Source organism: Panthera leo, chromosome C2 (assembly GCF_018350215.1).
Source record: "Panthera leo isolate Ple1 chromosome C2, P.leo_Ple1_pat1.1, whole genome shotgun sequence".
In the NCBI taxonomy this organism is placed as follows: Eukaryota; Metazoa; Chordata; class Mammalia; order Carnivora; family Felidae; genus Panthera; species Panthera leo.
In genome coordinates, this window is record NC_056687.1 from 47,358,109 (window position 1) to 47,919,530 (window position 561,422).

Below are 561,422 nucleotides of genomic sequence, written 5' to 3' on the forward strand. Positions count from 1 at the left end.
TATTCCTCTAATAGAGAGGAGGAAACTGGTATTTTTGTGAGTGAGCGAGTGACTGTGTGTGTGTGTGTGTGTGTGTGTGTGTGTGTGTGTTTTGGGGCAGGTGGTGAACAAGGCAATTTGGGATAATGGAAATAGCCTCACTAGATTGGAGGATCTACCCAAGCACTAGTAAAGGAAACTAATAACCAAAGAAGGGTCAAATGATATCGGGCTTTACATATAGGAAAGAGGCATTTATACTTTATCAAATATGCAGTAAGAATACATTGTAGGTCCTTAAGTGGGAAAATGGTATGAAAATAAGTATTTTAGAAAAGTTACCTTGATGATTCTATGAAGAAGATGAATTACAAGTAGTAAAACTAATGAGGAAATCAGAACCGCTTCAATCCAGAAATGGGATGGTAGGTTGGTGGTGAATAGTCCCAAACAAGTCTCATGAGTAAAGGTCACATGTCAGGTCAGGTGTCAGGATTTAAGGAATACAAAACAATGGAGCTAGTTCAAGGGTGAGGAAATAAAACAAAGAAGAATTGAAAATTGAAGAAACAGTTGAAAGACTAAGGCGAACTTGGGGACAATCCTAGGATGGCTTTATGAAGGAAAAGGAAGCTTGTCCCAAAGGTGGTTTCTTCTCATCGATACACCTGGAAGACAGGGATGGTGCCCTATCATAGACAGACACAGGTTGTCCACTGGCAAAGCCCACTCCAAGCAGGGAAATGAGAAGACAACTCAGTTTATTTACAGGCTTGTGGGATTTCCCTGATAGTGGGATGAAAATGCATTTAGTAGGAAGATGAAAGGTAGATCCACGAGACTGGAGAGAGACCTATGGTCTATTGTAATAAGGGAGAAAAAGGCCAACTTGAAATTAGTAGCACCGTTTGCAGATAAAAAAAAGACATTAAATTGCTTTAAAATATCTTTCTTTACTTATTGCAGGAATTTATTTAACAAATCCTTCATAATAGAGACAGCAAAGATAGATATCATCCCAATCCATATGTAATTACAATGAATTCTAAGTACACAGGGCCAAAAAAAGAATGCAAATCAATCATATTTTACTGTATTTCAGAAAAGTTTTCTTCTTAATGGTTTGTGACTCTAAAAATACAAATGTTCATGTCATTCCCTATCATGAAGAAGAAAAATATCTATGGAGTAAGATTTAGGGTTATCCTTCTTTTAGCAAAGAGTTACAGAAAATTTCTGATGGTTTCTTTCACTTTCAAAACCAGTATTTATATCAGGGTAAATTTTATCTTCAAACAAGTTATTTTTTTTGATATCAAATAGCTCTTAATGATTTTTATTATCAAAAAAAAATTTTTTTTGCTAATTCCTGGAGATAAATGTAATGGAATTTAAATCAAAAGTGGGGTATATCATTCCATTTTAACAAGGTATTCAGAAGTTTCTCATGTGTGTTACTGAAACACAGAACCATCTAATCAAATCTTCCATTGAGGCATCCAGAACCTTTCCAGAGATTTTTTTTTTTCTTTGCTATCTTACTGCAAGTAAAAATAGATTTTTATTAGAATCAAAAGCAGTTCTAAATTAAAGTTTATGAAGTCTGGGAGGCTTACATTTCACATGCCTTGAAAGACCTAAAAGTTAATTTTATAATGAGTATGGCCAAGTCACTTTTCATCTAACAAACTGGCAGCATGTGCACATCTGCACTTTATTCATGGGATGAGAGATACAAGAGGGAAAGTTGATGGAATGCTTACTCTACCAGTCTCCAATTGTCTACTAGTAATAATAGTTGCCTTTTGACATCAAAGATGAATCTGTCCTTGTCATTTGCTTTACCAAACCAGAGTCATCAATATAGAACATGTTAGGAAAGGTCTCTGGGGTCAGACTCAGAGAACAAATCTCAACTCTTCTATTTACTGGATGGTCACCTTGAGTCAATTATTTAACCTCTCTAAACTTTAGCTTTTGCACCTGTAAAATAGTAAGTAATAATAATAACTATCTTTTACAATAGTTGGAAGAACGGATGAAGTAGTAGGGTATGGTACAGAGAGGTAAAAATTGTTATCATTGACTGAGTGCCAAACCATGTACCAAAAACCACTTTGTTTTTATGTATTAACTTAGTTACTCCTCATAGCTAAAGAAATTGTGCCATAGTAACTTGTCTGAGAGCTAATAAATGACAATGCCAGGATTTTAACCCAAGCATCTGGCTTCACAGTCCACATTCTGACCTATTACACCATATTGCCTCAAGGCAGAAGATAAAACTTCTCAGCTATCTAAGTAACTACCATTGAAGGTTCAGAATAGTAGCTTGCCTCAGAAAAGAAAGAGAGATAACCAAGTTCTGAAGTTATTTCTTAGTTATTGGCATTACCAGAGACAGTAGAAATAGCCAACTACCAGAGGACTATATTGACAGATTCTGGTGAATCTTAGGAGATAAGAGTGCAGATATACGTGGCTTTATTTATTTATTTTTAATGTTTATTTATATATTTTGAGAGAGAGAGAGTGAGAGAGAGTACACATATGAGCAGGGGAGCAGCGGAGAGAGAGAAGAGAAAATCCCAAGCAGGCTCCACGTTGTCAGCACAGAACTGGGCTTGGGGCTCCATCTCATGATTGTGAGATCATGACCTGAGCTGAAATCAAGAGTCAGATGCTTAGCCAACTGAGCCACCCAGGCACCCCTATATGTGGCTTTAAAAATTAAACCGCTGATGGGAATGTAAAATTAGGCAACCACTATGAAAAACAGTATGGTGGATCCTCAAAAAATAAGTAAAACCACCATATAATTGAGCATTTCCACTTCTGGGTATATACCCGAAAGAATTAAAAGGATTCAACAGATATTTGTCCATTCATGTTCATAGCAACGTTATTCATAATACCTAAAAGGTGGAAGTTATCCAAATGTCCATTAATGGACAAATGGATAAACACAATGTGGTATACATGTGCAATGGAATATTATTCAGCATTATAAAAGAAAAAGGGGGGGGGGGCGCCTGGGTGGCTCAGTCAGCTAAACATCTGACTCTTGCTTTAGGCTAGGTCATGACCTCATGGTTCATCAGTCTGAGCCCTGTGCAGGGCTTTGCGCTGACAGTGCAGAGCCTGCTTGGGATTCTCTTTCTGCCATCCCCCACCCAGCCATGCTCTTTCTCTCTGTCTCTCTCTCAAAATTAATAAACTTAAAAAAAAAAAAAAAAAAGAAAATAGGAACTGTGACATCTGCCACAACATGGATGAAACTAGAGGTCATTATGCTAAGAGAAATAAGCCAATCACAAAAGGACAAATATTGTATGATTCCACTTATATAAGGTACCTAGTCATATTTATAGACATAAAATAGAAGGATGGTTTCCAGGAGCTGGAGGAAGGTGGGAATGGGGAGTTATTGCTTAATTGATATAGAGATTCAATTTTGCAAGACAGAGTTCTGGTCATCAGTGGTGGTCATGGTTGCCTAACAATGTGTATGTATTTAATGCCACTAAACTGTACACTTTAAAAATGGTTACGATGGTAAACATTATGTTATGTACATTTTACCACAATTTTAAAAATTAAAAAAAAAAAAACTAGAAGGAAAACTACCTGTTAATAGGAATAGTCCATGACGTAGAAGATAACTGGAAATGACTCCAGCAGCTTCCCTTACCACTCAGTTCACCACAGTGTTCACCAAATGGGTAAGGAATCTAAGCAGCACCACTGTGGTGGTCCAGAAGCTACAAGTCCCACCCTCTGCCATGGCAGGTCTGCAGACCGCTATGGGGACTGCCACTCACTGCACCCTCTCTACTTCAATGAATGTTACCTTCCCAGTACCTTCAGACCTGACTGCCAGACAGTCCACCTTCACCCAGTGGCCCCAAAATGCAAACTAGAATTGAGTTTCCTTTCTTCTTCAAGCATAAACATGAAATCTGCATGCCAATTTTATGATTCCAAAGGTGAAATTAAAGGTAGGGTTTTCATCCTATAATAAGGGGATCTTTATAGAGCCTATATATACTCAAGATATGAGAGAAACAAAAGTAAGTTTTGCTTCAGCCACCTGACTTCACCAGAAGAAAGGGAAAACTCACTGCCACCATAGGCAGATACCTCGCTTCAGTTAGAAAGGAAGTGAGCATGGTTGAGCAATTTACAGGTCACCGAGGAACAAGAGCTCCCTCTCATGGCTGAAAGAGGAAAAGCAGCTCCACTCGCAGATATTTTTCTACCATGAATTCAGTGGGTCAGGAATTTGTAGAGAACATAGTGGGGATGGTTTCTCTCTGCTCTGTGATGTCTAGGACTACAGCAGAGGGTGAATCAACAACCAGGGCCTAAAATCACCAAGAGGTACCTTCATTTACAGGTCTGGCTATTAATACTGGTTGTCAGCAGAGACCTCAGCTGCACTATAGATAGGAACCTCCATATGTTATTTTCATGTTGCTTATCTGTGTGGGCTACTTTGGGCTTTCTCAAAGCATGACACCTGGGTTCCAAGTGAACCAAGGTAGGAGCCAAGGTAGGAGTGTCACATTGTAAGGAAAGGTCACACTGTAAGGAAAGTACACAGGATGGGAAATATTAGTGGCTATCTCTAGAAAATACAATGTGCCATGTCTACCTGGTTGTCCAGTGTCTTGACTGTGGTAGATATGCTTTGGTGGACTTAGATTGGGACACAAAGACCCACACATTTTTGCCCACTCCCTTAGGTCCCTCCACCTGCCTCTTCCCAGCTCTCTCTGCTGCTGAACTTCAAATATTGTATATCAGGCCCTTGACCCACTCAACCACACCAATCACTATTGCTCAAGACTGTTCATCCTTGGCGCCCAGGTGGCTCAGTCAGTTGAGCATCCAACTCTTGATCTCAGCTCAGGTCATGATTCCAGGGTCATGGGATCAAACCCTGCATTAGGCTCTGCGCTGAGCATGGAGCCTGCTTAAAATTCTCCCTCCCTCTCTCTGTCTCTCTCCCTCTATCCCCTCCCCATCTCACACACTCTCTCTCTCTAAAAATATAAAAAAAATAAAGACTGTTTATCTTGATCTCAGACACCTTCTCTTTCTATTCAAAGGAAATGATTAAATGTACATCTTGAAGCTCTGTCCATTGTCCTTACCACTGTTCTTTATGGCCCCTCCCCAAGGAGGATGGTAGTACAGTAGCAGTGCGTTTTCAGTTCTACCAACATGCCAAGCTTGAACCAGTCTTGAATATTTTCCTCTAACATCAGCTGGTCATAGGGAAAACCCCATGAGGCCATAGGTGTGAGCTGAGGAATACAACTGACATGGAGACCTGGGCCATTTGTTCATGTATTTATTGATGACTTCTGGGCCTGCTTAAATGTGATCTCATGTAAACCATTTCTATTGTTCAGTGAATTACTGATGTGTGCACCCGACTTTATCAAACCCAGGTCCTGAAGGGCAGCTCTGTTCATAAAATAATTTATGTTCCATTTTCAAATGTTCAGTTTCTACTAGAGCTTCATATCATTCCAGTAGTTGCTTTTTGAATGGTCGAGCTATAGAAGGCATGGCCTTACTCTAGAACCTTCGGAGTCTGTGCTGTGATTCTCCTTTTAGGTCTAGCCAGATTCTACACAGCATCATTATCTTTCACCTAGCACCTTGGGATCAGCCACATCATTAGGATCTGTGTGGAAAAGCAGTTTGTATCACAGCTTGGAACTGCTGCTGAGCCCTCTCTTCTCAAAACTAGTAGCCTTCAGGGGTGCCTGGGTGGCTCAGTTGGTTAAGCAACTGACTTCGGCTCAGGTCATGATCAGGTCATGATCTCACATTTGGTGAGTTCAAGCCCTGTGTTGGGCTCTGTGCTGACAGCTTGGAGCTTTGGAGCCTGCTTCAGATTCTGTGTCTCCCTCTCTCTCTACCCTTCCCCCACTCACATTCTGTCTCTCTCTCAAGAATAAATAAACATTAAAAAAAATGTTTAAAAAAAACTGGTAGTATTTTGAGTCAGTTGACTTAACTGGCATCCAATAAATGCCTTTTGAGGTCACTTGATAAATGGGTTAGAGCAGTGTTTATAAGTGGCTACCTATAAAATCCAGAAGTGCATCAAATACCATTTCTATTCTTAGTGGTAGGAGATGAAAGATGCAAGAACTTTTCCTTTATCTTGAAGGAGATATCCAGGCATGGATCCAGATATCCAGATATCCATATATCATACCTCAGGTACCCACACTCCTAAAAATGTGATTGATCAATGTTGCAGGCTCTTAAACATCTGTAACTTATCTCAGCCTTGGGCATACATGTATTTTACTAGGGCACTTAGAATACTTGCCATTTCCTGCTCCCTAGATCCAACTAATATGATATCATCAATACAATGGATCAATGTGATACTCTGAGGAAAAATAAAGTCCTTTTGAATTATATTATGACAAAGAGCAAGAGAGCTGATCAACCTTGGGAGTGTATATAGGAAAGCATTCACAGTTTTGAGTAAATATGAACTCAATCTTCCCAAGTGAATGCAAATTGCTTTTGATTTTCTTTCCTGCTGAGGATTTTTTTTTTAAATTTTTTAACATTTATTTATTTTTGAGAGAGAGAGAAAGAGAGAGAGCAAGCATGAGTGGGGGAGGGGCAGAGAGTGAGGGAGACAGAATCAAAGCAGGCTCCAGGCTCTGAGCTAAATCACATAGCAAGTACTAGAAGCTATGTTGATAGATTCAATCAAAGATAACAACACCTGGTATCTATACTCTATGATTACATATACCGTTTAATTTTGATAGCCCATCATTTCTCATGGTCCATCTGGCTTAGGATCATCAACCCCCTGCAGCCTTTAAGTCTTTTAGGCGGACATTAATCTCTGCATTTCCACTGGTGTGAGATAGGGTTTCCAATTTACTATCTTTGCTCAGGAGTCGGGTGGAGGGAGGCAGTTTCAGGGACTTCCACTTGGTTTTTCCTACACTAATGGTTCTTACTTCATAGATCTGAGAATCAGTGTGATGGTTCTACCAGTTGCTAAATATATCCATTTCACTTATGCACTCAGCAACTGGAGAGATGACCATAAGTTAATTGGAGTCACCATGGCACAGATTTGGGCCAGGATTTTATCACTTTGCAACTATATGCCTACTCTAATGGGAGGTTATAGGATTTCCTGCATCAATGCAGTTCACCCTGTATTCAACAGCCCTTTAAAGAGCTGGGTATTGGGGCGCCTGGGTGGCTCAGTCGGTTAAGCATCCGACTTTGGCTCAGGTCATGATCTCGCGGTCCGTGAGTTCGAGCCCCGTGTCAGGCTCTGTGCTGACAGCTCAGAGCCTGGAGCCTGTTTCAGATTCTGTGTCTCCCTCTCCCTCTGACCCTCCCCCGTTCATGCTGTCTCTCCGTCTCAAAAATAAATAAACGTTAAAAAAAATTTATAAAAAAAAATAAAGAGCTGGGTATTTTCCATTTTTTCAATGTACCATTACTCTGAAGAAAGGCCACAGGTTACCTTGGAAAACGTATGAGTACGCAGTGCATACACTGGTGGCATTGCAGAGAACTTCTTCAGAAGGACTCATATTTCCTTTAATCAATGGGCTCTGGATTTGAGAACTGGCTCATATCTGGAAACAGGTCCAGAGACCGTGTTTTTCCATTTTGGCAGTTGACATCTGCCTTGTGCTCACCAGTTCTTAATTGTGTTGTTTCCATTGTTGTTACATAGGTCAATCAAGACCTCATTAACTTCTGATCTATCTTGCCCTTAGGAATATCCATGGTCTATAGAATATCATAGATACCCTACATTTTAAGGATCCCTGACTGATAATTACATTTGCTTTTGATGGTTAAGTGTTGCCAACTACCTTTGCTGTTCTGAAACTCTATCACTCACTCACTGACATTATGGCATCTCCTACTGTCATCTCTGGCCTGCACAGGACAGTTACCATTGAGCCCGTCAACTATGTCAATACCTACTCACTATTGCAATCTTACTGCTTTAATGAAAGGATGTCCTCTAGGCTCTCTCAGGGAACAGTCAGCTGGTAGGTTCTCTGGTCATACAAAATAAAACCATTCTAAGAAGCCCACTACTCTGAGCCTCCTGACCCTATCCTTAATAATCTGCCAAAGTAATTCTGACATCTCCTTTACTATAGATTATCAGCATGTCTAAGCTTCATGCTGCCATTCTTAAAGGGTGTTAGGACTTACTGAGACATTAAATCATTAGTCACTGCAGAGTGTCCCTATATCAATAACCTCTCTTCTACCCAGCTTTACACACTGCTAGTCTAGTACTCTCAAGATCCATTACCTTATGAAATTCTTGGTTCCTATTGACACATATATTAATCTGTAGCTTTTCTTGTGAATAAATAATTTTCTTGTGAATAAATAGAGACTACACTTTTTACTGTCTGTGCTAAAATCTAATTGTAGTTATTGGTGAAGAAGCAATGAGGGGAGGTGAGGGCTCAAACATGATCTTGTGAGGCAACCAAGATGAGACCTTAAATGATCTCTAGGTAATGGAAGGCCACTTTCTTCCAGCAAGGGGGAAAAGACTCTTCTCTGAATTCCCAGAAGGCTCAGAAATTCAGAGGCTCAGAGATCTCAAGCACATCTGCCCAAATGTCCCCATCTCAATCTCAGAGTCTCTCTCCTTCCTTTTTTGGGACTTGACATTAGCACAGGAAACATGTCAACCTGAGCATTCAATCTCTTTATAATTCTGCCACCTTTGAATCAAATTTTTGGCTGAATGGTAAGTACAGTATGGCCTCTAATTACAGGAAGAAGAATTTCTGGCTTTCTTAACATGTTCAGAGTTGATAAGAACCTATCATTCTCTTTCCCCAAAGCTGTTAGAGCAGTTAACAACACCCAGCCAACTCCACAATCTTTATAATTACAATTGCCCCATACTTTTTAAGTGCTGAAGTTATTACACACGACACAAGTTTTCCCTTCAATCTGTACCTCATCCTAATCTGCCACAGGTAAAGTGACTGTGTCTTAGTAGATGTGATGCTACAGTACACCAGAGGTTTTTACCACTCTTTTTCACCACTACCAATCACATCTTTGCTGCCATCTAATCAGTGTAGTAAAAAGATACCAAAATTTTGTCTTGAGGGTCTGCTTTCTAGGGTATTTCTAATTCTAACTATCTTAGTTTAGGTTGTTTCCAAAGCAGACCCTATGACAGACTTGGGTGCAGGTAGATTATGTGGGAGATGATCTCAGGAAGCACAAGTAAGAGAGTTGGGAAAAGAGAAAGAGTTGGGAAATACAGAAATACAGAATACAGAAATACAGAAATACAGAAAAGGTGATAAAGTGTCCATCTTGGGACACTTTAAGAAGCTGTGTAAAGTGTATCTCAGAATTGTCCCACTGAAGGACAGAGAACCTGGAGCAATTATCTACTAGTGCCTGTTTCCCTTTAGTTGCCCTTGGGAGCCTTAACTTCTTTAAATCTTGGGCTCAGCAAGCTCCCATGGTGCCAGAGAAGCAGACAGTAGGGATGCTCAGGGGGAGAAGCTGTCAGCATGATGGAAATGGTCTACCATAATTGCAAGGAAGCTTAGACATGGGCCAAGGGAAAATGGAGCAGGGTATTCACAGTATTGCTTCAAAATAATAGTGAATAATGAAAAAAGAGTGTGGTTTGAATAAAAGGACAATGTCTCTGCCCCCCATTCCTGGTACTAACTTCTAAAACCCTAGGAATTTCCTAAGTGATAAGGGCATGAGGAGCATCTTTTGTTCTAAGATTTGGTTTTTGACCCGGGCTCCTGACCCACAGAACTTCTAAATTCCTTAGAATTTCCTGCATGATAGGAGAGTCTTTTTTTCTAATAAAATGTCACTTGATGGGCTCCTGGAGTGGGGCTGGTTACCAGAAAGACCAAGTCATAATTCAAAGCTTGTAACTTTCAGCCCCACTCCCCACTCTTCCAGGAAGGGGAAAGGAGTTGGAAATTAAGTTAATGAGTCATGCCTATGTAATAAAGTCTCCGTAAATATCCCAAAAGTATGGCATTCAGAGAGATTCCGGGTTGGTGAACACATTCACACATGTGGAGGGTGGCATATCCCAACTCCTGCACTTGAGACCATTCTGGACCTTATGCATATTTTCATCTTCCTGTTTATCTGTATCCTTTATAGAATAAACTGATAACCATGAGTATTTCTCAGTTCTGTGAGCTGTTCTAGCAAACGATCAAACCCAACAAGGAGGTCATGGGAAGCTCTGATTATAGCCAGTATGTTGGAAGCACAGATGACAACCTGACAATACGAGGTGGAAGGTGGGCTGTCTTACAAGACTGAGCTCTTAATCTCTGGGGTCTGTGCTAACTCTGGTTAGTGTCAGAACTGAATTGCATTATAGGATACCTCACTGGTGTGGTGTCAGAGAATTGTTTGATATGTGGAAACCCACACACCTTGTATCAGATGCCCAGTGAGTGTGATATTAGTGTAAGAGCAAAGGAAAAATACAAGAGTGTTTTTCCCGGAATATATACAATCTATTCTGAATCTACTGGGTTTAGCACTGCATATTGTTATACCTGAAAAGACAGTTAGTGAACTAGCAATTTTACCCGGAAGGTAAAAACAGAGATGACAGTATGGAAAATATGAAAAGGCTAATGAACACACTGTGGCATCAGAATATTGATAGAAATGACCAGTAGAGCAGAACATGAGGTCCTAAAACTATCCCACAAACACACGGTCACTTGGGTCTATGACAGAGCTACATTGCAGGTTATGGAAGAAAGGAAAGACAGTTTAAATGAATGGTGCTAGGACTACTGCTTTTCCAGAAGAAAAAGTGAAATTGGATTCAACCCTAATACCATCTACACAAATCAAATCCAAATACCATGGTAAAGAATAAATTTCAAGGGAACCCCTGGTTTCACACAGATGTCATAGATGGTGTATGGTGGGGAAGAGAGAGGGTGTGTCAGTGGTTATTTATTGTGGACAAAATCACTGTAAAGGGTCACTTGATAAGAAAAACACACTAGCAGAAAGATATCATGGCAACCTACCTGATTCATTTCTCCCCTATCATTTTTGCCATTAAAATGTCACTTAATGCCAGAGATCTGTCATTCCCCAAACTGGCAACACATCAGATCTCCAGAGCATTCTTAAACTGAATTCTCAGGCCCCAACTAGGACTTATTCAATCAGAACCTCTGGGAGGCAGTACCTAGGAGTTTGAATTTTTAATAAATCTTTCCAGGAAATTCCACCATAGAGCCAGAATTGGGAACCACTGTCCCAGATCATTATTAGATCTCAGAATTCATTGAGAAAATAGAAGCTACAAGACAGGAATGCCATTGGGGCGCCTGGGTGGCTCAGTTGGTTAAGCATCCAACTCTTGATCTCTGCTCAGGTCATCATGATCTCTCTTGGTTTGTGACTTTAAGTCCCAAGTCGGACTCTGAGTGGCAGTGCGGAGCCTGCTCAGGATTCTCTCTCCCTTTCTCCCTAACCCTCCCCCACTCATGCTCTTGCACGCTCTCTCTCAAAATAAAAAATAAAATTACAAAAAATAAAAAACAAGACAGGAATGCCATCAAATCTGGTTGCAACCAAGTGGCCCTACTCCCATCATATTGCATCTCTCCCTTGGCTCTGGATCTCCAACTGTTTCTCTCTGTAAGAACCTGATTCCTATAATTATCCCCTCTCTTTCTTGACCCTTAGTAGCACACGTTTGTCTGGGGACCACTCTTCTTCCTTGCTTCCATGACATCACATCTGCCTGGTTCTTCTCTTCCCTCTCTAGCCATCCCCCCCTGGGCTCTTAGGTTTCCTCTATCTGATGTCAGAATAGTGGACACTCAGTATCTTAGTCATTTCAGGCTGCCATATGCTTTACCATTGACTGGCTAGCTTTCTCACAATTCAGGAGGCTAGAAGTCCCAAGTTCATGGTGCTGGCATGGTCAGGTTCTTGGTGAGGGCCCTCTTCCTGATTTAGAGAGGGCCATTTTCTTGCTGTCCACACATGCTAGAAAAGAACTAGCTAGCTCCCTGGCCTCTTATAAGGGCACTAAATCCACTCACGAGGGCTCCACCCTCATCATCTAACTACCTCCTAAAGGCTCCATCTCCAAATACCATCACACTAGCATTAGGATTTCAACATGAATTTGGGGGTGGGGTAGGAGGTGGGATATAGTCAGTACACTGCACCCAGGAACCCTTTCCTCTTCTCCGCATTGTCTAAGTGATTTCATCCAGTCTCACTTCTCTTCCATTCTACATCTACCATCATATTGCAAGCAACTGCTCTCTTACTTGGGTAACTGCCACAGTCTCCAACCTGGTCTTCTTGCTTCTACTGTTCCTGCACACTAGGCAGCTTTGAAAATTCAAGCACATCTCCCAGCCTAAAAGTCCCCCATGGCCTCCTCATTGAAATCCTTACCATGGCTAAGAAGCCTTTCCAGGTCTGGCCCTGCCTCCCTTTCCATCCTCCTGTCTTGCCATGTTCCTCCACTAACCTTTCCACCCAGGTCACAAGTGCAGCTTATTTCCCTTACAGTACTTTTATCATTTGAAATTACCTATTGATTTGTTTGTTGTCTGTTTCCACCTCCTCTAAGAGCAAATTCACCATTTCACCCCTAAAATGTTCCCTCATGTTTGTTGTGCCAGTTTCATCAAAGATGATATCATACTTTCATTTTTTAGGACTTGAAATGATTTCTTGGTTCTCTTTTCCTCACCATTTTATTTCCAAACCATAGTAACAAACTGATGGTGATGATCTTCAATTCAGTTCTTCCTTTTTTCTATACTGTTTTTTCCCTATTCCAGTGGACGCGGGTCATTTTTGTTATGAAAGCCATAGGCAAATGGGAAACCACCTACTGGATGGGTGACTAGAGCAAGTTAACTTAATTCCTTGTGCCTTAGTTTCACCATCTATAAAATAGAGAGAATAACAATACAAACATGGAGAAGATGCTTTTTGTGCCCCTCAGCCCACTTTGAAATCAGCCCAGCAATGGGACAAAGTTCTGGGAAGTTGCTAGCATTCCACCTCAAGCATGATGAGTTACGTAATTCTGCTCTTCTGCCTCAGGACTTTCTCCAGTGGCAGCATAGCCTGGGAAGTATCTGGAAATTCAAATTCCTGGTGACAACCCTTAACCAATGGTGGATGGCAGTCAGTGGATAAATGCCCTAGACTTCACCTTCCTGAAGATAATTCTGAGGCAGAGTCTACATTGTTTCTCAGAGGATTCTCAAGAGGATAAAAAACCAGTTATATAACCAGTTTAATATTCATCCTTCCTTCCTTATCTCCTTCTCCCTGCCTTTATTCCTGCCCCCTCCCTCCCCCTCACCCGATCACATCCCAAATAAACTACTTGCATCCATGCCTGTTTTTAGGAGACCCTAAACTAAAGTAGTAAATCTATCAGTTAGGGTCCAGGCAGGGAAAAAAACAAAGAAACAAACAAAGAAACAAACAAAAACAAACCCTTTAAGTTGTACAATTTAAAAAAATTTAGTAAAAGTATTTATGAAGATGAGGTAGGGTTAGGTAAACAACAGATGGCATAGAACCCAAGAACTAGTAAGAGTGGGAACCTGTTACTACCCCTAAGTCTGAGGGAGCCTTGGCCTCCAGTGGAAGGATAAGTGCCAGGACGAGTATGAGGCAAGCAGGTACCTCCAGAAGAACGTTTAGGAGGCACTTGCTCTCACATTTATTCAAGTGCCAGCCTGTGAGTGAGTGCCCCTTTACATTTTGCATATTAGGCCTCTGCTTGCGGCACCCTAGTCCCAGCCTTGAAAAGAGGACAACATAGGGTGTCATTTTTCTCTCATCTTTTGATTTCTTCCTGATGCCTCCAACTTGCTGAACCTAAATATGAAATCAGAGCTTAGGGTAGACTTACATCAGCCTTCTAGGAAATGGAAATGTAGAGACTGGTAAATGGAAAATATCCAGTCCAGCATAGTATCTCATGGAGTTAAGATGATTAGATGATTAAGATATAAAGTACTTAGAAAAGTACCTGAAACATGCTGTTGTTGCTGTTATTATCATCCATATGATTCAAAAGTTTAAATACATTATGAGGGGTTCATGGACTCCCTAAAGTACATGTATAGACTGGGTTCAAAAACAAAGAACCTCAGCCTTCAATTAAGTTCTTTTCATCATATGGTGAGCCTTCACAAGCCAGTCTTTAAACTTTTTTCTTCCCTTCTAACTCAGTCTTTCCCAGCCTTTTTACATCATGGCACCCATAGAAAATGGCAATATTTTAAAAAAGAAGAAGAAGAAAAGAAAAGAAAACGGCTATATTCAACACTGGAATGAAGAGATGAGCTACCCTCAACCTGAAGCAAATGGATCAGAAAGCTGACTTGGGAAACAAACTTATCAGGTTGTTTGGTAAATAAAACAATCAGAGTAAAGGAAGTTCAAATTCAGTGAGGCAGTCTGTAGATTTTGAGTATCTATTAATGCCAGGTACTGTAGTGGTCCTAGGGCCACAGTGGTGAATAGGAGAGATGAAATTCTAATCCAGAGAGGTGATAGGGGAGTGGGTGTGTGGTAAGAGGTAACTAAGGCATTTAAGAGGAGTGAGATAATGATTCCACTCCTTTTGTGTGGAAGCAAGACTGAGGAAAGAGAAAAGGCAGGGGAATTGGTTACAAGACTATTACAGTGGCTCAGACCAAGGTTGAGTAGTGAAAGTGATGAGAAGGTTAGTTAAAGGGTTAGATTTAGGATATATTTTGAAGATTGATCCCAACAAACTTACCAATGAATCAGATGACAAAGCAACCAAGAGGGCGATGCTGCCACTTACTGAAGTGGAAAAGGTTAGGTGAAAGGGGTTAGAATCCAGGGCACAAGAGGAAGACTGATCCTGGGAAAAGATCAGGGACAGTGGGAAAGTGAACTCACATGGGAAAGGCAGCAGAACTGTCTGGAAGCTGTGTCATTTGAGATTTGGGGTCGTGAATTGGAATTCTTAGTGAGTTCTTAAATAGCACCTAATTTAACTCTACTGAAAATACCTATTTTGTATAAGTGGATTTTTCCCTTATCTTTTACCTGTGCCAATAACTTACATTTACTTTTGTTCTTCTTAATCCTATCTCCTGGCCACTCCACATCCTAAATTTTGTGTTTACCAGTTCCTTAAAATCACATATGTATTTTTTGGTCTCAACAGTTCTTGGTTTTCCCTGTATTTGAATGTCAAAATAGCATCTAAAACTTGGCATTTAACTCAGCATTATGTTTCCAAAAATATATCCATATAATTCCGTGCGTTAATTCATTTCCTATGCTTAATTGAATGATGATGCTATAATATAGCTATCCATTTTCCTATAGAAACACATTTGGGTTGTTTCTGCTTTTTTGCTATTACTAACAGTGCTGCTGTGAATATTCTATAGTGTTCAAAAGTTTCCCAAGTATATCTATTTAGCAGTGGAAACTGCTGAACCATCAGGTATGTAGGTTTACCTTTACAGGGTTGTGCCTAATTGCTTTTCCAAGTGGTTATTACCAATTCACACTCACAACAGTCAGGTCTAAGAATTCCCACTGATGCACATACTCTCTAGAATTTGGTAATGTCTGATTTTTAAAAGAAATTTTAATGTTTATTTTGGAGAGAGAGAGGGACAGAGCATGAATGGGGGAGGGGCAGAGGGAGACACAGAATCGGAAGCAGGCTCCAGGCTCTGAGCTGTCAGCACAGAGCCAGAGGCAGAGCTCCAACCGAGGAACCCCCAGATCATGACCTGAGCTGAAGTCAGGTGCTTAACCCACTGAGTCACCCAGGAGCCCCAGTGTCTGACTTTTTTTAATTTTGTCAATTTCTGCATAAAAAAAAGTATCCTATTGTGGTCTCTTTTTTATTTCCCAGTGTCATTTCATAAGTTTATTGGTCACCACACTTCCTCTTCCACACTAGTATTTCTTATTTAACTTTCCTTTTCAATAACCCATCAATCATCGAAATCTTCTGCCATCTACATTTTCTCATTAAAGGCACATTACTTTTGATGATTACAGATTATTTTATATTCCCCACATTTATACCTAATATCTTCCCTTTCAGGGCATTTAAGGCATACTTAAGGCATACGGATAAAGTCTAATCAGTAACGCATTTATAAGCCACCTATTAGGTGGATTTGGGGTAATTTTTTCACGTATGGCTAACCCTATCCTTATGATTAAGATCCTCTGTCCTTGTCATTTCCAAGGATCTATCCAATCATTCCTTTAGATCTTTATTCTTACAAATTCTATCTCCTGTACTCTTGTTGGTGACATCTGGAAGGAGGCTCATAGCCTACTCATCTTTAAACCACTATTCCAAGCTCTGTGGGTGTATTTCACACAATTTCGAATGATTTTTGTGTACGCAGACCATTCTGAAAAAATATTGTCCACACTTCCTTTACAGGAGGCCTCAGCACTCAGCAGCTATTTCCTGTCCATCTCTACCAGTTCACATCGGAGGTGAGTTAAGAAGTACTAGTCTCTTACCTGTAGTTAAACAGTAACGGACTCCCTTCTTTTGTTTCACAAAACGCGGTAACAAACTTAATGGAACAGGGCGTAAGGGAGACGGACGACTCAACTCTCCGGACCACTTGTGTCTTTTCGTGGGTGAGCCCTTCCGGACCAGTCAATATTTTCTTAACTCATATAGTAAAAAAAGAGCAGTACACCAATCTACAGCAAAGGCCCAACATTCATGATCATGAATGCTTGTGCACGTTTCCTAAGAGCAAACTATACAAACACAGGCGCCCAAACACAGACACACAAACGAAAACATACCCACGTGCTGATTTTTTTTCCCGCTGCACAAGTTCTTTGAAACGGAACAGGGAAAAATTGTCTTAGCATCCTGTTTCACACTTTCGTCAATAGATTTTCAAGAGGGGGAAAAAAAAAAGAAAGAAAAAAAAAACTAAGAAAGTTTTTTTTTAAGTTATTTAAAAAGATAATAATCTATTTTGGAGTTATGTGCTTTCTTGTCTTTATGCTTTTCTGAGGGTGAGTTACCAGACAGATCTTGCCCATCAGTACTTGTGTGGAAACTGCGACAAGATGGGCGGGGAGGCCTGCCCTGGGGAGGCGGGGCGGTGTGTGACGTCATCGCCACGGGGCGGAGGCGACGGTGTCTGAAGAGACTCGGCGCATGCTGCCAACGCTGGCCTCCCGGCTTGGAAGCTGCTAGAAGACCAGACGCTGTCCGCTTTCCCTTGGTGGTCCACCCACACCTAGTCCCGCCTGAAGATGGCAGACGATCTTGGAGACGAGTGGTGGGAGAACCAGCCTGCAGGAGCAGCCAGCAGCCCAGGTACCCGCTCTGCCCACCCTGCTGCGGGGCCTCCTCTGAGCTCCCTCCGCCCCACCCCAAGTGCTTCGATAAGCCTCTGCCCCCGTCCGCCTCTGGCGGTCAAAGCGTTTGTCCCCGCGGTGAGGTGCCTACCTGTGGGAGTGCAGGAGCACCGCAGAGGAAGTGGTGCGAGAGCTTTATTACAACGTGAAACCGTGTGACATTAACTCAGTTCTGCCCGCCAGTCAGGAAGGAAGGACCCTTTTCCCAAGCTCTTCCTTTTACATATTTAACACATAAGAGATTTTTCGTGAATACAGGGAGTTTGGGTGTATTGGTTAAGGGTAACTCCTAGATTCAGACTGCTTCTGTTCAAATCGCAACTCTAGCTCTCTTAGACTGTTTTGTCTCCTTTTCCTCATCTGTACGTGAAGGATAATAATGCTAATTGCAAAGATTGTTGTGAAGATTAAATAAAGATAATACAAATGGTGCACTTTAGCGCAGTACTTGGCACCTAATATGTGCGAGGTAAATATATACTGTGTTTTTTCTTGCTATCATCATCATGTTATTTGGACTGTTAGACCCTGAAGGAGGTTTAGATAGAGATCATCCTGTGAACTCAACCATTTTATAGAAGAGGAACATGAGACCTAAAGATGTCAGGTTACTGACTTTGCACTTTTCAGATTCCATAAGGGTTAATATACAGTTACCTTTTTTAATCATTCTCCAAAGTCTGCCTCTCTTCTCTACTAGATTCTAAGATTTTTTAGGACAAAACCAAAATCTGATTCATGTGTACAGTCCACTGGGCAGTGTACATGATTGACACTTGATCCATATATGCTGCAAATATTAATTTTGAAATTATGTGTTGTGAAATATCCATTAAAAAATGCAAAGTTCTACAGCATTGTTTCCAGAAGGGCATCCCTCAGGTACAGACTGAGCAGATGTCATTCTTAAAAAGGTAGCCAGTGTAATACTTCATTAAACTTTCTCTTTTGCAACTTGTTTCTAGGAAATATCATTCTGTGCTTAAAGGTACAAACACTCTTCTTTGCAGGCTGTAGTGTTCCATATTTACTTTAATAACCCTTCCCCCCACCCCCTCAACTGAGGCGTTTAAAGCTATATTTTATGGTGTGATTTAAGTATAGAGGTCTGTTAAGAAATTGAATTCCTTTTGAGTGGTGAAGGGGATCCTATTTCTTGGTTCTAGCCTTGCCTCTTGCCCCTTACCAGCTGTATGTCTCTCAAGTTAGTCACCCTTTAGAAGGAAAGAAATTAATGTGTATTGAGTGTTTATTATGTGCCAGATATTTTCATAAATACAAATTAATTTAATCTTCATAATATGCTTAAAAGATAAGTGTTACTTTCAATTTTATGGATGAGAATCTAAGAAAAGTTCAGTAATGTTCTTGGAAACATACAGCAAGGAAGAGGTCTGGGATGAAGTTATGCAAGTGTGCCTGAGTTTCCAAGTCACACTTTATCCCCTATTACTATGTGGCTTTGCCGAGCCTCAGTATCATGATATGTAAATTGAGGGGTCCTTAGAGATCATGTTTTTAAGGGTTTTAATCAACCAACAGTTGTAAACATTGGATCTAGTTAGAATTATAAAGTGCTGCAGCCTCCGTCATCTAGGTTGCCAGACTTCCCATCAAGGTAGTAAGTTAGAATCACCCTGCACCTCAGATTCCTTCTAGTTGTATGGTTAAGGTTTGAAAATTGTTGACTTGAAGCGTTTCAGGGGCATTTGCTTAGTTAACTGCTTTTAAGCATAGTGAGCATTTAAGCTTCCTTGAGATCTGCTTGATTTTTTACTGGTGATTTGCCTAAGTAATCTGTATTGTATTTCTAAATCAGAAGAAATCACAACTGAACCAACTCAGATTTCCTTATTCTACTACATTAATGGTGTCATCCTAAAATGTGTGAACTATATTTTGTTTTGAAGGTCAAAGGGGAAATAGTGCCTTAAGTCAGAGAAAGGAAAGATAGTTGCAATGATGCCTTTATTCCGTTGTGTGCTCTGCTACTTGCTTATAAAAGTAAACCTATTTCCTTATGATCTGTTTTACATTCACACTGTGGTAGCAAGAAGCATTTAGTCATTCACTCAATAATCTACATCTAGAACAAAAGCTCAACATTCACAGACATGAATTCTTATGCATGTTTTCCAAGAGCCAACTATGCAGATTCCCAAACACTGACACACACTGTGGATGACATCTGTCTAACATATCCAGTTATCTGCTTATTGTCTAAGGAAATCTACTATTTTTGCTGGTCTCATGTCTTCTTAGATGTGGTAAGTGAGAGGCTTTTACTGAAGCTCTCGATCTGTTTATCACCCTTTTTGCATACATCTTAAGGCCTATTCAGGACCTTTTTGCTAGAATCCTGCATTGCACTGGAGACCAGCATGGGACCTAGCACCTGGTGTTAGGGAGATGTTAGCTGAATAAGTGCACACATGCCTGCTGGATGCTATAGAGTTCTTAGTGATCATGTATATAGATAGACGTATAGTTTCTCACCCAGTTAAACATTTTTGAGAACAACAGGCCATGCTATTAGAATTTTGCTGGGACTGTCCTAGTCCACCTGGGATGTCATCCTTTTGACATTATTGTTGGTGGTTGGAGTCATGGTCCAGAATAAGACAACCGAGAATTGCCTCTGCTGCAGAGTGTGCAGCCAGTCTGCTTCACACAACAGAACCTAAGAGTCATCTAATGGCATCTGACATTTCATTTTATTTCCTTGTACTTATTTCCTTCCTTCCTGTCCACCTTAAGAAATTATTTGAAGTGATTTATAGTATACAGTACATGTATTAGAATCATAATTTCCAAACATTAATGCTAAAGTGAACAGGTAAAACGCCTGAGGTTTCATGTAGTTGACCAAACTGCACTTTCTCAGTATGAAGCTGAAAACTGAGAATGTCATTCCCAGCATGGATCTGGGACTCAAGGAGCAGAGCCAAGAGTTTCTGCAGTTGGAATTGGTCATGTGATTGTTCAATTACTGAAGGGAACATTGATCGTTTTCCCTTTTTATCCCCAAAACTTGCCTATTAAATTACCAAGTCAAGTGTCCAGCAGGCATCTCAGTATACGAGTCTGGAGCTCCTGGGTTGGGTCAGGTCTAGAGTTAGAGATTTAGGAATGACTGGCACATGTATAGCTACTTTTAAAGAGGATATTTTAGCAATTTTCCAAATTCTCAGCCCCTATTTTTTTGAGGAGTGCTTTTCATATGCTTCCCTAGCTCATTCTGAATCTTCAGTGCTACTTTTTACCAAGCATCTAACTAGAAAACTCAAGTGTAAACACACTTCTATATACAGTATAGGGAGACTATAGATAATAATACTAACTTAATTTGTTGAGTGGTTTTTATGTGCCAGATACTGTGTTGACTGCTTTATGTGTACTAGCTCATTTAATCTTCACATGTATACCATGATGTAGTTACTATTATCCCTGTTTTATAGGTGAGGAAATTGAGGCACTAGGTGGTTAAGTGGTTTCTCCAATGTTGTTTATTTAGTTGGTTAAGTTGGAAGGCTGTGATTCATAGGCAGGCAATCTGAAACCAGTCTGTGCACTTAAATTTCTTATAATTATTCTAATTATCAGTGGTAAGAATCTCATCTCTAAAATAACAATCCTTTATCAATTACAAGAGGCTCATAGTTTACAAACCCTTTAGTTTATATGCATCATTATCAAATTGTGTCTATTAACTCCTACTCTCCAAAGTTTATTCTTTTAAAGAACATTGACTTCTCAGAGATACAGATAAGTAGGTTGTATCATTGGGCTTTGAGAACAATCTTTGCCAGGAAGTCTAACTTGATCCTAGAGCTCAAGACTCACACACCTGGCTGTCTTCTTCAAGTCTTTGCTTATTTAATAGCAATGTCAAATGAAAATGAGAGCCATCTACTGAATTAGTTGCTTTTTCTTCAGACTTCTCTCTCAGTAAATTAAATTACCAATTACCCAATTTCACAAACAAAAGCCTAGAATATCCTGATTTATTCATTTATTTTTTTCTTTCACCCCTCATGTCTGATCTATCAAGTCTTGTCTTTGCCTCTAAGACATCATAAATCCCTTTTTTTCCATTTTTCTCCTAACTCCCTCAGAATACATGTTATCTATGGTCATCATGCGCCTTAACCACTGCAATAAACTAACAGGGCTCCCAGTTCTGTCTTGTCCTTCTATGGACTGTTCTGTAATTCGCGGCCAGAGTGACCAGAGTGATCAGATCTCAGTCCTGCCTAAACCCTCCACTGGCTTCCCTCTGACCCACACAATACAACCCAGGTTACTTACATGACTGGTATCTGCCAAGATATTCTACTACTTACTCCCCTCTAGTTTGTGCTCTTCTACCCACACCAGCCTTTATTTTGTGCCTCAGTAGGCCAAGCTCATTCTGTCTTGGCTCTTTGCAATAGCTATTCCTTTTTCTTTCTTCCTGTATTTCTGATGACTGGCCTTTTCTTAGAACATTAAGACCTCAGTTCAGACATCACCAAAAGAGAAACATTTCCTGGTCAGCCAGTCTAAAATAGCCATCTAGTTGTTCTATTACATTATCATGTTATGGTAATTCTCAGCAGAGCACTTACCACCAACTATTATTTTCCTTGTTAAATTATTACATTTGTTAGTATATTACATTTTCTTGTTAAATTATTACATTCTGGTGTGATCCCACACTAGAATATGAGCTCCCTGTGAGCAGGGATTTGTTTACCTTGTTCTTTGCTGTATCCTCAGTGCCTACATTAGTATCTGGGTCCTAGAGTAGTATCTGGGTCCTGGTACCAGTAGTATCTGGTGCCTAGAGTAGCACTCATTTCATAGCCACATCTTGAAGACCTCAGCACGGGAGTTCCACATCTAAAGAAATTTAATCCACTGGAAGAATTATCAAAATCTTGCCCAGGCGTTTGACAGATTTGGTAGATTCTAGTTCTCTCTTTCTGAAAACACATTGAAAATCCTTGTGTATAGCCGTGTCTACTAACCTTTTATTCTAATCATATTTGTATTTAGTTTTATAAATTTTGTTTTGAAAGGAGAAAACAGAATTTTGCTTTATAATCTGATAATTTCAGGGCACTTGGGTGGCTCAGTCAATTAAGTCTGACCCTTGATTTTGGCTCAGGTCATGATCTCATGGTTTTGTGAGTTCAAGCCCCATGTCAAGCTCTGTGCACTGACAGTGTGGAGACTGCTTGAGATTCACCTTTTCTCTCTGCCACTCCTCCTCTCATGCTCTGTCTCTCTCAAAATAAATAAACAAACTTAAAAAGTAACAATAAACTGATAATTCCTTTTGTTACCTAGAATCAATGTGACTGTTCATTTTGTTTGAGAATGCTGAAACTAGCATTGTAATTTTTGTTGTTGTATTACCATTTTATAGCATTGCCTTCAAATCATTGCTTTATCTGTGAATTCCTCCAAGAGATGAAGAAGTAGGGGAACACCTTGGATCTTTTAAACCTGAATAATTCAAGTGTTTGATTTTTTTTTTTCTTCTTCTCACACTGAAGTTAGACCTTTACAGTATTGATTTTATCTATAAGCAGCCATGCAGAGTAGATGTTGTAAAACATTGCTTCCACATGTAGAATTTAGACTTGGAATAATTGCAGTAGATTTTGATAACACACAACAGATAATCAATGTCAAAATCATTTATTGAGCTCTCATGCTTGGCCCTATTTTAGACACTGTGGTGGAATTAGAGGGTAAAACATCTGCTTACATTATGGAATTTATACATTGATATGGTTCAACCAAAATACAAGTGTTATTATTTTAAGACAAATGTTCAAGGGCAAAAAACAGGGACAGGATACATTTTAAAAGCTGAGAGGAAGGAAAGAGAAGAGAGCATGTGCTACATTAACAATCAATGTTCTGTACTTAAAGATTATATAACAAATGGACCCACAGAGAACCTTCATGGGCTAGTTTTACTTTACTGTATACAATTTCCATGGTTCTTACAAGTGATTAAACAAGTGGTTCTTGACAACAATTGTGAGCATTTAAAGATACAAATTTATACATCTTTCTCCAATTACATGCATAGTAGTTCTATAATTTTGCAAACTATCTCTGAATCTCTTGAAAAATACCAGGAATTTGGAAGGCCTAAAAATACTTCCATTTCCCCTTTCAGATTCAAAACAACACCGTAAAGTATTTTGTGGCACAAATCCTTTGACCTGTTCTTATCTTATGTTCTTTAGTTGAACACTTTAATGCATTCATAGATTTTATACATTTTACTAAATATCACAAACAGCTTGAAATATAGTTTCCCTATTTTCATCAGCTTTCACAGAATTCTTAATTGAATTCTTAAATTACTAGTATTTCTTTTAAAAATTAGTTGATTAAATTATTTAAGCTCTTATTGAGTTCCTTGCTAGTTTAAATCACACTAGACCAGAGGTCAGAAACCCTCTTTGTAAAAAGCCAGATTGTAAATATTTTAGGCTTTGCTGTGCAGTCACTGTCACAACTACTGAACTCTGCCATTGTAGCATAAAAGCAGTCATACATAATAAATATGTAAACAGATGAGTGTGGCTGTGTTCCAGTAAAACTTTATCTATGGACAATGAAATTTGAATTTCACGTAATTTTCACGTCTTGTAAAATATTCATCTTCTTCTTCTTTTTTTTTTTTTTTACTATTTGAAAATGTAAAAACTATTCTTAACTTGCAGGGCATACATAAACAGATGTTTATGGCCACATTTGACTTGTGGGCTGCAGTTTGCATACCCCTGCCCCAAATTCAGTGTCAGAACCTGAGTTGTATGTCACATGTTCCTTAAAATAGGAATTTGAAACATATTCCAGAGAGGATTGCATTTTACATCAGTTACTCCATTACTTAGTCCATTATTATCAGTCATATATTAGATTAGTCACATTCTTATTAAAACAGATACTATATTCCAAATAATTAAAAGGGAATTAGTTCAGAAATCACTGAAGCTAAACAAATGAAGGGCTGAGGAAGGACTCCAGCACAAAAGTTTCAGGTTATTAAAATTCTTGTTACAAATTGGATTTGTTTTTATTCACTTCGGTTTTTATCTGCTTTCTTTTAAAAATTTAACTTAAAATTTATATTAGGATACATTCTTTTATTTTTATTGTTTTTCAGAGGGTCCACATTTCTGCAGAAATAGGATTATGTTCAGGAGACAAGATTCTTCATGTTTCAGTTGTGTTACAGATCAAACACCATTTTGTTGAACTCCAAATAGTATTCCCAGTTGTAAGCTGCTTATGCATTTTTATTGTGTCACGTATTGCTGTAAAATAAGCACGGTTTGGGGTGCCTGGGTGGCTCAGTCAGTTAGTGTCTGACTTCAGCTCAGGTCATGATCTCGCATTTCATGAGTTCGAGCCCCGCATCAGGCTCTGTGCTGACAGCTTGGAGCCTGGAGCCTGCTTCGGATTCTGTGTCTCCCTCTCCCTCTCTTTCTGCCCCTCCATCATTCACGCTCTGTCCCTCGCTCTCTCAAAAATAAATAAACATAAAAAAAAATTTTTTTTAATTAGCTTGGTTTTCGGTTTGTGATCCTTTTGTTGAAATAGACTTTGTTATTTTAAAGACTTTTGTCTTAATTGGATTAGAACTGTTACCATTTAAATACAGGATTCTAGTGCTTGCCATAGAAGTGTCACTATTTTCCAACTCTTTTTTAGTACTTTGTACAGTATCTTGTCTTTCTTTTCTTGCTTCTCTTTAATTTATGGCAGGTTGGCATGGCACTTTAAGGAGTCTCCTAACCTAGGAGAAAACCATTTAGAAATATCCAACATGCAACATATTTTGTGCTCCTCTACAAGGTAAAAACGTTCCCAGGGTCTTTTGCTTTTCTGGGAATATTTCTGGTGCTTGTTTTTCCTGTTTTATGCTTCTTTTCAATCTGTTCAGTTTCAATCTGTTTTTTTATTTCCTTTAGCATAATTATCAGTATTGAATGTCACCTGGCATAATTGCTTTTCCAGACCCTATCATATACCATTATCATCTCTTAGCACATTTTCTCACTTATATGTTGACTGAATGGCCCTTCTCTCCTTCATTCATTCATTCTCTGTTCACTTAACATTACCTGCATAATGCAGGCATGGCACTAAGCACTCTACACATTTTCCCATTGCGACATCCACCTGTTATTACTCTGCACTTCCTTTTGAACTGTTTCTCTCTTATTTTTATGTTAGAGCTTCATCACCTTCTTTTGTAGTCTACTCCCTTCCACTAGTCTCTTACGGCTTTTCAACTTAGGCTTTTCTGCTTTAGGCTTTTAATTCACCTGACCTCCTCTGCATTCTCCCTCTGCCACTTGCCTGCTGGGACTGCTGCACATCATCTCTCTCTCTAGCTTGCATAGCTCAATGCTACCCAAATTTCCTGTTCCTCCTCATTGAAATTGGAGTGGGCCAGGGGTGTTTGTACAGTGACATGAGCACATTGAAGCAGGCTTGGCTGGATGAGTGTGGAGAATGGTAGTTCCTTTGCTCCTGCTTTCCTGGCTCCATCTCAGGATAGAAGGTTAAAGCGCTGTCCTTCAGGATTTCTTCCAGGATCATGTCTCCAGTTCTTGGTGCAGAATCACAGAGATCCTTGCATCATGCTCTTCATAGAATTTTTTTTCCTGACTGCCGCTTAGTGCAATATACCTCTGTCTCTCATGTCAAAAATGCCTTATTTGTCTGGGCACCTGGGGGCTCAGTCGGTTGAGCTTCCAACTTCAGCTCAATTCATGATCTTGTGGTTCCTGAGTTCGAGCCCCACATCAGGCTCTCTGCTGTCAGTGCAGAGCCTCCTTCGGATCCTCTGTCTCCCTCTCTCTCTGCCCCTCCCCTCTCATTCTAGCTCCCTCTCTGTCTCTCTCAAAAATAAATATTTTTTAAAATGCCTTGTCTTGTAACATTATTGTGTTGCTCTGTCCACACTGAATTATACACACCTTTCTCTTAATTGAGTAAAGAGTTTTAAATGTGATGAAAGAATTACTTTAGCTTACTACTGCCAGGGGAGTGAGTCTTGCCTTGTAGATGACTGGTGGAATTCAACATTCTTAGTTGGACGTATTCATGGGTTATCAGAACTGCAAGGTACCTAAAGAATTATTCAGCTTTTTTGTTTTACATACAAGAAACTCAAGGCCTACAATGATGAATGCCAAGCTCATTGTCAAATGAGTAAAAAATTAGGATTGGAATTTGAGTCTTGCTGAGTTGACTGTGTTTTTCTATAGCACTGATTGGGGAAGTGATGTGATTGAAGAATGTCTGATGGGATGATAAATTGTTGCCTTTTTTTAAACACCCAGGACAGTGATTTGTATCTCCCTAAAAGATCTCAGTATTGGTGACCTTTGACTCTCAAATGTCCTGATTGCTTTAGAAAGCAGAAATGCCGATTTAAAATGGATTTCCTTATAAGTCTTGCAAAGTGATTCCATGGCCGGGCATATATAGAAAGGGCAACTTACTAGAAAAAATGGACAGAAGACTAACTGCCAGTAGTCAAGTGTGTGTATTACACCAGTGATTATCAGGTCCGACACAAAGGATGTATTCAATAGTTACTCATTTTTGTTGTTGCTTTCTTCTTTGTAACTAAGAATTACCACGTTTTTTTCTCCTCCTGGTTGTAAAGAAATCATAGTTCTAGACCTTAAAGTATGATTTTAATTGTGCTGCCATTTTGATGGAAATAATCTGACTTAGTTGAAGCAGATTAGGAATTCTTGCTAGCATATCCTCTTAGCAAAATATCCAGTAAAGTTCTGTGAAATGAAAGAGTTACTTCTGAGTTCACCAGAAAACTTTCGAACCATTCTAATGAAATCAGTCATACCCCATGGTAATGATAAAAGGTCCAACTTTGGAGTGGATTACAAATAGAATGAGGAATTGGAAGAATTTGGGCCATGTACTCCTGTTTGTGTGTATATAAAAATACACACTACTGGTAATACAATCGTAGATGCGCTGCTCTTTTAGGATCCTGTTTACCGGGTCCAGCAACCTGTGAATGCACTATTTGTCATTTTGCCGCTTCACCATTTCTTAGAGAGATGGCCTTTCCTCTTTGGCCTTCATACTGGTAATTTTAGCTTTCCAGATATTTCTGTAGATGGATGTATCCAGACAGTGCATTGGTATGACTTACCTTTTCCCTCCCATGTGGAGGAAAGTGTTAGAGGTGACAGTCCTTATGATGTGTAGCTTCCCACAGCCAGTGTGGTGAATGGACTTATCCATAGGCCCTGGGGGAGCTTTAGGGAAAAGCTTAGTGTTGCCTGTAGATTTTGGTTTGGGGATCCGTGTTGGGATTCTCTGCTTGCATACCTCCTTGATCTTGAATTAAACAGAAGAACAAAAGGTAGTTAATGGTACAGCTGGTGGAGAACCAGACATTGTACAGGACATAGAGTCAGCCTGGGATTTGACTTCTTTGGAAACACTAGATTCTGGGGACACATCAGATTAAAGACTGTCAAGTTGAAGAAAAATATTTACTAAAGCAATTCTGCCAGCATGTGTTGAGTGTGCTGTGTGCAAGGACCTCAATAGTAGATGGTACTAAATATAGAGATAAATTGGTTGTTTCTTGCTTTTTGGCAATCGTAGTGTAGTGGGAGATAAGCAAGAGTAGTGCCCAAATTAATCTCAAAGGGTCATGAGATTGTCAGGGAAATATTAATTTCAACCGACGGGTCTAAGAGAGCTTCATGAAGAAAGTAGCATTTGACTTGAGTCTCTAAAAGCAGGAATGGGAGGGTAATTTTAATAGCAGGAATTTTTAATAGCAGGAATGGGAGGGTATTCTAGAGTAAAGGAATACTTTTGGCACCGGGATGAGAGAATATTTTTGGCAGTGTCACTGAAGTAGGAAATTGGGCCCAGTTGAGAAATGGAGTGACTTCAAATTAGGTTGTATTCGACAGGCAAAATCGGACCGTAGACAGGCCTAGATAGGGAAAATTGTATGTGATTCTACAAACTCTATGTGTTGGGGGAGGGGGGTGGTATGGAGTGGATAGGAAGGACAAAGTCTGGGGGAAGACACATTGTGGAGGTAGAATTGTATTAATATTTGTTCTCTGTTAATATATAAGGAGTGAGGGAAGAGTCACAGATATGTTGAATGATCTTGAGTGGGAGAGTGAGTTGTGGAGTGTGAAAGAGTAAAGGCTTGATTGAGTCATACTCAGAGATATACTCTTATTTTCATCTATTAGGGAAAAATACTCTTGGATAAAAATACTTGTAAAAAAGATGGGAAAAATATCTCAGCTAACTGTAGTTCTCCCATTGTAATCCATATTTGGTGATGATGATTATTTTCTCCCTCTTTGGTTGCATCATCCTTTCTTTACTATGAGCTGAAAAATATAAATCTTTTAGGGATGCCTGGGTGGCTCAGTTGGTTAAGCGTACGACTTCGCTCAGGTCATGATCGCATGGTTTGTGAGTTCAAACACCGCATCAGGCTTTCTGCTGTCAGCACAAACCTCATTTCAGATCCCCTGTCCCAGTCTCTCTCTGCCCCTTGCTTGCTCATGCACACTGTCTCTCTCTCTCTCTGTCTCTCTCAAAATAAATAAATATTTTTAAAAGTTAAAAAAATATATAAATCTTTTAAAATGCATTGCGGTTTCATCATAGATTTCTAATACTGATTGTATGAGAATCCTTCTTATATTGTTTTCCATTCTATAGAAATTTGTTTCCATGTTTTTATTATACTGGTAAAATACAGTAAAGTCTTTTTGTTTTGTATAAACACTTGAAATGCCATCTAACTTTTATAGCAACCATATTTAGATTTTCAAATAAACATTACATGGACTTAGCTAAAAATATGAATCCTTCAATTAAGCATAACTATATGGTGAATATGCTTCATATGCTTTCTTTTGGTACATTTAGTCAATCTTCTGTATGCCTAGCTGCTAGAAGAGTTTTTGCACCTTAGTGTTCTTACTAACATTTAAAAAAAATTACTTTTATGTTTTTTTAAGTTTATATATTTATTTTGAGAGAGAGCGAGCACACGAGAGAGTGCACAAGAAGTGGTGGAGCAGAAAGAGAAGGAGAGAATCCCAAGCAGGCTCTGCTCTGTCATTGCAGAGCCCGATGCCAGCCTTGATCCCATAAACCAGGAGATCATGACTTAAGCTGAAGTCAAGAGTCAGACACTTAAGCAACTTTGCCACCCAGGTGCCCCATCTTATTGACATTTTTTTGATACTTAATCCTAAACATAGCAAAGATATGCTAATACTCTGATATCACTCTCCTCATTTTGTAAATGGTATTCGTATTCCTTCCTTTCATCCTGTCCTCATGGTCTCTGGTGCCAGAATACTCACTCAATATTTTTACCTCTCAAATAGGCAGAATCTTTTTTGTTTGTTTGTTTGTTTTTTAAATAATAAAACTCAGTGCCCAGTAAGGATTTGGTGAGATGGGTGGCCTCAGCAATGACTGGGATAGTAGTTTGGTAGCATGTATCAAGATCCCTAAAACTCACATCCTGTGACTCACTCATTTTATTGCTAGGAATCTTTTCTAGGAAATAATCAGAGATGCATTACAGATGCATTATACATAGCAAGGCTATTCATTTGTGCATTATTTATAACAAAAGTTTACACTATTTATTACATTATAATCATGTGAAAGTATTATACTATCTTTAAATAATGATGCTTTTGAAGATATAGGAAAATGTTTATTCAGAAATGTTAAAAACAGGATTAATGTGGGGGAATAGGTTCTACTTACATACATAAGTAGAACTTTTCTAATCCAGAAAAAAGGCTTAGAAAAAAGTTTAGGGCGGAAAGCTGCCACCAAGGGGCAAAAGCTCTTGGGGTTAGCTAGCGAATTATTGTAATGGGATCACAAGTAACTTGTTATATCACCTGCAGGAAATTACTTTCCATCTGATGCCATTATACTATTGTACTTAGATCACAACCTCCACTTGCCCCTTAGACCCTTTGCTTATTACGCAAGTTAATGAGTACTGTCTGATTGTTTTCTCCATGTTCACATGTGTAAGATCTTGTTTTCTTTATGTTCACCACATAGGTAATATCTTTTGAGCTCAATAAATAAGGACATGAAAAACCCTTGTTCGTGGCTCTTATCTCCTCCCAGACATTAGCCTCTCTCATATTCAATTCTGCATCCACTGTCTTGCTAGACAAGAGAGAACTCCAGACTCATAGTTTCCGACAGATTAAAAACTATATACATGTTTGAACTCTGTATGTTTGAAGAGAAAATACTAGGAGAAAATATACCAGTGCTGTTAGGGGGTAATTCTGGTTAGTGGAGTTATAGGTGCTTTTTATTTTTCTTCTATTTTCTGTATTCTCTACGTTTTCTATAATAAGTGTGCAACTAGGAAAAAACAACACCAAGTTATATTAAGAGATAAAAAAGGAAGGAAACACTTCAGAAATCAGAATACTATGTGAACATCAACCATATTGTCCAAACCATGAACAAGCAGTGGCAGCTGCAACTGAAATGAGTGATGGACTAATTCAAGTTGGCTGATCTTGTTGCCATAGCATTAATAGTCTTTCCAAGATAGGTTTCTGTGATATCCTTTAGCTTTGTCAAGATTTAGATTGGTTCTCCTACTTAGTGTACAAAAATCTATGTTGGAATCCCATTTAAATTGTTGATTCCTGGGCCTTACCCCTAGAAATTGTAATTCATTTGTCTGTTGATGTGCCCAGACATCCACATTTTTTAAAATTATTTATTTATTTTGAGAGAATGAGAGAGTGTGTGCTTTTGTGCACGTGCATGCAGGCTCATGAATAGGGGGAGGGGCAAAGAGGGAGAGAGAGAATCCCAAGCAGGCTTTGCAGTGTGAGCTCAGAGCCCCATGCGGGGCTGCATCTGATGAACTGTGAGATCATGACCTGAGCCAAAATCAAGAGTTGGATGCTTAACCAACTGAGCCACCCAGGTGCCCCCAGACATCCACATTTTTAGTACACTCTCAGTGATTCATCTGATGCAGGTGGTCAGCCTGCTACACTTTGAAAAACACTGCCATAGTTGAACCTCCTTTAGAAGTAAGCTTTAAGTTTTAGGGTGCCTTGCTGGCTTGCTCAGTGGAGCATGTGACTCTTGATCTCAGGGTTGTAAGTTTGAGCCCCTCATTGGGTATCAATAGAGATTACTTAAAAATAAAAAAAGAAGTTTTTTTTTTCACTGGAACCCTGTCTTGCCTGGATGTGGGAAGTTCAACACTGTGAAGGGCCAGGGCTTCATGGCCCCAGCATTTTCTAGGTGTTCATCAAAACCACCTGTAGGGTTTTTTTTAAAACACTGCAGATGTCTGCATCCCATTTTAGAACCTCCTGACTCCGATTGTCGAGGAGTAGGGTATGGGCATGTGAATTTTTAATGAGCACCACAGATTACTTAGAACTTAAATGTACCTGATAAACCAATTGGTATGGAACACAATATGGTACAGCTTCTTTTAAGCTATACTGGTATGCTTTGGTGAAGACAATGTGGCTTGGGATGATGGTCATTGTAGGCTTAGTTGCTGGAAAGTTACTGGGTTCCCATTGTTTCTAGGCCATGAATAGTGCGAGTTAATTTTGTTTTCTTAATAACTTAAATAACTCTCATTTTCACTACATAGTTTTTACCTCTAGATGGCAGCAAAGGATAGTTATTTTATTAGAACAGTCCTAGATGTAATAACCAAATCTTTAAAAAATGATGCTGTGGGTTTTTTTCCCTCCATATGAATTTTATTCTTGGATATATTTCAGTAAATGAGGTATGGAACTTCAAAATGTGTCATCTCTTGGATAATTTTTATAGAACATTATGTCAAATAGTTCCAAGAAAGTTTTATCCAAATTTGGAGTGCATATTGCAAGAGGAATCCATGCATATGTCTGTTTTAAGACCACACAGTGAACATTCTACTCAGAGTTGTAGGCTCCTGGGTTTCATCAGAAAGCAGATGTCTTGGAGGAGATTAAGCAAGTTGGAAAACTCATTCACAGAAGAAAAGATGTTTTAATGTTTTAACTCAGTTCAACATGGAGATTGGGATTTGGAATAGATTACAGGTCTGAAGGATGCCAAGTTCAGTAAGGCAGCGGCATTGGTTTTATCTAGGGAGCAGTAGAAAGACAAGGAGTATATGTGTGGAATGTATTCACTAAATTCTTAAAATGTTGGCTTATTTGGTCCATGATTTCTTAAAAGAAACCAAGTGGTCTACAAGACACCCTAGTTACAGTAAGTCATCAAATGGCAGTGAGACTTTGTGACCAAAGGAAGTACAGAAGGGTGAAAATATTTTCTTTTATTTGAAGTCATAATTCAATAGCCCAATTTCTACCTGATCCTTGTGCTTTTTCATATTATCATAGAGGGCAAACATCTAAAAGTATACCAGGTCAGAATCAGCATTTATGGGGGAGCTATTAGATCCTTGTTAGACAGCTGGAGTCAGGATGTTTCCCTTTCTCTAAATGAAATTCTTTTGTAAGTGCTTTGAACTTTTTGGTGTTGCATTGGCAACATATTGTCTAAGAAAGCAGTGTTGTCTCAGGAGTGTTCCTGACTACAAGGACTGCAGACCTCTCATTACACCTTTAGCTGTGGAGGTTGAAAGGATGAAGGCTCCCAGAGACTTCCTATCATTTGTGGTTTTTGGGGTGACGCAGTGAGGGGCAGATTCAGGGCTGCCTGACTCCCTTGGGGACCCAGCTGTGTTATCAGAATGACAATATTTAGTATTTTGGTTTTTATCTCTTTTTAATGGGAAAGGACACAAGTATTTATGATATATGTGGTGATGAAAGGGAGGAAATGATAAACTAGAAAAAACATCTTTGAAATATTATTGCCTTTGTGTGTGTGTGTGTGTGTGTGTGTGTTTTGTATTGTTTGGTAAATCACTACTAATTTGTATAAAGAAAAAAAAGTGGAAATAATAGATAATGAATATGGCAGATAGCCCAGAGTTTCATATGCTGCTTTGGCTTTTTTTTTTTTTCTTGACTTTCTCCGAACTTTCTCATTATGCAATAAAACTTTATCACTAAACATTTTACAGTTTTATATGGTAAGAGGTCTTTCAAAAGGAAATTCTGCAGTTGGATTAGCTCATTCCTGTTAACCTCCTGCAAGAGAGCACTTGGTTTTAAATAGAGTTGCAGCACTATGATTTATGTTAAAGAGTTGTCCGATTTCTGAGGAAGTTGGAGGAAATTGATGCCTTTATTTTATAATGTAACATGGTTTGTGGTTGTACCTAGTCACATCCCAATCTCTCTGTGGTAATTACACCATGGGAAGTGAGGGAGTCTGAGAATAAACATTGAAATATAGTTTTCAAAAATCCTTCCTAACCCAGTTGCTTCCATTTGGTGCCCAGACACATAGCATCTCATGTAGAAATAGTATGCTAAAATAAATACACTAACCTTGAACTTTTGTCTTCTTTGTTTGTCCCCTTTGTTGTTGTTGTTGTTGTTGTTGTTTTAAGATTTTATTTTTAAGTAACCTCTATACCCAACATGGGGCTTGAACTTAGAGCCCCAAGATCAAGAGTTGCACACTCCATCAACTGATCCAGCCAGGCACATGTCCCCTTTCTTGTTATTCATTGTCAGATTTTTTACCTCAGATATTTTTTTCTTTTTTGGTACTCTTCCCACTCTCTCCTCCTCATATCTTCATTTGCAACCATTTAAGGTTTTTTTTGATCATTCACAGGCTGACAGTTTACAACAGCCTTGGGTTAGTGGCTAGAGCAGAGGCTCTGGTGCCAGATAGACTTGGGATTGCATTCCATTTCTGGCATCAACTAGCTGTGTGTCCTCAGGCAAGACTTCAGACTTGCAGACTTCAGCTTCCTCATCTGTAATCCTTATCTGGAGATTAGAGTACCTACTTGCACGTTCTTGGGGGTGGGGGGTGGGAGAGACCTATGGCACATCAAAGTTCCAGATAAGTGTTTGCTGTTAACAATGTTAATGTTATGAAGTTTGTCTTCTTCCTTATATCTCTTAAGATGCCTATTTCTTGATAATCATCATAACTTATTTTCTTTGGTTATTTTAACTTTCTTACTTTTCTGCTTTACCCCTTGTTTTCCCCCTCTCTAATTAATTATTGGAGACATGTTCCCAAACATAGGAGTTGAGGCAGCTGACAAGCAATGATGTTTACTGGGCCATGTTTCTAACCAATCTGACCCACAATTGTCCCTTCACACAATCTGCCCCTTCACACATTCTTTTCCTTCTTTATCCTACTTGGTGTGATTGTTATGAGTCTTTCTTTTTTAGAGTTTACCTGAAAAGATACTATTTTCTACTCTTTCTTCTTTTCTTATCTCTTAATTGAAAAAATGAAGCAGTTACAGCACCTGTAAAGTCCTTTGGCCCTGACATTCTGTGAGTCTATGAAAAGAACAAATGCAAGCCCGCTGTGCCCACCTGGTATGTTGTTAGCCACATGAGCCTTTGTTGAACACCTAACCACCAGCAGTATTTACATTCTGGGTAATGTAGTACAGTGGCTTTTAAACTTTATAAGCCCAAGAATAAAGCAGGCAGGTTGTTTAAATGCAGATTTCCAGCATTGGTTTCCAGAGGTCTAGGCACATGGAAATCTATGGAGTCCTGAGTGATTCTTATAAGGGCGATCAGTGACTGCATTTGAGAAACATTGATATGAGTTTTAAAAATAAATGATAGCAGATTCTTCCTCTCAAGAGATTATGGTATAGGAGGGATAACACATAAGCATAAAAAGAGGCAAAATGAAGTGCTATAATAGAGGTACAAACAGAAGCATTTTGGAAACTTGGAGGAAGACTGTGAAGAATAGGAAGGTTTTCCAGAGGTATTGGCCTTGAGATAGGAGTAAGATTTCAATAGAACGAACAAAGAGACAAGAGTATTCTATCCTTAGGAACAGCGTGAACAAGGTGTGAGGTAAGAAAGCTCAGTTGTATGTGGGAGGATGGTCAGTACTGTGTTCTGGTGAGGAGGATACAGTTCGTCCAGTTTCAAAAGGAGATGAGGCAAGAGATGGAGGACTAATCTAGAAGGTTTGGACTTTGTGATATACTCAGTGATGTAAGTGCGAAGTAAGTGCTCTTTTGGGTGGGTGGGAGGTGGAGAGGACTGGAGAATTGCCATGATCAGGACAGTATTGTAGAAAGATCACCAGCAACATGAGCAAAGGTTGGATTAGAGAGGTGAGGGGTTAAATGTAATAGATTAACTATTTTATAGTACCATCTGTACTGAGGTCTGGATGTGGGGAGTAGTAGCACAAATAAAAGAGGGAGGGCAGAGAAAGAAATACCAGGGCAGAGTGGCTGACTAAATCTGGGGCATGAACAGAAAAGTGGAGAATGGCTCCCAGATATTGAACCCTGGCAACAAGGAAGGTGGTGGACCATCACCAGAAGTGAGACAAAAAGGAACCCAAAAGCAGCAGTGCACTGGGGTGTGGGCACATGCCAAGTATGAAGTGTAACTGGACCTTCCATGTGGAACTGTTTGGTAGGCATTGAAAACTTGGAGATCTGGCTTTGAGAATCATCATAGAGAAATAGTTGATACCATTCAAGTGACTGAGAGCACAAGGGGAAAATATAGTTCCTCTTCATCTTCCACTCTCTTCTTCTATGATAGATACTTCTAGATTCCTTTCCCATAGTTTGAGAGGTGAGTTTTGTTGGGCCCTATTCTTTGCCCACATGCACCTCTCCATCCCCCACACCCACCCTGCCACAAGTCCACCAATCTTACTGATAAGAGTGTAACTAGTTCTGAAAGGAGCCCCCAAGGAGATATTTCTTCCCAGTACTTGAACAATGCTTAGTGTTGAATCATTATCCAAGCACTGATTGGCTAGCAGGGAGGAAAGGAAATCCTGCCCCTCTCCTCCAGTGACCACACTGGCCCCTCTGCCATTGTGTCTGGGCTGAACAGACAGATTACATCAACTTGTACTCTGTGTGTGTGTGTGGGGGGGGGGGGGGGGGTCTGCCACTCCTTGGCACAGGGGCATTCGGTAATTACAGGATAACTCCCCCAGAGCACATTTCCTTCCACATTGGCAGTCTGAGAAAACCTGGAATAGGGCCATAGTTGATAAGTTGGCCTAAAAAAATAGTAATAATTGTCCATTGTTCTCCCTAGTCCTCTCATTACTCTTCATAGAAGCTAAAGTCAGTGGCTCTGGCATTTGTATCTTCCAAAATTTGTGTTATAAATAGGTATTACTCTTATAATCAGAAAAAAGTTTTATATAAAAAAAACTGTGCTGCTTATGCCTGTCACTGTGAGAGATGCCATCCTTCTTCACTGAGATCCCTACCCATTTACCCCCTCCTTGTTGCCCTGAAGTTGTTTAAATTTTTCTAATGTTTTATGGACCTTTTGGGGATCTGTTGAAATTTTTAGTTAACCCCTCTCTCTATAAACTGTAATTTTCTGCAGCCTCAAAACTAATATCCATGAATTCAGTCAAGAACACCATTAAAAGGCAAAGAATGGAAAAGGAATAGCTCTTTTCTTTTTTTTTTTTTTTTTAAGAGAAGAAGGAGAAAAGCAGCCAACTTACTAATAGTGAATGATAGCAATTTACTCTTGAGGAATTGCTGTGAATTGTTTGAAGAGTGGCTGCATTGAAGCAAGTTTTTTTATGCATTTAATTGTTTCTGAGAGATATATTGGAGACCAACTTGAAGATTTTCCTCTGAAGTGTCAGTTTTATTTGTGATGCTTAATTCTGAATTGGAAGCAGAATTTAGAGACTGACAAAGCTGAACGCTAACACTTTCCCCCTGAGCTGGGAAAATACACAACGCTTTTTTTTCTTTCTTTCTTTCTTTCTTTCTTTCTTTCTTTCTTTTTCTTTTTCTTTTTCTTTAAGGTGATTTTGGGACCATCATTCTTTCCTAATAAGTTATGGTGTTGCTTGAGAAATGGAAACTCTAAATTAGGGTATATCATCCAGGAAGATTTTCTAGTCTTCTGCAAAGGCTGAAGTGCCACTACCCATGGGCTAAGTTGGTGGTTTTTGTCTTTATGGTGGCTACACCTTGATCCTTTGATTGCCTTTTCTGGAGGTGTTGGATGACTATCAGGACTGTCAAGGCAGCTGCTATTTATAAGTTTTGATGTGCATGGTCATGATGTTCTTTTTGTGGATCATTTTTACTCACTTCTGATGCCTTTCCTCCAGCCACCTCTGAGGCCCATCAGGTACCTCCTCCAAGCTCATTCTGCATGCCCTGCATTTGTGCCTTTGCTTATAGAACCCTGCTTTAGGATAGAGTGGACTTTAACCACCACCCCAGTGCTCCCTGAGAACAGTCTCCTGATGATGAGGAATTGCGCTTCTCCTTGGTCTTGCTTTCTCCCATGTCCTATCCACAGCACCATCCTGTCAGTCTTCCCCATGCCTCCCCATTTATATGAGGCTCAGCCTCTCACATTCATGATCTTTTGTTCCCCAAACAATAACCTCAGGGAGATGGGAGGAGTTGGAAGGGGAGCCAGATCACTCTGGACTGTGGTGATCATGGAAGTTTTCAGAAAAGGTAAGGCTTGAGCCAGATCTTTCAGTGTGGATCACGTGATGAGAGAAGAGAAAATTATCCATGTGGAACAGCTGGGAAGGGGTAGGAGAAAGCCCTGTGTATCTTTAGGGGAATTCTGAGTGTTCTGGATAAAGTGGCAGACTTGTGAGACAGAGTGCAGGAATGTAATGTTAGACATCCCGTCTATGCTCTTAAGTAATGGAGAGGATCAAAGGCAATTTATTATGCTTCCCACTTGCACTGAGGTAGCTTCTCAGTATGTTGCCATGGAAAGAGAATGGGACAACAGAATTAAATTTGTGTTATACCTTTCTCATGTCACATACTAATACAACAACCTGAAGCAATTTTCCTTGCATCTCAGAATTAAACATTTTTTATCTTTAAAATTGTGGTGATATATAGGGTTGTTGTGAAATGAAATGATAGTGTATAAAGGATTAGTTATTTCCATTATCTCACTACCCAGAAGTCTTCACTGAAGACACAGAGTGCTCCCTGCCATTGTATTCAAGGCTCTTCACAGTCTGACAGGACTAGGCCCTTCAAGCCTCCCCCTACCCCAACCATCTGAGCTGAAGCCACACTACCCTGCTCATTGTTCCTTGAACTCTGGTTTTCTCCTCTCTTGCTTGGCCTCACATCTCTGCTTTTGTCTCATTCTTGTCTCATTGGTGTCACTTGACAGTACCCTGGAACACCTTTTGTCCTCTGTTTATCTTAGTCTTCCTCATCTCCCAGCCCCTGCTCAAATCTCATCTATGTCTGAAACCTAACCCCTGAACCTTGTCCCCGGAGTAACCTGCTCCTCTTCCAAATTCCTGTAGTATTTACTCTCTATAGAATTCCTTCTCTGTGTTGTGCTCTTAATTACCTTTTAAGGTAGTCCTCAACTCCCACCCTAGATTCTAAATCTTATACTTCCATAACTGCCTCACATAGCACTGGGTAAAATTAGGTGCTTCATAAATATATTTGTTGGTTCATTCTTATAGGTGATTTGTTGAAGAATGAAGAAAGCTTGTATTCTAATAGACATTTGTGCCTCTGGTGGTTATAAGCTACTACAGAAGGAGTTGAAATTTCTGAAAGAGGACTCTTTGGAAAGGTCTAAACAGTAAAGGGTTATCTCTTAAGTTCTTAGGAATCCTCCTGAAACCCATTTTTTCCCACTAAGGCAAATGTGGTTGGTTGTCTAGACTTTTATTTCTCCTGAAGGCATGTGAGAAATGGAAGCTTATCTGAAAACATTAGTTTATATCTGGTATTGAAACAAAGGTACAGGGTATTAACACAAATACAAATATTCAAATACACATATGCCTTGAGCCAATCTGTCAGGTTAGTGGAAACAATCCTTATGCAACTAAACTCTTCAGTGCAGATTTTTAAAGTTGTTTTGAGGCTTATAGTTAGTCAGATTCAAGATTTTCATCTCTACATACCAGACACAAGAGTTTTCAAATGAGCTGTCAGATTTTTCCCACAGCAAGTCATGTAAAAGAGGAACTGGCTTATAGAGGTAGTCCATCTCTCTCATGCAGTGGTTCTCAAATGGAGGTGATTTTACACTGCAGAGAACATTTAGCCATGTCAGGAGCCATTTTTGTTTGTCACAGTTGGGAGATGCTACTTGGCATCTAGTGGAAGCCAGGAATGCTCCTAGAGGTCCTACAGTGCGCAGGACATCCTTCCACAACAAAGAATCACCAGACCCATACTGTTAATAGTCCTGAGGTTGCAAAACTTTGCTCTAATGAGAAAAGAGCTGATGTGTTGAGGATTAAAAGGCTAATTCATAGAATCTTAAAGAAGAAAACAAATCTAGTAGTTAGGACACCTATAAGTGGGAAAATGAGGAAGGAGAAATTTAATGGCTGAAAGGAAACTCATGTAGATAATTGGTTTGTTTATTTATGCTCAAACTTATTTCTCAAAGGAATTTTAAGTGGTTAAAAGAGGGTGTTGAGACTTGGAAAGAATTCAGAAATCATTGGAAGTTAGAACTAGATATGATCATAGAGATCACCAAGTCCAGTTGTCTTTATTTCACAAAAACTAAATGACTTTTTTAGAGCTGCATTGCTGACTGGGAAAGGCATGAACTAACCTGATCTTCTGTTTGCCAGCCTCAAATGCTCCCTCCCAACCAGTTACTCCACTTATCTAAATCTTTCCTTGACCAGGTTCAAGTCTCATTTGCTCTGTGAAGTCTTGTCTACTGTAGTCCTGCTTAATCTCTAGTTTATTGAGTGTATTTAGTTTGCCACTTGATTAAATGTTGTCTCATACTCTTGTTTCTTGTCTCCTTTCCTTGCTCAGAATAATAAGCTCTTCAGGGACAGTGAATCTTTTATCTTCATATCTGCCCCAATGTTGGATAGAAGGTAGGCAGTTCAGTGTGTCATGATCAGTGTATTAACCAGTTGTATCCATGTGGTGCTTTGAAGAGAAGATATCCTGCATGTCACTGAGACATATGAGTGGTTTGTCAGTGAACCCATTCCACCTTTCCAGAGTCCTAAGGAATAGCACAGAGTGAGACAGCCTTTGTAGGTCTAGGGCCTGTATACATTGTTAGTTATGCAAAGATGACAAGGCTTTCAAAAGCAAAACAAAACTCAGAGGCAAAAAAAAAAAAAAAAAAAAAAAAAAAATCCTAGGTAATGTTACAGAAATATCATATAGGACCATTTGGCTATAAGGGAGAAAGGAACTTACTAAAATAAAAGTAAAAAAGCTTTCAAAAACTTCCTCAATTAATCAAATTTTATTTCTCTGATAATAATTTCATTAAAAAATAAGTGAAATTTTAAAATGAAGCCACAAGTAAAGAAAAGAAGATTATCCCTAGGATAGCTGATTGCTATGCCAAAGGTTAGCCCAGAGTACATTTTTATAGCCCTATTTTAAGTATAAAAACTGGTATCCTGATAGAATGTTGACAGATTTAAATGTGCTGCCATATGAACCATGTTAATTCATTATCAAATGATAAAGTACTTAGAAATGTTGGCCAGTTAACTGGCTAGACTCCCCAAGGATTCCTTACCCCTAGTGTGTTGCCCTTGGGGGATATATTTCACTGCACAGTGGAAGTTCCATCAGTTGGAAAGGAAAGGATTTGGAGTGTAATCTAAATGAAAATGAATTTAAGGCGGTTTAGGGTTGGGGACTTTATTGAACCACTTATCTTCCTTGCTCTTTCTTGGCATTTGCCTCACTGTGCTCTAAGGTGAATGGAGTCCTTTGTTTTGGTTCATCCAAACAGCTCTCTTTAATGTGTGTTCTGGACAATTCCCAAGAAATGCCGTAGGGTTATTGAGGGCCTGGGATCTCAGGGAGAAACAGCTTGTAGGTGTCAGACAGCCTGCTACTGCTCAACTGAAGATTCAGGCATCTATGCTTTGCTACAGTTATAAACCTAAGAACCTTCCCACCTTATAAAATGGTAGTTTTTATTAAGCTTTTTTCTGAATAAAAAGAAAACCTGAGGAATGAGCTGTTTGTCATGCTAGCCACCAGAGGGCGGAACAGTCACACTTCCTTGGACAGGGGTAATTTATTTTGACTGAACAGGACTATAGTCAGAACACATTTGCTAATGTTTATCAATATAGGAATTTCTAAAATAATGAAATTACTACTTTAGGATGCATACTAATCAGCAGAGTAATTTGTTAAAAGTGTAGCTTCCTGGGCCATACCCTCACAGATTCCAATTTGAATCTCTGGGTGGGACACTGGGAGTCTCAAACATGTATCTTGTATTTACTTTGAGAAACACAGATCTTAATGTTTTGGGCATGCATTTTTGCCTGATTATGTTTTCTCTTAGGATTACAAAGCAAAATGATTTTTGGCGAAAAAACAATAATAGAAACCAGGTATAGGTAAACTAGAATGTTGTTAAAGATCTTTTCTTGCCTTTGTCAAACAAGTTTCAAAAGAAACTCACTTTATAAAGGTTCAGAATCAAAGAAGCTACCAAAACCATGCTTTTGTCTGGAGTTCTACCTCAGTCAATAAAGATCATCAAATCCTTAGGCTTCAAGCCTAATAATTTTTAATGAAATATCCCCTTTATGACCATCTTACAATGCAACCTAATTTTATCCTTTGAGTGTCATGAAGACCTATGCCTGATGTCTTGGCAATGTGAGATGTAATTGCAGAGACCTCTTGAGTAGATTTATGTAATCCTTTCATCATCTTGAACATATATAGAGAGATCTTCCTTTATATGTAAAGATCCAGTTACAGTGATGCACATTGTCCTAGTAAGGGTGATGATTTTATTTTTGCCAGTGCCCCCAGAGAACGGAGGCATCCTAAAGGAAAGTTTTGCCACTGTTCTTAAAAGGACAGAAGAATATGGCGAAGTCTTTTAAATCTATGATAGGATGCTGCAGCTTAAAAGGTTAAAGAATTGGAGGTACTGAGTAAAATGAAAATTGGTTCTGAAGCTGGGACTTTAGATGAAATGAAATGAAAGGAAGATATGATTTTATCAGATGTTTATAAAAACTATCTTCTGTGAGATTCCCATGGACCTATTCTAAGAATACAAACCTTCACTCTCACATATTTCATATGAAGATTTTCCAATGTCACTTCCTTTCTCCTACTTTTCAAGGTTCTTCTGTGAGTATATATGAGTTAAAAAGAAAGTTCTGTAACCTTTCAAACATACACATGGATAGAAAAATTTAATTTTGAAATTAAGGACAAAAGATCTAGAACGTATGAATGGGAAGATGCTTTTTTTAAATGTGAGATTTTATGGAAAAAGGAAGATGTTTTCTATCAGAAATGATGCTGTCTTTACCATAAATTTTAATTAGTAACACTTTTAATTATATATGTTATGAGTATGACAGTATTTCTAAATTTTGATGCTGATATGAATTATTATACTAAAATAATCCTCCCAGTAGAGGAACCTCTAAGAGAAGTTCGGTTCCTTGAGGTCTAGTAAACTTCTGGTAATGTTACATTTCAGATGCCTATTAATAGTTAATATGTAGAGCATGTGATGAAATGAGAATTTGTTCATTATAATCATGAAGCACAGATCCTGTGGTGTTAACATTATTGTAGAGAATTGTTCTGGCTCACATAAGAAATTGAATCCTTACCAAATGGATGAACTATTGAATAGCCCAGAGTTGTCAAACTCTGTTAGTTATAGGTGTGCCAGAAATGGATCTTTCCCCTCAGCACTTAGGGCAGCCAACAGGAACCTATAGGTTGCTCATTTCTACCTCTCCATTGTATCCAGTGCTGCGGAAGCATATTTTCTTTTTGTGCCATTATCTGACAAAGGTTGGGAAGTACTGCAAAGACTTTGTTCTTTAATTCTTCCTAGTTTTTGTCACCCTCCAAAATGTTACATGTACCCTCTCTTGATTATTATCTAGAAAAACATCTTATGCAGCAGGATTATCAATGTCTACTTTGAAAGATGTAAAATTAAGTATGTCATTCCTTCTAAAGTTCTAGCCCAAGGTGACTTAAAAATAAAAGTAGTTTTGAAAACCATTTAGACCATCATGTATTTTGTAATATAGTTGGGTCACTGCCGATTCCCAAGATAAATGTGTTTAAACAGAAGCTTTCTCATTCATCACCAGTCTCAGCTTTCATCCAAATTTATTTAATGATGATGCAAGCCCACAGCATTGGTGTTGCAGTTCATCACCATGGAAGTGTTTCTGTCAACAAATCCTCGCTTTGCTATCATGAAATTGATTTTGCAGGGAAACGGATGATAATCATGGAAGATTTCTTTTACTTCTAAAGAACTTCACAGTTTGCCTGGGTGTCTAAATGGATTGTGTTTAAAATCAGTAACTGGCAATAAAATTGACCAAAGTAAATTAGACCATTATGAGGTTGGAAAAGGGAAAATGGTAACGAGCTACCTTGTCTGAAACATTTTTTTTTTTTTTTTTTGGAATGTGACATAGAGACCAGATTTATAATTTAAAACATTCCTCTGAAAACTGTTGTTCTCTACTATGGAAATACAGAACATGCTCAAAGAGTCCTATAAGGTAGGTATCAGAATTCTTAGGATGCTTTGGCTGAGTTTTTCTCACTTACCTTGTGAATGGCATAACAATAATCATAGAGGAAACTTTCCTTAACTAACATAATGTATGCTTTTTTTAAAAATATGCCTTTTCTATAACTTGTGTTTGTAGCTGTCTTTGGCTTTTATTTGCTTGTTTAGAGGTTGGGGAGAAATGCAATTACATTGTAAGCTTCTGAGTATAGCTGACTTACAAACAAGGTAGGAAGCACATATCTTAAATAATCCAAACTATTTTAGGAACAGAAAGATGGGAAAAGATGGGATGGGAAGGAAGGACAAGAATGACACTTTTGCTTTGAAGCAGTGTTCAAGAGTATATATCATAGTGGCTGATTTCAGATGTGGATGCAAATATATATATATATATATGTTTTATGGGGGTTTTCATATGTAGAAGAAATACAGTCAACTCTTGATTGTCAAGGTAACTTGTATTTTCCAATGTGCTTTTTCTGGTTTTCTATCACATTTCAAAGCTTTTTTACTTTCACTATCAGCTCATATGTGCTTATAAAAGCAAATTAATATTATATAATTCACTTACTGTCAGTAAACATTTATCAAGTTCTTAATATGTGCTAAGCACTTTACTGGTCATCATGGATATTGAGATACATCTCAAGAAGGAAGTTAAGTTTGCTCCTGAGAGATCTTATAGTTCACTTTTCAATGAAAGAGACAGAAACTTTATTTATTTGAACCACTTCCTCTTCCTCTAATAACATGTGATCAGAAGTTGACTGTAAATGGGAAGTAGGTGCTGTTTGTTTTTAAGGAAGAATGAATAAACCTTTTGAACAGAAAATAAAATACTATACATGCAAAAATATAACACAAAATGACCAAAAAAAAAAAATCAGCAAGCAATGGTAAAAATAACAAATTATTTACTGCTTTAAAATGTTAAAGTATTTCATCAAGACAAGTTGCAGTCAAATTAATGTGAGTTATGGAAAATGAAATACATAAAGATGTATTTATACAAGTGCAGAGTAAATATTTTCCATACAGGTACGTAAATGAAAAGATATACAGTAAGTGCACACTTGATAGGACTATGCAGGCAACACTTAGTTAGTTTCAGATACTCTTGGATAGTTCATGCACAAACCTTCCCAAAGTACAAGTTCAGTCAGTCTTTTGGGGGATGTGGAGGGATAATTAAAAAGGACTGAGTTCCTTGCAATAATATCACTATGGACTGGATGAGGGTAAGAGTCGTCAGTTATATATATTACTTACTGTAATTTGTGATTGTCGAGGAAGAGTTGTGGCTGTTGGTGTGATAGTAATACTGCTGGTGACTTTATTGCTTGTTTTGTTTAGTGCCCCATTAGTTAAGCCTTGAGTTCGGTTATCCTGTGGTGGTGTTGAAGGGCTGGCAGGTCTCACGGGGCTGGCCACAGCTTGCATGTAAGGACTTCCTAAGTGAATGTGGATTTTATTATCCTCAGTAGTTATCACACTTGAACTGTTGCTGTTTGAACGTTGAAACTGCCATGATGACTGCCGGTCAGGAGAGACTCTGAAAATCGCATGCTTGGCACTGATTTCTATCGGCTCTGGGGAACGTCCCTGCTCAGGAGAGCCTGCTGAACCAGTCACGGCCAAAACCTGAATAGGTGACATTGTCCTTTCTGGAGTTATAGAACCACAAGACTCTGGGGTCTGCGCTCTGGCAAAGGTTGCCATGGTAATTGGGGACATGCTTTGCTCTAAGTTCATGAGGCCTTCAGCAGAAGTTTTGGATTTCACCGGTGTTATGGAGGCATTTTGGAGGATGGTTATCCTTTGCTTTGGGGTGCCACAGTTTGGAATCACTGCAGTGCTTGTGTAAGAATGAGGACTCTCTGTGGTTGGACTTGTGATTTCAAGAGTGGCTGTGTTTTGGACATGGTCTGGAGTAACCTTTATATGAAGTGGCTGCCCAGGTGTGTGGCTTAGGACTAGATCTCCAGGTTGCATGAAGTTGCCATTGGGTTTAGTTTGTATTTTTCCATTCTGAGGATGGCCCTCCTTAGATTTCATCCAAGGAATCCATAGTTTCCTGTTAACAGGACAGGGGGTAGATGAATTGCATTTGAAGGACAGCACTGATTCCTCATCATTAGGGTCCTCATCCTGGTCCTCATTCTCCTCATATAACTGACCATTGATGACTGCTCGTTCCAGAGGAATGAGACTCTTGTAATCGGGTGGCTCATTGTCTACTACTTCTGTCTGAACTTCTTTAGAAAATACTTGCGGGTCAGAGATGATTCTTCCATTGAGGCTAGGCCGGAGGCTCTTACTGAAATGCCGATACCTCTCTAACTCTTTAGTGAGGTTTTCAATCTCTCTTCCTAAATCTCTGTTCCTGTTTTCTTGTTGATGGAGTTTCTTTTGCAGAACTGAATGATCTCCCTGGAGATGACATATCAGGTCCTCAGTTGCCATGTATTCATGAATTTTCTCTTTCAATGCATCTACTTCTCTTGAGAGGTGTCCCGATTTAGCTTCTTCTTCTTGAAGCCTTTTGAAAAGCCATTGTTCATGGCTGGACTCTGTCTTTTCTGCTAACTTGTACTTGTCAAGTTCCATTTTAACTCGTTCCAGCTCTTCAGATAAAAATTGAGCTTTATCTCGTTCAGTAGCATACCTACGTTCTAGAGTCTCGTACTCATCTTCTGTTTTCATAAGGTCATCCTCAATGGCTTTCATATCCTTTAACTTCAGTCTCAGTCTTTCCACTTCTTGAGAGAGCTCTTTAATCTTATTGTTTTCTTGGTGTAATGCTGTGGTGGACTTACTAGAATCTTGATTTAATTTGTTTTTTAGGAAATCTTTCTCAATTGCTTCCAATGATTGAAGCCTATTTTTCAACATATTAACTTTGGACAGGAGATCATTTCCTTTCTCTTCTTCTGCTTTCAGTTTGTTTTTTAGATCATCTCTCTCCTTGGTGACACTGTACATTTTTTCTTCCACGTCAGTTTTGCACTTTAGTGCCCTTTTTGTTTCCTCAATTAACTTCTCGGTAACCGTCGTCACTTTATTTTGCTCCATTTGAAGCTGAGAAGAAGCAGCTTGCAACTTATCTTCAGTTTGCTTTAATTTTTCACTCATTGTTTTTCTTTCATCTACCAGCATCACAGTTAACGTTTTCAATTTAGTTAAGTCCTCTTTTAGGGTAAATTCTGTCTTTTCCAGCCGACTTTCAATGACTTCTAGCTCTTTGATCCTTACTTTTAAACTCTCCAGTTCTTGTGACAACTGCTTTGTGGTCATCCTTTCTTTTTCTAAATTGCATTTCAGGGAATAACATTCTTGTTTGCTCTTGTTGAAGGCATCTTCTAATCTTTCCAAAGCCATAATCCTTTTATTGAGTTTTTCAACCTCAAGTTTAAAGTCTTTACTCTGTGATGTTTCCTTTTCGAGCCTCTTATTGAGATCTCTGCACTGCTCCTCCATTTTTATGAGTTCTTCATCCTTCCCTTCCATTTCTAGCACACGTTTTCTGAGCTCCTCTACCTCAGCCATGATACCACAGTTTCCATATTCTCCCTTGTTGATTTTTTCTTTTATATCTTGTAGCTCCTCTTCTGCTTTTCGTAAAGACCTGTTTGTCTCCTCTAATTCATCAATTTGCCGGCTGAGTGCTGCCAATTTTTGTCGAAGCTGGCGATTTTGGCTGTCCTCATTGGTGAGCTTTGCCATAATTGTTTCTTGGTTCTGGTGAAACCTTGTGGTTTGTGTTTGCAGTTCTTTCTCTAGTCTGGTCGCCTTCTGCTCTTCTTCCTGAACTCTGGTTTCAGTGAGGGCTAGTTTAGCATGTGTTTCCTTCGCACTTGTGGTTAGGTCTTGGATTTTCTGTCTTTGAAGGGCAAGCTGTGCCGTCAGCCTTTGTTGTTCGTCCACCACCATCAAAGCAAAAGACTTCAGTTTGGTCAGCTCCACTTTCAGGGCGGTGACCTTCTTTTCCTTTTCTTGCTCCTTCTTCTCCTGGGACTCAGTTTCTTGGTCAATTAGCTTCTTTAATCTGCAAAATACAAGAGTGCGTTCTGTTTTGTGACTGGTACTTCAGCAACTTCCCAGCTGTGACTAAACATTTATGTAATTTAGAAAGATTTATCAGCTATACAGAATATGGAAAGGAATTCCTGTACTTGACTGGCAAGGAGAATCTTGATAAACAGCTCTGTTTTGCTTTTACAAGGTGGTTTGCCCCCACCCCCTTGCTGATTGGTAACAGTTGTAGCTCACCAGGAGCCTTGGTGGAAGAGTAAAGGCAAAAATAGTTGGTTTAAATTGCGTGTATGGAGCACCTGGGTGGCTCAGTCACTTAAGCATCAGACTTCGGCTCACGTCATGATCTCACGGTTCATGAGCCTGCATGGGGCTCTGTGCTGACAGTGCAGAGACTGCTTGGGAACTCCTCTCTCTCTCTCTCTCTCTCTCTCTCTCTCTCTCTCTCTCAAAATAAACATACATACATACATAGCTAGCTAGCTTGTGGAACAGAACTAGTAGACCGTCTAGCCTGAAAGCTGTAAAAATAGATACAAGTTTGAGGTTCAAGTTGACCTGGATTCAATATTGGCCCTCCTCTACCAGCTAATTAACCTGAGCTGTTATTTAGCATCCTTGATCATCAGTTTCCCCATCTGGAAAATGGAGGCAATAATTGTATTATCTCAGCAGCCATTTGTGAAAATTTAATGAGATAATTCATCTAAGAGTCTCATAGTGCTGGTGCATAATAATAAGCATTTGGTAGTGTTATTGATGTTCTTTTTTATTAATGTGGTTATTGTTATATTGATAAAATGGTTTGCTTGAACCATTATAGTATGTATACATTATATTTGGTGTTCAATTTCTTGATAAAGAGAGATAAAATTGAGATAAAATTTTATTCACATTGCCTAGAAGTTATGTGCTTCACTGATGGACCTCTCTGCCAATTGAAACTTGGTTTACACTAGCATGACATTTTGCCAGGAATCACCCACTTCATATATATCTTTATCCCCATAGTGGCTGGTAGTTGAATGAGGGGAATTGAGAGGCATCTGAAGGGGTTTAGAATTTTTGTAACGTGGGAAGAACATACAGTGTGATAGGAAAGAGTTTATCAATTAGAGTCAGATGGTAGAAATGATGGAGGAAAAACTCTACAATCAGGAACATAATAACTCCCTCTTAAATGATGACTATTATAATGTTACTTTTTTCTTTTACTTTTTAAATTTGTTGGCATAACAGGATGTCATTTTACATGCAATATAAATTATCTCTTCCACACACCTTTCTCCTCAGCAGTGAGGTCACAGTTTTAAATTTGTGGCACTCTTAATTACATTGGGAATGGGCTGATTATAGAGGATGTCATTACAGCTTTGCAGTATTGTTATACAGAAGCTAATACAGAATGGAATCCCTGAAGAATTGAACTAAAGGACTTGTCGTGGATGAAAAGTTATAAATATTTGTTTTCTGATCAAGCATAAAGAGTTCATAATTTACTATATCTTTTAAGAATGAGTTAATTATCCAATGCAGGTCTTTAATCCTTGCCATAAAACTTTCTTTTTTAAAGCTGTTTAAGGGTTTGAAAGGACATTTTAAAAGGAAATTAATTTGGAAGAGTCTTTGTGGAAAAGTCTTTCTTAAGATCCTAATCTACTCTTTAATTAAACTACACAAGAAGAACATGTTTAAAGTAATTGTATAATGTAAGGATTCCCAACTGTTTTGTGGGGAGGATCCACTTTTATTTTTTCTGTTTTGAGAACCTAACAGGAGGCTGGCTCGAGGGCTGTAGCCTGTGAAATTCTGAAGAAGCTGAGCTGGATGCTGGGGTGGAGTTGATGATGATTTCATCCACAGTCTTGGCAAGGAGGCTTGCCCATGGCTTCTCGCCCTTTCCCACTCTCTATTTGAGACACCTGGGAACCTGAGAAACATGGCGTCTCCTTCCTGAATGGTCATGGTACTTCACAACCCGGTAGTAAAGTCCATGGGCAAACTGCTTTGGTGGTGAAATAGTTACAGAAACTTTGGCAAAGCACTTCTTCCTCCCACCCTTAGCATTAGAATCATATTTAACAATGCTCTGAGCATAATTGCAGTGAAGTATTTTCCCCTCTTTACATCACAGTTCTTAGAGTTTTATTAAAGAATAGTTTCACAAAAAAAAAAAAACTTTTCAGGATTTGTTTTAACTTATTAAATAATACCATGTGTGATATAATTTTCATGAGAAGGGCATGTATTTTCTTAGTATATAAAAGAGGGAAGATTATTTTGCAGTGCAGTGAAAAAAGCATTAAAACTGGTGATTAGTGAATCTTGGCAGAGCTGTAACTGGCAAAAAAAAGATTTTGAAGAAATTTAAATTGTTTCCATTGTGTTCATTGTTTTTGACAGTAAGCATGATGCATCTTTTTCATCATGGTTGCAAGGTCATGTATCTTTTTCATGCTTTCTGGAAATCAATTGGCATCCCCTTCTGTTCCCAAGCCTTACCTTACAAGGTAGGCACATAAAACTGATAATTTGAATACATTTGCTTTCAGTAATTCCTTACTACTTGTTTCCTAACAACCTGCTATTTCCCTCGGCCAATCCCATGAGCACATATAAGACAGTCAACAGGCTGGTCAGGTAAGACCTGTCAGGGAGAGAAATAGGAGTTTATATGCAGAAGGAATTATACCCCCAACCATCAACTCAGGCAGGAGCGTAGGGCCAGCAACCAGTGAGAATTGAGGATAGAAGAGAGGCCCTGATGGAACCTTCTCAGAGCCAGTTGGGTGCCAGTACTGCTATTGCACATTGTGTGTGTGTGTGTGTGTGTGTGTGTGTGTGTGTGAGTGTGAAAGAGAGAGAGAGAGATTGAGAGATTGAGAGAGGTTGATTATACTACTGAATTGGAATTAGCACTTTTGGTAGAGTGAAAGGGCTTACCCTAAATCATTCACTATTTCTTGTCGTATATCCAGAAGTATTTGAAGGTTGAGATTGAGGTTAGTTTATGGACTTGAAGAAAGATGTTTCTGTGCAAAGTTAGCGAGTCCTTATAGGATTTGAAGCTGCAAGTCCGGCTGGTTGTACACAGTGCCCTAAATAAGAAAGCTAATTTTTATACTGCTAATTACTAATGCAGGTTGTGTGTGTGTGTGTGTGTGTGTGTGTGTGTGTGTGTGTGTGTATCTTTTTTCTTTCAAATATATATGAAAACTTTTAGCAGATATTTGCTATTGACTGTAGTTTAGTCATTTGAGGTCTACAATTACATATCCAAAACTTTTGAAGCCAAATATTTTCGAAGTTGTAGTTTTTCAAATTTTAGAAAGGCACTAAAGAACATCTGTCATATAGAACAGCTCCCACCAAGCCTGTGGCACCACCTACTAATACTTCTGTGGTGAACCATGCGATAACTGAGATAATAAATAGCCTTACATCTCTTCAGGCTTTGCTGCCAGAGGAGTTCAGATAAGAAATTCTGCCACAATTTAGGAAAAAAAAAAAGTGTTCTTATATTTTTAAAATTGCAGACAAGGGATTGTGGATGTTTGAAAATGAAGGTATAGACTGTTAGTGTCTTTGGGTTAAGGAAGGTGTGGAGTTGAGGGTCCTCAAGAAAGTTGAGCCTGCTTTCTTCTTCAGTTGGATTGGGTTTGAAATGAAATAGTACCTTAATTTTCTATTTCCATTATTTTTCTTTGCTTCATAATGGGTTTTAGGCATTGATGCTGACTGACTTTATATGCTGATACATTATCACTGACTCTGGGTTTGCTGGCAAAAGCAGATAAATGATTCTGAGAGCTTTTAACCAGGGTACTCACAGTGTTGAAAGCAGCACAGACTTTGTGATGCAGAATGCCCAGATACAAAATTCACACCCTCAGAGCTGTGTAGTCAAATTATTGCTCCTTTTTTCATGAATAGTTCCAATTAAGACACCTGTATGCAGGGATGTTTGTATAATCTATGCTAGGGTTTCTCTAACCTCAGAACTATTGGCATTTTGAGCCAAATGATTCTTTGTTGTGGGGGGCTGTGCTGTGCATTGTAAGATGTTTAGCAGCATCTGTGGCTTGCCTCGCTAGATGCCAGTAGCAGCCCTTCCCAGTTGTGACAACAAAAAATATCTCTAGACATTATTTGCCCAATGTCTCCTGGCAGGGTGGGGGGTGCAGGGCACAAAATCACCCCTAGATGAGAACCAGTTATCAGTGAATGTGTGTCCTTATGGACATTTATATATGTCAGTCTGTCATTAGAGTTAGATTCTCCATCATTCCACCTTACTCAGCTTTAATTAAGCAGGTGCAACAGAAAGTTCCCACCTGAGATATATATATACCTGGTGATTATATCTTCCCTGCAAATGGCCTGTTCTTTACCAGTGCTTGTCATAGTTTAAGATGCATGTGAATCATCTAAGAATTTTGTTAAATTGCAGCTTCCCATTTAGTAGATGGGGATAGGCCTCAAATTTTGCATTATATGAAGCTCCCAGGTGATGCCAGGATTGACTATGGGTAGGAAGGCTTTACTATTTACACGTTAGATGTTTTGCAAAAATGGTACTCTGATGAATATTAACTCAGCCAGTTGTTTGTTATCGATCATACCCCAATCTGTGAACATTGCCTGTATTCCTGACCTACAAGGCCATCCATTTTTTTCACAGAGAACACCAGGTAGGAGACCATGACTAAAATCGCTGAATATCATCCAAACTACTAGAAAAAATGACTCAATATACATATCATAGGTGGTGGTTCAGTAGCTCAGTTTTCACCTAAAGAAGGCAGTAAATAATTCCAGTTCCAATTTGTGATTCTCCTCACCCAGCCCAAAGACTTAAAAAACAGGAGACTGTATAGTAGCTACCATTCTTTATTTAGTGCCAATGAGGTTCTGCCAAGCACTGAAATAAGTCTATGCATGTGTTGGTTCTAATTCTCATGGTAAGCTTATAGGGTTTGGTATTATTATCTCTGTTTTACAGCAATGAAAATTTAAGCTGAGATAGGTCAGGAAGGTGCAAAGCCCAGTATCACATTGCCTCTCCAACAAAGAACACAGACTTATTACCTCAACCTGCTCCACATACAGTGTCTTTCCCAAAAAAATTCTGTGTGTTGGAGAAACTATTAACCTAAGGAAAAATTCTCTTTGTCATTGTGCTTGTATTCTTTTTAGTTCATATCTCATAGAGCAGTGGTTTTTAAATGTTTATTCTTCTGTCTCCTAAAATAATTTTTTATTATGTACAACTAGTTTGTTCATATAAAGAATAGTCATAGAACTTCCCTTAGCAAGTATCATCTACCTTTTTTCAGCTTGTTTTGAGGCATAATTAACAAATAAAACTGTAAGATATATAAACTATATGACCTGATGATTTGGTATATATACATTGTGAAAGGACTCCCACCAAGTTAACATGTCCATCACCTCACATATTCACCTTTTGTGTGTGTGAGAATGCTGAAGTTCTACTTGCTTAGCAAATATACAGTATTATCAACTGTAGTCACCATGGTGTATATTAGATCCACAGACCTTATTTCATCTTTATAACTAAAAATTTGTACCCTTTTACTTCCTGTTTCCTGCTCCCACCTTCCACTCCCAACCCCTAGCCGTCTCCACTCTACTTTCTGTTTATAAAATTCAACTTTTTATTTTTTTAAGACTCCACATATAAATGGTCTGGCTTATTTCATTTACTGTAATGCCCTCCAGGTTCATCTATGTTTTTGCAAACACCAGGATTTCCTTCTTTTTTAAGGCTGAATAATATTCCATCACATATATCACACCACATTTTCTTTATCTGTTCATCTGTTGTCAGACACGTAGGTTATTTCCATACCTTGACTATTGTGAATAACGCTGCAGTGAACATGAGAGTTCAGATATCTCTTCAAGATAGTGATTTCATTACCTTTGGGCATACACTCAGAAATGGGATTGCTAGATCATGTGGTAGTTTTTAAAAAATTTTCTGAAGAACCTCTATATTATGTTGCATAGTGACTGAACCTGTTTACATTCTCACCAACAGTGTACAGGAGTTTCCCTTTTCTTCATATGTTTGCTAGCATTTGTTATCGCTTCTCTTTTTGATAGTAGACATCCTAACAGGTGTGAGATTTCATTGTGGTTTTCCTTTGCATTTCATTTTCCTGATGACTAGCAATATCAAGTACCTTTTTCATGTACCCGTTAGCCATATGTGTGTCTTCTTTGTTTTTGTTTGTTTGAAGATATTTTTAATGTTTATTTTTTATTTTTAAGAGAGAAAGAGACAGAGCACAAGCAGGGGAGGGACAGAGAGGGAGGGACAGAGAGAGAGGGACATATGGAATCCAAAGCAGGCTTCAGGCTCTGAGCTGTGAGCACAGCGCCCAATGTGGGGCTTGAACCCACAAACTGTGGAGATCATGACCTGAGCCGAAGTCAGATGCTTAAGTGACTGAGCCAACCAGACGCCCCTATGTATGTCTTCTTTGGAAAAATGTCTATTCAGGTTCCTTGTCCATTTTTTAATTTATTTGTTTTTTTGGGTTTTTTTTGTGTTTTTTTTTGCTATTGAGTTTTAGGAGTTCCTTATATATTTTGGATATTAACCCCTTATTGAATGTATATATCATTTGCAAGTCTCTTCTCCCATCCCATAGATTACCTTTTCATTTTGTTGATAGTTTCCTTGCTATGTAGAAAAAAGGTTTTCAGTTTGATGGAGTTTCATTGTTTATTTTTGCTTTTGTTTCCCTTGCCTGTGGAGACTATCTAGAAAAATGTTTCATGGCTGATGTCAAAGAAATTACTGCCTATGTTTTCTTCTAGGAGTTTTATGGTTTCATGGCTTACATTTAGGTCTTTAATCCATTTTGTTTATTTTTGTGTATGGTATAAGAAAGCAGTCCAGTTTCATTCTTTTGCATGTAGCTATCCAGTTTTCCTAGCACCATTTATTGAAGAAACTGTCTTTCCCCCATTGTATATTGTTGCTTCTTTTGTCACAGATTAATTGACCATATAAGCCTGGGTTTATTTCTGGTCTATTCTGTTCCACTGATCTGCATGTCTATTTTTGTGTCTGTATCATACTGTTTTGATTACTACAGGTTTGCAGTATATCTTGGAATCTGGGATTGTGATACCTCCAGCTCTATTGTTCTTTCTCAAGACTGCTTTGGCTTTTCAGGGCCTTTTGTGGTTCCATACAAATTTTAGTATTATTTGTTCTAGTTCTGTGAAAAATGTTGTTTGATAGGTATTGCATTAAATCTGTAGATTGCTTTGGGTAGTATGGACATTTTAACAATATTTGTTCTTCTAATCCATAAGCATGAAATATCTTTCCATTTTTTGTATCATCTTCTATTTCTTTCATTAATGTTATATAATTTTGGAGTACAGGTCTTTCAACTCCTTTGCTAGTGACATAAAATCCAAAAAGACATTGTTAAGACAAATACTGAGGAGCTTAGCCCCTATATTTTCTTCTAGGAGTTTTGTAGTTTCAGGTCTTATGTTCAAATCTTTAATCCATTCCCAGTTGATTTTTGTGTGTAAAATAGTGATCCAGTTTATTCTTTTTCATGTGTATATTCAGTTTTCCCAGAACCATTTACTGAAGAGACCATCCTTTCCTACTGTATATTCTTGGCTCCTTTGTTGAAAATTAATTGGACATATTAGGATGTCCACCCCACCCACCCCCCACTGGGCTCTCTTTTTTCTTCCACTGGTCTATGTGTCTGTTTTTTATGCAAATACCATACTGTTTTGACTACTACAGCTTTGTAATATAGTGTGAAATCAAGGATCATGATGCCCCCCCAGCTGTGTTCTTTCTCAAGATTGTTTTGGATAGTCAGGGGTTTTTGTGCTTACATATACATTTTAGGACTGCTTTTTGTATTTCTATGAAAAATGCCATTAGGATTTTGATAGGGATCACATTGAATTTATAGGTTGTTTTGAAAAGTAATATTAATTGTTACAGTCTGAACATTGAATATCTTTCCATTTATTTGTGTCTTCCTCAGTTTATTTCATTAGTGTTTCACAGTTTTCACTGTGTAGATCTTCCTTGGTTAAATTTATTTCTAAGTATTTTATTCATTTTCTTGGTATTATAAATGGGATTATTTCCTAGTTCATCTTTCTAATCCAATAATCTAATACTTCGAAAAGGATTTTTAGGAGCACCTGGGTGGCTCAGTCAGTTAAGTGTCTGAGTCTTGATTCCAGCTCAGGTCATGATCTTGTGGTTCGTGAGATCAAGCCCCATGCTGGGCTCTGTGCTGACAGTGCAGTGCGGAGCCTGGTTGGGATTCTCTCTCTCTCCTCGCTCTGTGACCCTCCCCTGCTTCTGCATTCTCTCAAAATGAATAAACTTAAAAAAACAAAAACAAAAACAGGGGCGCCTGGGTGGCTCAGTCAGTTAAGTGTCTGAGTCTTGGTTTTAGCTCAGGTCATGGTCTCACAGCTGCATGGGTTCGAGCCTTGCATTGGACTCTGTGCTGGCAGTGCAGAGCTTGCTTGGGACTCTCTTTCTCCCTCTCTCTGTGCCCCTCTCCCACTCGCACTGTCTCTTTCTCTAAATAAATAAATAAACTTAAAAAAATAAAAAAAAAATAAAAGGATTTTTAAAAACTAAGTACCTCTTCACACATTTTAAAGCCGCCATCCAAAAATTCTTACTCAAGGTTTAAATAACCGCAAACGATATATATTAACATTTGCCATATAATCTAAAAGTCCCCATTGGCAAACCAGTCACCCAAATCAGACATTCAAGGAAAGTCTGACTTCATTTTTCAACTTAGGTAAATGTGTAAATATCCATCTCTTTGGCAACCATTTTACTTCTAAAAGAGATGAGGCATAGCAGCTTGCCCCGAGTTGTTCCTAGATGAAGACACAAGCACTGCTTCCGCCAGTGGTTCTGAAGTTCTTGCTGCTCTGCGCTCATAGGACTCTCTCGGGTGTCTTTCTATAGTTGTACCTTTGTTCTGTGTCCCAGAGAATTTTCCAGCCCAGGAAGATGCATTTGGTAAAATTTTGTTAAATTAGAAGACTGTTTTGAAAGGATTGCTGGAGAACTCAGTGCAAGCCCTTTTTCTGGTAGATCGGTTTTAGAAAGCATATGTGTGTGGATTGCGGATGTAGACATTGACTCCTTTAATGTTTTCCATGCTTATAACTCTGGAAAGTTTTTGTGTACCCTCAGGGGTATGTGTACCCCAGTCTGAAGACTGCCATCTTGGAGAGTACTCATATTCATGTTCAAGTACTGATAGCACAGGATTATAGGATTATACACTGAATCCTGTCCAATAAAAACAGGTTGTGGAAGCTGGTTTCATGGACACAAACTGAGGTAGTTAAATCCAAACTGGCTTAAAGCAGTGTCTTGTTACAGCTTTTTCTTTAGAGTTTCTATTATGGCTTAGAATTGTTGTAACTTACTGTGGTTTATCACTATTATGTGCAATACTAGTTCCTTGTTTTTTCAAAAATATCACATCTGTCATCTTGAATGTTCTTTGGTACTAACCATGAAGCTGGTTCTTTACTACAAATTATACATTCAGAGGGTCTTTTTAGTTTTTATTTACACATACATATGTCAGCACACATGTGTGACTATATTTTATCTCCTCTTTGTGAGACAGTTAGTAATATTCATCATATAACACATATGAAACAGATGGTTTGTCTAAATGTTCTAATGCCAGTCATACCCATAGTAATTCATAATTTTCACCACTTTTTATTATGTCTTATTTATGTGCATTACAATCAACCCCACTAAAATACAAGCTTCTTAAGAATCGGGCACATGTCTGACTCATTTGTTTCTTCTACAAATATGTCTACTACATACCCTTACATGTGGAGAGTATCAAATGTTTTTTTATTTGTTTACCAAAATGAATGTTTTTTGAAGGAATGAACAAATATGCCTTGCTGTGGAAAATACCGTAGCACTGACCTGAATAATTTTATTCAGCTTTAAAAGAAGATGCTCTCATGTTTACTATGTACACAGTTTTAAGTATTTTTAAAAAATGAGGTGTAAATGGCTTTCCCATTGGTGTTCTCCAAGTACATTGTTGGATTTTTGAAAGAATCAAGACTGTTGCAATATTTCTTTTTCCTTCTTCAGATTCCTGCATTAAATTATATGTGCTTGCTTGTTTGAGAAGGGAGATTGGTGGTAAATGTCCACATCCTAGGCCCTTAGTCTCTTTTGGTTATTTCATCTCTGCAAACAAAGGAGTGATTCTTTTATTTTTTTCCTTACAGTCCAGAGCTCTATTGGACAAATATGTTCATTACACAAGTAACATTAATCAACAGCAAATGAAATTGAAAAGGAATATTCATCTATAATCTGACCACCCTAATACATCAATTATGTTTCTACTTTTCCAGATTTTTTTCCACTTTATTTGACACCTAGCCCATATAAATAAATGTAGGGTAATTATCAAGCAGTAAAACCAATTCCACAAACCATTAATGGCACTGTGTTGTTTCTCTTAGCTGTAGAAATCAATCTGTATGTAGGGAACTTCAGAGTCAGCTTACCTTCTCATCTGTCATTTTTAGGAGACACCTACTCCATTGTATCTATTATATGGATCCTGAATCTAAGTTTTTGTTGTTATGAATATGGCAAGACTTGTTCATTTAATTTGCAAACAACAAAAGAATTACTTAGTACTGGGGCTATACTGAGATGAACAGGGGGAGCGTTCCTGTTCTCAAAGCATCCGTAGGCTTTTGGGAAAGAATGAGCAGATAGTTCCAATGCAATTCAGTAAAGATTCTAGAGCATTGATTCTCAAACTTTTTGGTCTGATGACTCATTTATACTCTTAAAAATTATTGAGGATTCTAAAGAGCTTTTTATTATATTTATATCTATCAGTATTTACCATATTAGAAACTCAAGACAAAAATTTTTAAATGTTTATGTATTTATTAAAAATAATAAGCCATTGTATATCAACACATTGTATGAAAAATAACTTTTTCAAACCAAAAAAGTAAGTGGGAAGATTTGCATTGTTTCCTGTTTCTGCAAATTCCAATGTCTGGCTTTGTCAGAGCAGTGACATCACAACACCTCATGTAGCCTCTGGAAAACTCCATGTATAGTTTTAAGAGAATGAGAGTGAAAAAGATAGTGTTACTATGAAAATAACTTTGAACTTGCAGAGCTCTTGAAAGGGACTACACTTTGAGAACCACTTCTCTCAAGGATAGACAGTCTGAAGCATAAATGACAAATATGTCCTTCTCTGAAAAAGCCTCTAGTTTGGGCTGTCACCTTCTGCACGCTATCACTGAGTGAGCCCTTTCCTTCATCCAAAGCAGCTTCATCCACTGACCTAGTCACTGCTCCAGTGTTTCCATCATTAATAAAACTAGTTTTTTGTTCCCTATCTCAGAAAGGTGGAAGATTCTCTGCCTTTAATACCTGTCTTCCAGTTCTCAGAAAAATCCTAAATGACAAAACTGTCTCCATTAGACACTGTGTTTTATTTGAAACCATAATTTGAAATAAGGTCATGGAAATAACAAAGCTGCCTCATTTTTAAAATGCATCCATCCACAGTGCTGTGCATATCAGCTGACATTTGATTCATTTCATATTTTTTTGAAGCAGTTACAGTGAACACCTACCATGTACAAGATGCTGTGCTTGTTATTTGTCAGTTTACCTTTTTCTGTCAAAACCAGCCTATATACTTGCATAGCTCTGATCATAACTTATAATAGTTTCCCATCAACAAGTACATAGTGCGATCATACCAAATTGTTTGTTCTTAAGATACATGAAATATTATATCTCTCATTCTAAGTGTGAAACTTCATTTTGAAGGGCCTCAATTTCTACATTTGCTTTTATTCTTCCAGAGCTAGTTAATACATTACTTTTTCTTCCTGATTTAAAATGTTAATCACTAAGCAGAAACTACACACATTACACTGCTTTATTCATTTTCATATCTCTTCCCATGGCTAGACTTTGATAGTGTGGTTATTATATTCCACCATATCTTTTAGCAATTCTTATCTAATATATAATTCTAATTGTTGCACTGCATTGATAGCAGCTACATTCATAGTTAAATAACCACAGAACTCTAAGCAGTTTGCAGAGTAATTACAAGCAATTTTTGGAAAGTTTCCTTAGGTTTGAGATAGTTCTTGATGATCAGGCCTGTAATTAGTGTTTTTTTGCTCTACTCCCTTATTCAATGGGACTTTTCACTGTTTAGTCTGATTTTTAGGAGCACTCATAAAAATAGCTATGACCAGTCTTTTTTATTCAGTGTGTGCTGCTTCCTTTTATTTCTCTCACAAGTCAAAGGTTTTTTAAAATTACAGCTACAGCATACCATAGTCATAATGTAATGCTCAATTCATTTGACTTGGTCAGCAAGATCTAGAAGAACAGTAACACTTTTTTTGGCATCTGCTAGCTGAATATGAGTGTACATCTGTGTCTGCTTTATGTCCTTGTTATTGAAGATCCTGTCATCATCACTGAGATCATTTAGACACACCATAAATGGGTCCATATCCGGCAAGCTGAGTTACTACTTTTCCTTCACTGTGAAACAAGAATTGGGGCATGAAGTGACAGAGGAGGTTTTGGTTGGTGTCAGAAGGAATATATTATAAAAATGGGGCACCTTGAGTTAGGACTTTTCATTATCTGAACAATTTTGTTTGGGTCCCCAGGGATTAGGGGAAGTGAAATTATAAGATACGCAAATAGTCAATGACCTATTAATTTTAAGGAGCTTGGAAACTTTTAGCATAAAAATAGGATCCTTACAGGAGCCTATAAAAACCCTCAAATTGAACAGAGGGACAGGGGTTGGGGCAAATCTCTTTCTTAAAAGCAAAACAAAAAACAACTGAATGGAAAAAAGAAAACAAACTGACTGAGACTAAGGGTCTCCTGGGAAGAAAAACTGCTGAAAAGTGTGGTTTTAGAACCAGAAAAAGACCACTCTGAGAGCTCACAGGCACAGAGTTTGGGGAGTAAGGCTACAAGGAGAATATTCTCATTATAAGACCATGGAATCTGGGCTAGAAGAGACTCTCCATTACTGATCAAAGGGCTAAGTGGAAACTGGAAAAGGTGCACAGTTAAGGCCTAGGAAAGGAAACAGGAACTGATACAGAAGTGACAATAAGAATAGTACATGTAAATCTAGGATAATTACTTAAAGCTTGAATTATGTGTTATCTCTTCAGTGCTATAGTCAGTTAAGGAGCTTTCTAGAAAGAACCATAGGATGATGGATGTTCATTATCACTAAGCTTATGCCTCTCCATCCCCCATTTTAATTATTCATGTTAAAAAATATCTACTCAAATAGATTTTTTTCCCCATTTACTCAGATGGGTTTTTTTTTTTTTTTGGCTTGTTTTGAATATATTATAGCTACAAAGGAGGAGTTTAAAAAAAATTACTGCGAATACACTGCTTTGCTAAAGAGCCTACTCTTTTGTGTTTTTAGCCTCTCACACACTCTGAATGAGGTTTTTAATTACTTGAAAAAGATCTTTCATATGAACATTTTAACATTTTCTCTTTTCCAGACTTTCTTTTTGAATGCTACTATGCCAAAAACAAAACAAAACAAAAAAACCCTAGCCTGTCTTTCATCAGATTGAGGCTTCAGGTCCTTGGCTGACTGGGAGTTTTAGGTGGACATCTCCCTGATTTTTTAAGGTCTACTTGGGCCAATCACAGTTATGATGCCTTTCTTTCCCTTACTGCCTTGTCTCTCTCTAGGGAGAAGCATTCAGAAAGCTACCCAGCATGTGATGTCTTGGATTGTCAGAGAGATGTGTGTGCTCCTGTATTCATTCCTGAGAGCGCCTTGCCTTGGGACAGAGCATGCGGAGCTGTCTTTGAGTTGGTGATGGTGGTGATAATGGGCTTGTCCCCAGGTTCCCAGCACTTTAATAGTTTATCATTCTTTCCATTCCTTCCTCCTCCTTTCTCTAGTTGATTTTGTACTCTGTAATTTGTGGATTTGTGTTCTTCTGTATCTTATCCATTTGCCCCAAGGTAGCCTTCTTAGGGAAAGGGCTGATGTTCTCCCTACTGCCCATCCCATACTGACTCAGCAGTAGATGGCAGAAAACACTGCAGGCATATGAGTGGCAAGGGGCAGGCAGGATAAACAGACAGGATGTAAGTACACTCACTGCAGCACCAATGGAAAAAAGGCAATAAAACACTATAGGAGGTAGGGTAGTGCTAGGGGAGAAATTCAGATCCTGGATATCAATTTTCAGAGCTGAGTCATGGCTTCCCCACTTCTACCTAGTGTGACCGAGTGAGCAGTTTTAACCTCTATGGGTCTCACTGTCTTCATTTGTATAATGGGGATAATACTGGCGACTCCCTTATAATAGGGCTGTTCTAAGGATTAGGCCAAACAATCCACATTAAAGCTCCTAACATATTTATTACCTGGCACAGGACGTATCAATTACTATTAGAAGTGGGAAACTGAAGGTGAAGCAACACAGAAGAGCACCTCAGCCACAATGGGCTGGCCTAAAGTAGGGGTCACCTATGAGACAGAGTCAGAGTGAACACTAGAAGGAAAGATATGATTACATAATTTGTTTACTGTTTCAGGCCATTCATGCATCTTTTCAGCCGTGCACATGGTTAGCCATGTTGATTGTCATTTTAGGCCAGAGATTCTCAGCCTTGACACCATTGACGTTTGGTGCTGAATAATTCTTTGTTTTGGGACTGTCCTGTGCATTGTAGGATGTTTAGCAGCATCCCTGGCCTCTTCCTAGTGAATGCCAGAAGTAACCCAGTAACCCCCAATTCCGGTGTCACAACCAAACTATCTCCCAACATTGCAAAAACCCTGGGGACAAAAATCATCTTTAGGGAGAACCACCATTTTAGGGCATAGGTAATTTTTTGGAAAACTTCTATTAGACCTCTTTGTGTTAGTTGTCTCTAATATTCATAGCTCTTTTTCATTATCTGCTGCTCCACTGTATTTGGGATTAGCCATTATTTTCCATTTCTCTTTGATTTATAGATCTATACCACAGCTCTTCTCCCTTTCTGGAAAAGAATAATGTTGTGAATGTGCATTATTCAGTGAAATGCCAGCATATCACAATGGATGCTAATAGTGACCTTCCCAAAGCCTCTCCAATGATCTGCTCATCTTACCCCTATTCTTCATTCCTTAAGTGTGAACATGTATTTTCTTTGCTGGGATCAGATGCTCTTAGACTTGTCTACTTGGGTATTCAGAGGCAGCATGGGCTGACTGATTTGGTGTAGACCTGGAGGGAACAGTCTTTTTCTGTATATGCTGCTTACTGCCACGTGTGGTTTCCCCAGTGAAAAATATGGAGAAGACTACTGAGGATGTTTTAGAATGTTTTTCACTGAGCACTTCAGAAAAAAAATATAAAGTGACAGGTTGAAGAATACCCACATTGTCTGAGAAACCAGTCATTTGAGGTTTTCATATTGTTGTATAATTAATTTTGTAATTATTTTGCTCAATTTTAACTCTTCAAGCAAGTCAGTTTTGGATTGTAGATTAGCATTCCTTTTTTTGTGGGGGGGGGGGGGCGGATTGATGACATCTTTATTTGAAAAGCAAAGGATGTTACAAAGTAGAAAAAGCAGAAAAGGCAATCAAATGTCATTGATGTGCTTTGATGGACGGGGGCTCCCTCAGGTACCAGGTTCCTGGGTGTCCCCGGTCAGGCTCCTGACTTAGCCCTCATCTGTGGCTAGAGCGATTAGCACTCCTAAATATATAATACATGTTTAAAAATATGTATATTAAAAGGTAAACTGCGAGTGTCTTTCTTCCGCCTCATCCTTCATCTACCCATTCTCCTTTCCGAACCAGTAACCACTGTACATATTATTTCACATATACACTTCTAGAATGTCTTAATGAGTAAGTAGGCAAATACAAATAAAGATTCTTATTATCTCCCTTCTTTATGTAAAATATAGCTTACTGTAACTGTTCATCTGTCACCTTGATTTTTGCAGTTAAACATTGTCTTGGAGATCTTTCCAAGCAGGGGTAGGAAAAAGGAATAAAAATCAGCATGACTGCTAAATAAAATCTTTACAACTTCATGCTAAAGAAATTAAAATTAGTAGGACTTTTTTAATCAATATAGAGGGAGCATATACTTTTGCTATTTTAAAACTTTTAAGATAAATTTTACATAAAAGACAATTTTAAGATAAGTTGTAATAGTAATATTATTTGATTATAATTTTTATAACAGCACCATGATTATTGTATAACTGTCTTTAAAATGTCTGCATGTAGCATCTGCAATTTCTTACTTGAGAAACTGAAGCCCAGGCAGATTAAATAACATTCAAAGCCACTGTTACAGTAACCCTGGATCTGGAACAGACTCCAGTTCCCAGCTATGATCCAGTGCAGGATTTAGCTTATAGAAAGAGACAAGCATATTGAAGGTCTACTCTTTGCCACTTGATCTAATTTAATCCTTATAACAATGTTATGAGGTATTATTTCCATTTTATAGATAAGGGTAAGAATCAAAAAAACTAAAATATAGACAGGTCAAATAATTACCAAACAGCACAAATAACCGAACCAGAATAAAAATTCACTGACTGCCAAGTGTGTGTTCTTCCCACTTAACCAGAGTACATGCTAGAAAGCCCAGAGTACTGACCTCAAAAGAATTTCCTCTTTCTCCCATCCCATGTTTTTAGTGTTCATTTGTTCATTTCTATACTCTCCGCCCCCACCCCCTTGACTCCCTGATTCCTTCTACCTTTGCTCATTCTGCCAGCCATACCACCTTCCTAAAGCTAAACACTCACAGTTTACCTTTTAATATACATATGTTTTTCTCTGACCACAACAGGGTCTGTGTCTTTTGTACTGGTTCCCTTCCCAGGGAGCCCCTCATCCCCTCATGTCATAGTACCATCTGGTATACTGTATTTTACTTATTTGATCATTGTCTTTCCTACTAGAACATAAACTTAATGCGAGTTGGTAGGGGTGTGTGTGTGTATTTTATTTACTGAATGGTCAATTACTGGCCAGTTTTATTCCATGCTGTATTTTTAGCTTGGTACTTAATTGGTATTCAATAAATATTTGAACAAACACCTATTCTACTTTTGAACTATGTTATTCTACTTAAGTACTATGTTAAGGATTAAGGGTGTAACTGTAAGCAGTAGACACATGATAAGTAGTTCGTTCCTTCCCTCTATAGTCTGTGAATAACAGTTAACATTTACTAAGCAATTATTATATGCCATGTACCATTGCTAGTCCTGGAAACAGTCATTGGAGGCAAGTAGTGTCCTCATTTCACAAAAAAGCAACTGAGGCTCAGAGAAGTTAGATTATTTGCCAAAGTTTCTACTGGATAATGGACAGAACCAGAATGCCAATACAGTTCTTACTCCAAATCCTGTTTCTCACCACTATGACATACATCCACACCTCCTATCTTATGTATCTCATGTACCAGGCTCTCCAGTGAATAAATGTGTTGTAATATTCTGCCTGTCAAAGGCACAGAAATCACTACCACTTACAATCCTCTGTTTTGTCATAGTTTTTTGTAGGTTTGTGATTACTTTGAGCCTTGATGATGAGACATTAACAGATATTCTCTTCTCTTAATCACTGTAATAATAAAGCAAGTTTAGTCATTTGGCATAAATTCATAAACATTTTTGGATGGTTTAAAAAACTGACTTTGCCAGTAATAACATCTCATGTTCCCCAGAGGAGGTGGGTTTGTCATAAATACCATTTCCGTTGAACATTTCAAGGAACTTAAAGTTCTCGGAAAATATTTTTAACAGGCAGCCTTTTCTCAGGGAGACTTCAAGGGCATACTACTACATACCCTTAAGAGTGTGGGTGTATGTGCTTTATCTTGTTAAGAATATTTATATGTATTTCTCTTATTGCTCAAAATCCGTTTATATTTAGATGCTTCTTTTGTGTCTTAATGGATTGAGGTAAACAGACATGGATTCTTTAGAAGAGCATTCTAAGGTAGCTGCAGAATTTTCTTTGTTTTTAATCTCCATTAGTCCCTTTTTTCTCTTCCCAGATCACAGGTTATTTTCATTCAGATATTGTAAATAGGTATTTTGGAGGATTAGTTTAATTCCTTTCTCTTAACACTCTTTGGTAGGTCACTTTTCTTTCTTGTATTTTCTCCTCTTTAAAAAGTTACAAAGAGTATATCCTCTTCCAAATCTTATTCTGAGCCCTCCCCCCCCAAAAAAAATTTTTAAGCCCCTAGTTCCTGTTAACTCTTAAAGAAAGAAGAAAAAAAAAAGCCTTTCCTCTTTTATTTGGCTTTCTTACGTTAATTCACTGGTTTTCAGTTTGTCAGAGTTAACATAAAAGGCCAAAGCAGGGAGCAGTCATGCGCCAGAGTGGATAAGTTCACTGGTTTTCACCTCCTTGTATTCTGGCTGCCTTTACAGAGGCAGTGGCTACCGTGGTATGCTTGGGAAACCAAACGTTTCCTAACTTGTTAGTGGGAAATTAAAACTTCAGAAATTTAGAAACCACAACAACAGAGGCTTATGTTTTATCGTGACTCTTGAAGTCACACAGTTTGCCACAAGAAACAGGCTAAATAGGAGCCATCAGAATGTAAAATGTGAAACATTTTGACCTCTAGAGAATCCTCCTCCCCCCTCCATTTTAGCTATAGCAAATCTGTAAAAAACAGGCAAAGGAACTAGTAACATTTAATAGCACTGAATAGGATTCACACACAGGTCAGGGCAATTGCAGGATGAAGGTTGTTGCTTGGCTTGGCTTCCTGCTGATTTACAATCAGATCATGAACCACTGTGAACATCTTCCATCTACCCTTATCCACTTTTCCTAGTTCCTGAGGATGACTGGTTTCTGTCTTCCTCCAGGATGTTTTAGAGAGCTGGAGTATGAGCCTTATGTAAAGTTTAATTAGGTGGGAATGTTTTAATCTAGAATCCCTTAGAATGTGAGTGACCATTTTTCTTGTAGTCTGCATTTGTGTCCCCTTGTGTGCATTATAAAAATTAAAATTTTGGGGCGCCTGGGTGGCTCAGTCGGTTAAGCGGCCGACTTCGGCTCAGGTCACGATCTCACGGTCCGTGAGTTCGAGCCCCACGTCGGGCTCTGTGCTGACAGCTCAGAGCCTGGAGCCTGTTTCAGATTCTGTGTCTCCCTCTCTCTGACCCTCCCCCATTCATGCTCTGTCTCTCTCTGTCTCAAAAATAAATAAACGTTTAAAAAAAAATTTTTTTTTTTTTAATTTAAAATTTTGTTTAATTTTTCCCTGACAGTTCAGAGCATTTGGATTAGATTTTCCTTTTCTGCCGAGCACTGAGAAGACAGAATACATGAACACACAGTTTGATCCTATTTTCTCTTCCCCAGGTTGGGTTCCTTTCAGATGAATGTGTTCTAGAGAATATTAACCTTATGTTGTAAGGAGCAGTTCCATCAAGATGTTACGGTGGTTAGCAATGGATCTGCTAGAGGTGAAAGTAGTGACATTATACTCTACTTCCCTTGGCTCTGGGTCTGCTGCTGATTTTGTCCCTGAGCAAGGTTCAGGCTCACCCATTTAGTTATGTTTATCTCTGTGATAAATGTGTGTGGCAGAGTTAAAGAAAAGGCTATAGTACACCTTGTGTATATACTATATGAATACCCATCCATTTCTGCTCTGACCATATCTTACCTCATGATTTGAATTTTTTAAGAGAGGGCAAACTATTTCAGATCTGCAGTAGTTGAAAGAAGTGTTTTTGAAGAAAGCACTGACTTCACTATTCTTCACTTTTTTTTTTTTTTAAATGTTTGTTTATTTTTGAGAGAGACAGGGACAGAGTACGAGCTAGGAAGGGACAGAGAGAGAGGGAGACACAGAATCTGAAGCAGGCTTCAGGCTCCGAGCTGTCAGCACAGAACCCGATGTGGGGCTTGAACTCAAGGGGCTTGAACTCAAGAAACAAGAGATCATGACCTGAGGCGAAGTCAGATCCTTAACTGACTAAGCCACCCAGGCGCCTCTCTATTCTTCACTTTTAAAGTTCACTCATTCACAGTTAAAAACAAAGAAAAAAAGCAAAACCCCATTTCTCAAACAACAGCCATGTATCTAATGGTCAGGGAATGCTGGACCACTGTGCTACTGACTTAGCTCTCTGACTCCACCTCATCTGCCTGTCCCCTCAGTTGCAAAACGGGGAAGCTGTAGGATTTCATCTCTAGGGTTTACAAAGCCTTTGATGATTCTCAGATCTCAGTTCCACAGAATAAAAATTCCACCAACCTTTAGACTCCTTCCCTCCCTTCTTTTTTGTATAGCATTTTGTACAAATTCACACGTCAAAAAATGTATATTTTGTTCCATCAGAACAAATTTTGTGACTCGTCAAGGTCTTAATGGTTCATAACTACACGGGACATTAATGGGACCTTAACTACATGGGACCTTAATACACGGGTATTTCATGGGATTCAACTTTATTTTTGGTTCTTTATACATCAAGTATTGTATTTCAAGAAATCTTTTCAGTGTCTGACACTTAAAATGTTACACTAAGTAGAAAGTACACTGAAACTGTAAAATTAACACCTAGGAAGAAGTGTTTAGACTGGGAGTTTCTGAAAAGAATTCTTTATTGTCTATGGGTAGGATGTGATATAAGCTCTTTAGCCCATGTGGTAAGATTTGTCTTACCCATTTGTTTTGTGTGCCTCCCAGGCATGGTAGGACTTTCAAGGTAAAACAGGGAGATTCCAGGCCAGCTTTTAAGCCTTTTGCTCTTTGGTCCTTTAACTACTCAGTAACTTGTTTCTTATTTCAGGTGACTAAAAAACCCATTGGAAAGCCCATGTTCTCATAAGAGGGATTCCCTTCTAGCAGGGAACTCAGGATAAAAGATAACATCACTTTTCAGAGTAGCTGAATTTAGGCACTAGACACATGGATTTTCTCCAGAAGGCTTAATCCTTTACTTCACTTTAGGGCTGGGTGTTAAGAACATGAGCTCTTCCAGACTGCATCCTTACAAAGCAAGCACCTCCTCTTTGGTGCTGAGGCAACCCCTTGTGCCTCAGCCTGGTGGAACCCTATATATAGCCCTTAACATAACTAAGAAGAATAATATATTTACTGAGTGCCTGCTATGGGTCCAGCACTGTGCCAACTGTTTTTGTGACATTTAAAATCTTCACTTTAAGGATTGAAATCTATTCTACAGAAGTCCAAATAATGGGTTTAAAAATCAAAGTTTGGGTGTTCAGATGCTGTTTCAAGCCTTCTCTTTTAACCTCAGATTCCCTTTTCATAGTAAACTTCCAAGGGATACATCTGCCATCATTTTTTGAACACTCCATTCAATAGCTTCCATTTACACTTCAGTTCCCATCTTTTCTATGAATGTTTGTTCCCTACCTTGTCTGGCTGGGTCTCCCTTTGTGAGTCCGCACAGCCCTTACAGTTTTGTGACACAAATACTTTATAATGTTGTTTTATACCACTTTCTAACTTTGTGTATAATAGTTTTGCTCTTGAACAAACTCTAAGTTCCATGAAGAATTTGATACCTCTGTATCCCCCACATGGGTTTGAACTTAGTATGTACTTGACTGACTGAGACGTGAGAAGAGCCACTTCTTAGGGGAGCATAACTCCCTCCTGGGCTGAATAATACCTAAAGATCTCAGGATTTGCTCTTATTATTAAAGCAGAAGAAGAAGTAAAGTTTTGTTCCTCTTGTTTCTGTCATTTCTGAGGAGGGACAAACCTTTAGTGAAATGAGGAATGCACCTGAAGACAAATTTAAATAAAGTCCAGATGAGGGAAGTTCCACCATAGAATCTTAACCTTGCCTCTGATTCTTTGCATCTTTACCAGCCCAGTGAATTTTATGGAATTTTAAGAAGAATCTTGCAAGGCATAATTCTAGTGGAGATGAGTGGAATGCCAAATCACTTAACAAAATTGTTCTCACCTTTATCTGAAAGATCTGCCTGCCCCATGTATCCAGTTGTATGAAAACCTGAAGGATAATATGCAACTTCAAACATAATGTATTTCTTGTAATAATATGAGTGTCTAACTATCTTGATAATAAGTGAATCAATATTATTTTTAAAGAATAGATAATCTTTCCTTTAGCAGCAAAGGATTACTTTTCACAAGACTCCAGAGTGATTTACCTCCTCTGCCATTTCAAATTGACAGACTAACAAACTAAGGCTAAGGGACTTGCTTACCATCTCACTGTGTAGCCCTTTGTCTTTAGCAAGAAGGAACTTTCTCCTGCTCTTCTCAAGCTTCTAGGCTAAGCAGCTCCTTCCTTTTCTTCAGATGTAACAGCAGCAGTCACTTAAGTCTTGTCAACCCAAATGTGATGAATGTTTCACATTCCTTTTATGATTTCTGCTCAGAGATTTGTTTTCTGTTTTGGTTCACTTAAAAAAGAATTTTAAAAAGAGGGAGAAAAACTTAGTTCACCTTTAAACTTTTGTTCCAACCCTGGTGGGCCATGAGATACAGTAAATCTGGCAGATTTGCTTCTGTCTGCTCCGCCCATCTTGAAGGGCTGACCTCATCTTTGAGGCTGTACTTGGTACAGTGATCTGGAGTTCTCACAGCCTCCAGTACTATAGTTGTTAATCTTTTCTCTGTGCTTAAGAGACTTTTTCCTCACATCCCTTTCATTCTCTTAAGCTAATTTTTCTGTAATGATATGATCAGTAGCTTTTATTTTTATATAGTCTTCAGTTCTGCTTGATCGGTGTACCTACCCTCAAGGGTTACTGCTCATTATTCTGTCCTTCCCCAGTATTGAAAGATGCTTGTGGTGGATGACAGTGTTTCTTTTTTGGGGTTTTTTTTGTTTTTTTTTTTTTTGTTAGGTATGTGGAAGCCAAGGCTATAGGAGGCTTACCCAGGGAATAGATGGTAGAGACAAGAAGAATGGAACTTGGATTTATGAACCTTTATTCCTACTAATTAGTTGTACTGTTGAGATAAACACTATTTGTCCATGCCAACTTAGTGTTATTAGTAAGTAAGCAAGGAAGCTTGGAGATTATAACTATATTCTGGTTAGTTGGGTTTTTTTGTTAAACAGCCCCACACTGTTTACCTTCGCTTAATTTTTATGTACGCTGACCTGTTTTACCTATATTGCTTTATCAGTCCATTAAAAAAAGAGCAGAGACAGGGCCATTGTGCAAGAGCTGCTGGTGATCTTAGTCACTGTCACCAATATGGTGCCAATCAGTTTTAGTAGGTGTAGCTGGGTTAATGACATCGTATATTGTGTAGAGAACTTAGTTGCTGGCCTGCCTGGTGCTTAGCACAGTGCCTGGAAGATATTAAGTAAATGTTTGCTGCTGAGTTACAAGCCCTAGGCTGGCTTCAATGATTGACATTGGAATTACCTAACTGAAACTATAGAAAATTCACTCCTTTTCTGTAAAACCTGGCAGATGCACTGAATGACCCATAGAAACTTGAGAGTCAAAGTGTATGCTTAGGAAAAGGCAATCTGCTGGTTTCTCTTTATGGCAAGGACAAGCTGTTTGGGTCCAATGACTGCATCTTCTAGGTCTTCATATGAGGCACAGAGATTAGGAAAAACAAAGGTACCTACACTTCCTTAAAGACAAAAACCACTACATTCTGCTCATCCATATTTTGTTTCCCACCCATTCCATGCCCCATACTGTGTAGTACGAAGTACATTTTACTGCATTGATTTCATCTGAGCCTGATTTGTTTTCTGGTTTTTGTGCTTGTATCAGTTCAATGTGGTTACTTCAGATAGTGGCAGAGATTTGTTTTGGGCTCCTGAACAGAATCTCAAAGAAGGGGCCTTTCCTAGCCCATAGTTTTCTTACCAAGTAAGGAGCTTCTAGGTTGTAATTTATTTGTTGGTACATTTATTCAGCACCCTTCTTGTCCCAGGGACATGCTTACTAACTATAGCGAGGTACTTTGCCAGGCACTAGGAATAAAGTTGGTTGCAAAATTGACCCTCAGGGAGTTTATAGTCCAGGAGAAAGACAATAAACAAATAAGCCGCTAATGTGTAATTTAGTGTCATGTAGCAGTGCACTGTGTGAAGGGAAGTAAAGCAGGGTAAGTATCACCAGGAGCTCACAGCCTTCATTAGTTACTTCCTCTGCAGTTTTCAGGGAAGTTCTCAGTTGTTTTAAAGATATTGGGTCATTGTGAGTTTTGAATGGGACCCTGCTAGCTAGGGAGGTCTGGAGAGTGTAGAATGCTTCGTTGGAAGATGCTGAGAAGAAGTCAGTTGTCAAATTAGAGGTTCAGACCTAAATGTCTTTGACATAGAGCATATATACATTCTTCCTAGGGAACCACTCAACTTTTAAGCAGAGTGAGCTTTGCCACCCAGAAGACCTTTAAGTACAGTTATTATTTGTTTCCTTTGTCTTTCTTTTATCACCCCCCTCCATTGTAGTAGCCTGGTTTAACTCTATTGGTTTTTACCTCCCTCCTTTGCCTTGCCTTCTTACTACTTATACTCATTAACAAGAACTTTGAACCTTTCTGTTTTCTTTTTTAATGGATTTTGTATCCAAATTAACACCTCTAGTGCCAGGGCTTCTTCTGGGGCTTCTGCCTTCATCTCTTCCTAGCACTAATTTAAGGGGAAACCAAAAGCTATAGCCCAAGAATGCAGGGGGCCCTGGCTCTGCCTCTGAGTAATTTTGTGTCTCTGAGCCAAGTCACGCTGTGAACTTCAGTTTCTTCTGTAAGGTGAGGCATTTGGATCAGATGGCCTCCAAGGCCTCTTCTAGCTATAAAGCTCTGTGGATATTCCTTGCCAGAGAGAGAGAGAGAGAGAGAGAGAGAGCGCTTCTCTGGGGCCTAGGGCATCCCATTGTTCATATGAAAAAACTTATGATCAAGTTTCTTCTCAAATTCCCATCTATGGAGTTGTGTGTTTGCTATTCTGATGTAAGATGTGATCTCTTTTACTGATAAAACTGTCCTTTAGGCTAGAATCCGTAGTTACAGACAAAAACAAGAAGGTGAGTGTATGTCTGGCTACACCTTTACCTGCCTTAATGGTACACTTACATACCTATGGCTCTACATACCTTCTTATCCACATACCGCCCCCCCCCCCCAATTCCTCAAGCTTGTCGTTAAAAAATAATAGTGTCTTTAAGAGTTAATCTTATTTTGGAACCAATAGGGAATAGGAATGTGAGGATGGTCTAAGTGGAGAAAGAACACTGCTAATGTGTTATTCTGTTCTTGGGCTCAGAATTAAAATTGCTGCTGTCGTATCTTAGTGTGCTCAAGCTTCTGAGAGAAACAGCATGAAAAGGGAATGCTTCTCCATATCTGAAAAAGAACCAAGGGACTTTCCTTGGAGAGCCTTCCCACTTTTGTTTTTCTCAGCTTTTCCAGTCAGAGGTAATGTCAGAATAGAAGAAAGTCAGGGGAGAGATAATTTTAACTCTGCTTTTTAAGAAAAAGAAGGATGCAGGAGGGCTTACAACAGTGTTGGTGATGATCTGCTAGGAATTAGTGCATCTAACATTCAAAGTAGAAACTGACCCAGCACATATTAAACATAAGTGATGGGGTTGGTGGGCCCATAAATACTGTAGTGATGGCAGAAGCAGCCACAGAAAAGTTTCTTTGAAAGTGTGTGATGCTGGCTGCATATGCAGTGTCCCTTCATCTTTAAATCCTTACTTAAAACATAATTTACAGAAACTAAACAATCAGATTAAATTGAAGCTACATCCATAGTCAAAAACAAATTAAATAAACTTTTAAAAAAAGTTAAAATTAATGATACTCCCAAGAGGATAAGGTAGGATGTGTTAAATTTTTCAGAGATAATGACTGGCTGTGTGAACAACAGATTTCAGTACATGAAGCAGGTTGAGACCAATATTGGTTTACATCACATATTATGCCACAATATCCAGTCTTTTATAAACAGTCCTCTTCCTGCTCCCGCCTTCCTTTTCCCCTCAAATAGGAGGCTGTATTTTTTTCTCTGTTCACCTTGTAAAAGCATTCACTTTGCTCTGAAGCATTAGATATGGACAGAACATGACTTAAGAAGAAAATGGAATTTTATTCTTGGTGCTCCATTTTCACTTTTTACCTCAAAATCCATTTATTACCAAAGTCATTTTTGGGGGGAGGAAGGCGAGACAGAGAAACCTAAAACAAAGTGCACAGCCTTTTGAGAAGGCAAATTTATGGGAATTGCAAGTAGACTTGAAAATAAAGTTCAAGCTTGGTTTGTGTTTTCATATTGCCTCTTTCTATAGATTCCCTCACAGCATTAGGAAAATATAACAAAAATACAAGTGCTTCACATTTAAGGTCAATTGCCATAAAAGGCAAATTAATTTATTAAGCATAAAATTTGTATGTGCTTTATTTGGAAATGCAAAAATTTATATTCCATCTATCTAAAACATTTTTTCCATCATATAGAGTGTCCCCAGGACTAATAAATGCTCATTCAGAGAGTCCACTGTGTGATAATGTATCTACAACAAATCTTGTTTAACTTTCAGTTTTAAAAGGGGTCTCAATGGATGATTTGTTTTTGAACGATGCTTTATAGTTAGTAAATGGAAAAAAAGTGTGGAATATTGGAGTGTGTCATTTACAGAGTAAAAAGTGGTGCTTGCCTTTTGTAAAAAAAAAAAATAATAATAATAATAAAATAAAATGCAGACCCTGGGAAACACAGCTGTTAGAGATTTAATAGAGGTTATGATTTTCAACAGATGAGCTATAGTTTATGGTACAGATGGCACTTTGGGTATAGCTGAAACAGTAATTGATGGTTTCTGTTTCCCTCCCTCTATCAGATTCAGAAGAGTGGAATACCTTTTTACCAAAGGAAGAATTTTTCCGTTTCCAATTACAGCCTATATGAAATAAACAACTTTTCTGTGCATATTTTGTACTTCTCCACAATGACCTGGGTGTTGGCCCCTCTTTCTTATGGTAGGCTTCCCTAGATTTAAAATAATAGTTTTGGAGAAATCCTACTTTTCAGTACTAACCTGCAGTTCATATAGCCTATCTTCAAACCAAATAACATATAATTTTTCTTTTAGAATACTAAAACCAAAATCTTGCATTGCTGCAAACAAAATTAGCAAACTAAACAGAACTATGAAGCAAAAGTAGTAGGCACCAATATTATATGCTTTAAAATACTCAACCACAGGAATTACTAGAAACAAAGATAAATCCCCAATCTGGGGCATATAAACAAATGCTGTTTCAAATGATAAATAAAATATAGATGCTATTTAAAAAGAAAAATAATTGTCAGACATTTCTTAAGTTTTATTTTACAATGTATGTTCAGACCAAATACAGTTTGAGTGATACATGATTTTTTAATTTCCTATTCCAGTGTTTTAAATGTGACATGGTGTATTTTATTTTTTAATTCTTCTGCTAATTTTTATTCTGAAATGTGATTTTCATCCAGGTGTTCAATTATCAGATGGTAAAAGTTCATTTATAGCAATAACCTATTCAGGGTTCAGATGTAAGTTCAAAATGCCACTGATTGACAAAATTCTTCTATAGGCTTTACCTTTTAAATTAGTGTTTCTACATAACACAACAAACTGTGTCCAAAAATATTACTCTAGAGAAGCTAGCGTTATCTTTTTCAGTTTGTCACTTATCCATTTACTGGAGTTGAAGTAAAAAGTTGGAACTCAAAATTATGAGTTACGTCTGACACAGACTGCCATATGCTTTTGCTCGTAAGATTTTTTTGAAGCTTAAAAAGCTCAACTTTTTAAGTTAGAGTCCTCCTAATTACAAGCTATATTTCTAACAGGGATTTTCTGGTGTTTTGTATGAAGATTCACAAAGGGGAGGGGGTGAGAAACGGCACTAATAAATCACTACCATGTGGCAGTGTTTCGCACTCTGCTCTTGTCAGACATAAGGGAATTTAAGTCCGAGGAGAGAGAAGATCAGGAGATAGAGTTGTGGTATTACAATATGCTCCCTCCCCCCTCCCGCCCCCGCCCCCATTCCCAAAGATTTCTCCATACAGGCAGGATTCGGTGTGCGGCTCGCTTGGAGAATGTAATATATAGTCATTCCCCAGCTCTCCTCATTTAAAATCAAATCTGAAATCCGTTTTCTCCGTGTGAGTAAACTTTCTAAGTTTTGTGTGAGTTTTAAAAGGTTTTGAACCCAGAGTTCATTGGACGCGCTTTTCGAAACCTGTCTGCAGTTCGTGATGCTGGTAACTTTAAAAGCCACCTACAGTCAGCCTGGCTGTCTGACAGCAGTGCCCCTTGCTGGAGCGGAGCGGCTCTCCCGGGCTTACCTGAGCTGCCTGCGCCGGGGCCGGGCGGGGGGCCGGGCGGGGGCCGCTGTCTGGCGGCGCTGCGAGCGGGCTGTGCGCGCTCCGGGAGTCGCCCGAACAATGCGAGCGGGGCGCCGAGCGCGCCCGGCCTAAGGGCGTTACGTCACTGCGCTGCCTTATAAGGCGCTTCGCATGTGCGGCGCGGGCGGCGGGGGCGCCGGTGACAACCAGATCCGCAGCGGCGGCGGCGGCGGCGCGGCAGCAATGCGCCTCAGCTCCGCTGACGCTCCGACCGTGTGAACGGACTGTCGGTCCCCGGCTCCCCGAGGAGGGGAGTGGGCGGCGGGCCCGGGACGCCGGCGCCCTCCTGCCTGGCTAACCAAGTCATTGGGGGTCATGGTCGATCCGTTAGTAACTTTTCTCCCTCCGGGGCTCTAAAGCTTCTGTTATTGCCTCAGATTCTTAAATGCACATCCTGTTATTCTTATTTAAACTTTTGTAAATACATTTTTGTTACATTTGTTTTTTGGTTGCTGGGGGGAGGTAGGAGAGGGAGCCAGAAGTTTTGTTGGTTTTTTTTTTTTTTTTTTTTTTTGAGACATCCCGAGGTGATTGAGACTTCAAACCTTCTCCTTCCTTTTTGTAAAGAGTAGGGGTCCTCAGAGGATAGTATTTTATTTCCTGATGATGTAACTACCAAACAATTCTTGAAGTGATGATGGGAAGGCCAGATGAAATCTTTTTTTTTTTTCAGTGTTTTTCCTGAAAGAACCTCCTAGTTCCTCATTTCTGCATGCCTGTGTTTAACGAAAGTAGTTAAAACTAATCAGTTTATTTGGCAGAGAAAAATATTTATTAAAAGTAAAGATAAATGTGTTGTGCTGCACTTTCAAGACAAAGTATAAAAATAGAACTTTAGAACAAGTTTTAAGCCATTTGTTCCCTGCCACCAGCAAACAAAGACAAGAGAAGAAAAAAGAAACTGACCAAATATGACCGAATTAAGCATGTTACCTAGTGTGGGGCAGATTTTACTTTTATAAATTCTTTTTCTGGGAAATGAGAATTATGTTCCCAATTATTTTGCACATCAATAAGAGAAGTAATCTCTGAAAGTCCTAGCCAATTATATGAATCTGCTAAGTAAATTAGGGATGTGGCTGTCTTATTTGCAAGCTTCAAATGAATTGAGTAAAATTTTGAGTCTATTTAACTCTTTTTAAATAAACAGTAAAATAGGATTGTTTCCTGTTATGACATACATATGTCTATAGAATTGTCAAACAGGAGTAATGAAAATAGCTTGTATCTTTTCCTTAGTTTGGAGTAGAGAATGCCTGGTTGCATAGAATGTATAGTTGGTGAAAAAAGATACAGGGCACAGAATGTGTGTCATCTTTGTTAAACTGTGGGCTCACTGGGGCGCCTGGGTGGCGCAGTCGGTTGAGCGTCCGACTTCAGCCAGGTCACGATCTTGCGGCCCGTGAGTTCGAGCCCCGCGTCAGGCTCTGGGCTGATGGCTCGGAGCCTGGAGCCTGTTTCCGATTCTGTGTCTCCCTCTCTCTCTGCCCCTCCCCCGTTCATGCTCTGTCTCTCTCTGTCCCAAAAATAAATAAAAAACGTTGAAAAAAAAGTAAAAAAAAAAAAAAAAAAAAAAAAGTAAAAAAAAAAAATAAACTGTGGGCTCACTTTAATAGTTCTTCTAGATCACTCTGCCTACAGAGAAGCCTGTTAAACTACTCCTGCTTTTTATATGTACTGTTTTAAGAAGCTAATGACCATACCCTTCAGCTGAGCTTAAAATTCAATATTTGATTTGTATTTTCATATTAACATTTTAGATATTGGTTTGTGAGTTTTGTTACTCGACCTTATAGTTGTGGAGTGTATTTGAATCTTTTTAGTCTCCTGTGCTTGCCTTGTACTTATTAACCATGTTTTTGAGACTTTTATGCTAGATTTGATTTATTTCAAATGAGATAAAATGACTGCTGTGAAAGTCGCATAAACACCTGAATCTCAGTTGCAGACTACTAACATAAAAGATCTTTACCCAAAGCCAGCATTTTTGTAACCGATTTTGCCCCCTTTCCCCTCATAGGTACAGAGGTTTCCTAACATTGGACACCATCTTTTATTTCCTTGCCACATTTTTTATACTCATGTTTTGCATTTATTTTCATATTTTTGACTTCCCACTTCCCCTATAAAATCTGTCAGCATTATTTCCTCCTTTTCTTTAGCTGCAGTAGCTGAAGAACAGAGAAGTTAAGTGGATATAAGACTTGCCTCTGGTTATGAAGCCAGAGAAGAGAGGATCAGGACTTCTCCTCTTTGTGTGCCTTGCCTGGTGCCCTGTTACTTTCTGAAGCAGTGATCTCTGACCCAGCTATGACTCAGCATTCCGGCTGAGATCATGGTGTAGACCCATTCTCTTCAGGAACCAATAATAACATTTGTTGTGCTTTTAGTTCATGCTAGCCACCATGCTTAGTGTTCTACATGCACTCCATCATTTTATTTGCATAACACATCGTAAGGTGGTATTATTCATACTTTTCAGATGAAGAAACACATTTGGAAGAGTAAAATGGCTTGACCAAAGTCAGACGGCTATTAAGGTAACAAATGCGGAGATTTGAACCAGTGTTTATATATACAGCCTTAGTCTCCTCTTAATGGTTTGCTCAGAATCCCTCAGAAGTGTTGGTAAAGAAGTGTTCAGATTTAACTGAGAAGTTTCTATGTTTCCAGACTGAATGTTAAACTAGGAAAACCAAAACTGACCTTTGCAGCCCCCCCCCCTCCCCACCAGAACCACCCTAATTATGCACTGAATAACCCTAGGGAAGTCATTCACATTGGAAACATCATAGATTTGCATATTTATTAAGACAACATTTTTGAGGATGTTGACAAGTCTTGTTCTAATAAAATCAGAATATTATGACATTTCGCTACAGATGAAAGTCCAGGGTCTTGAGTAGGAGGGTATCTTTATCAAACTGATTGGAGAACCCTGGGTCTTGTATTGCTAACTCCAGCCAGCCATTAGTAATGTACTCCACTGGCCACATGAATCGACAAGTAGACTTTTATTTCCCTCTCCTTTCCTATGAACATTCTCTTTGAGATGTAGTTTTTGTTTTCTTGGCTTCTGACGTGTATTCATTATCAAAAGAATAGTGTTGTGAGCACGGTGCCTCAGTCTTGGCTAAGAAAACTTTTACTTTTTTTACTGAAAAATTTCCTGCCCAGTTGCTGTATGACCCTTCTCATTTTATAAGGCAAAATTTCCTACAAATAAGTATAGCTACAAATTAAAGGCATTTCTATAATAAGTAATTTAAATTTATGATCTAAATCAGCAGTAGCTTTAAGTTGTGATTTGGAAAGGGTACTAAGGAATTTTTCTACCGATCTAATTGCTTTCTAATGAGGAAGAGGGGTTTGTAGGCAGCAAGGGTGGAAACTAGGATGTATCAATTCAGTTGAACTGTATGAATCACCTTGTTAGATAGTCAAAAACAGTTCAGTATCAGCAATTTCCCCTGGTTCAAGCTAATGCCAGGAGTTTAATACAGTGACCACGGCAACCGATGTTATTAGCAATGTCCACAAATGTTTAAAAATACCATTAATGTGTTACTAAGCATGTCAAATCCAGTTTCTCTTTGTGAAATCACTACTCTTACTTTCTTTCATGTCTTGTCTCCCTGCCTTTGTTTCTACTTGTGACTGGTGAAGTCTTCTAGTCATCCAAATAAGTGCAAGAGAAGCAGTATTCATAATGCACCTTTCTTACAGCTGCCCACAATTTTCATTACTGCTTCTTTCATCAGTTAAGGGGTCACTGCACTGTTGGAATCTGTGGGATGGTAACATTAACTTTGAATGTGATAATGTTTGCTCTTTTGCCTCCTCTATAAAATAGTATACATGGAAACATTGTAACATACAAAGAAAAACAACAATTCTTATCACAGGCATTGTTCTGTTGAGAAGCTGAGTATAGTGGAGACAGACCCAGGATGGCATGAGATGGAGGCAGAGTTCTGTGGTTTTACACTGCATTAGGCTGCAGTTGGATTGGCCAGAGTGTGACCCTTTGGCACTAAAGTATTTCTATCTCAGGGAACATTCTGACACCTCACTGTCAGGCTTCTTGCAAAGCAGCTTTGTCTCTGAGCATTGGGCTAGCCTGCCATGTATCTGGTGCTGATCTCTCCTCTGCTGCTGTACAACCTCAGAGGAATGGATTGAGCACCACAAGTGGGCAGCTATAGAATGTAAAGCCAGAAGGGAAGTTTGAGGGCAAAAGCACCTTCTCTCCATGCCAAGAACAATCAGTTTTCTTTCTTCTTCTTCTTCTTCTTCTTCTTCTTCTTCTTCTTCTTCTTCTTCTTCTTCTTCTTTTTTTTTAAATAGCATTTTACTTTTTCAGTATGCTCCATGCCCATCATGGGGCTTGAAATCACAACCCTGAGATCAGAGTTGCACATTCTATCCACTGAGCCAACCAACCACCCTGAACAATTAGTTTTCTAACTGACCTGTTCCTTTCCCTCTTCTTCCTATTCCCCAGGTGTCTTTTGACTAGTTCTGTACACATAAGTGCCCACAAAAAATATACCACATCCCCAGGCAGCAAGCACTTGCACTGTGTGCCTATGGCCCTTCACAAATAGTGGGCTACAGTGAACCTGGATTTACAGAGAGACCCTCTCATTCTTATCTGCAACCCAGATCTCCTGTCCTCCATAGTCCTTGAAGTTTCCAGAGGCTCTTCAACTATTCCTGTTCATACTTTAGCTGACTTTGATTTTATAACAGGGATTTATACCCTTGAAAGCAAACTCAGGCTGATTATAGCAACAATGTCAGTGGTAATACAGTAGTAATGTTAGGGAATGGGAAGCCTGTTAGTAACATGATTTTCTGTGGCTTTAAAAATTAATTTTAAAACAGTTCAGTGCCCATGATAATTTGGAAAATGCAGAAAACTAGAAAGACATTTTACATCTAGTCATACCACATGAATACTGCCAACTATTAACAATTTGATGTACAGTTGACCCTTAAACACAGGTTTGAACTGCATAGGTCTACTTATATGCAGACTTTTTACAGTGTAGTCCTATAAACGTATTATTCTATTGATTTTCTTAATATTTTTTCTCTAGCATACTTTATTGTAAGAATACAGTATATAATACATATACAAAATATGTGTTAATTATATTATTAGTAAGGCCTCTGTTCAACAGCAAATTATAAGTAGTTTTTTTGGGGGGAAGGCAAATTTGTACACAGATTTTTGACTGCACAGGGCTTGGTACCCTTGATCCCCACATTGTTCAAGAGTCAACCACTCTATGTTTCCTTTTAGTCTTTTTATAAACATTTGTAAAACATCTTTGTTTTTACACTGTGGGCCATATGTGTGTATTGTGTCTTTTTATCGTTATTTATATATTTTAATCATGTTCATTGCTTTTCTGTAGATAGTGGGTCATTTAAAAGCATATATTTGCATACTTTCTCTAGAAATGATACTCGTAAAACCAACCACTACCTGCTGTCCCACTGACAGTGCTATAGTTTTTGTTCTTCAACAAGTGAAACAACAAAGTCTACATTTAAGAGATAATCTCCTGTTGATCCAGGGACCTCCTGTTCTTGGTTTACGTGGGATACTATGAGTTGGTTTTGGGACTCCAGTGAGCGTGCCGATAGGTGAGCAGAATGACTTGAGGAGAAAGAAGAATTGATAAGATGACACCACCATAAGATTATTAAATGGGAAGCTGGAAAAGCCTGCTATTTAGGTCCAGTTCATTTGCTTATTTATTTCTGCAAACAGTTTGTGTTTCCTTGGTAACTAATAATAGTTTTGAGAAACTGTTGAACTCACAAGTATTACTGCAAGAGTAAAAAAATCCTCGAATCACAGAAATTAGAGACAGAAAAGACCTATTAGGTCATCTTTTTTGTCCCTTGCCAGTACAGATTGTTCTCAGTGCTTTGTCCAGTCCCTCTTTAAAGAGACCTTGTCAAAAAGTTTTACCCCATATCTTTTTTAAGTAGTGCATTTTTAAAGAAAATAGTCAACAGAATATAGTTGTGGACTTTGATTTCAGGCTAAATATTTGTAGAGAAAGATCTCTGGGTTCAAAGTACAGTTGAACAGGTTTTATTAGTTGGAAGTCATTGGTATAGTTTAGGATGTCATTGGAATAGTTGGCTAAGGGTAAAAAACAGCTGGGTAAGTTACTTTATGTGTTTTCTTTTATCATTGGAAACTCAATTATAGAAAAACAGGATAAACTTTTAATCGTATAAACTCACTGAAATGGGTCTAGAAGGCCTGAGGAAATAAAGTGTTTAGGAAGTAGAGTAAATGGTTCATTCTAAGATTAGATTTATGAAAGAGACATCCTGTAATCTCCCTACTGTCCTCAATTCTGCATTGTCCTTTATTTACAGTTAATTATTGCTTGATGTGAAGATGGCTTCCAGTTGTAAAATCCCCTCCCTCAGTCAAATAACTTCTTCCAAACCCCAGAAGGACAGCATAAAACTGTCTCATAGAGCAGTCAGTGGTGGTGTTACAGACTAAATGCTTCAATTCCCTATATTATAATTAAAGATGTCTTCACTGGGAAAAATGATGAACAAATTAAGAAATGTGCTTTGAGTTTTATTTTGAAGAGTGATCATTTCATTAAATCACATTTTAGAGTATAAAAGACCTTACAAAATATCTACTCTATTTATTGCCATCCCTTGTTCCCCCTTTTTAAATAGATGAGATAATTGGACCTCAGAGAAGTGAAAGGACTTGTCCTGAGGTCAAAAGCAAATTGGTGACCCAGCCACTATGTTTTATGGGCCTGCATATCTCTTTTTCGGAAACATGAAAAATCAAAAATGGCTTAATTAAATAATGTTATTAGAACTGTCAGAAAGAATATATCTGAAATTATAATTAAAGTTAGAATAATTTATCTAGGTCTGTAGTAACTACAGAAATAATTTGAAGCATTAATGAACTAGTTATCCACTTTATGGGTGAAAAATGCAATATTTTTGTTCCATTTATTTTAAATTGAAGATCTCTGTATTGCTGGTAATCGAATCAAGCCACTAAGATAGGCCATGGATTGACAACTCCAGCCAAAAATTTAATGGAGCAATCTGAACTTTTAATATTAATTCTGTTCTATCATTTAACACCGTTGTCTTGCATGCTTGCCAAATGCTCATTCAGTACATGAGAAATGCTGTTGTCATTAGTTAGTGCTGAATAGCTCCAGGGATTTTTTACTCCCCAACAAGTCCATTCCATTCCAAACTGAAAACTGCCTTCCTCTCACTTCTACTGGCTATTCCTGGTCTTTCTAGGGAGTTATAATGAATAAATACATTGCTTTGACATGACAGTTTTTTAAATATTTGAAGACAGCTTGTTCTGAATCTTAAACTATTTGTATTTTTATAATTTGAGCCTTTTCATACCCTGTTTCTAAGCGTTTGTGCTCAGAATGAACAAATTACTTCAGTATATCAGGATTATCTTCCCCTTTACAGACTTTGTAAAGTCTTTTGTATGTGTGTGTAAACATAAATTTTCTTAGCATTTCAGGTAACCACATCAGACTGCTATGTCATTGTGCTTACTGATCACCAGCCTCCTACTGATCAACTACATACCTATGTATTTTCATCATGTACTGCTTCTGTAATACAGGTTAATCCTTTCTATCCTATGCTGGTTTTGTTTATATTACATCTTTGTTACAATAACAACAATAATGGACGACACATTTAATGTTTAATGGATGCCATGTAATATATGCTTTACATATAATATCAACTTCGATCCACATAATGACCCTGTGGGAAACACAACTGAGGAACAGAGAGATTAAGTAACCTGTCCAAGATCACAGAGCTAGTAAATAGTGGCACCAGGTTTTGAGTTGCAGAGAGACTTCAGCAACCTCTGGTAGAAATAATATTCAGTGTTTTGTAGTAGGATTTGGACTTAGGGGATAAACGTAGAGGCATATAACTTTGTAAGTGATGATAGAGAATAGATCTTGGAGAGAATCTGCTTCCCTCATCTTACAGTTTACATTACTACAGGGTAAGCTGTGCAGTATTCTGTTCAGGGATACACAGATGGGGCAGAGCTCAGGCCAGAATATGGTGCCTTTTCTACTATAGAACTCTGAAGTATTTCTGCTTTGTACAGTTTTTCTCTTATCTGCTCCTCTTTCCTCCCTCCCTCCTACCCTCCCTTCCTTCCTCCCGCCCTTCCTTCCTTCCTTCCTTCCTTCCTTCCTTCCTCTCTATTTATGGCACTATAAGTATTAAAACAACAATAACATTCATAGAAACCACATTGAAAATCCTATCACATCATGTTTTAAACTTTTTCATTTACTGCCAACTTCTGAATCTGTAAGTTCTTTATCTTTTTAGATTATGACATATATATAAGACTTCTATTTAATATATTCTTAATCCTCTGATGTAAGTTTCACAGCTCAGGTATGCCACTTATATAAAGAAGATCCAGGGAACAGGAAGGGATAGGAAGGGAAAGGAATTGCTGTCATTTATTGAGAGCCTACTGTGTGCTAGTCACTCTTCCTTGCCCTCTGCCTTGATATTTCCAATCTCCTTCTTGCTTTTTGGGATTTGGTATGAGGGCTAACACAATATCACACACAACCTAAGGAGTGAGGATTAATGGAAGAGAGTGTTCTGAATCCAGCAGGAAAAAGAGGTAATGATCATTCATTGCCTGACTACTTCCATTCATTGACTTTTAGCTTTTGATTCATTTTATGTGCCGTTTATTGCATAGCTCCATTGAGGCAAATATGTGTGCAAGATGCTATGGGATGCTATTTACAGTGATTTTGCCCTTGTACTTTTTCTTTTAATTATTTTTTAGTGTTTATTTTTGAGAGAGAGAGAGAGACAGAGCATGAGTGGGGAGGAGCAGAGAGAGAGGGAGACACAGAATCCGAAGCAGGCTCCAGGCTCAGAGCTGCCAGCACAGAGCCCAATGCGGGGCCTGAACTCATGAACCGTGAGATCATGACCTGAGCTGAAGTCGGACGCCTAACTGACTAAGCCACCCAGGCGCCCCTGTCCTTATACTTTTAAATCAACTGAATACTGATTAAGTCTTGACCAGAAACTTTTCTTACTTTCATTTATTCAAATTTCTTTAATTCTCTTGAAATTTGCTAAGCAAATTTCCCCTTGGAGTATATTAAACCATGCAAATGGGAAAAACTTTGTCATGATACTGCTTTGACGGCCCAAGAACTTGAGGAATAAAAACTTCAAGAGCAAAATCCCTTCTCAAACAGTCAACTGTGGCCTAACAGTGGCTTCTTGCCAAATCGTAACTTAAAAAAGTGCTGATTACTTTTTAAACATAATCAATTCCAATGAATACTGCTCCAGTTGGCTTTTGAAACACATAGAATCAACTTTCAGTTACCCAGAATGGCTACTACCCTAGTGATGCCAGAATGTCTATGGCCCAACCCACTTATTAGCACTGGAAACCTGAAGAATCACTGATGCTGACTCTCAGTGACCTCAAATTTAGACTCTGAGATTTTTATTCAAATGCTGATATTTTCTGATAAGACGGAAGTACAAGCTTATATGATTGATTGCTAATTTGTGTCACTACTACACTATGCCACTTACAGTTTGCTATAAATTAATTTTTAAGTAAATCTTATTATCTTATGAGTAACTCAATCCCATTTCATCATCTTACCTTTTTTTTTGTTTTGCAGAAATTATGAGTTCTTAGTTAAATGCGAGGATTTAAAATTTACATGAGTTCATAAACTTACATTTGGCATTTCTTTCTTATTTTAATATATCATAGACTCAAAGTATGAAAGTGGTGTATGTGTCACTTCACCTCTGAAAGTTGCTGACTTCTTGTTAAAAACAGTCTCCATCCATCCATCCATCCATCCATTTATCCATCCATCTATCTATCCATTTGTCCTCTATCTATGGCTATCATTTACTAAAAACTTACAGAACAGATGTCTAACTCTCTTCTTCTGTCTTCCCTCCTCTCTGCTTAAAACACATACACATTACACAAGTACATATGCAGGCTTTCATATGTACACTCACCAACAATTACAAGAGGAAATTAAAAACAGTGGAATTCAACTGTTTAGATTAGAAATGGGAATCTACTTCCAAAAGGCTAAAAGCAGTATCTTTTAATCTACTCATGGGGACCTTCAATAACTAATAGCACTTTTTGTGTGTGAGGATTATCAGCAGTCATTTATACCACTATATTAGTAGTAGGATGGGTGGGAGGGTGATTGACTTTGATGCATGGCTTCTACATGCACAACATTTAAAATTTTTCATGCTCTCGAGAGAATAAAAGGGTTTGTATTCTTCAATTAGGTAGTGACAATGAGAAAATATTATTAAAATTCCCTGGGAAAGAAACACGTATGTTTATAATGTTTTCTTATTGCAGTGGAATTCAGTGGGTAAAAAAGATTCAATATTTTCCCTTGTTAGTTGAGGGAAGTGGAATATTCAAAGGGAATACTGTGTGGTGTGTGTGTGTGTGTGTGTGTGTGTGTGTGTGTCTGTGTGTGTGTCTGTGTGTGTGTGATGACTTATATAAGAGTTAGGCCTAGACTCCATCTTCTATGTTCTTTGAAGAGACAGACACTCAGCAACTATTTTTTGAGCATCTTCTGTGTCTATGTATTACGATTCTGAGTTCATGGCAGGGGAGGCAGAGAGTATAAAGTATGACTCTACCCAGATTTTGATGAGTAGATAAACAAATGAACAAAAGCCAAAAACCAATTAATGTTTAAATTGGGATGCTGAGTTTGGTGAAGGAAAAATTTTTGTAAAAGCATCAGGCCTATAAATATCTGGGAGGTCTTCATAACAGAAGTTAAAGTTCATCTGGACCTTGAAGGGGAATTAAAGAATTCCAGGAAGAAGAGTAGCATGGCAAAGGAACCCTGGATGGAATGGAGTCATTGATTGACTCTTGTTGAGCAGTGCTGACCCTCTACAGGCAGTTGTGCCAGGTGGTAGACATTGCAGCCCTGGAGGAGAGGGTGGTCACATAGGGTGGGCCCAGACTGTACATGGGTCTTATCATTCAAGCAGCGTGGTTTGGATTTTAACAATGTTGTAGACAATAAGTTGCCATTGGCAGCTTTGAGCAGTTGAGTAATATATTGAAGCAATTTTAAGTGAATCATGGCATTGTTCTTTTTCAGTTGTGTATTGAAGTGTAATATTAAATATAAATATATAATAAATAGAATTAGAAATGCTCCGACCTTGTCATATATTAATGCTTCTTTTAGGTACAATCTTGGGAGAGCTGAGGGTATGGAGCAGCCTCTACTGGAAATTTTTAATTTATTTTTTATTTATTTTTTTAAGTTTATTTATTTGAGAGAGCATGCGTGCATGTGTTGGGGGTGGGCAGAGAGAAAGGGAGAGAGAGAATCCCAAGCAGGCTGTATGCTATCAGCACAGAGCCTGATGCAGGGCTCTGTCTCTGCAACCATGAGATGATCTGAGCCAAAACCACGAGTCGGACACTTAACAGACTGAACCACTGAGGCACCCCTAGAATTGCTTCTTAATTTTTAAACATGTATTTTTGGGTAGAAGGAGAGATCTTTTAAACATTGATTACAGTATAGTCAGAAAATATAGTCAGTATGTTATCTACCTTTTGAAGTTTGTTAAGATTTGGTTTATGCTTAGTTTTGGTTATGTGCTTAGTTTTTTTTTTGTTGTTGTTGTTGTTTTTGTTTTGTTTTTTTTTAATTTTTTTTTTAACGTTTATTTATTTTTGAGACAGAGAGAGACAGAGCACGAACGGGGGAGGGGCAGAGAGAGAGGGAGACACAGAATCGGAAGCAGGCTCCAGGCTCTGAGCCATCAGCCCAGAGCCCGACGCGGGGCTCGAACTCACGGACTCACAGACCGTGAGATCGTGACCTGAGCTGAAGTAGGCCGCTTAACCGACTAAGCCACCCAGGCGCCCCTGTGCTTAGTTTTTATACAAGTTCCCTATCTGCTTGAAGAGAGTGCATATTCTGTAGGAGTTAAGAGCAGTGTTCTCTACAGATAAAGATTGCTTATTACTTTTTTGTTAAAATCTTCTGTAACCTTACTGATTTTTGGCTTCTAGATTTAGGAATGGCTTCGAGAGGTGTGTTAGAATCCTCCACTGTGATGATGGATTAGTCTGTCCTTGTGTTTCTGTCAATTCTTGCTTCACATACTTGAGACCATATTTTTATATGCATGTAAGTTCAAACTATTTCTCAGAAATGGAATTTCTTCACCTTTATGTAATGACTCCATAGATGCTTTCCACCTTAAAGTCCCTTCTGTGTCATATTAACATAGCTGTGTAACCTTTCTTTTGGTTAGTAGTTGCCTGATGATATTTTTTTTCCAACCTTCTCTTTTTGGCTTTACTGTATTCTTATATTCTAGTGAGTCACTTATAAACAACATACCTGGGGATTATTATTGTTAGAATTGTTTCAATCCAGTCTGACAGTCATTGTCTTTTAACATGACCATTTAGTTTATATTACAGTGATTATTGATGTATTTGGATTTACTTTTGCTATCTTATTTGATGGTTCTATTTTTTAACCACCTATTTTTTTTTTTGCTATTGTTGTTATATTTCATTTCTTAGTTTCTTTTGAATTTTATTTTTATTAATTTTCTCCCTCTCTATTTTGGAAGTTACACACTATTCCTGTTGTGTTAGGAATTAATTGGCCTATAAATTCTACCTCACAAGTTAAATTAGCAGTCTAAAGCTGATCAGTATTTTAATCCTCCTCCAAAAACTTTAGTGGTTTCAGAACATTTTTAACTCTTGAGTACACCCTCCCAATTTACATATTATTTGTCTTATGTTGTCTCTTATATTTTAGTTTCTTTTAATTCCACAAGATGTTACCATTATCTATAATTGTTCTTTTAGTCAGTGTTGGTTTAGATGTGCCAACATGTTTGCCACTTTCTTTCCTCATCATTCCTTCTTTTATTCTAGAGTTTCTTCTGGGATCACTTTCCTTCAATAGATAATGCATACTTCTGAAGTTCCTCTAGTGGACGTCCGCTCTTTGCACATTCTTTTTATTTATTTGAATGTCTTTACTTTACCCTTGTTCTTAGGAAGATTTTTACTGAGTATAGACTTCTAGGTTGATACTGTTTTGTCAGGACATTGAAGATATTATTCCTCTTACTTCGGGCTTCTCATGTTAGTGTTGAAAAGTCAGTCATTGATCTACAAGTCATTCCTATTCTTTCTGGCTGTTTTTTTAATTTTCCCTTCATCTTTGATATTCTGCAATTTCATTGTGATGCACTTAAGTATAGCTTTCTTTTGTCCCTTTGGGCTTTCATTGAGAATCTGAATCTGTGGACTCGGGGTCTTTCTTTAGTTCTGGAAAATTGTCAGCCGATATTAACTTGTCAAATATAGCTTCTGAATATTTTTTTCTTTCTTTACCTTTTAAAACTAAGACACGTTAGACCATCTTACTCTGTTCTTTATATCCCTTAATTGCTCTTTCAGTTGTTTTTATCTCTTTAGTTCTTCAGGCTACATTTTATAATTTCTTCAGATTTTTTTTCTAATTCACCAATTCTCATTGCTGATATGTAGTTATATTTTTCATTTCTAAAAGTTACACTTTTTTCCTGATTTGGCCTTTTATAGTCTGTTACTGATTTAATAAGAAATGTCAATTCCTTTTTTACCTTTATCATATTGAGTATGTTTTATGTGCTGTCTGATAATTTAAATATCTGGGATCTTTAAATATCAGCAGCTCTGATTCCATTGTCACCTCTCTGTCTATCAGTCAGTGTGCATTATGTTTTGGTTTGTTTTCAGATTTTTTAATATGAACTCCTGTATATTAGAACTCTATATGTGAGAATTCTTTGAACCCTGGGTTGCAGATTGCTTTCTCTAGAGAGGACTTATGTTTGATTTTGCCAGATGCCAGGAGATGTTTTCAGCCCAGAATCTCTAGACCCAGGTTTTTTTGGTTTTTGGTTTTGGACCACCCAGTTAGTACAAATTTGGGCTGCCAATTCTCATTTGGGCTGTCTTGTTATGATAAATTTTTTGTGGAGTTTATTTCTCCCCTTACTCCAAATGCCATAGTTCAAGGAAAACAGTTTTCCTTACTGTTCCTAGAGATTGATTTTGTTTCTAAGTCATCTTTACACTCATGGTTTAGCTCTTTGCAATCCAGCTTTATGTAGGGTTGGGGGGATGCTGGGTTTTGTCCTCTGTGCCCTCTGATGCTAAAATATATATAAGTTCACAGAGTTCAAAAAATGTTCTAAAGCAGTAGCCACCTTACTTGCTGGGTTTTCACTTTTATTTAGTCTTTAACCATTGAACATTCCTTAGTAACTTGCTGTCTCAACGATGTGTATTTTAAAATATTTTATATATTCATTTAGCACTTTATATGTTTTTTGTTTGTTTTTGGTAGTGGTGGTGTTTTAGAGGTTTTTTTTAGTGAGATGAGCTTAGAGTAGCTAATCAGTTTCAGCATTGAAATTGGACATTAGCACAATATAATCTAATAGTGAAAAACAACCTGTGTAGGAAATATTTCAGATTAATATGTTAGAGCCACTTGTTTGCTCCTTTATGCTCAGAAATGGAGTTTTAGCTTAACTCATCATTTCTATTCATTGTTCAGTGTCCTAATCGGCTACTAGCAATTTTCAGATGTCAAATAATATAAACATTGTCTCAAATATAAGCTCAATTATTAGCAAAACTTTTTAACTTTTAGTCTTTGTTAGGTCTCTTTGTTAATGGGAACATAGGTCTGCTGTCTAGGATAGCTATGATCCACTTGCACTTATTAGTTACATTTATATAAATGTAATTATTTTCTTGATTTTTCACAGTTATTACTCCTTAGTTTAGGCAAACACATATTAGAGCCCAGTGTAAAGAGAGGCAGTCTTAGAGAGTTAAAGGGAGCTTCCTCTATACTTTTACTGAACAACTGTGAGAAATCAGATATTATTGAAGTCTCATTCCAGGTGCTTCAGAAGGAAATAATTCTTAGGGAATGATTCCACTTTCAAGAAGGTAGCCCATCTTACATTCAGGAGCTTTTCACAGTCTCTAATTTGGTATAGAATAACATGTAATGTAAGATGGCTTTTCATCTTGGAAGAGCTCCGAAGATATGGTGATTTTGTTTGCCTCCATTGAGAAGTATCCTGAAAATAGTGCCCCAGGTCCTCCACGTAGTCTAGAATGTGAGTAACCCAAAGGAAATGATATATTAGCTAGGATGCTTCCAGCTGCAGTCAACAGAAAACCTGGACTCCCTTTGGCTCAAACAATGGCAAAATATATCATCTTACAACAAAAAATCCAAACTTGGGCAGGCTCCAGACATGCCATGTTGCTTATGCTTCTCTGGCTTTTGTAGTTCTGGCCTTTTCCCCCAGGGGACTTCATCATCACCCTGGTAGCAAAATGGCATTAGCAGTTCCAGGCATCACATCCAGAGATAGATCCACATGCATCACCTAGAGGTAGAATAGGGACCATCTCTTCTGGGTTCTCCTAAGGAGCCAGGAAACTGCTCATAACCATTCCCACTGCCCTCTCTCTCTGCCCCTCCCCTCTCTTTCTCTCTCTCTCTGCCCCTCCCTCCCTCTCCCTCTCTCTCTCTCTCTCTCTCTCTCCCTCTCCCTCCCTACCTCCCTCCCTCCCTCCCTCCCTCTCTTTCTTTCCCTCTCTCTCTCCCTCTTTCTCCCCCTCTCACTCTCCTTCTCCCTCTCCCTCTCTATTTCTATCTCTATCTCAAAAGAAATAAATAAAATTTAAAAAGAAGTGAATGTTAATATTGTGTCATTTGTTGATCTTTTTCTTTGGACATAATATAGCATTTTTCTGTGGGCTAAATTTGTTCTGTTCTCATAGAATATTAAATCTGTTTGACAAAGTGAATTTAGATCTCTTTAACTCTATTGACTCCATTAATACTACATGTGGAAAATTATTTAGCTAATGTGAAGAACATTATATCTCTAATTTTAGGGTTAATGTAATGGTTCATGAACTTTGAGGATATGGTGTTAGTGCTACTTAAGAATCTCAGTTATATGGAGCGCCTGGGGTGGCTCAGTTGGTTGAGCGCCCGACTCTTGATTTTGGCTCAGGTCATGATCTCACATGGGATCTTCATAGGATTTAGCCCCTCATGGGGCTCTGCACTGGCAGTGTGGAGCCTACTTGGGATTGTCTCTCCCTCTCTCTCTCTCTCTCTCTCTCTCTCTTTGCCCTTCCCCCATGTGCACACACACACTCTCTCTCTGTCAAAACAAATAAACATAAAAAAAGAATCTTAGCTATAAGTAATGATGAAATTAATCATTATGCTGACCTACTAGCTCATGTTTCATATATACAGTTCTGACTCAGAAGTTCATGTAATAGCTTACTTATTTGCATTCTCCCCAGACTGTTCTTGCTCTTAATTCACTATCATTCCTTTAGCCTGAGAAAATGGAAATTAGTTTTAGAATAGAATCAAAGTAGTAACAAATCTGAAGAGATTCAATGGAAAGAAATGTTATTAAGTGTTCTGCTGGCAATTTTTTACTGAATTTGCTAAAGCCTAAACTTTCTAGTTGGAAGAAACAAGTCACCTGCCTAAGGTTGTTTATTGGGATGTTACCATATTTTATTGTCAGATCATGGCTTTTTTTGATGTGATTTGGTGACTAAATTTGTTGTAAATATCACAGAAACCATTATTTCTGTTCACGTGTTTTTATTCATCACCTTTGTTCAGTAATTAGATAAATGTGAGTGTGTGTATGTGTGTACAAGTGTTTGTTACATTACGTGTGTGTGTGTGTGTGTGTGTGTGTGTGTGCGCGCGCACCTTAGAACTGTATTGCAGTTGCTTTATCTTCAACTAGGAGTTGGGCGAATGAGGTCCTGAAGATGATTTTCAAGAGGGAATGACTTGAACATTTTTAACAATAGGGTGAATAGATGTACAGCCCTCAGGTCTTTGTGTCTCTTGACTTGGTCAGCTTTCATAACAACAAAGCCTGCAGGCTGTTCCCAAAGAAGAAGTGTAGGGCTGCAATAGTGACTGTGGCCTAGAACTGGCAATGCCTTGCTTAGATGAATGCAGGATCTGTGTATCTGTTCTCTCAGGGTGTTCCTATGAGGAAATCTGGGGACTATCAGGACTCATCTTTTGCTTTCACTTATCTCCATCTCCAGTAACGATATTTTGGAATCTAGGTATTTTTGAATTTATTAATCTTCAAAACTAAGATGAGTTTGGTAAACTCAAAAATACTGTACATTTTGTAGAATTTCAAGCCTTCTCTCAATCTAAGACTAGATCTTAGCTTTCTAAGGTATGAGGTTTTAGGATTTTTTTTTCTATCATAATAGACATTTAAGAATTATGTAGTTTGTTTGATGAAAGCAGATAGCCAATTCTTTTAGTGAAATTATCAGAGTTGGCTGTCTTTGTACAGTAACCGCCAACTGCTTTAATCTCTATGTGGAATCCTTTACTCTTTATAGATAACTGATTTATACTTAAATAGAAGTAGAGTTCTGTGATAATTGAAAACGATTTTTATTTACCAACAGCCCTTTATAGAATACATAGATACTTTAAAATAAAATTAGATTTCACCACCAACCCCAAAGGCATTTTGAAGGTAAAAATTCTGACTCCCTCTTTGCCCAATCCATAAATGTTTCTATTAACTTCTTTATAGCTTTCTTTTTATTGAAGCTGGGTGACTAGACATTCAGCATTCATTTATTAAGTACCTACTACATTAAATGAGACATATTTGATGGGAAGAAAGCCATTTAACATAGAACCAGCATATAATGGTCTTAAGTAAACTTAGTTCCTTTCCTCTCTGTAGTTATATTCAAAGTTTTGTGCTATATGGTTGAAAATAAGGGGACAGATCCCATGCTTCAAGGAATTTATACCTCGGGTTGGTTGGAGAGGTGTTAATATGGGAGAGGAGATAGCTGGTTAAAAACTAAGTGAATTATACAAAGTGCATAAAGTACCCTTTCCATGCAGAAGAAGAAATTCTACATCTGGAAAGGTATGAGAGAAGGTGGCACTTAACAGTTGAGGTAAAGTTCTGCCCCATTTGCTCCTCTGTTGTGGATGCTAAGTAAGTACAGTCAAGAAGGAACTAGTCTGGTGTCAGGTCTGAATAGGGCATGGAGGTGGGGGCAGTGGGGTATGGCAGATTTTCACAGGTCACATTACTCTTGTGTGTTGGTGTCCTGTTCTCATTCCATGAATAACCATTTCTTGTTATTTGTTTTTTATGCTTTTAAAGTCTGTTGCTTATGGTTTCTTTTGCTCATGGAAGAAACGTGATAATGCTGAATTTAGATAGATCTTAGGGCAATTTACATTCTTCCAGCAAAAAGTGAATACCGTACTTTAAATCTTCAGAATGTAGGAGGTTCCCCCATTTTGCAAAAAGACTTTCATTTGTAAAATATTTCCCCAGAGAAACAGTGTTACTAAGTAGAGAGTTGAATCCTACACTAGCACATGGAAGCTTACTAAATCCATAATAAAGCCAAAAATCTGTATTTAGGTAGCTGCAGTGGTATGGTGATATTGTAGAACAGTAATATAGCTCACAAGATTTATACATACTGTGACTATTACAGCATGCAGGGGAGAACAATATTCGTGCAAATGTGTAGAGTTTAAACTGTATTTTAAACTCTAATGTGTAGCTAACTTTTTGTAAACTAGCCGGGAGCCTATGTTTTACATAAAACATGATATTTAATAGCAAATGTGTTCCAGGTTCCCACTTTGGATTCCAGGTGAATACCTCCCTGCCATATCCATGGCAGCCCTTGGCCAACTAGCCTGAAGAAAATCAAGTAGCTCTGCAAATACTTTTGCCCTCCAGGTGTCATCCTTTTGAGCAGAATGTGGGCTGGCTTTTTATAGAGAGGTAACATTCACAAGTCAGGTGTTCATAACCCAGAGAATGCCTATATGTATTTTATGTGGCCAGAAGGGTTAAACTTAATATATTTTATTCTTAATTCTTCCAGGTTCAAGCATGACAGCATGATCTTTTAGGCAACTTGCAGTTACCCATGTTCATGACTGGAAAAGCTGAAAACATTCCCCTTTAAATAAAGGATGAATCATAATTCAAGTAGCTTTGCAGTTGGCTTTATAGATTTAGTGAGCTATTGCTCAGCAGTTTTTTGTTTTGTTTTGTTTTTTGTTTTTTAATGTATCCTGCAACATGATTGGTAATATTTGTGGGTTCTTCAAAATACTCTATTTCCTTCCTGCTCATGGACAAGAGCTTATATTTGGGGCCATCTCCTTTTCCAGAAGAGGCCAAGATCCTGGTAGTGTCTGCCAGGTATAGTTTAAGGAATTTAGTTCAACAATAACATAATATTCATGGCAATATTTCTTGACCTATGGTTGGGTTTGAGTAAGCCAAAAGAGGATAATCAGTGTAGAATGAAGTAAGCATTTGTTTTTTGTTAGTATATAACAAAATATATAATATAGTATAACACCAGACTTCCACATTTTATCTCCGTAAATCTCTTTCATCTTTGGTGGGAAACCCCTTCCTCTTAACTAATCTCCATGGTCTTTACTTGACACAGGGCAATCAATCCCCAAGCAACCTGAGCCCATTGAACAGGTGCCTTGTTAAAAGAATGTGGTTAAATGTTGGGTAAACTCTAGCAGTGATTGCTAGAAAAGGAAAGAATGCTGATATTTGCTGAAGGTTTGACAAAGGAGCCTCTCACCTATGTTTGACAAAGCTTTAAGCTTTAAGATAGGCTTTTTGTAGAGGAGGCATGCGGCTCAGTAGAAGAGAGAACCATTTGCTTCTATAGTAAATTGTTGCAGTTCCATATTCTAAACCATGAGTCACAGATGTCTTTATGATTACACATCCCTCCCAGCGTATGAGAAATATACTTTAGAGAACAGGAAGTTAAGAGAAAACAGAAGTGTGAATAACTGCTAATGGTGCTCTCTCTGGCTCCGTTCCGTCTGCCATTTCATCATACATAAAGGGTAGTTCAGAGATTCTTTCCTGGCAAATAAGTGGCAACATATGTTTGAAACAGTGAATGGAAACTATAGGGAGAAAATGACAGGCATATGGCAATAGGAAGGCAAGGGAAAATTTGTTGCCCTAATGTTAGCCACATAATTGGTATGCTCTTCTATAGAAGGGCTGTTTTACTTTAAAAAGTCTGCATGCCCCATTAGTACAGCATTTCTGTGTGTGGAATGTATATATTTTCTAGGTTTGTTTTGTTTTTTTCATGAATGGCTGTCACATTAAGCTATTGAAACTCCATACAGAGGTCTTGAGAGAAAGGTTCTCAAAGGGGGAAGACAGAATCTAGTCAGGAAATAGGACCCTTTATTAAAGTAGTAAAAACAAAAAGTGGGGAAGCACTTAAGAACAATTACTTTGAAGGGCAAAGAACAGAGAAATGGGCCCCAAATTTCGTCTTCAAGCATGCTTGTCTTTTAAAAAATTCTACATTGGCAATGTTTATGATTCACTTGTTGCCATAGCAAGTAAACCCTTGCAATGTGTTAAGATTCCATAAGTTACCTTAAAGGGCACAGGTTTGATGTTTTGTTACACATTGTGAAAGCACAGCAATTTACTTTGAAAAAATAATTTTCTTAACAGAAAATATCAATGGATGCTAAAGGCCCTGAAGCCCATTTCCAGTTGTATGTCATACAAGGCTAATAGTTAGGAAATGTGTTTTCAGCCTTTAAAACTTTATCATGGCTTAGTGTTATATTGGAGACAAGTGTTGGAAAGAAACATAATTTGTTTCTCAGAACAAATTTTTGTTTTGTTCTGTTTGCTGAGAAATGATTATGACAATATCATTAGTATTTGTGTTTCTAAGATTTAGTTAACTAATAAGATTTTTGTTGTTCAGATTGTGGGGAAAAATCAATTGGTGTTATTGATTTGGGACTTGACAATGAATAATGGTAGCATGAACATTAATGGACTTATTAATTGATGACTTATTAATATGTATATATCTGCAAATATGATTTAAACATGTGTCAATCCTGTAAAACCCAACTATTCTGTATCTTGTCTCACAATATCCTGCTTTATTATGATTGGCATAATTGGCATGCTTTTTTATGTCTGGTCTCATGCTTTAAAAATGGATACCTAAAAAGTTAAGCTAAACAAAATGTTTCATTTGTAGTCAGAAATGTCTATATACTATACTACATAGTATAAATTTCTATATATACTATACAGTTGACCCTTGAACAAGGCAAGGGTTAGGGCACCTGCCTGCACAGTCAAAAATCCACATATAACTTTTGACTCCCCCCAAATTTAACTACTAATAGTCTACTGTTGATGGGAAGCCTTATCGATAACATAAACATTGATTAACACATACTGTTTATGTTATGTGTATTATATACTGCATTCTTACAGTAAAGCTAGAAAAGAAAGTGTTACTAAAAAAACTCATGGAGTCGACTGGCTGGTTTAGTCAGTGGAATGTGCTACTCCTGATCTCGGGGTTGTAAGTTTGAGCCCCACATTGGGTGTAGAAATTACTTAAGAATAAAATCTTTAAAAACGAAAGAGAGAAAATCATAAAGAAGAGAAAATATATTTTCAGTACCATACTGTATTTATTGGGAAAAATATCCACATATAAGTGGACCTCCGCAGTTTAAACACAAGTTGTTCAAGGGTCAACAGTATATATACATGTAAAATAAAGCAGGACATGGCAGAATGAAGACATGATAAAGTTTTATACCCTGCCCACTACCAATTTTTGTACTACTCACAAGCTAAGAATGGTTTGTACATTTTTAAATAGTTGAAAAATGTCAAAATAGTGAAAATTACCTGAAATTTAAATTTTAAGTGTCTGTAAAGTTTAATTGGAACACAGCCACATCCATTTGTTTACATATTATCTGTAATATGTGGGCTACATTCCTGCTATAACAGCAGAATTGAGTAGTTGCAGCAAGACTATCTGGCCTGCAAAACCTAAAATATTTACCACCTGGCCCTTTGTGAAAAAGTTTGCTGACCACTATTCTATACCTTTTTACAGTGTAAAACAAAGTGGACAAAAGGCAACCACATGTTTACTTTTATATATCTCCACTAATTTGTGTTCATTTGTCTGAACCAAATTTTGATTTTCTGTACTTTTTAAAAAATCTTGAATAATTTATAATATCTGAAGATTAATATTATCGCCAAGACAGTGGATACCTTTTGATGGAGTACTAAAATGATATGCTATATTTGAGGGAAAATCTAAATAGAGAAGATAGGAAGACAAAATTTTGTTTCTGAGACTGATGGGAGGTGATGAGGTTCTAAACTGGTGATATTTAGTTTTCTATTTTCTTGTCATATCACCTTCTCTTATTCTATCTTGCCCAGAAGGAGGATATCCAGGATGAGTGTTGAGGATTATGGGATTGTAAGAGAGCCCCCACCTCCTCCATTATGTGTCAAATTTTTTTGCTTAAGTGCATATGGCAAAACATACCACCATGAAAATATCTAGTGCTCATGACTAAGTGAAGTTTTCCTTGAACCTAATCACCTTGAATAATTGAGGACTGACTGTATTAAGAAAAGATATCCTACCTCCAGTATGGATTCCTCATATTAATATTTGATTTAATATTCTGTTTTTTTAAATTTCTTGAATTAGCCGTCAAAACGTATTTCTAAATAGACTTAGTCTAATTTATCAGACTCTCAAAAACAGTCTTGGTTTAAATGTTGCTTATTTGAGAGTTTAGATGTGATACATTATTATTATTTTGTTGCATATTTAAACATTTTTAAAAGATTATTAAGAAAAAGAAGCTGTATTTCCATATTAGATAGCATTATTTTTTGAGGTGTGTTGTGGGTATATGGAATGAAAAATATTACAAATCTATTATTTCACATGGAATTACACAATGCCTGGAGGCTATGTTTGCTCTGATTCTTTATGTCTAATCTTATCTTTTTCCAAAATCTTTCCTTTTAAAAATGAAAACCTAGAAAGGTCAGCTAACAAAATTTTTCTTTTGTAGTGATAAATTAATAACAGATGGACTTTTGACATACATACACTCATACATAAAAATCTATGTACATTTTTCACATCATCCTAGTAGTTTTTTTATTTTAATGTGTTTTTGTCTATCACACAAGAATATCAGAAAAAGGTACAATTAAATGAGATATATTCCATGAAGAGTGAGTCTGAGGCTTTGAGTCTGAAACTCTCATAGAAGTTAGGTACATTTAAAGCTACTCTGTTGTAAGATGAGTTAATATTAAAAAGGATCAGATTTCTGTTGGTATTTCAAATCACTTGAAAAAGGCTGAACACACATAAAGAAAAAAATATAATCAATTTCTCTTTTTATTTAGGGCCTTAGAGACAGCTACAGTAGATGTGCTTTGATTATATTAGATGGCGATATTATGTGTGCATTTATTTAGAGGAACTTGGTTTTTTCCATCTGAAAATAGCAATTTAAGAGAAAGTAGTGGGACACCCGGGTGGCTCAAGTCGTTTAAGCGTCTGACTGCGGCTCAGGTCATGATCTCACTGCTTGTCGGTTTGAGCCCGGTGTTGGGCTCTGTGCTGACAGTTTGGAGCTTGGAACCTGCTGCAGATGCTGTGTCTCCTCTCTCTCTGCCCCTCTCTTGCTCGCGCTCTTTCTCTTTCAAAAGTAAATAAACATTTAAAAAGAGAGAGAAACTAGTTTCTGGTGTTCGTTGATCTTTATTTTGTAGCATATAAAAAGTCTGTTCAATTTTATTTTGAACATAACATTTGATTATAGTTTTCAAAAGAAGATTGCTGGCTTCTGGTACCAAATTAGTACACTTTGTAGGTGTTTTGGACAGTTTTGACCGTGATACATCCCTTTAGCTTTAATGAGCATTACTGATGCCCTAGTGTTAAAAATGGAGATCACATATTTTAAGATCATACAGGAAATATTCCATCTAATTCTTTCTACAAAGAAGTTGTCTGTGAATTATGTTGACTGTATAACTAAAATAATTAGAAGTTGTTATATATAAAGTGTTCAGGTATTTGTGGAATCTGTGTGGTAGCTGTTGTGATTACTGCTGTTGCTTCTTTTCTAGCAATTTCCCAGTCCCTATTGTATTCTTCAACGAAATATTTCTAAGATAAAGTGTGAGGAATAACACTAAAGGTGCACTGTTCCTGCACCTGAAATTCCTGAAATTGTTCCTGAAATTGCTACAATGGACAATTTGTACTCCTACTTCCATCTTGAGTGTGACTCCACTATGGCCCACCTTCAAGGCATGTTTCCTCAGTGCACATTAACATCCCAGGGATGATAAGCAAGGCTCTGGAGTCAGACTCCCTGCTTGGGTCTTGAGCTCTCCATTCACCAGTTACGTAATCTCTCTGTGCCTTTGTTTCCTCATCTATAAAATAGGGATAATGGGAGTAAGTACCTTGCTCATTTACTTGTTGTGAGTATTAAATGAGTTGTGGCCTGGAAGTACTTAAAGAAGCACTTATACATACTAAGAATTCAACTACTTAGCTCTTATTATACATTCCTAAGATGCCATCTATGGTGTCCTGTTTGTATTGGATCTTCGAAACCCTCTAACTCCATAGTCAGAATCAAATTGACATTATTTTAGGATGAAATAAATGTAAATGTGCATGAAAACTTTTTGGAAATTTAGGATGTAACACCCATCTAGAACAGTGTTGGCACACAGGAGGTACTCCGTAAATATTCAAAGAATTAATGAATTAAAAAATTAAAAATATTATACCCATATAATGGTGATGTCATTCTTAAAATTCCTGACTAAATACTCAAATCAAAGCCATTCAATTCTTAGATTTAGGAGAGATCATTTAATTCGAATCTGTGTTAATGAGGTATGAAAAACAAAGATGGTGATGATGAGGATATTAATAACAGCAAATATATACTTGGCATTTACTGTGAGTGAAATACTATTCTAAACACTTTATATGTATATAGATTAATTCATTTGATCTTTACAGCAACCTATAAGATAGGTACTACTGTTATCCCCATTGAATAGATGAAGAACTTAAGTCTGAGAGTTTATAAATAACCAGGATTCAAACCCAGGAAGTTTGGCTCCAGAATCTATGCTCTTAACTCTTTGTGATAAACAAGCTATAATTTCATTACAGTTATTTAGTCCAACTTTGTTTTCCCTACTTAATGTTCATCAAAACAACCATACAGCACCAAAAGTGCTAATCACTGCCTGTCCCTCCCTCTTTCTGCTCTCCCGCACAAGTCTAAAGCACTGGTACTCAAACTGGGCTGCACAATTGAATTACCTGGGGAGGCTCCCAGTACTTTTGATGCTTAGGTCTTAGAGATTCTGGCTTAATTGGTGCACGCTGGATATCAGAATTTTTAAAAGCTCTCCTGGTGATTCTAATATACTCAGCACAGTTTTAGTCCATTTGTCTAAACGAAAATGAAATTGGTGTGAGCCCTAGAGCACTCCTGAGGGGTTAGGACATGAAATAGTAGGCTCTGGATCCTTGAGCATCCAGGAGTTGAAATTCAAGCCAGTTTGCATTGTTTCTTGTTGAGAATCGTTTCCTTTGCATGCAAGAAATACTGGTTGGAAATTCCAGGTGATAGTGGATTCACAATTCACCCAGGGATTAAATTGTATATATTATTCTTTTAATTTGTTATTTTTAAAAAATCAAGTAGGTTGGTTTAGCATCCGACTCTTGATTTTGGCTCAGGTCATCATCTCACCGTTCTTGAGATCAAGCCCTGTGCCGGCCTCCGCACTGACAGCATGAAGCCTGCTTGGGATTCTCTCTGCCCTGTGCACACGCACTCTCTCTGTCTCTCTCTGTCACTCTCAGAATAAATGCACATTTTTTTTTTTAATCAAGTAAGTTTTAGCATTGTTATAGTCTTGGGGCCCTACATGGCTATTGAAAATTTGGAGAAGCAAAATGGCTACAAGCAGGAATAGGGTAGTGCCTTCCTTTAGGGTTACCGGTTTATTGCTCCAATGAGAAGAGTAGCCTGACTTTACTAAACTGTTTAGGAAAATTGGTATTTATTTCAAATGTTTATGGTTTATCATCTCAGAAGATTAATGCCAAATCCTCAAAAATGTAGTGACGAGCGATGACTCATTTTAGCTCATGTCAAAACAATGCGCTTTTGTAATTTGCCTGTCTCTGGGGAAGCTATTAAACACTAAACAAAATGCCTCAGAATGAAATTGATTGAGTGTTTTAAATTATGTACTTTTGCTTGGCTATTAGCCAGAAGTTCTTTGGGAAAACTCACTACACATCAAGACCTGTGAATTGTGCTGACAATGATACTACATAGTTTATGCTGCTTCAGTACCAGCGGTGTGTATTGTAAAGTTAAATAGTCAAACAAAGCTCAGTCTTTTTGATAAACAATTTGTGTTAACTCTACTCTCCGCCAAGTGATTTTTTTCTTTGTTCAACTCTGGACAGGATATAGCTAATGGAAAAGATATTTTTGTCTGCATTATCTTGTTGATAAATAGCACAGATTCCAACAAGCTAAAGAATAGTTATTATATAAATGTATTTTAAGATTTATACATTTGTTTCCTTGTAAGCACAACCATATATCTTGTCCCCAGTAGAGCTCACCATAGTGTTTTGCATGTAGCAGATACACAAACTTTGTGTGTTATTGATAATAATGATACCAACAAATAAAACATAAACAGTAGCGTATAATTCCCTATGGTCTGTCAGTACTGTATGAAGTCTTTTAAAAATCAGTGTTGGGGTGCCTGGGCAATTTCGGTTCAAGTCATGATCTCATGGTCCATGGGTTCGAGCCCTGCATCTATGCTAACAGTACAGAACCTGCTACAGGTCCTCTGTCTCCCTCTCTCTCTCTGCTCCTCCCCTGCTAATGCGTGTGCACACGCTCTCTCCCTTTCTGTCTCAAAAATAAGCATTTTCAAAAGCTCAACTACATTTTATTTTTCAGGAACAAAATACTTAAATGACTGGCTTGCTTTCAGTAACTTCCTAAGTAATGAGGGTATTTACAATGTTAGGCTATATATATACATATATACATTAGATTGGATATTGTTAAGAAACACCTTTATCAGTATAATGAACTCTTAGTAGTAGTAACCAAAACATTCATAGTACCATCTGACGCTTTTTGAGTAGGCAGGTGGGGACATGGTCTCCTGGCAACCAAAAGTATGGGGCCGCTTAAGACCATTTGTATCACATCTGGGAGAGAATAGGTGCTCAGTAGATACTTGTTGAATTGATGTTCTACTCATACTCATCTCTTATTCTATAAGAATCAATTTCTTCAGATGCAGTTCCATGAAAGAACATGGAAAAAGGTAATGAAAATTAAATGACTTCAGAGTGATTCTGTAACATGGTGATAGATATCATCCCTAATGAAGTTATCCTGATACATAAGTATCTAGCTTTCAGCCTGTTTTGAGATGGAAAATGGTGTGAAGAATGGTAATTCAAGTTGGATTTGAAAACTATAGTTCAGGGGTATCTGGGTGACATAATTGGTTAAGCATCCAATTCTTGATCTCTGCTCAGGTCATGATTTCATGGTTCATGAGACTGCACCTGGCATCAGTCTGCTTGGGGTTCTCTCTCTCCCTCTCTCTCTCTGCCCCTCCCCTATTTGCATGCACACACTCTCTCAAAATAAAAAAATAAACCTAAAAATTCTTTCTAAAAAAAATAATATATAGGATAAACTGGTCAAACTGCTGCATTCTATTTATCTTCCTGCCCATATCTAGCTCTTGCCATTAAGCATGTTATTTATCTTCCCCAGCCTCAGCTCCTTCATCTGTTAAGTGCTGCTAATAGTAGGACCTATTTTGTAGCGATGTTATGAAAATTAAGGATTAGGTGAAAAGCACTTAAAATAGTAGCTGGCATATAGTAAACACTCGTGTGTGTGTGTGTGTGTGTGTGTGTGTGTGTGTGTGTATTTACACATGTGCATGTTTTAAAGCATTTGAAATATTGTTTGGGTGGGCCATAAAAGAAATATGTTTAGAAGAATTTGATAGACTTATGGAAGAAATCCAAAATTGGCTATGAAGGGTAACTTATCTTTTAGGGTTTCATCTTCATAGGCCCCAGCATGGCTTCCTTGGCTGCCACTCTCAGGGACAGGGACCCTGGTTTGATTGGATCAGTGACCTGACCCAAAAAAGTATTTGTTTCTGTTTTTACTAAGATGCTTCACACAGAAAACTATGCAATGCTGCTTTCTTATTTCCCAGGCTGAAACAATGAAATGATAAAACTATAGTCCCCTGCTGCTTCATTTGCTTGTACTAATTTGTCCTAAATGAAAAACTCTTCATTTGGTAATAGAAAAGGATGACTTCAAGTAATAGAAACAAGCCCAAGCTAATTAAGTTAAGCAAGATCTTCAGCCAGGAAAAGTAACTACTGAGATATGCATCTTGTTTTTCTAAGCAAATGCTCCTACTTTAGAATCTGAGTGGGCCTTAATTCATTTACCTTGTTTGAATTGCCCACTTTTCATACAACCACTTTACATTTCTGGCAGCAGTGAGTGTGCTGAATGTTTTTGTTATTGTTGCTCTTAGTGATAAGTGTGTCGTTTTTATTCTCACTATAAACAAAGGTCTGTAAGGACCATAGACTAGATTGTTTCACCATTGCAATGTGGTTATTTTGTTATTTCCATCATTTGCTAGTATTTTGTTCCTAATCTTGGAGTAGATCTTTCAGTAGTGACAGAGAAAAACTGCTTTGCAATCAAATATTTATAACTACTTTAAGTAGTAGAACCTGCCTAGTAAAAATGTATTCCGTTTCTATATCAGGGCAGTTTTTTTGGCATTGTTTTTTCAATGAACAAATTAAAATAGAATCTTTAAAAAGATATTTAACATGCTCCTTTAAAATAGGATATCCCATTAACATGAGGTCAAAGAGCCTCCCAAACATTATTTTTTGTTAGTTTGACATCTTTCTGTTACAACCTTGGAAGCCTAAAGGTTTTTCTTACTTTTCTTTTGCATTTTTTTTTCTGTCTTTATGGCTGCTCATTGCTTCTCAGTCAACCTGAAATTCAGGCTTATTTTAAGTCCCATCACTGTCTGTAATGACTACCTCCTCCTTGCCTCCCATGCCCACTTGTCTTCTTTGGAACTTGGTAGTACTCATCCTCTTGTTATTCTAGTGTCCTCTGTCTCAGTTGGCTCATTTCCCTCCATTTCATTGTTTCTACAAGTGACCACCCTCTCTCTTCCCTCTCAGTCTCTGACAAGCTTCTTGAAAGAATACTATCATACTCAGTACTCACCACCCTCTTTGGATCCTTGAAATCTGGTTTCATCACCTGCCATTCTGATGGAATTGTTACTTTCAGAGGTCACTGGTGACTTCATCATCAGATCCAACAGGCTATATTCTATTATACTTCATCCTTTAGCTTCCTCTGTGACTTCATTATCCCACTTAACACAGCTACCTGCTTACTCACCCCTTGAAATTTTCTCTTTGGTTTCCAAGACACTGAACTCTCCCAAATTCTTTTTCTATATCGTATTCTGCTTCTTTTCTAATTTCCTTGATAGCTTATTCTCCTTTTCTCATTCTCTAAATGCAAACCTTTGCCCAGACAATCCAGCCCTTTGCTTTCTATACTACTTCCTCCTTGGCACTCTAATCTATTCCTACAGTTTCAACTTTCCTCTCTACGCTACAATTCCACATCTTTATCGTTAGCCACTGCTTGTCTGACTTCTCTCTAGCCTGTGCAGTTACTTCTAGATGTCTCACCATTTTCTCAAGCACAGCATTCCAAAGCTGCCTCTCCCAGTCTTTTAATTGCTGTTATTAGGACCAATCTTCTTGTCACCCAGACTTTTAAGAGTTATTATTTTTTAAGAGTTATTATTTTAACCACTCTGACTGGCGTGAGGTGATATCTGAGTGTGGTTTTGATTTGTATTTCCCTGATGAGGAGCGACGTTGAGCATCCTTTCATGTGCCTGTTGGCCATCCGGATGTCTTCTTTAGAGAAGTGTCTATTCATGTTTTCTGCCCATTTCTTCACTGGGTTATTTGTTTTTCGGGTGTGGAGTTTGGGAGGGGAGGGTGGGTGATGGGTATTGAGGAGGGCACCTTTTGGGATGAGCACTGGGTGTTGTATGGAAACCAATTTGACAATAAACTTCATATATTGAAAAAACAAAACAAAAAAAAAGAGTTATTATTTTAAGACTTATTGAGTCCGGTTGTTTATACCTTTTGCATCTTCAGATTGTGTAACATACCTCATTTTACAGCTTCTAAGCATTATCTTTCCATTTTTCTCTTTTATTGAGATATAATTTATATTTAGTAATGTGCACAAACATTAAGTATACACATAGATGAGTTTTTACATAGGTATATACCTGTGTAAACTCTATCCAGACCAGAATATAGAATGTGTCCAACTTCTCAGCAGACTTCCTGTGTGCCACCTTCCAATTGGTAACTACTTTCTTCCCAGGAGGCAACTACCATTTTGACCTCTATTACCATAGATTAATTATGTCTGTTTTGAACTTCATCTGAATGGATTCTCATATTAATGGAAATTCAACTTCAGATAAATGGAATTTTATATTGCTATCAGAAATATAGGCAAGTTCCACTTGGTCCACTTACTCATCAACACCTGATATTCTCCTCTTAGTTTTAGCCCTTTTGGTAGGGTTGTAGTGGTATCTCATTATAGTTTTAATTTGCTTTTGTCTGATGATTAATAAATAATATTGAACTTTCTTTTCAGATGCTTATTTGGATATCCTCTTTCATGAAATATCTCTTAATTCTTTTCCTTTTTTATATTGGACTGTCAGTCATTTTTTTTTAATTGATTTAGAGTTCTTTATATATCCTGAGTGTCAGTCTTTTGTTGGTTATACATATGCAGATATCTTCTCCATATCTGTGGCTTGCCTTTTCATCTGATTATCGTTGTATTTTTGATTAACAGAAGTTATTAATTTTAATAAGGTACAGTTTATTAATCTTTCATGCTTGTTGCTTTTTCTATCCTTTTCAAGAAATCTTTACCTTCTTCAAGATTATGAAGATAAACTAAAGCTTGGAGAGGTTAAGTGGTTGGCACTAAGGTTGTGGCAGGCTGTTGGTTGTCTTTAAAATGTCAATTGGCTCTTTCTTCCTGGACATATATGGCTGTTCAGCCAGTCATTTCTAGCTTGCCCTGTATTGGGAAGTGGCTATGTTGAGTTTGGATTGGATCAATGGAATATAAATAGAAGAGATGGTAATCTTCAACTTGAAAGCAAGATACCTTTCATGTATTTTACCCTTCCCTCCACCCTCTTCACCACCAACTGCCCCCTAGTGTACTGTAACATACACATAATAGGGTTGCAGCTCTGATCATGTAGATGAAGACAACATTCTGGATGGTCCCTTGGAACAGAACTCATTTACATTTATTTAAATAATACTTAAAATTATTTCAATAAAAAGGTAGCTCAGATGCTACCTTTTCCTTCAAGCTATTCCTGATCCCCTAATTAGTATTCACCTTTTTTTCCCACTGCCTGAATGTTTTCTGCCCCTGAGGACAGGGAACATTTTTTGGTCTACTGCTTTGCACATGATAGGTACTGGGTAAGCATTTTGAAATAAATTAATAATAAATTAATAAATAAACTAGATGATAAGTTAATTTTTCAGAAGCTTAAACTGCATTTTTAATATTAAGAACTGTTGATCTAGTCATGCGTGAATGTAGCTTGAGAAGTTCTATTTCCACATTGGTTCTGTGCCTTCTCTGCAGTGAGGTTCTGACTAAGCAGTTCTGAATCAGCAGATTTACTGTGCTGTATCACTTTCATCTTCTGTAACACAGCTCATGCACCTGGGTATCTTGGTCCTAATTGCTGACATAGTGTGACCATGACCTCATTTGACCTTTCAACACACAGGTCCTTTTGACTGCTATATAGTGAGAAGAGGCTCACATGGAAAAAGCGATGCTGTTTTCTATTTGAAGCAAATGATTTGACTTAGACAACTATGTGACAACTGGCCTCACTCGGGTTCTCTTGGCATCTTAAAAGAACATTTGAACCATATTTGAGATGCCGTTGTGTTCCTACCTTCAAATGCTACATTTGGGGATTCTGATTCAGTATGTTTGGGATTGAGGCCAGAAATCTGCATTTTTAAATAGTTCCCTGGCAACTCTAATGATAACTTACTTAATTTGGGAAATCAGTGGAGAAGTATCAAGAGCTCAGATTCAAGAGTCCTAATTCTTCTCTATAGTTACTATCAATAACTTTGGGAAAGTTACATAGTATCTTCAAGGTTCGGTTTGATTATCTGAATATTATGCGGACCGTAACAGTACCTACTTTAAAAGAATGTCATGAGAATTAAATGAGATCATCCATTTGATATGCTTAGTACAGTGTTCTATAGTAAACATTCAGGTAAAATGGTAAAACCAGGTAACTATCATTGCTAATATTACTAATTATCAAATTCTCTATAAGAGATCTTTCTTTGTATTGTTTTTGTTTAGAATGTACAAAATAGAATCTACTGTCTCTACAAAGAAAGGATTCATGTTGTGTGTGGGTGTGTGTGACCGTTCTCTTAATGAGTTCTTTGTTTTAGGTGTTTAATTAAAATTCTGTGTGGGATTACTCTGACCCCACTTCCTTTTCCTTAATAATTTACCGAGTAGCCATTATATGCTTTTTTTTTTTTTTTTTCATTTGAGGAACTGTTACTCCGTGTTTGTACCTGTGAGTGCTGGGAGGGTATTACAAAGAGGTGCTTACCTGAAATGTTAAGAACTGAATGTTCTATTGCAGCATTTCTCAAACAATTAGATAGTTAAAATGTCATAATTTAGGGACTGGAATTGAGACTGTGGGTAAGACAAATGCTGAGAACCACCTTTCAAGTTCTGGTCTCTTATTAAAATTTTTTTGTGTGCTTCAGTGTCAGAGAATGGAACTGAGGTAATCTGAGCTAGGATTTGGTGGTGCTACCAACAAAGTAAACTGAGTTTTGATGTGTGTTGTGTTTCATGTATTCAAGGAAGAGTGATATGGAATCCTTGGGGCAGGAGGGAGGAACTGGGAATAGGGAGAGTCATGGTATCCCAAAGGTTTTAGAGCCACTCCCTTGTACCTCAGTTATTTGTTATGAATTTACTCCAAAAGGTAACAGTAAATAATGAAAAGTTAAATTTTGGAGCAGAAATACTCTTTCATGACAGGGGCAAGATTTCTTTTAGGTAAAGCAGAAACTCTTTAAAAACTGTCTAACAGGCCCAGAGAATGGGTGGATTCCCTTGAAGAGTCTTCTTTGCATAAAGAAGTAATACTATCACTAAGAATAGGGTGTCAAAAAAAGACCTTTGCCTCCATGTGTTGTATGCCTTTCATCTGCATGGATTGAAAAGTCCATAATACTGTAAATTTTAGTTAGCTCTTATAATAACTTATAGCTGCTATCAGTTCTACTTAATTTGAATAACTCTGACTTGTACTTTGCCACAATTTGATTATATTTGCATTCCACTGACTATTGAATTCTCAAATTGCTTAGAAAGTAGGGGATGAGAGTCAATGGTCTACAAGTTTAACACTTCAGTGAGCCCTTCACAGTCAGAGTTCATTTATCTTTATCAACAAAGAGCTGTCCTCATCTGACCGGAATGGATGAGAAATTTCAGTTCTCGGGGCAAGAAGAGTATTTAGAGCTGAAATTTCAATTAGAAATAAGGTTGACTAGTTAAGGGCTTCATTTTGGGGTCAGGTTACCCTCTTTGCTCTTTCAGGTATTAGACATTCTTAGTTATTCAGAACTCATGGAGTTCTTACATAGAGTTGGTTTACATATAATTTCTACTCTTTGACTCATATGAACCTAAATCTTCTCTAAAAACCTGTATGGATTTCAGAGGCTTAGAGAGGATTAAAAAGGTATAAAATTTTTAAATAACTTCATCCAGTGAGCATGTTTACCTAAATGTGTCATCAAACTTCTCAGTTTTCTGGTTAGAAAACCGGTTTGGGACAGGCTGACTCACACTGTGGACTGATAGAATGCAAACACATTCAGAATTCTCCTGGCGAGACTAATGCAACAAAAACAGAGTTCTGTGAGCTTTTAGAGGTGAAGTGTTTCATTTCTCTAATAAATCTTCCTATCACTGAGAGCTTTCAAAATAAACACATGTCTTCACAGTTGTTAGGTACTGTGAGGTGGCATAGGCCTACTACTATATCCAATACCCTGTGCCACTGTCAGTCAGTTGACTTTGAACTTAGGTCTTCTTCCCTAATTTGTCTATTTACTTTTTTATTGAAGTATAATTAACATACAATGTTATATTAGTTTCAGGTGTACAACATAGTGTTTTAACTTTTGTATACATTGCAAAATGGTAACTTTAATAAATCTAGTTACCGCCCATCACAGTACAAAGTTAATACAATATTATTGGCCATATTCCTTCATGCTGTATATTACATATGCATGATGTACTTACTTTATAACTGGGAGTTCATACTTCTTGATCCCCATCATCCATTTACCCTCCAATCCTTGACCATCAGTCTGTTCTCTATATCTATGACTCTGTGTTTTGTTTTGTTTGTTTCGTGTTTTGGATTCCACGTGTAAATGGACTCAAGTGGTATTGGTCTTTCTCTGTCTGACTTACTTCACTTAGCATAATACCCTCAAGGTCCATCCATGTCGTCACAAATGGCACCGCTTCCAACTCTTAAAGGAAATAATTGTTAAAGATAATCTGGGAAATATTGGTAATTAGCCCTTGGGTTGATAAAGGTAATGCTCTACAATTCTAGATATTATCCCCATATGTAAATAAACATTTTATTGGGTTTGCATTTCACTTTTGATCCTTAGATCTCAAATTCTTTGCCCAAATAGTTATTCACATTCTTTTCAGTTAGCCCTTGTGCAAGGAAGGTAGATAGCAAGAATATTTCTTCCCATTTTGAAGATTAAAACATCAGTATAGAACTCAAGCTATTTTTTTTTTATCAATTTGCTCAGTACATTTGAAGGCAAATTCCAAAGATGTCCAAAGAGAGTGATATTCTCTAAGCCTATGATACTCTGAAAGTAAAGTTTGCTGAGTAGCTCTTTTCAAGGACAAAGGGATGGAGATTGGAATGTCTTGGCAGAGTTGAGAGTACAGTCAAAATAAATAGACACTCCTGTTCCTTTCTCTTTTCCAGTTAGTTATATCTCATTGCCATTTGTTCACATGTTGCTGTAATTAACTAATTTTAGGCCAGGCAAAAGAGATTAGGTAGCATATTGCACACCCACACCTCCTTTTCTGGGATTTAGGATGGAATGAGTTTTTCCATTTACTCTAGCCAAATGAACACATACTTGTACAATCCCATTTTGCTATGAAGTAAGTCTTTATCAGGAAATTGTACTTCTGTAGGTCTTATCCCCTATGGTGTTTTGCTTATAATAGTAGTTTTCTGGTTGTTGTTGTTGTTGTTGTTGTTATTGCTATTTATTATTATTATTATTATTATTATTATTATTATTATTATGCTTTTTCCAAATTTGACTCCAGACACACACCTAACACACTGCTTTGTGTATGCTATAGGTGCTCTGACAAATTCCCGATGGCAAGTTGTGATCTTTCTGCACAACACATTTCTCTTGGGCTCAAGATAAAGAGGAAGCCTGGGGTAGTGGCACACAGTCTGCACAGTCTAGCCCTAACCTACTCATCCTCGACAGGGACTTAATTCTACAAACTTGTCTTTTCATTCCTTTGTACTTATGCGTGCAATTTTCTGCCTAGAATAAACTTTCCCCTCTTCTCTGCCTGTTAGAGTGTTACTCAGCCATCAAGCTAAAGCCCCCCTAGGGCTGGGATGCCTTCCCATTCCCTCCATGAAGAACTAATCAATCCATCTATGGGATCTGTGAGCACTCTGTATATGCTTCAGTTGCAGCCACATTTAATTGCCTCATGCTACTACTGTTTTCTACTGGGGCCTCAAAGACATGATCTGCATGTTATTCTTCCCGCCCCCCCACCGTTCTAAGTGTCATGCATAGTGTTAGGTTAAATGGATGTTAGTGAGTGAATTAATGGATGACAGATAACCCCTTTTTTCTTTTTTCTCATCTAGAACAAAAATACTCTTTCTCCTCCGCCCCCCCCCCCCCGACAGATAATCATTTGCCTTTGATCATTTCCCCTTGGGATATACCCAGATGCCTATTTCTAAGTCTCTATCCTTTGGTTCCTGAGTATGAGCTGGCATTAAAGGATCTTATTTTATAAAGTTTTAAGAAAATAGCTAACCTATATCTCATGAGAAACATCCATTATCATTAATAGTTTTATCTTTCTTATGGCTGAACAAACTGAAAGGATACAACTTGACAGAGATTGTGTTGAATCTCTAGATCAATTTGGCAGATATTATTACCATTTGTACAATATTAAGTGTTTTGGTCCATAAACATGGGATGTCTTGCCATTTATTAGGTCTTCTTTAACTTCTGTCAACGTTGTTTTGTAGGTTCCAAAGTGCAAGTCTTAAGCTTCTTTCGTTTAATTTATTCCCAAGTGTTTTTTTTCTTTTTGCTGCTATTATAAATGGAATTGTTTTCTTTTTTTTTTTTTAATGTTTTTATTTATTTTTGAAAGAGAGAGAGAGAGCAAGCTGGGGAGGGGCAGAGAGAGAGAGGGAGACAGAATCTGAAGCAGGCTCCAGGCTCTGAGCTGTCAGCACAGAGCTCAATGCGGGGCTTGAACTCAGGAACCATGAGATCATGACCTAAGCCGAAGTCGGACGCTTAACCGACTGAGCCACCCAGGCACCCCAGTGGAATTGTTTTCTTAATTTAATTTTTTGTTTGCTCATTGCTACTGTATAGAAATACCAATGATTTTGGTATATTGATCTTGTATACTGCAGCTATGCTGAGCTTATTTATTAGTTTTAGTAGATTTCTTAGGATCCAGTTATTATCATTAGTATTATCATTGTATTAGTTTAATTTCCAAAGCAAAAGATATGTGGAGATTGTTTATCTTTCCTAAAAGGCAAAGCATTGATTTTATTTTGTAGGATTGTACGTTAGCTATTTTATCTGTGCCTGGATCAAAGTTTTGTGATGATTTCATGTGCTACTTTAAATATTTATATCTTCTATCTTAATTTGATATTTTGAAGACAAACTTTATTTCATCTATTAACTACATTAGCATATCAAAATTACTATCTGTTGAGATCTATAGTCTTACTATAAAATTTAGAGTAGTTTAGAAAAGAAAAAAGTTATCTATATAATTTTCTCTGAAAGAAAAAAGTGGCCGTAGATGGACAGTAACTGGCAAGTTCATAATAATATACCTTTTATTTTGCTTTATTTCTGATTCTCTAGAAAATATCTGGTGGCAATATGGAGTTCATGGATAATGTCTTGTTCACCTCAATGGCAGTACCCTGTCCAAAATAAGCATCATCCCTTGTTTGGGGAAACATAAAGAAAGCATATGCCCTCTTTGCTTTTAGAATTGTGCTACTTTGATTCCTCAGGGGTCATTTTGTTCACTTCATCAAGTGACTGCTGCAGATAAGTATAAATTTCATTTGAACTGCAGGAACTGCTGCTCTTGGATCAAATCCCTGCTTCTGCTGCTTTTACAGCCCTGTTCTGCTAAGAGATCTGCAGGCCTCTGAGGAAGGTGCTAACAAGTACATGGGTGGGATCTATAAACCTGACTCTGGAAGTGTCTCAGTGCTGTCCGCCTCCTCCCATCGTCACTACAGTCTTCTGTGATGTCTTCAGGGTCTGCATAAAGACTTCCTTCCTTGCGGGTTTTCGTTCCTCATTATGCAAAGAGCAAAAAACATAAAGTTACCAATGGCTAACTTATTTCTGAAAGAAAATTGGAATTAAGAGTCATCTGAAGTCATTGAGAACCAATTCCCTGACAATGTTTAATAGTTTAAAAAAAAAAAATATATATATATATATGTATGTATATATATATATATATATACATATATATATATATATATATGTAATCTAAAGCCTATAAATGGGGCCTGGCTAAATGAACTGCATCTATAAAATGAGATAATATGCAGCCACTTAAAAAAAAGGTAGAAGAATATAGTATGGTCTCTTTCATGAATTGCTGATGTAGGCTTACAATGATTTTTTTAGAAAAATGCACAGGAAGCTGTTAACTGTGGATTACTTTGGGGAGTAGGAAGTGAAATGAAAGGAAAGTTTTAATTTTCATTTTATACTTTTCTGTTCATTTAAATTTTCTGTTTTCAAGTGTTATTATTCACTTATTTTTTTTTTTAGTTATTTCAAACACTTATATAAAAGGAGAGATCATAGGATAATAAACCCCCATGTGTTCCTCATGCAGCTTCAATAATTATCAACTCTTAGCCAGTCTTGTTTCTTCTGTACCACCCTGCTGAAGGGTAGCAGAATATACCACTCCAAAATATTGCCTCTTTGGCATAAGGATTATTTTGAGTTAATTATTTTGAGAAACAGCAGATGCAGAAGTTCTGAAAATAAGAGTAGAGTTAACCTTTTGTAAGAGAAATTTACATTTATGGAGGAACTCTATTTGTAAGGGTATCTCCCTCTCAGTACCAGCAAGAGAAGGATGAGTAAATCACAAGAGAATCTTATCAGTGGAGAAGGTTCCAACTTCTGGTAACTTCCCATAACTAGCTGCCCCTCCCCCATCCCACCTGTCTTTCTTTTTTAGCTGATGATGGTATTTAAGGTGCTAGCTTAAGTCCTCTTGCAGAGTTACTCATTTTCCCTGGGTATTTCCCATGTATATACATGAGGTATACATGTTAATAAACTTCAGTTTTGTTTTTCTCTTTTTAATCTATCTTTCATTACAGGGGTCTCAGCCAAGAACGCAGAAGGATAGAGGGGAAATTACTTTTTCCTCCCCTTCATTATGCTCCCCACTACATACACTATTCTGAAGCAAATTCCAAACATTCTATCATTTCTTTTAAAAATATTTTCAGACTATATTTCTGAAAGATAAGGATTTTTTAAAATATACATCACAACACCATTAATACATATTAGAAATAATTCCTTCATATTGTGAAATATTACAGTGTTCACATTTTCCTGTTTTTCTCCACCCCTTTCTATAGTGTCTTCAAATCAAGATTCAAATAAGATCTTGCACTGCACTTTATGGAAATGCCTAAATTTCTTTTAACTTAGAAATTTCCCCTTGGCATTTTACCCTTGCACATTATTCACATTATTTATTAATGGAACTAGGTCACTTCTTACATGGAATTCTCACAGTATTGATTTTGCTGGTTACATCCCTGTGTTGTCATTTTATTGTGTTTTTATATATATATATATATATATATATATATATATATATATATATTTACATACATTTGTATATATATATTTGATTTTGAAGAAATGTAATGTTTCTGTACTCATTCAGCAATGTAGAAAAGGTGGAAGGAAGTTCATATCTTTGGATCAATATAAAAACATTTAGAAGCACAAAGAAGAACAACATTTCTATTCTTGCCATCAAAGAGTAAGGGACCTTTAGGGAGAGGTCTCCACTAAAACCAACAGCTCCTTTGAAGTCCCTATAGCTGCTACTACCAATTACAGTGCTCATGTTAGTGACTATGCTTGAAGAGAGTTATACATTTACTTATCCTGTAAATACCAACTGGGCATTCTCTGTGAGGTGCTAGGGCTACAGAGATAAACAAAACAAGGTGTGTCTGCTCTTGTGGAGCTTACATACAAGTGTGTGAGTGTGGAAGAGAAGTGGGGAAGAGAAGACAAACAAGAAGCCATGATAAACAGGCTTGTTCATCTCGTCTGCACTTCCTAGTATTGTGTCCAGTGCTCATCCTCTTATTCAGTACACATCTTCTGTTACAGGGTCCAAAGAATATCTGTCCTCTTTGCTCGTCACACATATCCTGTTCTTCAGAGCTGGACTTCACCAGTCTGGCTTCTCCATTTCTGGATCAGCTATGTTGTAGGGCCTGTTTCCTCTTTACTGGTGATACTGAAATGATTATTCTGACTAGATGGACTTGCCCCTCACAGGTTTTCAAAATCTCCACCATTCCCTATTGCAAAGGTCCAGCCTGCTCCTCTCATTTACCTTACCCTGCTGGCCCCTGAAGGCATTTGAGGTTGAAGGCTGCCCCTGCCTTGCCCTTTTATGTTTCAGATATATTTTAGATGAAAATAATTATTAGTGAATGTAGCATCTATAAGGAAGTCTGAATGGGCTACCATCAATTTAATAAAAGCAGAATTTGAGCATTATTTCTGAAATATTTTGGAGTAAGGATTCATCTGAATTATCTGTTTGTATGTTTGTACTTCCCTCACATCCTCATCTTTGATATATATCTGAAGCACAAAGAAACTTACCAACTTTTTTTGGATCCTTTGCATGGTTCGGTGGGTTATGAGGACTAAGCCATGGTGCAAGAGAAGTTTGTTATGAAACCACAAATCTCCTTGGATTCCTGAGGTTTCTTTCTGGAGCTGAAAGTGGGAACTAAGTGACTGTGCTACATGTTTCCCTAACAAACACAATAAAATCTGTCTGAAAAAATACAGGCCTATTTAAAGGAGACAGGGAAGCATGTTTCAGGATTAAACTCTTCCAGTTTAGAATTCAGTTCCTGCCATCCAGAGGTTTTTGGGGATGAAGTTTTATCTGATTTGCTCTGCTTTGTTATTATTGAGGCATGACTCACTTAGAATTCAACACACATGAACACTAAGGAGTGATTTTTTTTTTCTTCTAACATTTTTGTTATTCTGTGCCTCTTACTTTGTTTATTGATAAAAATTTTAGCCTTCAAAGCAGTGGTGAGAATAAGCCACTGAATTCTTCTGCATGAAGAAGCCACGGGAGTTCTCCATCTGTGTCTCCGCAAATAAACACATAAAAAGACCATTCATTTAATCTAAATCTGTCCTAACAGCTCAGTGCAATCATGTTTGAGAGTATGGCTATAGAACAACTGGTATGTTCTTGAGGAGATGTTTAGCTTGAGTTTTGATTAGTCAACAAATCTATTTAGAAAAGGAGTAATTTGACATAAAGCAAATGACAGATGTGCTCCACAGGGAAATGTTTGTTTTCTTTTTAATTACCATTTATATTGAGTGCTCACTGTTGACACCACTGGTAAATATTCAATTTTGAGATCTCTGATATCTTTGAAGGATATGTTCACTAACTAGTGTTGTGGCAGCCACATGTGATTCTCTTTTTCCTGTATTTTTCCTTTAGTATATGTATTCCAGTGTTTATTATGGCATCACATGCCTTGAATGTCATTGTTACTCAAAACAAAACAACAAAAAAAAAATGCATGATATAAAGTGACAAAAGTGTAAATTGGAAATTACTTATTTTTAAGAAAACACATACTCATCCTCCTAAATTTTGCTAACGTGTTTGTTCTGAAACATCTTCTGAAGATACACAAATGACCAGTTCTCCAGGCATCTCAGATATTTTAAGCTGCTACTGGGAAATTCATTGAAATAAATGGGAAAATTCTGTGGGCATAAATGTATGTGCACGATAAATAGGAAACGTGAGGAAGTGAGAATTGACAAGTAGAAATTGAGTTAGATTAGAAAAATTGGTTCGAAATTCTCACACACTCCAACAAATCAACTGAATTTTTAGAGGCAGAATTTGACAAAGTGAATTTTAGATTCTGCGGTGTTAAACAAATCAAAATTGTCAGGACCATATAAGGCACGTGCTGTAAGTGTAATAAACTATTGTTGAATCTGTCATGTGGTGAGAAAGGTGAGCTAGCATCCTGGATTTGGACTCTAATTGGTATGGGATTGTATGGAGAGAGGAGGGTTCAGACCTTTTAGAGAAGAAACAGAAGCAGTCTTTGGAAGATCAATGATGCTAGGCCATCAGAATCTGAATTTGATAGGGAAGAGGAAATATAGTGAAATTACATTGACAACAGCAAAATACTCTTTCAAGAAAATGTTAGGATTATGTTTTTAATGATATGTTAGATTTTTTTTTTTCTTCAGAAATAACACATCTCTAAAATAAAAGCCCAACCCAAGTCAGTGGGAAAGTCTGAATCATGTTACTAACATCCACTTTACATACTTTTTAACATCATATCATGTTTAAAATGAGGTCAGATTCAAGATTAGTCCCAGGCAAAATTATAAACTAAGAAATGGGTACTTTCCTTCATTGCTAGTAATAGTATAAATAATCTATTTGTAGAGCACAAATTAGCTACAGTTTTTAAAATCCTTAAACGGTTCATAACTTTTGACCCACATGTAAGGATTTATTATTCTAAGGCTACAATTACGAAGGTGTAAGAATTGGAGTATGAGGCTGCTCATCATAGTGTTCCTTATATTAGTGAAAAAGTGGAAGGGATCTAAATGCCCACAATAGGGAATTTGTTAAATAAATTATATCTGTATGATACATTAGAATTCATACTCTTAAAAATTATGGTACAGAGGAGGAGTTGGTGATTTAGGAGAATGTTCGTGATGTTTTTCTGAGTGAATAGAAATAGGATACAAAAACTGTACAAAGTACAAATTGAGAAAGTTAAAATCCCCTTTTAGGATCATTTCTTTCACTTCTCCATGCTCTGGACCCTACAGGAGGAACTGTGAACAAAACAAAACAAATGTAGGCCCCCTAATGTGATAGTGGAAATATCTGATTTTTCACAATCATTTTAGGCCAAAAGGTGTGATTAGTGTGGAGATCTTATGACATTGGCAGACCAGAGGAGCCATGGAATCTTTCAGTGCACTTAAAAACTGCCATGTTGTATGATTCTTAATTTTGCATACGTGGTAGGCTGTGCTCTTTATAATAACTGTTGCATTAATGTTTCTGTTTTTTCTAAGTAAAATGATTTCCAAAAGGGGGAAATAGGTCTCCATGGTTTAAAAGAAAAAAAAAAAAAATCATTGAGCACTATAGTGCTCAGCTCAGTGTTACATTGTTAGATCATTAGGACGTTTAGCAATACCCCTACTCTGAAGGAAATAAGATATAACCAGCCCTAGAGTATGATCCTCCTTTGTGCCTTCTCTATATTCTCTGTTGTCATCATACCTGCAACACATTGCACTTGTTTTCATATCTGTCTCTCCTATACTGAAGGGTATGCCCCCTTGAAAGCTCCTGTTCATCATCACATCCTTACCACCCAGTACAGGGTCTAATTAAATGCCTTCCTGGCAATCCAAAAAATGCCCAGTGTGGCACTGAGTATATAAATAAAATACTTTAAAGAAAGGCAAATCTGAAGAAAGATGCTAATGCTTACTGAGTGCTTCTTGTGTGTTAGACACCATACTTAACACTTTATATGCATTTTATAGTTTAGCAATTGCAAGGACCTCTGAGATCCGTATCATTTTTCAATGGATGGTGAAACAGATTAAATAGATTAAGTACTTTGTTCAAGGTCAAATAGCTAGTGAGAAGATGGGACCATGGCTCAGATTTGTTATCCTAACTCCAGAGTCTATATTTTTTTTAACTCCTAATACCTTTTTTGTGCAGTGATGTTTACTTCTAATTTACTCATGATCTATGCCAGGCATCTGCATCCTCATAGCTGGCCAAAACTCTTTGGCTTTATCCTCTCATGAGAGAATAATACACTTGCCTGGAAAATTTACCTGCAAGTTGCAAATTCAAGATACAGTTTCATTCTAATGTTCCACCTTACTTTCCATTTATGAGGCAAAACTTCTATTTTGACATGGTGTAATGACTCTTCTTTCTCTTTGTATTTTATAGTCAGATGGAACAGAAGTTTAAGGTTGCCACATTCAGTCTTTGGCTTCCTGTTCTAAAGGGCTCTTAAACTAGTAGCTGTAAGCCAGGAGGATGTGTTTATGCAGTGCTTACTGTAAGTCCTCCATTCTCCTAGGGCTGTGCTGGCTGTTAGATAATTATAGTCCTTAGTATTCTTTTTGTCTGACCTTCCATATTGTTGCAACAGTAATGTCAGTACCACAGAATGAACCCTTGAATCTTCTTTGAATCATTTACAGATTATTTGTGAGTGTCTTGTTTTTTGAACTATATTATTATTATGTCTTAAATTTCTTCTGGACCTCCCACAACACCAACCATAAAACTCGAGTATATAGTAATGATTCTAGGGAGGACAGCACCAAATATGTTATCAGGAGAGCTAGCTTCTGGTCTGGCACCACTACTATTTAGCAGCAAGATTTTGTGCTTTCTTAGCTAGGACTCAATGGGCCTCACTTTTCTCAATTCAAAAATCAGAAGGTTGGTCTTGATAAGTCTTTTCTAGCTTAAATTCGGGATTCAGAGACCTTTGTAGGTTTTTTTTGCAGTTATTTGATTGATCAATTCTTTGTAGCAGCATTCACAGGAATAGAAAGGTCATAAATTGACCTGGATTTACAAAGATGATGCTAAGTTCAGTTTTGAATATGTGACATTTGAGAAGTGATAGGGTGTACCTACATATAGATATCCTTTAAGAATGGAAATACATGGGTGGCTGGTTGGTTCAGCTGGTTGAGCATCCGACTTCAGCTCAGGTCATGATCTTACAGTTCACGGGTTTGAGCCCCACTTCAGGCTCTGTGCTGGCAACTCAGAGCCTGGAGCTTGCTTTGGATTCTGTGTCTCCCTCTCTCTCTCTGCTCCTCCCAGCTCATGCTCTGTCTCTCTTTCTCTCTGTCTCTCTTTCTCTCTCTCTCAAAAATAAATAAGCATTAAAAAATTTTTTTAAAAAGAATGGAAATACAGAGTGGGATTTGAAGTTGATAGAAGTACTATCATTCTCACTGACCTCTTTCGATAGTGTGACAGTCATAGACTTAAGGTACAAAATACTTATAACAGTCACATAACCACAGATTTTTAGATCTGAAAGAGACATACATATCATATGGCCTGTCCTGTTTGTCCTATATACAAGTTGGAGAAATGGAATTTGCCCAGACTTACATAGTAGTTACAGATCTAGTCTGCAGACCAGAGTCCCCTATCTCCAGGTTCCTGGTTCATCCCTTACTGTGTTTGTTAAGTTTCTACTTTGACTGCTTTTTAACATCTGTAATATTCTTTTGTGAGCAAAATTCACTAATCATTATATGTCCAAGTACACACCCAACATTATTTGTTAAAATTTGGTGTAACTTTCTGGGAAAGAAAAGCAATCAAAATACAGTGTCATTACTGTATCTGAATTTTGATCTCTGTAATGAAATGGTGTTCTATGAAAAACACTGAATTGTGCAGTTAAAAGGTATAATTTTGTGGCATATATTGAGAGCTAAGTTATGGTATACAGTCCTAAATTGTTTTTGGTACCTTCATGAGGTAATTAATCTCGCATCCTTACCTACCCAGATCCTGTGTTAGGTCTGGTGTATATGAACAGTAGGCTGATGACATTGTGATTTTCTATAGAGTTATGATACCGAAATAAATGTTTGTGTCGGGTCTCCATTTTATTCTGACAAAAGAACTGGTTACCCATGACAAAGGTCAAACGGAGATCTGGCATCTGTTTCACTACTTGCAAGACATAGTCTCAAGAATATGTAATACATATAACTCCTTGCCAGAAAACTGAAAGGAAATGATTGCATTTGAGTACAATGTATTCTGCAACAATACTTTAGTGTGCATGAAATTTAAAACTGCTGGCTTTCTAAATATGATTTTTTAAAAGTAGATTTAGTTTATTTATTTTTTAAAACATACCCATTGTGTCATACTTTATGGGATAGTGTTAAAAGGCAAGATTTAAGACCAAAGAAACTAAAAAACCTAATGGCAATGATTGCAAGATATTGAATTTTCCAGTAAAGTACTCTAGTGTAATGTGTTTGTTGGTTTCTCCTGAATGTTCTGTTTTCATGAGCATTTCATGTTATTATGTCATTTTATCATAATGGTGCCTTTTTTCCCTACCCATCATGATCTCATAGTGCCTTAGAATCATCAGTATCAAGTCTTAAAGTCTTCAATAGTGTCTCGGTTTTATACATACACAAATTAGTCAGGGTTTTATATAGGTAGAGACCACATCTACCTTCTTCACCGAGTATCTTCCACAGGACCTGGCCTGTATGTAACAGACATTTAATTAATTGTTGTTTTGGGTTATTTTTTTCTTTTTGAGTGAATAAATGAATGAATGGCATGCAGCCCTAACTAGCTAACTAGTTTAATTTTTAAAAAATGTATAAATTAATATACTCATGCATTTATATATATTTGAGGAAGTATCCAAAGCCTCTGAAAGGAAGATTTGATGTTTTTGACAACAGCCTTTAAAAGTAGTCAAATTCAGGGACACCTGGCTGGCTCACTTGGAGGATTATGTGATTCTTGATCTTGGGGTCCTGAGTTCGAGTTCCATGTTGGGTGTAGAGATTACTTAAATAAATAAACTTTTAAAAAGGACTCAAATACCCTCAGTTAACAGGAAAGTCAATATGGCTCAGCTTTTTATTCACTTGTCTGATGCCAACCTGCAAAATAGGTCTGTCATAGTAGAGAAGGGTTGATGATGGAAATTGTTCTTTATAAAGTTCCCTCAGCCAAAGGAGAGGTAGAAGTGCTTTGTTCTTTACTAAAACCCGAACACCAAAAGACTTAGCCCAAAGTATGGTCGAGGGAGCAACCCTTGAGGCTGGGTCCCTGATGACTTTCCTTCAAAGGCCTCTCTGCCCACTGAGCCACTGTTCTATCTAGTAACATTGGGCAGGACAGGAACAAGAAGTTAATTCTACCTGTAACTCCTTTCTATGTGGCTTTTGAGAAGCTACCATTTGAACTCTTACTTTATAAAGTCATAGTATCAATGCTAACCTATTTGGCCAAGATATTATGAAAAGTAATTTAAGGCTTTAAAAAAAAAAACCATGGTTGAAGCCACATTTTTATACAGACTTGTCATAACAATGTTTGTTTCTCACTTTACTGGTTACTTCAAGGCCCAAAATGCAGTAATACATATGGTTAATATACATGGTTTGTTTTGTGTTCTGAAAAAGTATGCATGGTTTCAAAAAAAAGGGAAACTTTTTTTTTTCTTCACAGCCTTTCCCCCACTGAAACTGAAAAAGGAAAAAGAAATTATGCAAGCTTTTTTGAAGGTGCAGACAAATTTGGCATTTCACTTATGGGAAAATTTTGCAAAACTGTACTGACTAAAAGTGATTTTTGTTTTGGCTTTCCTGTGAAGCCATCCAGAAAGGTCAAAAATTACTGGCATTGCTTTTGTATGAAACATTTCACATAGACTCCACTTGTAATTCAGCCAAGTACATAATTCAGGTCATCGGTGACACACATATCCATACATTGGAGCTGGTCAGTGAACAGAAAGTAGTCATGAAATGAGGATATAATATTACCTTATGGATAGACCAAGTTGTACAGATTACAACAAAGGAAACTTTGCATTAACATGCTTGGGAAAGGTTTCCTGAGTTGATCCCTGCCCCCACCCTCCCTCAGTGGGAAAGCCAATTGTTTAGTGATTAAGACAAAGACATCACTTGGCAAACATTTTGGCCTAAACTCAGTGATATCAGTCTCCTTTAGGGTTTTCCACATAAAACAAATTCTCCAAAGAAAACACAGAAATTGAACGTAAATTTGAAATCCATTTTTATACCCTTTAAGGTCTCTTTAACTTAATCATGTATTTCTTAATTTTTATTTTATTTGTAAGTAGATATTATCCAACATTAATAAGTGCTAAACATTCACAGTGGAGTTTCAGTCCAATAGTCCTTTATGGTTATCCTCACCCAGTTCCCTTTTTATGGGGGTTATGATATCTTTCTTTGTTTCTGTGTCCTGAGGGTCACTGATTTGGGAGTGGCTTCCATCACTTTGAGGTAGAAAGTAAACATTATGCTTTGACCCCTTAGGACAAGTTTGTCTTGCTTTTGTGAAGAGTGGCTGTGTGCTCAGGGTAAGTACTCTCACTGAAGTTAGAAGGACTCCGTAATGTTGCGCGTGTTTTGTCACTTGTCACTGGGGAATGAAACAAAGGAGTGGTATCTCACTCTTGTGTAAGCCCCTTCTCTGTGTATATTTACCAGAAATTATTAGAGTTCTCCCACTTGCTGTTTTGTTAGGTGGGTTTCATTTAATATGTTGATGCGCATGGCCTTAAAGCAGGTATAAGTCCTGAGACCCACGGTCTCCCTGTTGGAGGCAAGGGAGCAGGGAGCACCAATGCCACAAGAGTGCCAGGATATGGGAGTTGTGTTGTTGGGTGTGCTAGGCAGGGGAAGAATTGTCTGCATATCATGTGAGTTGAAAATAGGTTTAACATTCTCATATCCAAAGAGTTCCATCTGGAAGCTGTTCCTTGGCAAACAGAAATAGGTGAATATTCTCATATCTTCTGGAATGGCTGCTACATAGGGAATAAGAGTCACTCCAGTCACTTTTTCCTATTTTTTGGTAATGGTATATTCACTTTCATTATTCTTTAAGACAGAGAAGCTTTGTGTCTAAGGTTAAAATATATGATCTTTTAAATTCTTCCTCTTAAACCTCTTCTATATATGTAGAAATGGCATTCTTAATATACTGATTCAATGGTGTACAATTTACATTCAACGCACTGTTTTCCTTTTCCTCTAGCACATGGCCTTTATTCCCACTGAATTTTTGTTCCCATTTCTCAGTGTTGTTCTCTTTGCTCTCTTGTGGTTTAAATAATCTTCATCATCTGCCTCCCAAAATTACAGTGTTAAAACTTCTCCTAAGCCTTCCACCAGCAGATACTTGAGATACAACAGTGAATTTTAAAACTGTACCTCAGACAGCCCTCCACAGTCCTACCCTAAATCTGCATCATCTTGCCTTCTCTGTTAATGTGGGAAGCCCCCTGGGCAGGAGCAAGCAGTGCCTCTATGTTCTATGGCAGACAGCACTTCAACCATGGTCAGTACATTTTCATAAAAATGAAAGATGAAAGGAAGTGTCTGTGTTCAGCAAGTTAGTGCCAAATAAGTGTGGAGGCCAAATGAGGCCACGGGTGCCAAACCACAGGGGTTCGAAATAATATTTAATATAATATTGTCTCATTGAATAACAAATCTCATATTGTAATGTCTGAGTCAAGTCTTCCCTTGGTGCCAGACTTCTCTGTACTCCTTTTATCTTTCCTTCAAGATATTTCAGGTTCATAAGGGGCAAGGTAACAAGACCCCCTTCTAGGTAGTGAGTAGGAAACAAACCTGATGAATGTGGAAAGAAGTGAATGAATGGGTGTGAGGGCCATGGATTCTCTGGGAATCTGACCAAGTGTCTACCATGATGTGCACTGAAAAGAAATGGAAGTCTGCCATTAACCTAGCTATTGTGTAACTTCATTTACCTAGATAAAATATGAATTGTAAGTAGTTAGATAAAGTAGCTGAGACTATTAATATTTTAGAATAGAGAGCTCATAAGTAATTATATTTTTCTGTGATTGTTAGAATACAGCATCATGAAGTACACATGGAATAACTAAAGTGAAAGGACAGTTCAGTAAAAACTTGACATTGCAAAGATTGGTTATTTCCTATCTTTGTATTATTAATATAGAGCCTTAATTGTCCTTTCCATTTCAAATGGAGGCTCATACTTTCTAAGGTGGCTCAGAACAGACGGGCAAAATGGATCAAAATAATCTGCCCTTCATATGGTTATAAAATTTTTACCAACCAATCTCCTTTTTTGCAGCCAAACTTCTCAAAATAATAGTTCACACTTTACGCTTCTACATTCTGATGTCTTATTTATCTGTCAAAGCATTGTGATTTGGCTTCTGCCTTCACTTTATTAAAAGGGCTCATTAAGTTTTCCTGTCTTCCTGGTTGCCAATCCTGGGACATTTTCTTCTCCTTTTTTGTATTATTTGGTGCTATTTGACTGCTCATTCCCCCACTTTTGAACTATCTCCTTCACCAAAATCCTGCAACAACAAAAACCTGTGCACCATTTCTATATTTTGTACCTTGGTGAATAGCCAGGAGTGTTTCTCAAAACTCCCTATATTTCAGGGCACCTGGGTGGCTCAGTCAATTAAGTCAGACTCTTGATATCAGCTCAGGTCGTGATCTCAATGTTGTGAGATCGAGCCCCACCTGGGGCTCCACGCTGAGCACAGAGTCTGCTTGGGATTCTGTCTCTCTCCCTCTCTCTCTTCTTCTCCCCCACTGTGTGCACGTGCACACACTCTCCCTCTCTAAATAAATAAGTAAACATTAAAAAAAAAAAAACAAACCTCTATGTATGTCTTCCTCTGCTCTCCAGTCTCATTAGTCATTCATTAGTATTGACTATACGTCATAAATATTTCTTGTTCACACCCTGATGTCTCTAACCCAATAACCATGAGAATATAAATCTTCCCCCAGTCTAAAGTTCTTATCTTTACTCCATATTGCCTCAATGGCTCTTTAAGAAAGCATACCTGATCAACTCATTCTTCTCACAGTTTGTTATTTATGCCTTCTTGCCAACAATATAAAATCCAACTGCTTGTGGCTAGCCTTTGCTTTTCTCATCCTGAAATTACACCTTGTGCTGTAGCCATGTTTCCAGAAAGCTTGAGTTCCCTCACTTTTCATACTATTTTCTTACCTCTATGCTGTGATACTTATTTCTGCCCCTGCCTGGTCTATAGTTTCCATTCTTATTTACATAGGACTAGACCCCTGTTACCTCCTCTGTGCAGCTTTCACAGGGCACTCCATTGCAGAATTAGGTGTCCAGCATTTATGTTTCCACAGTTTTTATCATAGCTGGTTATTCTTGCATTATATTGAAATTATCTTTAAACATATCCCTTTCCTCACTCTAGACCATGAGACCTTTCAGAGCAGAAGCTGTGTCCTATGCATCTTGTATTCCTATATCCCTGGTATAAATGCCAACTCCATAGTGAGAGGTTGTAAGAGTTTGTAGAGTGGATCTTTGTCTTTCCAAAGAGGCCTTACCTTTCACATTCCTGTTCTAGTAAGCTTATGAATTCATCACTCTTCTCCATGTATTCTTTATGTTTTCTCTTTTCTTCCTCCAACTCCAATATGGTTTGCCTGTGAGATTTTTCTGCCATTAAAAGCTGTTCCAGGATTCGTCTATGAGATTCTTTATGTTTTTCCATGACTTTGTCCAACTACAAAAAGAAAATGCATTTATAATGTGTTAACTGTAAATCCTTCATAATACTGCCATCTTTCATTCACTCTTTTAGAAATGTCTAAGTTTTGACTAATTAATTTGGCAATGGGTTTCTGATATTTTTGTTTGGTTTTTATCATTACCGTTGTTAACTGATACTTTTTGATGCATTTCAACACAAATGTAATCTTTTTACTGTCATAGTTTTTTGTTTTTTCTCAGACAGAATAATTGGTGCCTCTGTAGATATCAGAATAATTTACCCAAACCCATTTTCTGACACTTCCTCCTCTCTCCGGAAAAACTTTGTCAGAGGAATGATGTAAAGTAAAGAAATCCTTAGATAATGTTTGATTCTGAAGCAGCCTAGCTGCTCTCCTGCCCCAGCCCTCCCTCCCTTTAGTAGGCCTGTTGGATCCCGTGGTCCATTATTCACTGAATTTTGCTTCAAGGTGTTTACATATTTTAAGAATTCTTGTTAATCAATTCTGTGTTGGTTATGTAGTGTTAATGTGAACAGATGTTAACACCAAGTCCTCTCTGGTTTCTGTGGCCTACTTATAGCTGTGTTATAAAATGATCACCCTATGCCTGATTTATGTGTTTGTCTTCCCTACTAGACTGTGAACTCACTAAACGCAGGGCCTACGTTGAATTTTTAAAAAATTCTTAGCATCTACATCAAAAAGAATCAAATCTTTCCATTTGCAACAACATGGATAGATCTAGAAAATATAATGCTAAGCAAAATAAGTTAGTAGGAGAAAGACAAATATGGTATGATTTCACTCATGTGGAATTTAAGAAACAGAACGAATTTAAAAAAGAAAAAATAAAAAGAGACAAACCAAGAAACAGACTTTTAAGAGAACAAAGATAGGGTTACCAGAGAGAAGGTGGTTGGGGGGAGGGATGAGTGGAATAGGTGAAGGGGATTAGGATTACACTTGTCTTGATGAGCTCCGAGTAATATATGGAACTGTTGGGTAACTGTATTATACACTTGAAACTAATATAGCACTGTATGTTAACTATACTGGAATTAAAATTTTTTAAAAAATTCTTAGGATCTGACAATGCCTTGCTTATAATAGGTGTAAAATGATATATGTTTAAAGATTGAAAACAAAACAAGCAAACAAGGAATCAAGAAAAAAAAAAACAACACGAGGAGAGGAGACTGATTAAAACAGAAGTGGCTCAGGATCTTTAGCCAGTGATAAATTAAGATCCAATTAAGAATGTGGTTTGGGGGGTGCCTGGGTGGCTCAGTCAATTAAGCATCCAGCTCTGGATTTTGGCTCAGGTCATGATCCTAGGGTAGAAGGATCAAGCCCATGTCAGGCTCTGCGTTGACCATGGAGCTTGCTTAAGATTCTCTCTCTCTCCCTCTGCCCCTTTCCCCTACTCACTCGCTCTCTCTAAAAAAAAAAAAAGAAAAGAAAAGAAAAAATATATATATGTAGTTTAGAAAGCATGTGACTTTCTAGATTAAATAGTAGGTGCTATAGTTGGTAGTATTATTTGATTTTGCCCTCTGCCTTTATTGTAAAATATTGAAAAATTGTGACTCTGAATTTGAAGCCAGTTTAAATTGTATATCTTTAAAAAGCACATACATGACTAGGATCCGAGGCACAAAATGGTCAAGTTATTTCAGAAAAAGAATAGAACAAAGGTATACCAGCATATAGAACCCAACTAATTCCCTCAAACCTATAAACGCTTAGGCTGGTTGTCTAGTTTTCTAATATAGGTTTATGAGGTGCTTTAACACACACACGCTCACAGAATACTTCATTATGCCAAACAGGTGTTGATGGTTTTTAATAAATATAACCAGTACTTTTGTGGAAGCTGAAATTGCTAACTTGTATTAGCCTGCTGGCAGAGTCACTGTTAACTAATGACCATCTTCTGAGAGGCAGGTTGTAGTGCTCATTTGTCCCAGGTCTCAAGCCACAATAGCCCTCTGAAAATTTCTCACAGTTCTCCAAACATTAGAGTGGATTATAAAGGAAATTCAAATTAAATGCTTTTCGAATTTGAGAGTGAAATAGTGATAGGATCAGCCTTACTTTAGGAAAGTTGTCAGTTGACTTAGAAAAACATTAAACTGAGAATAAACTAAGGGTTGATGGGGGTGGGAGGGAGGGGAAAGTGGGTGATGGGCATTACTACATGCTGTTCAGTGCAGCCACTAAGGAGCTTATATTTGCAATAGGAGTAATTGCAAAGCTATCAAGTAGTGACCTTACAGAGCAAAAGCTCCCAAAGAGTCACTGATTCCAGAGGCCTTTTAGCTTACAGTTGAAGTTTTATTCTGTGCCTTAATTTCTCCATGCCTAGAATGCCTCTTGGGAAATAGCCAGTTGTTTTCAATTCAGTTTCTAATACATACCTGACAGATCACATGATGGACCTCATCCTCCCTGAATTCATTACATTTCCCATTACTTGTGTGTGTGTGTTTAGCCAACCCACCTAACCTTTTTGTACTTCAGGTTCTTCATTTATACATTAAGAGGTTGGACTTCTCAGATCAATTCCAGTGCCACAATTTTCTCAAGGAAGGAAGTGTTTTTTAAGTGCCTATTATGCTATATGTACTAAAGTACGGTGGTAGTTGCTATGGGGAATACAAGAGAAGTTTGACGTCTCAGTGGGTATACTCCTACTTGGAAGATAAGACACACACATGAAACAATTAGGAGCAGTATAAGGTGGTACATCATTAAGTACTAAGGGACTACTAGAGAACCATTGCCCCTTTTTTTCTTTATCCCTACTTGCAGGTTGAATAATGCCTGGAGAAGAAACAGGAAGACTTATCCATCATTTCAGGGAATGCCCAGGGCAGAATGATAGAAAAGGTGGCTCTTTAATGTTTACTGTGCAATGGCAAGCTTTCTGCTTATCATTTTAGCTTCCCTGATATTGTGTCCTACCCCTAGCCCAGCAAGGCACCCAAAACTTAAAGCTTACTTCTAAAGGAGGTTCAACAATGGCAGTATTTTTCAAAGTGTGGCAGGCTGACCACCTGCATCAGATGAATCACCCTGAGAGTTTATTAAACATATGGATGTCTGTCTCTCCAGAGGCAAGGGAAACAAAAGCAAAAATGAACTATTGGGATCTGATCAAGATAAAAAGCTTCTTCACAGCAAAGGAAACAATCAGCAAAATTAAAAGGCAACCGACAGAATTGGAGAAGATGTTTGCAAATGACATATTAGATAGAGGGTTAGTATCCAAAATCTATAAAGAGCATATCAAACTCAACACCCAAAGAACAAATAACCCAATGAATAAATGGGCCAAAGACAGGAACAGACACTTTTCCAAAGAAGACATCCAGATGGCTAACAGACACATGAAGAGATGCTCAGCATCACTCATCAGGGAAATAGAAATCAAAGCCACAATGAGATGCCACCTCATACCTGTCAGAATGGCTAAAATTAACAACTCCTGCAACAACAGATGTTGGCAAGGATGTGGAGAAAGAGGAACCCCTTTGCACTGCTGGTGGGAATGCAAACTGGTGCAGACACTCTGGAAAACAGTATGGGGGGGTCATCAAAAAATTAAAAATAGAACTACCCTATAATTCAGCAATTGCATTACTAGGTATTTACCCAAAGGATACAAAAATGCTGATTCTAAGGATCACATGCACCCCAGTGTTTGTAACAGCACTATTGACAAAGTATGGAAAGAGCCCAGATGTCCATCGACTGATGAATGGATAAAGAAGATGTGGGGTATATGTGTGTGTATATATATATACCTATACATATATACATACATACAATGGAATATTACTCAGTGATCCAAAAGAATGAAATTTTGCCATTTACAACAACGTGGATGGAACTAGAGTGTATTTTGCTAAGTGAAATAAGTCAGAGAAAGACAAATATATGATTTCACTCATGTAGAATTTAAAAAAAAACAAATCAGATGAATGTAGGGAAAGGGAAGCAAAAATAAGATAAAAACAGAGAGGAAGACAAACCATAAGAGACTCTTAAATACAGAGAAAAAACTGAGGGTTTGTTGGCGGGGCATTGTGCGGGGGGATGGGCTAAATGGGTGATGGGCATTAAAGAGGGCACTTGTTGAGATGAGCATTGGGTGTTATATGTAAGTAATGAATTGCTAAATTCTATTCCTGAATTTAAAAAAATATTTTTTAAAAATATGGATGTCTGGGAGTACCTGGGTGGCTCAGTTGGTTAAGCATCCAACTCTTGATTTTGGTTCAGGTCATGATCTTGCAGTTCATGAGTTTGAGCTCCATATTAGGCTCTGTGCTGACAGTGCACAGAGATTGAGAGCTTGAGATTCTCTCTTTCTCCCCCTCTGTCTGCCCCTCCCCTCTCTCAAAATAAATAAATAAATTTTATTTGAAAAAAAAAAAAGAAAAAAGAAAAGAAAACAACTTAATTTGCTATGGCACCAAAAAATAAAATAAAATACTTAGGAATAAACTTAACAAAGGAAGTGAAAAACCTGTACTCTGAAAACTATAAAACTTTGATGAAAGAAATTGAAGATGACACAAATGGAAAAATATTTCATGCTTATGGATTGTAAGAATTAATATCGTTAAAATGTTTATACTATCAAAGCCATCCTTGTCAAAATCTCAATAGCATTTTTCACAGAACTAGAATAAATAATTCTAAAATATTTATGGAACCACAAAAGACCCCAAATAACCACAGCAATTCAGAGAAAGAAGAACAAAGCTGGAGATATAATTTCAGGTTTCAAGATATACTACAAAGCTGTAGTAATCAAAACAGTATAGTACTACAGGCACAAACATAGATGTAATAGATCAGTGAACAGAATAGAGATCCCAGAAATATATTGAAACTTATAGGGTCAGTTAATGTATGACAAAGGAGGCAATAACAGACAATGGGGAAAAGACAGTCTCTTCAACATATAGTGTTGGGAAAACTGGAGAGGTATATGCAAAAGAATGAAACTAAACCACTTGCTAACACCATACACATGTATACAACACACACACACACACACACACACACACACACACACACACCTCAAAATGAATTAAAGACCTAAGTGTGAGACCTGAAACCATAAAACCCCTAGAAGAGAACACAGGCAGTAATTTTTTGACATCAGCTGTAGCAACATTTTTCTAGATATGTCTTTTAAGGCAAGGGAAACAAAAGCAAAATAAACTATTGGGATTACATCAAAATAAAAAGCTTTTGCACATTGAAGGAAAGCATGAACAAAACAGGAAGGCAGCCTACTGAATGGGAGAAAATACTTACAAATGATATTTGATAAGGGGTGAATATTCAAAATATACAGCTCAACACCCCCCCCCCCAAAAGTCAATCACATTGAAAAATAAGCAGAGGACCTGAATAGACATTTTTCCAAAGAAGCCATTGAAATGGCCCAGAGACACATGAAATGATGCTCAACATCACTAATCAACTGGGAAATGCAAATCAAAACCACAATAAGCGATCACATTACACCTGTCAGAATGGCTAAAATCAAAAAGACAAGAATAACAACTGTTGAGGAGGATGTAAAGAAAAAGGAACTCTCGTACACTGCTGGTGGGAATGTAAATTGGTACAGACACTGCAGAATACAGCATGGATCTTTCTCGAGAAATTATAAATTGAAATACCATGTGATCCAATATTTCCATTACTGGGAAAACTAATTCGGGAGAATATATGCACCCCTATGTTTATTGCAGTATTGTTTACTATTCTTTGTAGCAAAGATATGGAAGCAGCCTAAGTGTCTATTGAGAGATAAATGGATAAAGAAGGTGTTGTATATATAATACACAATGGAATATTATGCAGCCATAAAAAGTGCTGAGATATTCATCCTTTACAACAATATAGATGGACCTGGAGGGTATTATGCTAAGGAGAATAAGTCAGACTGAGAAAGACAAATACTTTATGATTTCACTCATATGTGAAATCTAAAAAACAAAGCAAATGAATAACAAAAAGCAGAATCAAACCTATAAAAACAGAATAAACTGATGGTTGCCAGAGGAAAGCGTGGTAGGGGGATAGGCAAAATGGGTGAAGAGGGATGGGCGATACAGGCTTCCAGTTATGGAATGGAGAAGGGATGGGAATAAAAGGCACAACATAGGAAATACAGTCAATGATATGGCAATAGTGTTGTATGGTGGCAAATGGTAGCTACACTTGTGGTGAGCATAGTATAACGTAAGGAGATTTTGAATCACTCTGTTGTGCAACAGAAACTATTGTAACATTGTATGCCAACTATACTTAAATTAAAAAATATATATTTTAAAGACCTTTGGCTTTTTACCATTTTTACTTAAGCCTCCATCATGCTTCTTTTCATGTCAGGTAGTTTTGGAAGGACTGGATGTTTTGGGGGTCTTACTAACAGGAAATTCATTTGGTTTCACAGTCACTTTTATGTATAGTCAAGCTGTTGCTAGACATCTTGGCATAGGAAAGGCTTCCAGAAATTTATTGGCCACTGTGCCGCCTCACCCAGCCATTGTCAAATAAAGATGAAAGGCCAAAGATTATATCCCAAAATGAATATGTCCTTTGGTTCCCAGCACTGGAAGTTTATGGATTGAAAGAAGAAAGTTTCAAAATATCTGGAGCCAAAAGCTAGTCAGTCAATGAAAATTTCCCTTTCAGTTCCTGGCTTCAGAATTTCTGCTTCTAAGTAAGCTTTTTACTTTCATGTAAGCCCATCCATGTGTTGAAGAGTATGTTAGTTAATTTAACATTTTTCTGTACTTTTTAGTAATCTAATTTCAAAGGATATGTAGTCCACAATGTTACTGAAATGGAATTTCTTTATGTTCTACATGACTAATTCATACTCTTCCTCTGGATCTTGGGTTGCCTGATTCTTCTATCTTAATTTTATCTTCCATTATACTCTCTGATAGTGCTTTGTGGTTTTCACCATAGAAATCAATATTATATATAGTTGTATACTTACTTTCTGTCACTCTCTTAGACATTAAATATGCCAAAGACAAGAAGCACAACTATTTTTATACGTCAACTATTCAGTAAAATTTTTTTAAGTTTATTTATTTATTTTGAGAGAGTGAGAGAGGACACATGAGTGGAGGTGGGGCAAAGAGAGGGAGAGACAGAATCCCAAGCAGGCTCCATGCTTTCAGCGCGTGGAGCTGAAACATGAGGCTCAAAATCATGAACTGTGAGATCGTGACCTGAGCCAATATGAAGAGTCAAACGCTTAACTGACTGAGCCATCCAGGAGCCCAACTCTTCAGTAAATATTAAATAAAAGAATAAAATGAAATTTAAAAGCTAAATTATACAGTTGCTTAAAACAAGTAGTTTAAGAACTGTCCTAAGGTGTTGCTAACAAGATATGCAGATTATTTTATTACAGTACCCTGATAAATCCAAAATATATTTTTCTTGATATCTTTTTTGGAAGAACTAAGAATATGTTAGGCAATTAACTTCAATATCTTTTTTTTTAAGGGAACTTCTAATATAGAACCCTAGTTTGGAAAGGAATAGGAGGTAAAAAGTGTTATAGACTCTGAGTTTTTATGTCTTCTCTTTCTCTTGAGAGCCCAGCTATCCTGTCACTCCATTCCTGTTCTTCTAGCTCACATGCCTCTACCAGTCTTTCATCTTAAGTCATTGTTCCTACCATGTGACGTAACTGAGAGCAGTGAGTTCTAAGCAATTTTGCCTTAAGAATAGATGAATCCCCTTTAGTTTGGTTAAGATTGTTACATTTTTCAAAAAGAGTGTTGTGAAGAAAATAAAAGGTCATGGGATGTTAACACCCCAGGATGGGAAAAAGCGAAAGAAGAATAATTATTCAGCATGCAGATCCTTATTCTGCAATAATTCAGGTACAGCCATGGATGGTCTTGGTGAGAAAGCTGCCTAGGGAATCCTACTTAAAATTCCCCCGTATTGTTTATTCTCTGGATACTTCCCCTTGCCTCATTACGTCTCGATAGAAAAAGAGGGCAGACAGCTGAACTGTTGGGTAACTAGACTTATGTGGGCTTCAAGGGATGATGGATAGACTGATAACTGAGGAGGGAGAAACCTATAAGGCAGCAGTAGAAGACAAGAGAAGAAAAGTGGGCAAATCATGGAAGTGAGAATGTGAGAAGTGTGTATACATAGGGGAGTATATATGTGTATGTGTTTTGGGAGTAATCAAATACAGTTGGATTTGTAAAGGGCTAAATTATAGATAACTTTCAGGGACAAGCATTTGTAGAGAGGTTATTTCCAACTTTGCATGTGTTTAATAGAATTATTTTGAAACTAAAGCTTTTCCTAGTCATTTCAGTGTAAGTTTGGAATCATTCCATTCATTTCACACTGAAGTATTGAGGGGTTGTACCATTTTTGGAGTTTTTTAAGGATATTTTCAGCGATCATCAGTTTGCATTTGCGCTTATATGGGTTGGGGAATTTGTGCCCAATGCTGTTTCACAGTCACTATGTTGGGAGCCAGGATACGGTTTTAACACTCTTGACTTGAATGAAGCTTCAGCTCCTCTTTCTCAAATTTGGGTTAAAGTGCAAGTCAACAGACTTTGGGTGGTCTCACCTTCACCCCTCAGAGAAGCAAATCCACATGACCAAACTCCTTCACAATTTGGCAAGACAGTAGTCTTCTCTCATGAGACACCCAAGACAAGAATAGCAAGGACATTGGAGGTCAGTCCTGAGGTAGGTTGCCAGAGCTTATGTGGGGGAAATTTGTCCAAAACTTGCTTTCACTCTCTCCAGCCTTAACTCATGCTCCTAGTTGTTTCCCTTTTATAAAAATGAAAAATTATGAAATTTTCCATTGAGGTCTCGGAGGAAAATAGAAGAATAAAATAAGGATGCCAAAGAGTTTTAGAAATGTCAGCAAGGAAAAGAGCAAGCAGTACCACATCTTCATGTAGTGGTGGCCATGTTGGGACTTTTCCTCTCTGCCATTGTCATTGCTGGGCACTCTTGATAGGGGAAGATCTTTGCTGTTATTAAACTTTTGAAGGAAAAAGAGGATAGCACTCATCTAAAATACATGCTTTCTAAAACTCCATTTCTTGGACAGTTCTTCAGATCATTTCCATTCATGCTCAGAATTTCTATGACATAATACCTCAGTGTTTTCAAAGAAATTAACCTCTGTGCTTGAGCTTTATCTGTTTTTTATTATAGCCTGTATAGCCTTCAAGTTCCCACAAGTGCCATCCCGTGTGTGTGTGTGTGTGTGTGTGTGTGTGTGTGTGTGTGTGTATGTGTCTGGGTGTTTGTGTCTCTATGTGAGTGTGTGTGTGTGAGAGAGAGAGAAATTCTCTTGCATTTGTCAGCTTTCAGTCTCATGTCAGGGAACAGACCTACTGGAAACATCCTGTATGATTTATTCTCCTTTTCTTTCCTGTAGAACATGTAGTATTTATCTAGTTGGGAAGATTTTAAATGTGTTAGAACACAAAACTGTAAATAATCAAAAAAGAATTATATGTCATGCTCACCTGCCAGGCCTAGTGCTTGGCTGGCTAGTGAACTTTTCCACCTTCCAGGTGCACACCCCGATGTGATACATACCTCATTCATTGGTTTTTCATAGATGTCCTCCTGCCAAGGGGCAGATTTTGCTTGAAAAGCATCTCGCTGGAGAGCCTCTAACACCTTTTTTGGAGTGACAAACCCATACTGAGCTTCCAGCAAAGCCAAGTCCATTTTTTCAGCCTTTAAAATGCCTATGACTTCATCTCGAGCCTGTAGGAACAAAAGGCATTTCAGAAAGCTTGCTTTATCTACCAGCAGTCTCTGAAAGTGATCTCTTGTGAGAATTGAGTGCTTTTTTCTTCTATTTCAAATATAAACAAATCATATTTGTTTATATTGCCTTTTACAAAAGGTAGCAAAACTATGTCCCTTCATCCTTCTTATAATCTAATTATACGTTAATAATATTTGAAAAGTGATCACTGTGCAACATGGGGGAGACTCAACATTTTTTACTGTTTGACAAGCAGATAACATGATACTCTTTCTATGGGCTGACATGTAACATTTTCAAGGGTAAGAAATAAGATTCTCCTATATGTATAGTAGCTGTTTTTAATTTTTTATGCAGGTTAATAATGCTAGGGCAAGTCTAGGAGCCAGTTCACATGGGGTATAAAAGTGCCTTTTGTTATTTAAAGCAATCCAGAAGTCGTCTGGTATTATTCATACATGCCTGTGCACTGAAGCTCATGAGCAGCACGGACAAAGGATGTGATCTTTCACGTGTTGCTTGCCAATTGCATGTCATAATGAGAGCCCTTTTACGTAGGATTAATTGCCCTTCCAGTTGGCAGAAGAGAATTATGTGTATGTGTACTTTCTTTCATGTACATACAGGTATGAACCACAGATCATCTATTTCCGTGGCAGCATACACACCAAATTCACAAGCAGCCTTCTCCTTGAATGTAGGGATAATTGTAAGCCAGCTGACCTGTAGTTCTCCTTCCAGAATGCTCAGAAGAAATAATAGATCATCTCTTGAGAGGTCCTCTCCTTGGTGACCGATACCACCGTGTGACTTAGGACAGGGAAGAATTGCCTCCGACTCACTGGTGGGGTCTTTGTCTTGCTGTCTCTGCTTCATGTCCTCAGGCCCTTGGAAACCATGGCCTTTACTATGTCTTGGAAACTGCTTTGGGACTGAGCCCTCTGTGTCACTGCTTCTGGAACGCATTCTTTAAAGCCTGAAAAGAAGGAAAACAATTTGTAACTCCTAATGGAAGTGGAGTTTTAATAAGGGCACCTATTACTGCTTTAACAGGTCTGCACTCTTGCTCTATTTACCTCAGCCAAAGACTTGATCTTTCTGAAGTCTGCAGCAGAGAATGGCATTAGCACATTCATAAATCACAGTTTTATTTACACTTCTGTTTTTAAAACCAACATTTTAAAAAGGTGTTCTGCTTTGATTAAGGCCACTTATGTCCATGGGTAAACAGACTATATTTGAACTTCATCCACCAAGTATTTCATCTCCGGGATCCAGGTCATGCCTCTAACCACAGCCCAAGTGTTTACTGGAGTTAAGATGTACTTAACACAATTGTAAAATAGTAAATTTGCTAATTGTTCTAAGTTTCTGCAGATTCACATTATAGTATTTCCTTTGGAAGCTTTAAAAATTTTTGAAATTTCTTAATCTTTGGTGCTTTAAGATAGAAGCATCAGAATTACTGCTAGAAAATACTTTGGGTTACATTGTTTTGACAAGGAAGTCCAATATTAAAGGAATGAAGCCTTGGTCTCTGGCTGTATCCCTGACATTCTGCTAAAATCCCAGATCTATCCTTGGATACGTCAAGGATTTATTGTTAGGACACTTATCTCCAAAACAAGAGACAATGCTGCCTATAGTAGTTGGCCAATATGGAAAATATAAAATAAATGCATATTTGAGGGACACATTAGCTCACATCTGATTATATTATTATCCAAATTATAATAGCAAGAAAAATTGTTCCAGCTTTGAGGTTTTTAATGAAAAGACTGTTTGCATTTTTTTCAGTTTTAGAAAAAATGCTACAGTGAATATTACATTTTTTTTCCTGTGTACATTTCTCCTTTAGGGTATAGGAGTGGGATTTTGGGGGTGCACAGTGTATGTTCTCTCTACATTTAGTCGAATTTATCAATTTTTAAATTAATTTTTTTTTCCTTATAATTTGCATTAGACACCAAAACTTGATCAGTGACAGTAGAAAAGAGTGTGAAGACCGTGGACTCTGGGACCACACTGCCTGAGTTCAAATCCCTACTCCATTATTTGTTGGCTGTAAAACTTTGGGGAAGTTACTTAATACCTCTGTGCCTCACTTTTATCATCTGTAGAATGACAATGATAGAATGTTTGTAACCTAAAGTTGCTGTGAGGGTTACATGTCCGCACACATCAGATGTTTGCAACATGCCTGGTAGAAAATTGGCACCCTAAATAAACATTAGCTTTTATTATTAATATTATTATTAACTTTATTTTTATTTCCCCAAATTGTACAGTGAGCCTATATGCCTTTATAGTTAGGAAGAAATTTCAAGAAGAAAAGCAAGTATATTTGATTATCTCTGTCATCTAATGAGGTGTGAGGTATGAATACAGAAGGGGGAAGAAAAGATTACAAGAATAGCTTTGTGTCTTTGCTGGGTACTCTGTTTAAGAAATAATTCTCGGGGGTGGGGGGCGCCTGGGTGGCTCAGTCAGTTAAGCGTCTGACTTTGGCTCAGGTCATGATCTCACAGCTTGTGGGTTTGAGCCCTACGTCAGGCTCTGTGCTGACAGCTCAGAGCCTGGAGCCTGCTTCGGATTCTGTGTCTCCCTGTCTCTCTGCTCCTCCCCTGCTCACACTCTGTCTGTCTCTCAAAAAATAAATAAACATTAAAAAAAAAAAAAAGAAATCTCCAGATGCCTGGGTGACTTTGTCAGTTAAGCATCCTACTTCAGCGCAGCTCAGCTCAGCTCAGCTCATGATATCAGTTTGTGAGTCCGAGCCCTGCATCAGGTTCTGCTAACAGCTGGAAGCCTGGAGCCTGCTTCCGATTCTGTGTCTCCCTCGCTCTCTGCCCCTCCCCCACTTGCACTCTGTCTCTCTTTCTCTTTCAAAAATAAACAAATATTAAAAAAAAAAATTAAAAATTTAGGGGAGCCTGGGTGGCTCAGTCAGTTGGGTGCCTGACTTCAGCTCAGGTCATTATCTCGAGGTCTGTGAGTTGGAGCCCCACGTCGGGCTCTGTGCTGACAGCTCAAAACCTGGAGCCTACTTGAGATTCTGTGTCTCCCTCTCTCTCTGCCCCTTCCCCTCTTGCACTCTGTTTCTTTCTGTCTCAAAAATAAAATAAACATTAAAAATTAAAAGAAAAGAAAAATAATTCTCACCAGCCTCAATTTGCTGGCACCACTTGAGAGACCTGAGTGTCAGAATAGTTTAGAAACCTTGAGGACTTCAGAGCCAGCCAGCTAGGCCTTGTTCATCCCTCATCCATCCTTCAACAAGCATTTACTGAAAGTGTGTCATGCGCTTTGTTGGTTATTTATGGTGTGGCTTTCTTGCTTCCCTTAATACAAATGATACACTTTTACTTAAAAGTTTATAGAAATAGTTCCTAAAACCGGGATCATGAGAAGTGCACTGAACAAGAAGTTAAATGAAAAGAATTATTTCATGAGGCACCCAGATGGCTCAGTTGGTTAAGCATCTGATTCTTGATGTTGGCTCGGGTCATGATCTCACCACTTGTGGGTTTGAACCCCGTGTTGGGCTCTAGCACTGGCAGCACAGAGCCTGCTTGACATTCTCTTTTTCTCCATCTCTCTCTGCCCTTTCCCCACTCACACTCTCCCTCTCTCTCTCAAAATAAACATTTTTTTAAAAAGAAAAGAATTTATTCACAAATCACCTGTGGGACTTAGTTAAAACATTGACCCTCTGTAAGCCCAGTGTCCTTATTTGTGAAGTGAGGGAGATGGGGAGGTGATCTCTATGACCCCTTTCCCCTATAGTATATAACGATTCTTGCCAGTGTGCCTTTCTTCTAGCATAGGCTATCAGTAGTATATTTAGAAGAGACAGATTTGTGGATCTGCGTCTTACAGAAATCCACAGAAATCTAAATGCTACAGAGGATGATAATTTCCAAAAGAAAGAGATTACAGTTAGAAGACAGTCCTTAAGGAAATAATCCCAGTAAGAATTTTCAGCTGAGAATTTGTTTTTTAAGCCTCCCCATAACAATCAAGCTATAAAAGCAGAACTTGAAGGTGTTTATTGTCTTACGTGTTTATTATTTATATAATAAATATACATATTTATATGTTTATATATATATTATATATAATATACGTATTATATATTATATTGTTAATATATATGATATATAATATATATTGTTAATATATATGATATATATATTATGTGTTATATATATTATATATATTATATATATGTAATATATATAATATGTATACATATTATACATATATATACATATTATTATATGTTTTGTCAGCAGTAGGCCAACGTCAGCTGATAACTAGTGAAACACTTTGCTTCGAAGTTGCAGTTTGAAACACTCACTTTCAAATTTTTACGAGTCACATAATGTGTTTTCTCTACAAGTTATCATTCTCACTTCCCTCTATCACACATTCACTCTATTAGACATTGGAAATTGAAAGATGGTGGTGGTGGTAATGATGATAGCTAATACTTATTGAACACTTACTACATGCCAGGTATTCTTCTAAGCATTTTACATAACTCATTCAGTTCTTGCAGCAACTCTATGGAGTAGGTAAGATTCTTCTCTCCATTTATGGTAAAGAAATGGAGGCACAGCTAACTTACTGAAGGTTGCACAGCTAGTACCTGGCAGAACTGCGATTTGAATCCAGGCAACCTGGCTGCAGAACCTGTACTCATAAAATTCATGCCATAATGCCATTATGCTGTACTGCCAAAGGCAAACAGTTACAGATACTTTGTGGAATGAATATAGACACCCTATCTGAAACATACTTATAGCCTTGCTAAGTAATTACAGTACAGATGAACAATCATCTGGGGTAGTAGTAACCACAGATTCTTCCCTAGATAGCCAAGAAAGAATTCATTTATTTGAGAAAAGCGAAGCATAGAGAAGTATATTTTTGTGTAGGGATGGAAGGTTGAGGTTCTGTGGGAGATATGACTGTGGAAAACCCCATTATATGTATGTGTTTATAAATAATGTATATACATTAGCATAGTATGTGCTATGTACCTTATGAAAACTGGTATATAATGTACCTTTTGAAAACATTCAAAAATAAAAATGAAAAGTATCAGTTAAAAATTATATATCTAATTATTTTCTCCTACCCCATTGAGTTGTCTTAAACATCCCAGGAGAACCCTTGCTCTGGCCTATAGGAATAATGGAAGGTTCTTAACATAGCCTAGATCTATTTAAAACAAATAAATATTGTACTGGCTTCAACAGCACATGCACTAAAAAATTGATAAAATAGATAATTAAGTGCCACTTTATTTATAGATTTACTCACACATGAAGGACAGGACCATCCATGTCTTCTGTCCAATATTATTAATCTCCATTGGCATCTCCCATGGGGTATCTGACCTGGTGCTTCATACATAATGGGTATTCCACAAGGTGACTGGTTTGCTTCTTCCACTTTGTGGCCTACCCCAAAACTTAGCAGCTAAACAACAATAGTTCAAAATTCTGTGGGTCATTCTGTGGCTTAAGTCATCTTGCAGCTCAACTGGGCTTGGATGGTCTAAGATGACCTTATTCACATATCTGTCTGTCAGCCAGTTGGGCTAGTAGACCTCAGCTGGATCATCTTATCTCTACTCCTGCTCCACTGGGCTCTCAAGCTCTGGTAGGCTAGACCAGATTTCTCCACATGGTGGTCTCAGGGCAGCATTCCAAAAGTATGAGAGCTGAAACTTTAAGGTCTCGTTTTTATTGGTGAGACAGCATCACAAAGGCCAGCCCCAATTTAAGAAGTGGAGTAGTAGATTTCACCTCTTGATGGTTGCAGCTGTAAGGTTACATTGCAGAGGAATGGGAAAAGTAAACTACAGCCATGTTTTAAAAACTGTAGGTCTACAACACTTACAGATCCAGATTTTTGAGAAAATTGAATAAATGTCTAGTTTTAAAGAAGTAAAATCTATTTAGTTCTCTTAGTTTCTCAGAAGCTAAGGTTTTGTGGAGGCTTTGGGTTTTTTTGTTTGTTTGTTTGTTTGTTTGTTTTTTAATTATTTTTATGATGCGTTCCTGTGCTTTCTCTTACCCACATATTCGTATGTGGAACAATAGCCTATTGATAAGCATCAACTTGTATTCTGCTGCTAATCAGTAAGGATTTCTCCAGATTTTATCCAAGGTATGCCTTCCAGAATTCCAAGATTATAGAAGTTTCTATAATCTCATTTTATGCTTAGCGTAAGCTTAAGCAATGCTTAGCAGAGTAGTTTGCTAACCATTGCTCATGAGTACCCTTTGAGTTTAAGGCAAGCCAAGCTGCTGCAGAAAACTTGATTAAAAGTTTGTACACATCCCAGCTTCCCTTGCCTCACTTTTAAGGTGAGTTAAGTGAAATCTGCCAGGAGACCACAAATCCTTTGGCAGTGATGACATTTATAAGTGATAAACATGAAATGACCTGAAATATATTGACACTTTGTTTATTCTTTTTAAAGTGATTAGGGTTTTTCAAAAACTGCTAATCCTCTTTGGGGGCCGGAGCTGGTAGCATCAGTGTTCTTGATGGCACACACATTGCATTTGTGAACAGACCCATCATGAGCAGACTTCTGGTCTACTGAGGTGTTATATGTCTCCGCATGTTTACAGTGGTGGAGTTTCCTTGCCCTTCTGCCAACAACCACAAAATGATCAGTAATGAGAAGTAATTAAGTATCAAGAGGAAGAAAACAAAGACATGAATTTCATGATACTTCATGCTTTGTATTATCAGTGACTTCATTGTTTCTCTTGGCAAAATTTTAATGCATCTGTGCTTGGCCCAGGGGTGTGTACTGAGGAAAAGAAAAATTTTGTAATAGCAACAGTGGTTTGGGATTTTCAGGTTAAAAAAAAAAAAAAAACCGAATGGAAAGTTGCTTTTGTTTATACCAAATAATGATGCCTTACTCTTTTCATAAAGTGCTGGCAGTGACCTAATGCCTGATGGTTTTGCAAGGAGAAATCCTGCTTAGTTGCCAGTTTAACACAGCCCAATGCATTGTTATCTGTGATTATCATAGCTGTAGAATGGCAGCCCTCAGGAGTGTAAGAGAGTGATAGACTGGGATTCAGGAAACCTGGCTTCCGATCTCAGCTCTATTTTAAATAACCAGATTCTGGGTTGTCACTTATAAAGTGAAGACATTGGGATAGGTTGGCCCTAAGAGGTGATTCAGGATGCAACAAGGACCAGGGATTCTTTTCCTTGACTTCTATCCTGTTCCTCACCCCCTAACAGATCCCCTGACAGCAGGATTTGGGCCTGAGACTAGATGATCTCTGAGGTCCTGGGGCTTCCCACTTTAGAATTATGTGATTCTCTGTTGTCTTGTATCTATGGATACAAATACAGTTCATTTGGCCCTGAGAAGCAGATTCTGTTTTGTTTTCCTGTGTGGTGACCTCGGTCAGTTTTTCTTGGTTAAGTTTAAGCTGGTTGAAATCATGGTGGGTCTTGGTAAAGATGTGTCCTTGCAGGAGAAGGACAAGTAAAGAATTTGCAGCTATTTACTTAATTTAAAGAAATGGATAAATATAAATAGTGACCTATTCAATCTACCACCTCCCTTCAACACACACAAACTTCTAGTCAACTCCTTACTATACTATATAAGTTACATTTTCTTAATCATTCTTTATTAATTTTATATATCAAAAGTTGCATACTATACATACTTGGGTGCTGTTTGGATAGTTTAGTCTCCATGTACCTGTTTATTTTCTTGTCTGAATGTTGGAGAAGAGGATATTTAACTTGTATACAGGAACCTGGAAAAGCCTCAATAAAAGAAATTGTTTTTGGTCTTGATCACTTACTATATTGAATTAGCTGAGCAAAACTCCGATTTAGGGAAGAAAATATTAGTAATAGTTGTAGCTTACATTTATTCCATACTTAACAAATATAGGCCTGTTCTAAATGCTTTCCTTTGATCAACTCATTTAATGTTCACAAAACTGTTATTCATCCCCATTTTGCAGAGAAGGAAACTGAGGCTTGTAGCTGTTTAGTAACTTGCTGAAGGTCATACTACTAGCAAGTAGTACATCCCAACTTGGGCAGCCTGGATCCAAAGTGTCCAGCACATTACTATGCTATATCTACTTAGGATCTTATAAGAAAGCATACATAGTAAAGGAAAAATCCTAGTTCAACATTAAGTTATTCACAAACATTTATGAACTCCTGCTATCCAGGTATTGTGCTAGGTGATTTGTTCTAGCTTATTTTTAGGCTTGGGTGTGGCATAGGCATAGCATAATAAAAGGATTATGAGATTGTGCAGTTAGATCTGGGCTTAAATCACAGCTCCAGTATGTTAGCTCTGTGGCTGTGGACCACACATAGTTACTAAATCTCCCTGAGCCTTCAAATGTAAAATGAAAGTAATGGTACCTGGTAATAGATTTATTGTTCATGCTTTGTGAGCAAAGGCCCCCTGTTTATGTCTGTATCCCCAGTGCCCAACAGATTTGGGCATCAGCAAGGATTCACTGATTGATCAAATCATGAAATCCTCAGCAGAGCTGGTTGGCTCTGAGTAGGAACTACTTCATTGTAAAGATGATTCATCTGGCTAGAAATTTAGAAGAATGGTATCAGGTGTACCTCATTTTATTGCATTTCATTTATTATGCTTTGCAGATACTGCGCTCTTTACAAATTCAAGGTTGTGGCAGATCTGTCAAGAAAGTCTGTCAGCACCATTTTTCCAACAGCGCTCCTCACTTTATGTCTCTTGGTCACATTTTGGTAATTCTTGCAATATTTCAGGACTTTTCATTAGTATTATATTGTTATGGTGACCTGTAGTCAGTGCTATTACTCTTGTAATTATTTTGGGTAGCACTAACTGGACCCATTTAAGACAACAAACTTAATCAGTAAATGTTTTGTGTGCCCTAACTGCTCTGCTGACCAACCATTTGTCTGTATCTCTCCCTGTCCTCAGGCCTCCCTATTCCCAGAGGCACAATATTAAAACTAATCCAGTCAGTAACCCTACAGTGGCCTCTGAGTGTTCAAGTGAGAGGAAGAGTTGCACATATCTCAGTAAAAATGATTAAGCTTAGTGAGGAAGGCATGTCAAAAGCTGAAAGGCTGAAAGCTAGACCCCTATACCAAACAGCCAAGTTGTGAAAGCAAAAGAAAAGTTCGTGAAGGAAATTTAATGTGTCATATTAAACACAAGAATGGTAAGAAAGCAAAACAGCCTTATTGCTGATATGGAGAAAGTTTTAGTGGTCTAGATAGATGGTCACATCAGCCACACCCTTCCCTTATGCCAAAGCATTATCCAGAGAAAGGCCCTAACTTGCTTCATTTGTATAAAGACTGAGAGAGGTGAGGAAGCTGCAGAACAAAAATTGGAAGCTAGCAGAGGTTGGTTCATAAGATTTAAGGAAAGAAGGCATCTCTGTATGGTAAAAGTGCAAGGTGCAACAGCAAGTGCTGATGTAGAAGCTGCAGCAAGTTCTCCAGAGGATCTAGCCAAGATCGCTAATGAAGGTGAATACACTAAACAACAGATTTGCAGTGGAGATGAAACAGCCTTCTATTGGCAGAAGATGCCATCTAGGGCTTTCATAGGTGGGGAGGAGAAGTCGGTGCCTGATTCTAAAGCTTCAGAGGGCAACCTGACTCTCCTGTTAGGGCTAATGCAGCTGGTGACTTTAAGTTGAAGTCAGTGCTCATTTACCATTCCAGAAATTCCTGGGGCCCTTAAGAATTATGCTACAAATGCAACAAGAAAGCCTGGATGATAGCACATCTGTTGACAACATGGTTTACTGAATACTTTAAGCCCACTGTTGAGACCTACTGCTTATAAAAAAAGATTCCTTTCAAAATATAACTTCTCATTGACAATGTACCTGGTCATCCAAGAGCTCTGATGGAGATATGTAATGAGATGATCATTGCTTTCATGCTTGCTAACACGGCATCCATTCTGCAGCCCATGGATCAAAGAGTAATTTTGACTTTCAAATCTTATTAAGATACAGATTTTATAAGGCTTTAGCTGCCATATTTAGTGATTCCACTGATGAATATGGGCAAAGTACATTGAAACCTTCTGAAAAGGTTTCTAGACACCATTAAGAACATTCATCATTGGGGCACCTGAGTGGCTCAGTCAGTTAAGCGTCGACTTTTGCTCAGCTCATGATCTCATGGTTCATGGTTTCGAGCCCCGCGTCGGGCTCTGTGCTGACAGCTCAGAGCCTGGAGCCTGCTTCAGATTTTGTGTCTCCCTCTGTCTCTGCCTCTCTTTCTCTCCCTCTCTCTCTCTCTCTCTCACTTTTCAGAAATAAATAAACATTAAAAAAATTTAAAAAAAGAACATTCATGATTGATGAGAAGAGGTCGTCAACATTAACAAGAGTTTGGAAGAAGTTGATTACAACCCTCATGGATGACTTTGAGAGGTTTGAGACTTTAGTAGTGAAAGTAACTGCAGATGTGGTAGAAATAAGCAAGAGAAGTAGAATTAGAAGTGGAGCCTGAAGATGTGACTGAATTGCTGCAACCTCATGAAAAAACTTTAACTGCAGACAAGTTGCTTCTTATAGATAATCAAAGAAAGTGGTTTCTAGAGATAAAACCTACCCCTGGTGAAGATGGTGTGAAGATTGTTGAAATGACAACAAAGGATTTAGAATATTTCATAAACTTAGTTGATAAAGCAGTGGCTGGGTTTGAGAGGCTTGACTCCAATTTTGAAAGAAATTTTACTGTAAATGCTGTCAAACAGCATCACTTGCTACAGAGAATTCCTTTGTGAAAAGAAGAGTCCATCAATGTGATAACATTGTTGTCTTATTTTAAGAAATTGCCACAACCATCCTAGACTTCGGCAACCACCACACTGATCAGTCATCAGTCATCAACATCAAGGCAAGACCTCCTACCAGCAAAAAGATGACAATTTGTTTAAAGCTGACAGATATGGTTAGCCTTTTTTTTACCAATAAAGTATTTTTTAATTAAGGTATGTATGTTACTTTTTTAGACATAATGCTATTGCACAGTTAATAGACTATATACAATATAGGGGCACTTGGGTGGCTCAGTCACTTAACTGTCCAACTCTTGATTTCAGCTTGGGTCATGATCTCATGGTTCATGGGATTGAGCCCTGAATCAGGCTCTGCGCCGACAACCCCGAAGCCTGCTTGGGATTCTCTCTCTCTCTACCCCTCCCCCCCCTTGTGAACATGCACACACACTCTCTCTCGGGAAAAAAAAAAAAAAATAGACCACAGTATAGTATAATCCTAACTTTATATATACTGGGAAACCAAAAAATTTATTTTACTCACTTTATTGCAACATTCACTTCATTGGGGTAGTCTGGAACTGAACCTGCAATATATCTGAAGTATGCCTGTACTGAGAAACTACTAATAGAAGTAGCTGGTATGTATAAACCTCTTACCATAGGCAAAGTGCTGTTTTAAGTGTTTTATATTATCTTATTTAATCTTAAAGAGTTTTAGCCCGAAGTAAAGACTGTTAAGAAAAGTCTTGGTAAAGATAAATTAAGGGTGGAGACTCTCATAGGAAATGTCAAAGACAAATGGCTATCAGTATCAGGGTAGTGCTGGTGCCTCTACAAAGTTCAGAGAGTGTGTGTGTATGTGCACACGCTGTGGGGAGAAGTGACTCTAGATCCCCAGGATTTATCAGAAACCTCCAGTTAGTATCACTGATCTTGAAAATATTTGATCATGTATACCCTGACCTTACCCCCACATACACACGTAAAATGAACTGAACATCCTCTACCCACCTCCTTTTTATTTGACAGCACATTTAACAATCATTAAAGCTGTTTTTATGTATGTGGCATTTTATACAGTGGTGTCATTTAAACTTGGTTTGGTAGGAAAATGGAGAGGTGAATTATTCTGATGGCGAGATGGCTGCACAATGCATAGGGAGTCTGTGCTGACTGTAGGATGCTCATCTCTAAGGGACAAAGCTGGCGGTGAGCCAGGGCCTAAAATTTGAATGTGTTTAACATCCCATACTTTGCTGAATTTAGGGAGCAGGCTGTCTGCTACCTTTACATTTCCACTTGGGTTTACCCATCTTTCTACATGGAACTATTAAGCTATAACTTAGTTCCCTCCAAGGGGAATGGAAAGAGATGTAGTAAGATTATGGGGTTCTCAGCAGAGCTGGTTGAGCCCTTAATATTAACTGTCTCATGGTAAATGTGATTCATCTATGAAAATACTGGCTATAAATAGATGTTAATAGTGCCCAGCAAAACAGCCAGGTTGTACTAGCATGGCCACATTAGGGAAAAAAATCTTGTTGAGGATTTTATTTGGTTTCTCTTAAAATAAAAAAATAAAAAATGTCTTTCCTTTTATTGCCCTAACCACCCACACTTGAAGACACTAAACTCAGCCAACTGCAGTAAAGCTATCTGATGACTAAAAAAAGACACATTGAAAACCAGATAACCTAATTTAGCATTGGCCACCTTTATTTTTTTTCTTCTATTTTCAGCAAAAATCATTGAAACATTTCCTTAATGGTATTTTTCCTTGTAGGGAGAGCATGGACAAGGCTTCAGAGAGGGGAATGAAAGTTGGAGGGGGTGGGAGGGAGGGTGTGCTTCAGGTTATATTCCTAACAATTCTGTGTCCTCAGAGAAAGTCAAAGGGACAGAAAGAGAAGAATCAAATGTAAGGATTAGAAGGCAGTGTAGTAGTTATTTCATCCATCCCCCACAGGACCAGCAATCAGTGTTTTCTGTTACTCACTGTTCCTCTGTTAGAAAAAGTACTTCCTTGTGAGCTGAATTCAGCTCCCAGGAACTTCGTTCATTTATCCTGCTTCTTCTTCCAGAGCTAAATCAAATAAGGCTACTCTTTGAGCCACACTGTAGTCCTTCAGTGGGAAGGGCTCTATTCTTTATTCCAAATGAAACATTCTCAGCTTCCTCAGTGACTCCTCACACACATTTTGATTATACCTGTTTAGACCTGACTACTCTTCATTAGGCTAGGTTGCTTCTTTTTTTTTTTTTTTTTTTTTATTTTATTTTTTTTTTTTAACATTTATTTATTTTTGAGACACAGGGAGACAGAGCATGAACAGGGGAGGGTAAGAGAGAGGGAGACACAGAATCTGAAACAGGCTCCAGGCTCTGAGCTGTCAGCACAGAGCCCGACGCGGGGCTCAAACTCACAGCCCTCACAGACCGCGAGATCATGACCTAAGCTGAAGTCGGCCGCTTAACCGACTGAGCCACCCAGGCACCCCTAGGCTAGGTTGCTTCTTAAAGAAATGCATGGAGTTGGGCATAATTTCCCAGATATTAAACACAACTAAAACAGTGAATTGGTGAAAGTATGTATTTAGGGAGGGTCTCAGTACTTCTTCTGATATTGGATTTCAGGTGGAATTTTAGGTATAGATCCAGAAATTTGATAGTAGACATTTAAGGAAGACTTATTCCCAGTTCAGCTTATCAGGTCGGTGCTTATAATGATACTTTCATATGTACGTCGCTTGATGCATCAGCAGATAGGTAATTGTTTGCCCTGTTTTTCAGGATGAGAAATGTGAGATTCAGAAAGCTTGGATAACTTTGGCTAATAAACCTTGGACCAAAAATGATGAAAACGTAGGTGTTCTGACATTCTTTCTCTCTAGGCTCATGCTAGATTAATCCAAGCTCACATGTTTTTTTGTTTTGTTTTGTTTTGTTTTGTTTTTTAAGCTTGTATGTGTTCTTTGGTTGCCTGTCCACTAAGTGCTGTAGTCAGAGAAGCTGCCACACTGTAGATACAGAACAAACAGCCTGCCAATGAGGCCTAATAGAGCTGACTTACATCATGGCTTTTCTTAGCTATGTGTTCTGAAGAAAGGACAAAAAGAAATATAAAAATCTCCCAGAGTATAAATAGTTGATTTATCCAAATTTTCCATTACAAATCAGTGGCTCTTTAAAGATTCTTTTCTCATTTAAGGTTGACACAGGGCTGGGAATATTTTCCAGATCTTTGTGGAATAGAACAGAAAATTATTTTCATATAGTCCAAATTAGCTTTAAATGCATTTCTAAATGCCACTCTCACAGCACTAGGTCAGAGCTCTTCAAAATCATATGATTCTTTTAACAGTTTTCAAACTACATCACTTTTCATAGTTTTTCCAACTCTGCTCTCTGTTTTTTCTTAGAAGTATGATGATATTGAGCCAGTCATTTAACCTTTCTATTCTCTTTGAATTTTTGTCCCTTTGGCTCTTGGAACCAGTTTTGTCAGATCCCTTTATTCTGCAACTGAGGCCCAGGGAGGTTAACTGATGTGCCCATGGTCATGCCTACAGCCAGCACCAGAATCTAGATCTTGCCTACAGCCCTGTTGATGTTTCCTCAGCAACAGTGCATTTTCAGAGACCAACTCCTGTTTCTGGAAAGATACGAAACCTAAAAGATACAAATGCACCTTTGAGAGTACCCAAAGTCTCCCACAAATGTAATTTTTCTGGGCTTCTTCCTTCCCCACTAGGTGATTATAGGCCTGAGAATGCCTTTAGGCCTCCTCTTGGCCAGACCAACCCAGCACAATGAAGAGCTCAGAGGTGAGAAAGAGGTTCAGAGATCAAGGGTTCCCATCTGCAGATTTTAACATGACTTCTTTTCTTTCTGTTATCTAAGGACCTGTGACATAGCAACATTGTTACAGAGAAAATGTTGCAACTGGTAAAGTCCCTGGGCTGTACTGGACTTTGCAACCATTTTACTTCCCCTTTCCCAGCATTTCCCTGTGCTCAGTTTATCTTCCTATAACTGGGGGAAAGTTTAACTCCTTGCCTCCCAGGCATACATTTACAATTTCTCTTATTAGAGGAAAAGAAGGAAAATGACTTTTGTAAAACTCGAATTCTCTGCCAGATGATATGATTCACACTTTTTCTTATCTCTTTTTTAAAATTCAGACACATGGAGTTAGTATTATTCTCTTTATTTTACAGATTAAAAAAAAAAAAGTGAGGTGTTGAGAAGCTCACAAGTCAGTGTGGTAAAAATGTAGGTTCAAGATTAAATACAAAATACCAATAAATAAATCATGTCCAATGTAGAAAGTGTTTGGGGAACATTTGAAAGGAAATGACTAACCTGCCACAGGAGCTAAGTAAAAGCACCTGAGAGAGAAGTTGGGCCTTGGAGGATCAGAGTGTCCAAGTCATATGTACAGTTTGAAGATAGATGAAAAACACAGCATGTGGCAAATACCAAATCATCATTATGGCTGAAGCCACAGAGGTGTTCGGTGGTTAAATTAAGATAGAAAGGTGAGCCATAGGCATGGATAAGGCTGCTCATCACAGGGCTGTTCATAATAATGAAGGTGAAACACCTAAGTATGTAACAAGTAATAGGGAATAATTAAATAAATACATGGAATATGTAGTACTGGCCAGTTAGGCCAACAGCAAAAGTCAAGTTTTCAAAGAATATTTTTTTTAATATTTATTTATTTTTGAAAGAGAGAGAGAAAGAGACAGAGCACAAGTGGGGGAGGGGCAGAGAGAGAGACACACACACAGAATCCGAAGCAGTCTCAAAAGCCTATGTCAGCACAAAGCCCAACGTGGGGCTGAGACTCACGGATAGTGAGATCACGACCTGAGCCGAAATCAGACACCCAACTGGCTGAGCCACCCAGGTACCCTAAAGAATATTTAATAATATGAGAAAGTATTTTCAATATGTGATGATAAGTAAATTGGTTTTGTTTGTTTGGTTTTGGTTTTTTTGGTAAGAAGACACTAACATCCAGTCACACATGCTTTCACATTTTGGGGCCTTTTTTCAGAAGAGAGACAAGGATAAGTAAGTTGAAGCCTTGAAAGTCATTAACAAGGCAATAGAAGGTTATCTTATTAGTAGCTGATGTGATTGTCCCTGGGGTATGAGAAAAAAAGACCAAGGAAATTTGAATGTGGACATTGTATTAGATGATGTTATAGAGTTACTGTTAATTTTATTACATGTGTTGATGGCATTGTGTTTAAATGAGAGAATGTCTGTTTTATTTTTCCAGATAACATAATGAGGTATCCAAGTGTGAAATGTCATGATGCCCTGGGCTTTATTTTTAAATACTCCAGAAAAAATAAAAGTATGGGGTAAAATGAAGTAAATATATGGCAAAGTGTTGAGGATTATTGAAGATGAAGGATGGGTACATGGACTTTGTTACATTCTTCTACTTTTGGTGTATTTGGAAATGTTCGTAAGAAAAGATTTTAAAAGAAAGCACCAGGGACACACAGTATTAGATGGATAAACATTTTAAATAGTTCTTTATAAAAAGGAAAAAAAGAGTGTAAGGTGGAGAAAGAAAGAAGGCACTACGGTTTGAGCGTTAAGCAGAGACAGAGAAGCCAAAAAGTGAGCTGTATCCTAGGAACCAAGAGTGAAAATCATTTCAAGGAGCAGAAAGTTGCTGTGACCTTATTTTTAACAGTATTGCCACTGGTCACAACAGTTTTAGAACTCCACTTTTGAGTTTTCTATTTTGGAATATCCCTCAGCCATGGCAGATTCTGGTCCATTGAAAGTGAATTCTGACCATGGGGAAAAGTTATTGAAACCAAATCTAGTGAATCAAGTTAGAGTTGGGTCAGCTAATATTGTTTTTGGTCAAAGACCCAATTGTGACCCTAAAATAATGGGATTAGCTTTTTTGTATGTGGCCTTTGAAAGGGTTTTGAAGACATTTCCAGTGTATGTCAACCATGACACTCTTTTAGAATAAATTTTATAAAGGAAAACCTTTGACAAATGACATGTTTGAATTTACAACTTAGAGCTTTTGTTGTATTCTTTTTTTTTTTTTTTTTTTTTTTTTTTAATATTTATTTATTTATTTTGAGTGAGAGAGAATCCCAAGCAGGCTCCATGCTCAGCACGGAGCCTGACTCAGGACTCAACCTCACGACCATGAAATCATGACCTGAGCTGAAATCAAGAGTCAGATGCTTAACCTACTGACCCACCCAAGTGCCCCTGTTTGTTTTTAGTATTCCATCTACTTTAGTTACATATCAAATCTTTGGTGTGCTACAACTTCTGTTTGTTTTGTAGAATCCCAATATAAGCAAAGAAGTAGGAAACAACATGGTGTATGGCAGGAGAAAGAGTGCAGTCTCTGGGGCCAGCCATACTGAGTTACAACTCTTCCTGTATCACCATATGCTGCTCAGTTTGGGGCAAGTTACTTCATTTCTTTAGGACTCAGTGTCTTGCAGTGTTGTTGGGAAGATTCAGCATCATGTGTGTGAAGTACTGTGTCCAGTGCCTGGCACATGACAGGAATGCATAACTCATCCTGGTGGAGATATAATGATACAGTTTTGTCTCTTAGTTCATCAGACATGCCTTCCCTCTTGTGATGAGTGAGATAAGAAATAACTATTGGATTTTAGCATCATGAGGAGAGTATATTACTCAGTGCTCTACCTCGCTGAACAAGGGTATTCTTTTAATCGGTGTTAAACTGGTATTTTCAGAGAGTGAGTTATTTTGTGCCTTGCCAAGATGGAGAGTGGCAAGCTGGAGAAATTGGATTTGGCCAGGAACCGGTGCCTATTATTCAGGAGAGAGAGAGATAGGGAATTATGATCCTGGCGGTTTGGAGGGACTTAACATAAAGTGACTGGCTTCTTGGTCCCAACTAGCCATAACTGTCCCACACAAGATGATGAAGAGCACTGATTCAAAAAGGTATGCTTACCCAGGTTCTCGTTAGCATACCTCTTCTAACACAGCAGCACAAGCTTTACTATCTTTCTGGCCAGGCACTGTGCTAAAGCACTTTACACTCATTATTCTCTTTTTTTGCATGCACTATCAGGCAGATACTATTAATCTGTGCTTCATGGGAAAACCAGAATTGAAAGAGGTTAAGTCAGTCTGCTTCGAGCCACAGAACTGGTAAGTGGCACAGCAGGAATTCCAGTTGGCTTCAGAGCCCCCCCTAGTCTTTGTAAGCCTATGGTCTATTGCCTGAATTCATTCTCATTTGGAATAATGATCTGTTTAAAGATGGGAGACACATCTTCTCAGCATTCATGTACAGTTTTGACTGTGTCAGCAAAATCGAAAAGCCTAGTGCTCTTTCACCAAAGACCTGCATCATGACATGATGATAGGACAGAAGAACATAGAAACCACCAGGGAGAAAGAAAACTGTCTGGGCTAGGTCTCAGATGAGGGCACAGTGTGAATTAAGGTCCTGCTCCTTCACTGCTCTCCATTATTCCACTTATTCTAGGTGGTAGGAAAGAAGTTGTTATAAGGCAGGAGGCCTGCTTAAGTCAAAAAGCACCAAGGAGCATCAGAATGCATCAAGGGTAGTGTGTCTTTGGCTGCACCCTGTAAGTTTGGGTCACACTGCCTTCAGGATTCTTCAAACTGACATCAGGGTTCTTCTCATGTTCTCTGCTTTCAAGGGTCAACCAAGCCCTCTCTGAAGCCCCTAGTCCCATTCATCTGTATGGAGGAGTACTTTTTGGTGTTCTTTAATTATTGGAGAACCCCTTTTCCAGCTCAGTTGAATAGATCTGGACTTCAGATGCTCCAGAGTCCATGGGTCTTAGATATATTGAGCTTGGGGATTTTACCCACCATGTATGGTTCCATATAGCCCTTTGTTAGAAAGAAAGTGCCCAAGATAGCCAAGAGTACATGTTGACCAAGAAGGTTGGCTGCTGCTAAGAACTATAAGTAAGTAAATGAATGTCAGAAGCTTACAAGTAAGGGAGAGAAACAAAGCTTCATTACCCTCCCTTGAACATGTTGCTTTGGATGTTTTGGTAATGATTGTGAAGCATTTACACACAGACTAAACTAAGTTCTTTGTGTTCTTTACAAGGAGGAGAGCTTGCCAACTCAATTTCAGTATGCAAAGCTCAGACAATTATTCTTTTGGCATTTAGGGGCTGCCCCTGTTTTCGTTGGGGTTGGGGGTGGGCAGCCTGCTGACACAGGAAGGCTTTATAAGGAAGGAGAAGGCAACTTTATCCCATACTTTTTAGAAAAGAACCCATCATCCCCCATCAGGGTTCTCCTGTCCCTACCTACTATGCTAAACCTCTGTAACAGAGCCAACAGAAGAAACCCCTAGGCTCAGAAGTGCCATATTCACTTCAGTGCCCACAGCTTGTGACTCATTCACAACTATTTTCATTTCTTCTGCTTAGCACTTCACCATGAAATTGCGTATTTCTTTTGTGAGTGTGTGTGTGCAGATAGTTGATGGTTTTATTTCAAGTGATAACCTTGGATAGATAAAGTTCTTGAAATTGTGGCCTTGATCCATGATAAAATATATGGTTTGCAGTAATGGTTCTCAACCTGTCAACCTGGAACCCCTGGGAGCTTTCAAAATTGTCAAAGAGGTCTTCCAGTCTGTATTCCAAAAGCATTGTAAGCAACTGAGGTTGTTGGTTTTTTTTTTTTTTTGGGGGGGGGTTGTTTTGTTTTTTTTTTTTTTTTTTTTGAGAGAGAGAGAGAGAGCACAAACAGGGGAGGGGTAGAGAGAGAGGAAGAGAGAGGATCCCAAGCAGGTTCTATGCTGTCAGCACGGAGCCCAGTGTGGGGCTCAAACTCATGAACCATGGGATCATGACATGAGCCAAAATGAAGAGTCGGACATTTAACTAACCGAGCCACCCAGGTGCCCCTAAACAACTGAATATTAATGTGTTCCCAGAATAGCTATGGATAATGTTGTGCGATAGCCAATAAATATTTTATGAATATATTTAGCCATTTAAATATTTTATGAATTTGTTGTAGGCTTTCATAGTTAGAGCTTTTTTTCAGTCTGAATAGGAAAGGCTACAAGTACTACCAATGGGAAATTAGGAAGATTTTTGTTATGGAAAAGGAATTCTCATCCTGGAAAGGATGGATAAAGATTGTTTTGTTATAGCAGCTAAATGGGAGGCTAACCTGTTTTCTTGTTATTGAACTTTTAAGTGCTATTAATTTCCTGATCTAAATGGTTTTGGGTCTGGATCAGAACTCCCTGTTAGTTGCAGTAGCAGCTGAGGAGTAGCTGAAGGCATTTGGCCTTATAGACTGTTGATCTTAAAAATTAAGGGTGGTTTTTTTGTTTGTTTGTTTGTTGTTGTTTTTTTTAATTAGTGCCATAAGAGCCTTCATGTAGCCAGCCTATTCTCTTTGGTACAGGTTACCATACAACATGATTACTTTCAGGTGAGAAACTATTGCAGTTTGACTTAGTTGGGGCCTCATGATGAGGCCTGCACCCAGAGTATTCTCTTTTTTAACCTTCAGTAGAGACTGCTGCTCTAGCACATTGGCTATAGTTTTTTGTTTTAAATTGGGATTTTCTGTTTTTTTTAATGTTTATTTAATTTTGAGGGAGAGAGAGAGAGAGACAGAGTACAAGCAGGGGAAGGGTAGAGAGAGGGAGACACAGAATCCAAAGCAGGCTCCAGGCTCTGAGTTGTCAGCACAGAGCCCCATGTGGGGCTTGAACTCACAGACCGCAAGATCATGACCTGAGCCGAAGTCAGCCGTTTAACCAACTGAACCACGCTGGTGCCCCATTGGCTATAGTTTTTCAATAGAAGTAATGTAAAGCACTGAATTGCCAAGTGTGGGCACTTTTTCTGTCAGGGGAATACAGGTGATTCATTGCACAGGTGCTCACACTTGCCTGCCTTCTGCTATGAGTGCATTATCACCGTTGTTTTAAAAAAAATTTTTTCTTATATAAAAAGTAATATGTGTGAAGCACTGAAAATGGCCAAGTAATCATAAAGAATAAAATTTTTAAAATGTATCCTTGGGGCACCTGGATAGCTCAGTTGGTTGAGCATCCAACTCTTGATTTGGATTCAGGTCATGATCCCAAGGTTCTGGGATTGAGCCCTATGTAGGGTTCTGTGCTAAGCATGGAGCCTGCTTAAGATTCTCTGTCTCTCTCTGTCTCTCTCCCCCATGTGCACATGTGCTCACTCTCTGTCTCTAAAATAAATATTTTTTAAAATGTATCCTTAATCCAGCCATGCTGATGTTTCTACTTTTCATCTTTTTCTGTAGTGTCTTGTAGGCTTTCTTCTTTTCTGTGTCCTTTATAATGTGCATGTTGTTTTTGGAACATTATCCATCATCATTATTCTTCCATGCCACAATTTTTAATAGCTGCATAGTACTTCATTGTATGATGGTGCAATTATTAATCATTGTCCTATTACTGAATATTTAATCATCTTCCAGATCCTCCCCTCTCTTCTCCCCCCACTTTTACTTTAGAGGCCTGTCCCCTATCAATCTAGAAGGGATCCAGAGCTAACAAGGAACCTTAACCACTTATCTAGACTTTAACTGGCTAGAATCCATGAAAACTGTCCTTGGTTCAGAACAATATCTATTTGTTGTTTTAAAGTCATGATTTTAGCCTCAGCAGGATTTAATCACAACTCGTAATTGCTATTCTATCTCCTCTCTAAATTCTTTCACTCCTACCAAATTAAAAATATGAAATTGTTTTGAACACTTTTTAAAAGGTAAAAATTTTCACAATACATGTAAATCAAACCATCATGCTGTATGCCTTAAACTTATACAGTCATATATTTCAGTTATTCCCCAATAAAACTGGGGAAAAAAGAAGGTAAAAAATATAAATATAGAAATCATAAGAGACTGTTAGAGTAGACCATGTACCTCCTCTTGAAGCCCTGAAAGTTGAGAATTTGGAAATGAAATTGGAATTGGAAAACGTACCCAAGTAATTCATCTTTAACGGTAGAAGGACATTTATTTTCACAAATGTTTTTCTCTTCATGCAAGAGACTGCTATTACATTTACAGATTACTTCATTGTGTAGACTTTAATTCAAAAAATGAGAATCGGACTTGGAGAATATGTTTCAGACAAAAGTAAAAGCAAAGCTGTATAGACATTGGTGGTGTTAAGATAAATATTTTTAACTTTTAAGGTAACAGCTTTCTGTTTCCAATCTCTAGAGTGACTGTGTCATCATTTTAATATTCCTTTGTTACCAAAAGATAGTACTTTGTGTGTAAAACATAGTTACCAAGCAATGTACCAAAAGCTAAATTGTTACATGAGCTTAGGATGTGCAGAGAAGGACCAAATTGGCTCAGAAAACAGTCTAAGAATCATAAAACATCATCAGAGTTGGAAGAGCCTGGAGATGGGTTTGCCTAGCTTCTTCCCAGCAGGCACTGGGGCAGGAGCACCTTCTTTGTACAAGCTCTCTGACAAACACACATCTGCTCTATGAACACTCATTTTTCATAACTGTATGGTCTTAAAATTTTGACTAGTTCTTTTAAGATGTGTCCCAAATTCTTTTGCCATTTTATCTCCCAGGATGCTGTTATTAACTGAATGCCATCTGATAATATAAATTATGGTGAGTAAATTTCAAAGACTTGGGAAGATTTCCTAAATATGAAAGCAAGGAAAAATTCTCTCCCCAAACTGAACAAATGATCAGAGTGACTTATCATTAAGCGTACAACTAAACAGAGTTTTCCCATTTTAAGCTCCTGGTTCTAGAAGTACTGAGGCTGGGCCTACGAAGAAACCTTAAACTGTATCCCCAAACTCTATTTTGATGTATTAGTACTATTTCTGTTTTTCATAATTGGTAACTAGCTTCTTGCTTGATTATTTAAATGTGCTTTAGGTTTTTGGCCTTCAGTTTTTCCCAAATGCTTAGTTATATAGCATGGCTTGATTCTTCATTTAGGGAAGCCAGGAATCCATGACTTGTCTGTATTTTTACCTATAATACTACTTTAAATAGGCCACTTCACCCTCAGTGCCTTTTATCAGTTGAAAGAAGGAAAAATAAACAATCCAATAGCAACCTTGGGCTCCTTCTGGGAGTACTCACATGGCTACATTTTTAAAGTACTTAATGTTTTACTAAAAAGGTACTAAGGAGTATATGGTGCTGAAGTTAGTATTTCCTAATCAGAAAGGCATAATGATATACTCAAAATTTGATTAGAGTTATACAATACATTTGCAGTGGTTCTGTAAGCCATTCTGTAGCTAAAGTATAATTTTTACTTTTTTTTAATTGCGTCTGTAGAAATAATTACTTCCTTTGGTATTGGCAATCTCGCCCTCCACAAACAAATCACAGTGATTACTAATGACACACTTAGCAGTGGGTATGCACCATATGCCCACTTGCTGGGAAGAGGGGCAGGTGTCAGGCTGACTTTGGTTGTTGCTGTTTTTTAATTTATAAATGTTCTTAAATATGTCATTAAATATTATCCGGAATAGCTTTTTTATTCCATAATCAAAGGTATGATTCTACCTTTGACTTACGTATTTTTGTTACCAGCTTAGGAAGATTGGGGTTAAGGTCATTTTAAGGTGTTAGTCATTGGGCCATTAGGTTAGAGAACAAAAGTTGGTGAAGTTTACAAAGCACTATAAACCAACAAGGAGGTACCTACTATAATTGCAGATAAGACTTTCTCCACCTTTACTTCCTTATCTAAATCTTCTATTGCTGGTTTTCCTCGTTTACCTGTTTCATAACATACATCCGAAATAGACTGTCTTACTGGAAAGGAAGAAAACAGGATCAGAATTCCTGCTAGATTTTAGGAACTTGAACATCATCTTATTGAGTTCTCCTGACAACTCTTTGGTAGACATCTGATTATTCTCATTTTTACAAATGGGAAAACTAGAACTCAGAAAACTTAAGTAACTTGCCCAAGGTCACACAGTTAAGAAGTGGTTAGCCATGCTTTATGTGTCTTGTTCTTGGGACTTTCTCACTTCTCTTTATTACCTCCTGTTTTCAGTAGTCTCCCCCAGTTCCTTCCCTTGCCTTTCAGCTACAAAATGCTGTTCATCAAATAGTATAATTACAGCTTACAATTTTACCGTTCCCAGCAGGAGACAGCCCACAGCTGTGTGAATCTTCCTCCTTAACAGGATTCCTGATATCCACCTCCCCTGACAGAAAGAGGGATAGAAGCAGCCCAGATAATTCTCTTTATACATGTTTAATACAATCACAAAAAGCTGCTTAGTAAATCCTTTTGTTTTTTGCTTTTTAGCTTATTTTATTATTTTTCCCAGTTTTGAGATATAATAGACTTACTATATTTGTTTAAGATGTATAAGTAAATTCTTTATTATCTTGTTTTCCTTTTTTTTTCCCCTCATTGAATAGAATGATGAAGACTTAGGTGAATATTCAGAACAAAGCTGTGTTTTGACTCAGAATTTTAAAAGGAAAGAATGAAAAGAGCTGATCATGAAGATAATAGTGGCCTGAGGGGGAAAGACTGTCAGCCAGGGATTATTACTAAGTGTAACTCTGCCCATAGAAAACTAAAAACTTATTAATAGGACTTTCAAGGCCATACTTGATCTGGCTCAGAATTTCACCTCATACCTCTCCCTTCTTCACTCTTTCTGCTCCAAATGTGCTGGCTTGCATTTAGTAGCTTATACCTGCCTTTCTCCCTGTCACCCCCACCCCCACCCCTCACCCACGCCTCCAACCATCCCTGGGCCTTTGTCCATGTTGTGCTTGGTGCTTAGACCTCTTCCCTCTCTTCTTTACTTGGCTAACTCCTCCCACTCAGCGCTCAACCCTCAGCTCTAGAGACACACCCTTGAGAAATCTTCCCTGACCTTTTGGAGTACGTCATAACCCCGTTTTACACTCTGGTGACCCCATGACCTCTTTTTTACACCACATACAGCAGCAATTTTACATATATCTGTATTATCTAAAGAATTTCAGCTTCCCCCACTGGACTGTTAATTCCATGAGTGCAATACATACTCTGTTTGCTCACAATTAGGTTGCTGGTACTTTGTACATAGTGCGTAATCGGTCTGTTGAATGAATGAAGAAATCAATCACTCATTGAGTTTGTCTCATCATCAAATGGCCAGATTTTGTTTTAGTCCAGTATCCCTGACAAAATTCATGTGGCCTTAACCCAGCAGAACTCATGTGTTTGCAAAGCTGTTGGATATTAGACATTCAATGGATATAATGGATGTAATGTTGGATATAATGTTTGTATCCAATATTTGTAGATACTCATTGACTGATTGATCCAGCAGGTGCCCTTAGATCAGGAGCCAGCAAACTTTTTCTGGAAAGAGCCAGATAGTACATTTTTTAGGCTTTGTGGGCCATTCAGTTTCTGTCACGACTACTTACTCTGTCTTGCCAGAAAGCACCCATAGAACAATGCACAAATGAATGGCATGACTATGTTCCAGTAAGACTTTATTTACCAAAATAACCATATTTTGCTGACCCTTGCCTTGGATGTTGCTATGAAACATTTATGAGGGATGCTATGGAATAAATTGATCTGAAAAAGAGATTCCCCACACCTCTGGATGTTTACAAAGTCATTATTTATTCCAGAGGGGTATGTATAATTGTGCATAAGACCTAGTGTCCACTCTAAAGCTGTTGAATAAAAATTAAATAGAAGAGATAGATGTGGCACAGGCACCACTAAGGACTGTGAGAGCTGTGATGTTACATAGACCTCAGTCTCCTGTAGATGTGATTTCTTCATTGATTTAATAAGGGGAATAAGGAGCAACTCCTCTTTGACATCTGATGTCTCTGATTACAAAATTTGTGTCCTAAATCAAACTAGGGCAGTTTCAGTGGAATTATTTTTAACTTTAGCTAGGTGTCTAAATTATTTTTATAATTAGCAAATTATGGTATTACACTGGGGAATTCAGATATTTTCCTCAACTGTTCTTCAGCATTTTGTCTGTTCAAATCCAGGAAAAAAGGTCTTCTCTTGCTGATTGTACCCCAACCCAGAAATTTCCAACTCTTGGAACCTGTTTAAAGAATTCAGGATCTGAAAAAACAATTCAGAATCTGTGTGGATGCTGGCTAGCTTGGTCATTCTGGAACAGAAGCCACTTGGAATGGATCATTTATATTCTCAGTTTATTAGAGTTACAGTGCTAGAAAAGGCTGTGATATGGTTCTTCTAGAAATAGATACATAGCTTTTAAACACATAGAAGTATACAGGAAGTGCCCATTTCCTCTTCCCACCCCAGCGTTCCTTATAATGTCTATGTTTACTGGTTTGTTTTCTGTTTACTAATTTTGAGTGAAGAAGAAAGAAACACTTAGGTTTTTTATTAAATTGTGCATTAATATTCCTAAGAGGAAACATAAGAAACTTTCTCATGTATTGAATTAGAAAAAGTTGAGGTGGTTGAGAATGTTAATCTTTACATTTTGAATTGTTTTTCTGCTGGGAAGTGACAAAGAAAATACTATAAAAGTATACCCCAAAATGGGCAATAGAATTGTAAGTAGATTTGGGAATAATCCAGAATAACATTGTATTAATTCAATGTTGTTATTGAATTGGGTGGTCTGTGAAGGCAGATTTTCCAGCAACGGCTGTGTTTCTTGTGCCAGAACTTTTTTTTTTTTTTAACCATTTTGATGGATATTTTAAAGTAATTCGTACTTCCTATTTAAAGTTCAATGTTGTGTATATGGACACATTTGAGATACTAAATAATATCTTTTTGTATTTTGTTTTCTACCTCTATGTCAAATTATAACTAATCATTTATTTGCTCCTCTTACCTGCTTCTACCTCCGACCCTATTTCTAGTTTTTGCTTCTAGATGTATCATGCACAACGAGGTTCTAAGGTGTGAAGTAGTGTTGTTAGTGTGGAGGTTTTGAGAGAGCCATTTGAGGTATAAGTGCTTTTATCTGGTTTTGTCTGAATTGAAATTGTATAAAAATTGTGTCCCAGAAAGGTTGACCTCTCTCTATTTCATGACACCATGGACCATCTTACCTTTGAGTGAGGTCCTAAATCTCCACATTGAAAAGAATAAATCCAACCTGCCTCTTCGAAGAGGACTTTATTAGTATCTTGTAAGGGCTCTCCCCCATTGTCCTGCTCATGGGAGGGTGCTATAAATATCTTTGAAACACTTCTTACTCATCACTTCTACAGGAGGGTACTTTTCACAGATATGAAACCACAGTGATAGCCTTCCTAGGAATTCAGTTAATAATGATCAAGAATTGCCTCAAGCAGCCATCTACATGAGCAATTGGCTAACTTGTTCAGTTATTCCCTTTTATGAGGACTTGTCTTTTTGATGCCCAAATCATCTGCCCATGCTGGAATCAGAAAGCAATAAGGCACACCTCCCACACTGACCTGCTCTCTAGTTAACCATTACCTCCTTTCTCACACAGTCTTCCCCTGAAGTCTTCTTAGAACTCACATTCCATATTTTTGTTGTACTCTTAAGAGAATTATCATGTGACCCTCAGAGGAATAGGAGCTGGCATCTTGGTTTGTAGCAGCCTTAAGCTAAGTAAGCTCTTTATGAGGAATCATCTCACTAACTCTGGGAGTATAGGTATTGGTCTTCATATTTTATAGGTGAAGAAATTGAAGCTCAGAGAGGTGATGTACGTGCCCAACATCACATAACTGACAAGTATTAGAGCCAGGCTTTTTGCCCACATCATCTGATTCCACAGCCCAGATTCTTTCTAGTACCTTATGGCACCCTCAAGAACGAAAAACAGATTTCATGGCAGATGTGCTTTGAGCCAGTATCTCATGTAATCTTTTCATCTACCCTGTGAGGTAGACATTGTAGTTGTTCTCAGTTTACACACAGACATGTGAAATTAAGTAACCTATTGATGGTGGCCATACATCAGTAAATGGCAGAATCAGAACAGGAACTCACAGGCTACTTGGCTATCAACTTTTCTAAGCCTCAGTTTCCTCAGTGTAGAATGAGAATAATAATGGAACCAATCTGTTAGGATTATTGCAAGGACAAAATGAAATAATCCTTATAAAGTGCTTAGCACAGTGCCTGGCACATCATAAGCCCTCAGTAAATGTTAGCTGTGGTTAGTACAGCATAGCTAAGGCAAAATCACTTTGAATACAAAAAATCCTGCAATTCCACTATTTTATTTGACTCTTACAAAGATTGTGATATATCAGTAGTAAATGAAAGGGTATCTTCTCTCACTTAAAACAAAAAGTTAGATCAAGTGCTGGGTAATTTGTCCTTCATCACTAAACTATTACATAAGTAGCTTCAGGGCCCCTTCCAATTCTGTGACTGTACCATTCTAGTGATGGAGAGCTATTTTTTCTATTAAATCTTAACTCAGAACTCAAATCCTCTCTACAGTAATGAAGTGGTATGCTCATACCGAGGACAAAACAGAGCCCATTAGCAAAGCTGAGTGCAGACTTTGATTTTTCAGAGGGTAAATGACAAGGAGTATAAACAGTGAAGCCTTTGGAGTATTTATTTCTCATGGAAAGATAAGATACCTACAGCATTCTTATGATGGAAGACAAAGCCCAGATAATTGATTTTATTAGCAAAGGCATCTAAGAAAATATTTGTTTTGTGCTTGGTGCCGGGGATAATAGAATACAAGTCGTTATTAAACTGGAATTAGTGGCCCAATTTAAGTCAGGAAACCAGTTTGCCAGAATAGTTCCCAGAAACACTTGAAGACTCTAACAAGGTGTATGCCACAGTCAGAAGGTGTGTTGCTTGTGAAAGTATGTGAAAGGTTTTTTTTTTTTTAAACAGTGGCTGAAAGTCTGCACATTTTTCTTAATGTTTATTTTAGAGAGAGAGCGTGTGTGCGCACAAGCAGGGGAGGGGCAGAGAAAGCAGGACAGAGGATCTGAAGTGGGCTGCACACTGACCATAGAGAGCCCCGTCAGGGCTCAAACTCGCCAACAGAAGATCATGACCTGAGCTGAAGTCGGATGCTTAACCTGCTGAGCCACCCGGGCACCCCTTGAAATTTTTTTGTTTCTGTTATGTTCCCCTGGAGCTCTGTTAGTTGTGTCTGCCTAACTGGTGATCATAAAAATTACATCTTCAAGCACTGATGGTCAAGATCCTCATTAGTGTAGCCTAGAAGGTAATGAACGACATGGAGTTCCCAGTTGCCCCGTTCTTCATTCTCAGTTTACAGATAGGACTGTTAATACCTTAAGCAACGCCCTTGCCAGGAAACTGCACCCCTTCTCACCCCTGAACTAAATGCATCTTCTCTCTTTTCTTGTGTATCCTATTGTAGACGTTTAACATAGAGCTTGCTGCATTGCCTTAAGTTTTGTTTACTTGCCTGACTTCCTGACTAAACTCTGGAATCCTTTACTAGGGCTGCACAGTGCCTAGAATTTCAGAGTTGCTTAGTAAATGTTTATTGACCAAATGATTGACCAATGTAAAGAACATATCTTTAAGCTTCCAGTTTCGAATGGGCCCTGACTATCAATAATAGTTTCATTCATCCCTCCTTGCCTCTGCCTCCTAAACCATCATTCTAAACCTTTTGCGCTGTTCCCATTCCCACAGGCCTCTTGGCCTTCACAAATTAGCATCCTTTGTTCCGCCCCTCCCTAAACCACCTCCTTCAAAACTCTCCCCTCTTTAAACATTTTCCTCTCTTCCTGTCTTAAAAGGATCTGTGCTCATCTGAACTTTAGATCATAGGCATCTTCTGTGGAATCTTGCCGTATCAGATACCTCCTTCCCCTTGTGTGTCTTTAGTTTCTTTTTCATACCAATTTTTTTTTTCTGTAACTTCATAACATGTCCAAACATCCCATTTTCTAATAAAATCTTTACTTTCATGACTTTCCGCACTAATTGCCAGTTTCTCTCCCTAGTTCACATTGCCTGAATTCATACTGTTAGTCTTTTTTTTTTTTTAAGTTTATTTATTTTGAGAGAGATAGTGCGAGTGGGGGAGGGGCAGAGAGAGAGAGGAGACAGAATCCTAGGCAGGCTCCTTGCTGCTAGCACAGAGCCCGATGTGAAGCTCATACCCATGACACCATGAGATCATAATCTAAGTCGAAACCAAGAATCAAACGCTTAACCAACTGGGCCCCCCAGGGATCCCATACTGTTAGTCTTTTAACTTCCTGTCCCCTATTTGTACTTCAGCGTCTGCCCTCGCCATTGGTTTCCTAATTTCCAATTTTAGGAACTTCTTGGTTTTCATGTTCCTGGCCATGGATTTAAAAATTCCATCTTTTTCCCAGCTATCCAGGCTAGAAATCTTGGTGCCATTTTCCAGTCCCCACTCCCTTCCTAACATACTGCCCTACGTAAGAATAAAAATACTTGTGTTTATATTTGTAAGTTTATTTTTACATGGTATACAAAAGATGCTGTATAAAGCAGCAGAGTGATTTGAAAACATTCATCAGGGCATTCTGATTTGGCAGTTTGATGTTGGTACAAGCAAAAGGCCAAGCCAGTGAGAAAATATGGAAAATAGTAAAAGTAGTGAATGAACCACATGTATTGTATGCAGCAGCCTATTCTTAAAAGGTCTGATTTCCGCACATTCTAAGCACTAATAAAAGTATCTAGTTGAAGAAAGACCAACCAAATCAAGACTTGGAGCCAGAATGTTCTGTTTTTCACAAATGGTTATGACAGTTTTTTTGAAATGCTAACACAAAATTTACTATTTACGTATGTATACAGGATTCTAATTATGTTTCTGTGTGGTAATATCAGAAGTCTTTAAAGGAACAAAGCAGTGTTTTTAATCACTTCTTCAGTACTGTATATAATTGGGATTTTCCCCCTTCTGGGACCTTCTGTGAACATCTGCAGAGTGGTTCCACCCTAAGTCTGGAAGTTAAGCTGCTATAGTCAGTCTTCCTTTATAAAACTGAGCCATCTGCCCCCTTGATCTGGTTTGCCCCAACTCTGTGAATTTGGCTTTTTTTTTTTAAATAGAATAAAGAATGTTTAATTTGAATTTAAGGAATAGTAAGAGAAGGGGAAAGTAATCAGCTACCCAAAGTCCATTTTACTTACCCCTACTTGAGCAGAGCCATGAAGATTAGAACTAGGGCTTGTCATTGACCATGAAGAAGTGGTATGTTACGGAGGCCCATCAGGAAAAGTGCTGACATAGGACTTGATCCTACCTTTCACAGAACTTACAGAGAAAGGACATGTTTGGGAACCAAGAAGAATTGTGCCATGCTGTATGTACCACACAGTAGGAGGAGTCCCAGGAGATAAGTGGCGAACAATGAGTAAGCTTAGCATTTCAGAAAATACTTGAAGTGAAGGTTGATTCAAATCTCAGTGTTCATGCGGGCAGAGAGCTGGGGGCAGAGTGGGTATAGTGAGGAATAGAGGCATGAACCAGCAAAGCCTGTTTGGAGACCTGCAGAACAGAATGTGGGTCTAGAGCTTGAGGTTGTAGTGAGGATTGTGATGTTATAAAGGAGGCAGAGAAGGGATGGGGAAGACATCAGTATGAACTAGAGAGAGAGCCATACTGGGATTCATCTAGCTTCCTAAGAGGTTTTTACTTTATGCTTAAGGTAGTGGGAAGCCATCAGATGTTTCTAAACAAGTCTTTTTTTAGCTGAAAGGTGGGGATAATGAGCTTGGATTACTGAGTTTTTATGATGAGTCATAATGTTTTAAAAAATATTATCATATAGGGGCATCTGGGTGGCTTAGTCAGTTGAGCGTCCCAACTATTGATCTCAGCTCAGGTCTTGATCTCAGGGTCATGAGTTCAAGCCCCACGTTGGTCTCCATGCTGGGCATGAAGCCTACTTTAAATACACACACACACACACACACACACACGCACACACACACACAATTGTATAAATATTCAAGCAGTTTGCATTTACCTCAAACTTTAAATATTCTAAGTTCTGTATAAATATAAAAAGAATGAAGAAGAATTAGTTTATTTCGTTCTTATCTGGTTCTAATTCATTCTATGGGTTGCATCAGTTCTCTGGATTTACTGAATCTTGGTTTTCCAGGTATTTTTTTTTTTTTTTTTTTTTTTTTTTTTTTTTTTTTTTTGCGGACTGACAAGTTGAATTTAGTAATCCATAGACCAAAATGCTACATCCCATAAAGAGGTCTTGGAAAAATTAGAAACAAAATTAGTTGTAATAAAGACACTTTATTTTTAATAGACTCCAAAGATAGAGCAATAGAGGGTCTCCAATGAATTATCAAAGCAGCTTCCAGAAGATATGGGATAATTGTGTAGAGAACAATTAATGGAAAGGATTGTACTAATGTAATTTTTTTTAGAATTACCCAGCAATGTGATTATGAGCATGGGACCCTGGCTGAGACCCCAAGCTCATTTACTATGGTAGGAGTAAGGTAAGAGGTGCAAAGGAACGGCATGGAGGGTACAACAAGTCTGTGCCTCTTGCAGAAAGAATGTTGGGATTATCCCTAGTTCTTTCATCTTTCATTTTTTCCTGCCTCCCTCCTTCTTTTATACACTAATTTCTTACAGTGTGCACAGCGTCATGCCTCTCATTATTACTGATGGGCTGCCCCACAGCCTGGGCTAAATTCAACTTCAGAAAAATAGTGATAACTCAGCCTGCTAGGTACCAAGGCAAGCAGTTCTTTTCTCTCCAAACAAAATCATTGAGATTTTCTGTGTGTTTTTCTAGCTAGATAGTCACTTTTGCACACCTCGTTTTAGTTATTCCTCTCAGTAATGCTATGGAGGTAGGTTTTAGGATCCCCATTTTACAGATTGAGGAAACTAAGGCTCGGAGAAGTTAAGTGCCAGGACCTAGATGATGATGATGATGATGATGATGATGATGATGATGATGATAATAATAATAATAATAATAATAATAATAATGTCAATTCAAAGACTGTAACTCCAAGCCCAGCCCTCTTTCCACAGCTGCTCCTCAGTAATGCAGCCCAGGTATTTGAGATATTTGGACACCTGTGGATGTGGCATTTCTGGTAAGGAATATAAAAGCCCTGTGGCTACCCCAAGTTACAGTGTGAAATGAGACTGCCTCCCACTCCTCCCATCTCCTGCAGATCTTTCCCAGATCATTCTTGGGCCCTTTCCTCTATCCCTCTCTGTTTCAATCATTTTGCCTGCTTCCTAATCACTAGCGTGCTCTCAGAGGTGGAGGAGTTAAGGAACTGGAATGGGGGAGGGGAGGATCACTTTCACATTTAGGGCTATTGTTCATGCTTCCTTTTGGATGATGTAGTCGTTTCTGTTTCTTATTTTATGTTTGCTTACTGTCTGAATCCATGTCAATTTATGTGCCCTTGGCTCTGAACCACGTTTATATATTTTTGTGTTGTTAATATTTTTAATTGGTGTTTTTAAAGTAGATGTACTCTGCGTGTTTGGCAGACCAACAAAGTGGAATGTAAAAAGAGTTGGTTTTTTTAAGTAACCATATAAGGTGAAAAGTCCCTTTTTGTGTGGGTGCATGTGTGTGTCTGCAGATTGCAGGTTTTATCAGGCACGATATTCGTTAATATTTATTGTAACAGTTTACAGTGTGGCCCCTTGAGTCCCTCTGGATTATGCACAGCCCGAATGAGGTAACCTTGGAAAATGCAATAAATCTGAAGTTGAAACCACTTTAATGGGAAGTTGCTTGAAAGTTGTAAAGTTAAATTGCCTCCTTCAGGATGAGGGGAGGTAGTGTGGAGAATGCCCCAGGGGACCTGGATTTGCTTCTTGCTGGTCTTGTCCCCTATGTTGGAATGCTGGGTTTGGGGTTGGATTACTTTGTTTTTTTTAAAAAACCTCTTACTGTTCTTTTGCCCCAGTACCCCATGGTGTGGTAGGCCCATGGCAGCATTAATATGTGACCTTTGATCTTCTCTCTTATGCATATGGGGCAACTCTTACCCTACATATGCATACTCAGGTACCCAGAAGTAGAATTTTATGAGTCATAGAATCTTAACTTTGCAAGGAGACTGGGTTATCACCCAGTTCTTTTTTGCCAGGCCCTGTGTGAACCCCTCCGATTATATGCAGCTGAATACTGGCCAGCATATCTTTTGCTCTACATTTTAGAATGTTGTTCATCACATTGTATTGAAATGTAGTTCCCCAGAGCCTACACCACTGGTCCTGGTGCCTGTTTTTAAAGCTACATAGAATAAATATTCTTCTTCCATGATATTTGAAGATGTTTGAAGACAATGACAGTGATCTTGCCATGTCCCCTATTTAGGTATTAAACATCTTTAGATCTATCAGACTATTTTCTTATGTCCTAATTCATTTGTCTATTTGTAGGGTACAAACTTTGTGTATATAAGACACAGCTAGAGACTAGGGAAGCATTGAGAACAAAGTTGGCTGTGATCCCTGCATTTGGGGAATTTCTGGTGTAATTAATAACAGAATGATGGGGCGCCTGGGTGGCTCAGTCGGTTGGGCGGCCGACTTCAGCTCAGGTCATGATCTCACGGTCCGTGAGGGCTGTGAGTTCGAGCCCCGCGTCGAGCTCTGTGCTGACAGCTCAGAGCCTGGAGCCTGTTTCAGATTCTGTGTCTCCCTCTCTCTGACCCTCCCCTGTTCATGCTCTGTCTCTCTCTGTCTCAAAAATAAATAAATGTTAAAAAAAAAATAAAAAAAAAAATAAAAAAAAATAACAGAATGATAAGGGCTATAGAGAAGCACCGAATCAGCCTTGGTGATTGGGGATTGAGGGTGTCAAGGGAAGGTTTCTGGAGGACACACCATATAATCAAAGTCCAGAAGAGTACTGTGAGCCACCCAGGGAGCAGGATAAATGAAGGAAGGAGGGTATTCTAGGTAGAAGGACAAGCCTGTTGGAAAGGCTGAAGGTGAGAGAGTACATGGGGAGTTCAGGGAAGTGAGAGTGGTTCTATCTGGGTGAGATACTGTATGGGGATCTTTATCCCTACTCACCAGCAGAAGTACTGGAGCAGAAAGCAGGACTGACAGGTGGTGGGGTGGGGAAATGAGGTCAGACATTACAAGAAAGTAGAGAATGATAGATAGTCCTGATTAGGAACGGTATTTATTGTTCTCTTGATTACGCAATAACTATGGGAAACATAGCAAGTTCTGTATGAGATCATACAGGTTTGGAAATACTTTGCATATTATGTTTTGTTGTTAGGGAAAGAATGTATTCAGTCCTTAATTAGGGTTAGACAGACATGGTTCATTCAGTAACAAGGCCATCTCCCCAACAATGTATTTGGAGAAACAAGAGGAAGAAAGTGATAATACAGTTTTAACATTTTTATAACTGTGAGAATATTTGGGTTACTTCCATACATGGAACAACAGCAGTGATAATAATAATAGTAAACACTTCTACAAAACACTGGAACTGGCCCTGCTATACTAACAAATTTAACGCCCACATGAAGCAAATACCTGTATTGTCCCCAGATAGAGAGCTTAAATAACTTACCATAGGTCAGAAAGCTAAGTGGCAGAGCTTGTATTTGATTCTAGGCCCTAAGAATATGTAAGGAAAGATTTCGGTTATAGATTAAAAAAAATTTAGTGAGCCTGCAAAATTAGAGATCTTTACAAATGGCTCCTGCCTACTGTTGATGGTCACAACCACATACTCACTGGTGTGGTCATGATCAGTGAAAAAGCAGATATTCACCAATCCACGTTTCATGCCTTACCCACAGGCATCACTGTTTAGAAGAGATCCCACTCCTGATGGCTTTCAGGAGTTGGCCTGAGTTTTACTAGCAGTTGTGGCTGCCTGCAGCTTCGGTTGATCTCCCTGCCTCCTGCCGCTGTCATGGAGAGTTTAGCCTGCCTAAAGAGGATAGGAAAACTAGGGTAACAAGGCAAGGTTTGAAATATCCTTACTTCTAGGGAAACAGAATTGCCTAGCAGTGTTACCAAGCCAGGCCAGTTATTGCTGGCAGCCATGAATGTACTGTTGCCCCAGCTTTCAAGCACGTGTGATTTTTCTCTAGGGTTGATTGATTACGTTTTAAGGGTGTACAGGCAAGTGCTTCCTAGGGACAGAAGGGGTAAAGATAGCTCAGAGAGGTTGAAGTAGTGATCCATGGAGTGATGACCCTGTGCTGCCAAATAGGAAAAGAAGTGAAAGTAGGAGTGCATTGATGCATAAGGATGTAACAGAGGAATAAAGAGTTTAGGGTCTCTGTGGGTCCAAGGAGAAATGAGGTGGGACAGTTGTATGAAAGCATTGGAAAGGTAGCAAAGAATGTTGAGCAAGTGGGAATTTTAATTTTTTTTCAAAGGAATATGCTTAGCACTCCTTTCCTTGGTCAGTGTTCTCTGAATATGCATCAGTGTGTTTGTGACTTAATTGAAATGTGTGATAACGAAAACTTTAAACCTAGGTAAAACCAAGCAGGTGAAGCCAATCTCTTCATTACACATGATTTTATAATCTTCAGATAATCTTCAAATAATCTTTAGTATTTGAACATGGTGATTATTCTGTTGCATGATTAAATGAAAGCAGAGATCATAGACTAGTTCTGTGATGCAAATTCACACCGTAGATTTATATGCCCAGTAGGAGGTACCATCTAAGAGTTATACACAATTCTCAGTCCTCTAACTCATTACAATTCAGTTAGATTTTATATTTACCCATTACTGTGTATCTTCATTAATAATCCTATCTTTTGCTGGATTACAAGTTCCTTGAGAATAGAGGCAGTGTCTGTGTCTATCTCTAAGTTTCCCTTACTGTGTATAGCCCTATATGAGGTATATGGAGCTCATAGATCTAGGGGGTGTCTTGTTGGCTCAACACTTCAAGAAGATCAAGGACAATCCACTTATGTTACAGATGAGGCAATCAGAGGACCTGACAGTAAAGTGATCTGCTAAGGATTCGGGGCTAGATTAGTGAGGAAACCTGAGCCACACCCAAATTCCTACCTCTGTTCTTTGTACCATATCTTGTCGATGCAGCTCACTGAGTCAGGATTTTGGCAGTGATCTTCTGTATGTGTGTCAGGCCCCAAAAGGAAGTGTTCCCTAAACTAATGCTCCCCAACCTGTGTTTCCTGATATGACTCAGAGAAAATGGTGATATTTGTTTAGGACAATCAGGTAAGCAGAAGATCATTTTAGAGGGCAGTTGAAGCAAAGAGTCCCTGAGAATAGTAGCCCCAGGCATTGCCAGGCTGCCTAGGGGATTATATCTTCATATACCATTCATCCACTGCATTTCCAACAACAACTAGAAAACACTTCCCTAAGTTAGCATTAAGTCAGTCCGTAATGCGCAGACACAATAACTTCCCTGGCTGAAGACCTTGTGTATGAACACTGCTCTTCAAACAAAAAAGAAACGTGACCTTCTTTATTGTATTTATTGGAGTACTTAATACATTTATAAAAATCTAGATCTGTAAGTTATGATAAATTATAAATTTATAAAATTGCTTTGTAACTAAATGTATTTTCTAGTAATTACCTTGAAAGATTACTCTGGTCCAAGAGAATATATTTTCTCAGCAGATTTAAATCCTACTAGTCAAACATGTCACTTAGTCCCCAGTGTGAGATAAAGGATATGAACTTAAATTGTGAAACAATAAATACATTAGTCAGGTGTGTTTCTTTTGACACTAAGTAGTTCATGACCTTCTTTCTTGTGTTCTTAATATATATGGGAGTTGTGTAATTTTTGATCAAGGATGAAAGGTTGGAATAAGTTTTTGTCAGTGCAGACTGTCATATTTAACTGTATTGCTCTGTCAGGTGCTGTGGCATGTGTTCCTGCCAGCACTGTGTTTCCTGCGGAAATAGCACCATGGTCTCTCAAGGTCATGGTTGATTTTCCAGACGTTTAGAGTTGAGATAAATAATTAAGTTGTAAGTCTGAGTTTCTCCCAGGTATTTGTCTGGATTTTGTTTGTATTTTAACAGAGAAATTGATATTTATAGGGATAACTCTCACAATATCTCTTAAAACAGATAAAGAATCACAATTTATAGGTAAAATGAGTCCTCAGAGAAATTGTTTCTTCATTTGGGAATAGGTTGGGAAGACACCTAAGCAGACTGCATAGGTTGGGAGGTTGAAAGGTCGAACGGGGAGCTGAAATGGTAGACTCTGGAGAGATCTCCCACAGTGAAGTAGACTCCCCCTACCACCAGTTCTTCCTTTCTGTGCCTCCCATCCCACACAGCCTGAAAATCTGATGATACAGATTTTTGAAGCTTCAAAATGCCATTTGAATGTAGTGGCATCTAAAATATAGTTATGGAGGGCAGGGCATTGAGTAACAGTAATAATAGTAGCATCATTTATCAAATGTTTATAAAGTTAGTAGTGATCAGGAAGCCCAGTCTGTCAGATTTCAGCACTAGGCTGCATGGTTACTCTTCCCGATAGAGGGCTGGATCAGTTACTGAGGGTCATTGGAGGTAGAGAAGAGGGCAAAGAGAGGGATACAATGAACCTGGAATAGTTGTTTCTGATCTTAAGTGTAGGATAACACAGGAAGAGGACAGCAGGAAGTAAAATGAGGAACAGTTTTTTTAAATAAACACGGGTATGGGTTACTACCCCCTCCCCTGTCATGACTAGGGTGTGAGTCCAGTGGTGTGTTTGAGCTGGTCCTTACTGTCTCATGACTGTTAAATTTTCAAAAACTTTGAACTATTTATATTACACGCAGTCATTATTAAAAATTAAATTCTTGTAATTGCTATTAAATAAACAAGTTCTTGAAAACAAAGATAACAAGTGTTCAGAACTCATCACTTCCTAATTATTTTAGTACATTGTGCTCTTGAGGTTATTTATGTCTGTTCTCTTCCCAGCTCCATGTTGAGTTATGTCATTTTGGTAGCTTGAAATTAGCCATCATGGGAATATTTTGCATCTTGGAAATCAGATGCTCTATCAGGATTTTTTTTTCTCAGAAAGCCAGTTGTTAACCATTTACTAGTACACCACTGAAAATTCTGATTATGTGCCAACCAGTGGGACATACAAATGTGGTTTTTATCTTAGTAAAACTCAGTCTGTCGTTTCTATGTTGTAAATCTTCATCCTACTCTTTGCTGCCTACCTGGACTGAGGTTAAGACAAATCAAAGACCTAATGAATTTGCAAATTTCCTCCCCTCTGTCTCCATTGCATATATGCCTACTAGCAATTAAAGCTATCATTTCAGCAAATTGTGATAGTTTACATTTCTATTCATCTTTAAATCCCCAGTGCATACTGTACATTCAGTCCTTTATCAATTATTAATAAATTATGTGGTATGCCCTTCCCATAGAATCCACACATATCAAACATCAGCTGTAGTACCTTGACAAACTTCTGCACCTCTCCTTAAATATAGGAAACAAGTTACCAGGTTTTTTTGCAAAGCGAAGTTTTGCTCCTCCCTCATTTTCCTTTACTTCTTTACCTTCTCCATTTTCTTACTCTTTTTTCCCTTCCTCTTCTTCTCAGTCTAAGTCCTGAATCTTTCCAGACAACTGTGATTTTGTTGTTGTTGCTGTTATATAAAATTTTAGGGCATGAAACTAGATATAATTGAGTCTAGCAGATTTCTGTTTCTCCTGAATGATTGTTATGCAGGGCCCATCAAAAAAATTGGAGACTTAGAATTATCCTAATAAATGTAGTGTGTTATATTTGAAAAACTATTTGGAGGGGCTCCTGGGTGGCTCAGTCAGTTAAGTGTCCAGCTCTTGATTTTGGTTCAGGTCATGATCTCATGGTTTATGGGATCAGGCCCCATAACACTATCAGTGCAGAGCCCGCTTGGGATTCTCTCTCTCCCTCACTCTCTGCCCCTCACCTGTGCACATGCTCGCTCTCTCTCAAAATAAATAAACTTTAAAAAAAAAAAAAAAAGGGAAAAACTATTTGGAGAGTGGGATCTCTGTTAAGTTAAATGGACCACCTGTACTAGATGTGACCAAAGAGAATGAATTCGGTGGAGCATGCTATAGTTGGATGACACAGCAGCTTACTAGAACTGAATTAACTCAGGCTGCAAGAGCTCTGGGCTGCCTTGAATGAGAGCCCTGAATAGAAGTTACATGGAATATGCCTGACTGAACTTCGGTACTACCCCAGATGCTGCACAGGGAAGGCTTTAAATGGCTGCTAGGTGCCCATTGCATTCTCTTTTGGTTCCCTTTTGAGTAGGAAAAATTGATGAGGAAGGAGGGATGGGACAAGAACAGACCAAAAAAAGGAAGGATAAAGTTCTTAGACTCTCTTCACACCCCCAGAAAGACTGAAAAGCTTGGCTTAGATTTGGCTATGAATACAAGCTCAGGACTCTTGGAGTATGTTCTTGGCTTTTCCCATTACCTCTGACTTTGAGCAAATCAGCTCACTTCTCTGCCTGTAAAATAATATTCCCTCTGACATGAATACTTACCTCATGAGGTTATCTAGAGGATAATGTTAGTAATAATGTCTTAATGTTTACATCATTCCTTTCACAGAGAGCTCAAAGCATTCTATATACACTGAGATTGAAACTTCTTATGAGAAATGAATATAAGTATTTTTTTTTTTGGAAATAAACTTAGGTCATAAGAGCTTAGATTTAACACATTGCAGGAGGACGTGTGGTACACAGTGATCCACTGGGTCGAATGAATTTTTATTCTAAGAGTCCCAACTTTCCTCCTTGTTTTATGAATTGAGGAAATACAGTGAGTCCATATACATGGATGGGACATCCTACATATGTCATTAGAGTGGTCTCTCATGACACATCGGGAGCTTGAATAATAGTCAGAACATCTCTGATCACATTCTTTTGGACCTTGATTATAGCATAAAGACACCTGGGAAATCTTAGCGCTGAACTACAGAACCCCACTGAAGAATTCCAGAGATAGAAAATGTAAATATGGGAGTGTTTTCTCTGTTAATTTCAGCTCGATTCAACCAATATTTCTTGATTGCCTATCATATATATGATTTTGAGGGATGTGATGAAAGAGGCATAGCGTGCACAGAAATCTAAACTGACATTAACAAAACAAGGGAAATGAAATTTACAAATAGATACATGTGACATTACTGGAGAAAGTTAGAAAAGTACTACAGGATTTTAAGTGTTTAAAGAGGGGAAAGATTACATCCAGCTGAGTAATCATAAGCATTTATTACCCATGTGCCAAGCAGTCTCCTGTTCATTGGAGAGACCCTAATCCCTGCTCTGGAGATCTGGTAGAAAAGACATGTACAAATAGGTAGTTTTAGCATATCCTAGTCAATGCAGTAATCAAAGGTACTTAGCCCTGCATGGAAATTTAGAAAGGCTTCTTGGAAAGCAAGACTTCTCATAAAGTCTTAAAAATTGAAATGAACATGGGAAGGTAATTACAAGCTGGAAAATTAGCATGTCCAAAGACCCTCAGTGTTTAGTTTGTTTGTTTTCCAATAGGAAATGACAAACTATAGAAAGTTTGGTATTACTATAGCCTAAAGTTTAATTGGGCTAGTAGTGAGAAGTAAGTCTTAAGATAGGACTTGTCCTGCATGTAGGTCATTAATAAATACTGTTTGGGGGGGAAAAAATAACCAATGAATGAATATGTTGGATTTAAGTCCCTGTGGGCCATCCAAGTAAATATGTCAGGCATTGGGAGAGAATCTGGGCTGGAAATACAGATTAGGAAGTCACCCCATATCAATGGTGCATAAAATCCAGAACAAATGAGATCATATAAGTAAAATGAACAAAGCAAAGTACCAAGGGTAAAACCTTGAGGAATACAAACATTCAGGGGGCAAACAAAAGAAGAGAAACCCATGAGGGAGTCTGAAAAGGAAAAGTCAGAGAAATAAAAAATAGAAGAGAAATTTGATACGTGTTCATCAGGTAGGGCATTTCAGGATATGGAAATTAAGTATGTATAAATTGTCTCAGTGAAGTAGAATATGATGTCATCTGCTGAGAAGGATGTGGTATCAGTTGGGGTTTTGAGCTTGGTGACAGTTTGAAAACATTACTGAATGAAGTAAGAGCAAGCTAAGCAAGGATGAGTAAGAAATTGAGCAGAATTGATGGCCTACTTGAGATTAAGGGTTCAAATTTATAGTGGCACCAATGCGAAAGCTGATTTTCTCCAACTATGCTCAACAACTATGTCATAGAAATATAGAAAGTGTATTTTGAATGGATCCTGTTGATCCTGTAATGAGGTTTTTGGAACAAGGGAAACAAAAGGTCAGAGGTCCAACGTATATGAAGATACGAAGATATTAGTGAGAAAGTGGTCTGGTGATGAGCCATTACTGTCCCAGCTGGATATAGCAGTGAGGCTAAGTAAATGCCTCCAGAAACTATGGTTTTCCTGAGATTGAAGAGCAAAGGTGGTGAGAACAAAAGAATGAGAGAACTGGAAAGGTCAGTGATTGTGGTCATCTTCAGATATTACATGGGAAGCAATTCCACTTGATAATCAGTTCCAGGACATGACCTTGGATGTGGGTTATCCTGGCTGTGAAGAAGGTAAGGAATTGGATGGATTGTTTAGATGGATGATAATGTCACCCATTACGGTGAGAGAACAAGGGATACGTTAAAGGTAATAGCCAGGTGCTCTAGTCTTGAGTAAATATTGTAAAGGGACCAGGAGATTGGTAAGAGGACATCAGTGTGATATAAACTTCAACAAACAAGAGGCTGTTACACCAGGGGCATTAGGGAGTAATGTTCAGAAACATCTAGTGGAAGACATAACAACTTTTTGAGTGTCTGCTATTTGTTAAACTTTGTTTTAAATGTTTGGGGGATGCTTGGGTGGCTCAGTTGCTTGAGGATCCAACTCTTGATTTCAGCTCAGGTCATGATCCCAGGGTCATGGGATCAAGCCCCACACTTGGCTCCATGCTAAGCATGCAGCCTGCTTAGATTGTCTCTGTCTCCCTAGCCCCCTCTCCCCCACTCACATTCTCTCTAATAATAATAATAATAATAATAATAATAATAATAATGATAAATGTTTGGTTGGACTATAAGAATTTGCTGATATTTGAGCATTTTGACCTATAAAAATGGCAATTTCATGTTGTTCAGCATCATACTTTATACATATTAACTCATTTTTTCTCACAGCTACCTTCTGAAGTAAATTGCCACTTAGCAGCTAAATAAGCAGAAGCATAGAAATAAGTAACTTGCCCACCGTCATCTCCTAAGTAGTAGAGCCCAGTTTCAGACTTGGTAGTATCACTCCAGAGGCTGCAATCTCTCTAAGTAGGGAATACCTACCCTACCCCCACAACCCTTTACGCCTTGCAGTGTATAAGGTGTGTGACACTGACCTCCTCTTGCTTATATAATAAACTGAGGTAAATGCCATAAAGGAGATGAACATGGTTTCCTAGTTATTTCTGAAGTCTCATACATACATGCTTTGTGCTTCCCCACCCCTTTCTCTGTGTGTTTCCCTTTACTCCCAAATTTTCTTGTGGCAGAACACTTTCCCCACCTCCTTGCCTAATTGAAACCTAGCATGTCCCTGGTTTCCTTGTAGGAGTTTACTAGTGGACAAACAGGGGAAGGAATTCTAGACATTGCACGTACAGGGTAACAGGAGTTTGGAAAAGAGCAAGGAACACAGTTCATTCAGAAAACGACAAGACATTCTGTATGTGGGACATGAATCAGAATGGTAGAAGTCAAGTTTCCAAGAAAGAGTGATAGAAGGAAAGTCTGAAGCTGGGGTGAGTCTTGGAGGACTTTTTACCACTTTAAAAAACTTAAACATCCTCTATGCTATAGTTGAAAGCGTAGAAAGATATGCTGAAAGATTTTAAGCATGAACAGATTATAGATAAATGTCAGCAAGGATGCAATTAAAAGGGGAAAAGATTAGAGGCACAAAGATGAGTTAGAAAGCTGTTGTGGTCATCCATGTGAAGGAATATATGCTTAGCAGTGGTCCTAGCCATGTGACTGGGGAGGAGGGGGTGTATTCACAGGATATTTAACAGCAGGCATTGGCAGGTTTTGGTGTCTAAGAGTGGATTACTGGAACCAATAACTCAGATCACCACACAAGAAAAGAAAGTTGATTTGGAAGGAGAGATGAGGAGTCTTCTTTTTCTATATGTTGAATATGTCTGTAGAATTTAGGTAGAAATATAGGTCTTGGATTCAGGAACCAGGCCTCATAGGAGATACAGATGAAAATATGTTGGCATCGCTTGGTGTATCTGAACCTCACTTCTAAAATTGCCACTTCCCCCGTCAGTGTCTGTCCTATAGCCACTCCTAATCTAAGTTACTATGAGAGTGTGAGAACTGAGATCTCGGTGGGCTATAGCTTTGAACCAGGTTCTTGAGCAGGGCCATACTCTGTGGAGTAATAGGAAGATCTGGGGTAGGTCTCAGATACTCCCTGACTCTCCAGCTGCTGAGAGCAGCCCTCTGCCTGCAATATCACTCCCATAAAAGGGAGCAGAGTAGCTTTCTAGCGTGAATGAATGAATGAACGGATGATCACATTGGGTCCTCTGCATTTAGATCATCCTAAAAAGCCACCTGCACAGTCTTCTGGTGGGTCTTGTATAGGTAGAATTACATAGCCCTAGCTCCTCGCCTAGTATATGTAGCCTAAGTGAAAAACGTGCATTAGGCACATGATTAGCACACTGACAGGGAGTATATTCAACAAATGGGTAAAGTGGTTAAATATCAATAATGAAGTCTGGCTAAACAGTAAGTGAATCAGTACAAATGTTATTAATGAGAGGATCTGGTTCTGATAGGAAAAGGATAATAATATTGCAGAGACAAAAAGGTATAGACAAATATGCAAAGTATAGAAAAAGATGTCATTCAAACAAATCTTTTCCTGGGCTTAATAAATTTGATAAGGAGTAGGAGGAAAACCAGTCTTTGCCTTCCCTTATGTTGAAATAAACTTGACCCAATGGAGTACTCTAGTCCTCTTCATTTGCTGAACTTTACTTAGATTCCAGGGATTTGCATGTGGAAAACTAATGCCATGGTAGGATTACCAGACTGTAAATTCATCAAGAAGTCTGATGATATCATAAACCGTGAGAAGCCAGTGTCCAGCAGCAGCATCGGAAACCTCCCAGTTTGATTTAGCACTGGTAATCCATTTTATTCCTTTCCATTAGTTATTACAATAATAACAGATTGGCGACACAGTCCCATTTTCTACCTCTACTGCTGTCTACTTCTGGGCACAGCTGCTCCCAGTCATTCTTTCCAGTGTAAATAATGGTTCATGTTTCCACAGGCTGTCGCGAGATCTTTCTATGCTTGTGAAATAAGCCCATGTCACCACCGTTTTGGGGAAGATTGAAGGTACCAGTAAAGCCAGGGAACTGCATAAGAAAGCCAGAGTTACAACCCCCTCCCTAAGATGTTTTTTTGCTCTTGAAGACATTTAGATTGACTGGGTGTTAATGATGTGAATTTCCATGAGTGTGGGGCAAGAAAATTCTATCACTTGCATCTGTCTAATGCAGGCCTTTTACTTTAGAACTTTTTCTTTCATGTTAGATGTAAATAATGAACTCCTTTGTTGTGAGAGGGTATGTTACAGGCAGTAAACACTTCAGCAAAGAGCATCTTTTGATCTTCACAGCTATGGCAATAAAAGCCAAGAGCCAGAAACAGGCCAGAGAATTTGGAGCAGAAACCACTAAGAGCTTTCCTTTTATCTAGTCACAAAATTAGGTGCAGAACTATAAGAGTAATGGATGGAATGACAATTTTTAAGAAAGATGAAGGGCAAAATGAGGCTACCTAGATGAAAAAAAAGCTGAAATTTAGATTTCAAGATCTGTTTTAGAACTCAGTGAATTTGGTGAGAAATTAGGAACATTATGTACTCATGGCATAAAGGAAATAAATGAAAATATTTCTCTGTCTCTCTCTTTTCCTGTGATCTCTATAAGGAATTAGTGGATGTGTTAAAAACTCTTAAATACTGGTTTGAGAATTCATTTTTAATAAGAGGTCAGTAAGTAAACACTGATTTTTTGTGTGTGTATGCAAAGTAACACATTTCAAAAGCTGGTTTGTTTTAATACCTTAATTCTATAAATCCCATCTCAATACGAGTGTTAATTGAGTCTCTTTCCAAATATTGAACTATATACTCATATGAAACTAATCTAAAATATACGGGTCTAAATACATACGCAAATTATTTTTTTATTTTTTGCCTATTTTGACTTTTTATTTTTTTTAATTTTATTTATTTGAGTATAGTTGACTCACAATGTTAGATTAGTTTCAGGTGTTACTTGGTTTTTTATTTTGGTTTGGGAGTGGGTATTTGAAAGGGGGAGAGCAAAGGGGAAGAGAGAGAGATTGAGGGAGAATCCCAAACAGACCCCATGCTCAGCACAGAACGTGACACAGGGTTTCATCCTACGACTGTGAGATCATGACCTGAGCTGAAATCAAGAGTTGGACATTTAACTGACTCAGCTATCCAGGTGCTCCTCAGGTGTTATTTTGACATTTTTAATTGCATTGCCAGATTTTATTGGTAGACATTTAATGTCTGCTTAATTATATGGAACATACCAATATCTCTGTCCCCAGTCTTATAGAATTCATCCTCACATCCTGTAGGTAAGTAGTAGACTGAAAGCAAATCCTCCCCACCCCCATCATGGTTAGGAGGATAACGGACACACTACACACTTGATGAGAGAGAAATGTATTTGCATGTAAACAGTGGTTTAGGTAGCAGTGAGCAAGGTAGAAATTTTGGATGTAGGCATCCTGTCAAATGTTCGGTACCTCTTTTCCTAGGCCTAGTATTTGGGGTCTGGGTGAGGGGGGTGGGGCAGATTTGGTCTAAAGTTTAGCTGCCCTTGATTGATAATGTATAATTCATAAGTAACTTGTAAAAGACCCTACATAGCTTACTTACAATTGTATTTTATCCCAGTTTTTTGCAGTCTTCAGTTCCAAATAGCTAGCTGGATTGTTCTGTGATAAAAGGAAATCTGAAACTATGTACCATATTCCTTCCAAGCTTAAGACCAAGAAGGTTCTCTGAATTTTCAGAGACAGATTGCTCTATTTTAATGGTCTTTTAATTTGAAAGTTAAACTCAATCCTTCTAATTGCTTGTAGGTATTGGACAGTATGAATATTTCCATTGGATAATATGGAGAGGACAATTTATCATTGAAAGACTTGTCATTTTTATCTTAGCTGAATTGGGTGCCAGTATATACAGTTTGTACTTTCAAGCACAGGTTGATTTATTATGATGTGGACCTGCAGTTTTTAGTGGGCTTCATAAAGCTGATATTTCTTTGTAATTCTAGTAAAACTTTTTTTTTTTTTAAACCTTGTTGACTTTAAGTCTGTCAAGTCAAACAAGTTAGAAAGCAAGAATAGGGGCACCTGGGTGGCTCAGTCAGTTGAGTCTGACTCTTGATTCTGGCTCAAGTCATGATCTCATAGTTCGTGTGATCGAGCCCCACGTCGGGCTCTGTGCTGACAAGGCGGAGCCTGCTTGAGATTCTGTCTCTGTCCCTCTGTCTCTGCCCACCCTCACTTGTATGTGCACTATCTCTCTCAATATAAATAAACTTTAAAAGAGAGAAAGCAAGAATTAAAATGCAATTAGGAAGAAAGAGCTTATAGTTTTAGGACATGTAATTAAAATTCATTCATTATATTAAACTGAAGATTATAATTTAGCCCTCAGGAGGCAAGAAGAAAAATGAGTACATGAAGCAAGCTTCAAAGAGATAGATAATGAACATTTCAGTGTTCTCTTTCCCACCTCTGGGCATGGACTGTGGTGTCTGCCATACCTGGGTCTACCACTTCCTACGTCTGGAAACATGAGTGTGTTGTTTAACCTTTTCAAAAGGGAATCCTCAATGGTTTCTTAAGACAAGCTCATGAGATAAGAACAACAATCAGTAGTTGCAATCAGTAATATTGACTGTCTGCTAATGTTCCAGGGACTGTGCTGAGCATCTTATTACATGATCTCAGTTAAGCCAGTGAAGCACTTTCTACCTAGCAGGCTTTCAACTTCCACCTGCTTCTGCTTTTCCCCATCCCAACTTTACCAGATTCCTTAGGTGAAAGGGATTTCTCTTATTTGTTCACGTATTCACTTATCCGTTTGTGCATCTATTCAACAAATACATAATGAATTCCTTCTAGTTCCAGGAACCATTCTAAGTGCTGGAGATACAGCAGTGAGTGACCAAGAGAAACAAAGTCCCTTCTGTTGTACATTCTAGTCAGGAGACTAATAAGGGACAGACAAATAAATAAATACAATATTTCATATAGTAATGAGTGCTATTAAAAAATAAACTAGAACAAGCAGTCAGAAAGTGACCCCAGTACTAGGGGACCTGGAGGAAGAGAGAGTTCTATTTTAGGTAGAATAGTCTGGGGAGAGAAGCATTTCAACAATCCTGAGTATATTTGTGTCATTTCATACCAAATACTCAGTGGATTATAGAAAGAAAGTTTAAAAAAAAAATCAACAATATACATTTTTGCCTATGTTCTCTGGGTAGCAAGCAAACAGTAATACAGTGTCTTACTTTAAAAAAACTTCTTTTTTAATGTTTATTTTACTTTTGAGAGAGAGAGAGGCAAGAGTGCAAATGGGAGAGGGTCAGAGAGAGAAGGAGATCCAAAATCTGTCAGGCTCTAAGGCTGTCAGCACAGAGCCTGACATGGGGCTCGAACTCACGGACCACGAGATCATGACCTGAACTGAAGTTGGACACTTAACCGACTGAGCCACCCAGGTGCCCCTACAATGTCTTACTTTTAATGGATATAAAGCACTTAGAGAGTAGAGCATAGTAAGGCGTTATAAGTGTGTGGTACTATTGGTCTGTTTGAAGAGAAGAAAAAGATACGGTGACCTACATATGCTACACATTCCTGCTTATAACTAAACAACAGTTATACAGAAATCATGCATACAGGATAGAATTGGATGATAATATGGTGATGCCTTTTTATTGAGTGTTGTGGGTAAATTATCAAGCCATGTCTGAAACAAACATATTGACACCATGAACTTAGGAACAGTAACTCCACAAGGGAACTGCAGCCAGATTGCTAGATTGCTAGGTCTAGGCTTTACTCTAAAAATTAACAGTCTAAGCCCAGTGGTTTTCTTTTAACACTTTAAAGATATTACTTCATATTTCTGGCTTGCACAGCTTGTGGCAAAAAGTCTGCTACAATTCTTTATTCTTCTTTATGTAATGAGTCTTTTCCTAGCTGTCTTCAAGATTTCCTCTTTATTTTTAGTTTTCAACAGTTTGAATATGACATGATTTTATTGTTGTTTATCCTACTTACGATTCTCTGGGTTTCTTGGACCTGTGGTTTGAAGTCTTTAATTGTTTTTTGGAAAAATTGTGACCATTGTCCTTTCAAACATTTCTTCTGTCTTGTTCTCTTCTGCTCAGAAGCTTTCTCTGGTTTCCTACCATTTCAATCTTTCTCGTGAGAACCTGGTGGGAACTCTGAGAAGTGGGTTTGAACACCCTTGTAATTGAGGCTCCCAAGAGTCCTGGATTCTTGCTCCAACCTGTAATTGTCCTTTAGCAATATCTTAAATATATAGCAGAATTCTTGGCTGCTTGTAGTGCCTGATGTCTCTTGCTGTGTGTTCTGCCACAGGTGAGCCAGTCCACAGGTTCTAAATTTCCTTGGAGGATCCTGTCCTTTCTTAGACTTCAGGCTATTTACCCTGTGACCTCAGCTCTCTGGGCTCAAGGAGTGTTATGTTTTATATTTTGTTCAGCTTTTTCCTCTTTTTAGGGTGTGACATTCTTTTCTGCTTTCTATATGCTAGGTGGAATCAGAATTCCAGTCCAATGGTTTTTAAATGGTTCTACTCTGTGCTCTTTAGGAGTTCCACAAACATATGATTCAAATTTTATTTTTATGAATATTTTACCTGTCTAGGAATTTTAATAAATCACTAAAATGACTTACATACCAAAGTCATCACATTGGAGAGTTACCAACTTAAATAACTATGTTGTTCTGTTTATTTTGTTGGGGTTTTTTTAGACCTCATGAAGTCTGCCACTACGTCACATTATCTTTAAACTTTAATACCAGCATAAACTTGAATAGGAAGGGTGTGGCTCTGCATACCCAAATGCAGCCCTGTGATGTAAAATTGCAAAAACAGGGGTCACTCTTTGCAACCACAAATACACAGCAGTCAGTTAAATGTCAGTGTCTTCACAGCACACCAGTTACTTGTGTAGTAACAAGTGAAGGGCTAGTATGCTGCATCATGACGTCAAAATATTAGCACATATTGTTCTTTTCTGGATTTATACTTATGTAAATATAAGCAGTTTTCTCATATTTGTAATAATTCTACTTTGAGACAAAAAGTGTTGCTATATCTGTTTCAAGCCTTTTGATTAATTAGGTTGGCTTTTTAAAGAAAGCTTTAATTTTTTTATGGGACACCTGGGTGGCTTAGTTGGTTAAACGTCTGGCTTCAGCTCAGGTCATGATCTCATGGTTCATGAGTTCGAGCCCTGTGTCAGGCTCTGTGCTGACAGCTCAGAGCCTGGATCCTGCTTAGGATTCTGTGTCTTCCTCTCTCTGCTCCTCCCCCCACCTCACACTCTGTCTCTTCCTCTCTCTCTCAATAATAAATAAACATTAAAAGAATTTTTTTATTTTTTTTTAATGTTTATTTATTATTGAGAGACAGAGGAAAACAGAGCATAAGCAGGGGAGGGGTGGGTGGGAGCGGGGGAGACACAGAATCTGAAGCAGGCTCCGGGCTCTGAGCTGTCAGCACAGAGCCCAGTGCGGGACTTGAACCCATGATCCATGAGGTCATGACCTGAGCTGAAGTCAGATGCTTAACCGACTGAGCCATCCAGGTGCCCCAACATTTAAAAAAAGTTTTTAAAAGCTTTAATTTTTTTTAAAGTGAAAACGGCTTTTATCTGTTTTAAATAAATAGGTTCTACATAATGTTCGGTTTTCAAAAAAGAATTCCACATAATACACATGCCCCCACTCTAACCCCCAAAATAAATTTCGTTTTCGCTGGCTTAGTTGAAAGAATAATAATAATAATAATAATAATAATAATGGCAAACACTTAAACAGAACTTCCAGTGATTTACATAATGTTCTAAGAATTTTACATATATATTATTTAATTTAATCCTTTGACCAACCCAATGAAGTAGGTATTATTATGATCACCACTAGTCAGTTAAGGGAAACAGGCACATGGTGTTTGTGAGATCACACTATTAGTAAATAACAGACCCAGGAGTCAAACCTAGGCAGTCTGGTTCCACAGCATGGGTTCTAACCATGAATCATGAACTGTACCAGGTGAATGTGAAAATGGAAGTCTGAATTCATTGTGAAATATTCCTTTTCCTGTACAATAAATCTTTCTCTCTTTCTCTCCTTTTCACCCCACCACCCCCATCTCTGTTTCTCAGTCTCTCTCCTTTTCTCTAGCTATATTTCAGTTTCTCCACTTGTAGATTAAGTGATAAATGTGTCAGTTACCCTTCAGGATACAGTGATAACTTAATAAGTTAACTACTTTTAGAAGTACTGTTATGGTTAGAAAGTAAAGCACAAACAACTGTAGCATAATTGTTGAAAGCAGCTGGGGTTTGGTCTGTTCCTTCTTTTTTTTTTTTTTTTTTTTTTGAGTGAATTTAAGGTATTTTATAGATCAACAATCTTATTCATTCTACTACCTCCACTTGCTACTTGTGGACATTTCATTCAGTCTTCATTGAACAGACTCTCACTGAACATTCTGTAGGTGCCAGAGGCACTGAGTGTTAAGGACTGGAAAATTAAATAAGTAGCTTAAGACATGGTCCCCCACTTGTAGGCATTCTCTGCCCAGGTCACAGGTGTTGGTGCTCACAGTTGAGGTGTAGTATGTGCTTAAGTGACAGTCAAAATCTTTGCTTTGAAAGAAAAGCCCCTAAAGAATAGTATTTAATTTTAATAATTATTGGTTGGGGCTTGGACTTTTTTTAATAAAAAAAATAATATTTCTAGGATGAAGAACGTAAACAAAGCAACTTATTTGTTAGGTAAAGCAACATTTTAGAAAAGTCAAGTCATTGAGAATCTTATTAAATCAAACCCTTAGTAACTGGAACTTGAAAAGACTTTAAAATTATTCCCTTTTGAGGTATGCCTATTGGTTTTATTTTGGCTAAACATGGAAGAATGAAAAGGAAAGAAAGCCAAATTTATCTAATGCTGTCATGTAGAACACTCTAGTTACAGTTATCTTCATTCTAAAAGTCACCTGGTGGTCTACCCAGATATAAAACAATACAAAATAGTCAAAAATGGACACCTCCCTAGAAAGCCATATTTTGCAGAAAACACATTTGAAATTTTTTCCCATCTTAGGAGACTAGATATGTAAACTTGAAGTTCTTAAAGATTAGATGGTAATTTTTGTTTTAAGATTTTATTTTTAATCTTTACACCCAACATGGGGCTCAAGCCTGTAACCCTGAGATCGAGTCTTCTGCTCCACCAACTGAGCCTTCCAGGCACCCCCAGATGGTAGTATTAAACATAAATATATAACTTAGAGTAGTCATATTTCTTTCAAAGACTGGCCCGTATTATTTGTATATACAGCATAAATTGAAACCATTCTCTACACAGATTTAAGAAACTCCTGGGGTGCCTGGGTGGCTCAGTCAGGTGAGCATCCGACTTCGGCTCAGGTCATGATCTCGCGGTCCGTGAGTTCGAGCCCCGCGTCGGGCTCTATGCTGACAGCTCAAAGCCTGGAGCCTGTTTTGGATTCGGTATCTCCCTCTCTCTCTGACCCTCCCCCATTCATGCTCTGTTTCTCTCTCCCTCAAAAATAAATAAACGTTTAAAAAAAAATTTTTTTTAAAGAAACTCCTTTATTCATAATTTGACTATTTTTATGCCTCTTTGTTGGCTAACACTTTCCATAGGCAAGTTTTGCTGAATTTTTTTCTCCAAATAATGATAGAGAAGCCTAACCACATTGTTCAACCTTGTTAAATGAATGAAAAATGTGAATATTTTTATGATAGTGTGACTTGTTACTGTAGAGCACTTCAGCATTACTAGTGCTAAGCACTAAAACCTGTGTCCATTTGAGGTAAGAGCAGTATACATAGAATTTCTGGTGAACTTCTCCCAAAAGTCATTTTCTAATTAAGTGCCTGGTTTGAGAGCACTAATGAAAGTGATCCTAATGAGCTTGCAGGTGAAGAAGAGACCAGTGTAAGTTAGCATGATGACCTGAGTCCAGGAAAGGCAGAGACTGGTCTCCTGAGTTTAGATTAAATGTTTACCAGCCATTCCACACCTTTTGCCCCAACCAACAAATGTCAAGAGAAATAGTTAAATGTTGAGATTTTCTGCTATTTCTTGTGTTCTTGATAGAACAGCTTGGGCACTGGCATGGAGGGATGAAGCAACCTGGCATGAACTGTACCCAGTTCTATTGTTAGGACCATAGGGCTAGAGGAGCAGGCATCAGCATAGCATGGAAAGAAAGTCTGTCACACAATGCTCCTGACCATCCCAGAGACAGCAGGAAGCCAGAGAAGAGATTTGAACCAGGAAGTAACATTAATGGCTTCGCCATTTTGAAAGGTTTTTGAAAGGTCTTTCTAACAGTTGACAGGAGGGTAAATTAGAGAGATCTGAGGCAGGAGAAACAAATTAAAGATATGTTGCAATGGTTCAGTATAATAGGAGGGCCTATAGGCCATGCAAAGGAGGTCAGAGAGGAGTTGGATGGATTGAATATGAGAAATATGAAGAAAGGTTGTAAATATGCCTAAATGATTTGTTCTCATGGGCCTTTGAAAGGAATAAAATTCTTCTTTGGTGTCTCCACAGAGTACATTTCAACAACAACAACAACAAAAATAGGTGATTTTAACATAGAGACCCTAAAGTGTGTAGCAAAAATAATAAAACATGTTAACCAAGCTATTTAACTCAGAAAAATAATAGAGCTTTTGAATGGAGCATGACACTGCTGAGATCAGGACTGTTGGATGGGTTTCTTTATCGACCAGTTAACATGTTTCGTTTGATGGCCTAATCCTAGCCAGTCATTTGCAAATGTGGGTAGAATAAGGAGGAAACTATCACTAGAAAGCCAGTTCAAAGCGCATAATATGCATATATACATCATTAACCTAAAAGAAAAAAAAACTGCAAGAAAAATAGAGGCCAAACTTTCCATGTGCAAATTATTATGTCAGCTGGTCCTCTTTAAGATTAGTATTTCATTTTGAAGTCCTTCATAATTCCACCTAAAGTCGTTCATTACATAAAATAAGAAATGGACATTTCAAAAGAAAACACTTTTTTTAAACCTACCTCTGGAAAATATTAGAAATAAATTCTTTATAGTAAAGCATTTAGAATTTGTATATTCAGAATAATATATCAGTATAAAATGTCATCTTCAACAATACCCTTGTAGGAACAAAATAAAATTTGCAAGTCTAATAATTTCTTAGAAACTATTTAAGATTAGAAAAAATAAGAAGGACCTGAAATTCCACTGTGTTCTCTCTTTATGGCCATCTTTTGAGGAAACACTAAAAAAGCTCTTGATATATGGCTCAAATATAAAGATGCTAACTAAATTTATCAGAGTTAAAAGAGTCTATGATGTTCACTTTTCTACTAGGATAATTTCTGTGTGGGAACTAAAGTTCAAGGTGATGAGCCAGCATTAGAGTCTAGTTGTTCATAAATAGAAGTGGTTTGTTTTTCTTTCCCAGTCTTTTTTTAAGCTTAATCTCATGAGAAACAAGAGAAAATCCTTTCTTTATGAAAATTCCTCTTGAAAATGGTAATGTTTTATAAAGGGAAAGATTAAACTTGTCATTGTTTGAGAGTTAAATATCACCTATATACATCACTACAAAAGTCATTCAAATACTGTTAGCTCTTTATTCTTGCAACCAACATTTATGGAACAATGACGATATTCATAGCACTGTTCTATTGCTCTGGGGATATAAAGATGAATGGAATGTGGTCCTTCGCAGCCCTGAAAGAAGGCACAGTTCGGTTAGGAGACAAGTTCACAAATAACTATAATAAGAAATTGAATTTGTCTAGTGCCTCCCCCCCAAAGAGATACAAAGTACTATAAATAGTGAGGTAGAAAACTCATTTGTGATTGAGAAAATCTGGAACATTATCTTGAAGATAATGACATTTAAACGGAGCTTGAAAAGATAGGTAGGAATTGTTAAAGCAGCATCGGAAGATAGGGAATTCTGAGCAAAGATCACTTCGAAGTTGGAAAGCTGGGGATATGTCTTCGAAATGATGAGAAGTCTCCTTCAGTTGAAGCAGGAAGGGTAGTTAAGTGAGACAGTGCCCTAGAGCTTTGGAGATCTTTGGCATTTATTGGACACTCAGAGCAAGTTTAGCTAGATAGTTAAGAATCAAGGAGCTAGAACCAAATCGCCTGGGTTTGAGACCTAAATTTTAGACTAAATTTTAGCTACGTGACTTTGAACAAGTTATTTAAACTCTCTCAGCTTGCTCATCCATGATATCTGAAACTCTTACATTGGTTTTTTGAAATTTAGACTTTTTCAGCTTTTAGAAAGATTATGTTGTATAGTAATCAGATGTGTTAGACAACCGCCCCAACAAGGTCTGAGGCAGTGCCTCATAAACAACGCATTTGTATTTCCATAGCAAGTGATATGAGAATTTAGAAGTGAAATAAAAATGATATATACTCTTACATGCATTCAGTTCAGGTTTTATCTGGTGAATTTGTTACAAACTTATTTTTAAAACTACTGGCTTTCAGTACTTTTTCAGTAGATTTTGAAATTGTATGTAAGGGATTGGGGCCCACGGTAGTACCATTCTTGTAAGATTGTTATGAGATGCAAACGTGACAATATATGTGTGGGGCTTGTACCATGCCTGGCACTTGGAAAGTATTCATTGTTATTCTTTTTGCATTGTTAGGTACAAGTGGCTTGAGAGAGTAAGTGACATGTCCAATGTCTCTAGCAATAGGGCAGTAGACCAGGATGGGAATTGCTCAGGCGAATGCTTACACCATGCTAGACAAGAGTCATGTAATAGAAAGGATTCAATACTGGTTAAGTACTATGTTTGGATCCGTCCAGCCAAATGAGGTATAATGAACTTTGGTAGAATAGTGAAAAAGAAGAGCTACTGAGATATAGGGCTAGGGAGGAGACAAAGATGATCCCAAGGATTCAAGAACAAATGACTTCTATTTTATGTGGGTACATACACCCCACACTGTCAAATCATTGCCCCATGTGTTGTATTGGTAAGCCTCACAGGAACTCTGTGCTGAGGTGTGGTGCTTGTGGTAGTTTTTTGATACCTGACACTAGTTCTTTCATATCTCCTTACATTTAATTGTGCTCCCTTCAGTGCCCCAACCCTAGCCTCCTGGTAAACTCCAACTTAATCCTTAGGGTGAATTAATTAATCCTTCCGTAAATTAATTTGGCACTGGTATCTGTCACAGCATTCATAGGTTGCTGTATCTCATCTATGTATTCTGTCTCCCTACTCATTCTCATTAGTATTCCTAGCACCCACAATGATATTTAGGGGTCATTTAATAGAGATTTAATGAATATGTGAATCCCCATTTTACAAGTGGAGAATTTGGTATTTTGATAGCATGTCCAACACTGTGCAGTTTAGTTGGAATTGAGAGTTAAACCAGGTCTGCCTAATTCCAAAGTCCATGTTATTTTCTCATCTTCCTCCTAAAGGAAGAAAAAACGTACGTAGGTATTTATTTACACATGCACAGGGAATAAATACTAGTGAAGCTCCAAACATAAATGATTTTTGTTTTGTATTTTTCTAACACAGTGTGCTCCTTCAGTCATTTGTAAATTTGTATAAACAGAAGTTGACTTTTTTTGGTCTTTAAATATATTGTGTATGTAAATCTAATAATGATCATTGGCTTAAAACACTAATAACACAGAGAAATAGAAAGAAGTTGGTAAAAATCACCCAAAATCCGCTATCCAGAAATAATGAGCTTCATTCTAGGTATTTCTCATGCATTATAGACCTATGTTTACAATTTACATAAGTGGGATATTTCCCACTTATGGGATACATAAGTGGGTGATATTTCCAGAAATTAAATAGGAGATTTGTACCTTCAATACATATTTTGGTGTAATTGTCTTATCTTAAAAAAAAAGAAAAAAAAAAACCTCACACATGCTGGGTATATTCCACTTTCAGGCCTCTGGACCAATTGCTCATATTCTGCCTAGAATGCTGTCCCCCAAGAGCCACTGAGCTAATATTCTGAACTCCTTGTAGTTTTGCTCAGAGCTGATAATTTCAGTGAAGTCTACCTGACCATCCCACTTCTGCATTTCCAGTCCTCTCTTAGACTGCTCTTTCTTTTTTTCCCCACAACACTTAACCACCTTCTAATTTGTAATATCATTTAGTTGCTTATTATGTTATTTATTGTCTGGTTCTCCTACTGGAATATCACCTCCATGGAGGTGGGAGCTTTATCTTTTTTTGTTCATTGACACATCCCTTTTCTTTCTTGTACATGTTGTTCATCATGTACATGAAGATGTACACGAAGCACCTAGAGAAGTGCCCAGCATGTACGCATTCAATAGAAATTTGTCAAACGAATGAAAATGTTACAGAAGAGTTCTGAATACAGTTTTCTGGCTGGTTAATTGAGACCTTGTCATCTCCTTATTTAGTAAATTTGTATGAGCTAATGAATTTTTTATTGTTTCGTGAACTCAACAATTATTTAGAGTTGCAGATATTTTACATTTTCGTTGAAAAGACAACTCATTGGCCCTGTATGTTTCTGAACCTGCTACTGTTAGGAACTTATTACATGGAAACTAAAGAGTTTGCCTAGAAAATATGTGAAATATGTTTCATATCTGATCATATAGTATCCTGCACTAAGTGCATCATAGTTAATGTAGACCTTTTGTTGTGTGGATATTCTATTCATTCTGGAATCCAGGATACTTCATACTTTATCAGAATTCAGATCAAATAATTCTCCATGTTTTATTCTAGTACTACTTGGTAATACTTGATGTATAGTTGGAAAGATTCTATGCCTATGAAGAATGTAGAAACTGGGGTAGAACTTCATAGAAGTATTCTGGTATATGTACTTTAATCTATGCCCTTTAATAATATTATGTGCAAGTGCACATTTTCCCATTTCTTTGCTATACCATGATGTCTTTTCTTATGCCAGTCTTAGTTATACATTTTGCATCCACTAATTTAATCTGAGGCTGTGTGTTTATTAGTCAATGCAAAATTTCATTCAGGTAATTGTTAAAACCATTCTGAATCATTGAAATGTTTAATCATGGAAGCAACCAGAGCACTGTTCATTTGCATGACTCTTGTTAATGCCATATGTAGTATTTCACAGAATGATCCTTCCTCATTTTTCAAAAATGTGCTTATAAAATTTGTGATGACAATTGAACAGCCCAACCCTATGAAATGGTAATTTATACAGCAATAAAAAATAAATAAATCCATGTATTGTGGGCTTGTAGCTAAAGGCAGCTGTGTTAAGCATGTTTTTTACATCAAAGTATTATATACAGTGCTGTTTAAGAATGTGTTGCACAGACTTTTTTTGAAGTACCCCCACATTAGCTGTGCTTTGGTACCCAGTCTATGAATATGAGGGAAGATACTGTTCTATGTCCCTCAGGAATGATAAACACAATAATGAACATATCAAGAATGCCTTTCTTTCAGAGGAATCAGAGCTTCTGTATAGCCACTATCTCACTTGCCTTTAGCACCTTTTGAAAAGAATTTCTCATGGGCATTGTTCTGTAATTTCTCTGAATTATTGAAGTAACCAAGAAAAATGTCTCTGGCATTGAGATAGAGGAATCGAAGCATCACATTGTCTACGTAGAATCTCCATTTACAACTGTTCAAACCAGTATTCCACATAATTCTACAGTAGTTCCTGAGAAAAGTAAAATCAGAGGATGAGAGCAAAGAAAAATAGACTATCTGATGAAATGAGTTTAGAATGTAGAATAACGTGCCAAAAGAAGTAAGAATATGGGTTTGGCCTAAAAACAGACTGGAGAAGGTGAGAAGAGGAAAACAAAACAAAACCTGCACTACATGATATAAGTCAGTTACCTAATAGATTTTCTTTTGCTATTGGTTAATCTCTTGACCTCTGTGACATGTTAACCAGCATGAAAAAAGGACGTGTGTGTGTGTATGTGTGATCATACATAAAACACACAGTAAAATAAAACTGACTTATAACATATACTCAGGTATGAAATAATTGATCCATTTTTCTGGAAGTACATCACAAATTGGCTTAAACAGACTTTTTTTTAAGTGAAATTGGAATGTGATTGTTTGTGAGCCAAAAATGCATTCTTTGAGTACAACTTTACTACCAGCAATTCATTTATTTATTATGTAGGATGTCTTGTCAAACCAAATTAAAGGTTATATTTTGTCTTTTCCACAAGCAATCTAGAGCCAAGAATGAAAACCACATAATATATTTTTAGGATTAAACCATTTATTACTGATAGATAATGGCAGAGCAGAAACAGAAGGCACCAGTTAGTCTGCATTAGCTCATGAGCCCTGTATAAGTTTTTTGTGAACTCTAAATGTTTGTGAAATTCTATCACTTGCATTAGCTTTCTGATAAATTTCTGATGTGGTCAGTTGTCCTCTTTCCCTGGTCATTGCGAGTCATTCTGCACACTGCCAAGGGGCTTCTATTCTCAGGGGATCTTTGCCAAGAATTTTCCCCTTAGGGTGCTTTTTAGAAAGAATGAGCACCTTTGCCAAATAAACTAAACCTCCTCTCAGGCCAACCACTTTAACCACTATGGGGGAGGGATCCCTTCATGTAGAAAAGAAAGAGTTGTGTGGTAGGAATAGAAAAACCTGGTTCTTACTCAGAATGCTGCCCTGATCAAAAAGCTAAGTATATGACAAAATCAAGAATCATATATAGAGCTAATCCTTACTGAGGACATTCTGTGTTGCCAAAACCAGCCCCCAAAGCACAGTGTACAGGATAAAAATTAAAATTTTCCCATAATTCTCTGCATTTGTGAAATAATGCATTTAGATCTGGATACCATATCTTAAAAGGAATATTAACAAATGACCACAGTGATAAGGAATTTGGACAAATGGGATATTGCTCTTGGAAGAAAAGGTTTGGTGGGAACAAGGTAAATCTTTTTAGATAAAAATATTTAAAGGGTTTGCCATGAGGAAGGTATAGAGGAGGAGGAGATGCAGGACATAATGTAGTTAAAAGTAGCAAATTCATTATGTCTTTTTCTTTAAAAACATAGGGTACCAAAAGCTCAGTAAGACTTGGGTTAATTAAAGAGAGGATTAAGTGAGAAATCATCCTAAGGGAGGTCATAGTTTCAAAACAAGGTTGAGAAACACTGTTTTAGAACATTTAAAGAGCTCTAAAAATGGAATCATTTGTCTAGTAACATAATCAGTCTCAGGAAAGTGATGTAGCCAAACCATACTTTTTAAAATAAATCTGAATTTTCTCTTATAATCATAGGAAGAGCTCTGTTTCAGAGGCCATTTCTAAAGTCCTGTTGCATATATCCATGAAGCATATTGAAAGTCAAAACCATTGTGACCACAGAATTCATTTATATCACAACACTTTGGTTCTAATATGACCTCATGAGATACAGTTTGCACATGGGCCAAAGTCCACAGCAAGCGGTGTATTCACAGATGAATTAATTGCTATAAGACATTAGAATTTTTTTCATAGGTGTTTAAGGGTCTACAGAGTGGAAAATTTAAATCACTTTTATTTTAATAAGAACCAAATATCCCAAATGTATTGAAATTCTAAGATGTAACTTACATCAACAGGATGGTTGATAAATGGTGCCATCCTTCAGTATATAAATTGGTTGTGATATATCTTTATCAGATGGTTTTTCATGAAGCTTACTATCTTAAATATATGGCCCTCCATTCCATGGCCATAAAGATATACCATAATAAAATAAAGAGAATAATAATAATATATGTGTGTTTGGTGGGTTTTGTACCTTTATAAAGAAAAGTCTATTACCATCACTGATCATTTTTTTTAATGTTTATTTATTTTTGAGAGCGAGACAGTGAGAGCCAGGGAGGAGCAGAGAGAGAAGAAGAGGCACAGAATCCGCAACAGTCTCCAGGTTCCAATATGTCAACACACAGCCCGATGCGGGGTTTGAACTCACGAACCATGAGATCATGACCTGAGCCAAAGTTGGATGCTTAATCGACTGAGCCACCCAGGCACCCCAACACTGATTATTTTTATTTTTTATTTATTTTTATTTTTTTTTATTTTTTTTTCAAAGCAGAGATCTTATTTATTTTTTTTTCAACACTGATTATTTTTAATAACACAATTTGAGAAGTGCTTGTGAAAGTTAGTCTTTCTAAAAGTTCCTAGTGAAAGAAAACAAAGAGGATAGTAGCTGTATGAGTTGTTAGAACTTACTTGAGTTTGGTGGATTGGTGTGTTTATTATTTTTTTTAATGGTGAGAAATGAGATGTATGTTTGTCAAATAGAGGAATTATAGATAGCAGATGGAGAGGGAGAGAAATTGAGATAAAATGAAGTGGTGATGGGTATGGGCCCAAGAACTCAAATAGCGAGGAGGAGAACGGTTCTTCCTCTAGTTAAGTGGTTGTCAATAAGGAATACCTTTGCCCTCCAGAGTACATCTGACAACCCTGGTGACAATTTTGTTGTCACAACAGGGTTGGTTGGTGCTCTGGCATCGGGTGAGTAGAGAGGCCGGGGATGCTGCTAAACATCCTAATAATGCACAGGACAGCCCCCACAATAGAGGATTAGCCAGTCCAAAATGTGTATACTGCCATGGTTAAGAAATCCTGATCTAGATGAGAGAGTAAGAATATATTGGGGGACTGTACAAAGAAATATGTAGGTACAGGAGATTTAAATTGAAGAAACTTGAACCCTATGGCCTTAATATTATTGAAATAGAAAGCCACGTGTCTGATAATTCCAACAGCTTTGTTATTAACATGAATCAAAAGTCAGAATTAGAGCTCATGCCTGGCTCAGACAGTAGAGCATGTGACTCTTGATCTCCAGGTTGTAAGTTCAAGCCCTGTGTTGGGTGTAGAGATTACTTTTTTTAAAAATGTCAGAATTGCTTTAGTAACATCTTAAGACCTTAGTTATTTTCTTCATGGGTACATGTAATAAAAGTATTTTGAAATTCCATTTTAAATTGCATGCATATGTCCAATGAGCAAGTCAGCAAAAATGCTTTTGTTAACTTAAAAATAACACTCTAGCAGTAAACATTTCATTAACTTGATCTGGCAAACAATAATGCACATAGTTTTAAAACAGAGCTGCCAATCTCTCATCCTGTTGGATTCTTAAAAGATTTTGAGGCTGGTATTCTTCCAGGCCATTATCCTGTTTCTGAGGAATAGCTCTCTTTTTGCTAACCAAATCCAAATGAAAGAGAGCTGGTATACCAGAATGCAGAGATGAGCTGTAATTTAATTGTTGGTCAATATATGCTTCATAAGAATCTTGTTTTTACTATTGTTCTATTTCAACAACTTTTTTATTAGACAATAAGTGAATAAAACTAAATGAATTAGTATGAGAGCTTTCATTTTAATCCAAATGATACTTTTTTTTAGAATGTCTGAAATTTCAATTTTCTGATTTTTTCTTATAAGAAAACCTTTGTTTTAAAAGCCATTTAAAAGTTGTAATGTACATTTTTTTAGTGCAGTTCTGACTGGCAGCTACATGGTATAAACAAAACAAAAAAAAAATCCTTCTATTGCTTCCCTCTAAACATGGAAAAGTGGAATTGTCTGGATTGCTTCTATACTTTTCACAGAAACACCTGTTATAATAACACATTAACTCCCACCATTGGCCAGTTGTTCCTGGGACCAGTTCTTCCATTTTGTGATTTGTGCCTTCATCCTAAATCTGGCAGGTGCCTTCATTCTCCTGGCTTTTATCTTGATTTATATTAAAACATGTTTCAGAGCACATGGGAACTTCCTGTGTTTCCAAATATCTATGTGGAATTGTTAGAAGTGTAGTATAACTTTGTTTATACCTTTAGAGCAGGTACATTTTCTCATGGACTACAAAGGAAAAATTGGGTTTTTTTTTCTCTCTCAACAAATTCTTTAGTCAAAAATGAGAGTAAACTAGCTTAACATTTAGGTAGTGATTCATACTTCATAGAACACTTTCATATACATTATCTTGTTTGGATCTCACAGTAACTGTTTGCAGGGAGTATTATTATTATCTTGGAGATAAATGAACTGTAAATTTCAGTGATGTTTATGACTCCAAAGCCCACAAAATCCAAAATGAGCCTCTGGAAGTTAACAGCCAGGTGTTCTGATTCCTGCTTTATGTGCTCCATTTCCTAGTTCTGCTCTGCATTCTCAGGGACTCCGGGCCACGTGATTAGGACTCTGGGTGGCATACATGGGGGTGGGAGGGGGACCTGAGGGAGGAAACAGAGAAAAACCTCCAGATAGGAAGACTGTCTTCCTATCCAATAACCCATTTACTGTTCCCCTCCCCCATTTTTCTGGAGCCCCAGTACCACACTTGTGTTCTGGCCAGTTTCCCCAGTTGACTCCAGCTCTTGACTCCTTTCCTCAGTCCAAGCTGTGACCCTGTTCTCTTAATCCTCTCTAAATCCTGCATTTTACTGCTCCTGCAAGCTGCTCTGTCTTTATAAAGAAACATTTTTATTTCTTTCTTTCTTTAAATGTTTGTTTATTTTTGAGACCGTGAGAGCGAGGGGCAGAGACAGAGGGAGACAAGGATGTGAAGTGGAGAGCCTGATGTGGGGCTTGAACTCACCAACCATGAGATCATGACCTGAGCCAAAGTTGGATGCTTAACTGATTGAGCCACCCAGGCACCCCATAAAGAAACACTTTTAAGTGGTGGAAGTGTTATAGTCAAAGCAGTTTTTAAGAAATTTCATCAATGTAGCCTCCTCCTTTTCCTGCAGAAAAACGTTTAAGGTACAAAGATTATGGTAATCATGTTTTAATATGATAGTATGTTATTGATATATTAATATTAGAAGTTAGGCATCAGTGTGATAGAAAGGAAAGTGGAACTAACAGGCTTTACTTATTCAGACTGGTTTTACCAAAACTCATTTCTATACATAGTTAATGTTAGGAGTCCCGTTGGATAAAGAAGCTAGTTCTATTGCACTCAGTACCTGCTTACTAGTAGAAGAGTGCATCATACCCATCAAGAGCAATAATGTCACTGTTTTATTGCTAGATGTAAAATTAAGAAGGCTAAGACTTGGGATACCTGGATGGCTCAGTTGGTTAAGTATCTGACTCTTGATTTCGTCTCAGGTCATGATCTCATGGTTCATGTGATCCAGCTCTGTGGGATCAAACTCCGCGTGGGGCTCTACACTGACAGCATGGAGCCTGCTTGGGATTTTCTCTCTCCCTGTCTCTCTGCCCTTACCCCCACTTGGGCATACATTCTCTCTCTCTCTCTCTCTCTCTCTCTCTCTCTCTGCCCTTCCCCCCATTTGGGCATACATTCTCTCTCTCTCTCTCTCTCTCTCTCTCTCTCTCTCTCCCTCCCTCCCTCCCTCCCTCCCTCTCTCTCTCTCTCTGCCCTTCCCCCCACTTGGGCATACATACTCTCTCTCTCCCTCTCTCTCTCTCTCTCTCTCCCTCCCTCCCTCCCTCTCCCTCCCTCCCTCCCTCTCAAAATAAGTAAATAAACTTAAAAAGAAGGCTAAGTCTTAAAATCTCATAAAATGATTATTTTTGCAATTCTGTATTTGCATTTGTATGTTTGGATGTGAGAAAGAAATATATTGAACTAATATTGTTCTGAACATCTATCATATACCAGATGCTACTTTAAGCACTAGATGTACAGTGATGAACAAAACAGAAAGTTCCAGCCTTACTGGCATTTCCACTGGGAGGTGGGTAAGGTGGTCAAGAGAGAAGATAAAGGCAAACCCAGATATAGACATCATGTTTCCATATCAGAATTTGAACTAGCAACCACAACTGAACCATGGCACATCAGAGAACTTAACATTGATTCATTCACCCACCCACTCACCATCCCACCAGACTTACAGTGAGAACCTTCAGGCACTTGTTAAGAACTGGAGAGATAACTAAGTAAACGGGAAGGGATGGGCAAAATGGGTGAAGAGGAGTAGGAGGTATAGCCTTCCAGTTATGTAATGAATTAGTCTGGGAAAAAACAAGGCACAGAACAGGGAATATAATCAAGGATATTATAATAGCATCATATGGTGGCAGATGATAGCTACACTTGTGGTGAGAATAATGTATAGAAAAGTTGAATCACTGTGTTATAAACCTGAAACTGATGTAACATTGTATGTCAACCATACTCAAATAAAATTTTCTTTTTAAAAATAAGTAAATGGGGGGCACCTGGGTGGCTCAGTCAGTTAAGTTACTCAAATAAAACTTTCTTTTTGAAAATAAGTAAATGGGGGCACCTGGGTGGCTCAGTCAGTTAAGTGTCTGACTCTTGATTTCGGCTCAGGTCATGATCTCATGGTTGTGGTGTTGGACTCCACACTGACAGCACAGAGCCTGCTTGGAACTCTCACTCTTCCTCTCTCTCTACCCCTCCCCCATGTGTGCACACTGTAAATAAATAAATAAATAAATAAACAAACAAATAAATAAACAAACTTTAAAAATAGAAGATAGATAAAGTAAACGGAGTGTTCAACCCCCTAATCCCAATCGTACCTTCTCAAATTCAAATCAACAAATATTTATTGAAAACCTGGATGTTATGTGCCTCAACAGATTTTTAGTCCTGGCTACAATTAGAATTACTGGATAGCCTTTTAAAAATACCAACACTTATGGTCCACTTAAGACCAATTAAATCAGAATTTTGAGAGTGATATCCTGGCATTGATACTTTTCCAAAACTTTCTGGTATGATTCTGATATACAGCCAGAGTTGAAAACCCATTTCCATCAGAGGCCCAAAGGGAGAAAAATACCAGAAAAGTAAGAAAAAGAAAATTCAATCATGCATCCATGTTTATAGAAGATACTATGTTTCTGAAATTCCATAAAGAAGGGGAGGAGGAGTAAACACTTTTCCCTTCATATTTTTATCTACCAAATAAGTGTTAACTCCTTCTATGAGCAGAGGGGAATTGGAAAAGGTTTAAAGCATACCCCTTCCCTCCAGGAGCTTAAACTATGGTTAGAAATAAAAGGCAGAGAGACTAGAGAATTGAAAATGTAAGAGTTCTCAAGAAATATCCCCAAATGTCAAAAGACATGCAAAATTTAGTCTATAAATTCCCATAAGGACAAAGGACACTTGAAAGTCAGGGACTTTTCTGAGGGAAAACCAAGAAAATCATTCACCCCATGTTAACACTCAATAAAGCAGTTATATAGACACTGGTTTTGCAGCAGAAAATTTGCATTCCTCTACAAAGAAGCAGACCATTTCTTATTTAAGGAGAGGATAGTCTCATGAGAAAGAAGTATGACCAGGATTGGTGGGTGGCTCAGTCTGTTGAGTGTCTGACATTGGCTGAGGTCATGATCTCACAGTCATGAGTTTGAGCCCCAAATCAGGCTCTCTGCTGTCAGTATAGAGCCCACTTTGGATCTTCTGTCCCTGTCTCATTTGGCCCCACATGCTCGCTCTCTCTCGCTCTCTCTCTCTCTCTCTCTCTCTAAAAAATATATAAACATTTAAAAACAAATAGAAATATGACTATTTCAAACGACAGATCCATCTGTTCGTGAATTGTGATACCTACTTGCAGGGACATACACCTCTCCAAAGGCTTAGAGCAGTCAGTGAATGTCCCCAGTGAGATTTTTAGGAATATAATAATTATTCCAAAAAATATTCCCATTAAAAATATATGAGGTGGTTTACATATTACCTTATTTAATCCTCCCAAGTATGTTATTGAGAACATGAATCACATATCACTTTGAAGTGACAAATGCAAGTTTTGAGTTTAAGTCTTCTAAGTTCATTGCTTTTTTTTATACCGAAATGTTTCTCAATCTTAGCAACATGCCAGAATACCTAGTGAACTTTTCAAAATTGTCAGGACTCAGTTCACCAGTAGTTGTTATAATAGGTGGAGGGAAGAGGGGGAGGTTAAGGGGGTTTTGGCAGCAAGGAAACAATACAGGTGCTTCCCCCAAAAAATAATTTTTCAGTAATCCTTACTGTCACCTCTTCTGAAGAATAAATTTGTTAATAGTTAAACTTTCTACACAACTATGAAACTAGAGAATATTTATGAAAACATAAAATTGTATGAGATAACAGAGTTTTGATAATCCATAAATGCCATTATCTGGTAACCTAACTCATAAGCCACTCTTATTACACAGCCTTATTAAAATGTAAATTAAATATAATGTATTCTGAAGAAAATTACTTTGAAAATGTGGGCTTGGACTTTCTACATCAGAGTTAAAATCAAGTTGAATAAAATTTTTCAGAAGAGCCATTCCAATTTCTTGCTAGATTATACAATTGAAGCCAATTAATGTTGTATGGAAACTCAGAATCATACTACATTACTGGAAGAGTATTTTCATATCTATCGCAGAAATGTGTGCTGTATTTTAAGATTTAGGGATAACATTTTGGACCCATCCAAGAGTATTTAACGTAAGCAGAATCTGTTACCATCTGAAAAATTACTTCTTAGTTCCATAAAACAAGACATACTTGTGAAGGGTAAATCTTTCCTAGATTTAGGATCTGAAAGTATTTTCTTGGGATGTTTTCTAATTACAGGGTAGCCTACTGAAAACATCTTTAAATAGGATAAGTTTTAATCCATTTTGCATGTGTTTAAATGCATGTGTACCAACACATTTTATGAATGGAAAGTAGGAGCTATATTTATATATACAAATCCAAAGAATGTGCATTTTTGGAATTAGACATTTACTAAACACAGCTACCAGGGGAAGTAAGATTTGTGGGTGGTGCCACTTTTCTAAGAGAAAAATGCAGCCTATTCAGTTTTGTAGAGCTTAGTTCTTTTTTCTTTTAAGTTTATTTTTGAGAGAGAGAGAGGGAGCACATGAGTGCCGCCATGAGAAGGGGAGGAGCAGAGAGAGAGAATCCTAAGCAGGCTCTGCACTATCAAAGATAGGGGGCTCCATCTCATGAACTGTGAGATCATGACCTGCGCCTAAATCAAGAGTTGGGCACTTAACCAACTGAGCCACCCCGGCACCCCAGAGCTTAGTTCTTTTATAACTTGTATAGACCTTTGGTTATCCTCCTATTCCTCTTCTCTCCTAGATACCTTTTGATCACATAACTTAATGAGATTTCTTTGAGCTAATGAAACAGAAAATTCAAAGCTATTAATCTTCTTAATAATCGCTTAGTATCCCATTTCCAGAGAAAGAAGAGTTCCTACTTCTACCCAAGGTGAGTCCACTTCATCTGTAATCTATATTCTTAATTCCATGACTGCTGATTTAGTGTAGGACAAACACCTTCAAGTTGATCCTCCCTCCTATGTATCTTCAGCCTACCCTTTTCTCTCCACCATTTCTTTCCACTCCTGTAAAAACATGTTCACTTTTCTATCTTAACAAGAGCAGTGATAAGGAGAAAGCTCCCTTAACCCTCCACCTCCTCACACCCAATGTGTCCTCTAGCCCCTTCTCTATATTTGCCCTTCCCTTCTTCCAATAGGATCTGTTCCCTGTCCACATCCCATTTATTCTTCAACCCACATTTGGGCTTCCACCACAAAGGTCACTACTAACATCCTCATAGTCACACCCAGAGTATACTTTCTACCTTCATTTATCTTCACCTTTCAACAACATTTAACACTATAGATCACTCTATCCATCTTGAATTATTTCTTTCTTTGCCTTCAGTGACCCCCTTTTGCTCTCTACTTCTATGACTGCTTTTTCTGAAACCCCTTTCCTGGCTCATCTTCTGTCCATGCTTCTCAGAGTTTTATTCCCAGCTCTCTTGCTCTTCATGTTGTCCCTGGATAATTGTGTTCATTCTTGGCTTCTGCAAGTGGTTATGTTGGAGTCAGCTCCTAAGGACCAGTTATGCACATCTCTTCTCATCTCTGTTCATTGACCGTCATCATGATAGCTTGAAATTGGCCAAGGTGGGAGTATTTGTGCCACAGAAATCAGCAAATCAGGGAGGCTTAGGTTTTTTGTTTTGTTTTTATTTGTTTTTTTTTTTTTTTCCTATGAGCTAGCTTAATAGCACACCACTGGCTTTAGTAATGACATAAATGCTGCCAGTTCTCAAACCTGCATCTCACACTTTCTGAGCTCCAGCCAATATTTCCAAATGATTTCTGGCCAGCTCCTCTTGAATCCCCAAATGAAACTCATTTTCTTCTTCCAAAGCAGCCTTCTTCTGCACTAGTCCATGCTTTGGCTAATGACCCCACCATTCTCCCTCCTGTCATCCTTGTAGGAAGCCAAAACTTCTCTCTCTGGACCATTGTATCTAACTGATTGGGATGTATTTACATCTCCACCTTGTTTCATAAAAGATTTAAGTTATCCCAAAAGTACATATGATAGGAAAGGACAGAATAATTTCTCTCACAGTGATACTAAAGGAGGGGATCTGGGAAGGAAGGAAGGAAGGAAGGAAGGAAGGAAGGAAGGAAGGAAGGAAGGAAGAAAGAAAGAAAGAAAGAAGCACAAGAAAAATAGATGAACTCAGAAGTGAGATGAGTGTGCAAAACACATGCCATGAAGTCCAGCCAGCTACATCGTGTCAGTTAACTTAACATCCTGAATTGCTCTGGACCCATCTTTGCCAGCAATGTAGTATCACAGCCTCCCTATGCACCCTATGCACCCTCTCTGCCCCCAGACTTACTGCTTTCCCACCCTCCCATTCACTTCCCATAATGCTTCCAAAGAGATGATTCTTAAACCAAAATCTGATTCTATCACAACACCTTCCCCTTCAGCTTAGAAACTTAGAGTAGTTCTCCACTGCCTTTGGGGCAAAGTCCAAGCACACACCCAGAGGAAACCTCCATCAGATTTCGGGTTCATCTTGTAAGATGCATTCATCTCAGATATCACTCCTTTTTGAAGCCTTCCCTGGGTCCCATAGACCTTCTTCCACTATATATCTGTATTCCTCATATGTATCTGTTATTTGATTCAATATATAGTTGTAGAATTTTTTATGCCATTAATTGTATTTGGTATTGAAGATACAAAGTTTGACAGTCCTTGTGTTTTAAGGACCTCTAGTTGAAAAGCGTATTTAAGCAAACTACAGAAAGTGTAATAAGCTCTACAGAGTAGAAAAGAGTGCAAGGTACAGAGATAATAGGGAAGAAGAAGAGGAACATTGTCTCATAGCACATATGAGATTCTAATGTGACTATTACTTGTGTTTCTCTCCCACTGGAATGGGAAGCATGTATATCCCATGTACCACAACAGGAAGTACAGAGGAGGTGTGCAGTGGTAGGTGTATGTTGGATGGATGGATGGATGAGAAGAAATTGCAACAACTGCCCAAAATTATTAGAAGATTACCAATAATTCCAGGGACCCTTACTTATCACTTATATGAATATGAGAACATGTATACCCTTACAACACTGTATAGGCTGAATCTGCCATGGGAACTTCTGTTTGCGGTTCAGCCAGTTTTGAATCTGTTAGCCTTCAGGGAGGAGCTCAGGGCCTAGCCTTTTCAGTAAGCCCTTTGCTAGATACATCAAAGAAGTCTGTCACTTGATGGTTCATTTGCTTTACAGTTTGCCAGAGGCTCAGGCAAAAGGTCCCAATTAAAAGATCTATGTGTTTCTGTGGTCTCTTGCTCAGCACTAAGGGGAAAATCCCCCGGGCTTCATCACTTCACCAAACAATGCATTCAGTTGGTCCTATTAGATTATAACAAAAAAAGCCCCACACACTCTAAAACTTTACAGTTTGGTTTCCCCCATAGTTGCATCCCCCTGATCTCTGAAGGACTCTGTTTATGCTGATATAAAAGTGTCTAGACTCTAGAACAGTGGTTCTCAGTCTTGGCTTTAAAAAAAAAAAAGGAAAGGAAAAGGAAAAGCAACACCAGACTCCACCCTCAGAGAGTTACTGGCTTCTAGCAGGGCCCGAGCATCAGTATTCTTCTTTGAAAGTACCCCGGTTGATTTTAATGTGTAACCAGGATTTGAAAACAGTGACTAAGAAGAATCAAGATCAGAATACTTTACACTTAGCCTGGAATTTACTTTACAAGACCGCTTCCTCCTTATCCTTGAGGTCTGTACCTAAATGTAACTTTCTCAGTAGGGCTTCACCCATTACCCTGTGGCTCAGAGAATTTACCACAATCTGAAAATCACTTGGGTATTTAGGCTTTTCTGGTTTATTATCTGCCCCTCCTACTAGGTTAGGAACTTCATAAGGTATTTACTGGCATCTGCTGTTGAGTGAATGTGAGCTGTAAATCTAAGAATATGTATGACTGCTCGTAGACTGAATCAACAGAGAGGAAAAGGGAGTTGAAAGAGTAAAAAGCAGGTGAAAGTTTGAAATCAAGGAATTCTGTATTTAGGAGAGAATTACAGAATGCCTCAGTAGATGAGTCAAGTCAAGGCATAGTTCTAAATTACAGTGCCACAGATTACCTACCCATAACACTTCTTTACGGCCGAAAAACAAAACACATTTTTTATTCACTAAGTAATATATGCTTGTAAAAAATTCAAATAAAACACTGCTGAAAGTGAAACTTCTAACACCCCCACCCCATTCTCCAAGAATAACCTATTAATTACACTTTAGTGTTTATCATTTAAAGTATTTTATAATGTGTACACAAGTAATATATAGGTTGGTTAAAACAGAATCACACACTTTAAAAAATGTATTTCTCAATAACTAAGTTATACATAAACATGTAGTCAAAGCCTAAAGTTGCCCTGTGGCAGGACACCTGTAAGGGTAACTTGATGATTTAGTGCAAACTACATTTTCATAAGATAATCTAGTTACTGAGATAGGTTTTTTTTTAAGTGTTCAATTTCTTTTGAATCACCCAGTATTTTACACACACACACACACACACACACACACACACACACACACACGCACAGACGTTCCAAAAATGAATTCTTATTGTACCTATTAATGAAGGTTAGTTATTTTATTTTATTTTTTAATGTTTATCTGTTTTTGTAAGAGAGAACACAAGTGGAAGAGGGGCAGAGAGAGAGGGAGACACAGAATCCAAAGCAGGCTTCAGGCTCTGAGCTGGCAGCACAAGGCACGACACAGGGCTCACACCCACAAACCATGATATCATGACCTGAGCTGAAGTCAGATTTTAACTGACTGAGCCACCCAGGTGCCCCTGAAGGTTAGTTATTTTAGAGGTTAGCTCTCCTCCCCAAATTGAGGCTTAGATTTAAGTTGTTTTAAATAGTGATAAATTTGGTAGTACCTTCTTTATCACAGTGCAGCTACTCGGAAACATACTAGTTCAAAGTCAGCAAGTTATGTAGACCAAATCCAACCCTTTACCTGTCTTTATAAATAGTTTTATTGCAACATAGCTATACTTATTTATTTCTATAACGTCTATAGCTGCCTCTACGCCATAACTGTAGTGTTGAGTAGTTGCAACAGAAACCATATAGTCCAAAAATCTAAAATGTCTACTATCTAGTTCTCAAGGGGAAAAGGTGGCTGATTCCTACCCTAATTGATCAAAGAAATTAAACCATCAGTAAACAGAACAAACCAACTGAGCCCAGTGTATGAGAATGTGTTGGTGGTTCTGGGATTTTACATTACTAGCTAAAGAAAGAGTGGACTGTACTTATCTGATTGCTTTTCATAGGAAGGAAGTAGGCCAAAGCCTTGGTAAGTGATGGTGGAGGAAGGAGTGGGAAGGCATGTTCCATCTAGCTGGGTCCCATTTTCCTGTCAGGCAGGTCACATCTTCCCCCTTTCTATTCTACCTCCCAAGGAGAACAGTGCTCAATTAAGATGTGGCCAAGATTTTCAGAATACCTATAGGTTGGATCCTTTGAATTGAAACCAGTCTGCCCTGTCTTGGCTGCCAAGCTTTATATATCATTTGGCTGAACAATTAAAGGGCTGGGCACCTTGTTGAATGCTGCTCCAGGTGCATTGGGATGACACCTGCTCCCCCCACCATTCAGCATGCAAGGTGGGGACCCCACATAGTGATGGCTATGAGAGAGGCACCACAAGACATTTGGTTTTCATCTCCATTTGGCTTATCTATTCTCCCCCAATCACAAATTTTGTTGGAAACACCCCTCTCTGGAGATTGCATGGCAGATCTTCCAGTGATCGGTCTCTCTGAGTGTTTGCATTAGTCAGCTTTGGAAAGGTGTGGTGCCATAGCAGGGGGAAAGCATTATGGCAGGTCAGGCTTGCTAGAGGCCAACAACCTCCTCTTTGCCCAGTATTGGTCTCTACTGAGTGCCTCCTTCCTGTGGAACTGGTGTTAGGTGAATTCACATATTGCTATCTTTTGGGTAAGTCATGTACAGACTGACCCTGAATTTGGTTTACAGCATCCCTCTTAAGTTATGAATTATTTGGAGATTGGAGTGCCCCTCTTCCCTGTCTTTCTTTTTTGCATCCCTTGAAACTCCGTGTTTAAACCATTGCCCCTATTGAAAGTAAGTGTTAATATATTATATTCCGATGGGTATTTGCTTTTAAGCTTGTATGATTTAGAATTCCCTAGAATCTCAGGTGTGAACATTCACATTTTCTAGAACTGCCAGTTCCTACCTGCCACTTTTTTCTTGCTTTCATAAGATTCGTATACAGCTACACACCGTCCTAGTCATTCAGAGTGGGGATGGAGGTAGCCAAAAATTTGAATGATCTATATAACTGAGAACAAATAAAATTTTTTGTCTGACTTGTACAACTAAATGTTTAGCTGCCTATTGTATCAGTGTGATTGACTTGAATTTTTAATGATGAAATTGCAGAACTGAGAGGGACCTTGAAGATCATCTAATTGTGTAGATGTAGAAGGGGCTTTTAGAACTGGAATGACTTGTTCAAAATGATAAAGCCTGGTCCTTTAGGCCTTTAGATAAAAGGCTTAATCTATAGTTACACATCCCACCCATAAGACTTCCCCTCTAAAGGGCAATTTAAACAAAAGGACATTCCAGTTTGGGCTCATATTGCTTTCTCTGATGAGTATGTGTGTGTTCTGAGGCTCTCTCTGCTGTCTGCAAATCAGACATTCTTGCTGGATTGCATCAGATTGCAGGCGACATGATTGATGAAGAAAGGGCAGAGGAGAGATGACGTAATGGCTAGTGCAGCATTTACCTGCAAATTATCTCTAGCTGTGTACTGCTCCGTGTCTGTGTGACTCATGCACTGAGGCACCGCCATCCCTGTTATTCAGCACTGTAGCCTCACACTTACCTCACTCGATGTTTCTCTCCTTTTCTTGCCAAATCTGATTAGAAGCACTTTTGTTTTAAGCAAATGTTTATGAAGCCATAAGTGGACTTTATACCAGTGACCATGTGGAGAAAATAAAATAATATTAGAACAAGAAAATTACATACTGACTTGATAAATCAACTTGATGTCTCTCTTAACTTCAGTAAACACATAGGACCTGTTGTGTACTCTGTTCTGTCACTGCTGATAGTCTTCTTCCTTATATGGCTAATTTGTCTCTCAGCTTTAGTTTAACAGCTGACAGCAAAACCTATAGCAAGTGCCTATCTGTATCAGTGACTATGGCACACAAGCCTTCACGTGCTCTTTTCCTTGTAAGCCTCAAAACAGTTACTACTTGTACCCATTTTAGAGGTAAAGACACTGATCCAGTTCCCTTAGCTAATATGTGTCAGAATTGGGACTGGAATCCTGGTCTCTTGACACCAAGTCTAGTACTTTTTCCACTACCTCACAAATGTCTTTGATTTATATACTCAAGGAATTTTTGCAAGAAAAATGTTCATTCTTCGTATTTGGTATAGCACCTGCATCAGCTCTTTGTTTATCCTTGGGGCGCTACAAGTCTAGAGAAGAGCATGTGTATGTTTATCGAATAATAACCACTCAAGTTCTGTGGTAGAGTTGTATCATTCAAACACTAAATTTGCATAAGTTCAACTACACCTGCTCAGAAAATGAATATAAAAAGAGAAGGAATAATAATTTACATTGTGCAAACAAGTCTATTCTGGTTATATTCGATAAATCCATACCTAGGAGTGAACCTGAGATAGGGGCTGCATATTGATTTTTCTCAACCCGGGTCTGTTCTGCATTCACTCTCAGGGTAAGCATCTCACCTTGCCCAGTGTGCTGTTTTTGTACAGCATGCATCCTAAACACAAGGCAGCTATTTCTTCTTGTGTTCAACCAAAGACGTAGTAATTATACCAGTCCCAGAAGAAAAGCCCACCTGGGTTGTACCTACTGAGAGATATAGTATGCTGGCATCCAGCTTAGAGCCTTCCTCGCGGATTTTTAAGGTAACTTTGGCACAACTTGATTTTTTTCCTTACATGTTTTTTGAAAAGCCAAGAACTCAAGTAAAATGCAGCTGCTGTAGGTTAACATTGGCTTGTGTAAATCAGGCAGGGAAATTTTGTTTAGGTTGAACCGAAGCTGCCTTAGGCCCAACAACCTTGTGTATATTGGTTGCTAAACATGTCTTCCATTTTCCATTGTTGTGCCAGGTTGGAAGGACTAATACCAAGGAGATCAAATACTCACTATGTCCATAAGAAAACTGTGTTGTTACTGACACCAAGGGAGGCGAACCAACAGGAGGAAAAGAGTGATGCGATCACCCAACAGGGTAATAGGAAGAAGTAGAGGATTAAGAAAGCCCCGTTGGATATAGTCGCAGGTGATCTTTGAGAGGATAGTCATAATCAAGCATAAAGTCAGAAGCAAGACACAGAGAGCAAGACACAAGCACATCTAAAATCAGATCAGAGTAGTCAGCAGGATATCATGAATCCAAAAAAGGGGCAGTGGGAAGAGATGCCTGGGAATTGAGATCTGAGGACAAGGGGTTGGTGAAGGTAGTACATAAAACGTAGGATTTGGAGGTTAAAAGCAGAAGCACATGTTGTTATCAAGAAGAATTCTGGCTTCTGAGTTTGTCTGCAATTCCCCCAGGGGTGCTGGTGGAGAAGATCCAGCCTCTGAGGGAGGAGAGGCAGGAGAATTATTGATGTCTTGTGGCAAACAGCTTCTCATATCATCCTACCCTTAGCATGTTGGATTTTATGCTGTTGTTACTTTTCTACGTAGTTATGTTCTAATTTTCTCCCAATTTGGGAAATCAAGGCTGGCTCTGCAAGGCTGTCATTGGGTTGCAGAAGAGGGTGCCAGAGGTCAGGGTTCATACATGGAGAGCCAGTAGAGGTTCAACTCTCATGAACAGAAAAATTGACTCATTCATAATACCAAACCTCATCATATTCAAGGAAATGGAGTGAAAACCAAGGCACCTCCCTTTCTTTCCTGTATTTGTGTGGCTAGCAGCACCTTGCATTGTTAAAAGTGAAATCCTGTTGATGATAATTTTCTTTCTCTCAGATTGCTCACTTTGTGTTTTTGACTTACTATTCAATGTGAACTACAGGAGACCGCCTGACTACTGTCACTAAGAAATAGGCTGCCTTGGAGAAGTTGAACCTGGGAGGCTAAGGTGCTCAGATTAGGACAGAATCTCACAGCAGGGTCCCTTTATTCCCACTGTATATGTATAAGAATTCCCTTGGGTGCTTATGAAAAATGTAGGCCTCACAGCACCACCTTAGACTAAATATAAATCCATGATCGAATGTGGCTAAAGAATATGCATATTAGTAAACACTCTTGAAGATTCTTATGAAGCCTAAAATTTAAATTTTTTTTACTGTTTATTTTTGAGAGAGAGGAGACAGAGTGTGAGTGGGAGAGGGGCAGAGAGAGTGAGACACAGAATCGGAAGTAGGCTCCTGGCTCTGAGCTGTCAGCACAGAACCTGATGTGGGGCTTGAACTCATGAGCCATGAGACCATGACCTGAGGCGAAGAAGGATGCTCAACTGACTGAGCCACTCACGCGCCCCTGAAATTGTTGGGATGAGCACTGAGTGTTGTATGGAAGCCAGTTTGACATTAAATTATACTAAAAATAATAACAAAATAAAATAAAATAAAATTTAAAAGCCACTGGATTAGGAAATGTGTATATGGTGTAATAAACCAAATCCTAGAAAAGTTAAATTTACTGATATAAATATGGCCAGGCATATTTGTTTTAATGAAAATTTGTGAACCTCTTTGAAACTCTTAGGAGAAAAATATAAACACAAGTTACATGCAAATTGTTAGCAGTAGGTAATAAACACCTTTGAATATGAAAAAAAGGAAATTGTTATGAATTCAGAAAGGCTGTGTGTTTTATGAAATTTCTTTCCTTTGCCAAGAAGAGGAAGAGGTAAAAGGAGGGAAGAACACAGAAGCTTTCCTTGGCTTTGAAGATCCTAATCCTTTGTTCTACTTGCCTCAAAATGCAGCTGCTTCCTACTCACAGTCCCTTTGCCACAGGCCAGCTGTGTCTCATGCATTCCCACTCCACTACTGCTTTGCAACCTTTATATGCCAGAACTAGACTGGAGAATAGTAGAAAAGAGAAAAGCAATTTGATATGATATAGAGTTGAAGTTTTACAGAAAAGAGGGAGACAAATTTACTGGGTTCTGAAAAGGCCTAACGCCTTAGACCAGAAAGCCTTTAGCCATAGCTCTCTGGGTGAAATCATTTGTTGCAGTTATCAACTGTGTGGGATGTAGGTGTATTTGGGAAATTAAGGGGTAAGAGCAGTAAGAGAGACTGGCTCCAGTTCCACTGCCCCTGTTGAAATAACTTCAGAAACTAACCCAAACTAATCTCTCCCCCAGCCCTCATCTGTCCTCTGGCTCTTATTTAAATTTTATTTTTGTTGTCTTTGAATTGCTTTCTTTGTGTAAGTCATTTCCTAAATAATCCCAAAATTTCTTCGTGGTACGAACTTTTATGTGCTTCTTTTGAGTATGTTTCGTCAACGCACTCCTTTCCACCTTCCCCATAATCATCACTAGTACCCACAGAGGGATAAATTTGAGTCCCACCTTTCACCCCTTTTCATGAGGTGATCATCTGTAATTTTGTACTCTAAGGGCTCCTTTTAAAAAGATATTTTCTCTACATAGTCATGGAATCCATCATTCAAATTCCAGACGTTTTAGTTTTACTCTTTTTATATTATTAAAACTCAGCTTTGGAATGATGAGAATCCAGCTTGTTTATTTTATGTCTTCTCTTCCTGTAAGAAAAGTCCAACTTGGGATGCACTCAGCCCTTAGCATAGTGACTCCTTGAGTTTGCTGCTTAAGTTAAGAAATTAAAGCTAAGAGCAAATGTACCTGACTCTATTCAATCAGATAACCAAATTAATAATTGTACCATGTCAGCCAAACTAAGCAAGCATTCTTGATAGGTGTAGACCATGATGTGTTGCCTCGAGCTGTTGGATTACTAAACCCTTGCAAGCTCTTAAAACTGAGCTTCTCTAATCTATGTGAGGGTTAAAAAAAAAAACCAAAAAAATTGGTTTTTAAAAAATGTTTATTTATTTTGAGAGAGAGACTGTGCACACATGAGCAGGGGAGGGGCAGGGAGAGAGAATCCCAAGCTGACTCCACACTGTCCTGAGCTCGGACTCAGTCCCATAAGCTGCGAGATCACGACCTGAGCCGAAATCAAGAGCCAGATGCTTAACTGACTAAGCCACCCTAGGCTCCCCAAAAAACTGGTTTTTAAAGTATTTTTGTTTGGTCTTGTTTTATGTACTCTTTATCCAAAATCTGAGCATATTCATCTTCATAATTCTTTCAATATTTATTTACTGGCTTTCTTAGTGCCTTAGCTGGTGTTTTTTATATGAGGTTTACACCATCTTGTGGCCTATAATTTTCCCTTATTTGCCATGTTTCTTGTATCCTTGGCATTCATTAGCCTATTGTCACATGTTTGAAATGCGAAGAAAAGGAGAAATCACCGGTCATTTTCTGCTCTAAAGGCCTGTATTATTTTTCCTATTTTCTCTTCATGACCATGTGAGTCAATGAGTTGAATCTCTCAGATTTAGCCTTTTTATCTTTTATTTACTGAGATCAAAATATCTTACTGTTTAAAATGTTCGTCTGACTAGAACGCCATGTAGAACAGAGCCTCAGTGGCATGTCCACAAAATTATTTTTGCCACATTCACTGACCCATTTTGTATGCAATATCAAATTCTATAGATCCATGCGTATACATCTCCTGCCATAAAAAGATAGTGCAGTGAGAGAAACCAAATGACAAAGGATACAATAGTCCAGTTAGGAGAAATCAATAAGAAATCCATTATGCAATGAAGAAGGGAGTTAGGGGAAAAAATATACTTTGAGTTGGGTGGCTGAGGCACAGGGAAGCCTAGAATTGGCCCAGAACATATACAGATATTGCTATAGTTGCAATTCAAGGCCAACCTTGAAAGTGCTTTAAATCAGACAAATGAATACTCCACTGATGGGAGCTAGAGTGTTGTATAGGCAAAATGGGCCTTGTTGCTCTGACTGCCACTGTTATGAATTGTAATATAGGACTGGCAGGAATCATTGGAAAAGATATATTAGTCATCTGGTGATAAAAAGGAATTGGCAAGAGCTGGCCACTGAGGGAGTGGAGGCAAATGTCTGTTGGTATCTGTTGGTGAGCAGATTCTTATGGCTTCCCACTCATTGGTTACGGCATAGCATGGGATTATTAGTTTTCTAAGTAGTGAGGCTCAATTTTCTTGCAGTTTGGGAAACTGAGATCTCCTTGGGGATTAGGGGTTGGCGTTGGTTTCCCCAGCACAGCCTGGCCATGGGACCTATATAAAGGGTGTTGCCCTTCTCATCTACTAAGTTAGCATAATATTTTCCACCTTCTTGATCTTTGTACTAACATAATTACAATAAATTGTTGCTGCTCTTCAAGATAATCTCTCTTCTCACGTCTGGGTTTAAGTCTTTCAGTAAAGCTGCTTAAGCCGTGGGGAGGAAAGAGCCTTTCCATAAAGTTAAGGTCTTTCCTGATAAAGGTAACTACTCCACCCTTGCTTCCCAATTAGATCCCCTGCCAGCAATAGCATAGACTTGAGCCAGTGCCAAATGTTTTAATACCATAAGGATTCACTTGATAAAGGCTATGCATGGCAAAGAAAAAAACAGCCAAAGTTCCCAAACTAAAATTTTCCAAGATTTCCATATGAGATGCAGCCAGGGCACCCTTCATGTAATTGTTACCATGTGTCGCTGAAGTCATTGGTACCCTGCAATTCTCATTCTCCAGCACTTCTAGAGATTAGAAATTACAGGAAGTGCCAGCCATTTCAAGATGGAAATTTACTCTAGCTGCTGAGACTTTTGTCTTTGACAAAAAGAAATACAATGGCAAAGACAGGGAACAATTGTGAGATTGATACTGTGATCCTTCCAAATGATTACGAAGTAATTATTAGTCTGTTAGTCAGCAGCATTCAGTGTCTACCTAACTGTTCCATTAATATTTAGCATGTGTTTGCTAGCATTGCTTCCCTTAGTGTTACAAATTTTAGATGGGAAAAGGATTATTGTCTTGCTTGGGCACTTATAAGTAGCATAGCACAGAAAGGAAGTGGCAACATTAAATATTTGTTGAGAATCTGACTAGTTGAAGCAAAATTATTTCATAGTTCCCTGAGCATAGGAGCAATTAATTAATGATTAATAATTACTAGGTGCTGGGGCATCTGGGTGGCTCAGTCAGTTAAGCATCTGACTTCGGCTCAGGTCATGATTGCAAGGTTTGTGAGTTCAAGCCCTGCGTTGGGCTCTATGCTGACAGCTCAGAGCCTGGAGCCTGCTACAGATTCTGTGTTTCCCTCTCTCTCTGCCTCTCCCCCACTTGCACTCTGTCTCTCTCTGCCAAAAATAAATAAATGTTTAAAAAAAGTTTTAAATAATAATTACAAAGTGCTCAGACCTTTCATAAACCTAGAAAGAGATATTTTTGTCCATTTGACTGACAGTGATTTTCAGATCTCATTTATGATAGTTTTAGCTTCAACATCCACCAAACTTTTACTATAGTTGCTAATGAATAATAAAATTGACTGGCTTATGGAATACTCAAAAAGAAAAATGAAAGACCAATGGCTATTAAATATTTGACTGTCCCTGAATGCGAATTCAGATTGCGTATAGGGACTAAATTAAGCAAGGCCTGTTTCAACTTGACTACTCAAGACTTTACTCCTATTTAAAGAAGTTAATGGATTTAAAAAAAAAAATTACTTAAGAATCTTCTGTTGTTTATTCTCTTGTTGTCCTGAAACAAACTAACAGCTAGTAAAAATTTCCAAATAATTTCTCTGAGGAAATTAGAGCTCACAGTAGTAGTAATAATAGTGATAGCATTAAAAACAGGAACAAGATTGCTTGCTTGCCCATGTTAGCAACCTGAGCAGTCAAAGGCATTAATGGACCATGAAAACTGGAGAGCTGGGGTGACCGTGGGTCAGAGCTAAGGTATATAGTCAAGTACAGTATAGGAGAAACTTTCATCACCTCCACTACACTGAGCCATTTCTCTTGATAGAGCAAGCTCGTATTTTCTCCAGGTTGTTAATCTGGCACCTTTCATGAACATCAGTGTTCACTTTGGGGGGGGGGGGGGGGAAGCAAACAGCCAAAACATTTAAGTGTTAAGGAGGAAAGAAAATCAACAGAGGAAATTACAGTAGTACTTGATACAGTGGCACCTTTTTCTTGAGTCATAGGAGGTGAAGATATTTGAGAGTTTGCAGCTTTGACAGTCTCTTTAAGACAGTAGCCAGAGGTTTTGGGAGAGAAAGTGGTATGCATATGCACATACTGCCGCAGATTACCTACGGCCTTTATACACATATGTGTCTACATTTTCCAAAACTGGCCTGTTAAAATATATATGAGAATCAAGTGATTTGAAAGTAAATACCACTTCCTTTCCCCATTGCTTTTGCTCCCTGTTTGCCATTTCCTTTCTAACCTTAATTACCGTTTCTGAAGGAATTGGTGTTTCCTGCCTTGGTATAGTTTCTGTTTGTTTTGGATAGCCCATCAGTGGTTAAGATACTTGTCACGTCTTCTGGAATCTAGTATATCAAGAATTGAACATGATACCAGGTTCTCACTTCTACCTCTTGTTTTTAGGTAAGTTATCTCACTGGGGTGACATTTCATTTGATGGAATTTTCCATTTGGTAAAGTATTACTTTTTTTTATCAAATGATGTAAACTTTCGTCTTTGTGATTTCCCTGTCTGTATTTTCCCACAACACTGTCCTCCATAGTATACTCTACCTAAAAGGCAAAGAGCATGCACAAAAGAGAGAGAGAGAGAGAAAGAGGGCTGGGAAACAAGAGAAAAGACATAGAACTAAATATATCTCTGTCAAAAAAACATTATTGAAGAAACCTGGAGCACCTTGGTGGCTCAGCCAGTTGAACATCTGACTCTTGATTTCGGCGCAGGTCATGATCTCACAGTTGTAAAATCAAGCTCCACTCCAGGCTCTGCACGGACAGCACAGAGCCTACTTGGGATTCTCTCTCTGTCTCTCTCTCTCTCTCTCTGCCCCTCCCCTACTCACACACGCACTCTGTACTCTCTCTCTCTTAAAATAATACATAAACACTCTTTTAAAAGAAGAAAAAAAGAAACCTACCTTTTCATATCTATTTTTGTGAATTTAGTCTTTTAGAATTTCAGGAAGTAGAGGAGTTATTACAGCGGTCCCCCCTTAGCTGCAATTTCCCTTTCTGTGGTTTCAGTTACCTGTGGTCAGCCACAGGTCCAAAAGCAGATGAAGTTCCTTCTGACATATCCTCAGAAAGGCAAGAGTAGCCTAACACTACATCACCATGCCTACATCATTCACCTTACTTCATCTCATCATATAGGCGTTTTTTCATCTGACAGCATCACAAGAAGAAGGATGAGTATAGTACGATAAGATACTTTGTGAGAGAGAAAAAGAGACCACATTACATAACTTTCATTATAATATATTTTTATAATTGTTCTATTTTATTATTAGTTATTATTGTTAATCTCTTACGGTGCCTAATTTATAAATTAAACTTTATGATGGGTATATATGTTTAGGAAAAAACAGTATATATAGGTTCGGTACTATCAACGATTTCAAACACCCATTGGGGGTCTTGGAACATATCCCCTGTGGATAAGAAGAGACTGCTGTATATGTAATTGTATTTTAAAAAGGATTGGGCTTATTTCAAAGAATAAGTTTAGAGTACTGGCTTTCCAGTTACATTTGGCGAAAACCTGACATTCCTCAAAAGGTTGCTCTCCATTTTGGGAAAAGCATTCTAAATCATCAGAGAGCGTTTCTTTGGAATCGTAGTTTTAAGTGTTCAGGTATTTGTTCATTTTAAACACAGTTATTAGATAGGAACAAAATACATAATTTTGGAAGTACGAAACCAAGATTCTGTGGCACAGAGATGGTACCAGGGTTTGTAGTCCGTAATAAGGGAAGATTGAAGCCTCTAAGAGTGAGTATAATAAGAGGGACAAAAGGGCACATCATAACATCAGATGGCTTTTTCCCTGTTGTTCTGGATCTTTTCACTAATAAGAAGAATGTCTATATTTGGTACACTTTCTGCAAAGGTAGGTGAATTATGAATCCTAGCAATTTGTTTTCCTTCAGGGAATGTTTCTTTCTCCATAGAACCAGGCACATATTGATCCATTGAGTAGATCTATTGAGTAGGGCCTGAAAACTCTACTCCCAGCATCATACCTTTCCCAGTGTTTCTTGACTGGAAATTTTGTTTTCTTCTAGAGATTAACTTGGTAAAAAGACATAGCTTAAAATACCCAGAGAACCAGTTGTACGCCATATTCCTTTGATTCTGCTACTCCGTTGTCTCTTCCCTCTCCGCCTCCTTATTTGTTTAAACTAAATACCTGGTGTTCATAGCTGCCAATCCTGTTGAGACCTTGGAAAATTGGCATTTACTGTTGCTGACTGAGAGGCCTGACAGTCCTTGGATATTGGATGAAATAGTGATAGGATGACATTGGCATTCTACTCAGAAAGTTTATGGCTGAAACAAAGTTCCTTATAGATCAGAAAGCTATCCCATATCTACCCAACAATAGGCCCCACCCCATAAGTCCAAGAGCACGTGGGTAGAAACAACTTCTGCTCTGTAAAGCATTCTGCTTCTGACTGAGTGAATGAATGGATAGATGACTTTTTAAATGAGAGTGTGAATATTTTAATATTAGAGATATTTTTAAATGAAGAATCTACCATTTTAATGACAATTACCTTGTGTTTGGCAACGTATGATATTGTAGGGATGCTTTCTCATACTGAGATTCTGATAATTCCCATATTAATCATCATGTACATAAATTTGATTTCTTTTAAAAACCTTTGTGAAGGCAGTGGCTGGTGAGAAGCAAGGGATGAATGGTATCCTTTAACTCAAAGTATTCAAAAAAAAATTAAAAATAAATAAACATGATAGGATTTCTGACACCTTCGTCTGTTTTTATATTCCAAAAGGATAAAATATCTAAAAATTCTACTTTTTTATATCTTTACTTCCTTCCTTCCTACTTCCTTCCTAGGAAGGAAATTGGTAGATGTAAATTCTGCTATGAATTATATAAAATGAATTTTATAAATTTTATGAATTATATAAAAATAAGTTAATTTCAATGCTGATTTTTCTTTCTTTCCTGAGAATCTCTCTAGCTCTCTCATTAATGTCATTGAAAGACCAAAACCAAACAAAATGTTTTTTTGTATTTCCCTAGAAATTGCCTATCCAAAGAGAAATCCAGCATTCTGGTATTGTATTTTATAACTTTGGAGAAAATCAAGAACTTCTTGAACACATGTCACTTGGTAAATTGTAGGAGCATATGAGACTAAGAATCCTCCCTAATATTATAAAAACTGAGGGTAGTTCTGATGCTTACAGAAGAATTTAGACCCTCCCACCCATGCCAAATTAAGTATTGCATACACTCAGTTTAGCTTCAGTTCAGCTAAACTGTCATCAGAAAAGGCAGACACATGTGGTTTCCTCAGTTATAAAATGAGTACGTATCAAGACTAAGACCAGTGATGGACTGATTGCTGGACCCACTAAGCATATTCTAACAGCAGTTTCATTTCAAGGCCAGTAAATTGTATTAGATAAAGTATGCTGAGAGTCTCTGAAATTAAATTTAATAGAAAATGGAATGACCATATTTTTTGTTTCTTTTCTAAAATAAGTTCCTTCTAAGCTGTTGAATGATTTTTTTTTTTAATAATCTCAATCTCAGGTTCATTGCTTCTAGAATTCTCATGGTGCTTGAAACTGAATGCTGTGGTTATTGAGGTAAAAGTTATTATAGCTATGACTGACAATACAGAAAAGAAACATGGCTCTTAAATTCTCCGTGCCTCAGTGTCCTCTTCTGTTTGCCTCCACCTGACTGAAAGCCCCATGAATTTAGAGACTGTCTGTTTTTGCTCATTTTTGTAGCTGTCACTTTTGCCATATTGCCTGGTATATAGTAGGTACTCATTTAGTATCTGGTTAATTAGGGGAGGCACCCTCAAATGTATAAATCTCAACCACATGTGAGCATTATACATAATAATGAGATGTTGTGCAAATGTGTGTGTGCGTGCGCGCGCATGTGTGTATATCCCAAACATAAGTACTGAAAAGTAGTTGTTTTTTAAGCTGATTCATGCTAACCAAGTTTACCCCAAAAAGACTATCTTGCACACCAGAACAGCCCTGTTAATTTGAAGTGGATGACCTCTTCTACCTGATTTGAGAGCTAGAGCTGTTTATATCCTTTAGTGCCACTCTGTTATTAATCAGTTGTATGTAAGGCAACTAATTACACCCCAGAAATTGTTTGAACATAACATGATAATAAAGGAATAAATTAAAACAGGCTGATAAGTCCCTTTCTTCATTCTAAGGTTTCTATCCAAATTATAACTTCCTTTGATATTTCTAGATAAACTAACAAGGTTTTATAGCCCAGTTTGCTTTCTCTTAATCTGTGAGAGCCCTAACACCTTTGGCCACCTATACTCACTCATCTTTTTATTACGCTGCCATCTCCCAGCCATCTTCAGTTTAGATTTGTTTTTTGGTTAGATTTATTTTGATCTTGAAGTCTACTTTGCACTTTCTACCAATGTGTCTTTTTTTTTTTTTTAATGGAAAACAGTACCCACTGGTGATCAGGAATCACTGATATGAGGGCAAATGTGATACTTTTTTAGTACTGTCAATGTCCATAAATATGTATTAAATGTCTAGTGTGTGGGCATCCTGAGTTGTGATCCCAACAAGACATGAGTCATAACCATTTGTAAGTTATAAAATCAAAATCAGAGGTTCTCCCTGTATCCTAGAGTGCAGTCCTCAGAACAAGGATGAGAGTGAGAGTCACAGCCTTTGAAAACCCTGCTATGGTGCCCATCAGTGTTTCCCAACTTGTGTTTTGTGTAACACCAATTCTGAGAGATGTACTATCAAAAGTCAAGTAAGTTGAAGAAAAATAGCAATCTTTTGAAGAACCACAGTGCAAAGAAGATTAATCTGGTAAAAGCTCTAAAGTATCCTACACAAAGAAACAAGTTTAGCTTTGCTGAACTAACTTAATTCAGAATACACTTTAGGGAAAACTAACAACAGTAGTGACATCTTTAGAAGGTTATAATTTTCTCATTTTATTATTTTTAATTTTCTTTCCATTTCTCTTTCTAGACCCTGTGAAATTAAGTATTCTTAATCATTCTGTTCTGCTCTTCCTCTGTGCTATCCCCAACCCCTGATAAGAAAGCTGTATGGAAGAAAGGAGGGGGGAAAAGGAAGGAAGGAAATGTGTGTGTGTGTGTGTGTGTGTGTGTGTGTGTGTGTCTGTCTGTCTGTCTGTGTCTGTGTGTGTCTGTTTGTCTTGTTTATTTGTCTATACAGAACTATTGTGTAGTCCTTATGTACTTTAAAACTTTATACCAATATGATAAAATGTGTTAATACTTATAGCAAATTTTATTAAATTGTGTTACATTATATAATTAAATACACAATATTTTTATTTTGATTCTATAGCAAGCAAAAATGATTACTTGAGGGGTGCCTGACGGGCTCAGTTGGTTAAGCCTCCGACTTCAGCTCAGGTCACGATCTAATGATTAGTGGGTTCGAGCCCTGCGTCGGGCTCTGTGCTGACAGCTCGGAGCCTGTAGCCTGCTTCCGATTCTGTGTCTCCCTCTCTCTCTTCCCCTCCCCCACTTGCACTCTGTCTCTCTCTGTCTCTCTCTCTCTCAAAAATAAAATTAAAACATTAAAAAAAAATTTTTTTAAATGATTACTTGAGGAGGAAGTATGTCCTGTAGTTAATGGAGTTAAAATCTGTATTGGAAGAATTTCTTTTACTTTAAATTATGTATATATGTGTGTGTGTGTGTGTATACATATATACATAGTATACATATATAGCTATTGTTTTATCATACTTCCACTTTATGATTAAGTTTAAAAGTTTAAATATACTCAGAAAAATAAGTTATGATGATACTTGTACTGTAGGAAAACCTCCACTCTGTAGAATCTTTGAAGATTATTTTATTTTTTTTAAGTTTATTTATTTATTTTGAGAGAGAGAGAGAGAGAGCACGTGAGCAGGGGAAGGGCAGAGAAAGAGGGAGAGAGAGAATCCCAAGCAGGTTTTGCACTGCCAGTGCGGAGCCCAACACACAGCGGAAACTCAAAAACTGCGAGATCATGACCTGAACCAAAGTCAGACGCTTAACAGACTGTACCACCCAGACTCCCTGTTGGTTTTAGACAATAAAATTTTCTCAATACATGGAGGCTTTTCCCCTAATACTGTCACAATCTCCAAAACTTTAAAAATATATATTATTTTAGATGAACATTGTTCTAAAATATTTCCATTTCTTTTCTTTTAAAGAACATGCTGATCATAATTTAAACTTTTTTGATGACCCCAGGTCATCATTGAGTTCACTTCCTTTCAGCAAGTGTTTATTTAGCACCTCTTGTATGTGATGATCCTCTCAGGCCCTTTTGGATACTTCACCATCTCTTTACCACTGTACTAAACAGCTGCTGACTGCTGTGTTTTGGGACTCTTGGGTCAGCTTTTTATAGTTTTTCTGATTTCCTAGCTGTGAGGACTGGCAAACTCCTGTGAGTATGTCCCGCTGACCCTCCCTCACCCTCTTCTGTGAGCAGGGAACTAAAACAACTAGCCTTATGGATACACATTCAAATAAGAGCACACTAGGAAGCTCTTATGTGAAGTCTGTGAAATTTGTAGATTTTGGCCGCTCAAGAGTCATTTTTATCCTTTTGCTTATTTCTAAAATCTCTTGAATTCTTCTAACATTTTAGATAAATGAAATGTTGCTATAAACTTATGAAGCAGACATTTCCTTTATCCCTTTTCTTAATAGTCCTTCTTTAGTCCTTCTAATAATCCTTCTAGAAACAGATTCAGATTTTGTAACACCTCAGTCTATGTTATCCAATGACCAAGTGAGAGTTAGTTTTGTCTTGAAATACTAATCAGCAATTTTCCATCTAATTATAGTCCATAGCTTTCTTATGAACCATTTTACATTTGCTTGAGATTTGGTTTAATTTTGACCTATAATGGATTTTTATTAATTTTTCAAATTCAGTTTGTGAAAATATACCATAGAATTCTTAGTAGAAACTTCTATAGCAGGCTCATTTTGATATTCTCCTTTGTCAAATGATGTGTCCTAAAAATGTCTATCATTAAAAATTAGCATTTATAAAATATTTGTTAAATTATATGGCTCTAATTTTCAATTTAGCTGAAAATGAATTCAGTGCTGGAGAGAAGTGTGACCCAGGGTGTATGCAGTACAGAGCTGTAAGAACTCATGTGTTAGATGAGCAAAGATGTCCAAGGCTGTGGTACCGGTTAGAGCAGTAAAGCTGGATGAGGTTTTTAGCACCTCCCAAGACCATGTTAATCATACCTGTACCACCATTAGCAACTGTTAGTTAGCTCATCACATCCTTTCACACCTTTCAACACCTTTTTAGCCTCTTCAACCCTATTTATGTACTATTTATGTACTATTTATGTCCTATTTATGTACTAAATCTACCTGGCATCCATCTTACCAAATAAAAGTAAGAGGAAGCACCATAGTAACCAAAGAACGAAATTCCTCTGTATGCACTTTGTATTACCAGCAGCATGTACACTGACATCTTTTTTGAAGAGTCAGTTGATGAAGAAACGAGAATCCTTGGGTTATCTACCATTAAAAGTTAAATTGTGGTATTTTGGTCTCCTTATAAAGACAGTATGAGATCTTTTTTTCTCTAAAATTATTTCTAGAATCCTTGAATATAGCTAATTACTCTTTCCATTTAAAAGAGTCTTTTAAAAGACTCTTTCCCTTTTCTATTTAAAAGTCTTCTCTCTTTAAACTGTATATAAATGTAAGCTGATGTATCTTTTCCTAAGAGTGTGATTCACTCTATAATCTTTCCTTCAAGCTGTTATCACAACATTAAGGAATAAGAATTTTCCTTATATTGTCATCTAACTTCATGGCTTATTTTCATTTAATTTTTTTTATTCACCTGGAATTTATGGAAGAGAATTCTGGAAAGCTGCAGTAGTTCTTTGTTTTTTAGAGGAAGTGGCTACCATGAGATTGAGGTTAGGAGGAGTGTGGCACAAGAAAACTGACTTGAAATCTCTATATATTATATGCAGTTTTATTTTCTTTCTTTTTATTTATTTGAGATAGTGAGTGGGGGGGGGGCAGAAGGGAGGGGCAGAGAGAGAGAGGGAGAGGGAGCATTCCAAACAGGCTCCACACTGTCAGTGCAAAGCCCGATGCAGGGCCCAACCCCATGAACCATGAGATCATGACCTGAGCTGAAACCAAGAATCGGATGCCCAACCAACTGAGCCACCCAGGCACGTCTGCAATTTTATTTTCTAATTAATATCTCTGATTCAGTAATCACTCGGGAAATTAGCCATGCAAGTTTTTTTACTCCCTGGAAAGCCTTACTATAATCAACAATTTTTCTGGCATATCATATACCTTATAATTTTGTTTTCTAAAATTTTGTGGCATTTAATGTCTTCATTTCCTTGCAATCTTTTAAAACCTTTGTATCTTCATATATTTTATTACTCCCACACCATTTTCTATTTCATGTCATTCTTTGCAATTCACTTTGTTATTCTGCAAATAAATCAGTTGCAGATTTCCTAAAAGCTGGATCCTCTCACTTATGGTCTAGTGCTGTGGTTTCTTAGTAGAAGACAAGTTTACAGCCAGAAGCTGTAAGTTCCCCAAGTTCAAAATCTGTACAAGTTTACACTAGAAAACCAAAATATTCTCTCTGTAATCACTGAACTTCCAAAAGACGATAGATGCTATGGGCTTAGAAACAATCAATTCATTAGGTTCTAGGTATTTTGAAGGTCTGAAATAGATCACATGAGATCCAGCATTGCTCTGGGCCGTTCTTCTCTGAGGGCTACAGATAGGGTACAATCTTTTGCCAAGGCCTAAAAGACAGAGCTATAAATTGACAGGAAGGTAGCCTTTCTGATACTACTCTCACCAGAAGGAACAGCAGGTTAAAAATTAATAATGACTGATAATATGTTTTCAAATAGTCTTAAAGTTTTTTAAAACATTTATTTCTAATGATTTAATTTAAAGTTTACAAAGCCAGTAAGCATGTTGCTATTTACTTATTACTAAGAACTATTTTAGGGCAGGCTGGCTGGCTTAGTCAGTAGAGCATAAGACTCTTGATCTCAGGGTCATGAGTTCGAGGTCTACACTGGATGTGGAGATTACTTTAAAAAAATCTTTTTTAAAAAAGGGCTTTTTTTTTTTAATAATGAATAATTTTGATCTTTCTTCATTGCCTAGACCTCAAATCCTAATGCAGGATTCCCCAGCTTGCCATTCTCACCAGAAAATTAGAGAACATAGTCATTTCAGTGTCACTGCCATTCTGGGCATCAAACAAACTGTTAAAAGCACTTGCGTTTCTGGTGACACATTCCAGAACTCTCATTATACATAATAAGCTCATTCTTTGGAGTTGCTAAGAAGTGAAACTTAAGTTTTTGTGTCCTCAACTATATTCTTCTTGGTTCCTTGTTTCCTTCCAACTTAGGCATCTTTACTACCTATACATCAAGAAATAAACTAATAGTACACAGGATTATGCAAAAAGCTTCAGGAGAGAAAGAACTCCTCCCAGAATTTCAAAACTGCCTCATTGGAGAGAAAATTTCTATAACATTTTGTTTTATTCAGAGAATCTAAGGCCCAGAGAGAACAAAGAGGCAGGAGAAGAGCCGTCTTGAGCTCTGAGTTGGAAGCAAGATCAGCATTATGACCCCATTATGGCCCTCCATAAAGCAATGTTTTGAAGAAATTAGTAAATTTTATATTACGTATCTTGGTTGTTAGTCTTTTTTAAGTCTGAGAATAGACATAAAGATAGGTCGGTGTAAACAGTGATGTGCAGTTTAAAGAAAGAACGATACTTTATGAAATTCTGATCTTTTTAATGGAGAAGGAAGAATAGCCTGCATGCTACACCCGTGTATGTGCCTGTCTGTCTGTCTGTCTGTCTGTCTGTCTGAGACAGAGAATGAAAAAGGAAGGGAGAGAAGAAGGGAGGAGACACAAGATAAACATAGTAATACTATTTTCTTTTTCCACATAAAATGTGCAATAGCTTGGGAACAAAGCATATAATCAAATCCATATAGGTATTTTAAATAAAATAGAGAGGAAGATCAAGGGAAAAGAATGATATTAGAGTAACTTTGGATCTCTCAAGAATCCTACAGATCTTTTGATTCAGGTGCAGTACCAGCATTAAGAGGGGAGTCAAGGCACAGTTCTGTTCTAAGAGCAGGTCTTCCATTGGTCCCCCTTTCATTGCCAGCCCATATTGAACCAGTGCCAAGTCCACTGTCAGCCTTTGGGCTCACCCAGCCTGTGCATTCGTTCTAGTTCCCCTAGCTCTGCCTGCATGCTTATGCCATGGCTTTGCCAGTGTTCATTCCATTGTTTTGGAAAGGCCTGTGTTTTCAACAGTTGCACACCCATAACAGGAATAGCAATAAGCATGAATTTTGAAAACCTGCATATGCATTTTATATTGGGGCTTGAGTATCCAAGAGGCCTTCAAAATATCATTCTCAGTTTATTGTTCTGTTGAGTTCACAGGTGCTTCCACAGGATGGACTTAGGTGAGGGACACTCAGAAACTGGCTAAGCAAAGGTGAAAGGAAAGGGAGAGAAATTCCATTCTGTCTGACCCAGGGATAATAGATAGAAAATCTAAAAATATATTTCATCCAAACGCATCATTCATTTCCACCATTAATTCTCATTGTTATTTTCCACTGCCCCGTTATTATTTGCACTTCTTCAGAAATCAGTGCGTGAGCCTGAAGAAGCAGAGAACTGAGGTGCTACACCAGATTCTGAGAAAGTTCGGTTTTGAACTGAGGTCCCACCTCTGAGCTCATGCTTTTTCATTACACTGTATTTGGCTGAAGATCTGATACTAGATGCACTGTAACCGTTGCAAAGGCAGTGTAATCTCTGGCTTCCTAGATTTTCACTGGCATTTTTGCCTGTTGTTAAGAGTAGCCACACCTTTCCACGAGTTGTGGGTGTTTTAGCCATTTGGGAAAAAGAGGGCAGGGGGAAAGAAAGGAATTGGTGGTGAAGAGATGGTGCCTGAAAATGGAAAGGTCACAGATGAAAGTGGAGTATGTGTTACCTTCTGGCTCAGGCCAGGCGGCTGGGTGTGGGTGTCATGTACGCCCCAGTGCGGTGTCACCCTTGCAGTGGTAATTCAGTTTAGCCACCACGGAGTATTGTTCCTTGTTTTCTATAGTGCTTGTCAAAATGCTATGACAACTGGCTGGTTTTATGAAAACAGAGCCTGGCTCTCAAGAGACAGTGTGTCTGAAAGTCAAACATGGATGGCAGCCATTGGCACGCGAAGGAGTCAGAAACCACAGATTGTTTTCTCGTTGGATGAACAGCTTAAAGCAACGTAAAGTTAATTGAAGAATTCCTTGAAAGTGAAGTCAGACTAAAAGAAATGCTCTAAGTCTATAATTTACTAAATGTGAAAGATCTTTAAGTGGTAGTGAGACTAAAAGAGTTGGGGGTAGGGAGAACACTTTTGTAAACAGATCTGGCTTGTATTATTGCCTAGGCAGTTTTAATTATTTGCTCTAATAATGTAGATCTCCAGAAGAATCTTTAATTAGGTAAAGCTTGATTTATGGAGTTGGCCTCATATAAACCATGATGTCATGGTGTGCTGCAGAAAATTACAGGCCTGGTCTTGCCATTGAAAACTATTATTTCTACCTGGGACTATTCATGCTCTGTATGTCTTACTCTCACGGAATCAGAGCATCCTGTGTTCTCATTTTCAATGTCTTTTGCCCAGGTAAATTCAACATATACTATTACTCATTAAACAATTTGTCAATTGTGTATATAATACATATATGTGTATATGTGTGTGTGTGTGTGTGTGTGTATATATATGTATGTATACATATACATATATATACACACACACACACACACACACACACACACACACACACACTCTGAGGAGGCAGGGGCAGAGTTTAACTACTAACTCTAGTAGTTAAAGAAACGTTTACCTCTTAGGAACTTTGAGACCAGCCTGTAATCCTCCGCAGAAATGGATTCATTCTCCCTTCTGCTGATAGACTGGCAGGGGCAAGCCAGACTGTCAAAAGTGATATCTGTGTGTCTGTCTGCCTGTCCTTCCCACAACCCTAACCCCATCCTCCACTTTCCCTCTCCTTCCCTAGCTTCTTCCTGGGAAGTTCTTTCAGTGTCATCATTGCCTGTTTCATCTGGTTTTAAATAAGAGCATGGGGCCTCTGTGACATTTTACTGTGGTTCTCACTTCCCTCCCATTACAGTAGAAGCCTTGATGTGGGGCCAAGGCCTTTTCTTTGATTATAGGTCTGCTGATTATAATTTCCTAACATTTTTCTTGCATTAATTATACCTTAATGATTGCATTTTCTATGGTTTTCAACGTTGTTAAAGTAGCATTAAGACGTTAGAAGGAATCTTTCTAGATTTCAACAATTTATTTTCCATTCTTTTTAGACTTTATCTAACTTGTACCTGCCTTGATAGCTGTTTTAAGGGTTTTGCATTTATCAGTTCTTCTCAAACTGCTCAATGTTTTTACATGCAAACAACTCCTGCCTTTCACTGTCATATTTCATCACTCTATATAGTATTTGATTAAATTATATGATTACAATAACAAGTCCAACGGGCATAAACAGGTTTGGGAACAAACATAATTGAAGCAGTTGGAAGAAGTGCATGGTGCACACTAGAGAATAGCCTTCTGGCCTCTAGGATTCAGTATGTGTGGGCTCAGTCCTGAGCTAAACAAAAGGACAGAATTGGGTAGGTGGAGCTCAGTTACGAGAACTTCTGAATCTGTACTCTCATCATTTTCTTCATTTTGCAAATGAGACCCAGGGTGGTTACATGACTTGCCCAAGGTTGTCAGACCGGTTGGTAGCCAAGCTGGGTGTCCTCACTCTCAAGCCAGAGTTTTCCTATGGTACCAGAGGAGCACTGATACCCTGGCCCTTTATGAATGCAAATATATAGAGATACTTTATCCATAGTTTTTATGTTACTAATTAACGCACGTCTGTCTTTAAATTCCTCTTGATATCAAAACTGATCCTTCTTTATTAGAAGGAGTTAATGTAGGTTATGAAATCTATCACTTTTGTCTTTAAATGACCATAATTAATAAGAAAGAGAGATGCTGCATGGAAGAATTTTTCAGTAGGCCTTGTCCTCCTTATCCATCCACAGCCCCATACTGTTCATAGCTGCTTTTGTCCCTCTAAAAACAAATTGTTAAAGGGTGTGGACCTCAGACAAAGTCGCTTTTAGGTTGAGGCAGCACTGTAAGGTTTATATTTATATGATCTCTTTCACAAACCATATGTGCTGACTTTTCTAGTATCAAGTTGGAAAGATTTTTTTAATCACTTTCCTTATCTTGCCCCATCCGTCCAGTGCTTACCTCTTGCCTCACCCCCTTTCAGAAAATATTTGATGTTGTTTAGAGTCAAAATACACCTACAACTGGGCAGTTAAAAATAAAATCAAAACCATTAGGATGAATATGAAAGAAGGGGGGAAATGCTATACTTAAATCCCTGACGTAAAAAGTTTTGTTATTATTGAACATTGCATTTAACTGAGCTCCTTACAGACAACAGAAAAGATATTTGGGTATACATTATTTTTATTTGCTGAAGGGAAACAGATCTTCTACAGGGATAATATTACCAAGCACTTTATTCTAAGCCAATGAGCCTTATGTAAGTGAAGCTGAATAACCACCTAGAGCAAGGTAATTGTTCACACATTAGATCTGGAGAAACCTTACTATAGTCCAATTCCATTCTTGGTTGATGGGGAACAGAAGCCCAGAGAAAAGAAGTAATTTGCCAGTCACCGATCTTGCTGGTGATACCACCAGCCTGGAGCCAGTGTCCCTTGGTACCGACTTAGATCTCAGAGCACCCTTGTTTACAGATCATGGGTATAGAGAGAAATGGTGCTGGACTCGATATGGTCCACGTGCCATACGTCACTATTGGGCAGTGGGGACACAGACTGTCAAGTGAGTGGGATTTAGACCTGATGAAGTCAGAATATGCAGAAGGGGGTTTTCTTCTAGGGTTTCTCTTTTCACTGAGAAGGAGGACAGAGGGTGGACCTCTGTCTCAGATTGTTGTCAAATCACTATGGAGGGGAAAACTAGAATAATAGGTGCCCTTATTATACTCGTTTAGAAACAAATACTTTGTCAAAACCCTCCTTTCTTTAGTCAGAATTTATGGGTATGTTTATGTTGTATTGTAAGACAGTGAATTTATGAGAGAACTTTGGGCAGGGGTCTTAAACTCAAGCTGCCCTATGGCAATCAGGCAGCAGTGATAGACAGCTGTCTACTACCTAAAAGGCCAGGTATAAGACAGCAGGGAGAGCGCTCCAAAGGGCCAGTGTCCTATCTCCAGGGGGAAGCTGCTTCCCATCTCCAGCTGATTTTTGTCTTGTGAAAAATACAAGTATACATTTGACCATATCTTCTAGTGTTTTAGGAGAAGCTGGAAGTCTCAGTTATTAAGTCTCCTGATTTTAAATGTTAGCAACTTCTTTCTTACACGTGAAACTATAAACCTTGGAGTTGCCCTTGACTGATCTCTTCCTTTCAAAACCTACATCTAGTCCATCTGGAAATCCTATTGGATCTACCCTCCATATATATTCATATATATTCAGAATCTGATCACTTTTTACAGATCTCTTTTGTGCTACTATAGCCCAAACCACTGTTCTCTCTCTCCAGGATTGCTGCAGTAGCTTCCCAGTTGGTCTCCCTTCCATGCTTTCTCTCCTGCAGTCAGAGGGATATTATTGAAGCATAAGCCAGTTCGTGTTGCTCCTCTTTTCATAACCCTCCAAAGGCTTCCCATCTCACTCAGCAAAGTCCAAAGTCTTCCCAATGTCCCATAAAGGCCCTCTGACCTCATCTCTGCAGCCACAGTGGCCTCCTGTCTGTTCCTTGGATTCACCTGTTCATTTCTTCATCATGACGCTTGCCTTTGCTCTTCCCTTGCTAGGAATGATCTTTCTCAGGTATCTCTAAGACCCAATCACCCCCTTCAACCCCTTGCTCAAATGTCATCTTCTCCATGAGGCCTTCCTTAGCCACACTATCTAAGCTGGTAGCCATACACACATGCATACACTACCCTTCCTCTGCCCTTCTCGACTTTGTTTTCTGTTCACCACATACCAAAATCTTATATGCTACATATTTTTCTTGTTTGCTACCTATCTTCCACATTATAATATAGGTTCCAAATGTTTTTGTATATTTCTTCATTGCTGTATATACTTAGAATCTAGAAATGTGCCTCACACATAGTAGGTGCTCAATAAATACTTAATAAATAAATCATTAAAAAAAAAAAACAATTTTTCAACTTTGGACTGAACAGAACTCTTCAATGGGCCAAATCCATCCTATACCCTCTTTGACCTAGGGTCAAAAAGAAGAGTAAGCACCTCCCCAGCTGTACCTAGCAGCTTGGAGACAAGCACGTGGCTGCATCATTACACCTGCCCTGCTCAGGAAACCATTGAAGAACTCTTCCACTCCACTCCTACACACTGGCTCCTTCTACTTCACTCTGCTGAACTTTAGTGTATGCTTATTGTTTTATGCCACAACACAGTTTTTCCAGTATATTGATGTTTTGAATATGGAAAATGTTATTTAAATTAGTTCAGCCTCCTGAGCGAACTTCTAAACCTCTGAAAAGTAGGAAACCTTTAAACAGTATGATTTGCTTTCTCCCCAACACAGGGTTTAGAGTTAGATAAGCAATGAGGAAGAGGAAGAGCATACAAGGAGAGAGAAAAGCATATGTAAAGACACTCAGGTGGAAAAAACCTGTCCACCTTGGAAAAGAGCAAGTGAAACTAGAGTAGTGAGAAAGGGGGGAAGGTGGTAGGAAAAGACGTTGGAGGGGTAAACAGGGCCAAATGTTTCAGACCAAGGTAAGGAGTTTGGATGTTATTAAAATCCAATGGAAGACTCAGGAATCATTACTATGAACTATTTGTAGTGGTAATTTTTTTCATATAATTTTTTACTCAAGTCTGACATATATACATCCTGGGGATGTTCTTCAACCAAGTCAGTCTTTTGTTAGCAGTTATTTCAGCACCCAGACTGCCTTCCTTTTGTTAAAAAAAAGTGGGGGGTTAGAGGTGCTTAAATGACTGGGAAAAAACTAGTTTATTTTCATATTTAAAACTAAAATGTAAGTTTATTTTAAAATATCTTAATAAAATAACTAAATGTATTTATTTGTACAGGAAATAAGTTTTGTTTTAGTTACATAACACTACAGATTTTGGTTATGAGGACTGTTTAATAAAGTAATGTTCCCCAGGGACATTCAGTCTTTTTAATTGTATCCACTTTAGTTACATACATTAAATGCTAAATGGTCATTCATTTTACTGTTGCATTTGCAACTTTGCCAAGTTACTATCACATTGAAATGTATAGCATTTGCTTCTAAAAAAATAATTATATATACTTAGACTATACCAAAGGTACACTAATTGCAGTTTTTATGATAGGTGTAACTTGTCCTTGAGCTCATGGTTTATTCTGGCCTATGTATTCTAATCATAAAAAGGAATCAAATGTTGAGCAGTTTACTAACATTCTGTAGAAGATAGAGCAAGGCTTTTTTAGTTCAGCATACGAGAACAGTAAAACATTACTGAGATTTGCCCAGAATTGGGCAATCCAAACTGAGCCACTTAGAGGGATTTTGTAGCTTGACCTTGGCCATCTGGTGACTAAATAGGCAGATTCTGGGACATGATAATATTTGATATATGAATAGCCCAACATAATCAAGCTATAAGTAATCTGGAAAGCTGAGGTAAAGACCAAGTGTTAGGTCTAAGTTTAGAAAGTCCTGGAACATTCAGAGGCAGTACACTGTGACATAAGTGAGAATTTGTAAGAAGAAAAACTTCACAGCTCTTTGCAGCTTTCTCACAACTGATTTTCAGTAGCATTAAGTGGAAATTATAGAAGTAGAGAAATTCAGGGACACCTGGCTGGCTCAGTTGGGAGAGCATGAGACTCTTGATCTCAGGGCTATGAGTTCAAGTCCCATGTTGGGTGTGAAAATTACTTAAAAATAAAATCTTTAAAAAAAAGAAGGAGGAGGAGGAGGAGGAGAAGAAGAAAAGTCAGAACTGGAAAGGACCGTAGAGACCCTATTTTACAGATGAGGAAACTGAGCCCAGAGGATACCAAAGACTTTTTCAATGTCACACAACTAGAATTAATGTAGGACTGAGTTGGGATTTGGAACTCCTATTTTCTAGCTAAATATTCTTTTCCATACTTTCTTGGGCATTTTTTTGACTGTAGTCATTGGAGTTGTACCACGAGTAAGCTGGCCTGGGTGAAGAAGGGAGCTCTCTGCCACCAGAAATGAGTGAGTGACCAGGCAAAAGCTGTACAATGGCTACCTGACATGCATGCTGATTTTCCATGAAGGAAACTTGTACTCAAGAGTTCTCTAAGGGTTTTACCAGCTCTAATTTTAATGAGTTTGGATGCCTTTCATTACAGTTGTAATCAGCTATTTGTCCTCTCTACTTACAAAAATTACTGTTCACTCTCATTCATGCATGTGTTATCCACTCTAGTCTTTTCTCAGAACCTGTTTTCCCTCTGAGAACACCTGTTCCAAAGGTGCATTAGTAATTCAGTATGACCAAAAAGCAGGCCAAGACTCCAAGCTCTGTTCACCTCTTGGAATGATGAGTAATCATTGTACCCATAGGCAATTTAACCTTCTACACTAGACAGAAACCCAATAACTAGTCTTCCATGACCACACAAATACAAATTAGCTACATAGTGAAAGGGAGATCCATGATATCGAAATCAGTCAGCTTTCCTACTATACAGCAAGGACTCGGAATGTTAAAAGTATTTGGTTAATCTGCAACCCAGTAAGGGCTAAATTATTTTTAATGTAAATCATGATAAAATTTCTTTACTGTGCAATTATATATAGCCTATTGTTAGCTGAGAAATGAGAATTTATAGGTTAGTATTACATTATTAAATGCATGAGATAGTAACTCTAATTAGACATGTATTTGCTGCAATACTGGTATGGCTCAGTCAGTTAAGCGTCCAACTCTCAATTTCAGCTCAGGTCATGATCCCAGGGTTGTTGGATCTATCAAGCCCTGCATCAGGCTCTGCCTGAACATGGAACCTGCTTAAGATTCTCTCTCTTGTGGCACCTGGGTAGCTCAGTCAGTTAAGCATCTGACTCTTAATTTTGGCTCAGGTCACGATCTCACAGTTTGGTTTGTGATACTGAGCCCCAAGACAGACTCCGTGCTGAAAGCATGGAGCCTTCTTGGTATTCTCTCTCTTTCCCTGTCTCTTTGCCTCTCCCTTGCTCACTCGTGCTGTCATTCTCTCTCTCAAAATAAATCAATTAATTTAAAAAAAGAAAAAAAAGATTCTCTCTCCCCTTGCCCCTCTCCCATGTTCATGGGCTGTCTCTCTCTCTCTCTAAAAAAAAAAAAGAAAGAAAGAAAGAAACTTATTTGCCAACTGGTAATATCTGTGTGCATAGAAAATCTCTGCATACTACTTTGTTTTGAAAATTATCTCTTGGTCCATCCCATCTCCACCCATTGTCCAATTTTAGAGCTTATTTTTTTCTGCTATAATTTAAAAGGTAATGTACCAGACAAAAAAACAGTTTTAAACTATGTGCTTAACAGTCATATTTATAATAGGGAATTTCCAGAAAACAAGTGATTCAGTCTCATATGCCTTAAGGTACCCCATTTCTCCAGTGGAGACTAGGATGAATTATTTATTATAGTAGATATGTGGTCACACTGGGGACCCATCTCCAAAGGTTAAAACTGGGTTTCACACTTCATCCTGAAGTCCTATGGGAAAGTTTCCAGTATCCTCATTCCCCTCGTTTGCACTGGCCCTGGATTGATTTGGGACGTGGAGTAAGGGCGGAGATGGCAGGAGGGTTTCATGTATTATAATAGTGATCCAGTTAAGGCAGTGAAGGAGCCTTTTTTTCAAACATGAAGGAAACTGAAAGCCCAACAAGAGAGAAGCCACGTTACAGGACTAGAACCAACATAAAAACAAAACCTGAGACCCACTTCTCCTATATCCTGTGTGAATTAACTTTCTTTTATGGTCTCATTCCACCCCTACTGAAAAGCCAAACTGGGTTCTTTCCTTTCCAAAGCTGGCTCGATAGAGAGATTAGGCAGTGTATCTTTTGTGTATTTGCCTTATTTTATCCTAAGAGAAAGACCCCCTAGGACAGTGTTGACAAACTTCTGTAAAAGGTCAGATAGTAAATATTTTAGGCTTTGCCAGCCTTGCGGTCTCTATAGCAGCTAGTCAGCTCTATCATTATAACACAAAAGCAGCCATAGGAAATACATGAACAAATGAACAGGGCTGTGTTCTCATAAAACTATGAGCACTGAAATTTAAATTTTATTTCTCATGTATCATGAAAAATTACTCTAATTTTTATTTTTTTTCCCAACTCTTTAAAAATGTAAAAATAATTCTCATGGGCTATACAAAAATAGACTGTAGACCACATTTTGACCCACTGGCCATAGTGTGCTAACCCCTGCCCTAGAGGAATAAATCTGAGAAGACCATAGGTGTTAAAACGTGAAGACACAGAATATGATACCTGAGGACAGATGATTTAAATGTGGTAGGGGAAATGACTGATGGGTATGTGTATGCAGGGAGAGTAGATGGATGATGCCCTGACTCTTGATTCTATTTAGGTAAGCTGAGTTGGTACTAGGTCAAATTCCACATTCTCTATTTTGATTTACTGTCCTAAAATTTATGAAAGGCAGGTTTTAGCTGGCCTTTGAGAAGAAAAGCAAAAATTAGAAAGGGACATGTGACTTGGAGTTTCCCATATGGTATGCAGAACCAATAGGACATTTTATTAGTAATGGCAGCTGGTGGTTTTCGTTATCAGTGAATCATTGAGAAGCTTGTCTGAATCAGGGAGGAGGCAGTTAGCCATATTCCTCCTTAGCACAAACTATTTCATGTCGTTGTAAAGCTCTCATAGAATATGTCTTCTGCGTGGTGAAAGAACCCATAAAAATCTGTTTTTAAGACATAAAAGCTATATTGGTAAAATTTTTAAACTCCCATAAACTCAAAATCATAAAGGGCCATTTATTAAAACAGTGTGAATGATTTACATGCAGTTGAATAAAGCTTTTGTTGTTTCGTAGGTCAGCTCACCTATAATAATTGCATAACTGGTAGTGTGGTTACTTATAACAAAGGAGTCTTAATTATTATGATAATGATAATATAATAAACATTTTTTGAACAGCCACTATCTGCTGCCACCTAACATCTATAATCCCATTCATTCCCACAGCAGCCCTGCAAGGTCGCTATTATTCTCCTTGAAGATGATATTGAGGCCTAGTCACATACACACAAAGTAGCAGGGCCAAACCTATGTCTCCCTGACATGAAAGTTTATGCTGTCTCCACTGTACCATTGCCATGGTAAGAAATGTTAGCAAAACAAAACAAAACCGAATTTGGAAAACCCATCCTCAAGTATGTTGCTGACTATCCATACTTTATGTTCATTTTACTCTGTGTGGTTATTGTACAGTAACAGAATAATTTCAGTACCCTAAAACCGTGAAAACTCACACCAATTGTGTCTTTTAATATTTGCGGTTTGTGTGTCCATTCATTGCTTGCAGTTTCTAGGCAGCCTGCAGCCTTGAACTATTCGCTGTCTGAACTTGCCCTCAAAGAATTGTTCCTCCCGCCCTACCTCTATCAAGTGACAACCAATGAAAAACCCACAAGTACAGCAGCTGCAGCTCTGGAAAGCTTCCATCAAAACCCTCATTCCCACATCCCCTTTGAAAATCACAGAGCTTGCTGTTATCTGCTTGAAGGTCATGACTAATACTTGTAAAACTTCCACAGCAAACACTGTCTACAAGACCTAAATTCCTAAGTTGAGCTCTAATGGTAACTTACCTACACCAAAACCTTTACTGCCCCTCAGCTGCCCTACCCTAAATTCTTACCCCATAATATAGAAAGCAAATATTAGGATAGGAGCATTCTAAATAGTCCACAGGAAAACTGGAAAGCTTAATGAATTTCAGAAAGTGCCTCTTTGACAGATCAGAATTAAATGAAAATCCCTTATATATTGAGAATTATGAGGTGACTTAGCCCTGTTCTTATCCATCTAAATTTTATTCTTTCCATGAATTGCTTTTAGGATTCAGAAGTTAAGTATGCAATATACCTGCCTCAGAGGAAGCAATTTCATTTTTTTCTAAATGTGGGAATGTAGTGCAAAAGTAGCTGTTTTATGTGTGACCGAATGATAACCAAAATCCAGTTTTTAGCAGCCTTTTCAGATGTGAATCATGTTACTTAATCCAGATCTTTGAAACCACAAACAGGCACAAAGTATGGATGTTTGATTGAAGAAATATGGTGGCTATTATTCACCCTGCCATGCTTTCTTTTGCTTACATTAATGACTCATTAATACATTTTAAGAAAAAAGTAAATTTGCATCATCATCCAGTGAAATTGGCAAGACTGGATGCTCGTGATTACAGACACAAGGCTCCATCAAGAGATAATTTCCTGGTGGTCACAACATTGATTTTTTTTTTTTTTTTTTTTTTTTTTGACTGTCCCACCAGTATGTCCAGGAACTCAGAAAAAAGGCTGCAGCCAAAAGACAAATATGTGCTAATGCACCACTTCTTGTCTGGAGAAAATATATGCACATGGCAGCAGGAAGAAGTTATTTGGTCTGTTATTTATTTATAATGTACAGGCTGCAGAATGTTAGCATTCTGATTGTGCCCAGATGTAATAGAAAAGAATTCACTAGCATTTTCACACTAGCATTAGTAAGGAATGCACCTTTGGAATCAACATTAGTTAAAAGGTTGTCATTTATATCCAGTAATCCCAAAGATTCTTTCTGGTGCCTAAATTATGGAAACAATTATTTGGGGCCTTAAATCCCATCTAAATTGACCGCTTTTGGTCACTTTAGCATATTTCCTTATCAGTAAAACTGAGCAGACACATGCTTTTTAAACATGACAGAAAATATCTACTACTTAGGTAAGATAGTGAGCTCAGATGTATGGTGGGGAAACCCTCATAATTCAAAAAAGACTTTCTTAAAATACTGTTGATAAAGAATATCAGTGTCAGTTTTCCTAATGAGAAGGAGGGGCATGCTTTATAAGCCAAGACTTTCTATTAAATAAACAGCCTCAGGAGAATGTCCATTGTCATCTGTGAGTAGTGTGTGCATGTAAATATATCTGTCTGAAGTGGGGTTTTTCCCCCAAAGTAGGATATCTCAATGACTGCAGCTTTGTACTTTGCCATTTTTTTATTGTGACTGTCAGTTATTTAAGTATCAGAAAGCAACTTCAGCTGTTGAGGAAAGTCATCTTCATATATTTCTTAAGCAAAATACTGGGGTTTGTCTTTGTCCAAGAAGCTTTAAGGCCTATTTATCTTATTTAACTTTTTAGGAGTTGTTCTGATATCATAAGTGTATATTCAGAATGACTATCCAGATTTTTGTGTGTGTCTCAAGTTAGTGCTTCTAAGATGATTAGATTAGTGGTGTGGCAGTTAAAGCCATGGATATTTTCAAGTCCCTTAGACAAAATGTATTGAAAAATTAAATTCATAAATAAATGAGCAATCTATAAGCATTTTTTTTCTTAAATTTTAAATGAAGAGGCATTCACATGAACCTTATACAACCCTCTGGTTCCTGGTAATCCAAGTACCATGAGTTTTTTCCATGCCACCAAACCAATGAAGAAATTTTGCCATAGGGGAGGCAGAAACTTGTTTCATTCAGTTAAGGGAATATTTCTTGGTTGCCTTTAAATGGTTTCTTTTTTTTTTTTTTTCCATATCACTGTTATGTAATAGCTTTCCAAGAAAACTATTTTATAATCTCTTCTTTTCTATCCATTTTAATATTATATTTATTTCATCTATTATATCAAAATACTATAATTTCAACATGTAGTCAATTCTAGAAAACTGTTAATGACATATTTTATTCTTTTTCTATTCTTTGAATTTTGCTGTGTATTTTATACTTGGAGAATATCTTTTTAAAAAAATTTTTTTAATGTTTATTTAATTTGAGAGACTGAGAGGGAGACACAGAATCCAAAGCAGGCTCCAGGCTCTGAGCTGTCAGCACAGAGCCAGACGCGGGGCTCAAACTCACAAACTGCGAGATCATGACCTGAGCCAAAGTCAGACGCTCAACCAACTAAGCCACCCAGGTGCCCCTATGCTTAGAGAATATCTTAACGTGAATCAGCAAGTGCTACTTCAAGTGCTCAATACCACATATGACCAATGACTATCCTATTAGAAGGTGCAGCTCTAGACCATGATATCTAGAAGGATATGGACCAACAGTGTTATTAACTTCCTTCAGAAAAACATGTTTATAAAACTAGAGAGATTTAAGTAAACCGGAAAATTATTCTAACAGCCATAAAGTCAGAGGAGAATTTTTATATGATCACAACATTTGTAAAGCCTCAGTTATGTTTATGGGGTTAAAGTGAATTTTTTAATTTAGGGTAACCAAATTGAAATGAAATGCCAAGGGAAGATCATGGCCATATTCTTCAGAATAATTTTTAGTCCTTGCTCCCATATTCTAGGGATATATTGAAACCTTCCTATAAAAAGCATGGATTCTTTTCACTCAGGAGCTAAACATCTATTAATCTCTTAATCAAAATATCATGCTGAATAAATGTGAATTTGTTGGACATTTCCCCCACTCTGTTAGCTACTACAGGATGGAAAGGAATTATTGTATGTATTTCTGGGAATGACAACCTGCCCTATTCCTGTCACATGTACTTAGAACAAGGTAGCCAGAGATTGGAATTTCTTATTATATTTGGGGTCATCTGTTGGGATTCCAGAAAAAATAACTAGAAGACTGAGCTTCTAGAAACAGATTTTAGAACAGCGTAGCATTATGGTCATTAATTTTCCATTATGTCTGAGGCCAAGGGTATCTAGGAAAACCTGACATAGAACTAGAGCAGTATTCTCAAGCCACTTGTATGTGAGAATAAATTAAAATATGAACATCAACTGAAATTTCCATGTGCTTATTATGTTTAAGGAACAGATTTGAACTTTCTGCATTTATTTATTTATTTACATATGTGTGTATGTATTTTTAACCTTTCCACCCTTTCTCTCATTTCTCCCACCCTAGCCTCTAGCAACCACCACTCTGTATATATGAGCTTGTTTTGTTTTGTTTTTTTAAAATTCTACATATAAGAGAGATTATATACTATTTGTCTTTTTCTGTCTGACTGATTTCACTTAGCATAATGCCCTAGAGAAGGATCCATGTTGTCCTGATAACCATTTAAATTATCTCATTATTGGAGCGCCTGGGTGGCTCAGTCGGTTGAGTATCTGACTTTGGCTCAGGTCATGATCTCACAGTCCGTGAGTTCGAGCCCCACGTTGGGCTCTGTGCTGACAGCTCAGAGCCTGGAGCCTGCTTCGGATTCTGTGTCTCCCTGTCTCTCTGACCCTCCCCCATTCATGCTCTGTCTCTGTCTCAAAAATAAATATTTAAAAAAATTATTATTATGCAAAATTTCAAATATAGAGAAAAGTAGAGAAAAAAAGAACCCCTGTGACAGCTACTAGAGTCATCAACTCATGGCCATCTTTATTACATCTATATTCCTTTCCCCCATGGTGGATTCTTGGGAAGCAAATCCCAGATGTCATATAATTTTCAAAGATTGTCTATTATGTGATTTGAGCGTTGATGGGCTTTGAGGCTAAAATGAATAAATAAAATATGACCTTTTTTCTCAGAGATTTTATCAAATCTATCTGGGGTAATAATGTTTAGTAGTCAATATAATTATAATATAAATCAAGTGTAACATAGACCCAAATGCTAAAACACCTGAACCAGTTCTCAACATAGCAAAACCTGACATAAAAGGAATAACTTTATGATATAAGTCCCTGGGACCATTTTTATGAAGAATTTTTTAAAGCATGAAAGATTTTCTAGTTCCATTCATTACAAGGGCCTTGAAGCAATGGCACCCAGTAGCAATGAGCACATATGGCACCAAGATTTTGGCTTCTGAATCTCTTTTCCTACTAAAAGGAAACAGTACTCCTTGAACAAATGGCTGACTGACTTCAGGGCTGGTGGAGGGAAAACAAGATGAGCCTTGAAACATCTTTTCCTGCCAGCATATTATGAAGTGCTCAAAAAAATGATAGGGACATGTCAGAAGGACCCAGGAACCAGCTTGAAAGGACTCCCACTGGCCAACTGTAGTACAATTTGAGCAACAGAGTAACTAGTAATAATAATGAAATACAACTCGTATTAAAATAAGAATCTGGGGCTCCTGGGTGGTTCAGTTGGTTAAGCTTGTGAACTTTGGCTCAGGTTCATGTGTTTGTGATCTCACGGTTTGTGGGTTCAAGCCCCATTTCAGGCTCTGTACTAACAGTGCAGGGCCTGCTTGGAATTCTCTCTCTCTCCGTTTCTCTGCCCCTCCCCAACTCATGCTTACTCTCTCAAAATAAATAAGTAAACTTAAAAAGAATAAAATAAATAAGAATCTGTGAGTGAGTTCACAGTGGCAATAAATAAATAGATTCTACATGAATAAGAAGGAAAAGCTCTTTTTACAGTAGAATGGCAATTAATGAATGAGGATGAATGCTAGATTAGAAAATCATCATTTGCAACCATTGTGGTTACATTGATTCAGGCTAGAAGTATCAATGGTTGCTAAAACTAGAAAGTGAAAGTTAGTGAGGAATAGGGTATTTATATATCTCAGAGAATTTCTCCATAGATTACTTATTAATAGCCATGGGAAATAGTCACGTTAGAGGGGAGAGGCCTGGTAGTAACACCTGAACCAAGTGATCAAAATTACCATCACCAATAATCGAACAAAATGACAGCATGTGCCTCTGATGTTATGCACTGAGAAAGACATCTGCAATATTCTTGCCCCTCAAAATGCATAATTAATTTAATATTAAGGAAATATCAGACAAACCCAAACTAAAAGATAGTGTTAAAAAATGGCAGCGTCCAGAAAAACAAAGGAAAGCTGAGGAGCTGTTTCAGATTAAAGAAAACCAGAGAGATGTAAAAACTAAATGTGTATGTCATCCTGGATCCTGAACTAGGAAATATAATGCAGAAAGAACATTATTGGGACAATTGGAAATATATGAGTTAGGTTATGGATTAAATAATAATAATGTTACTATGTAAGTTTCCTGATTTTGATCATTGCACTGCCATTAGGTAAGTGATTATCTTTGTTCTTAGGAACTATACATTGGTAATATTTAGAGACAAAAGATGTCTACAACTTAATCAGATGGTTTAGAAAAACAAATGAGGTATATATATACACATATATATGTATACATATATATGTGTATATATATACGTATACATATATATGTGTATATATATACATATATATATATAATAAAATACAAAAGTAGCAAAATTTTGACAATTGGTAAATCACTAGTGCATAGAAAAGTTTTTTTGCTGTTCTTGCAAATTTTCTCAAGTTTGAAGTTATTTCAAAATTAAATTTAAAGTAATAAGACAAAGCAAATATACACATGTGCATACACACACAATTATCTTGACTTTATTTTTTTAAGATTTTTTTAAAAAAATTTATTTATTTTTGAGAGAGAAAGAGAGCATGCAGGGCAGGGGAAGAGATGGGGAAGGGGGTTGAGAGAGAGAATCCCAAGCAGGCTCCACACTGTCAGCATGGACCCCGACGTGAGGTTAAAACTCACGAACCATCGTGAGATCATGATCTGGGCTGAAATCAAGAGTCGGACATTGAACCCACTGAGTTATCCAGGTGCCCCCACAGTTATTCTCACTTTAAATAAAGCCAGCTGAAAATATAGAAATCTGAAGGTCATACCCAAAAGTAAACTAAGGAATATAAAATTGTTTTCTCCCAACAAATCTTCATGTAAAATTATACAATTTATAAAAATTTAATAAACATTAAAACACAGTTTACCAAACCCCCATTTGTAAATTAAGGTATATCTCAATTTGCATTTGCTTTATCTCTGTCCTGGTAAGAGTCGCTGTATCCATCTGGCTTGCTTTGGGAATCTTCTCACATAGAGCTGTGTATGAGTGCATGCTTAAATGTTGTCACAGAAAATGACGGTGGTCTCCTTCAACATACAGATTAAGGCCTGTGCAGACCTGGGGCTCGACTTCAGATTTCTCTCTTCTGATTACGTGAGTAGTTTTTCAGGCCACATAAAACCAGATTTTAGGGGCGCCTGGGTGGCTCAGTCGGTTAAGCAGCCAACTTCGGCTCCAGTCATGATCTCGCGGTCCATGAGTTCGAGCCCCGCATCGGGCTCTATGCTGACAGCTCAGAACCTGGAGCCTGTTTCAGATTCTGTATCTCCCTCTCTCAGACCCTCCGCTGTTCATGCTCTGTCTCTCTCTGTCTCAAAAATAAATAAACCTTAAAAAAACATTTTTTTTTTAAAACAAAACCAGATTTTAGATCTGCTCCTTCCACCAACTAACTCTGTACCTCTTGGGCTTTTTTCCTTTTCCTCTTTTCCTCTCACTAAAATATAACTTTTATAGGAATAATAAAAATAGTAATGATGTAATGAGTCTATTATTTTGAGCCTACCCAGAAATTATTGCTTTACTAATCACACACACAAAAAAGAGGAAGATATTCAGTTATCTAAAAGCTGATTAGCTGAAACTGCATCTTTCCTTTTTCTTCCCTTTTTCTACCATTTTGCTACTCACGGAGAATTGGCATAGGAAGGAGAAATAAGCAAAACTGGTCAGTCAAATCTGGTTTTTTAATAAATAGTTTGGTATTATTTTTGTAATATTTATTTATTTTTGGAATAGCGCAAGCAGGGGAGGGGCAGAGAGAGGGGGACAGAGGATCCAAAGCAGGCTCTGCACTGACAGGCTGCCAGAAGTGAGCCCATGTGGGGCTCGAACTCACGAACCGCAAGAAGACTACCCGAGACAAAGTCGGACCATCAAATGACTCAGCAAACCAGGTGCCCCAGTTTCATATAATTTTAAAGTCAACAGATGCTATCTGTAATGGCAAAATATTGGAAATAACTTAAATGTACTTCCACAGTACTAGTTAATACTGGTGGAATACAGTGTTTCCATAAACAAAGACTGGATGGTCTCTATGTATTGATATGGAAAGATCCCCAAAGTATATTGTTAAGTCCAAAAAACACAGTACAAAACAGTCTATATTGAATGCTACCATTTGCATATAATAAAAGGATTAAAGGATATACACATATTTGGGGCACCTGGGTGGCTCAGTCAATTAAGCATCTGACTTTGGCTCAGGTCATGATCTCATGGTCATGAGTTCGAGCCCCTCATTGGGCTCTGTGCTAACAACTCAGAGCCTGGAGCCTGCTTCGGATTCTGTGTCTCCCTCTCTCTCTGCTCCTCCCCTGCTCATACTGTGTCTCTCTGTCTCTCAAAAATAAATACATGTAAAAAAAAATTCTTTAAAAAAGAATATACACATATTTGTCTGCCTATGTATAAAATGTCTCTAAAAGATATATATGCACACAAAATTGTTTGCCTGAAGAGATGATAATTTGATGTTGGGGAACATGTTCATTAATTTCCGCATTAATACAATTGAAAAACTCCTAAATTTAATGCTTATATAGAAAAAAATAGAAAATTATACTTTTATCCCTGTTTTATTGCTGTAGAAATTACTGTTCTATAATGATATTTCATAAACACAAAGATGCTCCCAGACCTTTCACTGTAATGATGAAAACTATTATGCATTTTATCTGATTGAGTCAGTCTGGTTCACTTATTAATTTGAACTCAAAGAATTTGTCAACATTTTTTCTTAAGTGTCCTTGGTTACAGGAGTACATCCTATGAATGAATAGATGACTCACCTACTATGGGTGCCTGGGTGGCTCAGCTGGTTAAGCGTCCAACTCTTGATTTCAGCTCAGGTCATGATCTCACAGTTGGTGGGATCAAGGCCCACACTGGGCTCTGTGCTGATGGTGTGGAGCCTGCATGGGATTTTCTCTCTCTCTCTCTCTCTCTCTCTCTCTCTCTCTCTCCCCCCCCCCCCACCCCCTCTCTCTCTCTCTCTCTCTGTCCCCACCTCATCCTCGCTCGCTCTCTCTCAAAAATAAATAAATCAACTTAAAAAAAAGACTCACCTGCTATAAGAATATTAAAGAGCTGAAAAGTATGAAGCTGATCTCAGTGGAGTTCTATCAAAATACCAGTTTTATTTAATACCCCATGAGAAGTGGTAGGATAATACTTCTTTCAAATTAGATAGTTTAAGATTTAGCATTCCTTTAATATGTGGAATACCAGGAGTATCTCAGGAAAGCCAGAAACCAAATAAGAAAGTCCTAGGAAATTTTTAGAGATCCAATGGAATCTAAAAGACCATCTTCCCTGGAGTCGATATTTTAATATATCACCAAGATCTCATACTTCCCTTAAACAGGATATTAAATGGCACATAGTAATTTTTTCCCTAATGGTTCTCTTTTGTAGTTAACGCTTTCTTTCTCCATCCACCTGCATTTTATAAGTGGATAAATAGAATCACTCCAAGCTGTCTGAATGCTCCTTTTTCTTCCTGCATCTGCCAAACTCAGTGAGAAGTAGGAACCTAAGACAGTCTCTGGTACAGGTAACCATCTGTTACCACTTACAACATAAAATTCAACAAAGAAAGTCTTCTCTTGTGGCTTATTTGCATATTTTACGGTTCTCCTGTTTAACTCCTTCTTTATAAAATAAGAAAATAATTATTATTCAAATTAAAACTGCTCATCCAGCCCATAGGTGGTATATTAAAGCTCTCTCCACTGAGAATTATTTATATGGTTCCAGTTAATAACGGTGCATTTTTATAGGGAAGATACACAGATGTGACAGTGGTTTTAGAAAGAACTTAGGCAGCATCCAGAAACAGCTGTACATTTTTCCAGCAGCCTGAGTAGTGACTAAGTAGTGTTTTGTACCACCTTCTCCACATATGCTCCTTTCCCCCTTCCTTTTTTCAGCACATCTAGATGATTAATAAACTGAACATTCTTTACATGCATTCTGACAGCCACGGGGACTATAAAGGTTGACAATATACAGCATCACCCAGTGTTATCATGAAACACCTCATTGGATGCCTCTATACCAGGGGGCTGTGGCATTTTGAGAGGCTGGTGCTGGGAGTTGTATGGGTCTCTTGACATCATAGTCAAGTTGGTATTTTCTCAGGTCATATTGTCAGTGGCTGGATAAGTGTCCCCTCAAATCTGTATTATGCATTTAAAGAAGTAATTTATTTGCCTTAGGGAAGAGAGTATAGTCTCATTATCTTAAAAAGTCAGAAGACAGTTTTAATAACCATTTCACTCATTCCTCTATGAATTTTGCTGAAAGACCTATCCTAAAGCATGTCTGCTGGCAAATCCCAAGTTTCACTGTTACCAAAGTTGACTTTGTGTGAGCTGTTACATTTTCCATAGACAATTGGATGTGATCACAGAAGGATGATTGCCAAAGTTTTATTTCAACTCAGATATAACTAAATGCAAGAAATCACTTACTGACACCTTTATTCTGCCTATCCCACCCTAAATCACCATTTTGGGAAAAAAGTTATAGGATCTCCAAAATGGTCTGCCTATGTTCCAAGTTAATTTTGAGAATGGCTCTTTATGTCTGGTTTACAGTCTCTTTAGAAAAGCAGAATTATGATGGAAACACTGTAACATCCTAAGCTGTAACAAATGAGCTGTTCTTGAAGATAAATGTAACTTCATGTCTTTGAAGCTAAATATTTACTTTTCAGATGATTTAATGTATCTTTGTTCCTTTCCACACTGAGCTTTTTCTTTCTTTGCATCCCTTCAACTCCAAGCTACTTTTTGTAGCCCTGTTTTATCAGTGTTTTGTGATGTTACAAAAAAGCAAAGAGTGTGAGGTCAAATTTTCCATTACATACCTCAACAGGAATGCCAGGGAACCTAGCCAAACTAAGTCTACAAAAAATAAAAATTACAGGAAAGATGATTCATTAATCAACAATTGCCCTACCAAAAAAATAGAATAAGTTGTATGTATTTTGTTTTGGGAGCAGGGACTGAGTGCAGACAGCCTAGACATGGGGTGAAATGGGTTATTTCATGCCAACATAGCATGGTTTTAGATCGACTAGGGATCTTTTAAACCTTAAGAATAACTCACTTTGTGCCTTGGTTTCTCTCAACTTTTTCTTTTTTCAGAATGAAAATATATCATGCAGACCCCAGCTACAATTTGATTAAAAAAATAATGGCAGCAGGGGTGCCTGGGTGGCTCAGTCAGTTGAGCGTCCAACTTTGGCTCAGATAATGATCTCGTGGTTTGTGAGTTTGAGCCCCACATCAGGCTCGCTACTGTCACCACAGAGCCCACCTCAGATCCTCTGTCCCCCTCTATCCCTCCCCTGCTGTGTTCTCTCAAAAATAAACAAACATTTAAAAAATATAAAATAAAAATTTAAAAAATAATGGCAACAGAAAGATACAATAGAAAGACACAGCCTGCAACTCATGAAATGTTTCAGCCATTAGCCATTCCTTCCTCTCTGTCACAAAGTCTTTGTCACCTCCTCTTCCTCTAACAGAGGTCCCCATCTCCGTCCTTTTGTCTTTTGCCATAAGTTCAAGATCTTGGTCCTTCCCTAAAACATTGTCAGATCAATAAAAATGCTAGACTTTGTATTTAAAGTTATTATTAAATATTGAAGGATATGAAAAGGTCAAAAATAATGACACTGGAGGAAAAAATTAGTCACTGAATTATAAAGAGCCCCCAAAGCTCCTATACAAAGAGAATTATCTAATCACAGAACTTTGTACCATAAATGTCAAACTCAAAGTGAAGCTTCATTTTCTTGTATTCTAATGAGAAAATCAGTCACTAACAAATACAGTAACAATACTGGCTCCATGACCAGCCAATAATAGATACGTAAACTCTGTTGTCTAATGCTTTGTTTTTTAAGTTTATTTATTTGAGAGAAAGAGTGTGTGTGTGCATGAGAGAGCACAAGAAGGGCAGAGAGAGAGAGGGTGAGAAAGAGAATCCCAACCAGGCTTTGCACTCTCAGCGGGGCTCAAACTCACAAACTGTGAGATCATGACCTGTGAGATCATGAGCCAAAATTGAGTCGGACACTCAACCAACCAACCGAGCCACCCAGATGCCCCTGTTACCTAACGGCTTTATTAGCCAACCCCTTCTGACTAATCAAAGAAAGGTGATATTATGGGCCTGTATCACTAATACACTAAGTGTATTTTACCTTAATTCTTTGAAAGATGGTACTCCTTATGTGGTTCAGACACTATTAACCAGAGTATGTAATTAATCAGAGCAATTCCAGCCATGTTGGAGGATACTGAATTTACTGAAGATTTTTGTTGTCTTTTATGGAGAACATGAAGGGAAAATGGAGAGCAGGTTGTTTTTTCTTTTGTCAAAAAGCTGATAACCCAGTTGTGATGACCATTTCATCCACACAAAGGAACAGAAACATGAGAAATAAACTTTTTAAAGTTCCTAATAATTGTGTGTTTCTTGTGAGAAGCTGGGACATTTCAGAAAAGAAATGGACGGAAGGAGAGGAACAAAGCCAGAGTTCCCAGACCTTAACAACTAGGGCAAATATAACAAGTCCACTTTTGTTATTGAAAAATGGGGTGTTCTGCCCTGTTTTAGAAGAAAACTTGACTGCCTGAACAGAACTATGGAGATAAGGTCCTAATGTAGTCTGTGCTAGTCCAAACCTGTGCTCACCTCCTCACCTCCACCAGAGTCAGTGACAGACCACCCAGCAGAGAATATTTTTCGAGTAGTGCTGATAGAGGCAAACATCCTAGGTGTCACATGGAAAACAGTCAATCCCCAGACTTCACACCTCAGACAGGCTTTTTTCCAGGCATTTCTAGTAGCCCGTTCTTTACCCCATTCTGCATTATCTGTACTGCACCCTCAACACACACAGTATACACACTTAGGAAGGAGAAGAGAGATGTATACAGAAAACCACATCCAGTAAGTTTTCTTTCTCCTTAGAAGATCATATTTTATCTTTTCAAAATCTCTCTGCCTTTGTTCTTTTCAACTATATTAAAAATTTGTTTCCTTGGTTTTTAGTTTTTAATTTTTAAATTATTTTTAAGTGTCCTCTACACCCAACCTGGGGCTCAAACTTAAAACCCTGGTATCAAGAGTCTCTCACTCCTATTTCCTTGGTCTTAAATCTCATTTTATTCAAGCTCATAGCAACTCCACAGTCTCTGAAGTCTTCTCTCTCTCAGCCACATCAGTTCTTTATTATGACTGCTTGTGCAAGCCAGTGGGTGTTTGTTATGTCACATAGGCTATGGGAGACAGGTTTTTCCCAATCCCACTATACTCCCAAACCCCATTCCTTTCAACTATCTATTCATCCATCCAGCCATTTGAGTCACCAAGGGCTTTGAGACTTGGGAAATTTACATCCCTGAAACTGATTATGCTATGTTGAATTTATACAGAGCTCTTCTGCTTTGCAGGATTTTAAAAGAGAATGAATACTCTTGTTTACAAGACAGACAAGGTCTTTCACTGTATCAAGTTTATACCCTGGTTAGGATAGTCAAAGAAAAGCAAATATTTAAATAAGTATTTCACTCACAGTAAACATAAGAAGAAACACTGGGGGAATCTGAGTCAATGGAGCAGGGAAAACTATTTTGTGAAATAACGTATAAGCTGAGGTTCAAAGAATAGCCTAAAAAAGGAGAAATGTAAGAGCATCACAGGTTGAAGGGCATCCAGTTTTAATACCCAAAGTCAGGAAAGAGCTTGATACAAAGAGGGGATGAGAAAAGCTGAGCTTAGACTGGAGCCCAATGACTGAAAGGAAAGTGGAAAAATTCAGAAGTAGAGGAGCCAAGATTAAGCAGGGCCTTGTAGGCACTGACAAGAATTCTGGCCTTTTCTAAGAGCAGTGAGTAGCCACTGAAACATTTGGGCAGGGAGGGGGGGAGGCGGGGGAGACATGATTTGAACATGATGTTTCTGCTTGAGTCACTCTGTTGTATCTCATCAAAGAATCAATTAGAGGAGTGCAAGAAGGAAACCAGTGGGACTAATGCCATTTTCCAAGTGAGAAATGATCATAGTGGTCAGTGGAGAAGTGTATGGTTTCGAGACAGATTTGGAAGGTAGAATTTACAAGACTTGGTGGCTGCTTGGATTGGTGGCATTACAGGAGAGTGTCACTGATGATTCCCAGTTTTCTAATATGAGATGCTGTTTCCTGATGTGAAAACTTTTGGAGGAGTGCCTAGACTACGGGTGGGGTGGGATGGGGAGTAGGGATAGACCCCAAGTTTGATCTGGGATGGTTATGATTCACCCAAGTGGAGATGTCACACAGGTATTTGTAAAAACAGATTTGGAGCTCAGAAGAGCTATCTAGGCTGGAGATATAAATTGAGTAACACCTTATAAATAATATTTGAAGCCATGAGTATGGATAAGATAACCTAAGAAGAGGCATGTTTTCAGAGGAGAGCCCAGAGTGCCTCTCTGAGCCTCAGTTGTTTCATCTAAAACATGGAAGTAATGATCTCTCTGTACAAGAAGTTGAGACACATGCATACAGTTTATTAGCCCTATGTCCAGCTCATAGTCAGCAGTCAGTAGTATATGGTAATTGCTATTATTACTATGTCTGGTAAATTCTCACATCCTCATTCTCTTGAATGAGTTGGGACTAATTGACAGAGGGGAGAGTGGAGCATGAAGTAAATAAAAGCATGAAGAAATGAACATGAATCTATAGGGGTATGTCTATAAACATTGAGATCAAAACATTAGCTTCTATTGTGCCAGTGTTTTAATTTTTTTTCCAATTTTTATTTTCTAGGCAGCCCTCCTCTTGCAAACAAGTGCCTATAATTCTCCCCATGAAAAATCAGGGGTCTTCATTTTTCTTAAGTGAGGCTTTTGTGCCCAAATGACTTGTGAAGCTACCATCAGGTTCATCATCTTGGCAGGTTTTCATCATTGTTGCTACAGTCACTGATGGATTTGTTAAGAAATATCTAAATGTTCTTTTGGTAACATTATTTTTAGGAAGGCGAAGCCTTTACATTTCCAGACAGCAGCTTGGTTGTGAATGTGAGGAGACCACAGAACTGTAACACATTGCACATGTTGACAAGGCTGTCTGGGCTCCTTGGCATTACTAATGATGATAATGATCCCGTTTGGTAGAGGCAGACCCTCCCTACAGCTGGTGTCCTTTCTGCGCAGGGATGAGGTCATTTGGTGGGGAGGGGAGAAATGGAGCTGAAGAGAATGAGAGAAGAGAAGGGGAAGAAACTGTCATGTCTGCATTCTTGGTGGAAAAATAGAAGCATATTTGCCACATGCTTGCTTAATTAATTTATTTTTTAAAAACAGGGAATGGAGAGGCAAGGGGATAGTGAGGAACTGTAATATGGTGACAGCTTGGTTTCCTCCCAAAGCTGTACAGTTATCTGTATACACAGTAACTGGGTAATCAAATCTCCAAGACACTGATAACCCTATGAATTCTAATCTCTGGAAATTTGAAACTCCTCAGAGAAGGATATTCCAGCAATCTAAATCCCAGTAACTACTCTAGAGTTGTTTAAGAGCCCAATTCTAGACAGTCCACTCCTTCTGCCTCAAATGTGTCTTAAAAAGAGAAATTCAGAATTATTGTTCCTTTGGCAATGTAATTAAAGGCATCAGATCATTCTTCATCTAATTCTCAATGTTGTCACCAAAAGCAATTAAACAGCCTTTTTTTACATTACCAGTAGTAGTCCAACTGGTGCACCATGGGTTTATCTAGAACTTGTATACTTGTATGCATAAAAACTATATGTCCTTAGGGTTTGGGGTTGTTATAGTTGGTTGTTGTTGAGGGGAGGGCTTACCAAAGAGGGGTCACTTTGTCATTCCAAGGTAAGACCCTGGCTTAGCACACCCAGCCAGTCACAATCAGCCATTTGGCCATATCTGCGCAAGGTAAAGGAAATGAGTCAACTCTGATCAAATAGGAGAAATACTAAAGATGCTTTCAAGATGTTTTTGAACTCTTCAGAGGAAGGGCCATGTTTGATTAGCCTTTGTGTCCTCCGTGCCTCAGCCAGGCCTGACAGAAAGCGCTCCACAAGTGGTGAGTGTGTGAGTGAGCCAGTGTGCCCCATTACCCACGGTTGAAGACTTCTGCTGTTAGCAAGTACAAATGACCATGAGTAATTATGTGGAGGAAAAAATAATATTTTCTCCTAAATGCTGGAGAAAGAGGCTGAAAGCTAATAAATCTAATAGCTGCCTCTCAACAGTGCTCCTGACGTGAGTTTTCAAGATACAGCGTAAAGAGTACTGGACTGAAGGTCTAAAACCTCACCCTTTGGCAGGCCACTAAAATTTCTTAACCTCAATTTCCTCATTGGTAAAGTGGATAATAACACTTTCTCTGCCTACCTCCTAGGGTTATTTTCAGGACTAAAACCTACTATGGAAGAGAAACTAATAAGAACCATAGGAGGTAAGGTGTTGTTATTGGCTTCTTTTGAGAATACTATATCCTTAAACGTTTTTAGAAGAAAGAGGATTTTTAATTCTTTAAAGAAAAGGTCCTTCAAAAGCGTATGTATTGGTGCTATTGTTGTTAATTGCTGTTAATCCCTCTTTAAAGGTATATTTATTTAAAAAAATAATGACAATCCTCCACTCCATTTCTGGAAAGTTTTTGCGACTTGTCTTCATATTTTGTGTGTTTAAAATCTAAAGTATGAGGTCTTCCTTGAAAAATACCATTATTATTAATAGCCTCTGAAGGCAGCAAGGCTTATGAAGTTACCGACTGCATATGATTAAGTGGTCACAAATAAAACACTGGTATTACCACATGTAAATTCTTTCCCTGAAGTTGGTGCCTCTACAAACAGTGATTCAACTACAGTTGTCTGTCATGGGACAATAGAATTGTCCTTGAAAGAGCACTGCATATGAAGTCAAGAAACAATACCTTAGCTACTGTCTACTGTGGCCGTGATCAAACCATTTCACCTCCCTTAGCCTCTTCAGCTTTCTTAACTAAGCATTCAGTGACTATCCATCAGGGCTTTACAGCTGTCTCCAGAAGGCATTTGAAAAGAGGGAAGGCATTCTTTGTTGTCAAAATGACAGGGTGGGCAAAAAATGATAGGGTGGAGGTATATTGCTAGCATTTAGTGGGCAAAGGTAGGTCTGCTAAATTTTCTACAGTGAGCAAAGCAGACTCATGAAAGGAAATATTGTCCCCCTGCATCATAAATATGCCCTCCTAAGAAACACTGGACTAGAGCTTTTGAGAGTAAAAGGAGACATAGTTAATAATACAGGATTGTCTCAGGCAAATTAGGATATATGGAGCTTCTAGCCACAATCCAGGTCAACTTTGGCTTGCATTGTCTTCCAACATTCTTGTCCATCTTCCTCTCAAATGACAAGATCCCAAGGTTTGCTGAACAGCCATTATGGAAGGAGACAGACAAGTCTGGACCACATACCTTCTTCCATGGTCTCTATTTTACCAGGAAAACTAGCAGCAGAGTTAAAGTTAGCTCACTTAGTCATCCAAGAAATTGGTTATGTTTTAGTTAGAGAGCCTCCTTCCCTCACCCTCAGAGCCTTGGGCTCTGCCACCACTCAAGTGTGGCAGCTGCCTGAAACATTTGTTTGGGGTGGGTGGGGGAAGAGGAAGAAGGGAGAGGGGAGCCAGCTCTTCCCTGCAGCTGTAGTTAACCAAAGCAAGCTGCCTACACAGACAGCTCACTCCATTTCAGGGGCCACCCTGAAGCCATATCTGTGGGTGCAAAGTTATTGTGACACATCCCACCATGGGGTGTGAAGGGAGAAACTGCTCATGGCAACGGAGGTGCCAGATGATTCTTACACTACTTTTTGGACCTCCATTTAAAGAGGGAAAACAAAACCAGTTCAGGAATTTTTTCTACTCTGTTGACACCTCAGCTAAAGAAAATAGTCAAGTCCAGGTGGGTTTTATGTTACTCAGCTCCTGTACATGGACAAAGACTGGGATTCCAGCATTCCTGTCGAGCCCCAGGGTTTTCTCCTAGTTAAATTTACTTTCAACTTCTTAAATTGTATTTTACTCTTTAGAGAAAATCTGTTGTGCAGAATTGTATAAGGCTTGACATGATGGTCTAAACTAATTGCTTAAATATGGACTTGGACAATTGTTGAAAAGTACTTTTGTTTGTGTCATGGAATGAAAGTTACCACATACACAATAGTCTATTTTCAAACCTAAATGAATTATGTCTTAAAGGGAATAAAAGAGCATAGCAACAACAAAAAAAAAAAAAAAAAACATGAATTTTTTAGGCCAAAATGTCTAAATTCAACTGGAAAGAACTATAGAAATTTGCCTGACACTGACAGGCAGTTCTCTTTTCTCTTTCCTCTTTCTATTTCTTTTCCCTTCTCAACCTAGCATTTGAAGTTAAGCCTTTGAGAATATGTGTCTTCTCTACATTATAGCCAAGTGGCAAGTGTGAGCCATGGCAGCAAACAAATGTCTAGATTCATATAGTACTACTTCAGAGGAGTATCATCTCTTTTGAGGGACAGACAGACCTGATAAAGATCAGAGGTTAGGTCTTCACTTTTCTAACTTTCCCATGAAACCTTAGGGTTTTCCAGAACTTGCCAAAGGTGGAAGAGTCAGTTTGGGGAGGACTTTTTAAAAAAATAACTCAGTGTTGTAGGTTAATAAGGTACTATAGTGTTATGTTTTTAAGAAAGTTTCTTCTTTTTATTTATTAATCTATATGTACCTCACTTCCAAATAACATGTAATACAGAAGAATGAAGTAATTAATTGACAGAATTGGACTAATTGGAATATAAAGCCAGAGATAGGAGCGGGAAACAGAAATATATACTCTCTAGTCTTTTATAGTTATAGAAGTTAATCACAAATTTAGCTCCAAACTTTCTAGTGGCCTAAATTAAAAGGGACATGCTCTTAACCACCCAGACTGGCATCATGAGCAGTGTTCAGGGGCAAATGGTTTTTTATTTGTTTATCCATTTACCAACATTTATTTCTTGAGCACCTTCTAATATATCTGGGAGCTTATATTGACAGCGACCTTGGGCAATACCAGAGAAAGGATTAGATCTGAAGTGCTCTGTATGAAAATGTAGAATCTCTTAAAATTGATTTTAACCATGTTTTAATGATAAAATGGAATGTTTATCTGTCTATGAGCAAATCCAAACTACATCAGACACATTTTCATGATTTTCTTTTTTAGAGAAGTCTCTGTAAAATACCCCAGGTCTCACTAAATTATCACCTGTGACCTTGGAACGTGCCTGTGTGAGTACATTTTTCTTAAAGCACAGAAGTAGCTCCCTGTGGATGGTGTCTTCAGAGTCAGAATTTGGTCCAGAAGCAGTTCTGGAATGCACTGGACAAAACTCATTGTTTTCAAATATTTTAGGCAGGCAGATCCCTTCTTGCAAATTATCTTATGCCCACCTTCAAAATAGAAAACACGTGTAAGTGATATTTTGTTAGTGTAAATTTACTTTTAAATTGTCATATATTTTATTTACTATCAAGATAGTCATTGAGACCAATGAAACCCTTTCCATAAATCATAAATTTGAATGGATGAAACTGTTTTCTGTTGACCTCAGCATCTTATTTTTTTCCACATTCTGTTTTGTTGCAGTTTTTAAAATTCATTTTGAGGGGCACCTGGGTGGCTCAGTCGGTTGAGCGACCGACTTCGGCTCAGGTCATGATCTCACGGTTTGTGAGTTCAAGCCCTGTGTCGGGCTCTGTGCTGACAGCTCAGAGCCTGGAACCTGCTTCCGATTCTGTGTCTCCCTCTCTCTCTCTGCCCCTCCCCCACTCATGCTCTGTCTCTCTGTCTCAGAAATAAATAAACATTAAAAAAAATTTGGGGCGCCTGGGTGGCTCAGTCGGTTGAGCGGCCGACTTCAGCTCAGGTCATGATATCGCGGTCCGTGGGTTCGAGCCCCGCGTCAGGCTCTGTGCTGACAGCTGCGCCGACAGCTCAGAGCCTGGAGCCTGTTTCGGATTCTGTGTCTCCCTCTCTCTGACCCTCCCCCGTTCATGCTCTGTCTCTCTCTGTCTCAAAAATAAATAAACGTTAAAAAAAATTTAAAAAAATAAAAATAAATAAAAAAAAATTTTTTAATACAAATAAAAATAAAAAATAAAATTCATTTTGATACTTCAGTATATGCTATGCAATTAGACTAATCCAGAATCTTAAAAAAAAGTCATAAATGATTTTATTTCAAAATTGAATAACAAATTAAAACTAATTGCTCACATTGCTCAAACATACATTGTACATTTTATGTATTACAAATGTATACTTTAATATATTTCATTATCATAGATTTATAAATTTATATTTTATGTTAAATCATATATTCATAACATGAAATATATTATAAAGTACTTTACATATTTGTATATAAATAAATATTAGAAATGTATAATAAATATAAAATGTCACACAAGAGGTAAACACAACTTACCAATACACCCTTAAATTATTATCGTGACCTATGTGTTATGATAATTTTTTTGTGACATTTTTTAGGCAACCAATGACCATAACTTGTGGTCTGAGAGTCCAGCTCGTACAGAGCTGACTGGGACCCAATGATATACGCTTACAATGAGCGGATATTGTCGAATCTTTTCTCGATGTGTAATTGACTATGGCACACATGTGCTGTAGTAATGTACTTCTTTGCAGTTTTATGTGAGCAGACATCCACATTCCAGAAATCAACCAGAGATTGATACGGGACAATACCCTTCCTAATGAATGGCGCATTTAAGACATTCATTTATGTGCCCCAGAATTGCAGGAGGAGCTTTTGGTCCAAGGTCTAGGTAGGTGGTGGTGGTAATGGTGGCTGGTGGTGATGTGTGGCTATGTGTATGTATCCTACTAAAACTCAGTGCATCCAGTTGATAGATGGGCCTTATGGCATCATTTGTGTTATTCTCACTTTTGGGACAGGGAGAGATTAAAATGTAAATGTGAAAATGAACATATCAAGATGTTAACAGTAGTTGTCTCTATATGGTATAGTTATAGGTAATTTTTATTTTTATCTTACTATCTTTGTGTATTTTCTACATTCTCTACAATGAACATGTTACTTTTATAATCATAAATCCCATGAAGCTTTAAAATAAAGGTAAAGATGGGGCTTTTAGGATTTATAAATATTCAAGGAAACACAAATTAGGGTTTTCCTACCATCACATGGGGAATGTTCTAACATGATAATATGTCCTGCGAATTCTGAAAAGGACCATGTAGCCACATCGGTCATACAGTGAATATAATACTCCATGGGATGAATTAATTGGGTGTGCCAATGGCACTGGGGATAATGAAAAAATAAGAGGGCTTTTAGTGATACTAATGATTCCAAGAAAAGCTAGAGAGGCACTGTTCAGGATACCAAAGTCAGTGCTTGAGGTGACACTGAACCTCTAAGTGAGACTAATAAAGCCTCTCCTCCCTCTCTCTGGGCTTAAATTAGAAATTCCAGGCTAGTATAGAAAAAGGTAATCTAAGACATGAAGACAAAACCAAAAGAAAAAGTGTTAACACTGAAGACCCATGGATAAATTAATGCTGTGTTTCTTTCTACAACCAAAATAAAAAATAATTATATTTAAAAATTTTACAAAAGCAAAAATTAAGACCTTCCCTTCCAACAATAATATAAACTTGTTTTTGAGTTTATATTATATAAGGAAAACTTTCTGCATTTGGAAGAGGACAAAATTATAAATAAATTAATATTTAATCTTGTTCTTTACATTTATAAAGAACTTAAAATGCCTTGTATTTATTTTCTATGGCTTGGTTTTTTTCACAGAAAGGAAACTAGGTTAGGCAAGAATAAGATGCCTGGAATTTTTTAAATCTGCAATGGGTAATTTCCTGTAAGTGAAATTAAATTCAGTTCAACTCTGGGATAAATGCTATGTGTAACACCGCTGGAGTTGGAGTTCTCCTGCTCTCCATTTGGTTACCAGTCATTATTCCTCATTTCTATTCTCTTCAGAAATGAGGGTTTTCATGCTCCGTTGACCATATGCTTCCTGTGCCTTTATCTCTTATACCCTACATATTGCTCCAATTTGGGCCATAATTGTAAGTCATTGTGTAATTCACCATAGCAAGACTTCCATCCCAGACAGAAGTGGCTTGAAAAGACATAGTTTCCTAGGGCTGCTATAACAAATTACCACAAATTGAATGGCTTATAACAGCAGAATTTATTCTCTCACAGTTCTGGAGGCTAGAAGGCTGAAATCAAGGTGCCAGCAGGGCCTTGTTCTCTCCAAAGTTTCTGGAAGAATCCTTCCTTGCCTCTTGTAATGTCTGTGGGTTGTCAGCAGCCCTTGGGTGGTAGTGGTGGTAGTAGTAACTCCAAAATCTGCCTCTATCTTCGCATGGTTGTCTTCTTTCAGTGTGTCAGTGTCCAAATTCTCTCTTCTTATAAGGACACAAATCATTGGTTAGGGCCCACCCTTATCCACTAGGACCTCATCTTGTTTACATCTACAAAGGCCGTATTTCCAAATAAAGTCACATTCACGGGTTCCCAGTAAACACTAATGGGGGGAGGGGGGTGGGAGACACACACCTGATATAGGTAGTAAGAATCTTGTTAAATTCTCTCACCTCCCTGAGCATTTAGCGGTCTTCACTTTAGCACTTTTACTTGTCTAGTCTCAAACAAAGCATCCTTGAGCTTTCCATCCACTTTCCATCCATTGTCTCTTACCTGGAAATCTATCCAAAGCCACAAAAACCTTAACTGATCAATTCTTTGGTTACTGCCATATAGCATATGCTGAGCTGTATCATTTTATAAAATTGCCCCTCAGGGCCCAGTTTTGTTCTCCAGTATTCATATGCAACTTCCTACTAAAATCAAAGTAAATTGCATGCAAGTGTTTTCAAGCATGGACTCTGGCCCACACTTCTTCCCAAATTCTGTACTTTCTTCTTTGTACATCTGGACATTAGACTTACTTAAACTTATGTAATATTCTCCCCAAGGCATGAACTGTGAAGAGCTGCATTATCCCAGCTTCTTTTACCACTTCAGTTTCCCTATTATGCTAAAGGCTGGCCAAAGGTCAAATATTTGCATGCTTTCAAGATAGCATATAGTGTTTAAATCCCCCTCCGTAACCAAAGTTGCAATTATACTAAAGAGGGGGCCCAGGGTAAAAGTCACCAACTAGCTCAGACACAACATACCTTCCCAGATATGTTTTCTTTCACCTGCATGGTGGGGTTTTAAAGAAATTGAATTTGTTGCAAACGAGAGCAGGTATCACAAAGAAATCCAGGTATCTGGCTTTTCTTGAAAACTCAGAAGATCTGGCAAATTTGGGTTCACATTTCGGCAGCTATCCCTTCAGACAGATTATGGGCTCTCACCTGCACTGTGGGCCAATCTAGACTAAACCATTTCATTGATTTATGTTACCTGTCTGGCTGTTGGTGGCGTTTGAGCTATCCACCCCTGGCCCAAGACTTAGGAATTCAACCTTAATTTTCTTCCTAATGTGGCTCAAATAAACTATATTGAACACACTGGGGCAAAGGAGAGCACATCATTGGTTTCCCTTCCTCCTGGTTTATACTGTCTTTAGGCAGATTTCCACCAACACCCCCCAGCTCAGGGATGAGATGCACACCTTCAGTCACAGTGCATCTGGACTCGAGAGCCTTTCCTCCCTTTTTCTGTCACTATCTCAGGTGTTACGGTTGAGTTCAAATGCAAGAATTGAAATTTTCAAACGTGGAAGGTAATTTCAAACTCAATCTCCAGTTACTCTGTTGAGGTTGGATTTCATTAATCACAGCACATGGCCTTCCCGAAACTTTTGTGCTTTGCTAGCCTGTGGAACCTCTTTGGCCCTTTAACTTATCCTTTCTGCTTCCACATTCCACCATTTACCTCTTGGCCCACACTATTTTGACTTCAGATTAGAATCGTTTTTCTGGAAGTCTCATGTCTAGACTCTTACCAGTGTCTTCCCTGTAGACACTGGTCTTGCTCTATAGAACATCTCTGGGCAACCCTTATCCTGGGCTTAGGGTCTCCCAATTCTCCCTGTCCTGTTCTCATCACATCAGTGATGTGTTTCTTACACTCATAGTGTTTCCTGAGAGGGCTGTCACCTCAAGCACTGACTTTGGTATCCTGAACAGTGCCTCTCTAGCTTTTCTTGGAATCATTAGTATCACTAAAAGCCCTCTTATTTTTTCATTATCCCCAGTGCCATTGGCACACCCAATTAATTCATCCCATGGAGTATTATATTCACTGTATGACCGATGTGGCTACATGGTCCTTTTCAGAATTCGCAGGACATATTATCATGTTAGAACATTCCCCATGTGATGGTAGGAAAACCCTAATTTGTGTTTCCTTGAATATTTATAAATCCTAAAAGCCCCATCTTTACCTTTATTTTAAAGCTTCATGGGATTTATGATTATAAAAGTAACATGTTCATTGTAGAGAATGTAGAAAATACACAAAGATAGTAAGATAAAAATAAAAATTACCTATAACTATACCATATAGAGACAACTACTGTTAACATCTTGATATGTTCATTTTCACATTTACATTTTAATCTCTCCCTGTCCCAACTCTTCAGTTCTCAAACACTCTTGAGAGAAGGGTAATTTTTGTGACTATCCCAAAAATTTAGAAAAGAGTTCTATAACCCAAGAAAATTCTAGTGTTAACATTTCATAATGTTCTCAATATTATACACATTCCTGCTTGTTTTATGTTAAATTATTTAGCCTTCTACAATATGATAAACATTGGATTTTTTTTTATCATTACCCCCAAAGAATCCAAAGATTATCTCTATAATCCTCTCATTTTTCTGATATGATAGATTGTATCATGGGCAACCCATGTGTACAGAGCCCTGGCTTAGGCTTTTCTTATGGACTGAATTGTGTACCTTGTCACCCCAAATTCATATGTTGAAACCCTCCATCTCCTCCCAATGTGATAGTATTAGGAGGTGGAGCCGGTAGGAGATAATTAGGATTAAATGAAGTCATGAAGGTGGAGTCCTCATGAATGGGATTAGTGCCTTATAAAAATCATAAGAGAGATTGCTTCCTCTCTTGGCTCTCCACTATGTGAGGATAGAGAAGTCAGCAGTCTGCATTTGGAAGAGGGCCGTCACCAGAACCTGACCATGCTGACACCCTGATCTTGGACTTTCAGCCTCCAGAACTGTGACAAATTTCTGTTCTTTGTAAGCCTCTCCGTCTGTGGTAGTCTATTATAGGAGCCCAAACTAAGACAGCATTCAAGGAAGAAGATCCTGACCGATCTAGTTGTGACTATAAGACACAGATAAAAGAAGGTTCATGCTTACCCAAAGTCATGAGTGTCAACTATGACAGACCAAGATCTTAAGCTAGGGCTTGAAAGGGAGGAAAAGATAGGCAACAAAGAAGAAAGCTATTTAGGTATATTTTACAATGGAAAAGTGTTAGGGTACCAAGAATTATTGCTGACTGAGAATGTAGCAAGACCCTGGCTGGAAACCAAGTCTGACTCTCAGCTCTGGGATTTCCTCACAACATTTTCAGCTGATGAACTGACAAACCTCCGATACATCATTCCATAAATATTGTTAAATACTCTAGACCTAACATTTACCTTTTAAAATTTTTATGAGAAGCTTTTTAGAAACTTTTATTTAATAACCTAGAAATCTCTATATTAAACCAGGGTAAATCAATATTAAAATAAATTAATTGCGGTTATTGAATGCTTACTAGCTGATGATGCAAAAAATAAGGAAAGTTCATAACATATTCTAGTTGAGCTAAATAGAGATACCATTCCAACATTTTAACATCTAGGTGAGAAGTGCTTTTAGCACTTGCTGGCTTATGTGCTAGCGATTAACAATGGTGTTATAATGTAATTAACACAGTTAATGTTGAGTGTATAGGCAGTTGTAAACAAATCTCATTTGTCTCATTCCACTGGACATCTGTACAATCAGGTGACAGCACCAGACCATTACAAAAAATGAACAGGTGATTTGCCCATAACTTTGGAGTAGCTCTGTAAGAAGAAGTGATGATTGGATTTCTCAGGGTGGCAGATTGTAATGGAAAGCTCTGGACCTGGAGCCAGGAAGACTGGTACTGGCAGAGCCAACATTTAGCTGTTATAATTTTTGCATATCATATGCTTTCTTTACTTCTCCAGTAAACTAGATAAACTCTGAAGACTCCTGAAGTTCTAATATTCTGCAATTTTGCATTCTCCAAGTGTGTCTGATTGTTCTACAGGAAACCAAGAATGCAGTGAGATATTACTTTAAGGAAAGATGACGTGATCTCTAGTACTGAGCTTCTTGTCCAGCCTTAGGCATGTCAGTTTCAGATACTCATTACATCATCAGGGAAAAAGGCCAATAAAAGCCTAGACTTCTCAGGCTGTAGAATTTACTTATAAATTGGAATGGACAGAGTAGCTGCGGTTTTTCCAAACTCATGTTCTTGGGTATTACTAAAATGCATTTTATGTGCTGCATCTTGTTAAAGTTTTCGTGATGTGTCCCTGTAAAAGTCTGCTGGCCTCCTGCAAGCAGGGAACATGCCTTTGGTTATCTGTTACCAGTTAGCTCAGTTGGTTAAAATCCAAGGCTGTGGGATCAGTCTCCATATGGGACAGTTGGCTTCATGCAGAGCAGCCCCCACTCACCCAACTGGTTCAGAAATGCATGCATTTGACCACAGAGGACAGAGGTGTGGGTATGGCTGGCTCAGCATAACCTATTCCTCCTACTGGAAAATCACTCAGAGCCCATGTTCTTCTGGCAAAGGTCACTGACGTCAACCTTGTTTAGAATTACCAACTATGAGCACAATGCCAAGCCAATTTATGTATTCCTTGAAGATCATGATGACCTTTCACCCAAATGACCATATAAATCTTTCTACATTTTGAAAGACTCTGATGAAAATAGCTTGTTATTGGAGGCTCTCTGACAGGTGCTGTGCTAAGTATTCTGCATGCAATCTCTCACTCACACCTCAGAGTAATCCCATGCAATATGTACTATTTTTATTCTTCTTTTGCTGGTGAGGAAAACATGGCTGGAAGAAGTTATCTGTCCCAAATCCACTGACTGGCAAAGCCAAGGCTCCAGTCTAAGTGTGTCTGACCCCAGAGCCTATGCTCTGACCCACTCTCCTCTACTCCCTCTCTCACCAAACTGCACAGTTTGGGATTTTAGAAGCTGTGATAAGCTCCTAACTATGGAATGAAACTTGCTACAACACATGCTGATAAGGCATATGGGTTTTAAGTTGTAATTTCTTGAAATGAAAAGTGAGGTCACCTCTTTTCTCAGAGGAAACCTAACAAACAGTCAAGTGAGGCAGATGTCTATTCTTGGATGCTTCTGCAAGTTTCCCATTTGTAACCTCCTCTTTGCCCCAGCAGTTTGAGATACATCCTAAATCTAAAGCTTTGCTCAGCTTTAGTTCCTCAAACTTCTAGTTCAAATACAAACTCTCATAGTGGACAAATTGAAAGTCTCTCCACTTCTTTTCTTCTCTGAATCCCCCAACACCTCACCATCAACTTAGTTCACTTTATATCCTCAAACCCAGAGGCATCAACAGATCAGTCAGACCAATTTTTCCTGATCTGCTCAGCAGTAAAACCGCAGAGGCATTTCAGTAGAAGGGGGAAACCATAAAACCTCCCTCATTAGAACACTGAGTTAAGCTTGATTTGTCCCCTGGAGCCACAGTTTCATCTGTGAAGTTTAACCTAAAGTTTAATCATTGAGCAATGTGTTTAGTATTCTGGAACTCTGTTCTTCCTGACCTTGTGAACTTCATCCACACTTGAGCGGAAAGGGGAAGCTTGGATGCATGCAGAAGACATTTGGTACAAGTACAGGAAAAAGCTCTTGGTAATATGCAGCTCTTACTGTGTATTTCTTTTCAGACTTTGTAGATGGACATTAAATGAAGACTGCCTTTAGGGTAATTTCTCTTTTCCCTAATCAGCAGTACAAAGTTAAGGCTCAAAAATTCATGGTTTTCCTTTAAAAAAGTCATACTGACTCATTTCACTATTGACACAGTACAGTATACTCAGAGTTGACGAGCCTGCAGATAATCTAAGTTGTTTCTGTTGTCCACCTTCTGGGAAGCCATCATTTTAAAAACAAAATACCTCTTATAAGTTTCTAAAAGAGCTTTATAAAGCACTGCCATTTAACACTATTAAAGAACAAGATCTTCCATTTCATTCTTTTTGAGGTATTGAAAAACCCTTCGCTCACGTGTCTTTACCCTCACCTCCTTTTATCCTCATCTCCCTGATCCATCACTATCATCTGCTTTTTCATTGTGGCCTTTCTTCCTTCTATTCAAGAAGTATTTTTCAGCACCGGTTACGTAAATTGCACTGTGTAGGCACCCAGGAAGTGAGGAGGTGAAGACAAAGGCCTTGTCCTCCAAGGACTTAAGGTGTGGTTCTGAGGCTGCATGTTTGAACAGCTGGGGGAGACAGAGAGGTGTGCAAGGGAGTGGGAAGAGGCCAGGTCCAGGACAGAGAGGTGATTGGGACCATGCCATAGCAGAAGGGACACAGCACTTCTGAAGGGATCAGTCATTATGCAGCCCCAGCTTATTGAAACCATCCTGGAATGCTGACCCAGAAGTCAGAGCTTCCAGTTTGTCAAGAGAAGTCAGAAATCCAGATTTTTATTATGTGCCATCTCCAGATTTTTTTTTTTTTTTTTATGCTGGCAACTAATTCAGATTCTTCAAAAACATTGTGTAGGCCAAACAAAACATGTATCTGGGCTGATTTCAACCCATGGTCCTCCAATTTAGGGAGTTCTGGTCTGGTTAGTGAGGTAAATCACACATGTATGAAATCATTAATTTAAAATGCAGCCCATATGGCTAAGAATCATAATGAATGACACAGACCATTCCTGCTAGAGTTCAGAGAAAGGAAAAGGAGGACTGGGGAGATGGGAGGATGATGGGCACCAGGTGCTCCAGCCCCAGCTGTGCTGGATATGTTGAGGGGCAGTGAGGAAGCTGGAGGGTATGTGTTAGGAATTTGGTTGACCCACTGAGGTCAGGTGGTAGATGGCCTCCAAGGCCAGACTGCAGAGGCTGGACTTTACCTTCTGTGTCATGGGGAACCACTGAGGATTGGCTAATCTGCAATTTTAGAAAGTAAAATAAAATCTGTTGGTGAGTAAAGGGGCAAAGTAGCATGCAAGGAGAAACCATCAGGAGACTCTTCCCACAGTGTTTTCCTCTGTCTCTTACACCCCTCTATAGCATATCCCAAAACTTTCCACCTAGGCACTTCTAAGAAAGAAGCCTCCCTGTAGCAGGGTAGCTTTGAAGTATGCCAGTGCCCTAAACCAGAACAGTAAAATGAAATCAGACCAAGTTAGAGTGCCACCCCTGACCCAAAGGGGGGGAAAAAAACCTTAGCTGCCACCTCTCACTGAGTGAAAACCACTGTTTAAAAAAGAAATAGAGTATCTCTTTGAGCCATACAGACCTATATAATAAACAAGATCTATCTAGGAGAAGCCACAGATCTATGTAGCTCTAAAATGGGGATGTGAAGGTGCAGAACTACATTCTCATTAGGTACATGAGTTATTCAGCAGAGTTCAGCAGCACCCAGAGTCAGAAACCACATACACACTTTGCCCTAACATTTATTAGCAAAGTTTTCTTAAGGAGCCAATAGATGTGCATAGAGAAAGTGGCCTTTCTTTTCAATCAAAGCAGAAGGACACTATTAGAAAAAAAGAAAGAAAGGACACAAAATATTAGGTATTATATAATATATAGCAATCTTCCAGATACACCTAAAAGTACCAAAAATGAGTCATCCCTAAGACCCAGTTGAGTGTGTTTGTGAGATGATGGACTCACCTTGTTACCTGGGCCCCACCTCTGGACAGTGGGAGTTGGTTAGTCTAAGGTGGGGCCAAACACATGGACTTTTGAAAATCTTCACGCGTGGTTCAGGACCCTACCATGATTGTGCTTAAAGACCATATTTGGCTGATATAGGCAATTGTTAGTTATTCCAGATCTGATTATGCAGGGTATTAATTTTCTAGGCCCTTGTTTTACTTATTCTTCTCTTTCTACTTACATTTTCATCATTTTATTTCTAATCAGTACTCTGCCAGAGAACAAGAAGAGAAAGAGAAAAAAGCCAGAGCTGGTTTTTTAAAAAATCATTTTAACCTCATAATAAAAGCAGTAATCATAATTACAATACAAGTAGCAACAGCTAACATTTCTTAAACATTTATTACATTCCAGGCACTGCCTAAAGGTCTTACACATATTAATTCCTTTAGTCCTCACCAACTGTATAAGGTACATGCCATTATCTTTCTGATTTTGAGCTGTTAAAACTAAACCACAAAAATACTATTATATTTACCTAATGTCCCACAATTTAGAAGGATCAGAGGCAGTATTTGAACTCAAGAAGACTAACTCTGGAGCCTTCACTTTTTTTGGGGGGTGAAATATATATATATACATATACATATATATGACATAAATTTATTATTTTAACTGCTTTTAACTATGAAATCTAGTGGCATTAAGTCCATTTACATTGCTGTACAACCAACACCACTATCCCGTCTCCAAAACTTTTTCATCTCCTCAAATTAAGAGACTTCATTTTTAAATACCACTCTATATTTCCTCCCCAGTAGTACTTAAAGATCTGGAAATGTTCACTGTTTGTGGTGATTCTGTCTTCTTTTAGCACAGACAATTTAATATTTTTTTCAGTCTTGGCATCCCTTACTCTCCACTTGTCATGTGTGCCACCGCCTGTCCCTGACACAGTCACACCAGCCTGTTGAAGCTTCAACATGCTACTGTCTCTTCCCAGATATTTGTGTGTTGGCACCTGCACGGGCAATGACAGCTGCATCACCTCTTCTGGGTCTCTTTTGATGTTGATTCTAACATGCATCCAAATCTCAAAAATCTTAACACTATAAAAGTTTAATAGTCATGTATCTGACTTAGGCTTGAGGAAATCCAGTCTTCCAGGCTGATACATACGTCACTGTGAAGTAGCTTTGTTTTAGTTCCACGGTATTCACCCTACCACCATTGTACTCCACACCTCATCCCTTCCAGCCTAGATTACTGTCGTAACTGGTCTCCCTGTTCTCCATACTGGACATCACGAAACCTATAATCTTGAGCAGCTTGTCAAGTCTCTCAGAGCCAGTAGACCTTTTGTTCAATAGGAGAGGAGCATAGAAATAGATAAGTTTCCTTTTGATTCATTAAACAGATTCTAGGAATTCTCAGACATCCTCAAGATGGAATTTGGGGGTCATTGCTGCTAAAATGAAAAGAACTTAAGATAGACTTGTCATTATTTCTTTGTCATTATTTTACCACTTGGCTTCTTGTTCTCTTTACTGCTGAGGTACCAGTACCCTCACCTGCTACTTGTTGGCCATCTAAAACCTTTTCACCCCAATACTCTGTTCTAGTTGCTCCCTAATAGCTCACAGTATTTCTTCTCCTTTTTCCCTTTCTCCCCAGTTTTAAGAAAATTTAACAGAAAATTTAACAATTGGCCATCATTAATAATGATTTCAACAAACCATTAAAGATGTGAATGTGCTTACTACTTTATATCTGAACAGCTATATTATTTCTGTGAGTGTAATTATTAATGTTTTATCTGAATAGCTTACTACTACAATTAAAAGAATGGTGACCTTAATTTTCTTACATATGTATACTAAAAGGAGGTTTATAAAACAAGTTTCAAGACTCCTGAACTTCTATCCCACCCTGAACAATTAGCAACCAAAGTGCAGAGATGAATACTTTCTTGTCCAGAGTTTCACAGTCTTTTAGAAAATATTTTAAGGTTTATTGTAATTGGGGGACTTGACTTTTTTTTCTTTTTTTAACTTTTCATCTTTAAAAAACAAGTTGACCAGTTAGTTTTTTAGTTTTGATTTTGTTTTGGGTTTTGGGTTTTTGTTGTTGTTTTTTTTCAGTTTTATAAGGTCACAAGAAAAGAAGTCAGCCTACATAAAACCTCATCAAAACTCTGGACCTCAAGGCACAGAGGAAAACTAATTTTTAAAAGCATCTCATTTCTTCTCTCTGGAAAGAGGGCTCCAAATAAAGAGATAAACTGATTTTCCTGTTATTTGAAGTATGGATAAGTAACCTAATCAAATGCTAAAATCTTTCCGCATGTTTTCCCCCTAGGCTATCACAAATAAATGCTGTTGACCATAGCTATTGCCAGTACTGAATGCTCACACCTTAGATTGGAAGGGTGCTTCTTCTAGGCCTCCTCTCAAATTCAACATCCTGAACCTTCTTGAACCTTTGTTTTATTTTGTTTTGTTTTTATTTTGTTGCTTCTGATTTCATAAATCTTAGAGGAATGGACATTTTGGAAGTGAGTTTGAGTCTGCTATAAACCTTAACGAGCCCGTTAAATTTCTTTCTAGAGCTACAGGATTTTCTTGAGAATGTTATTGGGATATGGTGGATTGGAAAGACAGAGGATGTATCAAAGTAAACATTTTATGAGCTTCTGCTTTGCAGTTTAATTTACAAAGTAGACAAAACCTCTGAGTATTTCCTGTATGTCTTAAAGGACAAATTTGTCACTAGTTCCCCAGCCCCACTGCCCCTCTTTATCCAACTACCCACCCCCCAACACACACACACACACACACTTTTTTTTTTTTTTTTTTTTTTTTTTTTTTACATTAAAGCCACTCATCAGATGTGAGACTGGTGCATGTGTTTGCAAACACCACCCTAGATTAAGTATGCTGTAATTTATTGGCTTAATTTATTGTATAAGCCATTTTTCTTTTCTTAACGTTTTAACAAATGAAGCCCAATATTAAGTAAGGATAAGTTAAAGACTGCTTGGCTCTCCAGAGGATAGAAGCCCCTGGAGGGAAGGAAGGGAGACTGGCAGAGGGCTTGGAAAATGTTTACAGTCCTAACGGAACTTGTGATTTCCACTTGCTGATTTTCTTTAGCCTCATATTCATTGAGGGCATTTTGGGAAATCATACTCATACATAGGAATTTTTAATAAGTTCCATGTTGCCATCTACTACATAAAATTTATTTGCCAAACAGCAATTTTTTAAAGAAATTCAGCAGTTAGATTTATACACAGTAAATAGATTTGGTAGAGAGCAGATTTGAGAAAAAAAGTAAGTAAACAAACATGTATTGCTATCACTGCCCATATATGCAGGGTATATCAGTCTACCAACATATGCATTGCAGAATGCTATGCTAGGCATTATGTGTGATATAAGGAGAAACAAAACACAGTTCTTGCTTTAGGGTAAGTCTGATAGGATTGAACACCATGAGCCCAAATGACATAAGGTAGAATATTGACATTGATATAACTGATCTATACATTGAAGAGTGTACTTGGTGTGATGTGTTAGTGGCAGGTAGATGGGGATTACTGGCCCACTGCTACTCAGAATATAGTCTGAGAACTAGCTGCATCCGCATCAGATCTGAGGATTCTCAGGCCCCACCCCAGACTTACTGAATTCAGATCTCCAGGGCTGTGACCCAGCACTCAGTGTCTCAAGAGAATTTTATGTTTTAACAATCTCTCAACTAATTCTTCTGCCACTCAAGTTCGAGAACCACTGTTCTAAACCACAGTTCCCAAACCATTCCAATCCTCATGGTAGACATTATCATCCAAGTGACAAGTGAGGAAGTGGAAAGTCAGAGAGATTAACTTTGCTAAAAGTCATCCTGCTAACATTATGGCAGTCTAGATTCACCCAGTTCTGTTGAACCAATTCATAAACTCTATACTCCTTCTTCTACCCCGGCTATCTCATCCTAGAAATTATCAACCATAAAAGCCATTTTTCTAAAGGTTTCCATCTTAGTTTTCAATTTTTCATGTTACTCTTTCTCCCTAACTAAAACGGTACTCCCTTTAATAATTTTAACACTGCTATACTGTCCCATAGCCATTACCATTGTGATGCTGAGGTTCAGTTGACACTTTGGGTTTGTCTTCCTTGCCATGTCATCATCGTATGGTCACTTGATATCACCAGTGATTATGTTCTTGTTCTTAATCAGTCCACCAGCATGTCAGTATGTATTCAGATTTGGGGAGGGGAAGAAAACGTAATTTTTGAAGTTGAATTCAATTTAACCAATAAGTATTTACTATCCAACTACTATTTGCCTAACATTGTGCTCTGTCCTACAAGGCTGTGGTGCTCAGAATGTGTTTCCTGGACCAGCAGAATCATGTGGCAACTTGTTAGATACGCATGTTATCAGGCCCCACCCATTCCTGACTTTCTGAGTCAGGAATTCTGGGGATAAAGTCTAGTAGTCTATTTTTAAAAGTCATCCAGATGATTCTAATGCATACTAAAGTTTAAGAATCACTGCTGTGAGGGGCATGAGAATTTAGAGACATGGTCTTTACACCTAAAGGATTATCATCAGTTGTATCTTGCCCACCTGTCAGAGGCTGAATTCAGACTGGGGTTTCTAATAGCTAAGAGCTGATCAGGGGTTTCATAATTTTGTTTTACTGTGTCTGAAAGATTCAGAAATGCCTCCCATAGTTCTTTGTGGGTTTTCTTTCTTCCTCTTTTAATGAAAGTCAATCACTCACATAAAACCACTTAACAGAAATTTCAGCATGTTTCAGATGGCAATTACATTTTTTTCTCTCTCCAGGGGTCTCAATTGCAAAGACTTCTTATAGATCTGAATTCTTTTGTTTATACAGGCAGTCATTTGCCATGAGGGGAGCTTGAAAACAGACTAAATAAATGGTTTAGATAGTGATGTCATGGACAGTTGTGGTTAAAGCAAGGATAATGCAGAAGGCTGTGCTTCTTCAACAACCCAGGCCCAGACCAATGCCTGAAATTCTGGGTCAGTTTAAGGATTTTTGTGTGACTGCACTTACAGCCAGCTATTCCTTGTTTTCTCTCAGAGTATTCTGTTTCAGGATAAATCTGTCTTCTTTAGAGAGACATCTGAAAATGTGTATTCCACATGGATTGCCTGCTCAACGTGTGCTTTTTAAACAGAAGAGCAAGAGCAAACTGTGATTCAGTTATCTGACAGGGTCAGTAAATGCACGCTCTAGAAGCACCAGTCACATAGAGTGTTGGAGCTTTACCCCTCTGTGGCCCTGCCTACATTTTCAAATCTCATTTGTGAAATCACATCAGAACTTTTCTAGTGCTCATGGTTGACCCAAATTAGGGGATCCCTAGTCAGAGTGAATTTTACTAACCTTTTCCCTTCTTGCCCATTCTCTCAAGTTATTTAGGGGCAGGCTCCTGTGGGGCAGGTAAGAGTACAGAGAGAATGTGTACTGAGAGTACAGAGAGAATGTGTGTGACACTTTTCACCTTGGAGAGCTACTAACTAAGCACCCTGGGTGAGGGTTTTAATATCTTATTGAAATACATGTTGTTGTTGTTTTTAAAGCTAATATAAGCTCAGATGCTAAGGGAAGAACACGTAGAATTCATGACTATCTAAGCTATCCAACACAGCAGTATACCAGTTTGTATAATAAACTGAGCAGTGATTACCTAGTTTAAAAACTGTGTACTATGCACTGAGTAGGAGATGAATAGTAATTTAAAATACTTGTAGCCTCTGCGCAAGCCCTAAACCATATGAGCTGCTATTTCAAAGAGGCTTCATTAGCCATCTAGGAAGCCTCTGAGTTTAGTACAATAGAGAGGCACTGTATAGAACCACAATACAGTAAACACCACCAAAGCTGTCCCTACATGCTACAACTCATTTGTGCCCTTGTGTCGCTCTCTATTCCACAGACCCAAGCCCTCACCAAGGATCCCTCAGCGCCCTCCACAACAGAATTCAAAAGTCACAAGGGGTTCTAGAGGGAGGATAAGCTCTAAAGTCAAACAGACATGGCTCTTCCACTAATGATGGGAATTCAGGAATAACTACTTCATAAAATTGTGGACAATTAAATGGGGCCGATATAAAAATCCAAGGCCACTAGAGAAACAAGTTTCGTCAAAGAAATACCATTTTTCACATATTAAATTGGCAGATTTTGTTAATGATCATACCTGATGTTGACAAAGGTACAGGGAAATAGGTGCTTCTCCACACTGTTTCTAGAAGTGTAAATTTCCTTTAAAACCATTTTGCAATGGTATCATAAAGCTAAATGGATGGGAGGGTGTATTGAAAAACAGTTATAGATAGCATATCTTTTGACCCAGCAATTACATGTTAAGGTATTTATCTCAAATACGTCGTAAGAGACATGTATAAAGATTTAGCCACTTGGCTGTTTATCACTCTATTGTTTATAATACTCAAGAACTAGAAGCAGCATAGGGCTGAAACTTTATCTGCATTGGATAAACACTGCTTATTCCCTTCCACCTACGCTTAGAACCCCCATCCACTGCCACTCCCACCACCATCCTCACCCCAATGCAACCAGTAAGAAAACTGTGGCTAAAAATTTTAAGTAACTTCCCCAAAAGTCAAACAACCAAGACAGATACCAGTATTTCAGCCTGTTAAAGAATTCTGTGCCGGTTACTGCTTTGTCTCTATTTCATTAAAATCAAGAATGACTTGTGCATAATCCCTTATGTTCAATACTGAAATCCAAAAGCACAAGTTTATGAAGTTTTATACAAACTCATTTGACAACTAAACTTGATCTGAACTGACACAAGTGTAACCATTTAGTGTGAAAATGCATATATCCTATTGAAAGAATATTAATGTTTAATTAGTGGGTTTTATATAATGCTTAATGTTTGTATCATTTCACCTTTCTAAAATTTGAAAAATTCTGCAACACATTTGACCCAGGAACTTCTGATGAGGCATTTTGGGCCTATAGCTTCTTCTCCAGCAAGGAGAAATCAACATATCTTTTCAGTGTAAAATGAACAGTGCTTAGAATACAGATTAATTTCCTTTTAACATTCCAGGGAGAGAACCTAGTGCTTTTTGTTGACAGTAAATGTTTCTTTAGCCACACTTTTTTCTTTGCTGCCTCTAGTTTGATGTTTACTATGTTGGGGCTAGATATTAAATGTTCTCCTGAAGAGGATTAATTATGAGAATAGATTCAACTTCATGTAGAAGGGTCATTTACAGTGTTCTCTTAAAGACAATGAAAAAACCACCCAGCTTTTAGAGGTCATGATTCAGATGCCCTGGCTATTAAGATGGACATATAGGTAGTCAGCATGCAAGGACCATATTTTATGTTCTTCGTTTTAATGCTTATATTTCCTGTTTGGACATTTCAAAAGAAACACTTATCACTGGACACTTATCACTGGATAGCTATGACAGCAGCAAAGGAGAGCAAGGCTGTCCCTTTTTGTGTGAAACTGCCAGCATAGAGAGCCCCGTTTCTCAATATTCTGTGTCCACTGGGAACAGTGACGACCTTCCTTTTTTCTTTGAATTCATAGATTATCAGTCCAAGAAACAAAATTCACCTCTCTCCACCCTCACCCAGCAGGTGGCGCTGTGCAATAGAGGGATAGGACATTGCAGGAGCTGCCTTTCTGCTCCACAGACCCAGTATAACCTTAGCAAGTACCCACATGATTTTGGCACTTAATATATATCAGTTGAAATATTTGAAAGTCTCCTAAAGGTCCAGTGCCTCAGACAAGTTTTGTTTAATTTAATTTCCAGTCTTCTGTAAAGTTCCAGCTTCCTTTACGATCAGCATTGTCAAGTACTCACACACTATGACTCTAGCATTAGCGGAATCACTATAGTCCATTATAAAATTGAAATTCTTTTTCTACACCTGGATGTTAGAATGGATTCTTTTTTTCCCATTTATGAGGAAGGTTACACTCTCCTCTTCCAGGTGTTGGCCTTATTGCCCCTCCTGTTTGGGAAAGAATCCATTAACTACTTGAATGAATTAACTAGTTTGTGGGACCACCTTAAGTGAGCCAGCCATTAGCAGCCTGTTCAGCTACTTTAACTCTGGGCGAGCAAATAATTAAGAGAAAGGGAAGAACTAGCCAGTTGTGTCTCTCATACCTTTCTTTTTGGGAAGATACTTTGCTCTTCTCTCCTCTGATAGCCATGTTTCAGAGTTCTAACATAGCAGGCAATTGAACCAGTGTTATAGTCTAAAGACTAGTGATTCCTTCAGGCTGCAGTCTCTGGGGGCACCAGACAGTTTATGCTCATAAGAACTTTCACTTCTTTTTCACAGACATTAATAGTTTCCTGGCACTGCCTTTCAGGAAATGTCGTCATGGTCTGGAGGAACCAATAAAAATACAAGTAACCTGTTTTGACAGATCTCTTTTCTGCCAGAAATTTCATAATGGGGGGAGAGGGGTGGCAAGCCAGTCCATTTGTGAAGGCGTAAGGAAAATTCGTGGATTTGCCATAAGAGAAGGAGGTGATACCTGCCCTGGTCATGAAATATAGAGCGTTCTAAAGCCATAAAGGAATTCCAGCTCATTTAGACAAACTTTCAATATATATATATATATATATATATATATATAGTTTGATAGAGCAATTCAAGTCTATGGTACATTGAAAGATTTTTCTTTTCTTCTCATTTCAAACACAATTCTTAGCTCTTTTGATCCTCAAGTATAAAACTCATGCATTAAAAATTAACATTTGATTATGGATATACATGTGGCATTGCCGTACATATGCAGAAAAGGCCATGGCTTTGTTTTTGTTTGTTTTTTAAGTAATCTCTATATCCAGTGTAAGGCTTGAACCCACAACCCCTAGAGAAAGAATCTCATGCTCTACCGACTAAGCCAACCAGGCACCCCAGGAGGCTGTGGCTTTGGATAATTATTACCAAGCGGCTAACAATAGATGCTCTTTGCTTACTCCTAATATGGCCAGAGCACTGATATGCATCCCATGAATATGAGAACACTGAATGTTGCTCTAGGACATTGATTGGAATTAGTTCTGAGAGGTGGGGGTGAGCGGGTGTCAGCTGTTTCTCCCTTGCAAGTTTTTGAAAGAAGTTGGTCACCATGATACTCAAAGAATGTAATAAAAATAGAAGTGATAAGAAATTTTGGAAATGATTGCTCTCTTCTAACCAGTGAATTCAAAATACATTTTCACACTAGTGCTGATTTTGAATACTTTGCTTTTTCTTAGGACTAGAGTTTTAAATTATATAGCTTTACTTTCCTAATCGGTTTAAGCTTCAGCCTAAGTACATTGCAAGGTGCAGAACTTATAGATAAACCTTGTGCCAATTTAGGAGTAGAATCTATTAGAATCTAGGAGGTTGTAGTAAGGTATTGCCCCAAACCTATCAAAAGTCACTGTGAGTAAAGATTTTATATCAGCAATATTGTGGTTTTCTTTCTGTCTGATTGTTTTTATCAAACTCCTATGTGGTGCCCTATTTTTAATTAAAGAAAAAAAACTTTCATTTGTTTTTAAAGAGAAGCTACTCTTTATTGGTTGGACTAGCACTTCCAAATGTATTTTTTATGTCAAGTCTTTATAATTGCCCCTATTTCAGACATATCACTTGATTTATGTTGGAGAAGTGGGAAGAGAAGCCAGTTTTATCTTGATTTTTCTCTCAGCCATTCCATCTTTTAATTAAACACCTGCATTTGCTACACAACTACCTGGATATAATGGAGAAACATATGTCAAGAAGAAAATCAGAACAGGGATTATGATCTGTTCCCTGGAGGGAACTGCCTCAGTACATGTTCAGTCCCTGCTAAGATGTCAGCCTCTCCCACCTTGCTGTACCTGGCCCCAACCTGAGAAAAGCAGTTTGAGTAGATACTGTCCTCTTCCTAAGCCCACCCTGTTTCAAAGCATTCACTAAGATTTACTTGGAAAAAGAAATAGGGGAGGTTCAGAAAAGCCCAAGGGTTTGAGTCTCCCATACTCCTGATTCCAGTCAGAGCCTTGTGCCATCTTTGACGTCCTAGAGCTGGAGTTGGAGGCCAATCCTAGACAGATCTTTCTTGGCCCATGCATAGGCCTTTTTCTCACTCTGCTTCAAAATTGCCTTTTCCTGAGGTGCCTGGGTAGCTCACTCGGTTAAGCATCTGACTTCAGCTCGGGTCATGATCTCATGGTTTGTGGGTCCAAGCTCCGTGTCGGGCTCTGTGCTGACAGCTTAGAGCCTGGAGCCTGCTTTGCATTCTCTCTCTCTCTCTCTCTCTCTCTCTCTCTCTCTCTCTCTCTTCTTTCTCTCTCTCTCCCTCCCTCAAAAATAAACATTAAAAAAATGTTTCAAAATTGCCCCTTCCTGGCCAAGACTGTTTCCCCCCAAATGGACCATGTCTAGCTTTCCCTTCTAACCTCAACTCTTGTTATCCTCTTTTTCCTGCCCTAGTCTCTTTTCCTATTAGCTGCCTCTGGCTCTTGGTTTCCTCCAGAAGGAAGTTGCTCTGACAACTTCAACCTGGAGCAGTGACTAAAGCTCTCAAGGTGCACATTCATTGGGTGCCCAACTGCATTATTATTTAGGTGTGAACTAATGATCTGTCAATCAAATGTCTTCAAGGGGGCTTTACCATGTCAGCTAATTAATTACATTTTTATAATTTGATATCTTGATCCACAGACTAAAACTGAAATACAGAGAACTCCTAGCTGCAGAGGTTCACAGGACTATTTTTCCCTATGGCAAGCTAATTAGCACACGTCAGGGTAAAACTCCCCTCCTGTGACCTTACGGACTGTCATTCTTCCACATGAACAAGTGGTATTTACCACTCCCTTGAGAGTTACATGGAACATATTTTAGGACAAAGCATTAGGCATTAAGCTCTGAATAAAGGTCCACTGATCTTCACTTCAAATCTCATGGGCCAGGATCCTTCAGCTCTTATTTCTCCACCCCATGAATTATTCAGCCAGGGATGGAATGTGCGTAGAATTGATGAAGACAATTTTCTCAATGGCCACCTGCCGCAGTTGGTTCCCTGCATTTCCAAATCCAGACTAACTAGAGCATGGCTCTGAGAGCTCCCTGGGAATCAAAGTTGAGACTCAAATAACAGAGTTGCCTCTGGCTGGCTTCCAGGCTTCTCCTCTACCTGTGTTCCTAACTGGTTTCTGATTTTCTCTTGTGACTTTGATTTTATCAACTCAGTGTTTTATCAACTCAGAAAAAGTTTGCTGACCCCTACTGATAGCAACATGAAGCAAGCTTTCAAATCACTAATGTGCATATTTAATACAAATGAAGTAATTTTTATCTGCAGATTCCTGGGAAATACTGGGATAGGGGAGATGAGGGTGAGGGACAAAATAGAAACTTTGAGGTTTTCCTTTAGACCTTTAGTCCAAATTGGATCCATCATATAAGAATGTGGATACTATGAGTAAATATCTTCATTTGGTGCATTTTGTTAGGGCGTCTCAAAGGCCAGGAAATTTTCACTGCCAAGTGCTGACCTCAAGGCATCCTGGGAAATAACCTTCTGGTATCCCTACTAACATGACAGCCAGTGTCCACTTTAACATTTAAAGTGGAGAGCAGAGTGCCTGCTGGGCAAGACCTCTCTTTTGGTATCTCTGGATTTGGGCACCAAGGAGACTATTAAGAACCTTTCTGCTCATTTTTCTTAGGCTTGCATCCTTTTTCTTTTAAAATCCTAGAGTTCAGCATTCCCTTTCTTCCCTTTGATTGCCCACCGATGTTCTCACACACAGAGGAAGTAGTGGTTTTCCTGTTTTCTTTCAGGGGACATTTTGCGTGCTATGGTTCTCCTTTCCTTTTTTCAGTCTTGCATGTGAGTAAAAGCAAATTGTCTTCACAGTTAACTGCAGGAAAAGATTTGTGGGGGCTCCTTTTTTTTTGTTCGCCTTTCCTCCTCCACAACTGGAAAATATGAGGCAGATCCTGTTTATATATGCTGTAACCTCAAAAGGAGCTGATATGCTGTTGTCATTAAAGAGGAATCCAGAGCTGTTTATCCTGCAGAGGAGTACCACAGCTCTTAAATCAGAAAGCCCCCCTCTGGGCCCTCCAGGCAGACTGCAGAGAGCTCTTTGCTGCTCTCCCAAGGCTGCTCCAAAATGCAAGGCAAAGATTTCTGCTACTGAATCTGCTCTCTGCACTCTGGGAACAGACACAATGTCCACGTTGTGACTTTGTAAGAAATCAGGGGCCTTCTTCCTTTGTATTAACTTGTTCTTTGAAATCTGTTTTCCAGAGGCCTTTGCACTCTAAAATGTAACTCGAATGCATAATCTTCCTTCTATTCTTTTCTCTATGGATCTTTTATCATGTTCCAGAAATCCTTTTGAAGTCCATTCTATAGTCAGTAAGTTTGACAAATTGTAATAAAATGAGCTTTCATTTTTCAAAAAAACTAGTAAAAAGTGGTGCTTTGGGAATACATCTTTCTTTTGAAGTTCCATCCCCAATTTCTTTTTTTTTTTAATCATCTAGTTTTCTTTGCATGTCAAACATAGATTCTCTTTTATAATAATGTTTTTTTAAATAAAGCTTTATTTATGTAAGGCTATTTTAACCTGTTATATTTTTCATGAATTATTTAATTCTTTTTTGTTTTGGTTTGCCTTGAGGGCAAACCCATATTCCCATTATGGGATTAGAAACTGTCAAACCAGAAATGGCCGACCTGAAACACAGCAGCCAGTTCTTTCTAACAGAGGCCATATGAATGCAACATGACTGTTTTTCAAATAACAAACTCCTAAAGAGATGAGAGAACTATCCAGAACATGCCAATCACTGCCACAAAATAGTTACTGAGACTAGCTATCGTCTGCTTCTCATCCCTGTATTTTACCTTATAAGAACAGAAGGTTTATGATAATGAGGCAGAGATTCCACATTTTGAAGGAAACTTCAATATTAAGAAGGACCAAAATTTAACCTTGGAGCCTATTTTCCTTTTCTAAATTCTCTTTCCATGGAAGCTTTATTATACTTGTTTAGATTATTTCTTTATCTGATAGTCAAAGTAAAAGAAGAAAGAAGTTAAATCCATTATGAACCAGAGAATCTAAAAAGTAGTAAAATTCTAAAACTGTCACACAATTTGGGGTATGAGGATGAGATGTTCAGTTTAATTTCTTTAAAACCCTGAGTAGTGGTTCTTGAGTTATTGAAACATTAAGTCTATGAGAGTTGAAAACCTTTGAATGCAAAACATCCTGTGGTTCTCTCTTTCTCTTCTTTACATGGCACTTATATTCAGAAATAATTTAGGGGGCCTCTGGGTGGTTCACTCAGTTAAGCGTCTGACTTCCACTCAGGTCATGATCTCAGGTTTGTTACGTTGAGCCCCACGTAGAGCTTTGTGCTGACAGCTTAGTGCCCAGAACCTGCTTCAGATTCTGTGTCTCCTCTCTCTGCCCCTCCTCCACTCGCAATCTGTCTCTTTCTCTCTCTCAAAAAAAAATAAACATTACCAAAAATTTTTTTTCATTAAAAAAAAAAAAAAAGGAAATACTTTAGGATTTGGAAAGTGGATCTTCATGGTACCATCACTGTGGTGGCCCAGAGGAAACCTTTCCATTTACACATCTTATGTCCCTCTCTTCCAAGATGGCAGATTCAGAAGTGCCTCCCAAGGGAGGCACAACGATTCCTAAAACCACCTGGCCACTCTTTTAAGATGAACTTGGACAAGGCCCGGGGGATTAAGCCAAACCCATTTATTAGCCTCAGGTTCCTGTTAGGGCCACTTTCTCTGTTTTTTTTTTTTTTCTTCTGAGTGTCTGAGTGGTTTTTGGCAAGTGAGGATGAGGAAGATAGTGCAATGGACTGAAGGCCTTTCTGTTTAGACTATGATTTAACTTAATGGATGTAAATATTATGTCATCTTACATCAGAAGCTAGTGATTTCTGAGTCCTGCCTGAGTTTTTCCTTTCTACTTCCTACCTAATCTTTGTTCTTTGTTTTCACCTTCCACTCCTTATTACCCACAAATTAAATGAAGCAGTGTTTTTAATTGAATTGAATTCTCAAAAAAATGTACAGTATGGGGTGCCTGGGTGGCTTAGTTAGTTAAGCATCTGACTTGGGCTCAGGTCATGATCTCACAGTTTGTGGGTTCAAGCCCCGCATTGGACCTTCTGCTGTCAGCGCAGAGCCCACTTCAGATCCTCTGTGCCCCTCTCTCTGCCCCTCCTCTGCTAGCACACATGCTTTCTCTCTCTCTCTCTCTGCCTCTCCCTCTCCCTCTCCCTCTCTCTCCCTCTGTCAAAAATAAACATTTTTTTAATATGCAATAAGATAATAAAGGCAATTTATAGATTTGGGAAGAGTTTCATTCCAAACTGGTGGTAACAGCCTTAGACCAGGAACCAAGACTTATCAGTGCCTGGCCTTGGGCATCCTATCTCTCTGGTCTTCAGTTTCCTTATCTATAGAAAGACATCCTTAAACTCAGCAAGCTTCTCAGGCCATTTCCCCTTGGGTATTAGGATTCAGAAGGGGTTTACTAGTAGAAGCTGAGAAATCTTTTTTAATAAGCTCTCCAAACAGTTCTGAATTAGCTAGCCCTCAGATCTTATTCTGAAGACACAAAAGTAGATCATCTCAAAGATCCCTCCTTCTCTAAAATATTATGATCGTTAAGTTTTCTTTCGACTACATGGCTTTGCAAAAGGCTGATGCTTCCAAGAAATTCACCTTTTCACCTGTCATATGTATAACTAAAAGATATATTTGTTGATTATGTTGTCTGGAATGCCCTTAAAATGTAATCAGGGGTGCCTAGCTGGCTGAGTCAGAAAAGCATGCAACTCTTGATCTTGGGGTCATGAGTTCAAACCCCACATTGGCTATAGAGATTACCAAAAAAAAAGTAAATAAACTTAAAAACAAAACAAAACAAATGTAAACATTTTTAAAATTAATTTATTTTTTCAGTAATCTCTATGCCCAACATAGGGCATCAACTCATAACCCCAAGATCAAGGCTCTGTCATATTCTGTTCCTACTGAGCCCACCAGGTGCCCCAACAATAATTTTGATTAGAACTAAATACCTCTTTTTGTCATTGCTCAGCAGAGTTTTATCTCTTTCATTCCTTGAATCTCTCACCATATGCCTACTTCCATTAATTTTTTTTTTCCTCCTAAAGGTCTTTCAAGAGCTGTTCCATTTCTAAAGACTGTTGAAACCCAAGGCAGAATCCAGGTGCTCCTACTCTTGGACCCAAGAACTGAGTTGTTTTAACTCACCTTCTTTATTTAAACCACTGTCAGCATTTGCTGAAGCCCTCTGACAGGTAGCTTGACATAGACTTTATGTTTTGCTATTTCTGTTGCATTGCAAAATCCATCTATTCTATAGGTTAAAATATCTATCCTGTTGCTTTTGACATGCTTTTGAGGTTCCATCCAGTGAGTGTCCATCTTCTGAGTAATTTTTTTTCCTGGATGCTTGCGCTTCATTATATTTTGCCAGACTGAATTCAGTGTGTACTCTTCTATCCAAATTTTCCTAATCTCCACAGATCTATTAATATTGTTTGGGCTCACTTCTGTCTCTTCTACCATCTCCACATTTAGTGCCATCGGAGGAACTTATTAATGTAATGTCTTCTCAAGTTTCTCCAAGCTTTTTTCTTGCCAGGCATTATGCAGATGTAGTGTGTTAGAGCTCTGCTATTGTTTGTTACAGGGCATTGCATCCTATACAATTAAGAACACAATACAGACAAAGAACACTTTTCAAATTACAGTTTAAGCAGAAGATGTCTCTTCCCAGAAGACCCCTTGCTGTTCCATGTGAGAAATCAAAACACTCATTTACTTAGAGAGGCCTTTACAAGGGTGGCCAGAGGATGCTTACATAAGCTTGTTTGCAAATTCTGGTTAGGTCTGCCAAGGTCACAGACAGCTGTGTTTTAAAATTTGTGTCCTTTGAAAGAAGAGTGGATGCTGGAATGGTTCTTAATTGACATGCCAAGACCTTGGGAAAAACAGACCTTCACACATTGTTCATAGGTTTCAATCAAATGACATCACACCATTATGCAGACTCTGCCATTATCCCGGTGAGTGCCCAGTGATGCATGTTATTCTTAAGTAGAGTCTGAGGAAAGGACCAAAGTCTTCTCTTTCTTACAATCTGAGAAACAGTAATGTTTGTAACCTCTCTTAAAGTGTTTTGGGGGCAGCAACCAGATTCAAAAACTAAGGACACTTAAACAACAAGTAGGCTGGATTAAGCCTTCAAGGAGTTTATAGCATAAAAAGTTAATGCAAGTCAGTGTGTATTCAAGATAGAGGATTTAGGTAAATGGAGGGAGAAGAAGAATAACACTCCAGGTAAAAGAATTACATATAAGCTAACCGTCATCCCTGAGAGTTAACTTGGAATGTCAATAACAGAATGAAATAACTTCATTAAGAACAATAAACCTACTTTGTTGAGAGTTTTTTATCATGAATGGACATTGTACTTTGCTACATGCTTTTTCTTCATCTGCTGAGATGTTCACATGATTTTTATCCTTTCCCTTGTTCATGTGCTATATCATGTTGATTGATTTGTAAATATTGAGAATTTTTTTAAAGGAATCATAAGGAGTTATTAGAGATTGGGGAAACCCAGTTTCATTTATTCAAATTCTAAAACAGAATGTTGATAGTATAATGGTCAGGTAAAAGATTGTTAATTACACAAATAGTATTAGGTTATTCTATTTATAGTTTAGAATTGGGCTTTTTAAAAAGATAGTAATAGGAACACCTGGGTCGCTCAATCAGTTAAGTGTCCAACCTCAGCTCAGGTCATGATCTCGCGGTTCGTGGGTTCGAGCCCCATATCAGGCTCTGTGCTGACAGCTCAGAGCTTGGAGCTTGTTTTGGATTTTGTGTCTCTGTTTCTCTCTCTGCCCCTCTACCACTCACGTTCTATCTCTCTCTCTTTCTCTCTGTGTCTCTGTCTCCTCTCAAAAATAAACAAAAAATTGTATTAAAAAATATTTTAAGAGAAAAAGATAATGATACACACTAATTTGATAATAATTTCATCTCAGTCGTTTAGGATACAGACATCATACTGGTAGTTCCCGTTTGGTCCTTGTTCTCAGTTGGCACAACTAAAGAAAGAACATAAATGAAGTTTCAAAGTCTCAATGCATATTGGAGAGAAAATAAAATTATTGAGGGGCTCTTGGGTGGCTCTGTCAGTTAAGTGTCTGACTTCGGCTCAAGTCATTATCTCACAGTTTGCAGGTTCAAGCCCTGCATTGGGCTCTGTGCTGACATCTTGGAGCCTGGAACCTGCTTGGGATTCTGTGTCTCCCTCTGTCTCTTCCCACTCGCACTCTGTCTCTCTCTTTCTCTCTCTCAAGAATAAACATTGAAAAATTGTTTTAAATAAACAAAATTATTGAACCAAAATGTCCACCAGAAATACAGCTTTTAATAGCAACCTAAAGGTATCAACCTAAATGCAGCTTTGTATTTTAGCACACAGTCGATTAATCCAGAGTAAATAGAGAAACTTTGTCTACATTTTTCTGTCCTAAAACTTCAAACAGCAACTAGTAAAATACATAGTGGTTGCTTCAGTTCTCTATTGCTTCATAACAAACCCCTCCAAAATGTAGTAGTTTAAAACAACAGCAATTTACCATTTATTGACTGGGTGCAGTTAAGTGGGTCTTCTCCTCAACATGGCGTAGCCAAAGTCTTATGCGTCAGCATTCATCTGGGAGTTCAGCTGAGGCAGAGATGTACAATGTGGCCCCTCATCTACTAAGCCTCTCTCCATAATCCTCCCAGCATCCAGCAGTCTAGAGCAGACTTCTCTGCAGCATGACTCCTTCCAAGAATACAAAAGTGAAAGGTGCCAGTCCATTTTAAAGCTAACTTACACCTAGAAGTGACAGAGGGTCATTTTTGACACTTTCTGTTGGTCAAAGCAGTTACAAGGCCAGCTTAGATCCAAGAGGAGAGGAAATAACCAACACCTCTTGACAGGAAGAATGACAAAGAATTTGTGGCCATCTTTAATTTACCACGTAGTTGATTGGTAAATATTTGTTGACTGATACATGAATATTGCATCAGAAGTTTTTTTATGCCCTTGATTGTGGTTGAAATGATACTTATGTTGCTACTTTGTAGACAGGTTTATTTTATAGTTCATGAGATATCAAAAGAAATATTTTCCTATGTCAGCAAAAACGTAGATTTTTTATTTTTGAGTAGATACAGCCGATATCACATACGGTTATTAGAATTCTAATGAGAGACGTGAGAACAGCCTTCCAAACCCTTCTGATTTTCTCTTCATTGTGGGGTTCTATTATTTTATATGATATTGTGTGAATTCCCAAAATACTATTCACATTTCAGAATAAAAGTTAACTCCACAATAAAGCACACATCGGAGGGGTTACTGCCATTTTACAAATTCTATGGCTTTTTGCTCTTACGGTAACCTAAAAAATAAATCAAGGTTTGGTCTCTCCATTACTTAAAAAGAATTCACACAATAAAATAGACATAGATATAGGATTGTTTTTATCTTTCTTTTTTTTTTTTATTTTTTTAACGTTTATTTATTTTTGAGACAGAGAGAGACAGAGCATGAACAGGGCAGGGGCAGAGAGAGAGGGAGACACAGAATCTGAAACATGCTCCAGGCTCTGAGCTGTCAGCACAGAGCCCGACGCGGGGCTCGAACTCACAGACCGTGAGATCATGACCTGAGCCGAAGTCGGACGCTTAACCGACCAAGCCACCCAGGCGCCCCTATCTTTCTTTTTATTTTACTAAAGTATAATGAATTCTCATATGGAGTAATGTAATCTGTATCAAAGTTTCCTGTGACATGTTGAGAAACGGAGTAGAAGCTGGAGGAGACGGATCGCACAACCCCAAATTCACCATGTGAGAAATTAAATCCATCAAAAAATTAACACTGTCTCAACTTTGGTCTTCCACAGCCTCTTTTAGCTTTTACTCCATCCTGCTGCCAGGAAATAAGCTAGCCAGTATTCTTTTTTTTTTCTTTAATATTTTTTTCATCAAAAATCATCCAGAGAACATGTTAAAATGCAGATTCTTAGAAGTACCACTGGACATTTCCAATCCTATAGTGAGGGGTAGGGCTCAAATGTGTGAGTGTAGTACCATGAATGACACAGACAGAGGTCATCTGTAGCCCACGTTTTGAGAAACCCAATTTAGATCTCCTTCTGCCAATCGTAGATAGGCTGAAATTGGTAAGGTCTGAAAACTAAATGCCTTGTCCTATTTCCCCATTGGCAAGAAGCAATGGAGGTAGCAAGAAGACACTATATGGCTTCAGGAATAAACTAGAATTGATGTCATTTCTTGGGCAATATCAGCTAATTATTTGCATTGGAGCTAGAAGGCTTGTGAGAATAGATATGGAATGTTCCCACTTTTCATCAGTTTTTACCCAAATAAGGCAGGGACTGAATTTCCTTGCTTGGTCCAATTTTGGAATGTTTTCCTACTATGATTACTGAAGCAATCCATTTGAAACCGGCCTCAACTGCTATCCTAAAGTATGAGTTTAGAATATAAATTGGTTTTAGGTCTATTTACATATCTTTTGTCATTCATTCACTCAAGAAATGTGTGTGGAGCATCTTGTATGAGGAAGGCATTGTTCTAGGCACTGTCAACAGCTAATGTTATATCTGTTAGTCTTGCTGATATTCTAGCCCCTCAGTTGAGGCTCCCTAATCTTAGAAAAGAGTTGTAGGATTCCAGACCCCTTCCATGGCCCATAATCCTCTCTCAGGATGGGGCTTCACATCTCTCAGGATTGAGGTTCCCCAAGAGTCCTTCTGGTCTTAACATTTTCAAGAAATGAAGATTCTTTAGTAGTTTACAATCTGACATTTTTCATAATCCCTACTTATCTCCAACCTAATCTTAATCAACAATGATGCAATTAAAGAAGACTTTCTTTTTGTTGTTAGCAATAAAGATGGAGAACAGTGAATCACCTTTCATATAAAACAGGTTGTATACCACCATTTATTATTAACCAGCCAATATACTGATGGTTGATTTATGTCCTTGGAAACCTAACAGCATTCATTGAAAACCCATTGCCATGCTCTTGGGTGGACTTTAATGTTATCTCTCAATGCCAGTCACTTAAAAGAGTCTGATTGTACTTGGCACCCCATATCTTCCATGTATATTTGTGTAGAATGGTCTATCTGTAGGTAGTTTAGGGATTAACAACTCATGAAGGTCCTGATTGGGGCTGAGATACTCTTGTATATTGGCCTCTGCACCCTAACTGTTGCCTCTTTGAAGCCTACATCCCAGTGTAATTTGATTTTATTAGTGTGACCATCACAGAAAGTTCTCTAGAAGGTGAATTTTTGTATACGTTAACACAAGAAAATCATAGAATGTTACCAAGGTAGTCAAACTGGTGTTACTATATTATATCATGGTTTTTTATTATTTTTATTATTAATATTCTCTTTTCACTGCTGTAGAGCAGCTCTTCACAGCAGCAGCACTAATGACATTTTGTGCTGGATAAGTCTTAGTTATGGCAGGGTTGTCCTGTACAACAGATGTAGGATGTTTAGCATCATCTCTGGCCTCTGCCCACTAAATGACAGCAACATACTCACACTGTGACAATTAAGAATGTCTCTATACATTGCCAAATGCCCCCCAGGGACAAAATCACCTGGTTGTGAACCATTTTAGAGTATGAGGCATGACATATTTAGACTTAAGACTATTTGAAAAAGAACTGTCCCGATATCTTATGATGTTCCCTCTCCATCTTTGCAAAAATACTAATAACATTCTGAAAGTATAACTACACAGGACTGGCAAGCTTCTGGATACACATTTTTAGTTATACTGAATCTTTAGAATGGAGTTGCAAAATACAAGAGCCTCTTGATTCTTCATTGTGTTGTTTATAACAAGCCAAGGAAGTTATTGTTAAACTAAGGAGTCCTAGAGAATAAAGTATGCTATGTACAGTTCATAGAATGGTATCTATGTTGTTTAATGTTCTGAAACTGCACATGTAAAAAATAAATATTACTACTTACATAACTCATAGGCAAGAATTTGTAAATACAGTACAGCAAAAACTGAAAGGAGCTCTCCTATGCTATTAGGGAGAAAAAAAATTATAGATGAGAAAATTCATTCATCAAACCTATAGCTTAAGGCTGGCAATTAGTTAATGGTACATATTCTCATATTCTTTCCTATCGTAAGGTATTATTTATTTCCAGAAATGTCTTGGAGAAGATGGCCCATAGTATCTGTGTGAGGCATGAGCCAGCTATGGAGGCCCTTCACAGCAGCATGGCATCCAGATTTCTGGTCAGAAGAATGCAGCCCTAGGAAAGAGTCCCCCAGGATAGCTACTTTGTAGTTACATAGTCAAGCTCCAACAAATTTTCTTTAGAGAGACTTTATAGACACCGCACAAACATACCCATTTTTTATACTCTTGCTTAAATTTATTGTTACATGTTTCTGTTTCTGTGAGGTCCATAAATGTCACAAAATCTGCTTGTCAGCATGACAGTCAAAGACTTAACCTTGTTGACTTAAGACACCACCTAGTTTGAAGAGATATAATTCACCCCTTGTGGTTTATTTTGTGAGAATAACCTATATTGTACATTCCAAATTCTATAGAATTAGCTTGCCTGTGGTTTTGAAAGAAGAATAAATGGAGAAGTCATGCCCTTGTGGTTTTATTTAATGTTTAGAAAAGTTCAAGTTTAATCTAGTAATTTAGAATGTATATCTTTGACTGGCTATATTTATGAAATTATAATTCTTTAGCAATTTAAACCTCTGAAAAGTTATGTGTGGGTTTTATTGTTCAGGGTCAGACATGCTGGCAGTCAGTATCTGAGAGGGTCAAAGCTGTCTAGAAAATGATTCAAAGAATTTTTACAGAATCTCAAGAGTGCTTGAACCTGTAGCTTCTCTCTCTCTGTCTCTCTCTCTCTCTCTCTGTCTCTCTCTCTCTCTCTCTCTCTCTCTCTCTAAGTCTTTACCAACTAGTTAATTGCCAAATGATTATTTTAGATGGGCAGTTCTCAGAGTTTGTTTTCTCAAAGTATATTTCCTGGCACAGTGACATTAGCATCACCTGGGAACTTGTTAGAAATGAAAAATTGGGGGTCCAGCCCCAGAAACTTTGGGAGTGCAGCCCATAAACCTGTATTTTAACAAGCTCTCCAGGTACTTCTGATGCACACCAAAATTTGAGAACCACTGTCACAGACTATCATAATCATCGTGACTTTTTTTCCGGCCTGATTCTGATGGTTGTCTCTGATGATTTTTGCTAACAAAAAATACTACTTGCTTAAAAGCATACTTCTTTATCTCCTTGGAAATATGAAGTGTACATTTACTGTCACATTTTTTGAAAAGTACTAGAATAATCAGTCATTTTTTAGAAAAGGTTATTTATTCTGAGAATGAGACTGTGGGGGAGGGGCAAAGAGAGGGGGGGACAGAAAATCTAAAGTGGGCCCTGTGCTGACAGCAGCAGAAAGCCCAATATGGGGCTCAAACTCACAAACGATGAGATCATGACCTGAGCCTCAGCCAACTGAGCCACCCAGGCACCCCTAGAATAATCAGTCTTAACTGATTTCTGAGTTCTGTTTTTAAGTTGGTAAAAATTTTTTAACGTCATCATTTTTTGATTCTTGCCATAGATAATCTACAGTACATCACAAATATTAAGGTTATGAGCATAATTATCAAAATTAAAATTATGTATGCTGCAATTTACAACTGATTTAGAAAGAACATTTCACCAAGTTATAGGTAATTTGTGTGCTGTTTCTTTCTTTCATAAAATAATAATAGGGTACAAACTATGGTTACCAGAGGGGAGGGTAGTGGGAGGATGGTTGAAACAGGTGATGGGGATTAAGGAGGGCGCTTGTGATGAGCGTGAGGTATTATATGTAAGTGTTGAATCATTAAATTGGACCCCTGAAACTAATGTTACACTGTATGTTAACTAACTGGAACTTAAATAAAAACTTAAAAAAAACTAAAGAAATTTAATAGTAATAATAATAATAATAATAATAATAATAGCAATGCTTGCATTAAGATTCTAGGTACCTTGCTATGTGCATGCCAACAGAAGGGTACTCAGTTTTAAAGGAAAACCTTGGACTGTGAGACCCACCTCATTCACTACATGTCTGTGCTTCTAGATTCCTCTTGTGTACCTCATTTAACCAAAAACTCCATATTGTTATTTAATGCACATGTAAAAATAGTTTTAATGCCATCCTTTTGAATGGCTCATTTAAAATGTCCTCTTGGTATCCCACCAGTTATTTTTTCACTACCCCATTGGGGAGAGATTTTGGTGGAGAGGGAGGGAGTTACACACTTAAAATTATTCAGATATTTATAAGCTCAGGTCAACCTAACTGGTCATTTTAGTACCAATTAGGAATTCTGATCAAGGCTGCTTGTAGGTTCATGTTTTGGGCACACTTTGAGATACATAGAAAAACTGAAAAAGAATTAGTAAGGTTTGTCAAAGGTTTCTGTAAAAGGAGCATCCACTAAAAACTGGAAGAAAATATGATATCCTGAAAAGTAAGAACCTTATGATGGCTGTGTCTACTCAGGGCAGCTTTATAAACAGGAACTGCTGTGGTTTTATTCTATACATGCAAGGGATTGGACCATAAAAACATAAATTAGAAAAAAATTACTTATGTATATAAGCACAAGCATATGATATACAGGTGGACCTCACTTTTTCCACTTACATGTGTTTCTGAAATGTCAAATGAAAACAGAATATTTATAAATCAAATCATAGTTTTCAGTTGGCTCATATTATATTCTCAAAGGTTCTAGATGTTCCTTTTTACTAGTCAAGGTGGAATATGGCTACTAAAATGCCTATTCCCAGTTAACCCCAGCTTAGCGTCAAGTTAATGAATTATTAAAGCAGCCACTATTTAAAGAGCTACTTTTAAAGAATGAATCTAGGAATTATTTTATAGTGTACTACTTAATCCCCTGTCCATCTCTTTAGCTTCAGATTTTTCTGTCAAGTTTGCTGAATTGTGGCACACTTTTAAATATGTATGTGTGGTTTAAGGTCTCAGGTGATCCTTCCAGCTAAATCCTATCCCCTGAAGCTGTGCTTCACAGCCCAGGCTACTCAACAGAATCATAAGAGGAACTTTTAAAACTGTTTAAAAATGTTGATGCCTGGACACAACCCTGATCAATGGAATTAGAGTCACTGGGGTTGGAATTGATTTAAAATTGCTTAAGGTGATTCTACTGTGGAGGCAGAGTTGATAATCATATACCTAAAGAGAACATTAATACTTTTGGACAGCTTATTATATAGTACATAGTGTGACTATAAATTAATGAGAGTATTTCACATAAAGACCACTGGTGTTTTGTGTCTTCCCCCTCCGTTAAGAATTCATTCCTTACTATGTTTTCTAATTTAGGAAAAAATGAATAATTCTTACTGTATAGCAGAGTCTTTTTGTACATATGTTGCCCATTTGGGGCTATGCTTTTTCTAAACACTGTAATTTCTCAAAACTGCACGTCAAATCAGAAAGTTTCTTTTCCTTTTTTTCTCAGAAGCAAAAATGTTCCCATTCCTTCTTCTCTTATCACCAAGACACCTCTGTGGTCCTTTTCCATCCTGGATGTCAGCACAGCCCTAAGATGTGGGCAAATAACATCCTCAAACATAGGCTTTCCAAATCTCATGAGGAAACTAAGTATGTTTCCTCCAGCTGAAATGTTTCTGAAGTACTCTTCAGCCACCTCAGTGTTCTGTCATTTTTGTCTGTCATCTGAGAGTCAGAGCTATGCATGTTGATGACCTCCTTCCTAAGTGGCCAAATAAATTACATATGTCTTTTATTCATTCACTGTTTCTCTGGAGGCCTCCACTAGCAGGAATGGAGGTGGTTACTTTTCCATGAAGAGTAACATACTCCCAGGTTGGATTTTAATGGATAATTTAGCTCCAGGTTATATTCTTTGGCATAAGGGTCACTACTTTTAATATAGAGGGGTCATGAGTTTAGTCATTGGATGAGTTAATCAAATGGCTGCTGTAGTTCAAAAGTACCTCTGCATTTGGATAAAATATGATTTCTGTTAGAGAGCTAAACTTGACATTTGGTTTCCCCCAGGTAATAAAAGAACTTTTAATAAAATAAACATGTACCTTTCAGCAGCAAACCTGCATAAAGCACATAGCATAGTTGCATTTCCTTCCTGGAAGTGATAGGAAATCTTTGATCTGCCACAGGCTGCTTCATTTTATGCAGTCTCAAACAGTTAACCTGTTGAGCTGACGAAGCAGAATAATTTGAAGTCATTTTCAGCACCACAGATAAAGGTACAAAAAAGTCACAAAGCTGTGCTTTGTACATCACCGTCATTGATTATATCATTTCAAGTGCAGCTACTGAGAAATACCTTTGATTCAGCTTCCCCACTTGCACAGCCCTTTTAGTTCTAACACCGCCTAGAGCCCCAAACAAGCTCCACTCATGCCTGTATTTTTATCACTTATCCCGGTACCTGATTTCAGTTAACACTCAATACTTCTTTAAAACTTAAACAATTCTTAAGTTTTTAAAAACTATTCACCAGGCTAAAGTCCAAAATATGGTGCCTATTCCTATGGATCACTACAACCATTTGGTGTAAAACCTCTATAAATTTTTAATAAAATCACTGGAGAGTTGGGAGCAATGGTTGACCCATTTTTTTCACTTTTTAAAAATTTACGCACAGTAAAACTCACTTTTTTGTGTAACATTCTGTGATTTACAATGATGTAACCATCATTACAATCACAGTACAGAATACTTTCATTACCCCAGAAAGTTCCCTCTTGCTGGCTTTTTAATTAGCCCCTCTCCCCACTCTCAGCTCCTGGCAATCACTTTGATTTCTCCTCCTTTTTTTCACCTTTTCCTGAGTCTGATGTGAATAAAATCTGTTTAATTTTTAATCTGTTCTTTTTTCACTTGGCACGACATATTTGAGATTTGTTCAAATTGTTGTGTGTACCACATTGTCCAATTGTTGTTGTTCTTTTTGCTGCTGTGCAGTAGTCGATCATATAGATGTACCAGTTTGCTAATCTCCTCACCAGATGAAGGATGTTTGGATTCTTTTCTGTTAGGGAGAATTATGAATAAAACCAATGTAAATGTTCACAGACAGGTTTTAAGTGAAGTTAACTGTATTTCTCTGGGGTGCTTCTCTGGGAGTGAGATGACTGCACTTTATTGTGAAGTCTGTTTAACATCTTCTAAGGGAGTGCCAGACTGTTTTCCAAAGTGGCTGTACTATTTTCAGTTCCCACAAGCAGTGCATTAGAATGCCCATTGCTCTGCATCACCAGCAGTTGGTACTGTCTGGGTTGTTGTTTGGTTGGTGGGTTTTATTAGTTTTCTTTTGTTTTTTTTTTTAACCATTCTTATCTTTTAGCTATTCTTATCTCCTTGTGTGTGGGGGTTTTTTTATTTGCATTTTTCTAATAACTAATGATGTGGAGCGTCTTTTCACATACTTATTTGTTATTCATGTATATTCTTTAATGAAACATCTGTTTAAATCTTTTGCCCGTTTTTAAATTGCACTGTTTGTTTTCTTATTATTGGGTTTCAAAACTTATTTGTATACTTTTGAATGTTATATGTAAGTCATGAATCACTAAATTCTACTCCTGAAATTAATATTACACTATATGTTAACCAACTAGAGTTTAAATAAAAACTTGAAACAAAAAAATGAAACATTTATATACCCTGAAATCTTTTTCAGATAAATGATTTGCAAAAATTTATTCCCCAGTCTGTGGCTTGCCTTTTGCTTTTCTGAACAGTATCTTTCCACAGAGGAGAAGCTTTTAATTTTGATGAAGTCCAGTTCATCATTGTTTTCTTTTATGGATTGTGCTTTTGGTATTATACCTACGAAATGTTTACTGAACCCAAGATCACAAAGATTTTCTCCTCTTTCAACTGGAAATTTTGAAGAATTACTCCTGTAGGTTTTTGCAGTTAAATTTGAGAGCTTGTTGGGATAGAGGAGGTAGCAAAAGAGGATAAGTCTTCATTATGTAAATTTCCAGAACATCTAACTAAATCAAAAGCTTCATTTGATATGGAAAAAACAGTCTGATAACTGAAATTAATATAGGTTTCTACTATAGCCTTCAGACATTATGGAATGGGGCCCTCAAAATTAAAAACAATGCAATGGAAAGGCACCTGAGTGGCTCAGTTAAGCATCTGACTTCAGCTCAGGTCATGATCTTGTGGTTGATGAGTTCTCAAGCCCTGCTTCAGGCTCTGTGCTGACACCTCGGAGCCTGGAGCCTGCTTCGGATTCTGTGTCTCCCTCCCTCTCTGCCCCTCCCCCACTTGCTCACACTCTCTCTCTCTCTCTCTCTCTCTCAAAAATAAATAAACATTTAAAAAATAAATTAAAAAAAATAATGCAATGGAGTATGTTCTTAATTATCAAAAGAAATACATCAAGGCATAGCTCATACACTGGCAGATAGCTTTCTGGTTTCAAGATAAATTTCTAAAACCTAAGTCATTCCATTACACATACCCAAAATATTAATTTTTTTGAGAAATAAATATTTTATACATTGATAGTTCACAATAAACTGCTGATAAAATGGTTACATTTTCAAAGTTTTGGGACCATACCAGTGTCCCAAAGTCTTACATAAGTACCAAGTTCTTGTTCTTCCCTTTCTCTCCTCTGTAGAACTTTCTTTTTCTCTCTTCATTGCTCCCACTCATCTTCTGTTTCTCTTTCTAATCCTGACTTATCTTCATGCCCTTTTTGCCCTGAAATTTCTTTTTCTATTTTTCTTTCTATTCTCCATCTTTTAAACCCCCTAATTCATTACAATGTGGAGAAAGTTTCTTTTCTCTAAGTAGTAGTTATTAAATGAGGTCTTTTCTTCCCTTTTGTCATTTAAACTTTAAACTTGAATTTTTTTGGCCTCTAACTCAGTTTTTTTTTTTTTATTATCTTATTTTTATTTATTTTGAGAGAGAGATAGAGAGCAAGCAGGGGAGGGGCAGAGAGAGAGGGAGACAGAATCCCAAGCAGACTCCTTGCTGCTAGCTCAGAGCCTCATGCAGGACTTAAAATCAGGAACTATGAGATCATGACCTGAGCCAAAGTCAAGAGTTGGATGCTTAACTGAGCCACCCAGGCACCCCAACTCAGTTTTTTTTAAAGCACCAATTAAGTCACTGTTCACGTGTGTGTGAATCTTGACACTCTGCTGAGAGGAAATAACCTTGATGAAATAAAGAAGTTTCCTGCCTCTGCCCTGTATTAAAAGTATTAGTATTACAAAGCACCATTAAGACCATCTTATCCATTTCCTGCTAGCAAAGTGTCTCAAGTTCAACATTGGTCTGTATATGTTGGGATGAGCACTGGGTGTTGTACGTAAGCGATGAACCACAGGAATCTACCCCAAAAACCAAGAGCACACTTTACACACACTGTTAGGCAATTTGACAATAAATTATATTTTAAATAAATAAATAAATAAATAAATAAATAAATAAATAAATAACTCTGTATAGTTAACATTAGGTGTCCAGACATGGCTACTTTGTTAATGAATTTTAATATCTAGCTCTTGTTTTCAGTGGCTTAAAGAAATTTAGTAATTTTATTGATGTGCCTTCAAATTTTTTGGCTATATTTGCCCTACAGGAATTATTTTATGTACTGGGCTTCAGTTGCATTTTCCTAATACTACTACACGCATATCCACAAGCTAAACTATCCAGGAAATTTACATGGCTTTATAATTCTTTCCTACATAATAATGGCTACTTTCTTGAAAATTAAATTTCTTTAGTTTTTCTAACTTTATACAAATAATGGATTTAACTAATTAAAAGCCTTGAAGAAGAGATAGAGCTGTGAAGATTTTTCTGTATTCCCCCATAGGTCAAAGTCTTTTATGTCAGGCAAAAAGCATATGAAGCTGGAAACATTTCCAAATAATCATGCTTTAGTTTAACACAATGGAATTAAGCTTTCTTAATTATGGTCCTTTATATGGTCTTTCAGGGACTGAATTGTTTTATTGATACCTTTCAGGGGAAAAATACATTGGTATAGAAGTATTTTAATATAAATACCAATTTCATTAGGCATTTGTATAAGGTAAGAATTCACTGTTCCTTAGTAATCTGGAAGAGAAGACACCCAGGGCATAACTGAGGAAGATTTGGACAGGCTTTTTAAGTAGCACATGAAGTAGAAACAGCTGAGTTCCAGTTTCCATTTTGCTACTTACTAACTAGCTAGCCAGCTGACCTAGAGCAAGTCAGCTAGCTTTTCATTTTACATTTCCTCTACTGTGAAATGTAAGGGTTGAATTAAATGATCTCTAAAGTCTCAGTTCAAAACAAAATTCGAGGAGGGTAGAGGTCACACACTTATCCTCCCCACCCCACCCCAGAGCCAGCCAGTTTTTCTCATGAGAAGTGGGTATGTAGCCACAGAAAACCTTATTCACATTTTCTCCAAGTTCTTTGCCACTGTTCCATCTTTGTGGTTGCCCCAGTTGAGCCCCTTCCGTGGAGGACTTGCTCCTGGGCAGTCGCTCCTTCGACTTTGAAGTCCTGAGAGCCACTTCTAGTAAAGCCCCGGGCATTTCTGTCAGCTTGGGTCCACTGTGCAGCTGTTTGCTATTGTTTTCTTCAAGATTCAAGTTTAATTGTCCTGCTCTTTAAGTCTTTAAGATAGTCAAGGGAACATTAGCTCACTGAAAATAATTGAAAACACCTTTTGGAAAAGTGCAGCTGGGAATGCAAGCATGACATTCAGTCATGCTCATCGGGGTATTTCAGGGAAGAGATTATTTCTCTGTAACATTTTCTTTTTTTCTACTTTATACCATTTTATAATAAATTTTGAGAAAGCAGTTTCACCTCAGATTTTCTGAGTCATAGACTTTCAGAGCAAGACAGACCAACAGAGATGGTGTGACTTCCCCAGGGTCTCCAGGATGGTAGGTTGTGACGCTGTTACAGGATTCCCTACCCGGGCTCTTTCTCGGCTTTACCTGACTCAGTCTTTCGAAAGCCACATAGACTATCCTGGGGTTGCAGTCCTGTTCTCACTAGAATTTCCTGTTGCCTCCCCTGCCTCACTCTCAGCATGAGTTTTGTCAAAGGGAAGAATGAGAGCTACATAACTTAGCCCACTCGAATGCTAAGAACTTCTCCAAAGGAGCTGTACAGTTTGTCTCACTAGCACTCTCCGGGGAGCTCTCTGCAGGTGTGCCAGTGTGCCACGCCAGGCTCCCCCCTGGAATATGGTTTCTCCAGACCTTCCCAGAGCTGGCCTGCTTCATTCCATCCCAGGTAGTCTAAAGTATACTTTAAGAAAACTTAAACTTGATGTAGAGGTTTAAACATTTTCAAAGCAAACATTTTCAAAAGAAGTAATTTTAACCCGGGGCACCTGGATGGCTCAGTGGGTTAAGCGTCCAACTTTGGCTCACGTCATGATCTCACAGTTTGTGGGTTGTAGCCCCATGTCGGGCTCTGTGCTGACAGCTCAGAGCCTGGAGCCTGCTTCGGACTCTGTGTGTCTCTCTCTCTGCACTTCCCCTCCTCGCATTCTGTCTCTCTCTCTCTCTATTAAAAAATAGATAAACATTAAAAAAAATTTTTTTTGAGTAATTTTAACCTAAAGTCATTTGGAAAATGTCGTTCTTGGAACCCTATCGTTAAGGGGTGTATGTGTATATGTGTGTCCTTTCCCCAAAACAAAATGCTTTAATAAATTAGCTGTGTGGAACCTGACTGGAAAGAGCTCATGTTTTATAGGGGAAGAAGCACAGTGTGGGAAATTATGGAACAAGGAAAAAGCATCCAGTTTTAAAGATACTTAGCAGTATCTACCATATTTCCCAATAGCATCGTAATTTATTCTGTCACTAGAAGTATAAATATGTTATGACTTAAATGCCTGATATGTTTTAAAAAACATACTAGCTCCTCAGTTTTCCAGATGATTCTTGTATTTGAATCCGCTTGAGCATCCTAAATCCCTGTTTCTTCCACCTCTGGAAAGAGAATAAACATAAAACTGGAGGGGGCGCCTGGGTAGCTCAGTCGGTTAAGCGTCTGATTTCCTCTCAGATCATGATGTCACAGTTTGTGAGTTCGAGGCCCGCATTGGGCTCTGTGCTGACAGCTCAGAGCCTGGAGCCTGCTTCAGATTCTGTCTCCCTCTCTCTGCCCCTCCCCCTCTCAAGCTCTGTCTCTGTCTCTCAAAAAAAAATAAATAAAGGTTAAAAATAATAATAATAATATTGGAAAGCTCACAATTGTCTACCTAATTGTATCATTAGGCACAAGCTAAGCTTTTTGTAGACATTTTCCAACACTTCCTTAAAACAAAATACTTTGTTTGATATCTCCTTTCATAAATCACAGGTACGTTGCTCTGATTCCACCCTGAAATTCTGAAGACAATGTAGTATGATGGTCAAGAGCTCAGCTTTTGGGCCCAGATCGTCAGTAGAATCTTAACTCTGACCTTTAACAGTGTGTGTTCTAGGGCAAGTTGCTTAACCTCTCTGGGCCTCATTTGTACCATATCTGTGAGACGAGGGTAAGCTATTATTATCTGCCCCATAGGGTTGTCATGAGCAGTGATCTTCAAAAATATACTCCCAAAATAAGGTAGAAAAAACTATATACTTCCTCACACATTTTAAGTTGAAATCTAGAACTTTTCATCATTGGTTTCAAAGTTTATTTTGGTAAAAGAAAGGAGTAAATATTGTATAACATGAGATAAGATGAGAATTGGTGTGGCTGACATAGCTGACATGATTTGAAAAAAATTAGTTTTACCTACCTTGTTGAATAACTGAAAGAGAATTAGAAAGAAATCATGGAAAAAGTTTTATGTTTTAGGTATGTATTTTGAGTAATTTAGCATTCCTGGAACACATGCACATAATATGTGAAAGAGCATCTTTACCCTGTTCTAGTTTGACTTTTGTTAAAAATTGACAACATCTTGGGGTGCCTCACTGGCTCAGTTGAGGAGCGTGGGACTCTAAATCTTGGGGTCGTGACCTCGAGCCCCACATTGGGTGTAGAGATTGCTTAAATAAATAAACTTAAAAAAAAAAAAGAATTCAGAACATCTCAACACTATGAAACCAGTTTCACAGTGTTTATGAATCACATGTTTTGAGTTCCAGGAAGTTTGTATACCCCAAAGACAACAGAGTACAGGACAATGAACTATAATAAAATTTGTCTTAGATAAAGAATTTGCCTTTTAGTAAGGTAAAAGAGCTGATGTGAATGCAGGTGGGTTTTCAAGGAGGTAAAAAATAGAGCACAAATGAAAGCTAAGATCTGGAGACTAATTTCCTTAAAATACCCTTGCATGTGCATATCTTACAAAATATTTGCATACTCAGTACACATATCCATTTGAGGACCACTAATTAGACGAGTCAATACATGTAGAGCTCTTAGAACAATTTTGGGGATGAAAGAAGCATTGAGCAAAAGTAAGTTATTGTCATTATTTTTAGACACCCCCCCCCCCTTCAGAAAGAATTATGCATACGTACTTTGACTTCATACCTTGTCCTCAGGACTTACCTGTCTGCATTTAGCATCCTTTAAGTGACTAAGTATCAGAAAAAATTGTTACATTAGTATTAGAATCATAGTTCTATTCTTCTCATGAGACAAACGCACTCCAAGGATAACTGCTGGAACTTTCTGGTTAAATTCCATTTAATTTGGCTGTCCATAAATACATCACTCTCTTGGATACACATAACTTTATGTATGGATCCAGCCTTAAGCTAAATTGTCCCATATTTTGGGTATCTGTGTGATTTCATAAGTACCCTGAGAGATTAGAAGTTACTGGATAACTGAAGAAATGGCATACAGAATGGAAAGAATTAAAATGCAAAGCTTAAAAAGGAAGGGATAGCTCATTTTAAACACTTTTTGCACTAGCCACCGGACCCTTTAAAATATCAAAATCAAGACAGAGACCCCCTCACCTAGCATGTAACCAAGTATGCTGAGTTAGACAGTTTATGTCATCAGAACTTAGTTCTGTGCTTAGAACTGATGTCTCCCTTAACTTTTTAATTGCTGAAAAATCAGATAATCCAGAAGAAGAAAATAAAAGTCACTGATTCACTACTATCTACAGGTAAAGATTCTGATACAGTTTTCTCACTCTTTTTTTAATATAAAAACCAAAATATATACTTTTGATTTTTTTAACTTTTCACTTTGAGATAATTATAGATTCACATGAAAGAAAAGAAATAATATGAAGAGATCCCTGTATCCTTTACCCAGTTTCCCCCAATGGCATTATCTCACAAAACTGTATAGTACAATATCACAACCAGGATGTTAACACTGATGCAGTCAAGATACAAAACATTTCTATCACCACAAGAATGGTGCCTTTTTAGAGCCACAACCATTCCCCTCCTACCTCCACCACCTCCTTAAACCCTAGCAACCACTATTCTGTTCTCCATTCCTATAATTTTATCATTTCAATAATGTTTTATAAATGGAAACATATAGTACATAGTCTTTTGGGATTGACTTTTTCCACTCAGCATAATTCTCTGGAGATTCATCTAGGTTGATGTCTGTATCAATATTTTGTTCCTTTTATTTGCTGAGTAATTTCTACATATGGGTATAACCATACTATTCACCATTAAACAGCCTCTGGGTTGTTTCTGGTTTAGGGCTATTACAAATAAAGCTGCCATAAACATTTGTATATGGGTTGTTATTTGAAGAAAAGTTTTGCTTTCTCTAGGATAAATGTCCAGAAGTACAATTACGTGGTCATATTTTAGTTTTTTAAGAAGCTGCCAAACCTTTCCAGAGTGACTGCATCAGTTTACTTTCCTACCAGCAATGTATGAGTGATCTAGGTTCTCCAAATCCTTACCAGCATTTGTTGTTGTTAAAAGTTGTTGTTGTTGTTGTTGTTGTTGTTGTTGTTTTAATTTTAGCCATTCTGATAGGCATTTAGTGATATCTCATTTTGGTTTTAATTTGCATTTCCCTAATGGTTAATGATATGGAATATTTTTTTCATGTGCTGGTTTGCCATCTGTATATTGACTTTAGTGCAATGTCTGTTCATACCTTTTGCCCATTTTCTACTTGGATTGGGTTTTTTTTCACTCTTAAATTTTACTATAAAATTTATATATTCTAGGTAGTTGTCCTTTGTCAGGTATGTGGTTTGCAAACATTTTTTCCCAATCTCAAGAATGTCTTTTCATCCTCTTCAAAGTGTCTTTCACAGAGTTAAAGTTTTTCATTTTAATTAAATCTAATTTATCCATTTTTCCTTTTATGGATTTTGTTTTTGGTGTCAAGTATGGACAACTCTGCCTAGACCTAGATTCCAAAGACTTTCTTGGTTTTTTTCCTAAAGTTTTTTTTTAATGTTTATGTATTTATTTTGGGGAAAAGAGAACATGAACAGGAGAGGAGTAGAGGCAGAGAGAGAATTTCAAGCAGGCTTGGTGCTGACAGCACAGACATGGGGCTTGAACTCAGAAACCGTGAGATCATGACCTGAGCCAAAATCAAGAGTCAGGTGCTTAACCAACTGAGCCACCCAGACATCCCTTTTCTAAGAGTTTTATAGTTTATATTTACATTTAAGTCTCTGATCCATTTAGAGTTAATTTTTTTCTCAAAGTGTTAGACTTAGATTGAGGTTCATTTTTTTTTTTTTTTCTTCTCTGGATGTCTAACTGCTCTAACACCACTTGTTTAAAAGGCTTATCCTTTATTGAATGAGTTGCTTTGGAGCTTTTGTCCTAAACCAGTCAGGCATATTTGTATGAGTCTAAATCTGGATTCTCTGTTCTGTTCCATTGATCTGTGTGTCTATCCCTCCACCAATACACACAGTCTTGATTATTATACCTCTTAATCTTGAAATTAGGTATACTGATTCCACCACTTTTTTCTTCTTTTTCAACATTGTTTTAGCTATTCTAGTTCCTTTGCCTTCCCATATAAATTTTATATCTTGTCTATATTTCCAAAAAAAAAAAAATTTGCTGGAATTTTTATTAGAATGCATTAAACCTGTATATCAATTTGGGGTAAATCAACATATTTCCTATGTTAAGTGTTTCAATCCACGAACATAGTATGTCTCTCTAGTTATTTAGACCTTTGAAATATTTCATCAGCATTTTATACTTATCAGCATACAAGTACTGTACATGTTTTGTTAGACTTACATGTGAAAGTGGGATCACACTGTTTCAAACCAGCTTTTTCATAAAAGTGTATATTATAAACATTTTCCAAATCATTAACTGATTTTCAACATAATTTTTAATTGAGTCTAATAATTAGTTCTGGGTTTTAATATTCTTAATTATTTAGCTAATGTCACAAAGATTTATTACTGGATTTTTACATTTTTACCTAACCCAGCATTGAGGGCTCCATTTCAACAAAATGTCCAGTTTATATACTTGCTACCTTCTAAGTTGTAGTGGCTTTATTGCACTTTTTTTCTGAATAGCTTTGTGTAATATTTTTACGCAGTAGAAACCTTTTCAGTGAATTTGTTGAGTCTTAAAATTTTATCAACCATGGCATATCTGGCCAGATAATAATAATTTTTAATGTTAGCTATACATAATGATATTTGCTACATTGCTATTTGAAAAATCTAGTAAAAAGAAGCCATTGGCCTCTTCTTTGCTAGCTGCAGCATAGCCAGCTTTGAAAGCCCACCTGTGTGTCCCTCAGCATGGACACTGACAATAGGTAAGAAAAGTAAAGTGATTTTTATTTTGGTGATGAGATGCTTCAGTAGAAGGACATAATGGCTTGGAACCAGCACTGTTTTAGAGCCAAAAAACTCTGTATTTGAATCCCAGTTCTACCATTTAAACAGCTCTTTGACCTTAGGCAAGTTACTGAATCTCTCAGGGCTAAGAGTCCTCATCTGTAACATCTTGTAAGGTAATCATAATACCTACCTAACAACGTTCTTAGGATTAAATAAGTTACTGCATGAAAGTATTCAGCTGACATGCAACAAGTACTTAATAAATGTTAGCTATCAGTGTTATTTATTTTTAAAATAATAATTGAACTTTAGCTCTTGCTGCCCATAAATGTCAGTAATGCAAAGGAAGCTTTCTCGTACTATGGATATTTTTGTGCAGCTCTTTCTTCATTGCTATATAATGTGTATTGTATAAGTGACTAGAACCCTAAAAACTTTGTATCCCTTGGCATCTAGCACAACAGTACTTTTCCTAAAGAATGTTGAATTTCACAAAAATTATTGCCATATACAGGGATGGAAACTTACCATGAAAAGAAACTATTAACTATAATCCTTTTTTTTTTAAATGGTTTACTTAAAGTAGGAAAACATTTTAAAGATCACAAATGATGTAGATAAGACTTTTTATTCACTGCCTGAAACTAGACACTTCACAGTTTAGGGCTGTGAATCAAATTCCAGTTAAGAATGTACTGGATTTTGCCATGTAGAGGATGTGGCATGGAGTGGTTCAGAAAGCAATTTTTGTTTTGCCAATTGCAGAATTCTTCTTTATATATTAAAAGAGAGTTTTCAAATTTCTGCCAATGATTATTTTTCATTGGTAACCCAGAGGAGTTTTGAATTGTCATTTTGCAGGCTTTATCAGGAAGTTTAAGTCCAGGATTGAACTAATCAGAGAATGCAAGATTCAGTTTCTGCATTTTCCACTTTTGAAATCTACTTAATGTGGCTAATAGACTGAACATTTATCATATTAGTGTTCACGCTGGGGGCAATGAAATATAACATTACATAATTCTTTTAAGAAGATCCTGAGAGTTTAATGGGTAGTCTAATGGCAGAAGACCCTTGGGAGCACAGAGATGCATAATCCTCTCAGAACTACTCATACGTGCATAAGATGAATAAGCTATCATCTTTCCAAATTTTCTTTTCAGTTTTCACACACACACACACACACACACACACACACACACACACACACAAACAAAACACAAGTATACAAGGGTGAGGAAGTTAGGGGAAGAAGAAGGCTATTGTAGCTGGGATGATAAGAAAGCCCTAGCTGGCCGGTAGATGATATAACTTACAGGTGTTTGTTGTGGTGTAACCATGTAACCTTGATTGTAATAATGTTTATAGCTTCCTAAAGTGATCATTAAATAAAATGATAGAGAAGAATGTTGTTAAGCTCTAAAAAACTATACAAATGTACCATGTTATCCACTCCATAAATATTTATTAAACATTCACTGTATACCAGAGTTTGTCCTAGGGAGAAGGATAAAAAGTCAAACAAGATATGTCTCTAGCAGTGAGGAAATAACAGCTCACCAAGGGAATACAGACTTGTGAGCCAGTTAAGTATGGTAAATTATCATAGGTTCAGATGGAGAATGTTCCAGATGTTACCATAGAGTTGGATTGCTGAGATGGACTGTGCACAGGGTTTTGGAGTCGAGAAACTAAAGCTACATTGTTGTAAAGATCATCCATGTTCAAGTTGAGGCAACATTAGGAGGGCATGGGGAGGAAGTTAGAATAAAAAAGTTTGACCCAATTACCACAGTCATTATTAAATAGGTGGAATGATGAGGAGAGGTCAGAAAGTGGCAGAACTAGGAACTGGACAGGTGTGGCATGGACCAATAACACGAGCCTCTAGAGGAAGAGGTTTGATATGATAGTTGAAAGGAATGGCCTGGAAGTAATGCTGTGGGACCTGGTGAATGGTACTATCCCAGGCTTGTTGCTTGGGCTGTGAAAGCATGAACAGTCTTCTCTTAAGAGTCTGAGAAGTTTTATGTCCTGGAGGAAGGTGGAACAGGAGGAGGGAGAAGGAGCTGTGAGAAGGGTAAGGATGGTGGGGGGGGGGGGTTCCAATAACAGCAGTGTATGTCATTTATTGAGCACCTAGGATATGCCAGGTACTGTACTTGGCTGTTTTTATGCATTTATTCCTCACAGGACTCTACAAACTAATTACTATTATCAGCATTTTACTGATGAGGGCATAGGCGTAAGAGAGATTATATGCATCGGTTAGGGTCACACAGCAAGTCTACATTAGGATCACTGAACCCGGATCTACCTAAGTGTAAAGCTCTGCTTTTGCACTGTTCCACATGCCTTCAGAGAGAGCACCATGGGAAGGATTTGGAGGGAAGTCAGAGAGGATGGCAAGAACCCAAGGGAGGAAACAGAACTAAATGGGAATGGAAATGCAATAGAAGAGAATACTACTGAGCAGAGATGCTTGTATTTTTACTGGTGGATGAGAATGCCAGAGCTGTGAGGACTGGAGTTGCTAAGCCCTCTAGTGGAGTCTGAGACCTGGTGAGCTTAACAACTTTCTTGCTGCAGGTTCAGATGGAACACTGCCTTGAAGGTGTCTGGGTGTCTTCAGAAGAGAATTCTCCCAGGCAGTTAGTGAAGTGGGTGGGAGTGGGGTGCTTTCTGAAGAGGCTTAGTTTCCTGAGGTATCAGTAGTCAGTCTTTTAACACAGGTAATGGAGAGCAGAGAAGGAAATGTGGGCTGTTGCTGGCCTCTCACTTGCATGTAGGGTGGGAGCCAATTAGATTTTGAGGAACCTTGGCTTCTTTGTACTTGGGGACATCTGGAGCTGTGTGGTGCAAACTGGAATTTTCATTAGACTATGGTGAAATGCAAACACATGTATCAGCCTCTTCCAGGTGGCAGTTTACCAGTTACTGTCCAAGACAGCTTTATAACAGAGACTGGGGAAGGAAATATTTCTGCCATCCAGGCACAGATAATGTCCCACATTCCTTTACTAAGGGACACTTACTGCTACCATGGCCCATGCAGAGAGGTAGTGCATTGACTATGGGCACAGGCAAGGACTAGAGACTTTTCTGGAAGCAAGCTTTGATCCTTGGGGAGTGAAGTAGTCCAGCTCTGTAGCTAGGTAAGAGTGGCCTCAAGGCAGAGGCAACTGAGGGTGAGCAACTGAAGAAAAGTTACGACTCTCACAACTTTGCTTTCACTAAAGGCCATCCATTGGAATTGTTGATTGCCATGAAAGTAAATATGCCATTCAAAGTAACACATGTGCCATCTGATCCCGTCCAACACAGGAGTGATTGGAGCAATGAGAGCATAAATAAATGTCCTTGGAAAGGGGATAATATAGAAAAAGAAGGGGAAGTAGCCTTAAGAACCTTCACTTTGCATAAGATGCTTGTAGAAATTGGATCCTTACTGTAAATGTGATTTTTGCATCTCTGCAGGTAGGAATTCTGTCTTTCTTTTGCACCATGCCTGCACTTTATCTGCACCGCTCTTATGACACATTTTGTATTGCACACTGTTTAATAATTTTTATGTTTTTCCTACTTCTACTAAACTGATAATTCCTCAAGGGCAAGGATAGTGCCAATTCCATTCCATATCCCCCACAATGCTTTGCCTTCAGTAGCTATTCAGTGTTCTGGGTAGTCTAAGGATACTATGATTCCTCTGAATTTGTTATCTCTTTACTTAGCTACCAGAGACACCCCCTTGCAAAGCCAGCTTTTGGGATCCCTTTTTTTTCATCCCTTTTTTGGGGATCAGGGACTAAAGTATTTTCAAAGTGTTTTATAATGCTTTGAATGTGTAAAAGAAGTACTTTCTGTTTAGAGAATGTTGCTAAGCCCTCTCATCAAAAATAGGCCTTCCATCTACCTCCAAATTCTGCCAGGGCAGAACAGATTGGCAAGGGTAGTTCAGAGGAAAAAGCAATGTATTGCCTTCTGCTCATGGCTGTGTGGGTGCCATTGGAGGAGGAAAATGTATGGTAGTTGATGCTTGGGATGCTACACCCTATAAAAATGGAGCCAACCAACTAAACAGGGGTGCATAGATTTAGACTTTGTAAAATACCTTCCCCAATTTTTATATATTCCTCTGTACTCTGAGATCCTATGCCAGGAGACTTTAAAAGGGAATTTGTGATAAGAAGTCTCACAACATAAGCAGAATGGCCCTTTAAGATGGGGCCCCTCCGATGGTGAAGAAGGCAGCAGCTCAGTGGGAATGATTAGCAGTTGGCCAGAAAGACACATGTGGTACCCTGAGTCCTGAGCAGAACATCCCCATTCTGAAGGCTGCTGTCGCTCCTCTGGGGGCTGCTACACAGGTACTGGCATGAAGCAAAACCAGTGACATAGTAGCTGTTTTTAATTTTGCAAAATCTACCTAAGCATGAGTCCCTCTCTGTGAGTCTTTAGGGGTGTGTTACTCAAATCTTGAGTTTGGTTTTCCTTGGAAAGTTGGAAGCACTGATTGGGCAGGTAACAGTTATTGTGAGTGTGGAGCAAAGAGGAGGCTTGGACAGTGAAGGATGGGGAGGTGCATGTTGGCTGCTGGCATGAACTATGTTGGAAGCCCTAGAATGGTCACTTCCAGTGGCTAATACAGACTGCCCCCCTGGGAAATATAAACAGGAAACATTTTGGTTTGACCTGACTGGCTTTGCAATAAGTGTGTTTGTTCAAATAAAGTGTTGCATTAAGATGAATCTGTTTCTTCTACCCTAAAGAAAAGAGTCTTTGTACCCTGAATGTTGGAGACATTATAAATGGAAGAGCTTATTTTTACATAAAGATCAACCCCTACAGAGCATGGACTGCCCTGCCAAGATTCCCTGTAGCTTCTTTAATCAGCTGCAGAAGTTTTCAATTAGGAGAATTGTCCATTTTCACCCTATTTGTTTGTAGATCCAGAGGCCAGGTCACCAAATCTGAGCTCCTAGTCATGCTCTGAGGAGAGGTGTCTTCTCATTTCCCTGAGATGAAGACAACGGCTATCTATGTGTGTTTGGGTTGGAGAGAGCAGCCTATGGTGAACCTAAGTTGCAGGGTGGGGACTACATAGAAACTTGCTCAGGCAGAGCATCCAGATGGACTGGTTGGATGCCACTTCACTGCATGGCTCACTCTGACCTCTGCCCAAAGCAAGAAACAGAAGACCAAGATGACATAGCTGTGGTTACACAAAACCTATTAACTGCATTGGTTGTCTTTGTTTATTAAAGAACTTGGCTTCTTTTTTTTTTTTTTTTTTTTTTTGAAACAAGAAATTTGAACCACGTTTTGAGATACTCCAGAGAGATATAGCAATGTAGTTACCATTTTACAAACTTTTAAACAAAACTGTTAGCAGTTTACAACTTTGTTTAAAGAACAATGGTTTGGAGCACAGGCCTGCCTTAGCAAGACCCAGAGGACAGTGACCAAGACAGAGAAGAATCGAATGCAGAGCTGGCTGACCAAGGCCAGTTTTTGTAAAACCCAGGAATCCAAAGGTTAGGGTTGAGGTTCCCTTACCATTTTGCAGGAGTAGCAGTGAATTTGGCCTTGTTGTTTTGGTGATTTACACCAATGCCCTCAGCTTGTTAGCTCTCTTCAACTGGAAGAGAAATTCAGGAAAAGTGGGGATGAAAACAGTTACCTCTGTTATTTCTCCTTACCCCAGAGACTGGCCAGCCAAGTCACTGCCATTTTTAGCATATCTTGTTCATTGCCCAGGCATTGCCATCCATGTTTCTTCCCTTTCATATTTTATACCTTTATAGTCACTTCTCTCTGTAACAGCCAAAAACCTCAACTGTGCTTTCATTCTGATTTTTCTATTAAAATATCTGCCTTTAACTAACTTTCTTCTCCTGAAACAATTTACGTTTATAAGAAACTTCATTTACGAGTTGTTTTGTCTGCTATAGTTGGTTCTAGCTATTGTTCTTTCAGCCTTGTCTAGGCAGTGTTCACATGAACACCTCACAAGAAGTGTTTAAGTCTCACAGACATTCCTCTAAAAGCATACAAATATTTATGCCTCTGTCAGTTTTTCTAGCCTATTTACAAAGCTGGTTTAGTAGATAATATATTTGCCTGCCAATGATCAAAATTAAAATAGTGTATAATTGAAGCTGACCTATAATAATGATATTGGGGAAGCAACATTCAGTTTCCAAGTACACAAAATACATACGTATTAATAGGAATTTAGACTAGTAATGTCTTTTTTGGACATGTTTTCTAAAACTCCACTTACACTCCAGGAAAACATTTCTTTTGGATCAATTGCAATGTCAATCAAACAACTTCATAGCTTACATGTAATACTGTGATTAAAATGTTAACTAAGTCTGGGACAAAGGGAATTCCAGGAAGACTCTAATCATTGAAGAGGGTAGTTAAAGGGCTGTAAGATTAACCATTTTTAACCTAAAACATAGCATTTCTCATGTACCCTTTAAGTAGTACTGACAAGGTATTTCCTGGAGATTAATGACAGTCTGAGTTAATGGGCTGAGGGAGGGTCATTAATCCTTACACAAAGGTAGTTTAGAAAGCAGAAATGAAAAACAACTGCTAGGTCAAGGTGATGCAATCCCAGGAGATGTTTCAGAAGATTAGTTCCCTTTTCAGAAGCCCATGGTTACTACTGTTCTCACCCTCCCTTCTCCACATAGCATACCTCAGACTCAGGTTTTCAACCTCCTGGGATGCAATTAAGCATTTGAAAATGCCTTGTAATCTCTCCTTCCGCCAAACAAAACCCTTTTTATCAATGAGCTTCCTCTTCTCACTCTTACCTAAAACCATCTTGGAAGTCATTCATTTTACATAGCTTCTTGCCATCAAATGCATTTTATTGGTTTAGATAGAGTTGTGCTTGGGAATCTAGACTATAAAAAACCAAGGCAGTCAGAATATAGCTCCTATGGGTTTCATGAGATAAATATCTATGTGTGCCATACATATGATATGAGGAAAATATGAAATTATTGTCAAGGGAAGGCTGGGATTGATGGAACAGTCAGAGCTAGATACCACTTCAGCAAGTCAGAAGAGGTGGACTCATCTGAAGGGCACAGAAACAAGTTGGTATAATCAGGATGCCATTAATAAGCAGAAGTCCAGGCTTCCAGACTGTGGCACACCCCCAGGGATGTACACTTGCAGATGATGATGTCAGACTTTGTGGGAGCTCAGTCCTCCTCCAGGCCAGCCTAAGCTGCACCCATTCTGCATGTGGGCTAATCTAGATCTGTTCCAACAATCCTCCCATCTGGCCAGATTAATTAATCTCGGGATTATGCAAGACAGCGTATGACCTCTGAAGCAAGAAGGACTCTGGTAGAGATAGAGCAAAATGGTGGCAGAAGATCTAAAGCCATGTAGTGAAAGGATTGTACCAAGAAACCCCACTCTGCCTCTTTACCCAAAGAATAGTTGAGAGCTGGAGGATGATTCTTAGTTGAAAAAGGAGATCTGCCTTCATGCATGTGCATCATCTTCTATAATTATGTTTCCCTGGGAAGAGTTTTGGGATCCAAAAGCTTGCACCCTTGCCTGTGCCAGGGTATGTTGCTCACCTTGCCACTGGGAATGAAAGCTTCTTTTGGAATCCTTCAGATAAGTTAAACTCCATCCGATTCACTCAAGCGGTGTCTGACTGGTTGTTCTACTAATTTCATGCCAATACTGTGATTCCTGTAGTATATTTTCACATGTTTGGAAAATTTTAAATACCAGAGGTTATTTTACTACTTAAAAAGAATAAAAACTACTGAAAATTAATAAGGTAGGACAAATGTGCTAAAGGAAACTCTAAGAAAAATGTTTTCTGGTCACTAGGGCAAAGGGTAGAAATGCAGAAGTCCCATTAAAATGGTAACTGGCATTTTGCCACTAACGTATCTGATCTAACTCTAAAAGCATAAGATCCTTGTCGATTTTGTGCCAGAGCCAAAAGATATAAATTTGTAGCTACCAGTGTAAACTGAACTACTGTTTTAGTGCTTCAAGTACAGGTGAAAATCTTTATGTTCTTACATACTGTTTAAAAAAAAAAAAATCCTTGTTTATATACAGATTAGTTCCACTAGACCTAGCTGGACCTTTCGAGTCCTCTTTTCAACCAAAATTGCCTTGTACAAATGAACTATCCAGATGTGGAAGGGAACATAATAATAAAATTATGTGCCAAAATAACTAGATTATTTAGGTCATGATTGCAGTTTTATAACACCATCTGGGAAAATTACTAAGTGCATGTGAATTTGAGGTAAACTAAAGTTTTTCTCCCTTCAGTAGGCATTATGGCCTCTTGGCACTTTGTTGGTAGTGGAATTTCCAGTCACTTTGCTTACTTCAAGGGTGATGGATCCACAACTGTGTAATGGTTTGAACTGGAGCCTTCCTTCCACTTCCATTTGGCGGGTATAGCATCAGTACAGTCTTTCTGAAACTTGACCTAGCCACTTAACAATAGGATAGTAAAACTTGCTGTTTTCTGTGTATAAATGCTGTCTTTCCAAATTAGGAAAGAACAGATAAGTTCCTCGTTTTAAAAGGAGTAATTCAGTACTCTACTGTTAACATTCTCCCAAGGTAGTATTACATTAATAACTACTGCTACACATGAAGAATCATTTCCCATTCTGGAATAATTTGCACACATTTAGGAATTCCATTGTCTCCTTAGAATCCTCTGGGCTATAGGCCCATGAATTATCACATTTTGAGTATGTAACTTCCATACATGATTTAAATTTTATGGGAGGAAAGAGCAAGAGAATTGAAAGAAAAAAAATAGCTACTTGCTTATGGCTAGAGAATCTCAGGGAAGGGAAAAGGATATTTCTACTTCTTTAACATAGATCAAGGAAATTTATTATTTGCCTTTAATAATAATCAGCTTTCTGGGTTTTTTTAATGCCAAAACCACAAAATTTGGTATTTTACATTCATACCTGTGTGTAGTGTCTAGAGCGGTGATTCTTAGGGTCCTAAAGAAAACACATCATTCAATACCAATTCCCTGGGTTTCTAGGTGTTTCTAGCCCAAGGCTTCTTAATTTACTCCAAGAGATCCAAAGTTTCATGTCTGTATGTTTTCTGAGTCTTGTAGCATTTATCAGTTTCTCAGAAGGACCTGGCACACCACATTTTCAAGCCTGAATTTTGTTAAACCTAATCTGTAACACCATGGTGTGAGTTTTCTATGTTAATTATAATGATGATGATAGCTCCTGATTATTGAACACTTACTGTGTGCCACTAACTGTACTTAATACTTTAAATTTATAATTTAGTGCTCCCAACAAGGCAAGTACAGTTATTATCTCCATTTTATGATTGAGGAAACCTAAGGCTTTTGAGAGGTTAAGTTATTTGTTGAAGATTGCACAAAACTGGAATTAAGACCTATGATGGCATCTGGGAAAGTCCACACTCGTAGGCATTATGCATTATGATAAGAAACACATCTGTTTATTGGTTTAGTTCTAAATGGTGTTTTGTTTAGGAATAATATATTCAGTTCAGACAGCCCCTTACTCTGTTCTAGTGATTGGGCATTCCTTCTTATCTAGATACTACTATAATTCTGAGATTGGGGCACCCAGGTGGCTCAGTCAGTTAGGCATCCGACTTTGGCTCAGGTCATGATCTCATGGTTCGTGGGTTCAAGGCCCTTGTTGGGCTCTGTGCTGAGAGCTCAGAGTCTGGAGCCTGCTTCGGATTCTGTGTCTCCCTCTCTCTCTCTCTCTCTCTCTCTCTCTCTCTCTCTCTGGCCCTCCTCTGCTTGCACTCTCAATCTTTCTCTCAAAAATAAACATTATAATTCTGAGCTCAACATTAGATTGTGGGACCCAGGAAAGTGTTTGGCATTTGTTTTGACATAAATAAGTAAACAAACACATGAGTATCCTTACCAAACATGGCCTGGGTCGTCTTTGGTTTTTGTGATTCCCCTCCATACTGGATATAGTTGGTAGTAGTATACTACTACTACTATACTGTATGCTATACTGTTATACTACTATACTACTACTACTATATATAGTATAGTATACTATCCAATAGTATAGTATACTATTATAGTAGTATGCTACTATATGTAGTACTACTATATACTACTACTATATCTGTCAAAAGCTACTGTCAAAAGTAGTAGTACTACTATAGTAGTACTATATATAGTAGTATACTACTACTACTACACTCCTACAGCAGTAGAGTTGCTTTTGACAGATACAGGGCATGCAGTAATGTCTACTGACTCCTAAAGTCAGCTGATATTCCCTTGTAATTGCATATTTGCTGGAAGCCAACAGTCCTTTGGCCAGTTTCTCAACACAACACTTGGAAGGCAGCTACTTGAAATTTTTTGCATAGTTTTTTGCCCCATGGCTTTTTTCATTAGACGATACAATTTTAACAGTCAGTGTACAAGAGTAGTTAGAGAGTTGAACTTCTATAGATTGATCATTGTTTACCAATCTCTTGAAAACAAGCATATGTCTCTGCCTCTGACTAGTTCAGAGACTTTGGAAAAGCTTCCTCAGACATTGATGTGTTTTATCTATAAAATGAGGGGGTTCAATTCTATCAGTTGTTTTTCAGGGTTTCCTTTTCCTTTATTTTAGTACCCTGTAATTAATTAATTAATCCATCTTTCTTTCTTCTTTCTTTCTTTCTTTCTTTCTTTCTTTCTTTCTTTCTTTCTTTCTTTTCTTCCTCCCCACTGGAAACCTACAAGAACTCCAGTACATCAATCTCAAAGTAGAGCATGCTGGTTGAAGTTTAGAGTAGAAGGCTTGAATGTAGAGCCTCACAGATGGTGATCCCTAACATCTTTTTTTTCCCCCATTTATTTTATTAAAGTATGATTTACACGCAGTAAAATTCACTTTATAGTATACAATCCTGCACATTTCAACAACTCATCCAATCATGTAACCACAGTTACAGTCAAGATATTGAGCAGTACCATCACCCTAAACATTTTCTCTCACCCCTTTCTAAGACTCAGCCTCTCCCCTGAGGACCAGCTGCTGGCAACCACTGATCTGTTTTATGTCTCTTTAGTTTTTCATTTTCAACACTGTCATGTAAATGGACTCATTCACTATTTACCTTTCTGAGTCTGAGTTCTTTTACATAGCATAACACATCTGAAGTTCATCCATATTGTTGTATGTATCATTAATGTTGCTGAGTAGTAATTCATTGTATGAATTTATTATATAATGGATAATGTATAATTATTCATACACTAGTTGAAGGATATTTGGATTTATCCCAGTTTGGGGCAATTATAAATGAAGCCACTGTTAATATTGTTGTTTAACTTTTTTTTTTTAAGTTTACTTATTTATTTTGAGAGAGACAGAGTGAGTGGGGGAAGGGCAGAGAGAGAGGGGAAGAGAGGATCCCAAACAGGCACCACTTTGTAAGTGACAGAACCCGACTCGGGGCTTGAACTCACAAAATGTGAGATCATGACCTGAACCAAAACCAAGAGCTGTACACTTAACCAACTGAGCCACCTAGGCACCTGCTTAACACATTTTAAGGTTAGCAATGTGTCAATTAGCTGTTAAGTCATTTTAGAAAGCATCAGTTCAAGAATCATTGAGGGAAGACATAGACACCATAATCTCCATGTGCAAATATGTGTCATTATGATCCCATCCCCCCAAATCCAAGATAGAGTCCTTAGTAACTTCTTTACCCCTACCCACCCTTCAAAATGTTGGTAACTGTCTTAGCTGTAGCTAAGCTGCCTTAGCCATAGATTGAGTAGCTTATAAATAGCAGAAATTTATTGCTCAAAGTTATGAAGGTTAGACGTGTGAGATCAGGGTGGTCAGGTAAGGGCCCTCTTCCAGGTCACAGATGTCTTGTTTTCTCACAAGGTGGAAGGAGCTAACGAGTTCTCTAGGGTCTCTTTTATAAGGACATTCATGAGGGCTCATGACTTAAACACCTCCCAAAGTTTCTATCTACTAATTCCACCACCTTTGGGTGTTAGGATTTCAACATATGGATTTGGTGGGGACACATTCAGACTACAGCAGTAGCCATTTTTACTCTTCTTGTTTGGAGAGGAAATAGGAGGATATGTCATCCAAAGTGGGGTTAGTGCCAAGATAAATAAAGTCACGAATAGACCTCTGATAGTTTGGGGAACTTGAAGACTGGAGCTAAAACATCTCATAGCCCACATTCCCTAACAATGGAATATCTCTATAATCTTGGAGTCTTGGTTTTGGTTGTTTTCAGTGGGAAGCCAGGCAGACCCACTGGGAAACTTGAACTCCTCGAGCTTCAAGATGATGCTTTGTTATTGTGCTTCAAATATTCTCTTGTGTTAGGAAGGATGAAAGTTTACAAATAGATCATTCTTGTGACCAAACCCCTATCTCACTGCCCCACCCTTTCCCTAAACAAGAAGCCTTCCATGTGTACAGTGTGCCAGACTGAGGATTATGGCAGTTGGTTTCTTATACCCCATTCCTCTACACCAGTAAACATCTATAGTTTGGTCATTCCAGGTGTGTGTTCTCCATTTACAGTGACCCACCACCAGGTTTTCCCAGCACAGTCCTGGTTTTAGCATTGACAGTCCTGCATTCTTGGAAGCCCCCCACCCATTCCCAAGTGTACCTGGAAAATTGGTTATCCTACCTCCCTTATATTCCCAGAGTTGGATCCAACAGCAGAGTCTAACACCTCTGCTTGTTGAATCTCCTAAACCATACCAATGTATTTTTTAATGTTTATTTATTTATTTTGAGCGAGAGTGTCCATGTGTGAGCAGGGAGGGGCAGAGGGAGTGGGAGACAGAGAACCTCAAGCAGGCTCCACACTGTCAGGGCAGAGCCCAACTCAGGGCTCAGTCTCAGGAACTGTGAGAATAGGACCTGAGCCAAAATCAAGAGCCAGATGCTTAACTAACTGAACCACCCATGCACCCCCAAGTGTATTTTTTAAACTAAGAATACAGTTCTGGTTCAGATGCATGAATGTATGGTGGACTATTAGGAATAAAGTTTCAACAGACCAGGGAAGATCTATATAACTTGTAGAGGAATTTGCAGATACTTAGCTTAAAACATTTTTAAAAGAAAGGATTTTTGTTTTGTGTTGCTTTTACTTTTATTTTAATTCTATGAACCTCCAGGAAATAGAATGAGTCTTAGGGGATACCTTTCTCTAATTGTCAGAGTTCAAGTGGTAAATCACAGTGTGATATTGTCTGACAATCCTACATGTCCCTAATACACAATAGTATCCTTGTCAGCAATATTCCAAGCAAACTGAGTAGAATATAGAGCTCCATTAATGGGCCTTAGCAGAAATAGTTATATATTGTTCTAACTCTAGCCAAATGGTTTTCTTTATTCTTTCATATTTTAACCAAAATGTGCCAAACAAGAATTATGATGAAAAATCTCAGTGAATTTTTTTTTAATTCAAGTACTAAGCACTTATAATTTATTTGAGAAACCAGTCTCCTTCTCAATCACAGGCTTTTGTCCTCCAAAAAAAGCCATTTTTGAATTAGCTGGGGGAAAATACAATAATAAGATTTTAAATTCTGAACTACAAACTGCACCTGCTTAGGATCTAAAACTGAAATGGAAAACTCAAGGCTTAACCCCACATGCTCCCTGATCAAATGCAAACAGTTCTTAAAATAGCTTCGTGTGAAGATGTTCAGAGCAGCTGAAAACCAAGATGTTGGTGTCCCTACTTACAACCTGGCAGCTTAATACCATGGCTCAGAGGCAGCTGCCCTGTCTTTCTGTTTCAGGCCCAGGAGCAACAGCTCTAAGGAGAAGCACAGAATCAGCCTCTGCTTTATCCACACTGCTATCATCCCCTGAATTCTACTTTCGTAGTCAAGGGGTTGTCCCTAGATCCGTCACGAAGACCAGTGACATTCATTCCAAGCCACTAACATGACAGGAAAATAGTTAAAAGTTTCCAAAAACCTTAAATAGGTATATAATAAATTTGAGGAAAATTTTAAGAAAGAAAAGAAGTCTTGCGTATTTAATCAATCATAGGTGGTAACAGTAATAGTTACGTGTGGTATATTACACACTGCTACCTTCAGTAGCTTAGTTATCAGCAGATCAGTGAGCTTTCTCAAAATTCATCAGAAAGATATTCTTCATTGACTTAAGACTGTTCTTTTCAGCTCCACTTATCTTGCTATAACTCTCAGTTAACCATGTTTACTGTTTTTCCACATAGAGAATATTTTTTCCTGTGCTGTTCTCTCTTCCTCATGATGAACTGCTTCTCTCAAGGGCCCACTTATGCTTCTACCAAAAGCAGGATCTGGATTGGTGGATAATTGGTATGATCTGATGACACAGTGTTTTATGTTGCCAGGCTGGTGGTGGCATTAACCAGCAGTTTAAAATTCCATTTGCATTCACATGTAGGTGAATATACTGATATACTATACTGTTCCTGTACTAAAAAGAAGAAAGCAGTGGCTTATAGTTCTTTTAGCAACTAAACTGATTTTTCAAGAGCCAGAGGAGAGAACTGTGGGGTGAGTACCTAGAAGGGAGATGAAGGCAGGAAGAGGATAGGGTTGGGGAAGGCCTGAAGCTCTCCTCTGTCAGCATAGGCCAGTTGGCCGCTATCACCTTTAAACAGTATTGGTTGCAGCTATGACTTCTCATGTTGAAAACTCAGACTTTTTCTTTTATTATTTTATTTATTTTTTTAAATGTTTACTTATTGAGAGAGAAAGAAAGTGTGCAAGTGGAGGAGGAGCAGAGAGAGAGAGAATCCCGACACAGGGCTCAAACTCAACGAATGGTGAGATCATGACCTGAGCTGAGATCAAGAGCCATATGCTCAACCAGCTGAGCCACTCAGGCTCCCCAGAAAACTCAGACTTTTTCTATTCTTTCATTTGAGAAATTACTTAATGAGACTGTGCATTAGAGAGAAAATTAGCTGAGCTAGTCCCTTAGATGTCTAAAACCTGGTTTTTCCATCTGCTGAATAGGGGATAATACCTGCCTTTTCTATCGCACAGGGCCACTATAGGATCAAGTGAGTGACTGATACTTGAATTACGTTAACAATGTAAAACACCTGGAGGGCTAAAATGATGTTGTTATGATTAAGGCTATCATAAAAAGTCTCCTCAGGGTGAGAAAAATGGTACTGCTGTTCTTTCATATGTAGCTTCCAATGATGTACTGTCTTTGTCAGAGTAGACAGAAATATCTTGATCTTCTGTCAGATTTGAACCCCAGATAGCTATGAGGCTATGATGCAGATTTTGTTCTGATGTCTTCCTTAGAGACTTCCTGTCTGACCCAATTCTGAAGGAGCAAACACTATCAATATGTGAGCCTTTTATGTTTAACATCTGTAGCTTCAACAGAAATGTCAACATCCTTCAAAGAAGGCTCAAGTATTTCTACTAAAATGTATATATGAACCTGGTTATTTGATTGATGCTGAGTTGGTCTCTGGAATTGCCTCCATACCTTGCAGACACTAAATAACCCTTTTTAAAGTAGGGAAAAAGTTTTCTGGTCCTTAACTTTTAATCAGAAATGAAGGATAAAATACTTACCATGGTAAAAAAGCATGCATTGTATGCAGGTTCAGATCACTAGTAATCAGCCCCTCTGTGAAGATCCCTATACTCAGCACTTATAAAAGCCGTATTTGCCTTATTCACTGCTGTATCCCCAGTAACCCAGCCCATAGTAGGCACGTAGTAAGACCTGTGAGGGACTCTAAAAATTTGCTGTAAGTGCCTATAAGGCACTCTAAAATATTTGCTGAATGAACAAATGAGCAAATTAAGCCCTTTACTATGAAAATGTTTCCCCTAATTATAATGAAACAAATAGTGTTCTGTGCTCATCATGAATGGTTATTTAATGCTGATGGTCAGTAGTTCTGTTCTAAGGAAAATAAAAGGAACTAACGTTTCTTTAAATGTTTTTTAATATAACATATTGGAGAGGTGAGGCATGTATTTCAGTGATAATGAAAATTTTGCTTTAGGTTAAGACAATAATATGGACTCTGTTCTGAAGAAAAGCACACAAGGCCCTTTACTGTTGTTTTTTTCTCATCTTTCCCAATTCTTGGCAAGTTGCAGTATCAGTTTCCTACAATAGTGCTCTATCAAATGCACCATCAGTTTGAAAACACAGTGAAGTATTTCCATCTCCAGTGACAATGCCACCTAACTAAGACCAATTCTTAGCTAACAAATTCTTTGATTCAATAACAGTTTAAGCAAAAAAGATAATGACACATGAACAGAAGCTAGACAATTAAAAAAGTGTGTAACTTTGCTAATAAGAGTAGTTGTCTTTGCCCCAGAACTTTTATAGCATAATTTTGTGTTGGTTATCATAAGAACCCAAACCCTACATTCTTTTGGGAAATCATTTGGAAAATTCTCATCAGAGTGACATGTCTTAATTGCCTTACATATTTGTTTTAAAGAAGTGGGAATAGCCCATGAAAATTATTGCTGTCTTTAGAAATATTCAATAGCAAAGAGCTCTTAAAGTGTTTATCCTTATTTTTAACTAAGCCTAATGGGAATTTCATAATAATGTTAACTGATAATTGTAGAGATATATTTACTTGGAATATTTGTTTTTAAGGGACAGAAGATTGATATATTGGTGTCATCATAGGGAAAGCATTTTTAATTATAGCTGGAGGAACACTGCCATAAATTGAAAGAATTCTCTCCAGTAGCATGCCACTCTATGTCCTACTTTATAAAATCCTAATACACAGATGGAATATGGTTGTGTTGTCAAACAATATTTGTATTATACTTCTTATAATCTTCCCAAGAGTTGCATAGATACTGAAAAGACATGTGATCATCAGTTGTCATTAAGAGAAAAGGAATAATTGACTATATTATAATCATTTTAGATGAATATGTATCTATGCTGAATGGAGCTCCTATATTCAAAACTATGTAGTCACCCTAAATATTGAATAAATAATATTCCCATAGAGCAAGTACAATGAGCAGAACTTTCTCTGGCATCATTTGGCAGCAATCTAGCATCATTTCCCATTGACAGTGAGATGTGCCCATAGATATCCAGTCATATTCTTTGAATTGATAGGTATTTCCCCAAATCTTCTAAAAACCTTACCTCAAAAATATCCTTCTATTCTCTTACAGTCATCCAAAAAATGTGAACGAAGGCAAAGAAAAAAATGCAATCTAGTTGCCATGTTAGGTTGATGGTTTCTTCTGTTTTTCCATGAAGAGAATTCCTTCTCTCCAATCCAGTGTATTTCTCCATTTTCATAACATTGTGATGATTTTGAAGTTATATATTGATCATTCACAGCAGCTTACAAGAACAAGCTGTTACAAGGAAAGTCATTTTCCCAAACCTATTTTTTTTTAATTTTTGACCATTTGTCTTACTCTTAGAGGATAGCAATTTAAAATTTCATTTTGGTTTTCTCTCATCCCTACCAATTTAGCAAAACGTATCTACTGTCAAGACAGTTTCTCTATTTTGCAAGTGGCTCTTACACACATTAGCCTAAAAGTTGCTCATCTGTTATAAGCTCTTGATCATACCTGAGATTTACTACATCCCCTTGTTTAATATCCATAAGATCCTGCTCCTGGATGTTGGATAATACAGAAACATCACCCTAAAGCTTCTTCTGAGCAGTGACAGAGACACTTACCTTAATGTGCATGTACCTTGGCTTGATTATGCCCAGCAGTTCTCTCTTCTCATCCCCACCAAAATCCAATAGTGGAATCCAGGGACCAACAACGTTTTCTTCTCTTCTTCTTGGATACTCTTTCAGTTTTTGTTTTGTGGGCTTCAAAGCCACGGAGAGTTTGCAACCAGAGGCCACTGACAGTTCTGCAAAGGATAGGCAGTGGGGAGCCCAATACTGACTGGGCCCAAACACTGAATATAACCCTCTTTCCTCTCTGGAAAGCGTCCTTCATACTCTGAAGACAGGCAACTTTGCCGAATCCTTCACCCCACGGCTTGCCAGTCTCCACAGAAGAAAGGGTCTAACTGAAGTGGGCTGCAGGATGAGGCGACCCAAAAACCGAGAGCCATCTGCCCAGAACAGACAAGTAGAGGCAGGTAGAGGCTCTGTGAGTGTGTCTGTGTGTATGTGTGTGCGTTTGCATGCCTGTGCCCGGCAGCTGCTCTCGAGATTAGAAGACACCACTCTTTGGCAGGCAGCTCTGAAACACCCTCTTGGGTAATTCCAAATTCACATGCACATCTTGGCTGAGAGAAGAATCCTCCCAGGACAACCTGAGTCCCTTTCTCTGCCTTGTCACTGCCCCAAATACAGTGTGAACCACAGACAATCAACGGTGCCAGCATCTTAGAAATAAATGTCCAAATGGACATTAAATTGCACCTCATTCTGTACCCTGCAACCATGAACTGATGCAAGCCTTGTTTGGGGATTTAAGTAACAAGGGCATGACCTCTTCTTTGACAGTTGTAACCCAAGGCTCTGTAGAGTTTCGCTATTATTAACGCAATGTTGAACTTTAATTTGAATGCCTGCCTGTTCCATTCAGTGTCATATGAGATGAGATGTGAGTACAAAGTGCTGAGGAAGCTCCAGAGCAACATCTTAGTGTAGGATGGTATTTATTATTATTAATCAAGTTCTTTATTTTATATTCGGTTGTTAAGAGAAATCTCATACCTTAGATTGCTAAAATTTGCAGAATCTAATTTTCTGTAAGTGGTATCGCTTGTTCCTGTTGAAGGAGGAGGGGCAGGAAGAAGGAGCTTGTTCATTTGTTTAGCAAGTATGTATTGCGTCACCCATTAGGTATCAGGTCCTCTACCAGATAAGCCCACCACCGGCCAGATACTCAATCTGCACATCATTAAATCGTCACAACATCCCTCCAAGTCCTATATTGGTGATCAAATGAAAAGACCAAAGCTGAAAATAATTAAGTAACTTCCCCAGGCTCTCAGAATTGGATTTGAGTCACTCCATAACCCATGCTCTTTATCTTTAAGATACAAGTAACTTCAAACTTACAGAAAAGATAATAGAATAATAAGGAGTTCACGTATACTTTCACCCAGGTTTTCCCAGCTTTTAACATTTTACCACATTTGCTGTCTTCCTCTTCCCCTTCCTTGGCCCTCCCCCTCCTCCTCTCCCTTCCATGTGCTTATGTGTGTATATTGTTTCTGAATCAATTCATACACTTTAGTGTGATTATCCTAAAAGACAAGTGCTCTTTTCTTCTTTTCTTTTATTGAGATATAATTGACATGTAACATTATATTAGTTTTGGGTGTGCAGCATGATTTGAGGACACTGTTATACATAACCACATTATAACAGTCAAATTCAGTAAACTAACACTAAAATGATATTACTTTCTAATCCATAGTTCCCTTCAACGTACAGTATTACTTTCTAATCTGTAGTTCCCTTCATCTTTTCACCAAATGTCTCATTAATATCCTTTATAAGGGAAAAAATTCTTTTTTTCTTTTGGATAGGATTATATATCGCATTTAGTTGTCATGTTTCTCCTTCAGGCTTGAGCAGTTCTTTGATCTTTCCTTTTATGTTTTGCCATGTGACATTTTGAAGAGTAAGTTTTGTAAAATGTTCCTCAATCTAGGAGTGTGTGATGTTTTCTCATTACAAGACTGAATGTGTGCATTTTGGGGCAGGAATATCACAGGAGCAATGCTCTATTCTTCTCATAATCAAATCAGGGGATACATAAGCAGAGTTTGTCCATACCAGGACCTGCACCACTTGGTGAAGGTGGTGTCTGCCAGATATCTCCACTGTGAAGTTACACTTTTCCAGTTTGTAAAAAATAAATATTTTGTGGGAAGATACTTTGAGAATATGTAAGTATATTGCTCCTAACTAAACTTCCTTAAAGTAGAAAGTTTAGTTAGGAGCAATATACTTATATATTCTCAAAGTATCCCCCTACCTATTTTTGTGTTCATTTATATCAATATGCACTTACAGATTTCTCTTTTATTCAGTGGGTTATAATCCATTAATATCATTATCTCGATACCAAGATGATCTCAATTTGGCCAGTGGAAGACCCTTCAAGCTGGCTCTTGTGTTCTTTTGACAAGTCCGCATCATTTTTTGAGTACTTCCTCACTTTTAGGCACAAAAAAATGTAGCGTATGCATCTTATATTTATTCTACCCAGCCCTGGAACTCACCATATCTTCAAGGAGATCTGGGTCCATAATGGAAAATGGTATATAGAAACCGAGATCTGGGCATTGGGTGCACTCAATGGACTAGGTATGTTCATGGTTTCTCGGTTCTCCCTCTTCCCCCCTCTCTCTCTGTCTCTCACTTTGTATTAAATACTAGATCACAGTGATAGCTCCAGTCCCATTCCAACATAGGGGTTATTCTAGCTTTTACTGTTCCCATGTTTATAACTCCCTTACCCAACAGTGGGGATAGCCTGGTTCCTATTATCCTCAAACCATTTACTTAGTTGCTCCTTGCCCCTGTGTGTAAACAATCTGCTTCCTCAGCCATTCCAATCTTGTTGACTTCGTCAACCCTAATCTCTCATGGAAATGGAAGGGAAAAAGTATTTTTTAATAAAAAAGAAAGGGAAAAGGAAGAATGTAAGAATCCCATACTCTTTCTATGCCTTGTAGCATCTATTTTCATGGCAGATCATCATGTTCTCTTGTGTGCAGCTGTCATGGAAACAAGTATATAATGGCTAAGGGAAGAGTTCAATTATTAATTCATTTAGCTGTTTTTGTGTTCACTATGTGTCAGGCACATTGTTAAAGACAGATACAGTCCTTGTGCTTGTGAATGTATTTTTACTGGGATGTCTGGGTGGCTTGGTCGGTTAAGTGTCCGACTTTGGCTCAAATCATGATCTCTCGATTCACGAGTTCAAGCCCCGCATCAGGCTTTGTGCTGACAGCTGGGAGCCTGGAGCCTGCTTCAGATTCTGTGTCTCCCCCTCTCTCTCTCTGCCCCTCCTCAGCTTGCACTCTGTCTCTCTCTCTCAAAAATAAGTAAACATTTAAAAAATGATTTTTACCATTTCTTTTTACTTTTTAAATGTGACTACTAGAAAATGTAACATTACATACATGGTTTGTATTATATCTCTATTAGACATCATTGCTATAGTATCATATTATGAATACAGAAAAAATAATTACTTATCACACTTTCCTTTTTCATGTGTCATATTTAGGAGATTCTGACATACCAGAATGGGCCTAAATTAGACTTTTTGCCTTCTGTTCCATCAGCTATGAAAGAGTTAAAGAAGGACACTTCTCGCTTAAAATCTATATTGGCAGCATAGATCTTTGAAATATAAGTAACTTTATGAAATAATAGCTATTTGTTGTTGTAATAATTCTTAATATTCCATTTGCATACTATCCATTGGGCATCTATTCCAGCACAAACACAATTGTCTCTGCTTGTTCATATCCTGAAATATAATTTCTGTAAGTTCCATCTCTGTTGACATTTCCTTGGGTCCATGGAATTGATACTAGTCTGTCAATTAAATTTCAAAAATTGATCCCCAAAGACGGACACTCTGTCCCCTTCCTGTGGCTTTCCTGTCACAGTGTCCACTGAAAATGGGTATCTACATAGAGAGGAAACAGAGGAGAGTTTTCAGCTGACTCAGTCCAAACAGATAAGTAAAGAAATTATGAGTACATGTGTACATAAGCAGAACGGATCCTCTAAAGGTGTCATATTCCCACTCTTCTCAGGTGACCTACCAGCTAAATATAGAAGAGAAACAGCAGGAAAAAATTACTTGTAATCTTTCAGTGGTCATTTTTTTTTTCATGGACTCTGAGCTTCGGTTTACTCCTCTGTGAAGGTTTGGCATTGACAAAGATGAGATCTTCATACTGTTGTGGCACTAACATTCTGTGAGTCTGTGAACTGATGACTTAAAAATGATCCAGCAAACCCCAACCCTATACTTTTTGCTAGACTCTTCCTAACAGTTAGTACTACTGATGTCTTCAAGGTGTTGAGAGAGATGTAAAGTACTGGTTCTCAAAAATATGGTGAGGTTTAAACTAATTTGCTCATTCATTTTTTCTGTTTGTTTCTATGAATTGTAAAAGAAATGTGGGGTTCTCCGTAGCAGAGATGGCTCACAGGATATCAGAGGCAGTATTCCCTGGGCATGCTTCACTTTTTCTTGACTCAGATAACAGATCCCATCCTTCCCACTGTTCTAAGTCCCAGTGGATTATATTCTTCCATGGTGCTCCCAAGGGCATACCTGCACCTTACTCTCAACCCACGTTATTATAATTGCCAACGTATTTGTCTCTCCCATTCTAGGCTGGGTGTTCCTGGAATACAGACTGCCCCCTTCAGCATTGTAGCCCCCACCCCTAGGATGCAGTCAATACACAATAAATATGTATTGGATGGAGGAAACATCACCACCCACCTTGGCCAAGTGGACAAGGGAGAGAAGCAGCTCTAGAATAAAGCAACTTTAGAACAGCATCTCAGTGAGCTGAATGGTAAAGAAATCAGAAAAGCACACATATTAAAACCATCAGTGATTTTCAATTCCAGGATTTGAAACCTTTTTCCTAATAGACATTTTACCAGCAGCAAAATTGCTGGATGTAAATTTCAACACATTATCCTCGCCTTCATGTTCCCTAAGGATTGAATTAATGATTTACATGTAAAAATCACAGGTCTGGATAATCAAAAAGTAGTAAAGTATCTTCAAGTAAACAAGTCTGATTAGGAAAACCTAGTATAATGAAAGGTACTCCTCGCTTCCTTTGAAATCGACCTGTGGACAGTGTTTTGGAATTATACGTGTTTCAGGGTTTCACATTTTTGTAAAGTGGAAATGATACTAATAGGTTAACTTTCAAAAAAGAAAGACAAGGAAAACATGTTCTTGAGTTCTGAATTTTGTTGTTGCAAAGAGTTGTTTGTACTCTTCAGTTTCCAGGGGCTCTTTCTTCGTATACCTTACAAATGCCAAATACCAGGTAGCAGCTGTTTTAGCTCTAAGACATTCCTCAAGTGTCCTGTTTTCATGTCATTATATAATGCTTTTCTCTTCGCACGGCTCTCATCACTCAATGGCCTTGTTGAGGTATAGCACTGCATAGCTCTCTTCACTTTTGCATCCATATTACTTTTCCAAATGGGTACTGGTTCTCTGAAAACTAGAGGAAAAGGAGAGAAGAAACAATTCCAGCGACATCTCAAATTGGAACAATGTTTTCCCCTTGGCTAGAAAGATCCTTTGTGAATAGAAAAACACATGAGTTAGAAGTTTTTCTCCCTTCTCAGCCCTTCTTTTCTTTAAAAATGTCATTTCATCCTAGTCTTGTTTTCCTTACTAACTGCACATCTTATAGACATATTGTATCAGCAGACAACTTGTTTAATTTTTCAGCTCAAATTTTGCCTTCATTACTGTGTCTCTGATAGCCCAAAGGACAGGCGTACATGTCCATAAGCACAATTTCCAGTTCACTTCAAGAGGTATTTCCTGAGTGCCGTAACATGCTGTGCACTGTGCCAGGCCTTGGTACCATAAAGATAACACCGTTGCCCTGTCCCTGCCCTTCAGATACTCACAGTCTAGTAGGAGAGGCACATGTCAAAATCCTAATTTTAGTGGGCTAAGCATTATAACAGAGGGCTAAAGATAATGCTGTCTGAGTCTTCCTAAACTGGAGGTCAGGGAGGGTGCACAGGGTGAAGGCAGGTGGTGGGGCTATTTGAACTGGACACGTTGGCAGGGGAGTAGCTGGTTTCTCCCAGGGCAAGGGTAAGAAGGAGGGCATTCTAGGGAGAGGACATGATGTGAGCACAGGCGCAGTAGCAGGAAAGCACACGAGGGGCTCAGCAGTGATGAGTCGCTCCCATGCCTGGAGGACAGGGTTGTGGTGTCCAGTTTCATACTGTGTGAAGTGGAATCTTTATTTGGTCCAGAATCCTAAGGGCCTTTGATGCTAGATGTTAAAACTACTCTGTAGACAGTGAGGAGCCACCGGTGGCATTTTAGCAGAAAATTATAGACAGGGAAGTACAGTGGGAAATCCACAGGATTTGGAACCAGAAGTCTTTTTCTGGGACTCTGGACTGTTTCACCTGAAAAGGAACTTAGAGCTCATCTAATTTTAGCTGCTTGTTTTACTCATGAAAATTGTGTGACCCAGCTTGAAATTTCACACCACTTGGTGCCCTCTACTTGACAGAAAGCTTAAGAGAAACTTCTACGCTAGCAGCTTCCCCAGAGTAATCCCTGGGTTTAAACAAGGTTATCCCTGTGCCCTGAAGGGGTCATGAGTGTCACCTATATGCATTTTTACTGAAGAAGCTGCTGGGACCTCAGAGGCCAGCCTAAAGGAGGGAATGAGGAATAGGGGAGGCTGCTGTAGCCTGGGGACCAGTGACATATATTACAACAGGGTGTTTCAGCCCAGCAGGGAGAATCTGGACAGGTAGCTGCAACATCATTCCAAGTGAGTTGCTGGGGGCGGGGGAGGGGCAGATCCCAAGCAGAGTTGTGGAATGGGGAGCAGAAGACATGGAAAGATGAGAATTATGCAAGGAAACTGAACCCCATCCAAATAAACTAGGTGCTGAGCAGAGCTATAGTCCTAGCAGAGAAGTCAAAATATATGAGGAAACCAGATGGGCGGGGGGACTGTTCCTAAGGGTTGAGCAGATCAGGAGGTGACTGAAGGAAGGAAGGCTGCTGTTCATCCAGTAGGCAAGTACCCAGTGCCGCTCTGGGCCCTCCAGAGAGCATCTCTAGGCATCTTTTTTCTAGCGTGCCCAGGCTCCTGCTAGCTTATCAGACTTGGTTCTCAGAGGACAGGCAGGACACAGCTTAAAGACTCAAGATCTTCCCTTTTAACCCCTGGGCAGAGTTGGGGAAGTAGGGACTAGCTCTCAGGTACTTCTGAATTTCCAGACAATTCCATGGTTTGGTATTTCAGGCCACAGCCAAATGACAGGGAGACAAAGGTGTTCCGCTGGGACCAGCTATAACAATAGCTTCGCAGGAATACATTGTGCTATTCATTCTCAGTGTTCTGGTGCTTGATTTTAAGGTTCTTTTGTAATTTTGCTTAAGAAACACCATGCTACATATATAATAGCAACTCTGCTTTCAACCACAAATATCTTAAAATGAGAAAGGCTAATCTTCCCCTTATTCAAAATGCATTGTGTGCCAAACCTGGTGTTTTAAAACAATCATTTTGAAGCTTTCTAATTGTAGCCATAAGTTAGTTCTCCATTCTCTCAGCCTCTCAAGTTCGGCCAGGGTGGTCCTCATTAAAATGAATGAGAAACTTCCAACAGAAACCCAAGATTTACAGTAATATAGTATTTATGGTAGTAAAATCGTAAAATAAAATGAAAAGATGTCCCTGTTATGTCATTTTTTTAAAAATTTACTAATTGCTATTGTATTCATTCATTTCCTCAACAGTTACTTATTGTATGTCTATGTCCAAACAGTATCCTGAGTGCTATTTTAAAAGTGATATTTAAAAAGCAGATATTGTGGTGCCTGGGTGGCTCAGTTGGTTAAGTGACCGGTGCTGGATTTCAGTTCATGGTTTATAAGATTAAGTGCCACGTCGGGCTCCATGCTGACAATGTGGAGCCTGCTTATGATATTCCCTCTCTCTCTCTCTCTCTCTCCCACACACATACCAGCTCGTGCGTGCATTCTCTCTCTCTCTCTCTCAAAATCAATAAAGTTAAATAAATAAATAAATAAATAAATAATAAAAAGCAGATTTTATTGGTTCCTGCCATCTTGGAATTTAAAGGCCATGGGTCTATTTATAAAATAAAAATAAAGTATTATTTTTATTTATTTATTTTAAATTGATTTTTTAAATTTTTATCATATACTGAATTTATTTGATCAAGTCTATTTATCAAATAAAGAGAAGTTAACAAATCAGATAATGACAACTTGTGATAGTGCTATGATAGAAAGTAAGAGACAATTGGGACAGAGAATGAAGAGAGAGTGAGGGCCTACTTGATATGTCAGAGGAGACTTTTGATGAGGGGATATTTAAGCTGAGACCTGAGCAATGGGAAGGAGCTAGACCAGAAGTAGTAATCCAGATATGAGAACAATAGGCATAAAGGCTCTGAGGGGAGAAAGGAGTGGGTATGTGCTAGGAACCCCAGGATGTCGGTGTGGCTGGGGTATAGTGGGCCAGGGAGAACAGGGGGAGACTATAGGGTTAAGTGGAGGCCTAGTCGGGCGGGGGGTGGGGGGCAGCAGGGAGGCTTGTGGTTTGTGGTAAGGAGTGTGGGTATTAGTATATAAGCAAGCTGCTATGGATTCTTAATCTGGAGGGTTACATAATCCTACCTACATTTTTAAAAGATCTTTCTGTCTCTCATGTGGAAAGTGGAGAGAGAGTGGTTACAGGGGGACAAACACTGCCTGAGGAAGATATGGTTACAGGGGGACAGAATGGTTACAGGGACAAACACTGCCTGATGAAGATAGGGTTACGGGGGGACAGAATGGTTACAGGGGGACAAACGTCTGCCAGATGATGCTCCGGGGTCATCCCAAGGAATTCATGGACTCTAGGCAACTTGTCATTACTTTTTCTTCACTGCTTTCCCTCTAAACGCCCAGATCATTTCTTTACCTGGTGATTAGTAAAAGAAAAGATGCCAGGAGCACTGTCCTTTGCCAAAAGCAAAACAGTGAGGTGAGCCATTCAGGTAGGGTCCTGGTCCTAATGCTGTTTCGTTGGAATCCTAGATGTCATTTTCACTTTGCAAGTTCGTGAAATTTATGCTGTCTGATCACTGTTCTTGAGCTTTGTTCCTGGTACACAGAAAGGATTCAATAAATGTTTGCTAAATTGATTTGACTTGGACTCCCAGTGGTATGAATAGAGAGGGAGAATTAGGAAGGCCAACGGGGTCCTCTACTTCCTCTCTGAAGATGGTATGTATCAGTGGGTTACCATGGCTCTTAAACAGTATTTTCAGTCTATGGTGGATACAGTTCAGGGAGGACTAAAATGATTCTCTGCTAGAATAAAAGGTGCTGTGTACATGCAAAAAGCTTTTTTTTAAGTGCATCTGGTTAGAGTTTAATGTGGCTGAAAAAAATCACTATTTCTTTCATGTTTCAGTTACTCAGATTTGGCTAAAAATGTGCTTTGGAGATTTTCCAAAATAAAACTCTTGAGGTGAGAGAAATTCCAGCCCCAACAATAACTTGAAAATTGGAAGTTGGAATAGCAAGTGTTTTTTCAACTGTCTTAACTCTGTCACCAACACTATGATGATCTGATTACATGTGACAAGTCTGGTTTCTGGCCATTAAACTGCACACTTCAGCTACAGGCACCAGTCTTTCCCTTCTTTTCTTTCAACTATGTGTTGATCTGGGAGCAGAAATGAGAACGATGGGAGAAGCGAGAGGTTGGGGAGCTCGGGCCTTCCCATTGCCCACAGTCACAGCTGGTGACCTTGACCTTCTCAGCAACCTCTTGTGATCAAAGGCCTGCAGCAAACTAGTCATAAGATGGATCTCTCCTGGTCCTCACAGTCTTCACCACCCAGTGTTGTTATTCAGGTGCCATTTGCTTGCTGGAATGTCAAGGACATCCCAGAAGGGGGAAACACGTCCCCAAATGGCAAAGGGCCACCTGGAATCCATGTGGGAAGGAAGGGGACAGCAGTCCTCAGTGAGGTCATGGATATCAAACTCTTGGTGTAGTACCTGCACAGAGCAGAATCACTCAACATATGGTGACCGCAGCTGCTACCGCTATTTTTATTATTGATGGCAGTGATTTATAAATTGATTAGATGTATAGGTGTCTCACATTGCCGGATATCAGCTTTCAGCCTCATCTCTCCACTCTGTTCCTCACCGTCACCAACCCTTCAGACACTGCTTGATACCCCCTTTCATAAGAGCTGTTGTCCTAACTTATTCCTGTATTTTAGAGTCATTCCTGTTCATGGCACTCTTGTTTTTCCAACATCTGCATCTGGTAATTGGCATACCTTCTTATTGCCACTTCAAATGTCTTTATCTGGGAGATAAATCTTCAGAAGTCCAAAGGCACATACCTACAAGTGTCATTCTAGCCACATAGTTCATGCCCTGCCTTCTTCCTCTTCCCCATACGAGGAGTAGTTTTGTTACCGTCTCACCGCAGGCCTTCTCAGAACAGAACATAACTCAGTTAATTTCTTCAGTCATCTTTTGCACTTTGCTAAAGAGCTCTGTGGTCTCTGGTGCCTCATTTTGCTGGAAAGGGCGGGGCATGGCACATCTGATCCCTCAGTCGGGCAGGAAATAATCATTTCAATTAGGGAGCTGGGAAGCACATCTATTTGCAAAAGGAGTTGCTATTTCTCTGGCAGTCTGCTTCCTTCCATATGCCCCCAAGCCCACCCTTGGAACGTATGGCTAGGCATCTCTTTCAATGAAATAAATATTGTAATGGGTCAAATAATTAGCAGGCAGAATTATGTTTGGGCTGTAACCTGACTCTAATTGCTGACCTCAGAGAATTAACTTCATATGACATAGCACCTTAGCTGTGTGCTAGCTTAGGAATTTCCACTCCTCTCTCCCTTTCAGCCAGATTGGTTTTTCTATTTCTGGGCTTGTTGTGTCGATGAGTCAGGTGGCCCCAGACTCTTCCTGTGGATGAAAGGGGAAGTCCTGACTTGTATGTATTTTCTGCATATATAAATTATGAAAAGGAAAAGCTCTGTGTCCATTCCTTGGCATAAAAGCAAGGGAAGCTGGAGAGTTGAGTAAGGAAAGTATGAAATAGCCAGTATAAATAAACGCTGGCCCTGGGGCTGAGTGCAACAAGATGTACAGCATAGAGAATAGCATTCAGAAATAAGGCTTTTCTGTATGAAAACCAGCCATCGTAAGGGATGTAAGATGTAAAAGGTCATGTTAATATTTGCCATCAAGTCCTCATCATGAAGTTGAAACAATTTATTAAATAAGATAAAACATCTCTATGAAGACTCATTTATTTCTGTATCGTGGAGGGTGAGGTTTTATCTCTTCCCCTGGAGCAAGTGTAGAAATAGTCACCCTGCTCATCTCCACGGGTCCTGAAACTGTTTCAGCAACCAATGAGTTGTTCACTGAGGTCTCCTGCTTTGATGTCTGTAAAAGGAGTTTGCTACCTAAGTTCAGAGAGACTGTGTACTTTTCATGTTCTTTAAAACATGACATGGTAGGTTTTCGTGTCTACTAAAAAGATAGTGCGAAAACCAAAATTGCATTTTGAGGCCTAGTTCAAAGCTGGTAAATTATCAAAGAAAATTGCTGCGCATTATAACTTGTGTTTTTGTGGTTTTTTTAACTCAATTTTATTTATTTATTTTTTTTAGAGAGAGAGTGTGAGCAGGGGAGAGGGACAGAGCCGGGGAGGGTGGGGGGAGAGAGAGAGCAAGAGGGAGAATCTTAAGTAGGCCCCACATTCAGCATGGAGCCCAATGGGGGACTCAATCCCATGACCCTGGGATCATGACCTAAGCAGAAATCAAGAGTCGGACACTCAACTGACTGACCCACAAGCCATGGCACAGGCACACCTGTGTTGCTATTATTAAGAACCAGAAATGGTTGTACTTCTCCTGAGTAAATAATTGTTTTGTTATTGTTACTGTTTTAGCCTATGGCTATTGTGAATACTGTGAGTGAAAAGGTCTCCTTTTTCACATTAGCTCCTAGAAACTTAGAATCAAATTTGTGCTCAGTCAATAGCAAATACACAGGTCATTATAGCATTTTTATTATACCTCTTGATTGATTTCAGGTCTAATACTTATTTTTCTCATGTTCGCTCCCACTTCCAATTTATACTGCCTTACTTTTTGTAACCTTGTAAACTGGCTTAAATCTTTTCTAGAATAAGATGGACCACAGTGGACCAGGTATTTTTTAAAACTAAAGAGATTGGCAGAGAGGGAAGGAGAGAACCAAGGGAAAAAAAAAAAAAAACAGCAGGCAAACTATACTGATGTCGGCAACTTAACCTCCCTAAATCTCAGCCTCCTTATCTGTAAAATACTGACCTCCAGAATTTCTTTGGGGCTCAAAATTATTTTTAGATACCTATTGTGAACATGCCTCATAGATGACAGAGCTCTGTACAGCTTTATTGTGATTATTTTAAAGCCATTATTAATTAAGGCAATTATGTAGTCCCAAGCTGTTGACCTAATCCTCGTTTCCAATCAGTAAAAGGACCTTCACTAGGAAGTGTCAATTCTGAGAACAGAGCCCAGGCTCTTCTGAGTCTTCTTGGGGTCTCCTCCAGTGAGAGGAAATAGCTTCTCTTCAAGGATGGCTCTGAAACCTCTAAGCCTGACAGAGTTCCGTACCTGAGCCCTTCATTCAAGGGACCAGAAAACTTAGATCAAGGCCTGGAAAATTCTGGCCAGCAAATCCTGTTTACCGCAGTGTCTCAGCATCCTCTGGGATGGTTTGTGTGGGCATCTGCACAAAACTCCACAGTACAGGTCCCACCACTGCATATGTGTTCTCTTTTAGATTTGGGGACCCCAAGAGTGCCCCATCTCCCACTTAGAAACTTATAGAACCATCATCTCATTGCTGACTTAATCCCAAAATGAGAACATTATGGAATGGAGAGATTTATGGAATGGAGGACCGCTTTTGGTGATCACTGCCTCGCCATTGTTATTAATGGGCTTGTTAGACATAGATCTGCTTTCAAGCAAACTGAGGCAGGAAAAAGACAGAAACACAGCCCAAATGATCCATTCTTGTCAGAGGATAAAGTAGATTATTAAAGTAGATTCTGGGTAGGTAAAGCTTCCCATAGATCCTCGTCAGCATCATAATCAAGGCCAGACTCTCCAGCGTGGCAGAGAACAGGCAGTGCACTCTAGAGGACGAGAGAGCCTGAGCTATCTGGGTAGCAGTGCTGGCTCTCTTGCACGGTGGCTGAGGGGTCTGGGCAAGAACCCACACCTTGCCAAACCCTGGCTCTGAAAAATGGAGATTCTGCTGGTCAGGTTAAACTGTACATGTAAATCTGGGCCCAGCCTCCTTTTAGAGCTTCATTTCCCCCAGTACCCCTGTGTGTACCTTACCCAGAAGGACCTCCTCCAGCCCCCTCCTCTCTGTGACTTTGCACATGTTGTTCTGGAATGCTCTTCCTTTTCTGGTCTGTGCACTGAACTCCTACTCTTCCACATTCAGATGAGATTCACTTCTTTCTGAATACCTTCCCCAATATGCACCAGCAAATCCTCACATGAACAGGATGTAGAGCTCCGTCCTCCTTGTCCTCCTACTGCTGCATACTCTGCATTGCATTTTCATTGTTTATATAAGATTTACTATTGGGTATTACGTTTATGTCAATTAAAGAACAAAAGAAATTCCGATTTATCTTAAAAAGACAATAATAGCCTATGGTAGAGAGGCTGTTAATGTTTTTTACAACTGTAAACACCATTAGAAATGGTATGTTGTGAAAGACCAGCCAAGACAGCTAAATGCGTATTTTTTATTGAGGTGTAATTTACACTCACTGAAGTACTCAGATCTTAAAGTGTCCTGTTCAATCAGTTTTGACCAAGACCTAGTACACTTAAGTCACACGTGAAAATTCCCTGAGGGCCCTTTCTAGTCAGTACTCCACCCCATCCTATCACATAGAAGCAACCACTGATCTGATTTCTGTCATTATATGTTAATGTTGCCTACTCTGGAAGTTCACATAAATGGAATCATACACGACGTACTTTGTTGTATCCTGCTTCTTTCACTCAGTAATGCTTTTGAGACTCGTCCATGTTGTCGGCATTTATCAGTAGTCCATTGCTTTCATTGTTCAGTAGTATTCCATCATATAAATGTACCAAAAATTTATTTAAATGATTCCTGTTGGTGGCATCTATCACGTTGTGTTTTTTCTTTTAATTTTTAAATTACCATACAGTAAAATTAGCCTTTTTTTCTTTTGGCATACAAGTCTATGAATTTTAACACACATACAGACTTGTGTGACCACCACCACAATCAATATGCAGATATTCTGTCACCTTAGAAAACTCCCTAGCGCTATTCCTTTATAGTCCCATATCCCCCAACCCCAGGTCCCTAATGACTTCATATATGGTCTCCATCACTAGAGCATCACATTGCATTTTAATTGCTTATCCATGTCTGTTGTTCTCCCTATATGGTCAACTTCTCAGAATAAAGACGATATCTTATTCATCTTGTCTCCTCTAAGCTTAGCACAGTAGCTGGTACATAGCAGGTGCTCATTAAATTTTTGAAGGATGAATGGCTTAATGCCCATGTAGCTGCATAATGAATCCTTTCGTAACTCTTAGGAGAGAAGGAAAATAGGAAGCTGAAGAAAACCAATATTAACTTCATTCTTTTAAAGCAAATCTTAGTGTGAAAAAGAATCACTTTTTTCACAGAAATAGTGATTTTATGATTTTAAGAAATTCTAAAAAGTGCTGTCTGGTGATTGCCCCTTGAGAGAATACATTGAGTCACACAAAATGAGTAATCTCCCATAAAATGAGTTCAGCAAATGTTTAATTGTACTAAAAATATTACTGCTGGTAAGTTTGAACATGGAAATTAAAAGGAAAAAGTTAAGCATGTTTCTTTGTCTATTACCTATTTCTATATACCAGAAGTCTAAAATTCTCCCCCAGAGTTTCTAATATATTTTCCAGGTATTCTTAGCTCTATAAGGATCCTACACTATATTTAGTGAAACTCAATATTCACACTGTTACTTTTGACTGGGGTTTCAGTTTCCATATTTTTCCCTAAACCAGTGTCATCTTTATCTAAAATTTGTTTTACTAAAGCCATTAATATTGCAAGTGATACTTGGTCCTTGTAGCTAGTGCCTTCCCTAGAGCATATTTAGTTCTTTTCAGCTTCAACTTTTCCTTTTTTTCCCTTCAGTGCTTCTTGGTGTTTCCTTTTTCATTAATCACAATACTGAAATGACTCTCTATATATCCTTCTTATCCTCTTAGTTTCACCCATCAGGACATTATCTCTTACAAATTGAGCCCTTTGCCAGTTTCATGTCACATTTCTTTAAGCAAATAAATGTTCTCCATATGCTTAGAAAATACTCCTGAGCCCCATAGCCTATTACCTCTTTTAAAACAGAAATGGGGAAACAGCTGTTTCTCAATTCCTATAAAGTATGTCCTGTTTTATAGATCATGCTGAGCAGCTCTATTTTGATGTCTGCAATATTACTTGGTCCTTGAAATTGTGAATTTCCTGGACCTGAATTTTCCCTCTCACATTTGGGAAAGAAAGATTAATTCTACTAGTTGTTTCATTGTGTTATATAGGCCATGAGGTCTTCTCTGTCATTTATTTTGGTAGCTACTGAAGATCTCATATAGAATAAATGCCTTCTTCCTAATACTACAACAAAGTTTTGAACTGTTAAGATTGATATTATGTGGTCATCTCATTCAGTGTTTCAGCAGATGTTTACTGAATATATCTGCAGATTCTATTCTACCTGTAGAGCAAGCAAGGATGAAAGGACATCCTGCTGTCAGTCAGGTAGCCCACAGTCTAGTAGGGAGGACAGATGCAATGTGATGATTGTTCCAATCAAGGTATACCTGAGCTGTAACTACTTAAAGGAGGAGTTGACAAACTATGGCCTGGAATGGCTTCCTGTTTTTATATATAAAGTTTTGTTGTAACATAAGCATGCCTACTCATATACATATTTTCAATGGATGCTTTCGTGATTCAGAGTGTAGTCGTGACAGAGATCATATGACCCACAAGCCTAAAGTATGAACTACCTTTTCCTGTAATAAAAAATTTGCCAACTCCTGGCTTAGAAGAAGGAACATCAAGAAAGTGTATGGGTGCAAAGAATCAGGTCATGGAGAACACCTTGGAGGATGCTAGCATTTTAAGGGCTAGGTACAAGAAGAGAGTACATGAAGAGATGGGCTGAGAACCAAACCATAGTATGCCAGAAAACAAAACAGTGTCAAAAAGTTGAAAGCTAACATCAGTGTCAAATGCCTCAGCAGAATCAAGTAAAATGATGGTTATCATGACCATTTTATGAGAGCTTATTTGTATGCCAGACTGTGTGCTAAGCACTTTACGTTCATTATGTCAGGACTCCATGTAACAATCCTAAAAGGTAGGCACCCTTAATATCCCCACTTTATAGATGAGGAAACTAAGGCACAGAATGAACAAGTAACTTTTCTAAGGCCACACAGCTTTAAATGGCAGAGGTAGGATTCTACTCCAGGGTGCCAGATTCTAGAGAGCCTGTAATTTTAATCCCTGTGCCATATCAGTTTGACAGTTAGAAAATCATTGGTGTCCCTAGCAATAATAATTTCAGTGGCATGATACAGGTGGAAGATAGCTTCAAATAAGGGACAGTGTTTACCATGGGCTGTGCATCATTTTAAGTGTTTTACACTAATTCATTTAATCCTCTCAACAACTTTATTTTATATATAAGGAAACAACAGTACCAAAATGTGAATTAACATGCCCAAAGACAAGAGGCTGTTGGGTTACAAAGGTGTGATGTGACATTCTGGAGAGAAACAGCTGACCCTGTATCCTTACTGACCTCCCATTCATCCTTGGCCCTTTCTCAGTGCTCTCAGGCTTTGGCCTGAATCTGGAGCTCCCTGTCTTGGTGCTCCCTGCACCCGAATAGGATGGCAATTTAGGAAAACAGAACAAAAGAAGAAAGCTTAGTTTGTTTTGTTAAATAATATTATGGTGTCATACCCACAGAAGATTCACAAACAGATCAATAGAACTAGACCCTTGCATATGTATGATTTATATTATGATTAAAGATAAATACTATAACAAGACAGTGAGGAAGGGAAGAATCATTCAGGATGATATTAGGACAATTGATTAAAGATTTGAAAAGACACTTGGAGTTTCACTTTATATTATACAACAAAAATCTACTCCATAGTATATAAATTAAATGCATTAAAAAAAAAGATTAAGCCATACAAAAAGATTAGATCAAAGTATGTACTTTGAGGTGAGGAGAACTTTTCAAAGCATAAGCTCAATGAAAAAATATGACATATTTGATCTCATTTAAGACATCTGTAGATCAAAAATAATTTTAGAGGCGCCTGGGTGGCTCAGTTGGTTCAGCGTCTGACTTTCAATTTCAGCTCAGGTCGTGAGATCAGGTCCCATGTCAGGCTCCATGTGGGGTGTGGAGCCTGCTTAAGATTCTCTCCCTCTCTCTCCCTGCCCCTCCCCCACTTGCATGCATGAGTGTTCTCTCTATAAAAAAATTATAATTTTAAAAATTAAAAGATGAGACAATCTGGAATCACAATTAAGATGGCAGAGGAGGAGAATCCTGAGCTCACTTCTTTCCATGTACACACCAAGGTTCCTACTACATATAGAGTGACTCTCTGAGAACACCCTGAAGACAAGCAGAATAGCTCTTCCACAGCTTAACTTATAAAGAAAAAGCCACATTGACAAATAGGAGTGGCAGTAACATGGTCTGGTCAAGACCCATAACGTTGATATAGTGACTCACAAGCTGGAGGGATATCACAGGCATGATGGAGGTTCTCCCTGGGGAGCAAGGGGTTCAAGCCCCACGCTGGCTACCCACCCCCTGCCTTGAGGACCTGCACTGGGAAGATGAGCCCCCATAACATCTAGTTTTGAAAAAAAAATAGGACTTACCTCTGGAAGAACTAGAGGGCCATAGAAAACCAAAACTCTTTTTCTTATAGGGTCTGTGCACAAACTCACTCGACATAAGACCCATATCAGAGGCAGCAATTTGATAAGCACCTGGCACATAAATGAAGGAGATTTTTTGACTAATTTTAGAGTGTGTGCCAGAGGAGGAGGGATCTGTAGGAACTTTCTCTGTGAAGAGAAGCACTGGCTGGCATGATTTTTCTTGCCCTTTTTCTGCCTAGCTGGCCTGACACTGGTAGATGCTCATTCTGACACTCTCCATCTACATTGCTAGCATCACTTGTCCTGCCCTGGCATTTCCCTGCAGACCTGCCCTACTCAACCCACCCACTCTAGCAGATACCCCTCCAAAACAGCTCCTGCCCTACCACACCCAGCAGTGGTCATGGCCAGACTGGCACCCTGCCAAAGCAGCTTCTACCCCACCACACTCTCTGGGTGGCCTCACCCAACACTGGTTTCCCCCACAAAGGGGTGGGTACCCAGGCTGGTGGCCTAGCCACAACAGGAGGGCACATGCAGCCCACATGAGACACCCCTAGAGTGCCTAGTTTTGTTGACCAGAGGCCAGGGATTGTGCTTCCAGGCCCCACAAGACATTCTGCATAAGTCCACTCCGTCAAGACCAAGAGACATCGCTGATCAACCTAATATGTAGAAAGAGAGAGTCAGGCAAAATAAGGAAACAAAGGAACTTGTTCCAAAAAAGAATAAGACAAAACCTCAGATAAAGAACTAAGTGAAGCAGAGATAAGCAATCTACATGATAAAGAGTCTAAAGTAATGGTCATATACATTCTCTCTCAACTTGGGAAAAGAACAGATGAGCATAGTGAGAACTTCAACAGAGATAGAAAATATTTTAACAATCAGAGGCAAAGACTACAATAACTGAAATGAAAAATACACCAGAGAGAAATGACAGCAGATTAAAGGATGCACAAGAATGGATCAGTGACCTGGAAGAGGGTAGTGGAAATAATCCAAGCTGAACAACAGAAAGAAAAGGATTTTTTAAAATGAGGATATTTTAAGAGACCCTTGGGACAACATCAAACATGCTAACATTCACATGATAGGAGTCCCAGAAAGAGAAGAGAGAGAGAAAGGAACAGAAAACTTATGTGAAGAAATAATAGCTGAAAAAGTAACTAACCTGGGGACGGAAACAGACATTCAGGTCCAAGAAGTACAGAGCCTCAAACAAGATGAACTGAAAGAGTTTCATCAAGGCAAATCCTAACTAAGATGTCAAAAATTAAAGATAAGGAGAGAATCCTAAAAACAGCAAGAGAGAAACAACTAGTTACAAGGGAATACCATAAGACTATCAGCTGATTTTTCAGCAGAAGCTTTGCAGGACAGAAAGGAGTGGCATGATATACTCAAAGGGCTGAAAAGAAAAAGCCTACAACCAGGAATACTGTGCCTGGCAAGGTTATCATTCAGAATTGAAGGAGAGGTAAAGAGTTTCCAGACAAACAAAAGTTAAAGGAGTTCATCACCACTAAACCAGCTTTATAAGAAATGCTAAAGGGACTTCCTTAAGTGGAAAAGAAAAGACCATAACTAGAAGTAGGAAAATTATGAAAGAAAAAAATCTGGTAAAAGCAAACATATGGTAAAGGTAGTGGATCAAGCACTTATAAAACTAGTGTGAAGGTTAAAAGACCAAAATCAGGGGCACATGGGCAGCTCAGTTGGTTAAGCATCTGACTCTTCATTTTGGCTCAGGTCATAACTCACAGTTCATAAAATCAAGCCCTGCATTGGTTCTGTGGTTAGGATTGTCTCTCTGCTCCTCCCCTGCTCTCATTCTCTCAGAATAAATAAATGAATATTTTTTTAAAAGACAAAAATCATAAAATCCACTGTATCTAAAATAATTACTTAATGGTACATAAAATCTCTTAAAAAGATGTGACATCAAATGATGATGTCACATATTTTTAAAAAATATGACATCAAAAACAAAAAACGGGGGGTAGAGGGATGTAGTGCTTTAAGAAGGTGTTCGATCTTAGCCAAATGTCAACTTAAAATAAATGAAATAGACTGCTATATACATACATTGTTATATATGTATCTTATGGTGACCACAAACCAAAAATCTGGAATAGATACGCACACACACACAAAAAAAACACACAGAAAGGAATCCAAACTTAACACTAAAGAGAGTCATGAAATCACAAGGGAAGAAAGCAAGAGAAGAAGAAAGGAACAGAAGAACTATAAAAACAACCGGGAAACAATTAACAAAATGGCAGTAAGTGCATACCTGTCAATAATTACTTGAAGCATGAATGGACTAAGTGCTCCAATCAAAAGACATAGTATGTCTGAATGGATTTTTAAAAACCATCGATATGCTGCCCATGGGGGACTCACTTCAGACCTAAAGATACATACAGAATTAAAGTGAAGGGATGGAAAAACATATGCCATGCAAATGGAAATAAAAATAAAGCTGGGGTAGCAGTACATGTTTCGGACAAAACAAACTTTAAAACAAAGACTGTAACAAGAGACAAAGAAGGGCATTACATAATGATAACGGGATAAAAGGATATAACAATTGCAAATTTCTATGCCCCTAACATAGGTAAATATAACAGACATGAAAAAGGAAATTTACAGTGCTACAATAATAGTAGGGAACTTTAACACCCCCCTTATATCAATGGATAGATCATTCAGACAGAAAACTAATAAGGATATAGAGGCTTTAATTGACACATTAGACCAGATGGACAAAATAGATATCTACAAATCATTTCATCCAAAAACAGCAGAACACACATTCTTTTCAAGGACACATGGAACATTCTCCAGGATAGGTCACAAGTTAGGGCACAAAACAAGTCTTAATAAATTAAGAAGATTGAAATCCTATCAAGTATTTTTTCTGACCACAATAATATGAAACTAGAAATCAATTGCAAGGGAAAAAACACATAAAACACAACATATAGAGGCTGAACAATATGCTACTAAACTACTGATGGGTCAATAAAAACTCAGAGGAAATAAAAAAAAATAACTTGAGACAAATTAAAATGGAAATATAATATTCTAAAATCTGTAGGACACAGAAGATAAACTTAGAAGATAAACTTCTAAGATGGAAGTTTATACCAACACAAGCCTACCTCAAGAAACAAGAAAAATCTAAAACAATTTAACCTTACACCTAAATGAACTAGAAAAAGAACAAACAAAACTGAAAGTTAGTAGAAGGAAGGGAATAAAAATCAGGACAGAAATGAATGAAATATAAACAAACAACCAAAAAAATCCATGAAACTGGTCATTTGAAAGGATATGCAAGATTGATAAACCTTTTGACTCATCAAGAAAATCAGACTCATCAAGAAAAAAAGAGGGCCCAAGTTAATAAAATCAGAAATGAAACAAGAGTTAATACCTATTCTTCTCAACCTATTCCAAAAAATCAAAGAGAAGGAATGCTTCCAAATTCGTTCTACAAGGCCAGCACTACCCTGATAACAAAACTAGACAGACACTATGAAAAAAAAGAAATTACAGGCCAATATCCTTGGTGAACAAAGAAGCAAAATCCTCAACAAAATATTAGCGAATCTAATTCAACAATGCATCGAAAGGATCATACACCATGATCAAGTAAGATTTATTCTAGGGATGCAGGGATGGTTCAATATCTATAAATCAATCAACACGATACACCAGATTCACAAAGTAAAAGATAAAAATCATATCATCACCTCAAAAGATCCAGAAAAAACATTTGACAAAGTTCAACATTTATTTACAAACTCAATAAAGTATAGAGAGAGCATACCTCAACATAATAAAGGCCATATAGAAAAGAACCCACAGCTAACATCATACTCAGTAGTGAGAAGTAGAAAGCTTTTCTTCCAAGATCAGGATCAAGATATAGACGCTTACTCTCACCACTTTTGCTCAACATAGTACTGGAAGTCCTAGCCACACCAATCAAACAAGAAAAAGAAATGAAAGGCATCTAAATTAGTAAGAAAAAAATAAAACTGTCACTATTTGTAGATGACACCTCACGTATAGAAACACCTCACACACACACACAAAAAAAAACTACACACTAACAATGAACTACCAAAAAAGAGAAATAAATAAAACAATCACATTTACAATTCATAAAAAGAAAAAATATCTAGGAATAAGTTTAACCAAGGAGGTGAAATTTTCAAATGTGTTCTGAAAGCCATAGGACATTGATGAAAGAAATTGAAGATGACACAAATGAGTGGAAAGAAATACCGTGCTCATGGATTAGAAAAATTAATGTTGTTAAAATATCCTTACTACACAGAGCACTCTATAGATTCAGTGCAGCCCTTATCAAAATACAATAGCATTGGGGAGCCTGGGTGGCGCAGTCGGTTAAGCGTCCGACTTCAGCCAGGTCACGATCTTGCGGTCCGTGAGTTCGAGCCCCGCGTCAGGCTCTGGGCTGATGGCTCGGAGCCTGGAGCCTGTTTCCGATTCTGTGTCTCCCTCTCTCTCTGCCCCTCCCCCATTCATGCTCTGTCTCTCTCTGTCCCAAAAATAAATAAAAAACGTTGAAAAAAAAATTAAAAAAAAAAAAAAAATACAATAGCATTTTTCACAGGACTAGAACAAGAGACCTCGAATAAGCCAAAGCAATCCTGAGAAAGAAGAACGAAGCAGGAGGTATCATGCTTCCAGATTTCCAAGCATACTTTAAAGTTATCACAATCAAAACAGTATGGCACAAAACACACATAAATCAATGGAATAGAATAGAGACCCCAGAAATGAAACCATTAAACAAAGGATATATAGTAGAGAAAAGGCATTCTCTTTAATAAATGATATTGGGAAAACTGGACAGCTACATGCAAAAAAATGAAACTGGATCACTTTCTTACACAATATACAAAAATAAACTCAGAATTGTTTAAAGATCTCAATGTACAACCTGAAACCATAAAACTCTTAAAGAAAACGTAAGCAGTAAATATATAAAGAACTCATACTAGAAAACACCCCAAAAAATGACTAATTCAATTTGAAAATAAGTTGAGGGCCTGAATTCACATTTTTTCAAAGAAGATATGCAGATGGCCAACAGACACCTGAAAGGATGCTTGCCATCACTAATCATCATGAAAATGCATATCAAAACTATAATGAGGTACCATCTCACACCCATCAAAATGGCCTGTATCAAAAAGAGAAGATATAACAAGTGTTGGCAAAGATATAGAGAAAAGAGAACCCCCCATGCCCTGTTGGTGAGAATGTAAATTGGTGCAGCCACTATGGAAAACAGTATGGAGATTCCTCAAAAATTAAAAAAAAAAAAAAATGCCATATGATGTAGTAACTCCTCTTCTGCCTGTTTAGTCAAAGAGAACAAAAATACCAATTTGAAAAGACATATGCACCCTTATGTATATCACAGCATTGTTTACAAAAGGTATGGAAGCAACCTAAGTGTCTATTATTAAGTGAATGGGTAAAGAAGGTGTGGTATACATATACAAAGTGGAATATTATTAAGCCATAAAAAAGATCTTGCCAACATAGTTGGAGGTAAAGGGTATTGTGCTAAGTGAAATAAGTCAGAGACAGACAAATACCATATGATTTCACTTGTATGTGGAATTTATAAAACAAAACAAATTAATAAAACAAGCTCATAGATGCAGAGAACAAACTGGTGGTTGCCAGAGGGACGGGGTTGGGGGATGGGTGAGGTAGGTAAAAGGGATTAAGAGGTACAAACTTTCAGTTATAAAATAAAAAGTCACAGACATGTAAAGTACAGCATAGGGAATATAATCAATAATATTTCGGTAACTTTGTATGGGATCGATGGTAACTAGCCTAATCATGGTGATCATTTCATAATGTATATAAAGGCCAAGTCACTATGTTGCACACCTAAAATTAGTTTAATACTGTATGCCAACTATACTTCAATTATAAAAAAAAAGATATAACACCTTTAAAAACTAATCCCAACATTAAAAGACATATACAAATTGATAAGGAAAACATCAAAACCCTTCTTGACAAATAAATAAAGGTTAAAACTATTCAACTCATATAAGAAATATACATGGATTATAAAAAGAGTAAAATATGCCCTCAGTCATAACCAAATGAATGCAAATTAAACTGCAATATCATTTTTACCTATTGGCAATATTTAAAAATTCAGTACTTGCTGGAGTGCGATGAAACGAGATTTTTTTAAATAGATGTTGATGACTTAAAAATTGACCCAAAACCTTCTGGAAAACAGTTAAGACCCTTAAAAAACATGCATACCTTTTACAATGTAATTTCCCTTCTAGAAATCTATTCTAACTAGGAATACAAAAAATCTAATCAGAAATACGTAAAATCTTAAAAATATATTGCAAAGGCAAAATATTGGAAATAATCTAAGTAATGATAGAATAACAAAGTGTAGGCAAACAAATGTTTGTTATATAGGCAATAAAAAATGTTTTTCAAGACTACTGACATGGGAAACTGCTCATGATATAATATTAAAAGATACAGGGGTGACTGGGTGGCTCAGTTGATTCTTGATTTCGGCTCAGATCGTGATCCCAGGCTCGTGGTATTGAGCCCCATGCTAAGCATGGAGGCTGCCTAAGATTCTCTAACCCTCTCCTTCTCCTTCCCTCCCCCCCCCTTTCTCTCTCTAAAATAATTTTTTTAAGAGACACAGTACCTATATAAGATATGTAATTCCAGATATGTAAACTTGTGTGCATGTGTGTATATACATACATATACTCATATACACACCGAGACAGAACAAAAGGTAGAAGTGAATGTTTCAAAATCATAGTAGTGGATCTTTTGTTCTAGTGATGCCATCTTTTTATAGTGGTACCAGATTTTCTGAAATCTCCACAGTTAGTCTCTATTATTTTTATAACAAGGAAAGGGGTAAAAAAAATTTTTTAATATTGACTTCATCAAATTGGTAGTATAGAATTGACAAAATCAAGTCGTGCTTTAGCCTATTTTATTTATTCACCCCACAAGACGGTTACATCTCAGTTTTGTCCCAGACTGTCATGTAAAACCTCAGAATTATGGTTCTTAAGAATCATGCCAGATACAAATCCTTCTGTATATTTCCCATGTAGTTGTAGTTCTCATATAAGTTAATATCCTTAAGTCTACTTTACCAGTAGGAAACTACAAGGATGATGCAAATAAATTTCCTTATTCTAAACTACCCAAAAAGGCAGATAATTTCTGGCTTTCTCCATTGAAAAGCTGGGTAAGAAAGTTAAGCGTTCTGAAGCAGGTCACGTGAACATTACACCCACCTTTAATGATTCACAAGATGTATATTAAGAGCATACATTAAGTAATCTAATAGGTACTTGAAGTCTCTAAAGGCTATAGGGTAGTCTTTACAGAAACAGTGTGCTTTTTACATTGTAACATTTCTCTTTCTTGGGATCACACTTTATAATGAGGGTGAGTGGGTAGCAGGTCTAGCAGCAGCCTCATAGGCTTTTTCCTTATGAAATTTCTGTTCGGGGGACATGATGTAACTCACATACCCATATAACAAGCCATGTTCACCTATATTTTTTTAAATGTTACCCTATCCCTCTATACTTCAACATTCTACCTCACTCTGGAAATTTTGACATGTCCAGGGTATATAGCATTCGTAATAGAAATTGGCCTGAACCAGAGGAGAATCATAAATCACAGCAGTATGACTTCATCAGTCTACAAATGAGAAAACTGGCATAAAGTAAGTGATTTTCCCAAGATCACAAAAGTTGGAACTAGAGTGTAAGCTTTCTAGGACCTCTTCCATCACTCCTTTACAGTGATGCTTCCCAAAATGTGCAGTGCACTGTTCTGGGAGCTATTAACAGTTGTGCTGCAAAGAGCAGAGTTCAGGGGTGAAATAAGCCTAAGGATGACCTCATTTCCATTCCCACACTTGGAGAATACTAATGCATACTAATATATTAAAGAATCCCTGCAATAAGACAGATACTGAACCAGAAGGGAAGTGGGAAAGAAAAGCATAAACCAGAAGTAGCCTAGGCAAACCAGGATATATTTTCTCCCCAGCTCAAATGTAGGCTAGAAGCAGAGATGGTGAGGGAAAGTTACTGACAGATAATCTGTACTAATTGGGTATTTCTGGTATTGGTTTTATTTTGGAGAAGGGGAGCTGCTCACTACATGCCTCAGCTTCTGCCCCAGTTAGATGAGTGTGTGCAAATTTTACGAACAGAAAACATTATGTTAAACTGGGCTTTACCCACAAAGCCCCATGGAATCCAATACCCTACTTAGAGACTAGTACCACCAGAGAGCTTCTAAGTTTGCTTTTCAAGTTAGAGGAGCAGTATTGCATGAGGAGCAGACTCTGAATTTAGGACTGCCTAGATCCAAATCCTGGCTCTGTCTTTAACCTTGGGCAAGTGCCTCAGTTTCCACCTCTGTAAAAGAGATGATAATAACAGCACCCATCCCATAAGGTTGATATGCAGATTCAATGAGTTAATGTTTGTAGAGCATTTACAGCAGTGTCTTGCACAAAATAAGGACTATGTAAGAGTTCCTTTATTATTAGCTTCTATTCCAGGAACTGAGGATTTATATAACAGTGCTTCCCCATGTATCAAACATGCTCATCCAATAAACGTAATAATTCTATTAAGACCCAGAATGCCACTGCCAGTACCCATGGTTCTACTTACCTAACTCTGGCTACAAAAGTTGACCAGAAAAAGATTAAATTGAAATTACTCATAGTTTGAAAACCACCCCCCAAACATACAAGTGTACTAACATTTAAATTAGAAGAAAGATGGAGCTCTAACATTCAAGACTAACGTTAGGTCATCTTGCCCAAGCTGACTTAACTAGTTTTTTCCTTAAGTTAAAAGAAAATGAGATTTTTTAAATGCCTTATTGATGGACAGACAAAAGGCAGGTAGCTATTCTGCCTGCAGAGTTGTCCTCTGATATCTGCATAATCTTCACTGCGTTTTTGTAATTTAAAGGTAGGAAAGGTCCTGTGGCATCCTGATTTTTTACCGTAAAGGTCCCTTTCTCTGTCACTGTGGCCAGGCTTCAGTCTGAGAGTTCACACAAAAGGTCAAGTTCTGGTGGCTCTGAATGCTTTGCGCCTGACGTGGGCTGGTGGTTACTGAGGAACCCTGTGTGCAGAAGGGAGGGCAGGGGAGGGGAGGGGAGGGGAGGGGAGGGGAGGGGAGGGGAGGGGAGAGGAGAGAAGGGAAGGGAAGGGAAGGGAAGGGAAGGGAAGGGAAGGGAAGGGAAGGGAAGGGAAGGGAAGGGAAGGGAAGGGAAGGGAAAGGAAGGAGGGGAGGGGAGGGGAGGGAGGGGAGGAGAAGGGAAGGGGAAGAAGGGGAGGGGAGGGGGGAGGCGAGGGAAGGCTTACTAACCTGGACCAGTAAAAATTTTTAAAAATAACCTTTAAAATTTAGTTCTGCTGACATGGAAATGGTAACAGAAACTTGGTAACATTTAAGATCTCCACAAAGAGAAAGTGAAACATTTTTTTCTTATACATTTTTGAGAGGACCTTATTGGTCTTAGTAATTTTCTTTCAGGGTAAAGTACTTTTTCTCTACTTTTTCTTTCAGAGTTTCAGAACCCATTAAGCAACTCCGGTTCAGAGTTTTGCAAACCATGTCATTCCAAATTTTCTAACTCTAAAATTTTCTGTGTGAACTGGCAACATATTTTGCAAGCAGAGCTTGGATCTGTTGCTAGGGACATCTTCAGCTATGAAAACAATACATTACTGGAATGTAGAGGAGGCTTGTAGCAGTTGCCACCAGAGATGGCAAAATGAAAGGGGAAAAGGGACCCCCCCTCCCACATTCCTCCTTCCAGTGCAGAATGACAAGAAAACTTCTGATAGAGCCAACTCACAGGGACTTACATTTAGAAACATTTGTTTCTAAACATTTGTGGAATCTTTTGGAGAGAAGGAAAAGAACCTGAGAGAAGAAAAGGGTAAATCGTGGCCAGCTTCTTGCAGTATATGAAAGTGAGAAGGCAAAAAGGGAAGGACGGTAGCTAGGAAAAACAGAACGAAACTGGAGAGGCATATGCCAGGTAAAACATAAAGCCAGTACAGACCTGTGGGAGACTTTGAGCGGGCCAGTGTCCCTGCACCTGGACCTGGGACTGGATGGCCAGAAAAGACCAGGACACTAAAGGCTGAACCTGCCGGAGCTTCTCTGAGCAGCCCCTCCCAAAGCCACCAAGGGCCCTGGATTGGGTGCCACAGGCTTGGGTTTCCTGCTCCTTCTGCAGCCTACCACTGAATTCTTCATTTCTGTTCTCCTTTGCCCCACATTTTCCTTTCTCAGTTAAAATTGCAACTACTTGCTAGATTAGAGCCCTAAAATAGTCTTGTTTTTACTTTCAGAGGATGAATTTTGGAGGACAGGGGTAAGATTTTGATAGAAAAGCAGAGATAACAAGGACAAAGGGAGGGCTAGCATTCTGGACAGTTGGAGTAAATGAGGGATACACTTACAGACAGTATAATTATTTTCTGGTGTGGCCTCCTTGATGATAAGTACTTATTTTTCAGGCATGAGTAATTATTTTGAAAAGTATACAAAGCAATAAAGGATGGAGCATGACGACTGTTGGTATAAGTGGAGTCAGAATTGAGAGCCCCTTCTTTCATTGGATGTGCTTTTCACTGTTTGTCCTTCCCTTCCCCTCCCCTCCTCTTCTCTCCCCCTCACCTCCCCTGGCTTCTGTTTTGCCAGTATGGCCTTTAGGGCCTTCACTGAGTTCTCTCTTCACAGGGTCATGTTCTTTGGATGTGGGAATTGTGTTCTTTCTCAGTGATGCTGGTGGGAGTCCCTTAATGAGCTGGGAACAAGGTTCTTGAAGAATAGTTCCCAGTCCTCCTTCTCCTGGCCAAATAAAACATTCTGGCTCTTAGGGATGAGTAATTTTAGCAAAACACTTTAGACTGTTGAAGTACAGCTGTGCCTCCAGTATTAGTTGTCAGCATGTATAGTTAGATTTCCCAGAGAACAGCTGACCCCTCTAGAAATATAGAGCACCCCCTCAAACAAGTGAAATTAAACTAAATTAAACAAGATGGATTTTTAAAAACTGAGTCACAACATAGTGATAAAAGGAACAATTCAACCAATAAGAAGCTGTAACGATTCTAAATTTGCACGCACCTAATATACTTATGAGATGTGTAAATAAAAATTGGTAGAATAGCTAGAAAACATGGACTAATTCAAAATAAGAGTGGGAGATGTTAATGCATATGTCAGTCATTGATAAATAAGACATAAAAATTTCTACACACAGAGGCACCTGGGTGGCTCAGTCGGTTAAGAATCCGACTTCGGCTCAGGTCATGATCTCATGGTTTGTGAGTTCAAGCCCCACATCAGGATCTCTGCTGAGCCCGCTTCTTCAGATCCTCTGTCCCCGCCTCTCTCTGCCCCTCCCCCACTCACAGTCTGTCTGTCTGTCTCTCTGTCTCAAAGTAAATAAATAAACTTAAGAAAAATATATTTAAAAAATTTATACACATATAACGGATTTAAAAAACATAATTAACTTAAAAAAACATAAGTAACAAGTTTATCTATGATCATATGTAGAACTCTGTACCTAATAATTAGAAATTATACATTTTATTCAAAAACACTGACAGATTTTTTAATTGCTTACGGACTAAGCCAGGGCCTGGCAAACTGTGGCCTATGAACCCAATTCAGCCAGGATGTGTTTCTGTAAATACAGTTTATCAGAACCACAGCCATGCCCATTCATTTATACAGTGTCTAGGGCTGCTTTTGCACAACGGCGATTTGAGTAGTTACTCACAGAGAGCTTATGGCTCTCCAGACACTCCACCTATTTGCTATATGGCCCTTTACCTAAAAAGTTCGCTGGTCCCTGTGCTAGAAAATAAAGTAAGTCTTAATAAACATCAAATAATTAATATGCAAACCACTTTTCTAACCACAATACTGAAAAAAGATAACGAAAAAAATCTGTTTGGGAAATTTAAAAATACACTTCCAGATAACTCATCAACGAAAAATCGTTGTGGAACTTTAAAACTATTTAGAATTAAGTGATTATGAAAATGCTATAACATTAAAACCTATGGTATTCAACTTCAGTTATATTTAGAGAATATATATAGCCTAATGCTTACATCAGAAAAAGAAAAACTTAGTGGGCTAGCTATCCAGGTACAAAAGTGAGAAAATTAGTAAAGTAAACCCAAAGAAAGTAAAGAACATTAGTGTGGTAAAAATCAGAAATATAATAGAAAACATCTATAAATACAGAACCTGGTTGTTATTGTTTTTTAAAGACCTCTCCAAAGTTGAACAAGAAAAAACAAGGTGCAAATAAAAAAAAAAAGGGGAGAAACGAAAAAGGAAACATAGCTACATACAGTGATCAAGTCCAATAAATTTGATCAGTTGGGTAAAATCTCCAATTACCTAGAAAAATGTCACTTACCAATAGAAAAAGGGCGCCTGGGTGGCTCAGCTGGTTGAGCATCTGACTTTTGATTTCAGTTCAGGTCATGATCCCAGAGTTGTGGGATTAAGCCCCACATTAGGCTCTGCGCTGAGCGAGGAGCCTGCTTGAGATTTTTTCTCTCTCCCTCTCCCCCTCTGCCCTGCTTACACTCTCTGTGTGTCTCAAAAATAAGTAACTAACTAACTTGAGGCGCCTGGGTTGCTCAGTCAGTTGAGCGTCCAACTTCGGCTCAGATCATGATCTCATGGTTGGTGAGTTCAAGCCCCACCTCAGGCTTGCTGCTGTCAGTGCAGAGCCCCCTTGAGATCTTCGGTCCCTGTCTCTCTGCTCCTTCCCCTTCTGTCTCTCAAAAACAAATAAACATTTAAAAAAACACAATAAACTCTTAGTAATCAAGGAATAGAAGGAAACATCATTAAACTGTAAGCAGCATCTTTTCAGGCAAAATCACTGTGGCTGTTAAAATCATGGACTCTTGGATTTAAATCCCAGCTCTGTCACAATATTAGTTGTGTGACATTGCATAAGTGTTACATATTGTTTAATGAAAGTTAGGGTCTATTATTTTTTAAAGTTGGGTTGCTTGAGGATTAATTTACATTTAGTATAATTACCCTTTTTGTGTGCAGTTCAATGAATTTTAACAGATGAATACAGTTGTGTAACCACCAACACAGTTAGGATACATTTCTGTCATCCCTGAGAAGTCTTCCATATCTGTCCCCAGTAACTACTCATTTGGTTTTTGTCCCTATAATTTGCCTTTTCCAGAATGTTAAATAAATGGAATCACACATTATGTATCCTCTTGAATCTTGTGTGTCTTTAACTTAGCATCATGCCTTTGAAATTTATCCATTACTGTTGTGTGTTTTAGTAGTTTGTTTTGTTGAGAAACTGAGAACTAGTGGAGTTCAGCAGGTTATGAGCCAGTGCACATCAAGGTTTTTATGAGACCTGAGATTTTTTTTTTAATATTTATTTTTGAGAGAGAGAGGGAGAGAGAGCATGAGCTGGGGTGGGGCAGAGAGAGAGGGGAAGAGAGGATCCAAAGCAGGCTCTATACTGACAGCAGAGAGCCTGATGCCAGGTTCGAACTCATGAACTGTGAGATCATGACCTGAGCCAAAGTCAGACACTTAACTGACTGAGCCACCAAGGCACCCCGTGAGACCTGAGCTTTTCAATATAAGGGGCCCTCTCTTAGAAAAAGAATATAAAATTACTGATATAAAATTAGGCATGAAAGTAGTTGTTTTAAATAAGAAATAACAACAGTACTGCTGTAAACACAAGAATTCTGAAAGTTTTTATTTTACTCATCCCCATAAAATAAGAACAAAATATATATTGTTTCTTGAAAACTATATAAAATGTACCATCTACTGTGTTCCTACAGGAAAGGCCTTTCATTTTGAATAGACAAAAATGGGAATCTAATTCTCTTAGAGTTTTATATTTTTGATGATTGGAAGGATTTTCCACTGACTAGTTTTTTGTTTCATACATCCCATACCTGGTTTCTCCTCTACTTTCCCTATAGTTCTAGGGAAGGGTGCTACAGGTGTGTTTGTGCCATGGTCTACAATCTCTGAGGGAAAGAGAAAATATGTACAACTTTTTAATTTTGCATACCCTTTTTGCCTTGGGTTGGAAAGGGACAGTATACTTGACTCCTGTATTGGAAGAATTCAACCAGTTCCATCTAGTGGTATCTTTTTTTCTTCCTTCCTTCCTTCCTTCCTTCCTTCCTTCCTTCCTTCCTTCCTTTCTCTTTCTTTCTTTCTTTCTTTCTTTCTTCCTTTCTTTTTCTTTCTTTCTTTCTTTCTTTCTCTTTCTTTCTTTCTTTCTTTCTCTTTCTTTCTTTCTTTCTTTCTCTTCCTTCCTTCCTTCCTTCCTTCCTTTCTTTTTCTTTCTTTCTTTCTTTCTTTCTTTCTTTCTCTTCCTTCCTTTCTCTTTCTTTCTTTCTTTCTTTCTTTCTTTCTTTCTTTCTTTCCTTCTTTCTTTCTTTCTTTCTTTCCCTTTCTTCCTTCCTTTCTTTCTTTCCAGTATACTCTCAGGGAGTAGGAAATGCAGCTGCCCCATCTTGTTGACTCCACTCGAGAGACCCAGTCAGACACTGGGACTAATTAGCAGAGACCTGGCCTAACCTCCTCAAAGGCCAGCAGTTCTAGAGGAAGCTGGGAGCTGGAACCAGGCTGGCTAGGTTGGGTCCCATACTTTTCTTTTAATACTCTCTTAATGGAAATCACAGAGCTAGCATCTTTATTTCAGAAAAGCACTTTTCTCTTTTGGAACCAAAAAACATTGCAGACTAAAGAAACAACTAATTTATTCAACCTACAGTGACATGAGATGATCTCATTTTATATGTTAAAAGGTTTCAGATGAAATAATTTTTTGGCTCAGAAAGTAACTCAGATTTAGAGCATTTGGTTAACAAGGTATTTTAAATATTTCTCATGGGTTTTTGTTGCATAAGAGTCACATACCTTTAAAAATGTGTTATTTTCAACTAAACTTCTTAAAATACAGACTGTACTCTTCAGTTATCCGATTCTGGGCAATGGAGGAATACAGAATTCAGATTTTTAATTTTTTAAAGTTTATTTATTTATGTTGAGAGAGAGAGAACAAGCAGGCAAGGAGCAGAGAGAAGGAGAGAGAGAATTCCAAGCAGGATCCTTGCCATCAGTGCAGAGCCCAAAGTGCGGCTCAAACTCATGAACAGTGAGATGATGACCTTAGCCAAAATCAAGAGTCAGACGCTTAACTGACTATGCCACCCAGGCGCCCCCAGAAAAATTTTTTAAAGCATTATATGAGTTTTAAAAGTTTTGGTGTTTGATTCTGACATTTATTTACTTATTTGCATTTTATCCACTTTATCTTGAAATAGCTTTTAAAGTTAATAAAGGAAGATTTGTATAAGTGGTTTAATGTTATACATGTAGAATGTATATTACTTTCATAATAGAAATACAAATGAAGCAATAGGTATGGGGGAGTGCTTTTTCCTTTTTTTAAGTTTATTTATTTATTTTGGGAGAGAGAGCTTGCATACGCACAGGTTGGGGGAGGAGGAGAGAGAGAGAGAAAGAGAGAGAATCCCAAGCAGGCTCCAAGCTGTCAGCACGAACCATGAGATCATGACGTGAACTGAAATCAAGAGTGGGATGTTCAACTGACTGTGCCACCCAGGTGCCACATTACTTTTAATCAATACTGGGCTAAATACTTGGGACACTAATGGATACCCTCACAGTATTTATGGGTCAGCAGAGAGAAAGCCTAACATTTATGCAATAGCAGCACACTATATAGAAGGATAAAATTATATGCTGATTTATAAGGTAAGTTTAGAAGTACAGAGACAACAGAAAGAAGGAGGGCTGTGTGGTCAGCCAAGGCTTCCCTGAAAGATCCCAGATGAAGATGGGTTGGAGGATGTTAAGAGAAAGGAGGATCTGTGAAGGGAAGCCAGTATGAGAAATTTCACAGCACTAAAGGTGGCTTTGATGGGGAAAGAAATTCCCCAGGTAGGGTTACCGGATTTAGCAAATAAAAATACATGGCTCCTCTTTAAATTCAACTTTAAGATAAATGATGAATAATTTTTAATACCATATAGATATTCCCATATAATATTTGGGACATACTTATACTAAAAAATTATTCAATAATTTTTATATTTTTGTATTTATTGTGGCAACCTTACCCTGGAGGCTTTTATTTCTGAAGACTCATCATGGCCTCCCTGGGTTGAATTTATTTCTGAATTCTGCTGCCTTTCTGGCTCTCCTAATCAGGACAGCAGTGACAGGGGTAGCCCAGCAGCAGGATGGGACTCTGGTACCACACACCTGTTGCCTTTGCAGCATGATAATTTTGGGCTTCCTGAAGAAGAAGATAGATTTCCTTTAAACACTTTTTAAATTAAACTTTTTAATTGTGAAATCATCATAGATCCACATGTAATTGTAGGAAACAGTATACAGAGAGATCACATATACCCTTTACCCACATTCCCCCAATAGTAACAAATTGCAAAGCTATATGTATATGTAAATTGTAACAACAAAGATTTTGAGACTGATTCAGTTGAGATACAGAACATTTCCATCCCCACAAGAATCCTTCTTCTGTTGCTCTCTTGTAGCCATACCTAATCCCCCCTCCCCCAACCCTACTCCTTCCTTAACTCCTTGAGACCACTATTCTGTTCTCCATTTCTAGAATTTTGTCATTTCGAGAATGATGTATACATGGAATCACACAGTGTGTAACCTTTGGGGCTTGGCTTTTTTCAGTAAGCATAATTCTCTGGAAATTTATCTTAGGTTTTATGTATTAATAGTTTATTTCTTTTTATTGTTGATTAGTATTCTATAGTATGCATATATCACAGTTTGTCTAACCAGTCACCTATTGAAGGACATCTGGGTTTTTTTCTAGTTTGGGGCTATTATAAATAATAAATAAAGTTGCTGTAACATTTCTGGACAATTTGTTGTTTAAACTTAAGTTTTTGTTTCTCTGGGATAAGTGCCCAGGAGTGCAATTGCTGTGTTGTATAGTAGTTGCATGTCTCATGTTTTTGGTTGTTGTTGATAGAGCTCAAGTGGGGGAAGCACAGAGAGAGAGACAGGGGGAGAAGAATCCCAAGCAGGGGAATTCATGGGCTCCATTTCACATGGGAGATGGGGCTCCATTTCACAACTGGGATTTTGTAACCTGAACCAAAATCAAGAGTCGGATACTTAACCAACAGAGAAACCCAGGCCCCTGTATGTTTAAGGAACTGCCAAACTTTTTTCCATTTGCGGAATGAAGTGGCTGTGCTATTTTCCATTCCCACTTGCAGTGAATGAAAATCCAGTTTGTCCGCATCCTCATCAGCATTTGGTGTTGACGCTGTTTTTAATGTTAGCCATTGGTAGATTTGTACTGATATTTTGTGGCTTTAATTAGCATTTCTGTAGTGGTTAATGATATGGAACATATCTTCCTGTACTTATTTACTTTTCAGTGAAATGTCTGTTCATGTCTTTTGCCATTTCCTAATTCTGTTGCCTAGTTTTTTAGTGTCCAATTTTGAGAATTCTTTATTTTGTCTAGATACTGGTCTGTCCTTTGTTAGACATGTGGTTTGCAAATATTTCTCCCACTCGGTACCCTGTTTTTCTACCCCCTTAACATGGTCTTTGCCAAGCAGAAGTTTTCGATTTTGGTAAAGTCTAACTTATCTATTATCCCTTTTATTGATTGTACTTTCAGTGTCAAAACTAAGAACTTTGCCTAACCCTAGATCCTAAAGATTTCTCCTTTTTTTCTAAAGGTTTTATAGTTTTACATTTTACCTTTACATTTGTGATCCATTTTTGAGGTAAATTTTGTATAAGGTGTAAAACTTAGGTAAGTCTTCATTTTTTTGCCTATGGATTTTTTCCCCAATTTGTTGAAAAGGTTACTTTTCCTCTCTTGAATTGCTGCTGTTAAAAATCAATTGGGTAGGGGTGCCTGCGTGGCTCAGTCTGCTGAACATCCAACTCTTGATTTCAGAGAGAGAGGGAGAGAGAATTCCAAGCAGGTTCTGCTGACAGTGCAGAGCCTGATGGTGGGTTCTGTCCCATGAACCATGAGATCATGACCTGAGGCAAAATCAAGAGTCAGATGCTTAACTGACTGAGCCACCCAGGCACCTCTATTTAGGTCTTCTTTGATTTCTTCCATTGGTGTTTTGTAGTCTTCGGCATGCATGTCCCGTACATGTTCTGTTAAATTTACACCTAAGTATTTTAAGTTTTTTTCAGCAATTGTAAACGGCATTGCATTTTTAATTTTTGTGTTCATGTTTGTTGCTTAATATATAGAAATAAAATTTTTACATGTTTATCTTTTATTCTACAGCTTAGCTAAACTCCCTTATTACTTCTAGCACAGTTTGGGGGTAGACTTTTTTTAGATTTCTTGGGATTTTCTATGTAAACAATCATGTCATTTGCAAATGGGGACAGTTTGTCTTCCTTTCTGACGTATATGCCTTTCCTTTCCTTTCTTGCCTTATTGCACTGATGAAAAGTTCTAGCACTATGTTGAATAATTCCGGTCAGAACAGACATCTATGCCTTGTTCCCAATCAGGGAGAAAGCATTCTGCCTTTCATTATTAAGTATAATGTATACTGTAAGTCTTTTATACATGGTGTTTATCAATTCCTTTTAAATTTGTTGATGTCTTATGGCCTAGAATATGCTGTATCTTAGGCTATGTTCCACAACACTTGAAAAGACTATGTTCTGTTGAGTGGAGTATTGAGTACAAATGTTGATCAGATCCTATCGGTTAATTGTTGTCACTTCATTCTTCTATATTCTTGCTGATTTTATGTTTAGTAATTCACTCATTTTTTGAAAGAGAACTCTTGAAGTTTGCCACTGAACTATACTTTTGTCTATTTCTTCTTTCATTTCTATCAGTTTTTCCTTCCTGCATTTCCTTCCTGTATGTGGTGCATACACATTAAGGATTGCTATATCTCCTTGATACAGCCACACTTTTATCATTACAGAATGGTAATTTTTCTCTTTCTGTGGTAATTTCTTTACTCTGAAGCCACTCATCTGATATTAATATACCCACTCTGCTTTCTTTTGATCAGTATTTCTATGTTACATTTTTCCCATCATTTTGCTTTCAACTTGTATATCTTATTACATTTGAGGAAAGTTTCTTGTAAATGGCATATTTTTTAATCTATTCTGTCGATCTCTATCTTTAAATTTGCATTTTTAGGCCATTTACATTTATGTAATTATTGATATGTAAGGATTAAATCTTCAATTTTATTCTGTTTTTTTTTTTTATCTGTTTGCTGTTTTTAGTTTCTCTATTTTCTCTTTCCTTTTTGTTCCTTGAACATTTTCAAAATTCTATTTTTATTTATTTATGTGTTTTTGAGTGTATCCCTTTGTATAGCTTTTTTAGTGGTTGTTAAAACCACTAGGGTGAGTGTGACCTTGTTACCACTTTGCCATATGGAAAGTGCTGACACTTTACCAGGCCTCCTCTAATACCATCCTAGTGGGGAGGGAGAGGTGCACTTCATTACTGCCCAGAGGAAGTGGAATTCAAGGCTCACCGTATGGTCTCTATTGATACTGCAATGGTGGTGGTAGTGATGGGAGGAGGGAACAGGGGTTTGTTACTACCCTTAAGGGATGAAAATCCCTTTAGGGTTTCATTCCCTGCTTGACCATCTCTGATAACACCCTGGTGGAAAGTGGAGGAGGTATTGGGGTACCTCATTACGGCTTGGCAAGAGTGGAAGTCTAGGCTCCCCACTCAGCCTTTGCTGATGTGGGCGGAGCCAGTTTGGTTTTTTTGTTTGTTTGGTTGGGTTTTTTTGGTGGTGTTTGGAGTCAAATAGTTATTGTCTAAACATTTTCCGTCTTACTGTGTTTTCTTTTTCCTGGTCATTTTGTTAAATAGAACAGATGTTTGGTAGGGCTTTTTTTGTCTGCTCCCATTGGCATTTCCAAGTTGCTGGCTTATTTAGCTCCAAGCCTGAGATAATGAGGCAAAAAGAAAACCCAGAAAACTAACTACTGTGATGTCATTTATACCCCAAAGTCCCAAAGTGCCTTCTTCTCTCTACTTTTAGACTTTCTATGTTTGTTTTATACATAATGTCCAGGAGTTTTAGCTGTACTTAGCAGGAGGAAGAGTGAAAAATACTACTATTCCTACTATTACTATCTTTCCAGAAGCAGAAGTTCTATAAATGCTATTAATGCCAACGTAATCACTCATTTAGAAGCCCTATTAATCTTCTACCTGCTAATACTCTATGGGTAGAATCCTTTTTTTCATGCTATACAGCTAATTAGAAATATGTGTCTTCACTTCTCTGTAAAAACAAAACCAATAGGAGATCTATATCTGTATCTTTTTCTATCTATATCTGTCCATATATAAAATAAGAAATTGACCTGTGCGGTCGTTGAGGCCAGCAAGTCCCAACATCTGTACTGTGAAGTGGCCAGCTGAAACCCAGGTTCCAATCCTGGTCAGAAGGCCTGAGAACTAAGAGAGCTGATGGTGTAGTTCTAGTCTGAAAGCTGACAGGCTCTAGATGCAGAAGGAACTGATACTTCAGTTCAAGTCCAAAGGCAGAAAAAATTCTTACTCAGCAGAAGGTCAGCCTTTTTGTTCTACTCAGACCTTCATCTAATGAGGTCCACCCACATTAGGGAAGGCAATCTGCTTTATTCAGTCTACCATTCAAAGATTAATCTCATCCCAAAAATCCTCATAGAAACACCCAGAATAATGTTTGACCAAATATCTGGGTACCCCATGGCCCAATCAAGTTGTCATATGAAACTAACCACCATAATATGCAAACATTTAAAAGCTTAGGACTACCAGATTGGTTAATTTGAACTTAAATATGAATTCTAACCAAGGTTGCTCACAAATTCACATTTTGGCTTGACTTTGAGATACATAGAGAAATTCAAAGAAAGTGAGTAAAACCTTTCAAAGATTCAAAAAATGTGTTTAAAGAGAGCAACTGCTAAAATCTGGAATGCAGTATGGCATTATGGGAAATGAGAAATTTATAGTTGCTGTGTTTCTTCAGTAGAGCTTTATAAACAGGGAAACTGTTAAAACTTACATTTTTCATGACTCTTAGAGTAAGAATTAATTTTTCCCATTGTCAAAAGATTTGAAATATTCAAAATAAGTATTTCTCATGGTCTATAATACTTTTGTCACAGTCTCTTAACATTCCCCCGGGGCCAGTGCCAAGGTATCTAGAGCTGCTGGTTTTCAGGGCAGGCAATATCGCTTGCAGAGAAGACTTTGGACTCAAATAGATCTGGGTGTGAGACCTGGGGCAAATTGCTTTACCCCTCTAAACAGCAACTTTCTTATCTGAATATGACATGTTTAATATCTGTAAGATCAGTATAAGTGCTCCATAAGTAAACATTTTCAAATCTTAGGCATCTGGATAGTCTGCACTTTTGCAGTTTTATGGAAAATACTGATATCTTGGTGTTTAAATCTCTACATTTTGGATCATTTCCTTGAATTCAGCTTCTTAGAATTATTGAGTCAATGATAGAAACTTCTAGAAAGGGAGTACCAAGATTGCACTAGCAATGGGAAAGAGAGAGAGAGAGAGATGCTTTTCTAATTGTTAAACTTTATATTTCCTAGAGGCATCAGATGGTGAAGGAAGAGGAGACACAGAAATGATGCAGCAGGAGACAGCTCCAGTTCCGGCTCTGTCAAAGAAAACCAGACAGGTGACCGTACTGTGGGAGAGTCACAACTGTTGGATTCTAGAATCATCTTCTACCCCTCTACAGCATTCCCTGTTCTTTAACATCAGTTAGTGGGGTTTGAGGAAGCCTAGATCTTCTTTGCCTTTGTAAGCACCCATGTTTTCATTAATTATAAACCAGCAAGGTCTATTTTTCCCCCTAAATTTTTTTTATAATATAAATATATTTTACAATAATGGTATCTTAGATTCTTGTACCACATGTTTACCAAAAATCCAGTATTACTTTTTTTGGTACAGTTCCTAGGAAAAGACAAATAGCATAAAGACATGCAAGATTACCCTGCACACCAGTGCATGATTACAGTACCATGCCATGCTGCCAGCAGGTCCCAGGGTCTCATGTCTACCTAGCATTATGGTCCATTGTATGAATATTTATCAAGGGATTTCTGCCTTCAATATTACCAAAAGTGGCCTTTTGATATATTTCGCTCCCTGGATTTATGACCTTTTATTTCCTTTTTAATCTTCCTATTGGCCACTCACATCCATTTGCAGCTTTTTCACATTATGTGTCTCTCAAACCGGATTGGTAACCATGTGTGATTTTTTTCTTAAATTTTTTAATGTTTATTTATTTTTGAGAGAGAGAGACAGAGTGCCAGCAGGAGAGGGGCTGAGAGAGAGATGAAGACAGAATCTGAAGCAGGCTCCAGGCTCTGAGCTGTCAGCACAGAGCCCAACATGGGGCTCAATCCCACAAACCATGAGATCATGACCTGAGCTGAAGTCAACACATAACCTACTGAGCCACCCAGGTGCCCCAACTATGTGGGATTTTTTTAAAGGATTATCTACTATCAAACTAAAATTATCATCTTCTTCACAGTAATGATTTGTGGTCTTATTGTAAGTGGCCCTAAACTCATTCCATGAGAGGGTGACTCTACCCAGTTTGTAACCAGGCTCAGATAATTGTGGGAAGCAGTTTAGCATACTGGTGACCTACCTCCAATCTGTGAGATATTGAGCAAGTTACACTCTCTGTGCCTCAGTCTTCTTATTGGTAAAATGATGATAATAAATATATTTTCCTCACAGAGTTGCAGTAGAGATTAAATAACTAATACTTGTTAAGTACTTCAAACAGTGGTTGGCAAAGAGTAAACACCAAAGTGATCATTATTATAGTGAATAACACTTCATCTTTTTTATTTTGTTATTTTTTTCTTTGAGGGATGGGAGAATATGGAAAGATATGCATATTTAATATGTATCATCTTGGTTTTCTCTCCAGCCATTAAATATTTTGCTCCAAGGTCCTATATCAGGTTTTGGTTTTTTTTTTCTTTTTGCTGTTATTTTATCTTACTTTTTAAAAAATTTTTTTCTTATGTTTATTTATTTTTGAAGGAGAGAGAAACAGAATGTGAGGGGGGAGGGGGGAGAGAGAGGGAGACACAGAATTCAAAGCAGGCTCTAGGCTCTGAGCTGTCAGTGCAAAGCCCGACATGGGGCTCGAACCTATAAACCACGAGATCATGACCTGAGCCAAAGTCAGAGGCTTAACCAACTGAGCCACCCAGGAGCCCCATTTTATCTTACTTTTTTAATTCAACTATAATTAACATAGAGTGTTATATTAGTTTCATGTGTACAATATAATAATTCAAAAATTCAATGCATTATTCACTGCTCACCATGATAAGTGTACTCGTAATCCTCTTCACCTATTTTACCCATTCCTCCACCCACCTCTCCTTTGGCAATCACCAGTTTGTTCTCTGTAGTTAAGAGTTTGTTTTCTGGTTTGTCTCTTTTTTCCCCTTTGTTCCTTTGTTTTGTTTCTTACATTCTACATATGAGTGAAATCATATGGTATTGTTCTTTCTCTGACTGACTTACTTCACTTAGCATTATACCCTATAGGTTCATTCATGTTGTTACAAATGGTAAGACTTAATTCTTTTTTATGGCTGAGTAATATTCGTGTGTGTGTGTGTGTGTGTGTGTGTGTGTGTGTGTGTATCACACCTTCTTTTTCCACTCATCTATGGGTGGACACTTGGGTTGCTTCCATATGTTGGCTATTGTACATAATGCAGCAGTGAACATAGTGGTTCATGTATCTTTTTGAATTAGTGTTTTTGTTTTCTTTGGATAAATACCCAGTAGTGGAATTACTAAATCTTATGGTAATTCTGCTTTTACTTTTTGGAGGAACATCCATACTATTTTTCACAGTGGCTGTACCAGCTTACATTCTTACCAACAGTGCGGGAAGAGGGTTCCTTTTTCTTTACATCTTCATCAACACTTGTTACTTCTTGTGTGTTTTATTTTAGCCATTCTGACAGGTGTGAGGTGATATCTCATTATGGTTTTGATTTACATTTTCTTGATGATTAGTGACGTTGAGCATCTTTTCATGTGTCTGTTGACCATCTGTATGTCTACTTTGGAAAAATGTCCTCTGCTCATTTTTGCTTGGATTATTTGGAGGTTTTGGTGTTGGATTGTGTAGGTTCTTTACATATTTTGAATATGAACTCTTTTTTTGGTGTATCATTTGCAAACATCTATCATTCAGTAGGTTGTCTTTTTGTTTTGTTGATGATTTCCTTCTCTGTGCAAAAGCCTTTTTATTTTGGTGTAGTCCCAATAGTTTGATTTTGCTTTTGTTTCCCTAGCCAAAGAAGACATATCTAGAAACATGTTTCTATAGCTGATGTCAAAGAGATTCTGCCTTTTTTTTCTTTCCCTCTAGGAATTTTGTGCTTTCAAGTCTTACATTTAAGTCTTTAATCCATTTTGAGTTTATTTTTGTGGAGTATAAATAAGTGGTCCATTGGAGTAAAAAAGTGGTCCAATATTATTCTTTTTCATGTGTATCGCTAATTACATAGCTGTCCAGTTTTCCCAACACCATTTGTTAAGGAGACTATCATTTTCACATTGTATATTCTTGCCTCCTTTGTTGTAGATTAATTGGATAAAAGCATAGGTTTTTTCTGGGCTCTCTATTCTGTTCCATTGATCTTTGTGTCTGTTTTTGTGCCAGTACCATACTCTTTTGATTACCATAACTGCGTAGTGTATCTTGAGATCTGGGATTGCAATACTCCCCATTTTTTTCTTCTTTTTCAAGATTGCTATGGGTATTCAGGGTCTTTTGTGGTACCACACAAATTTTAAGATTATTTGTTCTAGTTTTGTGGAAAATGTTGTTGATATTTTCATAGGGATTGCATTAAATCTGTAGATTGCTTGGGGAAATTAATGGAAATTTTAACAATATTGGTTCTCCCATTCCATGAATATGGAATATGTTACCACTTGTTTGTGTCATCTTCAATTCTTTGATCAGTGTTTCATAGTTTTCAGAGGACAAGTCTTTCACCTTCCTGGTTAAGTTTATTCCTGGGTGTTTTATTATTTTTGGTGCAATTATAAGTGGGATTGTTTTCTTAATTTCTCTTCCTGCTTCTTTATTATTAGTGTATAGAAATGCAAAAAAATACTATTTATATTAATTTTGTATCCTATGACTTTTGGTGGAGTCTTCAAGATTCTCTGTATATAGTATCATGATATCTGCAAATAGTGAAAGTTTTCTTACCAATTTGAATGCCTTTTATTTATTTTTCCTTGTCCAATTGCTGTGGCTAGGACTTCCAGTACTATGTTGAATAGAATTGGTGAGAGTGAGCATCCTTGTCTTGTTCCTGGTCTTAGAGGAAAAGTTCCCAGTTTTTCATGATTGAGTATAATGTTAGATGTGGGCTTTTCATATCTGGGCTTTATTATGTAGAGAGGTATGTTCCCTCTAAACCCACTTTGTTGAGAGTTTTTATCATGAATGGATGTTGTACTTTGTCAAACACTTTTTATGCATCCACTGAAATGATCATATGCTTTTTATCTTTCTCTTGTTGATGTAATATATCACATTGATTGACTTGATAATATTCAACCACCCTTGCATTCCAGGAATAAATCCCACTTGATTGTGGTGATTTTTTTTTTTAATTTTTTTTTTCAACGTTTTTTATTTATTTTTGGGACAGAGAGAGACAGAGCATGAACGGGGGAGGGGCAGAGAGAGAGGGAGACACAGAATCGGAAACAGGCTCCAGGCTCTGAGCCATCAGCCCAGAGCCTGATGCGGGGCTCGAACTCACGGACCACGAGATCGTGACCTGGCTGAAGTCGGACGCTTAACCGACTGCGCCACCCAGGCGCCCCGTGGTGATTTTTTTTTGATGTACTGTTGGATTTGGTTTGCTAATATTTTGTTGAGGATTCTTGTATCAATGTTCATCGGAGATATTGGCCTACGTGTCTCTTTTTTTGTGTATCTTTATCTGGTTTTGGTATGTGGGTAATGCTGGACTCATAGAATGAATTTGGAAGCATTCCTTCCTCTTCTAGTTTTTGGAATAGTTTGAGAAGAAAAGGTATTAACTCTTCTTTAAATGTTTGATAGAATTCACCTGTGAAGTTGTCTGGTCCGAGACTTTTGTTTGTTGGGAATTTTTCTATTACTGATTTAATTTCATTGCTGTTCAGTCTGTTCGAATTTTCCATTTCTTCCTGATTTACTTTTGGGAAATTATATGTTTCTAGGAATTTATCCATTTCTTCTACATTGTCCCAGTTGTTGGCATAGAATTTTTGAGAATATTCTCTTATGATCCTTTGTATTTCTCTGGTGTCTGTTGTTATTTCACCTCTTATTTCTGACTTGATTTGTGTCTTCTCATTTTTGATGAGTCTGAGTAATGGTTTATCAGTTTTGTTGATCTTTTCAAATAACTAGCCTCGGGTTCATTGATCCATTTTGCTGTTTTTTTAGTCTTTATTTCATTTATTTCTGACCTAGTCTTTATAATGTATTTTCTTCTATTGGCTTTGGGCTTTGTTTGTTCTTTTTATAACTTCTTTAGGTCTAAGGTTAGGTTGTTTATTTGAGATTTTTCTTGCTTCTTGAGGTAAGCTTGTATTGCTATAAACTTCCCTCCTCAGTGCTTTGCTCCATCCCAAAGATTTTGGATGGTTGTGTTTTCACTTTCATTTGTCTCCCTGTATTTTTTTTTACTTCCTCTTTGATTTCTTGGTTGACTCATTCATTGTTTAGTAGCATGTTACATAACCTTCATGTATTTGTGGGTTTTCCCACATTTTTTCTTGTGATTAATTTCTAGTTTCATACCATTTTAATCAGAAAAGATGCATAATATGATTTTAATCTTTCTTTGGCATTTTCTGCATTCATTGCGCTGATATGGCTGCTATCTGGATGTAGCCATGGGACAAAGTGAGCTTAGGATCCTCCTACTCTGCCATCTTCCCAGACTCTCCCCTCAGGTTTAGTTTTAACTATTCCTTCAGAGGCCTACGGGCTAACATCCTTAGCCTTTTCATTTATTTCACCAAGGTGGAGTTTAATTTTACCTTGGCTTATCCCATTGACCACACCATATTCATGCTTCTTTGACCTTTGCCTCTGTAGTGCCTACCTACAGAACTTGTTTCCAAATATCTTTCTTTAGACTCCATTGACTTTCTTTTTCCTTTCTTTCTTGATTTTCTTCTTGCTTGTTTCTCACTTTTTCAGGACTCAGTGCAGAAAGACTAAATTTGCCCAAGCCTCTACCTTTACTTCTTTTTATTGTCTTTTTAGCCACTTTACTAAATTTCCACCTTTTATTTTAGCTCCTTCTTCCTTGACTCTTCTTTTCCCACAACTATTAAGTTAGGTAAATGGCAGAGAATCATAGGAAGAACAAGGAAAAATGGGAGAGGAGAAAGTGAAATACATTCTCCATTTCTGTGAGCATTCATCTATCTTTTGTCAACCTAGGTTTTAACAATAATAAAGATCACTTATTGAGCACTCACTATAGGCACTGTGCAAGATACCATGACTCAGATGATACTGTAAAGTAAGGGGTACCCTGTGCCCTATGAGATAGGGGGTACCCCATTTTACAAATTACCTGGGACTCACAGAGATGGGTTCTGGGAGTCATGCCCCACTTGTCTGGCTGTGAGCCAGGTGCTGAGGATGCTGCTGCTACCATCTCCCTTTTCACCTGTCCTTTCTCTTTCAATTTAGGAAAATCAGATTTACCATGTCCTCATATGCTTTCTTGGCCACATGCCATTGCTATTTTCTGCCAAGAAAAAAGAATTATGAAAGTTTAAGATTGTACTGCCCATTTTAACCACCTTTCTCTTGCTCTAATTTCTTTCACTACCAAATTACTTTAAAGAATCCAAGTCTTAGACTGACAGAATGCCCTATCCCCTTTCTCTATGTCTATCCTCATTTCTCTGGCCAGAGAACTCACAGGGAAATCTTCTTGTGCCCTCTGCCTCATATGAGTGCTCTTCATCTAGCTCCTGGTTCCCCCACCAAGCTGTATACCTCCAGGACAGAGTTTAACTGTGCATCTCCACAGCACCTAGCACAGAACCTCACCCAAAATTGACACTTATTATTTGTGAAATGAAAGAAAAGGTGCCTATACCAAGATCCTAGTTTTCTCACCACTCTTCCAATCTCAGCTCATTGTGTCTCTACTTGTGAGCCATCTGCTATCTGCAGAAGTAGGTGACCCAATGTCCCTCTTCCAGCCCCTTCCTTGAAAGACTCTCCCACTTTGACATTCAGAGCTGGAATCCCTCCTCTGCCACCCCTGACTGCCCAAACAGTCCCTCTGGCTCCTCTCTGGGTTCCCCATGCTCTCTCTCCAGCTACTCTTCTCCCTCTGGAAATCATCACACTATCACAAGGATGACCTTCTTATGGATAGGCTGTCCTTTCTTGAATCCTTCTATAGTTGCTTCTGTACATAGGGCTTAAGTCTCCAATCAGTTCATAAGCACCTTGGGGGCCAAGGTTTCTTTTGTGTTCACTGTAGTACCTATCACAGTGCTAGGCACTGGACTCATTTGGCAGTTGTAACAGAGTATTTGTTTTTTAATAGTAATTATTACATTCCTCCCCTGGGTCAAAACAAAAGAAAAAATAAATTCTTTTGTGCTATGTTTAAGTTTTGAATTTTTTTTCAAATTTGCTTAGTTGCTTTACTGTTCTTTAGGCTTTTTTTATACTTGTATAGGAACTTCCTGGCATTATGCTGCCAGCTGTAATATACATTTAGGCTTAAATATCACCAGGTAAGAGTGTCTGTTGAGTTAGATCATGTTCCCTCCTTTGCCATCCCTGGGCCTCACATTCCTCTTACTGAGTCCATGCCTCCCATCTGTCCAGTATTTCCAGCAGTAGATTTATAACTTTATAAAAGTTTTTTACCCATGCAACTACATCATCTCTAGCAACCATTTCACATCTAAATAATCATCCTTGGCCTCCTTAATAATGTTAGTATAAAGATTTGCCAACACTTCTTTTTTTCCAGATATTGCTTCCAAAAAAATGATGAATTTCCTTACTTCTAGAGATTGCATCATCCTCTTCCCTCCTCAACATCAGTCACTTCAGAGCCAGCCCTAGTGACTTTGTAATTATGGTTCCCAGAATATAATTCCTTATGAGGGGTTTTGTGACTTTTCATAGATGCCTCCATGATGTCAGCCGCCATGGTTCCATAACCCATCCTCTCTCCCTCAAAGACCACATTTTTTTTAACAGTAGCCTAATCTGTTTATCTCCTCAGATCATAAAGGACTCCTCAGTAAGAGTACTTATCCCTTTCCCTCTCTATTCATCTTTCTCACTGTTGTATTTTCTTAATATTTACTTATTTGAGCATTGATAATTTCATATCTCTCCCACTCTTCATCTTCAAGATTATTCTTGACTATTTTAAAAGAGGACTATGTCCTATCCACCCAATGATTTACCTTCTTCCTTGCAACTGTCTCAATTCTTTTCCTCTTTGTATTAATCTACTATTGCCTAACAAATTACCACAGAAGTTAATAGCTTAAAACAGAAAAATAAATTATATCAGAGTTTCTGATATCCCACAGGCATGGCTTAGCTCAGTCTCTCTGGCTATCCATCTCTTATCAGGTGCCAGTCAGATTGCGGGCTGGAGTTGAAGGGCTTGACCTCCTTATTGGTAAGCCTCAATTCCTGACCATGTGAGCCTCTGCACAGGGCTACCGCAGAACATTGCCACTGGCTTCCCTCAGGCTAAGTGACCCAAGCAGAAGCAAGCAAGAGCACTCAACACAGAAACCAGTCTTTTTTATGTTATATTTGATCTCAGAGCTGACCTCTAATCCCTTCTACCTTATTCTGTTAGAATCAAGTCAGTAATTCAAAAAGTGGGAATGAAGACCTGGAGATAGTGATCACCAGTAGCTCTCCTGGAATCTACCCTCTGGCCTCAGTGATTTATATCCCTCCCATATGCAAAATGTATTCACTCCTCACAAAGAAAGCAAAAGCCCTCTCCCTTTACAGCTTAAGCTCAGTGCCTAGAATTTCATTGTCTAAATCAGGTGCAGGGACATTTAAGGGTCCTTGGGTTTAGTTCCCTAAATAAGGCTTCTTAAGAACATTTCTTCTCAACCTATTAAACTAAGGAAATACAGGCATAGAATAACCTTTATAGGCATTTCTATTCAAGTAGTTGACACAGGGGTCATTGGTCCAGAGCATTTGAAAATGTTGGGAGTTTCTTTATTAAGTTTTAAGGCCCAGGTTCCTTAGGTTCTTCCATGGTTCTCAGCTCTGCTTTTGGGTATCTTTGTGTTGCCCTCTGAGTCATCCTTCCACCTTTTCTTTTAAAATGAAAGCTAGCATAGATTTGCAATGGAAAAGCTCTTTCGGCCTTCTTGACGGTGGAATTCTGAGGGTTTAAAGACCTCGCCTCATTTTATTCCGTCTCTCAGCTTCTCAACTCAAACTACACTTATTTCTGAATATATAACTCCTTTAAGAATTTTGTGAGTCTTCTGTGGTTCTTCTTGGGTTTACTTGATTGGGCAGAAGTCACACCCACAAATCTTTTCAAAATAAACTTTTCTCAATCTTGGGCCCCTGTTGAGAGAATTGAGGGACAGTAACTCTTAAGCTTCCTAGAGGCATGTTTGAGATGATCTGTGAGATACATCTTTGATTTCTTTAAAGAGATCTTACGAGACTGAATAGTACTCTGAGGTACCACCTTTGTTCTTTTTTTTTTTTAATTTTTATTTTATTTATTTATTTATTTTTTAAATATATGAAATTTATTGTCAAATTGGTTTGGTACCACCTTTGTTCTTTCTGAGGTCTTAACAAATGGATTTGCACTCCTATACCTTGACTTCTTTGATAGTCCTTCTTTCAATTTAATTTCTTCCTTCGAATTTTACTGTAAGCCACAAGAAGAAATTAGGTGACACATTCAATGCTATTTGGATCTCCTTTGCTGGATTACCCATAGTATTGGACACATTTTCTATTTTCCACATAGCTGCAGACAACACTACTTTGTGCCACTAAACTTTGTATGACTACATAACTTTGTATGACTCCAGTTTCCAATAAGATTTTCCTCCCTATCTATCTATCTATTTATAAGTAGGCTCCACACTGGGCATGGAGCCCAACACAGGGCTCAAACTCACAACTCTGAGTTCAAGACCCGAGCTGAGATCAAGAGATGCACCCTTAACTGACCGAGCCACCTAAGTGGCCCAGATTTTCCTCACTTTCTGCAGGCCTACACTCTCAGTGTCCTCAAAGTCCAAATTTTACAGGCAATGTGTTCGGAAACACTATTCATCCATTCAGTCACCTGAGTTTTGACACATTTCAAAGTAATTAACAAAATCAGTACACTCCTCCCAGACACTTCAGCATGCATATCATTAACTGAAGTTCAGTATTGAAAGATCTTCTTTTTTTCCTTTCAAGGTAAAGTTAACATACAGTAAAATGCAAATGTCAAAGGTATCATTCACAGAGTTTTGACAAATTCATACAATTTTGTAACAAAACCCCCTACAGATTATCATCACCTCAAAATCCTCCCACACCACCTCCATATCACTATTCCACAGTCCATGCCCCAGGACCAACCACTGTTCTGATGTCATGTAAGTGAAATCATATAGCATATGCTCTTTTGGTCAAAGCTTCTTTTATTTGGTACAGTGTTTTTTAGATTCATCCATGCTGATGCATGGTGTTTCATTTTTCTTATTGCTGAGTACATTAGTCTGCTAGGGCTGCCATAGCAAAATACCACAGACTGGGTGACTTAAACAACAGAAATTTATTTCTCACAGCTCTGAAGCCTGGAAACCCAAGATCAAAGCGTCAACAGGTTTGGTTTCTCCTGAGGCCCCTCTCCTTGGCTTGCAGATGATCACCTTCTCACTGTGTCCTCACATGCTCTTTCCTCTGTGAGTGTCTCTTCCTCCTCATATAAAGACACCAGTCCTACTGGATTAGGATCCTACCTTAGGACCTCCTTTAACTTTATTACCTCTTTAAAGTGAATGTCTCCAAATACAGTCACATTGGGTATTAGGGCTTCAAAATTTGAATGGGAGGGAGGTGGGTAAAATTCATTTCATAACATTTCAAAATATTAAATTATATGAATACCCCACAGTTTATTTTTCCTTTTTTTTTTTTAATGTTTATTGATTTTTGAGAGAGAGAGAGCACAAGGAGGGGAGGGGCAGAAAGACAGAGAGAGACACAGAATCTAAAGCAGGCTCTGAGCTGTCATCACAGAGCTAGACACAGGGCTCAAACCCACAAACTGTGAGATCATGACCTGAGCTGAAGTCAGATGCTTAACCGACTGAGCCACCCAGGCACCTCTGTTTTTCTATTGATGGATACCTGGGGCTACTTCCTATTTGGGACTATTATGAATAAATCTGCCACAAACATTCATATACAAGTATTTTTCTGAATGTATATTTTTATTTCTCTTAAGTAAATATATAGGAGTAGAATTGCTGAATCATGTTTAGTTTTCTAAAAACCGACCGACTTTTTTTCCAAAACCAATGTATCGTTTTTGTATTCCCACCATCCTATATATTTGGAATTATCACTCTTTTAATTTTGGACATTTTGATGGGTGTGTACCAAATAACTTTGACCAAACCCAAAAGAAACTAAAACAGCAGTTCTAAATTTGGTTTTAATTTTTACAGTGAACGTGCTTGTTTTTGTTGTAAAATGGTAATTATTATTTTTTTTATTTTTACCAAAGTGATAAGCAAACACTATTAAAAGTCTTTCATAAAAAAGCAGCATCACCTTTCCTACTCTTATCCTAGGTCTTTCTTCAGAGGCAACTACCCTCAGCTTTTAGCTGTTTTCCTTATTTGCTAACATATAGTTTATACTGCTGGTTTTTTCATTTATATCAGCTCCTGACATGATCTTTTAATTTCCTGAGGTAGCATATGAGGACACATCTCTGCCATCTACCCCATACTCCCTCTCTAATTGTTAATTCCCCTGCTAACACAATATCAAATTGTGGTTAAAACCATTGTCATTATCTCACAGTTATGACCATGGAACTACCGTTTCAGTGCTGAGAGGGAAAAGACTATAATCATTCCTCCTTTCTTATATATACAACTCTTTGTTTTCATGGCATTGATATTTACCTCATTTCTTCATTTGCCCAGCTTGTTGTGTTCCTACTGTTAATTGTTTCCATATATTCCAATATGTTTTCCACATGTCCATGAATATTTTCCATATGCTCAAATAGATCACTCATTGTTCTTTCCTGCAGACCTCTATACTCCTATTCCACTCTGAATAGGTTATTCTCTTGGTCTGGTGAGCAATTGAGATTTGTCTTTACTGCCCCTTCAACACTGTCCTGGATTAATTTCTTTATTTGCTGAATCCCATATCTTTCTCTTTTTTTGATTTAGCCCTTTATCTTGCTAGAATACAGCTTTTAGTATCTATGGGTAGGAAGTCCATTTTTTGAGACCTTAAATACCTGAAAATACCTTTATTTTACTCTTAACTTGTCTGATAGTTTGGCTGGGTATAAAAGTCTAATTTGCAAATAAATTTTCCTCGTAATTTTGAAGGCATTCTTCCATTAAGCCCTAGCATCCATTATTGCTGTTGCAGAATTTGACACAATTCTTTTTCTGGATTCTTTGTATTTTGTATGTTATTGTTTCTCTTTTTGGAAAATTGTAGTCTTTTGTTTGTCCATAATGATCTGAAATTTCACATTGATGCTCCTTAGTGTGGGTATCTTTCATATACATAATATATATACGTAATGGGTTTTCAATTTAGTTTCATGTACTAGAAAGTTTCCTTCAGTTCTGGAAAGTTCTTCCTGCATTATTTCTTTGAGCACTCCTTCTTCACTGTTTTATGTGGTCCCTTTTTCTGTAATACCTTTTACTGGGATGTTGAATCTCTTGGACTGATTCTCCATCTAATTTTCTTACCATTTTTCATCTTTCTGGAAGATTTCCTTTATCTTCAAGACTTCCTCCTACATTTTTATTCCATATTTCTTATTTATTTTCTTTTTTTGTTTCATGGCAGCAAATTCTTCCCTTAGGTGTCTGAGAATATTAATTATAATTATTTTGAACTTTTTATCTTTTGTTTATTTGCTCTTAATGTGGACACTTAACTGTGTATTCATATTGAAAAGAGATACACTAAAAAATTTACAGAATATTTTTGTGCATAAGTGAGGCCTGTTGATTAGTGGACTTCAGAGTAAGTTAACAGGATAGCAAGCTGTATTTACTATGCTCTTCCCCAAATGTCACTCTCTTTTGGCATTTCTCACAGGCCATTTTATTTTTCCAGAGAAAAGTTCAGTAGTCTCTTGCATACAATATGTAAGTCTGGCTCAAGACATTCCAAAAAAGGGACAGGAAAAGGAAGTGAGTCTCAACTTCTGTCCTATCTTCCCTGTGCCAAATTTCTTTGTGCTCTTCTTCTCTCCAGAGAATAAACCTTCAGTCTGCTGCCAGAAAGAGCAAGATGAGAGGAAGCAGTAATCGGATAGTTGCTTGGCTGTCTGGGCAGGAGATATAGCCCAGTGGGAGGCAGGAATGAGGCTAATCATTCTAAATATAAACTTTCAACCAATGTCCTTCTTTTAAACCCTCACTCTCTATACTACCTTGTGCTTCCAACTACTGAACTTTCTCAGAGTCCAATAAGCCAAACAACCTCCCCTGTTGTTAGCTTTCACCTCTGCAGAAACCTAAGGGCTAGCTCTGTCTTTCTGCTAATTACTTCTATCCACTTTCAACGATTTTCCATTTTCCAAAATGTTGTTGAAATCTCTCTACTACTGTTGTGCTCTCCCAATTTCATGGTCTTCATAAATTTATACACTTTTCAGTTTCCTTACTTCTGGTTTAGTGGCATTTTTGAGGCTGATTTGTCATGTTTAACCAGAAGTGTCATTCTTAAAGGATATAATTTTTGACACTTTAAGGAACTGAAAATATGCCTCACATGCTTCACTTAAAGATTAATTTTTTCATATGTATTTCTAAATATTTAAACTATATATTTAAGCTACATTTTTAAAAAATCACTAGATTTCATATGAAGAAATGGCATTACTTACCAACTGTCAAAGACATATACTGTTGAAACTGGTTTCCAGAAGTGGTTAGTTAGTCTGGCCTGAGTCTTGTGTGTCTTTTTACCTAGTCCCTCTGAGGGTAAACATCAGTATTTCTAAGGCAGCTGGTTAAATTTAGGAATTTTTAATACAATGGGCTTGTACTTATTCATAAAGCCACCTCATCTCTGTGGAAATTGACCATCAATTTGGCTTCTTCATTAGTGCCCAACATCAACCACATAAGGTGACTGCTCCCAGAAAACAAATAGTATAGTGCATTTCCTTTAGGATGATCTAAGAATTTGAACCTAACATTTAAACCTGACACAGTATGTTAACTAAAGCAGTTCATCAGTCATTTTTCTTTTTTCCTGTGCATGATTTGGAATTAAGTTTTTATTTTTTCTTCCAGAATTGGACAGTCCATATCCTTATAACCGAGCTTATTTCCAGACTTAATTTATGTCATGCTAGAGTTAATTAGCTTTGTAAATCTAGCATAAATACAACCCATCACATTGAACATGCTCTTAGCGCTATCATTTGCTAGATAACAAAATGAAACAGGTTTCTACATCTGCTTCCCAAAAGCCTTGATACTAGTGACAAGATACTACAGTAAGCCTTGAGGGATCTGCTAATCATATCCAGGCCTTTGCCTTAGGAGCATGAGCTGAATGTTGGCTAGTCTGTAATTGGACTCTTATGACCATCTGGCAGCTTCTGTGACATATTAGTGGCCTTGGCCCAGTTTCTAATTGGCATGTACCAGCATCAAACTGGCATGTATCTGTATCCACAAGACAGCTTAACTTTCTAAATAAGAGAGGTCATAATATCTTTCTTTTCTTCAGCTATGATGCAATTGCTTTTGGCAGGTCTTTTTGTTTTAACTGAGAAGAAGCAAGATTCCCTTCTTACTTTATTCCTGAACCTTTTGAATCTACTTTTCTACTAACTGCAACAGTCTAGAAACTGCTTGCTTGTCCAGGCCCCACGTCTTGAAGAAATTATATATATATATATATATATATATATATATATATATATACACACACACACACATACACACATACATGCATATATACATATATACATCTGGATTCAGGCCATAGGCATTCTTAATCTGCAGGCTGTCTGCAAACTTTAATAGAAAGCTTCATCTGTAATCATTTTAAACAGAGCCAGTGGAGACAAGATTGTTTGAGTTAGTAGCTTACCAGCTTAAACTGAGTACTTTCTAGTTAGAATGGAAACTTAATCCAGGAAAAACTCAAAATAAGTTTTCACTTATATTTTATATCTTACTTGGCAACTTGTTTGAAAATGTTGCATAAAAGAACCAGCACAGGAAACATTTTATATTCCTGCTTATGATTAATAAATATGGAATCTGAGGCATTCTATTTTATAAATCAAAGTCTTGATCCAAATCTCCTGCTTTTCTACATTACACACACACACACACACACACACACACACACACACACACACACAAAACCTCAGGGTAAAAATAGCACTAAACTGTGTAGGGTACTCAGGGGTCAAGACAACAGACAAAATTGATTACTCAGAATGCCATTGTGCTGAGACTTTTGTCAGACCATCAGCAGAAACATTCATTTTGTAGTCACTATAGATAAGGCATTTGGTGCAGCTGTTTTTATAAAAGTATAAGTAAACGTGTCCTACTTCAGTTTTTCAATGCTTACTGAAAGAGGAAAGGAATGGGTAACAAAATAATAAACCAATGACTTGGAAATACAGGCTCACACTTTGCTAGTTCGTGGAAAATGCCAGTCACACTAGTCAAAGACTTTCTTACCACATCTTAATTTTAATCACATCTGTTTCTGCCAGTGTTTTACAAACCTGGCCACTGTCTTCAATCTTTAATACCCTGAACCACCACTTCAAACATACATATACACTCACTCACACATTTTGACCTTTGTTCAAAGATTTTTCCAATCTCAAGTCATCTGCACTTTCCGATTTTCTCAAATTCTCTCAGCCCAGTATTACCAAGATACTCTGAAGAATACGTTCACGGCCTGGGTACTTTGGGGCACCTACCATTAGTTGACACCTCATGCTGCTAAGATGAAAATTTCCTCATCTGTATCTCTTTACAGCCTAAAGAATGTTTCTTAGTACAACCAAAGGAAACAAAAGAAAATGCTACCAAGACAAGGAAGAGAAGAAAGGTATTATTAATATTTTCTTACAATGTCTTACAACCCCAGGTGATTTACCTCACATTTCTATATAGTGTACTTTGATGAGGCAATTATTGTAATTCCCACTTTAGAGATTGTAAGATTTAGTGAGGTTTGGTGACTTTCCTAAGGTGGTTAGTATTAAGTCTTTCTGTGGAGGTTAAAATAAATTCTTCAGATTCCTGTTTCAGTCTTGTGGAGGCACCATACATCTTTGTTCCCCACCTTTGTTTTCATTGTTTTTAGTAGACAGACATGGATTTCTAAATCTAGAAGGATCCCAAAGCTGTCCTGCTCGCTGGCTCTGCCCGAGAAAAGAAATTTACCAACTTCCTTTTCATATCTATTTCAGTTTTTAAAACCTTACATCCTGAAATACTAATAAAAAGAAAATAATAACTAGATGAAGGTAGTATAAGGCATTTCTGACTCTTAATTTGGAAACATAAAGCAAAAAGCTGTCCTTTCATTTTAATGCTTGCCTCTGAGTACATGGAAGGCTGTACTGCTCCTGTACAGACTTTCTCATGGCTCAGCCTTGGAGAAAGCATAGTTAGCTTTGACCTTCCACCACAGTTGTGAAAACAGCAGTGTAATTCTCTCCCTGCCAAGAAGGTCTCCTGCAGAATTCAGCAGAGGAAATATGACGGGGATTAGAGGAAAGAAGATGGATTCAAACCAATTCCTTAACAGCAAGCTTTTAGAAAACTGAGGGGGGGTGTGCATATGTTTTCTTTGCTCACAAATGACAAAACAGAAAGATGGGCGATGCCAAATTGGCTGAGATTTGGCAAGTCCTTAAAGAAGTGACTTTAACTTCTCTTTGATAGCTTATACACTAATGGCCTTCAGGAGTGTTAAGTTCTTGGTGGCTCAAGGTCAAAACTGTAGCTAGATAGTTTAGCTTTGGCTGAAGTCATGCTAAAATGTGCCTACTGGTGACATATTTTTAAAAGTTAACTCATTTGACAGAACTGACCATTCTTGGCAGTGGTATAGAGATGAGGATGTTGTGGAAAGAGGAGAAAGGGCTGGAGTAGGGGTGGGGAATGGCTCTTTGTGGATCTTTGGTGAAATATTAGAAGGAAATGAGAAGGGAAGTTTATGATGAAAATTAACTGAACAACTGTGTGTTCCTAGTACATTGCAGGCACTCAGTAAATGCTACACAAATGAGTCCAAATCAAAATAGATGCTGTAAAGTCTTTCCTGCTCTGCTTTTCGTGGGGCCACTTCAAGATTCTCTCCCAAGACTTGAGGATTCAGAGTCTAAAGTCCCCCTTTGCAGTGGGCTCCAATGCTCAGATTACCCCTGTAGGTTTTACTTTAATCCCAGAAATCCAAATGGAGACTCGCGGCCTTAAAAATCAGGTAGCAAAAAATTCTCAAAACTCTTCTCTCCCAGGAATAAAAACCACCTAAAGATTAAAGAGAAATTTCCACAGCAACAAGATTTCTTGACTTGTGATAGAAAATAATAGAGCCCTATTATGGAGACTCCCACAGAAATTTCAGTTCTCCTGGAAGCCATAGACCAAGAACTACAAGGAGCCTTTTAGATCGCCCATTCATTTTTGAAAGCAGTAGTTACATACAAAAAGTATTAAGTTTTTTCAAGCGTATTTATTAGAACTCACATTCATACTCAGCTTTCACCAAAATTTATGTGCAGTTTAAATACCAGAGGAATCAACCTATTCTAAGCTAATGCCATTTTAAAATCTCTCTTCCTGGGTTTTTTTTTTTCTTTCTTCCTTCTCATGTCTTAGAAGAAGATTACTGATGTTCTTGCAAAATCAGAGCCAAAACCAGGGACTCCTGAAGACCTACAGAAGCTGATGAAGGACTATTACAGCAGCAATCGCTCAGTGATTGAGTTAGAGGAACTAAACCTACCAGGTACAGCCAGACTTGTTTGGTTTTTTTCCCTTCTTTTTTTTTTTTTTTTTTTTTTTTTTTTTTTCTGTACTGTTCTGAGGTTAGTCATGTAGCAAGACTCAGTGTTATTGATATCAATTTTCCTGATGAGGAGGAGCAAAAAGGTTCATGGCTACATCTCAGCCATTGAATTTGATGTATTTTCCACATGCTAATACTCCTTTCCTCAACCTAATAGTTTTAACTGTTGAATGGTTCCTTTATTAAGATGCTAAATGGCATTTGTTCAATCTAATAGAAAGATTTGTAATTGCATTTTTTTCAAAAGGCTACTGTTGAGTGTGCATTTTTTTAGCATTCTTCAAGGAGTAAGAATCCCTACTGGGTATAGAAGATAAATTAAAATAAAGATAAAGCACATATTTAAAAGTATAGATATGAAACGTTAATTTACTCATCTTTTATAGACAAGAACTTTAGCTTCAATAAGCTTTTAGTTTTGTTGTTGTTGTTCTTATCACAGATTTCTAGTTACAGTTTTGTGTTTATGGTAGTGTTTTGGGTTCCAGGCCAGACTTTCAAGCAAACTATCTAAAGATAGGGATAAAATTCTGCATTTTTAGCAAAGCTGACCCCTCACCCAAGCTGATTCTCTACTGTTGTTTGAGATCTACTGCCTTAGAATATTTATAATTAAGTTAAAGATATTGCAGAATTCTTGAAACAACTAATTTTAATTAATTTAGAAATTTCTGATACATCCTGGAACTCTTTTGGGTGGAGATTAAAGAAAAGAGATGTTATAAAAATCACACAAGGTTTGGGTGCCACTGTTTCAGATGAGCTATTTTTAGATTACTAGGGACATCTAATTACTGCTATTGGAAAAGGTCAAGGGTAGCTTGATTTCCCTTTTCCATTACAACTTTATGCTTTCTAGAGACTTAAGAAGCTGAAAAACTTCCCATGCCCTGAATTTTTATAATTCCTTTGTGATATGCTTTTGAAAACAAAATGCACATTGAATTTAGAGACAGGAGTGCCCCCTGCCTCTTTTCCAAAAGGAATACGCTTTAGGAAATTTAAGGAGTGCATTTCCACATGAGGGAGATCTGGAGTTTTAGACCCACAAAACCCCAACGGCTCCAACAGCAGTTAGAAACCACTTCTCTCTGGGTATAGTTCTTTTGAGGAGAGCTACGTCCTGACTGCTGTTTCGCAGGTACAAGTGTTATAACAAAGCCTCCTTTCCAAGCTTAACTGAAGTTTGCCTCAATGGTCTTTTTCCTTATAGTTCTTTGTTAGAGTATACCTTCAACTTCAGAAGAATTTGTGAGATAGTGGGGTCACTGCTACTCTGTATACTTATGGGACATCATAAATCTTAGTTTTCTAGTATTGTAGAGAATCAGAGGTCAGAAGAAACCTTTAAGAGTCATTTGAGTTGCATAGTGAGTTTACATTATATTATTACTATATTACAGTTCAGTTGTGTAGTTAAGCAAGAATGTGTGGCCATGGCTCGGTTTAGGAAGGAAGGAAAATGTTAAAAATACTTTTATAGATAAAAAGAACAGGTTTTCATTTTCAGTTAAGAAATTAGGCCATTCTGAGACACAGTGAATAAGGCATTGTAAGAACGTTCAGGGGAGAAGATCCCAGTAGGTACACTTATGCGACCAAGGACCGAGAGGAAGTCCACGATAGGTAAAAGGAGGGACACACTGTGGGTTATTTGGAACAGGCTCCAGTCAGGGGCATAAATATAAATGGATATAGATCATAAAGGATTGTTCCTATTTGTTTGCTGAGTGTCTAAGGGTTTTGATTTGAGATTATTTGTGTCTGTAGGGCAGGAACATGTCTTTTCAATTAATATTGTTCACTGTACATTGCAAATGTCATACACATGGGCACTTAATTAGTTTCGAGGCAGGAATCTCTTGGAGTTAACTCAGCTGACCTCCTGAGGGCTGCAGTGTGGTTTAGATCAGTGCTAAATGCCTGTAGGCTAGCAGCAACTGAATCACCCAAGAACTTAAAAAGCAAATCCCCAAGCCCACTCCCAAGGAATTCTGACTTACTAACAAAAGGAGTCCATCCCAGGAATCTATATCTTTTATAAAGCTCTTAGGGTGAGTCTGATCATATCCAGGCTTGGGAAATTACAGTTTTAAAGACCATGAAAGGCTCTACAGTTGTATAGGAAGCAATATCTTTGAAGTTAATTACATAATATGAGTTATATATGCTGGGTCACAATATAAATGTCATTTAATTAAGTAATAGTTTACTCCTTGGCACTCTTCAGTGTTTATCGAAAACCTTTTTCCTGTAGAAAGAATTAAAATGATAAACATGATTTTCCTTTTTTATTTATACATCTCAGGTACAGAGTTAATAATGCTACATAATTGCTAGACCATGATAGTCCTTGGTTGAGCAAGACCCCTATATTTTATTTAAGTGTTATATTGTCTTTTACTGTGGTGCTGTGTTGTATTTTGATGCATTATTCCCACTCTTCCCCAATCCACACTCCTTTTTACATTCCCCATAGCATTCAGTCTAATGTGTTAATACATGTTTTTAAATGTGTATATATGCTTGTAAAATGTCATGTCATTGTATGTGTGTTCATTTTACAATTTATCTAAATGATGTGCTGAACTTCTCATTTTGTTTTTTTTCTCACTGAGACCTTTTTTGAGATATGCCTATCTGGCTTTATGTACATCAAGTTCATTGCTTCTAAATGCTACATAGTATTCCAATGATTTTATCTACCACATATTGGTCATCCATTTTCTTAGATACAGACACCTGGGTTGCCTTGTGCTCCCCACTATCACAAATGCTATCACAATGCTAGGAGAAATATACTTGTGTATGTCCCCTTATAGACCGCATAAGAATTTCTTTCCATCATTTACTCAGGAATGTGATCATGGGGTCATAGGGTGTATACAACTTAATTTTAGTACTTTCCAGAATAGCTATTACCAGTTTATACCTCCACCTATATTTCACAAGAGTTTTATCACCCTACATCCTTGACAATACTTGGTATTATCCATCTAATCATTCCCATTCTAATGTGTGTGTAAAGTATTATCTCATCATTGCACTAATAGGCACTTCTATGATGACTAGTGAGTTTGAGCATCTCTACATAGATGTGTTAGCTATTTCCCCTTTACCTTTGTGTATTGCTTATTCCATAGATTTGAAAAATAAACATACTTCATTAGTCTGTTTCACTACTCTAAGAAATTATGGCTTAAAGATTAAAGTTTAAAGGTTAAAGTTTACTTGTTCTTGTTGCTGCTGTTGTTTTAAATACTGGACAACACTTTAAAATATATAATGAGCCCCCATTCACTAATGTTTTACATCCTTATTCATTTAATCTGTTTTGATCATGTGTGTGTTGGCAAAATCCTCTACAAAGCATGTTTGTCATATTCTAGACTCCTGTTTCCTCAAAGCCAATGATTTGACTCATAGTCTTTCATCATACCTAAAAGAAAGTAAGTAAACTATGATTTTCTTTTAAGTTATTCACCAAGTTGTTATTACTTCATTAAATACTTCATTACTTCTCTTTTTGAGAGAAAGAGAGAGAGAGGGCATGACTGGGAGGCAGAGAGAGAGAGAGAGAGAGAGAGAGAGAGAATCCTATGAGGGGCAGAGAGAGAAAGAGAAGCAGGGCCCACCTGAAGTGGGGCTCATGTTTTATCTGAAGTGGGGCTTGAGCTCACCCAATGTGGGACTCGAACTCATTAGCCATGAGATCATGATCTGAGCCAAAGTCAGATGCTTAATGACTGAACCACCTAGGTGCTCAAGATCCATCTCTTTAAAAACTTCTAAGACTACCTTTAAAAGCAAAACTTTCTACCTAAAATGGATTTGAAATACATTTTAAGGTCCATCTCTTAAGGTCCATCTTGGTACTAATTTCTGTTTATTTATGTTTATTCCTGTTTTTCTCTGGCTTTGAGAATTTGGGTTTTGGTCTCATTTTTGGTTTATAATAAATTAATATTAGTATTGGTCTAGGAATCCAGAGAATACTTGGTATTCTAGGACTTGGTATTAGAATACTTGGTATTCTAGGACTTGGTATTCTAGTACCAGCTCCCTGCTGTTTGACCTGGGACAAGTCACTGTGTATTCCTCTGGGACTTGATTTTGTTATCTGAAAGATAAGGAAGTTGGACATGTGATGTCTATTCTAGCTGTGAAATTGTGAAATTCTGTTCACATGCTCAGAACTCAGATCATGGCTATTGCACAATCTAATTTCATCTTTTCAACATGTATTGTGGATAGCCAGTAATAAGCTAGATTATTCATATTAGGTAGTCATCTATTTGTGGCTGACAATGAAATAGTTTACACATAAAGATTTAACATTTCGCTAATCATATTTAGCTAACTTGGCATATTGTGTGCTTTGTGTTATAAGTTAATGATTTTTCATTTTAATCTAATATCTAGAATAACCAGATAACAGAATCTACATGGTACTCATTATATTTTACTTTAATTAAATACTAACAAAGAATAATTGGAGAATACGCAACTTTGGGGGCCCTATTTTGTTGTATTTAGAGTAATATTTTTCTAATGGTCTTTTTTCAGTCTGCCCTAAGTGGGTAAAACTTCGGAAAAATCATAATGAGAAGAAATCGGTCCTGATGCTGATCATCTGCAGCTCTGCCCTCCGGGCCCTGGAGCTTATTAGGTTGGATGCTTCACCCATTCATTTCATAAATGTTTTTTTGAATAACTGATACGTGTCAAGCTGATACGCTCTGTATGCTAGAGATGTAACAATGAACAAATAAATATACATCATAATGTCAGGTAGTGTCAAGTTATATAAGACAAAATAAAGCATAGCGAAGGGATAGAAGGGAGTGGGGGGCTACTTTTAAAAGTGTTGTCACGGGAGGCTTTTCCAAGGAGAATGACATTTGAGCAGAGACATGAACAAAGTGAAGGAGAAAGCCAAGCAGATGTCTGGAAGAAGAGCATTCCAGACAGAGTGAACAGGAAGCACAAAAGGCGCTGGGACGCAATGTTACCGAAAGATTTTGAGCAGGGGAGTCACATGATCTGAATAATCATTCTAAAGGATCACTTTGGCTGCTTTGTGGAGAACACGCATTGTAGAGGGCAAGAGTCAAAGCAAGGAAATAATACGAGCAATAACCGGTTGGAAGAAATAATGGAAAAAAAGACCTAATTTAAAATAATAACAAGAGGGGCGCCTGGGTGGCTCAGTTGGTTAAGCGTCTGACTTCAGTTCAGGTCATCATCTCACGATTCACAAGTTCAAGCTGTGTGGGGCTCTGTGTTGACAGCTCAGAGACCGGAGCCTGCTTCGGGTTCTGTGTCTCCCTCTCTCTTTCCTCCTCCCCTGCTCATATTCTGTCTGTCTGTCTCTCTCTCTCTGTCTCAAAAATACGTAAACATCAAAAAAAAATTTTTAATAAAATAAAAAAATAATAACAAGAATGGAACACCAGAGAATAAGCTTACCAAAATCTATATAAAGAAAATATTACACAAGCCACTCAGAAGATCTGGAACAGACAAAAGGGTATACTATATTGTTGAATAGGAAGAGTTGATGTTATAAAGATATCTGTGTTACATAGACTAATCTACAGATTTCACAGATTGCCAGTGAAACTGCAATAGAATTGTTTTTTTTAACTAGATAAGCTAAAGTTCAAAGTTTAAAGATAAGCTATAGTTCTAAGTTCATAAGAGAAAATACAGAATAAAAAAGATCTGGGGAAATTCTGATAAAGAATATTAGTGAGAGGATACTATGCCTATAGTATCTATCAGATTACCAATGGATATATATTACAGAGTCTCACTAATCAAAACAGTATGGAACTGGCATATGCGTGATAAATCAGACCAGTGGAACATAATTGGAAGTTTAGAAACAGGCCCATATGCATTTGAAAATGTAGCGTGTGGCAAAGGTGACAAATCAGTAAGGAAAGATGGATTATTTAATAAATGGTGTTGGAACAACTACGTAGCCATCTGGAAAAGTAACTTTGGATCCATATCTCGCCTCTCATACCAAGATAAATTCCAAATGGACTGAAAATTTATATATAAAAATTATGTTTTAAAGATAATTTGTCAGTACTTTACTAAGTGCTTTCACATACCTTTTCATTTACTGCATTCTTGTAGAAAAAACAAAAAGGGCTCCTTCCACTGGATCGGTGGTAACATTGAGCTTTCGGAAAAGAGCCATCAGAGTTAAAAGGGGTTTACTGGGACTAGCCCTCTTCCAGGGCCAGGCTCTGTACCAGACTTTGACAGGAGATAAAACAAAGGAAAATCCAAGTCCTGGAGAAAAATAAAGTGAGGTGCAAATGTAGACGCTCAGTAGCTATTTAGCATCTATTTTTCTAAATGAACTAATCTGATTATGAATTTAGAAAAGTAGTTTTTAAGTTCTTCCAATTCTCCTTTCCCCACAAGACACACACATTAACTTGCATCACACACCCTCTCAATAAAACAAGTGTTTCTTGTGACATATCTGCTCTAAACACAATTGATCTTCAAGACTCCACCTGCTTCTGGGGCAGTGCTTGCTGGTTCTGAAATCATATTAGTTCATACTGACTTTTCAGTGTTCTAAAAACTACCACCACAGAATTCATTTCAGATTCAGACGTTGATGGCAAAAGAGGTTGGCCTGGAGATGACCTAAAAACAAACCGTCAAATTGATTTGAGCTTTTACTGCACATAAATACTTTTCTGAAGGGCATAAAAGCACTATGTTGTCACACTTCATTTACCAATCCTGTGTTCTTCTGTGTCGTTCATAATACTATGATATACTTCAAGGTTAGGTGATTTGCAAAAAGTGATTTCTGAGCTAGCACAACAAGCCCTATTCATAAAGACTAATGGTGAATAATTCTAGCTTTTCTAAGAATATCTGTTCTCTTGAGGACCATGAATTAACATTAAATATGTCCCCTAAACTATCTTCCTAGTTAACCTTGCCATGGAGAAAGCTTATGTGTGAGTAAAAATCAAGCACAACAGAACGTGTATAGCATAATTCACTATCTTGCAAACTCATGTATTCCTACTGGTCAATAATATTTCTCAAAACATAATCATGATATATAAAGGAAAATAATATTACTGAGCAGTATTCCCTTGTTAGGTCTATTACCAAACATCAATTAAAAGATCGTTCTTTTATACTTTTATACCCGTTGATACCAGAAGCATTTCCACATGTAAAATTTTCACAAAAGTTTCACTCTGCAAAGTAGAAGGTGGGGGGGCTGCTCTGATTGAAAGATAAGCCTTCTCCTCCCTGCCAGCTCATTCCCAGCAATCTGCCACAGCAGCCACATACAGCCTTTTGTTAGATGCCCTTGGGCTCCACAGAGCACAGTCTGAGATCACTGTTCTATGATATTGGTTGCAACTAAATTTTGAATGAGAACTATACTGCAGAGTTTAAAGATAAACTCTCTGCCAGGGACCTAAAATATAGACATTCTGTATTAACAAGTGAAGGGCAGATCCATATTTTTCAATTATCAAAGAAACCTAAGTAAAGCTAACCTTGTGTATGAGAGTTAGAAGCAACCCAGATACATCCTGAATAAAAAACTTCCTCACTTTCCTTCCAGAGTGGGGCTGACTTGAAAATCTTGGAATTTTTTTGTGTACACACACACACACACACACACACACACACACACATGTGCTCATAGTTAAACACAGAATTGCCATATTCTTTTGAATAAAGCAAAACATAATACTTTAGTAGTCAAAGTGGCCTGCAATGGGTAAGTTTTCTTAGGCAATAATGTGGGTTTTTTTTCATTAGGTCGATGACAGCATTCAGAGGAGACAGCAAAGTTATGAAATTATTTGCAAAACACATAAAGGTAAGCAAGGGCCTGTGGTTCCTGATGGGCGATGTAAGTTATCCTTAAAGGCCACTCCCAGCTTTTTCTTATCTCCTTAGCTGATATTTTCTTTGTTCTTATATAACATATTTAACGACTATTCTGGTGTTCTTTGCATTCCCTGCTTCTGCATGCCCACCTGCCCCCACAACAGTCACAACTCCTCTGTGCGCCAAGATTTTTCTACAGAAGCTGAGAGCTGACCCCTGCATTCTCTGAAGATTCCCCAGTTTTATAGGGCAATGCTTTTCTATCTTGACTTTAACTTTCATTGCCCTGGATGCTGAGCCTAAACAAGAGTAGCCCATTTGCTTTTTTACTTCCTTAACTTTTGGATAAAGTGCTCTAAATTGGCCTATGATTTGCACTTTCTAAAGACTCTTCTTTCCTCTCTTCTGTCTTGCAATAAATAGGTCCAGGAGCAGGTAAAGTTGCTGGAGAAGCGTGTTGTGCACCTGGGTGTAGGAACTCCAGGAAGGATTAAAGAACTCATTAAACAAGGTATGAAAAGAGGCGCTGATATGCCTACTTAGTACTGGGAGTTTGCCTTACCCCCCATGTGAGTTTAGGAAACCACATTTGTGATATAATGAAACCAGACTTCTGTGTTGCTTGGGGAGTTGGAAACTTAGCTTTGTGTCGGTAGAGCTAGCAAGCAGGTGTGAAGCAGTAGGGAATGGTAAGGATTGTGGCAAACTTCAGTACATGTGCCTACCTACACACAGTCAGATTCCACTTGCTTTAAGCAGGTTAGTGGATCCACAATTTCCACCAGTTTGCAACCTCTAGAATTTGTAGAGCTAGATGAGTTGATTATTTCTCTCTTAATTAATTGAATCTTGGTTCCCCAAGACTTCCATTTCAGTTGAGGGCTTATATATAAAACATGTTGAAACTAAAATGAGGTTTCTATGGATGAAATACGGGTATTCTAGAGTGTTTCTCCCAAATTCATTTCTCTGTTAGTATTTTACCCAGAAAGTATTCCAGACAACATCCACCGCTGGGTTTTTATAATTTGTTGGCTCTCTCAAAGTCAGTAGCCTAAAACTTGTTAATCTGCTGATGATCTTATTACCTGTTTTACCTGCCAGACTGATTAAAGATTTCTTTTCAATACTCACTTCCAAATTACTTATTTAATATACTAATAGAACTCTGTTACAATTGGAACTAATCCTAGATTTTTTAATATATCTAAAAGTAATATGTTCATCAATGTAATAACTAATATAGAGATGGTCATTTGCCAAGAAGCAAACAAAAGCTTAAAATACTAGTGTCTCTTTCCAGATGAAAATCATCCAGGGTTAAATGAACCCACTATGTACAAAGGTCTGTGCAATTACAAAGAAGTGACAGACTTGCCAACCCCAGACAAGGAAGGGAAGCACAGTTTTTGAGTTCCTACTTGCACTGGTGCTATGCCACACACTCCTATGTATCTCAGTAAATATTCATGGCACCCTTGCATGCTAGCTTTTTTTTTTTCATAGAAGAGAAAACTCTGAAGCTCTGAAGGATTAAGTGGCTATCCCACAGTCTCTTAGTCTAGGCGTTCCTAGTTCTAGAGGCTTTCCCCCTCAAAGAGCTCCTGATCCTTGAAAAGATAAATATACATAGAATGAGATTGACAAAATGAGGCACTAAATGCCAAGGGCCAAATGAGCACCTCCAAGTCCTATAAGAGTGGAAATAGATTATTATGGAGGCTGAATCTGTATGGAAGGCTTTACAGAGAAAAGGGTCTTTAACTGATCTTTGAAGTATAAGGAGGATTAAAATAGGATCTTTGAAGTATGAAAATGTGAGAAAAACAGGAATAGGAGAATCACTGAATCAGAAGAGGGCAGGCAGATACACATGACTGAGATACAGTGTTAAGCTCTCATGGATTCAGACCTTCAGAATCAAATCCCAGATCCAGCAACTGACCAGCTCTGTGACCTTGGCAAGTTACTTAACCTCTCTAAATCTTTTTCTGTATTCAGATGAGGGATAGTGATAGTATCTTCCTCCTGGGATTGATATGATAACAAAGTGCCAATAAAGAATTTCACACCCTAAGGACTCAATAAATGCTAGTTATTATTTTCATTAAAGAGAATAACTTCCTTGGTTGGAAACTTTGTGGGCTTTAGTAGCTGGTGATTGAACTCGAAAGGAAGTCAGATTGTGGAGGGAGGACTTTGAACACTAAGTTGAAGAGTTTGGATTTTTGTCTTGTAGACATAGGAGGGCATTGTAGTGAAGGAACAGATGAGAGGCACTCATACCCTACCTGTGAGACCGTTGGGAGAGATTGGTTGGGCAGCAGGAGGGTCCAGGGATGGACCCTGCCTCTCGCACAGCTCTTAGCCAAAGATTCATCTCACTCCCCCACCTCGAATCCAGATGGTTGTCTGTATGTCACCAGGAACCCCATGCAATAGGGCCACTCTTCTCCATATTTAAAAGAGAGAGAGAGAGAGGGAGAAAGAGAAAACGAAACTCTACATACGTATTGTTGAGATTTGATTTCTGGAGAGTAGTGAGGACTCAGTGTGAAAGCTTATTTCATTTAAGGGGTGAAAAAATCATTTAAGGATCTATTGATTTTTTATAATACTAATGAAAATAACTTTTACTTCTGATTCTGATTGGATGCATGATTTAATATTCATTAGCCACAGGTGTTAGGCTACATACAAAGCATTTAAAGAGACCAATCCCAGCCCTCTAGAAACTGGAAATGTAACAAAGCAATGGCACATAACTCGTTTTATGTAGCTGTTTATGACTTAAGATGTTTATATGTAAAATATATTAAGGAAAGTTTCCAGACTTCAAAAGATATCCCATGACATGGAATCTGTACAATTATAGACAGAAGTATATTGTTTTAATCTAATAATAAAGCAGATTTTCTGACTATAAGAGCCTTTCAAAAATGCAAAAAAGTACAGAAAAGAAAATATATCACTTTAGAGAAAATCACTTGTTAGATAATACTGAATGTATTTCCTTTAGTCTTTTTTCTATGCATTTATATACTTATTTTTGTAAGTGGAGATCATGCTATATATCATAATTTTATAACTTGCCTTTTCCACTTAGCATATCTTATGAGGACTTTCCTCATCATGAAATAGTCTTAATTTTTAATTTTTTAAAATTTTTTTATTTGTTTTTGAGATAGAAACACAGAGAGTAGGAGGGGGGCAGAGAGAGAGGGAGACACAGAATCTGAAGCAGGCTCCAGGCTCTGAGCTGTCAGCACAGAGCCCGACACAGGGCTCAAACTCACGAGCTGTGAGATCATGACCTGAGCTGAAGTTGGACGCTCAACCAACTGAGCCCCCCAGGTGCCCCTTTAATTTTTAATTTTTAATGGCTGTATAATATGTACATAATATTCAACTTGTTTTTACAGTTTTATCGAGATATGATTAACATATAACATTGTATTAGTCCAGTGTGTACAATGGAATGACTTTATACATATATAGCGAAATGATTACTACAATAAATTTAGTTAACATCAATCACCTCAAATAATTATAAATTTTTTTCTTGTGATGAGAACTCTTAAGATATACTGACTTAGCACCTTTCAAATATACAGTACAGTATTAACTACAGTCACTGTGCTGTACGTTACATCCCCAGACCTTATTTACTTTACAACTGGAAGTTTTTACCTTTTGACCATCTTCATCCATTTTCCCCACCCTCTCCCTTTGGCATCCACCAATGTGTTCTGTATGAGTTAGGTTTTTTTAGATTTGACATATAAGTGAGATCATACAGTATTTGTCTTCCTCTGTCTGACTTATTTCACTTAACATAATACCCCCAAGGTCCATTCCTGTTGTCACAAATGACAGGATTTTCTTCCTTTTTATGGCTGAATAATATTCCCCTGTGTCTGTGTGTGTGTGTGTGTGTGTGTGTGTGTGTGTGTGTGTGAATTTTCTTTATTCATTCATTGATGAATACTACGGGTTGTTTCCATGTCTTGGCTATTGTAAATAACGCTGCAATAAACATAGTGGTGCAGATACCTTTTTGAGATAGTGAGTTCGTTTCTTTTGGGTATATACCCAGAAGTAGAATTGCTGGATCATATGGTAGTTTTATTTTCAATTTCTTGAGCGTCCTTCCATGCTGTTTTCCATAGTGACTGTATCAATTTACATTCCCACCAACAGTGCACAATAGGTCCCTTTTCTCCACATCCTCACCAGCACTTATTATCTCTTGTGGGGGTTTTTGATAATATGATTGATGATTAGTGATGTTGAGCACTTTTTCATGTACCTATTGGCCATTTGAATGTCTTTATTGGAAAAGTATCTATTCATTTCCTCTGTCCATTTTTAAATCAGATTAATTGGTGTTTTTTGCTGCTGATTTGCATAAGTTCTTTATATATTTTGGATATTAACCCCAAGTTATATTGATTTTTAGTAATTAGATAGGATACCTGGATTATTTCTAAATTTTTGCTATTATAAATAATACTGCAATGATCATCTTTGCAAGTAACTATATTTAAGTTTATTTCTTTTTTTAAAAAAAAGATTTTGTTTTTAAGTAATCTCTATACCTAATGTGGGGCTCATACTTAAAACCCCAAGATCAAGAGTCACATACTCTACCAACAGAGCTATGCTGGTGCCCATTAACTACATTTAAGTTTCTGATGTTTTTATAGTGATATGTCATAGAAAGAAAAGTATTTCATCAAATAGTAAGCATTTTAAGCTTCTATTATATAATGCTGTAGTGCCTTCCTGAGAGACTATCTGTTTGCTCTCCCACCAACAGTAAGTTATTTTTAAGGGTAGACTACCAACCCATTGTCCTTCTCAATTTATCATTTTTAATTTTGCAGAGGGAAATTTAAATAGGAGTCATTATAATTATAAGAAGAATGAAAAAGTCTTTTGGACAGAAGGGGAAATACTGAAATAATCACAGAGAAGAGTTGAGGGGAAGCGCTGCAGAGGAAGGCTTCAGTTATGTTTCCACATGTCACATGAAACAGCTTGGGGTAGTGGGAAAAACTAACTGTGACCAACTCTGAGACCTCTGAGGAACAGACAATAGCTGAAGTCCCCTCCAGCCCCACATTCCATAATTGTCTCTAGATAGATAGGAAGACAGAAATGGAGTCCTTAAGTGGTTTGCTAGTCTTCTCAAAGGGTAGCACACTTTGCATAGAACCCATTCATATTTACCTCCTTTTCTGCCTAAAATTAAACCTCAAACACCAGCCTCATCCTTCTGTCCATTCACCTTCTCAGAGTCATTCAGACTCCATTGGATTCAATTCCTCTGAAAGGCCACACCTAGATTGCAGGATCCATCTTATCAAATTCCTGTCAGGAATGAGACCTCACCCTCTGGGGCTTCATGAAACAGAGTCTTGGGATTGATTCTCTGCCAGGATTTGAGCAGTTGACGAGCTTAGCAGCTTCTCTGCTTCCCTCAGAATCAGTGATAAGATTATAAGGAAAGCAATCTCCGAGTTCTGCATTTGTTTTCCATCAGGCGAGGGCTGCACTTAGTGTGCAGAGATTAGTTGCTGGGGGAGAGGACAGCAAATGAAGCAAAAAGCAACCTGGAGACTAAAAAGTCATTTGGATAAGCTTCTATCATAAGGTTTTGCTGTAGCAACTCTCTCTCTCTCTCTCTGTCTCTTTCAGGTGGCCTTAATTTGAACCCCTTAAAATTTCTGGTTTTTGACTGGAACTGGAGAGATCAGAAGTTGAGGAGGATGATGGACATTCCCGAGGTACCGTGTAACCAGCCTTTAATCTTTTTTTCTTCAGCTTGAGCTTAAGTTCAAACACAGTAATAAAGTCATTGACATCGGGAGCCAGCAAATTCTGGCCATTGAAATTCTTTCTGTCTTTTAACTCTGAAGTAACTGCAGTTATAAAGTCCATCTCACCCCTTAGACCTAACTGTATCCTTTCCATGTCTTTTGTAGGAATCAGCTTTGTTTCTTCATTAAATGACCAATGGCTTCTGCCCCACTGGGGACCACATCTGTACTGTACCTTTGAGAAACAGGAAGCTCTGGAGGACTTGGCATATTTTTGTGTGCCTTGCTTTAGAGACATAGTCATCTTTGTCTTTCATCTTTACAGATGCGCTAGGGAGTGGGGGCACAAACTTGCCTCATGGCCTGCATCTCCCATACCCAAAACCTCACTCACTTAATATAGAGGGCTATTTTGGTTTGGGGTAGGGAAATTATTTTGCTGTCTCAGTGAATTAAAACTGGTTGAATGCCTTTGTGGCCACATAAGCATTAGCTTATTATATATTTATGAAAGTAATCTGGTATCATCAAAATATGAAAAATTGATTTTCCACCTACTGTGTACCATGGAGCTAATTTTTCAAGCTAGCCTGATGTTTAGAAGTATCTGTTGGAGAGAAAAGGGTTTGTGCAATAATTAACATGACTGCCAGTCACCAACCATCATGGCAGTAACTATCAAAGAATTTGAAATTAATTCTCCAAATGTGCTGAATGAATTAATTTACCACATAAAACTATATATAGCCCCAGAATGACCAAACCTGATTATGATTAATCAGTGAGTTATATCAGATATCAGTACAAGTTAAAAGACAACTTTCTCAGTTTCCTATACACACACACATCCTGTCCCCTGAACTGACTGGGTTTTTTTAAAACCAGTTTAACAAATTTGATGTTAGGCACATGAGGCCATATTTAATTATTTCAGTTATAATATTAAATCTGAGTAATCCACCATGAGTTTTCTAATTATAAGAAATTGTGTCAAAAAACCACCTTTTTATCCATAGTTATTTTTATTATGTTGATGTCATTCTTATCAGTTATCCTATATTGAAATATGTGTGTAATCTAGGCATACTTTGGGTGCTTTGAAACATCTTTGTATAAGATTTTTTTTAATGAGATTTTATTTTGAATGGTAACAAAAGGGCACTTTAATGAAACTGATGTTTTATATAGTATCTCTTCCTTTACTTAAGTAAATATTTCAACTCTGAATAAAACACAGGTTAGGATTTTTGCCCTCCATAACAGCTATCTAAATACCAGGATGTCCAGATGGTTGAATTTATTCACCAAGACCATCTTTTCTTGATCTTAACCTCTTTTTCCCCCTCTTGTTTCTCTTTTAGATAAGAAAGGAGGTTTTTGAACTTCTGGAAATGGGAGTCCTCAGTCTGTGCAAGTCAGAATCTTTGAAGCTGGGCCTTTTCTAAGTCTGGGTCCTATGAAAATTCCAGTTTTTATGGGATTTGCATCTCGTTTAATAGCTCTGGAATATTGCAAGCACTCAGTAAATATCAGCTATTGTTTTATTATGTTAACTGCATCACCAGATGAATCACTAGAAATTTTTGATGGAGATTCTTTGACAAAACTGAAGCTGTCCTTTGCCAACCTCTCTGTATAATAAAGTATCACCAGCTTGTGTGTGATTTTTTTTTTTTTTTTGTTTTTTGAGCAGACTGAGTTTTTTTTCCACCCACTGGGCTCTGATGTTACTGTGCAGGAGCAGGGAAAGAGCAGTTGGGCAAACCTTAGACAAGCCCCTTCCCTCTCTGAGCCTCAGTTTCATCAGCCTCAAAATGGGAATGATGTCTCTGAGGACTGTTGAGGATTCCATGTGATGGTACTCATGGAACAGATTTCTAAACTAAAGCCTGGTCTCAAGGTGAAGGGTGGCCGCAGTAGTGGTTGAAAGAGCTGGAAGTGTTTTTGTGGCACTTTGCAAACGTATGAGAGACAACAGTGTAACTACAATTGTCTTAATTATTGTTTAACTTTTTATTTTAAAATAATTTCAGATTTACAGAAAATGTCTGTAATGCCTGGGGAAGCTATCTGCTTAGCAGTTAAAGAGAACTGAAAGCAAGGGCTTAAAAAAAATCACTGTCTGAAATGTCTGATGATACCACAGTATAACAGCTGCTAACAAATTGTCATATCCATATCAATCTAGAAATGTGTGTCTCAGCCAGGGCATTTTTCCCCCCCAGGGCCATTTGCACTGTCTGGAGACATGTTTGGATGTCACAACTGGGAGGAAACTTCTAGCACATAGTGGGGGGGTTATGACTGGCATTAAGCAGGTACAAGCCAAGGATACTGCTCAACATTCTACCATCCTACAGGACAGCCCCACAATAAAGAAATATCTGGCCCAAAATACTAATCAGTTAAGGAAGTTACTGAAGTTAAGGAACCCAGTTCTAGAAATTTGAAAAGCAGAGTATATGAAGTGTATTTGTATGCTTGGAGTAGGTTTATTTAGAAGAAAAATATGTAAATATAAAAGTGCCTGTAGATGAATCACTGGGTTCTACTCCTGAAACCAATACTACATTGTATGTTACTTAACTTGAATTTAAATAAATTAATTTTTTTAAAAAAGTTCCCATAAGGTAAGATCTGGCTATTTCAAGAACATTGTCCCAGATATGTGTTCACTTACTACTGTGATGGTTAATGTTATGTGTCAACTTGACTGGGCCATAAGGTGCCCAAATAGTTGATCAAATATTATTGTGAGTGTTTCTGTGAGGATGTTTTTGGAAGAGATTAACATTTAAATGAGTGGGCTTGAGTAAAGCAGGTTGCCCTCCTTACTGTAGGTGGGCCTCAACCTGTCAGTTGAAAGCCTAAATAGACCTGTCCACCTCCCACACACACCCCCCAAACCACCCCCACCTCCAAGAAGAGAGAATTCTGATTCCAACTGAAACATCAGCTATTCCTGCTGGATAGCCTTCAAACTGGGACCTCAGCACCTGGTTCTACACCACCTTTTGGCCTTCAGACTCAACCTGAGACATCAGTTCTACAGAGTTCAGGTTTGCCAGCCTCCTCCATAACATGTGAGCCAATTCCTTATAACAAAATCTCTTTATATACCTCTGATTAATTCTGTTTCTCTGGAGAGCCCTGACTATATACTAATGTAAAGGTTTTTTGGTTTGGGGTTTTGGTTAGTTTGGTTTTGTTATTTTATAAAAAGTCTAAAAAATTCTGTTCTTACAGATTTGATACTGTGATGACCCGTTTGCTAGGTGTTATCTGTGTAGTATAATCCCACCCAATGTTGGACCAAGTACGTAGATGGCAGACAGACCTGATTATTTTCTGCACCAACCATGCACATATAATCTAATCTTGTAGGCTGTTACTGCCTTTTAATCCCAAGTTCTTGACCATGTTTACTTAGTGAAATAAATGGTAGATATGAATTAGTTAAGTGTTTGCTGCCATCTTCTCACACAAGGCTGATACTGGCAGCCATATTCTTCACCGTCTCCAAGTCAGATTCAAGTGACTTGCTGAGAAGTTCCCACTGGTATTATGCTTTTCCCAGTTTGCAAGTGGGAAGCTTTGACTCTGACTTTTACACGCCTAGTGTAAGCATTTGCATTTATTTTGTATTCTTTTCAACTAGCTACACCTGCCAAAGTTGTTGCCTTCTTTAATATAAAAATAGTCCAGCATGGCTTCTCTGCCTAATGCTAATTTAAAAAGGAAGATTAGAAACTCATTTTTTTTAATTCTAATTCTGTATCTTAAATACATCTTAAAGAAGAGGAAGTAATTATTAACAGCCTAATAAAAATGATGTTAGGAGATTTCTGATAAATGAGAAAAACCCCAAACCAAACCAATTCTACTGTATGGCAATATTGAACATTTAACCGATTATCTATGTTCCTCTTCCTTTCTCTTGCCTTATTTGAGCTACTCCAAAGCACATGCTTGGGAGAAGTTTAGATGTTTTTATGTACGTTTTCTACCTGAGTCTTTCTTATGGATGAAAAAATTGGCAGTTATTGAGATTAGACATCTGTGTTCCACAATCCCTGTTTTCTTCCCTCTTCATCATTATCACAAATAGCAAAGCTAGCTGTAATTTGAGAACATTTTTCCAACTTAGTTTATATTTATGTGAGAGGCAGCCATGTTTGTAAAAAACCTGATAGCCCTATTATTTTTTGTATTAATCTCCAAGACTTTAGGCAAGCTCTTAAAGATAAATCCATTTTCCCCCTCTCAGGAAGGGCTTGCCCTGAATTAGTCACCACATACCAGAAATAGCCTGTTATAACTGCTTCCCAAGGTCACCAGATGTTGGTTTAGTCCCCTGCTGGGGACTATTCCTTTTAGGCATGGCATTTAGCACAAGTTGTTGGGGGGGAGGGGGTGGATTGTTTTGTTTTTGTTTTTGTTTTGAGCCTAAAGTAAAATATACCTAGCAATGGCTGATTGAAGAGAGCTGTGTTCCTGCTGAATATCAGGTTCAGTTGAATAATTCTGGGAAGAAGAAAGACGGCAACTACAGAGGAAGGTTCATATAATTCTTAACTTAGTATTATCATTATGCAGTATTACTATGAGTAGCAATGTTATAAATGTCTCAAAAGTACAACCCCATCACCTGCAGGACCAAAATGAAGAAGGCATCCCAGATCTGCCAATCCAAACTGCCAGACAACACTGCCTTGAAGCAGCAGCAATTGCCCGCCTACCGGTTACAGCTCTCAGCCACTGGAGTCCTCTCTGGCTTTTTTGCCACAGGAGCATTCTGCCTTGGTGTGGGCATCATCCTTATATTGTCTGCAAAGAGTATCAAGGAAATAGAGGTTTGTCCCGTCTTACAATTTTAAGGCATTACATTTTTAGAGCATTACATTTTTAAGGCAGGTTCTAAGAATATTCAGCTTTAGAACTATAAATGAGTGAGCAGTCAGTATGAGAACAGAGCCCCTCAATAGATGAGACTGGAAATAGAGGACACTGGAACATCCCTTTCTCAGCTGGTGCAGATGATGGCAGCCTCTGTATGTTGGCTTTATTCATTCCTACTCCTTCTTGAGGACAGTCACTCTCACATTGGTCATCTCAGCCATTTGTTTACAGGCACCTGGCAAAGCAGAAGCTTTTTCAGCTGGCAGAGTGCTGACCAAGGATTCATAGAGGTAGGAGAAGGAGAGGCAGGGCCACATGACTGCCAGATGCCCATGAGTCACGCTGATAAAAAAATGAAGAGACAGAGATAGAAGTCTTCAATTTTGTCCCGCTTTCAAGCATTGTGTCTTTCCCTTTGCAAGTGAACTCCCTCTGAGATCATTAATTTAGGAAAGGCAAGAACCCAAATCTTTCTGGCCTCTTAAGGATACCTAGAAAAATTAACCAAATTCTACTCAAGATTGAGAAAAATTGAAACTAAGGGCACACCACTTCCCACCCCATGGCAAGCCTTTGTCAATGTGATTAACAAACTGTTGGAGGATGAGAATCTGAGAAGCTGGTCTGAGAAGGGGACATAAGAGTTGGTCGGTTAGATCAGCCATGCCCACATTCAGTTCAGTCTAACAAAGTAAGCAAATGTTTCATTCAGATCAGCTTTGAGCAGATTACCAGACATCTCCAGACTATGACCTCCACTCTGAAGGTAGCCTTGGAAAGCTGATCTATTCCCTCTCCTGATAATGGCTAACAACAAAAGTATGAACGCCAAGTCTGTCAACATTGACTTAACATTTATGAGTGTCCGAAGGTGCTAAGAGTTCTGCTGGGTTTGCAAATGAGTAAAGATAAGTAAGTTGATACCTGCCCTCAATGAGCTAATGGTAAAGCAGGTAAGGTAGTGTGTGTGAAGAACAGAGAGCTCAGCCATGGTTGCCTTGTTCAACACATCCACAGCCACTTCCTTGCACACTGTCAGTACATAATAGGAACAAACTCTTGAAGGAATGGATTAGGGCAAATGGTGAGGACTTCAAAGAGGAAAACACCGTTTCAGGCCCCAGTCTTCCTTCCAAACCACACTGTTCTAATGCCTTTCCACTTCTATTTTCTGCTCCCAGCAATTTATCTCCCCAGGAACTAAATACCATTAAGTCCTTTTGAGTTCTCTGGTGTAAGATGTAAACCACCAGGCCTCACCAGGGGCAGATGCAAAATGGCAGGAGAAAATTATACTTGCCTCGTGGAAGGCAAAGTAACTGGCTTACAAGGTTGATGATACTTATTTCCACAAACAGCTCATCCTACTTACTTTTCTATTTTCTTCTTCACCAGCCCCTTTCTGGTTCTTCTGCTTTTCCCATATCCTCCTTGCTTCCTTTCTGGTTATCCACCCCAACCCACTATGAAGTGCAGCCTCCATTAAGAGGCCACCATTGCTAAATGCTGTCACCCTATGCATGTGAAGGGAACCTCACCCCATGGTTCACTAAAGCCATTCCGCAAACAACTTTCAACAGAATTATTTTTATCATGTTAAGGAGATTTTCCAATTGACTTTTTTTAAAATCACTTCAGATAGGACTATTTCTAACATTTTTTTTTTCTTTATACAAGAAAACCAGAAACTGCTGTGACAGTGAGATCCTCTTTTGCACATGGATGTATTTCATTATATTGGGTGATAAGATGGAGTACATATCCCAGGCCAATGTGATCAAGTACAGACCCAGTGGAAGAGTTCTGAGTGGCTTTCCTCTTCTCACTTAGCCCTGTGCGACAACAAGGAAGTGACCTTTTTCCAATTCACTTTAAGCAAGAATGATCATTCCTGCCTCTCCAAAATTATATAAGGAGCAGACTGTGGTCTTTGCTGTCATTTTAGAGTTATAGATTTATAAGGCCATTTGAGACAGTAGGTCAGAGATATGTTTTCCTCATAATTTTTTTATTTTATTATTTTTTTCATCACGATAAGTGTATTCTTTAATCACCTATTTCACTCTCCCCCCGCCCCCGACTTACCCTCCGGTAACCATCAGATTGTTCTCTATCGTTAAGAGTCTGTTTCTTGGTTTGTTTCTCTCTCTCTTATTCCTCTGCTCATTTGTTTCTTAAATTCCACATATAAGTGAAATCATATAGTTTTTGTCTTTCTCTGACTGACTTATTTCTCTTATTAGCATTATGCTCCCTAGCTCCATCCACATTGTAGCAAATGGCAAGATTTCATTCTCTTTTATGGCTATATTGTATATATACCACATCTTCTTTATCCATTCATCAGTTGTGATGGACATTTAGGCTGCTTCCTTGGTTTGGCTACCTCATAAAGTTTTTAGAGCTAGAAAGCACCTTAGATATCATCTACTCAAAGATCATCATTTTTTTCTAATTCTGCATTAATAGGGCTCAAGAATGCAGGGAGCAAAATGTATACTACTACAACAGGGTCACAGATTAATTGATAGATAAAATAATGCTAATGAACAAAGTGTGGGCCCTGGAGGTTAAGTATTTAACTCAAGGTCAGAGATTGGCTGAACTGAACCCCAGTTTCCTCAGTCACAGTTTAGTGTGCTGTCAGTTCTGAGAGAGCCCTGTTCTTTAAAGCTTTTTAAAAATCAGAATGCAGTTTCACAGACAGAAAGGGCATCAATATTTTCCAAAATAATAGCTCAAGCCTTCCTGTGTATTTAAAGAATGATTTAATAATTAATTAAAGATTTAAGTAAATATAAGCATCTAGGTACAATTAAGTAGCCTTTTGGCTAATTTTTAATTTAGTTTTGGCTTCAAAACTCCAGTGGTTTGCAAGGATTAAAAAATCCAGTCTTTCTTGTTGGTCTTCCCTCCCAAAGAATCTTAAATCCCATTGGCAGTTTACCAAGGAGAAGGCCACACCCTTGCTTGCTTGCTCTTCCCCATTCCCATAATCTTCCAATTATTCTTCAGCACAATGAGGAAGAAACAGAAGGGAAATGCACAGCCTCAGTGGCCTCTCTGTGAGCCTCCCTTCCTTAGGCTTCTTCCAGCTGTATCTTTACATAACTGAGGCTCTCAGCCAGAGCTCATAGGATTTGTTCATTTGAAACACACCGCCCTTTTTTAAAGAGTCCACTATACCATTTTTCACAGAATTTGACTTTTAAAAAACAGAATGTGATAACATTTAAAGCAGAATTATTCCATGTATATAAATAACCCTACATTTTGGAAGCGTTTCTTTTTCTGTTTTTGGTCCTTTTTAATAACTTCCTCTAGATGTCATGTAGAAAAATTCATTAGTATAAATATTTTCCATACAATAGAATGGAAACACAGTGAAGTGACTTCCCCATAAAGCTGATTAGCCTCAAGCTGTAGGCCCAGTTCTTGTGAGTCATTGATGAATATTTTCCTAATGACACCTCTTTATGATCAAGACATGAGCCTTTATCACAACTGGTTACGTAAATATGCAGTAGAAACACTGAATTCCAGGTCAGTGGCAAAATGCTGCCAGGTCCCAAAGTGAAAGACTGTGAGAGGGCCCACTCTTCCCAAGCATCTGCAGAAACACTTTTGTCCCCTACTGTAGGTTGTTTTTCAGTCATGTCCCAGCATCCATGCCCTTGACCCAGAGAGCTTGAAGGCCTAGGTGGTGGACTCAGGACTTGATTTTTAAGAGATGTACTCATGTAACTTTTTAATTAATAATTGTTATTTTCCCTGTCTGATAGATTAAATACACAAAAATATGTGCAAATTGTGCAGAACTGCGAGAAGATGCTATTAATTTTGACAAAGAATGCACCTGCTCTATTCCCTTTTACCTTTCAGAGACAATGCAGGTAAGTGAAATTCAAGAGCCTTCAACTGGCTGTACACAGATCTACTCCTATTTCACACTTGGCAGTAAGTTCATGATTTCCACCAAGTGCTTTCCAAATCTGAAAACACAAAAAATAAAACAGGGTGGGGGTGAGGGATCTTATAAAGTGTTGAGTTCATGCACAACTCTTCCCCTACCTTTTTCCTTTGGAATGCTATTCTTCTCCTTTGTCTAAGTTTCTAGACTCTTTACCTGTTCAACTTTCTAACATAATTCTTAACATCAATGAGACAGACTTTATTCCAAATGTCAACACAAGAGGGGACTATAGAGATCTTTGAGTCTAACCACTCATTTTATAGTGAGAAAATTAGGGCTGAGAGGCTAAATGACTTGGCCAAGGTCACACAGTGAGTTAGTGTGAGGGGTCACACACCTGCTGGGACTCTCCTTCCTTCCCCCCCGCCCCCACCCCACCCCTAAGTCATTCTACATATACAATTTTCTTTCTTTCTTTTTTTTTTTTGCACAAAGGCACATCACTTTACTGCCCTATCTGAAAGGTAGGTACAAAGATGCAAACAGTTACATGTATACAAGGAGTAATGTTTTCCCAGAAATATGTTTTATAACTACTACGATGGTGCCGAAGACAAGTTCAAGAAGGAGAGAGACTCTCCTTAGGAAGATTAAGCTCCTAAGATTTGGATCCAATTTTTACTAGTCTTTAATTACAGGAAGTTGAGGAATTCAAAATGATTTCAAAATTTTTCCCATAAAAATTACTATCTTTTAAAGTTTACCCCTCCACTGATCTTTTTTTTTTTTTTCTTTTTTTAATTTAAATCCAAATTAGTTAGCATATAGTGCAACAATGATTTCAGGAGTAGATTCCTTAGTGCCCCTTACCCATTTAGCCCATCCCCCTCCCACAACCCCCTCCATTAACCCTCAGTTTGTTCTCCATATTTATGAGTCTCTTCAGTTTTGTCCCCCTCCGTGTTTTTATATTATTTTTGTTTCCCTTCCCTTATGTTCATGAGTTTGGTCTCTTAAAGTCCTCTTATGATGTAAGTCATATGATTATTGTCTTTCTCTGACTGACTAATTTCACTTAGCATAATACCCTCCAGTTACATCCACGTAGTTGCAAATGGCAAGATTTCATTTTTTTTGATTGCCAAATAATACTCCATTGTATATATATACCACGTCTTCTTTATACATTCATCCATCAGTGGATATTTGGGCTCTTTCCATACTTTGGCTATTGTTGATAGTGCTGCTATAAACATGGGGGTGCATGTGTCCCTTCGAAACAGCACACCTGTATCCCTTGGATAAATGACTAGTAGTGACATTGCTGGGTTGTAGGGTAGTTCTATTTTTAGTTTTTTGAGGAACCTCTATACTGTTTTCCAGAGTGGCTGCACCAGCTTGCATTCCTGTCTACATATACAATTTTCTAATCCCTAAGGCAACTCTTGGCCTCGCTCACTGTCAGGCACTGAGAAGTGCCAAAGAAATATTAAGAGAAGTTCCTGCTCTTGGTCTGATTAAAGTCTTGTGTTAGTCTGGGTCCTCCAAGAAGCAGATGCCAAGACGGGATTAGACATGCAAGAGATTTATTGGAGGGACTGCCTGTGAGGGAAAATGGGGAGAGAGCCAGAAGAGACTGAGACAGCTGTCAGACCACAACACAACTCTGACCCCTGTGAAGAAAAGGGAAGGGGAGAAGGAAGGAGGGGAAAAGGCACAGGAGAGGAGAAAGAGAAGGAGGGAAAGGAGGAAGGAAGTGAGGGAGAAATGTGTTAGACTGCAGTGTACTCTTTAGAAAGTTTCAGCAAGGCCAAAAGAGAGTCCCTAAAGAAGTCTGCCTCAGTATCTCCACTGTGCTCAGCCATTGGGAGCAGTCAGGGACATCATGGCCTTGGTGCAAACACAGGATGATTTCAGAGCATGACAGCTGGGGTCATCCCTCAATTACTGTCCCTGTATTAGCAGATCCCAGAGGCATCCTTTATCTTACCTGATACTCAAGAAATGAAAAAACTATATTCCCTTGAACTCCTCAAAGGTCCTGTCCTGTGCTCTGGACTCCACACCCCTCCACCAATGGCGTCCTCCTCCCTGACCTGGTTGATCCTTCTCCCTCCTCTTCATAGATGATTCTGCATGGAAGGATCTAAGTATAGGCAGGTCTTCTCTTGAGCTTCCCACTGAGCAGTCCCCTTTAGCTACCCACCGCAAGGCCCTGCTTCCACCTCCAACTCAGCTGGTCCCAAACCAGACTCACCATCCTCTCCTGAAAAACCCTCATCACTTCCCTTTCTGGTAAAGATCTCATCACCAAGGCTCTAAACTTTCCTCTGTGACTTTACCCTGCCTGCTCCTTTTTCATCTAAGCCTCTGATATGTAGGCACTTTTCTTCAATCCATCTCTCCAACCACTCTGTCCCCTCCATTATTTAGGCGTTGCCTCAGCTCAGACCTCCTGGTCTCTTATCAGAGATACCTAATTGCACTCCCAGCCTTTGGTTTTCCCTACTTTAAACCACGTAAACTCAGTTCACTGTCCTCCCTGCCCCCCAAAAAAGCACTGTTTCAGGTTGCTCTTTGACCACCTGAGGCCCAGCTACCTTTTCATAAAAAGGTAAAGGAGGAAGGAGACCTTGTACTTCTGCCAACTGGCCAACTTGCTTTTGCCTGATAGAACTCTATGTTTCTGCTGTTAATTTGCCTGGAAAATCTCCCCACTCACTGCCACTTGTTTTAGATGCCTAACATTCATAAGCCTTCCTTGAGCCTCCTTTTCACTCATGTCTCCAGAAACAGTTTGCCCACATTTGTTTCCTGGGAGCACTGCTTTCATTCTTCTGATGAACCTATAATCACTTGTGTGATATCCTGTGGACGCATTTCCCCCACTTAAAGGATCATGCTCTGAATGTCACACCACAGCTACCCACTTGCAAGTATCTGCACCACACGCTCAACCTTCCCTCCTGTTACCGTAGATACACTATCCCTGTTCCAGTCTTGAAGTCTTGCCTCCACTTGTGCATAGAGGCCATTTTTCTTGCCTCTATAAGGACTTAATTCAGCAGTTCTGTCCTCTGATATATCGCCAGCTTTTCTTTGTCCTCAATCATCCCCACCATACAAAACATATTATTTCACTTCTCTTCAGATAAACAAACTACTCTTCTGTTCTCCCAATTTCCCTACCAGCTATTGTCCCATTTCTTTCTTCCTGTTAGCAGAAAAACTCCTCAAAAGAGTTGTCTATCTTGACTACTTCTAATTCCTCTCTACTCATTCTCTCTTAAACCCAGTCCAATTAGGTTTTTACCCCTAACACTCAGTGAAATTGTGAGGAAACCGATGACTTTCTATGTTGATAAATCCAGCAGTCAGTCCTTAGTACCTTATCACTCACTGGACACAGGTGACCACCCCCTCATCCTCGACATACTTTATTCTCTTGGCATTCAGGATCCCATACTGTCTTGGTTTTCCTCCTAGCCCTCTGGTTGCCCTTCTTTGGTTCCTTTGCTGTTCTTCCTTTTCCCCAAACTCTTTATGTTGAGATCCACAGGGCTTTAGTCCCAGTCTTCAGTCTTCTCCTCTCTAACTGCATTCACTTTTTTGGAAATGTCATCTATCTCCAGACTTTAGATGCCATCTATTGCCAACACCATTTTATATCTCTATCCCAAATATCTCTTCCAAATCCACAATTGTATTTCCAGCTGCCTTCCTAATGTCACCATGTGGATGTCTAATCGATATCTGAAGTCAACATTTCTAAAACTGAATTCCTGGTTTCCACTTCTCCCCTTATCCACTGCACCCCTCTCCCCCCACCAAAAAAAAGCAAAAACAAAAACCCCTAACCCATCCAAAGACTTCTCAATCTCAGTTGAAAATAGCTCCATTCTTCTGGTGTTCAGGCCAAAAGCCTAGGAGTGATTTGTGACTCCCTTTATTCTCTGATATTTCACACCCAATCCATCCTGTTGGCTCTACCTTCAAAATATATTCAGGATCTGTCCACTTCTCCCACCCCTTGTGCTACCACCTAGCTCCATGCCATTCCACCTCTTACTTGGATTTCTGAAATAGCCTCCTAATAGGTCTCCTTGCTTATATTCATGTTTCAATATAGCAGCCAGAGTGAGAATTTAAATCCTAAGACATATGTTATTCCTTCGTTCAAAAAATCCCTGCAGTGGAGGCACCCCACTGGCTCAGTTGGAAGGGCACATGAGTCTTAATCTTAGGGTCATGAGTTTGAGCCTCATGTTGGGTATAAAAATTATAAATAAACAAACTTAAAAAAAAAATCCCCGTATGGCTCCTCTTTCTACCCAGTGAAATCTTAAGTTCTTACAAGGCCTTACATGATTTGTCATCTTATTTCCTCTCTGACCTAATCAATCCCTCCATTCTCTTCCCCCAACCCCACTCTCACCACAATGGACCCCTTACTCCTCAAATAAGTCAGGCATTCTCTTGCCTTGTCCCTGTACCTGATATACACTTGGCTAATTGCCCTACCTCCTTCAGGTCTTGACTCAACCCTCTCCCCAGTAAGGTCTACACTGGCCATCCTATTTCACACTGCAACATATCTACTCAACTCACCCCTGTAATACTCCTGATCTTTGTTAACTTGCTGTAATTTTAATTTTTTCCATTAGTACTTATCACCTTCTAACTTTCCATATAAATTAATAGTTTGTGATATAGTATTGTTTATTGTCCATTTCTCACTGTTGTGTCCCAAGCACCTATAAGTTACCTGGCACACTATAGGTGCTCAATTAATGTTTATTGAATGAACATATGAATCTTTGCTTCCTCCACAGTACCCAGCACAGTCTATTGTATGTGGTAGATGCTCAGAAAATGTTTGTTGAAAGACTAAATGAATGCAGGAAATATAAAGTCCTAAGTTGTATGGCTTTATGTCCTAGGAAGCTTTGGTTTTATGTGACCCTTTATTTCCCCTATGATCCCAAATGAAAGCATGTTGGCATTAGTAATATTCTGAATACATCTATATTGATTATGGCTAGTGTTAATCAACTTTTTTAAGTTTATATATTTATTATTTGAGAGAAAGTGCACATGCAAGCAAGGAAGGGGCAGACAGAGAGGGAGAGAGAGAATCCCAAGCAGGCTGTGCGCTGCCAGCATAGAGCGTCACTGGGGGCTCGATCCCACAAACCTGAGATCATGAGCTGAGCCAAAATCAAGAGTTGAACACTTAACCAACTGAGCCACCCAGGCACCCCTAATCAATTTTTTAGGTAAGTCAGATATAAACTGTAAGGAAATTACTGAGTTTTACTTGGGTTAAGCGATATTTGCAGTCAGGGAAGTTTTACATATGTGTTTTTATAGATCGGAATCCTAGTTCTCTACAGCTATGCCCTCTCTTGCCTTCCTCAACTCACCATGCTGCTTCCCCAAAGTGAAAGTATTGTTTATGGGGCACCTGAGTGGCTCAGTTAGGTGAGTGTCTGACTCTTGGTTTTTGGCTCAGGTCATGATCTCATGGTTCGTGGGATGGAGCCCCATGTCAGGCTCCATGCTGACAGCACAGATCCTGCTTGGGATTCTCTCTTTCCCTCTCTTTCTGCCCCTCCCCACTCATTCCCTCTCTCTCTGTCTCTGTCTCTCTGTCTCTCCCAAAATAAATAAACTTTTTTTTTAAAGTGTTGCTTAAAAAGCAGAAACAGACTCATAAACACAGAACCAGCTGGTGGTGGACAGAGGGAGGAAGTAGGGGCATGGGCAAAATAGGTGAAGGGGAATGAGAGATACAGGCTTCCATTTATATAATGAATAAGTCACAGGGAAAAAGGTGTATCATAGGGAATATAGTCAATGGTGTTGTTACAGCATTGTATGGTAACAGATGATAGCTACAATTGTTAAGTATAGCATAATGTGTAGACTTGTCAAATCACTATGTTGTACACCTGAAGCTCATATAACATCGGGTATCAACTATACTTCAATTGAAAAAAAAAAAGTTAGTGTTGCTTAACTGGCAGGGCAGGAGGGTTGCTTAAAACAATGGAAAACCATTCTCTCACAGTTCTGGAAGTCAAAAGTCTGAAATCAAGGTGTCAGCAGGGTTGATTCCTTCCTGGAGTCTCAGAGTACTTAAATTTTTGAAGAAAAAATTCAAAAAGATAAATTCTTAAAGGGCTTTAGTTTCCATCTGTCTGTGTCCTTTGAAACCTTTAAGTCAAATAAATGTTACCAGTTGCTAACCATTCCTTTCCAGGCAAAGACGTTCTCATAAAAATCCAACCAAACCAGTTAGGGCAACAACAGGGCCTTCGGTTCACCAGTTAGCACACATTATACATGCTAGTCAGTAAATTCACAGAAGAGTGCCTTAAACTAGGAATCCTACACAAAATGCCACTGAATTTAAAGAGAAGCAACACCATAAAGTACCTTATGCCTCTAGGACCAATAAAAAAGATGATGATCTGGGAGGCTTTGTTAAGTTAAATCTTGGACAAAGAATCATTGAAAAAAGGTTATTGAAACACTTCTGTCCCTGGTGTGGTGAGTGTTCTTTGCCTGTTTATTTTGTCCTTTATATGAACATATAACTTTGGGTAAGTGGAATTCTCTTTTTAGCTTCCAAGAAAATGTATGGTAAATTCCACTCTGTGGGTTTCATATTTTCTATAGTTATGGGTCAACAATAGAGGTTCGCTTGTTGGGTGAGGAAAGGTGATCAGTCATTCTTGCTATGCCTGGCTCGCTCGCCTTACACGCTCTCTGTTTATGGTATTGCAGCCTACCTCTCTGTCGTGACTCAGAGTCTCCCCTTTCTTGGTGTTCCAGACACTTTTCTCTTACAAGTGGACTGAGCTCTTCAGCCTTTGTTGTTTTCTGTAACTGGCCACAGTTACCATGACCCTTATTTCCAGCCTGCCCTGAGTACCAGCTCACATTTTCCATACTCACCCACATAAGTGTCCTTGGGGTGAGACCAGAAGCCTTTCCAAAATGCCATTTTCCATAGTATAAGAGAATCAATTGACTCAGGAGATTGTAAAGGAATACATTTGTATTTCTAGCACTGAATATAGCATCTAACATATGGAGAGCACTTAATAAAGGCCTTCATATTTTTGGATGCAGGCCTTCATTATTTTGGAGGTAGGTAGTATATTAATTATAAACAGCCACATTGGTCATTTCCATTTGCATCATATATGCTGTTAGTAAAATCTGTATCAAGTCTGCTGGAGAATTTGGGTATGTCACTATAAAGATAAGCATGCTGGTAGCCTGTGATGAGGCAGCCTCATAGGACAGCATACATGAAAAGGACCATCTCTCATGGCAACAAGGTGACTTATCACTAAGGTGAAAATCACCTTTCTTTCAGAACCATGAGTTATTCTATTCCCCTTTTTTGTCCATAATGAATGGTTCACCATTTCTTGAGCAAGTGCTGTGTGCCAGGTACTGTGTTAGATCCTAGGGATACAAAGACAAAACCCCTAGAGCCAGACAGACCACACAGGGCTAATCTCATGCCTAATCACATGCACCCAAATATGCTTGGTGGTTCCAGCTTCAAATATGTTCAAGGATTTGCTTTGAAATCATTGGCTTTGATGCCTACCACAACTCCTAGGCAAAGCATTTTTCCTACTATTGCTAGGAAACAACAATATTTGTTACATCAATTTTATATATTGAGAATACAAAAGCCTGGTTTTAAAATCTTTTCGTGGCAGAAACACAGTAGCCCTTACAAAATCATCTCAAATAAATTACTTGGTTATTTTAATAATTCTGTGTAAATGAGGATTTTCCATCACTGATTTTTTAAAATGATTTCTTGGGTTTCTGTTTGATATAAAGAAACTTACAGTTCCCAGGGCACCTGGGTATCTCAGTCCATTAAGCATCACACTCATGAATTCAGCTCAGCTCATGATCCCAGGGTTGTGGGATCAAGCCCTGCGTGGGGCTCAGGGCTGAAAATGGGGCCTACTTAAGATTCTCTCTCCCTCTGTCCCTGCTCCAATTGTGCTCGCTTGCTCTCTTTCTCTAAAATAAAATTTGAAAAAAATTTTAAGAAAGAAATTTTCAGTTCCCATCAATTTTTTTCTGTGGTACTTTTTATTACAGAAATCCTGTCTGTGTTTATTAATATTCTAGTTAATTCTTCTAACTCTCCTCTTCTTGCTTTTCTCCTTTACAGGGCAATGTTTATTTGTACTACAAGTTATATGGCTTCTATCAGAATCTTTATCGATATATTCTATCCAGAAGTAATAGCCAACTGGTGGGTACAGATTTAAAGGTAAGACTTTATTTAATTTGGTATAATACTCCTTTTTTTAAAAACCAGGTGGATCTTTCAGTCTAAAAGAGAGTTTGGAAAATAAACTAAAAACGTAAAGTTTTACAAGGCAGGAATGCTCATTTCATTCTTGCATAAATTGAAGGAGCTGGGTTTTCAGTATAATTGCTATTGAGAGGCATGGTTTCTCTCTTCAAAACAGTAATGTGTATCTTGTCCAATTAAATGGTTATACTTTCCTGCACCAACCATTTTGGTAGTAACTCTGAGTGGTTGGTCTCAATCCAGTTCCCTGTATACCTACCATTGTTCTTCCAATAACTGGGACCTTCACTCCAGACCAGTTTAAGGAAATTCAGCCCTACTTGATTGATTAAAAGACGTTGGTTTAATTAAATACCCTTTCTCACCTAGAACACAAAATTTTATTCTTGATAAATGATACTCACCACGCTAGCAAAAAAAGCTAGAAGGAAACCTTTTCCATACTGAGATTATTATATGCAAGTGATAATCAAATGATTTTTTAGCAACCACTCTTTTTAGATACATTCTGGTAGTTAGCTGTATGGATTCCCTGTGATAAGTCATCTAGCTATATAAACCCACCGTTTGTATAGTTTCAGAATATGAGTTACATTTTGACAAAAAAGGGGTTTAAAAATGTATTTCAGTGTAGCTTAGTGTGATATTTAGCACAGCCAGCAAGTTAAGTTCCTTTCTGCAGATATATTGGTATGTTACATATTGTTAATAAGGGGGAAAAAACTACACACACACACACACACACACACACACACGTCTCCAAAACACAAAAATTTCTGAGTCTAAGTGAGCCAGAAGTCTGGGAAAAGTTGGTAGCAGTCCATAATCTTGTTATGTGTGAATAAATTACTGTGGGTTGATTTACATTGCCAGTGTTGTCACTTTTAACATTCTAAGAGAGTTTACCAAACCATTTCTCTTTACTGTATCATCTTGCATCCAGGATGTTGGAAACTGTGCTCCATTTAGCAAGTCCCACAATGGGACCCCCATCGCTCCTTGTGGTGCTATTGCCAACAGCATATTCAATGGTAGGTGACTTTTCCTGTCTCCATGGTGTGCCTTTTCATAAGCGTGTAATAACCTAAATGTCCAGAAGATCAACTCTGCAACTGGCAGTTCAAGAAAAATTTTTGTATGCATTATCCATTGACTTATGGTATTTCATTTGCAAATAAGTTCTCCCTTACCAGAGATTTGAAGTAGTTAGGGAACATGAGCTAAATGGAGCTTGACAGTATTTTCCAATATTTGAGGCTTTGGCAAGAAAAAGAATAGTCTTATAATTCCAACACCTATTGCATGTAGGCATGTTGAGAGTCTACTGAAACCCTAGTTTATTTTTCATCTGTGTCTGGTTTTGTACTTTGAAGTGGGGCAAAAATGCTTGCTTATATCTCTGACAATTTTTAATTTCCTTACAGATACCATCATTCTTTCCTACAACCTTAATTCATCTATACATATGGAAGTCCCAATGCTAAGGAGCGGAATTACATGGTGGACAGATAAGTATGTCAAGTTTCGGAATCCAACTGCCATTAATCTTTCTAGTGCATTTACGGGTAAGATACATATGTTAAATATTTTTACCTCTTTACAGAAACATTGATTTTTATATATGGGGAAATGTTTATGATACCTCCTTCTTTACTTTTTGTTGACCTCTGTTTTGCTCTTTGCCTACCTGCAGGCACCTCCATCACATACCTATCAGAAACATGAAATGATTGGTGCCCTGGTTCTTTCAGTTTATCATTTGGAAAAAGGCAATGTTTTAAAAAACGTGTTGCTTCATCTGTAATTAGGGTCACCATGTAATTTATTGTCCAACCTGGTGCACTTTTGAGAGTAAAAAGGGGCACTAGAATAAGTCAAGTCATATGTTTGTTTGAAATTTGTATTTATTTATCAATAAATTGACATTACCCTATTGGTGGGCCTGTAAAATAATTCTATACAAACTATTTTAAAATGCAATTCTTTCAAAACTTAAAATGACATATCTGTGTATATTAAAACAACCTAAAAAAACTACTTTATTATTAGAATATTAAAAATAACATAAGCAGAATAATTATTCTGGATAGTCACATACTTTAATCAGTTTCTTGGCCATATCTGTCTTCATTACATGCCTCTGTATTTTTATTTTTTCTTATAGTTTTTTTAACATTTATTTATTTTTGAGAGAGAAAGAGGGAGCACAAGCAGGGGAGGGGCAGAGAGAGAGGGAAACACAGAACCTAAAGCAGGCTCCAGGCTCTGAGCTACGAGCGCAGAGCCTGATGTGGGGCTCAAACTCATGAACTGTGAGATCATGACCTAAGCTGAAGTCAGATGCTTAACCAACTGAGCCACCCAGGGAACCCACATGCCTCTTTATTTTTCTAATGAATCTGTTCTATTATTTTAAAAACATTTTATTGAAATATTTTGCACCAAAAACCATAAGGTACCTAGGAATAAACCTAATCAGAAAGGTAAATGATCAGTGCGCTGAAAACTATAGAAAGTTTATGAAAGAAATTGAAGAAGACATGAAGAAATGGAAAAACAGTTCATACTCATGGATTGGAAGAATAAATATTGTTAAAATGTCAATACTACCCCAAAAAGCTTGACAGATTAGAGAATAAAAGGAAAAAATTAGAAAAGGAAAAAAGAGGTAAAAAAGGAAAATGCTTTGAATAGGATAAAGTAAAATGATGAAAGTCAAATAGAATTTTTAAAATTTTAAAAATGTAAAAAATATAGTAGAAAAAGTTAAAGAAAAATCTTTTTAATAAAAATAGAAAATAAAAATAGATTTTTTCTTTTTCTGTATTCAAGAATAAGAAAAGAAAAAAAATTGAATAAAAGGTCCAGCGAATAGAATGAAGTACCATTGAAATTACATCTGGTTTCCCATAGAAGTGAAGCTATGAAGCACTTTGTAGTCCATAAACTAAGCAGGGGGAGAGACGTGTTTGTCAAGAGCACTGTTGGCCCAGTTAGGCAGGGTTTAGTGTAAAGATCTGTTCTCCACTAGATGGTGCTGCTTAGCTTTCTGGGGTGGATTGTTGTGGCATATGTAGGTGTGTATGCCCATGTGCAGAAGGGCTGAAAGTGGTGTCACCCAGCTACCCAGTCTCTAGTATCAGAACTCTGTGCTCTCTGTGACTGGCAATCAAGCACCCTTCCTTTGTCTTGGGCTTCTGTCCACTACCCGCTTTTACACTGTCTGTGACCAAGCAGTCAGGTTGCCAGGCGGCACCTGACTCAGATGGGGCTGTGTTTCCCAACCCCTGACTTCTGAGGGACTGCAGCTCTGACCTGCTCAGACCTTCTGGAGGAGGGTCTTGTTGAGCAATGGCTGGGTGCCGACCCACCCCCAGGATTGTTTGGGAGACTGCTGCTGCTGATGCCCAGAGACTGCAGCTGGGTGCCAGTCTACTCCAAAAACAGTTCACGTGATCTTGTAGCAGCAGTGTTTCAGGGTTTATGGAAAATCACAACACACATCTGGCAACAGGCTTCCCCTTAATGTCCTTGTTCCAGCACCAGCCAATGTGGCTGTTCTCCAGGGTCCGCTGGGGCCTTTGCCTGTGGGGAGGCCACACAGCCTCTACCAAATGTCCTCCCAGCAGGGGAACCACCTCTCCCGTGTGACCTCGCTTTCTGCTCCTGGGGATTTGCCCTTCCCACCAGAGCACTTCCAGGTATCAAGCTGCAGAGTTTCAGACTCTGCACTTCCCCTGTTTATAGAGTCTTAATGGAACTTAAACCCTCTCCTTTCTCCCTTCTCCCTTTTTTTTTGTTCCGTCCCTGTGACTGATTCCACTTTTCCACTTTCTCTCCAGCTGCTTTTTTTTGGGGTGGGGGGCTGATTTTCCAGTACTCTTCCCCCATCTCTGTCCTCTCTCCACAAGCAAATACAGTTCCCTGCCCTCCACAGCTTCTCTCTCCCCCAGTTCACCTCTCTGCACCATGTACCTGCTGAGTTCTGTGGTTTGGGTTGTGCAGATTGTTGTGTTAATCCTGAAATCAGTTTTCTAGGTGTGTGAGATGATTTAGTGTTGATCAGGCTGCATTTCAGGGATAAGAGATGCAAAAAAAAATTTCCATGCTGTTCTGCCATTTTTGGCCCCTCCTCCAGATGCTATACAATATTAAACTTTCTTGATATCATTTAATTCTGGAAGAGATAAACATTTTTTATTCAGTTAAAAATAAGAGTTCCAGGGTGCCTGGGTGGCTCAGTCAGTTAAGCGTCTGACTCTTGATCTCAGGGTCATGAGTTCATGTTCTGTGTTGGGTTTTGCACTGGGCACGAAGCCTACTTTAAAAAAAAAAGAAAAGACAATGAAATGAAATAAACAAAATAATTAATAAATAAATAAAATAGGAGCTCCATCAAAAGAGTTTTTACATAAATTGAAATATCCAGAACAGAATTATAGAATTTGTTTTTAAATGTTTATTTATTTTTGAGAAAGAGAGAGACAGAACATGAGTCAGGGAGGGGCACAGAAAGACGGAGACACAAAATCTGAAGCAGGCTCCAGGTTCTGAGCTGTCAGGACAGAGCCTGACAACGGCTCAAACCCACGGGCTGTGAGATCATGATCTGAACCCAAGTTAGACACTTAACCAACTGAGCCACCCAGGTGCCCCACAATCATAGAATTAAAATTTAAATTTGTACACATTTTGAACTCTTATTATGTAATATGTTCAATAATTTCCTGCTTTTTGGGGGGTAAATTTTAATATCTTCTTGTTTGTAAGCTTGGCTTTCAATAACTATAATTCATTAAATCAAAAACTGAAGTTTTTTGATATTCCATATTTTGGATACTTTGTTTAAAATTTTTCAACTCTTTTGAATTAAATTCAACCAAAAGTTAGAGGGCTTATTTACCAAAAAATTTGAGATCATTGTAGGACACATCTTTTGGTATATAAAATAGTTCTTCAAAGGCTCAAACATTTCTAAATTTCTGGTTGATGATATATAACAAAGACAGGCCGCATACCATGCTGATGTATTTCCTTAATTTAGCATCCCTATTACTGTAAAAATTTTGCAGTTCAGTTTCAAAAATATTTAAATTTGCACAACTACAGCTCTTCTTTTGATTGGTAAAATAATGTAGCTTGTTTGGATATAATTATAAATTATGTATGTACTACAACCAATTTAAGAACATTGTTGTGTAAATTTCTCAATTTATTAAGAACATTATCTTTGTTCTGATATTGTGCTCTACCACATTTGTATTTATGTTATCACTACAAAGCCAAAAATTTACACTTGCTGTTTGAATTTTTTAACTGAATTTAGAATAAATTTATTATAATATTAGAGGCTTTATCTTTCAAGACTGAATATCTAAAAGCCTTGCTTTGATTCCATGAAAAATCAAACCCAAAAAATCAGACCAGCATTATAATTAACTTGTCTGATGTTTCTGTTTGAAACATCTGAAGACACTAATGTAAAACTTGCCTCATTTAACTGTTTACAAAGTGTTTTTTTGTGCTAATGGAGGCAAAACATGAAAGCTTTTTTTTTTTCTTTTTTGGTAACAACAACAACAACAACAACAACAACAAACCCTCTAAATAAAAGGAGAAGGAAGCTCACTTGATCTAAATGACAAGTCAAGGTCGTGCTCACATTATTGGATATAAATAGACCTTCTGTAGCTATCTGAGGTAAAGCATTGTCTTTGGATACACTCTTTTAAAAATAGCCACAAACTTCTAAAGTAGATTCTGATGTTCTTCAGCAGATTTATGTCTTTTAATTTTCACTCAGTCACTGACATCACAATGATTCCCCTGTTGTGGGGTAAATGTCAACTAACACTGCAAGTTTCACATTCATCAACTTTCTCAAGAAACTGTACTTAATTTTATATTAAACATATGTGTTCCCTTTTTAACTCTTCACAGCTACAGGGACTTACTAGCAAATAAAAACTGGTACCAAACAATAAAATAGTTACATATTTGCACCATATAATAAATAATAAAACCACAGTTGCAGGGGAGTTCAGATGACTCTCAGCAAGACCGTTCAGCATCTATTTCCCACATATATCATGTAGGTATAATGTAACCTATAATTTCCCATGTTTCCCACTGATCCCACTGGCTTATAGACTGGCATCTTCATGCATCTCACAGGCCAAGAGTGAGGTTATGACCTAATCAGTTGGAGTGTCAAACAGCTGGCAGAGGTCACAGGAATATGTAGTGTTTTGATTGAAAGGGTCTCTGGTTATCTTTCACTAATTACACATTAAAGTAAGTACTCCATTCACTGCACATTGGTATTTTACACACTACCCGTTAAGACCTGGAAGGTGGAGGGATGGAGTTATAAACATATTATTTGTTTGGGGTAAATGCTAAGTCAGTTGGGATAACAGACAACAGACATCAGCTGGAACTACTTTAGACAAACGGGCATGTATGGTCACTTTATCTCTGACTGACTTCCTACTGTTTGAAAGGAACTTGGCAGCATTCTGTAGTTTTGTCTTCCCACATAACCACGGGCCTATAACACAAAGGGGCCTTGGCTTTCATCTCCTGCTATACTTTGTTCTTACCTTTACTGTTAGAGTTACCACGTTATCTTGTAATTATCTATTTGAATACTTGTCATCCCCACTTCAAGTCTGTGAATTCCCTGAGGAAATTAGGAAGTTTTATATCCCTGTTCCTTCATACATAGTGAGCAATCAAGAAAAGCTTATTGTTGAATGAATGGATAAAAGTAAATGACCCAACTTGGAAAATGAAGAAAAGTGGTGCCTCTTAAACCACACTTCTTATACTCTTCAGTAGTGGGATGGAGTGGGAGCGGGGGTTGGTAGGAGAAGGCATGCTTGAACCTACATTTTTAACAAGCTCCTTGGGTGACTTGGGTGTCAATATGCCCATAGGACACATTGTCTTAGGGCATGTCTCTGGCTAAAGTAGACAGAGGGTGAGGTCCACAGTATGGGTACCAAAGGCAATTTCAATTTTTATCAAAATTCTTCTGGCAACAGTGATTGAAGTTTTGGGAAGGGTCAAAATAGGTGAGCTCCACAAAATTTGCAGAGGAAGTTTCTCCAGCAAAGGATTATTTCCTGAGGAAGTGTTTAAGAATACAAACATACTTCAACAGATTAATCCAACCAAACACAGCACTCACTTTTACCAGCACCACACCCCATGCTTAGAAAACACGACTGGGTTTCTTTTAAGAGAAAATAGTTTAGTTAATTGTCAGAGTTGAGAAAGAGTGGTTTTCCCTTTTTCATTTTGTATTCTACAAATACTAGGACCAATTGTCTGGAACTAAAAAGTTCACTAAACAATTTTCCATTATTAACTCATTCTTTAAAATTCAATATAGTTTTTAGGATCAACTTCTGTCAGCTTTAATTAGAACCACTCATTCCTTTATTGAGCATATATTGAATACCTACTATGTGCCAGGCACTAGACTAAATGCCAGCAGAAAAAAGATGAGGAAGACATTGTACTCAAGAGTCTGCTGTAGAGTGGGAGAGGCAGACATGCCCACCATGGGCCCTAAAGTGGGAAGTATGAGAATGAGACTAAACTCAACAGACTCATTTCCTGGCACTGGCCCTCCCTCCTGTGCTTCCAACATTCCCACAGCACCCAAACCGACTAGGCCTCCTGGATTTAGAAGAGGCTTGCAGTACCTTTGCTCTTCACCTCCTCCCATCTACCAGTTCCTCCTCACTTCCAGCCTTCAGCTCTTAGGCACACTATTGCAGAGAATCTCTGTTTAACACGATCTTCATGCACAGACATGATAATTTCCTTAGATTACATTTCTAGAAGTAGAATTTCTAGACCAAAATATAATTAAACCTTTTTTTAAAAAAAGTTTATTTATTTTGAGAGAGAGAGAGAGAGCAAGAGAGAGACAGGGGTAGGGGCAAAGAGAGAGGGAGAGAGAGAATCCCAAGTAGGCTCTGCACTGTCAGTGCAGAGCCCGATGCAGGGCTCGAACCCACAGACTGTGAGATCATGATCTGAACCAAAATCAAGAGTCAGACACTTAACCAACTGAGCCACCCAGGCACCCTTATCAAACTTTTTGATGCACGTTCCTAGATTGCCAGAGGTGTTATTAATCCACACATTTCTCTGCTCTGTTCAAGAGTTCCCATTTCCATTGCATCATCAAGGGTTGTCACTCTTGTTCTCTTTACCAATTAACCAAGTTAGGTGAAATGATCATATCTTGTTTTAATTTTCTCTCTTTAAATTACTAATGAAGTTAAAGAAAATACAGAACCTATGATGATATCACTGAATACAACCACTATTATAATTTTCTCTACCTGTTTTTTCTCAGTGTTTTATATGCATTTAATGTAGTTGAACACATAATATACATATAATTTGATACTCTGTTCTTTTTTAACCCTATGACAAATCATCATTATTTCCCCTACATTTCTCTAGAGTCTTTTTAATCCATTATTTTTAGTGGTTATGTATTCAGAGAGCTCACACACATGCTCACACACACACACACACACACACTTTTTTTAAAGTCTTAATTTTTATTTCTCTTAAGAATGCAAAAGTTTTTTCATTCTCTACATTCTAAGGAAAACTGAATGGGTATAGATGATTTCTTTCAACCATGTCCATTATTTTCTTCCCACAGGAACCGCAAAGCCCCCATTCTGGTCTAAATCTGTCTATGAACTGGATTTAGAGGATACAGAAAACAATGGCTTCCTCAATGATGACTTCATTGTGTGGATGCGGACAGCTGCCTTTCCCACTTTCAAAAAACTATACCGTCGACTCAATCGAGTACAGTATTTTATTGAAGGCTTGCCTGCTGGTAACTACAGTTTCAACATTACCTACAGTATCCTTTTATACCACTTTTGCTCCTGGGGATGAAGGAAAATCAGTGTCCATCTGGGCACTAGTTGTTGAATTATTTCATTTTTTACTTTTCTATTCTACAATCTAATCTATCTATATGAAGAATAAATATATAGTTCTTTCATAGGTAATACTTTCACTTGCCACCATATAGCTGTTTTTCTACACCTTATGTAATCAAATGTGTACAATAGGTTTTTTAGGAATAACAGTAAAGCAGTATCAGGTAAGTAGATATGGGTAAGTAAGGAGGGATATTTCTATCCTCCAAGAAAGATTAAGTACCACAGAGCCTTGAGATCTTTAACAGAGAGGAGAAGACTGCTATGTAAGATGGGATGAGTTTGGAGGACCATAGTAATGAAGAGAGAGCAATTTGATAAGAAGTAAATGTAGAAAATGAGCTAAAAATAATGAAAACTGAGACTGTAGAGCCTTTTATTCTAGGCAAAACTAGACCAAGGGAGCCCCGGACTCAAGAAGCAGGTCGGGTTCATCCAACCCATGTGATGTGTGCTGTAAGCTGTGCTCTGAAGACGCTATTCTTCCCTCCTTTGGCACAAAGCCAGCTAGTAGGGGTCAGTGCCTTGGTTACAGACATAAGGTCCAAGTTAGGAGATACATGCTTTCATATGAGATTCTGAATTTTTTACTTAGTTCAAAAATACAAATGTAACTCTTGATCTAAAAACAAGAAGACTTAATTTCAAAATGACACCAAACACTGTTTTTTAAAAAATATATACATTTATAAGCAATTTATACTCACTGTCATCATCAGACTTTAAAGTTTCTTCCTAATTCTCCTTGAAGCTGAAACTTTCCAAGGCTTGTAAAAACTTTGGGACATCAGCCCAAATAAGCATCAGCACTTCCAGTAGCATCTCAGGGCTACTGACTAGGGATTGTTCTTGGGTCTTGGGGCCCGTGGCAGGCCAGAGGATCTTAACACAAAGCTGTCTCCCTCCTTAGTTTCTATACCTCTCAGGGAGCTTGAATGAAAAATACTTGAGAATAAGTGAATTCACTGCATGTGCTCCAGTTCCCAGCTCCATCTTCTCTTCTATCCTGGACTGTGGATATCTCCATCCTGACAGGGGAGGGGGACCTTCCTCAGTCAAAGACGCCCCTACCGACGTGACACAGTCTCTACTTCTCAGCCCTGTTGCCTCCTTTTTGTTCACTGATGAGGAGTACAGTTTGCCTTCAGTTTGTTCATTTTCATGTCTCCCAAAATGAAAATGAAAGCCACAAACTGATTTCTCTTATGCAGCATTATCCATACACATCAAAGAGTAAGCCAAAGACTATTACCTTTTTAATAGGATTTTAGCAACGCCCCCCCCCCCCCCCCCCAAAATTTGAGATTGAAAGTTGCTTGACAGTGGTCTCTCAAATTAGATCTTCCGGTGCCACCAACTTTGTCTATGGCTGCCTTACCAGTTACAGTAGCAATCACAAAACAGGAAGAAAAAAACCAATCATGTCCTCACAATGCATGATAAGGAGTTTCAAGTTGAGGAGAAGCATGGGTTCCAAACAAAGGAGACACTCTGTTTCTCCTCTGGAGACAAGCTCTCCTCAGGTGACTTCGCTCAGAGTCATATTTTAATGCTGATGACTCTCAAGTGTAAATCTAGCAAGCAGAACCTAGATCCTGAGTTTCAGTCCTATACTTGTGCTCACCATGCTGAGCCCTGATGTGAGCGGTACCCAGCCTGCCTCACGGCCTGGCTGCCATGCAAGGAGAACAGCTATATGTAAGCTGCAGCAAACACCTACCACTCCTAAGGGGAAAAAGATGTTCTTTGTGCAAGGAAATGATCTTAATGGAACTGAGGAAAGAAAACAGGCAGGTGGGTGAAGGTGGCACTCAAGGACCTGTGACAGTGAAGAATTCTGATGGAAAAGAAAGAGAGAGAACTTGTTTCCTTGTTAGGAAACTGGTTAATTTCCTTGTGCCTTTAAATCGCATATTGCCAAGTGATTCGAGGCCTTTTAAGAGCTTTGCTGGGAAATGCTTCTGTCCTGTGCCGTTGCTATGAGAAGCCTTTATTTGTTTATTAGTTTGGTTTACAAAAGGCACCAGATGTTTAAAAACCTCAGGCCACATGCATAATCAAAATGACATCATTAAAATGCTAATGATAGCAAACCCACTTCAAATATTTTCTCCCCGGCAGTGAGGGATGTTTGCTTTTTCAAAACCCAAATGGATGCACCACCTTTAGCTTTCCCACCAAAAATGTTTTGCCGTCTATCTCATTATTTTTGCTTCTTCACTGGTCTTGAAGAATTTTCCCTCAGGTAGAAATTCAAACAGTCTATGAAGGACTTTAGCCTACGTTGGGTCTCCTGATTCATAAACATAAATTTAGGCTTGCTGTAAAACCCATCTGTATTCTTTTCATTTCCTTGGGTCTGCCAAAGGAAATTAAATATATTTGTTCATAATTTAGTTGTCCGTAAGCCATTCTGATGTATTTGTGTCAGAAGTTCTTTTACAGACTAGAGATATGGTGAGAGAAGGCTTCTTTTTACTTAATTTCATTCCAGCAAGATACACCACACTGCTTGGTAAACATTAGACAATATGACATTGAATATTCAACCATTCTTTTAACCTACAAAACAACAAATTTATGTGGTTCAGATATTGAGGATACTATATTGGTACTATATTGAGGATATACAGTGGTAGAGCTGACAGTGTTGAAATAGGTCCTTAACAGGTCTTCTTGTTTTAGATTTTCCTGTAACCAGGTTCAAAGGAGAAAAATCAGTTGTTCTTTCCACCCTGACATGGAGTGGAGGCAGTAGCCTTTTCTTAGGTCTCGCCTACACAGTGACAGGAGCTGTGACATGGTTGGCTGCCTTTTCCATGATGGCAATCCACTTGATGCTGAAAGAAAAGAGAACGCTCTTCATCGAGCGGTAAAGTCAAGTTTTAAAAAGAAAACAAGAAAACACAGAAATGGACAATGAAGCAACTAACAGAGCCAATGATTTCTGACAAGGCTTGAAATGACTGGGATGTTTCATCAAGGGGAACTGGATTGACCAACCAAGTGCAATCCCAGAAAGAAAAATACTGAGAGTTTCAGGGTGAAGAAGAGGAAGAAGTGGGGGAGAAAGCGGTGGAGGAGGAAGGATGGAACAGCATAATTATGTATATAGTAAAATGTCCTTGGAATGGGAAAGATAAGTCATCCTTGAGTTCTTTTCTTTTAATGTTTTAAATTTATCTATTTATTTTGAAAGGCAGAGAGACAGAGAGAGTACACAAGTAGGGCAGGAACAGAGAGAGAGGGAAAGAGAGAGAATCCCAAGCAGGGTCCATACTGTCTGCACAGAGCCCAATGCCGGGCTCAAACTCAAACCGTGAGGCCATGACCTGAACCGAAATCAAGAGTTGGACACTTAACCGACTGAGCCACCCAGGTGCCCCCATCCTTGAGTTCTAAACCAAGTCTCAGGTGTTTATTTGAAGCCCTGTGCCAAAGGCCAGTGAATGCCTAGGAAAGAATGCCATCAGCAGACATAAGTAAGTAAGTCTGGGGTCCCAAAGACTTTTAACCTCAGTCTCAGACCATGAGTCTTCATTGCCTAGTAGAAATTACAGACTTTCTAACAATTGCTGAGCAGTGAATTTAGCAATCAGGATGATTTTTAAAAACATTTATTCAATGTTCTCTCCTTTCTAGGGATTCAAAACTCAGTTTTCTCTGCTAAGTATATACCTAGCAAAGATTATGGCAGTGCTCTGACCACCCAATATATAGCAATACACCAAAAAGAAAGGCTGGAGGGTTTCCTAAAGCTATCCATGTAGCTAAGAAGGAAGCACTGAAAGTTGTAGATTCTCTCAAAAGTTGTATTCAGCATTTAAGGACACAAAACAATTCTAGAACTTATATTAGATGATATATCCTGGAAAGCAAATGATATGTATTTATAATACTTGAATTATATGTGTTGAGGGAGCTTCTCAGGGTCCATCTTAAAAGTTTTAAATACCTACTAAATGTAACTTAAATATATATATAATATATTATATTAATATATATTAAATATATATAATTATTAAATATATATATTAAATATATAAATAATATATATTAAATATATATAAATATATATGTATGTGTGTGTATATATATATGTATGTGTGTGTATATATATACATATATATATATATATATATATATATATATAAAATGTTTATTTACTTATTTTGAGAGAGCAAGCCGAAGAAGGGCAGAGAGAGAGAGGGAGAGAGAGAGAATTCTAAGCAGGCTCCACACTGCAGTGCTGAGCTTGATGTGGGGCTCCAACTCAAGAACCATGAGACCATGACCTTAAATGAAATTAAGAGTCATCACTTAACCGACTAAGCCACCCAGGCACCCCCTTGCTGAAGGTAACTTAAAGAAGACTGAATGAAGTACTTAGTAAAGCTGCAGAGCAAGAATCCCCATAGACTTGTATACCTAGATCTAATATTAACTTGTAAAAACATGTTTATGTTTATTTTATTATTATTTTTATTTTGAAAAACCTTTAATTTTTAATTTTTTTGACGTTTATTTATTTTTGAGACAGAGAGAGACAGAGCATGAATGGGGGAGGGTCAGAGAGAGAGGGAGACATAGAATCTGAAAGAGGCTCCAGGCTCTGAGCTGTCAGCAGAGAGCCCGACGCGGGGCTCCAACTCACAGACCGCGAGATCATGACCTGAGCCGAAGTTGGACGCTCAACCAACTGAGCCACCCAGGCGCCCCTAAAAAAACCTTTTAATGTTTAATTTTGAGAGAGAGAGAGAGAGTGAGAGAGGAGCGGGGGAGGGGCAGAGAGAGAGGGAGACACAGAATCCTAAGCAGGCTCCAGGCTGCAAGCTGTGAGCTCAGAGCCAGATGTAGGGCTCAAACTCACGAACCACAAGATCATAACATAAGCTGAACTCAGATGCTTAACCCACTGAACCACCCAGGCACCCCTACATTTATTTTTTAACGCAGGGGAAGCTTTATTCTGTGATGACTCTAGGAGTATTTTAAAGAAAAATACAGTACCAACACATGTTTGTCTCTTTGGCAGCTAAGAAAGCATTTCTTTGTTGCAACTTTCTGCATTCAGCAAATAGTTGAGTACTTTTCCAAAAAAAAAAAAAAAAAAACCCACAAAATTTCAAGTTCCAACTCTGAAATCTCAGAATCCCTCCCCTATGTCACCTTTGAACTGTAACCAGTAGCCTCTGGTGTCCAGGTGTAGTAGGCCAGATAATACCTTACCTCTCACCCCAAAGATACCCATGGCCTCATCCCAGAACTAGTGAACATTACCTTAGATGTCAAGAGACTTTTCAGATGTGATTAAATTAAGGGTGTTATGGTATGGGGAGATTATCCTGGATTACCTGGGTGGGCCCCGTCCTTATAGGAGATGCAGGAGATCAGAAGAATAGCAGGAATGTGGCAATGGAAGCAAGAGATTGGAGATGGGAGGGATGCAAGGAAAGCACTGTGATCCAAAGAATGCAGGCAGCCTCAAGGTGCCGAAAAAAAAGAGAAACATTCTCCCCTGAAGCCTCCTGAAGTCCTCTTGACATCTTGAGACTTCTGACCCCCAGAACTGTAAGAGAATAAATTTATGTTGTTCTAAGCACCGAGTGTGTGGTAATTTGTTACAGCAGTCATAGAAAAGGAACATACTAGGGTTTGGCCATGCTCTAGTCCCCAGAGCAATTGTGTCTCAATTTAGGTGAATGATCCAGGGCAGACGGCTAAGAAAGAATGGAGCTTACACCTGAACCAGGCCAGAGACTTCAGATCCTGGGTTCTTGCCCTCTAGTCCACAGTCCTCAGTTATGGTGCTGGCTCAAAGTCATGAACACATTTGTTGCTTCTCAACTTCGTTTGTCAGCATACAGAATGCTGTATTTGTCAGGGTTCTCCAGAGAAACAGAACCGTGTGTGTGTGTGTGTGTGTGTGTGTGTGTGTGTGTGTGTTATTTTAAGGAGGCTCGGAAAATGCAATATCTAATGCAGGAGGCTGGCAGCCTGAACATTCAGGAAAGAGTTAACAGTTCAAGCCAAAAGACAACCCACTGGAGAAATCAAGAAGAGTGAATATTGCAGATGAATCCTAAAGTCTGTGTGTTCAGGAGAGGTTAGTCTTTTTTTCTCTTCAGGCTTTCAACTGTTTTGGATGAGACTACTCACATTATAGAGGGCAGTCTGCTTTACTCCATCTATCAATTTTTTTAGTTACATTTTTTTTTGTGGGGGGAGCACCTGGTTGGCTCAACTCAGTGGAGTGTGGGACAGTTGATCGTGGGGTTGTGAGTTTGAGCCCCATGTTGGGTGTCGAGACTACTTAAGAAAAAAAACGTAAAAAAAATTGTTTCTGGAAATATCACTGTTTTATGTTAAACCAGATATTAGATGAACATATTCAAAAATAAACAAAAAATATTATGTGTTCTAGCTATTTAAATGTTATTGTCTTTTAGTGTCATTAAAAAAATTTTGAGTATAGTTGACACACAATGGTACATTAACATTGTGTACAACATAGTGACTCAACGTCTCTATATGATATGCAGTGTTCACCACAAGTGTACCTACCATCTGTCAACATACAACACTGTTACAATGTCATTGACTATATTCCCTTTGCTGTGCCTTTTATTTCCGTAATTTATTCATTCCATAACTGGAAGCCTGTATCTCCTACTCCCGTTCCTCCATTTCTCCCATCCACCCACCACCCTTCCCTCTGGCAAACATCAGTTTGCTCTCTGTATTCATAGGTCTGATTCTGTTCTTCATTTGTTTGTTTATTCATTTGTTTTGTTTTTTAGATTCCACATATGAATGAAATCATATAGTATTTGTCTTTCTCAGAATGACTTATTTCACTTAGTATAATACCCTCCAAGTCCATCTATGCTGGAGTTATAGAAGTTCTTTATATATTTTTGGATATTAACTCCTTTTTGGATCTATCATTTGCAAATCTCTTATCCCATTCAGTAGGTTGCCTTTATGTCTTGTTGACGGTTTCCTTTTTGTCTTGTTGATGGTTTCCTTCACTGTGCAAAAGCTTTTTATTTTGATATCATCCCAATAGCTTATTTTTGCTTTTGCTCTTTAGGAATCATATCTAGAAAAATGTTGCTATTGCCAGTGTCAAAGAAATTATTGCCTGTATTCTCTTCTAGGGGTTTTATGGTTTTAGGTCTCACTTTTAGGTCTTTAATCCGTTTTAAGGTGTGTGTGTGTGTGTGTGTGTGTGTGTGTGTGTGTGTTAGAAAGTGGTCCAGTTTCATTCTTTTCATGTAGCTCTCTGGTTTCTCAACACCATTTATTCAAGAGACTCTTTTTTATTTGCTGTATATTCCTGCCCCCTTTGTCATAGATTACCTGTTGATCTACCAATTTAAATGTTAAGTTTCATCCAAAAACACCCTTCCAGAAACATCCAAAATAATGTTTGACCAAATATCTGGCACTATGGCTCAATCAACAACATAAAATTAATCACCACAGAAGGCATCTGCATTCACTGAGTAATCAAGAGGTTTTTTTTTTTTTTTAAAAGCACTCTTTATTTCACTTTGCACTAGAGTTGACTCAATGGAAAAGACCTAGGCAAACCTAAGTCTGTCCATGAGAAACTAAACTGTTCGAGAAATATAAGTCACTGCACTTTTTGACAGAATGGATATGTGTACTTCCTTATTTCTGCTTCTCCACAAGTCAACAAGCCCAAAACAGCTAGTCTTTGCAACACTCCCACCCTGCTATAAAATATGGGGGACCAGGGACACCTGGGTGGCTCAGTTGGTTAAGTGTCCAACTCTTGATTTCGGTTCAGATCATAATCTCATGGGCTTGTGAGATCAAGCTCCATGTTGGGCTCCGTGCTGACAGAATGGAGCCTGCTTGGGATTTTCTCTTTCCTTCTCTCTGCCCGTCTACCACTCATGCATGCATGCACATGTGTGGTCTCTCTCTCTCTCTCTCTCTCTCAACATGAATAAACGTTAAAAAAAAACTTCTAAAGAAAAAAAATCTAGGGGCCATCCTCCTTCTCCTTATTAGGGTAAAAGCATCATCATTTACAATTAACTCCCTACTAACAACAGGAAGATTGACCTTCCTGGTTTTCTTTCTCTCCTATTCTTTCTCTTCTCTCCCCATCATCAAGCTTTTGTCTTCTTTCTCTACTTTTCTAATTTTTCATCCTTGTGCTTTTGTGAACTGTTTGGTGAAGGCTTGGAAAAACTAGGTGCTACTCTACTCTTTCTTCAACTCCTGGAAACAGTTCTGGAGTGAGAAAAAGTGAGCAAAGATCAAAAGAGACAAGAACAACAGTGAGAATCATGAGAGCTTGTGAGTGTGTGTGTTTGTACATGTGTGAGAGTGTGAACTGTTTAGAAACCATATTGGGGTTTTGAGGTGCTTTTATTTAGGTGCATATTCTAAGTGAATATGCAGAGAACAAAATTGCATAGGATTGAAATTATGGGAAAATAAAAGTAGAGAGTTGACCCTTATTTAAAATTTACCAATTAAACCTCTACCTTGTGTGACAAATTAACAATGCTAAAGATACCAAAATGAGCCAGTTGGGGCTCTTGCTCTCAAGGGACTCATCTCACATGGATTTTTGTGTCCTTTTGAATCCATTCACACAATTGAGCATGAATCCCACACTCACATAACTTTCAAGTTTCCTGAATGTCAATCTGTTCCCCACACACCCTGAACGAAGACAGAGTATGCTCCCACAGGGCAATACCTGGCTTCCAACTCCCTATGTATGATCCCAGAGCACCTAAGTCCATGCTGGGCACAGAGCAGTGTTCAAGTTGATGAAAACCTCCTGACTTGGTCACAACATAATCTATCCCAGCCTTCACTAAGTCTTTCCTAATGAAGGCTGGTTTTTCATCTGGTTTGTTTCATGGTAGAGGCTCTATTAAACCATATGTTACTAACAGAAACCCAGCCACCAGCTGCTGGTGGTTTTCCTTTGCTGTGTATCCAATAGAATCCCACAGCAGCCTGGTCTGTGGCTGTCAACATTTTTTGTCTATGAATGTTCATGAATGATAGAACTGCAGACCAGCTTTCATCTGGCTTTGCCAATGGGTACAAAACAAGGAATCCCACTCTTCCTTCTTGGAGCCAGAGCAATAGCTCAGGTACCAAGCTCAGAATGCCTCTCGTCAGGACTAGTTCACGAGTCCATTGTTAAATTAACCTTGGTTTGGCAAATAGGGCCCAGTCCTTTGAAGCCTTTATCACTACTGACCAGGTTTCTAAAAACTTCACTGTCCTTTTACTTGTTTACAGGGCCAGTATTTCACTGAAACTTCTTAGTTAATGCATTTTCAGATGAGCCATGGCTCCTTTTTTAACCACCATGCCCCCCTAAAATAGCTATCTGGTAATATGATTAGAAGAAAAGGAGGGGAGATTGTAATATTTGGATTGCAGTGACTCAAAAAGCAGCAAGAGGAGCTCATTTAGGAAAAAACAACTTTCCTCTGAGGGTCAGGCTTTACAATATTCCCATTCTAATCCTGTGGCGGTCCATGAAATGATTCAGAACGTGGATGGTGAAATATTGTTTTATAAAGAATCTTCCTTTTTTGATTAGTGTAGAGCCTGTATCCTGCTTCCAGAGGCAGAATCCAGTTTTCTTATTCATTTTCACCTCAGTTGGAATGGAAAAACTGAAGTCGTTGCTCTGATGGCCAGAAACATCTCATGGTGCTCGCAGACCCAGTATTCGGTACAGATAGGCACAGGGGTGCCTTTTGCTCCTTTTTTGTTGATGGAAAGAGCTTCACTCCACTGAAACAGATGATTTTTAGTACAGACTAACATTGTAGAAATAACTCATACTCTTTTGGGTTTTTCTTTTTTATTGTATAAAGATTTCTCAGTTTCTTTTTTTTATTGAAATATAGTTGACATCTCAGTTTCTTTTTTATAATCAACATCCATGAGCTGGCCATAAAAATGTATTCCTCAGTCTGAGGTCAGAAACTTCCTTGAGAGGTCAGGGAGATTCCAAAAACTCTGTGAAAATTAGAACTGCAGAACTCCAAAAAGTAGGTTGGGGTGGAAGAGAGAAGCATTGCCTTTGTTTGGGAAACGTGAGCAAAGCTTCTGGATTTCCACCTTTCTTCTGAAGCTGGAAAATGAGGAAGGAAATCTGAAAGGGAGAAAGGGAGAAATGAAACAAAGAAATGACGATGGAGCCCTTTAAGTGTCCAGCCTCATTAGATACATTAGTGCATTCAATCCTCACAAAAATTCCCACAAGGTTTTCCCCTGACCCTTCTTGCCTCTTGTCAAAGCCCACTTTACATGATAAATATTAAAAGGGTAGACACATACTTTGCCTTCGGTAATGAGACTCAGTTCTAACTATAGGACTTAAGAGAAAATCTCATGGGGGGATTTAGGAAAAGATTTTCCTCCAAAACAAAAAAAGAAGCATACATGATCATGAGAAGATCTCTTTTCACCTTACCTGCCCCCTGCTTCCTACATATGAATGCAGTTATATGAGGACATGATGCCATCTTGCAACCAAGAGGCAAAAATGTTGAGGACCGAAAGTTTTTCATACTGAGGATAGTGGAATGAAGGATGGAAAGAACTGGATTCTTCATGATATTGTTGAGACCACTGATTCAGTGGCCTGGAGCCACCTACTTCTAGAGAACTTTTTATGTGAGATAAGAAAGTCCTTTATTATTTCAGCCACTTTTAGCTGGGTATTCTGTTACTTTCAGCCAAAACCATGTTAATGAATAAAATATGACTATTTCCATTTTACTCTACTAGATGTGTTTCATCCAACAGACCAAAAAATTAATTCACTGGCCATTGCAGTGGAAACAAAACATAATTGCTTTATAATCTGTTAGAAATTATCTTTTGTGCAGTCCTGTAGTTTTCAGCTTAATACATTTTCTCCTCACTGCCCTTCATGGGTGGATGATGACATGTAGCAGTCCTTAAAATGAGCATGTACCACAGATGGTAACTTTGCTTCCTATTATTTCTTGTGACCTACTTGCTGAAAGATTGGTCCCAGTCCTCAACCATTATGCTTATTATTTGGCTAACATTTTCCCCTGCAGACTGATAGAAGCTCAGAGGCTGATGCTCTGAGGCTGATACAACATACTGAATCTGTAATAATGGTCTCCTACCATAATGATGATACCAGGCTCATGGTTTAAGATACGTCTGTTCAAAATGATTGCTAGCAAAGTTATCAGTCACATTTAAGCTTCTACTCACAGATATAACATGTTACATACTGTACAGCAGTCTCAAAAAGACAAAATTATACTAGTGAAGAAGGTTAGTGGTTGCCAGGAATTCAAGATAGGGGGAGGATGTGACAGTAAAGGGATAGAATGCCAGAGGTAGTGGAACACTTCTATATCCTGATTTTATGGTAGTCACATGAATCTGTACATATGTTTACTCATGGAACTCTATACTACCAAAAAGTTCAATTTTACTGTATGGTAATTTAAAAATTAAATTTATCCAATAAAAATGGTTTATAGCCAGTCATTCTATGATAAGTCTAAACTGATTTACTTTTTCTTCTAATTGCTACCAAGAAAGAGGGGGTGATATAGTTAGCTATATCTGGGCTTAAGAAAACAGTAGCCAAGTCAAGGAAATGGAAATCTCTACCTGACTGATGCAACTAAAAATAGTGGTTGAAAGAACATTCTATGAAATAAAATTGTAATTTTTTAAAGTTTATTTATTTTAGGAGAGAGAGAGAGAGAATGTGTGCATACACTCACGCATGAGTGGGGAAGGGGCAGAGAAAGAGGGAGAGAGAGAATCCAATGTAGGATCCATGCTGTCAGTGCAGGTCTCAGTCTCATGAATTGTGACATCATGACCTGAACCGAAATGAAGAATTGGACACTTAACCAATTAAGCCACCCAGGCGCCCCCAAACTGTTATTTTTTAATTGCTGAGGCCTCTCCCAATATCTTTTGGGATAAGAATCAGAACCATTTCCTTGGTTATCAAATCTCAGGGTCCATGATCTCAACTGATGTAGAAAAAGCATTTGACAAAATTCAACACCTTTCATAATGAAACACTAAACAAATTAGAAATTACCTCAACATTAAAAAATCTGTATATGAAAAACCCATAGCTGGGGTGCCTGGATGGCTCAGTAGGTTAAGCATCTGACTCTTGATTTCAGCTCAGGTCATGATCTCACAGTTAGTGAATTTTGGGCTCCACATCAAGCTGCACACTGACATCACAGAACCTGCTTAGGATTCTCTCTCTCTCCCTCTCTCTGTGCCCCTCCCCTCTTCTCTCTCTCTCTCTCTCTAAATAAATAAATAAACTTAAAAATGGAAAAAAAAAGAAAGAAAGAAAACCCACAACTAACATCATACTCAATAGTGAAAAATGAAACCTTTTCCTCTAAGATCAGGGACAAGATAAGGATGTCCACTGTGAAATTCACCACTTCTATTCAACAGAGTACTAGAATTTCTAGCCAGAGCAATTAGGCAAGAAAAGAAATAAATGGCATACAAATTGGAAAGGAAGAGATAAAATTATCTCTGTTCACGAGTGACAAGATCTTATTTGTGGGAAATCGTAAAAATTTCACACACACACACACACACACACACACATGCACAGGATACAAAATCAACGAACAAAAATCAGTTGTGTTTCTATACACTAACAATGAACAATACAAAAGGAGATTAAGAAAACAATTTACAGTAGCATCAAAAAAAATAAAGTACTTTAGAATAAACCTAACCAAAAAGGTGAAAGATTCATACACTAAAATCTGCAAAATGTTGCTTGAAGAAATTAAAGACATCAATAAATTGAAAGACATCCCATCTTCACTTGAAGGCTTAACATTTTTAAGATGTTGATAGTATCCAAAGTTGTCTACAGGTTTAATGCAATCCCTATGAAAATCTCAACAGTTTTTTTTTTTTTTTTTTTGCAGAAATAGAAAATCCATCCTAAGATTCATATGGAATCTCCAGGGACCCCAAAGAGTCAAAACAATCTTGAAAAAGGACAAAGTTGGAGGTCTTACACTCCTGATTTCAAAACCTACTACAATGCTAGCGCAGTCAAAACAGCATGATACTGTCATAAAGTCAAACAGAATAGAGAACCCAGGATTAAGCCCTCACATATTCAGAGCTTCTTTGACTTCTCATGGGGTTATGCCCCAATAAACCCATCTTAAGTTGAAAATACAGTAAGTTAAAAAATGCATTTAAGACACCTAGCCCACCAAATATCATAGCCTAGCATAACCTACCTTAACTATGCTTAGAACACTTATATTAGCTTTCAATTGGGCAAAGTCATCTAATACAAAACCTATTTTATAATGAAGTGTTGAATATCTCATCTAATTTATTGAATACTGTACTGAAAGTGAGAAAGCAATGGTTGTATGGACACAGAATGGTTATAAGTGTATCAGTTGTTTACCCTTGTGATCATGTGGCTGAGTAGGAGCTGTGGTTCATTGCCACTGCCTAGCATCATGACAGTATTGTACCACATATTGCTAGCCCAGAAAAATATCAAAATTCAAAGTAGAATTTCTACTGAATGCATATTATTTTCACACTATTATAAAAATGAAAAGCTGTAAGTTGGGGACCCTGTGTATGGTCAAATGATTTTCAATAAGGGTACCAAGACCTTCCAATGGGGAAACGACAGTCTTTTCAACAAATGGTGTTAGGAAAACTGGATCTCCACATGCAAAAAAATAAAGTTGGATGCTTACCTTCCACCACTTATAAAAATTATACAAAAAATGGTTCAAAGACCTAGACGTTCTAGCAAAAACTATAGGACCCTTAGAAGAAAACATAGGAGAAAAGCTTCATGACTTTGGATTTGGCAATGATTTCTTGGATATGACACCAAAAACACAGGCAAGAAAAGAAAAATAGATAAATAGGACTTCATCAAAATTAAGAACTTTTTGCACAGAAAGACTATTAACAGAGTGAAAAGGTAACCCCCAGAATGGGAGAAAATATTCACAAATCATGTATATGATAAGCGATTAATATCCAGAATGTGTGTTTTTTTAATTACAACTCAGCAACAAAAAATACAAATTAAAATGGGCAAAGATTGGGCTTTTGGGGGGATGAGTCAATTAAGCCTCTGACTCTTGATTTCAGCTTAGGTCACAATCTCACCGTTCCTGAGATTTAGCTCCATGTTGGGCTGTGTGCTAATATCGCCGAGACTGCTTAGGATTCTCTCTCACGCCCTCTGCCCCTCCCCTGCTTGCACAAGTGCTAATATGCTCTCTCGCTCTCTCTCTCTCTCAAAATAAATAAACATTAAAAATAATTTAAAAAATAAGATAGGCAAAGAATTTCAATAGTTCTTTGGCAAGGATGAAAAAGTGGAACTCATTGCTGGTGGAAATGTAAAATGGTGCAGCAACTGTGGAAAATGGTATGGTAATTTTTCAAGAAAATAGAAGAAGAATTACAATATGATCCAGCAATTCTGCTTCTGGGTATATACCTAAAAGAACAATAATATATATATTATTATATTATATATAATATATATATACACACATATTATAACGTATAATAATACGCTATAGTACATAACTGTAAATACTATAATAGCCTTAAAAGCAATGTAATTCGGGGCGCCTGGGTGGCTCAGTCGGTTAAGCGTCCAACTTCGGCTCAGGTCATGATCTCACGGTCCATGAGTTCAAGCCCCGCGTCGGGCTCTGTGCTGACAGCTCAGAGCCTGGAGCCTGTTTCAGATTCTGTGTCTCCCTCTCTCTCTGACCCTCCCCTATTCATGCTCTGTCTCTCTCTGTCTCAAAATAAATGTTAAAAAAAAATTTTTTTAATAAAAAAAAATTTATAAAAAAGCAATGTAATTCTAATACATGCTATGATACAGATAGATCTAGAAGACATTATGCTACATCAAATAAGCCAGTCACAAAAAGAAATTTGTATGATTCCACTTCTTGAGATCTCTAGAGTCATCAAACTCGAGACAGAGAGTGGAATGGTAATCAGGGCAGGGGGAGGGAGGAAGTTCTGGAGATGGACAGTGGTGATGGTAGCACAACAATGTTCATGTACTTGATGGCACCGAACTGTACACTTAAAAATGGCTAAAATGGTAAATTGTATGCATATTTTACCATCACAACCAAAAAAAATCTCAAGGTCAGCGTGCCGTGCTTGGAATTTAGAATAGTAGATCCTAAAAACCCTTTTTGAGTGACTTTTACATGTGTGCTAAGCATTTGAACAAGCCAAATATCAAAAAGAGATGGAGTGATGATGGCTGTAGCTTTTAGCTGCAGTGTCTTCCAAAGAGTTAGGACAACGTGCTTGTTGTGTGAGGTTCCTGTCTTGCTAGTTTCATTGGAAATGAACAGTCTCCACATCAATGGGGAATTTTATTAACTAGGGTTTACTGGGTTCACTGAAATAGTCCCATTATTTGACAACTCCCAGAAAATTTTTCAGCCACAGACATCTTATGTCACTACATCACCAAACAGAACTCTGTCTAAGATGCTCTGTAGATAACTTAACACAAGGAATGCATTCTCCTGGGAATACACTGGAGCCTCCACATGGCCCTTAAGAAGACACTGACCTCTTTGAAAATAGGACTGCAAGATCCAGGGGACTGAGAGCGGCTTCCAGTTGCACAGATTCTTTTGAACTTTGGTTCTCAAGAAAGACTGAAAGAATCATCGGAAGACCCAAAATAGAATCTGTCACATACCAATCCTGTGAGACAATGCATGATCTTGCAGAGGCATTAAGAAGAAGGAAGACAGATATTCTGGGACTCTTTTAATGTGATTTGTTGCCTTCTAGAGACTCGAAAGACTGTGGAAAAATTCTCCTATAGGATTAAAATATATAGACCTGTTGGACTCTGTTAAACTGAAAATAATAGTTAAATCCAAGGATTAAGACTAGCACTGGGATAAAGGAGGAGTTTCTGACTCTCCAGCCTCCTTCCAGCCAGCTCAGATACCATCAATCTCCAGCCAATGCAGAGACAAAGTCTGTATTTCAAGATTTGCATCTTTGACCTCTTTCTAAACATAAAACATAAAATAGCATTGTCAGAGGTTTTAGATGGCCTATAGCTTCATGCAAGCTTCTTCAGTTCACACCAGTGAGAGTTTCCCATATGGACGAGGTCAATCCTTGACCTCTGGAATCCTCAATATGTTATTCTCAAGGCAGCTGCCTTCTTCCTAGTCCCTTATAAATTAGCTGTGCATTTTCTGGAATCAACCACATCCTTGGAAAACTGCAGCTCATCCAAGAAACTTGGCCTCCATTCTGTTGTCTCCAGAGACAGCTGTGTGAAAGTTTCAGGAGCCATAACTCAGGCAGAGGGTCCTCTGTGGTCAGCAGAGCCCCAAATTTGGGTAAAGTTTCACTTGAATATTCATTGGCGTTAGCAGTTTGGCAGAAATAGGAAAGGACTTCTAATTCCATAGGGTCAAATATCCTTCCTGAAACTAAAATGGAAAAGATGAACTGACTCATAGAAAGGATTTTGTGATAAACCTAATGTCCTGGGGCCACTTTCATATTAGTACCTCCTCTTCTCATCACTTACTTCCCTTGTGTGTCTCTTGAATAATATCATTTTCAAGGATTTAATAAAGATTTCTTTGTCAGCAGCCCAAATCAAAGCCTCCAGAGGAACTGGTATACTGTTTGAAAAATCCAGGGCCCTCAGTTCTAATGAAGTATAGGAATAAAGAGGATGTAAGGAAGAAGATGACTATTGGGGATGGTCTGAAGCCAACAGCAACCTGGGATTGGAAAGAATTAAGAGACATCAGCCCCATGGAGATATTTAAACAGAGTGAGAGTAGATGATATTAGCAATTACATATACAGATGGCAAGTTTATGCATATGAAAGGATGTTCAATATCGATATGTCATTAGGGAATTGCAAATTAAAACAACAATGAAATGCCACTACATACTTCTTTGAATGGCTAAAATACAAACACGGACAATATCAAATATAGACAGTAAAAAGTTAATGGTTGCCAAGAGTTTGAGAAAGGGAAGGTGGGATAAATAGGTAGAGCACCCAGGGGATTTTCAGGAGGTCTTTGGGACTCTCTGTACTTTCTGCTTCATTTTTCTGTAAATCTGAAATTTCTCTAAAAAGTAAAGTCTATTAAAAGAGAGAGAGAGAGAGCTGTTGATGAAAGAGGTGCCAATAGCTGTTTGCATGAAGACAGGGGCCAGAGAGAGATTTGCATCCTCTCAGTCACAGGGAGCATTTGCATCATTGTTAAATGGGAGCCAAAGTGACATTTCTCAAATAAGGTCCAAGAACCACCTCCATCCAAATCAACCAGGTTGATTGTTAAATGCAGGTTCCTGGGTCCCGCGTCAGACTACTGAGTCAAAGTCTCTTGGAGTCAGACCTGGAAGTCTGCATTTAGAACACTCCAGGATTGCTATGCACTTTAAGGCTTGGGTCCCATTAGTGTACGCTGTAACAATCTTCTATTTTTTTATTTTTGTACATATGGAGTAATAAAGAGAAGATATCTACTAAATTCTTATCAAATATATGTAACAAGCTTATGAATAATGGGGCTGGAGAGGGAAAGAGTGAGATGGACACAAGATGAGGCTGATGAACAGTCTGTTTGGAGAAGCTTGTCAGCCGGTGTTAATCAGAAATGACCCAGTGGAAGACAACTCATGAGCTTTGAGTCAAGTGATTTCCAGGAATACTTATGAAGGCACCAACCGCCCTCCTTAAAACAAAAACAAAAAAAAAAAAAAACAAAAACAAAAAAAAAAACCTAAACCAAAACAAAAACCCAAAATAAACAAGAAGATGGAAGATGAGCATTTTCCATTACAGATGTTACATTCATATATATCTGACCCTTGAACAATGTGGAAGTTAGGAACAACAATTTCCCCTCATCCTACATGGTCAAAAATCCGTGTATAACTTTTGACAATCTCAAAACTTAAATACTAATAGCCTACTGTTTATTATTGCTAATAAACAATCAATTAACACATTTTGTATATGTATTATATCCTGGATTCTTTTAATAAAATCAGTTAGAGAAAAGAAAATATTAACAAAAGAAGGAAATTACATTTACAGTACTATACTGTAAACAAATCTGCACTACAAATAGACATGTGCAGTTCAAACTTAGGTTGTTCAAGGGTCAACTGTATTGGCCAGATTGTTATTTTCTTTCCACTGGAATAAATTACTGTAATTGCAACCTAAGACTGAGGTAACAATGTAAATGGAAGTGAGAAGGAGGAAGAACAAATGATCTTCCTCATTTGACCCCCCTCAGCTTGTGTAACAAAGTAAGGTCCCTGTATGTTTACACATACTCTATTATTGTTATTTCAGCACAGCCAGATGTGTACCTGTCTCCTTCACTAGGCTGTCCACTATTTAAAGGCTCTTATTTATCTCTGGGTTCTTAGTGTCAGGGAAACAGAAGGTATTTTGTAAATACTTCTTTGGAAGTGGGGTTGTATAAATGAGAGTTAACAGAGCAAAACCTCATTTATTTAAAGCAAGTGGAGGGGAAAACTGAGGAAGGTTAGGGCCAGAGCCTGCAAAAACTGAGGAGGAAGATGGCAATTGGTCAATGGTGTTCCCAGAGCCTGAGTGTTTTGTCAGATCACAGAATAGACCCATAGTGGTGCTTGCTCTGCTAATAACTGTAGCCATTGCTAAGATTAGGCTTTTTTCTTCCTCTCCTCTAACCATTGCTCTTATTCTCACAAAAAACAAAACCAAAAACATCTCTAGTGGAACTACTCAAAAGAGCCCACAAATCAGATGTAGAAAAGTAGAGAAGTAGACATAAAAGAAATCAGATGAATTCTGTTCCTAGTGTTTGAGTTACTAACTTTGTGTAGGAAATTAGATTTGCATTTCAAGTTATTTGCTGTGTGCTAAATTTTCCTGACCTATGGTATACAATTGAGCTCTTCCAGGTTTTACAAACTGGGAGAAATTAGTTTCTGTTGTCAGTAGAATTAAGGGGTTGTAATTAGCATTTCTGAGAAATGCCCAAGTAAAATTAGAAGAGTTTAATCTAGATTGGTTATAGAGCTTGCTTTTATTTGCTCTAACAAAGGCATAGCTTAATTAAGGCCGCCCCAGAGAGCAGTAACAGTCTAAAGAGAAGCTGTAATGAAGGGGCATTCACAGTGTTACCTTCAAGTCACCTTAAATTACTTTGGAACAAGACAAATGAGTAAAATAAAACTGGGAAACGTCTTGCACTTGAAGGAGACTTATGGTTTATGAAATTATTTGATTTATATTAAACCTCAAAAGAGAAAATACCAAGTGTTGGCAAAGGTGTGTAGCAACCAGAAGTCTCATAAATTACTTGTGGGAGTGTTAACTGGATCAATTATTTTTGAATATTGTTTGGCTTATCTACTAAAACCAAACATACATACAAGCTATGACCAAGCAATCCCAGTTCTAGTTACATACCCAACAAAAAGGATTATATTTGTTTTCCAATGCAGAAAACCAGATGGTAAAACTATCCAAATGTCCATCAACAGAAAATGTATAAATAAGTTGCAGTATTTTCATAAAACTGAATACCATACAGCTAGGAAAGGGAATGATCCATAACTGCACACAGTATGGATGAATCTCATTAATATAATGTTAAGTGAAACAAGTCAGGCATAAAAGAGTTCATACTGTATGAGCCCTTTTATACAGAATTCGAGCACAGGCAAAATCTGTAATATGAGAGATCAGGATAGCAAATGTTCTTTTGTCAGAGGAACAGTGACTTGAAGGGGTATGAGGGGTGTTTCTAGGGTATGGTGGCATTCTGTCTCTAGTCCTACATGAGCATGTTCAGTTTGTGAAGATTCATCAAGCTGTAGACTTCTCATGTGTGCACTTTTCTCTATTACATGCTCCAATAAGAGTTTTAGTATCAATTGACACACAAATCCTAGGAAATTGTCAAGGAAGTTTTATTATGTTTCAATTTTATAAATTAAAAAAAATGAGACAAAAAGAAGATAAATGACATTTTCAAAGTGTTTAAGTTACTTCTCACTTTCTTGGCCAGGACTAAAACTGTGCTTTATTACATTGAAGGTGAAGAAATGTTGTGCCTTGTATTAATTGTGTTTTTATTCCCTCTTTGTAGGAAACAGCACTTTACAATTGAATGTTATGAATTATCCAATCATGTCATATATCCCAATATGAGGTAGAAAGAATGGAATATAAGTATATATCACCTCTCTTAGTAGATGTAACTATGTAGAAATTTATTACTCTAAATTTACCAAAAGAGATGACCATTTAAAAATATTCACTGGAAAATTTTTATTATAAGCAAAACTAAATAAACCAAACCAAAAAAAGCAGCCACATCTCTGGATAAAATCTGTATTTTATATATAAAATTGTATACCTAAACTCATCTTCTAGGTGAGGAAATCTGACTAGGAGAGAGCTGAAATATCTTATATGGAATTAACTAACAGGGCTAATACTAACATAAAGCAAAAGAAAAGATGATTCCTCCACACCTAGTCTTAGTATGAATCAACTTGAACAAATTTTCCAATCATACAATCATTGAAAGGAGTTAGGAAAAATTCCTAGGAGTTAGGAAATGACCAGGAAAGCCAAAGAATCTACTACTGAATGACCTCACAAGTAATGTAAAGTTAAAGTAAAAGTAAAATATTAACTTGACAATGGAATTCTAATTTATAAACAAACTCGCAGTAAATGAGATTACTCTTATCCTTTGTTAGTCTTAATCTTTAAAGTTATGACAGAGTTGGGGTGCTTGGGTGGCTCAGTCAGTTAAGCGGCTGACTCTTGATTTCTGCTCAGGTCATGATTTCATGTTTCATGGGAGAGAGTCTGAGCTGGGCTCCAAACTGATAGTGCAGAGACTGCTTGGGATTCTCTCCATCTATCTCTGCCCCTCCCCTGCTTGCTCTCTCTCGCTCTCTCTCTCTCTCCCTGTCTGTCTCTCTCTGTCTCTCTCTCCCTCTCAAAATAAATAAATAAACTTTAAAAGAAGATGACGTTATGACAGAGTTCATGCATTATATTCTTTAAAATGTCTTTTTTTCTTGATGAAAAGCCAATAAATAATTAAAATCATCTTGAGAGGTTTTTGAAAAATTTTTAAAAACTAAAATCACAACTTTTTTACTCAAAAAATTTTTTTGATGTTTATTTTTGAGAGAGAAAGAGAGAAAGTGGGGGGGGGGGCAGAGAAAGAGAGGGAGATACAGAATCTGAAGCAGGCTCCAGGCTCTGAGCTGTCAGCACAGAGCCAGACGCAGCTCAAACTCAGGAGTGGTGAGATCATGGCCTGAGCTGAAGTCAGATGCTTACCCGACTGAGCCACCCAGGCATTCCTAAAATCACAATTTTTAGCATAATAACTATTTTCTTTTTAAAAAAACAAGTTTATTTAGTTTGAGTGAGAGAGTGGGTGTGAGCAGGGAAGAGTCAGAGAGAGAGAGAGAGAGATTCCCAAGCAGGCTTCATGCTCTGCATGGAGCCCGAGGTGGGGCTCCATCTCACAAACCATGATATGATGACCTGAGCAGAAATCAAGAGTTGGAGGCTCTACCTTCTGAGCTCCCCAGGTGCCCCATAACTATTTTCATATTATCTTCCAGGTGATTAAGTGTATTTATATTATGGTAATCCTAAGGTATGTACTTTTTGGGTGACATTTCTATTTATTTATTTTTTAAGTTTATTTATTTATTTATTTATTTATTTATTTATTTTGAGAGAAAGCAAGAGTGGGGAAGGGGCAGAGAAAGAGGGAGAGAGAGAATTCCAAGCAGGCCTCACACTCAGTGCAGAGCCCAACTCAGGGCTTGAACTCATAAACTGTGAGATCATGACCTGAGCCGAAATCAAGAGTCAGAAGCTTAACCCACCGAGCCACCCAGGCACCCAGGGACATTTCTTTTTAAATGATTATACATGCTCCCTGAAATATTTGCGAGTAATAGAAGTATATAAAGGAAAAGGAAAAGTGTACCTTTTCACTCCCATTTGGGAGTAGGTACTGTTAACACATCCACATTTTTCCTTGTATACGTACACACCTACTAGTTTGTCTTTTGTTGCTACCACTTAACATTTTGTTGTAAACATTTTCCCATGTTTCTGCATAATTGCTATTTTTAAAGAAATGTTTATTTATTTATTTTAAGAGATGGAGGAGGGGCAGAGAAGGAGAGAGAGAGAGAGAATCCCAAGAGGGTCCATGCTGTCAGCGAGGAGGCTCAGGTAGGGGCTTGATCCCACAAACTATGAGATCATGACCTGAACCAAAATCAAGAGTCAGAAGCTCAACCCATGGAGCCCCCCCCACCCCAGTGCCTTGCATAATTGCTATTTTAAAGGTTACATAGCATTCTTTTCTGTGCATGTAGTAGTCAGGACTCTTAACTATATCAGGAACCCAACTTATACTAGTTAAAAAAAAAAAAAAATAGAGACTTAATGGTTCATATAACTGGAGTGGGCATGGCTGGAAGAGATGTTAGGTACGACTGGACCCAGGGCTCAAACACAGTTTTCAAGAATGTGCCAGCTCTGTCTCTCTTCATCTCTTGCCTCTGCTTGTGTGTTGGCCTTCGTTGGTCTTAGCTGGGCTTTCTCTATGTGTCTGACAATGCTAGGGTTTCATTTGTCTAGTCCTTAACCACAGACTAAAGAGGAGATCTTCTCAATCCTAAAGGAAAAGTCATAGGAAAGTATTTTTACAGTTCATTCCTAAACCAATCACTGTGGGCTGTGGAGATGGGTAATCTGGTCACCTTGGGTTATGTGTCTACCACTATGTTTAGGAGGTATGGAGAAAGTGATTAGGGAAGAGACCGCAGATACTAAACCCTGATACTATTGCAGATACTAAACCCTGAACTTTGAGGTTGTTTCAGTATCTTGGTTGGTATTAATAACCTTGAGAACATCTTCAAGGATGTTACTCCTATAGGATTTTTTCTTTATGAAAAACTAAAGTGTAATTCTTAGATCTGAGAGTATCCAACAGACATTCCTATGGCTCTTGCTGTACGTTGCCTTATTGTTTTGCAAAAGAATTGTACCAAAGATCTAGCTTATAAAAATGAGGTCCTATTAAAATTTTAAAGTTCATTTATTTGCTCAACAAATACTTGTGTAGCTATGTGCCTGGCCATATTTCCATTTTCAATTACTCAAATGATTCCTTTTCATTCAAACACTTAATTCAAATGAAATTTACAGACATAATATAAATTGTAATCTGAGGCATTATCACCCACCAGCTGTTTACCTCATTTACCCGAGTTTTGCTTTGCTCATCTCTGAATGAGAATATCTGCCAAGCTCTCTCCTCAGGGCCACTGAGGGAATCAAAGATGGAGAATGAGGGGACAAGGAGACAAGGCACTCAAGAAGTGATGAGAAGATTTTGGGGAGCCAATAAGGTAAATGTGACAGGAAATTTAAAAACTGAAAAAGTAATTTGTTAAACTCTAAAGCATGGTATGAATGTAAGACATTATGATATGGAGAGGTGTTACAATAGCAGCTTTATTTTAGTGCCAAATAAGTCATATAAATATGGCACAAAATTATAACTGTGGAATATAAAACTGGGTTTTGAAATTCTGTCACCACTTTTGCAAAAAAACATAAGGAAAAACATTTCTGAAAATGCCTCTTCCTTTAACTGGAAGTTCTTGTTACATTATGACCATTTTATTAAACGTGTAGATGAAATGATGAGTTAATAAAAAAGAGTGGATGAATTCATGTAGTTTGCTAACTTCCCTCCAAATCTGAGTTACATTGATGAGCAAGGATTATTATGTAAGTCATGGAAAACAAGGCATGTGAATTGTATTCAGGTTTTTGCATATTTGATATTTGATATTGGCCCTAGCATGCAATCAGCATATGCAATTGGCATATAAAAAGCTTAGTTTTTCTTCATTCAATTATTTACACATTCCTTTTTTTTCAGTGCCAAATAAGTTTATGGCACTATTCTGGGCATTGAACAAAAGTCAGGGTAGTATCACCCAGCCCTCAAGGGTTACCATATAACAGTTGGAGGGAGAAGAGTGTAAGCCGGTGTTTCAAATACATAGATATCTCTGGCACAAGGAAGTATTGGATAAATGTAAGTGATCTCCTAGAAGTTAGATAAGTGCAATAGAGAGACAAAAAGAATTGCATGAAAGTATTGCTGCAGTAAATGCCTTGATCAAATTAGCTGTCATGGAAATGTCGTTTGCCATTCAATAGATTTACATGCATTTCTCCAATAAGATTCGTCACTCAGGTTTTGGAAGAAAGCAGACTTTGGGGTGACTCAAATTTAGAAATCAGTCTGACAAACATGAGAGACAGTCAAAGGATCAAGAGGAACAAGAGAAGGAAACATGTCCATCTCTTGTCTAAGCTGATGAATCTTGCTGCAGAGGCAAGAGAAATCAGAAGGAGATGACTGTTAAGACAGAAAGGGATAGAAGAATAGGGGTGATGGAGGATAGGAGGAGCATGTTCAGTGCTCAGAGAGAGCGGACAGTATCAAAGGACAGAAGCTTGTGGTCAGAGAAAGGGAACTCAGGATCTCTTTTGTACTCCTAAGTCCACCTTAACATGTGTTGCCAAAGTAACCGATCTATAAACCTTAAAGTCTTGCCGCATATATTCTTAGTTTATCCTCATAATAACCAAGGTGGTAGGGGTACCTCAGTACTCATGCTCTGCCTTACAAATAGAAAAACTGAAACCAGGAACACTTAAATAACCTGTGTTTACACTGCTAGGTTGTGCCAAAGTTGTGCCAAAATTTCCTCCAGATCTTATCCAATCCCAGTGCTCTTTACCTTGGAGATGTTAAGAATAATGAATGGCAGTAAAAAGCGCTAAAGGAAGCCATAGTTGAGTATCTGCCAAACTTTGTAGAATTAGCATGAGGTTGAAATGTAAAAACATCATTGCAGAGAAAACCAATCCCATACTTAAAGTACTACATTTTGACTAAAGAGGAGGAGAATTGGGGGACCTGGATGGCTCAGTTGGTTAAGTATCTAACTCTTGATTTCAGCTCAGGTCATGATCCCAGGGTTGTAAGATCAAGCCCTAAGTTGGGCCCAGCGTTGGGCATGGAGCCTGCTCAAGATTCTCTCTCTCCCTCTCCTTCTGCCCCTCCCCTCTTCACACATGCTCTCTCTCTCTCTCTCTCTCTCTCTCTCTCTCTCAAAGAAAGAAATAAAGAAAATAAAAAGGAAAAGAAAAGGAAAAGGAAAAAAGAAAAAAAGGGGAATTGCAAATTATAAAAATATTTTATTTCTATCCCAGTCTCATTTTAAGGGTTCCTTTTGTGTGTATTTATGACAATATTATTAAGAGTCTTTCAGGTGTTCCTTTGCCATCAGTGGATTGGACCAGTCCAGTAGTTTCCATCTCTAAGGAAGGTAGTCCAATGCCCTTTTGAAATCACACTAGCTATTTTACCATAAAGCATAAAATTATTGCCATAATTTACAAATAACTTCCTTTGCTGAAATCTGATCATTTCTTTTTCTTTCCTTCTTTCTTTTGAATTTTGAAATGACAAAACATAAAACAAATTCATGAGCATTAAATACAATTTGAGAAATATAGAAAAGTATACAGAGGACAATAAAGGTCATCCATAATGCCACTGGTGCATTTTGGCTTTAGACCTTTTAGTCTTCTACCAGTGTGCACACATATGTACATTCATTCCCTTACCATAAACTTAATACTACACCACATCCTAGAAGTTGTGACTATAAATAGCTTTAACCCAGGAAGTTCATCCAATTCCGAGGTCCCTTATACTGACGGGTAATGAAGTCACTAATATCTACCTCTTATTCCCAAAATGAATTAAAAATATGTAACTTCTTACATTTTATATCTGACAGAGTTAGACCTCAAACTCAGTTCCTTTATGTTTACTTTTTTGCTAAATCCTTAGATACTACCACTGTGGTCCTTGATCGAAGGGAAGCATCTGAAAGATGACTTGGATGTCCTTTGCCAATGAAGAAAGTATCACCTTTCGATAATCTGATCATGAAGGCCCCAACTCCCCCACCTCTGAGGTGCAGTTCTGAAGCCAGGTTGAAACAGACTGGATTCTTGAAATGACCTGGACAGAATGAACCTCCTGGAAACACTAAGACAAACGAGCTGGGGGCGGGGGGGGGGGGTGGGCAAGGTTTTGAACAAGAACCGTGTCTAGGTGACTCTGTCCAGTGGTGACTCATCACAGGTAAGAATCCCATCTGCTTGAAGTTCACTTGTGCAGAGGCATTTGAGAGAACTAAGTATTTGCTTAGATAATACCACTTGCTTTTATGTCACACAGCATGTGTGTCTGGACAATGTTACAAATGTAACTAAACCACAGAAATAGTTTTCTATACAATATATCTAAACTTGAGATGATAAAAAAGGAATATGAAATAAGAAGTACATAATTAGTGTAAGCAGTTGGTAAAATATAACAGGCACCCACAGAACCAAAAGCTCTTCTTAATAAAAGGAGTCCCAAGCAATCTTCCTAAAATGACATGATTTCCCAAGTTGCACCCAGCATGTGCCTGGATCTTTTAAGGGACAGGAGCCCGGCAGCCAACTTGCACCAGCTGCTTCCCATTGGAGTTACATGAGTGCCACCTAGTGTCACTTGTTAAAGCTGAAAAGGGCTTAGATAGACCTCTTAGATAGACCTTCAATTTCCCTGATCCGAGGAAACCAAAGCCCTGAGCACAGAGGTGATTGAAGCAGGCTATATCTATTCGATTAGTGTCTGAGCCAGGCCTAGCAATCGGTTACCCTGCTTTACAGTTTCAACTGGTGGTAACCTTTGGAGTTTGGGAGTCAGGAGTCCTGGTAATTGAACTGTGCCAAAGAATAAAGCACAACCTTCCACACGGCCCCTGGTGCCCCATGCACTAAACTCCTAAATTAAAATTTCCTTGTTCTTAAAGTCTTGAGACAAATGAGTGACAGCAGAATCTGAAAGTTAGTATGGGCCTCCATAGGCATTTAGTCAGCTCCTCTCCTCCATGACCGACTGACCATAATCCAGCTGTACAAGTAATCAAATTATTTCCTGCAAGCAAGTGCTTTGAAGTCATCAGCCTTAATTCAGGGATGATGCCTCCACTATCATCTTTCAGGCTTTCTGCCTTCAGCTTCTAGCTTTTCAAATGAAGCAGGTCTGACACCATCTGAGAGACCAGTGCCATTAGAACCATTCAGGCTTTGATTTCCAGAAGTCAGGTGTTTTCCAGTTCTCCAAGTAGAGCAGTTTCAAGATTAATCTAGGCCAGTGGTTCTTAATGATGCATACACATTAGCATCACCCAAAGGAACTTTTAGGATACCTCTATGCTTGGGTATGACCCTAGACCAGCACAGTCAGAATCCCTGGGGGCGAAGTTCTCACATTGTTGTGTGTGGTTTTTGTTAAGCTAGCCCTGGGTTATTCCAATGTTCAGAAGATTGAAAATCACAGTAATGGGCCAAGCTTGCACTGAATAAGAGAATAGAAGAACTAAAAGTAGGACAGGTGGGAACTAGATAAGCTCTTCCTTCCACGCTGGGTCTCGAACAGAACTGGGTATATATGAAAGTCTCAATAGATGGCTGCAGAAAGGAACTTGTTCAAAGGAAATGGTATAATAATATTGATGGAGTTCACAGTCTACTAATTTCAGGATCCTCTTAGCACCCTGCATAGGAAACATCTGTGAAGAACCACAGGTAAACCTAAAAGTAGGAGAAGCAGGTAGACAAGACAATATAGAGCAGAAGGAAATGCTTCAAACACAAATGTTATTAACACATACATCATCCTCTGCTTTGTTTCCCCTGTCCTATTTTTCATTTCTTGCTTCTCCCATTCAAGTCACCTATAGTGTATCTAAAGACACATATAATTAAAGGGGCCGGCCATGTTCCAAAAGGCTGCCCATTTGCTTCTCTGAGCAATGACAATTGAGGTGAGATGTGAAGACTAGGTTGTACATATGTTGGGCTCTGTGCGTTTGCGGGTGTGAGGGGATTTTTCAAGGCAAAGGTAGCATGAGCAAAGTCCATATGTTGAAGTCTTATTCAAGGAACACAGAGGAAGACAGTGTGAGGGGGAGGAGAATGTGGTGTGAGAAGGGACTAGAATGTTCAGGAGGTGCCAAACCAGGCAGGACCTTGTCCATTTGTTTTCATATACCTGCAAGCCACGTACCACTTTTCTCTCACGCATTAAGTCCATCATATGTTCTCCTTGCTTTGATCTACTTTTATGATGTCACCTTTAGTATCAGTGACTGATACTCCTTAAGAACTGCTGATCTCCTCAAGAAAATGTTTTTCTAAAATTCCAAACTTGTATTCTTATTAAACACAGTACATACTCCGTGGAAAAAATTCTCACAATTTATAGATGTATAAAGTGAAAGTTCCCTCAAGTCCTATCCACCAAAAACTATCATGGTTAACAATTTTACATATTCGTGTAGACTTTTCCACGTGCACATCCAAACGGATATCTCCATTTTTTGGAAAAAGCAAAATACCAGACACACCATTCTGCAACTTGCTTTTTCCCCAACTCTTGTTTTATTTAAAAACAAATAGTGAGGGGGTGCCTGCGTGGCTCAGTCAGTTGGGCCTCCGACTTCAGCTCAGGTTGTGATCTCACAGTCAGTGATTTCAAGCCCCTCATCAGGCTCTGTGCTGACAGCTCAGAGCCTGGAGCCTGCTTTGGATTCTGTGTCTCCCTCTCTCTCTATCTGCTCCTCCCCCACTCGTGCTTTGTCTCTCTCTGTCTCTCAAAAATAAATAAACATTAAAAAAATTAAAAAACCCAAATAATGAAATATTTAACACAATTCCCGAGGAGAAGTGACTTGCTGTTTGACCCAGCTTTTTAAGGCTATGTAGAACCAGAACATACATCAATGGACTATCGTTAGTGGTTGGGAGGAAATATTTAAGAGCTTTATTTTTTATTATTTTTTTCACCTTTATTTAGGTATAATTCACAAATAAATTTGGAATATATTTAAAGTATACCTGGTGATAATTTGGTATACGTATATACATTTAAAAGGATTCCAGTGGCATGTTATTTCATCATATAGATGTGCCATTCAATGATGGACAGTTAGGTTGACTCCATTTTTTTTTTTTTTTTTTTGCCATTACAAACAAAACAATACATCAGTCAGCATCCTTGTATATACTCTTGCTCAATTGTGCAAGTATCTCATTAAGATAAATTCCAAAGGGAATGTTTCAATGAGTATGCATATTTTAGATAATGAATATTTCCAAATTCCCATCCAAAAACGTTGCACCAATTCACCTCTGATAGTGGCATAAGAGAGTGCCCATTGCCATTCTCTGTCTCCTGATTGCTGCCTCTCATCTTACAAGAAGAACAAGAATCAGAATTTTACCAAATTCAATCCAATTTTCTGGGCCATGGCTTTGTTTACAACTGCCTAATATACCCCATTTCCATCAAACCTCTATCACCAACACAGCCTCCTCCTAAGAGCTCTGGTCCTGCTGTGACCATCATCTATCATCTGGACCACCCTCCCCCCTCCCCACATTGTCTCTCATAATCTTTCTCTTCCCACAATCTTTCCACTTGCATTACTTTTCTTCCAGCTCTGTGGCTAATATCCCCGCTTAGGGTCTTACTACTTCCTGCCTAGCTCCAATTTCTTCCACCTTCAATGAACTCATGTCTACATTCATCTTTGTGAAACTCTTTCCTCAGAGTCCTCTCCAAGGTTCTCTCCTATTTGAGGACCTTCAGTGTCTCTATTCCCTGCCAAATCCTGGCTGAGTCCAGAATCCAGTCTGTCCCATCACTGGTTTGCCGTTCCAACCACCAACATGCCTGTTGCTTTCCTGCATTTGATCAGATCATTCCCTCCCTCAAGGTGTTTCCCATATCTTGGCCTACCTGAACCCTATCTATCCAGATGAACCATAAAGATACCTGGGGAGAGAGCTTTCCAGATAAAGGGAATGTTGGAGTTTCAGATTATGTAGAGCCTCATCAGACACTGTAAAGACTATGACTAGGCAAAATTTGAGCATTACCATTATGTAGGAGTATAGGCTTTGTCTCTAATGACAAATTATCATCAAATGCTTTTTGTAAAGTCAATAATTTTTAAAATAATAATATTTTTATGGCAGGAAGAAATTCTTTGCTTTGGGCTAAAATGATGGCACAAGCTTTTGCCTCACTTTGGAAGGATTTCATTAAGCTGAAGCAGAAACATCCAGCTGAGCAATCACACCTACCTGTGATAAATAAGGACCCTGAAGTAATGTCGTCCTTCTTATTCATCTTATTTTCTCATTTAATACAAACGGGACAATCATTTCTACTTCTAAAGTGCTTCTTAAATCATGAAGACAGAAAACCACTTGCCTATTTAACTTGAATTCAGAGTTCATATTCATTCATTGCTAATTCATAGGGTTGTTGGGAAGATTAAATGAACTAATAGAAGTGCTTAGAACACTACCTGACACACAGTAAATGCTCTATAAGTTTGCTGTAATAATGTTATGTGTATATATACTCTCCATTCATTCATTTATTCATACAGCAAATTATAGTTGTGTATCCAGTACTATGCCAGGCACTGGAAATGTAAACATATTAAACTGCTTCCAAAGATCTCATCCCTAGTGGAGAAAACAAATTTATAAACACATGATTAAAATGTGATAAATGTGATGATTGAGGTGTATTTAAGGGGAAGTGGTAACAAAAGGCAGAAATGAATAATTATGCTTGAGAGAAAGGGTTACAGAGAAAATGATGCTCAAGTCTTATGGCTAGGCATAACCAGTTGAGAGAGGTTAGTAGAATGTAACAAAGTAGAGGGAATAAGCTTTCACAAAGGCATAAACTCATGGAGCAGCAGGGTATATCTGAGGCCTTGTAGAGTGACTGATGTATATGTTATAAAGGAAGAAGGGAGAGTATTTGTGTTTGTGAGAGTATTGTATCATTGATAAAGAATTTGAACATTCTTTATAGAGGATGGTGAGCAACTGAAGGATTTGAGGTAGATTTCCATTTTATAAAATATGCAGCAAGAGGCACAAATTCAAATACCTCTGAGGACCATGCAGTTAACAAATGTGTAAACTGCGGTGTGGTTTAGTGATGGGAAATGGTGGGGGAGACAAACTGAAAAGTGTGTAAAGACATAAAAGTGATTTAAAAATAACTTGGCTGGCTCAGTGAGTACAGCATGCGACTCTTGATCTCAAGAGTTGTGAGTTCGAGCCCCACATGGGGTGTGGAGATTACTTAAAACTAAAATCTTTAAAAAAAATAAAAATAACAACAAAATAAAAGCTGCTAAGTAAATCCAGTCTGAGCGCTGCCAGTTTGAACTCCTGGTGTAGAGACTATTGACTGCTTAGGGGAGAGTGGAAGAAGGTAGGGACTAATTAAGGAATCCCTTCATGTAAAACATAACAAGGAATAAAAGCAAGAGAAGAGCTGCAGAGGTGAAGGACCCGACCTGACCTATATTTTGGGAGGAAAAAATCCGTAGACCCTGCCGACCTATGGAAAGGAAGAAGGAAAGAGGCTAGAATAATTCCAAAGTTTCTGGTAAATAATGATAAAACCCATCACCTCTACAGAAATGGTAGGGACTGGGGAGCCAGGCAGACATGATGAGTCAGTTTTAGAAATGCTGACTTTGGAGTGTTTGTGGGTCATCCAAGTGTAAGCTCCCAGTACATGGCTAGATTTATAGATGGAAAGTACAAAAGAAAATACAAAAATACAGATATAGGAGTTATCAGGTTATAGGTTGGAAATAACAACAGAGGTGTAGCTGATATTGTACAGAATGAAGGTATGGGAAAATTATAGAGAAAATATTTTGTAATCTAAATTTTAAAAAATGCTTTTGTATCTGTGGTAATTTTCACATTCATTATATCCTAAGAATTCTTTTTCTTCTACTCTGTATTCTTCTTAAGTGAATTTGGCATGAAGAAATGACAATGATAAAATGTACAATTTAGCATGTGTACTCGGCAAACCAGCCTGGAAATAACATACTCATAAAAATTGTAACATACCTACATTTTTTACACATATTGTTAAAAGCATATACCATGTAATTAAATTCAATGACCTTAGATGGTTCCTTACTCTTTTATTTGGCAAGACAGATACCTAAAAGGAAGGGTGAGTCCAAGAGTATGAGATGAATGGAGACAGATCATACGTAATGAATAGCACAGCCATTGTCTAAGGATACTGTTTACAGATTGTGTGTGTGAGCTCATAGAAAGCAGTAAGTTTTTAAAATTTAGGCTAATGCCAGCTAACATATTGTTTACTATCCCTATTTCCAATCAGCACTGACTCAACCCTAATAAGAGCCTTTTGTCTGGAATATTTGAAAACAAATTTGGAATGAGGAAGGGGTGAAACAGGCTCCCACATTAAAGCATAACCATCCCAGACTCAGGAATAGGCCAATCCCCATCAAAATGTTTACTTTGGGTCCATCTACATAACCTATTGAGAGTCAACTTCGATCAGCAAAGACAACAACTAGAAGGATAATGGAGAAATAGTATAGTTTCCAGATCTTTTTTTTTAAGCACTGTTTACTTAACACTTTTAAGTGAATTAATAGCAGATGTTGAAATTGTTGCCAACTGTTGACTTGTCATCTGTGAACGGGAATTAACTTGGTTTTGTTCATCATTAAATTAAGTGTTAGGCTTCAGTAGTTTAAAGAATCTTGGAATGCAGGTCCTAATGGGATTTTAAAGTTACAAATAACTGAAGTAATTCTGATAATTGTGAAGACATCTGTCCTTGTAAAATAAAAAGAAAAATTCCTAAGAAAGTTTAGAATTCTGAAACTCAAAAGTCATTATTTTGAAACAGAAATCAATATTTTGATATTCAACAAGAACTTCTGGACACCGTCTATACTTTCAGTCCTTTATTTGGTGTAAAAGAGGCTACAAAAGAACTTAAAAATTGTTGTCATTCTCAGAGTGACAGAATGCAAGATGCTGTATGACTCAGTACCCACATGAGGGGGCCTTCACAAGTTCAGAGGAAAACTAGCTGGAAGAGAGCTGAAATGATATGGACAGGGACCTGAGGAACAAGTTGGTTGGACAATGGTGAATGTACAGGATTTAATATTACTTCAAGTAGCAATGAGGTTCTAAAAAGGCTCTCAGTGATTCTTGCCTTTGGTTATTCAAGCCTTTTTGTAGTTCGCTTCCATGTTGAACAGCCCTGACCTGTGTAACTGATAGGATATTGCAGAAATGATGGGTATGTGACTTTTGAGGTTAGGTCATAGAAAATATTGTGGCTTCAATCTTTGTCTCTCTTAAATTCTCACTCTAGGGGAAGCCAGACTCCATGTTAAGAGGACATTCAAGCAACCCATGGAAAGACTTATTTGGAGAGGACTGTGGGCCTCCTGCCAATAGCCAACACCAACTTGTTGGGCATGTGAGTGAGCCAACATGGAAGTGGATCCTCTAGCCCCAATGAAGCCTTCAGATGACTTCAGAAGCCTTCAAATAACCTCAAGACACCCTGACTCATAACATCCACTTACCTGTTTCTAAATTCCTGACCCATTGGAATTGTGAGGTAATGAATGTTTTGGGACACTGAGTTTTGGGGTAATTTTTAAAGTAGCAGTAGATTAATACAATTTATTTGGTCTCACCTAAAAATGCAAAAAAAAAAATCAATAAGAAATTGCTCGAATATGAATAAAAGGATGAGCTATAATCATTTCTCTCTTTAAAAAATGCTATAGGGGCGCCTGGGTGGCACAGTCGGTTAAGCGTCCGACTTCAGCCAGGTCACGATCTCGCGGTCCGTGAGTTTGAGCCCCGCGTCAGGCTCTGGGCTGATGGCTCGGAGCCTGGAGCCTGTTTCCGATTCTGTGTCTCCCTCTCTCTCTGCCCCTCCCCCGTTCATGCTCTGTCTCTCTCTGTCCCAAAAATAAAAAATAAAAAAACAAAACAAAACAAAAAAAAAAACAAAAAAATGCTATAATATTATAACAAAAAAGTGAAATAAACTCTTATACACTAATATAATAATTGACCACACAGATCAGTTCACAATCCCTACCTGCCCTGATCCCAACCAGCTGTATAGGTGAATGACTTCATCCATTCAAAAACACTTCAAAAAAGCCCCACAAAACCCTGAGTTCACTTAACAAATATTTATTGAGGATAAACTATGTGTCAAAATATGAATTAAGTACACATAATAAAATATAAATTACATAATTATATGGCATAGAACAGCATATAATAGATGAAAAATATTTTTGTTTTTTATAGTTTCATTTAAAACCAAGAGAATTAAAGTTTCCTTTTTGTAAAAATTGCAACTTGATTTTGTCCAAGGATAATATGGCATAGTTCTACACCTTCCTATTTGGGTGTGGGGATACCATTAGCTGCAGAAATGTAGGCAGGTAACACACCCTATGTGGATGACTGGGTGTGCCTTTTTTGGAAACACATCCTGGAATGGCTATACTACTGTACACAGATCCAGATGGTCACCACTATTAGCATCACCTTAGCCCAGCATCAGGTCTATAAAAAAAGAGATTCCAAGTCTGTCTGCTCCAGAGAGATATAAAGAAGTACAAGAACAGAAAGAGTTCCTAGTATCACTGATGAAATCTTAAAATTAGGAGAAAAGAGAAATGTAAGAAAATACAGACTGATGATTTCATAATAAAGTCTTCTCTAGCTCTTGAAAAGGGCTTTAAAAAATATTTATTTTTGAGAGAGAGAGAGAGAGAGCATGAATAGGGGAGGGCCAGAGGGCAGAGAGAGAAGGGGACAGAGGATCTGAAGTGGGCTGTGCGCTGACAGCAGCAAGTGTGACATGGGGCTCGTGAACTGTGAGATCACGACTTAAGTCAAACTTGGATGCTCAACTGACTGAGCCACTCAGGTGCCCCAGGGACGGCTGGCTGGCTGGCTGGCTGGCTTGCTTGCTTTCTGCAGAGATCCACTACTAGAATTTAACAAATTCTACTTGTAAACCTGAGGTTGGGGGGATGAACAGGGGAAGGGAAGAGAGAGAGAGAGAGAGTCCTAAGCAGGCTCTGCACTGTCAGTGCAGAGCCCAACATGGGGCTTGATCCTATGAACTGTGAGATCATGACCTGAGCCAAACATCCAGAATCAGATTCTTAACCAACTGAGCCACCCAGGCTACCCCCATACTATTTTCTTAAAGCACATAACAATTGAGGCAAATGGCAGGACCATGAGATTTGTTTTAAAGCACAAAATACTCAGAAGTTACACCCAAAAAATTTTGCAGCCAGCTAGAAAATGTTCTGTGGCCACAGCCTGGTCCTTGTCATCTCAGGAAGTGAGGTGTGTTGGGGGAAAATGTGGACAAACCAGATTCAAAGCAAGAAGAGCTTATGATAAAAGATAAACAAAAAACAACCCATCAACCAGAAGGTCAGTACTAACTCAGCAGCTTGGAGATTAACAACTGAGTGTGGTGTTTGTCCTTCCAGAAGACCAGGCAAAGTGAGGGGAAAGTGTGGATGATCCTGGTCCAGAGAAAGAGAAAGAGAAGACAGGGCTTATGGGCAGAGGACTCACCTACCACTGAGATCTGCAGTAACTGCAGCTTGGATGTTAACAAGCCAAACAGGAGCAAACACAAAATACCATGGAGAGTAAACCAGTCGAACCTATTCAGAGGAACCAAAGGCATACCAAATTTCAAGGACTTCACCTAATAACCAGATTCCTAGAATTACCACCAGCGGAAGAGGATGTCGTCTTGGTGAATACCACGAACTGAGAGTGAACTCAGCAGAACACAGAACAGGTTGATGAGTAAAGGACAAATGATATAGATATTCCAGAAAATATTATTAAATAATTTCAAGTGAAATCCTGTCCCCAGTTGGGTTATACATTAATATCATAGTGACCCTATCTGGGACTGGCTACATAATTTGTGGGGCGCCCAGCACAAAATTAAAACAAGAGAACTCCTATTCTAAAATCATTGAGAATTTCAAGATGTAATAGCAGAGTACTAAACCAAGTGTAGGGCCCTTCTAAGCATGGGGTCTTGTGTGGTGGCACAAGTTGCATGCCCATGAAGCTGACTCTGGCCCTATTAAGAGTGGAAGACAGAAGTTTTGTCTTCTACGAAGTGAAGAACTGCTTGAAAGTCAAGAGATATATTTTTAATGGAATAATATTTTTACCACATAGAGTATAAAGCAATTATTGATTTAATTATACTAAACATGGGGGCACCTGGTGGCTCAGTCAGTTAAGCATCTGACCTTGATTTCGGCTCAGGTCATGAACTCACGGTTTGGGAGTTTGAGCCTCACGTTGGGCTCTGTGCTGACAGAATGGAGCCTGCTTGGGATTCTCCCCCTCCCTCTCTATCTGCTCTCCCCTGCTTGTACTCACTCTCTCAAAAAATAAGCTTTAAAAAAAATTGTACTGGGACACCTGGGTAGCTCAGTCGGTTAAGCGTCCGACTTCGGCCCAGGTCGTGATCCCGCGGTCCATGAGTTCGAGCCCCGCGTCGGGCTCTGTGCTGACAGCTCAGAACCTGGAGCCTGGTTCTGATTCTGTGTCTCCCTCTCTCTCTGACCCTCCCCCCATTCATGCTCTGTCTCTCTCTGTCTCAAAAATAAATAAACATTAAAAAAATTAAAAAAAATTGTACTAAACATGAATTACTGTTGAGGATTAGAAACACCTTAAGCAATGAACAGCTGCTTGTCAAGTCACAGACTTAATAGTTTTTAAAACTATTTTAGAAAAGCTTCTGAAAACCCACTGACAATTGACGGGCCACAGGGGAGGTCTTGGAAGTTAGGATGGTAAATTGACCTAGATCCATGCCTTTTATTTTCTTTTAATGGTTGCCATCAAAACACTCATTCCACATTAAAAGAAATTTTCCCCCAGAAGGATTGAGCAGCACGAAAAGATTCTGGGCTTGGAAGTGGTGCAATAATGTGTGGCTCTGGATTATTCCCCTTTTGGAAAGAGAGTGAACATGTTTTTGGTTGTTAATGAAATGACTGGACTATGTTTTGTGCTTCTTTAATCAAATAGTTTCGAAGTATGAAAAATTCTGTATACCAAAGTATAGACTCTATAAGGAATATTGAACACCTACTCGACTACAACTTCTCAGCTCTTAAGAAACAAAATATTAAAAATATAATTGAAGCCATTTCTCCCTCTTCCTCCAAATGTAATTTTGAGACCTGCAGAGCTTTCCACGTGTAACAATTCTGTCCAAACCTTGAGACTTGACCAAAGTCGAACATGGTTTCTAGCAACTTAATCCCTAGGAGGACTCTAGCCCCCCATGGAAACCCAGCTCCTCATTAAAATGCCCGATTTAGAAAGTTCAACTGCCAAGAGAATTTACTCTGTTCTAGCCAACCCTGATGATGGATTCCTGACCTCTCTTTCTTGGAGCATTTATTAGAAAGAGCTTAGAATTGTTTCTCTTATGACTTAGAAGTGTCTTTCTCAAGGACCTGAGAGTCGTTACTTTGAAATGTAATCATCAGGAACGATAGGGCCACTGTCTCTCAGCGTCTGTGGGAGGATAGAATCCTAACTACAAAAATTGCCAGCTAGCAGACACAGCTGGCTCAATCACAATCACACTGGCTAACTCTTTGTAATTTTTCACTTCTATGACTCTAATGAGCCCCCATTCTCTCCACTCCCTTATTCTCCCTTTAAAACCTCTAATCACCTCTGCACCAATTGGAATGGAGCTCTGCTCTTTCCCCTACTGTCAGTAGTTTCTGGATAAAACCTGTTTTCCCTGCTTTAACTAATGTCTGGCTGTGTAAGAACTGCCATTCCATTTTTTTAATCATTTCCCTTTATTTTTTTAAAGCACTTATGCATCTATTCACAAACAATATATTGTCTTGCCTATTTTTACCACCAAATATAAATGAAACCATACTATACCTATCCTTCTGCAATCTCTCGTTCATTTAACATATTTTTCAGATTTATTCATACTGTTACCTGCTTCTCTACTTCATCAGTGTTGGTTCTACGGCTTGCAAAAGCATTTCCCTACGTCCATCCTCCCGAGACTGTGCACACCAGGAATGGTCAAGGGGAGACAAGAGGCTAGTGCTTTGATGGTGTGGTGGTGGTGGTGGTGATGTGGACCGAGCTTGGATGTGGAGGCCAAGGTGACCGTAGATGTGGAGCAAACAAGAAGTAGGGTGGGAAGAGAAGAAACGTGGCAGCTCAGTTTGGAACTCCAAGATTTCTAGAAATCTAAACTTGGATTTGACCTTCCAGGTTATTAGGAAGACTGTGTGTGTGTGTGTGTGTGTGTGTGTGTGTGTGTGTGTGTGTGTGTATACACACACACGATACACACACGCATATATATATAAAGGCGGGAGGTTGGAGCATATTTCCTTTACTTTTTAGCGCCTTTTTTCCCCCCAAACAACTTTCAAGCGTTCAGAAAAAGTAGGGGACTTCCATTTGTGCTTCTGACCGCGCCCCACAAATAGGGGTGGGCGGTGACCTTTCCTTACATCCAACTGTTTCCTCAAATCCAGTTGTTAGTGGGAAATGACTGAAATGTGGCTATCCTCCTACTCCCACCTTCCCTATGGAATTCCCCCCTCTCCTACTCTCTCCATTAGTTAGGACTCCCAATTCTGATTTTAAGTACGACGCCAAGATGCAATGAAGAAGCCAAACGGACGCTAAGAAACGACGCTCACAAGGGCCTTTTACCAGGTCACGCTCCCTCATCAAGCTCCGCCCACTCCATCCGCCCAGTCCCCGCGGCATGCTGGGACATGTAGTCTTTGAAGGGGCAGCTGCTTTGGCCGAGTCTCCTCCCCCAAGCTGCCTTTCGCCGTCGGGACGTCGGGACGTCGCGTTGCTCCCGTCTCTTGCCTCCTCCCTCTTTCTTTTCCTCTCCAGAAGCTCACTCCCAGACTTCCGAGAACCTTTTACGACATTGGGTTTCAGAGTCGGTCCGGGCGCCAGGTCCACTTTTCGGCAAAGTGACGTGGACGTCAACAGCAATGGCGGAAGGAGAAGAGGTCCTGCCACAGCCAACGTCGAGCGGTGACGGCTGGTGAGTGAAAGCCTAGGGCTGATTCTTTCTGCCTCTCTATTCTTTCTGCTCACCATCCTGCCTGTCCCTGAGGCACCAGCAGGCTCCGACCTGGAATGGGAAGACCCGTCCTGGGCAAAGTCCAGCGCCCTGCCCCGCCCCCTCTGCTGGCCAGCTCCTCTCAGCCGGCTCCATCAAATCGAAGGGTCTAAGGCCGGACTCCAAATGATAGGGGTGTCGTCCAGGTATTGGGCCTCAGTTAGGTCCTCCTGTTTCGTTCACCGGTTTCTAAAACGTGCTGGAGAGGGTGGCTTCAGGGCTGGGTTTGGCAGGAGTCCCTGGCCCGGGGCGTTAGAGTAGGTTGGTAGGGAACGAAGTTAGAGCTGAGGCACTAGAATACCATTTGAAGAAGACACTTGAAATTAGCACCGCAACGTTTGCCGGAGAGGTTGAGAGATACACCCAGGGAGGATCCCTCCCACAGAGTTGAGATATTTTTTATATTCTAGTTTTTATTTCTTATTTTGCGTTTCAACCGTTTCTACCATTCGTCTCACACAAGTCGACTTTTTTTTTTTTTCCTGTCTCTTTATTTCTACCGCTCAATCTACACAGCTTTTGGACGTTTTGTGGATATTGCTCTTGCTGCTCCCAAGCCTTTGCATGCTTACCTGACTTATACTCGGAGCTGTGGAGGGGGCGGGGACTTCCAATAATTTTTTGGTAGACTTTAGTCATTTAGTGTCGTTAATCTTTGGGAAAGGCTCCTACTTTTGAAATAGTTAATCTTTACAATACATTTTTAAGACAAAAATATATGGAACCTTTAGAAGCTTGTTGAGTTTGTATATTTAACCTAAGTATATCGACCACATGTATTAGTTTTAGATTTGCTTTTTCATCATCTGACATGTATGTAGCTCATGTAATAAGTTGTTTGCCTAAAAATAATACAGGACATTTTATACATGGACTTTTAATACTTGAGAGAGAAATGAAAATCATTGAAAGGGATAGATAATATAATAGTTGAGAAAATCAGTTCTCAGCAGACGTCTGGCATCACCTAAGTTCATGCATGTACTCTCCAAGGTGTAGTAGGAAAACTCACTGGTGACCTAGATGGAGTTTCTTTTCTCAATTTGCTTATGTTGGAGCTGTGACAGGTAAACTCAGTAACAAGGTAAAGTTGATCCAGTTCTTTGGGAATGTGAAGGTGTTATGGGATTTCAGGGGACAGAAACCACTTCCACTTGCAGTCATTAGAGAAGGCTTCATGGAAGCAAAGGCGTTTGAATTAGGCCTTGAAGAATCAATAGGTTTTAGACTAGTGCTGTCACTAGAAATATAACATGTATGTAATTTAAAATTTTCTCTTTTTTCCCCCTAAGATTTTTATTTATTTATTTTTGTAATTTTTTTAAAAATTTATTTTTGAGACAGAGAGAGACAGAGCATGAGCAGGGGAGGGGCAGAGAGAGAGGGAGACATAGAATCTGAAGCAGGCTCCAGGCTCTGAGCTGTCAGCACAGAGCCCAACACGGGGCTCAAACTCACGGACTGTGAGATCATGACCTGAGCTGAAGTCGGACGCTTAACCAACTGAGCCACCCAGGCGCCCCTTCCCTAGGATTTTTAAAGTAATTTCTACACCCAACATGGGGCTCGAACTCACACTCCCCAGATCACGAGTTGCATGCTCCATTGACTGAGCAAGCCAGGTGCCCCTGAAGTGTAAAATTTTCTAGTAGCCACATTAAAAACTAAAAAGAAACAGTTTAAATTCTTTGATTTATATCTGAAACATTATTTTAACATAGGATTGTTAAAAAAAAAAAGCCAGTTAGATAGTTTTACATCTTTTTTTTATACGAAGACTTCAAACTTTCACGTGTTCCTTACCTTTACCCTACATCTCATTTGGATCTAGCCACATTTCAAATGTTAAATAGCCACACATGGCTAGTGGCTAACATGTTGGATAGTGCATTCAGATTAACAGATGGGAAAGGCCTTTGAATGGAGTAATAGCATGACCATGCTTGGGCAAGAAAACGAAGTGATTGTTTGAAGAGTAATGACTAGAACTTCATGAAATTGGCTGTCTTGAAAGTGTGTATTGTATCTAACTGGCTCTGATCAGCTTATTGGAGGTCATGAGGAGAAGTGTTTCTAGAGTTAAGGTATCTTTGAGGAGTTCTTAGGATTGTGAACAGGAGTCTGTTCACAGAGGCAAGGAACATGGAATTAATGGTTGTTAAAGGTAGCATTTGTTCTCTTCTAGGGTTGCTCTGTCTTTTGTGTGACTTTCTATTTTTGTTGTTTTTATTTTCATGAATGGAGGAACCCTGAGGTGTTCAATGATTTCTCCTCTCCTTCTGTTCTCATGTAATCTTTGTCCATTTTCTATGCTCACTGCACTCAGTGGTGCCCTGTAGGAGTGAGTTTGAATGTAGAGAAGACATTGGATTTGGAGCCATAGATTTGGTACAGCCTCTGTTCTAAGACTAGTGAATGGGTTGTTATGGAATGGGAAGGATTTACTCTTTTTTTAAAAAGTCATGGGGCGCCTGGGTGGCTCAGTCGGTTGAGCGGCCAACTTCGGCTCAGGTCATGATCTCTCAGTCTGTGAGTTCGAGCCCCACATTGGGCTCTGTGCTGACAGCTCAGAGCCTGGAGCCTATTTCAGATTCTGTGTCTCCCTCTCTCTGACCCTCCCCTGTTCATGCTCTGTCTCTCCCTGTCTCAAAAATAAATAAAACGTTAAAAAATAAATAAAAAAATTAAAAAGTCATATTTTTATTGCAACTTTTTCAGCTGGAAATGTTTCTGAAATATGTTATATATCCGATTGCCTAACCTGAACTTATCTCAGTGACTTAGAGCCATTCAGTTTACAGATGTAAGTGTATAAGAATAAAACTAGGTCCCTGTCCTCAAGGAATTTGTGGTCTAGTTAGAGGAGGCACATTTAAGAATGTCAGTTACTGTTATACTTCTGTAGTATAGTGAGACCTATCTAGGCAGATAGGGTAGATTGTTGCTATGTTAAATGGACCCAAAAGCCTTCCTTTTTTGAAATTGCTTTTTATTTTATTCCCTGTTTTCTTTCTTTGTTGTTAGTGGTATTTCCCAGTGTTTTTTGTTTTTTTTTTTTTTTTTTTTTTTTTAATCTCTGAAACTGGGTAGCTGACCACATTAAAATTATGTATCAATTTGCAAAAAGGCTCGGGGTGGGGACTGAAGATCTTGAAAGTATGAGATGACACTTATTTACTGATCTTCAGTTATGTTCTAGGTTAGTGCTTCTCAAAATTTAAATGTGCATTGGAATTACCTGAGGATCTTGTTGAAATGTAGATTCTGATTCAGTACATTTGCTTGGGACCTGAAATTCTGTATTTCTTTTTTTTTTTTTTAATGATTTTTATATTTATTTTTATTTATTTTTTAATTTTATTTTTTTTAATTTACATCCAAATTAGTTAGCCTATAGTGCAACAATGATTTCAGGAGTAGATTCCTTAGTGCCCCTTATCCATTTAGCTCATCCCCCCTCCCACAACCCCTCCAGTAACCCTCTGTTTATTGTTCATATTTATGAGTCTCTTCTGTTTTGTCCCCCTCCCTGTTTTTATATTATTTTTGTTTCCCTTCCCTTATGTTCATCTGTTTTGTCTCTTAAAGTCCTCATATGAGTGAAGTCGTATGATATTTGTCTTTCTCTGACTGACTAATTTTGCTTAGCATAATACCCTCCAGTTCCATCCACATAGTCGTAAATGGCAAGATTTCATTATTTTTGATTGCCGATTAATACTCCATTGTATATATATACCACATCTTATTTATCCATTCATCCATCGATGGACATTTGGACTCTTTCCATACTTTGGCTAATGTTGATAGTGCTGCTATAAACACTGGGGTGCATATGCCCCTTCGAAACAGCACACCTGTATCCCTTGGGTAAATACCTAGTAGTGCGATTGTTGAGCCACAGGGTAGTTCTATTTTTAATATTTTGAGGAACCTCCATACTGTTTTCCAGAGTGGCAGCACCAGCTTGCATCCCCAGAGATTCTGTATTTCTGACTGACTAGCTTCTAAGTTATGGCAATTCTGCTGGTTCATGGACCACATTCTTCAGTAAGGTTCTGGATGATGTGCAACTCAAAATGAGTTGGCCAGAGGAATGTATCTCTATATGTTATATAATCTGTTATATTTTGTCACCTAACACATTATGCTATAATTTATTTGATTACATGTTTTATCATTGCTATTTACATAGTGAACTTCTCAAGTGCAGTGGCTGATAGCAGGTGGCTCAATAAATGTTTATTGTCTGCATAACTTTTGTCAAATCATGTGCAATAACATACCAAGCTGTCATTTCATATACATTTTCTAACTTCATTGTTTTTGTGAACTGTGTAATGCTCTGCTTGTATAATGCTCAACTTTTATGGAAAACCATGGATATCAAAAAATACTCAGCTCACTTTCTGAAACTGCAGCCACATTAGCTCAGAGCATATGGAGAAATACTTTAAAAATATTTACAACGAGTTTGAAATTATTTAAATTTAAACAAGCTACAGATTTGTAAAAATTAACCATGTTAAATTTTTACAGTTCAAAGATTGATAATTACTCTTCCCGGTATTGAAGAAATTGGCCTTGGATTTGAACATGTTTCTCATTTTCTGAGGCTTTCTTCCTGACATAATGCTTAAAGATCTAGTCATGATTTAAAAAATGTTTTCTGGGGGTGCCTGGGAGACTCCGTCAGTTAAGTGTCTGACTCTTGAATTTGGTTCAGGTCATGATCTCACAGTTGTATGATTGAGCCCTGCGTCAGACTCTGTGCTGGGAGTGGAGCCTTCTTAAGATATTCTCTCTCTCTCTCTCTCTCTCTCTCTCTCTCTCTCTCCCCTCCACTCACTCTCTTTGAGTGTGCACACACACTGTCTCCCTCTCTCTCTCAAAAATAAGTAAAAAATTTTTTTTGTATAGATATTAATTTTACAACAACTGTTGGTATTCTGAGTTTGTTTAGTTTAAAATTTTTGTACAATATCCACGTTAAAGTCGTGATTTTAATTTATTGCTAAACTCTTCTTAAAATTATAAAAGTATCAGTTCATAAAGAAGCTTCTATTCTTAATTTGAAATGTGAATAGAATTGTTTTGAGAATAATAGGGTCTTTTTCAAAGTTTTGTGCACTTTGTATATAGTGCTTTCAGTGCTTCCCATTTCATAGGCATTGAAATATGAGGAAAGATTTAAGGAGTAGGTGATTGCAATTTCAAAAATGATATAATCAATAAAGAAATACATTTAATATGAAAGAGAATGGAACTCATTTAAGGTGAATATTGACAGCTGGTGGTTCTGGGCAGACTAGATATTACCTTACAAAAAATGAAGAGGAAGAAAAACCTCGTCTTGAATTAGGTGTTTGGTTTTTTTTGATGTTTGTTTATTTTTGAGAGAGAGAAATCACACAAGCAGGGGAGGGGCAGAAAGAGAGAGGGAGACACAAAATCCGAAGCAGGCTCCAGGCTCTGAGTGGTCAGCACAGAGCCTGACGCGGGGCTCGAACTCACAAACTGTGAGATCATGACCTGAGCCAAAGTTGGATGCTTCACTGACTGAGGCACCCAGGTGCCCTGAATTAGGTGTTTTTAAATAACAACTATTTGATTTGGTAAGCTGTAAGTATAGTGCAGGAAACAATTAGAAATTAAGAAGACTTAACTTGTTTATACTATTTACATTCATGTTTTTCTTATAATTCAGATTTTACTGTTTTTAAAGGTAATTCCTAAATAATAATTAACTTCTAGGATTTTGCATCTGTGGATGTTTTAATATCCACAGGTAAGAGTTAATAATTGGTTTTTGAATGCCAAAAAATGGATCCAATATCATTTAGTTTTACTGTAGAGAGTACAGGTGCCTTCCCCATCTTGGAGGCAACTTAGGTAATTCTGGCACACCAAGTTAAGTGTACTGCAATATGCACACAGCCAACTTCTGTCTCCTGAACAGAGTTGATAAAATATGCTTGGCAAATCATTTCTGGTGCTTATGCTAAACTGTGGATTCTACTTGGTATAAACCAAAAACAGTGGCTTCCCTCATGTATCAAAAAGCAAAATAGAGTTTAGCAAAGCAGTTATAAGGCATTCAGCAAACACTAACTAAATACTGGTTATATTCAAGCTACTGTGTAGTGTTTTAGGAAAAAACTGAGACAGATTTAAAACCAGAGTTCGCAGTGTTCTGTCTTGCTTGGGCACTTCAATATTTTCATCTTTTTAGCCGTAGTATTCAAATAATATGTGAAGATATCTTCTAAAGATACCTAAATATTGGTGTTTTGGGAAGTTATACACTCTAGCAGAGTAGAATAGGATTACACAGCTTGAAAAGGGACAGTGCTTGAAGTGACTTAGATATTGAGAATTATAAGTGGAAGATAAATCAGTCCCTTATGTTAGGCTTACAAGAGAAATTGTTTCTTGTGGAAATGCAAGAGCAGTAAGTTAGGAGTCAATATTAAGAAACTTATTTCCTGAAATTTGATGTACATTTGTTTTTAAGAGTCTAACCTTTGACCTGAGCTGAGAAAATGATCAGTAATTAAATCACTTGTTTCAAGTCTTCTTTCTTTTTCTTGAGGGTTAAAGGAGTTTTTCTTATTCCTAAGCTGACACGGCATTCCATAGTTGGGTGGGAATGCTGTAGTTTGTGTTTTTCTTGGTTTAAAGCAGTTGTTACATAAACTAATTGGTACGGTGATATTTAATAATTTTAGCAAGAAGATATAAGAATATATGTTTGTGTAGGGCTTTATCTTGTATGTAATGCTTATATATGCTGTCTCATTTGGCTCTTACAACAATTCTATGAGAAGTGGAAGTTATGGATTATTGTAGTTTTCTTGTTAGAGATGAGAGGACAGGCTTAGGGTGGTCAGGTGACAAACCCAGTTAGTAGAACTTATATCTCCTTAAGCCCTGTGCTCTTTCTAAAGTTGAATGCATATATGTTATGTATTTCACATATAGTTGAACAGACACCTAGAAAGAGCCCAATTAAAAATATGGTATTCCTATATTCAATCAGTCTTGTGTTTTGAAAGCCACAATATTCCAAGATGTACGTTGTTGAACATATATATTTGTTACTTGTGGCACCTATAAAGCTGTAAGGATATGCATACCTTGTCTGTGTTATATACACAAGAAGGGACAATTCATGATTGATACGGTGGGAAGTGATACAGAACATTATATACTATAGCTTTGTACCTTAGTTTTCATAATGTGTTCTCATAGCCTTGCCAAAAATAGATTAGTTTTTTGAACTTGAAATATTATGGTTATATAGTACACCTAGATAATATATACATATATAATATATGTTGTATATTTAAATGTATTTGTATGATAAATTATATGTTAAATATATATTATATAAGTAATATAATTATATTACATATATCTAAATCATATATAAAATAGAATTATTATTTATAGTTTGTGAGAGTATAGTAGTGATATTTAATTAGAAAACATAAGTAATTATACAGCTTACTAACTTTATTAGCTCAGTAATTTTTCTGTTGTTTTTATTCAGGGATATTGGAGAAATAAGAAACCTAGTTTTAAAATAACTCTCTGTGGTTACTTTCCCGTTTTGGGAATTTCTAGCCTTTGTTTTGAAGTATAAAAGTGACCCATAGAAGAATGTATTTATTTCATATAGGTGTGTAATTAAATACCAGAAATTCTTGAGCTTTGTATTGTAGATTCTATTTACACGTAACCACTGACATGAAAGTAAATGAGACTCTCTTTAGTCAAATAAATTATCATTGATGGTTGGAATCCAGGCTTTAAAAAAATCTGTTATGTATTTCTTTGCCAAATTAATCTTCATTGGTAAAGCACCCTTGGAAAGACTTGCCAAATGATGTAAAGTGTTGTCACCTCACTTGTAGTAGTGTTCCTTTATTTTCTGAAATGATAGTTTCCTGTTGGAATGAGCACTGGGTGTTGTATGGAAACCAATTTGACAATAAGTTATATTTAATATATTAAAATAAATAAAATGATGGTTTCAGGGAAAGGAACATTGGTAGTGTTTCTTCTCTCATTACATTTTGGATATATTGGAAATTCGTGATAGAAGCAGGTAATGTGCTGTTTTGTGTTGACTTGTGCTGCTTTCATCCCGTTCTTTCTCTTGGGCAAAGGACATACTCTATTTTCCAAATAAACCACTGCTTCGATTGGGGGGAAAATAATCTGGTGCCTTTCTTTGTGCATTGAAAGTCCTGGAAAGTCACCTCATATGTATAGAAAAGAACAGTATGTTAGGAACTTTTTATTTTAAGGAAGCATGAAAGAGGAAAGGATTTAGAGCAGTCTGTAAAGTCAGCTTCTCATTAGTAGAGAAGATGTTCTTCCATTTTGTAAGCAAAGTCTTACAGCAAATGCATTGCAACATTACACATCTAAAGTAAAGTTATGACAAACAGCTTCTTCCTCCTTCTCCTCCTCCTCCTCCTCTTCTTCTTCTTCTTCTTCTTCTTCTTCTTCTTCTTCTTCTTTTTTTGTTTGGCTGAGGCAAAAATTCCTGAGTTTTTTCATAGCAAAAGGGGCACACCCCATAGGTACCATTGGTGCAATTTGATCTACATGGATTATGGATCAAAAATAAGTCTGAAGATTTAAAGCATCTGTTCCATTTGTAGTTAATTTTAGTAGTTTACAGAGCAGCGTTCTGTGATCTGTCTCCTTTGCCTGTTGCACAGTGCTGAAATACTGTAGATACAATTTTTTTGTTTGGCTTGTCAAGCATAGAGGACTAAATTTACACTTTTCTTAACTTGGCACAAGATCCCGCTTAAACAAATTCTGGAGAGGATTGCATTATTTGATAAGGGAATCTCCCAAAACTGCTTTTGTGGATCTGATCCTGATACAAAGTTTCACTAATTTTTTTTAAAACTGGTGAGTGAGATGTTTTTTTCCCTTGGCATTCAAATATACAACTTGTTAAAATGCTGTAAAAAGTATGTTGATTCTGACAAAAATCCAGAACTTCAAGATTTCACAGTTACCAGATTGTGCTCTCAGATTGTAAGGCGTTGTGGCCATTTCTTAATGTGTCTCATACTATTTGTTGTTAGAAAGTTTTGATGGTTTGAGATTGGTATTCATTTATTTATTTTTTATTTTTTTAATGTTTATTTATTTTTGAGAGACAGAGCACGAGCAGGGGAGGAGCAGAGAGGGAGGGAGACAGAATCTGAAACAGGCTCCAGGCTCTGAGCTGTTAGCACAGAGCCTGATGTGGGGCTCAAACTCATGAGCCATGGGATCATGACCTGAGCCGAATTCGGATGCTTAACTGACTGAGCCACCCAGACGCCCCGAAATTGGTATTTAGAAATAAGTTACACGTGAAGCACCGGGCTGGCTCATTTGGTAGAGCATGTGATTCTTGATCTCAGGGTCATGATTCAAGCCCTGCATAGAGCTTACTTAAAAAAAATAAGTCAGAGAAAGATAAATACCACATGATTTCAATCATATGTTGAATTTAAGAAACAAAACAGATGAACATAGAGGAAGGGAAGGAAAAATAAGGTAAAAAAAGAGAAGGAGGCAAACCATATGAGACTCTTAAATACAGAGAACAAACTGAGGGTTGCTGGAGGGGTGTTGGGTGGGGGGGATGGGCTAAACAGGTGATGAGCATTAAGGAGGGCACTTGTTGGGATGAGCACTGGGTGTTCTATGTAAGTGATGAATCACTAAATTCTACTCCTGAAATCATTATTACACTATATGTTAACTAACTTGGATTCAAATACATTTAAAAAATGAAAAAAAATAAAAATAAGTTATGCAGTTATAAGTTATGCATACCTTATGGTCACTGAACTTCATCTGTATGTCTACTGTACAAGTGAATGTGTAACAAAGTTGTCTTATTTCTATTTCTAACAAATGTCACAAAATATTTAGGAACTAATTAAGGAGTATTGGTATGGTAGTAATTTGTAACCAGTGTGCCAACAATAGCAAAATAAGTTCAGACAAAGCTTTTGATGCTGATGTCTCATGAGTTGGGCATTAAGAAATAACACAAAGTAAGTCATGAAACCACAACTTAATATGTGCAACTTGACACTGTTACACAGTCTGTTGGTGGTCATTTTTGAGTTTTAAGTAACTGATCAGAGGTTTGTGCCAAACAAATTCCAACAGACTACGCTTCAGAAAGGAGCTGCTTTTGATGAGTGGGTTTTAGATAATAGGACTTGTGATAAAACCTTGGAATAGCCAGCTAGAATGTAGGCTACATGAAGCATGACTTTTTAAAGAAAAAAAATTTGTTTTCATGTTTATTTTTGAGAGAGAGAAACAGAACTTGAGCGAGGGAGGGACAGGGAGAGAGGGAGGCACAGAGTCTGAAGCATACTACAAGCTTTGAGCTGTCAGCACAGAGCCCAGTGTGGGGCTCGAACCTATGAGTAGTGAGATCATGACCTGAGCCAAAGTCAGACGCTCAACCAACTGAGCCACGCAGGCACCCTGAGAGCAGGACTTTTTGTTCACTGCTAGATCTCCAGTGCCTCACACAGTCGCCAGCAGGTAGTGGTGCTCAATATAATTTATTGAAGGTTTGAAGAAAAGAGTACTTTTGGGAAGGAAGGAAAGAATTCAGAACAAGGGTTAGAGAGAGATATAGGAAAGTTACTGGGAACTGAAGGAGAGTGTTTTAAGGAGAGAATCTAACTTTGCAGATATGTAAAGAGGACAAGGACTGAGATGACTGATGACTTTTTGGAGCAGTTTCCGTAGAGGGATAAAGGGTTTAAGTGAATGGGGAGAGAGTAAGTTAGAGATGAATGGTGACTACTGTTTTCAGGAAATTGAATTGTAAAAGGAAGGAGAGAGTTAACTGTTTGCTTTCAAGTTTATTTATTTTGAGACAGAGAGTGTAAGGAGGGTAGGGGCAGAGAGAGAGAGAGAGAGAGAGAGAGAGAGAGAGAGAGAGAGAGAGAGAATCCCAACCAGGCCCCTCTCTGTCAGTGTGGAGCCTGATGCAGGGCTCGAACCTATGAACTATGAGATCATGACCCGAGCTGAAACCAACAGTCGGATGCTTAACCGCTGAGCCACCCAGGTGCCCCGAGAGATGACTTTTTGAAAGGGAGTAGGTCATGTATAGGGCCTGTTGAATAAACAAATGTGGTGAAAATGTTTGAGGAAAGGAGAATAATCATCACAGGCTATATTGTTCTTTACATCCGTGAATGCAAGAAGTTCTGAGTCCATTTTATCTCTTGGCTCTGTTTAATAATGCTACTAGACTCAGAAGTTTGAGTAATATCCTATGCAGTAGAAATAGCATGTTTAGGATGTTTACATAGCAGGCTTTGGGTTTTTAATGATTTCCTCAGTAGTGCAGCTTTTAAATTTTTATTTTTATCAAACAATAATATACCTTAGACCATTAAAAAAATCTTTTTTTGGCCCCTCAAAAAAAAGGGTTTTTTTAATGTTTATTTTTGAGAGAGAGACAGAGTGTAAAAGGGGGAGAGGCAGAGAGAGAGGGAGACACAGAATTGGAAGTAGGCTCCAGGCTTTGAGCTGTCAGCACAGAGCCTGATGTGGGGCTCGAACTCACAGACCAGACCACGAGATCATGACCTGAGCTGAAGTCAGACACTCAACCAACTGAGCCACCCAAGCATCCCTTATTATTTTTTAAATAGTTTCCCCGTGTGTGTGGGAAAGAGTGGGTGGGGAGTAGGAATAGTATACTATTTCTTTTGAATATATATGCTGTATGTTAACTTTAAAACTGCCCTTAGTTTTAAACTTTACACTTTACACTGTGGTTAATATGTTGAACATTTTCCATGTCATTAATTGTTTTTCAGCATTTTAAATTGTTGCCTGGTATTCCATCTACTGATTTAAATCAGTTCCTCATTTTAAGAGAGCTACATTGTTTTCATGGTTATAATAAGCACTGCTTTGAACATGCTTTTAGCTGAATCATTTTACTCATTCTCAATTTTTGTTGACTGAAAGAGTATAAATGTTAAAAAGGAATCCATAAGTATTTAAATTATTCAACACTACAAATATAATCAATACAATATTGATATAAATATAATCAATATTATAAATATACTCAAGCTTGGGGCACCTGGGTGGCTCAATGGTTAAGCTTCTGACTCTTGACTTCAGCTCAGGTCTTGATCTCATGGTTCGTGGGTTTGAGCCCTGCGTTGAGCTCTGCGTTGACAGTGCAAACTCTGCTTGGGATTTTCTCTCTCTCTCCCTCTCTCTCTGCCCCTCCCCTGTTCTCTCTGTCTCTCTGTTTCAAAATAAATAAACCTAATATATACATATACATATGTATGTACTAACTAATGCTTTACTGACTAATGCTATGTGCAAAGTAAATGTCCTTCCCATCTCATTTCTCTGAAGTAGCCACCTTTCACAATTTTGTTTCTTTTTCTAATGGATATTGCCATACCCCGGACCCACCTCCGGTCCCTAACAACTACTGTTTTTTTTCTGTCTCTGTGATTTTGACTATTCTAAATACCTCAAATAAGTACAGTATTTGTGTTTTTGTGACCGGCTTATTTCACTTAGCATAAAGTATGCAAGATTTATCCATGTTGTAGATGTGTCAGAATTTCTTTCCTTTCTGAGACTGAATAATATTCCTCTGTGTGTGTGTGTGTGTATGCCATTTAATTTATCCACTGAAGGATATTTGTGTGTGTGTGTGTGTGTGTGTGTATCCCATTTCATTTATCCACTGAAGGATATTTGTGTGTGTGTGTGTGTGTGTGTGTGTGTGTGTGTGTGTGTGTGTATCCCATTTCATTTATCCACTGAAGGATATTTGCGTTCGCTCCACCTTTGGGTACTATGAAAAATGCTGTTATGAATGTGGGTCCACAAATATCTGTTTGAGTCCCTGCTTTCACTTCTTTTGGGTATATAACCAGAAGTGGAATTGCTGGATCATACAGTATTTTTATATTTTAATTTTGGGGGGAATAGGCATACTGTTTTCCATAGTGGCTACACCATTTTACATTCCCACCAGTAGTGCCCAAGGTTTCACTTTCTCCACATTGTCACCAACACTTTTCTTTTCTTTTCTTTCCTTTTCTTTTCTTCTTTCTTTCTTTCTTTCTTTCTTTCTTTCTTTCTTTCTTTCTTTTTTTTGATAATAGCCATTCTAATAGATGTGAAGTTTTAACCTCCATGTGTTTGGGGGTTTTTCTATTTTTTTCTTGTTGATTTCAAGTTTCATAACATTGTGATCTGAAAATATGCATGATATGATCTCAATCTTTTTGTACCTGTTGAGGGCTGTTTTGTAACCCAGTATCTGATCTACTTTGGAGAATGTTCCATATGCACTCTATAAGAGTGTGTATTATGTTGCTTTAGGATGAAATGTTCTAAATATACCTGTTAAGTCCATCTGGTCCAATGTGTCATTCAGAGCCATTGTTTTCTTATTGATTTTCTGCCTAGATAATCTGTCCATTGTTGTGAGTGGAGTATTAAAGTCTCCTGCAATTATTGTATTATTATCAATGTTTGCTTATGTTTGTGACTAACTGATTTTTATATTTGAGTGCTTCTATGTTGGGGGCATAAATATTTATAATTGTTAGCTCTTCTTGATGGATAGACCCCTTAATTATGATTTAATACCTTTCTTCATCTCTTGTTACAGTCTTTATTTTAAAATCTAGTTTGATACAAATATGGCTACTCTGGCTTTCTTTTGATATCCATTAGCATGATAGATTGTTCTCCATCCCCTCACTTTTTTTTTTTAATGTTTATTTATTATTAAGAGACAGAGAGAGGCAGAGCATGAGCATGGGAGGGGCAGAGAGAGGAGGAGACACAGAATCCAAAGCAGGCTCCAGGCTCCGAGCTGTCAGCACAGAGCGCAACACAGGTCTCGAACTCATAAACCGCGAGATCATGACCTGAGCCAAAGTTGGATGCTTAACTGACTGAGCCACCCAGCCCTCCCCCCCCTTTCAATCTGCAGGTGTCCTTAGGTCTAAAATGAGTCTCCTATGGGCAGCATAGAGATAGATCTTACTTTTTGTATCCATTCTGATATCTATGTCTTTTGATTGGGACATTTAATCCATTTACATTCAGAGTGATTATTGAAAGATACAAATTTATTGCCATTGTGTTATCTGTAGATTTCATGTTTGTTGTGATGCCTCTGGTCCTTTGTAGTCTTTGCTGTTTCCACTCACAGAGTCCCCCTTAGGATCTCCTGCAGGGCTAGTTTAGTGATCATGAACTCCTTTAGTTTTTGTTTGTCTGGGAAAGCTTTTATCTCTCCTTCTACTCTGAATGACAGCCTTGCTGGATAAAGGATTCTTGGCTGCACACTTTTCCTATTCAGCACATTGAATATTTCCTGCCACTCACTTCTGGCCTGCCAAGTTTCAGTGGGCAGGTCTGCTACTAACCTTATGTGTCTACTCTTGAAGGTTAAGAACCTTTTGTCCCTAGCTGCTTTCAGAATTCTCTCTTTATCTATGTATTTTGCCAGTTTCATTATGATACGTCATGGTGTTGACCTGTTTTTGTTGATTTGGAAGGGAGTTCACTGTACCTCTTGGATTTGGATGCCTGTTTCCTTCCCCAGATTAGGGAAGTTCTCAGCTATAATTTGTTCAAATAAACCTTCTGCCCCTTTCTCTTGCTCTTCTTCTCCTGGGGCTCCTATGATACGGATATTGTTTTGTTTCATGGAATTACTTAGTTCTCTAATTCTCCTCTGATGATCTAGTAATTTCCTTTCCCTCTTTTTTTCAGCTTCATTATTTTCCATGGTTTTATCTTCTGTTTTATCTATTATCTCCTCTGCTTTTTCCATCCTCACTGTCACTGTATCTAGTTTATTTTGGATCTCAGTTATAACATTTTAAAATTCATCCTGACTAGTTCTTAGGTCTTTGATCTCCACAGCAAGAGTTTCTCTGGTGTCTTGTATGCTTTTTTTCAAGCCCGGTTATTAATCTTATGACTGTTCTTCTAATGTATGTTCACATATATTGTTTATATCTGTTTTGGGTAATGTTCTGGCTTTGATTTCTTCTTGACCTTTCTTCTGGGGAGAATTCCTCCATTTTGTCATTGTGGCTGTTTCTGTCTTTTGTGTGTTTTAAGAGCTTATTATGTGTCTTGCACCTTTGAGTACTACTATATTTAAAAGGAGTCATATGCTGCCTGGGGCCTGGCACTCCAGGAAGTGTTTTTGGCATATGTTGCATGTACTCTTTTATTGCATTTGGCTGCTCTGTCCCACTGGTCAGTCCTCTGCAGAGCTCCTCCTAGCTTGTAATGGTGCAGTGTTTGGACCTTTAACTAGGTGTGCTTTGATTTGTTGTTGAAGTAACTCTGGGGAAAAAAAGCGGGGGCGGGGGGGAGCCTAATTCCATAAAAAGAGAAAAATGAAGGGGGAAAAGAAAACCAAATAGAGAATCAAAAAACTATAAGTCTAATTCCAGAGAAAGAGGAAGGAAAATAAGAAGACAAAAGAGAAAATATGATAAAAGAATAGAATAAAAATGCCTAATCAAAAAATATATATATTATATATAAATTATTATATAATAAATAATATAAATATAAATAATTAAAAATGTATAAAATAAGAATTCATATATATTTATAAATATATATAAATATAAAAATATATATTTATAAATAAATAAATAAATAAATAAATATATATATATATGTATGTATGTATGTATGTTTGGTTTGACCATAACAAATCAGAAACTATGAGCCTGATTCCAAAAGAAAAAAAGAAGAAGAGCGAGGAAAGAAAAAGAAAAGGAAAGAAAAAGAAAGAGATGTCTGTTGGTGCCTGGGACAGGTGGCTGTGCTGGTCTGGAGGAGAGGCCAGCTGCTTTGGGTCAGCCAGTCTTGCTCCAATAAACAACCAGTTACCAGGCACAGAGGGGCGGGGTTTGGTGTAAGCGTGTCCTGCCTCCACTGGGGGCTGCTGTGCTGCTCTCTGAAGTCCCACCATGTTGGTGTTGGGGGGAAAATGGAAACACCCCATTCTTTCCTCCCCACCCCAGGTGTCTCAACCCACGCTGTTCAGGCAGCCCTCAGAATAGCGAGGGCAGTCAGTTTTCCCTGCTCTACAGTTCTCCTGCTCCTTCTAGGCACTCAGTTGGGATTCAAAACTTTGAGTCTTAAAGGACCCAGCTCTGTGTGGCTCCTCTCCCCTGTTCCAGAGTAGGGCCTCATGGTCCTGCTGATAAAAGGCTTTTTGGCTGGTACCCTCGGGGTCTTTTGTCCTTGGGGAGGCAATAAACCCTCTTCCCAGAGTACTCTGGAAGAGGGGACTATTCTCTCCTAGCGTGCCCTGAGATCACTACACCGGGCTGTGCACTTCGGCCGGCTCCCTTCTCCCCAGGAGCGTGTGCTAGGGCTCCTGGCTCCGCTCCAGAGAAAGTCAGTCACTTATGAAACCTCCAAATTTCAGCTCCAAAGGCTGTTTGCAAACAAACAAAACCCTCAAAAAACTGGTACTTTTGTATATCTCTTTCCCCTGTCCAGGGTCCAGAGAGGTTTTTCCTTTTGTGCTAACTGGATGCTGCACTTTCACAACCCCTCTTTCTTTCTCTCCCTTTTGTCTCTCCACAGAAAGTGTTCTTTCCCCTCCGTGCCTATGCCATTTTATCTCCCCCAGTTCACATACACACACCTTGATTCTGTCAGGCTCTCTCCCTCCAAGTGTGGAGATGCTTCTGCCACTCTGAGGTGTGAAGTTTTAATAGAATTGATTTTTAAATTCTTCCAGACCTTCTTAAGAAGAATAAATAATAAATGATGCATATGCATCATACACTTAAGTAGTTGAACTGTTGGTACATATTTTCAAAATTAGGAGACAGTCATATAGCTAAAAAGTTAAAACAACTCTAATATTTATTAACTGATGAATGGATAAATAAAATGTAGTATAACATGCAGTGGAATATTATTTGGCAATAAAAAACATGTACTGATACATGCTATAACATAGATAGACTTTGAAAACATTATGCTAAGAAACCAGACACAAAGACTGCATAAATAAAATTCCATATATAAACTGTCCAGAATTGGGGCACCTAACTGGCTCAGTTAGGAGAGCATGAGACTCTTGATCTTGAGGTTGTGAATTTGAGCCCCACATTGGGTGTAGAGATTACTTAAAAATAAATAAACTTTAAAAAATAAAATGTCCAGAATAGGTAAGTGTGTAGGGACAGAAAGTAAATCAGTGGTTGCCAGAGGCTGGGAGTAGGGTGGGGAGGAGTGGAATGGCTGATAATGGATGTAGAGTTTAAGTGCAGAAAGACACATGTAAAAAAATAAGAGATAAACTAAGCGTTTTCACCTCCTGTTTGGAGTGTGTACAGCTAAAGTTTTAATAAATTTTGAAATTATAGGGAAAAGAAGATTTTTAGAATGTGGTTATGGGCAAAACAATTTAGAAAAAAGTGAAATAAACAGTTTTTTTTGTTTCGGTGGCAGATTTTCTCTGACTTTTTGACTTTTAGGAACACAACATGCATAATCCTAGTTGCTTTTAAAAATGATAATTTTGAATGGATTCAATATATTCAGAAAATAATTATGTACAAAAATTTAAATTGAATTTATTAATCCTAGAAGCATTTAGAAATCTGTATTTAATTTGGTAGTGCTTAAAAATTCATGTCCCCCCCCCCCCCATCATACCCCTTTAACTTGCATTGTGCAAATGCTTCCATATGCTAGAAGTTACTCACCATTTTGTTGAAGAAGAAAAATTCAGTTGCTAGTTTGAATAAACATTAACTTCATATGAATTTAGTCACATTGTTTGCCTTGCTATAATTCTAAAGCAACTTGGGTTACAGTGTTTAGGTGATGTTGCCACAAACCGTCAGCTGAGGGGAAATTCTGTTGTTTTATTTAGGCTTTGAAAATGTGTCCTTGATAGATCATCAACAATAACCTGTAGTGTCGTACTAACAAATAGTACGGTTTTCAATGTCATAGAATTAGGAAGAGATGCATTTCTGTTACTTGGCAACCCCAAAGCTTTGGATTTGCTTTGTGTTGAACCTTCTAGCAAAGTAGACAGTTACTTATTTTCCAGATTTAACTAGGATAAATGGACAAGACCTATACTTTCCTATTTTAAGAGCTATCTGAATCCCCAGTACGTTTCTACCAACCTTTGGCTTGTGAGGTTAGTAAGAAGCCACCATAATGAAAGAAGATTGATTGATTGATTGATTGATTTTGACATTTGTTGTCAGTTGGTTTCCATACAACACCCAGTGCTCATCGCAACAGGTGCCCTCCTCAATGCCCATCACCCACTTTCCCCTCCCTCCCACCCCCATCAACCCTCAGTTTATTCTGTTTTTAAGAGTTTCTTAGGGTTTGCCTCCTTCCCTCTCTGTAACTTTTTTTTTTCCCCTTCCCCTCCCCCATGGTCTTCTGTTAAGTTTCTCAGGATCCACATTAGAGTGAAAACATATGGTATCTGTCTTTCTCTGTATGACTTGTTCACTTAACATAACACTCTCCAGTTCCATCCACGTTGCTACCAAAGGCCATATTTCATTCTTTCTCATTGCCAAGTAGTATTCCATTGTGTATATAAACCACAACTTCTATATCCATTCATCAGTTGATGGACATTTAGTCTTTTTCAATAATTTGGCTATTGTTGAAAGTGCTGCTATAAACATTGGGGTACAGGTGCCCCTATGCATCAGCACTCCTGTATCCCTTGGGTAAATTCCTAGCAGTGCTATTGCTGGGTTATAGGGTAGATCTATTTTTAATTTTTTGAGGAACCTCCACACTGTTTTCCAAAGTGGCTGCACCAGTTTGCATTCCCACCAACAGTGCAAGAGGGTTCCTGTTTCTCCACATCCTCTCCAGCGTCTATAGTGTCCTAATTTGTTCATTGTAGCCGCTCTGACTTTAAATATTCTCACCTCAAAGAAGATTTAAAAAACCATAAACTCCCCCCCCCCCCCATCATATCCCACCAGACATGTGTCTTGATTTTGAATGTTAGGTATTGCTTGCTCAAAAGTAGAAGGAAACTTGGTTTAGGGGGAAGGAAAGTTCTATTTGAGAGCTAAGTGCCATAGAGTTCCTATCTCTCGATAGGAACTTGACCCTTACGTGAATTATTTAACTTCACTATTTTCAGCTGTTTTGCTACTTTTTACAAGTGCATTTGTAATGTTGAAGGTCTTATAACTGAACTTTTGAATACTTTGTTCAGAAGATAACATTAATTTAGTTTGTGAGAGATGCCTTTTACTACTTAAGTTGGAGCGTATTCTGGTTTCTTGCTCATGGTTGTACTGTTGGAGACCATGTTTGTGGTTCCCTGGGGGCAGCATCAAAGACTACAACAGCAGCTGTATCAACAGGGATGTGCTTGTACATTATTATGATTTAAAAAGTATGTCGAGGGTTGGGCATTTTGCCCTAGAATACCGACTTTGTTGTCTGGAAAAGTAAGGGATTTGACAAAGTTACTTCAAAAAGAAACCAAGGATTTTTGCCCTGAAAAATAGAAAAATTCTAGTTCTTCATTTATTTGGTAGAAGAATTCTATCTCATATGATGGTATTTACAGTTCATTTACATATTTAATCATTAAAAATATGGTATTTATTTCTCAAAGATCACATTAAATTTTCTTTGTTTTATGGTTACAAACAACCTTTCACATTCTAACAGTCTCTCTTGTACATTTTGACCAGATGAGAAGAGATAAACCCCATTCTTTATCAACTATAGGCCTGAAGCATTTCTGAACAGTGGACTTGAAATCTTTTTCCCTCACTTTCTTGTCCAACACTTTGGTGACCACATAGCAAAAGGAAAAAAAAAATGTTTCTTGCGTGGTTACTAGTTATATTCTTGTTCTTATGAATTTGTAGTAGCTAAAATTTGATCACTACTTTTGTTTTGAATATGATCCCAAGTGATTATATATATTTCGTTTAATTCCATTCCCTTAAGAGGGTAACACTTTAGTAAATTTACCCATTTAAACTAATATTCTTGGAATCCTGTCAGTAGGGGAGATTTACATTATCTTATTAAGAGAATGTGAAATGGTAGTAAATTATTTTCCTCAAAACCATCTTCCCACCCCCCTCACCCCCACCCCCAGTGTGACAAAATCTTGGTTTCCTGATTGTAGTGGGAGACTCTTTCAGCCTGCTTCAAAGATTTTTAGAAATTGGCTGAGTTATGGATTTTTATTTATATAGATTTCTTATGTATTGTACATTAAAATTATAAACAATGACTAAAACTCAGCTTTTGAGAATTCTGAGAGAATTACTTATTTTAAGTGGTTATTTCATGGCTAAAAAACAATTCATAATGTTTGTGAAAGTTTTTGAAAAATATATTCTTTTTAACCATATACAAACAAAAATAAAATTTATTTCATGTTTAATTTCCTCCTTAAACCTAGCAGACTGTACATAACTGCTTGCTGATGTACTCAATGATGTATTCTTTTTCTTTAAAAGAATATATATATTATATATTATATTATAATATATTATATAATATATATAATATATTATATATATAATATATTATATATAATATATAATATATTATATATATAATATAATATATTATATATAATATATAATATATAACATATAATATATATAATATATATAAAATGGTGATGCCATTAGAACTTTTTTTGTTCATCTGACATTTATTGGACACTTACTGTAAGCTAGGCACAGCTCTAGGCATGATACCTGTGTGAGTTATGTACTAAGTATTCCCATACAGCACTGAATTCTTGGCAGAATCTTATGATTTCTCCTCTTTGCCACTATTTAGCATAATACCAGGAGCATAAATTCTGGAACCAGACTGTTAAAATTGGAATCTTGGCTAGAATACTTACTAGATGAGTGTTCATAAACTATATAACCCCTCTTTGCTTCAACTTTTGCATATGTAAACTGGGGCCAGTGATGATTGTGGTTACTTCATAGGGTTGTTGTGAGAATCAAAATAACACCTGGACAGTATTTGGAACACTGCCTGGCACAAAGATAGTGCTCTATAAAGTGTGAGTCAGTACTACTACCATGAATAGTAATATTACTGTGACTTTTAAGTGCTGTCATCCTGCTTGTGCTGTCTTCTCTTTTTAAATTTCTTTAATTTTAGAAAACATAACTGAGCTTGTTAGAACTAAGTGCAAAATAAGAGTAAATTGCATGAAACCCTAGATTCCCTTCCAAGGAAACAAAATGCTGTGTATGCCTTGGCATTACATTTTGGCTGCTGAGAACCTTTTCTTCGTAGACACACACAGCCTTTAATAGGCCATGGTTATAAATTAATCTTCAATAAGAAAAAAATAAGTAGAATTGATCTATTAAGGACTTGTTTTTTAGGGAAAAAGATCTTGCAGAAGCTCTGGAAGCAGGAGGTTGTGATCTTGAAACTTTGAGAAATATAATTCAGGGAAGACCACTACCTGCTAATCTGAGGGCCAAAGTTTGGAAGGTAAAGTAACTGAAAACTAAAGCAAAATGTCATCACTTAAGAATAACATTTGAGAATTTTTATGTTCATTTGTCTAAGTTGCAGAAAACTTCATCATCTTCTGACCATGTTGCATCTAGAGAATTTATCAAACAGAGCAACTTAAATGGTGTGTTTCTGTCATGTTTGGTTATTTAATAATACAGGTTTTGAAGAGCAATGCTTTTTCTTTTGTAGTCATTACAAATGATGTTTATAAAGATTGTTTAATGAAATGGGAAAATGCAACCAATGAGTAAAATAGGATTTATAATTGCAGACATGGAATTATCTCAGCTATATTAAAGACAAGGTGGGGAGAGGACATAGGTCTCTCTGTGTGTTGGAATTATAGGACATTTTACTTTGCTTTATTTTCCTCTTCATCTGTTCTGTAGTGCATGTGTCACTTTTTAATTTTAAATTAAGATTTTGTTATGATTACAAAAGAAATACTGTTTGTTAAAACATACAAGCAGCAGATAAGATAAAAACTATCTGCTGTCTATCACCTATGGGTAAAACACATAATAATGTCTTGGTATATATCTTTTTATTTTTTCTTCTCTGCACATATATCTGTAACAGAAATGGAATAATAACTGTACATAGCATTCTGAATGTTTTATTGTAGAAATTTAAAACACATACAAAAGTAGACTTACATAATGAACCCCCATGACCCATCACTTAGTTTTAACTGTTAATATTTGGCCAGTCTTGTGTGATTAATATCTCTATCCTTTCCTCCCTGTCTCACCCACTGGATTATTTTAAAGCAAATCCTTGGTAGCACACTAAAATACTTTAGTACAAAAGTCTAAAAGATAAAGACTTTTAAAATAAGCATAATACCATTAAACTAAAAAAAATAATAATTCCTTAATGTGTCCTCACATGGCTGAAGGGATAGGGGCTCTCTGGGGTCTCTTTTATGAAGGCACTAATTCCATTATGAGGGCTCCACCCTCATGACCTAATCACCTCCCAAAGGCCTCACCTCTAAATAACATCGCATTGGGGATTAGGTTTCAACATCTGAATTTTGTGGGAGGACACAAACATTCAGTCTATAACATTGATGATGTTTGCTGAAATAAATTTGTGTATGCTATTCACTGGATTGACATGAAGTAGTAAAATTTAATGTAGGGAGATTTAAAATAATTGTGTTCATTACGATATGACTGAAGGGATCAGCATTTGGTGGAGTGTAAATACATTACTTTGTAATCTTTGAAGTATGTATTATTATTTCAGAATTCAGGACTTTCCATTATTACAGTATATTTTCTAAAAATGAGACATGACATACAAAGCTAATTGCTTTTATCTTTTTTCCAGATTGCTCTAAATGTTGCAGGAAAAGGTGATAGTTTGGCATCATGGGATGGTATTTTAGACTTGCCAGAACAGAATGCCATTCACAAAGATTGTGTAGAGTTTATTGGTAAGTTTAATAATTGTTTCAAACTGAAAAATTTTGAAAATAATATTTTGAGGTAGAAGAGTTACTCTTTAATAGAATCATCTTGTTACAGTTTGGGATATGTTAAATTTGTGAACGGCTAGTAAACAGTCGTAGGACTTTGGAAATTCTTATGAAGTAATATCTAGTATTTATAAGAAAGAGAGCCCAATTTTTAGTGTAGGGTTTTTTTTTTTTGTTTTTTTGTTTTGTTTTTTTTTTTGTTTTTTGGCTTATATGTTCAGTTCTTCTGGTACCTTTATAGTTTTGTTGCAGTTTTAAAATTGTTTTTTTGTGAAAAGGTCTGTATGATCTTTAGTCTTCACATTAAAGGGGTCTGTGTTCTAAAAGTTTACCTATAAACTTTTGCAGATCATAGGTAATGATCTGTAATAAAAAAAAAAAAACCACAAAACTATTTTAAGTCATGGATGAAAAGGTTTCCTGTCACTCCACAAGGTCTTTTCAAGCTTAAATGAATTTAGTTTGTATTTTTAAATTCATCTATAGTCCTTAGTGTCTTTTTGTTTTTCTTTTTATTACAATTTAAATTTTACTAGATAGGCTTTTGTGTACTAACCACAACAGAAACATTATTGCTAGTGTATTCAAAGGAAAGGGAATTTATTGGTAGAGAATTAATAACCTTCTCTGACAAAGCTATAGTGACAGCTGCCCATCATTGGGTAGATGATAATCTTTTGTTTAGAAAACACCTTTTTGCTTTCCAGGAATATGGGTTAAGCATCTTTCCTACCTCTCTACCTCGGATTGCCCATTTTTATGTTTAACATATATATAGGTCAAGTATTATTGAGTTAAATACTGAATAGCTAGTAAATACTAAATAAAAGGAAACATGCTTTTGCGTAGTTTTCTTTTGCCCTTGTCATGCTCTGAGTACACTAAGGAAATATTGTGTGTTTGAAAACAAGTGTTACTTGCAATAACTGAGTCTCTAACAGGCCCTTGGTAACTTAATTTTGACACTTATTTTCTAGAACAGCTTTCAGTGCCACAAGAGAAAGCAACAGAATTACTTTTGGATATTGAATCCGTAATCACCTTTTACTGTAAATCACGTAACATTAACTACAGCACATCCCTCAGCTGGATACATCTACTGAAACCATTGGTGCATCTTCAGTTGCCACGCAGCGATTTATACAACTGCTTTTATGCTATCATGAATAAGTACATCCCCAGGTAAAACACGTTTTAGTAATAATAGTTTTTAAATGAATAAAAGTCTGATTTGTTTTGAACTAAAGTTAGATTTACTTTGGTGGTAAAGTAAAAGGTTCAAGTATTTGAATCTTAACTGTTATTTGACTTTATTTCTGTGGTTGTAAACGTTTTTTAAAGGGTTCTTTGGTTAAGAATTTATGCTTGTAAAGTTGGTACAATCTTTTGGTAGTATCCCTATTATAATTTCTTTCCTTATAAAATAAAAATACCATTATAGTGTCTATACGAAAAGTAAAATTTTTGGAGTGCTGCCTTAAGTGAGGTGCTAGCATTACAGCTTGAAAAGTAATCCTATATATGCAGGCACTGAATGAGTAATTAGGAGTGTGCTGAGTATTAGGAAGATGAAATATAGAATGCTAAGGGCATATTCAGTGGGGGCGACCTAACTTGTCCTGGAGGTCAGAGATGACTTCCCTGGGCAAGTGACCCTTAGGCTGAGACTAGATAGGTAGATGTTTAGATGGTTGCAGGTGTGGAGGGCCAGAGGAGAGGTAGTGCAGGGGCTGCATCCATGAGGCCAGAAAGAATTCTTGTAGTTCCCTGTGCTACCGATTAGGTAGTCAGGATTTCAGAGTGAAGAGGAACTTTTGACATAATCTGCACAGGGAATTTTGGATGCACACTGGAGTCCTTGAGGGAGCTCTTAAAAATCCTGATGCGTATTTGTATATCTGACTATCAAATCAAATCTCTGAGAAGGGCACCCAGACATCATTGTTTTTTTTAGAGCTTCTCAGTTGACTGCAATGTGCAGCCAAAGTAGAGAACTCTGCTATTCTGGAGCTTGGTAGTTAAATGACTACCATTCTTTACTGCTTTCTGTGATACACACTATACTAAATGCAGGTGCTTTGTGTGTTTTCTTATTTAAACTATGACCGCTAAAGGGTAGGTATCTCTGATATACAAGTACAAAAACTGAGGCAAAGAAAGAGATTAAAGACTTACTCATGATTACACGTCTGGTGTATGTCTGAGTCAAGATTTGAACCTAAGTTTGGATGGCCACCTGTGTTTTAACTAATACAGTTTTCCACCCTGGTTGCTTGTTAGAAACCACTGAATAGCTTTTTCTTTAATAGCTCAAGATACCATTTTCAGATCGTAAAATTTATCCTTTTAGTGTGTGTATAGCTCATTGTTTTTTAGTATAGTCACAGGATTGTGCAGCCATAACCACAAAATTTTTTAGAACATTTTCATCTCCAAGAAGGAATCCTGTACCCATTAGTAGTCAACTCTCCATTTTCCCCCAACACTGTCAGCCTGAAGCAACCACTTTCCTGAGGCAATCTTTCTGTGTCTGTGAATTTACATGCATTGCATGACTATATCACATTTTATTTACTCATTCAACAGTTGGACATTTGGATTATTTTCAACAACAGTTGGACATTTGGATTATATTCATTTTGGTTATGAATAATGCTGCTATGAACATTTGTGTACAAGTTTTTGTGTAGACATGTATTTCATTTCTCTTGGGTATGTACCTAGAAGTGAAATTGCTGAGTTATATTGTGACTCTATGTTTAACCTTTTGAGGAATTGCCAGCCTTTTCCATAAGTATATCATTTTACATTTCCACCAGTAGTGAATGAAGATCCCACTTTTTCCACTATCAACATTAAAAAAAAAATTATTATAGCCAAACTAATGAGTGTGAAGTGATATCTCATTATGGTTTTGCTTTGCATTTCTGTGATAGTCAGTGATGTTTAGCATCTTTCATGTGCTTTCTGGCAGTGTGTGTATCTTCTTTGGGGAAATGTCTGTTTAGCCCAAGAACTTTTAAAACATGTGGGTCCTTGAAGTTTCAACTATAAGTGCACTAGGTAGAGCTTAGGCATATTTTTTAAAAACTCCCCAGGGTAGAGAACCTCTTTGCTGCCTTGAAGCCACAGTGCTTCATATACATAAAACAGACCCAGAGATGCCGGGAATCAGGACTGTGGTCGTGGTAGAGCAAGACTGGAATTCATACTTACGAATCATTCGGTTGCACTAGGTTTCTCAACTGCTTGTATTTTATCACTGCTTGGTGTAACAGAGCTAGTGATGGCAAGGGACATGATGCTCCAACTTTTTCTCTAGAGACTATGTTGGTAGTGGTAGTTAGTAATAGTAGGGGAGGGGGCTTTACCCTGAGTTGTATAGTACACTATCTTGTTGGGTTCCTCCAGGTACTGTTTCTATGAGTTCCACATGTAATACAACACTCCAGGCAGGGTCAGCATTAATGCCTCTGGATAGAATACAGCCCCACAAAATGCTGCTAGAAGAATTCCATTATAATGTATCTTCTCATTACAGATCCAGTGTAACATGGGTAGAATCCTGTCAAGTCGAGCACAGTGCCTTGCAGTGGAGAGTAGCTTTGCAGTACAGAGCTATTAAATGAATAGATGCTGTTGCAGTAGCTAACTCCCTGAGATGTCCTGCTAGGGACACATACTAGGCAATGGTTCCTACAATTTTATGTCCCTACTCTAAGGTTTCCGTGTCTTGCCTTAACAGTCAATTGCCTTGCATTTATTAGAGTGGGGAAAGTATTCAGATGAAGGAAGAGGTAATCTTGCCAGTATGAATCCAGTTCTGTCTCTGGGCTTCTGAATTAACAGCGTAGGGCCTTCTCTACAAAATTTCCCTGTTATCTACAATATAAAAAAAAAAAAAAGTAGATAGAGAGTCATACCAAATCCTGGCATTGATCTCAGATCTTGGTTTTGCAGAAATTGTTTTTCATTGTTCCTACTTAAATAGCATTTGACAATATTCTTTATCAGTGCTTTTATGTTAAAACTGTGACATTCATTTCATTAGCTTTTTCACATGAAGCCTTTTGCTTCATTTCAATTTCTTTACAATTTGCTTTTTTAGAGACTGTGCTTCTACCAAAATACCGCTTGTTGAAATACTGAATTATATATAGAGAAGAGTCGTATGGCATGATAGTTTAATGCACAGTTTTTGTGTACAGCTCTTAGCTGACTTTTTAAACTATGTGAACTTGGGTGAGTTACTTGCCCACAGCTAAGCTTCAGTTTTCTCATCTGTAAAATGAGGAGAATAATAGTAACTGTTTCATTGGGTTGCTTGTCAAGATAAAATTAGATAACTTTGTAAAGTGCCTGTTACAGTGTCTGGCATGTGATATTTTCTCAGTAAATATTGACTTTTATTGAGATCACCTGTCCTTGAGCTGTTTACATTTTTATTGATTCATTAGACACAAGGGAAGAAGGCAAGAAGTAGTATACTTGTTTAATAAAGTGTTTTGTACCTCTTGGGATTCATTCTGAGCACTAGTACCCAGGCCACTTCAACTAAGGCTCTTGATCCAGTATTTTGTTACCTGTGGCCATTTTAGACTTTTACCTCTGCTAAAGGACATTCCTAATTGAGTATGTTAACTATGGAGCTAACCTAAAGCCTTCCTAGGAGTTTCCTTGTATTTGGAGGGGAAGAAGAGAGCTGGATTTTTTTTTTTTTTTTTTTTTTTAAGACCTCTATAGTTCTCCTTTTGGGATGTAGAACTTGTCAAAATAACCTAAATGGTCTCACTCTTTCCAGTGGTCCCTGTAGTTCTTTCTTTTGAGTGCTGTCTGGGTTGAGCTGGAGAGAATCTCCTTAGAGTTGGCTGTAGACCTGCTGTTTCTACAAACTTTCTGTCAAATCAGGGATATTAGGTGTTAGCAAGAGATTTCTGGCTGATGTATCATGTAGGCTTTCTGTGAATGCTGTGGTGTTCAGGCATTTTGGGGGGTGGGGAGAAGGAGGTGGGTGTTGCAAGAGGACTAGTTACTGATATGATCATTTCTGATCCATTAATGCAAACCTTGCTTCTCTTGTCTTTTAGGGATTGTTCTCTGAAGGGAAGACCATTTCATCTTTTCCGATTACTCATCCAATACCATGAGCCTGAGCTTTGTTCTTTTCTTGATACAAAGAAAATTACTCCAGACTCCTATGCACTCAACTGGGTAATAAAGTGAAAGTAGGAACACTTAATGAAAAATAGCTTTCTATAAAACTATAGTTAGGTTTATTTTCCCCCAAGGAAGAGAAAGAAAAGTACTAAATTATAGACCGTTACTACTTAAACCAAAGGAGTAAAATTATTGGTACTTCCAAAATAGGTTTTTTAGTTCTTCACCATGTTAGTTCAGATTATTTAAAATGAAGTTTAGCCTTTTGTTGTTTTACATGTATCTCATATTGCATAGATAGTACATTCATATGTAATATTTGTGAGATATATGTATGCAATATGTGCTAATATAGGCATGTAATATATGTAAATATGTGGTATGTATCAGTTCACTTTAAAACTTTGTGTGATTAAATTGTTGATGGTGTGTATAAGAATTGATATCCAAACATGAGGAAAATGACTTAAGATTATATTGATCAGTAAGAAATGATCAATATAAAGAAATACGAAGTACATCTCAATGCTGTGTTATTCTATATATTTTGAATGGGAAGTTTTATTATTCTGGGTCAGTGGTTCTCAGACCCTTTGGTGTCAGGACTTTTTATACCCCATGTTTATTGAGGATCTCTAGTTTATACAGATTATGATGGTTAGAAATTAAAACTAAGAAATTTAAATATTCATTTAGAAGTAGTGATAAATCCATTACATGTTAACATTAATAGCCTATTTTTCTAATGCAAAATAACTGTATTTTCCAAAAGAAAATCAGAATAGTTACATTGTTTTATATTTTTGCAAATCTCAATATTCAGCTGATCACAAATAGGTAGATTCTCATACCTGCTTCTTTATTCAGTCTGTGATGGTACCACAATTCATGTAGCCTTTGGAAAAGTATTGTTCACTTGTGAGAGAACGAGTATGAAAAAGGCAATTAAAGTTCACGTGTTATTATGAAAATAGTTTGACCTCGTGGACTCCCCTGTAAAAAATACTCTTGGGGATGTCTAGGGCTCCTCAGACTACACTTTGAGAACTGCTCTTCTCAATTAACTTGAAGATCTTTCTAAAACAGTGATTGAGTCCTGGAAGAATATATATTCAGAAATTAAACATACTCTTTGATCATGTCTTAACCTAGCTTTCTTCAGAAAGGATTCCTTTCTTCCACTTATTAACTGTGTGATTTAAAACACTTAGCCTCTGAGCTTCAATTTCTTTATCTGTAAAATGGGAATAATAATAATACCTACCTCAGAGGGGATGAGATGAGTAAACAATCAGGAAAAGATACTTAAGAGAATCCTAACTGGTTTCAACTGTCATATTAAATCTCAGACTGCAGCAGCCTACTCTTTAGTGTTAGCCACAGTCTTATCACTTTGAGTTGAAATCATAAAACACCTATAAAATTGTAGTTTCACTGAGATTCATATATTGCCATTCATACTTATTTGTATTCAAGTAAAAAACTAAGCATTCTGATGCCTTTTAGAGGTCTCTGCTGTCACATCATGCCTCAGAAATGCTCTTTCTGTTGCCACAACTCTGAATTAGTCCTCAGTTCTGGTAGTAGATTTTACCAAGTACTAAAACAACTGGTTTCTCTTCAGTCAATGCCACAACTAGTTCTTGCTATTAGTATCATGTCTATGGAATGGAGTCTTTTTTTTTTTTTTTTTTTTTTTAATCATGAGATGAAACCATTAAAGCTAATTCTTAAACCTTGAGGGACCTACAACTGTGAGCAATGCAATGATAGCTGTATTTTGGCTATGTGACTTTAATGATGGCCATATATTGCATGTATGCATATATTGCAGTTCTATTTGTATTTACATCTTTGGGATTTGTAATAGTAACCTTTTTTTCTTTCAAAGTTTACTTATTTTTGAGAGAGAGAATGGGGAAGGGGCCGGTGGGGGGGGGTGGACAGAGGATCTGAAGCAGGCTCTGTGCTGACAGCAGAGACCCCGATGGGGGACTTGAACTCACAAACTGCAAGACCATAACCTGAACCAAAGTCGGACACTTAACCGACTGACTGAGCCACCTAAGTGCCCCTGGTATTTGTAATAGTAATCTTATTTGTAATAGTAATTTTTAAAACAACAAAAAAACATTAGTAACATTTTATACTTAAAAGCTTTGTGGTGAAGTGTAATGGCAGTTAGCTTGGGCTGTGGAATCTCAGGTCATTTTTCTAGTGTAAATACTGCCACTCACTATCTCTTTGAGCTTGGGAAGGTTGTTTAACACCAGTTTATTTCCTCACATGTAAAATGGGGAGAAAAATGTCAACGTTGAAGGACTGTTGTGAGACTATTTTAAATAAGAGATAATAAAGGATATGTGACAGTAGTTTAGTACTGGCACAAAATATGCACCAATGTATATGTTCCCATTAGCCATTAAAAATGTTTTCAATTTAAACCCTTAAATGGAATTGTTTCTGTAGCTAATGAAAATTGAATAAACATATCACTGAGTTTATGCAGTTTAAAACACAGGCTCTAGAGAAACTTATTAAACAGCTCTTTTATTTAAGAGAGAAGACCACAGAGCTCCTGAAACACAGGGATATAAATGTCTCATGTATTTCAGATGATGGACATGTAAGCTTTGGCAGCAAGTCACCTTGCTTGTCATTGAAAGTTGACTCTGTGTTCTTAACTAACCATGTTTGATCCTTACAGTTACCTTGTAGGTGAAGAACCATAATAATTATGCTGGGTACCCTTATAGTGGTAGTTATGCCAGTTATTATGTTATGGCATATATGTATTAGTGACTTTAGATACTCTAGGTTAATTATCTCTCCACAACAATGGTAGAAGAAAGGTAGCAGTATTCTCCCCACCCCCCGCTTTTTAAGTAGAAATGGGAGTTTTAGAGGTTAAGTAATATGCCCTAAGTCACACAGCTAGTAAGTGGTGTCATTATGCCTTGAATCTACATATTCTGCCTTTGCATTACATACATTAAAATTAAGCTACACATTAAGTATCAGGTGCAGATAATTGGATATAATGTTACACATTTGTTTTCATACTTTTAAAAGAACAGGTCATTTCCAGTGGTTTATGTCTCATTTCATTTCCTGATTACAGCTCGGAAGCCTTTTTGCATGTTACTGTTCCATTGAAGTCACTCAGGCAATATGGGATGGATATCTACAACAAGCAGATCCATTTTTTATTTATTTCTTAATGTTAATAATCCTTGTTAATGCAAAGTAAGTATCAAGTTGCTTAGATTTTTTTTGCCTTTCTAGTCTCAGGATGTTCTGTTAATATTTAACTCAAATTCATTTGTTTCTCTTTTACAGAGAAGTTATTTTAGCACAGGAGTCTGATAGCAAAGAAGAAGTTATCCGTAAGTAACTTACTGTAGAGAAAATATTTCACGTCACTTAATTTTCTAAAACTCAGTTTTCTCATCTGTATATTTCAGAGATTAGTCTACAGAACTCTGAGGTTTCATTCAACTCATATACACTCTGTAGGTACAGACCTTAAGGCCTATTTTCCCTTGATTTTGCCGTCCTCATTCATTTCTTCCATGTTTTTTTCAGTCTTTCAGTTCCTTTTCATATACTGTTTCTTACGTTTCATTGTTCATACCAGATGCCCTCCTCTTTCTCCCTCTCTTCCTTCTTAATTTACCTTTGAATACTCAGATTTCATAATTACTTTCATTGTGGAAATTTGGTACTTTTTTTGGGTTTTCGCCATTCTAGCCCCCACACAGATTTAGTTATTACTTCCTCTTTGTACTGCCACTTTGTATTATTTGTATTATAATGTTTATCTCACAACATTATAGTGGTTAATTTTCACATTTCTCACACAAGACAGAATTCCTTAAGTCAGGAATTATTTCTTAGTCACTTTTTGTTTCCAGGGGCCCTGGCACTTAACATGTGTTTGTTAAATAAATCACAGTGCTGCAATCAAGGCTAATGAATATGATTTGATTGCCTGAAACGATCTTTCACTAACAGCAGAATTGCATTAATAGTCTCAGCTCCTTTGGGAAACTCCACTGCTCCTCAAGCAGTTTTAAAGGCTTCACTATTGACATTCCATTTATGTAGTTTTTATTATGTTGAAGATATTCTAGCTTTGCTACATAAATAATGTTCATGATTGTATTTTCCACAATTTTTAAAAATGTTCTCATATCTGTAATTGTTTTTCAGAGTTCTTAGAAAATACTCCATTCAGTTTGAATCTAGAAGATATAGAAGACCTTTTCTCTCTGGCTCAGTATTATTGCAGTAAAACACCAGCTTCATTTAGGAAGGTATAAGACAAATTACCAGCTTCAGTATTTCACATTTTGTACATTGTTTTATTGTTCATGTTGTGTCCACTTCAGTTAAAATACTCTAGATTGTCATTCTTTTTTTTTTTTTTTTTAATACTTATTTTGAGAGAGAGAGAGAGCATGCATGAGCAGGGAAGGGCAGAGAGAGAGAGGGAGAGAGAGAATCCCAAGCTGGCTCTGTTCTGTCAGTGTGGAGCCCTAGGTGGGGCTTGATCTCATGAACCTTGAAATCATGACCTGAGCCGAAATCAAGAGTTGGGCACTTAACTGACTAGGCCACCTAGGTGCCCCTCTTTTCTGTCATCTATGTTGCAGTTTTATGTGATTTTTCACTATAAATACTTGCCCCAGTGGAGGGACAGATTGAAAAGAGAGCATACACATATGCTAAGAACCATTTCACCTCACTCTGATTATTAATTATTTCTGATCATGAGAAAATGGAGAGATTTCTTACGCTAGTGCTTTCTTGACTTTAAATATTACAGAAATCTGATGGAGGATGTATAATTATGTCTCCTTTATCTGGAGTTCAGCTTTGCACAGTTTTAATGATGCAGAGTTGTGACCAAAAGGTCCTTTAGTCACATAGAGACTTAGAACCTTTCTCAGGCCAGACAAATGCTTTCAAATGAAAGGACACCAGATTAGAAACACGAGTGGTGTGAGTCCTAGAAAGTAAAACTCCAAGAAGCAAAAGCTAATAGTGGAGGAGGCACAGAATTACCATTTATAAAATAAGCAGATTTGTCTATGACCTCAGGTGCCCATGAGAGCAGTATTGTCTTTTATTTATTTGTTTTTAGGCATTCTATAATAATAATTGCTAGTTGGTGGTCATGTCGCTGAAATAGCAAGATGAGGTTAAATTATGTTCAGTATAATATGTGTCAAAAGGCAGAAAAGAAAAATCTTTTAAGAACATTTCCCCTGAAACTAATTAATTAAAAAAGAGATTTGTTTCTAGGGACTAATTTCAGCTATTTTAATAATTGCCTTATGTAGACCACCTCAGCTGCTAACAAAGTGGGACAACTCAGATGATGGCGTAGTGGTTTAGGATGCTGGATGAAAAAGAAGTTTTACTCTTTTCAGTCTTGTAAGAGGAACAGCTTTTATTCTTCAGACCTAGTAAATAATCTGCACTAGCAGTTGCTAATTAAACCAGGCTGTAGATCAGTATATTGCATAACTTATGCCTTATTTTTGTTTTTATTATGTTAAAATATGAAAAGTTGTGAGTAACCATTTAAAAATTTAATATTTTTAGATAGTTTATATGTGATATTAAATAGTTTAATAGTATATAGGTGATATTATAGGAAACAACTATGTAGAATGTTTTAGTTTTTCATCGCCTTTTATTTTGTATGAACTCTGACAAGGACTTTTTCTGTATAGCCTTTTTGTAGCCATTAGCCTATAAGATTTGAGATGATACAATATTAAATTTTAAAAATCACATGACTCAAGGGTGTTATATAATTATTTTCTTTTCATCATGGTTTATTAAGAATATTTTTTGAAAGAAAGATTGATTTTGTTTTTTCTTCATAATGTTTAAAAAATTTCTCTACAAACAGGATAATCACCATCTATTTGGTAGTAGTTTGTTGGGAATTAAGGATGACGATGCAGACCTGAGTCAGGCTCTTTGTCTGGCCATCTCGGTGTCAGAGATCCTTCAAGCAAATCAGCTTCAAGGGGTAAATAAAGAAAACCCACAGTTTGTTGGAGGAATGTCCCTTTTAAATGCAAAAACCAACATTTCCTCCCTGTTTGTTGTGAGTGATTAATGTGCTTAATCTTCTGTCCACATGTTCATTTTTTAAATTTTTTATTTGAGAGAGAGAGAGAGAGAGAGAGAGGGAGGGTGTGTGCATTACTTGGTACTAGGGGCAGAAGGAAGAGAGATTCAAGCAGGCTCCACGCTCAGCACGGAGCCCAACATGGGGCTCAATCCATGACCCTGGGATCATGACTTGAGCTGGAATCGAGTCAGACACTCAACTGACTGAGCCATCCAGGTGCTCCCACATCCTTATTTTTTTTTTTTTTTTTCAACGTTTGTTTATTTTTGGGACAGAGAGAGACAGAGCATGAACGGGGGAGGGACAGAGAGAGAGGGAGACACAGAATCGGAAACAGGCTCCAGGCTCTGAGCCATCAGCCCAGAGCCTGACGCGGGGCTCGAACTCACGGACCGTGAGATCGTGACCTGGCTGAAGTCGGACGCTTAACCGACTGCGCCACCCAGGCGCCCCCCACATCCTTATTTTAAAACTGCCAGCTTGTATGTGATTTTAATTGTCAATAATGAATTATTCTTGACAACTGTTTTCATAAATTGCCAAATCTTTTGCTTTTAGCAAAGCAACAGAATATTGTATAAAGTACTTAAAAGGGTGAATTTAGCATTTATTAAATTCTGGGTGATTATACAGCTAATTGAATTACATGGTCTAATGCCATAAAGCATCTGACAAAGAATTGAGGATATACCATAATTCTCTGTCTCCTATCTTCATAAAAATCTAATGAGCCAGTTTTTTTCAATATGTTTATTACTAGTAGTGCAACAGTTAACCATGAGTATGTGTATTTGGAAGGTGGGGTGTATTTCAAAGATGGAGGAAAGAAGAACAGCCATGGAAAGACAGGTGTTTTACAATAGATCTTTTGAAAACAAACATTTCACATGTTTTTCTTATTAGAACTAGTATTAAAGACAAATGAAAACCTGTAATCCAGTTTAAAGATCCTCATGTGAACTTCCTCAGTTCAAACTGGCATTCCAGAACCTCCTCTCACCCCCAAAAGATGTTCTTCTATGAATTTAATTGTTGGCAACTTTGTAAACTTATTTGCAGAAATAGGAATTATATCCATATCTGTGTTTATAACTATATAGTTTTAAAATATACGTTTAACATACACATTAAAATTTTAAATTCCAGTATAGTTTTATAGCTCAAAATGACATTCTCCTGCTACATATTTTAAGACTTTCTAGTCAGGAACGGTATATACAAAGTGTTCAAAACAAATATAGTTATTTAAAGATCTTGAGGTTATTTTCCTGTATCTCTGCTAATTGGGTCCTCCTAATTCTGTGAGATCCATTTTTTTAATAAACCTATTCCCTCTTCTTTGCTTAATTGTAATACTATATTGTGTCAAATGTAACCCTCATGGCAAATTGCAGTATGTCTGTCACATGTTGTTTTCTCTTAGGAAGGAGTCCGGTTCTTTGTGGTGGATTGCCGTCCTGCAGAACAGTATAATGCTGGGCATTTGTCAACTGCTTTCCACTTAGATTCAGATCTGGTTAGTATAAATGCTAGTTAAAATTTTTTAGTAAAGTAAGAGAATAAATAGGTTTTTCTTCTTTAGCTCAGAAATAAATATACATGTACTAGATTGGGGACATTTTCTTTCTGCTTAAGGAGGGAGTCTCTGCCCTTATAACAAAAGTGTTCTCAGGTTTCCTTTTCACCCAGGACACTCTTTTGGTATGATGAGGGTAGATGCAAACACTGTTAGGTATGGCTTACTATTGCTTACCATTGTTATGTCAGTAAATTCTAAAGTTCTTACTGTGAATTGTCTGATGTAGCACTTAGCATAGTGCCTTGCATCTAGTAAGTACTCTATAAATATAAGCTCTTTCTATAACTGGGTAATTATTCTAGAAATTTTTACTATAAGCCTTTTTTTCCATCATGAGTACTTAAGCATAAACTAATACTTAATAAGCATAGTATGTGGCATACAGGTGCTCACTTGTTAAAATTTTTATACAAGGGTCACTTTACTTACAGGAGAAGATGAAGTAAATAATTAAATATTGTCAGGAATACTTAGAGCAGTTGGTAGAAGTAGGACTGACATCATTTAACCCATTCTGGTTATAAGAGCCTCAGAGATTAGGGAAGAAAGAAAGAGGAGTAAGCCCTTTTGCTAACTATGCAGTCTGCCTTTCATCCAGCTCATCTGAAAAAGGTGATGCTAAGGCCTGAAAAGGCATGGAGGGGAATTTAGGTGGTATTGAGAGGAAACTTAGGGAAAATAGAGGTAGAACAACTCAAAGAGTTTTGGGTGCTTTAAGGAAGGTAATCCAAGCTTGTTTGCATCCTGAAAGTGAACCTGAGCCTTTCTCATCCTTGGTTTGCCTAGGAGGGCCTAGTTTTTCTTTTATGCTTATTTAATAATTTGCTCAAGTGATTCAGGAAAACTTGATTTTTTTCTTCAGAAAACTCAAAGAATGTCTCCAGAGCTATTATCAGCTTGTTTAAGCTTCCAGACCTTTAGTATATATTTATATATTTCTTGCTTCCTTTTTCTTTTTACTTGATTTTTCAGTTAACCGTTCACTTATTTTTTCACCAAACTGTTTCTTAGAGATCTGTCCATTCAGTACATTCTTTTTTTAATATCCCCACTTTATTTATTTATTTATTTATTTATTTATTTATTTATTTATTTTTAAGTAAGCTCCAACGTGGGGCTTGAACTCATGACCCCAAGATCAAGAGTTGCATGCTCTACTGACTGAACCAGCCAATTGCTCCTAAGTGCATTCTTTTTAATGACTGTATAGTGGACCATGGTACGGGTATACCATAATTTATTGCCCAATTGATGTACATTTGGGTTATTTTCAGTTTTCTTGTAATGAACAATGCTGCAGTTAGATCCTTATACATGTTTTGTGAACTTGTACAAATACTTCTATAAAATAGACTACTAAAAGTAGAACTGTTGGTTTGAGGGTTGAGTATATAAAACATTACTAGAAATGCTTTATCACCCTTTAAAGAGACTGAACCAGCTTACACTTTATAACTAAGTGAGAATGTTTCAACATTGCATTATAGCACATTTTATTTTACAGTAATGATGGGTGAAAAACCATCATTGAGGTTAGTAATTACAAGGTGGTAATTACTAGTAATGTTGAGCGTCTTTTTGCAAGTACACTGTTTACTTTTTTTTGTTTTGTTTTTTGTTTCTACAAATTGCTTTTCTGTGGTTTGTCGGTTTTTCTCTTGGATTTTCACTGTATTTTTTTTGTTTACTTATTTTTGAGAGAGAGAGAGTGGGAGGAGCAGAGAGAGGGGGACAGAGGATCCAAAGTAGGCTCTGCACTGACAGCAGAGAGCCCAATGTGGGGCTGAAACCTGTGAACTATGAGATCATGACCCAAACCGAAGTCAGACACCTAACTGACAAGTCGCTCAGGAGCAGCGTCACTGTGCTTTTTATGTAGCCCTGTTGTAACATTGTAACAAATTTTTGAAGTTATTGGCATATCTGTTTCCTTGAAGGAAAGAAATTAGCTTTTTTTGTCCTTTTAACTCTTGTACCTGGAGTAGTGCTAATAAATAAATTGGCTTCTACTATTTCTGACTGCCTTCTAAGAAGTATATCGTTTGCCATATAAGTGGAAACTAAAAAATATACCTTGTTTCAATGTATTGTTTTTAGCTATGGACCCTTTCACTCAGTGTTAAACTTTTCTTGTCATGATACCTAATGACACCATAGCTTGTTTAAGAAACAAACCAGATTTTTTCTTAGCATATTTTCTTTGCATGTTTCATCTTTCTCTGAATCTTCAACTTTTGTTCTAATGTATTATAGGTACATTTATATGCATTTATTTTCTCTTATCCCAGGGATTTTATTTACAAGAGCCTTTTTCCCTTTTTTTTTTTCTTAATTTTATTTTTTATTTTTTAAAATTTACATCCAAATTAGTTAGCATATAGTGAAGCAATGATTTCAGGAGTAGATTCCTTAATGCCCCTTACCCATTTAGCCCATCCCGCCTCCCACAACGCCTCTAACAACCCTCAGTTTGTTCTCCATATTTATGAGTCTCTTCTGTTTTGTCCCCCTCCCTGTTTTTATATTCTTTTTGTTTCCCATCCCTTATGTTCATCTGTTTTGTCTCTTAAAGTCCTCATATGAGTGAATTCATATGATTTTTGTCTTTCTCTGACTAATTTCACTTAGCATAATTACCTCCAGTTCCATCCACATAGTTGCAGATGGCAAGATTTCATTCTTTTTGATTGCCGAGTAATACTCCATTGTGTATGTATATATATATATACATACACCACATCTTTATCCATTCACCCGTCGATGGACATTTGGGCTCTTTCCATACTTTGGCTATTGTTGATGGTGCTGCTATAAACATGGGGGTGCATGTGTCCCTTTGAAACAGCACACCTGTATCCCGTGGATAAATGACTAGTAGTGACATTGCTGGGTTGTAGGGTAGTTCTATTTTTAGTTTTTTGAGGAACCTCCATACTATTTCCCAGAGTGGGGGCACCAGCTTGCATTCCCACCAGCATTGCCAAAGAGATCCCCTTTCTTCGCATCCTCGCCAACATCTGTTGTTGCCTGAGTTGTTAATGTTAGCCATTCGGACAGGTGTGAGGTGGTATCTCATTGTGGTTTTGATTTGTATTTCCCTGATGATGAGTGATGTTGAGCATTTTTTCATGTGTCGGTTGGCCATCTGGATGTCTTCTTTGGAGAAGTGTCTATTCATGTCTTTTGTCCATTTCTTCACTGGATTCTTTCTGGGTGTTGAGTTTGATAAGTTCTTTATAGATTTTGGATACTAACCCTTTATCTGATATGTCATTTGCAAATATCTTCTCCCATTCTGTCGGTTGCCTTTTAGTTTTGCTGATTGTTTCCAAGCCTTTTTTTCCTTTGTTTTCATGGTAGCTATGTAAATATTTTCTGTCTGGAAGAATATTTCAAATTTGGAAATGTATGTGAAACACAAGTTTACCACATTTTTAGTTTTTAAAAATTGTCTAGATGCTCCAGAATCCGTCTGAGTTTGCACAGTCAGTAAAATCTTTGCTGGAAGCACAGAAGCAGTCCATCGAATCCGGCTCCATTGCTGGTGGGGAGCACCTCTGCTTTATGGGCAGTGGTAGAGAGGAAGAAGACATGTACATGAACATGGTCCTGGCACACTTTTTACAGGTATGTTGACAGATTATTTCAGTTTTGCTTGGTTATTGCTATCATCTTTAGGAAGTTCTCATAGGTTAATTTGTACTGTTATCTGTATTGTCAAATTTATATGAAGTTTTTCTTTACAGCTTACAGGTTTTCTGTCTTGCCAAGAAAGGACTTCTTGAGATTTTTCTTACATGTTTCTATGATTTACTTTTTATGCTTAAGTGTTGAATCGTCTGGAATTTATTTTTGTGTAATAAGTGAGGTAGGAATAAAAAAAAAAAAATATTTTCCCAGATAGCTAACCAGTTGTGCTATCACTTTGAAATAGCACCTTAAAAAAATTTTTTTTAACGTTTACTTTTGAGAGAGAGACAGACAGAGACAGAGACAGAGACAGAACACAAGTGGGGGAGGGGCAGAGAGAGAGGGAGACACAGAATCTGAAGCAGGCTCCAGGCTCTGAGCTGTCAGCACAGAGCCCGACATGGGGCTCGAACTCATGAACCATGCAATCATGATCTGAGCCGAAATTGGATGCTTAACTGACTGAGCCACCCACCCAGGCGCCCCGAAATACCACCTTTTTAATTCCTCAGTGCATCAGGATCTATTTCTGGATTATTCTATTGCGTTGCTGTTTATGTCTGTTCATTCCCTAGTACTTTTTACAGTAACTGCATAATTCAGTTTAATATATTTACTTTGAAATAGAATTTATTCATTATACTTGGCCATCTTTCCTTTTTGTGTTTGAATGTTGTCTAATTTGTATCAGTGATTTTATGCAGCCTGTTCCTCTATCTTCTCTACAAAACCTCTCTCAGTGATGGCTCTTTCTTCATAAAAATAATTGTTTGTTAGGTATTCTTTGGTATTTTATACATTAAAGTCTTCATTTTATATGACCCTGACTTACGGAATTAGCAAGACCATAGGCATGGTGTTGCACTAGCTACTAAATTTGGATCCATTTCTGTTCATGTTGTACTTTACTGGGAATCTGCTTTGAGAAAGTAAGTCTAAAGGAAAGAATCCTTAAAAGACAAAACACGAGAAGGAACAAGGTATATGGGGGAAGGGTTGTAAGATAATTTTATACCTTATTAAAGGAGAGATTTTAGAAACTTACACAAAATAACAAAAATAGGGTCTCAGACTCATTTTACTTACAAATTTAATTGGCCTATTTTAAAAATGCTCTGGTATAAACTATAGATTGTGAACATTAACATATCACATGGCAAGAATTTGAAATATTGTGAACTTATTTTTTATAACTCAAGTTCTTGATGTGGTTTTAGAAAGTTTTCCCCCAACTTTTATCATGGAAATTTTCAAACAAAATCAAGAGTACATAGAGTTGAACCCTATAAACTCTTTATAAAGACATAAAACCACATTATCGTTATACTTTATTTTAAAAAAACCTAACTATTGTTCAAGTTTGTCTGATTTTCCCAGGATCCAAAACAAGACATTCTGCTTGGTTGACATCCTTTAAGTCTCTTTTAATGTATAGGTTCCCTTTCCTAATTTTTTTTCCTTGCAGATATTTGTTGGAAAAACTGGTTACGTTATCTTATAGCGGGTCCCCCACATACTAGATTTTGCTAATTGCATTCACATGGTGGTGTTTATCAGGTTATGTCCCTGGTATTTCCTCTAAGTTGGTAATTAGATCTAGAGACTTGATCAGATTACTTTTTTGGGAGCGGGGGCGGACAGGAAGTCCTGGGTGGTGTGAACTTTGGTCAGGAGGTATGTACTGCCCATATCTTTCTTTTTTGTCTCTTTCTCTGTCAGTGCACTTTAGATCCATTAATTTTTATAGTAGTTTGTAAAATGGTAACATTCTATTATTTCTTATTCATAATTAGCTAGAATAATTGTTTTTATATTTCCTTTTTATAAAAGATACAACATATTTTGAAATCTTTTAAAAATCACTCTAATTATATCTAAAAATACAATTAACTGATTTTAGTTTGACTCGTTATTATATTATTGGAACTATAATACAGATAAAATCACAGTCTTGATAGTAGTCATGAAGTTGTCTCCTTCTTTCCACCAAGCACCAGACCTTACAGTATACAAGGTAAATGTATGTATCTCTCTATACCAGAGTCCCAGATGTCAAAGAAAACAAAAAGTCCAGAAACTTAATATATAACTATATATAACATGTGTCAGTGTTTATAGGGCTATAGAGGTTTTGATTAAATTGCATTTTGGAATAATTTAAATTCTATTTTTGCTACAGAAAAACAAAGAATATGTAAGCATTGCCAGTGGAGGCTTTATGGGTAAGGATTTAATTTATTTGTTGCTTTGCTTCCATTTCTCAGAGGAAATTATATCACCAGAGCTGATTGGGAGTGACCAGATTAGTTAGTGGATAAACTCTCTCTTCAGACATTCTGTATTTTCAGAAAAGGGAAAGCCAGCAGCACATATAGATAACAGATAAACATAATAGACAATTGAAATGAGCAAATATTTAATGGAAGACTAATTCAGTAGATATGTTTAATGAGCTTGTATTTGTAAAAAGCATTTTTGTAAAGAGGCATGAAAAACTGTCCACATGATTTGTCTTTATGGAGAAGGTGCAATAGATAGGACTGGGAAATGGGTAAGAGGAATATTTTTCATACTCTTTGCTTTTTTGTTTCATCGTTATTTTGTTTTTGAAATACTTGAAAGTATTAGCTGCTAAAAAAATATTGGCTGAATGGAATAAAACAAATAAGCTGATGTTTTCAAATCTTCAGACCAATATCTGACAATCCAGGATGGTAAAATAACAGAAAATCTCTGCAAGCAAGTATTTGAGAATTTATGAAGGATTAGGTCAGGATAAAAAGATTTAAAAAGAGCCTGTCTTTTTTGCAAATTGTATTATTTAAGGGTACAAACTTGTGACTAAAAGATGAGTAAGTCCTAGAGTACTGTAAGTGTAGTGAACGTAGACAACAGTATTATCATAACCAAACTTGCAAAGAGACTAAATCTTAATTATTCCCACCATGAAGAAATGGTAATTATCTGATCTGATAGAGGTACTAACTGTTGCTGAAATGGAAATTATATTACAGTATGTAAATCAACATGTTAAACACCTTAAGTTTACATAGTGTTATAGGTCAAATATATTTCAATCAAGAAATAAAGAGCCTTTAATAATAAAATCAAATTAATATTTGTTGAGTAATAGAATTGAGTTTGAATCATGAGAGTCTCATAAGGATTAAGTTCTGACCTAATATAATCTTCTTGTTTTATAACTTAGAATTTTTACAGATTAGGATCTTTTTCCTCTTTGTCGATATTAACAAGGATTATGATGATTTCCTGTATATCATGGCCTGATAACTCACAATCTTTGGGGCTCATACCCAGAGTGATCTACAAATGGGGTTGTTTTAATAGTGTTAAGCAAGTATTGGCCTTTAGGCCCAGTATTTATTAGGAATTTTGACAGTGATACAGAACTTGGTTATTAAGCTTACTATCAAAAGTATCTGAAAAGCAGTCTTTTATGGTATAGTCTAGGTTCCAGAAGCTTTTTTCTAATTATGAATTATTTCTTTTCCAAGAATAACCTCTCTTTCCATAGCAGTTAATGCCTTCTTTATTATGGGAAAGATTGATATCTCTTTATGGTAAAACAAAAGCCACCATAGGTTTTCTTTTAATTTTTTATATCATAAAAATGTTGCTGAGATTATCTCTTAATACTTCCAGAGAGGAAAGCATCAAATTTATATATAGTTATTGTCAATTAAGAAAAACTGTAGTTGTACAGAGGGCTTTAGAAGGAGAAGAAGGCGGCTTTCTGTAGCTTAGAGTCCTTCATTACTGAAGTGCAGAAAAAAATACCTGTAATTATGTCTTTGTATCCTCTTTCATTCAGCCATGACATGTTTATTATATTCTCTGGTAATGAATCCTTCCAAAGGGGGTTGATACGTGAGTTGTTTTTTTCCCCTTGTTTATTTTAAGCACTGCAACAGCACCTGGCAGATATTAATGTGGATGGACCAGAAAATGGATATGGCCATTGGATTGCTAGTACCTCAGGCTCAAGGAGCAGTATCAATTCTTCTGTTGATGTAAGTGTATGTGTAGAATGTGTCACCATATTTGGATAAATGCCCAGAAAATGTGACTAACTATTAAGCTCACTGTAACAGAAATGGAGTCAAAATATTTCAAACACATATAGTGAGGAGTCGTGTTATTGCATGGTTAATGTTATATGGAACAGGCCTGCACAGCTAAACTAGCCAGGAGTTCTGGAGGTCCACTTGCTGAATTCAAATTTCTCCCTGTCCAGCTGCAGCTCGGTGTCATCTAGTGACAGTTTTCTGCCCCAGCTTAAATATCAATGGCCCTTAAAAACAACATTCTTCTAATTTATATTGCCACCCACAATGTAGAAAGTAATTCTGTTCAAGTTTGTTTCTTCAGATTTAAAAAACAATGATTGAGGCTGTTAAAGAAACTGTCTTAAAGATGTGTTATATTGAAAAATACCAAATAATTTAATTTCTATATTCAGTTTAATTTGATTTCAAATTTGGATATGGAAATAGAAATATGGTTTTTGTGTTAGTTAATGATTTATTTCACTTAAAAATGAAAATGACATGACAATGAAAATGACATGTTTATTTTAGCATCATATGTAAATATGAAAGATCTAAGAAAACAACTGCTATTCATATTTTCATACTTTGAAATATTTCCTTCAAATATTTTTAATGCATATGTATTTTAGTGTTTTATTTTAAAAATGGTGATCAGAGTGTACATATAGATTTATTTTCTGCTTTTTCTCACCGCTTTTTCTAACATTTTAAAATGCTTTAAAAGAAAAGGTGATGGGGATTAAGGAATACACTTGTCATGATGAGCACTGGGTGTTGTATGGGAAGTATTGAATCACTGTATTGTCCACCAGAATCTAATATTACACTATATGTTAACTAACTAGAAGTAAAATAAAAACTTAAAAAAAATTTTTAAAGCATTTTTTAAAAATTTATATAAATTTCTATCCAACAGTACTGAAGTCCTAGAGTGCTTTCTAATTATTTCTTTCTCTTAAGTTCTGAAGAAGAATTAATGGGCAAAAGATAGGCATACTTTTTGGGGCGCCTGGGTGGCTCAGTTGGTTAAGCATCTGACTCTTGATCTTGGCTCAGGTCATCATCTCACCGTTCTGATGTCAAGCCCTGCATTGAGCTCTGCACTAACAGCACAGAGCCTGCTTGGGTTTCTCTCTCTCCTCTCTACCCCTCCCCTGCTCAAATGGGTGCACTCTCTTTCTCTCTAAAAATATAAATAAAAAAAAAGATAAGCACACTTTTAAACTGACACCTATTGCCAGTTTGCCCTCTAACGAATATGGGAGCAATTCCATGAAACATTTTAAGAATTATACTCATATCTGTTATATTAGGTACATAAGGATAGTTTTCTTGAGAAAATTAAAAGTCTAAGTGAAAATATTTAAACAGCAAAATTTTACAAGGAATAAATGTTTAAAAATTTAGCTACATGAATGATATTCTGATTATACATTTGCTGATTTACATTTTATGATTGAAGTTAAGAAAAGGTCAGTAACTTAATTTTTTATTGAGTAAGGAGGGTATTTTCAGACTTTACACGTTTGTATGTACAACATACATCCGCATTTTTCATTTCTAATTCCCATCCCTAAAATGGTTTTACCTAGTATATAGGTCGGTTAAGGCTGCCATAACGAAATACAACCAAGTAGTTGGCTTAAATCACAGAGGTCTATTTTGTTTAGTTCTGGAGGCTGCAGATCTGGAATCATAGGGTTGGCAGGTTTGATTATGTATCCTCAGGCCTCTCTCTTTGGCTTGCAGATGACTGCCTTTTTGGTCTGTCTGGATATACATGGTCCTGTGTATGTGGTCTCCTTCTCTTCTTGTAAGGACACCGGTCATACTGGATTAGGTCCCACCTGTATGACCTCAGCCTTAGTTTAATATCTCTGAGTACAGTCTTTATCTAAGGTGAACTAGGAGTTAGAACTTTAACATATGGACACAATTCAGTCCATAACCCCTAGATAACCTTTAGCAGTAGTGTGCCTGATAGTCATTAGGAGAACAGTTAATTCATTAGTAAGTTCTTTTTTTTTTTTTTTTTTTTTTCAGGGTGAATCTTCTAATGGCTCAAATGATAGAGGAATGAAATCACTAGTAAATAAAATGACTGTTGCTTTGAAGACGAAATCTGTTAATGTCAGGGAAAAAGTTATCAGTTTTATTGAGAACACATCAACTCCTGTGGACCGGTGAGTTGCTTATTTGGTATGAGTTTATGATGGGTAACTAAAGACATGTGTCTTAATAGTAAATGATAGTTGAATTGAATATGTTCTAGAAAAGAATCATAAAGTACATTTTTTAATTGGATAATTTCAGTTTTCATTGTAATTGCAAAGATGTCCTTTATTGCTATAACATTTGACTGCAAAGATTTCTCTTCCTCTACTGCCAGAATAAAACTCAAATAATGATTCTGCCCTTTTATGCCATTCATTAAAAAAAATATTAAGATGCCATTATATGCATTATTCTTCATATAGTAGCTGTTTCCCACATGTCAAATGGATGGGAATCATCTACTAAATGCAGTAATCTCAAAGCAGGAAACTCTTCTCCTCCTCCAGGAATTTATAACCTAGAAAATTTGTTCATGCTAAATAAAGCAGAAACCTATTTTCTTTCTTTCTTTTTTAAAATTAATCAATTAATTCATTTTTAAAGTAATCTCTACACCCAACATGGGACTCGAACTCACAACCTGGATGCTTGCTCCACTGACTGAGCCAGCCAGTTGCCCCAGAAACCCATTTTCTTAAATTTAAGAGTTTAGCTCTTCATAGAATTTTGTCCACAGAATATAAGTGACATCTGTTTTCCCACGAATTACAAATGAAGGACACAGTTTGATAAATTTAAGAATGTCTGCTACAGTGTTTCTTATTGGAACTGTGAGTCCACAATGTTTTCTCCTCCACGTATTAGTCTAATTCATCTTTCTTGTTGTACAGTTCAAAACTAACATAATAATTCCAGCATAGAATTTATTTTTAAGCAGACCTGGTCTTGAAAATGTGTGATATTAATTTCACTTTCTTATTTTGCAGTATCCTAGGAATGTTGAAATATTTTGACTTTAAGAATTGAATGTTAGGAATTTACTGTTGTTACTTTATTAGTTATAGTACCTATGCATACAAAAGTACATTTTCCCCCATTTAGTAAATAGCAAGGAAGAATGGATTATTTTCACAAATCCAAAAAAATTGTACCTGTCTAAAATGGTCAACTCATAAATAATATTAAAGTGTTTTATCAAGCCTGAAAGTCTTCTTTGCTCATTAAAATTATGTCTGTTCTCAAAAGCCTATAACTTTTTTACTTTCAGTGCATTCTGAGTTAGAGTACTATTGCTACATTTGGTAGCATGAACATTTAACATTTTATTTTAAAATGAACAAGTGATAACTCTGACTTGAAAGTGGCTTTTCTTCATTTTTCTTTGTACTTGGGATGATCAAAACATTTTCTTTATAATGTATGCTCTGGGTTAGAAAAAGTGATTATACTGTATTTTTGTTTTAAAGCTGTTGTGTTTTTAATAATCATTTTGTTCTGTCCTCTACCTCAATTTGCTATAGAATGTCTTTCAATCTTCCTTGGCCAGACAGAGCATGTACAGAGCGGTAAGCCAATGAGTAGAGCAGCTTTACGGGACCATCCTTTTCTTTAGCATGCCTCATGCTGTCTATAAGCCTCACACTGTCTTGGCTTAAATTTGATGCAGCTGTTTTCAAATGCTGAATTTTTCTTATTCTGCTTTTAGGAGTGTGTGATATTGATTGAGCTGTATTTGTTTTTTGGCTTGATCATTTTAATTTTTTTTCCTTGCATGCTTCTTTATATCTCCCATTCCTCAGATGAAAATCAAGTACATTCAAATCCAAGAACTTCATAAAACCTGCCGTTTTTATTCTGAAAGAGAGGAGTGAAACAAAATAATTAGTCTCAGAGTTGGCAGAGTGTTAGCGTTGGAGATCATGTATTTCTATTTCCTGCACTAACAGTATAGAGTATTATCGCACCTAACAAAGGGCATTGTTCATAGTTCAAAATTATTGTTAATTCAAGTATATTATGTAATTTTATGATTTTTTAAAAGACTTTTCTTAATTAGATTTGTATATTTAGGTTGGTGACTTCACATATCTAAATCAGTTCCAAAGAACCACAATTCTTTAGTTTTCCATAAAAGAAATTAGGTCATGGTGGACATGTTAATGTATAATCCATCCCTTCTCTGTCCCTAGTAACATGTGGTACTTGTCATTAGATTAATAGAAGTCTAAAGTTTAAAAATCTACTGAATCTTCAATTAGGGTGCACAGAAGAACTCTACTAACTTAATACCTTTATATAGCTTTGTAGTTTTTATACCTACAGCATTTTTCTGCAGTTTATTTTTTTTTTAAGTTTATTCTGAAAGAGAGAGAGAGAGAGAGAGAGAATCCCAAGCAGGTTCCATGCCGTCAGTGCAGAGCCCATCGTGGGGCTCAATCCCAAGAACCATGAGATCATGACCTGAGCCAAATCAAGAATCAGACACCTAACCAACTGAGCGACCAAAGTGCCCCATTAAGCAGTTTAAATTAGAATATCAATTACAGCAATATCTATGGAGATTTTAAAAGAAATTCTAGTTGTATTTTAAATATAAATTAAGCTTTGGAATTATGGAGTTGAATTTTTCTTTGGTCATTTCAATGTTTTCAGTGACTAGAAGTAACATTTTTAAAAGCACTAGTTCACTCTTAACTTAGTGGTAAGAGTTTTTATTTACTGTAACTATTCCTGCACAATGCCAATTACAGAGCTTCTATTACAGTTTTACCTGAGACTATTTTAAAGGCATTTGCTTCTTTTAAAATTATAATCTGTTTGTGAATCATCTTTCTACCTTTTCTTGTTATAGGACCATTGAATTAGTCTAATTTTAACTCCCAGGTTTTCTCCCAAATTCTTAAATTTATAAAAATTCAACTTATTTTCTCTGATCTACAGGTAAATATATTTATTTTGAAAATAGAATTTAGTGAAAAGTTAGAATTGGGTTTCTTTCTGAGCTCAGTAAATAAATTAGAACCTGGTCAAAATATGTTATAGATGTTTCTGTTATTACTTCAACTAAAAAAGTATAAATATACTGCTTTTTAAAAAGTCCAGTGAATTTCATTAATTTTTAAATTGTTTTAAATGTTTATTTTTGAGAGAGAAAGAGAGAGAGAGAGAGAGACCGAGTACAAGTGGGGGAGAGGCAGAGAGAGAGAGGGAGACACAGAATCCAAAGCAGGCTCCAGGCTCCTAGCTGTCAGCACAGAGCCTGAAATGGGGCTTGAACCCCACGAACTGCCAGATCATGACCTGAGCTGAAGTTGGCGCTTAACGGACTGAGCCACCCAGGCGCCCCAAATTTCATTAATTTTTAGCCAATATTTAAGAACTAATAACCCAGTAATCTTTAGCAATCTTTATAAAAACTGCCTTGCATTATAAATGTAGATCAATAATGATTAGTTTTTTTAAAACTTTTCACTTTGCATACTTGAATTCTGGTTCATGCATTTACTATAAACATTATCCTTGTTACTTTCGACGTTACATCAGTTTAATTATGCTTTAATGTCAGGAGAGAACCAATAATTTAATCATAAATTTTTGTAATCTAGATGGCACTAAAGTATTTTTAGACAAAACTGTATTATCTTTGTCTTTTATAAGTAGGCTGATTCTGAGTTTCATAGGTATTTGAATTATTTATTTCACTTTATCTAATGAGTATAGTTTGATAATTTACTGGATAACTTTACATTAGATATGTTTTAACATAAAATAAAATGATTTTATGATTTAACTTAAACTGTAAATTATGTATTGATTAGCTTATAATTCCCAAAGAATGTTATACATTTAGCTCTCATTGGTTTTTCTAGTAAGTGTTCCATTGAGGAATGTTCTGGGAGAAGTAAGGATTTCAGTAAGCCTCATTGAACAAAATTAGGTTATGATTAAGATTTTGATTGATGATATGTATTATTTAAAATACATATTCGGTCTCTATATTCTGGAAAAATTGAATTTAAGATTAAAGACGTGTAACCCCAATTTTTTCCATGTTGGACTATCTCTTGATATATGATCAATCAATCAATAAATAAAAATAAGCCAGTTTTTCTTCATTGTAGATAATCTTGATGGAACCTTTATCTTACAAATATACAGTGCTTTTTCCACAACAACATGTATTTTGTTGAAATATTTTAATTTTTCTTCTTGGTTTGTTTGAGATTACCTGAAAAGTACTGAGTTATAAATTTTTATAGTAAAAAAGAGAGAGGTTATACTTCCTGCAAGAACTAATCAAGTTTATTGTTTATGCTTCTGCCACTTGAAAAAGAAAGGCAGATTAATTTTCATGGTTTATTTACATTTATGTAAAAGAACTAGTAGCATGTTAGTTTCTATTAAAGCAAAAGTAATAGTAAAAAAAAAAAGGAGGATTATAATGTGAGCATTGGGTAATATATAGAATTGTTGAATCATATTGTACAACTGAAACTATGATTTAAAAAAATGGGAGGAAAAATCCCATTTTATATCCACCCAAAATCCCCCAAAAATATTTGCCCCCATATAAGAAAACCTTAACAACCCTCCTAGAATTGGAGTATTCAGTTCCATAATCTATTTTACCTAACAGGCATGTGCATAGTACTATCTAGATGCCAGGCATTGTTCTAAGAGCTTTACAAAATATTAACTAATTTAATTCTCACAGTAACCTTGAAGGGTAGGTACTGTTGTTAACTACCACTTTACAGATATGAAAATAGAATCAGAGAGGTTAAATGACTTCCCTAAAGCTACACAGATCTAAGCACTAGTTCTAATATGAATAATAAAATTGTTTTAAAATTTAATTTTTACAGATTGAAAACATTCAGCCTGTCAAGACATTATGCCACTTTTGCTAACATAATTTCCTATCTTGTTACAATTTCCTTAACATAGATAGCTGTTCTAAAGCTGGGTGGTATATGGGGGTGAGGAACAAAGAATGTATACATTTTGTATAAATATTCAAATGATACTTGGTAAAAATCTTCGGTTAACTTCTTAAGTGATAATTTCCCCTCTAAAATTCTTTGAATATAGGCATGTGAGCAGCAGTGACAGAGTGGGCAAGCCTTACCGTGGTGTAAAGCCTGTTTTCAGCATTGGGGATGAAGAAGAATACGACACAGGTGTAGTAATAAACTTATCTGTAGATGCTTTCCTTAGGCACCAGGAATGACTATAGAGATCATTCTGAGACTAGCTGAACTTTAAAAAAAAAAAAAAAAAAAGACACAATGAAATTCTGTAGATGAGATTGGGGAGTCTGTTCTTTTTTCCTAAGAGTTTTTTCTAGTTTTTTTCCTAAGAGTTTGGTTTTAGACCTCTTAAGTTATGCCTGTTAGAATTCAAGCAGAAATGCTGAGTATGCATTTGATTATAGGAGTCTTTAGATGAAGAGAGAAGGTCTAATAACGTGGTGCTGATCTGGGAATTATCCGTGTTGAAATAGTATTTAAATCCATGGGATTTTATTTAAATCCCCTTGATCCACCCACCTGGGTGATTGAGAGCTGTGGGACTAAAGTTCAGGGAATTCCAAAATGGAGACATCTGGAAAGAGCCTTTTTAAATTCGAGGTAATATCCTAAAAGGCCACAAGGTGGGGATATTGTACCAGGCAAATTGTATCATCGTCTGTGGTTGTCTTTATATTTTTAAAAATGATTTATTACTTTGCTTCATAATGCTGCTGCCAAGATTACCCTGGTTAAGTAATAATAATGAATGTTAGTATGTGTATTGGGTTAGAAAAAATAAAGCAGTAAATCAATGTAGCAAATAAAAAAAAACCTTCCCAAATTTCTCCTTGTTTTTTCTACTTAGTAATACATGCTGTATATTTTCCATCTCAGCCCATATTCCACCTTAGTTCTCTTTCTATCACATAAACACACCATAATTTATTTAATCAGTCTTTCAAAATTCACACTGGTAGTTTTTTGGGTTTTTTGTTTGTTTCAAATGGCAATAGATATTTTTATACATAACTATCTGAACTTTTGTAAGTACACACAGAGGCTATATTCTTAGCAGTAAGATTAATAGATTATAGGAAGCCACATTTGACATTTTAATAAATATTTACAAAATCACCTTCCTAAAAACTTGCATTGAATGAAGTAAATGAAATTTTCTGTGTGCTATTTCTCATTGTTTCTTTTTCTCCTCTCCCTTCTATTTTTGTTGCTATCTTCCTGTTATTTATCAGTCTGTCCCTGAATATTTCGGCTCCTTTCTTTAATAACTTTCATTTCAACTCTTTTAATTCCCAAGAGGCAAATGGATGGATAAACTATAGTATACATACATGTGTCATATATTTATGCATATATTTGTATTTGGGAAATTGTACAGTAATGAAAATGAGAATACTAGAGCTACGTGTATCAACATGTATAAATTTTACACTGTTCAGAGTGAAGCAGTTGCAGAAGAATACAGTTGAAAGGTCTACTATTTATGTAAATGTTACTGCTACTGTAGAGATTTTTACTTATTTATCCAAGGATGGATTTTTGTTGTTTTTCTTAAAGTCAAAAAACAGCAAGAGAAAAAGAACTCTAACATCTTTGCCCTCAAGATAGATGCTTATTATTGGACAATTTAGCCATCTTTCTATAGTCTAGACATAGATTAGAGTCATGTTACATAAAGCAAAAAAGTTGAAATTCCTCAGGCAGTGTAGTCTTTAAAAAATTTATTTACATTATTTATTTTTTGTTTTATTTTTTTAAATCTTTGACAGAGAAAGAGAGACAGAGCATGAGTAGGGGAGGGGCAGAGAGAGAGAGAGGGAGACACAGAATCCAAAGCAGGCTCCAGGCTCTGGGCTGTCAGCACAGAGCCCGACGTGGGGCTCCAACTAATGGACTGTGAGATCATGATCTGAGCTGAAGTCGGGTGCTTAACTGATGGAGCCATCTAGGCGCACTTACTTACCTGCTTACTTACTTACTTACTTAATTTATTTATTATTTAAAAAAATTTTTTAAATATTCATTTTCGAGAAAGAGAGAGACACAGTATGAGCAGGGGAGGGGCAGAAAGAGAGGGAGACACAGAATCTGAAGCAGGCTCCAGGCTCAAGCTGCCAGCACAGAGCCCAACGCAGGGCCCGAACCGACAAACCATGTGATCATGACCTGAGCTGAAATCGGATGCTTAACTGACTGAGCCACCCAGGCTCCCCTATTTATTTTTTATTTAAGTATAGTTGACACACAGTGTTACGGGGTATTCTTAGTATTTTCACCTTTCTTACCATGTAGCCTAATGCTTCATAATAATATTTCTGTATTATGCCATTGGCATAAGGAAACATAGTAACAGGATTTGAATTGTTTTTTTCTTTTCCCCCAACCTGTATGCTTAAAATACTCAATTTTTTTTCCCGGCTATTAAGGAATGTCTCATTTTTAAAGTTGGTAATTCCCACTTTTAACACTTTAAACTCTTTCAGATGAAATTGACAGCTCTTCAATGTCAGATGATGACAGAAAAGAGGTTGTAAACATTCAGACTTGGATAAACAAGCCAGACGTCAAGCATCATTTTCCTTGTAAAGAAGTGAAAGAAAGTGGACACATGTTTCCTAGGTACTTTTTTAAATGCCTTCTTCAGAAGTAAAATTAAATTTGGGGAATAAAAAACTTAACCACAGGAGAAATTTTCTTTAAGTACAATAAGATATAATTTTCCTTTGTCAACTTGTATTATGTGTCTTGATTTTTAAAATATTTTTGATGTAATTTTTTATTTTGAAATATTCTAAAAAGTTGAAGAAACAGTACATTGAACATCTTTATAAGCCTCTCTCAATTCACCAGATTTTAATTTCTTTTTGTGTTTTTCCAATCTATTTATATATCTATTTATAGACACACATACACATACAGTTCTCTATTGTCAAGCCATTCAGAAGAATCTTACAGATATGACCCTTAACCCCCAAAAATGCTTTAGTGTAAATCTCCCAAGAATATGAGCATTCTCTTATACAACTTCAATAGCATTATGACTGTTTTTAAAATAGCATTATCACTCTTTAAAAACTTTAAAATGAACATCATTCAACATACATGTGACACTCAGATTTTTCAGGGTGCCCCCAAAGTATTATTTATAGTCGTTTTTTTCCTTTTTGATCCAATAGCTAGTCAGGGTTCCTGCATTGTATTTGCCTGTCAATCTCTTTAGTTTCAGCCGGTGTGCAGCAGTACTTCTGCCTTTACCACCACCTCCCCTTTTCTGCATGATGAATGACTCTTTTGAGGCTAGGCTGTGTATTCTGCAGAGTGTCCTGCGTTTTGGACTTTTATAGTTTTACTGCACAGTAAAACCTTGGTTTGCGAGCATAATTCGTTCTGCTAACAAGTTTGTAATCCAGAGCACTCGTGTATCAAAGTGAATTTCAGGAACCATTGGCTCAGTTGCGATCATGTGATGTTTGGCATCATGTACTACTCATAAGACATCGCTCATTTATCAAGTTAAAATGTATTAGAAAGGTTTGCTCATCTTCTGGGACACTCACTGAACAAGTTACAATCCAAGATTTTACTGTATTACATAAATGTGTATGAGTATATCATTGCATTACATTAAAAGTGAGCTAAGACACAGGGAGGGGGTGTGTTAATAACACCATGCCCATTTTACCTTCAAGATCCAGTTACAGAATATTATAAAATATGTAAGGCAGCCCAACTATTGCTTAGTGGTCTTTGATGAAAAGTATACACTATGGTATAGTGACTGAGAGTAGTTTATGAATATAGGCAGTATTGTGAAAAAGTTTGAAAAGGACTGTATTCCATATACCATATAGAATAGATTCTAAAAATATTATTTTAATGATTTCTAATAGTATTGTACTTTTTATTACATAAAATAGAAACTTTGCTCTTAAACGGTTACAGGATTTCCTATTAATAAAATGTTAATTTTCCATACAACTAAAGGAAAATTAAGAACTTTTATTGAGTAGTTTATTTGTTTATAGATGATTCATTTTAATTCAAAAGTAATTTCATCTGGAGTTGAATATTTTTTTGGTTGAAGTAACAGCTGTTTTGCATGACGTGTCTAAAATTCTTTTTGTTGTTTAATGTTTTTTTTGCCTCTTAAGTCATCTGTTGGTTACTGCAACACACATGTACTGTTTAAGGGAGATTCTTTCACGGAAAGGATTGGCTTATATACAGTCTCGACAAGCACTAAATTCTGTAGTTAAAATTACATCTAAAAAAAAGCATCCTGAGCTAATTACTTTCAAGTACGGAAATAGCAGTGCTTCAGGAATAGAAATCTTGGCAATTGAAAGGTAAGATTTTCTTAGAATGGTATTATCTGAATTATTGAATTAGTTCATTATTAAACACTGTTTCTCTCTTTTGGAGAATAGATGGTGGCATAGGCGACTTGAGCCACTTTTAATTAGTATTCTTTGCTTATCTTTTTCTTCCGTACCCTTAATCATATGTCAATTAGTTATTAACACATGGTTTCAGTAAGTTTCGTAGCTAATTTCATTAACTTTTTGACAGAAGGGTCCTTATACTATTGCTGCACTAAATGCTGGTTTATCAAATAAGAAGCTTGTCTCAGAATATAAGTCAGTGTTTCTACTTCCGTTCATCAAAAAATTCTTTTGAAAAAGTATCCATGAAGTAAGCAACGTGCTGAGTGTTATATTTAATTTACAATCTGGCACAAACTCCTTATCTTATTGTGGACCAGTGACAAAACAGTTCATGGATGGGCATCAAGGGCCATAGGACCTCACTTATCTGGAAACTAAACCATTTTTATAATCCTGTAAAAATGTGAAGCCCAGAGGAGTTGAATGACTTCCAAATCCTCACACCTTGCTTGTGACAGGACCAAATGGAGCTGTCCTGACTCCAGATCTCTGGTTCCTTCCATTTGGCTATGAAGAGTCACCAGCTTGCACACTTAGATTTTCTTTCTTTCAAATATGCTTTCATGTATGTATTGAAATAAGTTATGGGGAGTAAATATGAAGGTATGTCTGCTGGCTTTGTAGGTTAGGGGAAGCTTTGCATTGGAAGTGTCACCTAAGCTGAGGCCTGAAGGGAAAACAATTTATGTTAATATATATGTATATTTTTTCCCCCTTAGGTATTTGATTCCAAATGCAGGAGACGCTACTAAAGCCATTAAACAACAGATCATGAAAGTTTTGGATGCTTTGGAAAGTTAATATAAGAGAGAATTATTTCAAAAGAAATTGAGGCAACCAAGAGAAAGAAACATGGACATACTTTCCTGATTGCGTACTAACAGAAGACCTTTCATTTGCTCATGGGGGTGCTTGAGTTGCAGGTCTAAGTGTAAATTATTATAATCAATTTCTAGACAGCTAAAATTTTACTTAAATTTTCTTTTGCATTTTCGGTTTTGTAAAATGATTTATAAAGGTCAGTTATTAAATGACTTTGAGGTAACTGACCCTCTACCCTTGTGAACTAAGGGTACAGAATGCAGTTCTGTTTTGAAGAGCTGTGTTTTAAAAGGGAATATGCATCACTTTCAGATTTAAAAACATCCATGCACATATATACTTGCAATGTCTTCACTGAAAATTAGAGATAGAATTAGTTGAAGAGACCCCTTTAATTGCTACATTTAGTTTTATCCACTTGGCAGTATCAGAAACTGAAAGTATTACATAGATTAATAATTAGCTTGCTGTTTCTGTTCTTAAAAAATGTGAAATGTTTTTAACGAAGCAGATAAAGATTCCAGCCAACCCAGAAATGCCGTCCAGCTAGTGAAATGTTGGAGTATCAGTTTCTAAATCATCTTTTCCCATTAGCTAATGATTTGAACACTGAGTGCTTCAGATCTTAAACTTCATCCTACTGGTTTCTAAGGAGCGGTTAAAATTATAAGTAGGTAGGCGTATTAAGATTAAAATAAACATTTGGGGGACAGAGTTGTATCTATAAAAATGTCATTGGTCTTTATTACAAGTGGAATATTTGATTTGGGATATTTCAGAACAGCTGTTGTGCACACATTGATTTATCCTTACTGAGATTATGGTCTGTGACCACAACGAATATCCACTTAAATAAAAGCCAAATAACCAGAGAGCTATATAAACTACAATTGTTTTATCAGCTCTTTCTGAAATTTCTTACTCTTCTTTGGTTTTTGTCTTCTGTTCCAGTGGTTCGAAACTATTTTTATGTTCTTAATCTGACAGAACTAAAAAGTGATCTGCTTTACTTTGCAGCTTTCTCAATTTAATTTATTGAGGTCTGTATTAGACACATCTGGTGAGAGAAATCGGGAACGTGTTTGGGGCTATGGAAGGACTCCTTATAAAGTGTTTTTGGGAAGTAGCAAATCCTAACAATCTGCTGTGTCCTAAAATGCAATGGATTATCTCTAAGGGGTTTATAGGAAAAAATATTTAGATGTACACTGTTTATAGCCAGTTATTTTAATTTACTTAATGGAAATCAAGCACATAACAGGCAACATAGTTCAAGATATTTTATTCTAATATCTAAATAAAAGCGGTTTCTTGAGTGGTTGAAGACATTTGCGTGAAATTGCACCTGGTGCATACTATATTTATGACTTTACCCACAACGGTTGTGTTGCTTTCTTTTTCTTTTCTTTTTTTCTTTCTTTTTGGTGCCCCCTTTACAAATGCCGTGAAGTCTCCATTTTTTGCCCATTTCAGCCATGGGACTTTTTTCATAATATTAATGTAAAGATGTTTGTGTTACTGTTTATAAAATTACAATTGTAAATAAACCAATACAATTTGCTCAGAACTTTGTTCTTAATGACAATCTCTCTCCCTCTCCCTCCCTCCCCCCGCCCCCATTTGCAAATCTGTGTAGATAACACAAAATCAGAAATTTGAGGACTATCCTTCAGTGGAATTTAATGTTCAGGTTTTAAGTTTGAAAGTATTAGATTCCTGTTTGTGTTCATCTGTATAGGGAGGGGGAAAGAGTTAGTTTAAAACTAATGACATTAAATTCCACATGAATAAATTACTACCTTTAACCACTTAAATTCTCAGAACTTTACTTTCTTCTTCTGAAATAACATCACAGTTACTAATCATGAGTATGAAATAAAAATACATTTTGTTGATTGTACTAGGCACTTACAAGGCTGCTCATCCTTCCTTAACTGGCCCACTAAGTACAGAACTAGAATTCACTATGGGATACTCACCTCTTACTGACTCTCAAGGATTGCAGAGTTTGCAACTTTATGAGATTGTTACTATTTTCTGTATTTCCAAGATTAGAAAACCAAGGCTGAAAGAAATTGAGTTAATGAAAAGGGAAGGTATCCCCTCTTCCCTCCCTACTCCCTGAGAATTATCACTTAAGATAACGAATCACTTCAGGGCACCTGGGTGGCTCAGTCAGTTAAGTGTCTGACTTTGGCTCAGGTCATGATCTCACGGTTCACAAGTTCCCAGTCCTGCATCAGACTTTCTGCTGACAGCTCAGAGCCTGCTTCAGATTCTGTATCTCCTTCTCTCTCTGTCCCTCCCCCACTTGCTAGTGTGCTCTCTTTCAAAAAGAAATAAACATTAAAAAATTGTTGAAATATAACCTACATACCATAAAGTTCACCTTTTTGAAGGGTCTACAAAGTGCTTTTTAGCAAATTCAGCGTTGTGCAATCATCACAATTATTTAATTTCAGAACATTTGGTTGCTCAAAAAAGAACCTCCTACCTGTTAGCAGTTACTCCCCTTTTCCCTCCAGTCCTTGGCAGCTGCTAATTTCCTGTCTGTCTTTGTGGATTTGCCTCTTCTGGACATTTCATGATAAAAGGAATCATTACAAGAAGTAGCTTTTGTCTCTGGCTTATTTCACTTAGCATGATGTTTTCAAGCATCATCCATGTTGTAGCATGTGTCAGAATTTCGTTCCTTTTTAAGGCTGAAGAATATTCCATTGTATGGATATATCACATTTTATTTATCCATTCATCACTCGATGGACATTTGTGCAAAGCTCTAAGCCCAATTTGGTAATTCCGAAGTTTGATCTTTTGTTTGGAGTACCATACATTCCCCTAAGATCTCATCCACTTTGATAGTTTCTGTTCTTATTGTGGAGATGATTCCAATTCTAATTTTCAGCCCTTCATCTATATTAGTCATTTGTGTAACTACCTCACCCTGAAAAATTGAACTTAGGCCCCCCCAGACTGACTTCTATATGAAGAGTGATTGGAGGATAAGATGCTGAGGGAAAGGAGGCCAGTTAAGTTGCCTAAAAGCAGTCTCCCCAAAATGAGAAAGGCCTAGCCATGAATGGTGGTCACAAGGACAGAAAAGGAGGCAGCAATCAAGGGGTACTGCAGGAAAGTAAGAAGGGCCCTGTTCTTAACCAGAGGTGGAGGAAAAAAGAATGATACAGAAGTGATTTAGATTTTCCAGGGGAGGGCATGAGGAGTTAGGAGAATTGGAAAACAGCATAAATGGTGGTGCCTATATGTAGGAGGAAAGCTGGGAGAAGTTCTTTTATTTTTTTTATTTTTTTCTAATTTTATTTGTGAGAGACAGAGACAGCATGAGTGGGGGAGGAGCAGAGAGAGAGGGAGACACAGAATCCGAGGCAGGCTCCAGGCTCCGAGCTGTCAGCACAGAGCCCGACGTGGGGCTCGAAGTCACAGATTCTGAGATCATGACCTGAGCCGAAGTCAGAGGCCTAACCGACTGATCCACCCAGGTGTCCCTGGGAGAAGCTCTTTTAGAGATAAAATTAGTTTCAGATGGTTGAGTTTAAATTGATGTCAAGACGTGTAAACAGATGGCTTTCGGGCAGCTGGAGATGCTGGAATAGATCCTCTGGAGTAAAAGTAGAAATCTGATCAGTACCAGCCTGGCAATGGTTATTAAAACTGTGAGACTTGGTTGGCACTTCCAGCTTTTGATCTGGGCTCTGGAGATTCATTTAGTGTAGTCGTTTAATTCTTTGGCTACTTTTCAAGTGGCAGATAAAAGAGAATATGGAAACGTGAAGACAGAGCTGTGTGGTTGAAGAGTCGGAGTGAAGTGACAGGAGGACTGTGCAAACTCGGTCATCCAGCCTCTCACCTTCTGCCTCTGAATCCTCTTGTGTTACAGATGATGAAAAGGTCCTGGGAATGAGATGATTTGCCTTAGGTATTAACATCACATCAGTGTCAGAGCCAGAACTGGAACCGTGACTAACGGTTCCATTATGCCCATAAAGTTCTAAAGGAAAGTTCAAGAACAGTTTGTATTGTTTCTTACCATTCCCTCCCTAGAATCCAAGTCACTGGCTTCCGTGCATGCGACGTAGGGAAGACAGTGCCCACAGACTCTTGGTCTTGAAGGCCCTTTCTCTCCTGGTTTTCCTACCTCTCAGGTGGCCCCTTATCAGGTTTCACAGGCCCCTCTTATACCTGTGCCTTTCATAGTCCACTTGCAACTTGTCACCCATATTCAGAGTTTTGTCTTAGTTTAAATTGCTGATGACTCCTAAATCAGCCTCCAGCCTGCATATGGGAGTTTGAGGCTTAGGACCAACTGCCTACTGGGTGTCTCCGCTTCGATGTTCCAATAACATGCCCAGCCATGTTTGGTACCACTGTTACATACAACTTTATGCCAGTGAACTTGCAAATCTAAATGAAATGGGTGACCTTTTTTTTGACAGGTTGTAAGTGGCCAGTATTGACGCAGGAATCTCAGCGGGCTAATTAAACATAGCAGAAATTAACAGATTATTATCTTCCTGCTACAAAGCCAGGTCCAGATTGTTGAATCTTCAAAAAAATAGAACGTGTAATTGCTATGTATTTCCTCCCAGCTTAAGAAAGTTTTAAAAACTTTTAAAAACGTCTTAAAGTAGTACATGAACAGCTATATTTTCTCCTGTTAAATTTGCCACCTTTGCTTTGTCTCTGTATAAGCACATATTTTCTTTTTACATTCAAGTCAAATTTTCTGACATTTCACCCTTAAATACTTCAGCAAATACTTCTCAGAGTAAAGATATTGTCTGGCATAATGACAATGTCATCATCACACAATTCATTAAAGCATCAAATATCCAGTTCATAAATATCCCTAATTATTCCAAAAATGTTTTAAGGGTATCCTTTTATTTATTTTTGAGAGACAGAGAAAACAGGGAAGAAGGGCAGAGGGAGAGAGAATCCCAAGCAGGCTGCCCGCAGGCCGATCTCATAAACTGTGAGATCATGACCCAAGCCTAAATCAAGAGTGGGAAATTCAACCGACTGAGCTACTCAGGCTCTTCTAGAGTATCCTTTTAAAAACCAGGACAGAGCATTAAAAAAAAAAAAAAAAAAAAAAAAAAAAAGGCAAGATTTTATTAGTTTTGTGATTTTTGATCCCCAAACCTGACAACAAAAAGCACAAAGACATGAGACACACACACACAAACAATCCTAAAAAATACAAATGCAAAAGTCCTCACACAATATTAGCATATTTCAGTATGTAAGAGGTCTGAATTTTTGAGGATACAATGTTTGTCGCTCTTTTCCTCTCCCCCATGACCTAGCAGCTTTCTGGTCAGATCCCACTGATGTCTTGCGTGACTAAACCATCGTAGGTCATTCCATCCCATTCCATCCCCAGTAGTCAGAGCGACTTGTTCAAGGAGCCCAAGGCAATCAGCATATACGGTATTATTGCCGGCTAGAGGTGCTCTAACCAGCAAGAGGTTCAATCCTTTCGCTGGCCAATTGTTAAACACCACTCCAATGTACCCCTTTGCCTTGCGAGGCATTCCTTTTACTGGAGCGTGGTGTTGTTATTCGTTGGTTCTCCTTGGTCCATGGTTTGCTCCTTGGTAGCGCCAACAGCGGACACCTAAACAGGTGTTGGAGCGCGGGAAAGACCACACGCTCTCCCTAGAGCCGCGGGACCGGGAGGCGGTCCGGAGGCGGAGCCTCGGCCGCACCAAGTCCTGCGTGCGGCTCTGCGCCGCCTCTCGCCGGGCCGCCGCTCTCCGCGCAGGGAACCGGGTCAGGCCGCGCCGCCCATGGTGCTGCTCGAGAGAGCCATGGCCAGTAAGTAGCGCGGCGGCCCGGGGGAGGGATCGCCGGCTCAGCCCCTCGCCTCCGCTTGTGTCCCCGCCGCGTCCCGGGCCTTTCCTGACCCGGCGCCCGCGGGGTTGAGGTCTCGGGTGGCGGAGCGCGGCCCGGCGCACTCCCGGGGAGTCCAGGCTTTCGGGAGCGCCAGGCCTCGCGACCGGAAGGGCCCGCGTCTTGCTCCCTGGAGGGCTCCTCCTGAGTCCCGTGCCTCTAGCTGCGTTTCGGCACCGCCGGCTGCAAATTCACCTGCGCCGGAAGAGGAGGGAGACGGGTGCACACAAGTTCCGCGCCCCCTTCTCCCCGTCCCGACCGGAAGACTGCACCTTCAGTAATTAGGAGACTTACTCGAGTGTGGGAACCTCTGCCTTGTGGGATTCTTGGAGGCTGTTAGGTTTTGCATGAGAAAGCGAGACTATCCAGGGGTGTCGCGTTCACTGTATTCACCTTAGATTGATTTTTTAACTTGAGTTTTGCAAAAGCATGTATCCTAATTATTTGTGTTTTGAACCCCGTCATGTGAAAATGAAGCATCGTTTTTCTCTGATTTGGGCTGTATGGTAAGAGGCCTGATTAACTTGCCCCATGTTGCACCGCCCGTCACACCCAGTGGAGAATGCTCTCTTCCCAAACAGAAAAAACTGGACGAGCTGTTTCTGCACCTGGACATTGAGCTTTCGGGTTAGGTATTACATGTTACACAAGTTTATCCTGGATCAGCCCCAGGGGGCGTTTCCAGCCATCTTTCTTTGTCCCCAGGTCTTTGCCCGATCCTTTTACATGAGGTTTTGGAGTGTCCTGGACCCCTAGTCTGGAGACCTGGATTAATATAGTTTTGCCTCAGTCCGTGGCAACAGGTCATTTAATCTTGCTGAACCTCAGTTTCCTGGACATCAACTGCCCCTCCTGAGGTCTTGCGAGGCCCCCACTAGATGCTAAGGTTTGTGCAAGTGCTCTGGTTTTCATTTTAACCTGCCAGTGCTCGGAGCAAGTCAGTGGCTGACTGAATGTTAGGATCGGGGTATGGAAGTCCTTTTACACACCTGCCTCTGGATGTGCCTGCTGTCTCTGAAGAGCCAGGACGAGACTGAGGCTGGTGGGCTTGAGAGATGTGGCTCGTGATGGTGTTGAGGATGGTGTCTGATTTCCTTGAGGAGTGTTTTCAAGTTACATGACCTCTCCCCGGCCCACCCAGAAACAAACAAATGTGGTTACTGTCCTGCTTTACAGTTCCAGATTTTGGCTTGGATTGTCTCACTGACTTTGTTCACTGATTTTGTGCAGCTTCCCTCCCCCCTGCAATTTCCTCATCTACCAAATAGTGTTAATGACGCTTCACAGATGTTTGCATGTATAGAGGGCCTGGCACATTCCGTATGCTTTTCCCACATTGGTCCCTTCACTTTACTATGTTTTATCCTTTTTTTTTTTTTTTTAACCCCCTTTGGTAAGTCTTTCATTGTTAGATGATGATGAATATTAGGGCAGCCAGGAACCTTAAAAGTCATTGTAATTTTCACTTTACAGCTGAGGAGATGAATTGACTAGTATTGTTTTCCACATCAAGAAACTTCCCGATGGTAGCCTTTCCGTGTCTCAGCCCCTGTATGGAGTGGGTAATCTGCAGAATGTCAGACAGTCCCAAGCTTGGATCAGGACTTTCTGGATAGGATGAGGGAGAGAGGAAACTCTCAGCATAGCCATGGTGTATTCATCTTTTAATCCCTCCAGAGCAGAGACAAAGCCCAGCTCCTGAGTTACCGTGGAGACTTTTAGTAGGTCTGTGTGATGTTCTGGTGACAGCTAAAATTTGCTCCAAAGTTATCCCAGCTTTCGTTTCTTGTTTTAGATTCCTTTGTATTCATTCAGATTCTGAAACTATTCAACAAGCTACATTCAGGGTTACATTTAGCTCTTCTCACTGTTTTTAAGATACACCAAGGAATGGAGCATCTGAGTTTTCCTACTTTTAGGGTTCACAGTGGGCCAAACAGGCCATCAGAGGTCGGGGTCTGTCGGTGTTGCCTCTTCTGGGGACATTTGCACCAGTACAGCAGATACCCAGAGGGAGAACTCTAATGGTTTTCAGGTTCTAGAGCTTAGTTTTTTCTAGAGCAGCGGTGGGGGAGGGAAGCTAGGGAAGGCCTTTACTGAAGATTCCTGAAGTTTTGCAGAGCTTCATAGGTTGCCACGTGCTTTTGATCCTTTAATGTAGCCTCCCGTCAGACCAGGAGCAAAAACTATGCATCAATCAGGGTCCAGGCAGGACGTAGAAACCACACCAGTCACTTGAACACGGGAAATTGTATATAAAAAATTATTAACCAGTGGGTGATGACTATAAGAGTTACAAGAGAACTCTAGAGAATATAGGAAAAGCACATATAGGGTGTGGTTATTAGCTCAAAGAAGGAATAAGCCTGGAAGAACCCCTGACCTTCTTGGCTGATGGCAAATCTTGTTGGCTCTGTGGGACTCAGTCCCTGATAAAAATATGGAGCCTCTTACTCGAGTAACAGGAAAAAGCACTGTTAGCTTTTTCTAACAGTCTCCCTTGCAACCTCTCGTGGTGTTATTTGCCACTTAATATTGTGCTCTTTGGGGGCACAGGAATATTCATGGCGCCAGTGCAAAACCTCACAGGTGGCCGGGGGCCCTGCCCAATGACTAAGCACATGTGCAGCTCCTTAGCCGCCAGGCTTCCCTCCCTCCAGCCGCTGGACCTTTGCGCCCTGCCCCAGCTGGTGGTGGGGAGGTGGAGGCAGGCAACTCCCCTTCCATTGGGCTGGCTGCCCCAGGTCACTGGGTAGTTTCCAAGGGATTTCACCTGCACTGAGATGCACTCTGTATCTGGAACAGGGGTAGCTTGAGTCCCAAGAACAAATTGTGAGGGACAGTTCCATCTTCAAGTTCATTCTTCCTTCAAGCCGTGTTGTCAGTAGTATGTAAGAAGCTGGCCCTGCCTGCTTTGCTTGAGGCTCTTGTGCTGGCGTGGGGCCTCGCCCAGAGATGTTGCTCTATCCCCAGGTTTCTCAGCCTCCACATCATTCACCTTGTGGGTTGGATAATTCTTTGTTGTGAAGGACTGTTGTGTACTGTGGCGTGTTTAGCAATGTCCCTGACGCCTACGCACCAGAAGCTACTGGCACCCCAACGGTGGTGACGTTGTCAGATGTCTTGGGGAGGGGGTGCAGAATCTGTCTCTGGTTGAGAGTTGCTTTGATCCAGGAGTCAGGTCTTCTGACAGCTGTTTTCTTGTATCTTCGTCCTCAGCTTTCCGCTTGGCCCTCATCCAGCTTCAGGTTTCTTCCGTCAAATCAGATAACCTCACTCGAGCTTGTGGCCTCGTGCGGGAGGCAGCAACACAAGGAGCCAAAATAGTTTCTCTGCCAGTAAGTATGGAGGCGGAGGTGGCCGCTGCCCTCTGGGAACTTCTGATCCAGTAGCATACTGGCTGCTACCTCTCGTTGTCTTCTTGTGTCCTGGGGTCCAGCAGGGTCTTGTGGGTCCCCAGGATTGTTCCATGTTTAAGGGTCTTTGTGATAGGATGTGCCAGCGTGTTTACAGCTCTTTGGGATCATCTATCATGTTCAGAATCCTGGTAAGTTGTGTGGCTTACTTAAAGATAGAATACTCAGTGCCTTGGATACTTACCTTCTTTCCTTGTATAAGTAAGTCTTTCCAGGACTATGGCACACATAACTGATTGTAGTGCTAAGGCTCCAACATTTTTAGCAAATGGTTGAAAACTGGAAATTACTAGAGACATTTAGGAAGCCTGCAGTATCTTCCTAAATATGGTAGCCTGTAGTAAGCCAGTAGGGCTCTGCATGTATTTCTAGGTGATTGCTTTTAGAACAGAACCAGGTAAAGGTTGCACCACATTTGCTTGTCAGCAGGTGTAGTGTTGGCTCAGAGCTGGGTTCTGCTCATGCTAAGACACGCCTATACTGCATTTTGGGTCAAAGGACTACTGGGATCAGTGGTTGAACTATTCCAGGCAGCCCCCTCTTCCACTTTCCCTTTTGCGCTGTGGGGAGGAGGTGGCCCTTTGTAAACCCTGCTTAGATTGACTAGAGAATTTTCAGGGCCACCTTATGTTTTAGGCTCCAGTCCATCACAGATGTGGCCAGTGAGTCAGAATCTTTAACAAGGGAGCTTGAGATCTTAATGTGAATCCAGTCTTCCTTATGGCCACAGTTATGGGACTCGCCTGTAGCCTGATCACGGTCACTTGTTGCTTTAAGTTGCCAGGAGCGAGAATGAAAGCACCTAATTCTGCATGTGTCCTCTCTAACGTGTGTTGTGTAAGCTGATGATCCTTAGGTTTGAGTTTGCTAGCACAGTGCCTGGTGCACAGTCTCAGTGAATGATGAATTAGAATCAAAGTCTAGTTTTTGCTTTTCTTTTCTCACAGAGCTGCGGCAGATAGCATATCCTGGAAAATGAGAGATTTCTGTATTTTTTCAAACACAGGCTTTATTGCTTTACGTAGTTAATAATATAGTTTTGAGCCAATGGATTCATTCTAACACCCGAAGTCCTATGATTAAACCCAGTTGTCATGGGGCTCAGGTGCCCAGGGTGGGAACTCAGAGTTCTGCGGACACCGAGGGAGAGGCGGATTAGCTGGGGTGACAGGGATCTGAGAGAGCACACATGACTTGTGTCCTCTGGCCCAACCTGAGCCAGCTGTCGAGTTCGGCTCGAGGCCACAGGCTCTTTAGCCCTAGGATGCCAGTGTTTTTCTTATCGGCTGTGTTTTACCCTTTTGAGAGCAGGGCTAAGGGAGGCAGCTGTGTCTTCTGAGTTTAAGTTTAAAATGGGTGGGCTATTTTCACGGTTTCCCCCCCCCCCCTTTTCTCTGCCAACATTATTCTAGGAATGCTTTAATTGTCCATATGGCACGAAATATTTTCCCCAATATGCTGAGAAAATTCCTGGTGAATCTACACAGAAGCTTTCTGAAGTAGCAAAGGAGTGCAGCATATATCTCATTGGAGGTAACTTCCTACCCTCAAGGTATAATGACCTAAACATGAGAAACATCCAAATAATTTTTGTTTCATTTAAACAATGAAATACAAAGCACGTAAGTCAGACATTGAAAGAATGAGGCGGATCTTACGTAATAATGTGGAAGAATGTTCAAGACACAGTTATGTGGAAGAAGCACGTTCCGTATGATATGAACAGGCACTCTCAGATTAATCCCTGCCACAAAAGGTTATATATTTTTGTATGTGTTTGTATATGTAGCACATAGTAAGTATTGTATAAAGACGCACCAAACTGATAATGATGACTTTTCCCTGGAGAAGGAATGGGAATACAGGGCAGGTGGAAATGTGGAAAGAAAACACTGTATTGGAGTGTCTTTCATTATACTAATACAATGTTAGGAAATTTTGTTTTCTCATAAAGAGGCCACATATATCAAGGTAGCTTTATAAGTATGGTTTTGAAATAAATGTGGTTTCAAAATAAATTTTTAAAATGTATTTGCTTAAATAAAAATCAGTACAGTAAAGCTGTTCAATAGATCTAGCAAACAAAATTATTCTCTGTTATGACATGTTGGAATTAGAAACAGATGAGAGGTGAAGAAAAGACAAGCAATAAAAAAGAAATGCGGGAACTACATTCAGTGATGGCAGGATTGGCTTCCATTCCCATCAGGAGGCCTAATGGGGATACAGTTACTTTGCAGGACGTGGTTATTGGAAGTTGAGCAACAGTGAATTCTCTGTGTTTCTCTAGTGTTATAGATTAACAGATCTTGTAGCTCAAGATCAAAGCAGAATTCAGAACCAGTTTGGTTATTTTTGAACCTGTCTTTGGCATCTGACTTAATTACATTTCGTCTCTACTCTGGAGTTTGTCTCTGAAACATCATATTAAAGAAGACAAAAAAGAACATAATTAAATAACCCTTAGAAGATAGTATGCTTTATTGTTGGACCCAAGTGACAGTTTGTCAAGTGTTTGTCCTGTTATCATACAAGAGTGCTTTATTCAGAATATTTTCTTTGCTCCTGTGTTTCTCTTCTCAATGAAAGGTTCTGTTCCTGAAGAGGATGCTGGGAAATTCTATAACACCTGTGCTGTGTTTGGGCCTGATGGAACTTTACTGATAAAGTACAGAAAGGTAAGTAGGGAATGTGGCAAGCCTCATTACCTCTTGAGAATTTGCTGTGAAATCCCCTAGTTCCTCTCATCAAATTTTACACATGTGGGGCGTTTGACTAGTTGGTATAGTCAACTTGTCGAATCTTGGCTGTTGGCATTTTGATATAAATTTTAGACTTAGCCTGTCAGTTTCAGCAAAGGAAAAATCTGTAGGAATTTTGATTAGAATTGCCCAGTGTTTATAGTGCACTATTGACAATAGCCAAAGTATGGAAAGAGCCCGAATGTCTATCGACTAATGAATGGGTAAAGAAGATGTGGTATATGTGTATATATCAATATATTTATATCTATATCTGTAACTATATATATATGTGTGTATATATATATACACACACATATATATATATACACATGTATATATATATACATATGTATACACACATACATACAATGTAATATTACTCAGTGATCAAAAAGAATGAAATCTTGCCATTTGCAACAATGTGGATGGAACTAGGGTATATGATGCTAAGCAAAATAAGTCAGAGAAAAACAAACATATGACTTCACTTGTATGTGGAATTTAAGATACAAAACAGATGAACATAAGAGAAGGGAAGCGAAAATAAGATAAAAACAGAGAGGAAGACAAACCATAAGAGACTCTTAAATACAGAGAACAAACTAAGGGTTGCTGGAGGGGAGGTTGGTGGGGGATGGCTAAATGGGTGATGGTCATTAAGGAGGGCACTTGTTGGGGTGAGCACTGGGTATTATATGTAAGTGATGAATCACTAAATTCTATTCCTGAAATCGTAATTACACTAAATGTTAACTAACTTGGATTTAAATTAAAAATAAATAAATAAAGCGAATACTTAGAATGATAAAAAAAAAAGAATTGCATTGAAAATAGAGATCACTTTGGGAACAGTTGACATTTGGTAAATGCAAATACATTGAAGATTGTTAAATACTTTGGGTATTGATCCTTTTATTGTTGTGAAATCCCTTTCTTTCTCACAATAATCTTTGTCTTGAAGTTTATCTCTGATATTGCCATGGTCATTCTAATCTTATACTTACTGTTGTATGGTACATTTTTTTTCTAATTCCTTACTTTCAACCTGAATGTATCTTTGTATTTTATTTATTTATTTATTTATTTTAGCAGGTGTATTTAATTTATTTTTTAAATTTACATCCAAATTAGTTAGCATATAGTGCAACAGTGATTTCAGGGGTAGATTCCTTAATGCCTCTTGCCCATTTAGCCCATCCCCCCTCCTGCAACCCTTTCAGTAACCCTCTGTTCTCCATATTTGAGTCTCTTATGTTTTGTCCCCCTCCCTGTTTTTATATTATTTTTGCTTCCCTTCCCTTATGTTCATTTGTTTTGTATCTTAAAAGTCATCATATGAGTAAAGTCATATGATACTTGTCTTTCTCCGACTAATTTCGCTTAGCATAATACCCTTTAATTCCATCCACGTAGTTGCAAATGACAAGATTTCATTCTTTTTGATTGCCGAATAATACTCCATTGTATATATATACACACACCACTTCTACTTTATCCATTCATCAGTCGATGGACATTTGGGCTCTTTCCATACTTTGGCTATTGTTGATAGTTCTGCTATAAACGTTGGGGTGCATGTGTCCCTTCGAAACAGCACACCCGTATCCCTTGGATAAATACCTAGTAGAGCAATTGCTGGGTCATAGGGTAGTTCTATTTTTAATGTTTTGAGGAACCTCCATACTGTTTTCCAGAGTGGCTGCACCAGTTTGCATTCCCACCAGCAGTGCCAAAGAGGTCCTTTTTCTCCGCATCCTTGCCAACATCTGTTGTTGCCTGAGTTGTTAATGTTAGCCATTTTGACAGGTGTGAGGTGGTATCTCATTGTGGTTTTGATTTGTATTTCTCTGATGATGAGTGATGTTGAGCATTTTTTCATGTGTCGGTTGGCCATCTGGATGTTGTCTTTTGAGAAGTGTCTATTCGTGTCTTTTGCCCATTTCTTCACTGGATTCTTTGTTTTTTGGGTGTTAATTTTGATAAGTTCTTTATAGATTTTGGATACTAACCCTTTATCTGATATGTCCTTTGCAAATATCTTCTCCCATTCTGTCAGTTGCCTTTTAGTTTTGCTAATTGTTTCCTTTGCTGTGTGTTTCCTTTGTATTTTGATGAAGTCCCAATAGTTCATTTTTGCTTTTGTTTCCCTTGCCTCTGGAGACATGTTGAGTAAGAAGTTGCTGTGGCCAAGGTCAAAGAGGTTTTTGTGTGCTTTCTCCTTGAGGATTTTGATGGCTTCCTGTCTTACATTTAGGTCTTTCATCTGTTTTGAGTTTATATTTGTGTATGGTGTAAGAAAGTGGTCCAGGTTCATTTTTCTGCATGTCGCTGTCCAGTTTTCCCAGCACCACTTGCTGAAGAGCTGTCTTGATTCCATTGGATATTCTTTCCTGCTTTTGTCAAAGATTAGTTGGCCATACGTTTGTGGGTCCATTTCTTGGTTCTCTCTTCTGTTCCATTGATCTGAGTGTCTGATTTTGTGCCAGTACCATACTGTCTTGATGATTACAGCTTTGTAATACAGCTTGAAGTCCAGTGTATCTTTATAATTAAAATGATTCTCTTGTAGCTAGCATACAGTTGGGTCTTGTTGTTTTATTCATTTTGACAATTTCTGCCTCTTAGCTGGAGCACTGACTTCACTTATATTTAATTTTTGATATGGTTTGATTTAGGCATTAGACATTTTAGTGTTTTTTTTCTTTGTTCCTCTTTCCAGCATTCTTTTGGTTTAGTTGAGTATTTTTTAGAATTCCATTTTAATTTAACTATTGGCTTTTAGTTATACCTCGTTGCTTTTTTTTTAAGTTGTTGTCCTAAGGATTACCATACACACCCTATCTTTTCATAGTCTACTTAGAATTAATATCCTACTATTTCATATGAAATTTAAGAACTTCACAATTATATAGATCAATTTCCTTCCTTCTCCCCTCTTTCTGTTATAGTTGTCATACGTATTGCATAATAAATCCCACAAAACACTAAGTTTTTAAGTAATCATTTGTATGTAAAGAAATTTAGATAAAATTATTTTGTTTGCTGAAATATTTAGCTTCTTTGTATTTTTCTTTCTAAAGATCCTAGTTCTGTCTGGTATCTGCCTTCAAACAGAAAGACCTCCTTTAGAATTTTTGTAGTGAGGATCTGGTAGGTAGGAATGCTCTTAGTTTTGGTTTATGAATATATCTTTATTTTGTCTTCATTCTTGAAAGATATTTTTGGTGGAATAGAATTCTGGGTTGACAGTTTTCTTTTCTCTCCTAGCAATTTGAGCAATGTTTTTCATGTATTTCCTAGCCTCTTTTTAAGCATTTTTCTGATAAGAATTCGGTGGTGATTTGTATTGTTGTTCTGTATGTAATTCGTGGTTTTTTTCTGTCTGCCTTCAAAATGTTTTCCATAATCTTTAGTTCTCAGTGTTTTGACTCTGATGTGCCTATGTAGATATAGTTTTCTTTTTATTTCTCTTGCTTTGTGCTTATTTATTATTTTTAAAAAAATTTTTTAAACTTATTTTTGAGAGAGAGAGAGATAGTGTGAGCAGGTGAGGGGCAGAGAGAGAGGGAGACACAGAATCTGAAGCAGGCTCCAGGCTCTGAGCTGTCAGCACAGAGCCCAATGTAGGGCTCGAACTCATAAACTGTGAGATCATGACCTGAGCCTGAAGTCAGACGCCTGACTGAGCCACCCAGAGCCCTGCTTTGTGCTTCTTTAATCTGTAAATTTAACTCTTTCGTCCTGTTGGGGCATTATTTTGTTAAATGCCTTTCTGTTCCATTCTCTTATTGGACTTCAATTTTGATACTGTTCTACCAAACCAGGTTTCCAAGACTCCAGTTTTTTGTTTTTCCAACCTTTTTCCTCTATCTTCTTCAGCTTGGACAGTTTCCATTCATCTGTCTTCAAGTTCTCAGAGTCTTTCTTCTGTAATCCCTAGTCTCCTGTGTGCCATCCCAGTGAAATCTTTTAAAATTTCAGATAAACTTTTATTTCTCTACTAATTATATCCTATTTGTCTATTCATTAAGAGCATATTTCTCCTTATACCCTTGAGCCTAGTTTAATAGCTCCTTTTTGGTAATTATCACATCTGACTCAGGCTGGGGTCTGCTTCATTGATTATTACGTTTTCTTTAAAGTTAGGTAACATTTTCTTATTTGTGTGTCTAGTAATTTTGGATTGCATATTAGATTCTATGTTGTTGAGATTCCAGCTTCTATTACATTACTCTGAAAAGGGTTGAATTGTTTTGTTTTAGTAAGTAGTTAACTTCATTGTACTCAAACACCATACTCTTTTTCCTTTGTGAGGTAGGCAGTAACTTCAGGTTCTCCATTCTTTTTTTTTTTTTTTTTTTTTTTTTAATGTTTATTTACTTTTGAGAGAGAGCACGTGTGCATGCATGAGTGAGGGAGGGGCAGAGAGAGAAGGAGACACAAAATCCAAATCCAAACAGGTTCCAGGCTCTGAGCTGTCAGCACAGAGCCCAACGTGGGGCTCACCACAAGATCATGATCTGAGATGAAGTCCAGTGTTTAACCGACTGAGCCACCCAGGCACCCCTCAGCTGCTCTGTTCTATCTAAAGTTGTTAGCTTTGGGGCTAAACAACTAGCTTTTTGTGCTAGTAACCTCACTGTTTGAAGTGCATATTTTTAGTATTGAGTTTTCCAGTCCATGAATGTGTATATCCCACCGTTCATTCAAGCTTTTAAAAATTTCTCTTGAAATGTTTTTTTTTTAATTTTTAAAAAAATTTTTTTAAATGTTTTTATTTACTTTTGAGACAGAGAGGGACAGAGCATGAGCAGGGGAGAGGCAGAGAGAGAGGGAGACACAGAATCTGAAGCAGGATCCAGGCTCTGAGCTGTCAGCACAGAGCCCGATGCGGGGCTCGAACTCACAGACTGTGAGATCGTGACCTGAGCTGAAGTCGGAGGCTTAACCGACTGAGCCACCCAGGCACCCCTCTCTTGAATTGTTTTTATAGTGCTTTGGGTACAGTCTTGTATATCATTTGCTAGATTTATTCTTAATTGGTGGTTTTTGATGCCCTTTCATTTTCTGTTTCTTGCTAGTATATAGAAGTACAACTAATTTTAAAAGTACTGACCTTGTATGTTGTAACCTTGCTAAACTCCTTAATTTCAATAATTCAGCTGTAGATTTCTTTTGGAGTTTGTAGGTACATTGTTATATCATCTGAGAATAATTACAGAGTTAATTTTATCTTTCTCATCCTCATGGTTTTTATTCCTTTCTGTTGCCTTGTTGCTTGGGTTAGGATCTCTGAGATCCTCTGAATAGGAGGAGTCCTTGTCTTGTTCCTGATCTCAGTATGAAAAGGCTTTTAATGTTTCACTGTTAAGTATGATGTTCCTTCCTTTTTTACTTTTGCAGATGCTATGTCAGAGTAAGGGAATACCCTTCCCAGAAGAGTTTTTTTCTTCTGTTTTGAAAATATGAATGGATTTAGAAGTTTGCCAAATGCTCATTATGTACCTCTTAAGATGTTCATATGACTTTTCTCCTTTATTTTGTTAGCTATTTGTAGTAAATTACATTGATTTCCTCATGTTAACACGTGCTTTCCTTGAATAAATCCAATTTCAGATGATGTGTTGCACTTTTTATATATTGCTGCATTTAGTTGGGAAAATTGTACCGATTTTTAATTACCCACTCTCCACCTCTCCTGCCAATGTGTCAGTTTGATTATGATTCTGTGATGAAGACTTCAGTAAGCATTTATACTGAATAAGAAAGTAACACATTAGCTGCCTTCCGTAAGAAACCTAGATATCACCTTGCGTACTACATAGGAAAGAAGTGTCATAAAACTACTGCTTTGTGGATTTTTTCCAGTTTTGTATATTAGAGCTGATTTTGATAAGATGTCAGCTTGTGGGTTGGGTTGTGGGCAGGTTGGGGTTACTATTCGTATAGTTGATCTTAGAGCATCCCTATTTCTGGGCATGGAAGGACGTTTGTAAATTGCTGCCGTGAACCCTGCTGGAAAAGAGGTAACCAAATCCATTACTTGTGATGCAGCTCCATCTGTTTGATATTGACGTTCCGGGGAAAATTACATTTCACGAATCTGAAACGTTGAGTCCCGGTGATAGTTTCTCCACATTTGATACTCGTAAGTACTAAGTTCACCTGTTTCAGCAGTCTCAGTAGACGAGGGCCAGGCGTTCTTTTCTTTTCTTTTCTTTTTTCTCTTATGTTCCTCCCCGACTTCTTTACATACCCTGACTATAAGACCAGAAATGAGAAGGGTATAGAATGGCCAGAGATCTAGAAATAGTGGGCTGAATGGAGAACTACGGGTTTGTCATGATTTTGCTCTGCCATTTGGTCACAGACTATTCGTATGATCACTTCCAGAGTTTATCTGTCAGGCTGTGATTGAATACTTCCCACATAGAAATAAGCATTCAATTAGAATGAACTTCTTATTTCTAATCTGCTGACATAAATGATGTCTTCGTGAGGGAAAATCCAAGCAGGCATAAGCTTGTACATTTTCTCCATCCATGGGCCCTGGGTAATGTATTACCTTCATTGTTTGGTGATCTCAAATGGAGGCTTTACCCTGCCACGCCATGTTGCAAAAGAGGTTAACTTTTCATTTGTGCATTTTCTGTTTGAAAAACAGCTTACTGCAGAGTGGGCCTGGGCATTTGCTATGACATCCGCTTCGCAGAGCTCGCACAAATCTATGCGCAGAGAGGTGAGATCACCGAGGTTGTGCTGTGGAGGTGCTTCCAGCTTTGGTTCCGGCCTGGTCTTCGTGGGTAGAGGGAGGGAGCCCTTGGTCAGAAAAACCGGAGGAGAAGCCTTACTCTGTCCACCCTCATCCCGGCTGCTCAGACGTTGCTGCACGTGGACAGCACAGCTGTTTGGAGGTTGCATTTCAGCACACCGTGGAGCTAAGCAGGAGCCATGCTCCTAAATCTTCTCTGCCCCTCGAACCCTTCTTGCTACTGTATTTGGAAAGAGTAGCTTGGAGCCCGCTAGAAGTGAGGATGTGGTCTATAGTGCCTGTCATGATTTCACACTCAGTGGTCCTGCAGGTTGGGCACAGTAGAAATGTAGTCAGTGACATTCTGGTCCAGAGAACAAGTGTCCTTGCTGTCCTGGAAGAGCACGGAGCCAAGTCACAAGATCTGGGTTCTGGTTCCAGCTCTTTCCCTTAATGGACATGATACTTTGAGTAAATTATTTAATCTTTACAGCAGCATGGATCTCCATTTTTTCATAGGCATGGGGTGGAGATTAAGGAAGGAGAGCTTAGAAAGCTCTTTGTGTGGTAGTCAACAAATAGGAGCATCCCACTAGACTGTCCAAGCTACTCTGATTTGGACTTGACTGTCACTTCAAGTGGAATGGGTGCAGGCGTTGTGACTGCCTGGTCAGCAAAACAGGTGGGGGGTGCACAGGCTCTGTGTTGGCGGTTTCTGTTGACTTCTGTCAGTAAGTGTTAGAGCACCTACTCTGCCCCTCATTTCATTTGAAAAGCATTACAAAATGTGGTCCTTGGCCACGCAGAGCTGGCCATATGGTGCTGACAGAAATCTGTGAAGTCACATACAGTGGTTTCGGTCATCAATAGCACTGTTCTTCTATGTCTATGTGCAGCGTGTGTGTGTCCCCAAAGGAATCCTACCTTGGCGGACATCTTTTTTTTTAGGTTTGGGAGAGTTTGAGTTTGTTCCCCACTGGGTAAGGACCAAAATGGGGACTGAGTGTGGGGTGGTGTCAACCTGCACCCATTCTTCTCTGGCCGTTCTGTCTCAAGGCTGCCAGCTGTTGGTATATCCTGGAGCTTTTAATTTGACCACTGGACCAGCCCACTGGGAGTTGCTTCAACGAGGCCGGTAAGAAAGCATCTCAGGCACACCTTCAAGTGTCAGTGTTGCCTTGTTGCAGAGATTTCCAGTCTGGGGGAAGAACCAACCTTCCTGATACAGGATGCTGCCCCTGACTCAGGTGCCCTGACATCCAGATGCAGTGGGAAAGGATGAATCACCCCGTTGACTATGTTGCTTGGATCGCGATGCTTCTCCTACCCCAGCCCTTACCTCATTCTGCTAGTCCTAGAATACCCTGCCGAGACACTGTTTTTCTATTCTGCGAATCCCAGGCATTGCATAGTGTCTTTGGCATGTCCCAGTAGCTGTTACCTGGGTCCCTGAGGCTGAGGAGTGAGTGGTGAAGGGTAGATGGCTGAGGTGGATGTAATATGGAAGGGGAAAGGAGTGTGACTTGTGTGTCTGTGTAAAGTGTGCTGAAAACCATGAAATATTGGTCAGAGACACTGGCTCTCTCCGTTACAGTTCTGTTAGTTGAGGTATCCTATACTTAGAGGAAAGTACACTGATTTTAAGTCTGTAGGTTGGGAAGTTTTTACATGTGTATGCACCTCTGGCCGTGGTCAATATAGAACACTTCCGGATCTCTAGAATGCTCCCCTTTGCTCCTTCCGTCTACCCTCTCCTTTGCCCAGATATGGCCACTATTCTCACTTCTAAAGAGGTTGGCAATTTTTATTGGAGGAGGAAGCAGAGGTGTTTGGTTGGTTGCTTGGTGGAAGATGGGGTAGGGGTGTCTGATACCATGAATATTAATTAATGCAGTCTTGTAGGGAGCAGGAAAAGCTTGGGAGATATCGGAATGGCCTGGCATGGACCTGTTGGTTGAGCCCAGGATGCTCCCAGGTGAGGTGGCTTGATGTACCCAGGCTGCCACCTGAAATTCTTACCTAATTTGAGATGATGGGGCTGTGGCCACTGGAGGCATGGAGATGCCACACAGCCCTGCAAAGTGTTTGGCCCCAGCAAGTCCAGTCCAGTCTCTCTGGCCACCTTGACTTGATTAACCAGAGAGGATCTGCTCGTTTATATGGTAAAAGGTTGGCTCAGGCCAGGATCTCAACTGTGGCAGTATTAACATTTTAGACTAGCTCATTCTTTGTTATAGGGGCTGTTCTGTGCACTGTAGGATGTTTAGTAGCATCCCTGACCTCTACCCTCCGGGTGCCAATAGCAACCCCCATCATGAAAGTCAAAAAGTCAGAGTCAGTGTCTTCAGACATTGGCAAATGGCCCTACTGGGCAAAATCACTCCCAGTTGAGAAGTGGCTTATGCATTAAGTATACTTTTAGAAGAGAGGGTTTCATGGCTTCGTTTGTTCCCTTCCATGTCTGAGCCAGCCTATCCTGTCCCAGTTTTTATTTTATTTTATTTTATTTTATTTTATTTTATTTTATTTTATTTTATTTTATTTTATTTTAAAGACTTTTTTTAATGTTTATTTTTCAGAGAGAGAGAGAAAGAGAGCATGCGTGCGTGAGCAGGGGAGGGGCAGATAGGGAGACACAGAATCTGAAGCAGCCTCCAGGCTGTGAGCTGTCAGTACAGAGTCCAACACGGGGCTCAAACTCAGAAACTGTGAGAGCATGACCTGAGCCGAAGTCCGATGCTTAATGAACTGAGCCACCCAGGCACCCCCCACTCCGTCCCAGTTTTTAAAAGAAGGATCTGTACCCTTGGGATAGAAAAATGTTGCCAATCTATAATATATGAATTACCTCTTTTCTGTCTGTTGACAACAGGGCTGTTGATAATCAGGTATATGTGGCCACGGCATCTCCTGCCCGGGATGATCAGGCCTCCTATGTTGCCTGGGGACACAGCACTGTTGTGAGTCCTTGGTGAGTTGGCTAAGCAGGGAAAGGCTCTCCAGGAGCTTGGGAGAGATTGCACTGGGGGGGTGGGTTGTCTGATTCCCCACCAGCCCTGCCCCTTCCCAGCCCTCCATCCTCACATGCCTCCTCGGTCTCCACTTCGTCTGCGAGAGACACTTGCACTTGGAAACCACGTGAGAAAGAATCGGGGCCTGCTGTCTTTCTTGATTGAGCATTTGACCTTAGCCCTCTTCTGAGCTTCTCAGTAGCTTTTGTTATCAGTCAGACTTTGATCACATGGGGGAAGCACGGCAGCAGTCATGGGTGGGTGATTTTAGTAAAAGAGGCTCTCAGATTGTTGGCTTTTGGTTAAAATTTAAGCTAGGTGATTAGTTGTAGAGCAGAAATGGGTTATAGGGTGAGGATTTTGCTCCCTGCATAATGATTAGAGGATGGGGGAGGATGGGTTCATTTAAGCAAAACTGTGACCTTGTCCTCTGTGAGAGTGTAAAGCATTGTCTTAGAGAAGCCAGCATGGGAGTTCTCCCACCTGCACACCCAGTTGTATGTTACTGTACGTAACTCATGGTCTGTACTTGAATGGTTTCCACAGCACTTTCACACACATGGCCTCCATGTGAATGAGACTTTTCCTATGTTAAGCTCAGTTTATAGATGGTAGAATTGAAGTTCGTGGGATAAAATAGCCAGAACTGGTGTTTAGATTCAGGACTTCTGACTTTAGAACTCGGATTTATTCCATACCACTCACACATCTGTATGATTACACACATACTGCTGTGTATTTACATAATTTCAGGATAAATATGCCAGTAACAAGGCCGAGAAGGGTTATATATCACTGGGGTGTGTCTGAAATTCTCTCTTCTGACCTTCTAGGCCCCAAAGATGAAAGAATGTGATAGGGGAAGGCCTTGGAAGATAAGACCAGTGAGAGATTCCAGGGAGCCTCCTGCATATTAGGTTTGGAAGGCACTGGCAGACTGGAAGGATTAAGTTGTCTTGAACATTTTCTTAAACTTGGTTCAAGTTCCTCTGTTCATTTGTTAGTGACAGGCTTCCTGGCCTTCTGGGCAGCTCTGCTTCCCTGCTAGGGTTCTCCTGATGAACTTCATTGCTGATCAGGCTGGCTGCTTCTGACACAAAGTAGTTGTACTTTATTCTTTTCAGAATTCTATCTGTAGGACTTGGGGCCCTCGGTCTTATATTGACATCAGGAATGGCTGCCTGGGGTTAACCCAGAGAGGGAGATCTTTGAATGCCAGAGCAAATGGGGAAGAAATAGAAAAGAATAAAAATGAATTCAGTTAAGTGGCATTAATGATGATGTTTGTAGCTCATTTGTGCCAAAAATTTGTTTGTGGCCATCTGGGAAATGGAACCAATTACTGTATCAGATTGTTTGTTAGGTCAGATTACTTTATTTTGTGCTTTGGAGAAATTTCATTTCACTAGATGTTTTTGAAGCCCTGCTTTGGGCCAAGAGACTCAGCACTGGAATCTTTTCCACATCAGCCTTTCCCCAGATTTGGGAAGGAGTGTTCCTGTTTCTAAGTGTGAGGCTCCTCTCCTATTGGGGTGTGCTTTACACACCACTTCTATCCAGACCCCAGGCTGAAACCTTTCCTTCAAAAACTGAAACCCAATAACATAGGGACCCAGGGACCACAGGCACAAGACTGGAGATCCAGGCAGTGCAGGGCTGTGCTCAGACCCAACCTTACCATCCCCTGCCTTGGAAAACATGGAAGGAGCAGAGCCAGACCACCCTCCCGAAAGGGGTCTTTCTGATCTGCACTCATGAAGGGACAGGACAGAGCTTCCCGCTGCTTACAGGTAGCTCTGTTTTCAGAGGTTTATAATCATGGAGGAACTACCACTTCCTAGCAGTTGGCAGTTTACAGAACATACTCCGTAATCTAAGTCCTCACAGAGCTCTGATTTCCACTTTATAGACTAGGAAATGGAGAGTGCAGGTGACTTGGCACAAGGCCAAATGGCTACTTAAATGGTGGAACAGGAATTTATGCCCCTCCTTTCTTGTCTTTAATCTCAGATTCCTTCCCCTGAGGCCTTCGAGGTGGGACAAGAATAGGGATCCTGATACCCACAAACATTAGTGACCTACTCCCTAACAAATCTCTTTCAGGGGAGATGTCCTTGCCAAGGCTGGCACTGAAGAGACCATCGTGTATTCAGACATAGGTAAGATCTGCTGTGGCACGGTTGAGGTCTCTGGCATCCCCATTGGTCTGAGGTGATTCCTAGCTGTGAAGCTCCTGTCACTTGGAGGGGCTCCCTTGTGCCACCTTCTCGTTTATCCTTGGTTCTCCGGCCAAACCCTGGGGGCTATAACTCCGGTTGAGTTTTCTTGGTTTGGTTTGAAATAACTCCAGCGGGACCGCCAGGTCAGCCGGTGCCTTTGGACAAGGCCTCTATATTCCTGAGTTACTTGCCGAGACTCTGGTGGTTTTTATACTGTTTGGGGAAGAAATTCTCATTGGTTAGTGAGGAGTTACATCCTATTAATAGTACACTTTCCTGTTTTTGCAGACCTGAAGAGGTTGGCTGAAATACGCCAGCAAATCCCCATTTTTAGCCAGAAGCGATCAGACCTTTATGCAGTGGAGGCGAAAAAGCCCTAAGGTTTATGCTTCTAACATGTCATGAAAAACAGGATGATGTTTCTGCAATGTAATCAACTCCCTGTTGAATTCTTTAAGGAGATTTTTTTTTTTTTCTAATTTCAGACTTTTCCTTTCTTGGGAACTCTCTATTGAGATGATGGAGCATCAGCACATGATATTTTTCACACCATATTAGATAGTTAAAAAGGGCTCAGGCTGGCCTTGCGAGCAGAAGGAAAAGGAGATGGCTATAACTCCCATACTAAGTTGCTTCATAGCAGTTGGTGAAAGTATCAGATCTTGGTATCCTGGTGGTTGCTTCACCTGGTACCAATAGATTTATGTCACATACCGCTTATCTCACTGCTGGGGTTGGAATCCATTACGTAGAAAATTTGGTCTGGTGCCACTCTCTTTTGAGTAGGACGTTGAAGTTTATATTTTTAGTCTGTGAGTAGCTATGGAAAGCAAGGTTATTTACCCTTGGTGTTTGCTAGAGGAGATGGCAGCCCCATCCCTTCCCGGCAGCCTTGGGGCTCTTCAAATTCAAGAAGGAGCCAATGAATCAACCCCAGACCCTCCTGGTCTTAGAGAAAAGGCAGTATCAACAGGGAGTCCTATGGAAGAATGGCAGCAGTGGCATTTGGTCAAGGCAACTAAAGTATGAGTCTCTGAAAAGATTTTCCTGATGGGGTGAGTGTCTGAAAATATCTTTGTCTTTTTGCTTTTCTCCCTAGTAACACTTTCTAGCTTGATGAAGGCAAGCTAGTGGTTTTAGCCTAGTGGTTTTCAGAATCCTTTTGCACAATTAAAAATTAACGATTCCAATGAACTTTGTTTTTGTGTATGTTACAGTTGGTGGTGGGCTAATAAACATTTAACAACCAGCTGTCCAAAAAAAAAAAAAAAAAAGGCCCTGATTTTGCAGTAGTTGGCAGTAGCATTTGCCAATTTCCTTGGTATAAATACTTTCACTGTGGCCAAGTACAGACTATCAACATGACCCCTCTAAACACAGAGTTGGAAATAGATGCACAGTGGGCACTTGTGAGCTGGTGTAATCCTGCTCTCGCACACCACTGTTTACATATGTAGAGATATTTATCATCCTGGAAAATAAAACAAAACCTTAAAATAATACACAAGCACACATTCTATTAGCTATAAGAGTGATGATATCATCATGTGTCATTTAACCCTTGGAAACCGGCATTGTATACCCAGAGGAGTACAGGAGTGAAAAAGGCAAATGACGTTTTAAAATTAAGTCTACAATTTGGTAAAATTTGACACATGTATACATCCATGAAAGCGCTCTCATCAAGATAATGAACTCTCCCCTGGTGTTTTCTTAAGCTGTTATATAATCCCTTCAGCCACTCTTCTTCTCCCCAGGCGATCACTGATCAGCTTTGTCACTGTAGATTAGTTTGAATTTTCTATAATAACCCAAAAGTGGAATCATGCCATATGTATACTTTTTTACATCTTCTTTCACTCATCGTAATTACTGGGGGACTAATTCCTGTGTGTATCACTCATTTCTTTTTTATTGCTGAATGGTAGTCCACTGTATTTATCTGTTCACCTGTTGATAGACATTCGACTTTTTAGTTTTTGGCTATTAGAAATAAAGCTGCTAGAAAACATTTTGCACAAATTGTTCATTTTTCTTGAGTAAATATCTAGGAGTGGAATGGCAGGGGCCTATGTGTATTTCACTGCCAAACTATTTTCCAAAGTGACTGTGCCATTTTATTTCTTGCCATCCGTCTGTCAGTGTCCGGGTTGCTCCGCGTCCTCACCAATATTTGGTGTGATAATTTGATTTTAGCTCTTTTAATGTGCATGTGATGTGATTTCATTGTGGTTTTACTTTGTATTCTCCTGATGATTAATAGTGTTGATCATCTTTTCCTTTGCTTTTCCTGTATCCTTTTCAGTGAGGTGTCCCTTCATATCTTTTCCCCTTGTTTTGGTTCAGTTATTTATCCTTGTATTGATCAGTAACAGTTCTTTATATACTCTAGTTAAAAACCATCTGTCGCATACCATGTTTTACAAATATATTCTCCAAGTCTGAGAAAAAAAAAAGTCTTCATTTTTTTAAAAAGTATTGTTTACAGAGCAAAAGTTTTTAATTACCAGTGAAGGCTAGTTAATTGCTTTTTCTTCTTTTGCAGTTTGTCTTTTTTATGTTGAGAAAACAGAAGGCCATGGGGGAAGGGAAGAGGAAAAAATAGTTACAAACAGAGAGGGAGGGAAGCAAACCATAAGAGATGCTTAAATACAGAGACCAAACTGAAGATTGATGGCGGGGGGAGGGGGGGGAGAGGCGTAAATTGATGGATGGGCATTGAGGAGGGCACTTGTTGGGATGAGCACTGGGTGTTGTATGTAAGCGATGAATCACAGGAATCTACCCCTGAAACCACGAGCACACTGTTTACACTGTATGTTAGCTAACTTGACAATAAATTATTTTTAAAAAATGTTGTATTTAAGAAATTGCCAAACTAGATGTCACTAACTTCCTATGTTTTCTTTTGAAAGTTTTATACTTTTAGCTCTTACATTTGGGCCTATGATCCATTTTTTTTAAGTTTATTTTGTGAGACAGCACAAATGGGGGAAGGGCAGAGAGAGGGGAGAGAGAATATCAAGCAGGTTTCTGTACTGCCAGCACAGAGCCCGACTTGGGGCTCGATCCCATTAACCAGAGACCCTGATCTGAGCTGAAATCGAGAGTTGGTCACTTAACCAACTGAGCCACCCAGGCGTCCTATGATCCATTTTGAATAGTTTTCTATATATGGTGTGAGTGAAGAGTCAAGATTCTTTTCTTTCTTTCCCATCCCTCCCCACCCCCCGCCCCCAACTATCCAGCTGGTCCAGCACCATTTGTTGAAAAGATTATTTTATTCTCATTGAATTGCCTTGGTAGCTTTATGGAAAAAGAATTGGCTGTATTTATCTTGATCTACTTCTGTGTTCTCCTGTTTCATCAATCTATTCATCTATTTTTACACAAATAACTGTTGATTATTGTAGCTTTATAATAAATATTAAAGTCTGGAAGTATTGGTCTTCCAGCTCTTTTTTTGTTTTGACTATTTTAAGTCTTTTACATTCCCATATAAATTTCAGAATGAGAGTGTAAATTTCTACAGAAGAAAAGCTTGTTGGCATCTTGATTGGGATTATGTTGAATCCATAGAACAGTTTTGTGGAAAATTGACATCTTAATATCAACCCATGAACGTGAGCTATGTTCTCCCTTATTTAGGCCTTTAATTTGTCTTAGCAATGATTGTTTGTTTCAGTGTAAAGGTAATATATATCTTTTGTCAGATTTATCGACAGGGACTACATATTTTTGATGCTATAGTATTGTTTTAGAAACTTCAATTTCCAATTTTTCATAGCTAGTAAAAATATAATTTATTCCTGTATTTGATCTTACATATTGCAACCTCACTAAACTCACTCTAGCAACATTTTGGGGGTAGATTTTGCATGCTTTTTGTTTTTGTTTTTTTTTTACATAGATGATCATGTCTGCAAATGAAGACAGTTTGTAAAATAAATAGGCTTGTTCCTTTCCAATCTGGTTCCTATTTATTCATTCATTCATTTATATATTTATTTATTCATTAAATAATTTATTCATTTATTCATTCTTTCTTTCATTTAATTATGGCCTATGGCATTGGCTAGAAGTTCCAGAACAATGTTGAGTAGAAGTAGTGAGTGGACATAAGTTGTATTGGTCCTGATGTTAAAACATGTAACCTTTCATAGATGCCATCTATCAGGTTGGGGAAATTCCCTTTTATTGCTATGTGCAGAGAGTTTTTATCAGGATAGGATGCTGGAATTTTTTAAATGCCTTTCCAGTCTTCATTGAGACAAACATGTCTTTTTTTTCTTCTTTAGACTGTTTATATTGTGAATTACATTGATTGATTTTGAAGGTGTAAAACCTTCCATTCTTTGGATAAACTTCACTTGACCATAATGAATTAAAGTCCTTTGTTATATATTGTTAAATTTAATTTGCTAATGTTTTAAGAAGTTTTGCATCTCTGTTCATAAGGGAGTTTGGTCTGTTGTTTTCTTGTAATACCTCTTTCTGGTTTATGTACCAGAGTCTGCTGTCCTCATAAAATGACTTGAGAAGTATTTCCTTCTCTTTAGTGGTCTAAGAATTGTGTGATAATATGCACCTTGTCTCTTAATTTTGATTATTCTGATTGGAGTTTATCAATTTTATTGATTTTTTCATAGAACCATTTTTTGATTCCACTGATTTGTTTTTTTAAATTTTTTTAATGTTTATTTTTAAGAGAGAGAGAGACAGAGCACGAGCAGGGGAGGGCAGAGAGAGAGAGAGAGGCAGACACAGAATCTGAGGCAGCCTCCAGGCTCCAAGCTGTCAGCAGAGAGCCCATTGTGGGGCTCGAACTCATGAACTGCGAGATCATGACCTGAGCCGAAGTTGGATGTTTAACTGTTTGAGCCACCCAGCTGCCCCTATTCCGTTGATTTTTTTTAACCTTTTTTTTCAGATTTGATATATCATCAATTTCTGCTCATTTATTTTCTTCTGCTTACTTTTGGTTTCATTTGCTCTTATTTTTCTACTTTCTTAAAGTGTGTGCTGAGTTTCTTTGATTGGAGACCTTTCTTTCTTTCCAATATAGGTTAGTTTAGTGCTATAAATGGCCCAGGATTGCTTTAATTGCATGCCCAACCTTTGATATGTTGTGTTTTCATTGTCATTCAATAACCTCTAGGGTTGCCTGGGTGGCTCAGTTGGTTAGGCATTGGACTTCAGCTCAGGTTATGATCTCACAGCTGAGGAGTTCAGGACCCATGTCAGGCTCTGTGCTGACAGCTCAGAGCCTGGAGCCTAGTTCAGATACTGTGTCTCCTTCTCTCTCTCCGCCCCTCCCCTGCTCATTCTCTCGTGTCCTCTCTTTCTGTCTCTCTCTCTCAAAAATAAACATGAAAACAATTATAAAAAAATACTGACTTTTCTTAGTCATCTTCTGTGATCCAAGGGTTGTTTGTGTTATTTAGTTTTTATCTTTTTTTTTTAATGTTTATTCATTTTTGAGTGAGAGAGAGAGAGAAAGAGCACATGAGCAGGGGAGAAGGAGAGAGGGAGATACAGAATTCCAAGCAGGCTCTAAGCTCTGAACTGTCAGCACAGAGCCCAATGTGGGGCTTGAACTCAGGAACGGTGAGATCATGACCTGAGTCAAAGTCAGACGCTTAACCAACTGAGCCACCCAGGCACCCCAGTGTGTTATTTAGTTTTTAAAGATTTGGGGATTTTTCCAAATCTTTCTGTTACTGATTTCTAATTTGATCCCACTGTGGCCAGATAACATACTTTGTATAATTTGAATCCTTTTAAATTTATTGAGACTGTTTTATGGGCCAGAGTATGCTTTATCTTAGTAAATGTTCCATGTGAAGTTGAAAAGAGTGTATGTTGGGGCAGCTGGGTAGCTGAGTCAGTTAAGCGACTTCAGCTCAGGTCATGATCTCACAGTTTATGAGTTTGATCCCTGCATTGGGCTCTGTGCTGACAGCTCAGAGCCTGGAGCCTGCTTCAGATTCTGTGTGTGTCTCTCTCTCTGTCTACCCCTACCTCTCCCCTGCTCATGCTCTGTCTCTCTCAAAAATAAATTAAAAAAAAATTAAAAAAGATTGTATATTTTAATTTTAGGTTTAGAGTATTCTATAGATGTCAATTAAATCACATTGGGTGATAATGTGACATAGTCTTCTCTGTCTATACTGATTTTCTAATTTTTGTATCAACAGAGGTGTTGATATTTCAGTATAATTATGGATTTGTCTATTTTTATACTTCTATCAGTTTTTGCTTCATGTTTTTTGAAGGTCTCTTATTAGGTGCATAAATATTTAGGACTGTTATATCATCTTGCTGAATTGACCCTTTTTCCATTTGAAGTATCTGTTTTTTGCCCATTTTACCTTTTAATTTTAACCTATTTGTGTCTTCATGTTTAAAGTGAGTTTCTGTTAAGCAGCATATACCTGGGTCATGCATTTTTATCCAGTTTGACAATCCCTGCCTTTTAATTGGGGTATTTAGGCCATTTATATTTGTTATGATTATTGATATGGTTGTATTTAAATCTACCATCTTTTTTATTTTGTATCCCATTTGTTCTTTGTTTACTTTTTCCTCCTATTCTTCTTCCTCTTGGATTAAGTAAATATTGTTCTGTGATTCACTTTATCTCCTTTGTTGGATTACAAGTTATAATTCTTTGTTGTGTTATTTTACTTGTTGCTCTGTGGTTTATAGTGTACATTTTTAACATCACAATCAACATTTATACAGTAATATGCCACTTGATATATAAGAATCTTAAAGTACTATACTTCATTTTACCCCTCCCTTTGTATTGTCATACGTTGTACTTCAACATGTATGAATCCCACAATGCATTGCTATTTTTGTTTTAAATACCCAGTAATTATTGAAGATACTTAAAAAGCACGTGAACATCTTTTGTTTACCAACATATTTACCATTTCTGATATTCTTCCTTAGCGTAGATCCATTTTCTTTCTGCTTGAAGCACTTTAACATTTTCAGTAGTGTAGCTCTGCTGGTGATTTATTCTTTTAGCTTTTGTGTGTCTGAAAAGTTCTTATTTTGCTTTCATTTTTTAAAGATTTTTTTAAAGTTTATTTTTGAGAGAGAGCACAAGAGGGGGAGAGACAGAGAGAAAGGGAGACACAGAATCCAAACCAGGCTCCAGGCTCTGAACTGTCAGCACAGAGCCCGACACAGGGCTTGAACTCAGAAACTACAAGATCATGACCTGAGCTGAAGTGGATGCTTCAGTTACTGCGCCACCCAGGTGCCCCTCCTTTAATTTTTTAAAATATAGTTTTGCTGATAATAGAATTCACCATTTTCCCCCCTTTGAATGCTTTAAATTTGCTTCTACACTGTTTTCTGGCTTGCATTCTAGAGGCAAAGTGTACTGTCATTATTATCGTTTCTCCCTCTCTATAATGCCTTTTTTTTCCTCTGCTTTTAAGATTTTTCTCTTCATCATTAATTCTATACAACTTGTTGTGATGTGCTTTAGTGCAGTTTTTGTTGTTGTTATCTTGTACTTAGAAGTTCTTTACTATTCTTACATCCTTGGTTTTATAATTTTCATCCAATTTAGAACATCAGCTATGATTTCTTAAAATATTAGGAACCCTTCTTAATTATGCATACATCAGGGTTCTTGGAACTGTCCCATCAACAATGATGCTATTGTTCCCTTCCTCTCTGCCCCCCACCACCCAGTCTTTTTTCTGATACTTCCTTTTGGCTAGTTTCTGGGTCTTCAGTGTATTTTTTTCTTTATTGGTGTCTGATATATCAGTATCTGTCTTTTCTTTGTTACTGTCAAGTGGTTCCTGCCTGTGCTTCAGGTAGTTTCCTCATATCCATGTGCTGATCAGTACTTAGCTGAAGATGTAACTGTAACTCCATCTTGGCCTGAAGTAGAAGTTCCCAAATAACTTCATAATATTATAAAAAATACTTTAAAAGGCTTACTAAAAGTATTTTTAAATACTTTAAAAGATTCTTTTAAAGGATGTCAAAACTTTCAGGTAAGTGTGAGCTACACTTTGAGAATCACTGCTGTGTATCCTGGTAGGCCCACAGGCAAATATTTAAACTTTGTAGTTTTAGGGGTGCCTGGGTGGCTCAGTTGGTTAAGTGTCTGACTTCAGCTCAAGTCATGATCTCACAGTTCGTGAGTTTGAGCCCAGCTCTCAGCACGGAGCCTGCTTCAAATCCTCTATCCTCCTCTCTGCCCCTCCCACTTTCTCTCTCAAAAATAAATAAACATTAAAAAAATGTAAACATTATAATTTTAGTGTGATCAATTTTTTATTTTATTTTAAAAATTTTTTAAAGTTTGAGAGAGCATGAGTGCGTGAGCAAGGGAGGGGCAGAGAGGGAGAGAGAATGTTACGCAGCCTCCACAGAGCCCGACTCAGGCCTCAAGCTCATGAATCAGTGAGTTGAAATCCAGAGTCGGATGCTTAACTGAACCACCCAGGTGGCCCTGCAACAGTTTTTTAATAGAAAATCTTGCAGTAAACCTTATGTCTGTAACAATGATGAAAGAATGATCTGGCTGATGTGGGTGTGGAGAGCCTAGGAGCCCTCTGCCTTGGATTCCCTTAGTCCCCAAAAAACACCTTATGGTATTTCCTCCAAAGAGCTCAGAATAGTTTGGAAACCAATGGACAAGCCAACTTAACTATCTAGTTGAAGCTCTAAAAGGAAGGACACTTTATCTTTATGTAGCATTCCTGTATCAGATAAAGCATGTGGATACTAGAACTTGTTTTTGTATTTCATTAAATGCAAGTCATCTTGTCCTTTTGGTGTTATATTGGGTGATCCTGCCTTCTGGTGCACTCGAAGACTGTGAAGTAAATGAATAAAGTAGACATCTACATTAGTGTGTTACATTTTATTCTCATACAGTATGTGGTGACATGGCCCCAGATTCTACCTTTAATAAAGTGATACTGATCAAAATGAACCCAGGATTTGGTCTGCTTGAAACAGTAGAACACTGCAGTTCAAGGCCATGAAAATGTTTTGTTCAAAGGTCATTCCCCGTAATCCCTGACTTTTTGTTGAGTTAGGCAATGATACTTTTTTTGCATGATACTTTGAAGTCTGCTATCATATGTTGCAGTCTTTCTCCTGCAGTTTATTTTTTTAAAGTTTGCAATTCAGTGGTTTTAGTATATTCATAGAATGTGTGACAATCACCACAGTCAATTTTCGAACATTTTAATCACACCAAAGAGAAATTGCATACACATTAGTAGTCATTCTCCATTTCCTGGCAATTTTCCTAGGCTGTCTCTTCTGCAGTTTAGATAAGGCAACACACTTAACTAATCGAAGTGACTCCCTTACAAAAATTATGTCCTTTTTTGAAATAAGCTAGGATATACTGGTAGTCATGAAAGTGGCCCTAAACATTGGCCTAGCTTTTTAAAGTTGAGAGCTAACAGAGAATGGGTTTTGCATTGGTCGCAAATGAGTAAATTACTAACATTACAGGGTTTAAACTGACTACTAGTCAGATTGTGACATCAAGTGGGTGTTTAGGGAAAGACTTCTTGCTGCCACCAAGAATTAGGTCTGTGCAAAGTCTACCAAGTGAAAAAAGGTTTAGACAAAGAATTGATGTTTCAGGATCAATGATCTGCTCTACTGACAGTAGTTTTTATGTCTTTTATGTTGCCTCCTAAGCACTGTGGGGTGTGTTTTGGTAGTAAATGGGTCTGATGAAGCCAGGGGATGGCAAGGGAAAAGCTGTGTTCTGTGATGTCTCCACTGGCCAAACATAATTGCCAGGGCAGCAGGTTTCGTATGGGCTTTTTTTCCTTTATGCCTTATAACCACTTTTGTGTTGCAGTTTCATATTTCTTGTCAAGTTATTATCTTGATTCAGCTCTGTATCTTTTTGATCAAAGATTGAAGGATAAGTAAAAGCTAGTCAGTTGTTGGAAGAAAGAATGTGCGTTCGGATAACATGGTCTTGTTAAAATCAGAAATTAAAAAGTTAAGGCACACGGGCACCTGGCTGGCTCAGTTGGTGGAACGTGCAACTCTTGATCTTGGGGTTGTGAGTTTAGGCCCCATGTTGGGTGTAGAGATTACTTAAAAAAAAAAAAAAAAAAAGAAAGAAAGAAAGAAAGAAACTTAAGTTCTAGATCTACCATCAAATACCAAAACTCAAACGTGTGAGGACATTACTTCTTGTTCACTGATTACTTCACAGCTGGCTCATAATTCACCAAGTGAACATGAATCTGGAAAAATGGAGCATGGTGGGCAAGGTGTAGTAATATTCTAAGTGTTGTGATGCCTAGCTCTTCTTGAAATATTTTAAACCTACAAATGTGTTCCTTTGTGCTCAACTATCATTACTATTGTATCTGTAGAGTCATTCTCCCTTAAAACTATACCATCCTATAAAAAAAACTCCCATTTTTTTTACTACATTTCTTTTTATTATTACTAATTTATCAAAATGTTACAGTATTTTCAGGTGTACAACATAATGAGTCAGTAAGTCGTACATTATGCTGTGCTCACCTCAAGGGTGACTACCTCTGTCACCACATAGCACTACTACAATATTGTTGACTATATTCCTTCTACTGTACCTTTCATCCCTATGACTTACTCATTCTGTAACTGGAAGTCTGTGTCTCCTACTTTTCTTTCACCCATTTTGCACACCCCATCTCCCTCCACACCCCTGCAACCATCAGTTCTCTGTATTTATGAACCTCTTTCTGCTTTTTGTTTATTCATTTGGTTTTTAGATTCAACATATAAGTGAAATCATATGGTATTTGTCTTTCTCTGATTTATTTAGCATAATACTCTTTAGGTCCACCCATGTTGTCTCAAAGACAAGTTCTCATCCATTTTATGGCTAATATTCCATTGTACATATAGATCATATCTTTATGCATTCCTCTATGGACGTTTGGGTTGCTTGCATTTTTTTTGGTTATTATAAATGCTGTAGTAAACATAGAGGTGTATATAACTTTTTGAATTAGTGCTTATGTGGTTGTGTGTGTGTGTGTGTGTGTGTGTGTGTAAATACCCAATAGTGGAATTACTCGGTTATATGGAATTTCTATTTTTAATTTTTTAGAGGAACCTCCATACCATTTTTCACAGTGCCTGCACTAATTTGCATTCCACCAGTATTCACAAGCTTATTTTTTCTCCACATTCTCACCAACACTTGTTATTTCTTGTCTTTTTGATTCTACCAATTCTGACAGGTATAAGATACCTCATTATAGTTTTGGTTTGCATTTTCCTGATGATTAGTGATGTTGACCATCTTTTCATGTATCTATTGGACATCTGTATCTGTATGTCTTTGGAAAAGTGTCTATTTAGGTCCCTTGCCCATTTTTTAATTGGGCTATTTGTATTTTGGGAGTTAAGGTGTATAAGTTCTTTGTATATTTTGGATATTAACCTCTTATTGGATATATCATTTGTGAATATCTTCTCCCATTTAGTAGTTTGCCTTTTTGTTTTGTTGACAGTATGCTTCACTGTGTAAAAACTTTTTATTTTGATGTAGTCACAAGTTTAATTTTGCTTTTGTTTCCCTTGCCCAAGGAGATAGATCTAGAAAAATAGTGCTGTGGCTGATGTCAGAGAAATTACTGCCTATGTTTTCGTCTAGGACTTTTGTGGTTTCAGGTCTCATATTTAGGTCTCTAATCCATTTTGAGTTTATTTTTATGTATGGTATAAGAAAGTGGTCCAGTTTCATTCTTTTGCATGTAGCTGTCCAGTTTTCCCAGCTCCATTTATTGATAAGACTGTTTTTCTCTGTTGTATGTTCTTGTCTCCTTTGTCATAGATTAATTGACCATATAAGCGTGGTTTTATTTCTGGGATGTCTATTCTGTTCCATTGATCTATGTATCTTCTTTTGTGTGTGTGTGTGCCAGTACCATACTGTTTTGATTACTGTATCTTAAGATCTGGGATTGTGATACTTCCAGCTTTGTTTTTGTTCTTTGAGGTTGCTTTGGCTTTTTGAGATCTTTTGTGATTCCATACAAATTTTAGTATTATCCTACTACAGTGACAAATGCTTTGGTATATTCATAGGGATTGCATTGAATCCGTAGTTTACTTTGGGTAGAATGGACATTTTAACAAGATTGGTTCTTCCAATCGTGAGCATAGGAAATCTTTACATTTGTGTCATTTTCAATGTCTTTCATCATTGTTTTATAGTCTTCAGAGTACACATCTTTCACCATGTTGGTTAAGTTTATTTCTAGGTATTCTTTTAAAAAAAAATTTTTTTAATCTTTCTTTATTTTTGAGAGAGACAGAGTGGGAGTGGGAGAGGAACAGAGAGGGAGGGAGACACAGAATCCAAAGCAGGTTCCAGGCTCTGAGCCATCAGCACAGAACCCAGTGCAGGGCTTGAGCTCATGAACTGTGAGATCATGGCCTGAGCCGAAGTCAGACACTTAACCGACTGAGCCACCCAGGCGCCCCAAGGTATTGTATTCTTTTTGATGCAATTGTAAATTAAATTTTTTTCTTAATTTCTCTAATTTCTTAATTTCTTAATTTCTCTTTCTGCTACTTCATTATTAGTGTATAGAAGCTCAGCTGATTTGTGTTAATTTTTTTTTGTTTTTTTTTTTGTTTTTTTTTTTTTGATTTGTGTTAATTTTGTATTCATTATTCCTAATAGTTTTTTTGGTGGAGTCTTTAGGGTTTCCTCTGTCTAGTATGTCTCTGCAAATAGTGACATTTTAACTACTTCTTTACCAATTTGGATGTCTTTTATTCCTTTTTTCTTGTCTGATTCCTGTGACTAGGACTAGGACTTCCAGTAGTAATGTTGAATAAAAGTGGTGAGGCTATCAGATATCTTTGTCTTGTGTCTGGTCTTAGAGGAAAACTTCTAGGTTTTTACCTTTGAATATGATGTCAGCTGTGGTTTTTTTCACATACGGCCTTTATTATGTTGATATGATTCCTCAAAATCCACTTTATTGAGAGTTTGTATCATGAATGGGTGTTTAATTTTGTCAGATGCTTTTTCTGCATCTGAGATGATATGATTCATATCCTTCGTTTTGTTCATGTGGTGTTATGTTGATTGATTTGCAAATAGCCATCCTTGCATCCCTGGAATAAATACCACCTGATTGCAATGAATTATCCTTTTAATGTATTGTTGAATGTAATTTGCTAATATTTTGTTGAGGAGTTTTGCATCTGTGTTCAGAGATACTGGACTGTAGTTTTCTTCCTTAGTAGTGCCTTTGTCTAGTTTTGATACCAAGGTAATGCTAGCCTTGAAAATGTACTTGGAAGCTTTCCTTCCTCTTCTATTTTGGAATAATTGAGGGGAGTAGGTATTATCTCTTGTTTAAATGTTTGGTTGAATTCACCTGTGAATTCATCTGGTCCTGGACTTTCCTTTGTCAGTATTTTGATTACTAATTCAATTTTGTTACTAGTAATTGGTCTGTTCAGATTTTCTATTTCTTTGTGATTCAGTTTTTTTTTTCCTATTTATTTATTTATTTATTTACTTAAATTTATATCCAAGTTAGCATATAGTGCAACAGTGATTTCAGGAGTAGATTCCTTAATGCCCCTTACCCATTTAGCCCATCCTGCCTCCCACAACCCCTCCAGTAACCCTCTGTTTTCCATATTTAAGAGTCTATTATGTTTTGTCCTCCTTGCTGTTTTTATATCTTTTTTTGCTTCCCCTCCATTATGTTCATCTATTTTGTATCTTAAAAGTCCTCATGTGAGTGAAGTCATAGGATATTTGCCTTTCTCTGACTAATTTTGCTTGGCATAATATACTCTAGTTCCATCCACATAGTTGCAAATGGCAAGATTTCATTCTTTTTGATTGCTGAGTAATACTCCATTGTATCTATGTAATTCATTTTTTTTTTTAATTTTTTTTTTTAACGTTTATTTATTTTTGAAACAGAGAGAGACAGAGCATGAATGGGGGAGGGTCAGAGAGAGGGAGACACAGAATCTGAAACAGGCTCCGGGCTCTGAGCTGTCAGCACAGGGGCCCGATGTGGGGCTCGAACTCACGGACCGCGAGATCGTGACCTGAGCCAAAGTCAGCGCTCAACCGACTGAGCCACCCAGGCGCCCCTGTAATTCATTTTTTAAAGAACATATGTTTCTAGGAATTTATCCATTTCTTCAGGGTTGTCCAGTTTGCTGCTAATTTTTTTTATTGTAATCCTTTGCATTTCTGTGGGTGTTGTCACTTTTCCTCTTTCACTTCTGATTTTATTTTTGTCCTTTTTTAAAATCTGACTGAAGATTTATCAATATTTATTTATTCAGAGAACTGACTCTTGGTTTCATTGATCTTTTCTTTTTTAGTCTCTATTTCATGTATTTCTGCCCTGACCTATATTATTTCCTTCCTTCTCCTAACCTTGAGATTTTATTTTCTTCTTTTTCTAGTTCTTTTAGGTGTAAGTTTACATTGTTAATTTGAGATTTTTCTCAAAGATTTTGGACTTCTGTGTTTTCATTTTCATTTTTCTATGTGTAGTTTTTTTTTTTTATTTTCTCTTTGATTTCTTTGTAACTCATGGGTTGTGTAGTTGCATATGATTTAGTTTCTATGTTTATATTTTTACTGGTTTTGTTCTTGTGATTGATTTCTGGTTTCATATCATTGTTGGAAATAATGCATGATATGCCTTTAACCTTCTTAAACTTACTGAGATTTGGATTGTTGGAGTGATCCCTTTATTATGTAGTGGTCTTCTTTTTGTCTTGTTATAGTCTTTGTTTTAAGGTATATTTTGTCTAACTATTGCTACCTGGCTTTCCCCCGTTCCCCCCACTTCTATTTGCATGGTATATCTTTTTCTAGCCTTTCATTTTCAGTCTGTATGTGTCTTTAGGACTGAAGTGAGTCTCTTGTAGACACCATATAGATGGCTTTTTTCCCCATCCATTCTGCCACTCTGTCTTTTGATTGGACATTTAGACCATTTACATTTAAAGTAATTATTGATATGTACTTATTGCCATTTTGTTAGTTGTTTTCTGGATGTTTTTGTATTTTTTTGTTTCTTCTCTTGCTCTTTCCTTGTGTTTGATGACTTTCTATAGTGTTAGGCTTCGCTTTCTTTCTCTTTATTTTTGTGTATCTGTTAGAGGTTTTGGGTTTATGGTTACTATGAAGTTCATATATAGGATTCTAAGTATCTGACAAACTATATCAAGTTGGTGGTCATTTAAGTCTGAACACATTCTCTTTTACTCCTGCGTATTTTAGGTGTATGTTGTCATATTTTACATCTTTTTAATTCATAATTTTTTTACTTCTACTTATGGCCTTACCCCACCTCCCCCATCTCCCCCAATTAAGTACCTTTAACATTTCGTGTAAGACCAGAACTCCTTTTACTTTTGTTTGGGAAACTCTTTATCTCTCCTTCAATTCTAAATGATAACCTTGACTAGTGGAGTATTCCTGATTGTAGTTCTTTGAATATATCATGCCACCTCCTTCTGGTCTATTAAGTTTCTGCTGAAAAATCATCTGATAGCCTTATGGAGTTCCCCTTATATATAGCTTTTGCTTCTCTTTTACAACTTCTGAAATTCTTCTTATCTTTAAACTTTGCCATTTTAATTATTATGTGTTTTGGCATAGACCTCCTGAGGTTCATTTAGTTTAGAACTGCCCTGTTTTGTTTTTTTTTTTTTAAACACGTTCCTTAAAGGAGTCATTTCGGCTTACTAGTCCATTCTGATCTTTCAGTTACTTTTCAGAGCCTGGCAGCCAGCGTCTGCCCTCACCATTCCAATGACACTTACCTGACGAAGATTACTGATGATCTATTTGTAGACTTGTTCGTTTGACCTCTCTGAAACCTAACACCATCAATGTGACCTTGGTCTCACTGTGGTAAGTGGTCTGACCACTTTTTCATTGCCACCTTTTTTCCCTTAGATGTTGATGTTTCCCAAAGTTTTATTTTTAGCCCATTTTAATTTTAATTTTCTCCTGAAGTAAGCTCATCTACATGTTGTCTTAAATATATGCTGATAATTCGCAAACATGTAGCTACACTATTGGCATCTTCTCACCAGTTTTGAAACACAAAAGCTTCATCTTGCTGGACTCAGAGGCTTATTTCAACTCATACTCATAATGTCTCTTCACTTAGGTTTTATTTTTAAATTCTGGTGGTTTCCCCATCTTTTAGAAAGCTCTTTACTCAAATACTACTTATCCCTCAAGTCTTAGCAGAATTCTTTACTGTTGTGTTTCCATACCACATTGTATAGAACTTTATGGCACCAATTTTGTCGTCTTAGTTTTGGAGTTCCTCAAGGCCTTTATGCTCTTTTCGTGGCTAGTCCTCACCGTGATGGGTGCTCAGTAAAAACAAGTTGAATTGGAGTGACTTTTTTTCCTACAGATTGCACTAATACATGTACAAGTTTTCTGGCTAAATAAGTTTTCTACGTTTGCTGGAATCATTTCTTTACCCTAAAGGATTCTAATTGGGTAAGATCTGGGACATGGTATAACTTCATGTAACTTAGAGCTGGGTGGGACCTTCATTTACTTAAGATAATGCAACCGGTGGAAAGCAATGTTAGTTAGAACTTAAGTCACTTCATGCTGAGGCCATTAATACTTTTCCCTGCACCATGCTATCGTCCCAGATAGACAGCATCATCCTCTGAACTGGTGAAAGATTAAGCTTGAGGTGAATAGAAGGTAAAAACATGTAGAGATGGGTAATCATTTCTCAGTGAGTCTCTTAAGTTTCTGCCTGTCTTGTGAACAGAGGCATTTCTTCCAGACTGTCCTTTCAAAGAAGTTTGAAAGTTTTGGAATATAGAGACTGTCTCTTTCTGGAGCTTAGGACAGGTTTATTTACAAACCAGTATAATAAAAATGTTTTCCTCTGCTGCCAAAGTCAGGCAGCTTTGCTTGCAATCAGCCTATTAAGATTTGAGTTTCCTATGTTCAGAGTCTCTCATCTGTGACACAGTCCCACTGCCCATGCAGCATCCACTTAGATTATTTCAGATCATCTCCATAGTATCTGGGGTACAAGGGAAGCAAAGCGAACATGAAGCTTTCTGTTCTTAATTAAGTCCATGTCTCTGACCTAGGATCTCAAGTCCTAGGTAAAATCTTAGATCCTTCACAATTCTTGACATAAGGCAGACACTCGGAGATAAAATTGGGTACAAGTTGTTTAATACAGCAGTTCATTGATAATTTAGACAATGGGACATCTCTGCAGAGAATCTTATGTACTTTGTCCAGTCCCCCGTACTTTAAACTTTTCATGATGCCCAGATGTTAGTTTTAGTCATGGTCTTTCCCCCCGCACTTGCTCTGGAAGCCTTTTGTGTCTGTTGAGCCCTCCCATGGCTTCTAGGACAATGCTTGCACAGAGTTCTGTTTTCTTCCAGTGCCAACAAAAGAACTGGCAAGATTAAGTGCTCTGCACTCTGAAAGGCAGTAGTCATGTTGGTCCTTAGTGTGTTCCCACCTTTAGCTTCCTCCCCTCCTTTGGTTCATGACAGGCACCACTGCCATTTCTGTCCCAGTGATCAGCAGGACCTTAAATACCCTCTAGCATGAAGACCATCTAGAAAGAATACTAGCTGTCAATCCCCAATAGAATTTGTGCTCTGTCACCTTAAAGTACACCAGAGTGTAGTTATTTTTCATTATTGTCTAATTTCAACACTTAAAAAATACTTGGAAATAGTGTCATTCCTTTCATGTTTCTTTCATATATTGGCAGAGGCATCTCCACTTTTTCTTTATTAACATAGTGTTATGTTAGTTTCAGGCACGAGTATAATGACTTAACAACTCTATATGTTAGTCCTCATTATGGTATGTGTACTCTTAATCCCCTTCACCTATTTCAATTATCCCTCCCTTCCTCTGGTGACCATTTGGTGCATAGAAATGTGGTTTGTCTCTTTTTTCTTTGTTGTTTCTTAAATTCTACATGAGTGCAATCATATGGTATTTTTCTAATGTATCTCACTTAGCATTATACCCTCTAGATCCATCCATGTTGTTACAAATGGCATGATTTCATTCTATTTTATGGCTAATATACCACTATATGTGTGTGTTATATCTACCTATCTATACATATATATATATATATATATATATATATACATATATATATTTATATATATATGTACATCATATATATTATATACATAATATATATGATATATATGTATATCACATTTTTTCTTAAAAAATTTTTTTTAATGTTTATTTTTTGAGAGAGCAAGTGTGTGCATGCAAGCAGGGGAGAGGCAGAGAGAGAGAGAGCCACAGAATCCAAAGCAGGTTCCAGGCTCTTAACTGTCAACACAGAGCCCTATGTGGGGCTCGAACTCACAAACTGTGAGATCATGACCTGAGCTGAAGTCAGATGCTTAACCAATTGAGTCACCCAGGTGCCCCCACCTTTTTTTTTTTTTTTTTTAAGTTGGTTTATTTTGAGCAAGCACGTGTGTGAGCTGGGAAGGAAGCAGAGAGAGAATCCCAAGCAGGATCCATTCTGTCAGTGCAGAGCCAGACACAAGGCTCAATCCCACAAACCATGAGATCATGACCTGAGTCCAGATCAAGAGTTGGATGCCCAACTGAGCCACCCATGCGCCTCTACACCACATTTTCTTTATCCATTCATCTAACTTAGCTAAATAATGCTGTAGTAAACATAGGGGTGCATATATCTTTTCAAATTAGTGTATTTCCTATTCTTTGGCAAATAGCCCATAGTGAAATTACTAGGTCATCTGGTAATTCTAATTTTTTGAGGAACCTCCATATTGTTTTCCACAGTGGCTACACCAATTTGCCTTCCCACCAATGGGCAGGACAGTTCCTTTTTCTCCATATCCTTGTCAGCACTTGTTATTTCGTCTTTTTTATTTGAGCCATTCTGATTTGATTTGAGCCATTCATTGTGGTTTTGATTTGCATTTCCCTGATAAGTGATGTTGAGTATCTTTTCATGTGTATGTTGGCCATCTGTATGTCTTTTTTGAAAAAATGTCTATTCAGGTGCTTTGCCCATTTTTTAAGTGAATTATTTGTTTTGGGGGGGGATTGAGTTGTAGAAGTTCTTTATATGTTTTTTACATTAATCCTTTATTGGATATATCTTTTGTGAATTTCTCCTCCCATTCAGTAGGTTGCCTTTTTGTTTTGTTGATGGTTTGCCTTCATTGTGCAAAAGCGTTTTATTTTGATGTGGTCCTAGTAATTTAATTTTGCTTTGGCTTCCCTTGGCTGAGGAGACAGATCTAGAAAAATGTTGTGACAGCTGATGTCTAAGAAATTACTGTTTTCTTTTGCAGGTTTTATAGTTTCAGGTCTCACCTTTAATCCATTTTGAGTTTATTATTGTGTATGGCATTAGAAAGTGGTCTAGTTTTCCCAGCACCATTTATTGAAGGGGCTGTCATTTCCCTGTTATGTTCTAGCCTCCTTTGTCATAGGTTAATTGAGCATATAAGCATGGTTTTATTTCTGGAGATGTCTATTCTGTTCCATTGATCTATGGGTCCTTTAACATGCTACTACCATACTGTTTTGATTACTACAGTTGTGTAATTTGTAATCTGGGATAGTGATACATCTCTAATTTGTTCTTCTCAAGATTGCGTTGGCTATTCGGAGTCTTTTTAGGTTCCACACAAATTTTAGAATTTTTCTAGTTCTGTGGAAAATGTTGGTATTTTGACAGGTATTGAATTAAATCTGTAGATTGCTCTGGGTAGTATGCAGTTTAACAAGATTGGTTCCTCCATTCCATGACCATGGTATCTTTTTATTCCATTTTGAGTTTGTTTCATTATGGTTTTATAGTTTTCAGAGTACATGTCTTTCATCTCCGTGGTTAAGGTTCATCCTAAAGTTTATTCTTTTTGATGCAATTGTAAATGAGACTTTCTTAATTTTTCTTT

At 38.0% G+C, this 561,422-nt stretch overlaps 5 protein-coding genes, 2 long non-coding RNA genes and 1 other non-coding gene across 15 annotated transcripts; 5 read left to right on the forward strand and 3 right to left on the reverse strand.

The window, feature by feature from the left end:
* The first annotated feature begins 17,203 nt into the window (after window positions 1–17,203).
* Window positions 17,204–397,387, forward strand: CMSS1 (cms1 ribosomal small subunit homolog). Its single transcript, XM_042955247.1, has 10 exons — window positions 17,204–17,401; window positions 364,182–364,270; window positions 379,955–380,026; window positions 381,808–381,937; window positions 385,387–385,446; window positions 386,564–386,666; window positions 389,819–389,879; window positions 390,314–390,401; window positions 395,591–395,679; window positions 397,074–397,387. The coding sequence occupies exons 1-10, from the start codon at window positions 17,338–17,340 to the stop codon at window positions 397,155–397,157; spliced, it is 840 nt and encodes a 279-aa protein (XP_042811181.1). The 5' UTR covers window positions 17,204–17,337; the 3' UTR covers window positions 397,158–397,387.
* On the reverse strand, window positions 26,329–139,309 carry FILIP1L (filamin A interacting protein 1 like). Of its 4 annotated transcripts, XM_042955246.1 has the most exons (5): window positions 138,774–139,309; window positions 137,873–138,046; window positions 128,063–128,241; window positions 45,450–48,225; window positions 26,329–27,837 (listed from the first exon to the last, which is right to left on the reverse strand). In XM_042955246.1, exons 1-5 carry the CDS (start codon window positions 139,014–139,016, stop codon window positions 27,646–27,648), a joined length of 3,564 nt encoding a protein of 1,187 aa, XP_042811180.1. In that variant the 5' UTR covers window positions 139,017–139,309; the 3' UTR covers window positions 26,329–27,645. The 4 variants fall into 4 exon arrangements, with proteins under 4 accessions (XP_042811180.1, XP_042811178.1, XP_042811179.1 ...); XM_042955244.1 differs by lacking the exons at window positions 26,329–27,837; window positions 128,063–128,241; window positions 137,873–138,046; window positions 138,774–139,309 and adding exons at window positions 70,577–70,774; window positions 76,687–76,702 and having other exon boundaries at window positions 45,085–48,225; XM_042955245.1 differs by lacking the exons at window positions 26,329–27,837; window positions 128,063–128,241; window positions 137,873–138,046; window positions 138,774–139,309 and adding an exon at window positions 76,687–76,813 and having other exon boundaries at window positions 45,085–48,225.
* Window positions 100,536–106,371, reverse strand: LOC122229775. Of its 2 annotated transcripts, none has more exons than XR_006207132.1 (3): window positions 106,254–106,371; window positions 101,185–101,319; window positions 100,536–100,574 (listed from the first exon to the last, which is right to left on the reverse strand). It is a non-coding gene; the product is annotated as an uncharacterized LOC122229775 (long non-coding RNA). The 2 variants fall into 2 exon arrangements; XR_006207133.1 differs by lacking the exon at window positions 106,254–106,371 and adding an exon at window positions 102,230–102,357.
* Window positions 237,134–237,206, forward strand: TRNAK-CUU. Its single transcript has one exon. It is a non-coding gene; the product is annotated as a tRNA-Lys (tRNA).
* A 1,263-nt stretch (window positions 397,388–398,650) lies between the features above and the next one.
* On the forward strand, window positions 398,651–425,014 carry LOC122229858 (cell cycle control protein 50C-like). 2 transcript variants are annotated; one of them, XM_042955398.1, is made up of 8 exons: window positions 398,651–398,795; window positions 400,367–400,565; window positions 404,394–404,504; window positions 412,737–412,838; window positions 413,827–413,914; window positions 414,308–414,448; window positions 421,576–421,785; window positions 424,553–425,014. In XM_042955398.1, coding segments are annotated over exons 1-8 (1,044 nt in total). In that variant the 5' UTR covers window positions 398,651–398,793; the 3' UTR covers window positions 424,744–425,014. The 2 variants fall into 2 exon arrangements, with proteins under 2 accessions (XP_042811332.1, XP_042811333.1); XM_042955399.1 differs by having other exon boundaries at window positions 398,651–398,771.
* Window positions 425,015–431,833: 6,819 nt separating this feature from the next.
* On the reverse strand, window positions 431,834–460,917 carry LOC122229378. Its single transcript, XR_006206969.1, has 3 exons — window positions 460,853–460,917; window positions 455,644–455,757; window positions 431,834–432,035 (listed from the first exon to the last, which is right to left on the reverse strand). It is a non-coding gene; the product is annotated as an uncharacterized LOC122229378 (long non-coding RNA).
* A 63-nt stretch (window positions 460,918–460,980) lies between these two features.
* Window positions 460,981–518,943, forward strand: TBC1D23 (TBC1 domain family member 23). Of its 2 annotated transcripts, XM_042954399.1 has the most exons (19): window positions 460,981–461,201; window positions 482,756–482,867; window positions 484,230–484,335; window positions 485,355–485,559; window positions 489,465–489,588; window positions 492,656–492,780; window positions 492,874–492,920; window positions 493,747–493,850; window positions 495,458–495,580; window positions 497,109–497,201; window positions 500,721–500,891; window positions 503,134–503,176; window positions 504,876–504,985; window positions 507,068–507,207; window positions 508,600–508,644; window positions 512,171–512,259; window positions 514,593–514,728; window positions 516,261–516,455; window positions 517,274–518,943. In XM_042954399.1, the coding sequence occupies exons 1-19, from the start codon at window positions 461,149–461,151 to the stop codon at window positions 517,353–517,355; spliced, it is 2,103 nt and encodes a 700-aa protein (XP_042810333.1). In that variant the 5' UTR covers window positions 460,981–461,148; the 3' UTR covers window positions 517,356–518,943. The 2 variants fall into 2 exon arrangements, with proteins under 2 accessions (XP_042810333.1, XP_042810334.1); XM_042954400.1 differs by lacking the exon at window positions 508,600–508,644 and having other exon boundaries at window positions 460,982–461,201.
* A 3,607-nt stretch (window positions 518,944–522,550) lies between these two features.
* On the forward strand, window positions 522,551–543,438 carry NIT2 (nitrilase family member 2). 2 transcript variants are annotated; one of them, XM_042955995.1, is made up of 10 exons: window positions 522,551–523,211; window positions 526,506–526,624; window positions 528,115–528,235; window positions 529,292–529,380; window positions 535,501–535,594; window positions 536,111–536,185; window positions 537,254–537,332; window positions 539,070–539,168; window positions 541,312–541,367; window positions 541,913–543,438. In XM_042955995.1, exons 1-10 carry the CDS (start codon window positions 523,184–523,186, stop codon window positions 541,945–541,947), a joined length of 795 nt encoding a protein of 264 aa, XP_042811929.1. In that variant the 5' UTR covers window positions 522,551–523,183; the 3' UTR covers window positions 541,948–543,438. The 2 variants fall into 2 exon arrangements, with proteins under 2 accessions (XP_042811929.1, XP_042811927.1); XM_042955993.1 differs by having other exon boundaries at window positions 522,553–523,211; window positions 541,716–543,438.
* Window positions 543,439–561,422: the final 17,984 nt, after the last annotated feature.

Coding starts and splice junctions, on each gene's coding strand:
- CMSS1 (XM_042955247.1), top strand. CDS start 17,338: ATGGCAGACGATCTTGGAGACGAGTGGTGGGAGAACCAGCCTGCAGGA. Junction 381,938..385,386: donor AGAGGAACTAAACCTACCAG/GTACAGCCAGAC, acceptor GTCATATTCTAG/ACTCCTGTTTCCTCAAAGCC. Junction 386,667..389,818: donor CGGGCCCTGGAGCTTATTAG/GTTGGATGCTTC, acceptor TTTTTTCATTAG/GTCGATGACAGCATTCAGAG.
- FILIP1L (XM_042955246.1), bottom strand. CDS start 139,016: ATGCGTTCCAGAAGCAGTGACACAGAGGGCTCAGTCCCAAAGCAGTTT. Junction 138,047..138,773: donor TTCTGGAAGGAGAACTACAG/GTCAGCTGGCTT, acceptor TTGTTCCTACAG/GCTCGAGATGAAGTCATAGG. Junction 128,242..137,872: donor ATGAAAAACCAATGAATGAG/GTATGTATCACA, acceptor TTCTTTTTGTAG/TTGGACAAAGTCATGGAAAA.
- LOC122229858 (XM_042955398.1), top strand. Junction 400,566..404,393: donor AGAGTATCAAGGAAATAGAG/GTTTGTCCCGTC, acceptor CCTGTCTGATAG/ATTAAATACACAAAAATATG. Junction 404,505..412,736: donor ACCTTTCAGAGACAATGCAG/GTAAGTGAAATT, acceptor TCTCCTTTACAG/GGCAATGTTTATTTGTACTA.
- TBC1D23 (XM_042954399.1), top strand. CDS start 461,149: ATGGCGGAAGGAGAAGAGGTCCTGCCACAGCCAACGTCGAGCGGTGAC. Junction 484,336..485,354: donor AGATTGTGTAGAGTTTATTG/GTAAGTTTAATA, acceptor CTTATTTTCTAG/AACAGCTTTCAGTGCCACAA. Junction 493,851..495,457: donor CACCAGCTTCATTTAGGAAG/GTATAAGACAAA, acceptor CTCTACAAACAG/GATAATCACCATCTATTTGG.
- NIT2 (XM_042955993.1), top strand. CDS start 523,184: ATGGTGCTGCTCGAGAGAGCCATGGCCA. Junction 535,595..536,110: donor TTTCTCCACATTTGATACTC/GTAAGTACTAAG, acceptor TTTGAAAAACAG/CTTACTGCAGAGTGGGCCTG. Junction 536,186..537,253: donor ACAAATCTATGCGCAGAGAG/GTGAGATCACCG, acceptor TTCTGTCTCAAG/GCTGCCAGCTGTTGGTATAT.